Source organism: Heterocephalus glaber, unplaced genomic scaffold (genome assembly GCF_053883595.1).
Source record: "Heterocephalus glaber isolate CG9 unplaced genomic scaffold, H.glaber_assembly_v1.0 deba00001479, whole genome shotgun sequence".
NCBI classification, from domain to species: Eukaryota; Metazoa; Chordata; class Mammalia; order Rodentia; family Bathyergidae; genus Heterocephalus; species Heterocephalus glaber.
The window spans coordinates 21893456-22366122 of NW_028258316.1; the positions used below are offsets into that span (position 1 = coordinate 21893456).

Here is a 472667-nt window from a genome sequence, read left to right on the forward strand (position 1 = left end):
AGAACTGTACCGAAAAAAAGACAGTTAATAAATCCAAACAGCACCCCTCAGTCCTAAGTCCAAATAGTCATTAAACAGGTCAGTCGTGGGCCGGGGATTTGGGTCAGTGGTTCTGCCACCTGCCTTGCAAGTGTAAGGACCCGAGTTGGATTCCTGGTACCAAAAAAACAAACAAAACAGGTCAGTCATTAAACAAGGAATATCTGTACATTCTTACACTTTAATAAATCACAGATTTATTCTTTTCTTACAAATTTTTCAAAAATAGCCCTAGCAGTAAAAAAAAAAAAAAATCAGGAAGTGACAGGCCCTGAACCAGAGTATGTGCTTCACTGCGGGATGGTACAGAGGAAAATAAAATCTCTTATGTGACACCTGAACTGGCTGTCAATCAGTCTGCCAATCGTGGCAGTAATTATATAGGTAGCTTCTTCATCTCCCCAAATTAGGGTCAATCTGTAAAATGTAGGAGAAGGTAAACTGAGGTTGGATATATAAAGAAAGGAAGGAGAATAAAGAGTTAAATTATAAATTACACATACAGCCGGGGATTTAGCCCAGTGGTTCCATCGCCTGCCTTGCAAGCACAAGGACCCGAGTTCAATCCCTGGTACCAAAAAAAAAAAGATAAATTACACATATAGCTAAGTTATATACATACATTTTTTTCCCCTGTTGCTCTGAATATCCTGACTCTTGGAAGCAAACTGCTACCTTTTCAGAGAAAATAAGGAAAAAGAGACACCCATGTTTTCCTATCCTACAGGCAGGTACAAATGAGAACATGACTCAAGGTAAAGAAAGCATCTTTTATCAGTTTATTGGTCCATTATTTTAAGTTAATTGAGGTAAAGAAACTGTTTTTAAATTTACAAGCTAATAGTTTATCAAGCAGTACAAATTCTTTGTTTACCTCAAAATGTAATACTAATCCCATAGTAAACAGAATTTTCTATACACAGACATGAAAAAAAAGTGGACAAAAACTGTGTGCTGGCATCAAAAATTCAACAAAAACCTTTTTCTTTAATTTTATAATCTCTGGGTTCCATAACAAAGAAAAGGAGGTGACATTCTTTTAACATTTGGTAGCTTCATGAAATAAAGACTTCAATCTGTAAATAAACCACTTTCTGAACACACACTCTCTCAAGCACTTTTTATTTTCACAGCTTTTGTTTTGGCTTAATGGCAGCATGGAGAAACTGTAACACACTTACATGGAGGACTTTACCAATACCCCAGAAAGGTTTTTTCTTTTCAATTTTTGAACATAAAGAATGATTTCTAAAAATAAGAACCATAGTCCATAATGTGGACATGTTCTAAGCAAAAGTTTTAATCTCTTAAACAGTTAAAATACAAGTTTAGAAAGTTTGCTGGCAGTTTGTGTCACGGGAGTGTATCTGACGTTGGTCACCTCATGTAGTCCTGACTCACAGAGATGGGGGCACAGGCAGACAGAAATACAAGGACCAGGGACTCCATGGGACAGGACTGAACCTCAGGGGTGTCCAGGTGAAAGGTGCTGACTGCTGAGAAATGCTGGGTTGTTATCTGATGAAGGCCTGGCTGGCATAGCCATTGCTTTACTGAACCAATTCACATTTTGGTCTGCCATCTACTTCCCCTCTCCCCATTACCACACTGAGGAAAGAGCGATTCTGCTTTGCTCCTTCCAGTATCATTTCTAAGCCAAGGGCTGCTCTACGACTGTGAACAAGTCCGTCCAGCAGGGGTGTGGACAGGTGCTGGCTGCTCTGACCTGACTAGCTGAGAGCCTAGATTTACCTGGTGGCCAGGCAGTACTCCTGGGATAGGCACATATTCTTCACCACTGATTTTAACTAAGAGCTCTGCTAAAATGGACTGTACTATGTGAGTTTCTGTAATATTTTATGTTTTCAGCATTTCAGCCTGTGGAGAATTTCTATCCAAAACATGGTGCTCTCAGGTCCCCACAGTCAAAATCGGGTAAACCTTTAATGCTATCATAACCTACAGAGTTCTTTTCACTATGATTTGTCAATGCTGATTCCGTAGGTCTGTAATCAAAAGTATGCCAAAAGGCACTAAATTAATCTTTCACACTTTAAAACAATGAAAGGTTTGTGCTCCCTGTTTCCTTACATTATTAAAAATATCATTTGGCAATGGCAATACTTAGTTCTCTCTCCCAAAAAGGCCACCCTAATCATGACTCTCTTTCTGTCTTCTTTTTTTAAGAAGATCACGGACTGACTATGTTAGGTCTCTAAATTTCAATGGAACGACTGATTTCTAAAACTCTACCCAGAATTTTAAAAACACTAGTTGAAGAATAAGGCATATTATTATAATTAGATATTTAAAATTTCTCAAAAAGTATAGTTAGGCTTTTAACAGTCTGTGGTATTTTTTTAAAATTCTGGAATTGATTTTCAAGTGCTAAATACACAGAGTATTTATATGAGACAAACATCGTATTGTTTTTTAAAGTTATTTTTCATAGCACTTATTTACAGACTAGTAAAAACTACCTGGATAACATATTTTTCTGCCACATAGAAAGGCTGAACAGGATGCATTTCAAATACGTAAGAGGGAACAGGCCCCAGCCTGGCCTTTTTAAACGCAGACAGTCCCTCCACTCTCCCTGATATGTGCAACTTTGGGGAGAACTGACATCCTTAAAATAAAAGAATGGGTTAGTGAGTAACTGGATTCCTGGATTATTCACTGAATTGAAAACAAGAGATACCAGGTATAGTGGAACTCGCCTGTAATCCCAGCTACCTGGGAGGTGGAGGGAGAGGGGGAGAATCACAAGTTTAAGTCCAGCCTGGACAACTTAGGGAGACCCTGTCTCAAAATAAAACTTAAAAAAAAAAAAAAGGAGAGGGTGCTGGGGATGCAGCTTGGTGGTTGAGGGGCTGACTAGCATACACAAGGCCCTGGGTTCATTCCCCAGTACTAAACCAGCATGCCTGTAATCTCAGCACTAAAGATACTAAGACAGGAGGATGCCGTGAGTTTGAGGCCAAGCTGAACTACTTAGGAAGTTCAAAGACGACCTGAACTACATAGTGAAACCCTGTCTCAAAAAAAAAGAAAAGAAAAGAAAAGAAAAAAACCAATCCCCAGTACTGAGAGAGAGAGAGAGAGAGAGAGAGAGAGAGAGAGAGAGAGAGAGAGAAAGAGAGAGAGAGGAAGAGGAAGATGGAAGAAGAAAAAAAGAAGAAGAACAACAAGAACAACAACAAGAACAAGAAGAAGAAGAAGAGAAGGAGGAGAAGGAGGAGGAGGAGGAAGAGGAAGAACTTCAACACACCCAGCTCCATCTGTAAGTTTGGCCTAGGAGAGGATATTTACCTTAAATGTACTGAGAAGTGCCACCTGCCATGTGAGTATAAGCAGCAAAACACAAGCAGTGAAAGAGTGTACCCAATCTCTTGCCATCCTGGCGACTTTTGAAAAGTGTAGAAGGCACACCCAAATTGCCAACATAACCCTGTAAATGACAATAGCCAAAACAGTGCTACCCCAGTCATATAATTAGCTTTCTCTGTTTCCACAGGTCCTTCAAGTAGGTGTCTGGATGGATGTGTCTTGTCCTGACCATAAGCAGCTGGCCTAGGAGGAATCCCCAGTAACGCCATCTAGCCAGAGCGGAGCCCAATTCTAACCACCCTAAGACCCAACATGGTCTTGATGGTTGTTTTGGAGGATCTTGCATTCCTCCTCTCTCAGCAACCCAGGATAAAGGGTAGCAAAAGACTCTCCCACACTCCAGGGAACCTCATCACAACCGAGACAGCTGCCTGTGGCTGAAATGAAATGCTGCCAATGGCAGGATCAAGTCATACAAGCTGGGTGTTCCTTGGGCTACCATCCCAAGACAGAAGCTTCACTTGCCGCTGCCATATGGCCACTATGCCCACCTCTGAAAACAGACTTCCAGTTGTTCCCTCACCACAGGCAGCCACACAAGCTATGAGGGGTTTCCTCATGTGGAGTGGCCACTGAGAAAACCTGTTCCACTAACATCTAGAACACACTCTGTGGGCTGAAATCTGGCATGAAACACTTATCTTACATTCACCATGATCCCCAGCTTCACGCTGCCTTTTATTAATTGAGCCACAGAAAGGTGTTGGGTGAGTTGCAGAGCAGCGTGATCTCTCTAATCACCTTCATTTCATCACCAAGCATTATTAACCCTTATGGAAGGATGAAACCCAACCCCAAACCAGGCTGAGGAATGAGCTCCCTCGTGTTGGAGCAGTGGTTTCTTGCCTTCAGCAGGGTCACCTGGACTCTTCTTGCAGCTCCCTGCCCCGAGAGGGAGTGCTGTGACACACCTGCTGCAAATCACAACTGCTCCCTCCTTAACATCATTTGCATCTCTAAAATTTGCTCAGTTTCTAGGAATTCACTCTTCTGTTTTCCAGATTTTTAATCTAGGTGAAGGACACCTTTCCCTTCTCAGGACCCAGTCAGCTGCAAGGGACAACTTTCCATTCCATGTTCTCAAACCTCAAAAACTGTCTATATCACTCTGCTTGAGGTAAAGTATGCCCTTGAGTAAAAAATCTTATGGAAATAGACAGAAGAGAGGAGCCAGTGAGCTGTGGGGACTTGAGGATACAGTGATAAAACCTCTCCAAGGCCATCCTTGGCACAGAAGTCTCTGAGTCACTCGTCACAGAGGGACTGTCCTTTGCACCCAATCAAGATTAAAAGGCAAACACTTGGGGCTGAAGAATCTCTGTGGCACGTGAGTGAGGAGGGCTGGGGAGCCTCTGTCACTGCCTACTGTCCCCGCCCTTCTAGGCCAGCCTCCTCAGCCTATCAGATGCCAGCCTAAGGACAGGGATGAGAGTCCCTTCTTGGGAAAGGCCGTTTCTCCAAGGAAGTCATTAACATACATGAGTTTTCTTGGTTCTGCCTAGAGGACAGAAGTCTGCATTGCTTCAGCTCTTCCTGGTGTCTCAAAGCACAGGAACACTACATGGGGACCAAACAAACAGATGGAGATAAAAATCTCGAAGTGCCTGAGTCCCTTCAGAATCAGCACTCTGCATCCCATGAGAGAAAATGACTGTGGACCCTGATGGCCTCGCCTCCTCACATTTCCCAGTGAGGAGCCACGCTGTTTTTAAAGGACTGTTTGTTTCTTTCCCAACTACCACTGCCCAGGAAAGACTGGGCTTTAGCAACCAGCAGGTCACCCTGTTCTAGTTTTCCTGTAACTCCTTCCTCAGTTCTTTCCAAGCATTCATTATACTGGACAACCTTCTTAAAGCACACAATCCACAAGATAAAAGCTTCCATGTTCCAAAAATAACATTCATCACTGGGGCTGTCTTGTGTCTTCTGCCAAATATCTTCTGGCAGATACTAGATACAAACCCCAATTTTACCAACACACCGTCAGGCTGGACCTGGACACCCATCCCCACACCAACACATGGTTTAGAGGTAGAATGAAACGCTGAGTCACTGGAGATGGGGTAGATGAGTGTTCTTACCCTTCTGCTTCAGTGAATCATTTCTATTTGTACCAAGCTGAAAATTCACATCAAAGGATTTTAGAATGGCACAGATGGGGTATAACAGTAACAGCAAGTACCAAATGATATAAAAATTATCATTTCTGTGACTCTAACATAATCAAATAGAACCAAACTGTTCTATGCTGTCTCACTGCAGTTCCAATAGTGTCCCTGTTGTGGCTGACACAAGGTCAACTCTGCTGTTAGAGTAGAATGAAGCAACTACAACATGCTGCTCAGTGACTGGTATTTGCAACTTAACTCGCACATGCAGCAATGTTTTAACTGCTTCATTTAAAAGACAAAAATAAACCAGATGTGGTGGCGCATGCCTGTGATCCCAGCACTTGGGGGGCTGAGGCATGAGGATCACTGTAAGTTTAAGGCCAGCCTGGGCTACATAGTGAGTTCAAGGCCAGCCTGGACTACTTGGTGAGACCGTGTATCAAAACAAAACAAAACAACAACAACAACAACAACAATAAAAACCAGAAATAACTACTGCTTATTGATGCTAGATTTACAGTTCTATTGGGAAGAGTCACCAAAGAACACAAATATGACATCTGCCACTTCTTTTCAGGAGGAAAAAAAAGTGGAAGATAGATTCTTTATGACTATTAGTTTTATGGTGATTTAAAAAGTAAACCTGGTAATAGTTTGGAATGAAGATTTTAAACACAGCCAGCAGCCCCTAGGAATTTGGCTACAAATTGAAATTTTAGCTTAGCTAGAAGCAAAGAGTTCACTGTTACCCTTGTCACCTCGAGGTCCCTGCAGTCCTGACTTTTCTTCTTGATCAGGAAATGTTGAGGGTTAAAGCACTTTATGTAGAACATTCACATTGTTTACAAATTTTGACTGGGTCATAAGGATGCAACATACTAGCCCTCTCACCAAAAAGCTGCCCAAACATCTCATGGACATGGTGGGAAGTATTCAGCTAAGTGTTTTTGGTGAGGTAAAGGCAAATTGCACAAAGCAGACATTGAAAGTGAGGCTTAGTATATGCCCATTGATCTCAACAACAACAGGGGAGCTACTCCGACTGCAAAACAACAGGTATTTCCTAACACATCTAATCTTGACTGTATCAACAATTAACAAACCAAAAGAAAAACACTAAAGACCTTTACAGAGAAAAAATGCACCTTTTTTCATTTTCCACAAAAAGTTGCTAATCTGTTGCATTCTGGTATCAGAAACACGGTGGAGGAGCACTCCCCTCAGCTTCCCAAGGCATCACATAGGGACAAGGACACTGGCTTGCTCGCTCAAGCATAGGTGCATCTAGACACTGATTTCAATGGCTCCACATGAACCTGAAACAATAAAACACATGTCACCTGTCACAAGCAGGCAGCAGGCCACACTCACAGCTACAGGCCACTGTATATTAAGGACTTTCTGTGGAGGTCCTAACACCTCCCTCTAGGCTGGGCCAAGCCAAGGCCCACAGGATCAAGTGCAGGGTTGCTGGGTCACCACAGCAAGCCACAGGGTGTCTCTTCGACTCCTTCATGTCCTTGAAAAGCAGGATCTGCATTCTCTCCCACAACAGGCAATGTGGCTATCTCCAAAGAGGAAACTCTCATGAGATGTCACATGTCAGCTGTGGGTTGTTGTGTTCCGCACTTTCAAGCCTTCATAGTGTTCCATTTAGTAGGTTCCTTCACAACCCGGAGGTATGCTTCTTTTTCTGAGAGATGATTATAGCCTCACAGACTCCACTGAGGAATAAATACTAATTGAAAATGACTGTGGGGTGCAGGGAGGGAGAAAGTACACAAAGGAGAGGTGCTTCTATTCCCAGTGCCTCCTCTCTGGCACTGCAGGGACATTACGGTACAGAGAGCCATGGCCCGTGCAGGTAGAAGAGTCTCTGTCCCAAGAAGGAGCCTACTTGGCCTCTTGTTTCTCCTGCAACAGTGGAATAATCGACTCCCACGCCATGAGGCACTGAAACGAAAACATGCGCCCAGAATTAGCATCGAGTTTCAGATTTCAGGGTCAGTTTCATCCAACTGCTCTGGTCTACCCATTCATTGTCAATCCTGCTTGGTCACCTTTGTCTAATGATGCCTACATGTATTATCCATAGCTATCATCAACAGGGGAGGTAACAGGTGTTTGTTTGGAATGTGTTACTCCCATCCTTATGAAAGACAGCAGTGTCCCTACAAGACTTACATACACTCACAGTAGAGGAAGCTCATACCCAGTGAGGAGACATGGATTCACTGTAAGAAAAATCTTTCCCTTGAAAAAGCAAAATAGAGACCAGACAGGATGCCCTTGATGAGGCCCTGCTCCAGGTGTGGGTAGGGCCTGCAAAAGAATGTAACCATGACAAGCACCTGGAATGGGCCAGCCACCTGAGTAAGAGGAGGTGGAAAACCTGCTCTTCCTCACCAACTTCAGATTGGCTTGTTTGGGCCATGACTGGATCTCCCAAAAAGGAGAACAGGGGAAGGAAACACAAACAACTGAGTTTCATTACATCTGAAACCGCTGGGTATTTTACATTAATTATCACTCTATGAGGAGGAAGCATTATTTATTTGTTTGTTTGTTTATTTATTTTTTGGTACCAGGGATCGAACTCGGGACTTTGCACTTTCGAGGCAGGCAGCAGAACCACTGAGCTAAATCCCTGGCCCTATTATTATTTATTATACACACCTTTTCAGATGAGGAAAATGAAAACTCAGGTTAAATAACTAGCCCAAGACCCACAGCACCTAAGGCACAGAGCAAATTGAGGCTGTGTCCACCACACAGTCCCTTTTCATTCTAGATCCTTGGGACAGGCCAAGAACCTGCCCAACTCAGGCACTGCCCTCTCAGAGCAGCCTATTTAGTAGAAAGGATCCTCCCTCAGAGCAGCCTCTTGCATTAAGGGAAGGAGAGGTCCACTGCACTAGGCCTATCTTAGGAGCAGCCCAGGGGTGAGAAGGACTCAGTACTGAGTCACCCAGGAATGAGTTCTGAGGCGGTGGAGAGAGCGGCATCCTCAGGTCACACAGGAAGGAGGGATGGTGACAAAAGTTCCTCCGTTTCCTTTCTTGATGACTCTGAGGTTAGAGAAGAAACCAGGCACAGAAGCTTGTCCCATAAAAACAGGGCTGAGGAGCCTCAAGGAGCTTGCTTCCAGCAAGGGACTCAGAGTGTGGTCCTACTCTTTCTCTAGGTCATCACTTCAGATCTGGAAGGATCTTTCTCTATCAGCACGAGGAACTGAGGCCATATCAGCTTCCTTTTTGTTCCCCAAGTGTTTGGTCTCCAAGCTCTTTTCTATCTCGGGGGCCTTTAATATGTTATTCCCTTTGATTGGAAAACATATTCTGCAAGTCTTTTTCTCTATGGCTCAGAGTAAATGTTATTTCCACAATTTGGCCTTTCCTGTCCTAGTCTGAATTATGCCCTCTTGTATTTTCTCCCAGTTTCCTTTTTCTTTTGCTTTACCATGTTTCTCTCTTAGCTGTGGGATTCTTTCATGAACACATAACTTCCACTGGACTGAAGGGTGCCTTAAGGGCAGAGGTTCTGCTATCTGTATTACCAACTTTGTCCACCCAGTTCCTTGCACACGGCAAGTACATAAAAAGCACTTCCCAAATATCATGTAGGAGCCAAGGCCAGGCCCCAAGACAGTGACCCTGTTTGTGGAATAATGGGAAAACACAGACATAAACCCTGGAGTTGAGTCCTGAGGCCGGGGCTATAGAGATGCTGGGATTCATCTCCAGGAGGAGTGATGAAGACACTGGATCTGGTTGGTTTTGGAGTAATGGAAAGGCTGTTAAATAATGAAGGGAAAATGAGAGGGTCAAGGAAGGAAGTAACACTTATGGGGTGCCTACTATGTGCTAGGTATGATCTAGGTACACACATGCATTATTTCAATTATCTTTACAGCTATGGGTTGTTGTTTCTTCACTTTCAAGCCTTTGTAGTGTTCCATTTAGTAGGTTCCTTCACAACCTGGAGGTATGCTTCTTTTTCTGTGGAAATGGATTCAGTGGAGAAGGATCACTCCCATCTTACAGCAGAAGAAACAGAAGGACAGATGGCACCTTGGCTGACGGCACAGTCAGAAGAGAAAGGAGGTCCCATCTCATATGGAATGATCTTCTCACCTTTGGGCAGCCAGGGCTGTTCTGGAAGTCACATGCCCCTGTTCCCTAGATGAAAGTGGGTGGGAACCACCCAGACTTGTGGGCCTATTAGCTGTGCAATCCTACTTCATTCACTCATGGGCTGTGTCCCCTTGACAGAGTTTTTAAACCTTGCTGAGTTACAGTTTCTTCAACTTTAAGTCGAGAATACTAAGCCCTAAACAGTGTGATGTGAAGGGTAAATTTAATGACATATGCAAATCCTCCAGTCCAGCACTGGCCCAGGATCACCACAAGGGTTTCACAGAAATGGGAGCAGGGAAAGGTGCACTCACCTCCTTCTGCTGTAAGCAACCCTCCCAGACAGCTGACAAAGTATGGGCCACTCCAGGACTGTTTCCCTAACCATCCTCCTGGTGAGCTGGAAAAGACGCAGACACTTGGCCTCTAAGGGGCAACCTGAGCCAGCAAAGCCTCCACAATAGATGGATTCTCTAGCTTGAGATGGGGCCTGTTTCTAGGATTCTGCTGTGAGGAGCCAGGTTACTACCTGCCCATAGGCTGGGAGGCTTTGTCTTCCTAACAGTTTGATTTCAAGTTTATAACTTGTTGAACTGTGATTAGCCCATTCTTTAGAATTTTAGGCTTTTAAGGAATAGCAAGATTTATCAGCATAAATGACCTAGAACTAGATATATGAAGGGCAAACCTTAAGGAGATTAGGGCTATAGCTTGATGGACAGCGTGGCCGGGGGTGGGGGTGGGGGTGCTGCTTAACCTGAGGTCTATAGATTAAGGGGATCCAGGAATAAAACGTTTTTCAATAAAGCTGTTTTCCTCTGTAACCCTACATACCTTTACTTTAGATATTTAAACCAGTATTTTGAAGTCTGTTTTTAAAAAACTAAGAGCTGGGCACAATGGCACCTGCCTGTGATCCCAGTTATTCAGGTGCCTAGGGATGGCAAGTCTGAGGCCAGCCTGGACAGCTTAGTGAGGCTTGTCTCCAAATAAAAAATAAAAAGGGCTAAGCACCCCTGGGCTGGAGCCCAAGTACTGAAAAACAAAACAAACTAGTTTGTTGTTCTCTGTGGTATGGGGGAGTGAACCCAGGGCTTTGCACATGCTAGCCAAGCTCTCTACTACTAACTACACTCCCAGCCCCTGAAAGCAAACAGTATTTTAAAGACAAGGGGTATCAGCTTCACCAGATGACCAAAGGGGTCCAGGGCACAGCAAGAGTGAAGACTCACAAAGCAGCATAAAATGACCCCCAAGCCTCCATTAACTAGCTGGCAGCACCCACATCCGGAAGGTCCGACTGACTCAGGCCACCTGCAGGACTAAAGGGCACAGAAGATGAAGCTGCTGCTTCGAGCACCAGTGGGTTCAAGGGAAAACCGTGTGGGTACTCAGGGCCTCTGCTCAGATACAGTGCCACAGTCAGCACAGCTGGGCAAGGGCATGTAGGGGAGCTGAAACCAAGCAGACAAAATAAGGAAGGAGAAGAGATGAGCAGGATCCCTGCCTTTGCATTTGGGCAGGCCCTCAAGAAAGGCTCTGGCTATTAAACTAGAGTCCTGTTGGGCCAGCTCCTTACCTTCTCATAATACTGGATGTTCTTGTCAGCCAAGCCCATGAGCAGCTGCCGGAAGTCTTGCCGCTTGTTGTTCTGCCACCTCTCCATGTCGGCCTTCAGATCGGCATTGAAACACTCCACGCGATCCTGACACTTCTCCACGTCTGCTGGCACCTGGTAGGGGGAAGCATAGGGGGTGTCATATGTGTGACTGCTTCTCTGGCCTCAAGCTCCTCTACTCACACAGTGGTAGGAGGCCAAGGGGCAGCATTAAATGACTTCTACACACTCCCTCTTCTGCAGGCATCTATCTGAAAGCAAAGCCTCGATTCAGGAGGTCTAAGAAGGAGTTCTAAAAAGGACTATCCTAACCCAACAACAGACATGGCGGGGGGATTAAAAAACAGGAAGATGAAACACTGAAAACTCAGAGTCAGATATCTTTGGAACAGGAAGATGAAACATTGAAAACTCAGAGTCAGATGTCTTTGGTTCCTTTTAAGATTTACCCATCCATTACTCAGCCATAAAGAATGAGAAATTAGAGACATTTGTAGCTAAATGGATGCATATTGAGCCCATCCTCTTAAGTGAAATAAATAGGACACACATGTGCAAATACCGAATAGTTTCTCTGGTGTGAGAAACTGAAAGTATAAATAAGGATCAAAATGTATAACTGATAATGTGAAATAGGAAGAAAAGGTCCAAAGGGGAAGGGGAAGTGGGAGGGGTAGGGTAAAGGAAAGAAGGGAAACGAATAAATATGAGAAAAGGAAAAAATGGAAACAGTCTTTGTAAATAGTGAGGAGTTGGGGGGGTGAAGGGAGAGCAGGGGAATGGGGAAAAAAATAAGAACCAAGATATAACATGTAAAAGTACAAACTCCCAATAATTAACGTCATCATATTGTATACCTAAAATGTACCAATAAACTTAATGAATGAAAAAAAAAGATTCACCCATCCATACTTTAAAAATGTTGCAGACTGCACGCACACAACAGTACTGGGTTATTGCCCTGCTGTTTTCCTGTGTCCCGTTTTGGAACTAGAAAAGAAATAGGTTCTCCCAGATCACAAAAACAATCCCCTTACTTATAATGTTTGATAACATCTTTCCCTATTTTGGGCAGCAAGACTACTGGCCAGCTTCCTCCTCTGAACCCATTACAAACAAAGTGGATACTTGTTTCTGTTCCTCTAGGTCGAGATAATATAAAATGGTGAGTTACACTTAAATAAGTCTGAGAAAATGAGAGGAAAATTATGTATATACGTCGAAAGAATTTGAAATACAGAGAAGAAAAATAGCACACAATTTCAAATTTTTTAAGGGGTTCAGCAGATGTTCTCAAAAGAGAACTATGTCAGCTGAGCATGGTGGTACACCTATAATTCCAGTACCCTGGGAGGCTGAGACAGGAGGAGGATCAAAGTTCAAGTCCAGCCTGGGCAACTTATTGATGTAGCAAGATCCTGTCTCAAAATTTAAAAATAAAACAAGGGCTGGGGTGTAGCTCACTGCAAAGGCCTTGAGTTCAATCCCTAGTCCCCTCCTCCCCACTAAAGAAAGACCTGTATCACTTGAATTTCACAACTTTCACTTTGCTTATGAGTTTTGTCCAGCCTGCATGGCTAGAGGGTTCTGTCCATCCTACTCACAGTTCTCTCTCCTAAAAGAGGGCCACTGGGGGCTGGGGATTTAGCTCAGTGGTTCCACCGCCTGCCTCGCAAGCACAAGGTCCTGAGTTTGATCCCTGGTACAAAAAAAAAGAGCACCACCGGGCCCTGCTAGTGGCCAGAGGGTCAACATGCCCCAAACTAGGTCAAACACTTCCCAACAGCAAATGAGTGATAGAAACAGAAAGCAAAATGGTGGTTGCCAGGGGCTGGAAGGAGGAAATGGGGAATTACCTAATGGAGGCAGGGTTTCAGTTCTGCAAAATGAAGCATTCTAGAGACTGGCTGTACAACCACGTGAATGTATTTAATACTACTGCACTGTACACATACAATGGTTAAGATAGTAAATTTTGTGTTATGCATATTTCACTATAACTAAAACAATTTAAATATATAAAAGGGAAAATGGAGGGGGCTGAGGAAGGCAGGGCTTAGGGTAGAACCCTGAAGAACCTTACATATTTTAGAATTAATAAAAGGCCTTGCCAGAGGTCATGAAGAAAGGCGGTCACAGAAGTGAACCAAAGAGAACAGAGCCAGAGAAACCCAGGGATGGAGGGAGTTGGAGGCAAGAGCGGCAGGCAGGCCTTGCAAAGAAAAGAATGAAGAGGAGAGGCCAAGCTGTCTGAAGTGGCCAGCTTGTGCAGCTGCCCTACTTCATGTAGAAGAGGACTGCAGGCACCTGGCACTCAGGCCTGCATTCTTCCTGCTTGTGTTTTCCTTCTGAACAGTATCTGTGACAATCAGCTTACTGACCAACAGCATCCAGCATTCCTTCTTAATGTTTCTGTTTTCGCAGCTGTGGCAGGGTTAAGAGTTCTTTCCTGGGTCTGCAGGATACTAAGGTGGCAATATCCAATACTAATAGTTAGCTGTTGCTTATTATAAGACACCAAAAAGAAAAAATCAGATAAGGTCTCAAAAGTTAAAAATTGTTAAATTTAGGTTCCCCTATCTCCCTATCTCTTGAGAAAATTCCTGTTAAACAATACAAGTTGGTTGGGTGTTGGGAAAGGTGGGATGACAGTATACTTTTTTGTGTGCTGGGGAGCAGGGAAATAAATAAAATTTACTCAACATTCATTTAAAAATCATACTTGAAAAAAAATTATACTTGATTAGCCTTTGTGTTGCCCATTCACTTTTGAAACTAGTGAGTGAGATGTCAAAAAAGGCAAAAATAAATGCTTTGCAGTCTTTTCCTCCCCTTATATTTAGTGTCCTTGGTGTAGGAGCTGCATAAGTAACAGTTAAAAAAAAATTATACTTGAGCCCTTTCCATGCTCAGGGCATTTCCAGGCTCTAGCATATAAAGAAATCTCTCACTTATATTTCTTCCTAAAGCTAGGTTGGAGATACCACATCATAAACCCCAGTGACAAAAGCAGGTTAATACAATCCCCCAAGACTACAGAGCAGACAAAACTCTAAGACTCGGGGAGAAGAGAACTCATGGCTTCTGTGGGAGAGGTTCCCAGGTACGTAACAAGACTGATTCAAGATGGTGGCCTCCTCAGGCAGAAGCTACTGAGTGGGCAGGAGGAGCACAGCTTCCACAGGAACAGCAGTAGCAGTGACACTGATGCCCTCAGCCCTCTGGGAGGCCAGGTCCCCCAGGTCAGTCACCTTTTCTGTTTAGCGCAGTGTGCCATACAGATATTTTCAGTTTCTATGTGAGAAAACCCTGGGTTGAACAAAACAAAACAAAAACTTGGGAGCATGGCAGATGACAAGTGGGAGAGAAGTGAGTGCCTAAGATGAGCCAGGCGCCGATATGGTGGAAACTGGACAGCCATGAGCTCACTGCACCACGACAGAGAGAAGCTGGGAAACAGAGACTGGAGGCCCTGAGAAGGTCCACAGTCCCTCCCCTCCCCTCCAGGGCCCATCTCTACATGCCTACAAGCCAGAGCCCAACAGGGCACACTTGGAGGCTGAGGCAGAAAGATCACAAGTTCAAGCCTGGTCAGGGCAATTTAGTGAGACTCTGTCTCAAAAAATTAATTACAGGGCCGGGGATTTAGCTCAGTGGTGCCGCTGCCTGCCTCGCAAGCGTAAGGTCCCGAGTTCAATCCCTGGTACCAAAAAAAAAAAAAAATTATAAAAAGGGCTGGAGATGTACCTCAGTGTGAAGGCCCTTGCTTCAATCCCCAGTACCACCAAGCACAAAAGAAAAAAAGTCACAGTCCTCTCCTCAACACAGCAGATCGTTGGGAGCCTGCAGAGTAAGGGGAAAGGACACCAGGTCCAGCATTTGAGAGCTTTGGCACATAAATTATGTATTTCCTGAACCATGGTTCCCCACCTGTAAAGTGGGAGCAACCACAATGACAGAAGGCTGGAATTAGAGAAGATAAGGGAAGAAGGTGACAGAATTCTGCTCTCCGTTGGCTGAATGAGTATGGCCACTGTGGACAGAACTGGGCAGCACCAGGCATCTCTCTCTTCACTTGCCAAACAGGTAGCTTTGCTCAGCGCTCTGGTCTGTTGGAGCCCTGTATCAAGAACTCTCCCATTGCATCTCAGAGCTGGAGTTCTTGCCATCTGCCAGATCTCCCACATTCCGGAGTATTAGCCATCCTCATGATTCAAAAAGTTTCTAAAGCTGCACAGCTGTCCAAGTAGGGCCAGTTCCTACTTCCCTGCCCTAACTCTCCTCAACCTAAGAAGCTAAGTACATCTTAGTTTCTGTTCCCATCCATCTTCACACCCACCTCCTCCCTCAAACCCACTCACCTCCATACACCACACTCACCTCTACACACCACACTCACCTCTACAACACATTTGCCACGCTCAATCACCTCCACAACACACTTGCTCACCTCCACAGCCTCACCCAACAGCCCACACATGTAGATGGACATTTTAGGTAATGAGCAGCTTCAGATTTTACTGTGCTTTACTTATGTAGTTTTGAGCTTATAAAACCAGAGCTGCTGTTGGTGAGCTGAGGGCCAGGGTATCGGGAAGTGGGTTAGAGCAGAGCCCAAGGAGTCCGCTTGTTGTCCTGTTGGAAAGCAGTAGAGGGGGCACTGCTGTGAGGTCGGAAGCACAGACGCCAAGGGGAGAGGGCCAGTGTAGGCGCGTTACCAGAGAGCTGAGAGCATGTGGGAGCTCCACTCTGAAGTGAAATCTTGAAAAAGTTGCCCCAAACAGTGAGTGAAAGCTGATTTTTGTGAAGCTGCAGAGTGGAATGGGAACCTGATTGCTTTTCTGTAACCCTGAGGAAGGAAGTGGCCCCACAGAACTCCATGACCCATGTCTCAGATTTCAAACTGGGGCGGTTGTTTGGGATAATGGAGTCCTAGGAGGACGTTTCTTTAGGATGAAGGAGAAAGCCCTGGGCTGGGAGCAGGAGCTGAGTGAAATACTAGCATCACAGAATTTCAAGGTTTGGTTTAGGCTTAAGGAAACTCAGCAGATACCAAAATGGTTTATTCTCAGGTAAATATCACTGTAGATTATATACACTTAGCTTTCTTCATTTTAATTTTTTTTTTTAACTTTTTGGTCTTTTGTCTTGCTATATATTCCCAGCTAGCCTTGAATTCACTATGTAGCCAAATTGGCCTCAAACTTGTGGCAATCCTCCTGACTCAGCCTCCTGAGTGCTGGGATCACAGGCACATGTGCCACCACACCTGGCCTCCTCATTCGAATTTTGAGGTTGAGAAATTACAGGCACCACGGAAGGGCCTGGCTGCCTTCTGCTGGATCTATCAGGACTATGGACTTGTATCTTAGACTTCAACCCTCCTTAGAATATCAAAGGATATCAAACTATCCCTCCAAGGGATCAAAGCTATTTATTACTGGAAACAAGAAGGGGCCAGAGAATTGCATTTAAAAGTAACCAGGAAGTGTAGGTATCTTAATGTGAATAATAAGCATAAACCATGGAGTGAAGTTTTACATCTTACTCTATTTTGCATCTGACTGTTTTCAGTACTAACACATTTATGTATTATTACTTCAAAAAGGAACTATGAAAGGATGTGAGGAGGGAACACTTTACAAAATATTTGTTTTTTTATTTTTTGGTTTTTTTGAGACAGGGTCTCGCTATGTGGTTCAGGCTGGGCTTAAACTCACTACGTAGCTCAGATTGACCTCGAACTTGTAGTGATCCTCCTGCTTCAGCTTCTCGAGTGTGGGATTACAGGCATGTGCAACTACTTATCTTGAGAAGGTAAAAAATAAGGAAATGAGGTGCTGCTTTAGGGTCTGGCCCATAAATGGCCTTGTCCTGGGTAGTGCCAGGTGAAGAAGCAATTTGAAACGGGTAGTATCACTGGAAGGTGTGTTGTAGGCAGGTGAGTGGGCATGGCACGGAGGAGAAGGTGGGAGTGGGAAACTGCAAAACATCATGGGAACAGAGATTTTTTTTAAAAAAGGAGATAGGAATGAAATTCTCCACCAGCATTCCTGCTGGAGACACCCAGAGCTACAATGGACAGCAGCGGCTCAGACACCACGCTGAGCACTTTATCACGATCTCCTGTATCAGACGACTGAGGCCCACAAAGGCTAATGAGCAAACCAGTCCAAACTGAGGGCACAGCTAGGCTTTGAACTCAAGACCATCTGATTCTAAATCCTGTGCTCTTCCTACCACACCACGCCAGTCTGGACAGGCTGTCAGCAGAGCCCTCCCCTGCCCACACACAGCTGCTACTCCAGACCCAACAGGTGTGAGATCTCTGCTGGGCCACGGTTAGCTTGCACTCACTGCCACACTATCACAACAGCCCATTTTATCTTTAACTATTCCGACTGAAACAGCAAAAAAGGACGGGCCTACCCACAGTGTGGGAAGAGAATACAGATGCATCTATCAGTCTTACTGTCGGGGAAGAAACCCTCCCCTCCTGTAAGAGTTCCTGCAGCCAAGAGGAAGAAATCAGCACTGGGAGAGGAGTCTCCCACATTAGCAAGAACAGGGGACAAGGCACGTCTGCAGCTAGGCTGGGCGGTACATAGGAGCCCAATCACCTGTTCCCTCTGCCTGAGACTGCTTCCGGGAAGGTGTGAGCTTCCCACAGCCAGCAAACTAGGACACAGTCAAGATTTAATTCAGCCTATTATTCATAATCTTCAGCTTAGGCAGGGCTTGTGACTCTCCTCCCCTTCCTGGCCAGGAAAAGTAACTTCTAGTTTTTTAAAAGTAGTTAAGGGGTAGGGCTGGGGATTTAGCTCAGTAGTTTCACCGCCTGCTACGAAAGCACAAGGAGTTCAATCCCCGGTACCAAAAAAGAAAAAAAAATTTAAGGGTCGGGGATTTAGCTCAGTGGTGCTGCACTGGTTCACAAGTGCAAGGTCCTGAGTTTGATACCCAGTACCAAAAAAAAATTTAATTAACAAGTAATGATTGTATACATTCAAGATGTATGAACTGATATACATTATGTAATGATCATATTAAAATTAATACCTATTACTTCCTATGCTGTACATTGGAGCCACAGAATACATTAATTTTATAACTAAAAATCTGTACTCTTTGACTAACATCTCCCAATTTCCCCATCTCCTGCAACCACCATTCTGTTTCATTAAGTCAACTTTTTTAGATTCTACATATAAGTGACATCATATAGTATTTGTCCTTTTATGAAATGACTTCTATCTTTGTATTTGAAACTAGATTGTTAGCAGAAAAAATTTAAATACAAAAACAGTGCTCTATGACATTCCTTTCAATGAGGTTAAGGCATGGGTTCAACAGACAGCACCATGTTCCAGAATACCACAGGGACCTCTAGAAATCTGCCAATGAATGGGTCATGCTGCTAGAGACAGAGGGCAGCTGAGCACCTGGCTAGCTTTCCACCATGGTGTCCCTCATGGCACATGGGATAGAGGGCTGACAGCCTGTGGCAAGAGGAGCAAAAGAGATGGTGTCCCAGCCACATTCAGAGGGCCAATACCAACAGTATTAGTTCTAGCCTGGTTTCCATGAGTGGAGTCTCTTTCCGCTCCTGCTGTCACACCAGTGTGGTTCACCATGAATGACATGTGAATCAGTACAACAAACACGTATTATGTCCCTGCTGTGTGCAGCATGCTGGACATATGGTGTCAAAAAAGCTAGGTAATTTACTGAGCAGCTCTGTAACTTTTGCTGTCCATTAAAAAGGACAATGTCTTCCCTCTGGGCCTCAGATGACTAGCATGGTGATCATGAGATGCAATTAATATAAAAAGTACTACATAAAGCCAGAGTGCCATTTCTGGGTTTCAATTTCCCAAAGTTGTCAACAGGCAGCAGGAGCAAGAACCAAGGCAGAGGAAGGACAGCAGGATGGAGATAAAGAACAAGGGAGGGAGGGAGAAAGGAAGAAAGAAAAGTTCTGATGTCAAACTATTTCCCTGAAACTTGAGTCCTACTATTATCCTTCAAGTAACATTCCCACCTCCACCTATTCTGTGAAAACAAATACACCTTCCAATTACAAACAAAAAAAGAAACAGAATAACAAATGACAAGAGTCTATCACTGGACTGCGGGATGTAATCCTCACACTACCAGTTGCTAGTTAATATGATCTTGTGATCTGGTTTGTTCAACTCTCAAATGGGAAAAATAATGGCACCTAAGACATACACTGTTGTATGGGAAAATGATATTTTTTACATATATACCTAGGTTAGCACATTGTAAGCACTTGCACAATGGCTATCATTACTCATTTTTAATCATGGCTGGATGGAAATAAAGACAACAAATGGAATGCCCATACAACAAGTGCGTTTTACAATCATGATCCTCTGTTTTGACACAGATCGCTGGAGCCAGAAGGCAGCAGACACTAGTTAGACCAGTGCTTCTCAAACCCTGTAGGGTAAAGGACCACTTTATTAGCTTTCTCCCTGAATCCAACTAAACTGTAATCCTACTGTGAACGTCTAGCATAGCAACTTGCCCCACACGCAACTCTGCAACCCAGTTTGACAACAACATCCCCATTGTTTGACAAAGTGTTGAACTAACTGGTGCTGCAGCAATATCAAGTTGCTACAGAAGTTTCTAAATGCTCTCTCTCTCTCTCTCTCTCTCTCTCTCTCTCTCTCTCTCTCTCTCTCTCTCGGCTTCCATCCCTTTCTCATTATGGGTCAGCAACAGTTTGTGGGCCCATCCACAAGCCTCCCCTTGAGTGTAATGATCTGGACTGTTCATTCTATGCAATACCATTTTATGGTCAGAAACCATCAATAAATGTCACGGCTACATGTCTTTTTTAAAAAGTTCCCAGGAAAACTCAACTCTAAGTACACATTAGGAACTCACAAAAATAGAGGGACCAAAAAGACAAAAATAATAGCATCAACTCAGCTCAACTGGTGCTGACCACCTTAGTCATACAGATCTAGAGATGAGAATTACTGAGATCAACAGGGAGATTACAGCTGTCAGCCTGAAGCACCGTGGCCCTTGCTGGTGGCTTCCCTGACCTTGGGGCGGTCTTCCTTCCTCAGAGCCATGGCTTCCAGTTTGGCTTCGTACTCTGCTTGAACTTGATCTCTCTTCTTCAGTACACTCTGTGGGAGGCACAGAAGAGACAAATTTAACAAGGATTCTGCAAAGAGGCCTTGCAAAGCCCAGGCAAACACTTCCCAAATCCTAGCATACCTAGCCAGGCCCAGCCACCCCAGGGCAGGTCTTCTCATGGGCCAGAAGCTGCAGTGTGACATGTGACAGACTGGAGGAAGTGTGGGAAAGGAGGGAAGAAAGGGGAACCACTCTTGGAGACCTAGCTTTTCCAAGAGGTAGCTGCCTGATACTGAGAGTAAAAAACTTCTGAGAAGAGCAAGAGAAGAAATGGTGCCCACCTACTGTCACACTGACGGAGGACTCAGCCTCACCGTGCACAGAAAACTTGGCTGTATGTGAAGCTGGGCCCTCACAGGTTATGATGTGCTATGTTCTCTGAGCTCAATGGAAAAGTCTGAGTCAAGAAGGTTTTTTCCTGAAATATACACATCATTATGGTATAGCTTAATTGAGCTAATTAACATGAATCACCTCAAAAACTCATTGTTTAGTGCTGAGAATACATAAAATCTATGCTCTTAGCAATTTTAAGAATATGATACACTGTAAGTAGAGTCACTGTTGCATACTACAGTGATAAGAGTTCTTGACTCCTAACATTGAGTTGATCCCTGGTGAACTGACTTATTCATTGACTCATTAACTGTTTATCTGTCCTCTCTGGATGAGATATACAAAGAGCAAAAAGGTTTAGTCCCTGCTGCAGAGTTCAGTCTGAGAGAGGTGCAGACATGGTGTGAGGCTGTATGTGCTGTAAGACCTATATGTGTACACGTCCAGAACTCCTAGTTCCACACAGCCTTCGAGAGTGAGTGGAAAGTAGGCCCCAAAAGGACCAGTCCCAGGTGGAAGCAAGGTGAAGCAAGCCAGGTGCTCAGAGTGCAAAATACAAGGAGACACTCGCTCGTAGGCCCATGGTGGTAGGTCAGCACTTTCTATTCTAGTGACTGTCTTCCTTAAACCTGTGCCTGGGCTCACCTCTCCTACCTCACATAGTCTCAGCTCTGCCACTAAGACCCACCAAGCAAAATGGAAAAGCTTACAGTAGACATTCTACAAAAACATCTGTTTTATCAAAAGGGTTTCTTTTCTTCTGGTAGAATCACAAATGGCAAACCAAGAATGAATGACAAGAACTTTCTTTCCCACTAACTCAGAAGTCACAAGTTGCTATGAAGGTTTCTAACTGTAAACTCAGGTCTCTCAGCAAGACCTTCTCGAAGAGCATGGAAGGAGCCACTCTTGGGCTATGCAGGGGGCACCTTGAGCCCCTGACTATATTCTCAAAGGTGATGAGTGACTGACTAGTTGAGAGACTCCAAGGCCAACTTTCTAACGGAATGTAGAAGGAAATCCTGGGAATCCCAAGTCTTCCCTTGAAATAAGAATTTACTGTGAGGACTGTTTGCCAAAAAAAGAACATGAAGTAAAACCTACAATCATTCACTTTTCATGATGCACCACCCATCTTTTGTTTAAGGGCTCTGACATTTGCTCCTTACACTCGTTAATCTGTAATAGCATTACTTCCAGGGCTGTTCAATAGCACTCTGGGCTATGATGGAAACATTCCATTGTCTGCCCAATACAGTAGTGATTCGCTTCACGTGCCTGCTGAACATTTAAAATATGGCTCATATGACTGAGCAATGGGTTTAAATATTTATTTAGTTTTACTAATTTGAATTTAAACTTAAATAACTATGTACAGCTAGTGGTTATTATATTAGATGGTACTAATCTATAAAGTAAAACCAAACAGGAAAACCTAGGCAGCAGTCCTTTCTGGGTTTTAGAAAATAGTCTAAATCTACTGGTCTGATAACAGGAGTAGTAAAATCCCCCCCACCCCAACACACACACAAGAGAAATAAACACATGATGCTATCCAAGGGAGTGCTGGAGCAGCCAGGGAAGGGGCCAAATGGAATTCTTATCCATCATACGTATTTCCTTTCACAGGATGTGCCCCATCTTACCCAGTCTAGCACTTCTAGGAATAAGGATGGCATTCACCAGGCCAGAAATGCTCTTTAGACAATGCCTGGCATAGTCATCAGTGTAGAGCTTTGTGTCCCTCATTCTACTCTACATGGCTCTGCTGAGGATGTCAAGGTCCCTGAGGGGAGAGATGGGGAGAGAAGATGCAGCCCACACTGTGAAAATGGTTCAAATTTGTCATTTCCCCGCCTCCCCCCAAGAAGGCAAGGGAGCCCCAAATGCAGCTCTATTTCCTCTTCCCACCCCCTCCACACCCCCAACCCAGGCAGCCTGGTCACTCTCCTTGGCTTCTGCTGTCCCAACCTCACCTGGAACAGCCTTTTGTGGAGGCGGCCACAGGAATAACATTCCCGAGTCACGGGATAGCATAAAGCTTCACAACTGCCTTGCAGAGCCAAAAGGCCATTGTCCCTGTTTTCCAGACATGGAGACTTGGGACAAGGACAGTGGTGGGATTTTTCGAGGCCACACTGCTGGCTGACAGCACAGCAGTGACTCATTCAGCCTCCTCCTGCTACTTTTCGGCTTAGGGTTTTCACAGACTGAGTACAACTCAGCCATGCAAAAGGTTGGGAAGCACATTTTGAACTGAGACAGTTTACCACCCTTGTGACGAATACCTCTGCACACTGCTGGCCATGGATTAGGAGGATGGGCCTCCCACCCGTAACACACAGGCTCTGCTGATAAAACTGGTAAAACGGGCCTGTGACTACTGAATGGGACCCAAGTCTGCAAAAAGGTAAAAGAGCCAAAAAGCCAAGTCAGGGTCTGCAGAGAGGAACAAGCACAAGATATGTGCCTGAGCCTCTCACCCAACTTTCTAGGGATCTCTGATTCTCCAGATAGCACAAAAACAGGCGAAGGCAGGGAGACACTTTCCTCCTTGTGCTGTGCCACCAACCTCCTCTACAGCCATCCTCACCCTGTTTCTGCCTTAAAGCATCTTGCTTCATCTATGCAGGAGTAGGCATACAGCAGAAACAAAACCCACAAAACCCTTGCCTGAAAGGGGCTTCCATGATGGAGATTAGGTGGATAACAAACAAGTAAAATACACAGTGAGTGGGGGCTCTGGGTGTTCTGGAGGAAAAGTAACACAGGGAAGGAAGAGTAAAGGACTGAGGACTTGGGGGACTGTAAAACTGTACACAGGGTGCTCAGGGAGGGCTTCACACTTACACGATGACTTTTATAAGAGACATGAAATAAACTCCTCTCAGACACTATATATATAAAATATAAAAAAAATATATATAGTGTCTGAGAGGAGATAGATATATATATATATATATATAGATATATATATAGATATATATATAAATTTTTTTTTTAAGACAGGGTCTTGCTTTGTAGTTCAGGCTGGCCCTGAACTCAATATGTATCCCAGGCTAGCCTCGCACTCGAAGCAATCCTCCTGCCTCTGCCTCCTGACAAGTGTGTGCCACCAAGCCCGGCTCAGACACTATATTTTTAAATTCCAGGTTCATGATTTCAAGCATTCCCAAGAATCTGGAATTTCACTATCTTCCTTTTCAGGTGAAAAGAGAACAAATGATTCAGCCTCTTTAACCAGTGAATTTCAAGGAAAAATAAATTAATGTAAAGACCTTGAATATTTAAGAAACATATCAATCAACATATGGATTTTATTTGGGTCCTGTAGGGGTTGAGGTATAAAAATGGCATCTGAAGTGATTGGGGAAACAGGGCCTGAGCCAATTTGAGCACCAACTGGGTATGTGACCATAGTAAGAAACTTGTTTTTACTTCTAGGTGTGATGACAACATGATTCTTCTACATTGTTGAAGGAACATGTGTATTTTACAGATGCGTACTGAATATTTTTGTATGAAATGAGGTAATGTTCAAGATTTGATAAAGTGGGTAGGAGTTGGGAGTGGGTAGGAGCAGAGATAACAAGATGGGTCATGACTAGGAAACTCTTTTTTCAATTTTTATTTTATTAGTACTGTGTTTATCATAGGACAATTCATACTAGCTAAATATTAGAAGCAGCCTATATATCTATCAACAGATGAATGGGTGAATGGATAAAGAAATTATGGTATTATTACACAGTGGAGTACTAGTCTGCCATAAAGAAGAATAAACAATTTGTAGGAAAATGGATGCCTCTTGGGACTATAATGTTAAGTGAAGAAAATCAAACACATAAGCTCAAATATCACATGGTTTCTCTCATAAGATAAACCCAAAAGATAAATTTTTTTAAAATATAGATAACAGGAAATAGGGAGATGGACATTTTGTAATGGGAGGGGGACCAGGAGATGGAGGGAGGGAGAGGGAGGGAAGGGATAAAAAAGAATTAAGATGTTATGTAAATGTAACAACTCCCAATGAGTAGGCAGCTCTTCAAGTTGGCTGGGGTACGTGGGGGTTAGCCAGATTCTCACTCAACTTCTGGACATATTTGAATTTTTCTATAACAAAAAGGTTAAACAGAGCCAGGGATTAGGTCAGTGGTGCTGCCGCCTGCCTCGCAAGTGCAAAATCTTGAGTTCCATCCCCAGTACCAAGAAAGAAAAAAAGGTTAAACAATGGAAGCATGATACTTGTCATCCAAAATGTTTACAACAAATATAGTAGCCATTAGGAAGCCTGTAACAATGTCATTCATGACATATTTATGACAAACAGCCTTTATCCCACAATGGCAAAATTGTCTGGTAGAGTTAAGATCACAGACACATTCTGTGGCTCAGCTCTCAACATCATCGCTGGATTTTCTCCAAGAAAACACACAGTGGTCAGTATCTGCAGGAAAGCTCCATGTCCCTTCCCAGAGCTCATGTCCGTGTCTTCCCCTGGCATAGCCGTTGGCTCACAGACTACAGAAGGGGAAAGGCAGCCGAAAGACAGCCCAACACAAGTGGCTAGCAGCTGCCAGAAGTTTCCTCGGAACTGTAAAGTTTGTAAGCTTCCAATCTTTATGTAAGAGGGATCTTAGGATACAGGGCTAGGAGAGGATATGAAAGCAGCAGGAATAGCTCAACCAAATGTAGACAAGGGCAGAACAGAGTGATTCACATGCCAGCAACCCCAAAGCTCCAAAGCTCTGAGAGCAATTCATATAGGATAATGGGTGTTCAGTAACAAAGAAAAAGCTCACGTTTAGTTTAGAATAAAACTAAAACACCCAACTTAGGCCTGTGGCCTGTCTAGGAGAACATCTTCCTGCAGGCAGCAAAATGCATGATTTAGCCTTCTTGGTATCACAATTTCTGAATAAATGACTGAGTTCAGGTCACCCCTTGTGACAGTCTCTTCTTCCACATTCATTCTGTTGAAAATGAGACCAACTGTGAGTTAAATGTTTTTGGGCAATGTTGGTAATAGTGAAACCATACATTTCCCCTCTGATTTTAACAAATTTTTTAAAATCTGTTGTAGAAAAATTGGAGAAGAAAAATAGAAAGGGGGAAAATAGGACAGGGGGAAAGCCATCCATAATCTCTTCTCTGAAACATAATTAGTGATATTTTATCCCCAGACTTCATCCCCTGTCTCTTTTGCACGACGACTTTGATGCTTCCCATTTGTTTTCTCCTGGACTCCTATTGTTCAGATGTAACAATGTATGGCCTGGTCCTTGAATTTTTACATTTTTCCTCTCCAAATCACAATTTATCTATTTTAAAATATATGTAAATTTCTTAATTTGTCTTCTATGTCTTCTATTTTTTTTCCCACTCTCATCGGTTTTAATTTCCAAGAGGTCTCTGTTCACTGAATTTTTAAAATTCTGGCTTTATAGCTGTGAAATCTTCTGAAGATATTAATATCTTCTCTTCCCGAAAATACTAATTTTTTTCGGGAAATTTTCTTCCCCTTTGATGTTTCATTCAGTATGCTTTTTCTTGTTTGTCTTTACTCCTGATACTCAGATCATCCCTTAGGTATTTGGTGTGACCTTTGTCTCAGCACATAGGAGGACTTGTTGACAATTCTCTAGAGGGGACTCTGTTGGGTCCTTTCACTGAGGGACCCTCCACTGCCCCCATCCTCATCCCTAATATCAGCCTCTTCTCTTGGCTTGTTCAGATTGTCTGGAAAAGGTTCTTCTAATGGAAGATACAAAGCTGAGAGCCTCAACATTCAGCAGCTTTTTACTGAGTGCCTTCAACTTTACCTGGAGTCCTTTCACCCACAGACCCTCTAGTCCTACCCCTTCCAATTGTTATGCACAACACCTCCTCATTTTGCCAGCATGGAGAAAGGACTGTGACCCTTGGGTGAGGAGGGAGGACAGAGCCAGAAGTTCTAGCTGATTCTTACACCAACTCTTGACTTTACTCTCTCAGCTCCCATTTCCCCTGGGTCCCAGAGAGGCCAATACTTAGAAGGTTCCACAGTATAAGCCAGAGAGAGACAGTATCAGGTTTTTTCCCGTGTTAGCTTTTTGAGTCATCTAAATCACTTCTCACTTATCAATATATTTCTAGTTCCTCAAATTATATTGCTATTATTTCCCTGTCTGTTGCTCTTTTGTCTTTGTGGACTTATATATCTTTTAAAAAATCCTCGCAGTGCCATTATGATGCAGTTTCACAAAGGAGAGGAAGTTTAATATGTACTCACTTTGCCATTGCTGGGAATCTCAGAGTTTTAATTTTTATATTTTCCTTATTTTTTTAAATCTTTAGGGCCGAGGATTTAGCTCAGTGGTTTCGCCACCTGCTGCGCAAGCACAAGGACCAGAGTTCAATCCCAGGTACCAAAAAAGAATCTTTGACATCTTCATGTATATTTTACATCCTGCTTCTTCACCTTTTCATCTTAAACTGTAAGAAATCAGTCCCTAAAACTATTAATAATTTTTTTCAGGAAGAGGGACTTTTTTTTTCTTGAAAACTCAATCTTCCAGAAAAATCTTCATTTCAGCTTTTGAAAGGCACTGAAATAGCCAACCTAAAGCAAAAAACTGGCAATGTACCTGTTGACTCATTGGCTCCAGCTTGTGGCTCATGAAGGGAAAAAGTGGGTAGGCTGAAGAAACCAGCTGATAAATTGACATTTGAAAAGAACTATCCTGGAATGTTGCTGAAGACATTTCCAGTTCAAAAATAAACTTGTCTTTAAGTCAAAATTATTTCATCCACATCTCACACCTCTCACATGTTGTGCTCACCAACGTCTGTATTATTAAATCTAATGGTCACTACTTGGCATGCCTTTTCTCCTTAGAGCATTTCTCTTGGTTTTACTGAGGCAATCCACTACCCGCCCCCCAACACCAACCATTCCTTCTCAGGCTCCTTTGCTCCTTTTTCTCAATTAAGTGGTGGCCCACTAAATATTGTCATGCCTGAGACATAGGCCTAAACTCTGCTTACCTCAAGCTCATCTCCCTCAGTCTAATAGATTTAAACCTTATGCACATGCCAATGACTTCTAAATTTCTATTCTTACACTGAACTAAAACTCATAACCAACTACCATGAATTTTCCACTTTCAGACTTTTTTGAACTAAACATAACAAAAAAGGTCGATTCCCAACTGCCCAAACTGTTTCTCCCTAGACTTCCTCATCCCAATAAACAGTGCCACTGCCCACTCAGTTGCCAAAGCCTAAAACCTCACTTTCTCCCTTTCTTACTTCACATTAATGAGCAACAAGTCTAGTTGGCCCTTGCTCTAAAATATGGACCCACTTTAGCTCCACTTTACCACCACAGTCTCAACTCCAGCACCCCTGGGTCCCTGTGAGGGCTTCTTGAATGGTCTTGCCAACCTCCACTCTATCTTCCACAGTCTGGTCTCTGAACCACAGTGCTAGTTATTTCTAAAAGTACAAATGCATCCTGTCATTCCCCTGCATAAAACGGAATGATTTCCCCCTTTATTCCTTGAAATAAAACCCAGACTCTTACCAACTAGGGCTTTTAAGATGTTATGTGACCTGGCCCCTGCCTATCTGACTTTACCTCCAGCCACTGGCTCACTGACCTCCACTCATGCTGGCCTTTCTGATCTGCAAAGACACCACACTCATTTCTGCCTCAGAACCTTTGCAAGGGAAACTCCCTCTACCTAAAGTACTCCATGACACAAGCATTGCACAGCTAACTCTTCTGTTAGTCAAGTCCCAGCCAAAGCCACTTTTTCCATGTGGCTTTCCCTTTCAACCCAGGCTTTCATCAGACCCTCACCTCACCCAGTCATCCTCCACAACCTCCGAGATAAGTATGCTCACTTACAGTAAATCCATCTCTTGAAAATAACAAGATGTTCAACATGCCATAGTACATAGTTGTAAATGTTCCAAATTCACTGAACTATCATCAAGTATGTGCTGACCACCTTCTATATGCAAGGCAGTGTGAGAAATAAGACAGCTCTATGCTAATATTCTTAAATAAGGCTTCTCTACTTCTTGGCCTGGTTATAATGACCTCAATCCTCAAAAGGCACTGACAGGCATTTGGTGAGGGACTCTAAGATGGTCTTTCTTGGTGCATCACTACCTTCATTACCTTCTACACAAACAGAGTCTATAGGATGTGAAATCTCATACAAGAGCTCACAAGGGCTCACATCTACGGGTATTTAACTGGCGTGTCCTCCCTCCCAGGCTCTGTGCACTATTCCTCCCTGCATCCTTAGTAAACTATAAGCTTTCAACCATTTTTCTTGTACAAGCTGTTCTGAATGTTCACTGCCTGAAAGTCTCATTGCTCCATTTGTTCCGTGTGGCCTGATAATGACCCTACTTTTTCTTTGTTCTTGCTCTCTACCTTCAAGGAAAACAGAATGTACCCAACCACAGTTATCCTTAAAGAGACACAATTTGAGACCAGCCTTGAAAAACCGGAGATCACCCGGTTTTTCCCCTGGAGCGTAGCAAACACATAGCTACTGGGTGACAAGTCACTAGAGTATTGTCTGAGGTCATGGGCCAGAGGTTTACCTACAGAGTTCTATTTCTTCATCTATCACATGAACAAATTAGACAAATGATCCCAAAGGTCCTTTCAAACTTAAGAGGAACCCAACAGCCCCATTAGGAAAGGGCTTCAAGAAGCCCCAGCACTATCCCCACCCAGGAATGGGCCAATCCTCAACTAGGGAAATTCCTAAGGCAGAGGCTGCTGCCTCCAGAGGAGAAGGATAAATTCTCACTTTGCTTCATCTAGTACCAAGATAAAGGCATAGACTGACAAAACGTCACCTCACCATAACTCCCCTCTCCAAACACCAGGATTTTCTCAGCTCTGTAGGCCATCTGGTGGGCCAGGGATTTGGTTCAGTGGTTCTGCTGCCTGCCTCGCAAGCGCAAGGTCCTGAGTTCAATCCCCAGTGCAAAAAAAAGAAAAGCCATCTGGCCATCGATGAGGACAAACATGTCGCAGCCAGGCCATTAGCAAGTCCCCTCTTCTGTTAGTTTTCATAATGAGTAGCTAAGTCATATCTAACTTATTTTGAAAATGGATTCATGTGATTCTTTTAGAGAAATAAAACACAGAACAATTTTCTTTTTGGTACTGGGGATTGAACTCAGGACCTTGTGCTTGTGAGGCAGGTGTGGCGCCACTGAGCTAAATCCCCAGCCCAAGTTAAGAATTTTTTTTTTCTTTTGGTACCGGGGATTGAACTCAGGTCCTTGCGCTTGCAAGGCAGGCAGCGGAACCACTGAGCTAAATCCCCAGCCCAAGAATTTTTAAATAGCAGCAATGTTGGAAGGTAGGAGAGCCACTGCAGACACCATCGCTGTCCCCATGTCTTTGGCCTGGGCCACACAAACCCTGGCGATCCTCCATGCAGTCTTGGCTTTGTCACGCAGTCACCCTGGTCTGGCCCACAGTGCTCTGCAGAAATGTTTTCTGGTTGTAAAGAGGGACAGTAGGTGGCCTCTCTTCTTACTAACTGCACCTTGCTCAGCTCCCTGTGGGTGAAGCTTGGGTCTTGGAGACCACTAGTCACAATTCCTCATACCAGGCCCTGTCCCGGGCAGTACTAACTGTGATCCCTTCTCCCAGCCTCATGACCTGACCATGTTTTTTTCAGGCTCAGTAAACAAAGTAATCAGTACACACACCTCATCCATGGGGTAAAGAAAGAGAGCAAACAAATGCTTCTTGGATGCATAACTTTAATTACACAATACTTTCATAACAAAGAACACCTGAGGAACTTCATGAATAATTTTAATTACACAATAAGCTTGGCTCACAATTTAATAATGTTTTAATAAAGATGCCAGATAAGTCCTTCCTAAACAACAATTTAAAATCTTGGTTTACAAATACATATTAAATACTAACACACTTGCCACATGCTAGAACAAAGTAATTCATACTATAATATCCTAACACTGTGTATCCATTCTGATGAAGACTGTGTCAATATAAGAGACAAATCCAGGGATACCCCCAGGGATTGTAAAAATTTATTTTCTGTTCACAAAAACAGACACTATTAACTTCATAAGTGAAGCAAAATATTTCAGTTGATTCTAAGGAAGTCAGGATGTCTTTCTATACTTGTTTCAGCCACAGGCTTAGAAATTCAGTGTGCATGCGGCACATTGAATAGAGGCAATGTGACAAAGGAAAGTGAGCTGCAAAGTCAGAGCCAGAAGTTTTGGTTTTTCGCCTCAGTTCCACTAATTCCTAACAAAGCTACCTCAGGCTTACACTCCTACATCTGAGCTTTACCATTACCATTCTGCCCTACAGAGAAAGAAATTCACACTGTGAGATCCAGACACAAGCTTGTCTTTGGAAGTGTTTTATTGGGAGCTTTATAAGGCATATAATATATGACTCCATGATTATACCTGGAATAGGCTCCACTGTCCTCTGTCACCACTTTAATATGGATCCAGAGCCATAACACACTCAAAGCTGATGGAGTGAGGAAGATAAGGATAGTGGAGCAGGCATTTGTCATACTATTCCTCTCTGCTTTTGTGTATGCTTGAACATTTCCATAATAAAGTTTTTTAAAAAGTTTTTTTGTTTTATTTTGTTTTTTGAGGCAGGGTCTCCCCTTGTAGTTCAGGATGGCCCTGAACTCACTATGTAGCCCAGGATGGCCTCGAACTCACAGCAATCCTCCTGTCTCAGACTCCCAAGTGCTGGGATTACAGACATGTGCCACCACACCTAGCTCAGTTTTTATTACTACTTGATCCATTTGTTTTGCACCCTCCTCCCTTATCAAGCTGTGGAATATTTCCATAATTCTATGATTTTTCTGGATTTCCACCTTTTACAACGCAGGTTTCTCATGAGATTTGGGTCAATTTTTTGTTTTGTTTTGTTTTTTTGGGACAAGGTCTCACTGTGTACTCAAGTTGGCCTTGAATTTACTATGTAGCCCAGGCTGGCCTTAATTTGTGATGATCCTCCTGGTTCAGCCTCCCAAGTGCTGGGATGACAGGCGTGCGCCACCATGCCTGGCTCCTACCAAGTCTTTCCTAATGGTTGTCCTAGATCTTCCCCAAAGATAGACAAATAATTCTGAGCTCTCAAGAAGTAGGAAAGGGGTAACTGCAGGTGGGTATGTTCAACACTGAGCCACATATTATTTTCTGTTATTGGGAAGATGAATCCTTTTCTCTAACACCATCATGAATCCCCTGGAACTGTTCTTAATCAACTTCTGTGGACACAGCAAGTTTCTGGTGTGCACATGAAAGCATTATGTCCTGCTTCCCACCCTTACTCTGCATAGAAAGTCTGAGGTAGAAATAGTTTGTCCTCATAGTTTCTGTGTGTTCTCATCCACTGTTGCCATTCTGATTCTTATTCCTTTTATACAACGCCTCCCTCTTCTTCTTTAAAAGCTTTCAAAATCTTATCACTTTTGCTTTTAAATTTCATAATGATATGCTTTCGGTTGGTTGTTTTTTCATTCTTTTTGCTGGAAAACAGCATGTCCTTTTAATGCGAGGTCCTGGGCCTTCAGCTTTGGGAGATTTTCTTGTATTATTTCTTTCATAGTTTCATTCCCTCAATTATCCCTGCTTTCTCAATCAGGATCTCTTCTCAGTCAGATGCTGAACTTCTGGGATTAATCCCATGTCTCTCCTCTTTCTTTCATGCTTTTAGTATTTCTGCACTTTTGTTTTACTTTCCAACTATTTTTGTTTGTTTGTATGTCTCACTTTTTAAGATTTCTTCATCTTCAAGTTCCAACTTTACCATTCAATTTTATGTCAGCAATCATATTTTAACTTCTCATAGCTCTAATTATCTTAACTCTGCTCTTTCCAGAACATCCTGTTCTTGTTTTGCACATATTATATCTTCCTGAACTCTCAGAATACAGTAATAAGAGCTTCTCCCAAACTACTTTTCACTTAATTCACATACCTGGTTTGCCATATGCTCTATTCATATGTCCATGATATCTGTGTGATTTTGCCCACTTAGGAAGAAGGAAATTTCTGCCTCAAGCAAAGACACAATAATCCATTACTTTTTTGATAATGACTTTTTTTTTTGAGACAGGGTCTCATTATGTAGTTCGGGCTATCCTTGAACTCACTATGTAGCCCAGGCTGGCCTCCAACTCAAGGCGATCTTCCTCCCAAGTGCTGGGATTACAGGCATGTGCCACCACACCCAGCTGATAACAACTACTAAAAAGAAAGTACCTAAGTGCACAAGAAGCAAGCCAGCTTACCTTCATGGAATCAGAGTATAAAATGTATTCCCTGAGCACAGGTAGGAAGTCTTCTGTCATGTCATCTGTCAGCTCTTCCAAGGCTGTAGAGCAGTTCCCGATGCAAGCTGACACACCCTCCAGGGGTTCCGCCAGCTCACCTTCTAAAGCACTCCACGTGGAGTACACAGGCCCATATTCTCTCAGCTCCACAAGGTACTCTGAAGGGAGAAGAGAAATGATTACAATCTGGCTGGGTAACAAATTATCTGTATTACTAATTCAAGAATCACCAGCCAAGAACTCGCTACTAAGATGTCTTTCCTTGGCCATTACTCAATTGAGCACACTCTCTTTTAAACACAACACTGTCTCTAACATAACTTTTAAAACCTCTAAAACCTGATGTTACAACTGACCTCAGAACATCCAGGCCTCTGGATATCAGGAACCACAATACCCTGCAGAGAAGAATGGTAAGAAATATCCTCAAAAATAACTGCTTGCCCGCCCATACTGTGAGGCAGTATTTTCACAGGCGTTGAGGAGAAACTTTTGTATTGGTTAAGGGGATAATTTTGGAGGGGAAAATCAATTGCAAAGGAAAACAGTGGAATTTCAGGAAACATTTTGCTGAAAGAGATGTGGTCTTCCACAGTCAGACTCACTCACTCACTCAGTGGGCAACCCAACACCTTGGTCCCATCAGCATTTATTCCACATGATCCTCAGGTGTGGATGGCACCCAGCATGATCTCAGCAGGCCCTACAGAATACCACCAGTGGATAGTGAATGGGGAAAAGTATAGGGAACAAGAAGAAAAGTGTTGATTTCTCCCCACTTCAAGGAAAAATCTGACCTTTCATTTGTCACTAGGATTCTTGTTATTACAGTGGAATGCTGTGGTCAGTGTTTAATCACCAACAAATGACAACTGCTGAAGAATGTGCCTCATGTCAGCATGATCATTAACACTGTTCAGGTTTTCCTGGCCTGTATGTGTAAGTAAGACAAGTGACCCAACATTCTGGAATATGGCAAAACAGGTGGCCATGACAGGAGTGGGAGGGCAGTAGTGGCAACAAGAAGAAATGGTGAACACAGGCCCTGGCAACTCCCTGACTCAGGAGGGTGAGGGTGGATGTGAAATGAACCAGGGGCAGGGAAGGTGAGCAGATTTAAACTTCAAAGGTTCATTAGGGCCATAACCTTGGCAAACACAGGTCACCATGCTCTCCCCTTTTGAACCATCCTTCTGCCAGAAAAGGTAACTAGGTTTGTTTTTAAAAATATCATTTCAGGCCAGGGATTTAGCTCACTGGTTCCAGAACCTGCCTCGAAAGCACAAGGTCCCAAGTTCCATCCCTGTTACCAAAAAAAACACATCATCCCAATGGGTGAAGGGCAATTGAGTCCACATTTCCACTTTAAAAGCTAAAGTTAAGAAAAATAAAAGGAGGAAAGACCTGAAAGCACAGAAGTGTTTGCTTCCTATGGGAAAAGCAAACACAAGGCTGAGAGCCAGGATAAATGATGGGGTGAAAAATTATAGCCTAGGGCCAGGGATTTAGCTCAATGGCACTGAGCCTGCCTCAAAAGTGCAATGAGTTCTATCCTCGTATTAAAAAAAAAAAAAAAATTACAGCCTAGTCCTCCCCTCCCTGTATTTATTTGTTTTATATGTAAAATATAGCCTAGTTGTGTCACAGCCATGTTTCTGCAGTTTGAATCTGCTTGGCAGAGATGAATGCCACTCCCACCACCGTGGTCCCTGGGCACAATCAAGAGTCTCAACAAAGAGCTCACCTATTTCTTCTTTGATGATCCGCTGGGCTATCCGATCAATGGTTCCCAGCTTGAGTGCAAAAGTATCTAAGTATTCACCTATGGCTGCAAACTCCAGAGGCCGACTCCTCAGCTTGTAGCCTCCAGTGACATGTTTGACTGACTCACCCACTCTGGTCAGCAATGCTATCCCCTGCTTCCTGTAGGCATTTAGGTCCTAAGGATGACACACAAACAAACAAGGCATTCAGGCACTTGCACAGCCAAGATTAAATAACCAACTCCTGAGAGCTACTTCTTTTTGGAAATGGAAGACTGAGAAAACAAGAAGCTGAGTTAGAAGAGCAGGTCACACTCACACAAGTGTCCCCTCCCTAACATCATGACCACCAGGCTCACACGCCATGCAGTACATTCACATCCCTCTCAACAGAGCTGGACTCCAATCCCCCTAGTCAGGTTCACTCACTTAGGCACTCTGTCCTTTAAACACAACACTGCTTCTAACATAAATGTTTTAATCTTTGACAAGGAAGGAAGGGAGAGAGGTAGAAACCCAACCCTACATTGCCTTTGGGAGCAAAATTAAGGAGCTGAGATTCTGAGATTCAATCCATTAACTTATTTATATGCCAACTAAAGCCTTATAAGGAGAGTAGAGTAGAGGATAGAAAGCATAAACCAGTGACCCAGGAAGCACTCCTAGAAAACTTGGGCAAAGGCAGATGTTATTAATGAGAACACATTTTAACTCTGAATTTCTTGCAGGGCAAGGCAAAAACAGGAAATATGTTGAGTCTTAGAACCCACCGTATCTAAATTTAAAAAGCATATGAGGCCAGCGATTTAGCTCAGTGGTGCCGCTGCCTGCCTCGCAAGCGCAAGGTCCTGAGTTCAATCCCTAGTACCAATAATAATAATAATAATAAAAAAATTAAAATACAAAAAAGCATATGAGCCTGCCAGGTAAAACTCTAAACTAAACTAACTTCTAAACTACTAAACTGTTTATGAAGAGCATACATATCTAACATAGTCATCTTCAGGTTGTCCTATTTCACTTAACAGTCTCTTCAAAAATACTTTTTATGGAAGCCACAGGTATCTTTCTCTTACCCATCCTCCAAACAAGCAGAAGCAATACTGAACTAGGGCTAGAATACGCTCTGTTTAAAGGCATCTTTCCTGCATTCACTCATGTGAAGTTGGAGTTTGATTGAGACGTTAAAAGATCTTACATATTTTAAGAATCATTTTCTTTTGTTGTTATTGTTTTTTGTTTTGTTTTTTTTCGTACCGGGGATCCAACTCAGGTCCCTACGCTTGCACAGCAGGCGGTGAAACCACTGAGCTAAATCTCGGGCCCTAGAATCATTTTCATACTATTTGGCCCATCAATCAATCAATCACACACAATGCTTCCTACCTACTCTTCATAGATTCCTAACAACCAGGGGTCCAAGCTGTACCCACCCACAAACACACTTTTCTCTTTTGTTGAATAAGGAGGACAGCATGAGGGTCTTCTGGACAAACAGACCTAAAACTTGGATGAGAAAGTTTGTTGCAATTCTGGAAAACAGGATAGACTTTACTTTGAATATAAGTTGAAAGAACTATACTCGAGGATCAGTTGAGGGCCAGAAATTCAGCTCAGTGGTGCCACCGCCTGCCTCGCAAGCTCAAGGTCCTCAGTTCCATCCCCAGTACCCCTCCCCCCCCCACACACAAAAAGATCAGTTCAACTGGAAATGCTAGTTTTTAGTATATGTGCTGCTGAAGCGAGCAAAGGAAATGCTAGTTTTTAAAAGTGTATGAGTTCAACCTAGGGAGAAAAGGCTTTAGGGGGATGGTAACAATGAATGGGTTATCACCAAGGCTAAATATTAACTGAGGTTAAAAACTAGAACTAAACGACTGCCATTTAGTGAAGAATGAAACGTCTAAAGCCTTAAACATCAACTGATGTTATCAGTAAATATTTCTCAATTTTGCCATTCTGACCAAAGAAGAAATGGACATTATCTGGGCCTCAATACCCTTGCCAACATGGAACATATTACCAAAGGCCTGAATAGAAACCATACCTGTCGCCTGACGCATGCGGGTGGAAGGAAGCTAGCATGACAGTCTCAGCGTGTGACCCTCCCACTCCTGCAGATGGTGACTGCAGCACCACAAGCTTTCTGGCCAATTCTACCAACAGGGAAGCACAGAGAAAAGCTAATGAACAACACCCAGAGTTTGAATACACAGATTCTGACCACTGTACGGATCCAAGTATTTCTCTGGCAAATATGTGGAAAATGAGCATCTGGTAGGAACAGAGATATGGGCAAACAATGGTCAGGCGGTGTGACACAGAGTGAAAGTACAGCTGTAGGAGCCACAAAGACGTAACTTAGGGTTCCAGTGACATCACCTGAACTCTCTGAACTTCAGTTTCCTTGACTATAAAATGAGGCCATGAATAATTACTTACAGGGTTCTGTGAAGAACACGCTTATAAAACATTCAATAAGTACATTCCCTTTTGTGCCCGTTGTTGGTGAGACTGGCCCAATCCAGTAATACTGCCAAGATACGTTTAAGGTGTTTGTGCAAATATTTATCTCTGTTTTGGGCATGTAAAGATATTCTAACATCCATTGCTATTACAAGGGAGGGAAGGAGAGGTTTGGTTTCCTCCTGATTTCTAACACAGAAACCACACTAATGTAACTGGAACCAAAAAAACTGAGCAACTTTTTAAAAACAGGTACTGGGGATTGAACCCAGCACCTCTGCACTGAGTTACCTCCCCAGCCCTTTTCATTTTGAGACAGGGTCTTGCTAAGTTGCTAAACTGCCCAGGCTGGGATCGATGTGGCAATCATCCTGCCTCTGTCTCCTGAATAGCTGGGACTACATGTGTGTCGCACCATGTCTAGTTAGAGCAGTACCTGTGACAGAGAACTATTCATGCAGGTGGCTTGCGAGATATCAAAACAAGTTTCAAGGAAGAGTCCTAAGAATGATAATTTTGAAAAGGAATATATAAAATTCTCTCCTCACCTTAGCAGTAAGGAAAACATTAAAATGTTCATTGAAAGACAGTACAGGATGGTCTGTAATTCTTTTCAGGAATTTATCCAAAGCTTTTCTTCTGGTCTCCACAAACTCTTCTGAAAAACGATCCACGACACCTTTCACCACAAACTTCTCAGGAAGCGGCTATGAAAACATGAAGAAAATTTCAGAGTAATTGGTCAGACAGTCCAAGGAAAAATCACCAGGCTAGCAAATAATTCTTTTCACACATCTGTCCAAGAACAGTATTTCTTAGTCAGTTAGATCTTTATATAATCAATCATCAATATAAAAATTTGTAGAAAATACAGATGGAGTACATCACAACTACTATCAATTTTATAATGCAGAGAATAAAACACTACAGATAGCATAGTCCCTGAAAAAAGATACGTGAACATTTATCCAAAAAGTACAATATACTTAATGTGCAATGATGAGGAAAGAAAAAAACAGTATCAACCACACAAACACTGACTTAAATGTCTTAAGATTCTACTTCCAATTCAAGGGGTAAAAGAACTTGGTGAATAAAGAAGAAGGTAAATAAACTCATATACCTGAAAACTGTCTTTGCCAAGCCAATTTTTTTGTTTTGCTTTGCTTTAGGTTTACACTCAAAATGTAATTTCCTTCAGCCCCCATACTCAAAACAAACTTCTCTATCATACTTTGAAGCAACACTGTGGGCAATTTAAGATGACCTGCCTTTAAAAAGATCCTCCCAAGGAATCTTTGAGATTTAATCTATTTCCCTAGCAGCTTGTTCAAATGCTTCATTGAAAGGCCTTCTTGACTGCTACTACCACAGGGAAATTATACATAGTAAGCACAATTTTTAAATGTTTGAGTTTTGAAATGTTGAAAACAAAATTTACATTTAAAATATGACTAAATGATCTGATGGATTTTTTTCCCAAGAATACATTCAAATGACCAACAAATATGAAAATATACTCAGGGCCGAGGATGTGGCTCTGTGCACGGCACCTGCCTGGCAAGTGCAAGGGCCTGAGTTCAATCCCCAGTACCGAAAAAAAAATGCTCAACATCATTATTAGAGAAGTACAAATCAAAACCATAATGAAATACCATTTCATACTAGGATAGCCACAATTTTTTAAAAAGAAAAGGACTAGAGGTGTAGCCCAGTGGTAGATTACTTGCCTAGCATGTACAAGGGTCTGGTTTGATCCCTAGAATCACACAAAAAAATTAAAAAGTAAATAAAAATTTTAAAAAGTAAAAAACAAGTGCTGGTGAAGGTGTGGAGAACAGAAATCCTTACTGCTGCTGGGAATGTAAACTGGTACAGCCACAGTGGAAAAAGTTAGATGGTTCCCCAGCAAGTTAAATATAGTTACCATAATACTCAGCAATTCCACTTGTAAATACATACCTGAAAGAACTGAAACCAAGTGTTCAAAAAGTTGTACACAAGTGGTCATAGCAGCCCTATACACAATGGCCAAAAGGTCGAAATAATCCAAATGTCCATCAACAGATGGCTGGATAAACAAAATATAGTATATTCACACAATGGGATTTTAAAACGATGAAGTACTGAAATAGGCTACTTCATAGAAGAATCCTGAAAATATTATTGTAAGTGAAAGAATCCAGATACAAAAGGCCATATATCATATGATTCACTTATGTGAAATGTCAGTAATAAGCAAACTCATAACACAGAAAACTAATGGTTGCTGGGGACTAGAGAAGCGAGGAAATGAGGAGTGAATGCTTCATGGTTACAAAGTTTTTTTCTGGAGTGATAAAATTTTTCCAAGACTTTTCAGAAGGTGATAATGGTTACACAACATTGTGAATGTTCTTGATGCCACAGAACAGGAGACTTTAAAATCGTCAAAATAGTATGTTTATTTTGTTGCCATGATTACAAAAAAAGCATATTACATCTTTAAATCATAAAGCATAACAATAATACTAGCACCCATTAATCTCCTACTCAAGCTGACAAAAAGAACAACAAGCACCACTGACAAAATTCCCTGTCGCCCAACCCCTGGTGAGGTTCTCCCTATCCTCTCTGTGGGAAGCACAATCCTAAACCTTTTGTTCATTGTCCCTATATTTTATAATTTGTCTTACTCGGTTTTGAGCTTCAAAAAGAGAGCTATACTTTGCTTCTGTCATTCGACACTATCTTTCTGGGATTGATCTCTCTTGACGTATGATAAGCTGTAGGAGAATCATTTTACAGCTCCACAGTCTTGCATATATACCTGAATGTATAACAATCTGCTCATCTACTCTCCTGACCATGCACATATAGGCTTTATAGATTTCTGACACCATTAATGCTGGTGTGAACACTTGCAGATGTATCTTGGCCATATATCCAAGTCTCTATAGGGAATAAAACAAGCCAAGGATGGCCAAGTCAGAGTATGTGCTTTCTTAGCCCTATAAAGACAATTTTATGCTTTTTCCTTTAATATGTTCAGTGGTAAGTTAATATATTTTTCTAATGTTAAACCAACCTGGCAGTTCATGTTCAAAATGGATAAATAAAAAATATCCTCAAACCCCATAAAATGGCACAAAGATATTTTTCTCTTTTAAGTTATAAACCCTCAAGGACAAAAGAAACCAAAAAAAAGATACAGAAACTAGGACTAGTGTACTTAGCAACCCAAACAAATGGAGTACACAGCCACTTCATGTGAGAACCTAGGTTCTCTTAAAACTTAAAAGTTTAGGAATTGGGAACACCAGCACTCCTGGAAATGAAGAAGCTAAAATATAAAGAAATTCAACAGCCTCAACCTGAAAGACCTTAAGAAAGTCAATACAGTATGCCTCAGTTCTCAAGTGTAAGGGCTCTGGTGCCACGCATAGGGCTGTGTTACAAGGATTAAATTAGCTAATATGCTGAAAGTGCTCTGATTCCTATTAAAGAGGAAACACAGAGTTTGGATGTTTTTGTTGCAGTAGGAACAGCAGTTTCAGGGGACTAAATCTCCAGGGACATCTGGTGTTCGTTTAAATCTTGAGATCATGGGAGTATTCAGAAAAGAGGCTAAGAATACTTACTGGGGGATTTCTTTATAACAGAGCAGGTGTTCTAAAGAGTACAATGGGAGGCTGGGGATTTAGCTCAGTGGTTTCGTCGCCTGTCTCGAAAGTGCAAGGTCCTGAGTTCAATCACCAGTATTAAAATAAATAAATAAAAAGAGTACAGTGGGAAGGTCTCCAAACGAAAGAGAGGGCAACAGAGTCTAGAAGAGAATACAGAGCCCCATGGAGATACATGTCCAGGTCTGACACCCGTGGAACTTACACTTGGGTAGAATACTAGAAATGTGGCACTCAGCCAGATGTTCTGGCCCAGTCAGAGAAGCTGTCTAAAGAGCATGGTCCTTTAGGATAATTCCTTTATTCTGGTCAGTTCTCCCATTCCTTTAAGCATCCATTCTCATCCCCAACTTATCATGCTAAGCAGATTACCTTTTTTCTGAAGAGCCAGGTGTAAGAGCATCAAGTGGTGACTTCCTAAGTATTTTGCTTCCTCCACAGAAGGTACCATGGGTACCACCTTCGCCTCCACTCCTCAGGTCTCCAAGGACCTTTTCCCCAAAGCTAACATGTATCTTGTCCATGTCCTTGACCCACAAGTTCACCAAGGTGCACCTGTTGGCATCAGTTGATTAAACCTTCTCTTCCCTGTATCTTCAACATCTCCTGCTCATACACTGTTACTCCTGGAGTCTATCAAAATACGGTTGGGGGGCTAGGGATTTAGCTCAGTGGTTCTGGTGCCTGCCTCGAAAGTGCAAGGACCCAAGTTCGATCCCCGGTACCAAAAAAAAAAAAAAAGTCAGTCAAAATACGGTTGGTTCACTACCTGTAAAAAGAAATCCAACCACCCCTAGTCTTTATATCTCTCCAATCTTCTTTTGTCTCATTCAATCTTTTTGAAAAAGCCACTTGAGTTCCATTTTTTTCCATTGATCTCTCAACCCCCCAGCTGCTCACACTCCAAAACAAAACTGGTTTTAAGTACTGCCTTTGAGGCAGAGTTTGTCTGCCCTATCCCCACCTAATGCAGAAACTGCTCCTTTGGATGATTTCCAATGACACTGTAATTACCAAACCCAGTGGCTGTTTTTCTGTTCTTACCTCATGAGTCCACTGAGCAAACTCTCATTTTCCTTTGCTAAGTAGGACTTAGGAGGAAGTCTGACCTGAAGTAGGTGGTTAGGGACGCCTTGTTTAACAGAACTGATAACCTCCCCAAGTAGCTGTCCATCCTCCAGATTTAGCATATTGAACTTGTTATTTAAAGGAACCCAGGGTGAACCCTTCTCCAAACAGAATTTGCTTATGTAATAAACATTGTTCTCAAATGTGCATGGCTTTGGAAATTTGTTTCTTCCTATTTTAAGCTTTCTTAATGCAACACATCTACTGTCAGCCTCACCTTTATTATTTCCTGGGTTGTTTATGCAAAGGAATTTGAGTTGCTGGTGAAATCAAGGGCATCTGCAGTGAGATCCTATGCTGAAGAGCTCAATACAACTTCAACCATACAGCAGATGCTAATACGCTGGACATTTTTATCAACTGGTAAATATCAAGAACAAAAAACAAAAAGGGAAGTGGACTATGGGGTAGAACTTCCATATTTCTTGTAGGCCAAAAAGACCTTTTTTTTTTTCTTCTGGTACTGAGGATCAAACTCAAGACCTTGCACTTGCCAGGCAGGCGCAGCACCACTGAGCTACATTCCCTGACCCTCAAAAGACCTTTTAAATTATCTGAGCTACCACTTCACACCTATAAGTATTATTAAAATATGGAAAATAAGCATTGGCAAATGCGTAAAAAAAATGGATCTTCATACATTGCCGGTGGGAATATAAAATAGTACAGCCACTGCGAAAAACAGCTGGGCAGTTCCTCAGTTAAACAAAGAATTACATATGAACTAGCAATTTCATTCTAGGTATAAGGAAAAGACAAAGACAGATTCACCCCCACAGACTTCAGAAGGAATGTAGCCCTGGCCTATACCTCAATATTACTCCAGTGAGACTTATTTTGAACATCTGGGCTGGGAATTTAGCTCAGTGGTTCCGCTGCCTGCCTCCAAAGCGCAAGGTCACGAGTTTGATCCCCAGTAGCCCCCACCCCGAAAAAGAAACCCTCCCTTATTTTGAACATCTGACCTCCAGAGCTTTAAGAGAATAATTATCTGTTGTTTAAACCACTTTTTAAAAATATATTACAAAAATAAAAATATCACCTGAGATGGGAGTGAGAGAACAGAAAAGAAGAAGGGAATGGAATATGAGAACATGGAAAAATGGAAACAAAGTCTTTGTAGATAGGGAGGGATGGAGGGGTTGAAGGGAAGGCAGGGGAATGGGGAAAAAATAAGAACCAAGACAGACTATGTAAAGGTGCAAATTTCCAATGATGAATGTCATTATATTGTATACCTAAAATGTACCAATAAAATTAATTTTTTAAAAAAAGAAATACGATGGGCTGTGAGCTGATAAACTGCACGATGAGGGTCCTCACTACTTTGTATATTTGTTACTTTTCCTAACCAAAATGTTTTTCTAAATTAAACATAGCAAGATGTGTTAGTTACTTCTCTCCTTGCTAAGATGCCCAACACCCAAAGTTAAAGGGGGAAAGATTTATTTAGCTCACAGTTTGTAGAGGTTTCAGTCCATAATCAGCTGGCTCCAAGCCAGGGTGGCAGAGGGGCAACAGTTCATGGTGGACTGAAGGTAACAAAGCAACAAGGGACCTTAACAGTGTCTTTCTCCTCCTTTTATCCCATCCAGACTACTGGGATTAGGGCGGTGCCAAACCAATCACTCAAGTGTAGTGGTTTAGTAATCACACACCCTTAATCCCAGCATCACACAGTCTAGATTGAGCCACCTCTGAAAAAGTCATCTATGACCACATGAGGCTTGGGGGGGGGCGGGGCATCTAGACCCAAATCTTAACACAGAGCAAGGAGGTGCATGCTCAAAACAAAAAAATTGTAAAAGCTCTAGGGGTATAGCTCAGTGGTAGAGCACTTGCCCACCATGCCTGTGACCTTAAATTCAATCTCAAATCATCATCAACATCATCATTATTATCATCATCAAGTTTGGTTTAATTCAAAGCATTTGAAAGTTCAACCAATATTTCACTACATATAATTTATATATGGGGTAAGCTAAAAGTATGTGCATTTAACACCAAAAAGAAGGAACCAACTAGAAAATGAAGTTTCAGTTATTTCATATTGAGACAAATAGTTGTTGCATTAAAAAATTTCTTCTCATTAATTCATGTGAGAGTTTACTGCTATCCAGAAGAAAACCAGGTGCATAGTAAACACAAACACATCCTTCTTGCAAGACTTCCTTCACAAAAAGTGAACTAAACATTAAACGTCTAGGTGAAGTTAAACACTAAAATGTTTCACAGATTTATTTGCTTCATCTTTCAAATCTGAATGCCTAGCTACTCATGAAATCTCTGTTGTGTAACTAGCAGTGATATAGCAAATGAAGCAGTGTTAAAAATCACTGAGCAAATACAGATGAAAACAACAAAATGCTGATTGCTGGGGTATAGGAGGTAAGGGGAAGAGGGGCGCTGTCGTTCAGCTGGTATAGAGTTACTGTCATACAAGATGAACAAGTTGGAGATATCTGCTGTAAAAGAACAGTGCCTATAATGAACAATATGCCATGCACTTAAATATTTAAGAGAGTAGATCTCACATTGTTCTTACCACACATACAAACCAAGGTACACAAGGAAACTTGAAGGTGATGAATACGTTTATTGCCTTGATTGTGGTGATATCAAAAGTGTACACTCACTAATTAAATTGTGTGCATTAATGAAATAAATAGGACACACATGTGTAAATACCCAATAGTTTCTCTGGTGTGAAAAACTAAAAGTGTAAATAAGGATCAAAATGCATAATTGATATTGTGAAACAGGAAGAAAATGTCTAAAGAAGTAGAAGTGGGAGGGGTGGGGAAAGGAAAGAAGGGGAAAGAAAAAAATATGAGAAAAGGAAAAACATGAAAACAAAGTCTTTGTAAATAGGGAAGGGTGGAGGGGGTGAAGGGAGGGCAGAGGACTGGGGAAAAAATAAGAACCAAGATACATCATGCAACAGTACAAGATCCTAATGATGAATGTAACTGTATTGTATACCTAAAATGTACCAATAAACTTAATGGAAAAAAATAAATTGTGTGCATTAAATCCATGTAGATTTTTAAAATATCAATCATACGTCCATAAAGCTTAAAAGAAACACTGAGAGGAGAACAGTCACACTAAAGACTTTCTGGTTGCTTCAACTATTACACCTTATAAGATGCTTTCACATTCCAGAGGGGAAGGAGAGAAGAAGAAAAAGTAAAAAGGACTTAAATGTGATATGTGTATGTGCCAACTCCCCACAATGTATAGACTCAATATGTATCACAAACATGTACTAATAAAAACAAAGAAAAAACCTATCATAGCATTATAAAGCATAAAAGGGTGCTGTCAGTAGCTGGAGGCATAGCTCGGTGACCCTAGGTTTGATCCTGAGTACTGCAAATGGGGCGGGGGGGGGGGGGGGGGGGGCTGTTCAGTAGGCCAGAATTTGCTAAGACAAAGTAGAACAGAATGAACTGAGAGAAAAGTTTATCAGTATCAACCATCTTGCAGTTGCATTTGGCCAAAGGGATGGTGGTTCTAGGAACCACCTCGGAGGGGTTGAGTTTCTCCAGGAGAGCCCCAGAAGATGTCAAGTTCAGAGCCACAAAGACTGGAAACCAAGGCAGGCCAAGGACAGTCCCCAGGAAAAGGCAAATCAAAGAACCTCACAGTGCCTCCCCAGTGCCACAGTCTGGCAAAACCCAGGAACTTACCACCATTCTCCCAAATTTTACAACTGATTCAAAAAGATTGTAACGGCCTTCTAAAAAAATAACAATAATAAAAAAAATCCAATTTTTAATCTAAATACAGATAGTTCTCAAAGAAAGGCATACTAATGTCCAAAGAACACATGAAAAGACCCTCAACATCATAATCCATCAAGTAAATGCAAATCAAACCGATGAGAAACCACACCCACGAGGGTGGCTATAATTAAAAAGACGGATAATAACTATTGTTGATGAAGATGCGAAGAGACCTGAGTTCCCACACACTGAAGGTGGGAATGTAAAATGATACAGTCACTTTATTATTATGTTTTGTATATCCTTTTATTGGTACATTTTAGGTGCACAATATAATGACATTCATCATTGGAGATATGCACCTTTACATACTCTCTTGGTTCTTATTTTTTCCCCCTTCCCCTGCCCTCCCTTCAACCCCTCCATCCCTCCCTATTTACAAAGACTTTGATTCCTTTTTTTCATTTTCTCATATTAATTCCATTCCCTTCTTTCCTTTCCCCTACCCTTTCCACTTCCCCTTCCCCTGTGCCCCTTTTCTTCTATTTCACATTATCTATTATACCTTTTAGTCCTTATTTACACTTTCAGTTTCTCACACCAGAGAAACTATTCGGTATTTACACGTGTCCTACTTATTTGACTTAAGAGTATCACCTCAATGTGCATCCATTTACCAATAAATGTCTCTAATTTCTCATTTTTGATGGCTGAGTAGTACTCCATTTTATTTAAAAAACACATTTTCTTGATCAGTCTCCAGTTGATGGGCATTTGGGCTGTTTCCAAGATTTAGCTATTACAAACTGTGCTGCTATGAACATGGGTGCACATATATCACTGTGGTATGATTCTTTTAATTCTTTGGGGAAGATCCCCAGCAGGGGAATAGCTGGGTCAAATGGGACTTCCAGTCTTGGTTCTTTGAGGTATCTCCATACTGATTTCCACAGTGCTTGCACCAGTCTACACTCCCACCAGAAGTAGAGCAGGGTTCCTCTTTCCCCACAGCCCCGCCAGCACTTGTTATTGGTTGATTTCATGATAGCAGCCATTCTTTCTGGAGTGAGGTGGAATCTCAGTGTTGTCTTCATTTGCATCTCTCGAATGACCAGTGATGTTGAACATTTTTTCATATGTTTATTTGCTATTTTTACTTCTTTGTCTGAGAAATGTCTATTCATTTCAGATGCCCATTTTTGGACTGGGTCTTTAAATTTGGGAGGTCTGATTTTTTAAAAGTTCTGTATAGATTCGAGATGGCAGACCTTTGTCTCAGGGACAGCTGGTGAAAATTATTTCCCACATTGTGGGTTGTCTCTTCACACTGTTGGTGGTTTCTCTTGCTGTGAAGAAGCCTTTTAATAAGAAGAGATCCCACTTGTTGATTGTTTGTGCTAGTTCATGAGCAACTGAGGTTTGTTCATAAAATCTTTTCCTACACCAATGTCTTCAAGAGTTCTTCCTAACCTCTCTTCCAGCCGGTTTAGTGTTTCCGTCTTAATATTTACATATTTAATCCATTTTGATTTTTCTTTAGTGCATGGTGAGAGATATAGGTCTAGTTTTAGTCTTTGGCAAGTTGAAACCCAATTTCTCCAGCACTATTTAATAAAGAGACTATCTTTCCTCCAGCAAGGGTGTTTGGCTCCTTTGTCAAAGATGAGGTGGCTGAGTGTGTCTGGAGTTGTTTCTGCATCTTCTAATCTGTTCCACTGCTCCTCAGGTCTGTTTCTTTGCCAGTACCATGCTGTTTTTATCACAGTAGCTTTACAGTATAGTTTCAAGATGGGGGTTGTAATACCCCCTGCCATGTCTCAGTTACCTAGAATTGCTTTTGCTACTCTGGGTCTCTTCTTGTTCCAAATGAATTTTTGGATTGTTTTCTCAAGGTCCATGAAGTATGCTGCTGGGATTTCAATTGGGATTGCATTGAATCTATACAGCAGTTTTGGAAGTATGGCCATTTTCACTATATTGATCCTTCCTACCCAGGAACAGGGGATGTCTTTCCATTTTCTGATATTCCCTTCAATCTCTTTTTTCAGAGTGCCATAGTTTTCAGAGAAGAGGTCTTTGATTGCTTTTGTTAGGTTGACTCCTAGGTATTTCAATTTTTTGGATGCTATTGTGAAAGGAATTGTTTGCCCTATTTCTCTCTCAGTGAGTCTGTTGTTCATGTAGAGGAAAGCTATTGATTTTCGTGTGTTGACCTTGTAACCAGCTACTTTATTGAATTTGATTATTAAGTCTAGAAGATTTTTGGTGGAGTTCTTGGGGTCTTCTATGTAGAGTATCATGCAAATAATGACAATCTGACTTCTTCATTTCCTATCTTTATTACTTTTATTTCTTTCTCTTATCTAATTGTCGTGGCTGTTTCCAAAATTATATTGAACAGGAGTGGTGATAGTGGACATCCTTGTCTTGTTCCTGATTTTAGTGTGAAGGATTTCAGTTTTCGACCATTTAGTATGATACTGGCTGTTGGTTTTTCATAGGTGGCTTTTATCAGATTGAGGTAGAGACCATCTATTCTGATTTTCTGGTAGGATTTTTATCATAAATGTGCACTGGATTTTGTCAAATGCTTTTTCTGCATTTATGGAGATAATCATATGGTTTTTGTCCTTGGCTCTATTGATATAGTGTATTACATTGATTGATTTGCATATATTGAACCATCCCTGCATCCCTGGGATGAATCCCACTTGGTCAGGGTGTATGATCCTCTTGATGATCTTCTGTATTCTATTTGCCAGTATCTTAGGATTTTTGCATCTATGTTCATTAGTGAGATTGGCCTATACTTCTCTTTTTCAGTTGGGTCTTTCTCTGCTTTGGGGATCAAGGTGATGCTTGCTTCCAGGAATGAATTTGGGAGTATTGCTTCCCTTTCAATTTCACTGAAGAGTTTAAACAGTAGTGGCAGTAGTTCCTCTCTAAATGTCTTGTAGAATTCAGCGGTGAAGCCATCAGGACCCAGGCTTTTTTTTGGTTGGTAAGTTTTTAATTACATTTTCAATTTCATTGATTGATATTGGGTTGTTTAGAATTTTTAGTTCTTCATTCAACTTTGGTAATTCATACGTGTCTAGGAATCTGTCCATTTCTTCTGTGTTTTCCATCTTATTGGCATATAGGTTCTCGAAGTAGGAACTGATGATCATCTGGATTTCTGCTGGGTCTGTTGTAATTTCACCCTTTTCATTCCTAATTGCACGGATTTGGGCCTTTTCTTTCCTTTTTCTGATAAGATTGGCTAAGGGTTTGTCAATTTTGTTTATTCTTTCAAAGAACCAACTCTTGGCTTCATTGATTGTTTGTATTGTTTTCTTAGTCTCCATTGCATTGATTTCTGCCCTATACAGCCACTTTAGAAAACAGTCTGACAGCTCCTCAAAAGGCTAGACCATTTATGTATGATTCAGCAATTATACTCCTAGGCACACACTCAAGAAAAATGAAAACTCATGGCCACAGAAAATGCTGTATATGAATCATCACATTAGTACTACTTATTATTGCTGCTTCCAAAAAGGAAAAAAAACAACTGAAATGTCCATCTAGGATGAACGGATAGCCAAAATGTGGTATATCTATAGAATGGAATATTATTTGACAATAAAAAGAAATAAAAGTACCAGGCTGAGGATTTAGCTCAGTGGTTCCTCCACCTGCCTCACCAGCGCAAGGTCCCAAGTTCCATCCCCAGTACCAAAAAAAAAAAAAAAAAGAAATAAAGTACTAATAAATGCTACAACATGAACGAACTTGGAAAACATTGGTCTAAGTGAATGAATCCAGCCACAAAAGGTCACATAGTAGTGTATCTTTCACTGACAGAAAATGCCCAGAAATCTAGAGACAAGAAGTAGGTAAATGTACCAGGTAAATGTGAAGACAGAGGGTTTGGATATGACAGCTAAGGGATTCAGTTTCTTTGTGATGAACAAACTCTAAAATTGATTTGCTGATGGTTGTATAACTCTGATATCCTAGAAGCCTGAATTATATCTCAATAAAGCTGTTTTAAAAATAAAAAGAGAGAAAGAAAATCTAAACAATAATTTTGTTGCACATTTACTAGGTCTCTATCTGACAGTAAGTTCTGCAGGGCAAGGGACCCTTTATCTTATAACCTTTACCTCACTCTCTGATCCTCTCTCCAAGGTCACCTAACAGGACTAGTAAAAAGATGAACATATAGTTAATATTTAATAACAGGTGGATATGTCCTAGCAAAATGATTGTAAAATGACATTTTGGTGGGAAAAACATTTCTGGTTTGATTTCTGTATTTAAAATCAAATCTCTCTCCACTTCAGATACACGTCAAGAATTTATGAAGAAACGTAAGTCTCCACCTATTCTTTTTTTCTGAGCGGGGAGTTAGACAGGGTCTCACTATGTAATATGGGCTGGCCTTCAACTCATTATGCAGCCCTGGCTGGCCTCAAACTCACAATGATCCTCCTGCCTCAGCCTCCTGAGTTCTGGAGTTACAGGCATGCACTATCAAGCCCAATTTCCACCTACATTTAAAGTTCCTTCCTACTCACTAGTTCTATCCAGACCATAAGAAACCATACTTAAAGATGCTTGGATCCAAACAACAACAAAAAAAGATGCCTGGATCCATCTGGGCATCGTGGAGACTTCACTCTGTCAGTTCAGCTTTCTGGATCTATGGATGAGGGCCACTATGTTTCACCAGCAGATGGCACTTTCTACCCTTTGATAGCCAAGCACCAAGCCTCAAATGCTGCCAGGAGAGGGGGTGCATGTGAGCTACCCTACAGAGCATCCTTCTCCCAGAGTGTAGTGTGGACAGGGAGCCGCCCAGAGAAACTGTGAAACTCAACAAGCACGACCTTGAGTCAGGTGATCCAGGTTAACAACCACATTGATGCATGCATACGATAAGAATGACACTTTTACCTCTGTGGTTTTCCCCTCTAAGACACATCACTCCACTCTAACCACAAGTAAAATATCAAACAAATTTCAGTTGAGAGACAGCCTATTGCTCTCAACTGTCAAAGTTATCAAAAAAGGCAAGGGCTGGGGATTTAGCTCAGTGGCGCTGTGCCTGACTGGCAAGCACAAGGTCCTGAGTTCAATCCCCAGTATGGGAAACCCCCCCCACAAAAAAACCAAGGCAAGCCTGAGAAACTGTCACAACCAAATGGCACCTGAGGAGCTATGACTACAAAATATAATTCGGTCTGGATGGGATACTGGGATAGAAAAATGACATGAAGTAAAACTATGGAACTCTGAACCAAGTACTTTTCGTTAATTATGTTTATTTAACATTTATGATGATGATGATTGGTTCATTGTGACAAATGTGACATACTGATGTAAAATGTTAATAAGCAGAACTAGGTGTGGAATATACAGGAACCCTCTCTACTGTCTTCACAGTGATTCTGTAATTATAAAGCTGTTCTGAAATAAATTGTGTACTTTAAAAAATTACTCACTAGGGCCGGGGATTTAGCTCAGTGGTTCCAGTGCCTGCCTCGAAAGCTCAAGGTTCTGAGTTCGATCCCCAGTACAAAAAAAAAAAAAAAAAAATTACTCACTAGCTGCCAATGTTGCCAAATTAAGATTCTGTTTTAAGGAATAGTTTCAACTGTTTAAAAGTGATTGTTACCTTTCAAACATGTTTGGAAGTGATTAGAGATTAGGAAAGGAAAACCACAGGCTAAGGGAACAGAAGGGTATGTGACGAGAGAAAAGCGATGAAACCCTGGGAAAGACTCGAGGCCCAGGAGTCCCGCTCTTTTTTTTTTTTTTGGTACCAGGGATCAAACTCGGGACCTTGCACTTTCAAGGCAGGTGGCAGAACCACTGAGCTAAATCCCCAGCCCGGATTTGCTCTTTTTCACCTTGAAAACCAAGAAGCTGTCTGTGTGTTCTCAACATATACAGCCTCTTCCAACCATCCAGGAAAGAATGCTGGAGGCTACAGTGGCAACAGAAAGGCTGGTAGTGCTAAGAAATTATTCACAAAAGGTTTTTGTTGAGCAATAAAATCAGCCTCTCTGAAAAGTTTTATGACTCAAACTACCTGAAAGCACACCAAACCCAAAGAAATATGTGGGGTCTAAAACAGCTTATTTCTACTTTCAAAAAAACATAGTGAGAAGTGTATTTAATATATTATGCATGTTAACTTATCACTTTTGTTTTCTTTTGTTTTGCTCTGGTTCTGTAAAAAAATATGCAGATGTTAAGTAGTAGGTAAATATTATGCTGCTTCAAGAAATACACTTAGGGATTTTCCTTTTTTTTTTAGTACCGGAAATCGAACTCAGGGCCTTGTGGTTGTCAGGCAGGTGCTGTGCCACTGAGCTACATCTCCAGCCCAGGGATTTTCTTGTTTGTTTTTTTAAATAAAAAACTGTGGTTGGACGAATGATATGTGCTAGATTCCTCCTCATGAGTTGCTCCTATCCAAAGACAGCCCAGCCAGCCACAGTCTGAGTCATCATTCCCCACCTGGTGGCAGCCACCCAACCCTCAGGAACAGCTTACCAAGGGGGAAACAAAGCCTCAGTAAGGCTCATACTTCCAGGGTTCCATCTTTAAACAGACAGCAAGAGGAAATTAGGATTCCTTATTCCTCAAAAAACTGTCAAAAAGCTCTCAGAAAAGCTGATTTATGGTTCAGCAAAAACCTTGTTCACAAACTGTCAAAAATCCACCACATGGCACCCCACATCTGGCACACTGTATAGCAAATCAGAAGCCAAAAGGTGAAATAAACTACCCAGTACGTTTTACATGCATCTGAGAGGTGGATCTGGTATAAAATGCATGGGGTGTGTACTGGTCATTGACAGGGCAAGAGCTGAGTGAGCAGCTACAGGAAAGACAATGAAGGAAAAGTGAGAAATGAGCTGTGGTGATTACTACCTACGGGAATGAGATGGGTAGGCTGCGATTCTTCCAGTTTGCTCCTCAACCAGTCAAAATCCTGGTATCTTCGACGAACAGAATATTCTGGCAAGTCAAATTCCGCCCGAGTACTCTGCAAATAACAGGATGGAAGAAAATAAACATGATGAATAGTACTGTATCTTGGCGAAAGGGAAGGAAAGGCAATCCTTTCAAATAACCAAACTGGGCAAGAAACACTTTCCTTCCACCAAACACACCAGCCAAATGTTGGAGTTTATCAATCAGGAATAGTTAGTCTGGGCCTCAGGGCCTAGTCAAAAATTCAAGGAGCTAGAATAAAAATGTCAGGTTTTTGGTTTGTTCCCCCCCCCCACCCCCCCCCACCCCGCCCTGCCCCTCAGGAAATAAAACTCACCTGTCTCTCTGAATTGTTTAGAACACTGATTCATTTCCTCCAACTTTAACTGGGGGAATTTCTTTTTGCAGAGTAATTTCACTTAGGATATTACTACTAAATCCAACCCTGTGAAAAGAAATTAAGTCTCTACTTTCTGCTAAATGTGCTGACAAGCTTTGCTGAAAGCAAAAGGAAAATAATAAAAAGGTAACAGAGCCCTGCTCAGTTAGAAGGCAGATTAGATGAAAACAGAAAAGGTTCTGCTTACTCTGCCATCTTCTACAAGAAGGCCAGAACCATAACCTTGAAAGTGTACTGCATTTGACATGCATAAGAAAATATCTATAAGGAAATAACAAGATTCCACTGTATAGCAGAAAAATATTAATAATCTTATCCTCTTTCCTGAAGTTTTAAAGTTTTCTATGATGTGATTAATAATAAAAAACAGTGTTAATAAATTAAGTTGATTCATATTAAAAGGTTTTGACTCCTCAGTTACAATCATGTCTCCAATAAGCTATGTTCCCCTAGAAAAGTACCAACAGTTACTGATCTTAGGATTTAAAGTACAAGATAAAAATGGCTCAAGCTACATTTTATAAATGTATTTTTTCAAGCCAAAAGTCTCTTTTAACCAAGAAATGAAGAAAATCTTAAAAACACATAAGGAAGAGTCATCCATCAAAGAAGAAGCTGTGGACAGCTTTGGCACTGAAAACTGATTTCATCTGCCCCCAAATCTGTGCTCATGGCCTGAGCTAAACTGCCAAGGTAAAGGACCCCGTCTTGAAATGACCCCCAAGTAGCTCTTTCTGTATGGCTTCCCCTTTTCAAAGTCCCAGGCACCAGCAAAAACCCATGAAACAAAACCTTCCCCTAAGTTTGAGGGTGAAAGGAGTGGGAAGATGTGAGGAAACTCATTTAACTTAGCTATCTGTAAATTAGTAGGAGATGCCCAAAGGAATGGGAATGGTACTATGGGAAGTTGGGGAGAGGCAGTGCTTGAAACCAAAAAACTCACTCTCTGTTGATGAACTCTGAGGCACAGCGTGACAGAAATGTTGAGGACAGACTGCCTAGCTCCTCCCTGGCAGAGTCCCCAGCAGATCCCTGTGAGGACAGTAAGCCTCTCTGAGCCTCTTTCCTCAGCAGTAAGAAGAGAGTCAACAGGGACATTTTCGGTCCCCCATAGACCCTACCAGGCTCCATCAGAGGAGGGGGATGATTCCAGGCCCCTGAAAGGCAGAATTTGAAAGGTGATCGAGGACATCAACTCACTTCCGCTGTTAACAGGGCTGATGGAGGGCTTTCTAAATGTTACTCAACAATCAACTCATTGATTGTTTTCATTATGTTTTTCAACTTCATTTCATAAATTATAGCTATGTAAAGTTTCTACTCTTAAATTTGAAATAAATATTTGGTGTGGCATTATGGGGTCGGGGATTTAGCTCAGTGGTTTCGCCGCCTGCTGCGCAAACGCAAGGACCCGAGTTCGATCCCTGATACCAAAAAAAAAAAAATGGCATTATAAAATACAAGTTTAGTTTTGCTGTAACAAATCTGGGGAACTGGTTCTTTTCTTTTCCTTCTATATATTCAAGCTATCTGGACTTCTTTTAAAATTTCAAGAAAAATAAGGAAGTGAAAACTAAAGGATCAGTCATAATCCATCTAAACAAAAAAGTTAACATTAAGGTTTATATTTTTCCATATTTTTATGCATATTCTCTCAATTTTCTATCACTTTAATACTTCTTGGGCATCTTTTGTTTTGGGGTTTTTTTTGAGACAGGGTCTCACTGTAGTTCAGGGTGGCTTTAAACTCATTATGTAGCCTAGGCAGGCCTTGAACTCTCAGTGATCCTCATGTCTCAACCTCCTGAGTACTGAGATTATAGGTTTGTGTGTGTGTGTGTGTGTGCGCGCGCGCACGCGCCTATATTATAGGCACATATATAGTATCCTAATGAATGGCCATACTGCAGTTAAACCAAATCTTCATTTAAGTTTTTAATTTCCTCAGTCAATAAATAATGTTACAACAGACACTATTAATCCCTATCTGATAATCCCTTTAAAATGAGTCCCTAATGATAGAATTGCTGGATGAAAGCATACATATATTTTTAACTGACACACTGCTTTCAAAAATATACCAGTTTATGTTCTCATTACATGGATCTAGTTATCTTTGACAGACACATAAATGCAAAGTAATACATTCTTCTTTTACTTATAAATTTAAAACATTCTTTCAAATGTGTGTCAAGTATACACTTTTCTTTTGTTTTCATTTGTATAAGCTCTTTACTGCAATTTGCCTATTATAATTCCCAAATGGATTTTATATAAAATTTTAAAATTAAATAGATTTCATCCATTTTTCCCATTAGATACTTTTAGTATTATCAACAAGAAGGCCTCCCGTTACAAGTTTATCAACATACTTTCCTGTATCCTCTCCTTTATTTATGTTTTTTGGGTTGGTTTTTTTCGGTTACCAGAGATCGAACTTGGGACCTTGCACTTGCGAAGCAGCCACCAGAACCACTGAGCTAAATCCCCGGCCGTATGGTTTTCTTTTATATTTATGTCTGTAAGCACTGTTAACTCTACTTCTAGGAATATACCATTGAGAAAATAATTTTTTCTAGAGTGGCAAGTAAGCAGGATATCGTGGCTGCACCTGCAGTCCCAGCCACTTGGGAGGCTGACGAGGGAGGATCATTTGATCCTGGGACTTCAAGGCCAGCCTGAATATCCCAGCCATGACAAGTGTTGTTTTAAAAAATATTGCCAGGGATGCCTAGTGATAACCAAAGAGGTATTCGTACAGAATGATGGTGCTAAACTCCTACCATAGTAAAAATAAATATTCTTTACTATGACTCTTATGCTGTTACCTATTCTCAGAGTGCTTATCATAATAAAAGTAACAAATACATTTTCATCATGATCTGCACTGCAATATTTAAAAAGCAACCTAAATGTCCAATGATAAAAAAGAAAATTATGATATATTCCATGATTATTAATAATTATGTTTGTAAGACATTTGTAATGACAAAAATGCTTCAATATAGTTTAAGGGGAAAACAGGACGCCAAATTATTTGTACATACTGTATAATTTCATTTGTACTAAAATCTAAATATAAAAGATTATAGGAGCCAGGATAGTAGTACATGCCTGCAATCCCAGCTATTTGGGAGGCTGAGGTACAAGAATTGCATGTTCAAGGACAGCCTGGCAACTTAGCAAAACCCTATCTCAAAATTTTAAAAGGGCTGGGAGTGTAGCTTAGTGGCAGGGTATCCCTGGGTTCAATCCCAGTACCAGCATACAAACACACACACACACACACACACACAAACACACACATGCACATTAGAAGAATAATTCAGAACTGATAATGAGAACTGTCCTCTTTATATTCATCCTTGTTTCCAAATCTTATATGATCCTCATGTAATATTTTTATAGTCATATATAAAATGCTCAAGTTTTAATTCACAGCAAAAACTTACTTGTGCTTTGGAAAGCATAAGCAAAAATCATGAGAAAAAGAAGGATGTTCACACTCTCTCACCCAATATTTGCTTTACTTACACAAAATATAATCAAACAACATAAATTAGAAGTAGGTAAGAAAATAAAGAAAAAACAAGAGCAGAAAGAAAAAGTAGAGTCAGGAATGAAGCTAGGAAACACATTTGCAACACCACTCTACACACTTGCTAAAACTGGCTCACAGATATCCCTGTGAATTACTGGAGAAACCCAGTTATAAGACTAATAGTATTCACAAAATATACAAATCAATAAAACTCCAAATACAAGTTTGTAGTAAGTCTTTCCCGTGTAAAATTCAAGATCTGAGGAAAACAAATGTATATTTATGCCTTATTTTCTAATATCAGTGGTTAACAAACCAATAAAGAAAAATGCAGAACCACAATCTCATAATCAGGGATAACCATTACAGCATTTCAGTCCTTGTCATTCCATCTGTGTGTCTACAACCTAGATCACAAGGTCCTGGTTACACATCTAACATCAAATCTAACAACAGGTAACTGCACACAGTCATAGTAAGGAATACTTATTTTTACTTCACTAGAAGCCCACCTCGTCAGTGTATATGAACACCTCTTTGGTCATCTCTACGCATCCCTGATGATTTGGGGGGAGGGCTTCCAACACTTTGGAAAACCTGTCTCAAATCCACGCTCTAATCAATCACTCAGCATGGTACCCCACCCCCTGGGCCTCACCCTATCAAAAAGGCCTCTCCTTCCGCCCCAGAAGCAGATGTGCCCAACAACTGTGGCCCAGAGCCATTCCAAAGAATGTCCATTTAATCCAAAATTCGGTCTTCATCACAAGGACCATCTCCCTAGGCTACAGCTAGAGCCTCAGACATCTAAGTGATACCTGTCCCCCAGCATCAAAACCTCTTCTGTTACCAAATGATAGCCAGCTGATCCCATTCTGCTTCCAAACCTCACCACCTAAGAGACCCCCTGAGAATGATGCCTAGCAAGGTGTCTGGACATTCATCCTCACGCTCTTCTGGGCTTCCTTTCCTTGGAGAAAAGCTCTCCACCAGCTCTCTGAAGCACCCAGTCCACAGGTGATGCAGTCCAATGGAAACCAGGCTCTCCCTGTGCATACAGTCTCCCTGCCATCTGTCCCTCTGTGGACTGCGCACTGTCTCTACTCCACAATCCTCACCCCACCCCCCCAAGACGAGAAGTGGCTGCAGACATCTCCCTCATTCCACACTGCTCCTCAACACTCCCCCTCCACAGCTCTGTGAAAACCTGAGGCTCATGCTGTATACTTCCTCTAGCCCACCTCTCGGCACTCAGGAGGCTAAGGCAGAAAGATCGCAAGTCTGAGGCCATCTTGAGCTACACAGCAAGACCCTTCCCCACCAAAACAAAACAAAATACACCACACAAAAGCCTCCTCAAGTCCACATTCTCCTCTAGCTACTGACACCCTGTCATTTCTTCTGATGCCCTGAACACTGGAGCACCTAGCTGTCCAGCTTCCTTTCCAAAGCTCTCCTGCCCTCGAGAGCCAGGTGGTTCGCCATACACCTGCCTCTCTGTCCACTCCACTGCATCTCCAGACTGTCATCAGGTGGAAATTCACGCATCTCCCTCTCTAAACAGGGCCCCCACCATTTCCACCTTCCGCTTCTCAAAATCCCTGTTCAGTCTTTTGGGACTTAAAAAATTCTCAGCATTCTGGTCTACTTACTTCTTTCCTTCCTTCCTTATTCAGCATCAATTCCATGGCCTATCACTTCAATCCACAATACCTCATGCTCACTCCCATTGTCCATTCACTCAGCTCAGGCAAAAGCCACCACCCTTCTTTGTTTTAGCAGGCCTGGTCATGTGAGCACACTGCTGGAGGAAAGCAAATTAGGCAAACACGGAGTGACACAATAAATTCTACAACTGCACCCTCAACACTGTCAAGCAGTCTTTCAATACTCCCTTTGCCAATTCTCTCCCTCATTCTCCACATCAGTTATTTAAAAGCCTGTAAAAATTTTGAAGACTTCTAAACCCCACTTCAAAATTCCTCCTCACTCTCAGTGGAAGATCTCATCATTTATTCATAGAGAAAACTGCCACAATAAGCAAAGAATCCCTCAACTTCCTGCCACAGAAGCAGCTTCCATTCTTTTCCTGGAACAAAGGAAAAAGTGCTTCCCCTCCCCCACCGGGAGCCAATCGCTCCACCTGTGAGCAACACACTATCTCTTTCCACCTTCACAGGGGCTTTCGCCTGCCTCTCCAGTCTTCAATCCACTGTCTACTTCTCTACCAACACTGTCCAGTTGGCACTCAGGTCTCCTTCATCCATTAAAAATAACACACAAAGCCAGGTGTGGTGGTGCACACCTGTAATCCCAGCACTCAGAAGGCTGAGGCAGGAGCACTGAGAGTCTGAGTCCAGCCTGGGCTATACAGCAAGACCTTGCCTCAAAAAGCAAAAACGAAAACAAAATAAAACAAAACAAAATACATACACACACAACACAAGCCTCACCCTCCCTCAAGTCCACACCCTCCTCCAATTACTGCTCTTGCTCTACATTTTATTCTTGTTTTTGTTGCCAAATTATAACATTCACATCTTCTCTCCCTTACCTCTCATTCATCCTAATCCCCTGCCAACTGGGTTCTGCACCACCATAGTAACAAAATTGCTCTCACCACAGTCATCTGCAACCTCGTCATTAAATCTAATGTCCACTTTGTGGTCCTTATATATAATCTGAACTCTGAGTGGCATTTAGAGTCTCCTGACCACTGAGGCCTCTGCATAGAGGAACTGGCTGAAGCGGAGGAGGTGGTGATGACTTCTGGGTGATGTCATCACCCACCTAAAGGAGCTGATGATGTCATTTTCCAATTTCAGGTCTGCTTCTGGATCCACAGTTTTAGTAGCCACTGAGAGCCAACGCCCTTGGGAAGACATGGCTTTTGGAAGTAAGGCACAATTCTTAAAGGCATTGCTGGAATCTGAGAGCCAGAGACTCAAGCCTCACCACATAGTAGCTGCATGTCTGAGCAATTTTTTCTTTTTTTGGGGGGGGCTACTGGGGATCGAACTCAGGACCTTGCACTTGGGAGGCAGGTAGTGGAACCACTGAGCTAAATCCCTGGCCCATAAGCAATTTTCTTAATGTCTCTATCTCTCAGTTTCTTCATCTGTAAAGACCAGTCTCAGTATCTACTTCGTTAAGTGTGAAAATTAATAACATACTTAGAGCGCTTAGCACAAATCATGCCATATCTACACAACAGAACATTACTGCAGCCTTATGAGTGATGCGTGAAGGTGTATTTTAATAGTACTAGTACAGAGAAATATTTGCAATGTATGAAGTAAGCTGTGTACATACAAAACACTCATTTTTGTAAAAGAATAGAGAAAAATGGCTCAGAAAGATATCAATGATTATTATTTCTTTTCTTTTCTTTTTGATTTTTTTGAGACAGGGTCTCACTGTATAGTTCAGACTGGTCCTGAACTCATGTAAATCCCAGGCTGGCCTCGAATTCTAGGTGTTTCTCTTGCCTCAGCCTCCTGAGTGCTGAGATTACAGAAGTGTGCCACATACCCGGCTTGGTCATTAAATCTTACATCTACCCACTTCTATCCAAGCTTTCAGCCTTAGGCTCATTTAGACTCAGGCAAACAGCTCCATACTCTGTCCAGCTTTGGTGATCAGGAAACTGAATTAGGATCAAGAAGCTGCAGCCTCAAAGGCATAAAACGAACATTTGTAAACTTCATTCTCTGACCAGGTTACCTTTGCCTGGAACAAAGGTGTACGCAGCCAGGCCAGGATCAGTGTGGAATCCTGTGTCCCTCCTTGCCTGCCCTGTCTCTCGCCCCCACACTCCTACGTATCCTTTAACAGAGCTTTCAGAAAGAAGGCTCTTAGTACACAACCAAGACGTCAAACCTGGTTCACTTATAGAAACAGTAAAAGTGGACAACCCAGGGTGGAATCAGAAGTGGAAGACAAAGAGGGTAAGAAGTAAAAATTCCACAACAAGTCTTAAGGCACTGGCATCACAGACAAGTAAAAATATGGGACTAGAACTTGAGAAAGGTCACTCTCAGTTTCTCACTTACAGGACATCCAATAATCCCTAAAGAAGGGACAGAAATAGGACAGAGAGGGAAAAAGAAGGGAAGGAAAGAATAAAAAGATGCCTACGACACTGGTGACTGTGTGGGCACGTCGGCCTCTGAGTCAGCTAAGAGAAGTTAAGATTGGCTTTGGGGGTCAGGGTGGGGTAAACTGCAGGGCGCGGGAAGCAAGTGTCGGTGGGGGTGGGAAAATGTTACATTCAGCCAGTACAGCTGGCTATACTACCGGGGGAGTCACCTTGTCACCTGGCTGTTTATAGCACCAATTCAAGAAAAACAGGTTTTGCATTTCACTGACCACAGCGTAAAAAATAAATAAAAGGAAATAATTCCTGGAATTACATACTTCACACTGAACCTCTGAGAAAAGAGTATCCACACAAGCACCTGCCAAAGGTGCTAACAGAGAAAGACACCAGGCATAGATAAATCTTTGTGTATGAACCAGGAGCAGTAACTTCAAAACACTTGCTTAAGTGCAAATAAGAGAAAAGAACTGTGAAACCACTGCATAAACAATTAGAGACTTGGGCTGGAGATTTAGCTCAGTGGTTTCACCACCTGCTGCAGAAGCGCAAGGACCTGAGTTTGATCCCTGGTAACAAAAAAAAAAAGAATAAGCTAATATAGTCATGTATGAACAGAGGTCTTCAAAACTACTGTCAAATGGAAGGGAAAGAGCATTTAATATACATGGAAATCTAACTCTTCCTGTGTGTGTATATATGTAAATGAAAAGAAAAAGGATTGGTCGAGCACGCACCAAGTTTCAGAAATGGCTGCTTTTGTTAAGAAGAACGTCTAAATAGGACCAGGGAAGACGCACAGTTTTCTACTCTGTACTTGGTCTGTTGCATTGTTTCTTTTACTTTTTTTAGGACAGTGTATTTGCATTACTCATATGATTTTTAAAATATAATATCTTCAACCAATAAAAGACAAAGAAACAACATTTCAGTATATTTCATTCTGTTTCTCTTTCCAAAGAATTTAAACAGGGGCCGGGGATTTAGCTCAGTGGTTTCACCGCCTGTTGTGCAAGCGCAAGGACCCAAGTTCGATCCCCAGTACCAAAAAAAAAAAGAATTTAAACAGGTACAAAATCTACTAAGTTTTCATAATAAAAAAAGTTTTGATTTTTTTTTTTAAGTCAAGTGTGGTGGTACTTGCCTGTAATTCCAGTGTGTGAGAAGCTGAGGCAGAGGGATCTCTTTGAGTTCCAGGCTAGCACACAATGAGTTCAAGGCCAGCCTGAACTATATAATGAGAACCTGTCTCAAAAACAAACAAAGCAGAGCCTGGGATTTAGCTCAGCAGCACAGCACCTGCCTGGCAAGCACAAGGTCCTGAGTTAAATCCCTGACACTGGGGGAAAAAAAAAAAAAAAACAGGGCCTGGGGATTTAGCTCAGTGGTTCCGGCACCTGCCTCACAAGTGCAAGGTCCCAAGTTCGATCCCCAGTACCAAAAACAAAAAACAAAAAAAAACAAAAACAGGAAAAATGATAAATATATGAAATCTTTCTGCAATGAAAAAGAGAAAAGGCACAGTAAAAGAAGAGAGACATCCTCATCTAAGCTCCTCTTAACACCATCTATGGGCTGGGGATTTGGCTCAGTGGTTCCGCCGCCTGCCTTCCAAGCACAAGGTCCTGAGTTCGATTCCCAGTACCAAAAAAAAGAACCAAAAAACCAATGTCCATAAAGACGCTTCCATCTATTAAAACTTCTGAAACTATCTGTAAATGCTGCTTCATTATGTGGATTGTGGTAAGGGAAATACAAGAAATAGGACACTAAAACACTTTTTAAAAAACCTAAAGTGCAAGGACCCGAGTTCTATCCCCGGTACCAAAAAATAAAAATAAAAATAAATTAAAAATCTAAAATACAAAGCAACAATGTGAATTTTCTCCTTAATAATATAATGTAGTTCACTGGTCATTCGAGAGATGCAGGTGTAAACAACACTGAGATTCCACCTCACCCCACAAAGAATGGCTGCTATCAAGAAATTAACCAATAACAAATGCTGGCGGGGATGTGAAGAGAAAGGAACCCTTCTCCATTGTTGGTGGGAGTGCAGACTGGTGCAACCACTGTGGAAATCAGTGTGGAGATACCTCAAAGAACTAGGACTAGAGGTCCCATTTGACCCAGCTATTCCCCTGCTGGGTATCTTCCCAAAAGAATTAAAAGAATCGTACCACAGTGATACATGTGCACCTATGTTTATAGCAGCACAGTTTGTAACAGCTAAAGCTTGGAAACAGCCCAAGTGCCCATCAACTGGAAACTGGATAAAGAAGATGTGTTTTTTTTTATAAAATGGAGTACTACTCAGCCATAAAGAATGAGAAACTAGAGTCATTTATAGCTAAAGGGATGCATATTGAGGCCATCCTCTTAAGTGAAATAAATAGGACACACATGTGTAAATACCTAATACTTTCTCTAGTGTGAGAAACTGAAAGTGTAAATAAGGATGAAAATGATTAAAATGAATAATTGATAATTTGAAATGGGAAAAGGTCCAAAGGTGTAGGGGTGGCAGGAGGGGAAGGGGAAAGGGAAGAAGGGAAAGGAAAAATTATGAGAAAGAAAAAAAAATGGAAACAAAATCTACGTAAATAGGTAAGGGTGGTGGGGGTGAAGGGCGCACAGGTAATGGGGGACAAAATAAGAACTAAGATACATCATGTTCAGGTACAAACACCCAATGATAAATGTAAATGCATTGTATGCCTAAAATGTACCAATTTATAAATAAATAAATAAATAAATATAATAATATAATGTAGATCAGAGATTTACAACTAGGGAACAACTCTGCTCCACAGAGACTACCTGCCAATGTCTGGAGCTGTTAAACTGTGTGTGTGTGTGTGTGTGTGCGCGCGCACACACACACATGCACTGCTAGCATCCAGTGGCTCAAGGATGCAGCTACAATGGGACAGCCCTCACAACAGAGTAGGATTCTCTCCAGAATGTCAGTACATGCTAAAGACAAGCCTAAAATTTTACAGTTACTGCAAATATTCAAAAACTAATTTTCAAAGGTAACAACACAAGGCAGACAGTATAGTTCAATGGTAGAGCACTGGGCTCAATCCACAGCACTGCAGAAAAAAGAAAAAAATTAAAGTTACTCTGGGCTGGGGATTTAGCTCAGTGGTTTCACCACCTGCTGCACAAGTGGAAGGATCCGAGTTCGATCCCCGGCACACACACACACACAAAAATTGAAGTTACTCTTTTATAAATGCAATTATGTAAAGATTAGGGTTTTAAAATAAAAATACAGTCTTTATAGTATTAGAAATCCAGGGCCTGGAATTTAGCTCAGTGGTGTCGCCATCTGCCTCGAAAGCACAAGGACCCGAGTTTGATCCCCAGTGCCAAAAAAAAAAAAAAAATCCAAGTTGGAATCTTGGTTACCAATTCTGTAACCTTGAACAAATTACTCAAGCTTTCTGATTCAGATTCCTCATCTGCAAAATTATAAAATTATAACTGCAAAATTGCAGACCTTTTAGGAATGCTGTGAAAATTAATGAAATCATAGAACCCCAATCACTACCTTCCTAACATACAGCAGAAAGCCAATAAATATCATTTCTAGTCCTCTTACCCCTTTGTCCTCCCACCATCAGCCCTAATTAGGCCAAATTATAACCAGGGTCTCATCAGACATTGAGCTTGCTATGACTCATAAATTTCAAGAGCAATGTGATATGAACATGCTAAAAGTATTGTGACAGAAAATAAGTGAAAGTATGGGTAGTAAATGTTTTAATTAAAATTCTTCAGTAATTTGTCTCTCATTGTTAAGATTTATCTTTTAAGGGGGCTGGGGATTTAGCTCAGTGGTTCCAGCGCCTGCCTCACAAGTACAAGGCAAGGATCCGAGTTCGATCCCCGGTACCAAAAAAAGAAAAAAAAAAAAAAAAAAAAGATTTATCTTTTAAAACAACTTATTACACATAATCCTCTTAATTCTCTCTGGGCGTGGTGGCACACACTATAATCCTAGCTCTTGGGAGGCTGAGACAGGAGGATCGCTGCATGAGTCCCAGGCCGGCTTGGGCTACATAATGAGTTCAAGGCCAGCCTAAACTACACAGTGAGACCTTGTCTCAAAAAACCAAAATAGGGCCAGGGATTTAGCTCAGTGGTGCCACCACCTGCCCCGCCAGTGCAAGGACCCAAGTTCAATCCCCCGTACCAAAAAAAACCCCAAAATAATAATAATAATTTTAATGGGTCCACTCTCTAAAAACAACACTCGTAATCATAATAAGGGTGACTGGAGTTGTAAAAAGGGAGTCTGAAAGCAAAGCAGAAGTCGTGGAGGTAGGACCCCAATTTTGCAGGACCACTTAACTCGGCATTATAAAACAAAGGAACCTACTTTGGTGGTGATCCTATACGTGATGTAGGTCTCCATTGTACAGACGTGCTTCTTTGGGTCATCAACCGTGACAAAGAGATCTCTGGTCTCACCATCAATCTCATCGTCAAGCTGAAGTCTATTCAAAAGGGAAGATGAAGAGGCTGGACTCGAAGTGCCTGCTGGAGTACCACCGTTGGGTAAAATGAGATCCTAAAGGAAGAAAAAAGTTACCTTACAAATTAAATGAAAACACACAATGGAGAACTTCAGCAAAAGTAGCTGGTTTAGCCAAACCAGAAAACACCTCTAAAACATGAAAGTATTTTCAAAATATCTGAGCCTCTCCTCACTCAATGTTCCTTGTGCAAACAGATCTTTTATGAGAGAAACAAATGATGGCAGCATTCTAAGGCCAAGTTCATCCAGTTCATCTTCCAGCAACACTGGCTGCAGTGCATAGACCACAATTAGACTGTGACAAAAAAAGAACTGTACAATAGACCAAATACTACTCTCTTTTCCCCTTTCTAAGGACCACCATGTGGGCCAACGTAAACATTAAGAGGCCTGAGCCCTAATTAAGTGCTGGACATTTAACAACTCAATCATCATCACAAAGAGACAACTAAAAATGATGTGCCTCATTAAAGAAGTTCACCCTGCCTCTCAGGAAGTGTGTTTGCCTGAAATATAAATAAAAAATATGTTCGAATCCTGAACTAGCCTCTGTACACAACAATTTGTAGGAAAGACAGTGGATTGAGGACCATGTTAAATAATACTTTGGGGATACAATTAGCAAAACTAAAACTGGTTTCACACTATGTGAAACTAAAGAGAACCAAAACCCAGCTTCTTCAATAAACACAGTCCAAGGGGGCTAAACAGAGACATGGAAGAAGCACCTGTAGGTGTGTGGAGAACTGACTGTACCTATAGGTAAAACTTAAGGGAACTATCACCAATTACAATAAAACAAAATGTAAAAAGTAAAAGATGTAAGAGGATTCAAGGAAATTTGAATATTAATCAGCATTTTGATACTATGAAATCATTAAGTGTGATAATGAAAGCATTATAATTTTACAAAGACTTCTTTTAGAAATATGTAATAAAATATTTATGGATGCTGGTTTACCCATGTGCATGCGCATGTGTGTGCCCGTGTGTGGGTGTGTGTTTGGTGTAATTATCCGCTGTCTCGCCAGGTTCTGCAGTGATTAAGCCAACTTCCCTAAACCTTGCCTGGGGACCTCCCAGGAACAGCCTACAAAGGTCTGAAATGTGTGGCCAGACAGAATGGAGGGAAGAGTCAGTCACATCTTGTCACACACTCCAGATTCTTCATGGGCCCACACAACCAGGGAGAGCACTCAAACCCCTCATCCTAGGGGGCCCCTGGAATTGAACTGGAGCACACAGAAACAGCCAAGGAGCAGCAATATCATCCTCGGATCCCAGGGCACATCTCACTCTGACGTCACTGTACTCCATCACAGCCTCTTGAGAAGCAGGACAGGTATCACCTCCACCAATGAGGAAGCAGACTCAAAAAGATCAAACTCCCAGGCGTGGTGGTGCACACCAGTAATCCCAGCACTCAGGAGGCTGAGGCAGGAGTATCACTGAGTTCCAGGCCAGCCTGGGATACATAGTGAGTTCAAGGCCAGCTGAACTACATAGGAAGACTCTGTCTCAAAAAACCAAAATGACTAAATCACTTGGCCAGAAGTGTAGCTGTGAGTATTTGCTGTGCCAAAGGCTGATCAGGTTTCTGGTTCTTGGTGAGCATTTTGCACAAAGCCAAATCCCCTTCATGAGGTTTTACATCCCTTACCACTGCTCTTCATCTGCATGCTCTAGTCACAAATCCTTCTGGGTAAACACAAAGCTTTGGTTTTGATACACAGTAAATACCTTCATGGGGGAATTGGAACATATACATATCAGAAGATCCTTTTTACTCCCCTTCCCCTCCTCCTCCTCCTGTGAAACTTCTGTTTTTAAAGCCAAACGAGAAGAAACAACATTTTTCCTTAAGGTTTTAATACAAGTTTATCCCCAAATGACTCTTCAAGACATGGTCGCTGTGAAAAATAAAAGCAAAGGGGAAAGGTGAACGTCTCAGGGAGCTGGCAAGGGGTTAGGTGACTTGAGTGACCCAGGTTTCTCCACCCAATAGAGGCCTCCAGTGGCTGGGTCTGCGGCACTTAGAGGGCAGGTACTATTAGGTGGCAGCATTCAGGACAAACATGAATTCTAGAAACCAAGGAGTGAGGGGATCCCTGAGCTCAAAGCCAAGGCCTCCTGCCTTACTTTGGCTACCCTATCGTCAGTTCTCCATACCACAGCTAGAATGCTCTTTCTAAAATGTAAATAAAAACATATCTGGCTCCTCTCAAAACTCCCAGACATCCCAAAACATTCAGAAGAAAAGTCCAAACTCCCTCTCACACCCCACAAGGGCTGCCAGGACTGGCACTTGCCTTTCTCTCCCAGTTCATCCTACTCAAGATACAATGATTCCATTGGTCTGGTTCATTCTGACCTCAGGGGCTTTATACTTGCTGCTTGCTCTACCTGGAACATGCCTCTCCCCCAGGGGCCCAGGTAACTAGGTTCTTTTCAAATGGCTTTCTGCTCAAACAACACCTAATTAGGGCTTTCAGACCATAAAATCTAAAAGTATTCCTGCACCCCTTCAGCATTTTCTAGCTCCTTCGCTGGATTTATTTTCTTCACAAGACTTCTCACTATTTGAAAATTTAGTATGTATTTATTGACTGTCTGACTCCCCACTAATCCATAAATTCCATAAAATCAGAGACATGGCACATAGTAGATATTCAAAAGTATTTGAATGAATGAATGAATGAATGAATGAGCAAATCTTAAGAAATGACTCAACTCAATCCCTTATCAATAAAAGGTACTCAATAAATGTCTGTGAAATACCAACATAACTAAGGCTAACCTGAGACACACTGCCTGGTTCTTAACCCCAGCTCCACTATTTAACTAACAGTGTGAGTTGAGCAAGAGTCTTACCTCTCTGTGCCCCAATTTCCTCACTTATAAACTGGTATAATGTCATCGAGTTACTGGAAGAGTATACATAAGCAGCTGAAACACAGGTAGGTGCTGTATCACTGTTCACACGCATTGTAAAAAATGAAGTTGGTTCATCTGTTAAATATTTTTGCATATGCTTATAAACTATAGGGCTGGGTTCACAGTAGACAATAAATGCTGCTGAAAACAAAAACTGCATTAGAGTCATAGTTGCTGTCTTCATGTCCGGTTAATGATTTTATTGTAGCACTATCTAGAATAGGCCTTGTGAAAAGACAGAACTTACATGGTCAATAAATAAATGAAGGTATCTATCGCTGCAAAATGTTCATTCTCAGTTATAAGAGCACTCCTTACCCTGGCCCCCTTTTTTTGCCCTAGGTTGCTTTAAAATACTAATTCAAAGAATTTTAGTTTTAAGATCCATTATTGGGCCTGAGATTTAGCTCAGTGGTTTCGCCGCCTGCTATGCAAGCGCAAGGACCTGAGTTCGATACCCAGTACTAAAAAAAAAAAAAAAAAGATCCATTATTGTGCTCAGCCAGCCACAAGACAGAGTATTAACATAAATCACTGGCAAAATTCTCTATTACATTAAGCACTGGCTTATGAAAACAGAGTGGTATATAGTAGGAGCCAGTAGGGAAGTAGTAACAGCAAGTCACACTAAACTAATGGAATTTCCCTCGCTGAGACTGTTGGAGGAATACAGGTCCCACAGTGACCTCGTTTCGGCAGAGCCTGGCAAAGCCCCTCAAGGTGTCCTCACAGTAAGGGCAGAAGCACAGCTCTCCTGATTCAAAGCCTGTGCCTCACTTGCTGTAACTCACCTCCCCCGTGCCAGGCACCCAGCAGGTACCTAACTGCGTCCTACAGAATACTCCTGAGGGAAGATCTTGCTGTAAAGTTGAATTTAAACCCGCACTGGAGAAAAATCTCAAAGGGAAAAAAATCTCAAAAATATTCTGTTCAGAGATGTTTATAAGAGAACAAAGAACACAATGAAACCTGGAAAAATCCCAAAGGCTCAATAGCCAGGAAATGATTGTGTTTACATTAATAAGACAAAATGTCATGCACTCATTACAAATTACAAATTGAGACTTTTATATAAATTCAGTGAAATGACCACCAGCCTTGGCTTTCTCCCTTTTCCACCCTTGCTAATGAAATAATCCAACAATGTAAGCCAAAAAAGCAACGAGGAAAGGAAAAAAAAGAACAACAAGTAAAACAGTGACAGGAGCCATATCAACAGTAGTAATTAGAAAGGGTATCAAGATACCAAATTTGCTAAGATTTTCTACTGGATATTGTGGGGGCACTGGCCCAAGGTGCGTATGAGATGGACATGCAGAGCTGAGGGACTTTCAGGCCCACACACCTAAAACCTCTAAGAATGCATGGTTAGAGATTAAAAGATACCCCACAGGACCACAAGTCTAAGATCAAAACACACTGCCTTAAATAATGAATGCTGTAGCCCTTTCCTCTTCATACTCCAATTTTTCCCCTAGATTGGCCCTAAGGTCAATCCTGTAACAGACCACCCTGACCTTCCCCTGTCCTTCCTGATTCTATCAATAAAAAGCCACAGAAGCTTCAGTTCAGGGCTGTCTTTATGAGACTCTCTCACACTGATGGGTCTCGGTTAAGGGCAGTCCCTCTAGGCCTTCTTGGAGTTTGAATTGGACATCGACTCTGAGTAATCGCTCATCCTTTGCACTGTGCCATGGTGGTGCACTGTGACAGGATATAACCAGGACATAAATGAAAACAGAACTAAGAAGCATCTTTAACCTAAGTTCCTCAGGTCACTTCAGGTTACCAAGGCTCCCTAAGAAGTCTTCCAAGAAAATGTCCTCAACCCCTCACATACATCCTAACTGAAAGTACCATTTTCAGGGAGGAGGAGGACCTGGAAGACCCGACAGCATGAACAGGGAGGACAATCGGCAAGGCATCCTGCTCACAGGGCTTCATTACCACTCTTAGCAGACAGAGATGCAAGATAAAGGTCAGAGGAAAATGGTGGCACCTGGGTTGGCTGCCCTGTGCCTAACCAACAAGCACAAAGCAGATAAGACCAAGTGCTGGAGGGGCAGGACTCTACAATGGGGCAGTTGCTCACCTGAGAAGGAACTAGGGCTACAGGGAATCCAGACATAGAGAAGAGCTGGCCCACATTTCCCTGACCAGAAAGCCCAGGACTTGACTGTACTCTTTTGTCCTCCTTTCCCTGAGGACAGATGGGTCAACTGGTAATAATTTAAGGGGCAAGAAATACAGATCTTTCTTCCTTTACCTCTCTCTCTCTCTCTCTCTTTCTCTCACTATGTAGTTCAGGCTGGCCTTCACTATGTAGCCCAGGCTGGCTTTGAACTTGTGGCAATCCTCCTGCCTCAGACTCCTGAGTGCTGGTATTACAGGTTTGTGCCACTATACCTAGCAAGACAATTCTAACAGCAAGTAGAAACAGAGCTGATCTAATAATCTGCTTGTTCTGATAGTAAGTCAAACCAGGACTGCATTATTACTTCATCAGATACAAGTAAACAAAAACCCTAAGACTGCATACTGTCATCATTCAGATCCAAGAAAACTGAAACATGAAGAAGTAACAGAGTCCTCAGGAGCAGAAAAATACACATATGAAAAAGGTTTATTCCATGAAATAATACATTTTAAGGCCATATCTACTTTGTGCTCTCATTGTTTCTTAAGTGAAAAGTAGAGAGAAAAAAATTTAAAGCATATATTGGAAAAAGAAAGGCCAAAAGTTATAAACCAAAATTTAGTTCTTCTAAAGATAAATTTGACAAAGTAAAACTGAGGAAGGCTGATCAATATAGAATGGAGAAAAAAGAAAAATAGAGCAGAAAAATAACTATTTAAATCTTGTCTCCATATGTGATTATAAAGTATAAGAATATACTAAGTATATGCCAATAAATCTGGAAATCCAGATGAGCTTTCTAGAAGAAATATATGGTCAAAGTAAAATTAAATAGAAGCAAAAAACCTAAAGATTGGGCCAGGGATTTAGCTCAGTGGTTCCACCACCTGCCCCGCAAGCGCAGGGTCCTGAGTTCGATCCCCAGTACCAAAAAAAAAAAAAGAATGATTTAACATTAAGAAATCTGAGGCAATTTATTATATCAATTAATTGTGTATATAATCACTATTGAAGACAATCACATTCACAACAATGTTTACTGGTAAATATCAGGAGATCCACTAAAATCTCTAAGTAAAATTAAAGATTTGAAAAGTTTGTAAGTATGTTAAAGAGTATCTATCAATAAACATCAGCATGAACCTTGAAAACATTATTCTAAGTGAAAGAAGCCATACAGGCCACATGTTGTATAATTCCATTTACGTGAAGTGTCAGAACAGAGAGATCCATAGACAGAAAGCAGACTTTTGGTTGCCAGAGGCTGGAAGGAGGGTAGCAATGGGGAGTGATGATGGGACTCCTTTTGGTGGTGACAAAAATAATCTGGAGTTGGACAGTGATGATGGTTGCACAACCTGTGAATATACAATTACTGCCTTTAAAATGATGAATTTCATGGTATGTGTCTTAGTTACTTTTCTCATTGCTGAGATAAAATATCCAACACCCAAAGTTAAAGGAGGAAAGATTTATGTGGTTCACAGTTTGTAGAGGTTTCAGTCCATAGTTGGCTGGCTCCAAAGCAGTGGCATGGCAGACGGCATCACAGAGGAGAAACAGTTCATTGCAGGCAGAAGACAGCAAAAACAAGCAAGGGAGAAGACGAGCCTCTTTCTGTCCCTTAGAGTGTATCCAGGCTACCAGGATAAGGGTGGTGCCAAACCGATCAGTGTATTGATTTAGTAATCACATGCCCTTAATCCCAGCATCACACACTCTAGATTCAGCTACCTCTGAAAAAGCCCCACCTATGACCTCATGAGGCTTTGAGGAGACATACAGACCCAAACTATAACAATATGTACATCACAATAATGACAATAAAATGACAGCAAATAATGTAAAACACTGGAGGCATGTCTACTAAATTCAGAAACAAGATTCTAATACCTAATATTCGCTATTATTCAAAAGAACTCTGGAGATTCTAAGCCAGTAGTGGCAAATCTACAGTATGCATGTCCATAGCCAGCTGTTTGTTATCACTGAGAGCTCTAAAAGGTTTCCCATCACTTTCTAGGCAATGCAGTGATACACAGAATAATACTGGGATACATGCAATGACCTTCCCTATCACCTCACACCAACAAGTCAACTTCTCACCTTAATCTAAAACTTTAATATACAAAATAGGGACTTTAAAGCACTTTAAAATAACTCTGAAGTGATACATTACTAAATAATGTTCAGTGAAAAAAGAGAAGACACAGACTATATGGTAGATTGAACTAATGTTCGCAATGATTAACCCCCCTCTATTATAAGAACCATATTCTTATTGTTGCTAGTGACTCCCCACAGGAAGACATATCCTAACCCACTGACTTTGGTCTCGGTCATGTGACTTGGTCTGGCCAACTGCACATGAATGAATGCAAAATACACAAGATGGGAGCAGAGGCTTACGAGCCTTTGCATGTTCCCAGCAGGTCTCTGGCTCTCTCTCTCTCTCTCCACTGCCTTGAAACTAGAATGTCCCACACAGTAGCCATTCCTTCAGAATGGGAAGACTTGGAAAGAGCCACCACAGATCACTCAGAGCCACTGACACAACATGACATATAATTACAGCATGTTGTATATCTCTGAATTTTTGGAGCTGTTTATTGCCACAGAAAACCTGACTAGCACATGTAATTAGAAAAATACTACACACTTTCCTAAAATCTAGATAGGAAACAGTGACATAAACACTATGGAATTTTAAGATACAGATTTACCTTTTCCCCTAGATATTCAAATGTGTTTTAACAAGTGTGTACCAAGTTCTGGAACCCTATTTACTTATTAGAAAGACATTCAGTCCTCACTCCCACCCCTCACCCCAAAATCCCCACATCAGATATTCTCCAAATCCTCTAAAGTTGCTAACACAAGTATCTCCAAGTTGCCAGGGCCTGCTAGTCTGTGGTTTCTAGGCTAGTATCTTCCCTGAATGGGTTTACAGTTTCCTATTTTGGATTTTGGACCATTTCTTATAAGGCAAAGACTCTTCTTTAGATATGTGTTCAGAGACCACCTGTTTTATCAATGACTTGATGAAGTTGTTTAGAATCTGTTCCCTAGGTTTGCTATGAAAAACCCACCCTGTGGATAAAACTCATCCACTGGCCCAATGCAAAAAAGACTACTTCCTTAACAAGACCACAAAAAAGTCAAAATGAAAGAGTTCCAGTGCACATTCCTTGACAAAGTTTCTAGTATCTGTTACTAGCTTTTTCTAAGACTCTCCAGGCTGGCAATCACTTCTCCAGGCATTCTTGTGATTCTCGGGAACAAAGATTTCCCCCAACTCCCAGCCGAATTTAAACAGGATTCCTGTTCACTTCTTCTAAGGAGGATCTACTATTTCAAGCACATTCTGAATACCTAATAGATATCACCCAAAGAACCAATGCAGGGCTACCAAACAAAAGAGGGCAGGGAGCACCTGTGTTTAAACAACCCAGTATAGATGGGGATATGCACACAAACCTCTAATGACAACGCAGTGCAACACTGGTTATAACAGAGCCCGACACACCAAAGAGGGCAAGTGAAGGATGCAAAGACAACTTCCAAAGAGAGAGTACAATTGCCAAACAGAAACATAAGGCTGAGGAGAGCTTGGCTGAGGAATGATCACCACTAAAGGAAGAGAGGTAGTTCCAGAAGCTTGGCTCTTAGAACCACAACATGAAGATTTTGCTCCCATTACTGGTCAAGTATACACATGCCATCTGGATGATCCCAAAGTCTGAACATGGAGCCTTCTAAGAAGTCAGATTAAGCATCCCCACAAGCTCAGTCCAGGGCGAAGACTACCTAAAAACCTGCTCTCTTTCCTGCCCGCCTCAACGCTGCTCTCAGGATCCGGCTGAGAACCTATAAAACTAAATTAATGATGATGAGATTTCTTTTGGTAGTAACAAAAATAGTATGGACTTAAATATGATGATTGTACAACATGTGAATATACTACACGTAACATAATTCATTTCTCCAGTGACATTTGAGTGTAAGACCCCAGAGAGATCATCTGGGTTGTGTGTGTTACATAAAAGGCAAATGCTTAGACATGACAAGCACAAGGTCACTCAGTGGTTCATGAGGAGCCCAAGTCTTCGGTCTCTCATGGGCAGCTGTGCTGTACCATAATCCAGGTGCTACTACTTCTCTCTTAGATGGGGAGAAGTATCTAGAGTAATCCCTTAATATGCAGGCTCCTCTTCTCTTGCCCATGGTCCAGTACCTCCTAACCATACCAGTTCATTCACATCTTATAAAACCTGGTCCTAATTTACATGCTTTTGTGCTACCACCTAATACAGAACTACAAAGATGGAATGCCCTTGCTACTTGACAAATCAAGCCAGGTGCTTCAGCAAAGTTAAAAGAAAGAGCATTCTGGGTATTTAGAAAAAGGGTCGAGAAACAACAATACACCACACACAGCTGACTATGTTACAGGTGATCAAATGCTTGTTGATTAATCATCACCCCAGACCAAATCCTTTCAAGGCCAAAGAGCACTCAAGTGAGGAACAGAACAGGCCACGACTGACTGCCAACACCGCAAGCCAAGTGGTTACTGTGAACTCTGTTCTTATAGCTTATACTTCTCATTTGTGTTTAAAGAGACCTGTGCCTTTAGCCAGACTAAAAGAGTCCTACCTCAGAGATTCCAAAAACTCAGTGTTCCCCTACAACGGGGACCCTTTTTCTACAATACAAAGGCAGTGTAGGGCCAAAATTTACATTCCAAAGTTTGTACTTGCACATCCAAAAGTGAATCTTCCTTGGGAGGATTTTAGTCTCAAAAATACCTATGGGGGAAGCCGGGCATGGTGGCACACACCTGTAATTCCAGCACTTGGGAGACTGAGGCAGGAGGAACTCTTGAGTTCAAGGCCAGCCCTGGCTACATGGTAAGTTTGAGGCCAACCTGAACCACACTGAGACCCTGTTTCAAAACAAAAAGCAAAACAAAAAAAAAAAAACTATGGGGAAATGAAAGTTAGGCACTACAGATTCTAAACTGTCTAACTTCCACTGGATACCAAATCTGAACTGCCTTCTGCTAGAGTAATCTCATCCTCAATAATTCATGGCACACACATCCTACACCATTGGGATGAGAAGTCCTTAAACCTCAACTCAGACCTAAAACTAATCCCAGACAAAATGAGAATGTGTTAAACTAGAAGTAAATGTGTGACTATATTCAAATAGGTTATGTGTGCTTCCTTTTAAAAAGTTTTCACTTCATTTTTCTCTCCTCCTATAGAGGGGGTAGCCACTCAGTACTGGTCCTGCGGCACTAAGCAATGTTGAATGGATTCCAATCTGCATTTTACCCTCCTGAAGCCAGAAGAGATGTTTTCTGTGGAATCCCTCAAGGCCCCAGTTACCCCCATAGCACCTTTTAAAAACACCTGATGTATGCCCACATCCAACTCAAAGGGGCAGCTGGATTTCCAGGCTGCAGAGCCAGATCTAATTTCTATATTCCTACTATCATGACCCAGACTGGATGTGGGTGATTTCTTTTTATTTTCATGGTTAATTTAGTTATTGGAAAAGAAAGATACTCAATCTTTTCTCTCAACACAATCAAAACAATGAGGAATGAAAGAAAAAACAGGAATCAGTCTCAACCAAAACTGAAGAATTTCACAACAAACTAACCAGACACAGTCAAGTAAGGAAAGTAGAAAAAAAGGCTGGACATAAAAGAAAAGACCTTAATGCAGCCATATGTCATACAACGATGTTTCAGTCAACAACCCATGATATATATGATGATGGTCTCATGAGATTATAATGGAGCGAAGTTCAATCCCCGATACCAAAAAAAAAAAAAAAAACAAGTTATAATGGAGCTAAAAAATTCCTATCACCTTTAGTGGGTTTGTGCTTTCAGCTAAATCTTACTACAGAAGAGATTACAATTTTTAAGTTTATAAAGTAAAACAGTTACAGAAATCTAAGGTTAATTTATTAGTGAAGGAAAAACTTTTTTAATAAATTTAGTGTAGCATAAGTGTACTACAACATCCTTGGCCTTCACATTTACTCACAGACTTGCACAGAGCAACCTCCAGTCCTGCACACTCCTTTCAAGCCAAAAGGCCTTGACGCAGGTGTGCCATTTTTCATCGTTAGGCACCACTTTTACTGTATCTTTTCTACATTTAAATATATTTAGACACACAAAGACCACTGTGTTACAGCTGCATATAGTGTTTAACACAGCAACACACCATACAGGTTTGCAGCCTGGGAGTGACAGGCTCTACTACATAGGCCTGGTGTAGACCAGACTGTTCCACTGAGGTTCTGTAAGTACTACATTCTATGATGTTCACACAGTGACAAAATCATCAAACAATGCATTTCTCAAAATGTGTTTCCGTTGTCAGGCAACACGTGCCTGCAGTGGTCACGTTGTCCTCTCACATGGACTTTCTAAGCCCAGACACAGAAATGAGCTCTGCAAATAAGGGTCAGTGATCTGAAGTCCTTATTTCTGATAACATATAGATGCCATAAAAGCAGAGACAGATGAAAGGAGAGAGTCGAGGAATGAATGAGGAAACAAATCTTGCAAACTTGTGTCTAAATTCCATGGTGGAAGGAGACTGCCAGCACAGGGTCTCATCTCTGGGGACAGGTTTGGAGCCGTGTCTTGAACCCAGCACATGAGAGATCAATAACTGAATTTCTGAGGATGCTTTCAATTACACTTCATATATTATGGAGGAAAACACCAGCTGACCAAATTGGAGAATATTATTTTTGTTGTTGTTGTTGTTAAGGTGTCGTGACAGATTATAGGAGAGCTGACTTTCCTCAGAGCCTCTCCCAGGTATAGCTATTGTTTAACAAAATCTAGCTAAAAGATTACATTCCTAAAATATATACAATTAAACATGTAATGAAGTAATGAAATACCTGATTAGTCTCTATACGATGGCAGAGGGAATGGGAGAAAATAATTATCACTCCCTATTTACAGACCAAAATATAGGTGTTTCCCAACACATGCAAGGTTTAAGTAGCCTAATTACCCGGGTGTTATGCTCTCCTAAACCACAAATTAGAGGATATAGAAAGCAAAATCTATTCATGCATGTATTCATCCAAACACTGAGTTCTTAACAACTGCCAGGTGCTATTCTACATTTAGAGGAAAGCAAGCTGAGAAGGAATATGCTTGAGGAATCTAGTTTAGAGTGTAGGATGGGGAATGGCATGTGATATATTGTGATAAATACATGACAGAGATAAACCTGCAAGCTGGATATGGTAGCATAAGCCTATAATCCCAGCTACTTGGGACACTAAGGCAAGAGGATCACAAGTTCAAAGCCAGCCTAGGCAAAAATTAGTGAGACTCTGACTCCAAATTGAAAAATAAAAATAAAAAGCTGGGGGGCTGGGGATTTAGCTCAGTGGTTTCACTGCCTGCCTTGTAAAACACAAGGTCCTGAGTTCGATCCCTGGTACCAAAATAAATAAATAAATAAATAAAAATAAATAAATAAATAAAAAGCTGGGGATGTAGCTCAGAGTGAGACCCTGGGTTCTATCCTCAGTACCACAAGGTGTAGAGGAGGGCAGGCTGTACTAGAGCTGAGAACGGAATGTAATTCTCTCCAGGGAAGGCTTCAGAGAGGGCAATTTGACCTGGCTTTGTAGGACGGCAGGAAGACTGGTTTATTTGCCAGCTCTCCTACTGGCTATGGGGCTGGAAACACACACACACACCCCTACCTTAATCTCACCAACAGTGGATGGAAGATGGCAAGACCACCCTGTCCAGGAGGCAAGGATGCAGAGATTACTGAGGATGTCTGTAAGATCCTCTATAGACAGGGAAAAGCTATTCAAGGGAAGAAAAGGGATTCCTAGCATGGAGCACTAAATCAGCAAAACTGCCACAGGGTGGGTGAAGTGTGACCGACACAGCTGGGTTGGACATGAGCTCCTCAGGGAGGAGTAGCAAGAAATATGACCTGGAAAGCAGATTAGCTCCAGACTCATACATCTTAACTGGCTTAAGAATTAGATGAGCGCTCCATAAGCAATGACTAAGCTTTTAAGCAGGAAAGTGGCAATCAGACATAAGTTTTACAGAAATACTTCAGAAAAAACATGCAAAACAAACAAAGAGGGACAGAAGAGGGAACAGTTTGGGAGCTGTTATAATGGCCAAGCCCACATCATTCACCTCCTACAGTACCTGAACTGGTGGAGATACCAGAGCACAAGGGCAGATGAAAGGTGTCCTCAAGGCTAAGTAAGGTCAGGCAACCTGGGAGACTCACAATTGTTTCCCGGGGGGGGGGGGGGGGATTTTAACCACACCAGGGGGAATTACATTTCAAAAATAAGGCAAATTACAAAAGATTAGAAACCACTGTAGTGCTAGCAAAATCAAGTAAACCCAAGTTCATCAGCCCTGTATAGATTCCACCTTTGGAACAAGAGGGGTAAGGCAGGTCCTGCTAAAGTGACTGTATTCTGTAAAGGCTTAAAGGAAGGTCACTGGGCACTTGACATTCTCCTCTCCGTGTGAGAGCTGCCTCCCGTAAGTCACTCCTCTTCGGGAATGTGCTTCAGTAACACCTGATCAGGCTCTTTTTCCACTGTCATAGGTCAACAGTCCTCACCACCAGTGCCCACAAGAGGCACCTGAGAAAGCCATATGCGCAAACACCCCACAGACAGTCATCACAGCCTGCCTCTGACACCTGGCCAGAACGTTCTTGGGACAACGGAACCCATCCTTAGCAGAAACCAAGCGGTGGCCAGCTGACACCCAAAACCCTGGGCTATGAATTGACTCAAAAACAAAAACAAAACCTCCAAATAGAAAGCAAAGGCTAGGGCTAAGAAAGACTACATGATGTGGAGATAAAAATCTACATTTTTCACACCAATCTAAGCATACAGCTATAAGTCAAGAAAATAAAGAAATTAACTGTTTTAAGCTTATACTATCTACTAGGCATCTCACACACTGGGTCTCATTTAACCCTTAAAATAAGTTGGAAAGAGGAGGGGATTTTACTATCCCTGTTGTATTGCTAAGAGAAGACAAGTCCACAGTCACTCCCAAGTAACAAGAGGAAGGGCAAGAACCCAGCCTCCAGGCTCCAGGGCAGAGGCTGGAATCCCTCCACCATCTGTCTCTGTGTCAGAGGATGTCATTAAACAGAGACCTACAGGACAAGAACCCAATTACCACCAGGTTCATCTTGACGTCTGCAGTATCTAGACAAGTGCCTTGTGGTGAATAATCCCCAATCCCTCATGAGTTTATTTTTTTTAAGAATGACCAAAATCAAATCTTTATTTTTATAACTGTATAAATGTGATCCAAAAAAGAACATATTCCTGACCCACCAGTGTCAGAAAAACAACTCAAGATGTGTCTCCTCTAAAGGGATTTTAAGAGCAAGCCAGCTCCAGAGAACACACAACTTAAAGTACCAGAAACCACTAACAAATCTAAATAGCTCCATCTGGCCACCATCAATCCCCCATGGACTCCAGGATAAACCAAGACCCCACCACAATGTCTGCCCTGAGAAGTGAATGAAGGGGTCAGATATCCTTCTCCAGGAGTATCTGGCTAATGCTGGAGACAAGGATTCTCATCCCCAGAGAACACTTGGGCAACATACACCTCACCCAAACAGCCTGATGACTAACTCACCCTGTCATCCTCTACACTGACAGAACAGATCTGAGTTTTAATATATGATTATTAAAGAGGCGGGGATTTAGCTCAGTGGTTCTGCCACCTGCCTCACAAGCGCAAGGACCCGAGTTCGATCCCCAGTACCAAAAAAAAAAAAAAAAATGTATGATCATTATGGAATTTCAAATAGTGAAGATAGACTAGATTACTCAGTAAATGCTGGTGGAGAATTTGGTTTTTACAGAAGGATAAAACAAAGTTATATCCTTCTCTAACTCTAAATGCAAAAATTAAGGTCAGGTTGTTATAAAGAATTAAATGAGGGCCGGGGACTTAGCTCAGTGGTTTTGCCGCCTGCTTTGAAACCCCAAGGACCCAAGTTCAATCCCCGGTACCAAAAAAAAAAAAAAAACAGAATTAAATGAAAGATTAAAAAGTACTACGAGTGCCAGGGATTTAGCTCAGTGGTTCTGCAGCCTGCCTCACAAGCACAAGGTCCCAAGTTCAATTCCTGGTACAAAAAAAACCCCAAAAAGTACTACGAGTGGGCCAGGGATTTAGCTCAGTGGTTCCACCGCCTGCCTCGCAAGTGCAAGGACCCGAGTTCGATCCCCGGTACCAAAAAAAAAAAAAGTACTACGAGTAATAAATGATTTATATAACACTTTTTTGTGTGTGATAGTACAATGGATTGAACCCAGAGTTTTTACACTGAACTCCATTTGTAACCCTTTCTTATTTTTATTTTTAATAGGGTCTCGTTAAGTCACTAAGTTGCCCAGGTTGGCCTCAAACTTGAGATCCTCCTACTTCAATCTCTCAGACTGCTAGGATGACAGGCATACATCATAATGCCAGCTCAAGGGGTTTTTTTTTTTTGGTACTGGGGCTTGAACTCGGGACCTTCCACTTGCAAGGCAGGTGGCGGCACCACTGAGCTAAATCCCCGGCCCTCAATTATTTTTTAATTAAGGGCCAGAGAGTAAATATTATCAACTTTGCAGGCCATTTGGTCTCGGCTGTAAAACCCACACAGACTGTTGTAAAACAAAAGCAGCTCTACACAGTAGGTAAACAAATGGGTGTGCCTATGTTCCAATAAAACGTTACTTATGCACACTGAAACTTTGATTTCAATAATTTTCATATGGCTCAAAATATACTTTTTTTTTTCCTTTTGGTACCGGGGATTGAACTTGGGACCTTGCGCTTACAAGGCAGGCGCTGGAACCACTGAGCTAAATCCCCAGCCCTCAAAATATACTTTTTTCAGCCATTTAAAATGTAAAAAAAAAAACCCTTAAAACTAATGGTGACAAAAGGTTAGGAATGGGGGTGGAAGTGCCAATAAAAGGGTGGCAGGAGTCTTACAGTGATGAAACAGTTCTATATCTTTTTTGTTGTTGTTTTGGGTTTTTTTGGTTTTTTGAGGCAAGGTCTTACCATGTAGTGCAGGCCAGCCTTGAGCTGACCGTGTAGCCCAGGCTGGCTTCAAACTTGAGATCCTCCTGCCCCAGCATCCCAGGCTTACTGGGATACAGGTGTATAGCATCACTCAGCTAGTTCTGTATCTTGATTATGATGGTACTAATTTCAGAAATCTACACATGACAGCCAGGAGTGGTGGCTAACGCCTGTATTCCAGCACTCACAAGGCTGAGGCAGAAAGACTGTCACAAGTTCAAGGCCAGCCTGGACTACATAGTGAGTCCAAGGGCAGCCTGAACTATATATAATGAGAACCTGTCTCCAAAAAAAAGGAAAAGGAAAAAGAAATCTACATATAATAGAACTGCACAGAATTATACACACACACACACACACACACGCACAACTGGTGAAATTTGAATGAGTTCTGTGAATTGCACCATGCTAATTTCCTAGTATTATTACCCAAGTATATAAGAAATTACTGACTAAAGGGTATCTGAGACTTCCTTATAAAAAAGATTTGGTAACTTTCTGTGAATTATAATTACTTCAAAATAAAAGACAAAAAATTAAAAAAAAAAAAATATATATATATGTATATATATATATTTTTTTTAATGAAACCAAAAAAAAAAATTCATGAGCTACATTAAAAACTGGTGGCAGGCCAGATGTAGCCTTCTGACCTCAGCATGCAGATTTCTTTTTTTATTTGTTTGTTTGTTTGTTTTTTGAGGCACGGTCTCCCTTTGTAGTTTAGGCTGGCCCTGAACTCACTATGTAGCCCAGGCTGGCCTCGAACTCACAGTGATCCTCCTACCTCACCCTCCCGAAAGCTGAGATTACAGGCATGGGCCACTAAGCCTGGCTCAGATTTCTAATTTAGATGAATAATATATAAAATCTTGTCATTGGGAAAGGGAATTTTTGTGTGTGTGTGTGGTACTGGGGATCGAACCCAGGTCCTTGTGCTTGCAGGGCAGGCGGTGGAACCACTGAGCTAAATCCCCAGCCCGAGGAAAGGCAATTTTAAACCTCAACCCAGAACCAGACTCCATAAAGGAAAAGACTTGCAAATTTAACAATATTTTCTCTATGTCAAAGACAAGGAAAGTAAAAAGATTAAGATGTAGTATGTATATGTACTAACCCCCAAGAAGACCATTATTATTATGTATTACAAACATATACTAATAAAAAATTAAAAAGAAACAATTGAAAATTGAAAGATATATAGCACACTGGAAAGATCTGAACGCATTTGACAATAAGCTGTTTGTTTAACATATTAAGGATTTTGAGAATGATATTTAAAAAAGAGCCCACAAAAATGAACAACTTTCTGCCATAAAGAAGGATGAGCTTGAAACATTTCTAGCTAAATGGATGGACCTTGAGACCATACTCTTTAAGCGAAATAAATCAAACACGCATGTTTAAATATCGTATTATTTCTCTGGTGTGAGAAACTGAAAGTATAAATGAAGACCAAAATGTATAACAGATATTGGGAAATAGGAAGAAAATGTTCAAATGGAAAGGGGAACAAAGGAGGGGGGAAGGCAAAGGAAAGAAGGGACAAGGAAAAAAAGAGAATAGAAGGAAAAAAATGGAAACAAAGCTTTTGTAAATAAGGAGGGGAAGAGGAGTTGAAGAGAAAGAAGGGGAATGGGGAAAAAAAAGAAGTAAGATATATCATGTACAGGTACAAATTCCCTATGATGAATGTTATCATTATGTATGTCTATAATACACCAATAAAAAATGAACAATTTTGGGACGGGGATGTAGCTCAGCGGTTTCGCCACCTGCCAGGCATGCGCAAGGACCCGAGTTTGATCCCCGGTACCAAAAAAAAAAAAAAATGAACAATTTTGTAAATATGGGCAATAAGCAATAATTCCTCAATATCTATAGTAAACATGAAAATGAAAACATGAAATCCTTTCTCCCATCAAATAGGTAAAGATTAATAATTAGTAAGGGGTCAGGCATGGTGGCGCACATTTGCAATCTCTGCTGAGGTAAGAGAATCATAAACGTACAACCAAGCTAAGCAAATTAGTGAGACCCTATCTCAAAAAATAAAAACAGATAGCAAAGTCCTGAGTTCAAGCCCCAGTACAAAAAAAACAAACAAACAGGGATATGGCTCAATGCAAGCCCTGGGTTCAATCCCTAGAACTGGAAGGGAAAAAAAAAAAAAGATTACCTTTTACTCCAAGACTATTTCAACTCCACCACACCAAAAACATATGTAGCACAACACCTTCAAAATAAAATGGCTTTTTGGGGATTTACCTCAGTGGTTCCACTCCCTGACCCGCCAGCGCAAGGACCTGAGTTCAATCCTTGATAGCCCCCCAAAAAGTAATAATAATAAAATAAAATAAAATGGCTCTTTCAAAGCCCTGTTCAGAGCCAAAAGAGCAAGGAAGAACCATGCAAACAGGAAGGAAAAATGCGGGCTGGATGATAGTACTGTACATAGACAGACAACTTTTGCTAGTTAACTCTCTGAGCCAAAGAGAAAATGCTGGGAAGAGAAGTGGTGTTAACAGAACAGTCTTCAGCATGGCTAGTTGTCATCAATGCCTAATCCAAGGACAAAGAATACATTACTGCATGCATTTGTCATCAATGAACCAAGTGCTTTTCCTCTGTCAGCTGTGACTAATGACAAATGGTAATATTTATACCCAGTGCATTTTATCTTCCTATGACATTCAAGAAGACCCAGGAAAGCAGACAGGCCTCAAAATCACCCAAGGTGTAGTACAGGACAAATGGCAGTCAGCCATATGCCATGCTTAAGCTGGGCATAAGAAACCACTTTCAATTCTGTGCATAACAGTGCTACCACACCTTGGGAGGAGCCCACAGAGAGGCGGCCGGAAATCCATTCTTTTTGAGTCTTGGTGTGAAGGAAACAACTTCCACAAGTGCAAGTAAACAGCTTAGGGATCCTCTTCCAGCTGTCATCAGCAAACCCACGCGGTAAGTTTCTTAAGTACTTAAGAGTGATTTTCCTTTGACTGTACCAAGCAGGAATTATAACGTTCTTTCTCTCTCTCCCTGTTTAAATCATGGTAAAAGATATTAACAAAATTTACCATACTAATTTTTTTTTTTTTTTTTTTTGGAGACAAGGTCTCACTGTGTAGTTCAGGCTGGCCCCGACCTCACTATGTAGCCCAGGCTGGCCTTGATCTCGCAACGATCCTCCTGCCTCCTGAGTGCTGGGATTACAGGCATGTGCCACCACACCCAGCATCCTAACCATTTGGGGGCGGGTACTGGGGATCGGGTCCTTGTGCTTGCGCAGCAGGCGGTGAAACCACTGAGCTAAATCCCCAGCCCCTAATCATTTTTAAATGTGCAGTTCGCTCACTAATTTTAAATCCAGTCACACTGCTTGGGAACATCTCCAAAACTCTGTACTCTTCTCTTTCTAACTAAAGCCCCTTTAGGCCAATACTGGGCTTGTTCCCTCCCCACAACTCTGCCTGCTTATGGACGCATATTCATGTTTATACATAACAAACAGCGAAACCCACATGTGGCCACACAAACATGCACCCCAATGGTGCCACAAGAACAAACCCCACTGTTCAGGGACAAGAATGAGTCTCCCAAGAAAGCAGAAGCAGCAGATGCCCACAGCTGCAGATTACAAACTGAAAGTATTCAAGTCTAAGAGCGGTGTGGTTTGGATAAGCCAAAGGCAGCTGGAAGAAGAGCTCCAAGCCATTTACTTGCTCTTGTGGAAGCTGTTTCCTTCACACCAAGACTCAAGAACAGGTTTCCTGCAGCCTCGCTGTGTGCTCCTTAGTCACAGAATTGAAACTGGTTCCCTATGCCCAGCTTCAGCACAGCATGTGGCCCATGTGTTAAGGGCTTGGTCTCAGCTTGTGGTTTTATTGGAAGATGGTGGGATGAGGCCTTGTGGGAGGAAGTTAAATTATTGGAGGTATGCTTTGGAAAGGAAATTGAAATGTTGATCTCTTCCTCTCTTTTTGCTTCCTGGCTGTCATGAGCTGAGCAGCTTCTTCCACTATGTGCTCACTCTCTGATGTGCTGCCTTGTCACAGCCCCAAAAGCAACAGAACAACTGACCACAGACTGAAATCTCTAAAACTGTGAGCCAAAATAGAACTTCCCTCCTTATAAGTGGATTTCTCTTGGGTATTCTGTTATATTCATGCAAAGCTGACTAACACAGGTGGTCAGATCCTGCACTGAACAAAGAGCATGGTCCCAGACACAATCCCTGAAGATAAGCAGGTGAATATAATCAGGTGTCAAAAGCATTCAAGGAGGACAATGATAACCCTGGCCCCCGATCTTCACTAGCTGAGAGACTCCAAGGCTCCCTCTGAAAGCTTCCATTTCCTCACCTGTAAAGTACAGACAATAAGACCCGCCATGTAATCTGGGACGACAGAAAATGTGCAGAATGCTCAGCCAGGCATCTCCCACAGAGTAGCTTCTCCAATTCTAGCTCCCATTCCCTCTTCTCTCACCTGCCTTTATCCATCAGTGCTGCACAGAATCCTCATCTATGTGCTCACTGGAGCTACAGACTGAGAAGGAAAAAACAGAATAAAGAACAGAAGGAGAAATGAATGATGGAGAATGATGAGGAGCCAAGAAAAGCTCCCAAAGTGAAGGTGATGAAGCCTGCTCTTCCACCAAACCCCTCATACAGCCCATTCACCACCTGCAAGGAGACACTCAAGCTTCCCACTAATACAATCTGGATACAGAAGCAGCTAGGGGCCCTCACAAGTCAGGCCAGGCCTCACAGAATCGGAAGGCAGAACATACCTTTGCTACATCCCCTGCCAAGCATCAGCAGCACCCAGTTACTTGTCTATCCTCAGTCCTCAGCAATTCCCCCAAAGCGCCATAAACTCCCACATCCCCCATCATGGCTTTGCAGAGGATGTTTCCTCTTCCCAGGATAACTTCTTCTGCCTTGCTCATCTGGTTAAAACCAATCTGTTCTTCAAAACCCAGCTCTAAAGCTAATCCCTTTTAAGGCACCCTTTTTCTCAAACCACCTTCCTGCCCAATAGCACTTGTCCAGGATTTACCATCAGCACTGTCACTATCTACCTGCCACTGTCACTGAACCATAACATGTGTGAGAAAGCTTGGGCCTGGTACCCAGTATCTCTGTATTTACAGCATGGTATCTGTGCAGTCTGTATTTTTTTAAGTATAGCTATAACAATACTTTCCATTCCACATATTCAGGTGTAATGTGACTGGGCTGCTTCCTCATCAAGAGACAGTATCTTGCCCAGTCCACTCTGTTGAATCTGAGTGGTCCTTTGGACTGCTTTGAATATGGAAGAAGTAATGCTGTGCTAATTCTGGACACAGATCTTAGGTGGCCCAGAATTTTCCATTTCTTGGCCCTTGGAATGATTATTCTTGGGACATGCCCTCTAGGTACCCATCCACCATGCTTGAGCAGCACAAGCCACATGGCAATGTCACATGTAGGCACTCTAATAAACCACCAGCTGAGTCATCTTGGGCAACCAGCCCAATGGAGCTTTTGGTTAAATGCAACCCCAGCCAATAACTAGCTCCAGCTGCATGAGATACCCTCAAGCAAAGAGCACATACCTAAAGTCAACACAATCATGAGAGATATAGGAAATATTTTAACCTACCTAGTTTTGTGTGGCTTGTTAAGCAGAAATACATACCAGAACAATGTCTGCCTGGCCAAGAGGGTAAATAATGCAACAATTAAATTAGCAATAATATGATTCATGGCACACACCAAACACTCAAATTAATAGCTGCTAGTATTATTAAAATTACATGAAAGGGGAAGGATAGGGAAAATTTGATCAGTAGGTGTTAAGTTACAGTTAATGGGAGTAAGTAGCTACTGCGCAGTAGGGTGACTACAGACAATTATGTACTGTACATTTCAAAAAGCTAGAAGAGGGCTGGGGATTTAGCTCAGTGGCACTGGGCCTGCCTTGCAAGCATAAGGTTCCAAGTTCCATTCCCAGTACTGCAAAAAAAAAAAAAAAAAAAATGCTCCATAGGGCCAGGGATTTAAGGTCCCGAATTCAATCCCTGGTACCAAAAATTACATAAATAAATAAATAAATAAAGCTACAAGAAAGGATTTTGAAAGTTTCCATCACAAAGAACTGGTAAGCGTTTGAGGAGATAAATATATTAACCTGAATTAAACATTACACAATGTATCCATGTATTTGACCATTACATGGTATGTAATGTATATTACATGTATGTATGTATGTACATTACATGTACAGCTTTTTTTTGGTATTAGTCTTTTTCAATTACATGAAAAGGGAACAAACTAGGACAGAAAATGTTTCAAGAGGTCAGTACATCCCTGCTAGTAGAAAGTAATGAGATACATTAAGTCCACAAAGATGAGATGGTGGGCTGACCCCTGTGTGTGACTCTTGTGTTACTCTATGTTCCCACGAAATGACAAAAGAAAAAGAAAAATAAGAACAACCCCACGAAAAAAAAGCCAGAAAACAGGGATGGATGCCATCAGTCAATAAAAAATTTTTAGGAATTTCTGGAAGCGATTCAGCAGACAGGATCAAATTCACAGAAAAATTAAATTTAGCCAGATTGAGAAACTAAAACTGAAATGGGCCACAGGTGGAAATTCTGGATGAGAAGAAGATGGTCTTTTTCACACAGAGCTTGGACAGGGGGCACCTAATCAGTGACAACAGTGTAGAAGCATTGAGAGCAGAAGGAAGCAATGGGAAGGGAGGTTGGGGTGATCAAAAGATTGGGGATCAACTTGAGTTATTAGTACAATATGAAGAAAAGGAAAAAAGAAATTTGGGGAGCAGCTGAATAAAGCTTTATTCAAGAAAGAAGACATTAGGCTGGAGGTGTAGCTCAGTGGTAGAATGTATGTATGCTTAGCATGTACAAGACCTTGGGTTCAATCCCCTGCACTATAAAAAGCAAAAAAAGTGGAAGGAGAAAGAACACATTAGTTTAACAGACAGCTGATGTTATGGTCAAATTTCAAGTAACTATTGAAGTATTCATAAAATAGAAGGAACAGCAGGTATGGTGGTGCACACCTGTGATCCCAGCACTTGAGATGCTGATGCAGGAGGATCTCTGCAAGTTTGAGGCCAGCCTGGGCTACATAGTGAGACCTTATCTCAAAAAAAAAAAAAAAAAAAAATAGAAGAACCATTAACTTTTAAAAATAAGTCACAATTATGAGCCCAAATTCAGAATGATATCAATAAAGCTAGAAGGAGAAGTAAAAGCAAGCCCAAAGATCTCTGTTTTAGAGAAAGTTACAGGTACTAACATCTTCCTATGATGGACAAATATAATTATAAATATTAGTCAAACAAACAGGAAATAGAATATGGAAAAAATTAAATTGAATAAAGCAAACCTAATCAATCAAACTAAACTCAAGAAATGGAGAAAAGGGTGAGAAAAAGAAAGCACAGTAAACAGAAAATACAGAATCTAAAATTCCATTTAAAAATTAGCAAATAGCTCATTATAAGTAGGATTTATTTCAGGTATAAATGTAAGCATAGGTCAGTAAGAAATCAATTAACTATATCAAAAGACTAATGTAGAAAAAAAATTGTATAGATGCTAAGTCCTTAAAGCTACTCTATTCATTCTTGATTTTTTTAAACTAGTAAGCTAAGAATAGAAAAAAAGTCTTGATAGGGCCGGGGATTTAGCTCAGTGGTTCTGACATCTGCCTCTCAAGTGCAAGGTCTGGAGTTTGATCCCTAGTACCAAAAAAAGAGAAAAAAAGTCTTGATAATAAACCAATATCACATATTATATCTAATGAGAAAACACTCAATACATCCCCTTTAACAAAATGCAAAGTAAGAATGTCCTCACTATTCTAAGAATTTCCATAGGCCCAGGCCAATTTTTTTTTTTAATTTTTAAGCTTTTGAATGAAAGCACTAAGAGTTGTGGGGACATGGTGAGATCCTGTCTCAAAAAAATCAAAAAAAGGAGGAAGAGGAGGAGAAAGGGCTGCAAAATAATGATTTCCTTGAATTTTCTAAGTAGACAATAAATTCTTTGAACTGTTTAGTAAGTAGGTAGCTAGATTGGCTAGATGCAAGATAAAATTTTTTAAAAGTAGTTTTCCTACATAGTAGCAATAAGCAATGAAAAACTACAAAGAACAACAATTTTGGGGTTAGAGCTCTATCGTTTAATCCTCAGGTAGAAAAAAGAAAGGGGAATCTGAAAAGCCCTGAATTCAGTGGCTTTTGTTATGGTTTAGATTTAGAATGTCCCCAAAGGCTTCATGTGCTCAGAGGCAGAGCATTTGGAAGGTGACTGGATTAAGGGGGTACCATACCCATCAGTGGATTAATGAGTTCAGAGCTGAAGGTGCCATTAGGAGGTGGGGTCTGGTTGGAGGTGGGTCACTGGGGGTGTGACCTGGAAGGGCGCATCTCCCTTCCTGGCTCCATGCTTCTCTCTCAGCTTCCTGGTCACCATGAGGTAAGTAGCTTTCCTCCACAGCAGGCCCTTCTGCCATGAGCTGCCTGCCTTGGACCCAGCCAATCACAGACTAAAACTTCTAAAAACTCTCCTCCTTTAAATTGTGTTTGTTAAGTATTTTGTCCCAGCCACAAGAAAAGTGACTAAGATACCTATCAAAAGGAGTCAGCTAGCCGGGGATTTACCTCAGTGGTTCTGCCACCTGCCTCACAAGCACAAGGTCCCAAGTTGGATCCCTAGTACCAAAAAAAAAAAAGAAGTCAGCTAGAAGCACCTCACACAGTACCCAGAACTTGATAAATATTTGATGAATAAATGAGTGGAACATGAACTTCCTGATTAAGTCTAGCTTCTCTCAACTATTTCCCTTGGGAGAGAATTCTATTTTCTTGCCAGTTAAAATAAATCTATCCTCTCAAAGTACTGAGTTCACATACCTGAAGTAATATGTTTCTTTTTTTTTTTTTTTTCTGAGACAGGGGCTTGCTATGCAGTTCAGGCTGGCCTTTAACTCACTATGTAGTCTAGTCTGGCCTCAAACTTGTGACAATCCTCCTGCTTCAGTCTCCTGAGTGCTGGGATTACAAGCACTGGGATTGCATGAGCCATGACACCCCATCACACGCTTATCACATCAGAAATATGATGCTTACTATCATCATGTTGAATGAGTTAAGGGTAATTCACTCTTATTAAAATAAGATGAAAATCAAATAAAGAGAAGAAATGAAAATGTCTACCATAATGAGATCATAATAATAATCAGATCAATGGCAATGTAAATATAACATAATTGTGAATATTTATTGCTGGCTATTTATTTTAGAAGGCTATCTAAAATTTGGCCTTGAAGTCACAGTAAATGAGTCCTAGAGCTGACTCAGGGTTTTCTTCCCCACAATTTATGTATTCTTTTCTGCAGAACAGGGTGTACTTCCTCTTACGAATTTAGTTTTATAATAATCCTTCACTGCTGTTCTAGAAAGCTATTCTAGAAAGCAATTTTCCTTTCCCTTCTTCTCTTACTTCCTGAATGTCTAAGTACCCTACCCACTGAAGATCCACCTGTCCCTACTATCAGAATCTATTAAAAATAAGCAAAGAGCTGGGCACAGTAGTGCATACATATAGTCTCAGCACTGGGGAGGATGAGGCAGGAGGACTGCTGTGAGTTCAAGGCCCGCCTGGGCTACATAATGAGACCCTGTCTTACAATGTTTTTTTTTGAAAAGCAAAGAATCATCTTTATGGTTACCTAAAATATGTTCACATGAGTTAGGAAAATCACATAAGAACAGGTTATAAGACCTTATTATACATAGTCTCATTATAAGGAAGGTATAGTCTTGTTATGAGGAAGGTACTACAGTATTATTATCCCCATTGTACTGATGGGTAACAGGCTCAGGGGGGAAGTGACTTGCCAGCCAGGAAGTGATTCCGGCTGACACTAAATGCTCCACTTTGCTCACTCAGCTGCAAGTGCCTTGCATCTGCGTTACTCTAAGTAACCTCTCTAAATGTGACTGTTCTAAACTCCTTCACTCAGTTTAATTCCCTGCTATGGAGCAAATATGTGATAGCAAACTATTCGATGCTGGCAACATTGCTTCTCACAATTAACAGAGTCTCTTTAGTCATTTACTGCAACATCATAAACCTACAGACATACAGTTTCCTTGATTCTTGAATAAATCAACAAGACTGCATCATAGTTCAAACACAAAGTTTAAAAGGAAAAATGTTGTTTTTGTTGTAAATTAAGAAGCAAATGTGTCAAGGTCAACACTTGGAAACACATTCATCTTTGTGATACCAAAATTGGTCAATGAGAAATGCAAACAACGCTTCTATAATTTATAATCTTAGAACACTGCAATGTGTCTTTCATAAATATTACCCTTTCCACTCACAATCAGCACTGGATACAGCAAGGTCTAAAAGAATGATTTAAGAAAAAAAAAAAAAACAACAGTTGGCTACCCTGTTCTTCAGATTCAGGCAGAAAGCAACCATTTTATTTAAAACATCGGGCACTTGAGACATGCTGAGAAATCTCCAGGCGCCACAGGCTCATGGCTGGGGCTCATTCGTCCAAAAGTTGAGCCATATTTAGTCTAGAATACTACAGAAAATACTTTCAGGGTTACTCAAAAAGCTTCGTGAATGCCTAACATAATGTTCCAGGTCTCCCAGGACACCAGAAGAGTGGCTGCTTGCAGCAAAAGAGTCAAGGCCCCTCAACTGCACCATCTTACAAAGAAGTGTCAGAGGAATCACTAAGATAACCACCTCAAGAAAACATTCTTTTGGGCCAGGGATTTAGCTCAGTGGTTCCACCACCTGCCTCGCAAGCACAAAGACCTGAGTTCGATCCCCGGCACCAAAAAAAAAAAAACAACGAAAAGAAAAGAAAACATTCTTTCATTTCCACATGTTAAAAAGTTGGTGGTCTCTCTCTCCCAGAGAAGCCCAGTGCTGCAAGAGAAACCAGAAAGGAGAAGAGCTAATGTCACTGGGCAGGAAACATCTCATCCTCCTTCATGAAGACGGACAATGTCCAGGCGAGGACAAAGGCAAGAGCAGGACATGAGGGTCCAACAAAGCCAAGATAACTATGAAGCAATGAAAGGTTCTGCCACTCCTCCATGACTTGGAGCAGAAAAGAATCTCTTAACAGAGGACAAAAAGTACATAAAATTAACTGACCATGGAGAAGATGAAACTCACCACAAGCCAATATTTGGCCAGTATTTTAATCAGATAGATTTAAAAAAAAAAAAACCTGCCAGAAGAGTCATTGTCTCTTTAATCCATAACGAAGCCTTATCTCTTGAGAGTTCTGAGCAAGAATGACTCAGTTTTTAGCAGGGACAACATACACATCCACCCAACAGAACAATAAATGACAGCATTCCCCTTTTGAAATATGACCAGTGTAAGGGAGCGGTTGATTAGTTTAGGTTTTCCTTTATAATCATTTATCAACTATAACTAGCCAAAAGGAAGAAAGAAGAAAGAGTCTTTCTCCCTAATGTCCTCAAACAGCCTCCAAGGAAGACAGACTACAGAAAATGACCCTTCTGAGAAGCTAGAATACACATTTACATATGAATTCCTCCACACACAAATAATACACAGTCTGCATTTTTTTACTTAATATATTTTGCCGTTGTTGTCCATGAGTGTATATGTAAGGCCTGATAATATATATATACATACATATGCACATACATATGGTGCAGTATTATTATTTTTTAATACTGCATTTCAAAAAGTCCCACTGTTTACAAAGTAGCTCCCTATTGATAGCCATCCTGGCTTTTCTTTTGCCATTAAAAATAATAATGCGGGCCGGGGATTTAGCTCAGTGGTTCCACTGCAAAGACCCAAGTTTGATCCCTGGTACCAAAAATAATAATAATAATAATGATGATGATGATGATGACGATGATGATGATGCAGCCATGACAGCTATCTTGTGACCATGAGGAGATGAGCATGAGGATGAAGATAACCCATTAAGGAGGAAAAAGTCAAAAGGAGGTGATCTTCTCATTGAGCAGCTGAACCCACACCATACTTGCTGTTAACTGAAAAAGTAAATAAATAAAACAATACATGTTTAAAAAGATAAAAATAATAATAATGGAGGGCTGGAAATTTAGCTCAGTGGCACTGCACCTGCCTGGCAAGTGCAAAGTTCTGAGTTCAGTTCCTGGTTACCACCCCCCCCAAAAAAAATAATAATACAGGCTGGGTATGGTGGTACATGCCTGTAATCCCAGCTCTTGGGAGGCTGAGGCTGGAGGACTGCCGAGAGTTAGAGTCCAACCTGAGCTACACAGTGACTTCAAGGCCAGCCTGCATTACAAAGAGAGGACCTGTTTCCAAAAAATCAAAATAATAATAATCCAACATACATCCTTGTACACATATAATTTAGAACATGTCCATTACTGAGTTAACAAGTATCTGTGTCCAGCCCATTCTGGACTTTGTTCATAAACGCAATTATAAAGTAAGCAAACCAGATAAAAAGCTCTTGCCCTCAAGGCACTTATAGCATAGTATGAGACAGTAAAGAAAATATGCCTCAGTAAACCAAACTAAAGTAGAATAAAGGTAGAGATAAGTGGGCAAGGAGGGGCCTACAACTACAGCAGTCCCCCTTCCCTACAGGCCATTCGTTCCAAGATCCCCCCAGAAGACACCTGAAACCACAAGTAGTACCAAACCCTATACAGCCAAACCTCGGTTCATGAACTTAATTCTTTCCACAATACTGGTTGGAGAATTCATTCCATGATTGCAGTTTGTTTGCAACTAGAATCATGGAGCAAATTCTGCGTACAAAATCACAAAAGGAATTAAGTTCATGAACTGAGGTACCACTGTATAGATCATGTTTTCTCCTATATACACAGAACAATGATAAAGATTGATTTAGAAATGAAGCACAGTAAGAAATTAAGAATAACTATTAAAAGCAAAACAATTACAATATACTATAATAAAACTGTCAGCATCATTACTCTTGCACTTTGGGACCATTTTTAAGTACAATAAGGGCTACTTAAAATAAGGGTGAAGCACTGTAATACCACAACCTTTGTTTTGTTTTGTTTTGTTTTTTGAGACAGAGTCTCACAATGTAGTTCAGGCTGGCCTTGAACTCACTATGTAGCCCAGGCTGGCCTCTATCGCTTGCTCAGTGAATTCTCCTGCCTCAGCCTCCCAAGTGCAGGAATTATGAGCCAAGGCAGCGTGTGCCACCACACCCAGTTTACAACCATTGATTTGATAACAGTGTGGATACACTACTTAATTAAAAGACGATTCATGTCCTGGGTGGGACAGACCAGGAAGATGTGAGATTTCGTAAGATTGCTATCTAGAATGGTGTGCAATTTAAAACTTCTGGCTGTGCATCTCTGGAATTTTCCTCTTAATATTTTCAGACTGTGGCTGACCATAGGTAACTGAAAGCTTGAAAAACGAAAAATGTGGATAAGAGGGGACCACTGAAGTATGTAAGCTGTGGCTCGGGGGTCCCTGTATGATGAGGTGACGTCTAGAGGCTGAAAGGAAATAAATGAATAAGCCCCAATGGTGTCTGGGGATGGAACATTCCAGGCAGAGGAACAGGCAGTGCAAAACACTGAGGCTGAGGAGTGGGCAGTGGGTGGAGCCCTGAGAAGCAGCCAGAGCACACTGGAGGCTGAGGAGGACCAGAAGGGTGATATGTGAGTAAAGTCTCTGGATGGTTGTGAAAAGCGAAGCAAAGACATGATAGGATCAGGGTTTTTCGTGTTTTAAAGAATCACTCTGGTTGTCTGATTGCAGGTAGAAGCAGGAAGGCTTCTGAGGTAGTTGGGAGGCTACTGCAGTGGTAACGGTCACTCAGCAAGAGACATTGCGTCAGGACAGCAGCACTCGATAGTAAGATGTGGTCAGACTCTGGGTGTATTTCAAAGGATTTGCGGATGGACTGGGTGTGGGATGAGAAAGAGAAAAGTGCAAAAGGAATTCCAAGGATTTCCAAGGTTTCTCGTTTTTGCTGGCCAGGAAACTAGAATAATGAAGGTGCCAGATCCTGAGACAGGAAAGACTGAACGAAGGGGTTTTCCCATCTCCAAGGTGAGTGAAGGTTAAGAGCAACTTACACAGGCTCACCTGAGAGGTCTGTGAGACCTGCAAGTCCAGATGTCAAGAGAACAGTGAGAGAAGAGATCTGCAACTCAGGAGACAGGGTTATGGCCTGGAGTCACCAATGCACAGGTGATATTTACAGACATGAGGCTGCATTCGATGGCTTAGGGACACTGTACAGATATGGAGAAGCCATGTCGGGACTGAGTCCTGGAGGATTCCAAAATTTAGAGGTAGGAAAATGAAGAAACCAGCAAAGGAGACTGAGAAAGAACAGCTAGTACAACGTTGGGTGTAGTGGAGCACAACTGCAATCCCAGCACTCAAGAAGCTAAGGCAGGAGAATCTGTGAATGTTTAAAGCCAGCCTGGCTGCATAGTAAGATCTTATCTCAAACCATTACCATGGATGGAGGGATGGATGGACAGAAGGAAGGAAGGGCAGTAGCCAGGACTGTGAAAGAGAACCAAAAGTGGGTGGGCTGGGAGTAAAGTTCAGTGATACAGTGCTTGCCGAACATGCACAAGGCTCTGGGTTCAATCTGCAACACTGCAAAAACGGATGGTTTTTTGCCAGTCATGGTGGCACACTTCTATAATCTGAGGAGACTGAGGCAGGAAGATTACTGAGTCCCAGGCCAGCAATCGTGTCCAAATGCAGATTCTGATTCTGTAGGTTTGGAACAAAGCCTGAGATTTTGTATTTCCAACAATCTCCTGGGGATTGCTAATGCCCCTACTCCACAGACTACGCTCTGAGTACCAAGGTTCTAAGGCAATCCAGTAATCTCCCATAACTCATAGTTTTAGTTACTTGCTCTCAGCAGCAGTCCAAAAATCTAAGAGTACAATAAGATATTTAAGAGTAAGAGACTAGACTCACAGAAATTTTATTACATTATTATAATTGTTCTATTTTATTATTAGTTATCATTGTTAATCTCTTACTGTCCCCCATTTAAGAACTAAACTATCTCTGGGCATGGTGGTGCATCCCTATAATCTCAGCACTCTGGGACTCTGAGGCAGAATTATAAATTCAAGCCCAGCCTAATTGCAATTTAGCAATTTAGTGAGACCTCATCTCAAAATAAATTTTAAAAGGGCTGAGGATGTAGCTCAGTGTGAAGGCTCTGGGTTCAATCCCAACAGATATAGATATATAGAGATATATCTACAGATACAGATATAGGGAAAAGGCATAAACAGGGTTCAGTCTTCATAGTTTCAGGCATCCACAGGGGGTCTTGGAATGTATGACCCACTGATGGGGACACTGCTTAAGTATATACAAGCCGGAAACACACACAGAGGAGATGAGCTTAGCAAAAGAAAGAATTCACATGACACGCCAGGCAGCTCATGAGGAAAATCTTTTGGCAGAGATACAACTTCCTAGGAGAGGACTAGAGAGGTAAACAGGCCCCTGACCACAGAAGGCCAGGATGGGAACTCTGATCATTATGAAGAAGCAATGGGAACTTGCACCAGCTCTCTACAGCTGGGGAAGACACATGCAAGGCAGTACCTGAGGGAGTTGGATGCTCGCTACAGTGTTCACAGACTGGATGAGAGCAAGGGGCTGGCCAATGAAAACAGGAGAGCCATTAGCCAATTTCAGATTTGATTGGGATACAGACAGCAACAACAGAAATGAAGAGAGAGGACCAAAGCATGATACTTATGCAGGAAGGGGATTCTTAGGGAAAGGGAAGAAAAGTATAGTTTTGACATATACTTACCACAGAGTGATTAGAAGGTACTAAAAACAAGAATTATAGAAAAACATGAAAAGATAAATATAGAGCTAGAAATGAGGCTGTGAGAATCCTCCACCCCAATGTAGTGCTAAAGGACGGTTATAAGAAATAAGTAGCCAGGCATGGTGGTACACACTTGCAATCCCAACACTCGGGTGGCTGAGGCAGGAGAATAGCTGCAAGTTCAAGGCCAGCCTGGGCTGTATAGTGAGCTCAAGGCCACCCTGTACTAAAAAGCAAAACCCTGTCCAAAAAAACAAACAAACCAACAAGCAGGCCAGGGATCTAGCTCGGTGGTTTCCCCGCCTGCTGCACAAGCTCAAGGACCCGAGTTTGATCCTCAGTACAAAAAAAAAAAAAAAAAAAAGGGCTGGGGATTTAGCTCAGTGGTTACATCTCCTGCCTCACAAGCACAAGGTCCCAAGTTTGATCCCTGGTACCAAAAAAAAAAGCGAAAAGCAAGAAACTTGAGTGAGTGGGTGCACAGAACTTAGGCAGAAAAAGAGGAGGGTTCAGAGACACAGAGGGAGGACCAAGTAAGGAAATAATAACTCACCCAGGGAATATTTATTAAACAATTGCACCAAGCTGAGGAAAACAGAGACCCTGTGAAAGGACACAGCAAGAAAAAAATGGAGGGAGTTGATTCAGGGGTCAGTCAAGGAAAACAGGCACTGAACAAGAGAAACCAGTGCCCTAATCCCAGCCCTGGCAGAAGCTATTTCTGGGTGACTCTGGTCTAACAAGTCACTTTTCTGTCTTCTCTTCTCTGTCAGTTTCCTCAACTGAAAAAAGAGGGCCTAGCAGTGGATGACCCCCATGGTCTCTAGGGTTCAGACAGCCTAGGATTCTACAGCATAAAACAGCTTTGGATCTCTTGGAACCACGAGTGATGAGGGCAGGACCTGGACTGGGCAGGCGTGATGCAAGGCAAGGGGAGACAGATGGCGAGGCAGATGGAAGCAGTGCAGAGGCCATTCATCCTGGGAGACCAGTGGTGATGGGGAAGAGCCAGCAGCCTCAGAAAACTCCTCTAAAGAGGCAGACAGGTACGGTGTGAAGAAGGAGGCCTAACAAGCTAGAAACAGAGATGAGTGAAAAGACACAGGCTAAGACATAGTGGAGGTTAGCCTGAAGACTACTCCCAACAAGAAACGCAACATGTTCAGCAGAGTGCCAACGCCATGTGGTAGCAATGGTTAGGAGATGGGCCCTGAACTTGGACAGGTTTGAGTTCAAGTCCTAGCCTCACTCTCTTCTAGTACTGTAACTTTGAAAAAGGAACTTCACCTCTCAAAACCTATTTCCTCCGATGTCAAAAGGAAATGAGTCTACAGTAAGCTACATCATGGAGTAGTGCATGCAAACAATGCAGGGAAGCTCCCTTCAAAGTAAGGGCTCCATAAGTGTTAGCAATGACCACAGAAACACACATTACTGTTACTGTACCTCTGGGAAAAGGTGAGGATAACTGAGGGGGCATTAGCCAGGTGGCCTCAATACAGGAGACAAGAACAAAGGGAAAAGAGAATGGAAGCAACTGCTACAGAAATGAAAAAGCAGTGCCAAGCACATGAAAGGTGAGGCTTACGAGACACCACATTAAGTTTTAGCCGATAGCAGAGGAATTAGCAAGCCTCATAGTCAACCAAGACTGGGATAGCAAGCCAGAGAATGGAAAAGGGAGGGCTAGGACACCCATTGGGGAAGTGGTGATCCTAACAGGACCTGGACACCAGTACCTCCCAGGACACACTGTGGTCGAGCGTCTTGGGCATGTGAACTGTGCAGCTGCCAGAAGAGTCCCAGAAGGGGTTTCTGCAGTGACCATCTTCAAATTCTTCATACTTTTTAAAAAGAAAGGCAAACACTTGGATTTTGTACTGGCCCCCTATCTTGGCTATCTTGGTAAAGAACATTAACTGGATTAATATATACATAACAAAATCTAATTATTCAAATTATTCAAATTCTCATTGAAACCCCAAAATTGACAATTTTGGGGGGGGGGGTACCAGGGATCGAACTCCAGTCTTTGCGCTTGCAGGGCAGGCGGCAGAACCGGAGCTAAATCTCCGGCCCAGACCAATAATTTAAAAGATTATTACCTGAAATAGGTAATTGTAATCCAAGAGCTCCTTCAAATGTACTTAAACCTAGAATTTCTTTAACCCCCAAAATATCACTGATCACCCTTCACGGTGGCATTCTGTATAGATCCCTAACACTATGTTAAACTGCTTCACTTACAGCTTCTCTTGTCCCCCTTCCTAGTCCCTGAGTGCCTGTACAGTGGTAGTGAACCTATGGCAAGCATGGCACAGCAGGCTGTTTACATCACTGAAATCTCTTCAAGGTTCGCCATCACTGACCTATAAGGTAAGGTCATGGTATGCGTCTATATATCCCTAGGCATGCCACATTTTAGGCCTATATAAGTCTTTACCAAATGAACAAAAAAATCCAAGCGCCCTTCACAATTGCTGATGCGAGTCATAAAATAAACAAGATTTGCTTGAACAGATAGTGCAAAGAAATGCTGTTATAATGCATTTTTGCAGCATAGATGCTGAAGTTAGCAGGATGACAAGCCCAGCTCCTTAGAACACACCTCTGTCCTAATTTAACAGTCCTAAAGAAGGGCTAAGCTTCCATTTTTCCAATACAACGGCTGTTCCACAACCACTCTTATTCTAATTACAGTAAAATAATGTTTGCCTGACCCATACCAGACATTTCCAGAATTTGGATATTTTTAATTCCCAAGGAACATAATGCCTTACACAGTAAAGAAAAGGCATTCAAACTCTGGTAGAATAAATTCATCCAAGCACTTCAAGTATAACATAACAAGGCACATCAATTTTGCTAAGAAATAAATGGGCTTTAAAAGTATACATACTTTCCATAGGGACAGGACAGTTTTGTTCAACAAGTGCTAGGAAAACTGGATATCCACATGCAAAGAATGAAACTGGATCCTCATCTTACACCATACACAAAAATTAATTCAAAATATATTAAAGACCTAAATACTAAACTCAAAACTAAAAAGACCTAGGAGAAAACATAGGGGATAGGCTTGATGGCATTAGAACTGGGAATGATTTACTAGATAATACCAGAAGCACAGGGGCAAAGTAGACAAACAAAAACTTTTGTGCACAAGGCAGAATCAACAAATAAGCCTACAGAATGGGATAAAATATTTGTAAGCAATATATCTGATAAGGGGTTAATATCCAGAATATATAAACTCCTATAACTCAACAATAAAAAATCAAGTAACCTAATTTTTAAATGGGCAAAAGACTTGAATAGACATTTATCCAAAGAATATACACAAATGGCCAACAAGCATATGAAAAGATACCAAACATCATAAAGAAATACAAATCAAAACCACAATAAGATATAACCTCACACTCACTACAGTGGTTACCCTTTAAAAAGTAAATAGTGTTGGCAAGCATATGAGGAAATTAAAACTGTTATGCATTCTTGATGGGTTTATAAAATTATGTAACCACTTTGGGAAACAAGATGAAGATTCCTCAAAAAAAAATTTTTTAATTAAAAAATGGAATCACCATATGATACACTAACCCTTTTCTTTTCTTTTTGGGGGGGGTGGGTACCAGGGATGGAACTCCAGTCCTTGCACTTGCACAGCAGGCGGCGAAACCACTGAGCTAAATCCCCAGCCCAACTAACCCTTTTCTAAGAGGGTCTCAAAGACACATATACACCCATGACACTGTAGGGTTTTTTGGTTTTGGGGTTGTTTGTTTTGTACTGAGAATTGAATGTAGGAACTCTGCACTGAGCTACATGCCCAGACCTTTTTATGTTTTATTTTGAGACGCCAATTCTCCTACCTCAGCCTCTCAGAGTGCTGGGATTATGGGTATGAACCACACCACACCCAGCTCATAGCAGTTTTTTTTCACAACAGCCAAGAGGTAAAACCAACCTAAATATCAATTACATGAACAGATAATAAAAATGTGGCACATAAACACAATGGGATATTATTCAGCCTCAAAGAAAAGGAAATCCTGACATGAATAGCCTTGCAAATCACAAAAAGACAAACATGTTTCTACTCATATAAGGTATCTAAAGTAGTCAAATTCATAGAAACAGAGAGTGAAATGGTGGTTACCAGAGGGAGAGGAAAGGTAGAGGAAACAGATATAGGAGCTTCAGTTTTGCAAAACAAAATAGCTCTAGAGATCTGTAGCACAACAACATGGATATACTTAACATTACTGATCTGTAGAGTTAAAAATGGTTAACATGGTAAAAGAGGGGCACTGAAAACCATCTTATTGTATATTCATTTAAAATTACCATTAATCTCAAGGGCTCCATTATAGAAAATTATACAGGTTACATTCAATATCTTTTCCCCCAAAAAAAGTACATATGCCTACAAAACAATCCAATATCCGTCAACAAGTCAATGCATAATGTATCTGGTATACCCATAAAATGGAATATTACTTTTAAAAAGAAATAAAGAAGGTCAGGGATTTAACTCAGTGGTTCCACCGCCTAATTCGCAAGTGCAAGGACCCGAGTTTGATTCTCGGTACCAAAAAAAAAAGAAATAAAGTAATGTTGGAGGATGGGAGTAAAGAAGAGGCATTGGTCAAAGGGCACAAACTTTGTTATGAGATGAATAAGTTCTAGGGACTGTATAGCACATTGACTATAGTTAATAGTAATGTATTTTACACTAGAAATTTGTTAAGAGAGATCTCAAATGTGTTCTCACCACAAAAAGAAGTATGAGATGATGGATATGTTAATTATCTTGATTACAGTAATCATTTCACAACATATATCAAAGCATCTTACTGTACATTTTAAATACATACAATTTTTATTTATACATCATACTTCAATGAAGCTGGGGGAAAAAACTAAAAGAAGTACTACTGATACATACTATAACATGCATGACCCTTTAACAAAGCTTGACATAAAAGATCATATATTATGATTAGATTTGGGCCAGGGATTTAGCTCAGTGGTTTTGCCACCTGCTGCGCAAGCACAAGGACCCAAGTTCAATCCCTGGTACCAAAAAAAAAAGATCACATATTGTATGATTATATTTATATGAAAGGTCCAATACAGGCAAATCCATACAGACAGAAAGTAGATTAGGAGTTGCCAACAGATGGGGTAAGAGAAATAAGGTATCTGCTAATGGGTACAGGATGTCTTTTTGAGGTGACTAAAACATTCTGGAATCAGGTAGTGGTGACAGTTATATAATCATATGAATATACTGAAGTCCACTAAAACTGTACATTTTTAAAAGATGAAATCGGGCATGGTGGTGCACATCTGTAATTCCAGCACTCTGGGAAGCTGAGGCAGGAGGATCATGAGTTCAAGCCCATCCTGAGCAATTTAGTAAGAGCCTGGTTCAATTTTTTTTTAAATGGTGAATTTTGTGATTGGGTGCACTAGCAAGGACCTGTAGTCCCAACTACTCAGGAAGCTGAGGCAGGAGAATCACTTGGGTCCAAAGTTTAAGGACTGCTTGAGCAACATGTGAGACTGTCTCCAAAAAAAAAAAAAAAAAAAAGGTGTATTTATGGCATTTCACCTTAGTCTCATTTTTTTAAAAGTATATATGCTTCAGGCCAGGGATTTAGCTTGGTGGTGCCACTCCCTCAAAAGTGCAAGGTCCTGAGTTCGACCCTAATACCAAAAAAAAAAAAAAGGTATATTTGCTTTAGAAATCTTACAGTTTAACTTTTGACCTGCATCTCCTCAAATTCTTGTTTCTGTCTTGTCATGATTATTTAGTCAGTCATCAAAGCCAGTGATTAAAGAATCTCTCCCATAATGCACTTTTACTATTTGTCCAGCACCCATGGATGCTTCTGGAACCTTGTAGCGCCAATATAGGTGGCCATACTCTTTCATGTGTGTTTTTTTTTTTTCTGGTACCGGGGATTGAACTCGGGTCCTTGTGCTTGCACAGCAGGCAGGGAAACCAATGAGCTAAATCCCTGACCCAAGCCATACTCTTTCAGACTCCTCCCCCAGCCATAGCTGACTGCCCCAGGTTGAGCTCTTGGCCAAGCTGAGCCAATCACAGTGCCTCACTCTCAAGGCCCAGTCCAGTGGTCTAAGGAGGGGCATGTGGCCCAAGCCAGCTGCCATTTCTGGACAAGGATGAAACTGGTCTGAGAGAATACAATTGGCCCTCAGTACATTCAGAGGTTCCAGCTTACTCCTGTGGTTAGTGAGCCTGTTAGTAGGTTCACCTCTTTGCTCAAGTTAGTGCAAGTTAGGTATCTATTATTTGCAAACAACACTGACCAGTTCACTCCCTAAATCCAGTGAGTAAAGCCATATAAAACTGCCTCCCCCAACCTCCTGCTACTGCAACAGCCTTCTCCCTAGGCTCCCTGTCTCCAAGCTCTACCCACCCAATCCCTCCTAGGGACTTGGTCACAGTGACCTCTCTTAAAACCACAAAAATGACCCTGCTCCTCCTGTCTAATACTTGATTAGACTCCCAACTGCTCACGGTAGAGCCCCTACAATCTGCCCCTCCTACAGACCACAGTCACAGGCTACAACCTCTCCAGCCTCCTCACTCACCAACCCCTCATGTACCACCTGCATCAAGTGACACCATTCAGTATTGGCACAATCTAGGTTTGGTTTGGTTTTTGAAGGAAGGGTGTTCCTGACTTACTCTTCCTGTGTCTATTTGTAAACTATTTACTTCATTCTTCAGCTCAAACATTACTGGAAAAGCCACCATTCTCCTAAGTGAGAGCACCTCTCACTTTATTTCCTGCACATAACCATCATAATAACTGTAGCCGATGCTCTTGGTGGCCTACCCACATATCCCCTCCTCCTGACCACTGCAGCACCTGCTGGCCTGACTCCCAATCCCCAGCACCTGTACTTCTTGCCTGCTTCCTCTGACCGCTGAGCCTGCTTTGCTCACCATGGGCCAGGTTGGAAAATACTTGGGAATTAATACCCAACAGTGTCTACCAATGGCTGATGAGAGCTGCTGTTTGGAGACCCCAGCTCCCTCACTCCATAAACTCCTTCTGTTGGGTAAAGCTGCAGCTATACTCACTGGGTAACGGCTTGTAACACCTACCCTTCCCTTTCTCACCTCCCTACTCTTCTAATGCTGTTTCTTCACCTCTCAAATAAACTGCTAGAAGTTACATCCTTTATCTTGGTCTGCTTCTAAGGCAACACCACCTGGCACTGGCATACAGGTTGAGTAGCCCTTACCCAAAATGTTTGGGATCAGAAGTGCTTCTGATTTTAGAGTGCTTCAGATTTTGGAAGATTTGCATAGAGTTTGTACCAAGTGAGTAACCCTAATCCAGAAATCCAAAATCTGAAATGCTCCACAGTTTCAAACTGTTAAAAGTTTCAGATTTCAGACCATTTCAGACTTTGGAGCATTTTGGATCTCAGATTTTCAGATTAGGGATGCTCAACTTTAGCGATTACTGTGAGTCAGATCCTATTTTAAACACTCAGTTAATTTTCAGAACATCCCTGTAAAATAATGCAAATTTTAGATGGGGAAAATGCAGGCATTCCAAGGTAAAAAACTTTCCCCAGGGCCACAGCGCTTTTCACATTCTACTGCAACTCTCTGTTGGTATGCCTCTCTCCTTCACTGGCCCATGAACCTCTCAAGGGAAAGGTCTTTTTTTCTTTTTAATCTTTCTCTATACCCCAAGCCTCCAGCACACAGCCAGGAATGCAGCAGATGCCCAGGAGACCAGGATTTTGAAAAGGACTGCACTCTGCTACCAAGCATGCTGCGCACTTTTCTGACCTCGGTGCCTTCCCTCAGACAAGACCCCTGAACACCTCTCCTGAATATCTCTCCTTCCCAGTCTGCACACACATGAAAATCCACACAAACAACATTCACTCTTTTTTTGTTTTTTTTTTTAGCTACCGGGGATCGAACTCAGGACCTCGAGTTTGCCAGGCAGGCGCTGTGCCGATGAGATAAATCCCCCCTACTTTAATCCCTCCTCTGCCAGTGAAAATGAAGGCAGACATGGGGCAACAGATGATCGCTCTAGTGTTTACTATTCTGGTTTGCTCATGCATGAATCAGTGCCCCTTGGCCAAGCTGATGTTTATTTAGTTATTTCCTGTGAGAGGCTCTTCTGTATCATAGAACACCTGCCTTCTTCCAAGTAGCCTCCACTACTGCTCAATTCCCAAATTGCTGTGACATCCTGCCCTCTCTTTATTGTCAAGGACCACTTCGGACACCAACTTCTACATCTTCCACTCCCATCTCTATTTAGATCTACTAAGATTACGCACCCATTTAATAAAGAAGAGCACTCCAGAGGCAACATTTGTTTAAACAGATATGTGTGGGGATTACCTGGGGATTGAATCCAGGACCTTTATATTGAGCTACATCCCTGCCCCTCTTTTTTTTTTTTAATTTTCAGACGGTTTAAATACCAAACTTGCAATCCTCCTGCCTCAGCCTCCCGGAGTATGGAATTACTTGCATGTACTACCACACCTAGCTCAAGCCAGGCTCTGAGCAGGCTTTCAATAGCAAGCTTCTGACAAGCTTTCCCGAACTTTTGACTTCATAAAACCACACTCAAGGGCTGGGGATTTAGCTCAGTGGTTCTGGCGCCTGCCTCACAAGTTCAAGGTCCTGAGTTCAATCCCCAGTACCAAAAAAAAAAAAAGAATCACACTCGAGTCACCTATCCAGGTAACTCACACACTTGCTTTCCGATCTCTGTGCCCTGCTTCTCAGTGAGGGAATCACACCAATAAGCTCTGGTCCTAGATTAGGAAACCTGTCATCCCTACTACTCCAGAACCAGTCATCTTTCCAGTTCCTAATCCTTCCCCTCCAGGCAATAACTCTAACCTCAGCCAGGCAAACCCCTTCCTGCCTTAGCTCTTTTACTGCCAGTCTTTCCCCATCCCAAGCTCTGATCACACATTTCCCTGCTCCACAACCCTCTAAGGCTGGCTATTGTCTAAACCAAGAAATTAACTTCCACATTATAGCCTTCAGAGCAGTTTTCAGTCCCTTCCTGACCTGTCTGCCCTCATCCTTTCTCACTAATGCTCCCCCCAAGATGCACAAAACCCACTCCCCAAACATGACCCAGCTCAGTCCTCCTCCCGTGAGCACAGGCCTCTCCCCCTTTGGAAGCTGAGCTCAACCTTCTCCCCCACCCCACGCCTCTCACCTCAAGGATCTAGTGAAGACATAACCTCTGCCACCTACGCCCTCTTGCAGACATGCACCTCAGAAATGGCGCTGACCACCAAGAAACTCAATTTTCACTTTGTATTTTAAGGTCAACCTTAGTCAATTTTTCTTTATTTTTTTCTCTCTTCTCTTCAGCTGTAAGTAGCAAACTAAACAGGAAGGAAGGAGGGAAGGAAGGAAGGAAGGAAGAGAGAGAGAGAGAGAAAGATCAACAAAAGGAAATTTATTACCTCCTATCACCAGGAAGCCATGCTAGCTTCAGGCACAACTGGATCCAGAATTCAAATGATCTTGCCTTCTTCCTCTCCTCACTCTACTTCCCCCTCTGAACTCACTATGTACCTTACTATGAACTCTGGTGATCCTCCTGCCTCAGCCTCCCAAGTCCTGGGACTATAGGCATGCACCACCACATCTAGCTTCTGGCTTCACTCTTGAGCAGGCACTCACCACAATGCAGGAAACAACTGCCCATGATCTAATAGAGATTTCCCCCCAGCATCCATCTAATGAATCTCAGGAAAGACTGCTTGGCTCTGCTATAGTCTCATGTCCACTAAGGACCATATTTTGGCCAAGGAAGATAGTGGTTATAACCGGCAGCCCAGATGAGTGGAGAAACCGGGGAACCCCTCCAACTCCTCTCTTCTTCCTCTGGGGTCCCGGCTCCCAATTCTGCTAACACCACCTCTCCACTGACACTCCAGCCCTGAGGGTGAGCGCAGCTCCCCACTAGTGCTGCTCCCCAGTGACTTCACCATTCCCTGCTTAGTTTCTCAGGTTTTCCATCACCTACATAACTAATCCCCTGCACGATACTCTCTGTTTGAAGTAGCTTCAGGATCTTTTATTCCTTGACTGGCCCACACTAGATACAGAAACTGACAGGAATAGACAAAAATGTAGAAAGAAAATGTGGAATATAATATTCAGAAATAATAACCACCACCTTCCATTCACTAAAGGCTCCCTAAGTATCGGGCACTACTCTTACTCTACAAACTCACTGGATATTTCTATCAACCCAGTAGTGTAGGTACATCTGATTCCCTCTCTTTCACAGATGAGGAAACTGAAGCTCAGAGAGGTCAAATAACTTGCTGTTGGCACCTCTGTACTTTTAATACTGCCTAAACTGGTATGGTGGCACACACCTATAATCCCAGCAGTGAGATTGAAGCAAGAGAATCACCACAAGTTCAAGGCCAGCCTGGGCTACATAGAGAATTCAAAGCTAGCCTGAAATACAAAGTGTGATTCTGTCTCAAAAAACAAAAACTGCTGTGTGTGGTGGCACATACTTGTATTCCCAGCACTCAGGAGGCTGAGACAGAAAGATCGCCTCCAATATGAGGCCAGCCTGGGCTACATAATGCGTTCAAGGCCAACTTGGACTACACAGCAAGACCCTGTCTCAAAAAACAAACAAGGAAAAAAAACCTTTTAATTTTAATAATAGACCTCTGTATGTCTCTCAAAAAATAATAATAAGGCTGGGCGTGGTGACACATGCCTGTAATCCCAGCTCTCGGGAGGCTGAAGCAGGAGGACCGCTGTGAGTTCAAGGCCAGCCTGAACTAACAGTGAGACCTTTTCTCAAAAAAAAAACTAAATAAAATAAAAATAATAATAATAACAGTTTGCTGTTACCAAGATTGTAAGTAATAGAGCTAAGATTCAAATCCAGACCACCTGACTCCAGAATGCAGACTCTATAGGAAGCCAAGGGAAGTGCTTAAAGCAGGAGGCCACTAAACAGGGTCAAGTGACACCTACCAAGGGGCCAGCTGAGACAAGGACTGGGAAACACCTACAGGATTTAGCTATAAGGAAGTTAGGGAGGGCCTTGAACTGCAGTCAGAAACCAGAGAGCATGAGGGAGGCTGAAACTAAGCCAAAAGCTAGGAGAGAAGTAAACTTTCCTTACAAAGTTTGCTTATGAAGAAGAGTCATAAAATTGGGCATAAGGAGGAGGGAAAGACAGCATTATGACAGTTGTCTTCACTCTTAATCTGAGCATGTTTAAATGTAGATGGCACTGAGCCATGGAAGAGAATGTATATGTCTGCTTTGCATTACTACAATGGAATACCTGAGGCAATTAATTTTATAAAGAGAAAAGGCTTAGGCTGCCAGGATGTGTCTCAGTGATACACTACATGCTTAGCTTTCATGAACCCCTGGGTTCAATCTCTAACGCCACAAACAAAAGAAAACGTGCACTTAGCTTAGGTTTTAGAGGTCCAAGGACATGGCACCTATATCAGCTCAGTTCTAGTGAGGACCTCATGGCAAGTGGTGTTGGTAGGAGCACAGGTAGGAGCAGGCAGGACCCAGGAAGCAGAGAGACTGGGGCCCCACAATCCCTGTCAAGGATGAGCCCCAGTGAGCAAAGGCTCTCCCACTAGGCACCATCTCTTAAATGTTCACACCACCTCTCAATATTGCCACCCAGAACACCAAATTCCCCTCACCTGAGCAGGAGGAGGCTCAAACCATATTCAAAGAATAGCAGAGGGTCTGCAAACTTAGGTGTAAGAGCAGGGTCTCCAAGTGGCTGGCTAGACAGGGTGGGCAATACCCAGGACCAGCCTTAGCATTCCTTCTATTGAAATAGGGGCCAAAGGGCCAGGGATTTAGCTCAGTGTTTTTGCCGCCTGCTGTGCAAGCGCAAAGACCCGAGTTCAATCCCCAGCACCAAAAAAAAACAAACAAACCTCGAAATAGGGGCCAAAAAGGAAAACATGGCTGTGGATTCAGATTATTTTGTAATTTGGTGACAAGAAATTCTTTTCTGGTGGCTTCTATTATCTTTAAAGTAGAAGCAGAACAGGTGGATGAAACAGACGGTAGAAGGTATAAGGACCAAAGAAAAGCTTATGATCCGCCACTGCAAATGGGGGCCTAGTGTGACATAAGGGAGTACCCAGCCTCACACTGGCCCCAGCTGTGCCTGAACCCTGGGCCTGGACACTGGCAGCCACGCTCAATGCACCTCTGCACCCTGGGCATGGGTGAAAGCAAATGGAATGAGCCAGATTGGATACAAAAGGAATGAAACTAAGTAAAGGACAGCAGCAGGAGCAATTGAGGAGGACTATGGAAGCTAAAGGAGGCCCAGGAAAATGAGAGGACTGTTATCTGTGGAGAAAAGGGAACTCTGGCTACTGTGAGTGGGAGTATAGACAGGTTCAGCCACTATGGAAAACAATATAGAGGTTTTTAAAGAAAATGAAAATACAGTGGTTCCTCGGTTCACAAACTTAATTTGTTCTATAATTCTGGAAAAGATGGCCACATTTGTGTTTGTGTGGGAAAGATGTCATGTACATCACTCGATGCAGATTTTGCAAACAAAACCAAAATTTTGTTGAATGTTCTGCTTGTAAACCAAATTGTTTGCAAACAAAAGTGTTCATGAACTGAGGTTCCACTGAACTATCATATGACCCAGAAATCCCTCTTCTGAGCATATATAATACCCAAAGCAAATAAAACCACCACCTCATAAAGACATCTGCCCTTGTGTTCATTGCAGCATTATTCCCAAGTTTCAAGATACAGAAACAACCTAAATACCTACTGACAGACAATTAAACAAACTACAGTATATGTACACAATGGATTATTACTCATCCATAAAAAAGAACAAAATCTTGCCAATTGTGCAATATGAACATGGAGAATATCATGCTAAGTGAAGTCAGACAGACAGATAAATACTAGACCATGTAACTTATAAGAAACAAAACTGAAATACAGAGATAGAAAATAGAAGAGTGGTTAAAGCAGCAAGGAGGAAGAGGAAGATACAGGTCAGAAGGCAAAGTAGCAGATATGTAGGATGAACAAGTTTAGACATGTACCCTATGAGGGCTATCAATGATAAAATTGTACTGTATTTAAGATTCATGATAAAGGAGATTTTACCTGCTCTTGCCACAAAAAAATGGATAACTATGTGAGGAGAAGAACATGTCATTTTGTTTCAATCTTTTTACTATCTATATGTATCTCATAACATGATGTTGTATACCTAAAACATACAAAATAAAAAACTTTTAATATATCAAATGGCATTATTTAAGAGCTAAGGTAGAATAGGGAGATGAACTACAAAAAAGTTGATAGTGTTTGGACAGAGAAAGGTTGAGGAACTATAGCTTTGGAGATGTAGAGATTAGCCATATAGATGGTTAGGTTCCCCAACATGAGGACATAATTGGGAAGGCTTCAGGGGAGAGACATTGCCACGTATTCCAGGCTGGCCTTGAACTCACTATGTAGCCCAGGCTGGCATCAAACTTAAGGCAAACTTGAACTTCTGCCTCTGCCCCCCGAATGCTGGGATTACCACCATACACAGCATAGGACATGATTTGAAACATTAAATTGGAGTTCAAGATTTTAGTAAGAGTGAAAAGCAAGGAAATTAGAAAATGACAGGGAAGAAAAAGGTATGGAAGAGTCTGTATGAACATCTGTTGCTTCCTGCCTGTCCAACATTCACTCCCCCTTCTAGTGACAGCACCCTGATGTTACTGTGAGAACCAGGGGGGATTCCAAAATACCAGTAATAATGTATGTCTTGCAATAGGGGGTGGAATAGGAATGTTCACTTTATTATTCTCTAAACTATGCAGATACATTTTATTCTCTAAACTATACAAGCACATTTTTATAGCCTTGTGTATATATATTTCACTTTTTTTTTTTAATTCCCTCTCATCATTCCAAAGGGAAAGCACCTGATCTGTTATAAGAATCAGAAAGACAAGTTTGGGCGCCTGACCCAATTTAGGCCAAAAAGACACCGGCCCAGAGCTTTCGCTGTGACTATCAGGAAAGAGGCACTCTCTTTCTGCTGGAGCTGTGAAGCCTGACTATAGAACACATCCCTTCACTCACATAAGACTAAGGCCAGCACTGAAGAAAGCAGAGGCATGAGAAGCCAAGTGACAGATCCTAACTTCACTTGGAGACCTCGTACTGCCATCCCTAAGGCCAGAATACCTGGGCCTTTTCAACGGCTGGAGTTAGTAACTTTTTTTTTCTTAGTCAGCTTGCTTTTGGCTTATGTCCTTTTAAAAGAATCCTAACTGATGTGGCAGTAGTCAAATAAGCTATTCTCAGTTCCACAGCCTATAGGCTCCTTTCCTGCAGCTAAGTCCAACCAGGCCCTCCTCCTGCTCAAGGCCCTGTGTGTCTCAACCCCATGCCATTCAAAGTAAAGGCTGAAGTCCCCATGGCCCCCCCACCAAGGCCCACACAATCGGGCCCCTCGCTTCCCTTAGCTTGGGACTCTGCATTGCTCAAACTGCCCCAGCCACAGTGGCCCCCTGACTGTGCCCCAGACACATGAGGCCTGTACCTTCAGGCCTCTGCTTCAGCTCTTCGCCCCACCTGACACTTTCTTCAGACACCCCTCTGCTAACTCCCTGATTTCTTTCAAGTCTGCTCAAGTCTCAAGCTTTCACTGAGGCCTATGTGAATCTCCCTCCCTCTCGCCAGTAATCCTGAACCCTCTCCCTGCTCTTCTTTTTCTTCCTTCCACGGCATTTCTGCATAATACAGTATATACTCACTAAAATACACCCCATGAAGACAGGGGTCTTTGGCTTGTTCATTCATCTCAGGCTCCTTGAACAGTGCCTGGGTCATAGGAGGCCCTCAAATATTTGCTGAGCAAAATGAATGACATGAGTCTCCAAGGGGCAGAACTTAGTGTATAAAAGCGAACTGAGAACTTGGGCATAGTGGTACATTCCTGAAATCCCAGCACTCTGGGAAGGTGAGGCAGGAGGATTTCAATGGTCAATGCAACTTAGCAAGACTATGTCTCAAAAACAAAAGATAAAAAAGGACTGGGGATGTAGCTCAGAGCAAAGGTACTGGCTTCAATCCTCTGTACCACAAAAAAAAAAGGCAGTTTAGAATGGAAGGACAATACTGATTCCTACTCCTGAAACTGACACAAATTTATATAGAGGAGGAAAAGACAATTCCATTCCAGACTTCAGGAAAGTCGCGACCACAGGGACAGGAAGTAAGTGGAAGAGTTAGTGAAGAAGAGGTTAGGACGGCAGAATGAGAGGAGAAACAGCTCAGGGCAATTTGCAGGTGAAAGTAAAAAAAGATAATTAGGTCAAGTGACTTATTTACATTTTAAATGGAGAGACAAGATGTAGTGATCTAGGGCCAGGTGGGTTTTGCTGGCATCAGAAGAACTGGTTAGGATTCCTCCCATCACACCACGGTTTAAATGATTTAGAAGCTGATGAAGTGTTCACCACACGCAATCTTTCTCTCCCACTCAAGCACTTGGAGAGGCTGTTCAGAAGGGTCAGCCTGACCAAGACACAAAACTACCCTATCTCCTGCCGCCACCCTGACCCACAGAAAGCAATCCCCTTCTGCATGATAACCCTGCAATAAGGGCAGCCTGTCAAACCTTCACTGCTCTTACCTAGAAATGAATTCTTATCATCCAGGATTACAATCCCAATGTCCAAAAGGGCGAGAAAACAGGCTGTTTTTCAAAGACAGACCATAATACTCAACTCTCCCTCCTACGTCCAACAAACCCCATGCTTCCTAGGCAATAGAAAGCAGGGCAGAGAGAAGGCTTCCTTCCACTGTTCTGACTCACCTCTGCCACTTGCCTTGCCTCTCACTACAGAAATTTATGAGAATACATGTGTACACCAAGACTCAAGGACAATGTTACTCCTAGTCAGAGAAAAAAAATTACAGTTCTTATAGCCTCTAAGGAAAAGTGGCTTACTACAAATCAGGCCCTGGAGACTGATGTCATTTAGATGCTCCCCAAAGTTATCAGACTTATTAAATATTTAATGATTAATAATAAAGCCTTCAGCATTGTCTCTCTCAAGAAACCTGATCCTGTGAAGAAAGCCATCAGTAACCCAACTTGGAGCTCACTTTCTCCCAACTAACCAGATCATGGTGGTACAGGTCATTTATTAGTAAAACGGTCACATTTCTGAGTCAGGAATCACCCAAGAATGGATCCCTAAACAATTATCTTAAAATAGCTATCTGATCCTGGTGAGGTGGATCCCCAGCACTTGGGAGACTGAGGCAGAAAGACTGCAAGATTGAGGCCAGCCCAGGCTATATTACAAGTTCAAGGCCAGCTTGGACTACATAACAAAACCCTGTCTTAAAAGAACAAAAAATTAAATTACAAAGCTATCTGTAGGGCTGGGGATTTTCAGCAGCACCACATCTGCCTTGCAAGGGCAAGGTCCTAAATTCAGTCCCCAGTACCAAAAAAAAAAAAAAAAAAACCAGCTGCTATCTGTAATAGCCAGCCTCCAAGATGACCCCAACGACCTCCACTTCCTGATATTCATACCCTCTTCTTACATTTGTACCAACATTGCTCTGTGTGACCAACAGAACACAGCAGAAGCTTAGGTTATACAAGACTGGCTGGAGTCTCTGGGCACTCTTGGATCACCTGCTTCAGGGGAAACCAGTTGTCAAGTCATTTGGCCCAATGGAGAGTTACTAAGACCTACCAATAGCCACGAGTGAACTTGGAAGCTGACACCCCCCCCAACACAGCCCCCCAACAACTGCAGCCTCCTGAAAGACCCGACTCAGAACCACCCAGGGAAGCTGCTCCCAGATGCCTGACCCACAGGCCCTATTTGAAGGTGCTAAATTTGGAGGTGTTTGTTACACAGCAAGAAAATCACAAAGTACACAGGTTCATTTAAGACCAATTTCTCTGTCCATAAGAAAGCATCAAATTACCTGTTTAGTCATCAACAGTTAATTTTTTTTTTTTTGGTACCAGGGATCGAACTTGGGTCCTTGCACTTGCACAGCAGGTGGTGAAACCACTGAGCTAAATCCCCAGCCCCTCAACAGTTAATTTTTGAGCGTCAAATCTGGGCAAGATATTTACAAGTTACATAAGACATCATACAGTCTGTAATATTCTGTAAAATAAAGAGAAGTAACTACAAGGAGACATGTGCACACACATCTTCAGCTGCTCAATCCACTGGTTTTTTTAGCTTAAGTTTTCTTCTTCCTAATACTTTACAAACCCTCTCCAGAACATATATCAAGCCCTAATCTCCCGCTATTTTGAATACTCTGGGCCCTTCTGACTGTAAGGTCAGCAAGTTCCCTTTTCTCATACTCATTTTTATTGTACCACATGCCCTCCCATCTAAAGGGAGAAGAAAGGTCTCATTTCAGTAACGTTGGGACAAGGTGGAATTCATTTAGTGTTTGAAAGGAGGAAATTCTGATAAGTGCTGAGAACAATTCAAATGCCTACAATTAATGACTAAGTGGCCTCAGAAGCACTGACACAATCACTGCTCAAGTCCTGGTCACAGCAGAAATGGTGATGGGGGCAGGGGAGATGTCGCCTCTTCCCCTCTCTGGACTCTTCTGCCTCGAAAAGCAGGAGGAAGGTAGTGTCATTCTAAGAAAATCACGGGCCTCCTGCTGTACAAAGAAGGTCGAGCTTTCTTTCCATCAACCACAAAACCAGCCTCTGCCACACCTAAACAGTGTGGTAGGCCATTGGAGGTGAATGAAGCGCCAGACAGAAAACCACAGTGAGACTCTCCTCCCGCCGCTGGCTGGGGTCTGAGTCAGGTGACTAGTCAGGGCAAAGAGCAAACCTAAACAAAGATCCGTCCCCACATGACTGACTGAGAAGACGGTTCTCGCCCGCAAGACTAAGGCTGCACGGTCCTACCCCAGAAAGCCATTAACTCTGGCTTCGTTGCAGTCCCTGGGAACGCGAGGCGCTACAAGTTACTCGGGGCTCAGCATGCAGGGGTGCACCTGGAGGAACCCAGGACCCCCAGCCTAGGTCACAGACGCCGAGCGCAGCACACTCGCCTCCGGCCGCAGCCCGCAAACAGGACCCTCCCCACCAGCTGTCACCACCGCGCTCGAGACCAGTCACAGCCAGAGACAGCGGTCCCCGGGCCGCTCCCCTGCGGTGCGACCCCGCGGGGTCTGCCGAGAGGAGAGGCTTTGGCCGAGCGCTCCGGGGGCGAGGGCGCGTCCGCACCCCGGAAAGGGCGCCAGGGTGGGCGCGGCCCCGGGCCTCCCACAGCTCCGGATCGAGCACCCTCCCACCCTGGGGACGAAAGAGCCTGCTGGTCCCCAGCCCCGAACGCCCTACCTTGTCACCGAAGCTGCGGGCCACGAGCAGGTCTGGGCTGGGCGTGCTGTCGCCGCCCACGGCCTCCTCGCTGCTGGAGACGGCCAGCGGGTGCGGCATGTCGCGCAGGGAGTGGGGCCCCGAGGACAGCAGGGCCTTGGGGGGTCCGCCCGCCATGGCGCGCGCCGCCGCTTCCTCCTGCTGCCCGCTCCCCGCGCCGAGGCCCCGCACGGCAGCGGCTCGGCCCGAGGCCCTGCGCCGGCCGGGTGGGAACCTCCGCCGCCACCAACCGCCGGCTCGTCGTCCTGCCCGCTGGGCTCGGTTTTCCCGCGCCGCGTGTCCCGGGTCCGCGCCCGAGCCCGCCTCTGGTCCTTCGGCACCTTGGCCGCGGCTCCCGGCCCGCTCCACCACACCGCCCACCCCTCACGGCCCCGCCCCCGCGGTGCTGGGGCCGCCCGGGAGGGGGAGAGGAGCGAGGGCGGGAGAGAGAGAGGGTGGAGACGGGGGCGGGGCAGGAGGCTGGAGCTCCGCCCCGGCCTCGGCAAGGCAGGAAATAGGCCCTCAGAGTTCTGCCCAGTCAGGCGAGAGTCGGAACTCGCCGCGGGGAGGCCTACTCTGTGAGGGCTATGCGCAGACTTCAGAGCAAAGTTTAACGGAAATCCGAGGTTGAAGAAGATATTAGAGGTTCCTGTTCCATTCCACCTGCATTACTGATGCTCCCACCGCCAGCTACTCTAGGACCTGGGGGCTTTGGGGACACGCACGTAAACCAAGGTGTTCTGGCCCCTAAAGAACACGCAGAAATAACCCTAAATTACGACGCAGATCATAGACGTAGCATAAAGGCTTATGAGGCTCAGAGAACCTGGAGAATGTCGGCTGGGGAACCAAGGAGGGAATTCAAGGAGGCAGTGTGAGGTTTCTTCAGATGCACGTTGAGATCCCCGTGCTGTCCTACCTTCTGCAGCTAAGCCAGGTTTGGATAAGGTGAAGCCTCCGAAAAGTGAGCATCTGCGAATTAGGAGGGAAAGAGTGTGCGCTGCAAGTGATTTATGGCTCTTAAAGTCACACTTTAGCCAAACAGCCTTTTGCAAGAACTATGAGATTTTGGGACTGGGATTTAGCTCAGTGGTTTCGCTGCCTGCTGCGCAAGCTCAAGGACCAGAGTTCGATCCCCGGCACCAAAAAAAAAAAAAAAAAAGAACTGTGAGATTCAAGTTATTTTTCATGCATTTGTGGTTCCTTTCCAGGCCTTTGGCTGAGCTAGATTTTCAACTATTGAAATTGCCAACATGGTGGAGATGGTCGAGGCGTTGCTTCCAGCTCTTGAGAAGAACACCTCCTTTTTCCACCTTACCTTCCACCTTACCTGTCTTGAGCTTCTGTTTCTAAGGCCAAGTCATTAGAGTCACATGTCTCTCAAAGTAATGGGTAGGATGGCTCACTATAAGGGAACACGTTTTTCTCTCCCCACCTCCAAATTCCATAGGTTTGCCCAGTTTTATCTGCTAATAAGTGGTGACCGATCTTGAAGTTGGAATTCACGGAAGTCCTACCAAACTGTTGTTCTACAAACAAGTAAAGGAGAGTGCACAGTTGAAACCGGCCCAGAATATATCAGAGACTCACAGAGCTTCTAAGATGATCTGTAATTTCCCTTGGTGTAATTCACAGGGTGGACCTTTATACCTCTAGCTCTTCTTTTTTTATCTTCCCCACGGGAGTCTTCTGTAGTTGAGGAAACTATAGAGTTCAGAAGGCACTGGCAACAGTTGGGTTTTGTTGTTGCTGCTTGCTATACTGTTGATTAAACCCAGCTCTCAAAAATAAATAAATAAAAACCCAGCTCTCACTGAGCTACATCCAGTCCTTTTTTTTTTGAGACAGGTCTCAATAAGTTGCCCAATGGACTGGGAATTTAGCTCAGTGGTTCCACCGCCTGCTTCACAAGCACAAGGACCCGAGATCGATCCCCGATACAAAAAAAAAAAAGAAAAGTATACTAGCATTTAAAAAAAAAATTTCAACTCATTGCCAACAGAACTATAAAAAAATTTTTTTTTAAAGTTGCCCAAGCTTGGCTCAAGTTTGCAATCCTTTGGCCTCAGCCTCCCAGAGCTCTGAGATTACAACCATACGCCATTACACCAGGCTTGTTAATATTTTTATACTCAAGAACTGCTTACAATTACTGCAGACTCTATTATCTGTTCTTCTGAGTTAGCATTAAAATTAATGGCACATGCCTGTAATTTCAACATTCAGGAGGCTGAGGCAGGAGGATCACAGTGAATTCAAGGATATCCTGGGTTACATAGTAAGTTCAAGGCCAGCCTGAAACATAACTGGAAATGAGTGTCCTATACATGTATAATACGAATTTTTCTTAATGAATGGTGTTACTTATTGTGACAACCAGGACTCTTTAACATAACAGAGATTTTATTTCATTAAGACTCCACAGAGCTTTCTTCTTAGAACACTATAGAAAAATGAAAAGAGGTCCACAGTTGAAATTCTGTTTAGTCACTAGAAGTGGATAACAATGACCAAGTTAACTAACCTCACCCAACCTGTTTCTTAACCCAAAAAGGGTAAAGATGGAGAGCAGGTAGTAATTCTTAAAATGAAATGATTTGTGAGAGTTAATAGCTTTCTTTCTGCCATTATCCTCACTGAAATGCTGGCCTGAGCCAGGTATAGTGGCACATGCCTATAATCTCAACCCTCTGGGAGGCTGAGGCAGGAGGATTGAAAGTTCAAGCCCAGGCTGACCAACTTAGCAAAACTGTATCAAAATTATAAATAAATAAATAAATAAATAAGAAGAGTTGGGATTGTAGTTTAATATGAAGACCTTGGTACTAAATCCTCACTACTAGGAAGGTGGGCCTGGTAACACACACCTGGAATCCCAGCACTTGGGAGGCTGAGGCAGGAGGATTGCCACAAGTTCCAGGTCAGCCTGGGCTAATAGGTCAAGGTCAGCTTGAACTCCATAGCGGAGACCCTGTCTCAAAACAAAAATAAATACTCAGTACTAGAAAAAAAAAGTAGATGCTCCCTAAATGTTAATATTCCCTTCCTTTCCCTTCAAGTTTTCTCTACTGTTTTGGGGCTTTTGTTTGTTTTTGGGTTTTTTGGGGTTTTGTTTTTTTTTACAGGGTCTGGCTATACAGTCCAAGGCCCTGAACTCATTATGTAGCCTAGGTTGCCCTTGAACTTGCAATCCTCCTGCCTCAGCCTTCTGAGTGCTAGGATTACAGGCATGCTCCCTCACACCTTTTCTCTACTATCCTTAGAGAGTTTTTGTTGTTGTTGTTTGGTTTTTGTTTTGTTTTGTTTTCTTTGAGACAAGGTCTCACTATGTAGCCCAGGCTGGCCTTGAACTTACAGTGATTCTCCTACCTCAGCCTCCCAGGTTCGAGGATTACAGGTGCCACCATGCTCGGCCCAGTCATAGACTTTTTTTTCCAGTGTCAGAGATCGAACTCAGGACTTTGCGCATTCAAGGCAGGTGGTTTCCACTGAGCTAAATCCACGGCCCCCCAGTCATAGACTTTTAATAACTAAATACACTGTACCCCAAACTATTTGCTCAGTTTGGGTCAAGAGTGTTGGTTTTTTTATGTTTCCATCCACAAAGATGAAAGGAAAAAAAAAAAACAAAACAGTCTCTTTATTTATTTTCTGATTTCCTGGTTAGTCAGTGGCATCTGACCACAGTGATCCAGTGGGTAGTCATCAAAACTAAAGAAAGTGAACTTTTAGGGAAAATATTTTGGTAGATAGTTTCCACCACTTAAATTTAGCCAAGGCCTGCTTATTCACATACACTATTTCCTGTTGCATTTCAGTATTCCTTGTGGTGGGAAGTTGTCACTGAAATAACGAAAGTGCCTCAGTACAAGTGACTACATTTCTTTCTTTTTTTTTTTTTTTTTTGGTATGGGGGATCGAACTTGGGTCCTTGTGCTTGTGCAGCAGGTGGCGAAACCACTGAGCTAAATCCCTGGGCCCACGTGACTACATTTCTACTCAAAGTTTTTAAAGCAATGTGGTGAGGAGAGAATGGGAAGTTTCTCTATCGGAGCAGAAGACTGTAGTGTTCTTTCAAATTTATGGAGAGAGCTCAGATTTCTAGGGCTGAGCTCTGAGGAAGACCTGGATGTATGTGTGAGATGAGGGGACCCCCCCCCCAAATGCCACCAAAACCCAAAAACATTACATGGGACCTTCCCCATCCACAGGGAATGATAGAGACACTAAGCCTGATATCCCTCAGGAAGACAGGGACGCCATGACCCCTGAGTTTAGTAAGTTTGCCAAACAAACAGGAAGCCTGGAAAGCTCAGCAGCAAGCCTGTCAGCCTGCACACGTGTACCCAGACCTCAGAAACAAAGCAGGCCTAGGAAGCAGTCTCATCCCTGCCCTGGTACAGTGCGTGCTTAGGCCTTCTTCATGTTTGTGTTAGCTGCTTACCCTCTTTGGGTTTTTAATACAATCATAGCTTTATTCTTTATGGCACCCCAAACCCTGCCTCAGAATAACACCACCACTTCTGAAGTGGGCTGCTGGTGCAGACAAAGAAGGTTTTCAGAGAGCATTCAGAGTGACATGTAGCAAGCCACAAAGGGCTATCTCAGACAAGAGGCGCAAGTAACAGGGTGCAGTTCCCAACAGAGGCAAAATTGTGTGGACCATTTAATTCCTCCAATGATCTCCCAGGACAGAAGCAAGCTCCTCTTGAGGCCAAGATCTGAAGAGTTTTGCAAACAAGAAATTGGAACTTGCCCCAGAACTAACAGAGGGGTTTGTGGGTAAACAATAGCATCAGGGTATTTTTTTGGTACCGGTGATCGAACTTGGGAACTTGCGCTTATAAGGCAGGTGCCAGAACCACTGAGCTAAATCCCTAGCCCTAGCATCGTTTTATTTTTCCATATCAAAAGGCTCCTGGGGCCAGTGATTTAGCTCAGAGGTTCTGCCACCTGCCTGGAAAGCGCAAGTTCCCGAGTTTGATCCCCAGTACCAAAAAAAAAAAAGGCTCCTGACTGCCCCCCCAGGCATGGAGCCCCTCGTGCAGTGAAGAATAAACACAGTCATGAATCTCACACTTGTTGGTGCCCAAGGAACCCTGTGAGCTTATTAAAATCCTTCTTTCCATAGCTCACCCAGGAGATTCTGCTTCTAGGGGAGAGGCTAAAGTACTTTTAAATTTTGCTAGGTGTGGCAGTGCACACTTGTAATCCCAGCACTTGGGAGCTTAAGGCAGGAGGATCCCTGTGAATTCAAGGCCAGCCTGGGCTACTTAGTGAGCCTCTGTCTCAAAAGGAAAAAAAAAAGATTATTAGATTATGGGGTGCTGTACTCATCGGTGGATTAGTCCACTGATGAATTCATAGCTATTTGCTATTAGGAGGTGGGGCCTGCTTAGAGGTGATCACTGAGGGTGTGGCCTGGAAGGGTGTATCTTCCTCCCTGCTTCCTGGCCACCATGACCCAAGCAGCTTTCCTCCACCAGACCCTCTGGCATGCCCTTCCTACCTTACAGCCAGCCAACTATGAACTGAATCCCCTAAAAACCATGAGCAAAATGGATGCACCTTGAGACCTTAATGTTAAGTGAAATAAACACATAGGCTTAAATATCACATGGTTTCTCTTATATGAGAAAACCGAAATATAAATAAAGAACAAGGGCTGGGGATTTAGCTCAGTGGTTTCGCCGCCTGCTACCCAAGCGCAAGGACCCGAGTTTGATCCCTGGTACCAAAAAAAAAAAGAACAAAATAAAAGATAGATAATAGAAAACAGGGAGATAGCAGCTGGGTGTGGTGGTGCCACGCCTGTAATTCCAGCACTTGGGAGCTGAGGTAGGAGGATCACCATGAGTTCAAGGTCAGCCTGGGCTACATAGTGAGACCCTGTCTCAAATAACAAAAAATAAAATAAATAAAAATTGGAAAAAAAAAAAACCTTTAAAAAAGACCAAAACAGTGACCAATGTACAGTTTATGGGAAGACTATTCAAAGATGGGGAACACATCACAGCAAGCCAAAACATTTCATTCCTTCCAATTCTCCTTAAATTTGCTCCAAAATAAAAGGGGGAAGAGCATAGTGAAACTATAATAAATGCAGTAAGAAATTAGTCAGGAGGGAGATGGATATGTAGGGGTTTATTATACTGTTCCTTTTAAAACAAAAAAATACTGTGAGCCAAAAAAAATCTCCTCTTTTAAATTGTGGGTGTCAGATGCTGTATCTTAGCAACAGGAAAGCGATTAACAGCCCCAGGCTTTTTTGGCCTGCCCTGCAGGCTCCTCCTAGCTGGACTTCATCTAACCATAGAAATGCAGTTTTCTGCCATCTTCAAGGATACCTGTTACCTCGCTTTCTTCACAAGCAGCTCTGGTGTGTGAAGGTGTGGAAATGAGTGTGTAGCCATCTGAGCCTGGGCTGGAAATGCTTCAAGTACTGGAAACCTTGGCATTGAGTCTTATTAGCAGGGAGTCTTTGGTTAGGGTGAAACCCCACTGACTGGTGTGCACCTTGTGATGGTATTTGGTTCATTCCCAGGAAAGATCATCATGCATATGATCCAGCTGTGCCACTCCCAAACACAGCAGAAATACATATGTATATTTGCCAAAAGATGGATCCAAGAATCTCCACTGCAAAGTCATTTGTAACAGCCAAAATGAGCAGCAACTCATGACTTAGCAACAGTGTGAATGTATAAATAAATGCAGTATAATCGCACAGTAGAATTTTGTTGTTGCAGTTGTTGGTGTTTTGAAACAGGGTCTTGCCATGTAGTTCAGGCTGGGCTTGAACTCATTATGTAGCCCAGGCTGGCTCCGAATTCACAAGGATCCTCCTGCCTCAGCTTCCTAAGTACTGGAATTACAGGTATGGGCTACCATGCCTTGCTCATTGCTTCTTACTCTTCCTCTCCCCCTTCCTTTCAGATATAGTCATGGTGGACTGATTTCTGGAGCTGCTGAGTCATTCTGTGGCCCTCAGCAGAGACATTTCTAGCACCTTGAAGAGAGATGAGTGGATAAACGAAAAATCCTTGGTCTTTAAAGGCATCACTGAGCCTCTGCAATCAACTCCAGATTTAAGTAAAAAATAAACACACCTATGGTCTCAGGTGGTTTAAAGGGGATCCCTGTAATTTGTAGCTGAGTTCTTTCTTGTGGATTCAGAAGATGAGGAATACAAGCAAGGAGGAAAAGGTCAGGCCGGGTATGGTAGCCCATGCCTATAATCCCAGCACTTGGGAGGCTGAGCCAGGAGGATCTCTGCAAGTTCGAGCAGCCAGCCTGAGCTACAGAGTAGTTCAAGGCCAGCCTGAACTGCATAGTGAAACCTTGTCTCAAAAAAAAGAGGATTTACTTATGGGGTGCAGAGTTCAAGCAAAAGTACCACCCTTCCATAACATGCATTCTCAAAAGGGGCATTGTTGAAAATTGGTTCCTGAGGTAGAAGAGGCCTCTGGATTTCCCCAGATCCTTGCCCAGGTTCTGCCATTGTGCCAGGCCTGCTGTGCTAAGTCCCTCCTGGGCTTTGTAAGGCAGGTGATGAGTGATGGAGGCCCACAGACAGGTTTCACTCTACAGATGGTGAGCATGTGCAGGGGACAAGGCCTTGGCATCCTGCATGACCTGTGGGGAGAGGAGCAAAGTAGTGCTGGGGGCACAGCAGGAAAATTATACTCAGTTTCCCGATTATAGATCCAAGTGACATGGCTTGCTACAGGCAGGGCTTCCCACAAGTGCCCAGTGTTATAGCTGTGTCTAGATGTCCTCCCAAAGCCTTACCCAGTCATAGGTGGGCTTTTTCAGAGGTGGCTAGATCTAGAGTGTGTGATTGAGTCATGGTGAAGAGGTAGGATCAAGGGCGCTAGGATTAAAGGTGTGAGTGCTACCCTCCCTAAGTAGTCTGGATAAGATATAAGGGATAGAAAGAGCTGTGGGGATACCTTGTTGCTTTACTGCCTTCTCCCCATCATGAACTGTTTCTCCTCTGCGATCCCTGTCTGCTATACACCCTGCTTTGGAGCCAGCTGATTATGGACTGAAACCTCTACAAACTGTGACCTAAATAAACCTTTACTCCCTTAACTTTGGACATGGGGTATTTTGTCTCAGCAAGAAAAGTAACTAAGACACCGAGGTACCATATACAAGGTCATTAATTATGCTGGTGTTTCAGGATTCTCTGAATGGCAGGTTTGGAGACTTGGTCTGTCCTGTGATGTGGCAAGCAGAGCATGGGCACCATCACTTACACAGAAAATGGGAGACTCAGGAAGCTGCACCCACCACTCACACAGATTTGAACTTAGGCCAATAAATGGGAACTTCTAGAAATTTTTTAATGTAATGGAATGCCCATTTCTCCAAAATCAAGCCTGACCCTTTGAGATTTCTTAAACCATCCTGACTAAGGACCCTAAGTGAAGGTTTGTTCGGCACCCAAACTCTAGGGCATAGAGTGTAGGAGTATGTACCTTAACTGCTCCAGGTCAGCAGTCTTGTGATGGTGTCATCTTCCAGTTTTATTTATGCAACATCTTCTCAGCATCAGGTCAAGGTGGACCTAAGTTCTTCCTGGAAAAACCCACAAGTCCAGTCCCAAAGGGTGAGAGATCTTAGGCAGTTTTGATGCTTCTAGTAATTTAACACTGTAGGAAGAGCAAAGTTCTAGCGCCACTTTGGCCACTGGATTCCTGTACAGCCTTAGAATTAAGGTTCTGCTGTTCACTTCCATTCGCCCATCAGCATGACTGCTGCCCAGCACCCCTAGGGTGTGGATACCAGGGTGCCTGGTGCCTGGCCAGTACCTTATGAGGGTCAGAGAACATAGGAAGACACCAAAAACTAAAGGTGTTACTGCTCACTTGAGAAAATAGAACATAAAGGGCCGGGGATTCAGCTCAGTGGTTTCGCCGCCTGCTGCGCAGGAGCAAGGACCCAAGTTCGATCCCCAGTAGAAAATAGAACATACGCTACCACAACATAATTTGATTACTTTTTTTTATTTTTTGGTACCAGGGATCGAACTCGGGACCTTGCGCTTGCGAAGCAGGCGCTGGAACCACTGAGCTAAATCCCCAGGGCACAACATAATTTGATACATCAGTGTAATTACTAAAACTAGTTGTTTGGATTTGTTGTTGTTGGGTTTTTTGTTTGGTTAGTTTGTTTTTGCTCTCTCTCTCTCTCTCTCTCTCCCTCTCTCTCTCTCTCATGCTAGGGATTAAACCCACAGTCTTTGTACTGAGCTACATCCCCAGCCCTTATACACACACACACACACACACACACACACACACACACACATATATATATATATATTTTTTTTTTGGTACCGTGGATCGAACTTGGGACCTTCAGCTTGCAAGGCAGGCGGTAGCACCACTGAGCTAAATCCAACCCCTTATTATATTTTTTATTTTGAGACAGAGTCTAAGTGGCTCAGTTGTCCAGGCTGGGATTGAATTTATGATTCTTCTGCCTCAGCTTCCCAGAGTACTTTACCCAGCTATATATATATTTTTTAACAGCTATTTCTTTATCTAGATAGCTCCTGTGTTTTTTCTAGAGTAGAGAACTGAATCAAATTTCCCCATAAGGTCAACATTGAACCTAACCATTGAATTTGATTTGGTTCTCATCCAATTCAGTTTGTGATCAGAATCGTGGAAAGAAGCACAAGGACCCGAGTTCGATCCCTGGTACCAACAAAAAAAAAGAAAACAAAACAAAATAAGAATCGTGGAAAAAATTATTTGGTGATGTGGCTGCTGATGGTACTCTAGCACATGGATAAGAGAGGCTACATAGTGTCTGCCCCTTTCAGCTGAGACCCAGTGGGGCCTGGGCTAGTTGAGCAAGTGAGGAAATGTAGACGGAATAGCTTCATCCTGTACCTCCAGCTGGTACAGAAATCAGACTACTTTGTACAGAGCTGAGTAAAATGAGAACCCAAGATCAAGAAACTAAAGTAAGGGGGAAAAAAGTAGTAGTGAAAGTGTCAAAGATTAAAAAAAAAAAACAGAAAGAGCCAGGTCTCACAAACCAGGAACAACAAATAAGCCTTCTGCTGGGTGTGGTGGTACATGTGTGTAATCCTAGCACTTGCAAGACTGAGGCAGAAGGATTGCCACAAGTTCAAAGCCAGCCTGGGCTACATAGTGAGTTAAAGGCCAGTGAGGGCACTGTTGGAACTGGAACCACTTCACTTGCTAGGCTGGGCTGCATGGCATGGCCAAGACAGCCAGAACTCATCGTTCTGAATGGGTTCTCTGAGCTAGCTGTGGGGATTTGGTCAGGGGAAATGGCTTCTCCAAATTCCTTCCTGACCACTCATATAATTTGTTCCAGTTAAGCCCTAGTTGTAGAGGCATCCACTCTATTTCTGAAGGCAAGATGTTTTCTTGCTTTAGATAAAATTCCCTCAAGGAAGGATGTGGTTGGCAATAACCTGACCCCTCCCCTTTAAATTTAAGCCTTTTATTTTAGAAAGCTATTAAATTGGGCATGGTGGCACAAGCCTATATATAATCCTAGCACTCTGGGAGGCTGAGGATCACAAGTTCACGCCCACTCTGGACAATATAGTGACTCTAACCAGACTCTGTTTTAAAAAATTTTTAATGTTTTTTAAAAAGCCGGGGGATGTGGTTTAGTGTGAAGGCCTTGAATCTCTTCTTAGGGTTCTGAGGGAAGCTTTTAGATTTCTAGAAAAGTTGCAAAGAGAGTACAGAGGGTTTTTGTATGCCCTTATCCAATGTCTCCTATTGCTTTTCCTCTTTTGTTATTGTTGTTGGTGGTGGTGGTGATCTGTTTGTTTTGGGAGGGGGAGGGTTAGGTTTTTTTGGTACCAGGGATCAAACTCAGGACCTTGTAATTTCAAGACAGGAGACAGAACCACTGAGCTAAATCCCCAGCCCCTGTTTGTCTGTTTTTTGAGATAGGGTCTCACTATGTAGCCCAGGCTGGCCTTGAACTTGTGGTGCTCCTCCTGCCTCAACATCCCAAGTTCTGGGATTACAGGCATGTGCTACCATTATTAACATTTTGTATCATCATTGTGGTACATTTGTCACTTGCAGACCAGCACTGCTACACTGCTATTAACTCACCTGGACACTCTAGTACTAGTTTTCCCCAATGTCTCTTTTCTTTTTCAGAATCGACCTTCTTCGTATTTGAGGGCCTTGACAGTTCTGAAAAGTATTGATCAGGCTTTACGTAGCATGCCTGGAATTTGGGCTTGTCTCATGTTTTCTCATGGTTACAGGGGGTATGTGATTCTGGGAGGAAGATTCTGGGAGTGAGGAGCATTCTCATCATCACATCTGGGCACCAGCTGTCCATGTGGCTTATTACCCAGCGTGTGAGGCTTAACCTGCTGGCTGTGGCGCGTTTGCTGGGTTCCTCCACTGAGGAGTTACTCCCCTCTCCGCTGTCCATGTCGTAGTCTTTGGGAGCACGCTGCTAGGCACAGTTGGGCTAATTTTTGACCATTGTTGTTGGGACCCTATTTTCTCCTCTTTTTCTTTTTTTCCAGTACAACAGATTAAACCCAGAGCCTTCACACTGAGCTACCTCCCCAACTCTTTTTTTTTAAAATTTGGGGATCCTCCTGCCTCAGCTTCCCCAAGTGCTGGGATTACAGATGTGTATCACCATGCCCAGCTGGGGCCCCATTTTCAAGTCTTTATTTGAAAAGGAAGGTCATGTGGCTAAGGCTGGTCTCAGAGTATCATGTGAGCTAACAGGATATGCCCTGTAGCAACCACACTCCTGCTGATAGGGACTTTGCCTTTTGAGGGGATTTTCCTCCTTCCTGCTGCCCTTTGGGCCTGATCCCCAAGGTTTATCTCCCCACAAGTCTGTTGAAAAAGAAATATTTCTCTCACTAGATAAAGTAAATTTCTTCCGAAAATCTAGTCAAGAAATGAAGGTCTACTTAGTTAATGGGTACAGAAAGATTAACAATTAATATATTCCAGATGAATTAAAGATGCAAATACTAGCAGAATGTTTATATAACCTTGGGAGGAGGGGAGAGCTTCAGCAATATTAGAAACTAGAAGCTATAAATGAAGAGATGTTTGACTACAGGAAAATGAAGGGAATTTGACAGTAAAAAGATAGAACTTTACAATAGGTTCACAGTCCTTTCCTAAGGCTGAAGGAGTAAACAAAAGGTACTCATTAACTATAAGGAATCTTAAGAATGCTCAGGGATTTGGAGCATGCAGCACAGGGCTGCTATTTTGGGATTTTGCCATTAATGATCTTAAAGAAAAAAATAATAATAATTTAAAAAATGATCTTAAAGAAGAGGTCTTTAGCAAATTGATGGAATTCATAAATGGCACCAAGCCTGGAGGAACTATTAACAATGCTAGTGCAACAGTTTAAGAAAAGCAGATACTTAGAACACCGACATTCCACACATGCATACTAGCTGCACACAATGTGCTGTGGCCTGAATGTTTTGTCCCCTCCAAAGATTCATGCTGGAACTTGTTGCCCAGTGGGACAGGGTCAGGAGATAGGACCTATGGGACAGTAATGAGGTCATGAGGTACCACCTCCTAAGTGGGTAAATGGCTCTCTAACAAGGGCTTCTGGGAATGAGTCTGTCTCCTGCAGTTCTGCTATGGAAGGACACAGACTTGGTCCCTTTTGTCCCTGGGCCCTCTGCCACATGAGGACACAGCGAGGAGGCTCTCATCCATACCAGATGCAGTGCCTTATCTTCGACTTCCTGGCCTCCAGAACTGAGAGGGATACATTTCTGTTCTTTATAAATTACCCAGTCTCAGGTATTTTGTTACAATAGCACAAAACAAATTAAGACATGATGAGAGTCTGGGGATTTAGCTCAGTGGTTTCGCCACCTGCTCTGCAAGCGCAAGGACCAGAGTTCGATCCCCAGTACCAAAAAAAAAAAAAGACATGATGAGAGCCCAAAAAGTGTTATTTAAATATAGGATTAGATTATCTTTTTTTTTTTGTACCAAGGATCAAACTCAGGACCTTGCGCTTTCAAGGCAGGCATCGGCACCACTGAGCTAAATCTCTGGGCCCAGGATTAGATTATCTTTTGAAGTAGTAAAAAAGCAAAAGTGGGTGGTGGCACACACCTGTAATCCTAGTTATTGGGAGCCTGAGGCAAGAGGATCACCACAAATTCGAGGCTAGCCTGAGCTACACAGTGAGATCTTGTCTCAAAAAAAGGGGGGGTGGGATTTAGCTCAGTGGTTCTGCCGCCTGCCTCACAAGCACAAGGTACTGGAGTTTGATCCTGGTACCAAAAAAAAAAAAAAGTGAGATTCTGGCCTGCACATTCAAAAGCTTCTTATAGACAAGGACAAATCATTTTGTTTGTATTTGCAGCACCTGACACAGCATATGATTCATTAAACATTTATTGAACAAGCCAGGTGTGGTGGCACATGCCTGTCATCCCAGCACTCAGGAAGCTGAGGCTAGAGGACTGCCTCAAATTTGAGGCTAGCCTGGGCTACATAGTGACACTTTATCTCAAAAAAACCAATAAAAAGGGCCCGGGATTTAGCTCAGTAGTTCTTCCACCTGCCTCACAAGTGCAAGGTCCTGAGTTTGATCCCCAGTACCAAAAAAAAAAAAATTATTGAACAAATGAGTGAAAAGGCTTATTTCACCTTTTCTTTCTCTTTACCAGGGATCAAATCCAGGGCTTTGTGCATTCTGGGCAAGCACTTTACCACTGAACTACATGTCCAGCCTCACATTTTGGCTTTAATTGGATTTAAATTAAAGGTCACTCAACAGTTGTACCAGCTCAGTACTCTTCTATACACCTTGATGACACTAAAAATGCACTGGAAACCAGGTCTTTTAGAGGTACCCAAATTAGGAGTGACAGGAAGTATTATACTGTACCCATGCAGCTGTTCCCATTCCACAAGAAGCTTAGTGCAGTTTAGTGAACCCTCTACACAAACCACTCGACCGCCAGTGTCCACCTTGTTAATAAAGGGCTAAACAGTGGCAACACGAAACCCTTCCTTTTTTTTTTTTTTCCCCTAGTACTAGGAGTTGAAGCCAGGGCCTTCACACTGAGCTACATCCCTAGTCCTTTTTTCTTTTTTCTTTTTTTTTGGTATTTGGATTTTTTTTGGTTTTTTGAGGCAGGGTCTCCCATTGTAGTTCAGGCTGGCCCTGAATTCACTATGTAGCCCAAGCTGGCCTTGAACTTGAAGTGATCCTCCTGCCTCAGCCTCAGGCTTACTAGGACTACAGGCGTGCACTGCCATGCCCAGTCTCTATATCTTTTAAAATAGGATGATAATAATTTTTTTCATCTCAAAGATTGCCATTGAGAGAATGCATTTGGAGTCCTTGAGCATAGTGAGGATTCAATAAAAGACACTGATTTCCTTTAATGTTTCTAGACATTTTCCTTCCATGATAAGCAAGTTTCTCACCCAACCATCAAACATCTACCTCCTGATTTAACCTCAAGCGTAGCTTCCCTTGTATTCCCATACATGAAAAATGCTGTTGTATTAATCATATGTATCATGGCATGCGTACTAGGGGAAGGGAGAGCTAGTATTTCCAATAGTCACACTCAATTCCAAAAGATTTGGCTTCCATTGTTCTGGTAAGAGCTCCAATTCTTCAGGTGCAAATTCACCTGATTGTACCACGCTATTTTCTCTTTGCTGCCATCTACTGACATAGCCAGGGAACACTGACTCTTGGCTCTGTTTTATCAAATCCTGGTATTATCCTAGAGAATATCATTGTCCAGCAGAGAATTCATTTTAAAAGACTCTGACCATTTCCCTTAATTAGAAAGTCCCCAAGGCTAATAATTCTGAGTCCTGCTTTACCCCATAGGAGCTCAGAAAAGGAGAAAGGAATACATTTTGTTGAACCTGGAATATTAGTTATGTATTCATATGATGTGTAATAAGTTATCCCCCAAATTTAACAGCTTAAAGCAATACAGATTTGTTATCTCATACAGTTCCTGGGAGCTAAATTTGTGAGCAGCAGGGTGAGGTGGCCTATGCCCATAGTCCTAGCTACTCAGGAGGCTGAGGTGGGAGGGTCCCTGGAATTCAAGACCAGCCTGAGCAGCATAGCACAAGGAAGGGAGGGAAGGAAGGAAGGAAGGGAAAAATGGAAGAAAAGAAGGAAGGGAAGGGAAAAGGAAGGAAAGGAGGGAGGGGAAAAAAAAGGAAGGGAAAGATTAAAGGGAGGGTAGCAGGGAGGGAGGGTAGCAGGGAGGGAGGGAGGGAGTCTGTGAACAGCTTACCCAGGAGGTTCTGGCCCACGATTGCTTGTGAGGCTGCAACTTACTGAAGCTGCAGCCAGCTAAAGGCCGGACTGGAGCTGGAGGTTCCACTTCCAGGTGGATTACTCACTCTCTTTGCTGGTGATTTGGTTCTGATCATTTATAGCAGGCTTGTGCTGTTCCTTTCCATATGGGCTTCTCCACATGGACTGCTTCAGTGACCTCATGGTGTGATGACTGGCTTCTCCCAGAGCAAGTGACCCAACACAGGCCAGGGTGGAAGCTGCAATGTCACACACTGACATTTGCACACTATCCCATGGGTCACCAATTAACCCTTATGGAGTGTGGGAAGGGACAACCCTAAGATCCATCCTGCAGGGCACCACCTTTGATTGTACAAAGTCTTTATAATAGTTCATGTTCTTTTGTTTGTTTTTTTTTTGGTACCAGGGATTGAACTCAGGTCCTTGCACTTGCGAGGCAGGCAGTGGAACCACTGAGCTAAATCCCTGGCCCAGTTCATGTTCTTTTATTTTTTTTATATATTTTTTTCAGTTCATGTTCTTTTAATGCTCTATACTAGTTAGATTATATTTGTAATACAAATATACTTAATAGTTATACTATACATTTAATAGAGAATACTAGGTAATAGGTATTAGACATCTGGTTTTATTTTACTTAATTCTCAAAACAACAGGATAAAATGGATGCTTTTTTTTGAGATAGGGTCTCACTATGTACTCCAGCCTGGCCTTCAACTTTCTATGTAGCTCACTCTGGCCTTGAATTCATGATCCACCTGCTTCAGCCTCCCAAGTGCTGGGATTATAGATGAGGAAATGGGGAACAAGGAAGTTAAATAACTTGTCTAAGTGTTAACTGAGGAAGTCACAGAGCTAGAATCTCAACCCAAGATAATTTGGTTCTAGAGGCTGCTCCCTCTACCAGTGGAAAACTCTGCTGAAGGTTTCCTAGGTTATATTCCATTTAATATGGATAGTACAGTTAGGGCTATGGGACTACTCCCCTCCACTCACCTGAGCTGAACAATGCCCCAGGCCAACCCCCTTACCCTTGTTCTAAGTCTTACTATGCAGAAGCAGAGATAAGCAAAGTAAAGACCCCTGAGCCAGCCCTGTAAAATTCCAAATTCCCAAACCAGAGCACATGCACACCAGACCTAGCAGCAAGCTCTGAAATAACCTTTCTTCATTTGGAGCTCACTGAAGGTTCATGGATATGGACTGCATCTCATACATCCAATTATAAGAGTGAATTATAGGAAAGGATATGCACAATAGATGCGGTTGACATGACTCAGAACCCTGTCAATCATATTGTTAATCATGCCCTGGAAGACCCCAATGGGAGGCACCCCAAAATCAGTGCAACATTTTAACCCTTACACCTTATGCCCTCAGCACTTGTCCATTTCCATTTTATAGGTGTGAGCCTGCTCACTCTGAGCACACTATCGCTTTTTTTTTCTTTTTAATTCTTTTATTGGTACATTTTAGGTATACAATACATTTACATTTATCATTGGGTGCTTGTACCTGTACATGATGTATCTTAGTTCTTATTTTTTCCCCCATTTCCTGTGCGCCCTTCACCCCCTCCACCCTTCCCTATTTACAAAGATTTTGTTTCCATGTTTTTTTCTTTTCTCATAATTTTTCCTTTCCCTTCTTCCCTTCCCCCTTCCCCTCCCACCACCCCTACAGCTTTGGACCTTTTCCTATTTCAAATTATCAATTATTCATTTTAATCATTTTAATCTTTATTTACACTTTCAGTTTCTCACACTAGAGAAACTATTTGGTATTTACACATATGTGTCCTATTTATTTCACTTAAGAGTATGGCCTCCATATGCATCCATTTAGCTATAAATGTCTCTAGTTTCTCATTCTTTATGGCTGAGTAGTACCCCACTTTATAAAAAAACCCCACATCTTCTTTATCCAGTTTTCAGTTGATGGGCACTTGGGCTGTTTCCAAGCTTTAGCGATTACAAACTGTGCTGCTATAAACATAGGTGCACATATATCGCTGTGGTATGATTCTTTTAATTCTTTTGGGAAGATACCCAGCAGGGGAATAGCTGGGTCAAATGGGACCTCTAGTCCTAGTTCTTTGAGGTATCTGCATATTGATTTCCACAGTGGTTGCACCAGTCTGCATTCCCACCAACAATGGAGAAGGGTTCCTTTCTCTCCACACTCCCACCAGCATTTGTTATTGGTTGATTTCTTGATAGCAGCCATTCTTTGTGGGGTGAGGTGGAATCTCAGTGTTGTTTTCATCTGCATCTCTCGAATGACCAGTGATGTTGAACATTTTTTCATATATTTATTTGCTGCTTTTACTTCTTTGTCTGAGAAATGTCTGTTCATTTCAGATGCCCATTTTTGAATTGGGTCTTTGAATTTGGGAGGTCTGATTTTTTTCAATTCTTTATATATTCTTGATCTTTGTCTGAGGTAGAGCTGCTAAAATTTTTTTCCAACATTGTAGGTTGTCTCTTAGCTCTGTTGGTGATTTCTCTTGCAGTGCAAAAGCTTTTTAATACGATGAGATCCCAGTTGTTGATTATTTGTGCTAGCTCCTGTCTTTTTTGGTTTTTTAAGACAGGGTCTTGCTACAAACTCATGGCAATCCTCCTGCCTCAGCCTCCCAAGTGCTGGAGTTACAGGCATGCACTATCACACTTGGCTCACCTTAATAAACTTTGCTGTTTTTTTCTTTACCATAACATAACTCATCTAACTCTTTGTTCGTCATGCACAAGAATCTAGGAACCAGTTCTGGGGCCTCTCAGCTATGATAACACCTTCATTTTCTGTCTCAGGATTTGATATAAGAATACATTTTTTTTTTTTTTTGGTACCGGGGATTGAACTCGGGTCCTTGCGCTTGCGCAGCAGGTGGAGAAACCACTAGGCTAAATCCCCGGCCCAAGAATACATTTTTTTTGAGTAATTTGTTTGTGGTAGCCAGCTTTTAAGATGATCCTCAGTGAACCCACTTTCGAGTAATCATAGACTGGAGGCTTATTCGTCTTCCACATTGTACCACGATTGGTCTGTAAGACCAACAGTATGTGGAGGACCTAAGATGAGTTATAGAAGGCACTGTGGTACTTGTTTTGGTCACTCTCACTCTTGGATCACTTGCTATGGCTATGAGCTTTCATGGCATGAGGAACTCTAGGGAAAGATCTTTATGGTACATGTTTCTTTTCTTTTCTTTTCTTTTCTTTTCTTTTTGGTACTGGGGATCAAACTCTGGTCCTTGTGCTTGTGAGGCAGGTGGTGGAACCACTGAGCTAAATCCCCAGCCCAATGGTACATGTTATAGTTTATGTCTAGATGTTCTCCCAAAGCCTCATGTGCTCATAGGTGGGGCTGTTGGGAGTAACTGGATCATGGGTGTATGGTATTAAATTAGTCCACTGACTGGTTTAGCATAGTTCTGGGTATGGGTGATTTACTAGAGAGGGAAGACCCACCGTAGGTATGAGTGGCACCTGTGAGACCAAAAGTGAACCCAAGCAATGCCATTTTGGCCTGTGAGTAAACTCCCCTCATACCCTTCCCCTTACAGAGAATTCCAGAGTGCTGGAATTCTCCTAAAGATGCATTTTTGTAACCGCCCTTCTAACCCCTCACTCTGCTTCTGTAGATATGCTTTATCACTCCCTGGGAACAGATGGTGCCTGGTGCCTCCCTGTAACCACTGAACCCTGTAGCCATAGAATGTCCTATCTTGACAAGATAGCTGGGTTGAAAAAGCTGTGAAAGATATTTTGCAGCTGGTTGAAGGACATGTTGTCCTCTCCCTGAACTTCTTTGTTTGAGTTACCTGTAAAAGCTGAGCTGTCCCCTGCTTCTGGACTTCACTTCTCCTACAGGGTGGAGTCCATGTGCGTGAATAAACTCTTTTCAGTTTTTAACTCTGTCTTTCTCCCAGTGTTTGGTGATTTCCTGGCTCACTTGGCATAACAGCACCAACCAATAGACTTGTAGTCTGTATGGAATAAAAAAAGGAAAGAAGGAAGTCACATTGCCTCCTGCCTACCCTGCCATGGACTGTTTCTTCTGTCATGCCCCTCCTCCATGCCACCCTGCCTTAGAGCCAGCTGACTATGGACTGAAACTTCTCAAAACTGTGAGCTAAAATAAACTTTTCCTCTTTTAACTTGTGGGTGTTGAGTATTTTGTTCCAGCAAGAAAAAGTAACTAAGAGTGCAGAACTGAAGCCTCCTGCTATTAGCCAAGTGATCTTGCAAACAGATCTCCTTCCCAGTCAAACTTGCAAATGATTATGACTCTTACCAGCACCTTGACTACAGCCTCAGCAAAGATCCTAAACCACAATCACTCAACCAGCCTGGATTCCTGTCCCTCAGAAACTCTCAGATATTAAGTGTTTGCTATTTCAATTGCCAAGCTTCAGAGTAATTTATTTTGTTTTGTTTTGTTTGTTTGTTTTGGTATCTGGGATTGAACTCAGGACCTCATGCTTGCCAGGCAGGCGAGGTACTGCTGAGCTAAACCCCCAGCCCTCAGGGTAATTTGTTAACATAAAGGTAGATAATACTCTAACTGTCTCATACCTCCACACACCTCATTTTAAAGGCTGTCTAGCTGAATACAGGACCTATTAATATTTTATCACAAAATACCAGAAAGGAGTTAGAGTGCCTTTAGATGGAAATTAGAGAATATCCTTTAGTACTGAAAGTCTGTAACCACAATAGTTTCAGTGTAGAGAAACTCACAAACTGCTCCCTGGCATTTCCTTACTAGTTAAGAGAACCAAAAGGTTGTTATTTGCATTCCTTTTTGTCTTGGACTTTCCCCTACTATGCATGTAGGATCTGTGTATCTATCAGCTGACCTATTGACCAAGTAGGAAGATAACCAATAAAACACAGATCTTTCTGTTAGTTTAAACCCCCACCCCCAGCAGCCTTATTTCTATTCTAGATTTAAAGCCAGCTAATTTCTTCACTCTATCCCTCATTTTCACTCCTCAGGGCCAAGGCCTAAGCTCTGCCCCTGCCCCAGGTTTAAAGCTGCTGCTCTGCCTTTCAGGGGCAGGCTGACATCTCTACTTCAGATGCCTAACATGCTGGTGTCCTTGTCTGGCTGATAAATCTTTCTGCCTTAGTCAGTCTTAAATCTACCTAACATTTGTTGCAGAAACCCGGAAGGCCTTTGGCGGTGACTGATCCATAAGGCCATCCTCGTCATCCTTCCCACAACACTGGCCATCCTCTCCAATCCAGATGGCCAATCTTCTCTGAGTCCGGTGAGTCTCTAAGTCTCTTCCATAGGACCTTGTCATTTTCTTCTATCCATCAGTCCATCGGAAAATCCTAGCATTGGGCCTTGGTCCTTCCTAGCCTGGAGAACGGTCCCTTTGGCCTGGCTCCTCAGGATATGCAGAAGGCTGGTCACCATTACTGAAGGATACTCAGAGAACACTGAATGCAGGTCTATTTGTTGTTTCCTCTCCAATCTGCCTAGAGGCCTCACCCATTCCACAATAGTTATTCTGTCTCCTTAAAAACATAAAAATCCTCTATCCAGGAGAGGAGGCATCAATACATAAAAATGTATTTTCTTCTATAACATGGTTTAATAGATAATAATCAATGACTATTGGAAGCTGGGCAAATTTCCAATCACCTGACCAAGGGTACAGCTGCAGGATAACAAAAGGGAAAACAAGATCTTTACTGCATAAATGGGGGGCCCAGGACAGTCACAGCTCTTATCAGGCTAAGACATTGTCTCCAGGAGCTTGCCTTATTTATTTTTTTCATTTTTTATTTTTTTGGTACCGGGGATCGAACTCAGGACCTTGTGCTTACAAGGCAGGCAGCAGAACCACTGAGCTAAATCCCTAGCCCTGTGCCTCTATTTATTGAACACACAGCTTCTTGAAGCGGTAAGGGGCAGGGCAGGGAACAGTGGAGTGGAGAACACTGACATGAGCAGGGTCCTAGCAACAAGGGAACAAGACATTCTAGCAGGAACAGCTCGTAGATTAATGGGAAATTTGTTATTTCCTGTAGATTTATTTCTGCTCTATAGAAGTTTTATGTACAAGTCATGGTGCCTACCAGATAACCCCTTTCAGTTTCTCTCCCCCTCTGTATGCAAATACCCTTTCTGCCTTCTAATTCTTTTTTTTAAACTTAGAGAATACTTTATTCGTTTCTGTAATCAAATCCACACAGATAAGACCTTACCTGTTTAATACAGTGCATTACCGCTGTACAAAAGGAAAAAATAAATTAAGTTTAATGTTTCTAGACCATTATGTCTATTAATTTCTTACAATGCCAACTCAACACAGTAAACTGGACACTCCAAAGTTGATAGCACAGTTAAAGTTTCCAAAAATTGAAATTTTATACATGTATATATATTTATATAAAAAGACCAATAATAGCAGTGTGTTATCCATCAATAGCAGCAACAGCTTTTCCAGGTTCTGCAGTTATCTGAACAAAATTATAGAGACATCTAGCACATTCTGCCTTGTAACTCTTATTGGTGGGATTTATTCTGTTAAAATGAAAGAAATATTACAAGAAATCTCTATTGTGATTCAACTATGATTCCCCCTAAGGAGACAGTTGTCTTATGTGTCTTACCTGTGTGTCTGCCTATTAATCTTTGGCTATATAATCAACGTTGGACACGGGCAACTGCTGGACAAGACTCTCTCCATGGCTGCAAATGTAGCTGGCACCAATTTACTTCAATTTTCTCCATGATGGGTGGCTTCTCTGTTTTTCTCAGGGTCCCCAATCTCCAAGATTAGGGTAGATACAATTTAAACAGATCTGTGTAAAGATCACAGTGGCCCAGCCAGGCATGGTGATGCACTCCTGTGATCCTAGCACTCAGGAGGCTGAGGCAGGAGGATCACCACGAGTTCAAGGCCAACCTGGGCTACACGGTGAGTTCAAGTTCAAGGCCAGTCTGAACTACAAAGCAAGATCCTGTCTCCAAAAACTGAAAAAACTAAAAAAAAAAAAAAAAAAAATCACAATGGCCATGGAGTGCCCTGCCCCTGCAATGATAGCAACAACACACACTAAATCCCAAACTCCAAGCCCATACCAAGTAAATGTAGGGAAAAACTGAAATAAAACAATTATCAATGCCAAGGAAAAAGACTGGTAAAAAATAGACAAAGGTTTTTAAAAGGGGGGATCTGAACCTCCAGGCTGAAATCTAAACCCAAGTTGGTGTAGAAAATAAATCAAACTGCAAGGCCAAATGTCAGGTAAAAAGTGGCCCTCAGGTTATACAGTCTTCACTGAGTCCCAGCAGATAAGCTAAAACTGACTCCTCTCTTGGAATGCAAAAAGAGAAAACAAGCTTCCTGACCAGCCATAAAAAGATAATGCGGGCCTGTTAAGGAAAAACAAAAAGAAACAAAAAACCTGATTGCTAACATTTTAACTGATTGGTGAACTTTAAAATCTGTGGTTTAAATTAATATTTTTTGTCCAGATGTGCTTAAAAGGTTTCTTATAAACAGCTTTGGAACGATTCTTGAACTTCAGGGTTAATTTGAGGGTTAACTTTTTGTTGGTTTCATTCAAGGTCATCTAAAGTCTTAAAGTATTATTGGCCCTAGCTAAAAAGTAATGTCTTTGCTCTTCTTTCTACTTTTTGCTGATACTGAGAACATTTATTGTTCAAGGTTACTTAAAAGTCTATTATTCAGCCAGCTCCAATGAAAAAGTAACATCTGTGAGTTAACTTGGAGATAATAATATACCAAAAACATTTTAAAATCCAAGTGACCACTAGGCTTGTTACAAAAAAACAAAACAAAACAAAACAAAAAAACACAGTAAAAATTATATAAAGTTATAAGCACGAAATACACTTTTTTTTTTTTGGTACCGGGGATTGAACTCAGGACCTGTCGCTTGCGAGCCAGGATCGGCTCTATTACCCCCACCCCCACCCCCAATTTGGAATTGAACTCAGGACCTTTTACTTGCAAGGATAAACTATACTTCTGGAAGCTGGGCGTGATGGTGCACACCTGTAATCCCAGCACTCAGGAGGCTGAGGCAGGAGGATTGCTGTGAGTTTGAGGGCAGTCTGGGCTACATAGTGAGTTCAAGGCCAGCCAGCCTGAACTGCATCTGTGAGACCTTGTTTCAAAACACACAAACAATAACAACAGTAATTAAAAAAAAAAAACAAAGAAAAGGTTTGTGGAAGATGAGGCCTATAAATAGCCTATGGCTATTCAGTTTTTACTCTTGTTGGTTTGGTTGGGTCTAAGATCTACTCCTTTTAAACCCCTTTTTTGGTCAAATGTGGTTAAAGATATGACGCTAACTCTGAATCATCAATTACTTCCCTTCCAGTGTGGGATCAGATTAGATCAACAACTAGAACAGCATCCCAGCAATGAGCAACAATGATTAATCAAGCATACCTTAGGCCGGGGATTTAGCTTGGTGGTTCTGCTGCCTGCTCCTCAAGTTCAGGGACCTGAGTTTGATCCCTGGTACCAAAAAAAAATAAAATAAAATAAAATAAATAAAAAGCATACCTTCAGGACAAGAGGCAATATAAGAAAAACACAAAAGATGTTAAAATCAAAATGGAGTCACTTGTGTCAACCCCACTGAAAGATAAATAATGATGAGAAGATATAAGGAAAGGGTTCTTAGGCATAAGTGCCTGATTATAACTATCACAAAAGATATTATTTGGGTCTGGCTTTTAAACTCTTCTTGATTAAAAAAAACCTAATTTTGTTTGTTTGTTTGGTACTGGGGATCGAACTTGGGTCCTTGGGCTGGGGACTTAGCTCAGTGGTTCCGCCACCTGCCTCGAAAGCACAAGGTCCCGAGTTCAATCCCCGGTACCAAAAAACAAAACAAAACAAAATAAATTGTGCTGATATGAACTCAGGTCCTTGTGCTTGTGCAGCAGGCGGCAAAACCACTGAGCTAAATCCCCAGCCCAGCTTGTTTATTTTTTGAGACAGGGTCTTGCTATGCAGTTCAGGCTGGCCTTGAACTCACTATGCTCACTGTGTAGCCTAGGCTGGTCTTGAACTCACAGCAATCCTGCATCAACCTCCAGAGTTCTGGGATTACAGACGTGGACCACCACACCTGGCCTAATTATTTTTTTATAGTAATTATTATTCTTTGTTTTGTTTTGTTTTGTTTTTTGATACCAGGGATCGAACTCGGGTCCTTCCACTTGCGAGGCAGGTGGCAGAACCACGGAGCTAAATCCCCGGCCCAATTATTCTTAAATAATTCCCCTTGGTTCACGTTTGTACAACTATCTTCTTTAGTTTATTTCTTTTGGAATCTCACAGTTCTTAATAATAGGGCTTGGACCAACACTTAAACCTACTACAAAAACCCATTTGGAAAAGAAGCAAGATATATCATGTACTGGTACAAATTCCCTATGATGAATGTATGTATATCTAAAATGTACCATAATGTTTTGCTAAAACAAGATTTTTTTGGGTAAAAGGTGAGATTTATACAATCTGGCTGAGTGTGGTGGCACAGGGCTATAATCCCAGCACTCAGGAGGCTGAGGTAGGAGGATCGCTGCAAGTTCAAGTCCAGTCTGGACTACACAGCAAGACTCTCTCTCTTAAAAAAAGATTTATATGATTGGAAGAGAAACTAGATTATACAAAAACCCATTTGGATATCATCACCTAGCTTTAGACTCAACTCTAAGCTCAAAATCACCCGACTTCTGATTATCAGCAAATTCAAAAAAGGCCCCTACTGATGTCCCTACTCAGCTTGAAGCAGTTAGATATGACCATTTTGTCCCTTGTCGATGATTTGATTTTTTTCCGACTCATCAGGAGAAATATGATGACAAAAGGGTTAAACCCTCAGCACTCAAATTTCTTTGATAATATACTTCGGCCCAGCACCTACTGGACAGTCATGAAACTCTGCACTAATGAGGAATAAAACAATATGAGAAATTGTAGTACTCTGAAAAATAAAATTGAAGAGGACATCGGAAAATAGAAAGATAACCCTATTTCTGGATAGGCAGAACAAATATAATGAAGAAGGCCATATTTTCAAAATTGATATATAGATTTAGTAAAATCCCAATCAAAATTCCAACAGCGATCTTCACAGAACTGGTGAAAACAATCCTAAAATTCATATAGAACCAGAAGAGACTCAGAATGGGAAAAGCAATCCTGGGTAACAAGTGCAAAGCAGGAGGCATCACAATTCTGGATTTGGAGTTATTTTACAAAGCTATCCTGATAAAAACATCATGGTACTGGCCAAAAACAGGCTTGAGGACCAATGAAACAGAAAAGAGGTGCAGAAACAACTATTTGATCTTTAACAAAGAGGCCAAAGACGTGCATTAGAAGAAAGACGGCCTGTTTAATACATGGGGTTGGGAAAACTGGCTATCCACATGCAAAGATTGAGTCTAGGCCATATCTCTCACCATATACCAAACTAAAATCAAAATGGATCAAAGATCTAAATGTTAAAACAGAAACAAGTTGCTGGAAGTCAAGATAGGTAAAACTCTTGAAGTCATAGGTGTAGGCAAGGACTTTTAACAGAACCCCAGTTGCACAAGAAATAGTTCTAAGAATCAATAGATGGGATCACATTAAAGTATAAAGCTTTTGCGCAGCAAAAGAAACAACCAACAGAGTGAAAAGAGGGGAAAACATTTTTTTTGTTGTTGTTTTTTGGAGACAAGATCTCACTATGTCGTTCAGGCTGACCTTGAACTCACTATGTAGCCCAGGCTGGTCTTGAACTCTAAGTGATCCCCCTGGCTCAGCCTCCTGCGTGCTGGGATTACAGGCATGCGCCACCATGTCTGACAGAGGGAAAATTTCTGCCAGCAATTCCTTAGACAGAGGACTCTTGCCTAGAATATAAAAGACTCAATCAAAAAATGGGCAAGTAAGGCCGAGGATTTAGCTCAGTGGTTTCGGTTGCCTGCTGCACAAGTGCAAGGACCCAAGTTCGATCCCCGGTACCAAAAAAACCAAAATAACAACAACAACAACAACAACAACAACAAAAATGGGCAAGTAAAATGAATAGACACTTCATGGAAGGCCAATAAATACAGGAAGAAATGCTCAACGTTACTAGCCATTAGAGAAATGCAAATGCAAACAACACTAACATTCTATCTTACCCTAGAAGGAATGGCCATCATCAAGAAATCAAATAATAACACATACTGTGTGAGGCTGTGTGTGGGGGGGACTCTTCTATACTGTTGATGGGAATATAAACTAATATAACCACTATGGAAATCAGTATGGAGATTCCTCAAAAACTAAAGCTAGAAGTCCCTTTTCACCCAGCTATTCCCCTTCTAGGTATCTTCCTGAGAGAGTATCATATTACAGTGGTACATGCATACTCATAGTTATCCCCATCACTGACCACATCTGCCAAAAAAGGGCAGCTCAGTGGTTCCACTGCCTGCCTTGTAAGGGCAAGGTCCAGAGTTAGATCCCCAGTACCAAAAAAACAAAAAACACCACCACCACTACCAACAAAAAACTCTAATCCCCCTTCTAACAACAGTAGAGATACCCACAGAAGTGGCCACCAGTGTGGGAGAACTGATCACTTCTCTCACCTATCAAAGCTTATCATAGGGCCTTCTAGGAGAGCCTCCATGAAATCTCACAATGCTTAATCAAGATCCAGGGCCAGTGGGACCGTTCCTGTTCTTCACTGTGATGTGCTTTACCCAAAAAACAGTTCAAAACCTCATCCAACACCAAGTAGAGAATATCCTTTTACAAATCAATCAATCAATCACTGACAAATCCCTCTAAGGGAAAAAACATAACCCTAAACAATGAAAGTGTTCAAAACAATGCAACAGCGCTCTCCAGTCTTCCCTTCTGTTGTGTCTGGGGGTGTGTGTAACGCACCGCAGCTCTGCTGCTCTGCTGTACGAGAAGTTCACCCGGATTGTAAACTCAGCCCCAGTAAACGATTGAAGGGACTAAGTTTAAAGGGCAAACAAAGACACTTTATTTGAAAGAAAGAAAAGAAGCAGAGGGAGGCTACCCTGTGTGAGAGGGTAGGAGAACCCATGGGCCCTTTGTTCTTGGTTGTTTTATTGGGTGCCAGAGCCCTTCCCCCTACTTAGAACTTGTCATAACTTGATTGGTTCTCTGGGCTGTCATAGAAGGATCTTAGGGCCCTAAGACCCCTAACCCCCATGGCCTCATGTGCACATTTCTAAGTGGTTTTTATTTGATTTTCTCTTGCCCTGTCAGGCCCTATCTCAACAATTTATAGGTTGGTTAAAAGAGACCTTACATACAAGGTTGAGTTAGCAATTAAAGAAACATAGCAAGAGAATATATACATGTGTGTGTTTTTATATACTGAATAAGAGCTGTCTTTTTAGTGGCTGCTCCTTGTCTCCTTTGCATGTTATTGAAGGTGGGGAAGGGCGGCTAGGCTAATTTGGTTAGGGTGCCTTATCAGGCTTATCAGCTTTCTCTCGTCTTGTTAATAGCAGTAAAGTTTTTTATTTCTTTCCGGTCAGGATTAGCTAGACCCCTTCCTCTCCATAGACCCCTGTGCCCTACACTTCCCTGACTCCAACATTCTTTATTATTATTTTTCCTTTTTTTCTATTTCTCCATAACAAAAGGCTGAAATATTAGTTTAAAGCACCCCATCCCCACCCCTAGCAGTTTAACTTCTACTTAGGTGAAAAGCTAGCTAGCTTCCTCATTCCATCCCTCATTCCACTTAGGGCCCAAGCTCTGCCCCCTACCCCGGGTTTAAAAGCGGCTGCCCTAGCTCTTGGGGGCAGGCTGAAGTCTCTACTTCAGACTCTAACATGCTGCTGTACCTTTGCTAATAAATCTGCCCCTATTGGTGGTCTCTGGGTCTTTATTTAGCATTTTTATTGTTTATAATACTAAGACCTGACATTTATTGAGTACTTACTGTGTGCCAGGTACTATACAAAGAGTTTACTACATGCTGTATTCATTCACTTATTTTTGTTCCCATTTTATAGATGGCAGAATGGAGACACAAAAGGTTAAAGCAGGACTCAATATCCTCAAGTGTCAAAGCTGAGATTTAAACTCAAGAAAACTAGGTCCGGGGATTTAGCTCAGTGGTTCCGGCGCCTGCCGCACAAGCGCAAGGTCCTGAGTCCGATCACCGGTTCCACACACACAAAAAAGCTTATGTGTCATGCTTTACACTGTCATGCTTTACACCAAGTAGTCAACAGGAGCGAGCCTCAGAGGTAATGCTTCCTCCAGAGCAAAGGAAGCGTAAGAACTTGGCCCTTAACACCTGGCAGACCTTTGAATCTTAGTTCACTACTTAACACATTTCAGTCTTATACACAGCTTCAGAGAATGACAGGACCTGAATCGATGCACTGCAAGCACCTGGCATATAAAAAACAGTAATTGCTCGGTATGGATTAAATAAATGTTTCATTATTAAAATTATCTCAGCCATGGATCCATGCAAAACAAAAAGGGTGCATCATAATTTACTCTTGAGCATCAATTACTGGTTTCTTCAAGTTCTAAAGAAGATGCGTAATGGGTTTAACCACCATGAAACAGGTGACACATCAATACGTTTATAGCTTACTGCAAATGTGTAGATTTAGTGGGCTGCAAAGCAGCATCAGGTATCCCCTCTAGCAGCATCTTGCTATTTTAAGATGTATTGCACAGTAGTAAAAACTTCCGTTTAGAGTTTTCCTTGTGTATAATTTTGCAAACTGTAGATGAAAAATATTCCTGAGATTTGTGTGTATGTTTAGGAATGCAATTTGAGATGATTGTTAAAGCTTGAAAACCAGTCTAGCCTCCCTCTAAGGTTCAGCTGAGGTGGATTCCCTCAGTTGCACCCTGGATTCTCTCCAGGGAACTGCAAAAACTAAATAGCGAATCTCAGTGCTAGGGACCCAGCTACTCTTGGCCCCGCCCCTGCCTAGCCACCCCGTCCTGGCCCCGCCCCCAACAGTGCTGCCTGCATCTCCCATGAGCCTCTTCGGCTGCCTCTTTTCAGAAAGGAAACACATCTGCCCTGAAGCAGCCGTTAAAATGCGAACCCCTGAAATAAATAAATAAAAGGATAGATAGATACATAACTAGGTAGATAAATAAATATAAAAATAAAAATAAAATGCAAATCCCTTTGGACCGCGGCCTTAGGGTCCAAACGGAAGGCGGGACTTCCGCTCTCGGCTTACATCAGTCAGGAAGCGGAAGCGAGGCGGGGCGAGAAGGTTGTGGAGCTGGGGTAGAGGTATTTTTTCCTCTGCGGTCCCGTGGCCGTCTGGACAGCCGTGATCGGACAGTGCGGACCCCAGGGCGCCCTCCTGTCCTAGGTAAGTAGGACAGCCTGGCTGCGCCGGGAAGCAGGGTAGTGTGGCCCCGGCACTGACCTGCCGCTGCCGTCTTCGTTGCCACGGGGAAGCTATCTCTCCGCCGACCTTGCACAGAAGGCTTCTTGCTTTTCGCGTTTCCTTCCTCTCCCAGCCTGCTTTCCACCTGCGGGCAGGACCCGTCTGAGATGCCCTTCAGCCCTGCCACATCGCTTTCACATTTTGGCCCTGATGCCCTGCAGTCCTAAACCGGCTTCGTGCGCCCTGTGCCTCAGCCGCAGCAGACACCTGACCATTCATTTATTTAAAACTGGTGTCTGTTTTCTAGCCCATTTATCCTGGGCTCTCCTGAAAGAATCAGGTATCACTCCAGTAGAAAATTAGTTCGTTGCCTCTGAAGCACTGTTCATCACCCCCCCCCCCCATTTTTTTCCCCGATACTGGGAATTGAAGCCAGTCCCTTCTCACTGAGTTACATCTCCAGCCTTTTTTCTTTTTTACTTTGAGACGGTCTTACTAAGTCTCTGAATTGCTCAGGCTGGGCTAGAACTTACCATCCTCCTGCTTCAGCCTCCTAGAGTGCTGGGTATACAGGCGTGCACCACCATGCCTGGGTGGAAGCTTTTTTTGGTGTGGTTGCTTGAATAAGATTATTTTCCCACTGGGTTCTATGTTCCTTATTTTGGGATCTCTCTTTTCTCTCTCTCTCTTTTTAAATTTTGTACGGGGAATCTAACTCAGGACCTTGTGCTTTCGAGGCAGGCGAGGTGCCACTGAGCTAAATCCCCAGCCCACTTGGGATCTCTTAAAAAGCAGGAAGCGTAGAAACCAACAGCCTGAAGTGTTCTCATTAGCTTTGTGACAGTGGACCTCCAAATGTATAAAATGATCATAAATAAGTAAATGAACCATTTTCAAGTATCTTACACAATATATGGTGCAGAGTAGGTACTAGATAAATGTTAGGCTCCTTTTTACCTTTCAGCATACACAATGAATACTGTGTATATTTTTTTAATGAATGGAGAGGCACCATAAATGAGTGGTTTTTCTTCCTAGCACTGCAATCATATGGACAGTGTTAACTGTTGATATATTTGGTAGTACTTGGTAAATGCAACCTAATGTGTATTAAAATATATTTAATGTATATTAAAATATGTATTTAATGCATATCAATGATATATGTGATATTAATAGCTTCAAGAATATTTAAATGTTTGTGACCCTTTAAATTTGTGATTTAAGTCTGTGTGCTTTTCAGAGGTATCTTTTTGAAGAGAATAAAAAATTGTAAATGGGCTAGCTGTTCTTAACTTTTAGTTTACAATTAAAGTATGGTACATTTTTGATGTGTGTGCATACATTTTCTACAGGTAATGACAAAGAGCTGATCATTTGCATCTGAGCACAATTGAAACAAAATAGGAAGATGGCAGCAAACTCTTCAGGACAAGGTAATGCATGTTCTTAATTTCTATTATTACTAAGAACTTTTTCCACATAGAGTAAATTCATTTGAATTAGAAAACATTTAGTGTAGAGCAGTTACAATAGCCAGAACTAAAAAATGAATGGCAGAGTGAATCTCCAAATTTGAAATCAGCCCGATATTTTACCAGATATACAATATCTTTAATATTGTATCCTATATTTTCACTGGTGTTAAGATGATTCACGTTGTAAACCTCCGACATCTGTGTTTTGTTTTTTTACTTGAAGTCAGAATCACTTTTACATTGTCATCAGGCAATATTCATGTCTGTCTTCATTGTTCTGAAAACTTTCACACATTTTTCACCTGTGTTAAGATAGCTCTCACTGGGTCGGGGATTTAGCTCAGTGGTTCCGCTGCCTGCCTTGCAAGCACAAGGACCCGAGTTGGATCCCTGGGGGACCCCCCCCCCCCAAAAAAGATATCTCACCAAATCAAGCTAGACACGAGTTGCTTTTTATTATCATGTTTTATAAAAGTAAAATTTAATCTCTAGAATATTAAATCACACTTTATAAGTAGTTTCTTGTTTAAAAACTTGAAGTAGGCCTCTATTTCCTTATCAAGTCTGACTTTGATTTTTATGCAAGAGTACAATGAATGTTTAAATTGATTTATTACACATTACAGTAAAAGACACATTGCATTAATCCCCCTCAAAATACTCTCCCTCTCTTTGAACACACTTATCCCATTGTTCTTGTCACTTTCTGAAGCAGTTGTGGAAGACCTTTTTTGGAATGTCTTTAGTTGCACTGTTGTGGCTTCCTTGATGTCCTAAATCAGTTCAAAACATTTACCTTTCATGGTCATTTTTACTTTGGAGAAGAGCCAGAAGTCACATAGTGCCAGATCTAGTAAATGAAATGAATGAAGACACACCATAATATATATATATAATTTTTTTTTGTACTGGAGATCGAACTCGGGACCTTGTGCTTGCAAGGCAGGCAGCAGAACCACTGAGCTATATCCCCAGCTCAGCACCATAATGTTTTTATAAGCCTGCCTTTCTGTTGGATGGCACTTGACAGTGACATTCACCTTATTTTTTTATCATACCTTCTAAAGACACAAAAGGAGACATCCAGAACTGGGATAACTGAAGTAAGGAGTATTTTGAGGGGCTTAATGGCAATATGTCTTTTATTGAAACACATTTTTAAAAACTTAAACATTCACTGAAATTTTTAATCACCCCTTATATGTTTGACCTGTCATCGTTTTTTAAATTGTTTTTCTCTGTTCTGATCTGTTGAGTTTTGTTGTTTTTGGTTTTTGAGACAATGTCTTGCTGTGTAGTTCAGGCTGCCCTTGAGCTCTTGGGAATCTTCTTGCTTCAGCCTCCCAAGTGCAGGGATTACAGGCATGCGCCACCATGCCTGGCTGAGTTTTGGTTTAATCTTAGCTTTGTCTTAAATGTAATGAGATGGAGTCATAAAGTGTATACATATTTTATCTAGCTTCCTTCAATGCATTGCTTATGAGATTTATGTTTTGCATGAATCAGTCGTATATCACAATTTCTTGTGTGTAAGTACATCACAATTTATCCTTCTCTCTGTGAGCTTTGGGATTGTCTCAGTTTTGGCCATTGTGAATAAAACTCAAGTCTTTTTGTAGATAACACGTTTTATTTCTCTTGATAAATATCTAGGAAAGGTTAGTGCCAACCCTTTTCCAAAAATGTCCCATTTTAGAGTCCTAGCAATGTGTGAGGATTATGTTTATTATACATTTAGTGCTGTCAAGTCTTTTTAATTTTAGCTATTTTAGAATGTGAAGTGACATCTTGTACTGTATGAACTTGCATTTCCATGACAATGTACTTTTTTCCCCCACTCATAGACGTTGTAAATCTTCCTTCCTGAATGTTTGCTCATTTTCAAAAATTAGGTTATTTCCTTTGTTTTCAAGTTGTTTTGTTTCGTTTGATATGGATACAAGCCCACCATGGTCAGATAAAGCTTTTCTCTAATATTTCCTCCTAGTTTTGTTTGTCTTTGGATTTTTTTTTTTTTTGATCTTGTTCTTATCCTATATGTAATGTGTTCTTTTTTTCTGACTGCTTTCAAAAGTTTTTTTTTCTTTGTATTTCAGAAGTTTGACTATGATATATCTAGGGGTGGTTTTCTTGCTTGGAATTTCTTGATGTTTTTGGATCTGTATGTTGATGTCTTTTCACTATTTGGGACATTTTCATAGATTATTCAACGGAATTTTTTTTTTTTTTTTTGTCTACTGGGGATCAAACTCGGGACCTTGCACTGGCGAGGCAGGCGGCGGAACCACTGAGCTAAATCCCCAGTCCCAACAGAATTTTTTTTGAGATTTAAATTTTCCTTTTATTCTGGGACTGCTTTGCTTATATTTTCTCAATAGTTTTTCAGTTTATGTTTTAGATTAGATAATTTCTAATGCTCTAACTTAAAGTTTAATAACTATTCTGCCGTCTTCAATTTGGTGTTAATTCAGTTCAAGGAACATTTTGTTTCAATTATTTTTTTAGCACTAGAATTTCCTTTTGGTTATTTTCTTTTCTCTTTTGGTACTGGGGATCAAACTCAGGACCTTGCGTATGTGAGGAAGGCGATGGAACCACTGAGCTAAATCCCTGGCCCCCCTTTTGATTATTTTCTGTAGTTCATGTTTCTCTGTTAAAATGTTCGATTATGATGTGCTTATTTTCCTAGAGTCCTTGGACATATTTATAATACCTGATTTAAAGTCCTTGACTAGGGCTGGGGATTTAGCTCAATGGTTTTGCCGCCTGCTGCGCAAGCACAAGGACCTGAGTTCCATCCCTGGTACCAAAAAAAAAAAAATCAAACAAAACAAAAAAATAAAGTCCTCGACTATTGGGCCAGGGATTTAGCTCAGTGGCACCACGCCTGCCTTGTAAGCACAAGGTTGTGAGTTCGATCCCCGGTACCAAAAAAAAAAAAAAGTAAAGACCTCGACTATTTATTGCATCATCTGGGTCATCTTGCCATTGTTTTCTATTGACTACATATTTTTGCCTATGGGTCACGTATTTCTTTTTCTTTCTGTAATCAATGATTTATTATTGGATACTAGACATTGTAACAAACATTATAGAGACTCTGGATTTTGTTATTTTCTTCTGAAATGTGATTTTTATTCCAGCAGACAGCTTGCCTCAATTCAGACTCCAAATTTTTGTCTCCTTGGTGTTGGACAACAACTTAAATCTTGCTTCATTTTTTCAGCCTCCAGGTGCTACATTATTGTTGGACTCCTTCGAGTCTCCCTCATATATGTGTGAGAAAACATACAACAGGGAGAGAAAACTTTGGTTTATTTGCGTATATAGGGCTTCGTTCCTTCTACTTTTCCTCTCAGGTCTCACTCCTAGTTTTTTGTCCACACTTCTGCCCTCAACTCTTTGATATTTCAAGCTAGTAAGTCAAAGTTACCTGAGATCTTTGTGGATGGGGTGGGGGGTCTTTGTCAAGCAAAAAGCCACCAGTTCCTAGATTCAGTAGTTACACTTTCTCCCTCGTTTATCTTGGTCATTAATGCCTTCAAATAATGAATTTATAAACAAAAGTTTTGTCCAGAATTTATCTATTTGTGACAGGGTTAGTCAAATCAAATTACTCTGCCAGTGCTAAAACTTAGAAGACTGCTGATTCTGTTTTGGATTATTAATCGTATTTAGGAACAAACTAAAGATTACACAAGTTTTATAGAAGTATAATATAGATGCCAGTTTGGTGGCACATTCTTGTAATCCCAGAACTTGAGAGGCTGAGGTAGGAGGATCGCCACAAGTTCGAGGCCAGCTTGGGCTACATAGCGAGTTTAAGGCCAGCCTGAACTACATAGAAAGACCCTATCTCAAACAAAACAAAACAGGACAAACAATAAGTATAGGTTAAACATCCCTAATCCAAAAATACAAAATTTCCCCGTGTCTCAAAATCTGAAATATTTTTGTGTGTGTATTTTTTTTTTTGGTTCCGGGGATTGAACTCTGGTCCTTGTGCTTGCGGGCAGGTTGCAGAACCACTGAGCTAAATCCCTGGCACAAGATGTACAATTTTCTGGTTACTTTTCTTTTCAGTCGTTGCAGTAAAAACAGCCTCCCCCCACCCACCCCCCACCCCTGTACCAGGGATTGAACTTGGGACCTTGTGCTTTTGAGGAAGGTGGCAGAACCGCTGAGCTAAATCCCTGGCCCAAAACAACCATTTTTAATGTTGCCTTTGACTGATCCATAGTCAAATGAACTATGAAGCATCCCTAATCTAAAGAAGGTGAATGTAGATTAGCTACTGGGCTCTTTTTCTCTTTTGTCATCAATTTTGTTGGTATCATGGAGCTTTTGCTATTAAACACCAGCAGAGGGAGTCCATATCATGTTTTATAGACACATAGATTCTGAGTGAAATTTTTAAGTGTAAGTTTTTACTAGGATCTATTGTGTTTTACTTTCTTTTCTTTTTTTGAAATGGCTATGTAATTCAGGCTGGCCTTGAACTCAGTATGTAGCTAAGGTTAGCCTTGAACTAACAGGGGTTCTCTTGCCTTTGCCTGCAGAGTGCTGGTGTTATAAGAGTGTGCCATCATACCTGGCCTGTATTTTGCTTTCTAAATTCAATTATTTCTGGGCTGTTTATGTGGATAGCAATTACTTAATATGAAGACCGAATGTTAAGTGCTTTATTTATCTTAAAACAATAAGTGAAAGAACCATGACTTAAAAAAAAAAAAAAAACTCACCTATGCATTGTAATTTTTTAATGTCCTGGTGCTGTTGCAGGGGACAGACTCCCATTGGATTCCGTAAGCCCCCTTTAAGATCTAGCCCTCTGTCATACTGTAATGATAATCAGGATGTCCAAATTTCATAATCCTTTGGCAGTCACTTTATAGCATCCAATATAGTATGGAACATTTGGTAAATTCTCAATAATTATTTCACCGATAAGATACAACATTTTGAGAATTTTAATATGTAGAGGCAGATTGTCAAACTGTAATTTGGTCTTGGTACCATTTCTGTGTCTTTCACTGTGTCAGGGTCTTTTATTATTGGTAAACTTAAGGTCTTGTGATAGCAGTTGGATTGGTCCAACCTGATTTGAGAAAGATCTGGTAAAATACATGAGTACAGAATGTGAACTCTTTCCTGTGATTCTTTTATTTTATATTTGTCTCACAATACTGATAGTAGTAACTACAAGACCTGCAGATCAGGTAGTAGAAACTGATTTGGGCAACTTTGGATACTCTTTAACTGTGATTTCATGTTGCTGTATAGGAATGGATTGGCATAGCTCTTGGAGGTATCTTTTATTTTTATTTTTTTTGAGACAGGATCTCGCTATGTAGTTCAGGCTGGCCTTGAACTTAGTATGTAGCCCAGCTGGCCTTGAACTCACTGTGATCTTTCTGCCTTTGCCTCTGGAGTACTGGGATTACAGGTGTGTAACACGACTCCTGGTACTCCTGGGAGATATCTTTTTTTTACCTCAGACTCAATTCTGTCTTAAACCATCTATAATCCAGAGGAAAGCAAATTTACACTTCAGGTTTGTACTGAGGTATGGCATCACTACATTTGTCCCATAAATATTCTCTTAAAATTCTTGGCTGGGTATGGTGATGTAAGCCTATGGTACTAGCACTTTGAGAGGCTGAGACAGCAGGCTTGCCAGTTCAAGTCCTGCCTGGGCAACTTAGTGATTTAGCAAGATCCTGTTTCAGCATAAAAAAGGGTTGGGGATATAGTTCAGTGGAAAGGCCCTGGGTCCAATACTCAGGATTCCCAATAAATTAAACAAATAAAATCTTGTATTTATACCTTTTTTAAAGATGAAAGAGTATGAATGAATGCAAAGACAAGTTGGAATAGGTTTTTAAAATGTCGATTTCTTATTTCATTTTAATTGCAGAGGCAAATAAATTAGATTTCCGAGGCTAGAGCTGCTTTGTAGGCCCATGTTGAAATTGAGAATGAAACTGGGTCAATGCAGAATGTGATGTAAAGTAACCCGTGGTCATTTGAATAGTTAAGTAAGACCATGGGGCCCCCATATCCATTCATTGGCCAGGATTTTATCTAATTTGTACATTACAGCTAGAGTGATCCTTTTAAAAGAAAGATTATTTTGTCCCCCCACCCTTAATGGACCTAGATAACTTAGTCATCCTTTAGATTTCAGTACAAGTATCATGTCCTTTGGAAGCTTTCTCTGATATTGCTCCCCCCATATCCAGTCTAGGGCACGTGTATTCAACAGTCATTCCTATAGGGCCGGGGATTTAGCTCAGTGGTTTCACCGCCTGCTGTGCAAGCACAAGGACCTGAGTTCGATCCCTGGTACCAAAAAAAAAAAACTCACCAAAACCCCCCATTCATTCCTGTAGTAATGATTGTAATAAATGCTCACAGAATGGTATTTCTTTATTTCATGCTATTCATATTAGATTTTAATTATACATTCAATTGTATGATTGATTGATTGACCTTTTTTTTAGTAAACTGAAGATCATGAGTGATAGAATCATATAAAGATTTGCTTATAATGTTTTTTTTTTGGTACCGGGGATCGAACTTGTCATTTAGGCTGGCCTTGAACTCACTATGTAGCCCAGGCTGGCCTCAAACTCATGGGGATTCTCTTGCCTCAGCCTCCCGAGTGCTGGGGTTATAGGTGTGCACCACCACGCCTGGCTATGAGATCCTACATTAACCATCTTTAACACCCTCATACTTTTTTTTTTTGGTACCAGGAATTGAACTCGGATCCTTGCACTTGCGAGGCAGGTGGCAGAACCACTGAGCTAAATCCCCAGCCCAATACCCTCATACTTCTGAGAAAGAACACAGGCACAGTAAATTATAACAAGAAACTATCCTGGTACCGGAAAAAACAAAGAGACAAGAGACCATGTGTATTTTATTTTGTGTGTGTGTGTTTTTTTTTTGGTACTAGAGATCGAACTTGGGACCTTGTGCTTACGAGGCAGGCGCCGGAACCACTGAGCTAAATCCCCAGCCCGACCATGTGTATTTTAAAAAAACTCATGATGTGTGTAACATTTAGTTAAAGGTTATGTATGTATTGATACTGTTGACACCCTAGTTAGAGTACATTTGAATGAATCCTGATGGTGGGAGAATCTTAGTACAGAAAGTTACACTTAACATAACCAGATAGATTAATCTGTGCATTAAGTTTCAGATTTGAAATGTGATTATTAGTACCTGAGTGTTATCTGTCTATTTAAGAAAATTGTTTTTGGTCTTTTGAGATAGTCTCACCTGTGTACTTCATAGCTTACTGTGTAGCCCAGGCTGGCCTTGAACTTGTGGTGATCCTCCTGTCTCGGCCTCCTGAGTGCTGGGATTACAGGCATGCAACACCATGCCCAGCTCCCTTTCCTTCTGAAGTAGCTCTTGTGGCTGTTGGCTACCTAGGAATGGATATTAAGCTGCAGAATGTTATATATAAGATATAACCTTGCCTGAATTAAACTGTGAAATGAAAACTGCTAGGGGAAGCTATTTGAGAGACTCTTAGGAGGCAGAAATGGTTGGAATTGGTGATTAATTGGGTAGGAAGAGGGAAGTAGGGTGGTGTTGTTATAAGGGTAAAAAAAACTAAAGCTGGGAGGCTGAGGCAGGAGGATCATAAGTTCAAGCCCAGTGTGGGACTTGGTGACACCCTGTCTCAAAAAATAAAGGGCTGTGGATATAGTTCCATGAGAAGACCCTGGGTTCAGTCCTCAATAACTATCCCCCATCCCTACCCCTAGTGCTAAAACTTCAGTTTGTAGGTGGGATTGTAGGACATGAAGTGACAGAGAGACAGGTTTCATCCCATCTTTACCAAGGAAGGAACCTGGTGTTTAGAGGAGGTAAAGTAAACTCACCAAAGATTGTTTAATTCAGAAGTAAAGGAACTAATATTCAAATCCAGCATCTTGGTTCCAGAGTTTTTTATGGTGTCCCAAATTCCTTGGAACCCCAATTCAAAATGTTCAAAAAAGAAGAGCATCTTTCTTTACTTTTCTTTCTTTGTCTTTGATTACCTTATTTTTTGGTACCAGGGATTGAACTTGGTCCTTGCGCTTGCACAGCAGGTGGCGAAACCACTGAGCTAAATCCCTGGCCTGGTTTCACTCTTATTATTGCTGATGTTTCCTCTCCAAAAACCAGGGATCAGGTCTGTACAGATAATCTGTCTTTAGGATTCTTGGCTAATTTACCTCATTTCTCACAAAACTTACAGTTTCTACTTGGTCATTGGACCAGGGGATTTCATCAGCCATTGGGTCTTCTTTTTTTTTTTGTTACCAGGGATTGAACTCGGGACCTTGCGCCTGGGTCTCCTTTTATTTTTTATTTTTTTGGTATTGGGGATCGAACTCGGGTCCTTGCGTTTGCACAGCAGGAGGCAAAACCACTGCGCTAAATCCCTGGCCCTTGGGTCTCCTTTTAAATGGTTGTGTGTGTGTGTGTGTGTGTTTGTGTGTTTGTGCATGTACGTGTACTATCCTGATTGACTGGCCTGTTCTTGGCAAATGACCTGCTTTATTCTGGGACCATTTAGCTCAGCTACAGTCCCTTGCATATACCCTTCCTCCTTACGTGTACTGAAACAACGTACACACAGCCATACTTCATACACAGATATCTGCTGAATGAGAAAACCCCTATTAACACCAGACTAATTATTAACATAATAAGGCATTAAATATACTATTATGTACCCTTCTTTACAAGTCTCTTTTTTATGTACTTAACTTTTCCTTTTGTATCTCATTGTGAATTCATAGCTTGTCAAGGACTCAATTTATTCCATTTTGCTATAATTATTCTCTTTTTAATGCTGAAATTATGAAAGTCTGGCTTCTTATAGTCCTTATAGCACAACCCTGGACTTACCTTTTTAAAAAAAATAACAGGGGAGGGCCCGGGGATTTAGCTCGGTGGTTCCACCGCATGCCTTGCAAGCGCAAGTCCCCAAGTTCGATCCCCAGTACCAAAAAATAAAAAATAAAAAAATAAAAATTTAAAATTTTATTGGCACATTTTAGATATACATAATAACATTTATCATAGGGGATTTGTACCTGTACATGGTATATATTATTGCTGCTTTTTTTCTCATTTCCTCACCTCCCTTTAACCAAAAAAAAAAAAAAAAATTTTTTAAAGAAAACTTTTACTTAAAGTTCAACCTGTTTCTGAAATGTTACACAGAACCAAAGTAAACTTAAGGTTTTTTCCCTATTAAAAAAAAAAATTGAGCTGGGTATAGTGGCACATACCAGTGCCCTATCTAGCCTTCTGAGAGACTGAAGCAGGAGGATCATAAGTTTGAGCCTAGCCTGAGCAATTTAGTGAGATCCTGTCTCAAATTTAAAAAAAAAGTCTGGAGATGTAGCTCAGTGTAGAAGCCCTGGGTCCAATCTTAAGTACTGCACACAGAAAGAAAGAAAAAGACAGAAAGAAAAAGAAAAAAAACTTGGATTGGGACATAAGGCTCTAGGTTCAAGCCCCAGAACTGCCAGAAAACAAACAGACATTCAATCCAGCTACCCTAATATGTCAGCCTGGTATTTCATTTGAAAATTATTGATTGAGTTATATTTATATTGTTAATGTTTACAAGGTTCAGTACTTTTTTTTTTTTTTTTGGTACCGGGGATCAAACTTGGGACCTTGTGCTTGCGGGGCAGGAGCCGGAACCACTGAGCTAAATCCCCGGCCACGCAGTTCAGTACTTTTGAAAATGTCTCTTCAAATTTATAGTTCTAATTTTAGATAATTTGGTTTCATTTGGTGCTGAGATTGAACCCAAGGTATCACACATGGTAGAAATATGTTCAATCACTGAGCTATACTTCCAGCTTAAAAAAAAATTTTTTTAAATCCTTATATCCTGGTGTGGTGGCGCATACGTGTAATTCCAGTACTTGGGAGGCTGAGGCAGGAGGATTGTTGCAACTTCAAGGCCAGTCTGAACTACATAGGAAGACCCTATCTCAAAAAACAAACAAAACCCCTTATAACTTTAATATGAACTTCTTGCTTTTCCTCTTCATTTTCCCAGTTTAGTCTCATATACTTTGGAAACAAAAATATTTTTGTGAGATTGTAATTTTCAACATTGCTGACCAGACATTTAAAAATAATTTATAGCAGTACTTTACTATATTGGGTGTTTTGTCTGTCTAAAAATAATTTATGTAAGTTTATATACATTGAAGGGCATTGTAAAGCTTATATTTAAATGAATGTTATTAATCAGACCCTTCCCCCTGTAGTACCATGGATTCAACCCAGGGTTTTCACCCCAAGCTACACATTCAGCTCATTTTGTTCTATATTTTGAGACAGGGTCCCACTAAGTTGCTTAGTTGTCCAGGCCGGGCTTGAATTTGGGATCCTCCTGCCTCACCCTTCTCACATTATCTTTATGTAGTCATTTTGGTTTTCCTTCCATTGTTGGTTGCATTTCATATAATTTTTATGTATATATAATTACATTACTGACAGTGACCTTCCAGTTTGGTGACTCATTTTCTCATCAAAAGTTTAGACACTACTAGATTTTTAAATTGATTTTTAAGAATCTTATATTTTGGCTTTCTGGCCTTGCTGTACTTGGGACCCCACATGTGAGAGGGGCCCTAGGGCCCCTGCAGAGAGGGGCACCATGTGGCTCAGACTTCAGCTCTGTGACCTTCCTTGACTGTGGGCTGCCTATGGGGGACACTAGGGGACCCCAGAATCCAGGGAATAAAGTCCAAGACTTTTGAGGATGTGGCTGTGAACTTTATCTTGGAGGAATGGACTCTGCTGGTTCCTTTCTAAAAGAGCTACAGAAATGTGATGGAGGAAACCTGCAGATACCTAGCTAGCTTCAATAGGAAAAAAATGAGAAGACTAAAATGTTGAAGATGCTTCCAAAAATCCCAGGAGAAATTTAAGAAGTCAAGTGGTAAAGAGCTTCTGTGTACATAAAGAAGGTAGTCAATGTGCAGAAATTTTCTGCAAGAAAGTGTGTTGAGCCAGGGATTTAGCTCAGTGTTCCGATGCCTGCTTCGCAAGCGCAAGGTCCCGAGTTCGATCTCTGGTACCAAAAAAAAAAACCCAAAAAAAAGAAAGTGTGTTGAAGCCATTTATGTGAAGTCCTTACTGATCATTCATTCCTAAATATGCCTATTAGAGTTCAAACTGGACATATACCATATAAGTTTGTGATATGTGGAAAGAAGCCATATAAATGTAAGGAACGTGGACTAGGTGTGGTGGTGCACAGCTGTAATCCCAGCACTCAGGAGGCTGAGGCAGAAGGATTGCCATGAGTACAGGCCCAGCCTGGAATACATAGTGAGTTCAGGGCCAACCTGGACTACATTGTGAGACCCTGTCTCAAAAAAAAAACACCAAAAAAACAGAAAAAAAGAAAGAAAGGAGCATAAGAAAGCCTCCGGTTATCACCAATACTTTCTGAAGCATTAAAGGACCCATCCCAGAGAGAATATCTGTCTGTGTCAGCAATGTAGGGAAGTTTTTAGTTGTTCCAGTTCTTTCTGAAGATGTAAAAAAAAATTCACACTGGAGAGAAACCCTATGAATGTAAGGACTGTGATAAAGTCTTCACTTCTTCCAGTTCTCTTCAGACACATGAAGGGAACTATACTGGAGAGAAACCCTATTTCAGCAATGTGGAAAGTTTTCAGTTCTAGTTCCTTTAGAGGAAGTTACACTGGAGAGAAACTCTTTGTATGTAAGCAGTGTGGTAAAACCTTTAGTTATATAGGTAACTTTCTTTCTTTTTTTTTTGGTACTGGGGATCAAACTTGGGTCCTTGCACTTGTCCAGCAGGTGGCGAAACCACTGAGCTAAATCCCCAGCCCTTTAGGTAACTTTCAACTTGAATGAACTCCCAGTACAAAGAAACCCTTTGTAATTTACACAGTGTGGGAAAGTCTTCACATTGAAAGGATTCACAAGGGGAGGGTTCCTAAATGTAGAATGTGAGGCTGCTTCACTTTCCTGACCTTGCTTGCAAACACGAGAATGCATAGTGGAAAGAATCTGAATCAGTGTGAAGCATAGAAATGCCTCTGCAGTCATTTCTGTTCAGTTCACAAAGGAACACACAATGGTGGGAAACTGAATAAATGTGCAAAAGTCTTCACTTCACCCATATGTAAGAATGCACACTGGGTCAAAACCTTGTAAATGTGAAAAAAAATAAGGTTGTCAGTTGAAACAAGTAATTTCAGTCCCATGAAAATTCCTCAGGTATTGGAATATGATAAATGTAAGTAAAATGAAGAGCTTGATGCAAAGTAATTTATGTAGAATGGTCCAGAAAATATATAACCTGAAGGAAATGACCCAAGAATTCCAAGTATATACTGTTTTTCAGTGGCTCATACACACACACATCACACACATTCCATTTTTCTCTTTTCAGAATAATAGCTGTGTGTGTCTGTGTGTGTGTGTGAGAGAGAGAGAGATGGGGGTGTGGGGGGGGTGGAGTTGTTTGACCATGTTGCCCAGGTTGGCCTCAGTCCTCCTGTGTCAGCCTTCTGAGTAGCTGGGTATACAGGTATACGAACTAATGCTGATCCTCCTGCCTCAGCCTCCCAAGTGCTGGGATTACAGGCATGTGCCACCATACCCAGATTATTTTTTATTTTGAGACAAAGTCTCACTAAGTTGGCAAGGTACCCAGGCTTGACTCAAACTTTCAGTCCTCCTGTCTCAGCCTCCCAGAGTGCTAAGATTACAAGTGTAAGCCACCATGCTTAGTTTATGTTTTAAGTTTTTGATATGTGTTTTCTTCAAGTAAGACTTCTGTAGATTTTTAAAAAGGGTTTCTTAACTGTTTCAAGTAACCTTGAAAGATTCACAACTGTCTTTAATTTACTGAGAAAATATGTGCAAATATCCCATCATAATCACAGACTGTATCGTTTATAAGTTTGCAGCATTTTTCCACTGCCCTCTGTAGTCATTATTGTCATGTGGTTACAACTAAAAGTGTCCTCTCATGTAAATTTTATTTTTCATGCTTATATTGTTATAACTTTAACTTTTGAATGTAATTTGTCCTTCATTCATCATACCAAAAAGAAAAACCATGCTGCTGTGAGTGCCCTCTTGTCACAGGTCACCAGGAACATACGTTTTATCACATAGGATATAATGAAAAAACTGTTCACAAACCATAACTGACTGTAGTGCATCAGTAAGTGAATTCTCCATAGAATTTCTGACTGGAGGGCTGGGGATTTAGCTCAGTGGTTTCACCGCCTGCTGTGCAAGCACAAGGACCTGAGTTCGATTCCCAGTACCAAAAAAAAAAAGAATTTCTGACTGGATTGGTGTTTATTTTAGGGGAATCAGTTACTATTCAGTGTATTGCGGTATTTCTCTCTTGCATATACTACGGGGTGAAAACAGTTCTGTCTTTGGTAGTCATACTGTAACCACACAAGGTTCAGTTTGCAGCTTAGTGAGACCTCATCTCAAAATGTAAAAAATAATAATAAAGGCTGGGGATGTAGCTTAGTGTGAAGGCCATGGGTTCAATTCTAGTACTGATTACAAAAAAAAAAAAGGGAAAAGAAAGAAAAAATAATAATAACCTTTTCCAGGGTGTGGGTGAGAATTACAGTCCAGTAGGTCTCGAGAAGACATAAATGATCAGGGTTTTTGTGTTGATTAAAAGCGACTGTCTAGTTTTTGCTGTATTTGGTTGTCTCTGGCAAGCACCCTCCCAGGTATGACCTTCTCCTATAACTTGGGACTAGGGTATGCTCAGGAGCGGTTTGTGCATTCCTAACTAACTCTAGTGTCAGTTATCTATTTTTTTTTTTTTTGGTACCGGGGATCGAACTTGGGTCCTTGCACTTGCGCAGCAGCCGTCGAAACCACTGAGCTAAATCCCTGGCCTAGTATTTTTTTTTTTTTTTTTGCAGTTATCTATTTTTAAAAATAGGCTTCAGGGCGCAGCTAATCTGTAAGAGATAAGACTATGCAGGAACAGAGAGAATCTTCTGGGAATTAGGTCTCCATGCAAAGTGGGGCTTTTTTATGCTTTCAATAATAATTCTTACCTGGAAGGCAGAAATAATGCAGTGAGAAATTAGAAATGAATTAGAAACCCTAATTAATGCAAAATACCAGTCACATTAGTGAGAAGAGGGGAATTTTGCTCATTTTTATGATTCAGAATGTGTCGTTTTTACCAGTTTTAGGATGCATTTATAGGATGTCTTTTTGTCTTGATTCATCATAGTCGTTGACAAGCATTATTAGCTTTTGGAGGTATGTGACATGCCTCTGCATAAGACTTGGCCTTGCTGTGAGTGTGGAGCTGACTCCAGTCTTCTGAACATATTTTTATATATAAATAAACAAGTATTTCCTGTAACACTGTATTGGACAGTGTTCTCCATAAATACAAATGCTCCTTAGCCTCCCATGGGGGTTACATTCTGATAAACCCTTGGTAAGGTGAAACTGTACTTAATACAGCTGAACATCAAAGCTGACCCTATGTCTGAGCTACACCTTAAATGTACTCAGATCACTTTCGCTAGTCTCTGGCTGGGTAAAGTGGTCTAACACATCTGCTTTATAATAGTGTTTGGTATCTCATATAATTCATTGGATATAGTATACTTTCAAGTATTCTTAGACCCCCGGACAGGCGGCTGACCTATCTTCTCACTAAGAATGCAGTAAGATGCCATTTCAGTCCAAGAAATGGCCAGAACTTGTCCGCTTTAACAATCACTGATGTAATGCCCCGGCCAAAGTATTCAAAGTATTACAGTTACCTTTGTTCTCTGTGACAGTTGTTACAATCCCTTTTTTGTCAGAACAATCACTCAGGACAAGTTGGACTTGTGCTTCTGGGGCTCTGTCATTCATATTTGGCTCAGAATAAGCTGTTTTCTAAGGGTCATTATTTGGTGTTTACAGTGGCAAAGAATTTGGCTAAATTAAGTCTGTGTCCTAGGACATTGTGGAAGGCAAACCAGGATATTACCCAGGAGAAGTCTCCAAGCTGCACTGTTTGGGTGGCTGAATGCCTTATCTTGCTAGCTTATCATAAAAGGCAAGAAGAGAGAAAAGATGTTTTGATCAAAAGGGAGGTAGATGGTAAAGATGTGAAAAACTGTCAGCCTGGCCATAGAAGGAATCAGAAATCTAGGGTATGTCAAAGTGACCATATTTAGGAGAATAGCAATGGATAGAAGGAAGCCACGCATTGCTCATCAGGCAGCGGGAGAATGACCCTCCAGGTAGTGTTGAGATCTTCAGATCTGCCCCTGCCACCAGAGTGTTGTTTACTTAGATAACATGTTGTCTGGTGTGCTTAGTCTGGACCCAAGATTTCCCTTTCTCCCAGAACATTATGCTGCCAAGATCTCTAAGTTCCCTGAAGCTCAGAATTCCAAGTACCACAGCCAGTGCCAGGAGTCAAACCTGAAGACAAAATCAGAGATGTCCCCCTCTGCCAGGGCTAGGTCTCCTCTTCTCAGTAATAATAATCATAATAACAATTAAAAAATCCTATTTCTGTCATCCAGGAAATGGATCATCCCTCCTTTTCCCAGTTCCATCCCCACTTCCCTCCATGAGGGTGGCCCAATAGGCCATCCAGGGGTGCTGCAGAGGGCACTGGGCAACTGTCCTCAGTAATTGCCAGTGGCAGCGATTACTCATGTGTGGGGTGCCCAGGGTCTTCTGGGAACTTGGCACTGACCTCAGAGCATCCCACTTCTCATTCTTGAGTCCAGGCATCACTGAGCTGTGTCCCTGCCCTGTCTGATCTCAAGACACTGGGGCGGCATGAGGGAGGCCCCTTTCCCAGCCCGTCAGTAATTTGTTCAGCATGTCATGCTATGGCCAGAGGCCTCTCACCAAGGTCAGTCCACTCCCACCAAGGTAAGAATTGATGTTCCTGGGCTGGGGATTTAGCTCAGAGGTTCCACTGCCTGCCTCACAAACGCAAGATCCTGAGTTCAATCCCCGGCACCCCCCCCACCAAAAAAAAGAATTAATGTTCCTGATTCTCCTGTGTGATTCTGGTTACCAGACACAGGATGCAGGCCATGAACTGCGCACTCAGGATGGTGCTCTTCTACCCACTGGAGGAGCCATGTGGTGTATCGCCAAGCACCAAGTTGTCCACAGGGCCAGAGGCCACTAGGCCACTGTCAGGGCTGTCCATGTGGCCTCTCAGCTCTTTTTTTTTTTTTTTTTTTTTGGGTACCAGGGATCGAACTCATGACCTTGCGCTTGCGAGGCAGGCACCGGAACCACTGAGCTAAATCCCCGGCCCCTCTCAGCTCTTTAAAAAGGCCAAATTCCACAGTTTCAATCCCTGCTCCTTGACAGTGGGAACCAATTACTTCCAGTTGGGAGATAAAGCAAGAGGGAGCGTGGGCCGTGGTGGCCTGTGAAGAGCTCAGTCCTCCACAGCCAGGTATCGTTGGTGGAGCCTGTGGCTAAGCAGTTAAGAGTGGAGTCTGACAGTACACATCCGCCAGGTGTCCTGCATATATCCTTAGTGGGTATGTCCGGTGGAAGGACCACAGCCTGGAGGTGCGGTCTTGGGACCTACTGGTGAACTACAGGGTATAGGGGCTGAGTCTAGGTCCACAAGGGGTAGGCACAGCCTTGGTACAGCACAGTGTTGGTGAAACTCCCCAGATCCCAGAACCAGATGGATGAATCCTCAGAACAGAGAGCAACCCTGAGCTGTCCGCGAGGAAGTGTGTGCTGTGTAGTGACCCATAGTGTCCTGCAGGATCTTCATCTCTGTGCCTGGGCTGTCCTCATCCTCCCATTCCTCCAGAGTATCACAAGCCAAGCGGATGTGCGAGGTGTCCACATGGTGGGGTTCTGACTTAAGCTTCCTGGACTGCAGACTCCAGAGTTTCATGCAGGAGTTGTCAAACCCAGCAGCGAGCAGCTTGCTATTGGGGTGCTTCTGCAGTGTTGAGCAGCTGCTCCATGTTGTAGAAGATGTAGAAGTGGATGGTGGTGAGGAGGGGGACCTGTTCTTGACATGCTCGATGGTCTCCTGTAAGACCTCAGCAGGGCCTCGTTCTGCAGAATGGGGCTAGGCACATCTGGGGGCTCCAGGCTGCTGCTCTCACTGATGGAAGAGCCAGCTCTGGCATAGAGCTGGTAGTCTGTTCTCAGCAGGCTGCACATCCAGGTAGATATGTAAGGTGAGGGTCTTGCACAGGGCAGTGTTGTCAGTTTGGAGGTTGCAGATCAAGTAGTGGTACTGTCTTCCTGGAGACAGACCATAGACTTGTTATCTAGGAATACATGAAGTTTAAAGTTGGACAGGATGTCTTGGATGGCCTGGGTGGTCTGCAGCTGGTCAGCATTCTGCAGGAACATTCCATGAGAGGCCTGTAGAAGCCTTTCACTGTGCTGTTTGGACCAGGTTGAGATGGAGGTAGACAAAGAGGGTAGAAGAGAGGCATAACTGAAGGGCTGTACTGGGAGTCAGAATTGGTGAGAAAATTCTGCAGCGGTCCAAACTGCACTTGGTATCACGTGGGTTCTGCCTGACAAGGGGCCTCAGACAGTCAGATTCTGACTGGATTGTAAGGTTGACCGCCATCTCCTAAGAAGGCTGAGACAGACGCAGGCCTTGCAGGGCCCCGTCTGAGCCCACCTACTGCTGACAGGTACTTGAGGTAGCAGGACACTGCTATCTGGACCTACCTGATTGGTGCACACTGGTTTCATGGCCTCTTGGCGCTGGACCACAGTGCCCATGGGCACCACTGCTCACTTACATGCTGCATCAGAGCCAGGCCCAGCCTACTGCGCCTCTCCAGTGTGCTCCAGCCCCCTCCAAATAATCATATAAATAAAAAATAATAACTAAAAGGTGTCTCAAGTCTTTTTTTTTTTCTTCTTTTTTTGGTACTGGGGATCGAACTTGGGACCTTGTGCTTGTGAGGCAGGCAGCAGCACCACTGAGCTCAATCCCCGGACTTCTGGCCTTAAGACACCCAGATTTCAGAAAGTCTGTGAGAAGAGTACTATAGTCTGGAACTCAAACCTTATCAGTATCTGCAGAAGAGTGATCTTCTCCATGGTGGAGTCTGGGGAGACATGGCCATTAAATGCGAGTGTGGTATTTAAAAATATCTGAAAAAGACAAAACATTTCTGCTCCTCAAGATAGTTGTTTTACCAGCCTTATCTTTAAAGCTGGGAATCTTATCTCCATTGTGGTTTAAAGAAAATGTTAACAGTGAATTAAGACAGCTGCACACAAAATGGTGTTGGGGTCAGAATTGTGGTACGCTTTATTTCTGCCCTCACTTCTCTACCCCTGCCAGACAGTTGTCATTTGTGATTCTAAGTCAGTAGGACTTGTAATTATATATTGCATTACTAATGATGTTTACTTAACAATATTTGACAAAGTTTCCGTTATTACATATGGCATAGGTTACTGTAACATTGCCCTTCACAGGCATAACTATCACAAATGTTAAGATAGCTGAGAATTTTCAGAGGAGCAGATATTTGAGGGAAATTATGGAACCTTCATGTGTTGGACCTGAAAGGAGCCTTTGAGGATTACAGTCGTCCTCCTTCTGAAATCTTTTTATTTGTTACTGGGGATTGAACTTGGGACCTTGCGCTTGTGAGTCAGGCGGCAGAACCACTGAGCTAAATCTCTGGCCTGTCGTCCTCCTTCATTTGTGGTTTCAGTTGTAATTTCAGCCTAAGGTCAACCATGGCCCAAAAATATTAAATGGAAAAGTCCAGAAATACAGTTTTTTTGTTTGTTTGTTTTTTTTGGTATGGGGGATCGAACTCGGGTCCTTCTGCATGCAAGGCAGGCAGCGGAACCACTGAGCTAAATCCCCGGCCCAATGTTTGTTTGTTGTTTGAAACAGGGACTCATTATAGAGTTCAGACTGATCTTGAACTCACTATGTAGCCCAGGCTGGCCTCAAATTAGAAGTGATCCTCCTGCCTCAGCCTCTCCAGTGCTTAGATTACAGGTGTGTGCCACTATGCCCAACTAGAAATACACCATTTATAAATTTTAAATTGCACACTCTTCCAGGTAGTGCAATGAAATTTTGTGCCCTCTTGCCAGGGAAGTGAATCATCCCTTTCGTCCCCATTATCCATGCTACATGTGCTACCTACCTGTTGATCCCTTAGGCTTTTGGGTTATCTGATCAACTCTCTTGGTATTTAGGGTTTGGTGCTGTCCGAAGTTCCAGGTATCCACTTGAATGTCTTGCAGGGTATTCCTTTTGGTGGGGTGGGTACTGTACTTTAGTCCTTTATTTAACATGGATTAATTTGCCTACCTTTAGAGACTTTACACAAACTACCCTAGACAAGTAACAGCTGTTTATCAGGTGGTGATACTTTATAGAGTCTGACACGGAGACCCTGGGAGGAATTTTTCATTGATTGCAACTTTAATATTTCCTACTACTGTTCTTTTTTTTTTTTTTTTTTAACTGAATCTTATGGTAGGGAAACATCTTACTGTCCTTTAGAAATGACCAGTTAGTTGTGTAAGTAGTACATTCTTAGGATTTGGCTGTTGTGATATTATGGTATAATACATATTTGGTCTTTGACTGTGGTTCCTGGTGTAGAGCTCCTAAAACCCCCAACTTACAAGGGTCGAGGTGCAAACTTTCACAAATTTGAATAGATGCTGCAATACAGACATTCATAGATGCGAACAAATCATGGAAATAGCTCACTTGTTTACCTTACCATTTTAAGGTAACTATAAAAGTAAAAATAGTTTACTGACAATATTTTTGTGTGTGTTTGGCTTTTTTATGCTTTACAGTGTTTGTGTTCAAGGTGTGTAAGACTCACTTTGTTGGACTTATGAATGAATCCGACTTACTCCTGAATGGAACTCATTTGTAAGTGTAATTTCCTGAGTAATGGGGAACTGGAAGAATCTTATTCTGCTAGTTGGTCTTTGACAACAGTTCCTGTGACTCTTGGTGGGCTCCTGGGTGCCTCTGCATGGGGGCCAGTTGCCAGAGGAACCAGCTATGTGATCAGAGGGTTGGAACTTTGGTGTATGAAGGATGAAAGTTGAGTTGATCACCAGTGGTTTAATCAGTCACGCCTGTGTAAGGAAGCCTCTGTAAATCCCAGAAGGACATGGTTCATATGAGGATCTGGACGCTGAACATGTGACAGTCCCTGGAGGATGGCATGACAGAGAGACATGGAAGCTCTAATTCCCTTTCCACATGTCCTGCCTGATCCACCTCTTTATGTAGCTGTTTGTCTCTGACCTTTGTAAAAATCCTTTATTAATAAACTAGTAAATTTAAGGGAAGTGTTTTCCTGAGTTCTTCTGTGAGACATTCTACCAAATTAAAGGAGGGGGCTTGTGGGAGCCCCGATTTATAGCTAGGATGTCAGAAGTGTAGGTGACCATCTACTACTTGCCATTGGTGTCCAAAGTGAGTGGCAGTCATGTGGCCTCAGCCTTGTGGGATTTGACGCTACTGGAGAATTGCTTCTCCTGTGGAGAAAAATCCTCACACATCTAGGGTGAGAAGTGTTGTATTGAGTGAGAATAGAGAATAATACATACAGTTTGGTTTTTCCTGTTTCTCAAAGCTGTATTAAATCTTTGCTTACATAGAAGACTTCTGAGACATTCCTGTCTGTGAGGGTGGATCAGCAAGTAATGATGTGTGCCATGGAAGGCCCTATGGATATTCATCCCCAAGAAGACTTAACTAAGAAGAGATGGAGGAAAAGAGGGCTTAGAATTAGGATGAAGAATCACCCAAAAGGCTCATAAAACCATCTCTCAGAAGTACCAGAATGTACTGTAAATTATTCAAAAGGAGGAGTCTGCTACCAGTATTACTAGAAATTGGTGACATCATTAGTGTGCAGAGCAGGGAAATGGGCAAAAGTCAGTGGTGCACACCTATAATCCCAGCTACTCAGGAGGCTGAGGCAGGAAGATCCTAAGTTCGAGGCCAGCCAGGGCTGCATAGTGAGACCCTGTCTCAAAAAAAAAAAGAATTAAGAAGCTGGAGATGTAGTTCAGTAGTAGAGCACCCCAGAGTTCGATTCCCAGTACTGTACCACAAAAGAAAGAAAATGGGAGATGACAAATTCTTAAAATGGACTTGGCACAGAAACACGTTTTGCCCCCAATCCTGTCCATAGCCAGCAAGGCAATGTCCAATTTAAGAGGTTTAGTTGAAAACACTGCATTTTAGGTGATCCCTGCGTTCACTCCCAGGCACTGTGCCACTCTCCAACCTCCAAGGCAAACCCAACCCAACCCGACCCGATCCATCCCCACCCCACCCCAAACCAACCCCAGTGCAACCCCCAAACAAACTGCAAGCCTCAGCTACTTCTAGCTCAGGTCAGTCTCAGCACAAATGCACCTTGTACACCCTGCACCATCCCTGGGAGATCTGCCCCTCCTACCACTTCTTCCTCTTCATGGTCAGTACATAATTCTCAGAATCCCTCACATGGCTGCCTGTTCTGGTTGCTTCGGTCTTCTCCGCTCATTCATTCTTCCAGCCTAGTGATTATTGTCTCCAGAGCTGGAGACCCCCTCTCCCCTGTTCTCTTTTTTAGTCCTTTAATCCTTCTGTTTTTTCCTGTAATAGGGATCAGAAATGTAACTGTCTACAGATAATATGAACTCATCCTAATGCTAAGGACGTAACAAGTTGCCCAGCTAAAGGGGAGAACTATTCCTTCGTTCCAGTTGCCGCCATGGGGGCGTACAGATCCCTTGTTGCCAGATCCCAGATGTTTCCAGAGGACTAGGAATCTGAGGGTTTAGTGTGCACTCAGAGTTTAGATGTTGCCATTTAATTCATGTTTTTCAAACATGATGCTACTCTTTTCAGGATTTGAAACCCCTGCTCTAGATCTTGTGTAAGTTTGAAGGTCAGAGTTGTCGCAGTCTTAAGTATTTGATAAGATAAAAGAGGCATCTCTTGTGTTGTCAGTATCAGAATTGCTTTCTGGTCAGTTGCAATTGTTTGACATCTTTCTTGAAGATTATGTGTCATTTCTGAATGAAAGCAGTTAAGAAAAAGGAAATTGGGGGGGGCGGTACTGGGGATTGAATTCGGGTCCTTGTGCTTGCGAGACAGGCGGTGTAACCACTGAGCTAAATCCCTGGCCCAAGAAATATTATTTTTATCAGAGTATTCCTGGTGTTTTTCCTCCATGAAAGGGGCTTTCATAAAAAGGCCTGAATTTGAGGGCTAAGAAAATCTCCACACACACAGTTATGACTCTGCAGAATAAAGACTGGTCAGCCGGAGATTTAGTTCAGTGGTTTCGCCGCCTGCTGCGCAAGCTCAAGGATCCGAGTTCGATCCCCAGTACCAAAAAAACCCACAAAGAAACCCAAAAAAGACTGGTCTGTCCCCATAGCACTTGGGGCCCTAAAATTTTTGTTAAAAAAAAAAAAAGCTGCACCCAACAGTGTGGTGGTGGCGCACACCTAGAACCTTAGCACTGGGGAGGCTGGGGGATGAGGATTGCCGGGACTTTGAGAGCAGCCTGGACTACATGGTGAGACCCTGGACCCTGTTTCAGAAAACAATAGCAACAACAAGAGAAACAAATGCTGCAACACATACGTTTTTTTTGGAGACAGTCTTGCTATGTAATTCAGGCTGGCCTTGAACTCAATGTGTATCCCAGGCTGCCCAGAAAATCCTAGCAATCCTCATGCCTCAGCCTCCTGAGTGCACTGCCATGCCCTGTTGCCAAGGCTGATCTTGAACTTGTGATCCTCTTGGAGGCTTGAGCCTTTCAGAGCGCTGGGCTGATAGGTATGGGACACATACCCGGCTCTGTGTATCATGATCTTGAAGTTGCTGGGAGAAATATTTATTAGTGACTTTATCACCATGTTAGAGAATAGGAATTTTTGTTTTCCAGCTTCTAAATGGAGTAGGTATATAAAATAGGTCTAAAATGTTACTTATTTCCCCCTCCCCCCTTTTTAGGTTTTCAAAACAAAAACAGAGTTGCAATCTTGGCAGAACTGGACAAAGAAAAAAGAAAATTACTTATGCAGAACCAATCTTCAACAAATCATCCTGGAGCTAGGTATTGTTATTTTCTGGTGCTCTTCTTAGCCATATTTTTCAACGTGTTGTGCTGCTTAACACTCTTTGGAGGTCTCCTTTTACTATTAGGATAAAGTCTATATTTTATAATGTTTTCCATGACCAGTACCCTACTTATGTTGAGAGTCTTTATTAATTCCTGTAATAGCATGTGCCATATTTCATCAGAATTCCTGTTTTCTGTGAGCTGTCTTGCACATTTTTATACTCCTAGTGCTTACACATAGCTAAACACCTAGTAGCTGCTCTATAATCTTATATGTACCTCTAAATTTGGTTATTCATTCAGAATAGTTCAACTTATGTGGAATATGGCTAAGGTAATTTTTAAATTATTATACAAACAAAAGTGTATGGTTTTACTACTGATGAATACATATGATTTGTTTTTAACTGTTTTAAAATATAGTATTAATAAATATCATAATAATTATGGTACTTCAATCTGTTTGAAAGTAAGGGGCCTGCCTGGCGTGGTGGTGCATGCCTGTAATCCCAGCATTCAGGGGGCTGAGGCAGGAGGGTGGCGTGAGTTCGAGGCCAGCGTGAACTACACAGCAAGACCCTATCTCAAAAAAAGGGGGAGGAGGCAGCCATCAATTATAAATATTAAAAAGTAGATCATTTGAAATCTCAGTAAATATCATAAGCTTTCTTCATATAAATTGATGTAAGTTGTGGGAAAAAGACTAGTTTTGGAAGGTCTGCTTTATTCCTGTAAGGAATATACAACAAGGGGCTGGGACTGTAGCTCAGAGGGCAAGTATGGATGGGTGTGAGTCCCAGTGGCCCCCCCCAAAATACGAAAGAACCCCTCTTCAGGAGATTTATTGCATGACATAGTGACTGTAGTTAATGATGTGATGTATACTTGAAAATTGCTAAGAGTAGATCTTTAATATTCTTACAATAATCAGTATATGAGGTGATGGATGTGCTTATTAGTTTAACCATTTCACAATGCATATAAATATCAAAACATGTTTTTTATGCACCATATTATATATACCCCAAGTAAAAATAATTTACTACTATGGGGCTGGGGATTTAGCTCAGTGTTTCCGCCACCTGCCTCAAAAGTGCAAGGTCCCGAGTTCGATCCCCGATACCAAAAAAAACCTTTACTACCATTAAAGGCAAAAAGGTCAGGATACATCTGCCTTAAGCAGTGAAGTAACCAAGATTTCCATTTCAGCATTGCGCTCTCCAGGCCCTCTCTTAATAAGGACTTCCGAGATCATGCTGAGCAGCAGCATATTGCAGCCCAACAGAAGGCAGCTTTGCAGGTAAGCAAAGTGAACTGACATTCTTGTCTCATTGGAGATTTCCTGGGTCTAAGAAGCCAGCACAGTAGTTATTTTGTATTTCAGTGGAGCACTATCAATAAAAATGTTCCACACACACATAATTGCAGTGGTTTGCTGATGTTCAGTTATGCCCAAAGGATTTGAAGGACTAATACAGCAGTAATGAAAGTATCTTTTATGGTGTTGACACGATCATGATTGATTTTGTGCTGTACCCACCAAGGGATTGCCTGTGCACAAAAGAGTTTAGGATATTTGGATGACAGGATGATCTAGAAAATTGACCTGGCTAGTTTAATAGTATGTATCATTATATCATCTGGTTTTAAATTTTTTGTTTGGATTTTTTTTGATGGCCAGTTCTTTGAAGGCTAATTCTTTTTTTTTTTTTTTGTACCAGGGATTGAACTCGGGTCCTTGCACCTGTGAGGCAAGTGGCGGAACCAGTGAGCTAAATCCCCGGCCCACTGAAGGCTAATTCTTTTTTTTTGGCTAATTCTTAACATGGGATTAGAATGTGTTATTTCCTGAGTTCAAAAGCATACCATTCTTTAGAGTAATAAATAGTTTTCATGTTACATTCATCTTGGATAATTTGATTCCTAGAGACCTTGGATGAGATACTGATTTGTGTTGTTGGCATAATGTAATTGCCTATGCTTTTTAAAACTAGAATCCCAGACTGGCCAGGGATTTATCTTAGTGGTGCCACCACCTGCCTTGCAAGCGCAAGATCCTGAGTTTGATTCCCCAGTACCAAAAAAAAAGAATCCCAGAATTGGTAGGGACATCATAAAGATCCATCTCCCTTTAGACAAGTTAAAAACAGCTTCTTCTTCTTCTTTTTTTTTTTTAATGACCGAAATTACTGGTGGTTTTCTGTTATTTATATTCCAATATTCTCTAAAAATGTTGCTAATGGCCGGGGATTTAGTTCAGTGGTTTTGCTGCCTGCTGCGCAAGCACAAGTACCCGAGTTTGATCCCTGGTACCAAATAAAAATGTTGCTATTTTTTTTTTTGGTACCAGGGATTGAACTCAGGACCTTGCGCTTGTGAGGCAGGTGGAGGCACCACTGAGATAAATCCCCGGCCTCTGTTGCTATTTTTTAATCAGTAATCACCATCTTTTCTGCCTCTCCTCTCTGTCCAACCACTACCCTTCCTTCTCAAGCTCCTGCTTAGCTGACCAAAAGCAGAGTACATTGGGACCCATGATGCTAGATTTTCTCCAAAGAACAGAGCAATTCATATCTTTGACGCATCGCTTGACTCTCAGAGGAGATGAGGGGATAGAGTGCCTGGTGCAATTTGTTAATCCGAATTCTGTGTTGTCCATTTCCTGTGTATTTAAACAAAACAACATAACTGAGTTTTTTAAATTTGGTCTCAAGCACTCAGAAAGGATAAGTAACTGTAATGCCATCTCTGTGATTCCTTTTTTAAAAACTGTGATTCTTAATAGCTTAATTGCTTTTTTTTTTTTTTAATCTCAGCATGCTCATGCACATTCATCTGGATACTTCATAACTCAAGACTCTGCATTTGGGAATCTTATTCTTCCTGTTTTACCTCGCCTTGACACAGAATGAAGAAAATACCTGTGATGAAAGGGACTGTAATTTCAAAGGCCAAAGCTACTCTCATTCACTACTGTACAAACTGACTTTCAGAATTTTGGTGAACTTACGTATTTTTTTGCTTCTTTAAGAGAAAGGAGTATGTAAGTGAAAGTGAAAAGAAGGGGAACCAGAATGATGGGAGCTTGGAAGCTTTGTCATTTGAGGAATTGATTATGCTGCCCATGACTTTAATTTTTTTGTAACGCCATTTAACTCTAAATTGGATAGTCACATAAAAATGAGCCTCCAGACCCCAACAAGTTGGACTGAGTATACCATGTCTACAATTGGCTTTCAAGAACCATTTATAGTACTTACTAAAGAAATGAGGATTTTAAAAAAATGTTAACCAATACCTTAAATAAGGAATTCATATATAGTTTATAGGATTGATGTGGTATTGTCTTTTGAATTTAGAGTCAACATATCATGCAGAAATATTCTTTGTGAACTCCTAACTAGTTCCCCTATTCTCCATTTTAAAAGAAACCCCAAGACTAAATTACTAACCAGTCTTTTAATATGTTTTATAAACAAATGCTATTAAAAACAATAAGAAATGTGGTGGCTTCAAATTTTGTACATCTCAGGGCCAGGGATTTAGCTCAGTGGTGCTGCCACCTGTCTCGAGAGCGGAAGGTCCTGAGTTCAATCTCCGGTACCAAAAAAATTAAAAAAAAATTTTGTAAAATGCTTAATGTATAAATGGTGTACCTGTGTGGTTTTATTGTCTTTTTAAAAAAAATCTACACAAAACCGGGGATTTAGTTCAGTGATGCCACTGCCTGCCTTGCAAGCGTAAAGTCCTGAGTTTGATCCCCAGTACCAAAAACAAAAACAAAACAAAAAAAAATCTAAACACTTAAAATTAGGCAAGTTAAGGCAGGCATCACAGTGCACTGTAATCGCAGCTACTTGGGAGGCTGAGGCAGGAGGATTGCAGGTTGGGCCACTCAGTGAGACCTTATCTCAAAATTTTAAAAAAAGCTGGGGATGTAGCTTAATGGTAAAGCACTTACCTAGCATGTGGAAGGCCCTGGGTTCAATCCTCAGTACCAACAATAAATACATTTAAAAAATTATGCAAGTTGAAACCCTTTTTAATCACTTTAGGAAGGAGTAGATTAAACAAGTTCAGCTTGACCTAGCCTTAACAGAATCTAGGGTGCTTACTTACATATATAGTCCCCACTACCCTACCCTACCTAGTCCTACAAAATTAGTATCTAATTCAAAATAAAGTCTGAAAATGATGGGTTAGAAAATTCTGTAACACATTTTGTTCAAAATTTTCATGATTGAAATTGTATTTATACTATCTCGCAGATACAGGTTTTTTGCGGGGGTGTCCCCATCCTAGGGATTGAACCCAGGGCCATGTACATACTGAGTGCACACCCAGCCCACGTGTGTGTGTTTGATACTGGGGATTGAACCCAGTCCTTGGCACTGAGCTACATTCCCCAGTCCTGTTTATTTATTTATTTTGGTTTTTTGAGACAGGGTCTTACTGTGTAGTCCAGGCTGGCTTTGAACTCACTGTGGAACCCAGGCTGGGCTTGAACTCAAGACGATCCTCCTGCCTCAGCCTCCCAAGTGCTAGGATTACAGGTGTGTGTCACCACACTCTGCTTTATTTTTTATTTATTTTTATTTTTTGGTACCGGGGATCAAACTCAGGACCTTGTGCTTGTGAGGCAGGTGCCGGAACCACTGAGCTAAATCCCCAGCCCCCTGTATACATTTCTATAACTGACCTTCCCCATCATCTCTAGTAGTAGGGCAAAATTTAAACTTAGAATTCTAGGTTTAGTTAATATTTAGTCATAGTTTCTTCCCTTTTCATAATTTCTTCTCCTAAATCTTTTCACCAACTATACAGCCTTGTCCTGCCCAAACTAAGTGAAGCCAGGGTGGATAACTATAGAATTGGCTGTGCCATTTAGGTTTTTTTCAAGGTACTTGGATTGAATCTAGGCCCCCGAACATGCTAGGAGAGTGAGCTACTATCTTGTCTCTTGGGAGCTGAGATTACAAGTATGTACCACCATGCATGATGCTATGTAGATTTTTTTTCCTTTGAAGAATTTGAACTATAGTAGCCCTCATTTTCTTGAATCTTCCTAAGTTTCTTTTCTGTGGATTATGACATACTGACATAGTTCTATATCTACTGATATTGGGGAGATAAAATATTTGTAGGATTTTTTCATGTGCTTCTTCCACTACAGGTGTGATTTTTGTAATCCAAATAAAGAGATCTTTTTAGCAGTGGTATCCTTTCTTAGCCTTTTAAATAGATGTTGTCAAAACCCTGCAGTTCTAGCTGGAAAGCACTTCCCGCCACCTCTCTGCTTTGTGTCACTTATAGATTCCATGTGGATTTATTAATACTGCTGTCAAGCACTATGCTGTAGGGGATGAGAAGCTGGGTGACACCTGGTTGTGGAGTGGAGGTAATGGTGCAGAGGCTCCTGCTCTGGCGCACCAGCAGTCATTAAGCACGCCAGAAGCAATGGTGGCACAAGAGAGGAGTCCTGGAGCATGTTGAGGTCTGGATAGGCTTAGAAATAATCCTGTGACTTTACCTGGCAAAGGAATGCAGAGCTGCTCCAGGCAAAGGTCAAGGTTGCACAATCAAAGAGAAATGGCCCCGAGCCAGATGCAGCACTATAGAGGATAATGAGGGGTGGCAGTGGACCATCACTTCCTTGGGGTTGTGTGTGAATTTGTGTAAATCAATTAACCTCTCTCTCTCTGCATGTCTCAGTCTGTAAAGTAAGAACAACACATGCTCTGCCATACAAACTATAAGTCTCAATCCCCTCCTGATAAGCCAACTAATGGTTTAATACAGGGTGACCAGCACTTTTTTTGGAAACAAAACATCAGAGTCCACTGCATGTAGTAATTGGTGATATTGTTTCATGAACCTTCTGTTTCTGTGTGTTTGTCATGTATTTTACTTATTTTATTGTCCCACTAGCATGTAAGTCTTTGAAGGCAAGTGTTGTCTTTCTCTCTGTTCTTTCTCTTTTGCTTCTTTCACAAGTGTACTCCACTTAGAATAGAATTTGGCATTCAGTGGGTGTTCAATACTTACTTGTTGAAGGAATGAATGAAAAAAACATATGACCTGGAAAATGTAAAATGTATTTTTTTTTTACTGTGAGTCATGGCAAAGTAGATTTGAAAGCCACTGCTAAATAATTCAGATGACAGTGCTTTGTATGATACTGGAATAAAAACTGAAGTGGCTCAGTAATTTCAAAGGCAGATTTTTTTCCCTGAATAATCTATGAACTGTCTCACTTAGTTGTCTCAATTCTTTGCTTCACTCTGGCAGTAGAAACTCAACCTTTATATAGTCCAAGGCCCACTAAGGCAAGGAATTTGACAAAAATGGTTCCAACAGGGAGAATGTGAAGTGCAGTTTAACCCCAAGCCAGAATCTGATCAGGCAGCACAAGTCCCATTGCAGCTGCATTAAAGTCAACCAGTATGTATGAAGTGCTTCCCTTATTCCCTTATTCACTGCTGTATGTGTAGTGACTAGTGCACAGTAGACACCTGAAAATTGTTTTCTTTCATCTCTGTTTCTCTTTCCCTTTCCCTCCCTCCCTCCTTCCTTCCTTGCTTCCTTCCTTCCTTTTCTTTTCTTTTTTTTTTTTGTGGTGTTGGAATCAAACCCAGGGCCTTCCTTGTGCATGCTAGATAAACACTACCGCTGAGCAACATCCCAAGCCTCACATTTTTTCTTTTTAAAAAATTAGCAAAGGGGCCGGGGGTTTAGCTCAGTGGTTGCCTGCCTTGCAAGCGCAAGATCCTGAGTTCGAGCCCCAGTACCAAAAAAATAAAAAAAATAAAAAATTAGCAAATAAAGAATAAAGAAAGAACACAGTCAAGTGTCCTCAGGAATCTGACAACAGAGAGTAGGCAAGATAAGCACACTACTAATCCTGGCTTAACCCTGGTGGGGAAACCCTAAGGACTTGAGGCTGAAAGGACTGGTGAGGGCCACATCAAAGAACAAGAATTTGAACTTGACTTTGAAGATAAGAGGAGTTCAGCCAGAAAACAGAGGAGAGCAACATTCCAAGCAAAGGAAATGTTTGCACGGAGGTGGAAGGAGAGCAGGCAGAGGGGCCATCCTGAAGCAGCCAAAAGTCCAACATGGCTGGAGCAGAGATTTGTATAGACAGATAATTAGAAATGAGGCTAGGATAGGCTGCATTGGTATTCCCGAAGGTCTTGAATTCTGCGGTGAGTCTGTCTTTAGTCAGTTCACAGCTAGGAGCTACTGATCATTTTTGGTTGTAGGCAGATACAGAGATAACCAATTCAGTCCTCATCAGCTCTTGGGAAAGGGGGACGTATGAGGTACTAAAAAGTATTAATATTTATTTCTGTTGAGAATTCAGAGACAGGTGTGTTCCGTCTACCCAGTTTTTTTTTCGGTACCGGAGATCGAACTCGGGTCCTTGTGCTTGCAAGGCAAGTGGCAGAACCACTGAGCTAAATCCCTGGCCCCTGTATATCCAGTTCTTATTCCAGCCCCCTCTACCTCTGCTATCTCTTCTAGTTAGATTTTGGACCCTTCTCCCAAATTTCTCTGCTTACCTCCCTCCCCTATTTTCTTTCTTTTCTTCAGCTTTCTTCTGTAGATCTACCTCCAAGAATCATTTATGGAAGAAGCCAGGGATCCTCACACAGGCTTAATCTTCACATCAGCTCAATGAGGTAGTGAGGTGGAGGTACTTAGGAATCGACTACATTAATTCTTTCTTTCCTCCTTCCTACAGCACTCATGTTTTTATTGGTTGTATTCCTTCCCCAACAGCCAGTGTCCTTCAGGGGAAACTGACTCTGCCTCAACAGCAGGAGTTGGCCTTACCTGCTCCAAACTAATCAGGGTAATTCCCTTTTGCCACAGCGACTGGTTTAGGTAACGCATGCCCAAACCATTCAGCACATGATATTTCCCAGACTACAGGAACTGGTTCAGGATTGGATACATTGCTCAAATGAGACACAGAAGAGGTTTGCTGAATTAATAGAAGAGATTATTTCCACCTTTTTGATAACATTACCAAAACGGACTTTCTAGATGAGTAAAAGGAAACATACAGTCCCCAGTATTGTTGGCAGTCATGATGTGACCACAGGGTGGACCCAATCTTAGGATGAAGGCACCACCCTCAACACTTCAACAGAGAAATACAAAACCTGAGTGCTTGATGATAATCACTCAGGGCTCAAGATTATGAGTGAGTTAGTCCTGGCTGCCTTTCCTCAGAGATGTCCAGTTACGGGTTGTAGTAGTAAGTTCTAATAATTGTTTAAGCTACATTAGTTTTTTTTTTTCTTTTGTTTTTTGTCACTTGTCACAAAAATACCCTAGTAAAAGGTGTACTGACTTGCTAACTAACATCTCTTAGCCACACAGCTAGGTAGTGGGAACACAAAACTTTTAACACTCCCAATTTTTCCTTACGATCACACAATGCTGCTTCAGCTATCCATGCACTTTATGCCATTTTTCCTTTTTTTTTTTTTTTGATACCAGTGATCAAACTCGGGTCCTTGTGCTTGCAAGGCGGCGGCAGAACCACTGAGCTAAATCGCCAGCCCATATGCCATTTTTAATTGCCACCAAAGTTAGCTGCTTATGCTTTTCTCCCTTGCAGTTCAGCCTCCTCCCATGTACCTGCTGACCTGAACCCTTCTGTGACACATCTTTTCCTAATCATTTCCCTACTTTGGTCTCTGGAATTCCTTTGGTTGAATCATAAAAGTTCACCTATGCATTCCCAACTTGTCCCCAGCAGCCTTTAGTCTCCATTCTTACTGGCACCTCAGAGTTCTCTGGAGAGCAACACATCTTTTGAACCTCTCAGAAGGAAGCAGCTGATGAGTTCACATCCTGGTTGTAGATTCAGCTGCTTTCTGGCCCACTTATCATTGCCACTCTAGAATTGGTTTAATTCAAAACCCAATTCTTAAACTGCTGTCCCCTCACCCCTTAAAAAGCCATGCAAGACTGAAGGTGTAGCTCAACAGTTGTGCGCTTGTCTAGAATGTGCAAGGCCATGGGTTTAATCGCCAGCACTGTAAAGATAAATAAAAGTTATGTCTACTATAGTGTCACAACTTTGCACCCCCCCTAGGGAGCTTGACTACTGTTTCTCAGGCCTCATCTCTGCATTACTTGTGCTGCTACCTGGAGACATCCACAGCCCACTCAGTATGAGCTAATAAACACCCTGGTCTCCAGGTCCTTGTCATCCTTGGTTTCTTTTCCTATTCCATAGTCAGCACACTCTGGTGAGGTCCTGAACCTGGACCTGCATATCCTAACCCTCTGCCTTCACAATTTCTGCACCCTGTTCTGCAGCCACATAAGTGTAATTTTTAAAAAGTGTGATAGAAAAATACTGTGGATGTTTAAACTTAAAAAATGTATTATAGTAAAAGATACACTGCCATTAATCCCCTTCAAAATACTCCCCCTTACTTCAAATGCTCTATCTCATAGTTCTTGCCACTTTCTGAAGCAGTGCTGGAAGTTCTCTATGTCTTTAGTCACACTTGTGGCTCCCTTGGTGTCCTGCATCAATTCAAGCATTTACTTTTCATGGTCATTTTGACTTTGGGAAAGAGCCAGAAATCACACGGTGCCAGATCCAGTAAATGAGATGCAAGAGGAAACACTTAAGTTTTTATGACCCTGCCTTTCCTATGGATGGCACTCAGCAGCAGGATTCACTGTATTTTTTTTTTTTTAGCATTCACTGTATTTTTGATCATACCTTGTAAAGACATAAAAGAGGACTTCCAGAACTATTTTAGAAAGTGGCAACATGCTGGACATGGCAGCACATCCCTGGAATCCCAGCACTAGGGAGGCTGAGGCAGAAGGATCACTGCAAGTTTGAGGCCAGCCTGAACTACATAGTGATACTCTGTCTCAAAAAAAAAAAAAACCTGGGGATTTAGCTCAGTGGTTCCAGCGCCTGCCTTGCAAGCGCAAGGTCCCAAGTTCGATTCCTGGTACCAAAACAAGACAAAAAAATGAAAGTGGCAACAATGGGATAAGTGTTTTTGAAGCAAGGGGGAGTATATGTGTCTTCATTGTAGTAAATTTTTTTCTGGCTAAAAATATGGAATGGTTCACGAATTTGCATGTCATCCTTGTGCAGGGGCCATGCTAATCTCCTCTATATCGTTCCAGTTTTTATTTTATTTTATTTTTTTTGGTACTGGGGATCAAACTCAGGACCTTGCACTTGTGAGGCAGGCGCTGGAACCACTGAGCTAAATCCCCGGCCCTCCAGTTTTTAGTATATGTGTTGCCGAAGCACATACACATTTTTTATTTTAGTTTTAAATTTTTTTTTGGTACTGGAGATTGAGCTCAGGACTTTGCACTTGTGAGGCAGGCGGCAGAACCACTGAGCTAAATCCCCGGCCCAACATACGAAGTTTTTAAAAGTTCAACATTCGCTGTATATTTTGGTCACATCTCCTGCTCTTTCAGTTATCTACTTCGGTTCCTTTTTCTCCACAGAATCATGCTTTTACATATGTCTGTGCACCTCTTTAAATACCTTTCAATGATGTCATGTCCTTTTCAAGCTTAGACAAACCCAGGTCCTTTATCACAGACAGTATTCTACAGCACCCCCACTACCTTGACTGACCACTTTCCCCGCATGCGGCTACATATCCTCCCTTTCTTGCTGTAAAGTATAAAAGGTTCCACTCCCTCTGCAAGCTGGCCACATTTGTCAATCTTTACCTCTGTCCCAGCCCATTACTGCCCTAATTCCTTGCCTCTGTATACTTTTAACAAACTCCCCAAAGGAGTGGTCAATGCGAGCTGTCTCCATCCTCTCCTCACTGTCTGTGGAAGCCACCCTCATCAAGCTAGTGTTCACTGAAGTTCTTTTTGTGAAAATCACCACTCGGCTCTACTTAGCCAAATCCAACTGTCAATTTTCATCTGTCGTACTTTGAGCTCTCAGTGGCATTTTATGCTGGTGACCTTTCTTGAAATGCTGTCATTCCTAGGGTTCCTCCTGCCTTACTGCCCTCCTGCCCTCCTGCCCTCAGTCTCATTTGCTGGTTTCTCCTTCCAACTAAAAAAAATGTTGGAGTACCCTAAGGATTAGTCTTTTCACCTGTGTGTACAGTCATCCCCTGTGTAATTTAACCAGTAGCATGGCCTTAAGTACTGTTTTGATCACTCTGAAATTTCTCTCTCCAGCCCTAGTATCTCCCTGCTGGTTAGTCTCCAGAGATGGCGGTCACTCCCTCCCATCCCTGTAGGCACACGGCACTGTTCCTAGCAAAAAGGGCATTCTGTTTCTTCTCCCAAACTTACACGTGCCCTGGTGACTTGTTTTGACAAACTATTGAAGAAGACATATGTCAGATTGGACCTGGCCTGTCAGAGGCCTGACAGCTTCTACTCTTGTCGTCTAGAGAAGCCAGCCACGATAGGAAGTCTGACTTCTCGCAACTGCTATGGTGTGAGGAAGCCCAAGCTAACTACACAGAGAGGCTGCACGGAGCACTGAGGTGTCAGTCAAGGGAGTGGAGCTTTCTTGGGGACCTCCTGCTCTGCCCAGCTACCAGCTGAATGCAGCCAGATGATGCCACTTTGTGCAAAACTGCCAGACAAGCCCAATCAATCCACAGAATTGTAAGGAAACAATACATTGCTGCTGTTTTAGAAATCTGAAAGTTCCACCACCTGCCTCACAAGTGTAAGGTCCTGAGTTCAATCCCCTGTACCAAAAAAAACCCCAAACAACAAACAAAACTGAAAGTTCAGGGGAGTTAACAAAAGATAACTGAAACATCCTTGATCTGCAAACTACCTTATCTATTGACAATGTCTGTCAACATTTCCACATGGAAGTCTAATAGGCATCCAAACTTTACATGTTCAGAATTCCACTGTAGAGCTTTCACCCTCCCTAGCATACACCTGAGTCTCTATCTCAGTAAATGGACATCTACATGCTATAAACACAGGAGTCATTCTAGACTGTTCTCTCTCAGTCCTCTCATTGCTAACCTCAGAATATACCCAGAATCCCAGGAATTTTTGCCCCCTCAACTGTCACTGTACAGCTATTGTACAGCCATCATTTGCCTGGAATATTTAGCCTTGTAAATGTTTTTTCCTCCCTCAGTGTTTTTCCCCTGCACTCCATCCTACCCTACAGTTGAAAATATTCAACACAGAAGTCAGAGAGAGCTTTAAAACAAGGGCCATATGAGATGTTTGACATTACTAATCATTAGTGAAATGCAGATCAAAATACAAGGTACCACTTCCCACCTATCAAGACAGCTACTATAAGAAATAAGAGAAAGAAATAGAAAATAACAGGGCTGGGGATGTAGCTCAGTGGCACAGTGCCTGCCTGGCAGATGCAAGGTCCTAAGTTCGATCCCTGGTACCCCCCCCCCAAAAAGCCAGGCATGGTGGCACATGCCTATAATCCCAGCACTTGGGAGGCTGAGGCAGGAGGATCACCAGGAGTTCAAAGCCAGCCTGAGTTACATAGCGAGACCCTGTCTCAAAAAAGAAAAAATTTTTTAAACAAAAATGATCTTATCCAGCAGTTCCACTTCTAGGCATATACATAAAAGAAACCAGGGACTTGAACAGTTATTTGTACATCCATGTTCATAACTACATCAGTCACAATAGCCAAAAGGTAGAAAACAACCCAAATGTCCATGGGTAGATGGGTGCCAAACAAAATGTTTATTCCATCCAGGTTGCTGTCCTGAGCAGCAGAACCCAAGAGGACTAGCTGGCTCCTCAGAGGAGCTGTGTGTATTTTGAGCATTGAAGAATAAGTAAGGCTTTTGCAAAAGGAGGCAGAGCTGGGTGTGGAGGCACACACCTTTAATGCCAGCACTCAGAAGGCTAAAGCAAGAGGATCAGGAGTTTAAAGCCAACCTGGCTACATAGTGAAACCCTGTCCCAAAAAAGAAAAAAAAAAATTTTATTGCTTAGTTGCAGAGGCTAGGAAGTCCAAGACTGAGACACCAGCAGATGCAGTGTGTGGTGAGAGCCCGTTTCCTGGTTCAGTGCCAGTACCTTCTGTGCACCCTCGCACAGTGGGAGGGGCATTACAAGCCCCCTCACGCCTTGCTCATAAGGACACTCATCCATTCAGGAGGGCAGAATCCTCCCAACGGCCCTGCCTCCAGTCACCATCACTGTGGAAGTCAGGTTTCCACCTAAACATTTTGGGTGACACAAACACACAGACCATAGCAATGTCCTAGGCAGAGGGTGGGGAGGAGAAGGAACCACAGCAGAGAGGGAAGGAACAGTGTAAACAGCAAGAGCCCACAAGCTGTGAGGATGATTTGGAGCTTTATCAGAAAGACTGGAGAGGCATTTAAGAAAATGATAGGATGTGATTATTTGTATTTAGTAAGATTTTCCCAGGAAGCAGTAGACGATGGACTGGTGGTGGGAGGACCACTCAGGTGAGTTTTAAGTAATCACAGGCAAAATGGCGAGGCCGACCAAGTTGATGGAGAAAATTGAGGAGAAAGACAGAGAAGAGACTCAAAGAAAAGACTAAGGCAGGTCAAATGATCACATAACAAGAACTGACTCCGGAGGATGGAAGAGAAAGAAGGAAGGTCTGGGAGTATCTGTCAGGTTTCTGGCTTAGGCAACAGGAAGGTACAGGTGCCATGTTCTCAGGAAGGGAACAGTGGGACATGGGCTCCAAGACCCTTTCTCAGCTGGGCTTTCGCTGGAGAAGCAAGCCCTGATGTCCAAGGCCTGTCTAGAAAACATGCATTTCTGTCTCTTGCATCTAGAATGGTATCAGTTATACACCTTGGCTATCCTTGGGAAGCTCAGAAAATAGGCCTTCCGAACTGAGAAAGGCTTAGATAATTTGGTTCTATATATGCTTAAGGCAATGAGAATGGATGAGCGTGTCCTGAGAAAATATGAAAGACTGAATCTGTGTAAAAAATTTCAAAGGAGGAGGAGCCCAAGAAAGAAAATCTATAGATGCATGGAACATCCTGGAGATAGTGATGCAAGCTGTCATGGAGGCCAAGGAGAAGGGTATTTCCTGGCAAATGTGTATCAAGATGGTTTCCAAAGTGTGCCTATGGTGCCACTGGCCATGCTGATGGGGATATACATGGCCAAACACCTTTAATTCTAATAGTTGAGTATTTATATCTATTTATTACAATACAGCATTTATGTAGTAATAACCATGGCTAATAGGTACAATTTTATCTATAGTTCCTACACACTAGGCATAGTTCCATACACACACACACACACACACACACACACACACACACACACGTACTGAGAATATAAGACAAAAGGAAATGTCAGGCTAGGTGCAGTGGTGCGTGCCTGTAATCCCAGCTACTCAGGCGAAGGAAAGAGGATTGTAAATTCAAGGACAGCTTGGGCAATTTAATAAGGGTTTGTTTTTAAAAAAACAATCTGGATATATTTCAATCCCCAGTAAAAAAGTTTGAGATGTTTTGTTTTGGTACCAGAGATCGAACTCAGGACCCTGTGCTTGCAAGGCAGGTGCAGTGCCACTGAGCTAAATCCCCAGGCCTTTTGTTTTGTTTTGCTTTGTTTCCTGGAACTGGGGATCAAACTCAGGACCTTTGGCTTGCAAGGCAGGCGTGGCGCCACTGAGCTAAATCCCCACCTTTGTTTTGTTTTTTGAGACAGGGTTTCACTATGTAGTTCAGGCTGGCCTTGAACTCACTATGTAGCCCAGGTTGGCCTTGAACTCACAGTGATCCTCTTGCCTTAACCTCTGGAATGCTAGGATTAAAGGCACGCACCACTGGGCCCAGCTCCCAGTATCACAAAAAGGAAAAAGAAAGGATCGAGACCACACTTTTCCCTGCCTGGAAAGTGGTCAAACTGTACCCTTTCAATTCTGGCCATTATCTAAGGGACACCATATTAACTGTTAAGGGTCAAAAATGTGTTTGTTACTGGTGGGAGTTATACTCTTCAATACTGTCCTAAAAGATTCATTGGGTTCTCTAAATTTGACCAAACTATTAAGCACTATTACTCTAGTTAAGTGTATTAGAAAGGTGCTAAATTACTTCCTTGATTGCATTTTGAACATTTCAGCAGCTGAGTACATTGTAAATACTCCAGCAGGAGTTTTTATTTCTCATCCTTATTTCTTTGGGATCCCATGAGAAATACAAGAATCTTGTTTATTGCTCAAGTATATCTTGTTTAATGTCTTCTGTGTCTGTCCCTGGTGTTTTACCAGCAAAAATGGAAGTGAAAATGCTCCTTATCAGGGGAAGGAATAAAATAGGGAAATGAAAGATAGAGAAGAAGGAAAACTACTGGGCAAGGAGTGTGGGGATACACGCCTTTAAATAATCCAAAGCATACTGGTCACGAGAGTCTCGCTAGGCAATGGGAGACAGTGTTGTGACACCGAGCGGACAGGCAGTGGGCAGCGGCCCTGAAGGTGTGAGGCCTCTACCCTGTCCCACATCCCTGCTGTCTTTCAAATGGCGACTCAAGGAGCTGTTTGTCCACAGACCTAGGAAAAGGCCCTGTGCCACCCTAGACCTTTGCCATCTCCAGCCTCACTCTCCCAGTCTTCATGGTACTTCAGCATGATTGGATTACAGGTCTGTATGTCATAAGCACAGCTGATTTAGGGGTGCTGGAATTAACCCCAAGATTTCACAGAGCTGCCTTGCTATAAAGGGACAGAACAGGCACCGCCAGGCAGGAGGTACCTGTGCAGCCAGGCTGCTATCTTCACTGACTCTGGCTGTCACTGCTACCCCTCAGCAGCTCGCCTGAGAATCTGTCAGCAGCATCATCCCCATCTCTCTGCAGGTCTCTCCTTTTAGTTGGGGTACTGTGATTCTGTGAGATTGGTCAGGAGGGTGGTAGAAGCTGTAGTATAGGAGGTTTTTACGGCCTTTAAAAAGAACACAAAACTCTATCACATGGAAAATTTTAAACATACACAAATGAACAGAGAAGAGTATAATGAATCCTCACACAACCCATTGCCCTGCTTTAACAATCATCTACTCAAGACCAATCTCTATGTCATCTATGTCTCTAATTACCATTCTGGATTATTTTGAAGCAAATCCTTATATTTTAGAATATGTCTTAAAAAGACAACTCTTAAAAATATCCAGTACAGGATTTTTAAAAAAACTTTGTAAAATGTTGCATACATATATGCATTTTCCTGGGAAAAGGTCTAGAGCTTCATCAAATTTTAACTGCTTTTTTTAAACCATTCAAATGGTGTCCTGTCCTCCCCTACTTAACTCTCCTAAGAGAACAATCATCAGTGGCAAATAGCAGGGGCAGCAATGCCGCTGGAGCAATGCCCAGGAGCCAGCCTCACGCTCAGGAGATCATCGAATTTTTAAACTAATGTTTAAAAAAGTATTATAGAAGAATGAAAAGAGGGTCAATTTGCCTGAGGATCAGTAATTCTTAAAGTATCTTCTCATCTTTGTGCTATTACCACCACATACTGTTGAAAAATATTTTTCAGAAACTTGTTTCTTAGGAATGTTTTTAGCTGTTGTATATATTTTTTGGAACAGGTTCTTACTATGTAGTTCAGGCTGGCCTTGAACTCATGGAGGTCCACCTGCCTCAGCCTCCTGACTGCTGGGATTATAAGTGTGCTCTATCACAGCCATCATCAGCTGCTGTATATATAGAACAGTAACTTTCTACTATAAAAGTTTTGAGGATTAAATGTAGTCTCCAAAAGTAATAATTAATTTACAAAGCAGAAAACATTAAGGGCATGTACACATGGTCAGTGTGTCACCAGGAGAGCTTTCCAGATGGGGCCTTGGCCTGCCCAGCAAAGAAATCTGTCAGAGGACTAGAGGGAGAGTTGGCTGGAACAACTTTCACCAAGAACACTGGCTCAGAAGCAGCGAGTGTGGGAATGGAACTGCTCAGAATGTCCTAACATTGAAGAATACAAAGGAAAACATTACTTCCATAAATGTGATACTAAAAAAAATGTTCAGAAGTCATACAAGTGCACATTAAGTTAAAGTAACTAGATTAAGAAAACAGACATAAAGCATACATTATATTTTTTTTATTTTTCAAAAAAAAAATCTGGGTTAAACAGTCAAGCTGCATGTACATAAAGCAACAACTTTTAAAAAAACATCCAGAACCTTGCAAAGCATTAACAGACTCTACCAGACTACCAACTAGGAGGGCTGGACTAGCTGAACAATAAAAATCACTTCTTTCGCTGACACGCCATAACAGAAAACACGACGCCTGCTTCCACACTCGTTCCTCCACATGCACGAGTGTGTGCCCAGTGCAGCCATCACTGCAGGGGAAGAGTTGGAAACGGTGTAATAAAATTATTTAAGTTATTGAACATCAACCTGAATGTTTCCAGTGTTAAGAAATTATGGGCATCTTTCTCTGTTAAAAAAAAAATACATATCCAGAACAATGAAAACATTAGGAATACAGCTTTGTTGATATTTGAAAAATATAACCACATAGAAAATACTAAGTTTTGAAATAAAAGCATTGTGTTTCTTACCTACATGGTTAAATTAGACTTTTGTCAGTCATGGTGAAGTGAGAGGACCCTGGGGAAGGTTAGACTTGGAATCTACCCAAAAGAGATTTTTTCTATCTCTTTGGGAAGAGGTTTTGCTATGCTCAGAATGAAAAACTAAGCAAATGCAAAGCAATCTGTGACCTGTTTTATTGCTAAATTTAAAGCAAACATGCTGGTGTCACTGAAAATTTAGCTGAAGGTTTAAATTGGCAGACAACTTGGGGCACAGATGAAATTTTTACAGTGCCAGGAAGGAGCTGAGCATCGAGGCTGATGACACTCTGTGTTCCCGTGGGTTTCCAAGTCCTTCCAGTACAAGCAAATGAAAAAACAATACAAACCCAATTTTAGTGCTAATGCTGACATTCTAGATTCCAGAATTTGTTTTGTTTTGTTTTGGTACTGGGGATCGAACTTGGGTCCTTGCGCTTTAAATCCCCAGCCCTTTATTTGCTTTTTAAGAGACACACATTTAGTAACTGTGTTGGTTTGTAGCTATTAGCGAGTGTGAGGAGAGGGGAGCAGCCATGGAATGGAGTCCAGGCTCCGCTCTAGGTTGTCAAGCCCCAGAAGAAAGTAGGGAGCCTGGCCTTGACTCACTTGGGAGCAATGAACTTTTGTTTTGTTTTGAGACAGGGTCTCGCTGCCCAGGCTAGTCTTGAACTCATGATCCTCCTACTTCAGCATCCCCCAGTGCTGGATTACATGTGTGCACCACCACACCTGCCTAGAAACAATAGATTTTTTTCACAATAGTGTTTGCTTGTGGGGAAAATCAAGAGGAATTTATTTGTGTAGGTCATATCTGAAATTTCTACTTATACTATCATTAACATACATTATTTCAGTAATAAAAATGGAACATGATTCTGTAATGCTCCAATTATTTTTAGCTCCACCTTAATTAATTTAGCTCATTCATGTGAAGACTTTGGGCACTTTTACACATGTGGTTTCTTCCACTTAAAAGCATACATGTTCTGCTAGGGGATGATGACCTGATGTTCAATACAAGAGTTCCTTGAAATTATATTAGGCAAATATGGTTTAATTTAAAACAGGGTTTGTAGATTGCAGTATGATTTATTATTTTTATATAACCAGTACATAGCTATTTTCTGGGTGCTAATTGTAACTAATATATTAACATATAAAATACGTTTGAAATTTCAAAGACTTAACTTTTCCTCTGGAAATCCCCTGTTGTTTCCTGGCATTCAGTGTTATATGTACAGAGAAGTCTGAAGCCAGATGCTCTTTTGTTTTCTTGTAAGCAACTTGTTAAATTTTTTTTTTTTTGGTACTGGGGATCGAACTCCGGTCCTTGCACTTGCGCAACAGGTGACGAAACCACTGAGCTAAATCCCTGGCCCAACTTGTTAAATTTTTGACTGAAAGCCTGAGGTTTTTTAAATTCTCTATTATTATTTTTGCCAGAAAGTGCTTAACTACTGGTCTCATTCACTTTTTGTTTTTTTGGGGTCCTGAAATACAGTGAGTTGGTTTTAATCTACAAGCTTAGATTTTTCATTCTGTTCAGAAAAATTTAATTTTTATAGTTAGTATTTTTCTCAGTATAGCCTTCCATTAAAAAAGCACATTTCAGTAATGCCAGTAGTGTCATTTTCCACATCCATTCTCTTCCCCAGTATTTTATTTTGAAAAGTAAGTCTCAAGTTTGTCTTGTACATAATTTACAAGTTTTAAAAGCATCAATATTGTTCTTTTTGGGTTCCCATGTGGGCTTTAATCTGCCACTGTTGTGCTTTAACTTCCGTGAAATCCTTCTAATTTATTTCCTTTTCTATTTTATTCTACTCACTTTCTCTTTTAACCCATTCCCATCTTAAGGTACATTTCAGTCATTTTACAGAAGCAACATTTTCAAGAGTGTTCTGGAAACTGTTCATTTCCCTTGGTTCCACATTTCTTTTTTGTTTGCTTTTTTTTCTTCTTGTACTCATCCTTAAATGTGATTCTTTCTTCCCAGAACCTGTCCACTTGTTTGTCAAATCCCCTTATTTGTCAAATTTCAGGTTGATGGTAAGATGATGTGTATATTTCTAAGTCCATTTTCTGGTTTACTACTTTTCTATTTAAGTAGTATCATTTTCCTTTCTCTTGCTGGTTTTTTTGAATGTTTGAACCAACATTGTACGTGAAACACAATCTTTGCATGTTCTGTTCTGCTACCCAGTCATTTACTGTCTCTGCTTTGATCTAAAAGGCTTTATTGTCACAAGATCCCATGTGTCTACTGGTCCCTCTCTGCTGTCCACTCATGCTTTAGCCTTAGGATTTGGGGGCTTGAGCTGAATGAAGAGGAAGAATGTTGGGGAAAAGGTAGAGAGGCTGGGATCTAGAACCTTCTCTTCATGGTGAAGTATTTGCTTAAGAGGGTCAGTCAGTTATTTCTCCAGCTCAGGAACTCTGAGTATGGATAAGGAGACATACATGGCTGGGAGGAAGACATATACTAAATCACTTTCATTTTTTTTTTTTTTTGGTACCGGGGATCGAACTCGGGTCCTTGCGCTTGCGCAGCAGGCGGTGAAACCACTGAGCTAAAATCCCTGGCACACTTTCAAATTTTTAATTTCACAATGTCCCTGTTTCATGGATGGAAGACAAACACTGAGCTACAACTTGGAAAGTTTGCCTAATCCACCTCTATATGTCTCAGCAATTGTGTCAATCTCTTAGATTCTAGAGTTGAGATTTGGTCTTTCGGGTCTTTATGGGTGTTTTTCTGAGAAGGTAAAAGAAATTCACTGGGAACTTCTGCAGGCCCAACGTCATTTTGACAGATGCAGTACTATTAATTAATTTTTAAAAATCCAAATCTTCCCAGCTATGATGTGGAAGAAAGAGCTCTGAATTAGTTTTCCAGTCCTGAATGAACTACTTATTGCCTGGCTGACCTTGGATAGGCTCTTTAATATCTCTGGGCTTTAAGGGAATTTGCTAGATGACCTCAGAGTCACCTATAATTTATTGTCTTTAAAGCCTCAAAAGAGGAAATAAATATGGTCTGATAAAGAATAGAAAACAAGGGGCCAGGGATTTAGCTCAGTGGTTCCGCTGCCTGCTGCGCAAGTGCAAGGACCCAAGTTCGATCCCTGGTACCAAAAAAAAAAAAAAAAATAGAAAACAAATGGCCAAGTATATTTTGCTCAGAGTATTCAATCTAAATATTATATAAAAATACTGATAACAAAATTAAGAGCAAAAGTAAAAAACCTGAGCACATAATTATGACATAGATTAGGAATTCCTTTTCATATTAAGTCATAGTTTCTATGTCTAACTGACTTAAATTGGTATGACCCATGAGCCCTTTAAGGGAGATAATATGTAATATAAATTAATTAATGGATAAAGACAGAAGGTTCTCTGCAGGCAGAAAATGTTATACTCATTCAAAAATACTATCAGGCTTTCCAAGAACTATTAAATGGTACCAAGTAACTAATCAATTATTGAGTCATATAAGGTGTAATGCAGTATGGCTTGAGAAATGGGATATCTCCCAAGTAGAAACTTTTAAATATTTTACAAGTTGAATGGACATCTATGGGGCCGAAGGCAGTTTTTTCTAATGGATTGAGCACTGGATTTGGAGTCAGATCTATGTTCAAATTTGAGTCTCCAACTTACTAGTTCTGCAAGAACTTGAGAAGTTTATTTACCTTATTTACCTTGTAGTTTCTCAGTAAGTTAAATGGGAAAATTAGATGCACTTTGCAGAACTATTGTGAATATTAAATGAGAAGATGAGGCAGCTACATAAAGCCCTTAGTACAGTGTTAGTCAAATTTGAACTTTCAAAAAAGATTTGAGCAAATTAGTAGATGTAACAATAACTAGAGTGAAATACAAATTAATCAGCTGCATTGACCATGAAGTATTTAGGAGACCATTTTCCTCTCAACAGGGTGGTAGTGGTGGAGAATCTAATAACTATTGATATTAATCTAACTACTATGCATCTACACATTATCCAATTTTTTTGGTCTTAAATATTTTCTGAAATGGTTAATTTCCATATAAGCTACATTAGACGGATAACAAAGCACTGTAATTGAATAACAATCTGAATCTAATCAACAAGTAAACATGGGGAATGTCTCTGGATAGCTTCAACTGAAAAGAAGTAGAATTTATTGCCAGGTATCGTGGTGCATATCTATAAATCCCAGCATCTTGGGAGGCTGAGGCAGGAGGATCACAAATTCAAGTCCAGTCTGGGCAACTAAGCAAGATCCTGTCTCAAAAACCAAAATTAAGGGCTGGGGATGTAGGAGAGTACAATCCCCAGTACTGGACAAAGAAAATAAAAGAATTAGAATTTCTCAAAATCATCAGCACTGTCATAATCATCATCATTATCACTGGCAAACTTTGCTTTAAGGATGGGCAGCCTCCCTCAGAGGAGTTTTGAGAAATACTACCCTGTCTGAATACATACATGCCAGATGTAGAAATTTCCAGAGACATCAGTTTAACTATCACCCCCCGTGGCTACCTCCTCTCTCAGGTAGTGCAGCTGTAGGTTGCTGCTAATCCATCCCACCTCATGTTCTAATTAAGTTGATTCATTTATATGGCAAAAAACAAAGATCCTTACCCAAGAACATGGCCTTAACAACTGTATGTTTTTCTTTTAATGCAGAGCATTAAAAATTCAATCCTAAAGCCAAACCATTTATATATACAAATTTGAAACTTTCAGTGTATTCTGTTTAGATCTATCTCTTAACAGCTTCTAAATATGTACAGGCCTTAACCTAGACTAAACTGAAGCTTATCTAGGGAAAAGTAGGTAGTTCTTTATTGAGGTCTTCATTATTTGCATTCATTGATGCCTAAAGATAACTGATTAGGAGTTCAAAATTTGTTGGCAATCCATATTTCATAAAAGCAACAAACTGATGCATATTTGATAGGGATAATATTTAAATATTCTATTTATTTAAGTAGTAACAATGTAGCCAGCATTAGCCTCAACCAGTGATGGTGAACCTTTTAGAGCTTTCAGTGATAACAAACAGCCCACTGCAGTACCGGTGCCATAAGTTCGCCACCACTGGCCTAAACTGAGAAACATAATCAACTTCTGCTGTTTAGAGATAGAAAAATAATTTTGTAAGTTGTGGAACTAGAAAAGTTAAAAGAAATCTTATTCCTAACAAAGACCTTCCAGGATAGTGAGATGTGCTAAATTAGAACATTAATTGAAGACTTAGGAATTCTGCATCCTGGTGTTACCATTCCTAACTGTATGACCTTGAAGAATGCAGAAGTGTTAACATTATTCACCTTGGAGATAATTCACTCCATTGATCCACTTTACAAGAGAGTAGTGAAGTAGCTCCCAGTAATCTCTGGACTACAGCAAGAGGCTTTCATTTCTACATCAATATTACTTTGTCCAGATTTTCTTAATGACTGTTTGTATGAATATGCCAAAAGTGCTTGATGCACTTTTAATTAGACTGTTAAAATAAGAACCAAGGTAACAGAATTTCACATTTCTTCAAATACCATTTATCAGTCAGAGCAGAGTAATGGAGAATAAAATCCAAGGAAAGCTGGACAATGCTACATGACCAAAGAGGCCATTTTCTTCACAGCTTTGGTTAGGTGCTTCCATACTATTCCCTTTTTTTGCAAATGCACAAAACAGTGGAAAAAATTTCCATAAAGCCTCTTAAGGTTTTTCTGTTCTTCCTTCATTTGTTTTTGCTTAAATGTGAGGTATCAGGGCTTGGATGTGTTGGAGGTAGAATTCATGGGAATAAACTTGTTAACTTGACCAGATTATTGGTTTGGTTTCCTCTTCACATTTAACAGTTTAAGGGACACAGAATGTCCACAATGGAATAAATAAGTGATATAATGCAGATTAAGTATAAAAGTCAACATATATCACAGGCTTATGATGTGCCTAGTACTGAGCCAAACTCTTTATATTTAACTAGATCTATCTGATCAAGTTGATGCCCTATTATTTCTGCTAAACTCAGCTCCCAGGAAGGAGGCCTGCTGGATTCTGGGAGGTGGGACCCAGAACTTTTTAGAGCAGACACAGGAGGTGCTGCAGCGTGAGCTCCTCAAGAGCTCCACAGGTCCTCTCACACCTCAGCACCTCCATTCCTCATGCAGGGCCCAGAAGCAACTTGTGCTTTAGGAGAACCTGTGAATTCTTGATATTCATTCCCAACAACTGTGGAGCACAAAAACTCAAAGGTAAGTGGAGAAAATGCTTTTAACCTCCCCTCTTCCTTCTCTTGGGATTCTCCCTTCTCAGCCAAGAGCAGAAAATTCTGGTCTCCAGAGGGGATGGCATAAGGCTGACTGGAGAGACACAGCCATTGCCTAGCTGAGGGCCAGCCAGACAGAGCTCTTGTGCTCTCCTCAAGGTCATCTGAGGACAGAGCCACACACATGGATAACAGGTCTTGGCCATGCTGGCAGGTCTTCAAGGGGTTGCTGCATGGAAAGCTAAAGTGTGTGCATATCTGCACATATACACACACACAACAGAGACAGACCTAGTGTGATGGTGGCACACAGCAGCACTCGATAGATGTTTTCTTCCTCCCTCCCTTTCTCTAAAGGAGCCTGTGATAAACAGCAGTTAGGATGCTGAGAAACAGTTCTTTCATTGTATCTGGTGTCACTTAAGATTTGCCCCTCTGATTTTTTAGTATAAGCATTCCCTTCAGAACTCTAGGGATTTATAATACATCAAATAGGTGACAGGCAACTAACCTGAGGCAGAGATGGTTACTCAGCTGCTGAAAAGCCATAATTAACAGAAAGGTTACAACCTCTGGATCACTTATTGCTACTTTTGGAAATGTTAAAATTTGAAAAGATCCCAGTGATTCCTAGAAAAAATTTCTTCTTGAATCTACTTAAAATAAAAATGGAGGTTTTATTAAATTAGCCTGTAGTATGGTATGGTGACAGTTCACATAGGTTATATTTCAGTTTAAGTGCAGAACTGACAAGAAAATGAACATTTGCTTTTCACAAACACAATATCCTTTGGGCGTTTAGCAAACTAAAGGAAACTGTAACTAATGTTTTGTGTCTACTCCTTCTTAATCAAACTCTAAAATCACTATAAGAAATCATGACAGAACAATATGCAATATCAAGTCATAGCACTATTAACTATTACTTGTTATTTATATACACATGGAGATATACCAAAATTAATCTCTACTCAGGAAACTAGTAAACAAAATTATAAATGTGCTGTAACTAGAAATGGTATACCATTAGACCTTAAGGCAGCATTGGTTGAGTCTTCTCTGGTAAAGTATCAATCACATAATTCAATGGCCAGTGTATGATTTAAAAAACGATTAATTAAAACAAATACTGAAATAATGCTTTGAGAAAGAAACAGGACTGATTTTAAGACTCCTATAAAATGAATTTGCATTGGAATTTTAATTTGAGATTAGAAAGTGTACAGAGAAACATAATGATGTAAAGATATAGCAGTCTTTCTCAAATACAAAATAAAGACACCTAGAAATTACTATTATTTTTAGTTAGCACTCTTTGGGCTCCTTTGTTACTTATTGTTGGATTCAGAGTAGTTATTAGAAAATTCTGATATGTTTATTTATTTCGTTTTTAGTTGTTTTTTTTTTTTGAGACAGGGTCTCACTACGTAGTTCAGTCTGGCCTTGAACTCACTATGTAGTCTAGGTTGGCCTCAAACTCACAGTGATCCTCCTGCCTCAGCCTCCCAAGTGCTGGGATTACAGGCATATACCACCATGCGCAGCTCTGCTGATGTTTAAACAAGTGGTCAGGTTGAGTTTTACCTGAGTGAAATAGTTTGAAACTGCATTTGATAATTTATCATTATGCTCTGATTTTATAACTACATCCTTAATGCTGGGTTTGCTTACCCGGTAGACTGCCTAAGTCATAGTGTCCCAAGCATCTGTGCTAACCCTAAAAGGGTGACATCTATTGTGGCTGGAAAAGCCATACTTTGATTAAAAAATATTTCAAAGCTTTTAATAAACACATTTGGGGATTTGTTTTCCCTGTGGCTTGTTTTGCTGGACTTTCCTGGTTAAGCCTGAACATTATTGTTCGTTGTTTTACACAGCCAGTGCTATACGCTGATAGGACAACTATGACATGAAGAACAGATTTAAAACAACAACCACCACCTTTACAAAATGTTCAAATGAAAAGCACTCTCACATGATGCTGAGAACTAAGACGTAGGCACTTCTGCTTCAGAGGTTTTCACATTTGGATCGCATGTGGCTTTCCCAAGCCGTTTTCTTTCACTACTGGAAATTCTCTCATGTTGTACAAACCGTCTAGTTCACTGGAAACCTTGTTCTCACAAACACCCTTTTGGTGCATTAATCTTCTTTTCATAAAATTTTCTCTACCGACAGCAGAGATTGATCCTTCCGTGGCAGCAGGCAGCCCCTTCCTCCCTAGCAGATGCTTCAGGACATTCTCATGAGAGGCTGCTTGCTCTGCGGGACCAAGTCATCCACCAACAAAACACAAAGGAATGTCAAGTGCAATTCTTCTTTAACATGTCCACCTCTCTCTTTCTAGTTCCTTATTGTGAATGTAATTCAACAAAGTGTACAGTCTTCATAACATTCTAAAGCTACTGGGCTACTGGGATTTTAAAAAATGATACTTAAACAGCTTCAATTTTTCTTTTTGTTTTTTCCTCCAGAAAACCTGTGCTAAAAAGGCACTAGATAAAATGAATTTCCTCACTCTTCTTTATAGCAATTATATATTGTGTTTGCTTCTATGATTGAGTGAAGGTGACACACATTTGGATAAAATAGCCGAATTATTCAGATTCACCTACTTTCATTTTAAAAAACAAACTCCAAGTCAGAGGAATAGCAGGCCACACTGATGAAGACCAGCATGTCCATGGAATCACACCCAGTCAGCCTCTGCCATCCCAGGCTCTGGGTTGTTGCTGACTCTGGCAGGGGAGCAAGGCAGCGGCCTGGATCCAGGGAGGGCTCACTGGCAGCAGCTATGGGAGCCAAGCCTCTTGGAGACCTGAGTAAAAGAAACAAAAGTGAAGTTCTCACAGTTTTCCAGTTTGACCTTCTTGGCTAAGTTTGGGACAATTCCCCGAAGAGACCGCAGTCCCATCCTCTGCTCCTCATACCACACACTGCCCATGTCTGTGGCCTCCTTCCTGGCAGTAAGGTAGAAGGGGGACTTGGCCTCCATTTGGGTGGGTGGCCGGTGGATGTACATGTACTTGTAGAGGAGACAGTATGGGCACTGTTTGTGTCCCCTGGAATGCTCATGGTAGATTTTCCCATGACATACTCTAGTGGAACTGCTCCGACTCTCCCGCTTGACACTGTCTGTACGGGCGAAGTAGGGCTGGTTCTGTGGGTCTTTGAGCAGTTCAATATCACCATACATCAAATCTGCATGCTCCTGCAGTGTCCGCATGTTCAGGTATTGGCTGTTGTACTTGACCACAGTGGAAAGGAGAGTGATAGGGCTGTCATCCCCTAGACACCCTGCCTGCCACATCTCTTCCTCATCAGAAAGAGAGAAGTAGACGATATTGCGAGAACGGGCACCCGACATCCCTGCCTTACTCAGCACCCACAGCTTCTCCTTGAGTTTCTTGGTGGAAGAACTGAAGGTGCTGCTGGTGATAGAAAAGCCCACACCTGCATTCTTCAGGATGCGGTCCAAGCCTCGGCGGATGGCATGGAGCGAGGTGGCCAGGAAGTCTGAGCCGTCACTCTTCTTAACGGTGACATAAAAGTTTTCAAGCAGCTCATTCAACTTCACTGCAGGGATCTCAAATGAGACAAACACTGAAGTTATACATCTGAGGATACCTAAATAGCCAGACCCCTCCTCCCTTCTCAGCCTTACTGGGGGTTCTGCTGTGGACAGGACATGTGTGGCCTCTAGAGGGCTGACCCCTTAGCATAAAAGAGTACAAAGAACAGTTAACTTCAAGCTGAAAGATCTAGGTTCTGTATTTGGCTCTCGCTAATCTTAGGTATTAACATTTCAATGTGCAAAATAGGGTATAATAACTGACACCTCAAAGGACTGTAGTAATATTTAAAACAGTGGACTGTGAAAAGGTTTGTAAGTAGTAATGAACATACACACCTGACTACACATATGCATGTATGTGTCTACAAACACATATATTATTATTACTAGCCTTTTGTAACTTCACTATTCTTCTCTGGAAGGTCCTGTCTTCTCTTTGTTTGCAAATCATTCATCTCTTTCCCTTTAATAAAATTCAGTCATCCTGTCTGAACAATTCCTAAACTAAATTTAAACTCTCAATAGCTACAGCATTAATTTCCTTGATATCAACACTCGTGGGTCCTGCTGTCACTGAATGTGGTGCTGAATGGGAGGACAAGTGACAAATCTATTTTGCATTGCAAATTAATGCTTATTGATTTTTCACTTGAATTTATCTGAATAGGTCCCGAAATATCTTTGGCTTAATAAACCACAGGGTTTCAATATCAGTATTTGTTTAAGATATAAAAGAATTAATGACTATATTTCATTTCTATCTGATCTATATTACACCAAAAAGTATATGAATACAAATATAAACTTCTCTAAGTAAAATATGGACAACTTTCTCTTTGCACATTATTATGTTACATAAAATGTGTGCACACTAATACCATGCAAAGTGAGGAATAGCTCTGACATGCACAAGTTCCAGGTGACATAGTACATCATAAAAGAAAGACTGCCTGTGTTATCAAATCACAGTTAGGACTACACTACACTAATCAAAACAACTACTGAAATGGAAGGATCATTCAGTTTTAAATACTTTAATGTAATTGACACATATTAAGGAGAAAGGTAACATGAACTTAAGTGATACTGAAAATTTATTTTTAAAAATATGACATCCATTTCAAAGTTTTAAAAATTCAAATTAAATTGAGATTGGAAGAAAAAATCCTATCGTAATGAAGACTATTTTACAGACACGAATTATACAAATTATACATAAATGAAAACATTAAAATTTTTTATAAAGTCAGAGAGAGAATAAGCACATTGTATATCATTGTTCTTATATAGTACTGTTCTAGAGGCACCAGGTAGGACAAGGAAAAGAAATTTTACACATGCACTCTCACATACACACATGCACACACATGGGCATATACAGGAAAGGAAAAAGACAAATGTTTTCTGATAATCTGATTGTTAGTCTAGAAAACTCCAAGAGATTCAGTAGAAAAGCTATAAAAAAGAGTACAGCAGTATAAAAAATAAAAGAAAAATAGCTTTCTTATGTACCAGCAATAACCAGTTAAAATAATTTCCCAATAGCTACTGCACTAAAATTCAGCAGGCTTTGGTTGTTTTTATTGTCACCTGCAACTCCCTACTTGCAGGTGATAACCTCTCTTTATATTACCTTTGACTCCTTTGGTTACAAGAGAAGTATCAACCTTGCGCAAGCCTAAGCAATGAGGCATATCAGAATTAGTGGACTCCAAGGCCATCAGGACACTGTCTCTCATCTCTGCTTCTCTGTGAAGACTAGCTTTCTTCACACAGCTGTAAACATGGTCAACTACCTCTCTTCAAGGTTTATAACTTCAAGCTTCTTCAAGTATTAGTATGAGATCAACTCTCATTTTCAGTAGGAAAAAAAAAATAATCCAAAAGAAGAAATCTGATTAAGCCCATTACTAATTCAAACAACTCACCCGAAAGTGGTCCATCATACTTAATGTAATGGTTTTTGAAATAGCCATGTGGATGGTAGGACAGAAAGACTTCCTAAATAACTGGTTCTAAGGAAAATCTTATTTTTTTACTTTACCACTTCAAACAGAAACCAAGAAACAAAGATGACCTGTGTTCATGGATTGAAAACTTAATATTGTTAAAATTGGCAATAATCTCCCAAATTACCTACAGATTTAGCATTATCCCTATCAAAATTCCAGCTGCTCAGGGCTAGGGATTTAGTTCAGCGGTTCTGGCGCCTGCCTTGCAAGTGCAAGGACCTGAGTTCAATCCCCGGTACCAAAAGGAAAAAAAAAAAAATCCCAGCTGCTTAGAGAGCTGATCCTAAAATTCATATAGAAAAGTAAATAAAAATAGCTGACAATTTTTAAAAAGAACAAAGTTGAAATACTCACTCTTAATTTCAAAACTTACTACAGAGCTATAGAAATCAGGACTGGGGCCGGGGATTTAGCTCAGTGGTTTTGCCGCCTGCTGCGCAAGTGCAAGGACCCGAGTTCGATCCCCGGTGCCAAAAAAAAAAAAAAAAAAAGAAAAGAAATCAGGACTGTACGTTCCTGACACTATACATATAGCTAAGAATCAGAAACCAATTCTCAGATAAAAAGATAATTGATTTCAATAAGGGGGAAAAATAACTTCAAGGAGAAATAATAATCTTTTCAACAAATGGTGCTAGGATAGCTAGATATTCTATACCAAAGACTGAAGTTGGACTACGACCTCATACACAAATTAACTCCAAATGGATCAAAGATCCAATGTAAGAGTTAAAGTTCTAAATTTTTAGAGGCAGAAAAAGAGTAACTCTGCATGACCTTGGATCAGAAAATGGTTTCTTAGACCATTGCTTAGGTACAAGTAATGCAAGGAAAAATAAATTGAAATTCATTAAAATTAAAAACTATGCTTCAGAAAGCAGCACCATGAAAGTGAAAAGATGCCTGTAATCCCAGAACTCAGGAGGCTGAGGCAGAAAGATTGCTACAAATTCCAGGCCAGCCTGTCCTACAAAGTGAGTTCAAGGCCAGACTGAACTATATAGCAAGACCTTGTCTCAAAAGAAACAAAACAAAACAAAATGAAAAGACAACTCACAGAATGGCAGGAAATATTTACAAATTATATATCTCATACAAGGCTTATACTTAAGATATATAAAGAACTATGATAACAGGAAGAAGACAGTGCATTTCAAAAATGGGCAAATGATCGGAATAGACACTTCTCCAAGAAGATATATAAGCACACGAAAAGATGGTCAGCCTCATTAGACATCAAGGAATGCAAAGCCAAGCCACAGGGGATTCCAGTTCATCCCCAATAGGATGGCTAGAATTAAGTAAAACAATGATAATAACCAGTATTAGTGAGGGTATAAGGAAACTGGAACTCTCATATACTTACAATAGAAATATAAAATGATACAGCTGCTTTGAAAACAGATTGGCAGGTCTCCAGAAGTTAAACATGAAAGTACCATGTTACCAAACAATTCCATTCGTAGTTGCATGCCCAAGAAGACCGATAACATGTCCTTACAAAGATGTGTACACACATATTCACTGCAGCATTAGTCACAATAAATAGCTCAAAGTAACTCAAATGTCCATCAACAGATGGATAAACAAAATGTGGCATTTGTATAGAATGGAATACCCTTCAGCAATAAAAAGGAACAAATTACCAATTCATGCTAAAACATGGCTGAACTCTGAAAATGTTTTGACAAGTGAAATAAGCCGTACAAAAGGACAACTTAGAGATAAAGGACATATGATTCTACTTATGTAAGGAACCTAGAATAGGTATATTCATGGCAGCAGAAAGAATAGAGGTTTCTAGGGCCTGAGGTGAAGCAGAAATGGAGAGCTATTGTTTAATGGGTACAGTTTCTACTTGGAATGATGAAAGAGTTCTGGAAATGAAGAGTAGTCACAGTTCTGCAACACTGTCAATGCAATGAATGCCACCAAACTGTACACTTAAAATGGCTAAGAATAAATTTTATGTACATGTTTTCATAATTATAAAAACCCAAATAAATCAATAAAATATAACTTTTCCTTTAAATAATTAAAATAATTATTAATATACTATTAATAATAATTTAAAAATCCAACTGTTCACATTGACTCCCAATATCATTTCTCTATTCCCACTAGCCTTAACCTTTTTTAGGTCACAGGGCCTTGTTTTCTGGACTCTGAAATCACTATGAAGACAGGTGCCTGCTACCGGAAACCCATATATCTCCTTGTAGGAATTCATGAAAAGAGCCTCATTTCTCCATACTCTCCATGACTTAGGTAATAACTACATCTCAGAAGGTAAAAATTTTTCAACTCTCCCATAGATTGTGCCTAATCCTCAATTCTAATACTTCTTAGTTGACCCCGTGTTATCCAGGGAAATAATAAGTGAAGGAAAAGAGATAGCCCAATCTACTGTAATCCACTTACACGAGTCATTCAGATTAAATATTGCTTAAGAAAGAAGCCAATATCTTAGAGAATTAGGCAACATTTAGTGAACAAAAGAAATTGTAGCATCAAGTGGCATACTTTTTAATCTCATATTTTTGGTCTCAGTGCAAGCTATATTAAGTTTAGGTGTGTCTTTAATATAGATACAACTGGCAGGTAATAGCTCTTGATCACAGTTTGGCACCTGGTAACTCAAATTTAGTTGTCTGTTTAAGCTCTTATTTCTTTTTGGTCATTGTTATATTAAAGAAGCCAAGTTTATAATTCACAGTTAATACTGACATAGCAAATCAACTCAAGAGTAGTTAAAGAAGTAACTGTTTGTAAAGTCTTTATAACAGACTGAAGTCCTTAGCAACCTAGAGAAATAATCACCAATCAAAACTGAGTCTGAGAAAACTAAAGAGGCAGTCAGTAGGGACCAGAATGAATGGTTTCTTATGTATAAACAATATAAATTTTGTGATTGACATTTCTCCTGGAATTGCTTTTGCTGTGATTTTACTTTGAAACTTGTGGTAGTCTGTGGAAATCAAGAAAAATGTTCTGTATTCTAACTCAGCTTGATGTTCCTAATACTAAATTTAACTCATTGATTTATCCCACATTTATCAGTTCATGTGGTGCCAATTCAGTTATATTCCAGGCCTTCTGATTTGGACTGAAGACCCAGCCATGAATGTGATGCTTTCAAGTACATTCTGAGAGATAGACATGTAAACAGACAGGAGCATCTCAACGTGGAAAGTACTTATGCACGGCAAGCACCAGAACAAAAATTTAAATTAAGTGCCATGGGATCCTCAGGTGACAGTGTAACTTTGCTTAGGGAAGCTGGGAGAGCCAAATTTGAGCTAGTTCTGGAGGAATGAATAGAAAATTTTAAAAGAGAGCAAAAGGATAAAGCATTCTAGGCAGAAAAAGTAGCATGTGGCAAAGACTCAGAAGCATAAGGGTCTTGTGGTTTCTAGAAATGGTGAAACGTTTGATGAGGCTGGGGAAACAGTACAGAGCACAAAGCAAACACAAGATCATCCTAAAGAAAAAAAGTGTTTACCAATTAACTATGGATGCATTATAAATCACCCCAAAGCTTAGTGCCTTAAAGGCAAGGCCCCCTTTCCCCAAGTACTAGGGAGTGAACCCAGGGCCTTCACACTGAGCAACAATACCATGCCTCTACCCCTTTTCTGTTTTTCATTTTAAGAGATAGTCTTGCTAGTTGCTAAATTGCCTAGGCTGAGTTTGAATTTCCAACCCTCCTATTTCAGTCTCCCAGAGTGCTGGGATTACAGCTGTGTGCTACCATGCCTGGAAAGCCAAGACATCTCATGATTTGATAAGTTAGCATTCTGGGCCTGGCTTAAATGAGTATTTCCTATTCTGGTCTCACCTGGGGTACACATGGTACAGTCATCTGGGTAGTATGTAGGAGTCAGCTTGTCCACATATTCCTCAGATCTAACTGGGCTTTCACACACGGCAACACTATGTACTAAGACCAGTAAGAATCTAAAGATCAAAGCAGAATCTGTGAGGCTTGGTTTTAGAATTCCACACATTGTCTCTTCCGTTATATCCTGTTGGTCAAAATAAGTGACACGGGCAGCTTAGATTGAAGGAGAAAACCGATTCCACCTCTTGATGGGAAAAGCAACAAAGTCATACTCCCAAGGGGTGTGTGTATGGGGAGGGGAATTGTAGGCATCTTTGCAAACACCACAGGGTAAAAACAGGTTCTGAAGACTAGAATATAAAGTAAACAGCTTGGGATTTATCCTAAGAGCAACAGGAAGCTATCAGAGGTTTGTTTTTTATATCTTTCCAGGAATTTGTCCATTTAACCTGCATTATCTAAATTATTGGGATACAATTTTTCATAGTATTCCCCAAGAATCCTCTTTTAAAAGTTTGTCTGTTTCTGTAAGGTTGTTAGCAATAGCCCCTCTTTTATTTCTGGTTTTCATAATTTGGGTCTTCTTCATTCTCTAAATCTTGAGTCCTCAAGTGCCATAATCTTGCTATGTATCTGTGCTATGATCCAGATAGTTTCCTTAGAACTTTTTTATAACTTACTAATTATATTTTCATCTGAGTCTAAACTTACTTTTTAACTCAAAACACATATTTTTATTTTAATAGTTTATTTTTTAATTCTTGACTCATACTGGTTTTATATTCATATTCTTGTTTCATAGGCATTGATTTTAGACCTTTTTCTAATATCAGCACTTAGTGCTGATATTTTTCTCTAAGCATTGCTTTTGCTGCCTCCCACAAAATCTGATTTCATTTTCATTTAATTCAAGATTTTTTTGTGTGTTTTTTTTTTGGTACCAGGGATTGAACTCAGGTCCTTCCGCTTGAACAGCAGGCGGTGAAACCACTGAGCTAAATCCCTGGCCCCTAGTTCAAGATTTTTAAAATTTCTTTTGTGATTTGTTCTTGATCTGTGGCTTATTTAGTAACGTAACAACTTCTAAGAATTGAGGACTATCTAGTTAGCAATCTGTACAATCTGTAATTAATTTATAATTCTGTTGTAGACAGAATATACTCTGTATGATTTCAATCTCCTTAAATTGAGACTTCTATCACTATTACATTTCCCTCTTCATTCCTGCTAAAATTCCTTCCATGGGTGTCTACTTTGTTTGATATTAACAGACACTCCATGATTAATATTTTGCACTATATCTTTCTCCTATCCATTTATTTTCAATATTTCTCAGTTTTTAAAGTCAGATATGGACTGTACAGTTGACTCTTGCTTTTTTTTGGTGGGGGGAGACAATCTCTCTATTTGAGTTGTAGTGTTTAGTGCATTTCTATTTAGTATAATTATCAAGATGCCTGAGTTTAAATCTACCATGTTGCTATTTGTTTTCTATTTGATATATCACTTCTTTGTTCTTTTATTCTCTTTTCCTTTTGCCTATGTTTTACAATTACATTTACTTTTACATTAGGATTGTCAGCTCTCTGTCTTATATTTTTAGTGCTGTTCTATGATTTGCAATCTTTAAATTATTTTTATAATTTAAATTATCCTTAAATTCGATCCCCGTACCAAATATAAATAAACAAATAATCTTTAAATTATCATATGCTACCTTCAAATACTACACTACTTCACATATATTGTTGGAACTACAATACTATACTTTCATCTTTCCATCTATCCTCTACTATTATTGCTCTGCATTTTTTCTTTTTTTGGTACCAGGGATCGAACTCAGGACCTTGTGCTTGTGAGGCAGATGGCGGCACCACTGAGCTAAATCCCCAGTCCATTGCTCTGCATTTTTCTCCATATATAACATAAAAGCCTTGCAATATATTGTTATTATGTTTGGTTTAACAGTCAATTATCTTTTTGGAAATTAAAAATTCCATTTCAACACTTTACATTTCTTTGAAGAATCCAGGTTTTCATCTGACATAATTTTGCTTTTGCCTAAAGAGCTCCTTTAATATTTAGTGTTACATAGGTCTTTTGGTGATGAATTCTCTCAGGTTTGTTTTTTGGGAACAGGTCTTTATTTCACTTTCACTTTTATTTACTCTGAGTGTAAAATTTTAGGTTGATAGTTTTTTCTTTCATATCTTAAAAAATGTCATCCTATTGTCTTGCATAGTTTCTAGTGAAAAAGTTTTCTTTTTTCTATTTCTACATCAATTTAATATTTTTATTATTCTGTTTTATCTGTTTTTGTCAATGATCTTCAAAGAAAATGAGATTTTAAAAACTTACCTACTTAGCCATGTAGCTATACTTTCTAAAGTTCTTTCCTTTGTTATCAATATATTTCATATAGTACTATTTTCCTTTTGGCTAAAGAACTTTCTTTAATATTTCTCAGAGTGTAGATCGCCTGATGATGAATTCTTTCATTTTTGAATAACTGAAAAGTCTTTATTTTTCTCTCAGTAATTTAAAGAAATTGATCAATTAGATTTTCATTTGCCTTTTTTTTTTTTTTTTTCTTTTTTTGGTACTGGGCATTGAACTCAGGTCCTTGGGCTTGCAAGGCAGGCAGCGGAACCACTGAGCTAAAACCCCGGCCCAATTTGCCATGGTTTTTTTTTTTTTTTTTTGCCATGTTTTTAACGAGAAATTTGTTGTTGGCCTTATCTTTGTTCCTCTGTATATCACATCTTTCTTTTTTAACTGCTTTTAAATTTTCTGTTTACAACTGGTTAAGTGATTTGATTATTATGGTTTACATTTATAAAGTTTTCACTTCTTGTGTGCGGTTCAATGAGTGTCTAGAATCTATGGGTTTATAGTTTTTTTTTTTTTTGGTACTGGGGATCGAACTTGGGTCCTTGTGCTTGTGCAGCAGGCGGCAAAACCACTAAGCTAAATCCCCAGCCCAAGGGTTTATAGTTTTATCAAATTTGGTGGAATTAGGGCTGTTATCCTTCAAGATTTTTTTTTTCCCCTCTTCTTCTACCTTGCTTCAAGGATTCCAACTACTATCTGTATATTAGTCCATTTGAAATGTCACAGACTTTATTAATGCTCATTCTCTTTTCTTCCTGTATTTCATTCTGCAGTGACTATTGTTAGAATGTATATTCAAGTTCACATATTTTCTTCTCTAATGTGTAATATGCCTAAGCAGTTTATCTTTTATCAGACATTGTAGTTTTGTCTCTAGAACTGCATTTTGAATCTCAAATCAAATCTATAACCCTGCTTAATTTTTTAAAGTTATCAAATACAGTTACAACTGTTTTAATGTCCTTGTCTTCTAATTTTATAATCTGTGTCATTTCTGCGTTTTTATTCATTTGAAAAAAATATATGTTCTTGTTCTTTGAATGTCTGATAATTTTTATTTATAGATGATACACATGTGAATTTTATTGAGCTTTTGTGTTTTAATATTTTTACATCTGTATATATTCTTAAATTTTGTTTTGGAATATGATTAATTAAAAACCATTTGACCCTTTGGGTCTTGCTTTTAGGATCTTTGGGTAGAATAGAGCAGAGCTTAGTCTACACACAAGATGTAAAACCTGAACTCTAGCCTATGAATTGCTTTTGTTTTGGCTGGTGGTGGTAATATTGGGGGTTGAACCCAGGGCCTTTGTATTGAGCTATATTCCCATCCCTTCTTTAATTTTTAAAATTTGGAGTAGGAATTTGCTAAGTCACTAAATTGCCCAGGCTTGCTTGAATTTGATTCTCCTGCTTTATTCATCCAAAGTGCTTGGCTGGCTAACCCTTGAATCTTGAGGGATTTTTTCAGTCTAGTTGGTGGGCCACATGGCCTCCAATTCTGTGTGAGTGCCACCTACTACTGTTACCTCTAAACTTTTCAAGTAGTGGTTTTTGCCAGCTTCAAGTGGCTTCTTCACATGCACATACTGATAGCACTCAGTTGAACATTTGAGGAGTGTATCTTTAGTTCCCTTAGGCTCTCTCTTTGCTCTCCTCTACCTTTGGATACTATCATAATTCTAGTCACTTTTGTCTCTCTGGACTGTTTCCTTTCCTCAACTCAGCAAGCAGGCTGGGCACTGTATGAATTCTCCCTCTGTGACCCACAGACCTGTTAACTCTTTCAAGTCAACAAACTGGAATACTCAGAGGTATCACCTTGCCTCTTTCCTGTCTCTCAGGGATCACTGTTCTTCTTTGCCTTCTATGCAGTGCCTTGCACTGTTTTATATCTTTTGTTTGTTTCTGGCATGAAGGCAATTTTGGCCCTCCAAATTGGCTAGAAGTGAAACTTAACTGCTTTTTCTCCCAGATGAGGGTCACATACATGTTCCCATGTCCAGTAACACTTGATTGGGTGCTAGAAATTACCAAGTTTACACTGCTCAATTCTGGATTTTGTCATATTTTTCTTTCAGTGAACTGAAATCTCTTTTTAGTGTACTCATATCCGCAGTTTCCCAAACTCTGATTTCTGTCTGACCTCAACTCCGTGAAGATTGCCAGGCTCTGTTAAGTTCTCCCTCTCTCCCTTTACTGCAGTTCAGAAATTACCTCTAGGCAGAAGCCTTAGAGATGATGACCCTTCTCTCACTTGTCTCCTTGTTTTAGGGATCACATTTTGTGCTGTTCTGTCTGCAAGGAGTTGTTTCATATATTGTGTTGCATTTCTAGTTGCTAAAGAAGGAGGGTACTTTTGAGCCCCTTTCTCTCATGGCCAAAAGCAGAAATTTCACTTTATTTTCATATCTGTTAGATCATTTTGAAGGGTATGTTGTTGATTATTTTTATGCTTTTTATTTCCATAAAATTTCACCTATAAATCTTAAAATACTTTATAAAAATTCAGTCTATACTTGAACTCTCTAGAGTTCCTGGTGTATAAATCTGTTGTTTCTTGTTTTTTTTTTTGGTCCTGGGGATCAAACTCGGGTCCCTGAGCTTGCGCAGCAGGCAGCGGAAACCACTGAGCTAAATCCCCTGCCCTTTTTTGCCTAATCCTAAGGTACTTGTAGCTCTTATGATCAGATCCTACAATAATTCTTTCAAATAAAGTCTCTCTCTACCAAAAACAAATAACTTCAGTGATTTTTCAATGTTTACAGGAATTCTAATTGGCACTTAAGGATTACCAAAATCTGGCATATGGTCTACTATATGCATATATGAAACCTCTGCTTCAAGTAAGCATTTTTGTCCTCCAAAAATGTACTTATTCTCACATCAGCCTTGAAAACTCCTGTACTCATCTAACTCTACTGAAATCCTACCCTTCTCTCAAAATACAGTTTAAATGTCAGTTCCCTCTCCAGTCTCATCAAACCAAATTAATTTATCCATCTGGGTTTTCTAGCAATTTCTGATTTGCAAAATCATAACATACTAAATTCTGCTTTGGACTGTATTTTTCTTCCTATTTTATGTCCTTTAAAAATTTCCCCAGGCAGAAAGCAATTGTTCTCTGTTCCTTGCAATACCTAGTACAGTGCCTGGCACTTGGAAGCTCAGTGAAGTTGGCCAAAAGAAGTAGTAAACTCAGGGGTCCCTTACCTTGGTGATGTCCGTGTGATCTTTGAGCCCGTTGGTCATGCACCAATATCGCCACACATTCAGGGCGTACCGCGTGGCTTTAGTAGTATTTGGGCTTACTGCACTGGTACACAGATCATTCAAGTCATCATTAACATTAAATACAGGAAATTTGTTGAGCTTAGTAGAATAAGCTAGAAACAAAAACAATAAAAGCATTAAAATAATTTGCCATTCCTTTCTTTAAAGAATTACATCTTGGGATCATGTAAATAATGGAGAACTCCTAAAACACTTTGCAAAGTGAAATTTCTATCAAGTACACATATATTAGGATAAATAAAGGGGACAATGGAATCAATATAGTAACCTTGCATTTAATCCCAACTGTTGTGTTATATATATGAATTTGTGCATTAATGCAGGCATTTCAATAGTAGGAAAATGAATGGTGAAAAACAAAAAGTATTTTGTCTAAATGCTTCACTAAAACCCCTGCACTTCAATTTTCAACAAAATAAAAAAAGTGAGAAAGAAAGGAAGAAAGGGAAGAAAGAAGAGTACATATTCTTAGCACACAAAGAGTTGTCATTTCTTTGTAACACTCAGTGTCTCAAATGATCTATGTACCATAATGGGCAGCCTAGTTAAATGGTCTTAGCATATTTCTTTTAATTCTTTTTCACATACTAATAAGGAGAAATGTTCTGTGGACTTTTTTTTTTTAGTACCAAGGATCGAACTCAGGAGCTTGTGCTTATGAGGCAGGCATGGAGCCACTGAAAGGAGAAATGTTTAAACATTAGTTCTACAACCCAGCAAATAGCTTCAAATCATAGGGGAAGGTCAAGTGAGAGAGATGTTAGGGAAAGAAGGAGGAATACTACAGAAGGGCTCACTTTTCCTCAAAAGAGAGAAAACACATTTTAAATTGCCAAAAAGAAAACCAAGTCCATAACCATTAGCTTCCCTGTCTTTATACTCTGTGACTTGCTAAAATCAGGCTTACCCTGTGCAAAATGTAAATCACTTCAAACTACAAACACTGCCAAACTGTACCTTATCTAAAGGTTCTGACCCTCTCTGGAATGCTGGTTTTTAAGGCAGTACTGTAATTGGTGAGGTCTCTTAGAGAGCAAAGGGAAAAGTTAGTGCAATTTTCAAGGTGACCTCAAGCTGTTTGCACTTTATCTAAGCCACTTCACCTGTCACTGCTCCCTCTGAGGACTCTTATACAATAAACCACCCGTCTCCTGCTGGCCCAGCATCTACTGGTACCCAAGAAACCCACACCACACCTCCCCCCGCACAGGATGAGTATGTCCCCTGTAGACTTTGTGTCAATAAACACACTGTCATTCAAAAAAGTCTTTTTTTCAATTCCAAACTCAACTCTACAAAACGTTCCCACACACTAATCCAACTCCTGCATTGTCCCCTTTATGCTGTGCCTCACTTTTGCCTTATTATTATTCCTTAAGAGTGTCAATTGGGTGGTTCTGCTGCCTGCCTCGCAAGCGCAAGGACCTGAGTTCAATCCCTGGTACCAAAAGAAAAAAAAAAGTGTCAATTGATCCGAAAAGACTGTGGCTTCACACCAGACGTGTTGATCCTGCCCACAACAATGGAACAAACAATTTACTAAGTGCTTGTCTCCAGAAGGGAGTAAACACTGCTGGAAATAAACACTCCCACAAATCTACCTAACTCCTTCTTATTTGTAGATCTTGCTTGGTATCAATGAAAGGATTCTGTATTAAATTTGCTATTATTATAACTAGTTCTAATTGAGTGCCTACTATATTTCATGAAGTTTCACATAAATTATCTATAATCTGTAGGCAAGCACAATTTTATACCTATTTTACAGATAGGGAAATGGAGCCTCATATGTTTATGTAACTTTATACATTCACTCATCCAATATTTACCGAGGTACCTTCTTTGTGCCAGGCACTTGCCTGAAGTCATGGAGTTAATAAATGGTAAAGGCAGGATTTGTAGCCAGGCTTGTCTCCATGCTCTGGCCACTACAGCAAAGGAATCAGATACTAGGAATAAAATTTTCAGTAAAGAATTCAATTTTCTACTATAAAGAGTGGTGCTTATGAAAATTATCCTGGACCCAAAATTTACTGGGATTAAACTTCAGTAAGGAAACTAAGTGATCTGATGACTAGGATAGTTTCAAACAGGATGGGCAAGTTTAATTATAACATTAAAAAATTAAATAACTTTAAATAATTTCATTTTACTTCATGTTTATAAGACAGATAGTACACTGAAAATCAAACCAAAATTCTAATCCACAGTGAAACACGTAAAGAATGGTTATATGCTTGCATAATGGGAAACAAAATGTGTAAAAATGACTGAATATACATACAGTTCCTTCATGATTGTATTTTAAAGTTAAATTATATTTACTTAATTACTTTACAGGTTTTTTCCCCAGTGGTGCCAGGGATCCAATCTCAGGCACACTAGGCAAATATTTCTCTACTCAGCCCAACAAACTAGTATCTTGGTGTTAAGCTGCTGAGGAAATTTTTGGATACTATATGGATGGAGAAACAAAAGTAAGAACTTACAAATGAATATAGGAAAAAGAAGGACTACTAAAGTATTTGAATTTTTTTTTTCCCCTACTAGAGGACAGAGACAAACTCTTGAGCTCCATGTCAGGAAGAGCTGGGTGTGCACATGGGAATAGACCACGGGGCATGGCAGTGTGGTCTAAGGACTATCAGGTATGAGCTGTTGTTCTTCTCTATACATAGTTACCACTTAACAGTATTTACTACTGGCATAAATATTAGCAAGCACCTTTGTCTAAAGTGAGGGGAACTCCTCAGGGTCAGAGAGGAAAGGGGGCATTGCTTCATATAACTCTGGACAGTCTCCCTGGACGCGGAGCGGGGGAAAAAGGAAAGTAGCTAAAAAAACAAAGAAATCTCTAAATTCACACTGTCTCTCAGGCAATATATTTGCTGTATCTACAACTGAGAGAGCCTCTAGTTTTCCAGCTTGTTTCAGGGGTGTACCCTGAAAGGGATGCTATTTATGGGCACTTCTTCAGCCATTCATCACAGCTGGTTGAAGTTCACTTGTAGAGCCCTGTACTCAACTACTACCTGCAGAAGTTGGCTCTGACCAAGTATCAAATGGGAACCCTTAACAGCATTTAAGGAAATTTCTATCAGCTACCAATAATTATCAGTCTGTACCTGGATTTTAAAATGTGAGCACACAAATATCATCTGGCAACTTGAGAAAACCGATAGCATGAAAGTCACCAATTAATACAAAGAGAACAATTCCATGTTCCCTACTCATGTCCCTGATAATATAGTTAATTCAGAAAACCACTAAAAAAACCCTTAAAACATCACATTTCTATCATATGAGACTGAGGCTAATGGATCCTTAAAACAAGAACAGGTATCACTGTAAAACGAGAAATAGGAAAGTAAGATACTAGAAATTTAAAATATGCATATGTAATATTGTACATAAATATATAAGTATAGCATGTACTTATGATAAAAATATCTTGTTTCTGGAGAAAGAAAAAAATCCATGGGATTAGAAAATATTGCACACTGTCCTCTGTACAGCCACCCAGTTCCACACTACAAAGACGCAGAGGACACTGGACCACAAGGCCACGGTACTGAGTCCCACTGCTCCTGGCACAGAGGTAGGGGGTTCTGTGCTGCCTTCCCACTGCTCCTGGTCCAGAGGAAGGGGCTTCCCGGCCACCATTCCTCCCACTGCTCTTAGCCCAGAGGAAAGGGTTTTTGGGCTACCTTCTGTCCCGCCGCTCCTGGCCCAGAGGAAGGGGCTTCCAGGCCACCATCCCTCCCACCGCTCCCAGCCCAGAGGGAGGGGCTTCTGAGCCCCCATCCCACTGCTCCTGGCCCAGAGGAAGGGGCTTCTGGGCCACTATCCCTCCCACCGCTCCTGGCCCAGAGGTAAGGGCTTCTGAGCCGCCATCCCACGGCTCCTGGACCAGAGGAAGGGGCTTCCTGGCCACCATCCCTCCCGCTGCTCCCAGCCCACAGGAAAGGGCTTTTGGGCCACCATCCTTACTGCTGCTCCTGGCCCCTGTCCCACCTCTCCCAGCTCAGAGGAGGTAATCCATGCAGGTGCCAACAGCCCCCCAGCGCAGTCGAAATGAGAAAACATGTAAATAAGTCTCAAAACCAGACTTCCAGATCACCTACAGCAACCCCAAAGGGAAATGAGATGGAACACTCTGATACTCAACCACCTGGACCCACTGAACTGGCAACAAAAGGGGATCTGGAAAAAATGAAATCAGAAATAATTTCTCAGATAACAGGAGAAATTGTACCCCTAGTGCAAGACATGATTAATAAATCTAGAGAGGAGCTCAGGAACATGATGCAATCTCAACATAGGAAACAAATGGAATCCATAAAACAGATGCAAATAGATTTCCAGGACATGAAAAACTCCACTGAAAGTCTACACAGCAGAATGAGCCAATGTGAGGACAGAATTTCAGACATAGAAGATAAGATTACAATTAGTGACCAGGAAAAGAAAAATTGCCTCAAAATTATAAGGGAACATGAGAAATCAATCCAGTAGCTGCTAGATGATGCAAAGAAGAATAACATAAGACTGATGGGAGTCAATGAAGAAACAGGAGAGAGGGCAGATGACATAAAAAATCTCTTCACAGAAATAATGGCAGAAAACTTCCCAAGCAAGGGAAAAGAGCTTGACATACAGATAAGTGAGGCATATAGGACTCCAACTAGCCTTGATCAAAAAGAATCTACACATAGGCATATAATTGTTAAGATTCCAGAAACTCAACAAAAGAACAAAGTTCTACAAGCAGTTAGAGAAAAGAAACAAATCACATACAAAGGAAAGCCCATCAGAATCACAGCAGACTTCTCAACACAAACCATCAAGGCAAGAAGAGCTTGGAGTGACATATTCCAAGCCCTAAAAGAAAACAGCCTCCAACCCAGATTGATGTACCCTGCAAAACTATCTTTCAAAATCGATGGAGAAATAAGATCCTTTCATGACAAAGAGCACCTTAGGAACTTCGTGAATACCAAACCAGCACTCCAAAAAATTTTACACAATATCCTAGGAACAGACATTGAGGATCACAACCCCAGGAAGCAAAGCAGAATGAACCCATCTGGCATGACAAGAAATTAAATGGAAAGGGGGAGAACCTAACAAAAAGAAAAAGTCATGGCAATGACAAGTCAGTATGTTTCAGTTATAACCATCAACGTTAATGGTCTCAATTCACCAATCAAAAGAAATAGACTGGCAGAATGGGTCAAGAAGCAAAATCCAACAATATGCTGCATACAAGAAACACACTTAATTCAAAAGGAAACTCATAGACTGAAAGTTAAAGGGTGGAAAACAATACACCATGCGACAGGAACCCGAAAAAAAGCAGGAGTAGCTATCCTCTTTGCAGATCAAGTAGATTTCAAACCAACACTGATTAAGAGAGACGAAGAAGGACACTACATCCTTGTAAAGGGAAGAATCCAAGAGGAAGAGATGACAATCATAAATATCTATGCACCAAACACCAGTGCACCCAACTATATAAAACAAATACTAACAGACATGAAAAGTCATATATGCACTAATACAATTGTAGTGGGGGACCTGAACACCCCACTGTCACAAATAGATAGATCAACTAGACTAAAAATAAGTAATGAAATACTAGAACTCAATCGAACTCTTGAACAAATGAACTTAACAGATGTTTACAGAGTAGTCTTCCACCCCACAAAATCAGAATACACATTCTTCTCAGCTGCACATGGGTCATTCTCCAAAATAGAACACATACTCACACACAGAACATGTTTAAGTAAGTGCAAAGGAATTGAAGTTATCCCCTGTATATTATCAGACCATAGTGCAATGAAATTGGAGATCCATAGCAAAAGAAACTGGAAAAATTTCATAAACACGTGGAAATTGAACAACACACTTCTGAATAACCAATGGGTCACAGAGGAAATTAAAGAAGAAATCAGACAGTTCCTTCAATTAAATGACAATGACAATACAACATATCGGAATCTATGGGACACAATGAAAGCAGTCTTACGAGGGAAATTCATAGCAGTGAATACACATATTAGGAAAACAGAACGAGCCCAATTAAACTACCTGATGCTGAACCTCAAGCTTCTAGAAAAAGAAGAGCAGGACAACCCCAGAGCTCATACAAGGGAGGAAATTATAAAGATCAGAGGAGAAATCAATGCAATGGAGACTAAGAGAACGATACAAAAAATCAATGAAGCCAAGAGTTGGTTCTTCGAAAGAATCAACAAAATTGACAAACCTTTAGCCAACCTTGTCAGAAAAAGGAAAGAAAAGGCCCAAATCCATGCAATTAGGAATGAAAAGGGTGAAACTACAACAGACCCAGCAGAAATCCAGAGGATCATCAATACCTACTTCCAGAACCTATACGCCAATAAGATGGACAACACAGAAGAAATGGACAGATTCCTAGATACACATGAATTACCAAAGTTGAACGAAGAAGGCCTAAAAATTCTGAACAACCCACTATCAACCAATGAAATTGAAAATGTAATTCAAAACTTACCAACTAAGAAAAGCCTGGGCCCTAATGGCTTCACTGCTGAATTCTATAAGACATTTAGAGAGGAACTGCTGCCACTACTGTTTAAACTCTTCAATGAAATTGAAAGGGAAGCAATACTCCCAAATTCATTCCTGGAAGCAAGCATCACCTTGATCCCCAAAGCAGAGAAAGACCCAACCGAAAAGGAGAATTATAGGCCAATCTCACTAATGAACATAGATGCAAAAATCCTTAATAAGATACTGGCAAACAGAATGCAGAAGATCATCAAGAAGATCATACACCCTGATCAAGTGGGATTCATCCCAGGGATGCAGGGATGGTTCAATATACGAAAATCAATCAATGTAATACACTATATCAATAGAGCCAAGGACAAAAACCATATGTTTATCTCCACAGACACAGAAAAGGCATTTGACAAAATCCAACATGCATTTATGATAAAAACCCTACAAAAAATTGGAATAGATGGTCTCTACCTCAAACTGATAGAAGCCATCTATGAAAAACCAACAGCCAATGTCATACTAAATGGTCAAAAACTGAAATCCTTCACACTAAAATCAGGAACAAGACAAGGATGTCCACTATCACCACTCTTGTTCAATATAGTTCTGGAAACATTAGCCACAGCAATTAGACAAGAGAAACAAATAAAAGGAATAAAGATAGGAAATGAAGAAGTCAAATTGTCATTATTTGCAGATGACATGATACTCTATATAGAAGACTGCAAGAACTCCACCAAAAGTCTTCTAGACTTAATAACCAAATTCAGTCAAGTAGCTGGTTACAAGGTCAACACACAAAAATCAATAGCTTTCCTCTACACCAATGACAGACTCACTGAGAGAGAAATAGGGCAAATAATTCCTTTCACAATAGCATCCAAAAAACTGAAATACCTAGGAATCAACCTAACGAAAGAAATCAAAGACCTCTTCTCTGAAAACTATGGCACTCTGAAAAGAGAGATTGAAGATGATATCAGAAAATGGACAGACATTCCCTGCTTTTGGGTAGGAAGCATTAATATAGTGAAAATGGCCATACTTCCAAAACTGCTATATAGATTTAATGCAATTCCAATTGAGATCCCAGCAGCATACTTCATGGACCTTGAGAAAACAATCCAAAAATTCATTTGGAACAAGAAGAGACCCAGAATAGCAAAAGCAATTCTAGGTAACAGAGACATGGCAGGGGGTATCATAATCTCCAACCTGCAACTCTACTACAAAGCTACTGTGATAAAACAGCATGATACTGGCAAAGAAACAGACCTGAGGACCAGTGGAACAGATTAGAAGACGCAGAAACAACGCCAGACACCCTCAGCCATCTCTTCTTCAATAAAGGAGCCAAACACCGTCACTGGAGGAAAGATAGCCTCTTTAATAAATGGTGCTGGAAAACTTGGGCTTCAACTTGCCAAAGATTAAAACTAGACTTGTATCTCTCACCATGCACTAAACTAAAATCAAAATGGATTAAAGATCTAAATATTCAAATAGAAACTCTGAACCAGTTGGAACAGAGGTTAGGTAGAACCCTTGAAGACATTGGTGTAGGAAAAGATTTCATGAACAAAACCTCAGTTGCCCATGAACTAGCACAAACAATCAACAAGTGGGATCTCTTCTTATTAAAAGGCTTCTGCATAGCTAGAGAAACCACCAGCAGTGTGAAGAGACAACCCACAATGTGGGAAAAAATCTTCACCTGCTCTTCCTCAGACAAAGGTCTACTATCGCGAATCTATAAAGAACTTAAAAAGATCAGACCTCCTAAATTTAAAGACCCAATCCGAAAATGGGCATCTGAAATGAACAGACATTTCTCAGACAAAGAAGTAGAAATAGCAAATAAATACATGAAAAAATGTTCAACATCACTGGTCATTCGAGAGATGCAAATGAAAACAATGCTGAGATTCCACTTCACTCCAGAAAGAATGGCTGCTATCATGAAATCAACCAATAACAAATGCTGGTGGGGCTGTGGGGAAAGAGGAACCCTGCTCCACTGCTGGTGGGAGTGTAGACTGGTGCAAGCACTGTGGAAATCAGTATGGAGATACCTCAAAGAACTAGGACTGGAAGTCCCATTTGACCCCACTATTCCACTGCTGGTGATCTTCCCCAAAGAATTAAAAGAATCATACCACAGTGACATATGTGTGCCCATGTTCATAGCAGCACAGTTTGTGATAGCTAAAACTTGGAAACAGCCCAAATGCCCATCAACTGGAGATTGGATAAAGAAAATGTGGGGTTTTTTTATAAAATGGAGTACTACTCAGCCATAAAAAATGAGAAATTAGAGACATTTATAGCTAAGTGGATGCACATTGAGGCGATACTCTTAAGTGAAATAAATAGGACACACTTGTGTAAATACCGAATAGTTTCTCTGGTGTGAGAAACTGAAAGTGTAAATAAGGACTAAATGTATAATAGGTCATGTGAAACAGGAAGAAAAGGGGCAAAGGGGAAGGAAGTGGGAGGGCTAGGGGAAAGGATAGAAGGGAGTGGGATTAATATGAGAAAATGGAAAAATAGGAACAAAATCTTTGTAAATATGGAGGAATGGAGGGGTTGAAGGGAGGGCTGGACAAGGGTGAAAAATAAGAACCAAGAGAGACTATGTAAAGGTGCAAATTTCCAATGATGAGTGTCATTATATTGTATACCTAAAATGTACCAATGATTAGAATGAAAAATCGATAATGCAAAATAGGAAGAAAAGGTCCAAAGGGGTAGGGGTAGTGGGAGGGGCAGGGGAAAGGAAAAAAGGGAAAGGCAAAATGCTGAGAAATGGAAAAAATGGAAATAAAGTCTTTGTAAATAGGGAAGGGTGGAGGGGGCAAAGGGAGGGCTAGGAATGGGCAAAAAATAAGAACCAAAATGCATTTATGTAAAGGTACAATTCCCAATGAGAAATGTAATTGTGTTGTATACCTACAATGTACCAATAAAATAATTTAAAAAAAAAGAAAATATTGCACACTGAATGATGACAATGCAACATGTCAAAAGTTGAGGGATGCAGTTACTGCACATTTAAAGAGAAAATCATAGCATTAAATTGTACAGGTTTGAAAAGAAAGGTTGAATATCAGCTCCACCAAGAAACTAAAAAGAATAAACATACTCAGAAAGTAGAAGGAAGGAAATAAATCAATTAAGAAGAGAAAGCAACAATATAGGAAAGAAATTTACAATAGAAGTTTCAGGTGTGGTGGCACATGCCTGTACTCCCAGCTACTCAGGAGGCTGAAGTAGGAGAGTAAATTGAGCTCAGGAGTTTGAGACCAGTGTAGACAACCAAAAACTAAGCCAAATCAAGCAAACAAAAAACCCCACAAAAGTCATGTTGAGATGAATTTGAAAAGACTAAGAAAATTTTCTCAGCAAGAATAAAGAAGACACAACTTACACACCAGAAACTGAAGGGGATCATCACTATCGATCCTACAGATGGTAAAAAGATAGTAAAAATGTGCATGAACAACTTGATACAATAAATTTGAAAATACTGGGCAAATACCTAGAAAAGTCACAACTTACCAACACAGAAAAAGAAATACAAAGTTTGAATAGACTTTCATCCATTAAATAAATTCAACTTACATAAAATACCCACAAAGAAAATTTCAGATTCAGGTGGATTTCACTAGTAAATTATTATAACATTAAGGAACAAATGATGACAAATATATAAAACACTGCTTGTAAACAGAAAAAGACGAAATACTAGCCAATTCCTTTAAATGATAGCATAGCTTTTCTATAAAAGCACAGTATAAGAACAACAAAATAAAATTATAGGCCAACTCAGCTCCTAAGAACAGACACAAAAATCTTGAAAACAGAACAGAATATGGAATTTCTGATACTCTAACTGACCGCATCAGAACAACAAAACAATCCCGAATGGATCATGAGCTAAATGTGAAGGGAAAAACAATAAAGCTTCTAAAAGAATATTAAGGGACAAGTATTTTGACCTTGGGTTAGCCAAATATTTTAAAAGAGGACATCAAAACCACTGCCCCAAAAGTAAAAGATTGATAAATTGGTTTTCATGAAAATTAAAAGCAGACATTTATCAAAATGTGTCACAAAAAGGGGAAAAGACAAGCTGCATAATGGGAAAAGACATTTGTAGTGAATTTATCTGACAAATCAATTAGAAAGCAAATAGTTCAATTAAATATGGATAAAACTTGAATGAGGCCATATAAAAGAAATATTAATATTTCAGAAAACATACATTAAATATACTCATCAAAATGTCTAAAATTAAAAACAAAATCTGCAAATACCAAGTATTGGTGAGACAGTCTCTTTTTATTCACCTGACACAAGTGTCAATTTGTACAGCCATGTAAAACCATCTTGGAAACTGAACGTATTTACTAAGGTTAAACATACTCCTAGTCTATGACCTAGTGATCCTATACCCAAATATATACTCAACAGAAGTGTGTGCATTTGTGTGTTCATAAAAGCATAATAGCGTAATTCATAATAGCCCCAAATGGAAGATTACTGATATCCATAAACAATTAAATGCACATGGAACTGTAAAATATTTATGGAATCACTTATTACACAAAATGACAACGGACTAGAATGAGCTATATGCAAAAACTGACTGAATCTCAAAAACATGTAAATACACAAAAGAAGCCAGACAACAAAGACTATATTGAAAGGGTCCATTTAAGAAATTTAAACACATAAAAGGCCTCTATGGAGAAGACTGCTTCAAGATATTAACAACAGGGAGAATACAAGAGGAAGCTTGTAGGGTTCTGGTAATGTTCTGTCTTACTCTGGGTGGTAGTTACAGTGATATGTTTGCTTCATAAAAATAAGCTATACACTAATGATTTGTGCACTTTTCTGTCTGTGTAATTCAATAACTTCTCCAAAATATCTTAAAATTAAAAATACATTCCTGATAAATGAAGAATTTTACTATATACCTGGATGAGAAGGCTCACTATTATAAATGTTTAATTTCTTCAAGTAATCTTTAACTCAGTGTAACTAGTTAAAATCCCCCCTTCTTGTTGTTATTTGTCAGGTTGATTCTAAAGTTTAAGACAGTTAACACACACAAAACAGGAGAGTAATTTTAAAAATAATCAAGCCTTGCCTTGAAAGACATAAACATGTCCTATAAGACCGCAGTATTTTAAACTGTAAATTACTGAGCTACTGGTAAAGAAATAAACCAACACAGCCAGGTACAAAACCCAGGACTAGGACCAGGGATTTAGCTCAGTGGTTTTGTCGCCTGCTGCGCAAGCTCAAGGACCTAAGTTCAATCCCCAGTACCAAAAAAAAAAAAAAATCCAGGACCGAGGGAGGCCAAGGGAAGAAGACTGCAAGTTCAAGTCCTGCCTGGGTAATTTAAGGAGACCTTGTCTCAAAATAGAAAATAAAAAGGTCAGGGAATAGAGTGCCCCTGGGTTTATCCTCAGAGGGGGAGAAGGGAAGGAAAGGAAGGGAGGAAGGAAAAAATGAAGAAAGGAAGGAAGGAATTAAAGTGACAACAGAGAGGCCAGAAAAATATGTAAATATGCAAAGTGCTGGGGATAGGATGGACTCTTCAATAAATGGTTTAAAATACAGTATTTGGCTATTGAGTTGGAGAGACAAAAACAAATTTAGATTTGTTTCATAGCACACACACATAAAACCACATATCTAGCTGGGGGTGGTGGCGCACACCTGTATCCCAGCACTCAGGAGGCTGAAGCAGAAGGATCGCTCCAAATTTGAGGCCAGCCTGGGCTATACTGTGAGTTCAAGTCTGAACTACATGGCGAGACCCTTGTCTCAAACAAAACAAAACAAAACACAACGAAAAACCAAAAAGCAAAACATCCCACATTTCTAAATAGCTCTTTTTTAAAAAAGTTGTTTCCATAAAGACAGTTTTCATGATTTGGGGAGTGGGGGGAAAGAAAGCCTTTCTCAACACGATACAGCCCAGAAGGTATAAAAATACAGGAACATGCACCTGCAGTGAAACACACCTGCAATCTCAGAAGAGTCAGGTGGGAGGATCCCAAGCTTGAAGCCAGCCTGGGTAATTATGAGACCCTATTTCTAAATATGAAAATAAAAAAGGGCTGGAGATATAGTTCAGTGGTAGAGTGCTTGCCTAACAGGCACAAGGCCCTGGGTTCAATCTACAGTACTGGAAAAAAAAATCATACAATAACAAATTTAAAATTCTGTACCGAACAAATTCTTTTTGTGTGTGACCTATTCTTTTTTAGTACATTTTATAGTAAAACATGTTTCCATTCCTTGTGGGGAATTGGTACATGTAAAAAAGGCAATAAAGAAAAATGGAGAAATACTTATAAAACACTGACAAAGGACATATAAAAAGCTTTCACGAATCAATGAGAAAAAGATAACTCACTAGAAAATGGGTCTAGGATATGACAGGCAATTATTCATAGGAGAATACAAATAATGAAACACATTAATAATAGCCAGACATTATAATTACAATGACATATATTTCATTTATAAGATTTGCAAAAATACAAGAAAGCTCCATATCTAAATATTGGCCAGGATGTAAGGGGAATCACATTCCTGACTGATATTAAATGATGCCTACTTCAGTAAAACTTTTTGGTGGGTAATTTTAGCTAAATGCACAAATATACAAGTATGCAAAGATAAATGAACAAAGATGTTCACTAAAAACCCTTTAGCAGAATTATTAAAGAATTAATACTGTATATATTTACATGGGTCTTTAAAATTGTTACCTTCCACATGCTTACTTGAAAAAGGTCCATAATATGATTTAAAGATTCACTTTAATATGCATAGCATGATTCCATTTTTAATAAGAAAAATAAAAATGATCTATTTATAATTGCACAGAAAGAATCTGAAAGGCTACACATCACATGTTAGTAACTAGCTCTGTAGGGCTCTCAGTTTTACAGTAGGTATGAACATATTATTTTCACACATTATAAAAATCATTAGGACTTTGGAAATACACAGGAAATATAGATAAAATGTTTTTTATTTGGCCCCAAAATTCTTCTTTTAGAAATTTATCCTAAGGAGAAGGGGATTACTGGGATAGGGGAATATATAGCCAAAGAATGTTATATACATGTATAAAAATGCCACCATGAAACTTGTTATTCTGTATAACTAATATGCACTAATAAAAGAGAAATAGGTAAATTTATAAAAATGAAAAACTAGAAACAAAGTCAATCTAACAAAAGCATTGTAAAATAGGTCTTGGCATATTTGTGCAATGGAAAAAATGTAGAAATAACAATCCACTTGCAAATACTAAAGTTCCACAAACACACAAAACAAATACAATTAAAAATTTTGAAGTATATGTATGGATGCAAAAATTCCAAATTAAAACACCAGAAATTTTAAAATGTTTTTGTTTGTTTATTGTTTCAGACAGGGTCTTGCTATGTAGTTCAGGCTGGCCTTGAACTCCCTATGTGGCCCTGGCCGGACTCAAACTTGCAGCGATCCTCCTACTTCAGCCTCCTGAGTGCTGGGACTGCAGGCATGCACCACCATGGCTAACTCTAAGTTTTTATCTATGGATAATGAAGAATCCTCTGGTTTTTAGTTTCTATTTTATTTGCCGAATTATTCACGACAAATATTTATTTAGGCTTAGCTGTTTTTGTCGGGGAGAGGGGAGACAGGGTCTTACTAAATTGCCTAGGCTGGTCTCAGCCTGAGTAGTCAGGCATATACATAGTACCACAACTGGCTATTGCCTTAGCATTTTTAAAACGTTATAAATCTTAAGAAAGCAAACGCTAGTTTTACTTTTTTAGTTCACTCTGTGAAAATGTTTGCCATCAAATTCAATGTTTCCTTTTAAAACCATCTTTTGAGATACTGAAGCATTAAGTATCTATATATGAGGTATCTTATAATCTAAAGTACTATTCTACAAAACTGGTCATTTCTATTTGGAATGTTTAGCTGTAAGGAAAGATTTTCAGACATGAAAAATGTATTTGTACTTTTGCAAAATAACTATGAAAGACAGCACTGTAGAAGTTTAGGGACACAACAGAGATTTCTAAAATCAATCAACGTAATTATTTAGGCAACCATTCCTATTCTGTTCAAAGGACATTGGTAAACGTGCTAAGTGTAACAACATATGGAGATTTACATCTGACTAAACAGATTTTCCTAATAATAAGGAAGTCTAGGACTTGACGTCTACTTAGTTTGGCATAATTTTATACCTAATTAAAAAGCAATTGACAAAGGATTACTGGAGGTGAAGAAAAATGACCAATAGAACTCTACAGATAGATGGTGCTGAGTTCCTTGTTTGCAGTGGGGCTTTCTGCTCCATAAACAGGATTTTCAGGCTTGGGGCTATAGGAAGCTGTGATTAAGTCAGCTACAGATCCCTTACTGAAGAGTTTTATTACACTATGGGCTATGTTTGAGCAATCACTTGGGAAACACTTTCCCTTCCAGGACTGTATCCTCCTAGGTGGTTAGAAAAGACACTGTGAAATGCTTGGCTGAGAATGAACTGCCTATATCCTGGGGCCACTGCAGAGTCCAGGTTAGCAATTTTTGTTTTTTCAAAATGTGGTTTACTGGTTTTTAAATTGTTTGTGGTAGCTATAAAAATCAGCCAGCTTTGCAGAAAACAATTTATTAAATGAGGACTGGTCATTATACTCAAATACAGAGAAAATACTATGACTAAAGCATGCTCTTATTATAGAGACATTATTGACACTCATTAGCTGACTTTATTGGATTGCTTTTCTTATTTTCATAAATTGTAGGCTTACCAACAAAACTGAAAATAATAGAAAAATACATTACATTAGAGGTAAACGTTATACACACAATGGAGGAGCCTCCTGGGACACAAAACTGTAAGTTTATTTAGAGCACAAATACACAGACAAATATGAAGCAAAAACAGTGAGCTGATAAACATGAAAACATCTTAGTGTAAAAGATCAGTGTGCAGCAAAATAAAATTGAAGTCAATAGTATATATTCTTATTAATGAAAAAGTTCTATATTACAAATACCAACTGGCAGAGGATTATTGACCAAGAGCATCACAGTCAAATATCTTAACATATTAACATAACTTCCCCCCATTACAAATCACCTTTTTCTTCTTCCTTTCACAAATAATGGTAGCAGCTTAAAGAAGTTTTATGATATGATGAGTGAAACTGACACACAAGTGCTTTTTTCATATAAATCACTTAAAAGCCAAGTAGTGGCCGGGGATTTAGCTCAGTGGTTTTGCCCCCTGCTGCGCAAGCTCAAGGACCCGAGTTCGATCCCCCCCCCAAAAAAAAGCCAAGTAGTGAGAAATGACAATTTATTGAATTGGGTAGAAGTAAATGCAACCTCAAAGAACAGTACTGTACTATATTGTTTCATAAAATTTTTCTAAGCACTAATTGTAATTATTATATTTTAAACAGATGCCTGGCCTTAAATTTTAGTGCCTAAACTGATAAATCTAACTTTTTCTTTCCAACTTCTAAGTGATAAAATAAACCTTAAACATACTTTTATAAGATGGAAGCCCTCATTGAAGTTGAGCACAGAACTGATTCTTCTAAGCCATGAACATTCTTCATTTTAACAGCTAAGAGTCACACATGTTGATTCTACTGAATCCAAAATGCATCCAGTTACTCCCTCACCAGGTTTCAGGTCTATGGGGTTATAATTACAGTTTCACTTAAAAGGTACAAACTATTACTCATCAGGGGGCTAATCTGGCAAATCTATGTGTAAATTTAGCAGTGAAGACATTTAAAGTCATGGGGAAAAATGGAAACTTCAAATCAGAAACCTAACAAACATATATGTATTATTTGATTAAAAAATTATCTTAGGCATAGAGGCATCAGGACAGGCATAGAAGACCTAAAGGTGAGAAATAAATACAAGAACAGGATTCAAACACATGTGCCCAATGCTATCTAATAGAAATAATTAATCATCAGGATTTATCATGCCATAATCTTTGGTGTCCAAAATTAAAAAGCAATTCTTGGTACAAAGGCTTTGCCTGGAAATTCCCAATGTAGGAATCAAAAAAATACTTCTGTAAGACTCTGGAGACCAAGGGACAAAGGCAGAGCTTCTTCAGACCATACTTAATTGAATTTCTTTTATTGCTTTATCACCTCATTGAAGGGTGAATGTTTAAAGCATATTGTGAAGAAAAGGCTCACAGTTAAAATTTGCCTGTCTTTTCCTCTAAGCAAAGAAGTGGCAGGGGACCTTGATGAATTAGTTTTAATATTCTTAGAATTAAATCGGTAATTTCAGCAGCAATGTGTTCCAATAAAGCATCAGCTGTGGCTATGTATCTGACAGTCACACAAAAAGCTTCTATAATCCCTTCATTAAAGGAATCTTGTCATTATAAACTCATTGAACCAACAGAAGGAAATCTTGTACTAAAGTGAGGTGTTTTGGCATGTTGGTCTTGAGGAAGCAGTCTTCTTTTCTTAATATTTTATGACAATTTTCCCTCCATTTCAAAAGTGTACAAATGTAATGCTATTTTCCCCATGTTAAAATTTAACAAAGTATAGTAGAGTTAATCTGTTAGGACAATTTTCTCTCTACTTTCAGAATTTGTCTGGAACTGCTGACACACATGGGAAATAACAGGAGCTGAAATAAGCAGGTGAGCTTGAAAAAATCTGGGAGGTCATAAGGCAACCAAGTATGTTAAATAAATCTATGCAAATATTGAATGTCAAAGTTAACATTTGGAAACTGTAAGGTTTCAATGGTCCCTTATAAATAAAATAAAATTCTTATTTAATGCAATTCAAACAAGACATGATAACAAACTAAGATAACGTATGCACCTAGAAGTCTTTATTGTTATACCAGTCGGCCTAAAAATATATACATCAAGGAAAATTATGCTGTTCTATTTGTCACTATTTTTTCTGTAAGGTCCTCAAGTGTCGAAGAAGAAAATAGATTTAAAATTCTAGGGGAAGAAGTACTTGGAAAAGTTTAGAATTCTTGTTTGCTTTCCCGTTTTGTAAATGGTTCACTTTCAGAGTTGGAAAAGTCTGGAAGAAAAGCTGACCTACCCTGGAATGATATATAATGAAACAAAGATTTCAAGATTGGCACCATTTAACAACTGTAATATTTCCTTCTGTAGAGGACATTAAGTGCTGGCTCAAAATATTAACCAACTAAGTACATACTTTCTCAAGCCACACATACTAATGTTGACTGGCACAGCCTTTTATTTACATTTTTTTGGTACTGGGGATCGAACTTGGGACCCTGTGCTTGCGAGGCAGGCGGCGGCACCACTGAGCTAAATCCCTGGCCCTATAGATATTATTATTTTTTGTTGTTTTTGTTTTTTGGTTTTTTTGGTACCAGAGATCGAACTTGGGTCCTTGTGCTTGCGGGGCAGGCGGTGGAACCACTGAGCTAAATCCCCCGCCCTGGCACAGCCTTTTAGCACAGTTTGTCACTTGAACTACAGTAAATGATAGCAGCAATGGTTAACAATTCCACATAAACACAAACACATATGAAAGAGCACCTATAACAACATGCAAAATCTCAACAATGACATCACTGACTATTACACAATGCATAGAAATTGTAATGGTTTTTGGCAAGATTTTTCTTTTTTTGTAACAAATACTTTATAAAACAAAAGTTCTTCATTATAAATGCTATTTAAAAAGTTGTAATATAATGAATTATTAGTATAAAAGTTCAGTTAAAGTTAATCCAAGTGGATTAACCCTAAATGTGGACCTGCTACTTCGTCTAGTATAATCAATTATAAATTAATTTCTAGTGGAAGTATACTGATACTTGATTTATAAAATGTAAGAATTACAAAAAATAAACAAGCATAAAATCACTAAAATATTGTATGCACAATTACTGTTAGTATTCTATATTGCTGATGCCTTTTTAATTCTATATATCACAAACAAATAAATTATGTCAATGCATTTTCAAAGCTCTTATTGAAATAAATGCATAATGGTAAAAATATTCTTTAATTCCAGTGTAATACCAAAACACACATTAGACTAGCAAAATTCAGCATTCCATAAAAGACAAATAATTACATTGTCCCTTTTTAACATCCTAGAATTTGACCTTATTTTCACTTACGACCTAAGTATAATTTATAAATTAAAATTTTGTGGAATTTCTCATATTTATGTTTGAATTCCTTTTCAGAAGAAAAAGCAGGATGTGAGAAATATATTTTGTATTTCTACATCTTCCTGCTGTAGGCCTCTTTAATTGGCTACCATTTTCCCTTCAGTATCTCTAAATAAATTCACTTCAGACTCATCTTAATTAGAAATTTGATCTTCTTGACTGAGGATATGTTCAAAACCTTCAAATACGATTTTTAAAAAATCTTCCGTAGACTAAAAGAAGATATTATGGCCTGAATCCAAAACCAGTAATAGAGTTGTTATATACCTGGATGTCCAATAAATACCAAATTAAACAAAAGTTAGTTTTTAGTACACGATCTATCATTTGAATTCAAATACTTGAAGACTGTGGATATTTTGTTTTTCTTTCATAATTGAAGACAAAATATAAATGAGGTAGGCTGAGAGATATTTGTCAGAGTCAAAGAAAACAATTATGTTTAGAGATTACCCTAACAAATTTCAGATCACAACGACAAGCTATTAAAATCAAGATATAACACTACACAGTGAAAAATGAAATTTCACATTAAAAAATAGCCTGTTTGGAAACTGCTAACTTGAATCTACTAATAAAAATGATGGTTTAAAAAAATTAACAGTTGGAAAATAAGGAAAAGATACTCTTTTCTAACTCATGGTTAACTTCCATGTAGGGTTGTTTTTTCTTCCTAAACTCTTATTCATTTACATGTGGACAGAAAATCAGAAAGTGCCTGGGTTCTCATCCTGGCTCCAACCTAACAAGGTAAGAAGATCTCATCTCTTTGGGGATGTTTTCTCATCTACAAAAATAGAGTGGATTAGATGTTTCCAATCTTATTTTCCAGCCAGCACACCTGAATGATATACCTAACAGAGGTAACAGCAACTCAGTTTAGTTAGTCTCAAAGGAAGGCAGGACACTAGGGAACATGAGAGTCATGGGGGAATGTATTTGAAGGTATGTTCTCTTTACTGTCTCCATCTCTTTGCCCTCCTACCCCCAGGAGGGCACAGTACTCTATACTCAGCATTGGAAATCACTGGATTAGATGACTTGTTGAGTCTTTCCCAGGGCTACCCTCTATGATTATAATTCAATAAGGCAATGATTTACATTAATACTGTGGCATAATTAACATTCTGCTCATATTAGGGCTCTAATACTCTCTGATTCTAATTTAACAGTCACAAATTACATAAAACTCAATTTAATGTATTAAAATGCTATCTTTTAAAGAAATACAATCTTCAATACCAAATCAGGTCTTCAGTTAACTTTGATAACTTACAAAAGCTGGGCCATGAGAAATTTTGAGAAAATGAACTGAGAATTGTTGGTAGTTTGTCAATTTCCTTTTTTCCTGTTGTTATGTAACTAGATATACACCAATCCATTAATAGGGTATCTGCAGTTATTTTTTTTTAATCCCAGTTCCATTTGATGATAAGGAAAATTTTATTTTCCTAGCTCCATCACTTTGCCTTATGTAAAACTATGCACTCACATCATTTCAGTCAGATCTGAGAGGGGAGGAATAGCAATGCTTGAATATTATACATTAAGGGCAAAAAAATTTCGGGATGTCCTTGCCAATGCTCTATCTGCATCATATCATACCATGGATGTGCAGAGATATATCTTGGATAAACAAATTCTATTTGGGAAAAATTTATTAAACTGATTGATAGAAAATTTGCTAATATTTATAACTATTTTTTTTTCTGGTTTTAGGTATTGAATCTAGGGCCTCACATACTCTACCAATGAGGTACATACCCCTCCCCTATAACTTTTTCCCCCCTATAACTTTTTAATGAATGCATCTTTTTTTTTTTGTACCAGGGTCGAACATTAATGCATCTTTTTTTTTTGCTACCGGGGATTGAACTCAGGACCTTGAGCTTGCGAGGCAGGTGCCAGAACCACTGAGCTAAATCCCTGGCCCCCGATGCACCTTTTAAAAATATCATACTGCAATAAATTATCATACACTCCCCTTGTTTTTTTCTCTAGGCTTAGAAACTTATTTCCTTTATTATAGTTTTAAAAATTTGTGCTAAGTATTACAACCTTATTTTGACTAGAGAAATAAAGATCAAAATACACCTTTCCTTTAGATAAACAGAAGTGATTAAAATCAGAAATGTTTCTTTAATATTAAATGGTGGATATAATCAAACTAGAAAAAATCTGAATGTTTTCACAGTCTATTTCTATGAGAATCATAAAGATGGTATTTTTTCCCCAGTTTTCCACAACAGCAATCATATTTCATGAGGAAAACAAAAACAATAATAACAAAATGCTCTATTAAGTACTGTTAATTTGCTGGTTCCAAATTTGCAGGTGAGACCAAACTCCCTGGCAGACTTAAAACCAATACTTAGTACCTGGTCGATGATAATATCGGTTTATGGGCTTGAGAGAGGCATTCCTTCTGCCTAGAACATCCCCTTCCCTGTCTGAATTATAAGGAACTCTCCTATAAATGGGTTTTGGCTTTACTTGGAGTAAAACAAAGGTCAATCACATTTATCATTTTTTGTGCACATACAAAAACACCTCTATGGCAAAGTTATGTGTTCTTTGAAGAGTGACACAAACTTCTGCTGTTAGTGGCCAGAAGAAATAAACTCTGCTGAATGTCTCATTTTAAAGTAAATACAGTAACAGGGCCTAAATATTATGGTGCTCACAAACATGCTAGCTCATAGTAGTGATCTCTATCAATTCAAAGTTAAATGAATAGCGATGATTTTATTACACCAGGGATTTCATTACAATTGATCACTTCAGAAGGCCTACCATAGAAGCACAAGCAAACCACTCCTCAAACAAGTAGATACCACAGAAAAGATCAGGGCTTAGCAGGATCAGGATCTAGTTTCAGAGAGTGATGTTCTTAAGCATTAATTGTGACATGGGCAACCCATTTGGCCACTCTGACTTCCTCATTTACAAAAGAGAAATAATGATCTTTACTTAAAGCAACTACTGTGAAAATTAAGAGAAACAATTTATAAAAGCACTTAGTAGAAGGGTATAGTGTACTTAATAATAGTTGATGACAAATCTGTACATTCCTATGCCTGTGTGCACCTATGTGAACACAACAGATGATAATAGAAATGGGTTCACCTTCTCATGGATTTTAAAATGGGCTCTAAGGGAGAGTCTTCGCAAAATATTCAAAGCAGTATTAGGTATTCTGCAGCAAATCAACATATTCACTGAATAAATAATAATGGACAAATTTCAGGAGTACAAAGTTTGGGAGACTGTGAAATAGTTTTGGCTTAGAGATTCTGCTTAGCTCTCAAAAATGAAACATTTACAATCGTTCATGAATTTTTTTGAGAGTAGGAACTATTGGACACATCTTTATATTCTTCCCAGTGTCTAGATCCTAGCTGACTAATAATTATGTGCTTATGTGACTATCAATTTTCATCTCAATAAAGTCACTGATTTCATGGCATCCGGAAACTAAATCATAACTCTGACCAGTTAGTACCATGAAAGTTTCAGCTAATAATGATCTGAAAAACCAGGGACCTGATCTATCCTAGAAAAATTTTGGACTATTCTTTTGAACATCAAGCAATTATTAACACTGGAAAAAATTTAACATGGGGAAAATAATTATAAAATAAATATTTCAAGGCCTGGGGATATAGCTCAGTGGTAGAGCATTTGTCTAGCATATGTAAGCCCATGGGTTCAATTTCTAGTGGTGAAAAAAAATTTAAAATAAGTAATAATTTATATTTATGAACCATATTCAGAATACAATGATTTTAATAGAATCTTAAGAATAAGTCATCTTGGATAAATATCCTGAATACTTTTTTTTCAAATATCATATTTTTTAAAAGAAAATTGCTAAAATTTATGGTTTGCAAGAGCCAGTCTCTTATTGAGTATGGAAGAAAGACTGAATTACACAGCTATGTCACCCGAATGCTGACAGATGGGCTCAGTGTTTTTGTTGTAGAAAATGCAAAATTTCCAGAGTTCTGTGAGGAACACTGGAGAATTTCTTACATGGCATTACATTGTTCTTAATGTGTAAACTCTGCAAATATGGTTTTGTTTATGTGTTGCCTGAAAAGGGAGCACATTGTGTTGTAGTGAACACCTGGAGAATGCTGAACTTTCCCTAAAACAAATATCTGATTTTGGCAGCTACGCCTGTTACAGTGGGAAATGATTTTTTTTGGTAAGTTAAAGTTCCAAATAATAAAAATAGCCTCTGGCAATTATAGCCTCAGTAATGTTTAGATAAAAATACAAAATTTAGTGTTAGTTGCAAGTTTTTCATAACTTAATATTCAAAGAGATACTGTATTTATTATAAGTTGGCTATGTTCTACTAACTACCAAATTATTCTTCAGAAAAACTGCTTTTCTGAATCTAAATGTCAGTGTTTCTATCAGCAAAATCACAGCAAAATATAAACAAATAAAAACAAGTCACATTCTCAAGTTAATTATGTTAGTCCAAATGAAAATGTAGTATGATTAGGCAAGACAGATTTTCATTTTGGTAACTCAATCTTTCCCCCCCAAGACAAACTTACTTTGCTGTCAAAAACAGCAAAAATTTAGAAATGATGTCATTTAAAAATAAAATGCACAATCACATTTTGAGTAATTCATAAAAACTTTTAAAAATGAGAGATATCTCACATAAGAATATCTAAGGAAGAGTTCCATTAAAATAGACTGTACTGGCCCAGGGATTTAGCTCAGTGGTTTCGCCGCCTGCTGAGCAAGCACAAGGACCCGAGTTCGAGCCCTGGTACCAAAAAAAAAAAAAGTAGACTGTACTGTGCACTGATGGACCAGTTCCCAAAAAGCAAGATTTTATAAACAGAACTTGGAAAAAGAGGCTCTAGTTTCAAATGAATAAAATGGGGGAAGGGGAGAGTAGAGAACACAGTGTGCTGCCATGAAAGATCACTCAGCATTACTTTTAATCAACCTGCAGAGATGGAAAGACACTGCCCCCATCTCTGGCTCAAATCACTGGAAACTAATTATAGGGTAGTACTGAAAAGGGGGAAGAAAAAAAGCTCTGAAGATGGCAGACTACTATTTCCTTGGCTATGATCTAATCTGATTTATCAAGATCTTACTGTAAAATGGAGATAATTTATTTTCTTTTCAAAGCTATTAAAAGGATTAATATATATAGAAATTTATGCTCTGCCCTTTCTTCTTGTTTCTGGATGCACAAATGGATGCTTCTCTATGGAAGAAAAGTCACAAAAATGAAGTTAATTCCGCCACATAAAGTCAATGGCAGACTTCCTGCTCCTGTGCAAATGCAAGAACACACAGAGGAATGTCTTTATGTACTTAGGACTTAGTGGTGGAAAGAAATGCCTTGCCATGGGACAGCTCAGCTGCATGACAAAGCAACTCAGAATTAAATTTTTCCTAGTCCTGCAATAAATTAACATATAAAATACCATCCACCTTCCTAGATAATGTGAATTATGAGTTTGCTTTAAAGAAAAATACCTCCCAACAGAATGCCCAGATCCAGAAAACCAATTAAGATTTGGAGTTTATGTATATTAATGATCATACAGGATAGATCCTAGCTCAGCTTTGCCATAGGTCTAATGTCTAAATTTATTTTATTTTGGAAGTGTCTTAACTAGTAAAGTAATTCATCACAGCCTTTAAGACTTGAAAACAAAGACCTTGGAAAAACTGCCACAAATGTTTAACCAATTTTAAAATTATCACTACAATTATAGAATACTTCAGATAAGTGTTTTTATTTCCTGTAGAAGAAACCTGCATATTTTCAAGAATGCTTTGAATTCAGCTAAAACTGTTACCAAAATATATTACTTAAAATTAGTGTCAATACTCCTTTGATCTTAACTGCAGAGTCAAGTAACCTCCCTAGGGAAAAAGAGACTGAAGTTTAAAGCTTATAAATAAATAATTCACAAGATCTGAGCTTTGAAGAGAATGCTTTTTTGTTGTCTTAAACTACTGCTTCTAGATTTTTAGTAAGACCTTTTCGTTCTCTACCTTTTCTTTATGCTTAATAAACAATCTAAAGCTTCGGAATATTTTTAAAGTTTTGGTAGTCTTAGAACATTTTGTGACTGATAATAAAAATTTCATTTACACCAATTTTTAGGGCTAAAAAATATTCTGTGTCCAAGCACACCAGTAAAAATGAGCTATGTAACAGTCTTTTTGCCACAATATTAGACTTCGCATATTATTTTAAAATTACAAATCTTCCAAAAAGAATGGCACCTTTATTTCTCCCTCTATTTTCTTCCCCCGAAAGAGAAAATGTCAGCTAAATATCTGCATATTCATACTGCGAAACATGAGGCACAGGAACTAATTAAAAAAAGAATGTAAATACTTTGAGCCTATACCATACTTTCATATTCTGATCTGGCTAAATACTACTTTTGTGTGAGCAGTGAAGTTAGTACTGTCTGCTCTTATCAATTTTGTTTTTTCTTTTTGGTACTGGGGATTGAACTCGAGACCTTGTGCTTTCGAGGAAGGCGCCGGAACCACTGAGCTAAATCCCTGGCCCTCTTAATATAGATTTTAAAAATTAAAAAGAAAGCCACTTATGAAGGAGACAAAAAGTAAGAAGCAGGGTAGGAAGGAAAAGCAGGAGTTGAGGACACAGTGTCTACAATGACTCAGTTTCCTTTTTGATATTTTAAAAACGGAATTCTTTCTCTACTCTGTTGCCTGAGAACCACTATGGTTTTGTAAAGTCTGTAACAGTAATTACATGTAATCACCCACGAGGACATTTGTCTTAACCCTATAAATACTATGTTAGTAATACTAAACTATCTCCATTGGCTTATTTGCAAAAAGAAAAATATATTATATATATTTTTATAAAGTTAACACTGAGGGCAGAGAGTGAATGAGAAGCAGTGTATAATCACAGTTTCTAGGGACACAGTAACCAAACTGGGGTCTTGCTCAAGCCACCTGGTCAAGCAGTGTCTGAGGAAGAGTCATAGGAGGCAGAGACAATGAAATTGCCGCTGTTGGAGTGCCCGGCCACTGATTGGGCGGCCTGCTGGCTCAGGTTGTTACAGATAAGCACCAGCTGGTTGCTCTGGGCCTCGGACAAGGTGCTGCAGCTCTGATACACACTGAAGTTGGTTTTCCTGCCAGGGATGTTGCCCTTCTCACACATGGTCTTCACCATCTTGGCCAGCTTGTTCTTGCCAAGAGCCTGGCAGTTGTACCAATGCAGAGCCGCCAAGTTTACAACTGGTTTGATGGACAAGTAGAAAGGGGCATCCTCATAGCGCATGGCAGGGGGCCGCCGCTGGGCATACTCCTTATAGTCCTGTACAGGACAGGTCTGTGGGGCATGCTGGGTGGCATATACACGGGAGTCCGTCCCCCCTCTCTTGGTTTTGGCATTCAGATCACCAGTGTCTTGACCCATCCACTCCAAGTACTCCAGCCCCGTTTCTGTTACCCGGAGTCGGATGTCACCCCATTTCAAGGTAGATCCATGGAAGCCTGTGCAGTGCCCAAAAGCTTTTGTGTTGTTGAGCCAGACAAGGTTGAGCAGACCTTCAGGATTGTATCGGCTTAGCAGTCCCCTTTTCCGCAGGATGAGCTCATCGGCAAAGGTGAGCTTCATGGACTTGTGTGGCTTATTTCCTTTTCCTTTGCATCGAAGTTCAATTTGCTTCTGTTTCAGGGCCTCCTGTGAACGCTTGAATTCCTTGTCCCTGGTGATGCTGTAGCCATACCTGTGCTCTTTCAGGTATCGTTCAAGCCCACACTGGTAATTTGCCAAGCTGTTGGGTTCGTACTCAGACCCATCCTTCTGCCTGGCATCAACAAAGAAAGAGGCAAGGTAGGCATCCAACTCCTTGCAAGGGATGACATAAATTTCTCTTGTTTCAGAAGGGTACTTGGAGATGAGGAACTCGCGGAAATTTCGGAGCGCAGTCTGCGTGCTCCGGATGGTTTTCTCGTTCTGCTCCCTGCTGAGCTCAGCTGCTCTTTCATCCTGGTCTGCAACAAATTGGGGAGGAGAGGGATAGAGAGGGTGTTGATGAGTTCAGACAATGCACTTTCTACTCTGAAATAAAGTTTCCTTTTATAATGAAAAGGAGAAGAAGGAATCAATTTTACAGAGATCACTGATTATTATAGTATTATAGACCTGTCACATTATTAAAGCCAACTTCAGTTGCATAAATGTACTAGACAAGACTATGGCCCATGACCAGCAAAGTGAGCTTCTTGTGTCATTGGCACATAGTTCAGTGTGTGAAGGTTTGTGCTAGGAGCGAGATTAGAGGTAGCCTTCATTTTAGGAAACACGTGGGAGAGATATATGTTATTTATCCTATGCAGCGAGAGGGCCCCTGAGAGCTGACAAACTCATTCTGAATCACTTCACTTGTGAAACCAGAGTTGGATTGGTTCCTTTTTATTGAATTAAACTAAAATACAGTATTGGTATTTGTTAACACATCACTAGAAATCTACATTGAAAAAAATAACTAAATGGATCTTCTATGGCAGTTGATTTAATGCCTGCTCTTCTACAGCAATTCAGGTAAACACATTATACAAGTATTCTGAACATCAATGCAGGGCAATTTTTAATAAGTGATAAAAATATTTGGTATTTTGGAGGAAAAGAAATATAAAATTTGATGGCAATAACAAGAGGACAATGCAATGTGAATTATGTCTTTTCCCAGAACACTATTTTATTAATTTATTATTATTACACTCTGTCTTAAGAATCTGAGATGCTTCTTTCTGTTATAGATCTTCCATAAAGAAGTAATATGGCTCAAGAGTAGTAGTCCTGGGCTGGGGATTTAGCTCAGTGGTGCCGCCATCTGTCTCACAGCACAAGGAGTTTGATCCTTGGTACCGAAAAAAAAAAAAGAGAGAGAGAGAGAGTAGTAGTCCTCATACTTTACTATTCCTGGAAATCATTCAGGATGCTGGCCCAAATGCAGATTACCAGATGACAGGCTTAGGAATCTGCATTTTAACCAGCACCCTTATACTAATGATGAGATATGAGAGATTATACTTTTACACTTTAAGAAACAAAATACCTTATGTCCTGTATAGGAAATCCTACTCTATTTTAGTTACTTTTTGGGTAAAGGTTAAGTTCAATTATATCACTTTAATGATTTCATTTCAGTAACATTTAATTCAAATTTGACATCTTAACATTATTCTTAAAAACACTGTCAAAAAATTATGACTACTATGTCAGGCATGGTTTGGGTGAAACTCAAAAGAGAAACCCTAAAGATGGAATTACACAATAGAAATCTAGACACCTACTAATTATTGAGGCAAATACAGAGATTAATCTAGGACAACATTTAAAAAACTCAATTTCTGCTTCTGAAATATACATTTTATTTATCCTAATCACCTAGGAAAATGTTAAATTTGTAAGTTTGCTCAATAGCCTTTGTAATTATCATATCCAATAATAAAAAGCTTCTAATAAACTGAATTTTGTTTCCAAAACACACTTTTTATATTACTATATATATACATGAATCACCATGTTATTTTAAAAATGACAATTCTAAGGTAGAATTGCCAAAATCTTATTAAATGAAATGAACTAAAATTTGTTAGTTAGATATACATACAGGGACATTTTTGAACGATCAGATTTCCAAAACTCAAATATATGAAAGCGTATTTTATGCTTCAATAGTCTTAACTTTCAATTATGCTATTTTTATAGTTGAAATTATTTATATAAACAATACAGATGTTTATCTTTCTAACCAAAACCTGGAAAGCCATAGTTGAATATAACCTTTTACCATAGGGCTTCCTTGACTATTTACACATAAAACCAGCACATCTGTTTATTTTGGCTACTTGTTCAAATATCTATCACAGCAATCCTCAATATCAAGGAATGATTTTCTAAGAAATAAACATCCACAGATAAGGGGAAAAAAATTCCAGTTTCTCAACTTTCACATAGGATCTTTTCTAAAATTTATGTATATGCGATGAACACTGATTTGTGCATATTGCCATCCCAAATCTACTATGGCACATGCTCTAAAGTATAAAAGACTTCAAGAAGCCAAATAAAATTTATATGTCAATGATCAAATACCTAGCATTTCCTTTCCTCTGTCATATAGATTCTCATATAGGTAATATCTGCCATTAGAAATAGGATACGGGGCTTGAATTGAGGTGATCTGAATTTAGGACATCGGAAGGAGCTGTAGAATAGGGAGTTGATTCTTTTAACTAGAATTGGAATATTCTGGAGAACTACAAAAATTGTTCAATATAAAGTTGGCTTAAACTTTTATTCATTTCTTTTAGAGTTAGTGTGCTTTTATTCACAAGGTCCTTAACTATTATCAAATCATATCATGAGATACCACTTCTATTTACACCCAATCCTCATTTTCATTTTATAAAATATCCAATATTTTCTATCTCCTTTTTACAAAAATAACCTGAAGCTTACATTGAAAATCTTTGGCTATCAATTAAAAGTACATGAGCGACACATGGCTTTTTCAAAGTTCTTTTAAAGGGTATGTGAGAAAAAAAGTCTGTTAGATTTAAGTAAGGACCATTAATCGGTCTGCAGGAGTGGCTCTAGTAAAGACGGCCATGGGAGGGGCTGCTGTGCTTGCATTGTGTCATCACCTCAGACAGGTCTCTGGTGAGATGCCAGCTCTCCTACATTTACAGCACCAATCCAATCTGCCCTACTCAGCAGATACATAGATCTCTTCAACTCATCCTCAGTTCAGCCTTGCTGTCAAGTCTTTCCGGCCTTTCTACTAGGTCTCAATCTTACTAAGAAAATGCCATTGCATGGAACTCAAGAAAAGTGTTACACTGTCATAGTCTTTCCTAACAGCTTGGGATGTGACACAGGAGGAGGCTGGAAAGGCAAAGATACTCTCATTCATTTTATATGAATAAAGGGAAGGAAATGGTCTTAAAATCAAGTAAAAGTAGTAAGTTTTTTAGAGAAAAACAAAATCAAGTAAGACTACAGAAAATTGATAATAAAATGTAGACCCACTACAATCACTTTGTATTTATCTATATTTTTAGAAATTTTCTGATCCATTTAAAAAACTTTTTATTAGATATAACATTCATGCAGACCAGTGATGGTGAAGCTTTTAAAGACGAGTGCCCAAACTGCAACCCAAAACCCACTTATTTACCACAAAGTGCCACTACAGTTAAACCTAAATACTGAAGTTTTAGTTTAGAAAACACAACTCATATACTTGGCTTGCATGCTGACAGAGAGGGCTCTGCACACCTACTGCAGCACACGTGCCATAGGTTCACCACCAGTGCAGCAGACTAATCATCAAGTGCATGTGATTAATTTTCACAAATTGAATATGCCTGAGAATCCAGTACCCAGATCATGAAAAAGAAAGTCACCAGCATCCCAGAAGCCTCCCCCTTCTCCTATGATTCCCTCACACCAAGAAAACTGCTCTCCTGACTTGATTTTCTTGGCCTATTACTGTAACCTGTCATAGATGAAATCACAGGACACCAATTCTTTTATATCTGGCTCTTTAGGCCAATGTTATGTTTGTGACTTCACTCATGTTGATGTATATCTGTAAGTTATGCTATTTTGCTATGTAACATTCCACTGTATGAATTTATCATAATTTGTTTTTCTATTCCACTGGACACTGTGTTCTATTAAGTTTTCAGTTTGAGGCTATTTCTAATAAAACTGATATGGACATTCTAGTAGGGACCTTCTGGTGATCATGTGCACACATTTCTGTTGTGTGTACATCTGATTACTGAATCATAAGAAATGATAAGTTTACGGGCCGGGGATTTAGCTCAATGGTTCCGCCACCTGCCTCGCAAGCTCAAGGACCCGAGTTTGATCCCTGGTATCAAAAAAATAAAAAAAGATAAGTTTAGCCTTCATAGACACCAATAACCAATACTCTCACATTCTCTCTCTCTCTCTCTCTCTCATGCTAGACAAGCACACCGCCACTAAGCTACACCCCCATCCCTTTTTGTTTTGTTTTGAGACAAGGCCTTATTAAATTGCCCAGAATGGTTTGAACTTGTCATCCACCTCACAAAACAAGAGACAGCTTTTCTACCCCATTGAAGTCATTATTTTTCATGTATCTTGGGTACCCATCATATGTACTGACACACTAGAGTTACCCAATGAAGGTATGAAGAATAACTGAATAATTATATGAAGTGATAAAAATAATTTAAACTTCACAGATGCTCCATGTGTATTTCGATAAACAACTCAAGCTTTGTCCTGAGAATGAAAGGAAAGGGAGAGCTTCTAGACATACATTTTCTTCAAAAATGCATTTTAAAGATGTCTGTGTTCATAATATTTTTGGTTTTTGGTACTGGGGATAGAACTTGGGACCTTGCACTTGCGAGGCAGGCACCGGAACCACTGAGCTAAATCCCCGGCCCTGTCTTCATAATGTTAACCGGATAAATCAGACACACAAGCTTAAATATTACATCGTTTCTCTCTTTTTTTTTTTGGTACCGGGGATCGAACTTGGATTGCACTTGCAAGGCTGGCGCCAGGACCACTGAGCTAAATCCCCGGCCCCCTACATGGTTTCTCTTATATAAGAAATCCAAAGTATAAATAAAGAGAAAAATAAAAAATAAGAAGTATAGAGATCTTTCTCAAATATGGAGGAGATCAAGAGATGGAGGGAAGATGGAGGAAAGGGCAGTAAAGGGACAGAAAAGGAACTGAAATGTGTTATATACATATGCCAACTCCACACAAGGAATGCAAACATCATAAACTGCAAACAGGTACCACCCCTGCCAAAGGTGTGATGGCACATACTAATAATCCCAGCACTCAGGAGGCTGAGGCAGGAGGATTGCCCTTAGTTCCAGGCTAGCCTGGGGTACATGGTGAGTTCAAGTCCAGCCTGCACTGCATACTGAGACTCTCAAACAAACAAACATACAAACAGATCAAGAAATGGATGGAGGGAGGTGTGGTAGGGAAAGGGGAAGAAAAAAAGATTATTATGTATATGTGCCAACTCCCACAAGAAATGGAAACATTATATACTACAAACATGTACTCCTAAAAAAAAAGTCTGTCTTTCCTCCATACCTCTTGCCATAGTATTTCAGTGATCCTTGCTGTTGTTTCATCACTACTGTGGTTTTGGTTGTGAGGAGGGTAAATTCTCTATGTAGAAGGCACAGGTGGCTTTGGTTCTTTGAATGAACACACATCTATTTCTTGACTGTACCATTCACAAGAATCATAATACTTACCATTTAAACTTACTTTAAGGTTCTCAAAAGGAGAAGCCATCACAAAAACTCCAGTACAGTGAAATGTGCTTTTAGTAAATGCTGCCAGTGGACTAAAAGGTTTTTGGCTACTGACTTCCAAGTGCTCTGTGTGTGCCCTGGACAGGACCCTAGGATGAGCTTGGGCAACAGCTGAGGAGTATTTCTCAACAGCCTGAGTCAAGTTTTTATGCAGGAAATTTTGTGTACTTATTAACATAGTCTCTATGCCCCATTAATCCAATTATTCCCTCTTTTGTTAGGAAATGGCATGGAAAATCATATAATTAGTGCAGTATCTTAGATTCTCATTTAATTTGAGATGTATGGTAGATTTAAATTCAGATCCACTTGCTTCTATTGCTGCAGTACTCAATTTAAAATAAAAACAAACTTAGATAACACATCCTTGTATGATTTTATTAAAGCAATACATGTGAAGCAATAAGAAACATTACCTGATGTTTAACTTATTATTTTCATTTAAGACTATTTTGTCTCATCTCTCATTTTGTAAAGCAAAGAAATAATGTTCAAGTTTTCTTCATAAACCAGTGAATGATAAGTTCATAAGGTTATTAAATAAGAATTTTTTAAATATGAAAAGGAAAAAGAAATCTGGTGAGCAGATTTATATTTATGAAGCCAAGGCTGGAATTAATATTTAATCCGTACTTGTGAGTACCCACTGTGCCCTGAGCATTTCAAGAAGACCTGTGTAGTGCAGTCAAAGGCAAGTCCCTGATGGTTATGAAGATAACATCATAGTTAGAGAGATGACTGACACACATAAATCTAATTAAAAAGATCATACATGGCATTGTGCAATTAAGCATTGAGTTTGTGGTACAGTTCTAGGTCCTACATGAATTCAGAAAGAAGAGAAGGCCAGAGAATGAAAAATCAAATAGAGCATAAGCTGTCTATGGAGGGACTTGGACTTGGGTCCATTTTAAAGGCTGGGTACCATTTGGTTAATCAAACAGGAGGGTATGACATCCCTGGACAAAACTGTTTGAGCAAAGGGAAGGAGATGGCAGGGAGTCTGGCTTATGCTCATGAAGACTACAAAACACCAATCCTAGTTTTGGTGTAGGGGAAGGATTAGAATGGGGAGTAAAGCTAGACCAGTGGATGGCACAGAGAAGGTAATTATAAATACATGTTGTATGATCAAAAATATGGTAAATGTTAATTTTTAAAAAATTATTGCAAAAGACACAGTCATTAATCCCCCTCAAAATATTTCCCTTTGCTTCAAACACATTTGTCCCATAATTCTTGTCACTTTCTGAAGCAGCTCTGAAGTCTTTTTGAGGGTCTTTAGATCCTCTATCATGGTGCCTTGATGTCCTGAAATTCAAAACATTTACCTTTCATGGTCATTTTGACTTTATGGAAGAGCCAGAAGTTGCCTGGTACCAGATCCAGTGAGGACACACCACAATGATTTTACAAGCCTTCCCTTTGGATGGCACTTAGAAGCAGCATTCACTGCAGTTTTGATTGCATCTTACAAAGATATGAAAGAGAACTTCCAGAACTGCTTCAAAAAGTAGCAAAAACAATAGATTAGGTGTGTTCAAAGGAAAGGGGAGTATTTGGAGGGGTATTAATGACAATGCATCTATTATTGTAAAATTTTTTTTAAATTTTAACATTCACCATATATTTTCATCACATCTTGCATACACAGAAAAGACAATATGCTAAGTGCAAAGAATCTCCAAATGCCAAAAATTTGAAAAAGTACTTCTAAAAAATTAATACTCATTTCTCCACCTCCAACATTCTTCATTCTTCCTTTGCTATAATTTTCTTCCATACACCTATCACCACCTGACATGTGTCATACTTATTTTCTTTGTGTCTGTCTCCCTCAGTAGATTGGTTACACCTTAAGACTCATGACTTCAGTGCTTTAATCTCAGGGTCTAGAAAAACACTTGAGAAGCAGTAGTATTCAATAGGAGGAGTGAAACATCACATGCGCACAGGAGACTGGGCACTGACCTGGTAGATTCTCCAACAGGCATTAATTTACAGTCAACAAGGAGCGGAAGTCTGCATTTTTAACAAGTCCCCAGATAATTCTAATACAGGGGTGGGTCACAAGGCTACACTTTGAGAAATAGTGCCTCACTTTTCCTTCCCTAGGCCAGGACAATGACAATGACTTCTTCTTCCTTCCAAAAACGCTTCAGTCAAGTCCTGTCTCAGATACAGTACTTGCCATGCTGCTGGAATGGAAGGTTTTCTGGTATGAAAAATCTTATTTCCCAGGCAGAAGAGTTGCTAAATAATATTCACTTAAGTAATTTCGGTTTAGTAAAAAAATAATATAAAAATCATACTGTACTGACTGGTACCATTAGGAAATAATGACTGAGTAAAAGAAAGAACCCTTTCCTTAGAAGCCCATTAAATTCAGACTTTTTCTTTTGTAACATCTCTGAAATCATTCTTAAGTTCAACCCGTTTTATTTAATTGCCAAAGGCCATTTAAAAATCTTAGCTTACTTGACTTCTTTCATTTGACACAGGTAGTATGGCTAATTGTTAATGGCTCCAGCTTTGCCAATAAGCAATCTGTTTAACCAGCCTTGTGAATGTACATGTATTTTTAAAACTAACCTTCACTTTCTTCAATTGTAAAATGAGAGTAATTGTACCTCTTAAGAGTTGTATGAAGAGAATTAAGATAACAAAGTAAACTACTTAGCTCAGGGTTGAGTACACAAGTCATCAGGTCCAATCTTTAGAAAACGTGTTCCAACAGCACTAAATCAAAGTCTTTCATTCTCACTTGACTTCCTCCTCCACTGATGTTTTAATTTGCAGCAAATATTTGCTAATTCTTCCAAACTAGATTCTATAAAGACAATGACAGACATTTATGCCTAAATGAATATCCTGTCCTGAATGGACAAAAATGAACAACCAGAGTTACAATCTGCATCTAAAACAGCTCGTCAGGAACCTTCTGTTCTACAGGACTGAAAACCCTCACTGAGTCTTTATAAGAAGTCTTTATAAGGCCCTGTGACTGTGTCAATTCACTACAGTTTCAAACTGCCATAGTTACGGAATTCTCTCCTGAAAATGCTGCTTCTATGACTTAAATTAAGAAAATAAGACACAAAAAGGCAAAAAGACCATCCTACATGTATGCAAAAAAACTACATGAAGGGCTAGGGATTTAGCTCAGTGGTTCCACTGCCTGCCTTGTGAGCACAAGGTCCTGAGTTCAATTCCTGGTGCCAAAAAACAAAACAAAAACAAAAACAAAACAAAACTAGATGAAGCATTTCAAATCTCAAATCTCAAACTTAAGGCTAAGTTACAGAAATTAAGCATTCTGCACCAGAGCAATGGCAAAAGACTAGAAAAAGAAAATAAATATTGTATTATATTAATCACAGTAAGGAGCACTTTCATCTTGGCCAAATATATTCTTAAATCAGCTTTAGAATGTGGCTGCATTTGTAGGCTTAGCAGCAAGAAACCCACATGACGGTAATTAATGTAATAAATCATCTTGTGGACTTTTCTACAAAATCTGACAGTACTCAAATGATATATTGCTTATTAGCGACTAGAAATTTCTCCCTCTTTTTATATTTACTGCCAGAGACACTGAATCAAGAGTCCCTGCTTCTAGTATGTCTGAAATATCTGCTGCTGGTATAATACATAAAATATGTAGTGAGCTGCTGCCATTGGACTGTGATATACAAGACATCATACACAATTCCCAAAAAGAATCATGCTTTTACACTCTCACGCTTCTTGACTTAAGGCAGTGGCAGAAGATACATGGATTCATTACAGATGTCATATTTACATTTTCTACAGTTTTAGTAATGAAGCCACAACCTGCCTCCTCAGCACAGTAGGTCAGTCTCATAATTTGAAGTAATGAAGCCACAGCTTTACATATATGCTTCTCCTTTTCAGTTTATGCTTTAACGATTTCATTAGTATACAGCATAAAATATTTTAAAGTCACTATTTTATCAACCTATACATGCTCTTTCACTGTTTTCAATATCTGATTTTTCAGACTTTTTAAACTGAAGATTAGACCATTTCTGAAAGTGAAAATCCTTGTACTGTTCAGGAATTCAGTCAGGACTCTACTACACCTCAGTGAGCTGATCTACCCTTAATTTTCTGTGCATACTTTCTAACTTATAAATATCTGAGGTTAAAAAAAACATAGTTTAAAAGGTAACTATTCATATAAGGAAAATAGAATTTTATGTATTTTCCTACAATAAAAAGAACTTAGTTTTGACATAAGATAATACATAGTTAGCATAATTTTTTCCCCTGAAAATATAACAAAGAAGAAGATAAAGGTCCAAGGGTGTGGCTCAGTGGTGCAGAGGATATAACCACAGCCTTGCTCATACTAAGCAAGCATTCTACACATGAGCTACATTCCTAGTCCCTAATTTAAAATTACAATTAAAAATTTACTCTTTAATTGCCTACAGTTTACTCCATTCTGTCTTAACTATACCCTTTATTTTTCTTTTGTCTTTATTTTTCTCTGGAAATACTGCTTTGCCATAAATTCCAGAGAAGAACTGTTACAGTAATGCCTAGATAAATTACTATTTCTGATGTACTGCTTTTGATCCATTTGGCACTGGATTTACTGTTCACTAGTAAAGTACCTACCTTAGCTCCTGAGTAGTCCCCATGTCCTCCACCACCCCATTCAGCACAGTGCAGCTCAGGCAGCCTTCTACATCCCCCATTTGTCCACACTACTTCCTTACTCAGCCTCCTTCCATGAATTCCCACTGCCCTTCAGGGAAGCTCAATTCTTAGTATTTTCCACAAGGCTCTGGTCTACTTCATCAGTCCTTCAGAAACCAAGAGGACCTGGTTTCCTTTATTCTAGCCATAGAAGCCTCCATTCCAGTTTTCATCTCATATCTCGGGGTGTCTCTTCTCACAGAGTTTTAGCAAGGTGATCCCTACGTCAGAAATACACTCTTAGTGGGGCCGGGGATTTAGCTCAGTGGTTTTGCCGCCTGCTGTGCAAGCACAAGGACTTGAGTTCAATCCCCGGTACCAAAAAAAAAAAAAAAAAAAGAAATACACTCTTAGCTTCCACTTTCCAACCTTTTATCCTTCATTCTCAGCTCAAATGTCACTATCTTAAGGAATATTCCAATATCCTTCCCTTACCCTTACTGACATATATTTTTTGAATCACAGCATTACTAACAATCTGTGATTATGTGTGTGATTATTTGACTGATGTCTGGGATGTATGCTTTCTGTGGAGCTGATGCTGGAATGTAAGCTCCATGAGGGTAGGGGACTCCCCCATTCAACCATGGTTGAAGAAATGATACCAATACTCTACTCATTAGTATTCATTAAGTAAGTGAATTAATTTGACTATCAAAACAAATACACTAAAACTATGTAAGATAAATATAAAGCCAAAAGAAAACAAAAAAAATATGAAAGCTAAAATTTCCTTTTTAGAAATTTTACTATTTTATCTGCTTCAACATTCAACAAAATATACTCAGGCACTGCAACATGAGAGGCACTCTTTTAAGCTCTTCTGGGTATGTCTGCCTCAACTGCAAAACACTGATTTTCATCCCTTTCTGTGGAGACAGTATCAGTTGGAAACTGGACCTAGAAAGGAAGAAGAGCAGAAGTTTTTGGAGGAATAAAGTCTACTTAGGAGAAGCTGGTTCAGGGCCTAAAACAGCACTTGCAGCTAAGAAGGGTTCTGTGACATGAAAGAAAGGTACCACCAAGCAAGTGAGCCTTGTTGGGTAAGAGCACAAACTCAGAAACCAGATAGCCTGGGGTCAGAATCCTAGCTCTCCCAGACTGTCACTGTGTGACCTCAAGTAACTTCCACCTCTCTGTGACTTAGTTTCTTCATCTATAGGATGGAATTAATAACAGTCCTAACATCACAGAGTTGTGAGAACTGAGCTAGAACAGTAATTAGTGAGATAATAAGCACTCTGGAAGTGTTGGTTATTATTATTGGTATTTTGCATGCAGTGATCAAAGAGAGCTAACAGCATATGACCTGGTATTGAAGAGGAGTTTGAAAATTAAATAAGAATCACCTTTGTTAACAGTTCATCACCATGGCAGTCAGAACTGAGTATTTGAAAAGTGCTTTTCATGAGTTTACTGAAATTCTCTGGCTTCAGTGACTAAGAACAAACAAAAACACAATATATGAGGGAGTATCTGATGAACTGATGAGATGAAACGCTACCCTCATATTAGAAATAATTTCTTCCTTTAAATTTACATCCAATTTACATGACTGCATTATCTTAGTAAAAATCAAAATATGAAGGCATCTTGTACTGAAAATGCATAATAAAGTCATAAACAAAAAGGAGTTATTAATCAACCTGAAAGAAAAGATGTATGGCACATAAAGCAAAGGGAAAACAGATAACACATAAAAATGGAAATGTGAAAAATGCTCATAAATTACCTCCTTCTCTTTTTAGTTACGCTATTAATAGTCATTAAATTTTACCCAAGAAGCGATAACCTAAAGGATAGAAAGAGGATGCTAATTTCTCTAAGTGGGTCAGTGGATGGTAACAAAACAGATTTTTGAAAAATTTATTGTAAGATAAAATTTAAATATTTCTATATGTAGATTAGCATCTTGTTACCCATAAGTACAGGCAAACAAGAAAATAAAGATTTTCTCTGAACAATGAGACAGCTGCTTTCCATAACAGAATAATTTAGGAGCATTAATTATAATAGTATACAAAGTTAAAAAGCTAGCGACATGTAACATAAATCTTAGTTTGCTCTACAAACTGAAATTATTCTGTAAAAATATAATTTCAGGCTTTTTTTTTTTCTTAAGATAGAGTCTGGCTATGTAGCTCAGGTTGGCCTTGAACTCACTATGTACCCCAGGCTGGCCTCGAACTTGTGATCCTCCTGTCTCAGCCTCCCAAGGGCTGGTTCAGGCATTATTTTTAAAGAAGATAACATTTAATTGATTCCAACCTTAAAGTCAAATTCACAGAAACAGTAGATATTAGAATTATAAGGATTTAAAAATTTTCCCTGCTGAGTGAAAAGTGAAAAACTAATATTTTTTGGAAGTCTAAAATAAAATCAGCCATTACATATACTGTCTTTTTTATAACAGGCCATTTCATTTATTTTTAGAGGTCTCCAAACCTCTCTGATTTTACACTTCTATATGTAAAAATGTTTTTGAATGACAGATTCAAATATGTCTATTTGCATATGTATCTATGCACATATCCTACTGCCAATTAATATATTGAAAGTAAAGCTTAGTTTTTTAGTTCAAATAAAAAATAGGAAATCTTTTATTTTCTTCTGGTACCACAATGGATCTTTGTGTGATATGCTGGAGTATACTGAGCCATATCACTTAGTGACACAACTTTGTCACTTCATTATTATCTTATACTTGTATCTAATTATTTTATAGTCATGTGCATTTCTATAGGGAAATTAAAATTCTGCCTCTATCAATCACTTTGAGATAAAGACAGGAGGTCAAGTAACAGGTTTACTTACGCCTGACAGCAAAAGCACTAAGATTTACTTGTGACTGCTGACCCGAGTGAAAAACTGTGGATACTCCTAATATTTTTAAAGTCTTATATTAAATGTAGCAGAAACACATGAATAGATGCTTAAGACTGCCAGTCATTAAAGAAATGCAAATTGAAACCACGCTGAGATGACTCTTCACTCCCAGTTTTGATTTGGCTGTAACCAAAAGTGAGATTATAATGTATGTTAGCAAAGATGTAGAGAAATTAGACCCACATACTCTGCAGGTGGGAATGTAAAATGGCACGGCTGCTCAGGAAAACAATTTGGCAGTTCTTCAAAGACTAAAACCTAGCAATTTTATACCTAAGTATATTCCCAAGAGAATTGAAAATGTATGTCCACACAAAAACATGTACAAGAATGTTGTACAAGTTGAATGCAGAGCCTTTTTAAAAAATGCAGTACTGGGAGCCAGACCCAGGGCCTCAAGCATGCTAGGCAACCACTCTGTTCCAGCTCTTTTTATTCTGAGACAGGGTCTCATTAAGTTGCCCAGTCTGGTCTATATCTTGGGGTCTCTCCTGCCTTAGAATCCTGAGTAGCTGGGATTACAGACATAAGCCACGATGCCTTTAGATTTCTGGCCTCAGAACAGAGCATTTTTTATAATAGCCAAAGGTGGAAACCACCCAAATGTACCTCAACTGATAAATGGATATACAAAATGTGGTATACTCATTCATATAACAGAATATATTCAGCCATAAAAAGGAATGATGCACTGATGCACACAATAATATGGACACATCTTGAAATACTGCGCTAAGTGAAAGAATTAAGAACTGAAAAAATTGAAAGGAATGTTCTATAATTTGGGTGGATGGACGTGTATCAGATCAAGGGTGGAGAGATAAGAGGACTTCATTTATAGTTAGCAAGTTAAGCTGTCAAGAACGAAAGCCAGGCAGAAACTGAGGATATCGGACAATTTTTATGCATAAAACCTCACTGAATGATCTCGTACTGAATGATTCTATTTATATGAAGTGTCTAGAATAGGTAATGCATAGACACAAAAAGTAGACTGGTGGCTCCCAGTGGCTGGAGATGAAGGGGGAGGGGAGGCAATGGAGCAATGAAATGTGCAGGAATCATATAGTAGTAATGGGCGCACAACTTTGCGAATGTACTAGAAAACCACTGCATTGTATATTTTAAAAGGGTGAATTTTTTGGAATGTAAGTTGTATTTCAATAAATTGAAAAATTTTGGTACAGACTGCTGGCTGTTCACCAAAATCTGTGGTCCCTATCTTCCAGAACTTCCCTGCTACGCTACATTTACAAGCCTCTCTCAACATTGGTGCCCGAGGAAGGTTTTCTGTCTCAAGAATTGTATGATGTCCTCAGTTTCTGCCTAGTTCTGGTTTTTGACACCAGTGGTAACTCTAAATGAAGTCGCATTCTAACAAACCTTTGGAGGATGATGGCAGGTGTTAAAAATTAAGACAAGTGATAGAACTGTAGGCAGAACCCTGCTCTCAGATCTTGAAAGTGCATACAATTAGTTAGGGGCCTCATTAAAACAGATTTTGGTTTAGTAGGTTGCCTGGGGGCCTGAGAGTCTACATTTTTTAACAAGATCCCAACAGATGCCAATGGTCAGGGGACACACATGCAGTAATGAGGGGCCAGATCACACCATGTATCCAAGGTGAGGTCCCATTGTTCTTTTGAATCCTCAGACTCTGGGCTTAGGGACAATCAGAGGGAGAGGGTGGCAATAATGTTAACCTGATGCTGGGTGCAGTGGTACATCCTATAATGCATTACTCTGGAAGCTGAGATGGGAGGACCACAGGTTCAAGGCCAGTATGGACAACTCAGAGAGATTCTGTCCCAATAAAATTCTTGAAAAAGGACTGGGGATGTAGCTCAGGGATAGAGTGCTTACCCACCATGCAGAAGGCTCTGGGTTCAACAAATTCCTTACTGTTCAACCCTGATCCCTTTCCAGGAAAAAAAAAAAATCAGACAAAACTTTGCAAGAAATGGAACCCACCCTTCGGGAGAGCCAAGATGCAGATGTCTGAGACTTGTCTTTGAAGGCCTGTTGGCTTACTGCCAACTCTCTACCCATTTACTAGGGATAATCCTGGTGATCAACACATCCCATCTGTTGTTCACTCTAGGAAAAGGCCTAAGGGGGACCAAACTTATTTACACAACTGTAGAAGAAATGAACACCAGAGATTTCTGTGCTGTATTCTTAAATATAAACTAACAAGTAGACTAAGCAGCAAAACTAGCAGTATTAAAGAGAACAAGGAAAAAGAAACCAAAAAACTGAAGGAAAAATTCAAGAACAGAGGATAAATTTGAAAAAAGTTCTAATTAAAATTCTCAAGCAGATTATATTTACAATCCATATAAAAAGAAAATGTATTGAGAGAAAATCTTTTCAATCACATTAGTAGAAAAGGAATTTACAGTAATTTAAGGATGCAAAAGTTTACTTCCTATTGATACATTCTTGGGAAATCATTTGATGGATTCCAGCAAAATTAGGGAGGAAAAAGAGGGAAACATCAAATCCAAGAGGACCATGGACACAATCCAGGAGGAAACCTCAGGGTGGGACAGTTACCTCAGGCTTGGGGTAAATCAACTAGTTCCAAGCACAGCCTGAAGACTAAAGGCCCAAGGTGGGGCCCTCAGGGGGCTGAATAATTTGATGAGGGCATACTGCTCTTGTCAAGAAATGCTACTCCAAACTTTAGGGAAAAAACATACATGATAATGTACAGTAACATAAATAAGAATGTCTTAATTACTTTTCCCACTGCTGGGACAAAATACCCAATGCTCACAACTTTAAGGTGGAGAGGTTTATTTTGGCTCATAATTTCAGTTCATGGTCAGCTGGCTCCAAGGCAGAAACAGCATGATGGAAGGACATGGTAGAGGAAAGCTGCTCAACCCACTGATAGCCAGGGAAGCAGAAAAAGAAGGAAGGAGCTGAGCACCCAACCACTGAGACCCACCTCCAATCACACCCTTCCTCCTAACAGCACATTCAGCTACTAAGCTCATCAATGGATGAATCCACTGATGCATACAGCACCCCCATGATCCAATCACCTTCCAAACACATGAGACATTTGGGAGATATTTAGATCTAAAACATAACAATATGTTTCACTGACTCTACGATGCAGTTCTTCACATTTTAATATGTCTTTGAAATCAATCCTGGGGATTAGAGTTTAACTGGTAGCATACTTTTCTTTTTTTGTAGAACATAAAACAATTGTACATCCTGCAGTCAATGACATTTCAGATGCAATAAAATATAGTACTAATATGCTGGGATGTGCTTTTTCAAGACTCTACCAGGTACTGACCCCTTCCATAGGTTAAGTCTTTTTTTTTTGGTACCAGAGATTGAACTTAGGACCTTGCACTTGCAAGGCAGGCATGGCACCACTGAGCTAAATCTCCAGGCCCTAGGTTAAGTCATTTTTGCACATAACAATCCTTATAAAAGTTCTGAGTGTACCAGAGGTTGTGAAATTCACTGGTATGGAAAGAAATGGAATCTTGGAACTCTAATAGCTAAGAACAATATTTATATTGCCCAAATGACAGACAAAGTGTTACTGGTTCTGAATATTTAGAGTCACCTCATGAATAAAGCAGAAAAGATTACTTATGGCCACAAAAAGAGAATGACAATATCAAACTCACGAAGATTATAAGAGGAAGGGAGAAGCGAGTAGCCAAGGGGGCACTAATAATTTTATTCTTAGGTGAAGGAAGTATATTCATTTCCTCTATTATTTTTAATTCTTCTATTGGTTACTTGCGTATTCTGCTCATCTAGCAATCAGATATTGGAAAGTTAATGAGAATGAGTTAAATTCTATCTTTCATAACAAAGAGTATGGATATTTTCTGAAGCTGATAAAGAATAATTATATGCAACTTGCTCAGAATTTTGGTAGAATCAAAAACAGGCTCAACAAAAGTTTGAAGAGTTGGGATTATGGGGTGATGAGAACTAAAATGAGAAACCATTACTTTATAGCAATATTATTTTATTAATTACCATATGCATGTATTACCTTGACAAAAATAAAACTGAAAAATATAATTAAAATTGTTGTCTAAGAAAGCCCTTCCATTATGTTTAAGACATTGAAAAAGCAGACTAATATGTACCCCAACAGTCAATAAACCAACAAAGGTGTATCAATCACTAAGTCAGATTTATTTGATCATAAATATGATCACCATTCTTATCTAAAATAAACCTTAAAGTTGCCTGTAGTCATTGGCACATAAATTACTCATTATGGCCATGCTCTACAAATACTTCTTCTGGTTCTAATATTTCTTTTGGGAACAGAAGCCATTAGTCACATAAGTGAGATCTAGATTAAAAAAGAAATTATCAGGGGCCAGGGATTTAACTCAAGTGGTGCCGCTGGCTCCCTTGCAAGTGCAAGGTCCTGAGTTTGATCCCTGATACAAGAAGAAAAGAAAAGAGGAAGAGGAAGAAGAAGAAGAGGAAGAAGAGGAAGAGGAAGAAATTATCACTGGACCAAAAGTGAGTGGTCACCCACACTCTGCACAACCCTGCTAAGACCCAAGGCGGTCAGGTGGCCACACAGGTAAAGACAGGGAGGCGACTGCTGCCTCTCTAACAAAAGTACAGCAATGAAACCTGAATTTACGGGATGTTAAAGCTAAAGCCTCTGTGCCCTGGCATTTCCTTATCTGCCCAGGGGTCAGATATTATTTCATTTATGGATAACAAGGCTATAAAGTCAAGGTCAATGTATTTTCGGTTCTGAACTGGTTCTTGACTTTCTAGCAGTCTTCTTACTCAGGTCCAAATTCACCGAAAGATTACATTCTGAGATTTATAGCTGTCTACTAGTTTAGTGTATTTGGGTATGTTTTGCATATTTAGAAGTCTCAATCATAGCTGGAGCAGGGTCATATATTATCTGTTTAGTACAACTACATAGCAAGGCTCTGTTTCAAAAAACAAAACAGAACAAAAGAAGTCTCAATCATATGTAGGTGAACTTTAGAAACTAAATAATGGAGTTTTTACTTCACTGGTATAATATGAAAGTGTTATTTTAAAGAAAGAAGAAACAACTGAGAAGACTTTTTTTGTGAATATTAAGTCAAATGATACTAAAAATAGATGTGTATGCATCTAAAACAAAGCCATTAAAACACAATTTTTCATAAACCTACAAATTTGTATGAGAGCAATTAGCTTGATTTTTCTACTTCTGCTTTTCAGAAAACTAGTAAATAATTATATTTTTAAAGTTTTAGATAGAACACTAGTCTAACAAGAAGTTATTACAGTTTTACTGTAACTAAGCTTATTATTTATAGCTGAGTAGAAAATGTTTCAAATATATTATATGGAGTGAGCTGCCTATAGCTTCTGCACTTTTAATTTCCAGCTAAGAAAGACTTGGGTTTCATTTATCACAGCGGCTTAATTGTTCATCTAACCACTTTTAGTCATATATCATCCTAGAAATAGTCCTAGTAAGTGTATTACTTAAAGGTAACCAGTTTAGTCTTACAAGGACATTCAGTTTAACAGCATCTCAGCTCAGGAAATACTTGAAACACAGTTTTGTCTTTCAAACTGTCAATGTTCTCAGAGGACAGCAGTTGGATGCCTTATTCCCTTATTACCATGTGGGTAGCATGAGAACAGGAACTGCGTTTTCGAGTTGTTCACTGCTGTATCTACAGTGTCCAAGCTGACCTTGGCACTCTGTAGGATTCCAATGGGTATTTTTTGAATGAGAGAATGAATGGTCTTGGGCATGTGTCAGAACTCTTCTATACACAGAGGACTTCTCGTATGAGTTCACTGTGGATCTTTGTGGTCCAGACTTTTCTTTCAGTGTTATCTAAACAGTGCCAGGCCTTTAGACAGGAAATGTGCAGGTGGCAACAAAGATCCCCAGAGGTCATCAAGCTGCATACCTTAACTCTGGAAACATCTACCTAATTCCTCTTCTATGGCTTCACTGTTGCCTCATCTAAGTCCTTACTGCTATCTCTCACTTGGATTGCTGTAACGTTCCCTAAAACAGCTCTTATGTCCCAGCCTCTACTTCCCCAATAGTTTCAGCATGATCTTCTAAGATAATGAACTGACTGTATTCTTCTGCTTCCCAGGTAGGACATACACAAGACTTTCACAGATGGCCCTAGCCCATCTTTCCAACTGCAACTCTCCTGGTTCCCATGAAATTTACTCTCAGGCAGATTCAATCCCTTGCTTCTGTAAACGTTCTATATATGTTCATGACCTATTGTCTTTGCTCACATTGTTCTGTCTACTCGCTCCATACCTAAAATACCTTCCCAAGTTTCTAAGGCTGAGTCAACTGCTCCTCATATATTTACCACTACATTTTATGCACCTCTTGAAGTTATAGGTTTGCCTGCCTCTTTTTCTAGAGTGACATTCCAGAACAGAGATTTTGACATTCATCTTTGTATTTTCACCAGCACAGAACAGTGCTTGTCATACAGTTGATGCAGTGAAGTGATTTGACCACAGGCTAAACAGAAAAGACTAAGACATATGTCTTCCTGCTCCTGATTACAGGCTATCCCATTAAAACCTGGGCCCTTGGGCCAGAGATGTGGCTCAGTGGCACTGCGTCTGCCTGGCAAGTGCAAGGTCCTGAGTTTGATCCCCAATTCTGAAAAAAAAAAAAGAACAAAACAAAACCCTGCCCTTACAAAAATGATTCTCAGAAAAATAAATTATCTCTTTTAGGATATAATTTAGCAGCCTCAATTCTGGATAAGTAATAGGCATAACCTGAAAACAAAAAAAGGGGACAGGAAGCAGTCAGCAGTTTAGGCTTATTCCTGTACCGAGCCAGGCAGAGGTAGAGGCCATGGTGTGATGCAGCCACCTCACCCCTCTTAACAAGCAGACCAACTTCTTTCCCACTGAAACTCCAACCAAATCATCTAGTGTCTCTGTACAGCATTTCCATCAGTAAAATAAAGAAAACAAACTCTTTCTTTGTGGAATTTAGGCAATGTTGATCCTGGAAATGAAAGTGTTGTAAAGGTAACAGAGGACACTTTGTGTTTTGTCTTTTTTATTTATTCTAGCAGTGGAGCTTTTTTTTTGTTTGTTTGTTTTCTGGTACCGGGGATCAAACTCAGGTCCTTGTGCTTTCACAGCCGGCAGCGAAACCACTGAGCTAAATCCCTGGCCCTAAGTGGAGCTTTTAAAAACATTCCCATTACACCATCCTATCATAATCACATGCAAGCCAGTGATGAAATTTAAGGGTAGTTCTCTTTTATTTAAAAAAATTTTTTTTTTTTGGTACCGGGGATCAAACTTGGGTCCTTGTGCTTGCACAGCAGGCGGCAAAACCACTGAGCTAAATCCCCAGCCCAAGGGTAGTTCTCATATTCTTTGTCCATAAACAAGTACACTGGAAGACAATGGTAGTAGTTTGCTTTGCAATAAAAGACAAACAACAAACTTTCCATATTTAATAATAATGTCAAAGTAATTATGCCTCATCAGTATCCCACAATCTGTTTCATCATCTATATTTTAAAATATAGGAAGGTATACAAAATAATATACTAGTTAAAGAATGTTTACCACAAACCAAAGGGCTTTGTATGGGTTAACTAATCTACATCTCAGCCCTATAGAAGAGATACGTCATTATCTTCATTTTACAGATGAGAAAGCTAAGTCACTTGCCAAAGTCACCCAGAAAAGAAGAAGCAGAGCTGGGCTTTGAACCTAGGCAGGAGTCCAAGCTGAAGCATTGTACCTATGCTGTCTCTTGTTAACAGAAATTCATTTTTCTGCCTGTCATAGTTAGTAAATGATAACATTGTCATATTTATTACAGTTCAGGCCTCATCTGTACCCAGATCTTCCTTTCCTCCCCAAAGGCAACCACTCCATGTAGCTGGTATGTTTCCCTTCAATCCATGTTTCCATAGTATATGTTTGTGTGTAACATACAATATATGACAATGTTCACATTTTTAAGAAGGTATGGTATTCTAATAACATTCTAATATATAATGACATTCTGCAACTTTGTTTTTCATATTTATCCACACTAATAAATGTAGATCTGGATGATTCTAGTCTATCAAAAAATACATCACAACTTATTTATCCATCTCTCTACTGACATTGAGGCTTTTTGCCTTTTTTTTCCACAAAGAAAGCTGTAATGTATACCCCTGTATAGATTTCCTTTTATATATCTGTGAAGACATTGCTCTAGGGAAGATACAAATTGAATCCTAGGTTGTATCATATGCACATCTTTATTAGGCATTGCAAACTGCTGTCTGAAGTAGATGTACCAATTTATATTCCCACCAGCAGGTCCTCATTTTTCCATATTTTTAACCACACCTGGGATAGTTAAAATAACCTTCCTCCTGTGAGTAAAACTGTATCTCGTTGTTTTAGTATCTTTCCTTGAGTTTGGTGTGGGTACATTTGCCTGACAAAGTCTAATCTCAGAAGACTTGCTGAAATACAAATTTAGAAAGCTAGTTTCTGGCCTCTCCCATGAGGAAGGGTAGAGGCACAAAGGAGGGAATTTCACATAGGTAAATTTCAAGGTTATGGGTGCCCAAATGGAGTGACAATGTGGCCTATGGTGTGGCTCCAGCACTCCCTGGACCACTGCTTCTCAACCTTTAATGTGCATATAAGTCACGTGGAGATCTTGTTAAATGCAGATTCTAATTCTGCCTGTCTGTGATGCGCCTGAGACTCTGTGTTTTTGGGTTTTTTTGGTACTGGAGATCGAACTCGAGTCCTTGCGCTTGTGCAGCAAGTGGCGAAACCACTGAGCTGAATCCCTGGCCCCAAGACTCTGTGTTTTAATAAAATTCCAGATGATGTTGAAAATACTGGTCCATGGACTATGTGTATTTTAGTAGATGAATGGGTGTAACAAGGCATAAAACCAGAATCTAATTCCCTATCTAAATAATAGTGGCAGCACTTTAATAATGATGATGATAATGAAAATAAAAATAATAAAATAGGCAGAAATTATCTTTATTGAATGTTTTATCATATGACAAGCCCTCCCTTACAATAATTCCAACAGACACTGTTATTGCTTTACAAATGTAGAACTGAGTCTTAGGTCACTAGTTCAGCAGGAGATAGGGTTGAGTATCAATTCAGATACATGTGATTTCAATCTCTGAGTTACCAGACTCTACTCTCAATGCCCATACTTGCCCGCCACAGAATTTTCAGATAAGCACCTCTTTGTGATGAGGAAAACTATAGCAAAAAGAGCCTGGATTTTTACTGTCACTCTTATTTTTCAAAATTTATCTCAGGTCTTCCTGTACGATAGTACAGGAAAAGGTGTGGCTAACAGAACAAATTTTAGCCGGGGATTTAGCTCAGTGGTTCCACTGCCTGCCTCGCAAGTGCAAGGACCCGAGTTCAATCCCCGGTACCAAAAAAACCAAAAAAACAAACAACAAATTTTAGTCTTCTTCCCTCTTATAAGAAGAGGCATGGATTTCTTGTGATATAAGGAAATACAGGAAATATCTGTGTATGTATATATATGCATAAGCATTTGTATTTCTTCTATTAGAACAGCATTCACTATATAGAAGGCTTGAGCCAAAAATACAGTGAATGTTAAAAATTTTAAAAAATGTATTACAGTAAAAGACATTACTGTTTAATTCCCCTCAAAATAAACCTCCTCCCCATTTGAACACATTTATTCCACCATTCTTTCAGTTCTGGAAGTCCTCTTTCATGAGTGGCTTAGTTACACTTCATGCCTCAATGTCCTGAATCGATTCAAAATGTTTACCTTTAATAGTCATTCTGACTAAGAGTCAGAATTCGGACAATGCCAGATCCAGTGAATAAAATAGATAAGGACACATGGTAATGTTTTTATTTGACAGATAATATCATAAGTGGTTGATCAATGAGGCATGATCAATAAATACAGTGAATGTTTAAATTTAAGAAATTTATTACAGTAAAACACACACTGTCAATCACCTTATATAAAAGTACTTCCCCTTGTTTTGAACACACTTATCCTATCATTCTTGGGAATATGTCTGTTACAATGATAAGGTTTTTAATTTTAATTTTTATTAGTACATGTTTGCAGTACATAATGGTTACATTCATGTGGGAGTTGACAGCGGCACATAACTCATCTTAATTCTTTTTTTCATCCCCTTACCCTCCCCTTCCTCCTCCCTTCTTCCATCTCTAGGTCCTCCTCTCTTTTTTCCCCATTAAGATTATTGGTACATTTTAGGTATAAAATACAGTTACATTCATCATTGGGATCTTGTACCTTTACATGACGTATATTGGTACTTATTTTTCCCCATTCCCTTGCCCTCCCTTCACCCTCTCCACCCTTCCCTATTTGCAAAGACTTTGTTTCAATTTTTTTCCCTTTTCTCGTATTTTTCCTTTACCCTTCTTTCCTTTCCCCTACCCCTCTCACTTCCCCTACTCCTTTAGACCTTTTCTTCCTATTATACAATACCAATTATACATTTTTTAAAAAATCACAATATCAAGATTTAGAGGACATTACCACAGATTATACAGAGTTTAAAAGGATATAGAAAGCACATTACAAAAATCTTGTTTGAAATAAATTTGACAACTTCTACGTAGTACCTTGAAAGACAAATTAATGACTTTGGAAGACTCTGGAAGAATATAAAATTTGAATTACACCTATTAAAGAAAGTATATTCCTAGCTTGAAAACCTACCTATATGACAACAACAGGCTCATCAACATTTTAACTGATAAATTACATTAAAGATTTAAAGCAGAAAAAAGAAGGAACACTTCTCCCCTCATCTCAGGAAATCAACATTGTGCTAATACCAAAACTGGATAAAGATAACAGGAGAAAAGTATGAAAATTATAAAAATTTGTTTAACAAAACAAACTATTAGAAGTCAGATCTGGCAGTGTAGTAAGTGGTTTTATTATAAGGATGGCAGTGTTGGTTCAGCATTGGAAGATCCACCCCCATAAGCCATCATTTTAACAGAGGAAAGGAAAAAGCCATGTGATCTTATCAGTAGTTTCAGGAAAAGTATTGGACTAAATTCTACAGATGTTCATGCTAAAAGCTATCAGGAGACTAGAAGTAGAAGAGAACCTTCTCAACAGATTAAAGACATGTACTCCACACTTCCAGCAAAAACACCTTATATGAATGGAAAAGATACAATGCTTTCTTCCTAAGGTGGGGGAACAAGGACAGATATGCCTACTCTTCATTTGTCTATTAAACTTTGAAATAAAGGCCCAAACCAAAATAGTCTGGCAATAAATAGAAACAAATAGCATAGGACTGGCAAGGTAGAAGTAAAGTCTTTATATGTAGATGAAATGATCATCTACAAAGAAAATACTAAGAAATCTGTAGGAGCCCCTAGAACTTGTATTTGAATTTAGCAGGATTAGAAAAAACAAGGTAAATACAAAAGTTCAGGGTTAGGCCTATGTATACTTGCTATAAATGAAGAACTGGATATTGAAATTTAAAGTTATGTAGAAGTACAAAGGACCTGGAAAAGTAAAAAAAAAATAATAATAACAGTGTTGGAAGACATTTATTATCTAATTTTCTTTTTTTTTTTTGTACCAGGGATTGAACTCAGGTCCTTGTGTTTGCAAGGGAGGCGGCAGAACCACTGAGCTAAACCCCTGGCCCTTTATCTAATTTTAAGACTTCTTCTAAAGCTACCATAATCAAGGCAATGGTGACGTAAGGAAAGACATATAGATCAATGGAATAAAACAGACAATCTAGAAATAGAACCACACATATATGGTCCACTGATTTTTGAAAGATTATTTAACATTAACATTTTATAGAACATAAACTCAAGAGCAGAAGAAAAGATAATGTTTTCAACAAATGGGTACTAGAACACATGGCATCCGTATGTAAAAAATTAAACTCATGGGCCAGGGATTTAGCTCAGAGGTTTTGCCACCTGTTGCGTAAGTGCAAGGACCCGAGTTCAATCCCCGGTACCAAAAAAAAAAGAAAAAAATTGATAAATAAGATTCCATCAAAATTTAGAACTTTAAAAGACAATTGTTAAGAAAATGACAAGTAGTCCTTAACCAGAACATATTTATAATACATATAACCTGTGACCAGAATATATAAAGAACTCTTACAGCTCATTAATAGACAACCCAATTAAAAAGTAGACACAAGAAAATGACAAATAGCCAGTACAGCACAAGGAAAGGTGTGCAACACTAGAATCAGAAAAATACTAATCAGTACAATAACAAGACTGAATTATACACTCATTAGGGAGGTGAAGTTAAAAGTTTTAAAAGAACAAATGTCAGTTTAGGTGTGAACCAGTTAGAACTTTCTAATACTGCTAATGTGAATGTAAAATGATAAAACCATTTTGGAAAACAACATAGAAATTTCTTGTACTACTGTTAAGAATCAACAGTTCTGTTCTTAAGTTTTTACTTAAGAGAAATGAAAACACATATTCACAACAGATTGGTATATACAGGTTGACTGTCCCTTATCTGAAATTCTTGGGACCAGAAGTGTTTCAGATTTTGGTTTGAAATCCACTTGATCTGTAAAGAGGATAGCTACTCCTGCTTTTTTGGGGGTTCCTCTCGCATGGAGTATTGTTTTCCACCATTTAACTTTCAGTCTATGAGTTTCTTTTTAAATTAAGTGTGTTTCTTGTATGCAGCATATTGTTGCATCTTGCTGCTTGACCCATTCTGCCAGTGTATTTCTTTTGATTGGTGAATTGAGACCATTAACATTGATGGTTATAATTGATACATACTGATTTATCATTGTCATGACTTTTTCTTTTTGTTGGGTCCTCCCCCTTTGCATTTAATTTCTTGTCGTGCCCAGTGGATTCACTCTGCTGTGCTTCTTGAGGTTGTGATCCTCACTGTCTTTTTCTAGGATATCGTCTAAAATTTTTTGGAGTGCTGGCTTGGTATGCATGAAGTTCCTAAGGTTCTCTTTGTCATGAAAGTATCTTATTTCTCCATCAATTTTGAATGATAGTTTTGCAGGGTACATCAATCTTGGTTGGAGGCTGTTTTCCTTTAGGGCTTGAAAGACATCACTCCAAGTTCTTCTTGCCCTGAGGGTTTGCGTTGAGAAGTCTGCTGTGATTCTGGTGGGCTTTCCTTTGTAAGTGATTTGTTTCTTTTCTCTAACTGCTTGTAGAATTTTGTTCTTCTGTTGGGCTTCTGGAATCTTAACTATTATATGCCTATGTGTAGATTTTTATTTATCATAGCTAGTTGGAGTCCTATATGCCTCCCTTATCTGTATGTCAAGTTCTTTTCCCCTGCTTAGGAAGTTTTCTGCCATCACTTCTGTGAACATTTTTTTTTAATTTGGTTTGTTTGTTTTTTGGTAACGGGGATCGAACTCGGGTCCTTGTGCTTGCGCAGCAGGCAGCGAAACCACTGAGCTAAAATCCCCGGCCCGAATAGTTTTTTTTATGTCATCTTCACTCTCTCCTGTTTCTTCACTGACTCCGACCAGTCAGTCTTATGTTAATCTTCTTTGCATTGTCTAGTAGCTGCTGGACTGATTTCTCATGGTCCCTTACTATTTTAAAGAAATTTTTCTTTTCCTGGTCACTAATTGAAATCTTTTCTATATCTGAAATTCTGTCCTCACATTGGCTCACTCTTCTGCGTAAACTTTCAATGGAGTTTTTAATCTCCTGGAAATCTGTTTGCATCTGTTTTATGGATTCCATTTGTTTCCTATGTTGGGATTCCATCATGTTCCTAAGCTCTATTTTTTTATCTGTGTCTAGTTATTAATCATGTCTTGCACTATGGGCACAATCCTCTGCTGTTATCTGAGAAATTATTTCTGATTTCATTTTTTCCAAATCCTCTTTTGTTGCCAGTTCAGAGTCCAGGTGATTAAGTATCAGACTGCTTCATCTCTTTTCCCTTTGGGGTTGCCTTAGGTGATCTGGAAGTCTGGTTTTGAGACTTGTGTACGTGTCTCTTCATTTCAACAGATGTAGCTCACTCAGTGGTCTTCAATTCTCAGCAAGCCACAGAGCTGCTTTTTCTGTGCTGCTCACCAGCACACTAATTCCTGGGTTCAGAAAGGTGGCCTTCTGGATCCCTGAGCTGACTTGTTGTCTGGGTGGGCTTCTGGCTGGGTCCTGTGCACACTTGGGATGATATCTAGGTGAGCCGCTGGCTAGGGCCCTTGGCTGGGGGCTCTGCACTCCCGGTTCCGGTTGTGTGAGCAAGCTTCTGGCTAGGGTCTCACACACTTATTGATGGTATTGGGACAAACCTCTGGCTGTTGCTTGTATGCCTGTGTAGCTCTTTTCCAGGCAGGCCCTTGGCTTGGGCCGGTGTGCCCCAGCCTCTGGGGTTGGGGCGGAGCCCTGGCTAGGATCTTACAGTTGTGCTGCTCTGGTCCACATCGCTGCTCCCCCAACTAAGGTTGTCTGGTGTGCCTTTATTGCAGAGATTTTCTTCACTTTTCTGGTGGGCTTTAATTTTCATCAAGGGGCCTCACAGAGGCCCTCTTTCTGTTGTTCACCTCTACTCTATCTTCTCAAGCTCAGAACAATGTCCTTTATGACCCCTGTAACTCTGCAGTGTGGATCCAGGTAATCACTCGGCACAGTGGGGTGGGGGGTGCTGGCACCCACGCAGCTCACCTCCTCAGTGTTCTGGTGTGGTGGTATGGCAGCCTGAAAGACTCACCTCCTTGGCACTCTGGGGAGATGGTATGGCCTCTTTTGCAAATTTTAAACATTCACTATGTTTCAATCACCCCTTGTATTGTCTTTGAATGACACTGACTCTTCCTATTTGCCACATAAAAAATGAAATATTCAAAATAAAACAAAATAGGGCCGGGGATTTAGCTCAGTGTTTTCACCGCCTGCTGCATAAGCACAAGGACCCAAGTTCGATCACTGGTACCAAAAAAAAAAAAACCAAAACAAAATATTCATAAATGGCAGTGGGTAGCTCTGGTTTGCTGCCCTTCTGAAGAACAGAATTTGGAAATTTTTTGGAGAAATACCCCATGCCGCCCCAGCCTAGCCCCACTCCAGCTCTGTGGTTTGAGTAAGGCTGATCTCAATACTGTTTCCTGTGACTGGTTCAGGAGTAAGGATAAATGCTCTGACATAGGTTCTGCTACTGGAAGACATAAGATCAGGCAGCACAACTACCTCGGGTTCACACAGGAATCAAGCACTATAGATGAAGCAAACAGGATACCAAGGAAGCTGAGGTGGCAAATAGCAAAAGAAAAACTAGATGTTGGGCCGGGGATTTAGCTCAGTGGTTTCGCCACCTGCTGCGCAAGCTCAAGGACCGGAGTTCGATCCCTGGTACACACACACACACACACAAAAAAAACCCCAAAAAACAACTAGATGTTGTCTGAACCCAGATGAACATTTATTTGAAAATCTGTCATTGGACTATGAAGCAATTCTCCCCTTTAACTTATTTTAATTCAAGGTTTCTGCTTCTGACAAAAGAATATTATTGTGTCAACAAAACAGTAACTGGAAATGATATAATACCTTAATCAAGTTTTTTCTTTTTCTTTTTTTTTTTTGAGACAGGGTCTCACTGTGTAGCCCAGGCTAGTGTTAATCTCACTATGGGGACCAGGCTGGCCTTGAACTCATGGCAATCCTCCTGACTCAGTTTTTAAAAGCTCGCCGAACTCAATTTTACACAAGTAATTTTTCAAAAAGTATATTAAATTAAACTATAACCCTTTTCTCTGAATGTTTTGCCTTATATAAAATATAATCAAATAGTAAAAATTAGAAGAAAAAAGAGATCAATAAAAATTAGAAATAAATTACAGACAAAATGTGGTATATTAATTCAATGGAGGATGGGAATTATTCAATAAATAATGTTGGAACCTTGCAAAAATAATGACATGTGATTCTCCTCCAAAATGTATCCTAATTATATGGTTAAATGTAAAAAGAGAATGAGAAAGGAAGAGAAATTAAACCACAAATGAACCAAATGACAAAAGATAATTTTTTTTGGCAGTATAAGGGATTGACCTAGGGCCTTTGCACTGAGCTATATCCTCAGCTCCTTCCCCTTAAAAAAAATTTTTTTTTTTTTTGAGACAAGATCTTACTAAGTAACTAAATTGCCCAGTCTGGGCTCAAATTTGCAATCATCTTATCTCAGATTCTTGGAGTGCTAGGATTACAGGCATGCACTACCACATCTGGATTTTTGTTGTTGTTGGTAATGATGTCAGGGATCAAACTCAAAGCTAAGGTTTATCATTAAAGAATTTTCAAAATAAACACAGTATAGCCTGAGTTAAAGTATACAGTAGTGTACAGTAATATCCTAAGCCTTCATATTTATTCTCCACTCAGTCACTTACTCAGTCAAAGTAATTTCCAGCTGCAAGTTCATTTATAATAAATGCCCTATTCAGGGCAACTTTTAAAAAATCTTACAGATTGTATTTTTATTGGATCTTTTCTGTGTTGAGCTATATACAGATATACAAATACCACTGTGTTACAACTGCCTACCATAGTCAATATAGTAATATGCCGCACAAGTTTGTAGCTTAGAAGCAACAGGCTATACCCTGGGCTACATTATCTTTGTTTAAGTATACTCTACATTTGCACAAAGACAAAATTGTCATATGATACATTTCTCAGGATGTATCCCCAATAACTGACATGACTGTTTATATATGACACATAGGAACCTACTAGAAAAACAGAAATGTGTATTTTCTAAAGGATATCATATATTTTTTATTGGAGTACATAATGTTTATACACACACACACACACACACACACACACACACAGAGCAAATCTAAAAAGCAAAAACTGACTGCTTGCTAACATAAAACTCCAAGGAAAAGAGTTGATTAATAGAAGGAATCCTTGCACAAACGTCCTAAAGGAACCTTTATATATGTGAGTTATGAAATATATACATATACACACACACACACATAAAAACATCACTCATGATGCAATAATTTAAATGTCGTATGATTAATACTTGAAACTTATAGTAATTTTTCTAAAAATATATGTCCTCTTTACTGTTTGCTAAAATTTGGATTGAGCAATATGTCAGGGATGATATGAAAATTTATTATTTTAGAGGCTGTAGGGAAAAAGAAATCCTCCTCATTGTTGGTGGGAATGTAAACTAGTACAACCACTATGGAAATCAGTATGGAGATGCTTCAAAAAAAGAAAACGAGAAATTCTATTTGATCTAGCTATTCTCCTTCTAGATATCTTTCCCAAAGAGTTAAAGATAACATATTACAGTGATACATACATACCCATGTTTATAGCAGCACAATTCCTAACAGCTAAATTTTGGAACTAGCCTGTATGTCCATCAACAGATGAATGGATAAAGAAAATGCAGTATTTACACACAATGGAGTACTACTCTCCCATAAAGAAAGATAAACTTAGGGCTGGGGATTTAGCTCAGTGGTGCTGCTGCCTGGCTCACAAGTGCAAGCTCTTGAGTTCAATCCCCAGTACCAAAAAAAAAAAAAAAGAAAGAAAGAAAGATAAATGAGTCATTTGCAGGAAAAAGGATGCACCTTGAGATACAATGTTAAGTTAAATAGACACACAAGCTTAAATATCTCATGGTTTCTAAATTATAAAATTTAAAAAATTGTTTAAAAAAGAACAAAACAACAGATAGATAAAAGGAAGTAGGAAGACAGATCTTTCTCAAAGGAGAAGCATATCAAGAAAGGGAGGAAATGGGATGAACAAAAAAATTAAGATGTGTTACATACATGTACCAACTCCACACAAAGAATGTAAACATCACATACTGCAAACAACACTCATACAAAAAAAAATTTAAGGTAATACGCAAATTAACCCCCCAAATAATCCAAGTTTTAGTCACTCAGCGACTGGGGACATAGCTTAGTGGTTGAGTGCTTGTCTAGCCTGCATGAGGCCCCATTTGATCCCTGGCAACCCCCCAACAAAGTCAAACAATAAAAAGAACTAATCCACGAGAAGAATAGAAGCTATCAAAACAAAATTTAAAAACAACAACAACAAAATTATTTTATTCACACTGTGATTAACTTTTTATAACTTTATAAACTCAGTTCTGAATAGAAATAAAGGTGATTTTCCACTAGGGGAATAGAATTTAAATGGCATCAGTACAACTACACAAATGGAATGATTTCTCTTTGTTTCTGGTTGACTCAAGTCACTTGTCAAATTATTTAAAAATATTCTCTAGAGATATGCAGTATTTCTACAATGATCTAATAAAGACTCAAGCTTCTAGAGTATCTATTTTCAAAGAGACATGATTTAGCTGTTAGCTACTTCTTTCACAAACATTTTTTGGCTTAGTCCCAAGTGTGCTTTATACATTAAATGTGTGAGGTCCATCTGTAGAGTCATTCACATACACATGAATTCTACATTTTTTAAGTTAAGTTTACAATGAGGATTATCTAATACAAGTAAATATGCAAACACAAATAAATAAATTAAACTTGTAAAGAAGGAAAGGAAGAAGAGTTTCTGAAGGGAGGGGAGGGGAATGGGGAAGAAAAGAAGAATCAAGATGTATTATATACAGGTACAAATTCCTTATGATGAATGTGATCATTATATATATCAAAGTGTACCAATAAAATCAATTAAAAAAATAAACTTAGAACACAGATCCTAGCTTGGGCTCTAGAAAACAGAGTCAATTGTATATTAAACTTTATATATCTCTCACAAAACAAAAACATCTACCAGGGTTTTTTTGTCGTTGCTGTTCAGTCTCAATAGTTTCTCTAAAGTTAATGCAAGATGGCAATAAGATATCCTTCCACAGAACAATGGATCAAAATATGAGGACTTTCCTTAGGAAATTCTCATTACTCTTTCTTCACTCTTTTTCTTGAGGGTTCAACTACTATCAAAACAAACCTCCCTTGTGAGAGTAAAGTCAAAGCATACTTTGATTATATTCACCCTGTGTGCTATCCGTGGCCATGCCTGGTTTTCATAGCTATTGTAATTAGTATAATTTCAATAAGTAAAGAAAAAACCTGGAAGAATATGGTTTACATAAGAGCAAAGAGATTAAAATTATTTATTTTTCAAAGAGGCTGAATTTCTTAGCTAAATTATTATATAACAAGACATTCAAATGTGGTTTAGAGCTCAGTGTTATGCATCTTGCTTCGCAGGATCAGTTAGTGGAAGGGTATATGAAACAACATAAACAACATTCTTACTAAGGATACTGGACCACTTGATAAAATATATTTCTAAATTATATCCTTAAAACATAAATTGAGTATGTAGAAAACCATGCCAGGTTAAATATTCTATTAAAAAAAAAGAGGGATATATGTAGGCACAAATCAAGGGTCAGATTTCCTAGTACAAAGACATTCACTGGCTTAATAAAAAATCATGTTTCTAGTGAAGTAAAGACTAGCCAAAGACCACATCATTACTGAACGACTGAAAAACATTTTTAAATGAAGAAAGAAAAAGCCCATAACATGGGAGAAAATGTCTGCAAATCAACTATCTGATAAAGGACTTACATCCAAAATACATAAAGACAACCTAATTTTTAAAATGGGCAAAGGATTTAAATAGACATTTCTCAATAGAAGATATACAAATGGCCAATAAGCACATGAAAAATCCTCAGTATCATTAGTCATTAGGATAATGCAAATCAAAACCATAATATTTAACACACCCAATCATATAATTCTTTAAACATGGAAAATAACTTGGTTACAATGTGGAGAAACAGGAACCTTACACATTACTGGTTAGACGACTGTTAAATGGTAGAACTGCTTTGGAAAACAGTCTAACAGCTCCTCAAAAAATTAACCAGAGTTCCAATAGGACCCAGCAATTACACTCCTAAGTAGTTGCCAGAGCAAGATAAAAATACATACCCACACAAAAACTTGTGTATAAATGTTCATAGAAGCATTACAATAGACAAAAACTGAAACAACCCAATTGTCCATCAGATGATGAAACGAAAAATAATGAAAAATAAAATACAGTATATTCATAGATTAAAATACTATTTGGCAATAAAAAGGAAAGAAATGCTCTAACATGGGTTAACCTTGAAAAGATGCTAAATGCAAGAAAGTGGTCACAAAAGTTTACATAATATGACTCCATTTATACGAAATGTATAGAATAAATAAATCCATAGAGACAGAGAGCAGATAGATTAATGGCTGCCAGAGACTGGAGAGAGGGGAATAGTAACCACTAATGAGTGTGGGGTTTCTTTATAGTCAATTCTGTGACTATAACAAAAACCACTGATGTGTATACTTTAATAGTGGATTTTATGGTATGTGAATTATACCTCAATAAAGCTGTTATTTTAAAAAGAAAGAAAAATTAATACACAGAAGAGGATAATTTTAGATCAATATATGAATATTTTAAGTGTATATTTTATACACTATTTTATAGCCATACGCATCATGACTATGCTAGAAAAATCATAATTTGAAAGTTCTCTTTGGGGATCTTAAGGTTGATGCTGAATTGAAGTCACGTTTCTAAAATTCTAGGAAGTTTCAGGCAAAGGCACAGGTGCCTCAGGCTTCTAGGAAGCTTTCCCCACAATATGTGACTTTTTTTAGAAGAACTGAAACAAAAATATTTCTGCTTTCTCTGTTTTCTGCATGTCTGTTTATCCTTGTCCATGTTTCTACATCTGGCCTGTTAATCTGAATCACGAACCTAAAAGCATAGGACTCAAACCCCTTTTATATAACAATATACCAGATAAAATAAAGATTGAATGTTGGAATTAAAGACATTCAAATGTTAGAATTACAGGTGTGGATACTTGTTCAATTACTCCACCCTCTTCTCAACCTACTCCAGTCAGGATGGCATATTCCAAAAATGCCAGTTACTTAATTCTTTTAAATTTTGAGAGAAAAGATCAAATTCTTCCTTTAAAAATGTTTGTTGCTTAAAAAAAGAAAAACTTGTTCTGAACCAGCACATCTACTAAATGTAGCAATGTGAAGATAGTTCAGATAAATAAATATGGAAAAATTAGATCTACTGTCAGTATATGTCTTACCTAACATTATTTGTCTTCCAAGAGCAACTAAATATACCTTGCTTTGATGGGAAAGCATTTTAAAAAACAAACTTTCAGAAGTAACTTTACTACAAAAAATACTGCTTAAGGTCAGATATCTACCTTAAACCTAGTCATGCAGCACCAACAGCACAATCTTATATCTGTCCTCTCGGGCCTGAGGTCCATCAACTGAATGGATGGCCTTAACTCAGATGAATTTTCTTTATCACCCAGATGTAATATATTTCATTATTTCTATCTTTCTGAGATTGAAAAAAAGATGGAATCCTAGCAAACTAAATCAATGGTTTTAGAAGTGTTGACGGCGCAGAATTCTCCGATGTTATGTGGACGAGGGACTTGTGGTCACCTCACGTGCCATACCTGGTATGCACTGTGCTGTGGCTTCAGTTGTTATGGTTGGAGCGACTGGAGGCTGCTGCTGACTGGAGCTCACTTCTGGCTCTGTGTTCACTGAGGGAGAAAGGGATACCTCACAGGATGAGACCTGGCTGGGCAGATGGGATAGGAACTCTTCAGAAGCAACTTGCTCATCCTGTCCAGGCAGCTGCAGGGCAGACAAAGGAATACTGATCTGTTTGTTTGGATGAGATGTGCTCACAGGCATCTGCATGGCTGCCTGCTGGTTGGTGCCATGGGCACCAGGGGGTCCTCTGTTTGGTGAGGCCAGAGATACCCTAGCAGTCTTTGGGATGATTGGTCTGGAGATCACAGAAGGGGATGCAGACATACCATGTGGGTCTAGCTCCGTGCTGATAGCAGATGATACATGGGGAATCAGCTTAGCAGATCCTATACAAGAGGGACCAGCATGAGTCTGAGGCTTAGGTTTTGCCATCTGTGTCAAGGATAGGGCTGGTCCATCTACCCCTCCTGTGAGCTCTGCATTTGCTACAATGTAATAATCTTCTGGAATCTCCTGTTTGATTTTCTTGATGATGACATCATTGCTGCATTCATCAACCATCTGCACCTGGGAGCCTGAATGGAGGGAAGATGGGACTACTCCTGGCCTTTTGCGAGTGATGCTTTGAGGTCTTTGGGATTGGGGTTCAAAGTCACTATCCTCATCTGTAACAGAAGATTCACAAACCATGTCAAACAGGGTGTTTTCATCTTCATACTCTTCTACAGCTTCATCTAGTTCAGAGGGCTCGCTGCAGTAAGAGAAGTCACAAGAGTCTCTGGTCCGGTTACAGTCTAGCTTTGCTTTTACTGGTCTCCCAGGGTACCTTTCAACAGGGCTAGTCTGTGTCTCAGAAGGCACCCCAATTATACTGGGACTATCAGAATTAAAACTTCTGTTGTCTTGGAAACAGACCCTCTCTTGGGATCCAGCTCTGCAGGTAGCTGTTAGTGGCCAGTGGTAGGCATGGCCAGCACTACAGCCCCACATTGCAGTCAGGTTCCCATGGGAACCTTCAGACAGCAAGTGTTTCAGGTTTGGAATGAGGCTGCAAATGGTCCCATGGCTGTGGGCCCAGCTGACCAATTTGGACAGATTCTCAGATGAGGTATGAAGACAATCCTCCATGTTACAGGATCAGCAGTGTCTTTCCTAAAAAGAAATAATCAAAATAAGAAGCCATTATTATCCAAGATATTCTCATATCTCAATTACTTTAATTTCTTCCACCTATGACCATTAGGCATAAAAAGTACACTTCAAAACTATACCTAGTTAATATCACAGCATATGGTCAGAGACTAGAATGAAATAGAGGAAAGACTAAAAATCAACTTGTGACCTATGGTTATGGAATTTGGAGAAGATTTTTGTTAGTTTTGTTTAGTGTTACAGAAATGCCTGAGCAGGAAAAGATAAAAAAAAAAAAGACAAGCAATTAAAAAGAGGTGAGACAAAGGCTCAGTCAGCCCCTCAATAATAAAATGTGCGTTGTATTAACCAAGAAGGTGCACTTCCAATGCCACTCTCTAGTAAACTTCATTACTAGAGGCAGAGCCAACAAAGGTGTAGATCCACTCTAGGACAGATGTTAGAGAAGGAAAAGTCAAACCTCAGCTGGGCAAGAAAATAAGACAAATGAGAGTCCAAGGAGAATAACAGTAGGCTTAGGAAGTAGTGAAGAAGCCTTTAGCAGTGAAGGAAGAACAAACTTGGAGGAGACAGGCTGTGGATCAGAAGCAAGGATGAAAAGACTGGGGTCAGGGCTCTAGCCACTCCTAGGAGTAGGCTTCTCACTCCTGGCTGTCTGAAATCCCTGAAATATTGTCTTTTACCCCACAATTAGAGGTAAAGGTGTCTAAAGTATTCCATCATCTCAGAGTCCCATAAACCCAAGAATAAGCAACTACCAAACAGGAATACATCATTCCTTACTGGGGAGGAGTAAGGATCACTTCTTATGAGTTCTTGGTTGGTAACAGTGAGGACAACATAATGGTTAGGAAAACTGAAAGGGGGTATGTGGAGTCTGTTAGTAGGATGGTTAACAAGACTCTGCTAAGAGCAAGCTACTGGGGAACTGGGCAGAGGCACAAGAATCTTTGTGTTTTAATCTGCCTTGATCATCAGCAGCTATGGGACAAGACGTGTTTTTGTGGAGGTGGGCTCTGCACTAAGGAACCAAGGTAAATGCAATGCTAGGTGGCTATGCCAAAATGCACATCTGAGACCACCCCCCACCCCACCCCCGCGCCATGGCTCTCCATCAGTGAGCTTAGTTAAGTTCAGATCCCCTAACATATTACTGAGTTCTCTCGGGTATAGCCACAGCTACCTCTCAAGCCTCACTTCCTACTATCAGAGCCTTCCATACTTCTGTGGGCCCTTGTTTCTAAACAGTTTCTCAACCCCACTGGGCCTCTAACACCTTTTTGGCTTGATATGTAGCCCTTCTCTTTTCTCACCTGGAAATCTCCTAGACGTCCTGCTGAAGTCTTTCTAAATCTACTTTCAGCCTCTAAGGATTACTTAGTTTTCCTTCACCCATGCCTCCATCATATTTAGATGAATTTACCTTTGCAGTGGTCTGATCACTGACTTTTTTTTTTTGGTACTGGGGATCAAACTCGGGTCCTTGCGGTTGCGAGGCAAGTGGCAGAACCACTGAGCTAAATCCCCAGCCCAATCACTGACTTTCTTATCTGTTTTCCAGACTTGAATAAGGACTCCCTGAGGACAAGGACTATGATTTAATCATTCATCAATGATGACTTACTTGAGGGCACAAAGTGAATAAGTCACGGTCCTGCTTTTGGAACACTGTAACCTGTCTGGCATATAGTTGATGCTAGATAAATGAATGAAGAATGAATGAATATATAAATACTACAAGCATTATTAATAGTAACAAAGCAAATGTATAGGACTCTCAAATAAGAAACATGAAACCTCCTCTAATTACTATTACTGTAATCATTCACACAATTAGAGGGGTTTCTCACTGATAATGTAATCAAAGAGCAGCTGTCTTGTGTATGCAGGGAGAGTATAAACAGAGTACTCATTATCCAAAATGCTTGGGACCAAAAGTATTTCAGATTTTGGAGACTTAAATTTTGGAATATCTGCATAGATCCTAGTGGCTGAGCATCTCTAATTCAAAATCTGGGAATTGAAAATGCTCCAAAATCCAAAACTTTCTGAATGTCATGTCAGCATCCAAAATTTTTCAGATTTTGGAGTACTGAGAATTTCAGATGTATGGCTTACAGATGCTCAACCTGTAATATGTGAGTGACCAGAGTTCATGAGGCAGCACAGTAAAATTGAAAGAATGAGGACTGGTGCAGGAATCAGGAAACTTCAAATTCTAGGCCCGTAACTTGAATCTGTGGCCTCAAACAAGTCGCTAGTTACAGTGGATCCTCAAGTTGTGACCAGCCTGACATACGAACAACTTGGGTTAAGAAGGTTAATGGAAGATTCATCTGCCTCTTGTTATCTAAAAGGTATACACAGGTAAACATCCAGATCTCAGCTGTATTGACTTACAACCAACTTGAGTTACAACCAGCTCTCAGGAACCAATCAAACTCGTATGCCAAAGGGTCCACTGTATCTCTAAGGCTGAGATGACAGGACCACATGATCTTACATTTCCTTCATACTCTAATAACTTAGAGACTTATTTTATGTCTTTGGTTAAAGCAGAAACATAGATAAAAGAGACTGGTTTGTGTGTTTGTGAAAGGCCAGTTTCACAAATTTCAAGAGAGCACCATTGGGGCTGCTTTTCTAACCCAAAGTGTGTGTCTTGATGACACAACAGTAAAGTTTGGAATACAGCTAGTCAAGAACGATACTATAGCCTAGCACTAATATACTAGAGAGGAGCACAAGCAGTCATATCACAAATGAGGGATCTTTTTGCAAGAGAAAAAAACTGGGCTACACTGTAATATACTTATCAGGAAACAAGGTTGACCTAGCAAATAAAAGAGTTGTAGATTCCCAGGAAACATAACCCTATGCAGACAATAACAGTCATGGAGACATTATCTAAAACATCAATGTATGCAAATGAAATACTCATGGCAATAGCTAAAAAGTTGCTAATGAATGAATCACAGAATCCAGGCTAAAGGAAGAAGAGTATAACCTTACTGAACATACTGTACTGGATGGACTCTAGTAAATTCTTGAGAGGCTTTGTGTGTCGAATTGTTTTCATTTTAATCACAGTAGCATAATTAACATAAATACATGAAGAATCATCTAAATAGTTACCTCGAAGTATTGCTGTGTAGTTTCAATTTCCTTCTGCCTTTTGGGGTGTGGGGTACTGGGGAATGAGCTCAGGGTCCCCACGCTCTGCTATATCTCAAGCCTTTTAAAATTTTTTTTATTTTGAGACAAGGTCTGTTTCATAAAGTCAATAAATTGCCAGGCTAGGCTCAAACTTTATGATCCTCCTGCCTCAGCCTCCCAGTGCTGGGATTACAGGGATACCACACCACACCACACCCAGCTCCCTTTGCCAGGATTCCTCTACTCACAATAGAATGCATAAGCACCTAAAGTGATATCACTCAACTTCTCATTTGTTGGGAAATCTGTTCATACTCAATTCTTTTTAGTAGATATAAATTTAAAATTTGTCATTCACACTAATTATTTTCAAACATTTGATGTTACAAAAGTGGAATTAAAGTGACCGATGGCTAGAACAACATACTACTTTGACAGTGGGTAAGGAGTAGAAATAATAACATGTGCACAGAAAATCATACGAATTTTGGCACAACAGTTGAATGAAGATGTTGCAATTGTTCAAACAGGTAAAAATGTAGCAGAATCAAAACACAAAATTATAAATGACTACAGAATTTAAGAGAACCTATTTGCTGAGGTAAAAGTTACTATTCAATAGTAAATAGTTTTAGGTGGGGATTTAGCTCAGTGGTTTCGCCTGCTGCACAAGCGCAAGAACCCAAGTTTGATCCCCGGTACCAAAAAAAACCAAAAACCAAAAACCAAAAAACAAAACAAATAGTAAATAGTTTTGTTGGGAGGCCTCATTGCCAGAAAAGAATGTATAATTAAAATAAACAAAAGACAAAAGGATAAAATTACAGATTTCACTAAAGCTTGTCTACTTAATGCTATAATACTCACCACCCTTTAAGAATCAACAAGTACTGATAGTAATGATAAGTCAGTTTTGTCATGTTCTGAAATTCACCAGTATAAGAGGCTATTAAACTTTTTTTTGTGTACCATCAAATGAAAACATTTTTCCAGTATTAGTATTAAGATATTTTAACTTGGCCACTAATGATAACTGGTAGTTTATGAGAATATAATTGGCTTATACATAAGGTAATTACATGGATTGAGTCCAAGCTGACAAAGAATTGCTGTTAATATACCTCAATATAGTCTAAGTTTAATACAAAATAGAATTAATAGGCAAAGTATTTTGGAAATGCTGAGAATACTTCCCATTTTGTAATGATTTCCTTCAGCAGCCGGATGATAAACTCTACACTGAAAATACTGTTTTTTTCCCTAAATTTTCAATTGAAAAATGACTTCATGTGTTATTTTTCTGTATCTGATATTGACTATGATCAGGTTATACTCTCAGCTTTACAGAGTAACCAAGTGACATATCATTAAATACTGAAATTCCAGGAGTCTTGGCTGGCAGAATTTAAGTTTATGTATGAAATATGTTCTTAAATTTACAAACAAAGCTATAAAGTCATTAACACTCCACTGTATGTTCACTTAAGCAAAGAGATATTCTATGCATGCATTAGTATTTATATTATTAAAGTAAAAATCAGAAACACATTAAACCTAGAATCAAATGCTGTTCTACTACTGTTACAGGTTAGATCTAAAATGTCCCTTGGGCTAGGGATTTAGCTCAGTGGTTTTGTCGCCTGCTGCGCAAACACAAGGGCCTGAGTTTGATCCCCGGTACCCCCCCCCCAAAAAAAGAAAAGAACTGACATCTTAAAATGACCCGCAATGGTCTTGTTCAGAGGCAGGTTTTTGGAAAGCCATTTGGTCATGTTAATTACAGTGTCATCAGTGGATTAACCCACTGATAAAATCATAATTTGATGGGATTATTGGGAGGTAATAGAAATTTAGGAGGTGGGGCCTAGTTGAAGGGAATGGGTCATGTGGATATGACCTTGGAGACTGTATATGACCCTGGACCCCTTCTGTTGGCTACTTTTTTTGGGGGGGGGGGTTACCGGGGATCGAACTCAGGACCTTGAGCTTGCGAAGCACACAGCAGCACCACTGAGCTAAATCCCCAGCCCCTGGACCCCTTCTGTTGGACTTTTCCTTTCTCTCTGCTTCTTGGCTACCATGAGATAAGCAGGTTGCTCTACCATACCCTTTCATCATATTACTAAACAATGGGTAAAAGGGTTATATAACATATAAATTAATTTCCATATCTTCACTGGCTCTCAGGAAGTGAGGACAGGTTTGTCTTATTATTGTGAACATTTGTTCATGGGAATGAGATTTGAAACTACTGGGTATATCATTTTAATAGTCCCCGCCATTCTGACTCCCATTTTTAGGAATGGACATGGGGAGGAAGAAAAGTTATATAATTGTTCCAGATGAGATTGTGAGTCAGGGACTACGATGGGAATGTGAGTAACCTATTTTTATTCTTAAAATAAAATAGGAACTCTAAAATAGCCTTAATAGATATCAGGATGATTTGAATTTCAGGACACTGGTAACAGGACTAAACCTTCCAATTTAGAATGACAGCATATATACTAGAAAATACTCAAAGAAGCAGATCATTTTCCTGAGAAATGCAAAGGAAATTTAAAAAAAACCAATATGGTTCCGGCTGAGCATTATAGCCCCTTGGCAAAAGCACAAAATTTTCCTTACATTCTCATGTACTTCTAGAATTTACATTCTGGTTGATCTATTTATCTATTTTACAACTAATACTACATCACTTAAAATTCCTGTGCCTAAATATGTTTTTATTTTCAGGAAGACAGATCTTTCCTTATTATATTTTTCAAAATTGTTTTCTAAGTCTTAATTTCTATGGCTAAGCTTCCAGTATGCCATATAATTTTTTTTTTTTTTTTTTTGGTACCAGGGATCGAACTTGGGACCGTGAGCTTGAGAGGCAGGCAGCAGAGCCACTGAGCTAAATCCCCAGCACACCATATAATATTAAATATGATATTTAATATTTTTTCCTAATAAAATTTATGTTAAAATGTTTTGTTTCTAAATTGGAAAGGATACTGAATTTTATCATGTTTAATCACCTCTATGATTCTTTTTCATATCATAAGTTACATTTACATATTTCTCAGTGTTGACACTTCTTGCATTCCCACTTCTATTTCTCAGTTTCCATCACTGGTTCATTACCATCTTTTATATCTTCAAATCCAGGTTCATCAATGGTCATGGTGCTTGTTCTTTCTTGTGGTACTCTCTCCACAGATGATGCTTTTATCCACCTCTGTGGATCTGGTTAGCAAATACATCTACCCCACTCTAATGTCTCTGTAAATGGCATCAGTATCTTCCTGGCTGCTGAGAGCTAAATCCAAGAATTAGATTTCTAAGTACTTTCTAAGATTTGGGGATCTTTAAACAATACACTGCTCAGAAGCCGTACAGCATTGCGACAGTCTCACACATCTTATTGCAGTGATTCTGCTCTAAGTACTGAATGCATAGAGCAGGAAGACAGAAACCTTGCCCACATCTGTGTCCTCAACACTGCTTACAAAGCCTAACACATAGAAGGCATTTAATAAATACAGGATGAACACTGGAGTGAGCAAACTCAGTTGAATTCTCATGAATTTGTTGATTTGCAATGTCTATCCAACTGTTCTGTCTACTTAACAGCTCAAACTTTTACATAGCTTGGTACTTACATCTCCCCTCCCTTACTATCTCATGCCCAATCTGACAAGTTATAGATGCCACTCCTGCCCATTCAGGATTGTGTGAAAAACAGCAGCGATTCAAAGAGGGGGAAGCAGGCATTAATCTGACTGCAATATTCACCAGCTAAAACTCCTTCAACAAAAAAATGCACCACATGTACATGACTGAAAACTGACTCAGAAATCACCTGTTAGTCTTGCCTAGCTCACCAAAGAAGTATAAGTGTAGAAGGCCATAAAATATACAATTTACAATAAAACTGCAGGAAAGACAAGAAAAGCTATGAGCCTGTAAAATAAGCAGGAGAATGTGAATATGTGTATTAGGTGGTAAACTTTTCAAAGCTGTATCCTCCCTCCTCCAAAGAACTCAGTCAGTAGCCACCTGGCATTGAAGGCTGCAGACTTTGCTCTGGGTACAGAGGATGGCAGAGAGAGCTGGGCCTATTCTTGGAAGTACAGGGACAGATAACCAGCAGCTTAGGTCCACTCAAGGAAGACATGAGATGTTATGGAGTATTCTGAACTTCATTTGGTGGTATGGTTTGGATATATCACTACAAAAGTCACGTTGAAACTTAATTTCTATTATAGTGGTATTAAGAGGTGAGGGCTCTAGGGAAGTAATTAAGTCATGAGGGCTCAGCTCATATAAATGGATTACTGCATTATAAAAGGGCTGGAGAAAACTGTTTAGGCTCTTTCACTCTTCCGCATCACAAGAACACAGTGCTCGGTCCCTTTTAGCTGCTCCACTTTCTGCTATGCAAGGGTACTGCCACAGGAAGACACCGTTAAAGGAGAAGCCACGCTAGCTGCTGAACCTGGTGGCACCTTGATCTCAGACTCTCTAGCCTCTGTAACTGTGAGAAACAAATTTTTGTTCAAGTTAGCTAGTCTCAGGTATTTTGTTTTAGCAAACAGACTGAAACAACTGGCCACAAAGAGGCATCCAGTGATGCCAGAGGGTGAACACCATAAGCACTGTGTGGTACAATGCCTCAGCCTTATTTGTTTCTCAACCCTGCCATTTGCTTGGTCTCTGTTCGTGGTGTTTCAAGGAGTGTCTATAATGGCTAAGACCACAAATCAGTGCATGTACTCTGAGACATTCCTTCAAAATGCTGCCTGGAGGTGAGCTTTACAGTGGATGCTCTATGCAGAGAAAATGGTACCAGCAACCATACCTTTTACCTCCAAACCAAGCCTTGCTGCTCTGATTTTTGGGACAGTCTGGCTCTTTTTGGGAAAACTCATCCACTAATTTTTCCAAGGCAGGGAGAAGGATGTGGTGAGATGAAATAACTTTTCCTTAGCTTGTGTCAGATGCTTAGCACTAATTAATTACCTTTTGGGTAATCTGAATTCATCTTCTTCCCTTCTTCCAGTTTGTGTGTGTGGTTTTTGGTTTTCTTTCAGGAGAGGTAGGGAGATTCTTAAGTCCTTCTTTCTTGATTTCCAGGTTTCCCACAGATTTTAATTGTTTTTTTCTTGGTTGGTATTTCATCTGGTTTTAAGTGAAATGGTTGGCTCACCTGAGAGCCAATGGACAACTAAAAAGCCACTGGAACACTGGTTCTCAAATCAGACTGTGCACTAAAATTACCTTTGGTTCTTGATAGAAAATACAGAACCTGTTTCTTAGCTCAACCATTGACCCAGACGTTAGGTTTGGGAATCTGTGTTTGTGGTCAGTGTATCCAGAATTTTCAGCCAATACTAAAGTCTGCATTTGAGAAGCATAATTCTACAGAAGGATGAATACTGTATAATAAACTAAGTCTTTAGTGTCAGACATTTTATTTGATTCCAATTATTCATCAATGCAAGAGTTACGATAAATATTTTTTAAAAACCTTTTTATATACTTTCACATCATTCTGAAAATACCTAGACAAAAAATCAAAAGTAGAAGCTTGGGCTGGGGTTATAGCTCAGTAGTGGAACACTTGCCTAGCATGAGCACCTTGGATTCGATCCCTAGCATGGGTGCAGTGGGGCTTTTAAAATTCTTTTAATCAAATTACCTTTAACAGGATCTACCAGATTATTCCCACTTACAGTACCTGAGTGTCTGTTTTCTTCCTTCTCTACCTAGACATGGTAGTACTGTTTTTTAAAAAAAACCTTTGCTGGGCCAGGGATTTAGCTCAGTGGTTTCGCTGCCTGTGGCGCAAGTGCAAGGATCTGAGTTCGATCTCCAGTACCAAAAAAAAAAAAAAAAACCTTTGCTAATCTTAGAAGTGAAATGACACCTTTTTGCTGACTTATTTTATAATTATAAATGCTTATTAACAAATATTTCCTGAATATTTACCAGGCCTTTTGAATAAGGAGCAAAAAAATAACATGGTTTTTACTCTCAATTATGTAGAAAGTATCATTAATCCAATAATCATATAAACCTAATAAACTAGCAACACCAAGGTAAGTGGTGCTGTTAGATCTTCTAAAAGCAGAGATATGACTTATTGAGAAAAGTGAGATTTCCCTGAGAAATTAATAAAAATAACTGGACATAATGACATGTTAGTATGTTCTAAGCTCTATTCTAAGCACATCAGATATAGAAATGCATTGCCCTTTATGAAGAGATATTATTACCTCCATTTTACAGATGAGAAAAGTGAAAGTTTAAAAAAATTACATCCACTGTCATGTAGCTAATAAAGGAATCAGGATTTACACCAAAGTGATTTGCCCCAGAGTCAGTGCTACTAACTGCTATTTGACACCACTTCTCAGGTGATGCTCCTGAACCCTGTAGTCCACACCAGGCTTAGTGCTCTCCTTTTTTCACCCCATGAGAGGGAGGATATGCTTTACTGCTCCAAAGGAATGACACATAAGCCCCATGCTGATCTGGAGCGCCTAAGAAGGGTCTCTCATTTTGAGAGCTGCAGCCCATGCTCTGCACTCCCAGTGTACCTGACTAAAGTGCTGGGAAGGGAAAAGTAGGATTTTACTTTTTTCTTACCTGGTAAAAACAAATGTACCCAGTAGGGTGTGGTGGTGCACATGTGTAATCCCAATATTCAGGGGGCCGAGGCAGGAGGATAGCTGTGAGTTCGAGGCCAATTTGGGCTACATAGTGAGTTCAAGACCAGCCTGAACTACATACTGAGACCCTAACCACCCCCATAAAATGTACCCATGTTGATGATCCCACTGTTATAACATATTTGAATATTAAGCACCACTGTTTCAAGAGGATGTAGGAGAAAAACTTCCCAAGCAAAAAATAATTGTCCTTGTATAGCCCTACCTGACAAAGGCCCAGTTTCCACTGGCTGATAGTCTATTTTTCTATTTATATTAAACACATTTGGCCCCTGAACACTAAGGGCAGATTATTTTCAACATGCAATAAGCTGATTCAGCATTAGAAACAAGAGAACTGTGAAAGCTTAAAACCAAAGATCTTTAATCCTTTGTCAGTTTGCCAAACTCATTCAGGTTTAAAATATGGCAACTGAAAGAACATGTTCTAGAGATTCTGTGAGAAATATTTATACATTTTAGGCCCCGAACAAGTGACTGAACTAAATTATCTAACAGGTTACTGAGCAAATACTCAACTACTTCCACAAATAAAGTACAGGGGTCCTCACTACTCAGATACTAACAATGACTGTATTCACACAACTGTGGCGAGAAGCAAAAAATTATAATACCATAAAAATATTTACCAACAAGCTGACCAGTCTCCACTCAAATTCACTCTGCAAATACTAGTGTCTACTTTCTTAGAATTTGTTTATGCTATTCTCTGAATTTTGGATGCTGCAAACATACCATATAAGCACAAGGAACATAAACTAAACCTACAAACTTTGCCAAAGATGCAGGATTTAACCAAGTTGCTGAAAAATGTTACAGAACTGCTTTAATCACATACAAAGCTATTTTAACAAAAGAATGTCTGGCAGAGTTAGGCCAGATAGTAATTAGACCAGACAGCAATTGTAGAAAATGTTCAAGGATGATACAATAGGTACTTCAAAGAGAATGAATTAACTCAGAACTAAAAGAAGCCCTTGGAAAAACTGAAGTAGCCAGGGAATATTTCTGCCAATGCATCTCTTTCTTCTTGACCTGGCTGAGTGAAATGTAACTGGTGAAGGATGCTGCAGTATGACACATCCCAAAAACGAACACCTAAGTCACTTCTTAATCATGCCAAGGATTAGCACAGATTAACTTTTCTTAAATATAAGATTTTTTAAAAAAAACTTTTTAGGGCCAGGGATTTAGCTCAGTGGTTCCTCCGCCTGTCTCAAAAGTGCAAGGTCCCGAGTTCGATCCCCGGTACCAAAACAAACACCAGAAAGCAAAACACAACTTTTTAAAATTTCAGTTTATTTTTTTTCAAATTAAAGCCCATGCAGTATCAACATTAAAAAGAAAAGTCTGACACATGCCACAACATGAAACTTAAAAGACATGCTGAGAATAATAAGCCGGATACAAAAGGATAACTATAGCACTCTTCCACTTATATGAGATATTGGGAGTAGTCAAATTCAAAGAGACACAACGTAGAATAGTGGTTATCTGGGCCTGGGAGAACCAAGATTACAGTTATGTCTTAATAAGTATATTTAATTTTCAGTTGGGGGATGACAAAAAAGTTCTGGAGATGGATAGTCATGATGTTTACATAATATTGTGAATATACTACTAACCTGTATACTTATAATTTGTAAAAAATGGTAACTTTTGTGTTATGTATATTTTACGACAATTTAACAAAATTCACAGTAAATAAGGAATAAGATACAATTTTTTTAACTTAAAAATAAAAAGCACTTGTGCAATAAAAGGTTAATTCAGTAGACCAGGGTTGCTCAAACTCTGTACATTTAAAGAGAAAAGGTGTGGTCCCTGACAGGCTCCTGAGAAACGGACTATTATGAACTGTCTTACCTGCTAAGTGCTTTTTGCTGATGTTGCTATTTCTGTTTTTGTTTTGTGGTGTACAGGCTCAAACCCAGGGCCTTGCACTTTTTAGCAAAGTTGTACCACTGAGGTACATAACCAGCCACCCTCCTCCAATGTTTTTATAAGCCTGAGGCTTTGCATTAGTTTAACTTCTGGGTGTTTGAGACCAAGGAGCTAAGGTCAGTCACACAAGGTTGTTGCTGTTGTTAATGTGACTGCAAAATAAAAACTCTGAAAAAAAACAAACAAAACTCTGGACACCAAGGCTGGACAGAGCTTCCCTGCTTGGCCTTCACATGTGTTACCACACATCACTGCTGGGAAAATTAAGTGTGTCCTCCTGTGACTCCACTGGAATCTTATGCTTGGTTTCTCTGGAATTCACCCATCCGCCTTCCTCCTTTGCTGATTTTAATCTGTATTCTTTCACTGTAACAAACAGTAACCACGAGTTCAACAGTTGTTTGAATTCTGTAAGTCCTTCAAATGAAATCACTGAGCCTTGGGGACCCCCAATACAAATCCCTTAGCAAATCTCCTGCTACCTACTATAAATTTTTGTCCTTATTTTAAGCAGTCTTTTTTTTTTTTTGGTACCAGGAATCAAACTCTGGACCTTGTGTTTGCCAGGAAGTTGCGGAGCCACTGAGCTAAATCCCCGGCTGAGCAGAGTCTTTTTTTTTGTTTCTTAAATTCTTTTATTGGTACATTTTAGGTATACAATGCATTTACATTTATCATTGGGTGCTTGTACCTGTACATGATATATCTTGGTTCTTATTTTTTCCCCATTACCTGTGCTTCATTCCCCCCTCCACTCTTCCCTATTTACAAAGACTTTGTTTCCATTTTTTTTCTTTTCTCATAATTTTTCCTTTCCTTTCTTTCCTTTCCACTTCCCCTCCCACCACCCCTACCCTTTTGGACCTTTGCTTCCTGTTTCAAATTATCAATTATTCATTTTAATCCTTATTTACACTTTCAGTTTCTCACACTAGAGAACCTATTCGGTATCTACACGTGTGTCCTATTTATTTCACTTAAGAGGATGGCCTCAATATGCATCCATTTAGCTATGTCTCTAGTTTCTCATTCTTTATGGCTGAGTAGTACTCCATTTTATTAAAAAAACACATCTTCTTTATCCAGTTTCTAGTTGATGGGCACTTGGGCTGTTTCCAAGCTTTGGCTATTTCAAACTGTAACACTATAAACATGGGTGCATATATATCGTTGTGGTATGATTCTTTTAATTCTTTTGGGAAGATACCCAGTAGGGGAATAGCTGGGTCAAATGGGACCTCTAGTCCTAGTTCTTTGAGGTATCTCCATATTGATTTCCACAGTGGTTGCACCAGTCTGCACTCCCACCAACAATGGAGAAGGGTTCCTTTCTCCCCACTCTCCCACCAGCATTTGTTATGGGTTGATTTCTTGATAGCAGCCATTCTTTCTGGAGTGAAGTGGAATCTCAGTATTGTTTTCATCTGCATCTCTCGAATGACCAGTGATGTTGAGCATTTTTTCATATCTTTATTTGCTGCTTTTACTTCTTTGAGAAATGTCTGTTCATTTCAGATGCCCATTTTTGAACTGGGTCTTTGAATTTGGGGGGTCTGATTTTTTTCAATTCTTTATATATTCTACGTAGTAGTCCTGTCTGAGGTACAGCTGCTAAAATTTTTTTCCCACATTGTAGGTTGTCTCTTAGGTCTGTTGGCGGTTTCTCTTGCAGTGCAGAAGCTTTTTAATAAGATGAGATCCCAGTTGATTCTTTCTGCTAGTTCCTGTGCTACTGAGGTTTTGTTCATAAAGTCTTTTCCTATGCCAATGTCTTCAAGAATTCTAACTAACTTATCTTCCAGCAAGTTTAGTGTTTCTGTCTTAGTATTTAGATCTTTAATCCACTTTGATCTTAGTTTAGTGCATGGTGATAGGTATGGGTCTAGTTTTAATCTTTGGCAGGTTGAAATCCAGGTTTTCCAACACCATTTATTAAATAGGCTATCTTTCCTCCAGTGAGGGTGGTTGGCTTTGTCAAAGATGAGGTGGCTGAGTATGTCTGAAGTTGTTTCTATCACAGTAGCTTTGCAGTATAGTTTCAAGTTGGGGACTGTGATACTCCCAGCTGTGTCTCTGTTGCCTAGAATTGATTTTGCTATTCTAGGTCTCTTCTGGTTCCAAATGAATTTTTGGTGTGTTTTCTCTAGTTCTGTGAAGTATATTGTTAGAATTTCAATTGGCATTGCATTAAATCTATATAGTAGTTTTGGAAGTATGGCCATTTTCACTATATTGGTTCTTCCTACCCAGGATCAAGGGATATCTTTCCATTTTCTTATATCCTCTTCGATCTTTTTTCAGAGTAAGCAGAGTCATTTTAAATGCCCTTTCAGTAAGAGTTATCCTCAGCTAAAAGGACCTCTCTATGATCTTAGCTCATGTATAAACAAGAGCTTAAACTTCCTTGAATAGCTGTTCTCAGGCACCACACCTTACCATGTGTGGTGGATTGACTATTGGTCAACTTGTAACATCCAGATGAACTGAATCAGCATGGTCTGGGTGTGGAGGATCCACCTGAGGATTGTTACCAATAGCCATAAAAAGAGAATTGGAGGGGAAGATCTTGGCCTGTTGATTTTCTAGAAGCTTGCCAAGGATGGGTTTTTTTGATGCTAACTAGGCTGTTCTCATTGGAGGAGGAGCTCAGGGCCTCAGTGTCGCTGGGAATGGCTGCTGTTTTTGTCAGGGGAGCTCTGATATTCACCGTGAGCATCACTTCCTGGCTCCAATGGGGATCCCTCAGCTTGGAGACACAAATCCTTCATCTCACCAGCATAGGTTTTCTGGCTTCCATCACTGGCCTGTGGGCTTTCTGGGTGCAGATCCTCAATACGGACAAGTATGAGATATTGCGGTGGGCTCTGGGCCACTGGCTGGACCTGTGGAGGATATTGCCTTGGACTCTAGGCCTTCAGCTGGACTTGTGTGAGGCATTGCTGGACTCTAGGGCTTTGGCTGGATTCTTTGGACCCCTAGTGTGCAGTTAATCTCTTGCACTCCTTTGCATTTGACTTTTTGGGTAATTATCATAAAATAATCTTATAAACTATGTGTTCTGTAGTAAATGTATTCCCTTGCCAAAACCCTGACTACAACACCATGGTGTCTGCTGATATACTCAGACTGGTTACTAATCACAGAACACTAAAGCATATTAACTATTTATTTGTATGCTTAGCTCTTTATTTACACCAGAGTAGATTTAGACTTTACTTACAGTAACATCAACAACACCAGGTTCCGAGTGGCCAAAATGAAGACATTCTGATTCATCAAGACAGCTTTTGAGACCTCTGGATTTGGACCTTGCCAAACTCCTTGCTACTGAAACACAGAGCTCCGGCCACACTAAATTCATTCCAGTTTGCCAGCGGTATCTCATCTCCAGATCTTTGCAAATGCTGCCAGTTTTGGCTAGACTAAATAGCTTCCTACCTAATCCTTACTGCTCAATTTACAGGACGTTTCCATACTTGTGGTACTGTTGACGTCCCGAATGCAGACACTGTGGGCCAAATGATGCTTTCCTGTGGGGGACTGTCCTGTGCCCTGTAATTTGAGTATCTCTATCTACTAGTTGCCAATAGCACTGTCCCCTCAAGTTGTGACAATCAAAAATGTCTTCAGATGAAGTAGACAGGTTTTTGTCACTGGGACCAAATGCCTGACATACATAAACTTGAAGGAGAAAGGCTCTATTTTTGCTGTTTCAGAAGATTCAGTCCACAGCTGGCCAGCTCCAAGGCATTAATACCATAGCAGAAGGGCATGGTAGAGAAAAGCTGCTCAACTGATGGGGGCCAGGAGGCAGAGATAGAGGAGAGGCAACAAGAATGTATCCTTCCAAGTCATGCCCCTCAGGGACACACACCCCCTTTTCAGAGCAAGTGTTGCCTCCTCACAACACATTCAGCTATGAGCACATCAATGGATTAATCTACTAATGAGCAGAGTTCTCCTATGATCCAATCACCTTCGAAAAGCTCACCTGAGTGAGACTTTGAGGGGACATTTTAGATCTAAACTACAACATCAGACATTGTGTCAAATCCTCCCACTGTCTCTTCCCCATCTGAATACCACTGATTCAGAACCACTTCTGCAACTCCTTTCCTTCTCCTGCCCAAGGCTTTGTTAGGTGACTTCCCATTTGTCCCCTGGAGCCCTATGTTATCCATACAGAGTACTGCCTTCCTGAGCATAAGGCTTATGGTTTCATTTATCGCTACACTTTCAGTTTCTAACAGTTTCCAGCATCTAATGAAGCCTCAAATACATGTGGAGTGACTTAATGGATAGGGTCTGGCTATGCAGAGTAGGGTGGGAAGTTCAGGAAGAAAACAATGAGAAAAGGCAAGATGGTAGGATGGGTTCAGTGTGTACTGAGAACAGCAGACAGCTTTATTTGGTTAAGAACAGAATAGGTTAGGGGAAGTAGCAGAATGAGTTTTTTAAAAAGTCAGATTGTGGGCCGGGGATTTAGCTCAGTGGTTCCAGTGCCTGCCTCGCAAGTTCAATCCCCAGTACTCGACCCCCCCCAAAGTCAGACTGGAATAGCATGGAGAGTTAAAAGGGCAACCTAGTAGCCTGCACTTTATTGGGAAAGAGAAATGAGCAGATGGAAACAGATGATGTTACAGTTTCCACAATGTCATTAACAAATTTATATATTAAAAATAGAAAAATGTGTATTTAGCTATCGTCTTGAATAAAATCTTTTTCTTGACACCACAGAAAACTAAACACTAGATAAATCTGATCATCTAGATATTTGATATCATGCTTATATTAGTTTGTGAGGGCTGTCATAGCAAAATACCACAGTCTGTGTTCCTTAACAGTTATTTTCTCACAGTTCTAGATGCTGGAGGTCAGCAAGGTATCACCAGGATTGAGTTCTTATAAAGCTTCTCTCCTTAATTCCCAGATTAACTAAAGTCTTCTAGTGTTTTCACATGGCCTATGTTCTGTGTGCACATATGTCTTTGTCCAAATTTCCTCTACTTATGAGGACAGCAGTTGTACTTGATTAGGGCTTAGTCTAAAGACTTCATTTTAACTTAATTACCTCTTCAAAGTCTTTATCTCCCAACACAGTTACATTCTGAGATGGATTTAAGACTTTAACATGTGAATTTGGGGAGACAGGGTCACAATTCAGCTCATATGAATGTTGAAAACATTTTTTTTTTGGTGGTGGGGGGATGCTGACATCACTAATTCATTCCAAACCATTTGCTAAGACTACTATTACAGCCAAGTGTGGTGTCACACATTAATAATCCTTGCATTCTGGGAGGCTGAGGCAGGAGGACTGCCAAATTTGAGCCTAGTCTGGATAACTTAATGAGACCCTGTTTCAAAATAAGAAATAAAAAGGGACTAGGGATATAATCTAGTGTGAAGGTCCTGGGTTCAAGCTCCAGTACTAGGGGGAAAAAAAAACCAGGAGAGAGTAACAAAACATCCAAGAATTGCAGCCATTATTCCTCAGAATTCACTAAAAACAACAACAAACCTTTCTGTCTAAAAAAGTGAGTGCTAAGACAAATCTTTCATGGATAGGGGACTGAAAGAGAAACAAGGAAAACATGAGTCTTACTCAGAAAGAAGCCTACCCTTCTAATTTATCTCATTACACCCTGTAAGTACACAGAAAAGCTCACTCTGGGCAAGTAACAGTAAAAATCTTAAGTGTTAAGGTAACAGTGTTATACAGGTATTTCCATGTATGTGTATCGTTCTGCTATCTAAATAAGTGACAAATGACAAGTAAAAACACAAAACATACTATTTCATACAAAATATACACATTTTAATAGAATACCATCTAACAAGAAAAGCCACAACCTAACTTTGCAGTTTATTCCCTTGTCATCTTTCAGTTCTTTTTTCTGTTCTCTCTTAACATTTGAATTCTAATAACACCGCAAATATCTTAACTTGGCTTGTGTATACATGAAACAATTATGTAACCACAAGGTGACCATAGTTATGGAACTTATGATAAAAGACATACTATATAATAAATATGATAAAAGACCACAGGGTTATTCTCCAAGAGAAGCATAAATTTTTTTGAGCATGGACACTTGTTATTTTGTGCAAAACAAGTACATTTGGGACCCTGGATGGTCAACTGTTGATCAAAAACTAAGGATGAAGCTGAAAAGATTCTGATGATTCTGGAAGATACTATTTGAATTAGCAAACACCCTACATCAACAGTCCTTGAGGTTTTCTAAGTACCTCTTCAAGAGTCCACGTTTCTCAGATTAGGCAAACTTTTTATCATTGGAGCTCTCTTACAATTTCAGAAACATTAAATTTAAAAATAAGATTAAAATTACACTGCATCTGGGGAAACTTTATTTTCTGTAAACTTTATGTTTACTGCTTTTAAACATGCAAAAGGGTTTTGTAAAGGACTCTTGGCAAAAATGAGGGCAGCATATGCTCTGGTCTTCTCTGGGAAGACTTGTTTAGCAGTCTTCTGTAGATGGAAAGCCAATGTTTGGATATGTGTAAGTTGAAAATTTTGGTTTACACTTAAGAAAAATAATTTTCCACAGATCAGTGGCAGAGTAGGTAACAAAATTCTGACTTCTAGTGTGCTGAACTGGGATCTAGAAACTGTGGGCTGCCCCTAAACAGCCATTTGATTTTGAATGGCTAGTTCCCTTTACCAATCTTGATTTATTAATTTATTTAACACCAGTAAATGAACACCTACTCTATCTTTGTGCTGAGTGCCAGAGATTCAGCATTAAGTAAGAAAGGCATAGTTTCTACTCCCACTGAGTTTATAGTCAAGCTAGAAAGACCTACAATTAAATTAAACAAACAATGACAAAACAGCATGGTGTGAGTTATAGTGAAGAAGTAATTAGAACTCCACGTTCTTCACCAGTAAAATAAAGTGGTTGAATGATGTTTTTTCAGGGACCTCACAGGTCTCACTTTTCAAGTCTAACAGAAAAAAATTTAAAACTTTTCAAATCACTAAATATTTCCCCTCCATTTTACAGTAAAGAAGGCCAAAGACAAGAAAAGGGCTAAGAAATGAACCTAATATGGTGTCAAACTATGAGGAGGAGAATCTTAGTGTACAAAATTTGGGTACATAGAAGGAAAGAAGATATCTTTATTAGGATAACAGAGACACTGAAAAAGTTTAACACATCCTTTACTAGTTAACAGATAAAATGGCAACATAAACATCATAGAAAAAAACATAAATATTACAGGAAAAATCTATGATCCAATGATTTAGTGTTTTAGCTGAAATGTTTTATACATGCTATGATAATCGTTTACAGTAAGGTTATTTCTAAAACATGGTTTCAGGATTAATCATTAAAAATATAAAGTATGTTAAATATAATAAATCGTGCTAAATACTATGTAGCATAGCAATTATAAATCAGACATGGATATTAACCTTAAGGAGCTCACAGTTTAAAAAAATAGTTAATGAAGAAGTTAAGCATTTGACAGAATTCTTTGTCCAAGTATCAGAAAATTAATGTCACACACAAAACACCATATAGCCAAGGTATTCACAATATCTGGCCCACTTACCATCCATTTACATTTAATGGTTAATTTTTTGCTTAGATATGTATGTGAAGTAGATGGTGATTTCTGAACATTCACAAAATGTTGAGATTATGATTTGTATTGTATTTTTAGTTTTTTCAACTGATATATCTATAATGTGTGTTGTTGTTGTTTTAAATAAATGGACTGAGAAATTTAAACTGCTGCTGGCAAAGCCTCTGAGGGAGCACTGTTCAAGCTGCCTAGAGCCTCACTCTGCCCACAAAGAAAGCCTGATTTATGAGATCTCAGGGTAGCAAACTGAAACCTCGGGATTTCTTTCTGATTTACTGAGACATCACAATGAAGTAAGGTACTCACAAAGCAAGCTATGTGACTTCCCTGTTTCCCTCCATTTTGAATGTAATTAAATTCTTATCATTCTGAAGATGGTTAACTACACTGCACTCCTCAGCCCTCAAATACAATAAAATAGTTAACTGCAGAGTATATTCAGCTACAAATTTGAAAATATATTAAAGTATCCTAGAGCAAAAAGATATGCCTTGCAGCCTTAGGTGTATTTGCAATCTAATCCAAGTGCCACTCAGTTCTCAATGTTGTTGTCAGTGTTAAATGAGAAGGTCTGACAAGTACCCACTGCAGGACACGGAGCTTTACTAAGACAGATCTAGATTCCTGAATAGCCTGAAATACCTTTGTTCAACTGACCCCATCCCAATGTCTCCATTCCATATCTAAACTAAAATCTATTAATATTAGATAGTTCTTTTAGTTATACCCACATTTATCTTAAATTTTGTTGTAAAACTTTACTATATTTGTCTCAAAGCAGAAAAATGTTCTCCTTAATATCTAATAGGTTCTTTTTCTTTTTTTCTTTTGGTACTGGGGATCGAACTCAGGTCCTTGAGCTTGCGCAGCAGGCGGCGAAACCACTGAGCTAAATCCCTGGCCCTCTAATAGGTTCTTAATATACAATAATTGATGGTAATCTTTTCATCCAAAAGACCCTGAGAAATGAGTACAGATATTCCTTGTCTATCGACCTACCTGGTTAACAACTGTTCAGACTTAGGATCATGGCATGCTGTTTCAGATTTATGCCCCACCACTTAGACTTACAACTTTTTTGTACAGTTCTGTATGTCTTGGGTTTTTTTTGATACCAGGGATTGAACTCAGGACCTTGGGCTTGTGAGGCAGATGCAGTGCTACTGAGCTAAATCCCCAACCCTGTACATCTTGTTTATAGAGCCTCATTGTTTTTTTTTGTACAGTACACCTTGTTTTTTACAGTACTATATATACAACTCATTTAGTGACCAAGTCATTTAATGACCTAGTCGCAGGAACAGAACTTGATTGTTAAATGAATATCTGTATATCTGTCCACACATACAAAACACAAATCAGAATACATTAAAACTTCGTTGTTGGGGCCGGGGATTTAGTTCAGTGGTTCCTGCACCTGTCTCACAAGCGCAAGGTCCCAAGTTTGATCCTCGGTACCAAAAAAAAAACCACAACAAAAAAACTCCAAAACCTCTGCTGTATATTCACATAATAGTAATTTTTTTTCATAATAGTAATTTTTTAAAAAAGAACATACTTCTGATACGCAAAACTACAATGAATGAGCTTTAGAAATTATACCCAGTGAAAAAACCCAACACATCAGGATTCATGGTGTATACTCCCTATAAATGAACTGCAAGGATAGGAAGAATAATCTATGGTGATAGGAGTCAAAATAGTAATCATCTCTATAGAGTAATGACTAGGAAGGGGAAAAAGGAAACTTTTTGGAGTGTTAAAAGTATACTCATGGGTAACCCACTTTCCGAGTCCCCTCCTGCCTCTTGGGAGCTGTTTCTTCCTCAATAAATTTCCTACTCTTAAAAAAAAAAAAGTGTACTCATTTGATCTGTGTGGTATTTATATGATGTACACATACATAAAAATTTATCAACCTAAACATTTTTGAGAATTGTGCATTTTACAGTATGCCAATTACACCTCAATTAGGAAATAAAAAGACTGAAGGTATAGAGCTGTTTAATCCTGAAACCTCTCTTCATCACTAAATCATACAGTCTTCTGACTGCGACTCTGACACAGAATGAACAGGAACATGAGATTAAACTGCCTGGCATACTATTCTTCCCCCAAATAAGACCAGGCAGGTTTTATATTAATTTTTGGTCCAGAAGACACAATAGGGCTTATTTTGGGGGGGTGTCTTATTTTTTTCATGTACAACAATCTATATTTATTCATTTATTCACATATAAAAATCTACATTTATTCAAATACAGTCATGTCATCTTCCTCTGGAACATCGTCAAAACTCTCCAAACCCTGAATTCAGTCTGAATTTCTTGCAACTCCATTTCCTATAGAACCATTGGGCCCAATCTCTCATGTCCAGCAACAGAGCTCTCCTTAAATGAGCATTTCTTGTCCATGTAGCCTGCTCGTAGTACACTGGCAACACATCTGTTAGTGATTTTATCCCTGCAATTCTTCACCCAAGTCACTACCTCTTGTAGGCTAGGCTTCACAAGGTTTCCAGTAGATGAAGTGTTAATTGAAGACTTAAACAGGAGTGGTAAGAAAAATGATGACAATTAAGCATGACAGTCCACACAAGAGACAAAAAATTGCAGGCACCAAAATTCAGAAAACATTTCACATGACTGCACTATGTTCTCTACAATGCACAATGTACTGAATTAGGAACATTCATACTAGGCACAACCACGTCCATTTATCAAGTGTACAAATTTTAGGTGCATTCTGTCTGTACTCCAATTTGTCATTTAGCAGTAAGTATCAAGTTCATTTGTTTACAAAGGCATTTATCTCTCATCCAAAGGCACCCACTTGATTATTTATAAACACCTGTACTTAATTATAATTCATATATTTAACTATTAAAGTCAATAATATTATTTACATTTAATTATATGTTAATATTTTTTATAATCAATACATCTGTTGTGTGTTGCAACAGACGCACTAAATGTGTCCATCTGGTTGATGATTTTTTTTTTTGGTACCGGGGATCGAACTTGAGACCTTGCGCTTGCGAAGCAGGCGGCAGAACCACTGAGCTAAATCCCCAGCCCTGGTTGATGATTTTAATTGGGGCTTATTTTTAGGATAGAATTTATATTTGAGCATCCTGAAAAAAAGCATTAGGGCTTGTTTCCTGGTTAGGTCGTATTTTTGAAGAAATACAGTAGTTTGACTAACCAGAGGATCTTGCTCCTTGAAGGTCATATAATGGCTTGAGGTCCACCCTTCTAAACAGGTACCATTATTTCTTCGGTGTTATTCTTTTCTGAATACTCAGCCCAGCTGCTTTAGAATCTTTTCTGGTTTTTTGATCTTGGTTTTCCCAAAGTAGATACTACTATAATTCATTTCATGCTGAGAGAGGGGGCTCTGAATTAATTTGCCAAGAACTATTCACTAGGAGCCAATTCATAAACAGATCGATCCACTGAATATATCAAATTTGTACTTTTTCACTTTTTGAAGATTTCAGTGAAGTTTTAGCAGGCTGCTTTTCATTTTGCTTCACAGCAGCATTTAAAAAACTAATTGGTAAGAAGCAAAGTGTTATAAGAGTAGTCTAGGCTTCTTATGAATATATTCTTCCTAAATATATTCAATGAATGTGAACATATTCTTTATAATGATTATATTCATGAATATATCTTCCTTATGAATATATTCATGAATATATTCTTCTTTGCCCTGATGGGAAAACTTTTTAATATAGTATAAAATTAATGAGCATGAATATATTCATGAAAATTTTTATAACTTTATATTCATATTCATGAGCTATGCTCTTGACCATATGGGGACATTTTTTAACCTAGTTTAAAATTTAATGAATATCAATATATTCACTAAGAATATATTCATATTTTCATCAGCACATATTCATATTCATGGCCTGTATTCTTGACCACGCTGAAAAATTCTGAACTTAATTTAAAATCTGATGAACATCAACAGATTAAGAATACATTCATAAGAATATCATCATATTCTGTGTATATATTCAGAAAGTACACTTGAAAGGTAACTGACTCAATACTTTTAACCTTTGATAAAATGAACATTCATTAAAGCAATGCTAAGAAGAATATACCGTATTTGGTTATTTTGGTAAAGTGGCAAATTTCTTTGTGGAAGGTTTTGTGTTTTTTTTTTGTTTAGTTTGCAATACATAGTGAATACATACATTATGGGGAGTTGGTACATGTACATATCATATCTTAATCTTCTTTACTTCCACTTATCCTAGAAGGGCTTTTATTCCCAAACACACATCAGCCCCAGGATCTACCCAGAGAAACTCACAAAGGCATGTACAAATGGCAAATGGCAGTATTTTTTAGATATCACAGGCTCCAGAACGTCTGTCTGGTTTTGCTCTAACACACTGATTTGAGATACAGTGGACCCTTGAGTTATGGTCAGTCTAATACATGAACAACTTGGGTTATGACTGGAATTTTAGTTTTAACTTACGAACAAAGTCTTGAGTTATGACCCAAATGCTGGCCGCTTGTGCTTCCAGATGGTCTCAGATACAGATTTAACCCTTAAAGAGTTCTGGGAGGAACATTATAACATCCTTTCCTGTGAGAAATCCTGGGCCAATGTCTCTCTAAGGACACTGAGATCTGCCTGGAAGAAAAGTATGGCCTAAAATTATAAAGGCTGTGTAGAGGAGCCTGACCAACTTTAGTTGCAACCAGCCCTCATAAATGAACTGAATTCCTAAGTCAAGGTTCCACTGTATATCTAGAACAAGGTTTTGTTTTTGTTTTGTTTTGTTTTGTTGTTTTTGCCTGAATGCAGAACCTTCTGATAGTCCCATCATGTTATTATTACCTTTTACCTTCAGCTATCATTTCTGTTCCACTTTTTAGAACTGCTTTTCATAATCCCTCCCCCCCATTTAATTATCTGGTTTGACTGCTCCATTTTTCTTTTCTTTTCAGGTGGTGGCGGTGGTACTAGAGAGTGAAAGCAGCTTTGCACAGAGCAACAACCCATTTTATTTTTTACTTCAAGTCTTGCTAAGTTGCCCAGGCTGGCCTCAAACTTGCAATCCTCTTGCCTCAGTCTCCCAAGCTGCTGAGATTTATTTCAGGTATGCACTAGGATGCTGAGGTGTTCTTTACTATTTTTAAAGTCACATTAGCTATTTTAAAGTTAGAAGAAAATACCCTTAGCCTACCAAATAGTATTTACCAGAAAACATAAAAATGTAAAACTGGAATAAGAGGTTGCCATTAAAAATGAGGATGCCTACTATCATCATTCATAATTGTTCTAGATATTTGAGTCTATTGATAATGCAAGAATACAGACAAAAGCCAGGTGTGGTATTGCACACCTGCAACCCCAGCACTCAGATCATCATGAGCTCAAGGCCAGGCTGAACCACAGAGAGACCCTGTCACATTCAAACAAACAAAGAATATAGACAAAAATAATGAAAAAGAATCACAAAACCAGCATTGTTCCCAAATGATGTGATTCTCTACCTAGAACAATAGTAATACATTAAGAAAACACCATCAGAAGTAATCAACATAGACTATTAAATTTAAAATAGTTTAAATTTTAATTTAAACAAAACCCAAAAAGACTAGAAAATAATTTCATAAATATTTAAGGTATTTTTCTACTTATTTAAGCGTGATTAAGACTTTTAAATATGGAAGTATCATAATATTATGATCATAGAAAAATTCTGGTGGAACTTTGCCTCTTATTTTGTTTGTTGTTTTTGTGTTCCAGGGATCAAACCCAGGGTCTTACACATGCCAGGTAGGCATTTAACCACTGAACTACAATCCCAGTCCCCTCATTTTTAATTATTATCAAACACATACAAAAGTTGATAGACTAGGGCTGGGAATTTAGTTCAGTGGTACCGCCACCTGCCTCGCAAGTGCAAGGTCCTGAGTTCGATCCCTGCAAAAAAAGATGATAATAATAAAAGTTGATAGACTAGTAAAATGATCACCCATACAACCCTACAGTCAACAATTGCTAATATTAGGCTGTGACTGCTTTATTCATTAAAATGTGTATATACATACATATATATATATATATATATATATATATATACGTAACTATGTATACATACATACTTTCTTGCTGACCATTTGAAAATAAGGTGCAGACATGATTCTGTGACCATAGGTGGGGTTTTCTTGTTTTTTTTTGAGACAAGGTATGGCTATGTAGTTCAGGCTGGTCTTGAACTCACTATGTAGCCCAGGCTGGCCTTGAACTTGAGTGATCCTAAACGTGATTGGATTAAGGGATATCTAGAAGCCTAAAAAGGCACTACTGTGGGTGTGTCCATGAGACTGTTTCCAGAGAAGGTTTGTCAACATGTGAATCCAAGTGAACTAGGCAGGAAAGCTGCCCTGAGTGTGCCAAGGCACCATCCAATTAGCCTAGAGAAGCCAAAGCAGAAGGCAAACTGCTCTCTCCCCCCCAGAGCTGTGACACACTCCTCTCCTGCCTTGGATATCCGAAGTCCAGGCTCTCCTGTATTTTACACCAGCAGTCCTGAGATTCTTGGGCTTTTGGCTTTGGTCCGGGAGTTAGAACATCAACTTCTTTGTTCCGAGGCTTTCAGACTTGGACTGAATCACTATTGTCATCCCAGGGTCCCCAGCCTGCAGACGCCCCATCACGGGACTTCACAGCTTGTATAATCATGTGAGCTAATTTCCTAATAAGTCCCCTCTCATATACCTATATACATATCCTACTGGTTCTGTCTCTCTGGAGAACCTTAATATACCTCCCTATCTGAGTAATCTATACTGACAACCTAGTGTATGAATCCTTCCATGCTCATATAATCACATACACACATATTCTATATGTGAGACTATGTGAATAATCATGCACATAGTTTTCTGCATCTTGTTTTTCTTACTCAAACTTACCTTCAGGAACTCTTTTAAAACCAACTAATATAATTAATTTCATTTTTTCAATAGTAACTTCAGTAAGTTATATTTCATATATCATAACTACTATTTAAAATGTACAATTCAATGTTTTGTTTTGTTATATTCTTATGGGGAGGTATATTCAGAGTTGTGTAAATGGATCACCATGATCAATTATATGACATTTTCATCATCCCTAAAAGAAACCTCCTGTCCAATAGAATTACTCCCTATTTCTTCCCCTCAGTCTAGGCAACCTCTAAAGTGGCTGCAGATTTGCTTATTCTACCCATCTCATGTAACTGAAATATACATTTAGCAACATCCCTGGCCTTAGAAAAAAAGAAATACAGAGTCCTTTATGACTTAATATTACATTTTCAAAGTTCATCTATATTCTAGTATATGTCCTTTTATGGTCAAATAATATTTCATTATATGGAGAGCCACATTTTAGTTGATAGACTTACAAGTTGTTTCTACTTTTTGGATATTATAAATAATGCTCTGAGCATTCATGCACAAATTATGTGAACGTAAGTTTTCAATACTGTTAGCAATACACTTAGGAGTGTAACTGTTGATTTATATAATAACTCCACATTTAACTTTTTGGGAAACTGCAAGAATTATTTCCCAAAGCACCTCTATTACTTTAAAGCTCAACCAGCAATATATGAAGATTCCAATTTCTCTATAGGCTCAACACTTGTTATTGTCTATCTTTTCTATCATACACATTCTGTTCATGTGCAGTGGTATCTTATTGTGGTTTTGATTAGGATTTCCTGATGATTAATGCTGCTGAAGTATTTCTTTTCTTTTTTTTTTCCCCATTAACTTTATTGGTACATTTTAGGTATACAATACAGTTACATTCATCATTGGGATCTTGTACCATTTACATGAGTTTCTTGGTCCTTCTTTTTTTTCCTCTTCCCTTGCCCTCCCTTCACCCCCTCCACCCTTCCCTATCTGCAAAGACCTTGTATCCATTTTTTTTCTCTTCTCATATTTTTTCCTTTCCCTTTTCTCCCTTCCCCTACCCCTCCCAATTCCCCTGCTCTTTTAAACCTTTTCTTCCTGTTACACAATATCAGTTATATATTTTTAAAATTACAATATTAAGATCTAGGAGACATTACCACAGATTTTACAGAATTTAAAAGGATATAGAAAGCATATTACAAAAATATGTTTTGAAATAAATTTGACAACTTCTAAGAAGTATCTTGGAAGACAAATTAATGAAACTAACTCTGGAGGAAATACAAAATTTGAATAGCACCTATTAAAGAAAGCATATTCCTAGCTTGCAAAACCTACCTATATGACAACAGCAGGCTCATAAATATTTTAACTGATAAATTATATCAAACAATTAAAGCAGAAAAAAGAAGGAACACTTCTCCCCTCATTTGAGGAACTCAACATTGTGCTAATCCTAAAACTGGATAAAGATAATAGAAGAAAAAAGTATGAACATAGATAGAAATTTAACAAAACAAACTCTTAGAAGTCAAATCTGGCAGTATGTAGAAAGTGGTTTTGTTATAGGGATGGCAGTGTTGGTTCAGCATTGGAAGATCCACCCCCAAAAGTCATCATTTTAACAGAGGAAAGGAAAAAGCCATATGATCCTGTCACTAGTTGGAGAAAAGTATTGGACTAAATTCTACAGCTGTTCATGGTAAAAGCTATCAGGAGACTAGAAGTAGGACAGAACCTTCTCAACAGATCAAAGACATATACTCCATACTTACAGCAAAAACGACTTATATGAATGGAGTAGATACAATGCTTTTTCCCTAAGGTGGGGAACAAGGGCAGATATGCCTACTCTTCATCTGTCCATTAAACTTTGAAACCTAGTCCCCATCAAAATAGTCTGGCAATAAAATGACACAACTAGGATAGGATTGGCATGGAAGAAGCAAAATCTTTATATGTAGATGAAATGATCATCTACAGAGAAAATACTAAGAAATCTCTAGGAGCCCCTAGAACTTGTACTTGAAGTTAGCAGGATTAGAAAACACAAGGTATATATAAAAATTCAGGTCTGTGTATACTTGCTATAAATGAAGAATTGGATATTGAAATTTTAAAGTTATGTAGGAGTACAAAGGACCTAGAGAAGCCAAAAACAAAAACAAAAACAGTGTTGGAAGACATTTAGCACCCAATTTTAAGACTTCTTCTAAAGCTACAGTAATCAAGGCAGTGTTGGTGTAAGGAAAGACATATAGATCATTGGAATAAAACAGAGACTCTAGAAATAGAACCACACATATATGGTCCAGTGAGTTTTGAAAGATTATTTAACATTAGCATTTTATAGAATATAAACTCAATTCAAGAGCTGAGGAAGAGATAGTGTCTTCAGCAAATGGCACTAGAACACCTGGTATCTGTATATAAAAAATTAACCTCAACACTTTTTTCCATACATGAAAATAACTTGAAGGGATCTATGAACTTAAATAAGAAAGTCTAAAAGTATAAAACTTTAAGAAGAAATTATAAGGGAAAATATTTGTGAATTCAAGATAGGCAAGAACTACCTAGGATACAAAAAACATAATGTATAAAAAAAATTGATAAATGAGATTCCATCAAAATTTAGAACTTTAAACGACATCATTAAAATGAAAGGAGTCCTTAAACAGACCATATTTACCATGCATATAACCTATGAGCAGAATATATAAAGAATTCTTAGAGCTCATTAATAGACAACCCAATTAAAATGTAGACAAAAGATGATAAATAGCCAGTATAGCACAGGGAATGGTGTGCAACTCTAGAATCAGAAAAATACTAATCAGTACAATAATAAGACTGAATTATACACTCATTAGGGAGATGAAGTTAAAAGTTTTAAAAGCCTTGTCATGAATTTTTCTTTTTGTTGGATTCTCCCCCTTTGCATTTAATTTGTCATGACCAATGGATTCATTCTGCTGGGTTTCCTGGGGTTGTGATCCTCATTGTCTTTTCCTAGGGTATTGTCTAAAATTTTTTGGAGTGCCGGTTTGGTATTCATGAAGTTCCTGAGGTGCTCTTTATCATGAAGGCATCTTATTTCTCCATCAATTTTGAATGATAGTTTTGCAGGATACATCAATCTGGGTTGGAGGCTGTTTCCCTTTAGGGCTTGAAACACATCACTCCAAGCTCTTCTCGCCTTGAGGGTTTGCACTGAGAAATCTGCTGTGATTCTGATGGGCTTTCCTTTGTATGTGATTTGTTTCTTTTCTCTAACTGCTTGTAGAATTTTATTCTTCTGTCGGATTTCTGGAATCCTAACTATTATATGCCTATGTGTAGATTTTTTTTGATCAAGGCTATTTGGAGTCCTATATGCCTCCTTTATCTGTATGTCAAGTTCTTTTCCCCTCCTTGGGAAGTTTTCTGCCATCACTTCTGTGAAGAGTTTTTCTATGTCATCTGCACTCTCTCCTGTTTCTTCATTGACTCCAATCAGTCTTATGTTATTCTTCTTTGCGTTGTCTAGCAGCTGCTGGATTGATTTCTTGTGTTCCTTTACAATTTTAAAGCAATTTTTCTTTTTCTCCTCACTAATTGCAATCTTTTCTTCTATATCTGAAATTCAATCCTCACATTGGTTCATTCTGCTGTGCAGACTTTCGATGGAGTTTTTAATCTCTTGGAAATCTGTTTATATCTGTTTTATGGATTCCATTTGTTTCCTATGTTGGGATTCCATCATATTCCTCAGATCCTCTATGTTTTTTTATCTGTGTCCTCTCTAGATTTATTAATCATGTCTTGCACCATGAGCAAAATCTTTGCTGTTATATGAGTAATTATTTCTGATTTCATTTTTCCCAGATCCTCTTTTTTTGCCAGTTCAGAGAGTCCAGGTGGTTGAGTATCAGAATGTTCCATCTCATTTCCCTTTGAGGTTGCTGTAGGTGATCTGGAAGTCTGTTTTTGAGGCTTGTTTACATGTCTTCTCATTTCCGGGGGGGGGTGCTTCTGGCACCCACGCGGCTCACCTTCCGTGCCCTAGGAGCTTGGGATGGCAGCAGGGGAGCTTCCTTCCGGGTGCTGGGACCAGCTGAGCTTCACTGCCCTAGGAGCCTGGGATAGCGGTGGGGGAGCTTCCTTCCAGGTGCTGTGACCGGCTCACCTTCTTGGCCCTAGGAGCCTGGGATGGCAGCAGGGAAGCTTCCTTCCGGGTGCTGGGACCAGCTCACTTTCTTGGCCCAGGAGCCTGGGATGCCAGCAGGGGAGCTTCCTTCCAGGTGCCTTTCTCTTTTTTTGGTACTGGGGATCGAACTCAGGACCTTGCACTTAGGAGGCAGGTGGGCAGGTGGTGAAACCACTGAGCTAAATCCCCAGGCTCTGAAGTATTTTTCTTTGTTTCGTTGTTGTTGCAGTAATGAGGACTGAACTCTTGGCCTTTGCCCTGAGGTACAACCCCAGATCTTTGTTATTTTAAGACTGGGGCTCAAGCTTGTGATTCTCTTTTTTTTTTTTTGGTACTGGGAATCGAACTCGGGTCCTTGTGCTTGTGTAGCAGGCCACGAAACCACTGAGCTAAATCCCTGGCCCAACCTTGTGATTCTTTTTCCTCAGCCTCCTAGAATGCTAGGATTGCAGGTGTGTGCCACTTTTTCACATGGTTACTCGCTATCTGAATATCTTCTTTGGAAAAATGTCTTTTATTGAGTCTTATAGATTTTTTAAAAAATAAGGATCAATGATCCAATACTTCAAAACATTTAGAAGAGTGCTTGGCACTTTCAGTTACTGTTATTATCATTACTAATTTTTCAGGTCCAATATTGTAAGGACGTATTGAAATATCCCACAAGTGTTGAATATTACCAAGTTTTCCTGGTATTAATTTGTTTTATATTTTTATCAGCTATGCAATTCAATGCTGTATGTTTCATACACATCATAAATTCAACCTTTATCATTAAGTGTGTAGAATCTGAAATCTACTTTGTCTAGCTTTTGAGGATTTTGGTTTCTATTTTCCTACCCTTACCCCTTTTTTGCAGCCCCCCCCCTTTTTTTTTCTGAGACAGGATCTTGCTAAATTGTCCAGCGAGGGGTCAAACTTGGAATCCTCCTGCTCAACTTCCCAGACTGGTGGGATTATAGGTGCATGCCACTGTACCTGATTTATTTTCCTGTTTTAATTTTTCCTTTATTTTCACTTACTCATTTTGCTTTAAGAAGTGCTTATCAACATTATTCACCATAACTTTATTTATATGTCTTATATATCTTTTGTCTTGATGGAAGAATTTAATCTGTTCACAGTTAATCTAATAATTTATACACTGGTTTTCTTCCACTTACTTTTTTTTCAGATTTAAAGTCTTTATCAAGTTAATTATCATAAACACATTCCTGTGGCATCATGTCCTTGGTTAATTAACCTTAGATTATTAGTCTTTGGAATTTTAGCCATTCTGGCAACTGTACAATAGTATCCTATTGAAGATCTAATTTTTATTTTCCTGATGACTACAGAGGTAAGTATCTTTTCATGTATTTATTGGTTAATGAGTTATCTTCTGACAGCATATTTTCTTTTAAGTTGTCTATCTTTGTCTTAATTGATCTATAGGAGGAGCTCCATAAAGATTCTGGATATGAATCTTCTTAGTCATATGTGATGAAATATTTTGTTCCACTCTATGCTTGATTCCTACTCTGTTACTGATAACTTTTGATAAATACTCCCTAAATAGAAAAATAGCCCAATTTATCAATTTTCCCTTGATGTTGTTTTTGGGATTTTTTTTTTTAAAGACAAGGTCTTACCATGTAGCCCAGGTTGGCCTCAAACTCATGGTGATCCTCCCGCCTCACCTTCCTGAGTGCTGTGATTGCAGGCATGAACCAACAGGCCAGTTTTTCCTTGATGATTATTGCTGTTTGTTCTTGCTTAAGATATTTGTGCCTTGGAATAGAAGGTCTTTATCTCAACCTGATTAAGGCTATTTATGAAAAACCAACAGCCAACATCATACTAAATGGTCAAAAACTTAAAACTTTCACGCTAAAATCAGGAACAAGAAAGGATGCCCACTATCATCACTCCTGTTCAATATAGTTCTGGAAACATTAGCCACAGCAATTAGAAAATAGAAAGAAATAAAAGGAATGAAGATAGGAAAGGAAGAAGTTAAACTGTCATTATTTGCTGATGATATGATACTTTACATAGAAGACCCAAAAAACTCTACCAAAGACTTCTAGACTTAATTGACAGATTCAGTAGAGTAGCTGGATACAAGGTCAACACTCAAAAAACAATAGCCTCCTTATACACAAATAGCAGACTCACTGAGAGAGAACTTAGGGGAACAATTCCTTTTAAAATAGCATCCAAAAAAATGAAACATCTAGGAATCAACCTAACAAAGGAAGCAAAAGACCTCTACACTGAAAACTACAGCACTCTGAAAAAGGAGATCAAGGAGGATATAAGAAAATGGAAAGACATCCCTTGCTCCTGGGTAGGAAGAACCAATATAGTGAAAATGGCCATACTTCCAAAACTACTATATAGATTTAATGTAATGCCAATTGAAATTCCAACAATATACTTCACAGAACTAGAGAAAACACACCAAAAATTCATTTGGAACCAGAAGAGACTTAGAATGGCAAAATCAATTCTAGGCAACAGAGACACAGCTGGGGGTATCACAATCCCCAACCTGAAACTATACTACAAAGCTACTGTGATAAAAACAGCACGGTACTGGCAAAGAACCAGAGCCGAGGAGCAGTGGAATAGATTAGAAGATGCAGAAACAACTTCAGACATACTCAGCCACCTCATCTTTGACAAAGGAGCCAACCACCCTCACTGGAGGAAAGATAGCCTATTTAATAAATGGTGTTGGAAAAACTGGATTTTAACCTGCCAAAGATTAAAACTAGACCCATACCTATCACCATGCACTAAACTAAGATCAAAGTGGATTAAAGATCTAAATATTAAGACAGAAACACTAAACTGGCTGGAAGATTAGTTAGAATTCTTGAAGACACTGGCATAGGAAAAGCCTTTATGAACAAAACCTCAGTAGCATGGGAACTGCACAAAGAATCAACAACTGGGATCTAACCTTATTAAAAAGCTTCTGCACTGCAAAAGAAACCACCAACAGACCTAAGAGACAAGCTACAATCTGGGGAAAAAATTTTAGTAGCTGTACCTCAGACAAAGGTCTACTATTGAGAATATATAAAGAATTGAAAAAAATCAGACCCCCCCCAAATTCAAAGACCCAATTCAAAAATGGGCATCTGAAATAAAAAGACATTTCTCACACAAAGAAGTAAAAGGAGCAAATAAATATATGCAACAATGCTCAACATCACTGGTCATTCGAGAGATGCAGATGAAAACAACACTGAGATTCCACTTCACTCCAGAAAGAATGGCTGCTATCAAGAAATCAACCAATTACACATGCAGGTGGGGGTGTGGGGAGAAAGGAACCCTTCTCCATTGTTGGTGGGAGTGCAGACTGGTGCAACCACTGTGGAAATCAATATGGAGATACCTCAAAGAACTAGGGCTAGAAGTCCCATTTGACCCAGTTATTCTCCTGCTGGGTACTTTCCCAAAAGAATTAAAAGAATCATACCATAGCAATATATGTGCACCTATGTTTATGGTGGCACAGTTTGTAATAGCTAAAGCTTGGAAACAGCCCAAGTGCACATCAACTGGAAACTGGATAAAGATGTGGTTTTTTTATAAAATGGAGTACTACTCAACCATAAAGAATGAGAAACTAGAGCCATTTATAGCTAAATGGATGCATATTGAGGCCATCCTCTTAAGTGAAATAAATAGGACACACGTGTAGATACCGAATAGGTTCTCTAGTGTGAGAAACTGAAAGTGTAAATAAGGATTAAAATGATAAAATGAATAATTGATAATTTGAAATAGGAAAAGGTCCAAAGGTGTAGGAGTGGTGGGAGGGGAAGTGGAAAGGAAAAATTATGAGAAAAGAATAAAAATGGAAACGAAATCTATGTAAATAGGGAAGGGTGGAAGGGGTGAAGGGCACACAGATAATGGGGAAAAAAATAAGAACCAAGACACATCATGTACAGGTACAAGCACCCAATGATAAATGTAAACGTATTGTATACCTAAAATGTACCAATAAAAGAATTTTCTAAAAAAGATATTTGTGTCTATCCCCAAAGTAGCATGTCATCTTTTAAAATTTTTTTAATCTTTAACATTTAGATCTAAAATTGTACTTGGAATTTTGGTGTGTCATATAAAGTTTTTATCAATGCTATTCCACATGCTATCTATCAATATTCACTATTTGTCAGTAAGACCACGGATGTATGGTCTTCTGTACTTCATACTGGTCTAGTCAGCCATCCTTGTGTATTCATCCTTGATTATGTGATTTTTATAAGAAATTCAGATACTCTTATGAGCAAAGGTCAACAAGTATGGCCTAAGCTATACAGCTGTAAAATATCTACTATCTCATTCATTACAGAAAAAACTTGCTAACATTGCCATAGACAAAATCCTAAAGCCCCTCTGACTTTGTTCTTCAAGATTCCCTTCAGTATTCTTGGTCTTTCCATATAAATTCTAGAATGAACTCATCAATTTATACCCACATACAACTTCTGAAATTACTTGGGATAACTGGATCCACAGACCAACCTGGGGAGAATCAGTATCTTCAAAATATCGAAACTAAGCATATCCCAAGATCCTTCATTTGCTGTTCTTCACTCTGTGGCTTGGTACCCAAAATGTTCATGGGCGAGAAAACCTAGTACCAGTTTCTCTTATATTCACTTCCAATAGAGCCACAGGCTTCAATTACATCTAGCCACTTGATGAAACCAGCTATCAATTTACAGATAGAAAAGAGCCAAATTCCATTATGTTCATTATGTTTTTAAAAATCCCTCTCTTTTTATGTATAACAGTATAACAGAGTTCACTAAAGCCAAAAGATGAAGGTATAATTAAGAAAGTTTTGATAATTTGTAAACAGTAAAAAATAAGACAAGTCACAAACAGCTAACAGGTACATGAAAAGATGTTCAACATCACTAATCAGAGAAATATAAATTAAAACCACAGTTAAGATTATACCTCAGCTGGGCATGGTGCCACATGCCTGTAATCCCAGCACTCGGGAGGCTGAAGCAGGAGGATCTCTATGAGTTCAAGACTAGCCTGAGTTACATAGTGAGTTCAAGGCCAGCCTGAACTACATAGTGAGATCCTATCTTAAAAAAAAAATTTATCATCTCATATCTTTTAGAACGGCCATTGTCAAAAAAAAAAAAAAAGAAAGACAAGTGCTGGCAGGAATGTAGAGAAACGGGAACCCAGTTTGATAGGTTGACAGGAATGTGCATCAGAACTATAGGTAGGTTCCTCCAAAATTAAAAATAGAACTACCGTATGATCCAACAATCTCATTTGAGTATACACATCCAAAGGAAATAAAATCAGTGTCAGAGACACCTACATACTCATGTTTATTGCAGCATTATTAACAACAGTCAAGAAATGAAAGCAACCTAAGTGTCTATCATTTTACATTAACTTTTTTTTTTTTTGGTACCGGGGATCAAACTTGGGTCCTTGCGCTTGCACAGCAGGGGGTGAAACCACTGAGCTAAATCCCTGGCCCTAAGTGTCTATCATTTGATGGGTGGATAAAGAAAAAATATATATAAACAATGGAATACCACTCAGTCCTAAAAAAAAAAAAAGATACTGTCATTTGCATCCACAGGATAAAACAGGTGTAGGAGATTAGGTTAAATAAGTCAGGCACAAAAAGACAAATGCTAGCCAGGGGCAGTGGCAATGCCTGTAATTCCATCTACTGAGGAGGCTGAAGCAGGAGGATGGCCAAGTTCAAGGCCAGCCTGGGCAATTTTGCAAGACCTTGTTTCAAAATAAGGTTTGAAGACAAAGGGGTAGGACTGGAGCTCAGTGCTTCCTGAGTCCAATCTTCAGTAACAGGAAAAAGAAAAAGACAAATACTGTTTGATCTCATGTACGCGTAGTAAAAAAGTTGAAGACACAGAAGCAGAGAGCAGAATGGTGGTTACCAGAAGCTGCAGGGTAGGGGAATGGGGAGATGTTAGTCAAAGAACACAAAATTTCAGCTAGACAAGGGGAACAAATTCATGAGACTTACATGGCGACCACAATTAGAAATATATACTTGAAAACTGTTCAGAATACAACTTTGCTAACCACAAAAAATAAATACCTTATATAAGATAATGCATGTCAATTAACTTGACATCCTCTCCACAAATGTATACATGTATCAAAACATCATTATATACCATGAATATATACAATTTTTATTTGCCAACTAAAATAAAATTTCAAACAACAAAGTAAAAAGACATACAATGAAGCAGCCCTAGGGAAATTTTTTTGGTACCGGGGATCAAACTCAGGACCTTGTGCTTGTGAGGCAGGCTGCAGAACCACTGAGCTAAATCCCTGGCCCCCTAAGGAAATATTTCAGGCACCTTTCAAGGGGTTGTCTCCATAAAATACAGTTGCTACACATCAGTAACAGAAAGATGAATATCTCAAAATAAATACTGATAAAAGATACAGGTGCTTTCCAGGGGAAAATGCCAATGATATGAAAAATATACAATATTGATTTTTAATTTTCATGTTTAGCATAATGTAATAGAAGCAGTAATAATATTAATACATTAATAATATTTAAGTGCAAATCAACACAAAACTGTGAAGGTTGTAATGATACAATTTTTGGCCTCCTGATTTGAATAATACTAAATGGGAGTGCTGAAAACAAAATGAGAAAATGAATGCCATGTCATCTACTGATGATCCTTCATTCTAACATGACTCTCTCTAGATGCTGGGCCTCTTTGGTAAGAAAACCAATGATATGATATGCAGGGCTTTCTGAACAGTAATTCAGATACATATATACTATATCTTGAGATACATATATTACCGTCTTGCTGCAAGCTGCGCACTAGATGAAGCTCTACATCAAATACAGGTGCTGTTACTTACTATCCCTTACTTTACAGATAAAACTAAAGTTACAGAGCAAGTAAACAGGGAGGTCAGGCTTCAAACACAAGCCAATAGCACTGAAGATTCTGTACTTAGCCACTCTGTCCTGCTTTCTCTCCTGCCTATATTTTTCAGTATGTACTCAGTGACCCAGTATTTCTTCTTTTAGGAAGTCATTCTACAAAAACAGCAGCATTCTATAAAGACATTCATTGACAAGTTACTTAACATAGTAGAAAGTAGAAATTACATATAGCCTGACACAATGAATAGAAATGCAGTTAAATACAGATTCATTTCATACATCTGAAAGGATACACATATTTTGGGGTAAAACTGTTGGACGGTGTTCAGTTTTGCCATAGTACTATTTCTCAGTTTTATTAAAAAATGTTTTATAAACAGACATTTAAATTTTGTTACACCTTTTTTTTTTTCTTTTTGGCAATTCTAGGGATTGAACCCAGAAGGTGTACTACATCCCCAGCCCCTTTTAAATTTTTAGAGAGAGTCTCAGTAATTTTCACAGGCTGGTCTCAAAATTGTGATACTCCTGCGTCAGCCTCCTGAGTATCTGGAATTACAGGCATGCACCAGCATGCCCAGCTTGTTCCACTAATTTTTAAAGCCACTTTGGCGGCCATTATTAATAAGCATTACTATTTTAACAGTTCTTGATTATCATTTTAGTGTACTGGTAAATACCATTATGAAGAATTCCCCATCATTCTGCTGAAAAGCAGACTAGCTTATGAAGGGAAAGGCAAGATTTTAACATACACAATAGCATACTGGCAGAATGGAAGAACTAATCCCACTAGCACCAGGAGATAAAACTGCTTGAATGCTGACCTAGTTTTTTAATGTAATCCTAACTCCAGAGAGGGGCTAATAAATGCTGTGGTAATCCCTCTACTTTTTTACACATACATCAGAACTGTCCGTTAAACCAGACCTCCCCCACTGCAGTGCCAGTTCTCTTGCATACCATATTTCCCAGTGACACAAAGGATAAGAAGTAGGATACTGACCATTAAGGACAAGGATCATTTTAGAAAAAAGGAATTTTCCTCTGGTTTAAGAACAACAATACTGACCACCCCCTCACCCCCCCCATATCTCTAAATGATCAAACTCAGGACCTTGAGCTTTCGAGGCAGGCACCAGAACCACTGAGCTAAATCCCCAGCTAAATGTTAAAAGTATGGTTTATTTTACTTTTCTAAAAAAGCCTTCACTAAAAGACTTTAAATGCATCTACCTCTATGCATACTACTTTGCAAATTATTTGACAACTGGAACCTATCTTTTAAAAATACTGTATGATTTTCTATATGTGACCTATCCCAAGGACACTCAGAGACAACAGCCTGCAAAAGCTACTCTGAAACTTCCAAGCCTGAATCATGAACTCAGTTCACCTCCCCTTTACCACCAGGAGCTAAAAAAATTAGAAGCAGCTAAACAATGCTGGATATTTTTACTCCATTCAGGCTCCCCAAGGTATCTATTGAGGCCATCGGTCTCCTAGGAGAGGAATGTGCGGCTGGCCCTCAAAATGAGGTCTGAGAGTAGCAGCAGCACCAGTGCCCAGACTCTGCTCTATGGGCTTTAGGGTCCTCGGTCTCCAACTCTGCTATAGCTAAACAGACATCAGCGAAGTTAAGGTCTCACTGTATTAACACTGACCATTAGCCTTTCAATCTCAACCCATTTCTGTGTGTAACTGAAGTGAGAATCCATCTGATACACACTTTGGTTCCAGCGCCTGTCTTGCAAGCACAAGGTCTTGAGTTCAATCTCTGGTTCCAAAAAAAAAGAGAGCTGGAAAAAACCTAAAGTTCCAAAATGTATGTGAACTTTAAAGTGTTATTACTATAAAAATAAGAATTAGTTTATCTTAGTAATTCAGAAAACCAACCTGAGTGATGCAATATGTTTTCAAAAGCCCTTTCAGCTTTCAGTATCTAAAGTGGAGCAAAGAAATTAGTACCCAATAGAAATCCCTATAGAAACATGCTTCTTTTACCCAAATTTAAGAAAAATGCCTCCATTTTCTTCATTAAACAATTGATATATGCCCATTATTATTATTATTATTTTTTGGTACCGGGGATTGAACTTGGGTCCTTGCACTTGCGCAGCAGGTGGCGAAACCACTGAGCTAAATCCCCGGCCCCATATGCCAATTATTTTTAACTGGAAAACAGAAAAAACATCACACTATCTAACAAATATTCACTATTAATAGTTTGGTATATTTCCTTCTATTTGTACTTGGGATCACAGTTTTTTTTTAAACAAAGCTGTAATCAAACTATTATTATTTACATCCTGCTGTCTTAAGCATTTTCTATGTTGTTACACAATCATATTGCTGTATGTCATTTCATCAACTGTAATTCAAAATAAGCTGAATAAAAATATATACTGGAATTACTGACAGTTTCATAACAGCCTTGAAATATTTACTTTGAGACAAACATATTAAGAATTCCAGGCTTCTAAAGCTAAACTTAATTTCTGGCAAGCACGACTGGTAATTACAACCAAAAGCCAAATATTGTGGAGTCCTTTTTTAGACTAAGCAATTTTACCACTCAGCATATATAATCACTGAAACACTTCCAGCATAATGATATCTGTTCAGCTACTGGCAATCATAAGTGTTCCTGAAAGCCAGAAAAATGTAAAAATTCTCTAATATGACTTGCAAAGTGTACATTATATGTGAACAAATTTAAAGTATAAAACTGTAGTAATAAAAAAATTTAAATTTAGAGAAAATTCACAATCATATATATTTTCACCTATAAAAATCATCACACAAAAAAACAACCCAATACTGCAAAGTATTTCATATACACTGGTCCTGGTTAATATAAGCATATCAAACTATGTTCAAATTCTACATGAAATCACTGAGGGGAAATTAATTGGGGGGGCAGATATGGGGATTGAACTCAGGACCTTGCATTTGAGAGGCAGGTGCAGTGCCACTGAGTTAAGCCCCCGGCCCTGGGAAAATTAAATTTTAAAAACAGATAGTTGAGCACCTCACAGTACCAGAAAATAAGGAAATGCTCAAAAAACTAACTGAAGGGAATATACCAAAGGGACAGAGGTGCCAACTCAAAGAACACCCAAAGCTAGAACAATCTGGGCAACAAAATAGGGTTGGATTCTAATCCAAAGTATATAATAAGTATCCATAAACCCATACCGATATAAATAAATAGCCAACTAAGTAAATGGGAAGAAGCAGATAAGTAAACTCTATAGAAGAATTTCAAATAATTTATGTAAATACTGCCTTCTTAAAAAGGTGAAGCAAACTCTTCACCCCTTATGTGTGGACTTAGTCCAAAAAGGAAAGTGGGGAAGAGTACTTCATAGTGCCAATCTCCCAACCCCCACAAACAACACCATAGCCAAATGACCAGGGTATCAATAGTGATAATTTACAATGATATCACATACTATTGCTAGGATGTGATAAGAAATGTACTTTACTTCTGTGGTCTTACTCCCAGGAACCCATAATCCCCATCTAAGCAACAAGAAAAATGACAGACAAACCAAATTGAGGGACATCTTCCATCCTATGCAATGCCCCACCAGTACTACTTACAACTGTTAAAATAATCAAAAACAACAACAACAAAAAATAGGATGACTAAATATAAAACTGTATCATGGATGGGATCCTGGACAGAAAAAGGATATCTGAATAAAGAGTAGACGTCAACTGATAATAATTTATCAATACTGGTTCACTGACTAGAACATCACATTAATGTAAGATGTTAATAACAGAAAAAGTGTGAAACTATCTTTCCAAGTTTTCTGTAACAAACTATTCTAGAATTTAAAGTCTCTATATAATATATATTATAAATCTATTAGATGAAAATGGAAATACAGGTATAGGTAACACATATACGCACAACTATAGTCCAAAGATTTTGTTTTGTTCACTACTTTATACTGCATTGTTAGACCATCTCTCCTGGTACTGAATACACATTTTTAGAATAAATAAATAAACATATGTTTTGAGATACTGGTTTTATCTCTGTAATTCCTCATTATCCTTTTAATTCCATCTACCAAAAATGTTTTACAGGAAAAGTATCACCCTAATTCTGGTTTTAAAAAAGAGCAAATATTCATTAATAGATCCATTCAACAAACTTTTATAATATCTTTACCATAATCCAGAAATAATACTAGGTGGTGGGGACTAAAAAAATTCTTTAAAACACATGCGCGCGCGTGCACACACACACACAAAATCGACTAATTGTGAGAAAGTAAGTCGAGGGGCTGCCTACTACACAGCTGATAATGATACAAAATGATTAAGCATAAAGTATATGCTTTGGATATCATGGGACAATATACCAGGAGCACACAGCCTGCAAAGGATGGTTAAGTACAAAGGATCAAGAGCAAAGAAAGATATACATGCCCAAACAACTGATGTGTGAGGAGATGGGAAAAAGTACATCACATGAGGTCCTAAGCACTAGGCAAAGCATAGTGAGAGATAGTGCTTCAAAGGCAGGAAGACACCAGGCCATTAGAAGGTCTGGGGAGTCATGACAATTTTAAGGAGGGCAGCATAATGCTAAAATGGTGACTTAAGTGGATCACATCTCTCTGGAGTCACAGCAAGGCAAGGATTAGGCACAATAATCAGTACAAAGTTATGGAAGCAGATCAGGCAAAGATGGTGAATGAGGTAATACAGGCAGACATGACAATTATTAAATATGACAGCCATGCCTCTTAATTCATTTTTCGTTTTACCTCTTGCACTCTTCAGATCAGTTCCCTCACAGAAGACAGAATTATCTTTATCTTTTGAAAATCTAAAGCAGATCACCTCACTCCCAGCACAAAATCTTCCAATGACTTCTCATTACATATTCCAAAACTAAACTCAATACAGTCTCCAAAAGGTAGCACAATCAAGTTCTGCTTTGTTGTCCAACTCCAACCTGGGCTATCCTCTTTCGGCCAACTGTTTCTCTTTCATTTCCTCAAAAATATCAAACTCAGGCCGGGGATTTAGCTCAGTGGTTTCGCCGCCTGCTGCGCAAGTGCAAGGACCCGAGTTCTATCCCTGGTACCAAAAAAAAAAAAAAATCAAACTCCCTTCAGTTTTAGAGTCATTCCTTATGCCTGAAACGTTTTTTTTCTGATTTGTTCCATGTATCTCAATTTCAATGTTACCACCCAAGAGTTCCAAACTAAAGCAAAGATCTCAAGATTTCTTTGCTCTCCACCAACTAATCTCCATCATAGCGCCATGTTTTTTTCTTTGCATTTAATATAATTTGCAAGTAAAGTTGATTCTTGTTTGTGGTGGCTGTTTTATAGTCATTATAAATATTTTAACAATTCCTCCTACAGCAAATACTTTACCATTAGCCAATTAGCAAATATTTATTATTGTTCTGGGAGGAAATACAGGGTTAGATTCCTGCAAACCTCTGCTCAAATCATTTCTGTCAACCAATCAATATATAATGTTATTTCATGTGTGTTTCTGTTTAAAGACACCTCACTCAATATACTGTATATTGCTGAATCATTAACACTGAACCTATAGTCAACGTCACTATAATTAAACAAACCTTATCTGCTGAAGTATTTCCTGCATGGAGCACATCATAGCCTCCTCATGCTCAGGAACACTAGTACACATTAGCATCATGCTTCGGAGCCATTATAAAAATGGCTCCATAAAATCATCAACAAAACAGTATAAAAATATAAAAAAATACGGCACTAAATAGACCATGCCCCCCCCCCGCCCGCCTTTTTGGTATTGGGGATCAAACTCAGGACCTTGTGCTTTCGAGGGAGGCAGCAGCACCACTGAGCTAAATCCCCACCCCGACTATGTCCCCCTTTTGCTCTCTCTGGCCCTCTCACCTTCTGCCACATGATGATGCAGCAAGAAGGCCCTCACTAGATGCCAGCATTTTGATACTGGACTTCACAGCTTCCAGAACTGTGAGTCAATACATTTCTGCTCATTATAAATTACTCAGTTTTACATGTTCTATTATAGTGGCACACAATGGACTACGATGAATGTCAAGACCTCTGACAGTCAATAATACAGATGGAGCTGGAGAATTCATCAAAGGGGGTATATTAAAATAAAGAACATAAAAAGCAATTCCTAACTTCTCTACTCCTAAGGACCAGGGGCCTAACAGGCCTTGAGGCCCTTTGTCCTGTTCTTCTCTTCTGTGCTCACCCACATTCTGTAAACTGAGGACTATTCACATTTTTGTTATAAAATGTAGTAAGTTTGTAAAATAGCAATAATAATCAAGGACACGCATGGCTTTTCTCATTTGGAAGAAATAAAATTGTGGAATGTTGTGAGGGCTAGAAAACTATATATAAAAGAAATATGTGATAAATTCTTCATATAATAGGCACTAGACAAAGTTACTTTATATATGAATAATTGTAGTAATAAACACTGATAAAGCAGGAATAATGGCATCATTAGGGAAAGCAAAATCACTCAATGAACAGACCACCAGTGGTCCCCAGAATCAGACTACTTCACCATTCCTGCAAACATACCATTATGAATAAATGAAAACCACAGGAAATGCTCGCTTCTTCAAGATTTGTAGGCTTAAAGAGAGGTCAACTGCTGCAGACTCCAGGAGACAATCTATTTCAAGTGCTTATGGTCCTGAAAGGATGGGTAACAGATAGGAATCAGAGCAGAGAAGAGGAAATATTTTAAGATGTTGTCTCATGACAAGTACAGCAAAAACATTCTCTGACTGGTCAGCACACAAAACACCTACTTAAACCTTCGCTGATTAAACCATCACTGGCACACCAGTTAAAGAGTCAACATGCACTGAGCCTTATAGACAATATGCTATACACCCCTGCGGAGGGAATTCTGATGTCCAAAGGTGATAAATCAACTGGTTTAGGGTATAAATGAGGCTTTTACCATCAAAAACAATGTTATATACAGAGTGGTTAGGTTCTCAGATCACACACACACACACGTCACGGAGACCACTGTGCCAATCAGAAGTATAAAACTAATGCAGATACATAACACAGTCAATGCGAATTTTATTATTTCTATAGAAAAATGCAATTCTAGTTGACCACAGTGTCAAACTCTCACTCCTTTGGCAGTATCAGAGCCCTGCCTACCAGCAACTCAGAGTTCTACGGTCTCATTGGGGTCCTTAAAGAAGTGGTAGGTCTGAGGATGTATCTTGGTAGTAAAGAATTTGCCTACCATATGAGAGAGCATGGGTTTGATCTCCCAGTGCCACTCCCCCAACACAGACTTGTTAATCCTCTCCTACAGTGACTACTTAATTCTAAATTTAAACATTAAAATTAAATATAATTTTAAAAATTCAGTTCCTTATAGCCACATTCCAAATGCTCAAGAGTCATATATGGCTAGTAGCCACAGTTCTGGGCAGTGATTTCCATCATTGCAGAAAGTCCTACTGGACAACACTCTTCTACTAAAGGAAAGTTTCTCATCTTTCTATAACATCATAAAACAAAGCTCTCTGTTGACAGCTGGTGATGTTGGTAGCATAACAGTGTGACTGAACCATACTAATGGCTAATATGATAAATTTCTTATGCATATTTTATCACACTTTCTTTAAAGGTAGCTCTCACCAAGAATAATGACACATGCTTGTAATTCTAGTGCTCTGGGAGGCTGAGGGAAGACGATCACAAGTTCAAGGCCAAACATGGGCAAGTTAGACTCTGCTCACAATAAAAAAGGGGTCAGAGGCTGGGGATGTAGCTCTATGCAAAGGTCCTGGGTTCAATCCCTAATTCCACAGTGGGGAAAAAAAGGCAGCTGTTACACTCTCTCCATATATTCTCAGGTATGACACAACTGCAATTGGTCACTTAACTAGACTCCCCTTAAGCATGGAGAATGCCAAAGCCAAAGAAATGTATGAATAGTTGTAAGTATACAAAAAGAGCTAATCCCTATAGTCCAGTCCTACTGTCTATCCTTTGGCTTTCTGAATATTCACATGTCCATGGTTGGGTCTTGTATCCATCCACATATTCTTTGGACAGCACATACCTTTGAGAATCCCCTTGTCAAATCTCCACACACCCAATTCCCTCTTTCAGAGCCATTAATTCCTCAGGACTTTTACCTCGGTGCTACTGGTGACATTTTGCTGGCTTTTGGCTACCTGGAAATACAGGTGGGAAATGATCAACATAAGATGTGAAATAAGATAGGGTGGGGGTGGGGGTACATACATACACACACACACACACACACACACACACACACACACACACACACACACACACTCCACTCTTTACCAATTTGATTAAAAGGGTAAGCTGGTTTGCCAAAACAGCAAAAGCCTTGTAAGTATGTGGGGGTGAAGGGAGTGGTGGGATTGGTGGAAAGAGGGAATGGCCCTAAAGTAAGACTACCTGAAATTTTCTGCAACACAGAAGCTTAAAACAGGACTCGAGTGCTAAATTACCTACATACTTCTGTGCTCCCTCAGAAATCCTACAAATTCTATTATAAACCTAATATAAGGTTTGCATATTCTATACACTCCATTTGAGGCATATTTGATATATGCGGTAACTTCTAGGAATACAACTCCCCATGAAAACATGTCTATAAATAGAAGCAAGCCATCTGAATCCAAGCCAGGACTACCTTTACTAGAGCTTTCAAAAACATCAAACACGAAGCTGTAGGTGTGGCTTAGTGATAGAGTGGCAGCCTAGCATGCACAAGACCTAGAGTTCGATCCCCATCACCACAAAAAAACTAACAGAAACATACAACAGGGTGAGGAAAATCTAGGCCAGAGATCAGATCTGATAAATTGGTTACTGTTTTTTTGGTACCAGAGATCAAACTCGGGTCCTTGTGCTTGCAAGGCAGGCGGTGCAACCACTGAGCTAAATCCCTGGCCCAAATCGCTTACATTTTATTTAATTCAAGGCAAAGCTTTATATACCTATTAGTTGGTGATTCAAAAACAATACATTTAGGCAATGTCTTAAAAATCTCAGTATCCTAGTATCTTCCACTCCTAGCATGTGACTCTGACATCACTTCTCAAACTAGGAATTTGAATGCGAAAAAGAAATCAATTTCTAATGGGTGGTTGTGAGGACTGGTGGCAATGATAAGTAGCTGTGCCATGGGTGGGAAAGACCTTGCCCAGTTGTCATCACATCTTGCTAATTCAGGTCACTCACACCTGTTAGGTACCCCCAACCACTCACTCTAAAAGCAATCTGGGATATGTGAATTTTTTCTTCTTTGGTACTGGGGGTTGAACTCAGGACCTTGTGCTTGTGAGGCAGGCGGTGGCACCACTAAACTAAATCCCTGGGATGTATGGATTTAAATTTCCACTCCTCCTACTGTGACCAAGGGGCAGAAGCTCAATGTTAACAGTCCACACAAGAATAAGTTCCTGCAATGGGACCCTGGACAGCTGCTCCAAGGGCCCCACTACTGGTTAGTCAAGTCCTTCTAGTACCAAGGCTGGGTAAAGAGGCTGAGCTTTACAGCTGTAAGCAAGGATCAAGCCATAAAAAAAAAGATACAAATAGAAGTAGGAAACTGATCCCAACTGGGTCAGTGAAGAAAAAAAAAAAGATCAAATACAAACATCTTTTATTTAACATCTTCTAACTCCATGCACTATATGCCAGATGCAAGGGACAGAATGTTGAAAAGGACCAACATATGGTGTCTTGATCCAAACCACAGATGGTCTACAAAGGATTCCTAGAAGGAAAACTCAAGACTTCAGTATTTCTAGCTTCCATTTTTATTCTTTATATTTTGACTTTGTTCCTACTAGAAACTAAAAATTAACATATGTATTCAGTGTTTTCTTGGTGAGCTGGATTTCCTCTTCTAGAATCACTTATAATGATTTTGTAACAAAGTTATACTGGACAAATCCCTGTATTTCTCACAGTTTCAACATTCTGTTTGTTTCTTCACTTTCTATAGTTAAAGTCTGTGGATATACCAAAACTCTCACTGTAAAAAATTTGACTTAGGACCAATATACCCACACACTTGGAATACAGAGTATCATGTAGATGGTAAAAAAGCATCAGGCAAATGCTGTTGCTTTATCACACATGATAAATAATGCACAACTTATGTAAGATCAACTTCATTCTGTCTCTAGTTATTTGAGACTATATTATATTCATTATCTAATCTACAACTGAAGATAGTTCTTCTACTCAAAGATATTACTAAAGTCTCAATTAGATTTCCTTGGCAATAATATGCACATGGCATGTTTATCTACCTCTCTCTTTTCTATCTTAAGGGTTTTGGAAATGCAAAAGCAATTTAATTTGCTGCCTCATTTCTACTAACCAATCTAATCAAGCCAAGTATAAAATGACAAGGAACCATTTTCACTTTGCTATTTTCTCAAAAAGAACTTAAGAACTCTTTGATCTTAATTAAGATGACTTATCATTGAGGCGCTAAACCCCCTCTTTTTAATTAGACTGGTCCACTTCCTATAATATTGTATAATTAGGAACAAGAGACAAGGTGATGTATTTATGTCAACAGTTACTGAAATATTAAATGCTATACCAATCTAACAATTACATAAATATAATTCACTGGCATCAAATTAATACTCCCAGTATATTGTTACTGTTAGTTTTATCGGAAACAAGTTAGTACAAAAATGTCTTTGACTTCAAAATGTACACCAGCATTTCTCACTGTTTCAATATGCAGCAATGATATGTTGCTGGAAGTACCTCAAAAAACTGAAGGATTTGAAATTTATTTTCATGACCATAATGCCTAATTTGCCTTGCTTAAGACAATATTTATTCATAAAAAAATTCACTGGACACCCATGTACCTTCCAAGTACTAAGGAAGACAAAAATAATGTTCAGAAGAGAACAAGGATAATTCAAAACAAATTCCTAAATGTCATCTACATTTGCCTTTGGTAATGCTCTTGTCAGTGTGAAATTATAAATACTAATAGAACATGTGTTCTGGTAATAACCAACAATTTTATGTAAAAACTAGATCACAAAACTTCCAAGCAGATCCTGAAAATGGCTAAGGGAGCATGAACGTAAGTTTGACATCATAAAGAAACATTCAATTTGTGTTAAACCTCATGCTTGCATAATAGTAGCATATACTAGTAAAAGCCACATGATGTTTCATAGAGTAATCAACAGAAAATTGTGAATTAAAAACAGTAACAAAGAATAAAATTGTTTCCAAATAGTCACTTGGTAATTTTTTTCCCAGAATTGGGGACTGAACCTAGGGCCTTCACATTGTGCTGTATCCCCAGCACTTTCTAATTTTGAGAAGGAGTCATTATGTTGAGGCAGTTCAGATTGGGCTTGAATTTCTAATCTTGCCTCAGCCTCCTAGAGTGCTTGGATTATAGGTGTGTGCCACTATGCTGGGCTTGCTTTTTTTTTTTTTTTTTAATGTTCACTAAGTGCTTCAGTTCTTACTATCTGCTTAGTAATACTACATTTCTAGAGCATATTATATTATATATTACATTTGGCCCCCCCATCACACTTTTCAAAAAATGGCTTTATTGCAACATAACTGAAATATAATAAACTGCATAAATTTTAAATGCACAATTTTAAAAGGTCTGACATATGTGAAAAATAACCACAAACCATCACCATCATCCAAAAGATGAATATGCACATCACTCTCAAATATCCTTAAGATCCTTTGTTGTCCCTCTCTCCCTTCTCTCCTTTTAAACCTTCTACTCCTAAAACAACCAATTATCTGCTTTACATCTTTACAAAGTAATTTTTAGCCTGGCCTCTTTCATTCAACATAGGTATTGAGACCCATGTATAGTGCTGAGCATATCAATATTCATTCTTTGTACCACTAAGAAATATCACATTATATGTGTACACGACAATTATTTTATCTATTCACTTGTTGATGGACATCTAGATTATTTTCCGTTTTTAGTTATTACAAATAAGGCGCCATGAAATTCACAAGTCTTTATATAAATATATTTATATATGCATCTCTTTTTATTGGATAAATAGGATCATATGGTAGGTATATGATTTCAACTTTCTTTAAAAAGTGAAAAACTGCCAAAGCAGCTGTATCATTTTACATTCCACCATCAGAGCACAAATATATCCTAGGCAACATCTGAAAAATGTTCAGATTTTTCAAATTCAGTCATACTAACAAATACATAATAGCAATTCTTTCACTGTGGCTTAATTTGCATTTTCCTAATAACATTGAGTTATCATGTGCATATTTGGCATCTATGCATCTTCTCTGGTGAAATGTTTAAAACTTTTGTCCATTTTCTTTATATACGGAAGCACTGGTTTCCAGAAGTTTCCAGCACATCCTATAGATAACAAATTCCATAGATGTTTAAGTCTCTTATACAAAATAGTGTAGTGTTTGCATTGAAGTTACATGTATCCTCCCCTATACTGTAAATCATCTCTAGATTACTTATAAAACCTAATGTAAAGTTGTAAATACTATATAAATATTTGTTATACTGTATTGTTTAGAGACTAATCACAAGGAAAAAACCTAGACATGTCAGAACAGACACAATTTTTTAAAAAGAATACTTTTTGGCAAAGAACTCAGAACAAAAAAATCTAATTGCTGGAGATGGAACTCAGTGGTACAGTGCTTGCCTAGCATGCACAAGACCCTGGATTCGATCCTCAAACCCCCTCCCCCAAATTAATTGCTACTGGGGAAAAAATTTTGATGCATATTCTCCAGTTTTTTGTTTCTTGTCTTTTTTAACATCTGAAATTTTCTCCAATGGCCTGAAAGCAGTAAAAATTGTCCACTAATATTCCCTTAGGCCAATAAGGGAATGATCTTACAGGATAAAACAGGAGCCAGAAGTAAGGACCAAACGGAGGGGAAGAGTAGTTAATAACTATACTGTATGTATATGTTAAGAACTGAATATCCCATCATCCTATTATATGTATGACTGAATTCTCAGATTTGTAAATTTTTATACTTACTTTCACTGAATAAACATTTAATAAAACAGGCATAAAAATAAAAAGTAGTTTTGATGCTCAGCAGGTTGAATTCACAGATGTAGAACCCAGAGATGTGGAGGACTAATTATACAGAATTTTAAGAGTTCTTTACAAAATCTAGACACAAGTCTTTTGTCAGAAATTTTGAAGAATATTTCCTCCAAGTTGGTTAACTGTATTTTCAGTATTGGGTTCTTAAATTTTCTTTCTTTCTTTCTTTCTATCTATCTATCTATCTATCTATCTATCTATCTATCTATCTATCTATCTAGTTTTTTGAGATAGAGTCTCACCATGTAGTTCAGGCTGGTCTTGAACTCATTACGTAGTCCAGGCTGGCTTCAAACTCTCAGCGATTCTCCTGCCTCAGCCTCCCAAATCCTGGCATTATAGGAATGCTTCACCATGCCCAGCTACTGAGTTTTATAAAGTCCAATTTATCAAATTTTACTTTTACTGAACTGCTTTAGTGTCATATCTAAAAAATCTTTGCATAACTCAAGGTCAAACAGATTTTTCTCTATTTCTACTAGAAATTTTACAGTATTAGGTTTCACTTAATTCTATGATCCATCTTAAATTAGAGGCATAACAAAAACTCACTTTTTGCATATTGGTATCCAATTAGTTGAGCATTACTTGTTGAAGATATTGTCCTTTCCCCACTGAATTACCTTTGCACCACTGTTAAATATAAACCAATCATGTCTATGGGACTCTTTCTGAACTCTCCACTAAGCTACTTGTCACTAAAGCAGTAATATATTGTCTTGATTACTGTGACTTTATAAGTCAAGAAACCAGGAAACTCAAGCCCTACAACTATTCTTTTTCGAAATGATTTTTGCTGGGCTGAGTCTTTTGCATCTCCATACAAGTTTTACAATCAGTTTGTCAATTTCTACCAAAAAGCCTTAACTGAGATTGCACTGAAACTATAGGGTCAATTTGGAGAAAACTGACATCTTAATTATACTGAGCTGTCTGATCCATAAACAAAGTATATCTATTACGTCTTTTTTTTCTGAGACAAGGTCTTGCTGTGTGGCTCAGACTGCTTTGATCATACTATGTAGTACATGTTGGCCTAAAACTCAAAGCAATTTTCCTGCCTCAGGCTCCTGAGTGCTAGGGTTACAGGGGTGTGCCACCATGCCCAGCTTTCTAGTAAGTCATTTATGGTTTTTTTTTTTGGTACCGGGAACTGAACTCAGGACCTTGCGCTTGCAAGGTAGGTGCAGTGCCACTGAGCTAAATCCTTGGCCCAAGTCTTTTACGTTTCTATAAGCAATGCTTTACAGTTTTTAGTGTACAGATTTATATGTATTTTGTTAACTTTCTCTCTCAACATTTTAATTTTTTGTTACTGCAAAGAGTATTTTTAAATATCAGTGCCCAACTATTGTTAATATACACATATTCAATGGACTTTTATACACTGAACTTATATCCCATAACCTACCCAAATTAATTTTAGTATATTTAGTATTTCTTCTATGGCTTTTACAAGATTTACCACACAATCATGTAGTCAGTGAATACTGACAGTATTAATTCTTCCCTTTTCTTGTGTTAGGGATTGAAACCCGAGCCTTGTAAACACCGAGCACACATTCTACCCCTGAGCTGTAGCCTCAGCAGTTCTTCCTTTCTAATCTGAATATTTTTCCTCCAATATAAATCTTTTTTCTTTTCATTTATTTCACAGGCTAAAAACTCCAGTACTAAGTAGAATGTTTCTGATCTTAAGGAAAAGCATTCAATATTTCACTAAGTATGAGGCTAGAGACTGGGCTTTTCATGCACACAAGAAAGTCTTTTTTACTTTCTAGTTTGCTAGTGTTGGTTATATAAAGCACTTAGAATTTCTGGTGTTAACTAGATAAAGTTGGTTGAGGATGTGTTTTTAGTCTTTTGTATCCTTACTGATTTTTTGACTACTTGTACTATTGATTATTCAGGGAGAGTATTATAATCTCTGATACACAAAAGTTTTAAATTTTGAATTTCAATTTATCAATTTTTTTTATTAGTCTTGCTTTTGGTTTCATGCCTAAGAATCCATGGCTGAATGCGAAGTCATTAAGTATCCCTATATTTCCTTCTAAAAGTTTTATGGTTTTAACTCTTACATTTAGATTGCTGATCCATTTTGAGGTAATTTTTATAAGTATATATAAGCAGGTAATAACTTCATTTTTTGCATGTGGAAATCCAGTTGTCCCAACATCATCTGCTAAAGAAACTACTTTTTCCCCCACTAAATGTACTCAGCGCCTTTGCTGAAAAATCAATTAGCCATAGATTAGCCATTGATTTATTTCTGGACTGTCAATTTTATTCCCTTGGTCTATACAATATACTTCTGCCCTTATGCCAGCACCACGCAGTTTTGGTTATTTTAGCTTTGTAGTAAGTTTTGAAATCAGAACATCAGTCTCCTGACTTTTGTGCTCTTTTTTCAAGACTGTTTTGGCTGTCCAGAGCCTCTTGTGATTTTTTGTTTTTGTTTAGATCTAGTTTTCCGTTTCTGTAAAACAAAAAAGAAAGACTATTAAGACATTGATAGGGATAGTTACAGTTTTGGAGAATACTGCCATGTTAACAACACTGCCTTTCTATCCATAAATGCAGGATGTATTTCCATTTGCTTCAATATTCTTACTTTCATCAACGTTTTGAAATGTTCAGTGTACAAATCTTTACATCCTTGATTAAATTCATTCTTAGGCATTTTATTTTCTTAGATGCTACTATAAATGGAACTGTTTCCTTAATTTCTTTTTAGACTATTCTTTGCTTGTTATACAGAAACACAACTGATTTGTATGTGAAAATATTTTACTCTGCAACTTTTCTGAATTCATTTATTAGCTCTACAGTAGCTTTCTTGCGAATTCCTTGGGGTTTTCTATATTTAGGATCATGTTATCTGCAAATGAAGATAGTTTTATTTCCCCCTATAAATTCTGCAAACCGAATGAACTCTAATCCCCTTGTCCTCATCAGACTTTAAGCCCCATCTTTGCAAATCAGAGAGACTGGAAACCTCCACCTGTTCTCCCCCTTCATATATTACAATCTGGAAACCCTTTCCTGGTAGTAAAGTGAGGCAATTATAGGGTTCACCATGTTTGTTTCTCAGCTCTCAGATATCACCGTACTTCAATGCCTAATATCCAATGTCTTGAAAATCACTGTTCAATATATGTACTTTTCAGGTTTTTTCGTCATTTCAGGTAGTGTGATAATTGACTTTAGCTGTCAATTTAAGTAAGCCACTGAGTATCCACTCATTTAATCAAATATTCTGGATGTTTCTATGAAGGTGTTTCTGGATGAAATTAACGTCTGAATCAATAGACTGAGTAAAGCAGATTGCCTTTCCTAATGTGGGTGGGCTTCCTCCAATCAATTTAATCAATTTTTTTTAAATAAAAAAGAACAAGTAAGAGGAAACTCTTGTTTCCTTGACCGTTTCAGTTAAGACATTAACGTTTTCCTGTTTTTAGACTTGAACTGCACCACTGGCTTTTCTTGAGTCTTAAGCCTAAGATTTCCAACAGGAATTCGTATCATTGGCTCTCCCTGGTCTCTGGAGTCTTGGGATTTCTTAGCCTCTGTAATCAAAGCCAGGTCTTTATAATAAATCTCTGTATTTTGTATTATATGAATAAAATGTAAAATATAAAAGAGGAAGTGGTCATGGTGGCCTATGATTGTAAACCCTGTTCTCTGGGAGGCTGAAGTAGGTGGATCACAAGTTCCAGCCCAGCTTGGGCATCTCAGCAATTCAGTGAGACCCTGTCTCAAAAATAACAAAAAAGGGATGGGGATGTAGTTCAGTGTGAAGGGACAGGTTCAATCCCAAAACTGCATTAAACAAATATTTAGAGACAGAATAGAGATAGACAGAGAGAGGGGAGGGAGGAAGAGGGGGGAGGGGTTGGAGGAGGGAAGGGAGGGGGAAGGAGAAAGGAAGAGAGAATGGAGAATAGTGGAATAGTGGAGGACACAGACTACAAGACAAGACTCCATCTTTTTCATTTTATGTTCTGAACAACTGCGTGGGTAAACTTTTATGTACTTTTAGTTCCAGTGTATAGATGTTAAAACTGATTCAGAGAGGTTATATGACTTACTCAAGGTCAGATAAAAAAAGTGTAGGAACTAAAAACTTTTTTCTTCAGACTACCTTTTAATGAATTCAACTTCCTAATATTAAAATCACTGAACCAAAAGATATGATTTATCTAGATATATATTAGATATAAGGAAAGCAAGTCCAATGTGAAATTAATCTCAAGACACAGCACACAAACATCAGACCTCCTCGAGCACAATATAAAATAGTCCTCCAGGGAATATAAATATTTAGTATACAAGAATGTAAAATTACATGATAAGAACAAATATTTTAAGTTAGCAAAAACTTTCTGCTAACGATTATTTAATGCAGTTCATGTTTCTCCCAAGAATAGATACTACTATTCTCAACTTCTAAATTCAATAGCCAAATTCACTTTCTCAAACTAAAGTTCTACAGCATTATAATGAATTATTGAATTATTGAGCTCAAAACTTTTGACTCAAAATTACTTGTTCTGACATAAAATTCTAAGAAATATGAAAGTAAAAATACCTGGGATTTTGGTATTGATCAGATCTATGTCAGAACTTTTTTCACTAAGTTATTTTTTTCACCCAAATGATCCTAGCATCTTTTCACTGTCCTATAGGCACTTTTCTCATTTCTTTCTTTATGTAGATTAGATTTCATGGAACATCATTTAAAACAAAGTATATACAACATACTTTTTTTTTTTTTTGGTACCGGGGATCGAACTCGGGACCTTGCGCTTGCAAGGCAGGCATACAATATACTTAATTCGCTTATCCCTGTCTCCTTTAATGTAACTTAATAACTGTTTCCCTTTAGGGTTAGGGTTGGATCATGTAACTCAAGTTGGGCCTCAAACGCTACCTGCTAATTATATTTATCTCTCTGGTCCAGTGGTTCTCAAATTTTCTGCATTAGAATAACCCACAGGATTTGTTAAAACAAGATTGTTTGGGTCACGCCAATACCAGAGTCTCCTACACTCCCCAAGTGACAGCCCCTGCCTTGTCCCCACTGTTATCTCTAGTGGGAGAGGAGAGAGGCCCACCCTGGCCTGGCCTGGGACACAGGTGCCTTGGGTACCCTGCAGCACAGGGTGGCAGAGGTGACAGTTAAAAGACTGAGCTAGGGCCGGGGATTTAGCTCAGTGGTTTCATTGCCTGCTGCGCAAGCGCAAGGACCCGAGTTCGATCCGTGGTACCAAACCAAAGAAAACCTGAGCTAACTGAGATTGAGAACATCACCTAGGACAGTTTTGCTCCAGGACTGAAATGTCACCCTACCAGAGACTGGATGAGAGGCAACCGCAGGACACAGGCTTGGAGAGGGTGACAGCCAAACTGAGATCCCCTGACAAGCTCAGGCTCAGGCCACTAAGATCATAAGGCCTGTATGTTATGGTGGGAGGCCAAATTTGGAAGGTGTAACCTTAGGAGTTGGAATTTTAGTCCAGTGATCTGCTTGAGCTTTTGAATCACTATCTATATCTAGAGGAAACTAGTGGTCTGATTTATCATAGGTCACTATGTTGGTTGCCTAAGTATCTACATTAAAATAGACCTCCTTCCTTTGGCTAAGAGTGGTTTGTGAGTGGTTCTGAGGCCTTTTCAGTGTCCAGTTTATAGTTGATACCACTGTTGTCACTGACTTTACTACTCTTGCCAAGGTGACATAGTTGGTGTTGTCAATTGGTTTTCTCTGTATGCCAATATCTGGATTATCTAGTGGCCATAAACAATACTATGGCTCATTCCTGAAAAACCAGGCACTGGGCCAAAGCTATAAACCCCAGCATATAAAACAAAACAAAACAAAAAAGAAACATGAGAAAACAAGGAAACAAAATGCCTCCCAAAACTGCCAGCTTCCCCAAAGCCAATCCAGGGAGGCATTGTGGAGGAGGAAATCATAAACCACACAGCAGAAATGTCTGAAAGGGTATTAATGGAGGTAACAAAACAGTTCAGTAAGGTGCTTGGAAAATTCAAATAAGATATAACTAAACAGATAATGACCCAAATGAAACAAATTATCAGTGAGTCTAGAGAAGACAGTAATAAAAATCTGGTGGAGCTAAAGAAAGAGATGCAAAACATGAACACTCAGCACTCTCACAGAATGGGAGTCTATAAAAAAGTTCCAAACAAAAATTCAGGAGATGGTGCTCGCTTCGGCAGCATATATACTAAAAATTCAGGAGATAAAAAGTATGGGCAGCAGAACTGACCAATGTGAGGACAGTGTAAGATCTAGAAGATAATCTTACACTGGATTATTATTATGGATAAACTTACATATTAATTGGTGATCAATTAATGACAGATAGCTTAAAAACAAAAAAAGAACATGAAAAATAGATTCAACAGCTGCTAGATGACTCAAAGAAGACCAATATAAGAGTAATTAGAATTAGTGAAAAATCAAAGACAGAACAAAAGGCATAAAAAACCTGTTGACAAAAGTAATGGCAGAAAACTTTGCAGACATGGGAAAAGAATTTAACATACAGATAAGCAAGGCATACAGAACCTCAAATAGCCATGATTAAAAAAAAAAAAGAATGAAAGCCACTGCATGCCATATAATTAAAATACCAGAAATCCAACACAAGAACAAAATCTTGAAGGCTGTTAAGAGAAAACCAACAAATCACCTATAAAAAAAATTTATCAGAATTACAACAGATTTTTTTTCTTGTATTTTTTTTTTGGTACCAGGGATCAAACTCAAAACCTGGCGCTTGTGAGCCAGGCACCGGAACCACTGAGCTAAATCCGCAGCCCTACAACAGACTTCTTAACACAAATATTAAAGGCAAGGATTGGTGGGAATGAAGTGTTTCAAGCCCTAACAGAAAACAACTTCCAACCTAGACTGATATATCTTGCAAAATCATCTTGCAAAATTGATAAAGATATATCCATTCTTGCATGTATTTTTTTCTTCTGCTTTTCAAAAAATTAATTAAGTTTATTGGTACATTTTAGGTAAATATAATGATCACATTCGTAAGGAATTTGTACCTGTACACAATATATCTTGTTATTATTTTTTCCCATTCCCCTTTCCCCCTTTTAACCCTTCTATCCCTCCTTATTTACAAAAGCTTTGTATCCATTTTTCCTTTTCTCATTTTTTTCTTTCTTTTCCTTTCTCTCCCTCTTCCCACTCCCCACTTCTGCTTTCCCTTTGAACATTTTCTTCCTACTTCCCAATATCTGTTATATATTCTGGTCCTGATTTACACTTTCAACTTCTCACACCGGAGAAACAATGCAGTATTTACATGTGTGTCAAATTTATTTCACTTAAGAGTATGATCTCAAGTTGTATCCAGTTAGCTATAAATGTCTCAAGCCTGAAATGAATAGACACTTCTCAGATGAAGTAAAAATAGCAAAAAATATATTAAAAAATGTTCACCATCACTGGTCATTTGTGAAATGCAAATGAAAACAACACTGAGATTCCATCTCACTTCAGAAAGAATGGCTGCTATCAAGAAATCAGCCAATGAAAGTATCACAATCCCCAGCTACTGTGATAAAAACAGCAAGGTACTGGCAAAGAACCAGAGCCGAGGAGCAGTGGAATAGATTAGAAGATGCAGAAACAACTCCAGACATACTCAGCCACCTCATCTTTGACAAAGGAGCCAACCACCCCTCACTGGAGGAAAGATAGTCTATTTAATAAATGGTGTTGGAAAAACTGGATTTCAACCTGCCAAAGATTAAAACTAGACCCATACCTATCACCATGCACTAAACTAAGATAGAAGTGGATTAAAGATCTAAATATTAAGACAGAAACACTAAACTGGCTGGAAGATAAGTTAGGTAGAACTCTTGAAGACACTGGCATAGGAAAAGACTTTAAGAACAAAGCCTCAGTAGCACGGGAACTGGCACAAAGAATCAACAACTGGGATCTCATCTTATTAAAAAGCTTCTGCACTGCAAGAGAAACCACCAACAGACCTAAGAGACAACCTACAATCTGAGAAAAAATTTTTAGCAGCTGTTCCTCAGACAAAGGTCTACTATCTAGAATATATAAAGAACTGAAAAAAATCAGACCCCCCCAAATTCAAAGACCCAATTCAAAAATGGGGATCAGAAATGAACAGACATTTCTCACACAAAGAAGTAAAAGCAGCAAATAAAGATATGAAAAAATGCTCAACATCACTGGTCATTCAAGAGATGCAGATGAAAACAACACTGAGATTCCACCTCACCCCACAAAGAATGGCTACTATCAAGAAATCAACCAATAACAAATGCTGGCAGGAGTGTGGGGAGAAAGGAACCCTTCTCCATTGTTGGTGGGAATGCAGAATGATGCAATCACCGTGGAAATCAGTATGGAGATACCTCAAAGAACTAGAGCTAGAGGTCCCATTTCACCCAGCTATTCCCCTGCTGGGTATCTTCCCCAAAGAATTAAAAGAATCATACCACAGCGATATATGTACACCTATGTTTATAGCGGCACAGTTTGTAATAGCTAAAGCTTGGAAACAGCCCAAGTGCCCATCAACTGGAAACTGGATAAAAATATGTTTTTTTATAAAATGGAGTATTACTCAGCCATAAAGAACGAGAACCTAGAGACATTTATAGCTAACTGGATGCATATTGAGGCCATGCTCTTAAGTGAAATAAATAGGACATAATGTATAAATAACGAATACTTTCTCTAGTGTGAGAAACTGAAAGTGTAAATAAGGATTAAAATGATTAAAATGAAAAGGTCCAAAGGTGTAGGGGTGGTGGGAGGGAAAGGGGAAAGGAAAGAAAGGAAAGGAAAAATTATGAGAAAAGAAAAAAAATGGAAATGAAATCTATGTAAATACGGAAGGGTGGAGGGGGTGAAGGGCGCACAGGTAATGGGGAAAAAAATAAGAAACAAGATACATCACATACAGGTAACAAGCACCCAATGATAAATGTAAATGTATTGTATACCTAAAATGTACCAGTAAAAGAATTAAAAAAAAAAAAAAAAGAAATCAGCCAACAACAAATGCTGGAGGGAATGTGGGGAAAAGGAACCCTTCTCCACTGTTGGTGGGAGTGGAGACGGGTGCAACTTCTGTGGAAATCAGTGTGGAGATTCCTCAAAAAACTAAAACTAGAGGTTCCATTTGACCCAGCTATTCCCTTTCTTGGTATCTTCCCAAAAGAATTAAACGAATCATACCACAGCACAACCATGTTTATAGTGGCACAGTATGTAATAGCTACATCTTGGAAACAACCCAAATGCCCACTCACCAGTGATTATATAAAGATGTGCTTGTTTTTTTATAAAATAGAGTACTACTCAGCCATAAAGAGATAAACTAGAGTCATTTATAGCTAAATGGATGCACCTTGAGACTATATTCTTAAGTGAAATAGGACACACATGTGTAAATACCGAATTGTTTCTTTAGTGTGAGAAACTGTGTAAATGAGGACCAAAATGTATAACAGATACTGGGAAATTTTTCAAGGGGAACGGGGCGGGGTAGGAAAAAAATGAGAAAAGGACAAAATAGAAACAAAGCTCTTGTAAATAGGGAGGGGTGGAGGGGTTGAAAGGAGGGAAAGGGAATGGGGAAAAATAAGAACCAAGATATATCATGTACAGGTACAAATTCCCTATGATGAATGTGATCATAATGCACACCTAAAGTGTACCAATAAACTTAAGTTTTTAATATAGCCCCTTCCAGATCATACTACAAAAATTAGCAAACCTCTCCACATGTAGCTGGCATTCCCACCACCACCACCTTGAATTATATTCAATTGTCACCTGATAGTTTATTTAGTTATGTTCACCTATGTGGAAACTCTGAGTAAAAGAGAGGGAGAAGCAGCCAAATCCTCTAGGATTAGAGAGATTTAATAAGATAATAAACAACAATGTAACCCATTTATCTGAGAAATCTGGCTTTGAAAAGAAAGGACAGAAACAGGAACAGGCAGCAGCAGACTGAAGCAGAGGTTTTTCAAGATTCAAAGGAGACCTGAAGGCACAGGGGCTACCACCACTGCAAAGATAAAGTGTTAAAATGCTGAAAATTAAAAGTATGTGGGAGACAAGACTTTAAATATCTGAAGATATCTCAGAAAACCTTTATTCACCACAAATACAGAGGGCACCCAACAGAAAATTTTTCAAGAAATGGGTGCATAGGTATTTTTTGCTTTTACTTTATAAGGAGATATCTATAAAGAATCTACTATATGCAAGGCACTCCAGGGGAACAATTCATACCTACTGTGACATCTGATTTAGTTAATCCTACAACAACTTTAAAAATAGGAATTATCATCTAAGCTATTTTGTACCTACCAGAGACATCCTACTGATAGATATGTCCACCAAAAAAATACGACTCAGGCTTCTCCTCCCAAATAATTCCATCTTTTATTTCTCTCATCTTATTTATTATTGACCCTACAGAGTACCCAACTTCAGAGTCTCATGTAATCAAATATTAGATATCAGGGCAAATTTCCGTGGAAGAGGCTGAACCACTTCTTTAACCACCCAGGTGGTTAGCAAGCTGTACACAAGGTAATCCACCACTTCTGTTCGTAGAATCTAGGAGCCACCCTGACCTGTTGGCTGATTCCATATCTTCGTATTAATTCACCCTAAGGTGAGCTCTTGGAGCTAGTCCACAAATTTCAGCACAGCAGCTGCTCCTAATCCTCTCCTCCCATTCTTCATAGATGCCCAATTTCACCTTTAGCCCTTTCACTTTGCTTAGAAAACCTTTACTCACCACAAATATGGAGGGTACCCAACAGAAAATTCTTCAACCTCCCTTTCTTCCACTTCAAATTTTCATCTTATTCTCAAGAATGTTCTTTTCTTCTCTCTCATCACTATTCCTACAAATGATGGTCAATGTATGGCTTCCTTTCCAACATCTGTATCCCTTTTTCTTGCCTTATCTTACTACACTGATGGGACTTTTGGAACAATGGCATTAACAGACATTATCTTGTTTCTGACTTAACCCACAAGCCTTCAGTGTTTCCTTACTGGCATGTACCTTTAGTGCTTCCTCGTTAAGAATGGGGCTGATCACTGGCTTCTTACAACCATGGTTATTTTTAATGTCTCAAGAAGGTATATCCACAAGTAGTCAGTTCCAGGCTCATCCAAAACTTATCGATGATATTTTGCTGACAGAGAAGACATTAAACACATCTACATGTCTTTTAAAAACAATTTTAAAAGGACATATTATCTTTCACATTATTATCTTTCTAGGCATTTTAATAACTAGTCAGCTATTTGTTGAAATGTTTTTTGTACCTTTTAAAATCTTCAAATAATTTTCTTTCTGTAATAAATATAAATACAGGCTATGTTTGCTCGTTTCACAAAAATACAATCTAAGTGAATGGTCTACAAAAGTAAAAAAAAATTTAATTGAACTATATAGTTTAACTAGTAGCCAACATAACCAAATAATTTATATAAAAATTTAATTAGAAAAAATTAGGCAATCAGCTTTAAGATACAAACCAGTGAGCAAAAAACTGATTTCAAAACCAATCCTAACATGTTTAATAATGTGTATTTTTATTTTTTTAATTTAATTTTATTTTTAAAAAATTTTTCTCCAATGTGTATTTTTATAACATGACTTTCAACTATTGTTTCACCTTCCAGCCAGGGTGAACTGGATTTTCACCACACTTATAGGATCCATATGCAGGTCGCAAATGCAATCCATTGAAGCAAAGCAGTATGCATAAAAGGGCTCAATTAAATACTGGAATGTTCCTTGTAAATTAAAGCCCTACTGAATAATCACTTCTATGCAAATTTTCTTGGAGTGTTCTGACAATATGCCATCATCATATGTAGCTGCTTTAATACATGCTTATTTGTAATGCTTGACATAATGAATTCCCACTCTTTATTCCCTTAGAAATGAGAATTTAAGCTTTTATATTTTTTCTTGCTAGACAGCCTTTGTGAATATACCAGAAATGAGACACTATTTTTTCATAAACTACTATGCAGAAGAATAATTTAACCATGTACACACCACTAGTACATTTATCAGAAAAAAATTAAATGGATTGCTGACATAAAAATACCATGTTAATCTCTCCTCCCTCAAAAGTAAAATTTCCCTGAAAGCCCAGAAGCTCACTCCCTAATCTCAAACCTTCAAAGTTTATATTCTTAGACAGAAGAAAAGTCATATGCTAAAATATAAATATACAAAACAGAGATTGTTAGCATAATGCATCAGGAAAGTACACATATTTCCTAAATTTATATAAAGCTGTATGTTGTATATGTAAATATATATTTTCTAAGAGTTAAACACAGTTATCTGCTACTCAAGGGAGAAGCCAGTTGTTGTGGTACCTGTGATAGAAGCACTCAGGAGACTAAGGCAGGAGGATCATGAGTTTAAGCCAGCCTGGGCTACACACATTCTCAAAAGGGAGTAAAGGGGCGTGGGGGGGGGGCTTTACATACAAAAACTTTAAGAATTGCCAAATAAAGCTAAAAGATACAAAGGTATAGTATCTCAGGGTCACATTTTTATTTCATAGGTACAGAAAGTATGACTGATATCCCAGTGGATACTACAGTGCTAATACTGCACATTTATAATCAGACCAAAAATATCCATTCAAAAGAATCAAACTAAAATATTCAATCATAGTCATGTCTTAAAACCTACAATTTCACATATCCTTCCCAAGCATTATTATGTCCATATCCAGGCACTCTGTAAAATTCACTCTTAATGAGTGTACTAGCCAAAAAAATTCTTTACATCAGAGGTGCTACAGTGGGGTTTAGACACTTGGAAGATACACATAAAATAGGTTTAGGGCTGAGGATTTAGCTCAGTGGTTCCGCCGCCTACCTCGCATAAAATAGGTTTAGATTTATTTCCATAGATTTTATTTTTATGATAAAGGCTACATTATTAATCACAAAACTCAATCAAGTGCCAAAAAGCTTAAGTTAAATGTTGACACAACATACAAATATATATCAAAAGGATCTAGAAGGCCAAGTTCAAGATTACTTTATCATTTCTTCACCCATAAAATCAGGGGAATAAAAGATAATCTCTACAGTTTCTTCAGTTAAAACACAAAAAAGTTAATAAATAAAAACTCAGGGGCCAGTGATTTAGCTCAGTGGTTCCGCCACCCGCCTTGCAAGTGCAAGGTCCTGAGTTCAGTCCCCAGTACCAAAAAAAACCCCAAAAACTCAACAACTCCTCAGATAGTTTAAGATGCTGTACTGCTGTCAACCATCAATACGATCAGATTAGAATCAATTTAGGGGGGATCTAAAGTACTTGATTTCTAAGGTTTTCAAAGATACACATATACAAAAGCCTTTAGGTTTTTAAACAATGCCTTTTATCAGCCAAATTACAGAAAGCATGACAAAAAGAAAAAGTTACATAATTCATAATACTGTATATTAACGCTGTTAGTGTTTTAGGTTATTTCTTTGCTGTCTTTTCCTTATGCATAGCTTTAAATAATTGTCATGATTAGGGAGGGAGGAAAAGTGGAAGATAGATTATTCTTTTTTCTCTAATCAAACCCAGGGCCTAGCACATGGTAGACAAGTGCTCTATCACTGAGCTACATACCCAGCCCTCCTACTTGAAGAATTTGTACAGTAACAGGAATTTTTTATTTTGCCACAAGATTCTACATGGTCTGTCCTCCTCACGAACCATCAATTACCATCTGGCCTCCTCCTACTCTCCCTGTCCTTCACTCTTCTGCAGACCATGACCATCTTATTCCTGGAATACATATGGCACATTTCCAACTGGCCATTTGTACTTGTTCCCTCTGCCTCAAACGTTCTTCAAGATACCTGCATGTCAAGTCAAAGCCTTACTCAAGAGGTCACTTTCTTACATCATTCTTGGTAACTATCTAGCCTGAACTATCTCCTATCCCTCTTCTCTGCTTTTCTCCTTATCATTTATCCCTTACATGTTACGTTACTTATTTATCTCATTTAGTGTATATTTTCTCTACCCAAATTAAAACGTAAGAGCAGGGTTTTTTTGTGTTTACTGATTTCTCAGCACCCAGAAAAGTACCTAACACCTGGAACTGCTCAATAATAAGAGTTTTCAGGTTGAATAATCTCAATCATCATTGTTGATAATAATCATCTAGTTACATCCAAGTCCACTAAGGATTTATCTTACAATTCCTCTACTGATGGACATACTTGTTATAGCCAATCTTTCACCATTCTAAATAATGCTTGAATTCAGGGGTTAGCAATTTTTTTTCTAGAAAGCATCAGATAGTAAATATCTTTTCCTTTGCAAGGTCCCTATCATAACTACCCAAGTCTGCCACTATAGCACCAACTAGCCACAAACAACAAATGGTTTGGGGTTGCAACAGGGCAGATTGAGCCTGCTTCACGGAATATTTTGGTGCATGTGTCTTTTCCTATGTTTTGAATTAGTAGAATTACAATATAAATTGGTATGAATATACTTATGGCTCTAAAAACATTCTGTCAAGTTGCTTTTCAAAAGGGATAATCATGAGAAAGCTGAGCAAGTGGAATACTTACTGGTGGTGGAAGTGTGAATTAATATGACTTGGAAAAATGGCAGTATTTACTAAAGCTGGACATACATACCCCCAGATTCAGTAATCAGCCAGGGTTATTTGCTGTGTTAGATACTGTGAGACAGCTGTGTTAGACAGCTGTACAAATAATACCATTAATTGATGTGAATGCTAGTCACATATATTCAATTAGTAAAAATCAATCAACTGTACACATTGATATGTTCATTTTAAGTATATTATACTTACAATGTTTTAAAAGAAAAATATATATATTCCCATCAGCAATATATAGGAGAGTAACTTTCTTTACCCTTCCTCCTCACCAGCAACAGATATTATTTCATTTTATATTATGCTAATTTGACAAGATTTGTTTCTGTACCTTGGGAGACTGGGAAAAGACCACAAATTCAAGCTCAGCAGTCTCAAAAAAAAAAGCCCTATTTGCTGCCTGCTGTGCAAGCGCAAGGAACTGAGTTCGATCCCCAGTACCAAAAAAAAAAAAAGCCCTAGGCTGAGGATTTAGCTCAGTGGTTCCGCTGCCTGCCTCCCAAGTGCAAGGTCCCAAGTTGGATTTAAAAAAAAAGAGCCTTAGGTTCAATCTTCAGTATTCCCAAAAGAAAAACACCATTTTTAAATTGCCATGGTATTTTGTCTTTACCACAGAGTCTGAACACTTGTATAAATTGTTTTTTATCCATCACTGGAATTTTACAAGCTTTTGCAAATCATAAAAATGAATACAATGTCATAAAGACATCGACTCTGTCATACTACTGCAATATTTTCTACAGACTGTTACTTTCTTTAGTTAATTAATTAATTCATTTATTTCAGTACCAGTTATTGAACCTACAGCCCCAAGCATGACAGACAAGCACTCTACCAGTGAGCTACACCCCATCCCCAATTTTATTGTTTTCTAAAACCAATGTGTTTCCATAGCCAAATTAATTAGCCTTTTTATCAAAAACATTATATAAAACTACAATATAATGAACTATAGTCTTTCATTACAAAAATATTGTTGCTAATTACATAATGTGTAAGGAAATGCTTATTTCTCAGGTCAGTAGTATGCCTGAGAAAGACAATTAAATAAAGTATCTATTAGGATGTTTAACAGGAAATACACTAAAAAGGTATTAAGGCAAATCAAGAGGATGAACTTTGACACTAAAGTAATTTCTAATAGGAAAAAGCCTAGTTTTAACCAATTGCTTCACTGATGGAAAAACAAAGATTTATTTCTTAGTGTATGCAGGAAAGATAGTCTGTGGTAAGACTTCTGACTGTCAGAAAGAAGCTAGCCAACTGGCCAAAAATCAATTTAAGAATATACACATACCAAGAAGAAATTCATGTACCAAATATGTTCATAAGCAAAATATGTTCACAGGCGGAATACTATTATAAGAATATACACTTTTCACTGAATATATTTATACTCCTTGACTATATCTGAAAGGAAAATATAAATTTAAACCATCATAAATGATGCTTGGCCTTCATAAACAGAACATTCCCATGGGTCAGGGATTTAGCTCAGTGGTTTCACCGCCTGTTGCGCAAGCGCAAGGACCTGAGTTTGATCCCCAGTACCAAAAAATCCCCAAAAAACCAAACAGAACATTCCCTAAAACGCTACTTAAAAGGTAGTTATATGAGAAATCCACTAATTAAAACTCGTTTTCTGAAGATGTCTAATAAAGTAAATTGTTGAGCCATGAAAATGTTAACAAACCTGAGTAATTTAGAAAAGAATTAAAACTCCCTACAATAAATATGTATTGGTTTATCACTATAAGTCTGATAAACTAGAAAAGCTAGAAGACTGGGTAAGATCTACAACCAGGTAGGTAAGAAGAGAAAAGGAATTCTGATGATTTTAACAGAAAATAAGAAATTTTTCAAAAATGACACGCAAAAAGAGAGGTCCTCATTGAAATGAAATTGTATCTAAGAACAACCAGTGAAGTTTCTCAGGCTTCTGGTGAAGACCACAAGACTATGAAGACTACCAAGAGGCCACAGGAAAAAAACTTCTGGAATTAGAATCCAAATAAACCAAAGAGGCCTCTATGGTGATAAAAAAAAGAAAGATCTAAAAGAGGCCAATCTCAGAAAACATAGAAGAAGCTACATAAAAAACCGTAATTTTTTATGTTGAAACACACAATCAGAAAAGGGCAGAAATAATAAGTGAACATCTTGGTGCTATTTCACAACTTTATAAACAGAACATACTTATATAATCAGTGACAAGATCAAGAAGCAGAACATTTCCCAATACTACAGAGGCCTTGCTTTCTCCTTTCTTATCACTCCTCCCCCACAGGTAGCCACTATTCTGGCTTCCAATAGAACAGATGAGTTATGCCTGTTTGGGGACTTTACATATATATACATATACACATATGGAGGCACACAGTATAAACTCTTCTGTGTGGGGCTTCTTTAACACAACGTATTTCTGTGAGAGCCATGCATACTTTTTCTTTTTCCCCATTAAATTTACTGGTACATTTTAGGTATAAAATACAGTTACATTCATGATTGGGATCTTGTACCATTACATGAGTCTCTTTTTTTTCCCCTTCCCCTGCCCACCCTTCCCTATTTGCAAAGACTTTGTTTCCATTTTTTCCTTTTCTCATATTTTTTGCTTTTTCCCTTCTTTTCCTTCCCCTTCCCCTCCCACTTCCCCTGCTCCTTTAGACCTTTACTTCCTATTACACAATATCAATTATACATTTTAAAAATTACAATATCAAGATCTAGGAGACATTACCACAGATTTTACAGAATTTAAAAGGATATAGAAAGCATATTACAAAAATATGTTTTGAAATAAATTTGACAACTTCTAAGAAGTACCTTGGAAGACAAATGAATGAAACTAACTCTGGAGGGAATATAAAATTTGAATAGCACCTATTAAAGAAAGTATATTCCTAGCTTGAAAACCTAACTATATGACAACAGGCTCCTATGCATTTTAACTGATAAATTATATCAAACATTTAAAGCAGAAAAAAAAAGGAACACTTCTCCCCACATTTTAGGAAATCAACACTGTGCTAATCCTAAAACTGGATAAAGACAATAGAAGAAAAAAGTATGAACATAGATAGAAATTTGTTTAACAAAACAAACTCTTAGAAGTCAGATCTGGCAGTATGTAGAAGGTGGTTTTGTTACAGGGACGGCAGTGTTGGTTCAGCATTGGAAGATCCACCCCAAAAGTCATCATTTTAACAGAGGAAAGGAAAAAGCCATATGATCCTGTCACTAGTTGGAGAAAAAGTATTGGACTAAATTCTACAGCTGTTCATGGTAAAAGCTATCAGGAGACTAGAAGTAGAACAGAACCTTCTCAACAGATTAAAGACATGTACTCCATACTTCCAGCAAGAACTCCTTCTATGAATAGAGAAGATACAATGCTTTCTCCTTAAGGTGGGGAACAAGGGCAGATGTGCCTACTCTTCATCTGTCCATTAAACTTTGAAACATAGGCCTAACCCAAAATAGTCTGGGAATAAAATGACACAATTAGGATAGGATTAGCGAGGTAGAAGCAAAATCTTTATATGGAAATGAAATGATCATCTACAGAGAAAATACTAAGAAATCTCTAAGAGCCCCTAGAACTTCCATTTGAATTTAGCACGATTAGAAAACATAAGGTATATATAAAAATTCAGGTCTATGTATACTTGCTATAAATGAAGAATTGGATATTGAAATTTTTTTTTTTTTTTTGGTACCGGGGATTGAACTCAGGTCCTTATGCTTACGCAGCAGGCAGCGAAACCACTGAGCTAAATCCCCGGCCCTGGATATTGAAATTTAAAAGTTACATAGGTGTACAAAGGACCTAGAAAAGTAAAAAGAAAAAAAAAAAACAGTGTTGGAAGACATTTAGTACCTAATTTTAAGACTTCCTCTAAAGCTACACTAATCAAGGCAGTGTTGGTTTAAGACATACAGATCATTGGAATAAAACAGAGAATCTAGGAATACAACCACACATATATGGTCCACTGAGTTTTGAAAGATTATTAAACATTAACATTTTATAGAATTTAAATTCAATTCAAGAGGCGAGGAAAAGATAGTGTTTTCAGCAAATGCACTAGAACACCTGGTATCTGTATATAAAAAATTAATCTCAACCCTTTATTTCCATACATGAAAATAACTTGAAGGGATCTAGGAATCTAAATATGAAAGCCTAAAACTATAAAACTTTAAGAAGAAATTATAAGGGAAAATGTTTATGAATTTAGGGTAGGCAAAAACTTCCTAGAATACAAAAATCATGATGTATAAAAGAAAAAAATTAATAAATAAGATTTCATCAAAATTTAGAACTTTGGGGCCAGGGATTTGGCTCAGTGGTTTCACCGCCTGCTGCACAAGTGGAAGGATCTGAGTTCGATCCCCGGCACACACACACAAAAGAAATTTAGAACTTTAAATGACATCGTTAAATGAAAAGTAGTCCTTAAACAGACCATATTTACCATGCATATACCCTATGACCAGAATATATAAAGAACTCTTACAGCTCATTAATAGACAACCCAATTAAAAAGTAGACAGAAGAAGATGACAAATAGCCAGTACAGCACAAGGAAAGGTGTGCAACACTAGAATCAGAAAAATACTAACCAATACAGTAACAAGACTGAATTATACACTCAGGGAGATGAAGTTAAAAGTTTTAAAAGCCTTGTCATAACTTTTTCTTTTTGCTGGATTCTCCCCCTTTGTGTTTAATTTGTCATGCCCAATGGATTCATTCTGCTGGGCTTCCTGGGGGTGTGATCCTCATTGTCTTTTCCTAGGGTATTGTCTAAAATTTTTTGGGAGTGCTGGTTTGGTATTCATGAAGTTCCTAAGGTTCTCTTTATCATGAAAGTATCTTATTTCTCCATCAATTTTGAAAGATAATTTTGCAGGGTACATCAATCTGAGTTGGAGGCTGTTTTCCTTTAGGGCTTGAAATATATCACTCCAAGCTCTTCTTGCCTTGAGGGTTTGCATTGAGAAGTCTGCTGTGATTCTGATGGGCTTTCCTTTGTATGTGATTTGTTTCTTTTCTCTCACTGCTTGTAGAATTTTGTTCTTCTGTTGGGTTTCTGGAATCCTAACCATTATATGCCTAGGTGTAGATTTTTTTTGATCAAGGCTAGTTGGAGTCCTATATGCCTCACTTATCTGTATGTCAAGTTCTTTTCCCCTGCTTGGGAAGTTTTCTGCCAACACTTCTGTGAAGAGTTTTTTTATGTCATCTGCACTCTCTCCTGTTTCATCATTGACTCCAATCAGTCTTATGTTATTCTTCTTTGCATCGTCTAGTAGCTGCTGGATTGATTTCTCGTGGTCCCTTACAACTTTAATGCAATTTTTCTTTTCCTGGTCACTAATTGCAATCTTATCTTCTATATGGGAAATTCTATCCTCACATTGGTTCATTCTGCTGTGCAGATTTTGAATGGAGTTTTTAATCTCCTGGAAATCCGTTTGCATCTGCTTTATGGATTTCATTTGTTTCCTATGTTGGGATTCCATCATGTTCCTCAGCTCCTCTATTTTTGTATCTGTGTCCTCTCTAGATTTATTAATCATGTCTTGCACTATGGGAACAATCTTTGCTGTTATCTGAGAAATTATTTCCGATTTCATTTTTTCCAGATCCTCTTTTGTGCCAGTTCAAGGAGTCCAGGTGGTTGAGTATCAGACTGTTTCATGTCATTTCCCTTTGGGGTTGCTGTAGGTGATGTGGAAGTCTGTGCTTGAGGCTTGTTTATGTGTCTTCTCATTTCCACGGGGGGGGGGTGCTGCTGGTGCCCGCTTGGCTCACCTCCACTGCCCTGGGAGCGGTAGAATGGTAGCGAGGAGCCTCCTCTTGGGTGCTGGGATTGGCTCATGTCCTCTGCCCTAGGAGCAGTGGAATGGGGGCGGGGGAGCCTCCTCCTGGGCACTGGCTATACTTTTCTTTTTCCTCTACCTGTTTCCCTTGAATTGATTCTTGTAGACTCTGAAATGTGAGTGGTGAATACAGCAGTATAGCACCTTGGCAGAAGCAAGTCAGATGGCCGGCTGACTGGCTTTCTTGCTTTCCTTTTTTTTTGAGACAGGGTCTCACTATGTAGTTCAGGCTGGCCTTGAACTTATCATGTAGCCCAGGCTGGCCTCCCATGCATACTATTATATGCAGTTGAAGAGTGTTCATTCTCATTGCTCTATTGTATTCCACTGCTGTCAATATAACAAAATCTACCCATTCTGAATCAGGTTAATATTGTTAAACTACCCAACTCTAGTAGCTTAAAACATAGTCTTATTTCTCACAATGCTGACAATTCTGTGAGTTATCTAGATAGGTTCTCCCTTGGTTTACCAGGACTTGGTCATGCGGCTACTTTTAGCTGTAAGGTCAGCCAAACTAGAAGGTCAATTAGTAAACTATGACTTGTGGACCAAATGCAGCTCACCATCTACTATTTTTTTTTTTGGTACCAGGGATCGAACTCGGGTCCTTGCGATTGCACAGCAGGCGGCGAAACCACTGAGCTAAATCCCCGGCCCCTCACCATCTACTTTTAAAATCAAAGTTTTAGAGCTGGGGATATAGCTCAGGGGTGCTGCGCCAGCCTGGCAAGCACAAGGTCCTGAGTTCAATTCCTGCTACCGGAAAAAAAAAATCAATCAATCAATCAAAGTTTCATTAGAATATCGTGCTAGTTTGTTTGTTTATTTTTTGGTACTGGGGATTCAACTTGGGACCTTGTGCTTGTGAGGCAGGCAGCGGAACCACTGAGCTAAATCCCCAGCCATGCTAGTTTATTTATACACTCCCCAACGTTGCTTTTGGGATGCAATAGCTCAGTTAAATAATTGTGACAGAGACCTACAACCTGCAAGACCTAAAATAATTGGAATTTAACCTTTTACTGGAAAAGTTTGCCAATCCCAGCAATAAAGTATTTTTTAAAGGAAAGAAAATATAAGTCAAGTACAGGTATTTTTATGTCAACAAACTAGCCTTCAAGTATAAATGTCACAGATAAAGAGTTACACATGAAACAGCATGAGCCATTTACAAGGATTTAATGAACTTCCAACTACTAAATGATTACAGAAGCATCATCATAAGGATTTGTGTTGCATTCTGAATATATTTAACTGTAGAATTAAGAATAATTCTAAAGATAACATTGGTATGAGATTCATTTGAAGTGGACTGAACTGAGAAATCTTGGGGAACAAGAGCTGATCTAGTGGCTTGACCATACACAGAACATGGGACTGAGAATAAAGGAGTCACAGAAACTCCTAAATTTATAGACTGGGAAAATGGAGGGAAGGTGGTACCCATTCACAGGGCTAGGGAATACGAGAAAAGACACATATTTGAAGAGGAAAATATTACCTCAAGTCTAGAGCATACTGAATGTGAAATACTTGTAAAATATCAAATAGATATGCTTAGCTGGTAGTTGGATACAAAGATATGGACTTCAGGAGAAAAGCCCTGATTGGAAATCAGATTCAGGAGTCACCAGAAAAGGAATGGATGAAGTGATCAGCAAAAGAAGCATGTTCTCACAACTCATTAAAAAAACAAAACAAAACAGCATTAGGACATCCACTGAATTTGGTCACACTAATATTCTACAGTATTCCAATTATTAAGAATTTTCAACTTTAAATCACTTAAAAGAGTATTTAAAAATAACATGAAGTGTGGAAAATAGCATAAATCCTTTACCAGTTTAGTTATTTTTATTAGCATAAAGAGTTGATCTGCCGGGGATTTAGCTCAGTGGTTCTGCCATCTGCCTAGAAAGCGCAAGGACCCAAGTTCGATCCCCGGTACCACAAAAAAAACAAAAAAAAATTTTAAAAAAACCTCAAGAGTTGATCAGATTGCTCCATATTTGGCCCTGGCACTCAGTGACAAGTTGCCAATAGAATAAAAGAGCCCTAAGAGATGTGCCATGGCTAAGGAGATGTGCCACCACTTCAGCAGTCATAGCAGCTCCCACACTGTTCACTGAGTCATGCAGAACCTTCCCCAGGAGACCACTGCAGCTGGTAAGTCCTTGCTCAATGGGAGCCATGCACAACCAAAAGGTGAGCATCAAAGTACAGACAGGTCAGAAGAGATGCAAAGACATGGTGGAGAGTGCTATTAGGGCGCTGGAGAAATTGCTACTCAGGTGATAGAGAAAAATAACATATGCACTCTCCAGCTGCATCAAGAAGTTTGGCAAGAAGTACAGCCCCACCTGGCTTTGTAACCTGATAAAGAATTTGGGTAGTTACATTATCACAGGAAGCCAAATACTTTATCTACTTTTACCTGGGCAAAGTGGCTACTCTTTATTCAAATGTATTTAAAAGCAGGGATTGTGCCACACACCCAGCAATCCATACAAAAATAAGGACTACAGTCTAAATTCCCCACACCAAATCTTCAGCTTTTTTTTTTTGGTACCGGGGATTGAACTCAGGTCCTTGCGCTTGTGCAGCAGGTGGCAAAACAACTGAGCTAAATCCCCGGCCCCAAATCTTCAGCTTTGGTGAGGAAACATTTCAATTTTTTTTTTTTTTGAGACAAGGTCTCACTATATAGTTCATGCTGGCCTTGAACTCATTATGTAGCCCAGGCTTGTTTGGAACTCAGTGATCCTCCTGCCTCTGCCTCCTGAGTGCTGGGATTGATTACAGCCGTGCACTACCATGCCCAGCCTAGCACCTCAATTTTTAAATCTTTATTGTGTTTTATACAGGGTATTATCTGTATCAGTTTGTTGTGGTTGTAAAATAATTAGCAAAACAGCTTTTGTATTTATTTTCTATTTCATACTTCTCTGCCCCATTTTTTTCCTCTCTCTCAAAATCCATTCCTTTAAATCTGTTGGCCAGGTGTGGCAACACACACTCATAATCCAAGCACCCTGGGAAGCTGAGGCAGGAGGATCATAAGTTCGAGCACAGCCTCGGCAACTTAGTGAGATCCTGTCTCAAATTTTTTAAAAGGGGGGCAGAGATTGCAGCTCAGTGTGAAGGCCCTGCATTCAATCCCCAGTACAGCAAAAATATACTGCTGGAAAATAAACATATGAAAAAATGTTCAACATCACTGGTCATTCAAGAGGTGCAAATGTAAACAACACTGAGATTCCACCTCACCCCAGTAAGAATGGTGGCTATCATGAAATCAACCAATAACAAATGCTGGGGCTGGGGCGGGGTGGATTTAGCTCAGTGGTTTCGATGCCTGCGCAAACGCAAGGACCCGAGTTAGATTCCCGGTACCAAAAAAAAAAAATGATGGCAGGGCTGTGGGGAAAGAGGAACCCTCCTCCACTGCTGGTGGGAGTGCAGACTGGTGCAACCACTGTGGAAATCAGTTTGGAGAGATCTCAAAAAACTAGGACTGGAAGTCCCATTTGACCCAGCCATTCCCCTGCTGGGTATCTTCCCCAAAGAATTAAAAGAATCATACCACAGTGATATATGTGCACCCATGTTCATAGCAGCACAATTTGTGATAGCTAAAACTTGGAAGCAACTCAACTGCCCATCAACTGGAGACTGGATAAAGAAAATGTGTTTTTTTTAAATAAAATGGAGTATTACTCAGCCATAAAGAACGAGAAACTAGAGACATTTATAGCTAAATGGATGCACATTGAGGTGATACTCTTAAGTGAAATAAATTGGACACACATGTATAAATACCGAATAGTTTCTCTAGTGTGAGAAACTGAAAGTGTAAATGAGGACTAAAAGGTATAATAGATAATGTGAAATAGGAAGAAAAGGGGCAAAGGGGAGGGGAAGTGGGAGGGGTAGGGGAAAGGAAAGAAGGGAATGGAAATAACATGACAAAATGATAAAATGGAAACAAAGTCTTTGTAGATAGGGAGGGGTGGAGGGGTTGAAGGGAGGGCAGGGGAATGGGGAAAAAATAAGAACCAAGATGGATTATGTAAAGGTGCAAATTTCCAATGATGAATGTCATTATATTGTACATCTTAAATGTACCAATAAAATTAATTTTTAAAAAATTAAATAAACTGAAGATGGGGGAGGGGGGCAAGTAAGATGAAACCACTGTAAGTCACACATATGCAATGAAGTATGTATGTAGTGAATGAGTACAGGCTGTGTTAGGGGCTGAATTTTGCAATCCTCAAATTCATCTGTTCAAGTCCTAATCCCAACACCTCAGAAAATAACTTATCTTTGGAGGGACAGCCTTTAAAAGAGGTAATTAAGGTAAAATGAAGTCATATTGGTGGGCCCTAATCCTTACAATGAGAGATGTCCTTCTAAGAGGAGATAAGGACACAGGAAGAGAGAAAACTATATGAAGATACAGGGAGGAGACAGCATCTATAATCCAAGGAGACCTCAGGAAAACCCAACCCTGCCAAAACCTTGATCACATTCTTCTGGCTTCTCCATTGTTAGAAAATACAATTTTGTTCAAGCCACTCAGTATATTTTGTTATGAGAAGCTTAGCAAACTAATCTAGGCTGGGAAGAAGTGCTCTAGATAAAGAACTCACAAATGCTGTTTATTGTTAACTCTGCCCTAGAAATATTAAGTCCCTTAACATAAAAGGGTTTTTGAAAGGTGATGATTATGCCTTAAATAATGCAATGATAAAACCTAAAAATCAGGCCAGGCATGTTGGCGCATGCCTGTAATGCCAGCACTCAGGAAGGTGAGGCACAAGGTTCATCATAAGTTTGAGGCAAGCCTGAACCACATAACGAGACCCTCATCTCAAAAACAAACAAAAACCCTAAAAAATCATATTTTCAAGGGAAAACACTTATTTAGAAAATGAAAGGACGCAACATTTGCAATTAGAAAAGGTCAGAAAAGGTTACAGTAATGTCAGCTTTGAGGAAAACCAAGAGTAAGAGGTAAACAAATAACTTCCTGGTCAACACACACGCCAGAGTGGTCCATGTATCCCTACTACCCATCCTCAATCTTGTACTGCCTGCTTGACCCTGCTGTATTTCTACCCTGCCTAATCTTGTTCATTTACGTACAGTAGAGTTTGAAGTGGGAGTAAAGGGGTTGTAGAATCAAGGACCCTGGGAGACAGGGAAAAGGAGTAATGGGGTAGAAAAGTCAGACCATGCAGCACTCTGCAGACCCCAGAAAGAGCTTAGACTTTCCTGAGTGGGCATACAGCCTAGAGTGTTTTGAACAGGGCAATGATGGGATCCAAATTCCATGCTAAAAAGCTCCCTCGGAGCCTGGTGTGGTGGTGCACACCTGTATTCCAGCACCCTGGTAGGTGAAGCAGGAGGATTGTAAATCCAAACCCAGCCTGGGCAATTTAGTGACATAGAGAAACCCTATCTCAAGATAAAAAATAAAAATGAGCTAGAGATGTAGCTCAATGTAAAGGCCCTGGGTTCAATTCCCAGTACTGGTAAATGAATGAATGAATAAAGTAAGCAAGCATGCTCCCTCTGAAGCCAGGGATGGTGGCACACACCTGTAATCCCAGCCCTTGGGCAGCTGGGGTAGCAGGGATGCAAGTCTGAGGTCAGCCTGAACTATATAGTAAAACTGTCTCAAAAATAATCAACAAAACTTTTAAAAACCTAATCTGGTCAAGGATACTCTGGAATTAAAACGTTGTGTATGTTTTCTTTTAATGTTTGAGCCAACAGAATCCTTGCTGATTAACAAAAATATTTTTGGGCACCAAATGAAGCTATTTGATTGGGCTTTACTGAAATTCTGGTTTTGTGTAGGCTTCCTTTTTAAAAAATAGTAATAATTACTAGCAATTTCACACATATTACTTTTTGTCCTGCATCTAGAGCAACAGAGGCCATAGATACCAAGAGGAGAGAGAGTAATATATAAAGGAAAGCTATTCTCTTACTTGTTCCATGGTCCTGAGATAGCCAAAGTTCAGGCAGATCAAAAGGAGAAAAGTTAAGAGTGAAAATGCATTGTTTAGGGTGAAATTTTTAATGTTTTTAAAAGTTACTTAAATATTTTTATGTCTTCTTAAAGTTTTTCTGCTCTTTTTTTTTTTTTTGGTACCGGGGATCAAATTCAGGACCTTGCACTTGTGAGGCAGGTGGTGGAACCACTGAGCTAAATCCCCGGTCTTCTTCTTAAAGTTTTTAAAGTTACTTTTCAAGATAAGTTGTGTAATTTTTCTTTTGTGATGCTACTTCCCTTTCAGTATAAAAATATTACTGATGTTCCAATACCACATCCTTTTGCTTTTTACATTACTTGCAAGTATGATAACATATTTCTGAAATATATCCTGTCACTAGAGCCATTAGCATCACCACTCTAAAACAGCAAAAAAGCTCTCCAAATGTTTAAGACTGCAAAACAAACTTGAACACTGCTGCACAATTTGCCTTTCTCCAGAAAAGCCTACTAAACTTTGTTGGCATTGAATACAAAATAAAATCCCAGAATTTGCATTTTCAGTACTTTTGCTTTTTTGACCTTTATTTAAATTTGAGACTAAGCTTTACCAAACAACAGAATTTACACAGTAACTAGCCAACCACAGTTCTCATTATGGAATCTATGCAGTGCATTTGTTACCTAGGAAACGGACCAGAGCACAGGCAGAGTGCAATTTCAGTCTAGCAAAAGCATTCTCCAATCATGCTGGTAAATAAAGTCTATAAATCAACTAATCAGAACCAAAGTCAAGAAGTATCACATAAGAGTTAAGCTCTATGGAAACTTTTTTAAAGGGGGAAAAAAAAGAAACCTGTGGGGCTTCTTTGGTAGATCTCTTAAGTAAATATTGTGAGCAGGTTTCTTTACAAACACAAACTGTCATAAAATAAAACTGTTCAAAATAAATGGCTTCTCTCCAATCTTCAGCTTCTCTATTTTTGACAGTATTTAAGAGAAAAAGCTTAGTTGGAGCCAGCCTCATACATCTGGCACCAGAATATTAATCCAAGAATGAATTCTGCATTTTCAGCAAGCAGTATGGGCTTGCGCTGGTCTTAAACAATACCAGATGATAAAGGCTGGATTGAGAGGTTACTGTCCCCATTTCTCACACTCAAGCCTGCTTCCTCATCAGGCTACAAAAACCTGTGTGAAATAGGACTTTAGAGTCACAAATGTATTATAAAAACTAAAATTGTTACTTTCCAACTTTCCATTTGATTATTAACTACTTATTTGAGGGTTCCAGTTAACATAAAGTGGCCATTTTAAGTTTCCTTTAATATTACATTGATAATTAACAAATAGGAAAATGCTGGGAAAGTCTATAGGTTTTTAAAGCCTATCAAATCTGTGGCTAGCTTAGTGCTCTTGTTTTTCTTTTTTTAATTTAATTTGTTTTGTTTTGGTTTTTTGGTACTGGGGATCGAACTCGGGACCTTGCGCTTGCAAAGTAGGTGATGGAACCACTGAGCTAAATCCCTGGGCCCCTTTAATTTAAAAAAAAACCCAGCAAATGCCAGCCGCATTTTAAAATCCAATTTTTTAGAAATTCAAATTTTCTGGTAGTATTTATTTCTCACAATGTAAAAAGCAGCAGAAAAAAATTTCAACCATAAATAACAAAAACTTACACGCTTTCCTCAACACCAACTTACCAAAAAAAGGAGTAAGTTGAAAATATGTAACAGTCTCTGAAATGTCTGTGCTTATATTAAAATAATATTGTTAATTATACAAAAAACAAAAAATTACTATCAGTCAAAAAACAAAAACCTAGGTATTATTTTCTAGCCAATCCACAAAGACACTACAGTGCTGATCCAAGCAAGCTGTTAGGCACAACTACAACTCTGCCAAAACAATTAATGTTTATTTTACACAGTGACTCTTTGTTAAACCTTATCACTACCACTGACAGCCACGCAAATACATAAACAGGCAGTTCAACTGTTAGCTTATTTTTTTAAAATTTAAACCAGCTGATAAAGAACTGGAATTCTGAGAGTGTTCTAGAACTCCCTTCCACCATTCATGATATACCCAGCCCTGATTTCAATACCTCTCCTTTTTGCACTATTCACAATAGAACGTGGAGGGGAACATTAGTCCAGAGCCTACTAGAGCCACACACAGAGCTCTGTGCCTCTGTGCGAGTTTAACTTCATTTACCTAATCTAGACGGGAAGTCACACCAGGAGCTAATAAAATTCAATCAAATCAATAGAGTTTGCTGGATCACTGTTAGATGAATACTATTCTAGATTTTAAGTGTACATAGAAGTACAATCCAAAAAAAATATAATTAGGCATGCAATAATACTAATCTAATGTAACTGGGGCAAGAATCTAGGATAAATTTTTCTCCTAGAAAAAGATCACTATTTAAAAAAGAAAAAGATTACTATTTTTTTAAAAATTGAGCATTTACCCGAGTTCGATCCCCGGTACCAAAAAAAAAAAAAAAAAAAAAATTGAGCATTTTATAATGACAAAAATTAGTTTGCCAATAAAAATGCATTAAATTGTTTTTCTCTGGTAAATTTCTACATCTTGATGGAAATTTGAGTAACAAATATTTTTCGACCATAATATTTTTTCTTCAAGTTTAGACTCTGCTAAAAAAGAAATTTCGCCAAATGGCTGTACCTATAATTGTCTTTGCGTTCCGCAAAATCTTTTAATTCCTTGATAACTGTCACATTTGTTTCTCAACATTGTTTCTCACACAGTAGGCAGAGAGAGAGAAGGGAGAAAATTTCTACAACTGAGCTGCAGATTAAGATTAATACAAAGATACAACTCAAATATCTACAATAAAAATTTTGAATTTTCCGGATGCTTATTGAACTTCATTATATGAATATCTACAAATACATATCAACTATTCATAAAGCAATATAGGCAGCTAATCAGAAATATCGACCTACAATACTTTTCAAAACACTGTATCCAACCCAATCCTTGGGTTAAAGGCACAGAATACATAAATACATTGAGTAAAATAAGGTAAGCATAATCATGGGGGGCGGGGGGGATCAGTTCTAACATTCAGGTTCGCCTCATTTGTTGTCAAAGACCTCATACCTTAAATAGGTAAAATAAAGGTTTTAGCCTGAACAGAAAGCTACATCATTGTTTACTGCACTCCAATGTAAACCCCACCACGGAAGCTGTCATTACCTGACTCGCTTAACTTCATTTTATAGGTAGAATATTCTGTCATGCTGATCCTAACATGTGAGGGGGGAAAAAAACTTTACTCCAAAACTTCAAAAAGGAAAACGAAAAAAATACAGTACATGCAAGAATCACTGCTATGTTTATTTTCCCTCCTTAAAGTTCCTACCTAGCCTTAAAAAAAGCAATCAAAAACATCCTTTGATTTTGATTTGATGTTGGTTAGCCCACTGCCTTCTACCCAGGGGACTCCGTTTCTTGATGTATTTGATAACAAATACAAATCACTGTGCGCAGCCTCAGATGGGGGTGGGGGACGCCGGAGGCTCCCGGAGAAAGCCCTCCTCCGTTAGAAACAATAAATAAGGGAGCGCAGCGATGCACGTTCCTTCACACACGCCCTACACGCACCTCGGGGTGCCTCCCGAGCGGGGAAACAAGTCAGCCAAAGCCCTGAACATCTCTTTCTCCAGAACCACCTCAGACTTGGAAACTAGAAGGGCAGATCTTCTTCCTTCCCACTTCCAAAAGAGCCGAGAGCCGGAGTAGGCGAGCCAGACCCCGCGGCGCGCCAGCGGGAGAGGCAGGACGGCCAGCCGGCCGAGGAAACAACGCCGCCGCCCGCGAGCCCGCCCGCCAGGTCTCCGCCCCAGACCCCGCAGCCCGTCGCCGCCAACGTCCGGCCGCGCGCGTTTCTGCCCTCACTCCGGCCTCGCTCCCCTCAGCGGAGACAAAAGGAGGGTTCAGCCGGGTCACGGCGCAGCCGCCCCCACACAAAGGGGCTCCGCGCCCGGGTCGCCGCGTCGGCGCGCTCGTCCCCGCCCCGCGCGCGGGCTCTCACCCACCTGCAGGTGTCTGTGCTTCTGTCCATAGGAACGCGGACGGCGGGCAGCGGTGGGGGGCCTGCGGGAGCCGGGCTGGACGGGACGGGACGGAGGGGAGGACGGCGGCAGGAGAGCGGCCGCAGGGCCGGGCACCAGAGGCAAGTGAGCGGGGAAGGCGCCCGCGGGCGGCGGACGGGGGGCGGGGCGCCAGCCTGGCTCTGCCACCGGCGCGCGCCGCTCCGTGCGCCCCGGGCTCCGCGCGCCCAGCTTGGAGCGCGGCAGGCGAGGTGGGGGCGGGGCACGGGTGGGGCGGGGCCGAGCCGAGCGCGGGGCGGGGGCTCGGACCGGGGGCTCCAGCCGGCACCGGAAGCGCGCCGCGGTCTGTGAGACCCACAGGAAGTGTGTAACGACACCTCCTACGACACGCACCGAGCTCGCAGTCGGAGGTGCGGACCGATCCTCCAGCTGCATTCACGCGCGCACGCTACCGTCGGCGCCCTGGCCCCAGGAGGTGTGGGACAACCTGCCGTCGGCCCTCGCGAGCCCTGTCCCCGATCCCCGACAGGTGTGGGACCCACGACGTTTGCAGCACCGTCTTCCTACCCCACACGGCCGGCCTGCGATCTCCGCTGCCCTCAGCTCCACACACCTCAGCCTAAACGCAATGAGTGGACGGAATTGCTCTGTTTGCGCTGTGCGTGGCACCTGCAATAACGCACCGGTTGTCACCTCTGAGCCCAGGGATATGCCAGGCATACCGCTTACAGCCCAGTCACCGCTGCCCTGTGGAGGTGCCTAACACCCAGCAGCAACACACACACAGCCCGGAGGGAGTGGGGCTGCTCAGTAACACCTAAAACTCGGTAAAACTTTCGTTCAGCACATCAGGGACACACAAGTACCACTCACAACATGGCACAACAGACGCGAGACTGCTGGACCCTCATTTACTAATACTTTTCATACAACATACTAGGTGTCCAGATTTGCACCAGGTGCTTCTTTCCTCTTAAGAAATCTATGAAGTGGGTGCTATTAGCATTACTGATTTACGGATAAACTTGAGGCCCAGAGAAATGAAGAAATCTGCTCAAGATCACTTAGTACCTGGAGGAGCCCAGACTTATTCCAGGCAGTCTGGTTCCAGAGTTCATGCCTTTAATGCCTTTTCTAATCACTGCACTAAGTATCTCCAGAACAATAATAATGGTAAGTAACGTTCACAGCATGCCTGATTAGCTTTATGTGGCAGTGCCCAATAATGTCTATACAGTACTTTCTAAAAACATAGTTAATTGCTACATAGTCTGAAGATGTGCTCTTGTGAAGAAACTGGAACCCTTGTGTACTCCTGATGGAATTGTAACGTGTGGCCACTATACACAACAATACAAAGGGACCTCAAAGATAGAAATACCATAATGATCCATCAATCTCACTTTTGAGTATATATTCCAAAAAACTGAAGGCAGGGTTTTAAAGACATGCTGACACCCCAAGATGCACGGCCCCACTATCTACGATATCCAAGAGATGAAAGCAGCCTATATGTCATGGACAGATGAATGGATAAAGAAAATGTGATATGTACTTAAACTGGGATATAAGCCTTTAAAAAGAAGGAAACCGGGCCAGGGACTTAGCTCAATGGTGCCACTGCCAGCCTCGAAAGCAAGTGGAAGGTCCGGAGTTCGATCCCTGATACCAAAAAAAGGAAACCACGTCATATGCTACAGTGTGGATGAAACTTGACATTATCCTGAGTGAAATATGCCAGTTATGTACAAAAGAATAAATATTAAATGATTCCACTTATATGAAAGATGTAGCACAGTCAAAATCATGGAAACAATATTCTAGGGAGCTGGAGGAAAAGATAAAGAGGGAGTTGATATTTAATGCATACAGAGTTTCAGTTTTATAAAAGAAGTTTTAGAGATTTGTTACACAATTTAAATAGTTAACATTACTGAGCTATAAGCTTAGAAGTGATTAAAAGAGTAAATTGTATATTATGTTGGGGTTTTAACCATAATCAACTTAAAAAAAAAATCATGCAATTCCACTTACTTCCATTTGAGGGGTTGGTACTATGGATTGAACCCAAGGCCTCATGCATGCTAGGTAAGCACTCTACCACTAAACTACATTCCCAGCCCTTTTGGGGGGGGGGGGGGTACCTGGGATCAAATTCGGGTCCTTGCGCAAAACCACAGAGCTAAATCCCCACCCCTCCCCCTAGCCCTTTTTTTTTTTTTTTTTTTGAAATGGGCTTGCTGTGCGGTTTGGGCTGGCCTTGAACTCATTATGTAGCCTAGGCTGGCCTCAAACTCACAGTGGCCCTCCTACCTCACCTTCCCAAGTGCTGGGACTACAGGCATCTGTCACCATGCCAGGCTATGATGAATTTTTTTTTTGGTACCAGGGATCGAACTCAGGGCCTTGCACTTGTGAGGCAGGCAGGAACCACTGAGCTAAATCCCTGGCCCAAAATTTCAGTATTTTTCTTTGGGTTTTTTTGGTACCAGGGATCGAACTTGGGACCTTGTGTTTCCCAGGCCAGTGCCAGAACCACTGAGCAGTAAATCCCAGGCCCTATGCTGAATTTTTTAAATGATGCAGGTTTCCAGCTATCATGGAGGTAGATACCTTGTACAAATTAACTCTCCCACTGAGAACTATAAAAGCTGTTTATAACTATTGGAGAGCAACTTAATCAGCCAAGATTTAAAGAGTTCAAGCACCCAGGAGGAAGGGGAAAACACTGAAGTGAGTCCTACACTTTCAGCCACTTTTCCTTCTAGGAGTATTGTTGGTCTGTGGAGTACAGAAGCCAAAGAGAGAAAAGCATCCAAAGCTTGGGATAGTGTCATTGGGGTGGAGACACAACATTTGGAGGTCTAGTTAATTAGGGCAGCTGGGGCTTGACAGGCCAAGATCACAGAAAAAGCAATCACAGTAAAAACAACCAGTCACTCTGTATGCCATCTCCCACCCAAAGTGCTTGCAGATTCCTACCTATAAAACAAGGGGCAAGAAGCCAAGAAACAAAACAGAAAGCAACTGCCAAGAGAAAAAAACAATCTGAGCAGAAATCTTCAGCTGTCACATGGAGCTGGGAAGAAATAGGAAGGAAGGGCCCTGGTAAACACCTCAGTTTCAGTTGAGGCCCTTAAAGAACTACATCATGGGAGTAAAAGCAAACCACAAGCAGTCCTACTAATGCCTACAACACAGATTTGAACTACCTCCACCCCTGGTTGCAGGTGGCATTCCAATATTTTTCTGCTTGTCAAAAAAAATAATCTTTGGTAGAAAAGTCTTCATAATTTTTCAAACCTAACATCCGGTATTCCATCCACAATTATCAGATATGCAAAAAAACAAGTGAACTGAACGAAGGCCATAACTGAACATAACATAAACATAACAAAGGCCAAAAGGGAGAAAACAATAGAAAAATGCACACGTGATGTAGATAGTTATTAGATACAACCTTTCGTTATGATTAGTATGTTCAAGAATATGAATTATAGAATGGAGAATTTCACTAGAAAATTGTGATCTTCAAAACAATCAAACTGACCCATCATGGAAAAAGAAATTGGAACCATAATAAGAAACCACTTCACAAACACTAGGATATTTAAAATCAAAAAAGACAGTGAAAAGTGTTGGTGAAGATGTGGAGGATCAGAACCCACATTCACTGCTAGTGTATAATATGGTGTGGACCCTTTAGAAAACAGACTAGCAGTTCCTCAAAAGGTTATACAAAATTACCATATGACCTAGCAAAGTATTCCCATATCTACAGCCAAGAGAAATGAACACATTAGCACAAAAACTTATACATTAATGTTCCAAGAGCATGATTCATGATAGCCAAAAAGTGGAAAGAACCTAAAATGTCTACGAATTTATGAATGGATAAGTAAAATGTGATATATCCAAATGATGAAATGTTAGTTGATAATGAAAAGGAGTAACAGTGCTTATTGTGATTTTATTATTATGAGTCCCCCCCCCCTTTTTAAAGAGATAGGATCTCACTGTATTCCTATGCTGGCTTTGAACTCTTGGGCTCATTATCCTCCTGCCTCAGCCTCCTGAGCACCTAGGGACAACATATGTGCCAAACATGCCAGACTGATATGGTGGTTTTTGCTTTGCTTTGGTGCTAGGGGTTGAACCCAGGGCCTTAAGAATGCTAAGCAAGTGCTCTACCACTGAGCCACATCCAGCCCCACAGTTTCTTTCTAGTTTGGTCTTGAGGGCTCTTTCTAAAAGGCCACTTTCTAGGAGAGTCCCAAAGAAGAGAAAAGTTTGAGTGTGTCCATCAGCTGAAACCAAAACACATAAAACACAAGATTCTTATTTCTTCCCAGGAAATCAGGAGGCAGCAGGGAGATCAACCAGTGGGGGTGGGGGCGAGGAAAGAGGAAAAGAAAGGAAATTCTTGGGACTATGCATTCATTAAGGTCCACGGGTATTATCTCTTGCATTTCTTGAGGGAGTTCTGGCTTGGCTAATTTAAAGACAACATTTGCAAAGTGGGTGAACTTATTTACAAGACTCACACTGGTGTTGACCATCAAGTTTTATCAGCAGCTGTGGGATATGTTGAATTTTAGGTCACTAGGAGAAGACCAAGTGGGCTATATTTTTGAAAACAACCACATAAGGAGGGGAAGTTTGAACTAGGGTATACAGTGGGGCTTCACATAACATGCCAGGCCTAAAAATGGATGTTGAGGCAGCACCTATAATAAAGTAATAAAACTGACACAATGCATAACATGGATGAACCTTGAAAACATTTCATATATGATTCCATTTATATGAAATATCCAGAATAGGTAAATCAATAGCAAGACAGTGTTTATTAATATACTTGTAATAGGATGCATACTGCAATTAGTTGAAGTACACTTAATATTTTCCTATAGATAACTATATCTGGAAAGCTAGCTGAAAAAATGAAAAACTTTATTTCACTTAGTTTTGACAAGTCGTATTTGTTAAGCAGTATTTATTAGATGATTTCTGTGAAATGCACATAGATTTTCTTTAAGTATAAAAAAATCCAAATTATCATTACAATTTTCATTAGTATACAATCCAAAAGTAAAAAATTTTAAACAAACTGCCCTTATTTCACAGGAGAAGCAGTTTTGTAAAGAGCTAATTTCACTGCTTGATCCTGATTGGTTGTATATAATACATAATTTTCCTGAAAGAAGATGAGATATAAGGCCCAGAGGGAAAAACTCTCAAGCTATAAAAACAAAATGACTTAAAATTCCACTTAATGAAGCTTATGTTTGGCTATTTTAATTACAACTTGAAGTTTTATAGATAAAGAAAATTTATTTTTTAGAACAAACATGCAGGGCCAGGGGATTAGCTCAGTGGTTCTGCCGCCTGCCTTGCAAGTGCAAGGTCCTGAGTTTGATCCCTGGTACCAAAAAAACAACATGCATATCCTTATAATACAACAGGGAAGACAACAAATGTTAGATTTTAACTGTTGAGCTTTTTTACTTTTGTAGCACAGCAGTCCACATTTTCGTTTCTTTTTCTTTTTTCTTTTTTTTTTTTTTTTTCATTTTCGTTTCTTTTCCTTCAGAGTCTGGAATGCATCTGATTCATTAACTTCTCCAATTTGATTGCTAGGGCCATGTTTCCTTTAATCTTCAATTTTCCTGACATGAATGCCATTGTTGGTTTTAATTTCCCTAAAATGAGAAAATGAGAGAAGAGAATGCAACTATTAGTGCCCTAAAGGATGTACTGCTTCAAGAACGGCACCATAAAAATAAGCTCCTTGAGTTACATAAAGCTCAGGATAGAAATTCCTGTTAAAGCATTTAATATCAGAATTGAGGGAATTCCAATTCCTAGACTTAGATGTTAACAATATCCTCTAACAGAAGAATTAACATGTAAACAATTATCAAAACATTATGGCAAAAAGCTGAAGATGCAATATTTATTCATAAAGTAGTTATACTACAATAAAACAAGCATGGCCCTCAAATTCTGACAAATACTATGTTTTGGGTTTTTTTTTTGGTACCGGGGATCTAACTCAGGTCCTTGTGCCTGCGCAGCAGGCGGTGAAACCACTGAACTAAATCCCCGGCCCCAAATACTGTTTATTTTAGTTAATTTCCAATCTATTATAGTTCATTTAACCTTTAACCATTTCAAGTTTAAATTCAAGCAATCAAATAGTGTAAATATATAAAGTATTTTAAAGTGACCATTAGAAGTATATAATATAGACATAAAAAGATGTGTTAGCATTATTTCAACCAAGAAATGCTGGAATGTAAAAATTTAAGCATGAAAATAGAATTGTGGCTAATAAAATAAATAATAAACATTAGATCCATAGAAAGAGGGATCTGCTACTCTCATTCCAGTATCGGTTCAAAGTCTGGCACACAGAAGAATTAATGGGAAAATTGAGGCTCAGAGAAGTTTTTTCTCACACAGGGTCACATAGCTTATATGTGGTAGTTACTTTAGTTCAGATCCAGGTGTGCCTGGCTCTCATAATTTTCTGTCTTATAAGACAGAAAAAAAATACATATATATATATCCTAGAAGGTACAATATGTGTCTGATACATTAGTAGCTCACCCCACCCCTTTGTTTCTGTGCCACATGAAGGTTCTTTGTAGAAAAGGTATGGGAGTTAATTTATTATATACATATATTGAGATTATTAAACACACATTCTAAATAAGGGTTGTAGCAAGGCCACAGATTGGTTATAGATGAAATTAAGTCCAACTCTTTTGTTTTATGAATAAACTGAGCTACACGCCTCTACAAGAAAATGTGATGTTAAAGATCCTTAAATTATTAAGAACAGATTGAGGAGTAACTCTGATTTACGATACTGAAGATCTTTAGAATTTGAAAGAACAGCACCTCCAAAAACTTACACACACTGACACCTGCTATCCTTCAGTTAAATGAACCGGCTCATTGCTCTGTGACTCTACAGTGAAGCCTATCAGTCCACGACACAGCTTCTAGTCAGCTTTACAGATGGTGGGCCATAAGGAAGAATGAACATCATGTGGGGCGAAAATCAAAGTAGAAACATGACAAAAAATGAGAGAGATGAGGGGAGGGGGAGAGATGGAGGGAGCATAAAGTAAATGAAGAATAAATTAAAAATTTCAAAATCCATGTCCTCAGAGGTAACGGAAGATATGTATCAAGAACAGAGTATGGGAGGAGAGGGGGAACAGGAGAAGCACAAGAAGGACAGTCAAAAAGAGGAGGTGATAAAAGAAGGGAAGAGGAAAGGGGAAAGTGGAGAAGTAGTAATAGAAAACTACTAGGGTGAGTGAGGAAGAGGAAAGAGGCAGTGACAGAAGAAAAACAATCAGAAAATAAGAGTAGGAAAATTAAAATTCGGAGTCACAGTATCAAAATCCAACAGAAAGCCAACAAAGTTATACAAAGAGATATGTGATAGGAGAAAATGTCAATTAAATCAGATCTAAACTTTCAGTCAGAAAGTGAGGGGAAAGAAATGAGAGAACTATCAAAGGAGTAACATAACATTTCTAGGGCCCATCAAATACCTAGGAAAATCATGCACACACACACACACACAGACCATATCACCTGTAGCACTGTAAAATCTCTGAATACCACAGAGAAAGAGGTTCTGATTCCAAAAGATTTCAAAAAGAGCAAGCATAGATATAAAAGAAGAAGCACAGGATCAAATTCTCAATTGTAATCTTAAAGATGGAGTAATGGCTTCAAAATTCTGAGGGAAAGTGAATTTCAACTGAAAAATCTCTAGTGAGCCAAATAATCAAAAGTGTTGGTAAAGGCTGAGCCAGGTCGTGCAGCCCTGGAATCCTAGCACCCTAGGAGACTGAGGCAGGACGATGGCAAGTTTGAGCCCAGCTTGTGCAACTTAGCAAGCCCCTGTCTGTCTCAAAATAATAAATAAAAAAGGGCTGAAGATAAAGCTCAGTGCAAAGACCCTGTGTTCAATCCTTTATATAAAAAAAAAGTTAGTAGAATAAAAATCACTTCAAAGACACACAGAAATTGCCCACAATATATCCTTTCTCATGCAGCTACTGGAGAATGGATGCCAACAAAATGAGAATGTAAGCCTCAAAAGAAGATAAAAGATCCGGAAAGCAGATTCAACATGAAGAGAGTAAAAGAATTCCCAGGACCACAGCTGCATAGCCAGCTTGAGGAACTACCAGTTTAGATTGTAACTCAAAGACAAAGGGCTCCAGGAAAAAAAGATACTATGATACATTTGACAAAAGATAAAACTGCATCAAGAAGCTGTGGGAAGATTGCAGGAAGACTCTGCTAAGTATTATGCACCAAATGTTTGCCCCCCCCCAAAAAAACTCATTAAGCCCTAACCTCCAGAGTGATATTAGGGTTACAGCTTTGAGGAGTAATTAGGTTTTGATGAATAAAAAAGGGAGACTTTCCATAATGGGATTAGTGGCCTTATAGAAAGATAACAATTCAAGGCCATTTAAATATAGTCACAATGCTGTGTACATCTACTACATCTAGTCCAAAACATTTTCTTGACTCAAAAAAGAAACCCTGCATGGATTTAGTATTAGCAATTCCTTCTCCCTCCGGACCCTGACAAGCACCAATCAGCTTTCTGTTTCTAAAGATTTACCTATTCTAGACATTTCATATAAAAAATCTATACAATATGTAGAGTTTTCATGTCTGGCTTCTTTCAGAAGACTGCTGGGCCATATGGTAGTTCCATATTTAGCTTTACCTGTACATCTACAGGCATGACTAAACTTGTATCTAAGGTTAATTGATCTTCAACAAGGGTGCCAGGACCATTCAACAAGGGAAAGAACAGTGTATTCAACAAATGGTGCTGCCATTACTGGATATACACATGCAAAAGAATGAAGCTGGACCTCCTACCCATACCATATATAAAAAAATAACTCAAAATGGATCACAAATCTAAATGTAAAAGCTAAAACTAGAGACTCTTACAAGAAAATATAGGGGTAAACTTTTATAATCTCGAGTTTGGCGAAGATTCTCAGATATGACACTAAAAGCAATGAGAAAAAAACACAAATTAGACTCCATCAAAATAAAAAATGTATTTGCTTCAAGATATATCATCAACAAACTGAAAAGAAAGTCCATAAAAAGGAAAGCATTTGCAAGTCATATATCTGGAAATACATACAGAATTCTTAAAACTCATTTACTGACAACCCAGTTAAAAATGAGAAAAAGATTGGATAGATATTTCTCCAAGGAAATTATATATGTAACCAATAAGCACATAAAAAAACATTCAATATCATTAGCTATTAGGGAAATGCAAATCAAAACTACAGCATATCATTTCACATCCAGTACGATGGCAATAACTTCAAAAAATTATAAAAAGAAAAGCTAATAAGCGCTGGTGACAGTGAGGATATAGAAAAACAGAAACCCTTCTACACTGCTGGTGGGAATATAAATGGTCCAGCCACTATGGTAAACAGTTTGGCAGTTCTCCAAAAACTTAAAAGAGAATTACCACATGACCTAGCAATTCCACTCCTAGGTAGAAATCTAAGACAAATAAAAACAAATGTCCACACAGAAACTTGTATATGAATGTCTCTAGGAGCATTATTCATAACAGCAAAACAGCAGAAATAAACTGTCCGTCCTCAAATGAATGATTAAAAGTGTAGTATATTCAAACATGGAATTTTATTCAGTCATAAAAGGAAAAGAAGGGAATGCAAATCAAAACTATACTGAGATTCCATCTCACCCCAGTCAGAATGGCTATCAAGAATACAAAAAAGCAAGAAATGCTGGGTAAGGCTGTGGGGAAAAAGGAACACGCCTATACTGCTGATGGGAATGTAAATTAGTATAGCCACTATGGAAATCAGTACGGAGGTTCCTCAAAAAACTAAAAATAGAAATATCATTTGATCCAGCTATAACACTTCTTGGTATATACCCAGAGCAGTTAAAGTGAGCATACTTAGGGATAGCTCCATATCCATGTTTAGTGCAGCACAATTCACAACAGTCACTATATGGAACCAGTCCATCAACAGATAAATGGAAAAAGAAAATTACACACACACACACACACACACACACACACACACACACACTGGAGTATCATTCATCAACGAGGAAGAATGAAATTCTGTCATTTGCAAGAAGGTGGATGGACCTAGAGACCATGATGTTGACCAAAACAAGCCATATTCAGAAAGACAAATATTGCTTGTTCTCTCTAATACTTGGAATCTAAAAAAGACAACAAGAAAGTAGAAGGGGGCCTATTATTAGACAAGAAGAAAAGAGTAAGAGGGAGAGCAGGGTAGGGATGGGTAATAGGAAGGTCAGGTATGAGCAACGTCTATTATATACATTGAGCCCCCCCCCGCCATGTGAAACTAGAGGGAAACCGGGGCAAGAAGTGATGGAGGGCAGGTGAAAATGATCAAAGTATGTTTGTGAATGTACAAACCTGCCAAAATGAAGCCCATTAATCTGCATAACCAATTTAAAATGTTAAAAAAGAAATGCAGAACTGATACATGCTACAACTTAGACGAACCTTAAAAACACTATACTAAGTGAAGGAGGCCAGTGCAAGTGATCACATGTTATGTGATCCTACATATATGAAATATCCAGCATATGTAAATTAATAGAGAAAGCAAATTAATGGTTGCCAGGGAGAGGCAAAAGGAGGGAGTGATCCCAGCACAAGGTGCTATTGTAAGATGATAAAAAAAAGTTTTAGAACTAGAGAAATGTGATGCTTTGAAGTACTGTCAATGTATTAAATGGCACTCAATTGTCCACTTCAAAATGGTTAACTAGGGCCGGGGATTTAGCTCAGTGGTTCCGTCGCTTGCCTAGCAAACGCAAGGACCCAAGTTCGATCCTTGGTACCAAAAAAACCCAAAAAACAAAATGGTTAACTGAATGATATCTGAATTTCACCTCACTTTAAAAAAAGAATAAAGTAGTAATACATGCTACTATAAAAGTCATGAATAAGCCAGGTGTGGTGGCACACACTTGCAACAACAGCACTCAGGAGGCTGAGGCAGGCAAACTGAGTGTGAGTCCAGCCTGGGTTACATAACAAATTCAAGTTCATCCTGGACTATGGCAACTATGGCAACGGATACACAAACCACTGAATTATAATTTCGGAGTGTTGGTGGTAATAGAGTTGAACCCAGGACCTTTGCAATGAGCTACCTCCCCAGCCCTTTGAAGATTTTTTATTTTGAGATAGAATCTCACTAAGTCACTTGCCCAGTCTGGGTCTGAACTTTCAATCCTCTCACTTCACCCTCCCAGACTTCTGGATTACAGATTTCACTCTAAAAATGAGAAATGTATGATTACATAAATTATACGCTGATGAAACCATTAAAAAAATCAAAGCTAAGGCCGGGGATTTAGCTCAGTGGTTCCACTGCCTGCCCCACAAGTGCAAGGACCCGAGTTCGATCCCAGGTTAAAAAAAAAAAAAAACAAACCAAAAAAATCAAAGTTATTGACATATATCGAGATACTCATTAGTAATTTAAAATCTTCCCCCCGCCACACACACAAAAATCCCGCCTCATCCAGGCCCATGCCTGTAAACCTAGCACTCTAAAAGGCTGAGGCAGGAAGATCACAAGTTCAAGCCCAGATTAGGCAACTTAGAGAAACTGTGTCTCAAAAAATAAAAAAGGGCTGGGAAGCTGCCTCAGTATGAAGACCCTGGGTTTAACCTCCAGTACCACCAAAAACAAAACAAAACAAAACAATCCAGCTCCAAATGGCTTCACTGATTAATTCCCAGCATCCTAAATCAGTATGAAAAAATTAATTGTATGCATGTACAGTAGGAACAAGTAATTCAAAAATAAAATTAAGACAACAATTTCATTCATAATAGCACAAAAAAGAATGAAAAACTGAGGGAAAGGCATCAACCATGACAGGAAAAAAATGACAGATTAGGCTTTATCAAAACAAAAAACTTTTGTAATACAAAATATATTACTAAGAAAATGAAAAGATAAGCCAAAGACTGGGAGAAAAATGTGCAAGTCACATATCTAATAAAGAACATGCATCCAGAACTTATAAAGAATCTTACCACCCAATAATAGTAAGACCATGTTAATCTCTTTTATAACACAATAATAAAAAGACAACTCAATTTAAAAATCAGCAAAGGCTTTGAATAAATATTTCACCAAATGTAAACAGATATCAAACATAAAGATATTCAAAATCACTAATAATTACGATATGTAAGTTAATCCACATGAAACACCACCCTGTACCACTAGAATGGCTGTAATAAAAGACAACCATTGGGCCAGGGATTTAGCTCAGTGGTTCTGCCACCTGTCTCACAAGCACAAGGTTCCGGGTTCGATCCCCAGTAGCACACACACACACACACACGACAACCATCGTGCTGGGCAGGATGCAGAGAAACTGGAATCTTCACATAGCGCTACTGGAAATGCTAAAACAGTGCAGCCACTTTAGAAAGTTTAGTAGTTTCTTAAAAAGTTAAATCGCCACATGAACCAATAATTTCACTCTTAGGAGCCCAAGAAGAAAGAAAACATACATTCAAACAAATACATGTGAGAATGCTGAGAGTAGTAATACTGATTATAGCCAAAAACTGAAGCAATTCAAATGTCTCTCAGTGGGTAAGTGGATAAACAATATGGGGCACACTCATACAATGGAATATTATTCAGCAATAAGGCAGACTGAAATTGGTTTTTTTCCAGTATCAGGAATCGAACTCAGGACCTTGCACCTGCCAGGCACTGAGCTAAATCCCCGGCCCCTTATTAGCAATAAGAAGGAACTGAAGCCAAGCATGGTGGCTCCCAGCACTCTAGGAGGCTAAGATAGGAAGATCACAAGTTCAACCCCATCCCGGGCAACTTATCAATTCATCAATACCTTGTCTCAAAAAACAAAAAAGGGGTGGGGATGTAGCTCAATGTGATAGCCCTGGGTTCAATCCCCAGGACTGAAAAAAAAAAGTCTTTTTTATCTGGTTTCTTTCACAGAACATAAAGCTTTTGAGATTCATCCATCCATGTTGTACCACGTATCAGCAGTTGAGTTTCTTCTTCATTTTTTGTAATTCCATTTGTAATTTGTAATTCCCTATGTAAAAAACATCTATAGAGACAAAAAGGAAGTGTTTGGCTGTCTATTGGCTGGCTAGGGATATGGTGGGATAGGATAGAAATAGGGATCTATTGCAAACAGAATTTTTTGGTGTAATGGAAACATTCTCAAACTGGCTCTAGTAATGGTTGGCCAACTAAAAATGTATTAAAAATTGCATACAATTATAGATGTATTTTATGGTATGTAAATTATACCTCAACAATACTAAAATACAGCTATGTGTGTGTTTATATAAATATACATCTCCTCAGATAAAGTAATCTTACATGATTTGTTTTCTTTCTTTTTGTGGGGGTGTGGGGAAGGGCAGGACTGTTTTTTTGAGAAATGGGCTGGCTCTCACTATGTAGCCCAGGCTGTCCTTGAACTCCTGGGTTCAAGCAGTCCGCCTCCTGTTGAGTAGCTGGGAATACAGGTACATGCCACTGCACCCAGCTCCAATTTATTTCTAGCTTACTGCTTTACTACTGGCCAAAATGAGATTATGATCACTTGATTACTAGTTGTTTTATATAAGTATTTATAATGTATCCACTATATAAATAAGAATAGAATGGCTACATTTTCTAAAAAGAGAATTCTTAGGTTATAAGGTCCATGTACTCACTTAAAAGAAAGCAGAAAAGATAAATAGCAAGAATGAAAGGACATAAGAAACAAACTTGCTCCCAACCTATACTGGTACTACAAAATACACCTTATAATAATGTGTTTTAAAAAAACATTCATACCTGGCTGACCTCTCCTAATCATATTCATAGAAAGATGTAAGGGGAAAGCCTATTGTTTCAAGTTTATACTATGTAAATAAAAGGTAAATTAAAGAAGCCATTGAAGCCAATTTGGTGACACACTCTTATAATCCCAGTCTCAGAAAGTTGAGGCAGGAGGATTGTGAGTTCAAGGCCAGCCTAGACAGTCTACATAGGAGTTTGAGGCCAGTTAGGATGACATAATGAGACCCTGTCTCAAACAAAACAAAAAAAAGCTGGGCATGGTGCCACATGCCTTTAATCCCAGCACTCTGAGAGGCTGAGGCAGGAGGATTAGAAATTTGAGCCCAGCACAGGCAATTTAGTGACTTAGCAAAACCCTGTCTCAAAAATATTTAAAAGTGGTGGGGCTGAAAATGTATCTCAGTATGAAAGGCTTGAATTCAACCCCTAGTAACTTTGAAAAAAAAAAAAAAGCCATTGATTCACCTTTAGACATCAGAAAAGGATGACAAAAGCATGAGTTTTGAAGTTAGCTTGGATTCAAATCCTCGCTCCAACATTTACTCACTATCAGACTTTGGGTTTATTATTCAATTCATCAAAGTCTCAGTCTCTATTTTATATAATGAAGAAAATATTTTATCTCAAAGGACTTCAAAGTGTACTGCTTAACCCACAGCCATCATACAATAAATATTAGATATAATTACTGTCATTTTAGTTTAGAAGGTGACAATAATTTTAATGTGACCTTTAAATTTTAAAAAAATATAAGATTCATATTCACCAAACATTTATTAAGCATTTTGTGTCCAAAGTAGTCTAAACACTATGAAGCAATAGTTTTTGAAACACTAAACAAACTACTAAAAATGATTAAAGAGGGCTGGGGATTAAAGAGGGCTCAGTGGTTTCGCCGCATGCTACGCAAGCGCAAAGACCTGAGTTCGATCCTTGGTACCAAAAAAAAAAATGATTAAAGAGATTACTATGAACATTAAAAAATGTTATAGTGTACAATGTGAAAAAGATTATCAAACAGTAATGGTATGACTTTATTTTTTAAGTACATATGCATATTTATATACATGCACATACATATATATGTATATGTTAAACCAAATTAATTGACGGTCGTCTTTCAGTAATATAAAAATATTTTTTATTTTCTTTTTTCTTAAGTATGATTTCCAATTTTTGTACAATGACTATTTTTTTTTCCCCTGTAGCAGGGATCGAACTCAGGACTTTGTGCTTGCGAGGCAGATGCAGCACTGCTGAGCTACATACCTGGCCCCCACAATGACTATTTAACACTACTACAAAAAATGGAAAAGTAAAACTTTGATCATTGTGGGTACCATGTAACAATGGCTGAGATAGAATGTAGGTTTCTAGCATCCTTCATTAAAACTGGAAGGCAAGGGGCCGGGGATTTAGCTCAGTGGTTCTGCTGCCTGTCTCGCAAGCACAAGGTCCCGAGTTCAATCCCCAGTACCAAAAAAACCAAAAAACAACAAAAAAACTGGAAAGCAAGAACTCAGCACTGAAACACTGTAGTCCTATTCGTCAAGATTATAACAGAACAAAGTACAAATAATATTTATAATTCATTACATAAGTGATTCTTTAGATTGTACTATTCTAATGCTTAAGTTTAGAGTCTTGCTGCTAATTTTTCAGAATTTATGTTAATTAACTTACCAGATGGAATAGTGTCCTAAAAGGAGGAAATAAAGCAAATTACCCTTAAAATTTTTCTTGCACTGTTACGGGAAAATGGAAAGAATACAATATGGGCTTGCACAGAAGGCAGAGATGCTGGGTCATGGCAGAGAGCTGAGATCTACAGTATTTCCTATGACAACAGCTAGCAAGACTGAAGCATAACCTTACTCTCAATAAGTGAGCTACTGCTGACTTTTGTGCCTCTGGTGTTACTAGAAATAAGGTTTCTCAGTCCAGCCACCAGAATAAAGGAGTCCTTTTGAATTATTTCTCTGTTCTCAAAATGTTATTATTAGCACCTTAGTTATGAAAAAAAATTTGACATCTACTCTTCATTGGATGGATGAGGAAGAAGTGGCAGAAGAGGCAACAATAAGAAAAGCAATAAAACTACATGCTCCTCAACATAAATAGCTGCTAAGATGCTACTAACATTTACCAGTCTTACAGAAAGGAGAAAGCAAAATATTAGAACTAAATTTTCCCAAGTGAACTAATAAAACTGAAAACTCACCTGAAAACATTTTGACAAAATCATCAGTGGACATACTCATCACCACATCTGCATGGTTAGAAGGCCATCCATGTCCAACATTCCCACCCTTGCTTTTCAAATCAAGAAACCAAGTGCCGCCGTCTTCACCTATATAGACACATGGACATGGAAACAAACTTAACAATTACTATAGTCAAGATAATCTTCCAAAGTGCTGTTTCCCAGGTTAAAGCCCTCAGGCCGCTATCAATCAAACTCAGCAAATATTTACTAAGCACCTATTATATTCCAGGTACTGTGCTAGGTTTTGAAGACCTTTCAGTAAACAAGAGAAACATGATTTTTCTCACAGAGAGGAGGTGAAAGGTGATATGAGAGCATACTAATCAAAGGTCAGGGTACTCTTCATAAAGACGGAAAGAAACACAGTGGTTACTAAGGACTGGGGGCAGGAAGGACGGGAGTTATTGTCTGATGGGTACAGAACTTCAGTTTGGGATGATGAAAAGTTCTTGATATGGACAGCGGTGATGACTATACAACAATGTGAATGTACTTAATGCCACTGAACTGTATTATTAGAAATGGTTAAAATAGCAATTTTATGCATTTTTATCATAATAAATTAAATTACCTAGGGTGTAGCTCAGCCACTGCTTGCTAGAGCACTTACCTAGCATGTGCAAAGCCTGACATTTGATCCCCATACTATAAAAAAATTAAGCTGGGCATGGTGGCGCACACCTGTAGTCCCAGCACCATGAGAGGCTGTGGCAAGAGGACTGCCAAGTTGAAGCTCAGCCCAGGAAATTTAGCAATGTAGTGAGATCCTGTCTCAAAATAAAAAACAAGGGGCCAGAGATTTAGCTCAGTGGTTTCACCACCTGCTGCGCAGGCGCAAGGACCCAAATTTGATCCCCAGTACCAAAAACAAAAAAAAACAAAAAACAAATAAAAAGGCTAGGAGTGTAGCTCAGTGAGAAGGCCCTGGGTTCAATCCCCATTCTCCAATAGATAGATACACAGACAGAAAGACAGACAAAGAGACAAGCTGAAGGTGTAGCTAGATAATAACTGACCTACCACTTGCTAAAGTACTTTTGTGTGGTACAGTACTTGCCTAACATTTCTGAGGCCCTAGATTTGTTCCCTGGATCACAAAAACTTAACTAAATAAATTAAAAACAGGTCCGGAAAAGCCCAGTTGAAGCTGAGCTTTCAAAGTTAAGTAAGAATTAGCTAGATAGACTAGGAAGAGGGGAAATACTTCAGGCAATGGGAACTCAGGATATTAAAAATAAAAACAAAACAACCAGCAGAATCGAGAGTGCATGCAGCATGTGTGAGGACTGAGTAAAGTACTGTAGGACTGGAAGGTTGAAAGGGAGTGAAAAGTGGCAGCAGATGAGCTCAGGAGCAGTCTAGGCACAGAGCACAGTGAGCCATGTAAAGAACTTACTGACTTCATCCTGTAGGATGCACAATGGAGGGATAGCGATGGAATGCGGTTTGCATTTTATATAAGTTACCCTACTTGCAGTGTAGCTAATACACTAGAGAGTGTGATGGTTAATCCTGATATGCCAACTTCACTGGGTTAAGGTATTATGTCCCAGCAACCGAGAAGCTGACTAACACAGAGAGGGATTAAGAGGACATGCAAGGCTGGTAAGGATGGTGTTGGGGTAAACTAGGAGCTTGAGAATATGTGTGTATGGATCCGGATGGAGAAAAGTGGGCACATTTGAGATAGTCCAACCATGGACTCTAACCTGTCAAACTATAAGCCAAATAAACTTCTCTTCCTTTAAGTTAGGGGTGTTGGATAACTTGTCCCAGCATTACACTACCTGTCATGATGCATATGCCCTTCTACATAAGATTACCTCTTCATTACATAAGAATATGCTGAAGAGTTTGGAATTGTTTGTTTGTTTGTTTTTGCCATATGGAGGATTGAACCCAAGGCCTTCATACTGAGCTGCATCCCCAATCTTTCTTTTAACATTTTTTATATTTGAGTCAGGATCTCACTAACTTGCCCCTCCCTAACTCAAACTTGTGATCCTTCTGCCTTAGCTTCCCAGAGTGCTGGGATTACAGGCATGCGCCACCATACCTGGCTCTAAGAAGTTATTTGTTTTTTGGTTTTTTTGGGTACTGGGGATCGAACTCGCGACCTTGCGCTTGCAAGGCAGGCACCATAACAGAACCACTGAGCTGTATCCCCATCCCTTTAAGAAGTTATTTAACACTGGAAGTACATAGAGTGTAATTGTACTGTACTCCTGTCTACATGGACTGATCATAACTTCATATTAATAGTTACTTGCTATTCTCCAAAGTCTACTTCCAAGAGTCCTGGATATAGCCAACTATCCAAGTGATCACTATCAGAGACTGATTTTCTTCAAAAAGTCACATCCCACTTTGTTTCTTAAAAGCCCCAGATTATCAAACACAATTCTTACCTGACAGTTCAAACTGATAAATGGCTTGCGTGGCTTTAACGACATCATCACTGAGAGCGTCCTTAACAATTCTAAATGTTTCTTCCACAGCTCCAGAATGTGGCTTTGCTTGTGGCTGTGATTTCTCTTCTTTGAATTCTGGAACAGCACCTGTAAAATATGTACTTTCAGTGTTAAATAACTTCTCAGAGCCAGGTATGGTGATGCGTGCCTGTAATCCCAGCTATTTGGGATACTTTTGCAGATAAGGTGGTCATTCTGAATAGACACTGAATTAAACTATATAAGACTCAGTATGTAGATACATGCTTATACTCACAGACACATTTATCCTACGATTTGAAAACACATTCCTGTACCTCAATGAAACAGCTAATACTATATAACCTTTGTAATACTTACATGCCATACTCTTCCCAGTGGATTCTTGAAAATAAGTTACTTTGCAAATGTACTCAAGGGTAAGTGACTGAGGGACGTTGACAAAAGGTACTTTTTCTTTTTGTTTTTTGAGATAGGGTCTCACTATGTACCCCGGAATGGCCTCAAACTCTCAATTCTCCTGCATTGGCCTCCCAAATATTGAGATTATAAGTGTTACAGGTGTATATACAGCCAAACATCAAGTGTTTTTTTTAGATGGTGACTACTCTTTTTCTATTAAAAACTATTGAAGCCAAGCATGGTGGCACACACTTGTAATGTCAACTACTGCACAGGCTGAGGCAGAAAGATCACAGTTCAAGGCCAGGATGGGTAATTAGCAAAACCTTGACTCAGAATAAAAAACTGGGGCTGGGGATTTAGCTCAGTGGTTCCACCGCATGCCCCGCAAGCGCAAGGACCCGAGTTCAAGCCCCAGTACAAAAAAAAAAGGGATAAAGAATAAAAAACTGAAAAGGGCTAGGGATACATAGTTCAGTCCAAGGCCCTGGATTCAATCTCCACTCCTGCAGAAACAAAAACAAAACAAAACAAAAGTCTTTAAAAAGAAAAAAAACTCACAAAGGTGACCAAATACAAAATATATAGAAGTGAGTTTCCTCCTCTTTATTTATAACTTGTCTTGTTCCAGAAAACACTTCAACTTGTTTAACTAAACACAATTCAATAATGAATTAAAAGGCTGGGCATGGTGGCACATGCCTGTAGTCCCAGAATTAGGGAAGCTGAGGCAGGAGGATCGCTGTGAGTTTGAGGCCAGCCTGGGTTACATGGTGGGTCCAAGGCCAACCTGAACTATACAGCAAAAAAAAAAAAAAAAAAAAAAAAAAGAATGAATTAAAATAAAAAGGGCTGGATGTAGCTCCATGGCAGAGTGCTTGCCCAGCATGTGCAAAGTCCTAGATTCGACCCCCAACATGCTAAAAAAAGAAAGAAAGAAAGAAGAAAAACAAAAGAAGTGAGACAGGTTTTAAAATGGCAACTGGAGTGCTCAGCAATTCACCCAAGTTACACAACGGTAGGAAGCACACCAGAAATTTAAATCCAGGCAGTCTGACTGTAGAGTCTATAATTTCATCCACTCAGTAATGGTTCTTCCACATTTCTTTCTATATTTTGCTATCTAATTCTTACACGGCCGACATAAAGGCAGGACATAGAACCAAGATCTGAACTCACCAGAATGACGCAAGTACTGGCTGCCAAAGCAAGGGTATCAAAGACACAGGCTTCCTTCATGTTTCCATAAGGAGGGAATGTATTTAGATTTAGTGGTTACACTTAAAGAGAACTACATTTGTCATATATGTAAATGCTGGAATCCCTGGCTTACTGGTAGGTGACTACTCCAGGTGATTTGTATATTAATCAAGATATATCATCTCTATTGTCTGGAGTATCAAAAAGATTGCAGCAAAAACACAGGTTTAGCCCTGAAAGACATTGCCAAGTGATAAACGTCATTATTTCTCACATGGAGTATTTAGATATATTTATAATGACTTGGCACAAGAGAATGAAGCTTCAGGAGACAGAAACCAATCTGTAATACGTACATTTGAAAGGTGTAGTAGACTACAAGTATGTAAACTTGAATGAGACACTCAGAGCATTTCAATAATTTAAAAAAGAAGAGACATATGACTAACAGCCCCTAACAATGCCTCTCCTAACTTCACTCTAAGTAAATATTAAAATGTACTAAAAAAGGGCTGGGAGGTTTAGCTCAATGGTAAAGCACTTGTCTAGCATACACAAGGCCTTAGGTTTGATCCCACACTGAAAAAAAAAACAAAAAAACTTGGGCCAGGGATTTAGCTCAGTGGTTTTGCTGCCTGCTGGGCAAGCACAAGGACCCGAGTTCAATCCCCGGTACCAAAAAAAAAAAAACTTAAAACAACAAAAACACAAACACCAAACTAGAAAGACAAGTTTAGTTACTAAGACACATGGACTCAAGTCAAGACATACAAGCCTGCTTATGCTTTGCCTCATGAAAGATCTCAGGAGGAACAGCTCTGCCCACCTAAACAACAGAGAGAGGAGCTCACAGTTTTAAACCACTGGATCAGCATCTGGACTTGTACCAACTAGAGGATTAAGCACTGTCCCTCTGTCTTATAGGTGCTGCCTTTCAAGAAAGAAAGACTCAGAATTCATTTTGATTTTCATATTTCAAATCCAAGTTCAAAGCTTGAAGCTTCCAAGTAAGAGAGGGGCAGATAATGAGGAGGGGTGGGAGCCCTGTGTTGGAGCCTCCAGAGAAGCACATGCCCCAGAGCACAGCTGAAAAAAGACAGGGAGGAGGGCCTTGGCAGCAGAGGTACTGGAGAAGAGTCTTAGCAGAGGAGGGAAAGAAGTCCCCATGTCAGTCAGCTTTGTATACTGGCCCTGGCTATCTGCCTAACAGGTACCACATTAGCTCAGAGAAAGGACTTCTTCCAACAGGTGCACAGTGAGCAGGCCCAGAAGCAACCTTCATATTCCTGACATTTCACTACATTAGCTCTAGAGAGATCTCCTAGTAAGAGCATGGATTAACCTGATGCCTGGGAAAAAATAATAGAGTACAAGGGTAACAGAAGAAAAGTCTATCTCTAAAAATGATTTTCTGTGAAAACCATAAGACCTCCTCCACATAAAAGCTATATGATTACAATGTGTGGATTTTGACTGTAACAAATGTACCACTCAGGTGGAGGACGCTGATAGGAGGAGGCTGTGCATGCGTGAGGCATGGACTACATGGGATTAGCTGTGTACCTTCCTCTCCATTTTGTTGTGAACCTAAAGCTGCTCTAAAACGTGAAGTCTTAAAACAATATATGAAACAGTTACAGAAAGTAATATAACTGGCTGAGATGGGGAGATAACAGAATAAAAAAGAAAGTAGGTAAGTTGAGAAACAAAAGTATAATAGCAAAATTAAACATTAAAAGAATATGGAACAGAAAGCAAAGTGTGGAAAATCTTGTCAGACTGTTCTCTAAAAAAAAGGACAAGGTTTCCCAAGATAAAGAAAAAAATTTTTTTAAAAAATATAGAATAATGATAGGTGGTACTAACTGCAGGGGAAAGGGGAAGGGCAGCCAAGTTGAGAAGAAGTATTTCTGGTCCAGGGATTTAGTTCAGTGGTTTAGCCATCTGCTGTACAAGCGCAAGCGCAAGGACCCAAGTTCGACCCCCAGTACCAAAAGAAAAAAAAAAGTATTTCTGAGGATAATCCAGGACAACTGGAACAGAGACACTAAAACTACAACAAAGAAAGGGAGGCAAGAAGGTAAGACAGCACGAAGAAAAAGAAAGGAAGGGAAGGGAAGGAAAAGGGAGAAAGGGGAGGGAAAAAGAGGGAAGGGAAGGATAGATTTCAGTGGGGAGTGGAGATGGGGGAATTAATGAAGTAAATAACAATATTGTGCTATTCCCTTTCTTAGTATCTTCCCCAAAGAGTTTGGGTTATATTACAGTGACACATGCATACCCATGTTTATAGCAACACAATTCTTAATAGCTAAATCTTAGAAGTAGCCTATATGTCTGTCAACAGATGAGTGGATAAAGAAAATGTGATATTTATATGCAATAGAGTACTACTCTGTCATAAAAAAAGGATAAACGAGACATTTGTAGGAAAACAGATGTACTTTGAAGTGAAATAAATAGAAAGAATAAATAGAATAGGGCCGGGGATTTAGCTCAGTGGTTCCACTGCCTGCCTTGCAAGCGCAAGGACCCGAGTTCAGTCCCCGGTACCAAAAAAAAAAAAAAAAAGAATAAATAGAATAAATAGAAGTACCATAAAGTGAAATAAACCAGACACACAAGCTTAATTATCACGTGGTTTCTCTTATATGAGAAACCCAAAATACAAAGAGCAAAATAAAAGATAGGTCAGAAGAAATAAGGAGATAGATCTTTTGCAAAAGGCAAGGGGATCAAGAAATAGAAGGAGGAGGGAGGGGAAGGCAAGGGGATGAAAAAAGAATTAAGATGTGTTATGAACCTGTACTAACTCCCCATGAGGAATGTAATCATTATTTACTGCAAACATAGCATGTACTAATAAAAAATAAAAACTGAAATAAATGAATATAGAAAAAAATAACCTAAAACCATTTACACGGTTTACAATAATTATACATATACAATGTAAATTAACTTACACAGAACAAATTCCAGGAAAAGTATAATCTAATGTTAACAGGGATTACTGTAAGTAATGCGTGCGACATAAAAGTGAGCTCTACCATTTTAGATATGAGGGCTACACAATAACCTTTGAGAGGTAAACTATAAAGTGAACATTCAATGGATCTGGACATGGACATGAAAAATCACCTGAAAGACATATGTTAAAAAGACATGTTTGGGCCAGGGATTTAGCTCAGTGGTTTCGCCGCCTGGTGCACAAGTGCAAAGACCTGAGTTCAATCCCTGGAACCCCCCCCCCCCCAAAAAGACGTAAATTAGAGCCAGGGATTTAGCTCAATGGTGCAACTGCCTGCCTTGCAAGCACAAGGTCCTGGGTTCAATCCCTGGTACCGGGGGGGGGGGGGGGGGGGATGTTAGATCCCAAGCCAGATATGCTGGACTACCACTTATGTGCATAATCACACTATATCTATAACAATTACTATTGGTATTGCTGGAACCAGAATGAATAGAAGAAGAAAAAAAAGAGCTACAGAAGTACCACTTTCTCCAGCACTTTGTAGGGAGGTTAGGGAAAGGAATTTGAGGATTCTAAACTCATGGGTAAAAGGTAAGAGCACTCTTCATGTGGAGACGGCAATGGGCAAAATAATTTCTATCAAAGCTTGGTGCCAGCAAATACTTATCTCCCATTCTACTTAGTCAGGTCCTCTTGTTCTGATTCCTTGGTCACAAAACAACGTCATGATTATGATTCTGTTCCCTGTGTAATTATGCCCAAAGAGAAAGAATGTGCTGATCATAGCAACTACATGCTCAGTCCATGAATTGGCAACTCATTACAAATTAATAACAAGGATTACTAGACAAAATAATATGCTAGTTCCAAGGGCTTTTAAGCATTGCGGTATTAGAGAATCTAAGCATACTGGTTAGGACACAGGCTTTGGAATCAGAGAAACAAGTTTAAATCTTGGCTCCGCCACCGGCCAGCTGTGTGACAACAGCTGGCATTAAGGATAATAATACCTGTCTTGTCAGGTCTCAAGTATTAAAAACACAGTGTATGCAAAGTAATAGGTACAATATTTGACACAAATAGGTACCCAATAAATATTTGTTGAACAAAATGAAGACACATAATCAATAAGTGGTAATTTGGAGTTTAAATGAGCTCATTTCATGTACGTCTTTCTCCAAAAGATAGATTTTTAACTTAGAGTTTTAAGCAAAAATCATGATTTGGGGCTTACCTACCTTGAAGATCATACTCTTTTTTTTTTTTTTGGTACCAGGGATCAAACTTGGGACCTTGCGCTTGCGAGGCAGGCAGTGGCACCACTGAGCTAAATCCCCGGCTGAAGATCATACTCTAAGACTTTATAAGTTCTAGAGCCGGGGATTTAGCTCAGTGGTTTCGCCGCCTGCCTCGCAAGCACAAGGACCTGAGTTTGATCCCCGGTACCAAAAAAAAAAAAAAAAAAGACTTTATAAGTTCTCTAGGTAATTTCTGCCATTCCATAAGAGACCTTTTGGAAAATAGACTGGCAAATTTGTTTCTTTTCTGATTTTAATACTCTGATAGATCCAAATGAGAACTGAGTCAAAGATCTAATCTTTTTTGGGGGGGGGTACCGGGGATCCAATTCGGGTCCTTGCACTTGCACAGTAGGTGGCGAAACCACTGAGCTAAATCCCCAGGGTTCCGCTGCCTGCCTTGCAAGCGCAAGGACCCAAGTTCAATCCTCGGTACCAAAAAAATTAAAATTAAAGATCTAATTTTTAAAAGAGCTACCTCTGGATAATGGGATTAGAAGTTACTATTTTCCATCTATAGTTTTCAAAATTTTGTAAAATTCTATTACACAAAAGAAAAGTTGGCTCTCTTTATTATCTAAGTAAATTTTTTTAAACTGCCACAAAAATTTGAACAAAGAAAAGACAGACATAGAAAAGATATGACTAAACAGGAAATAAGCTATGGCACTAAAGTGCATTGTGGTAAGGTCCTATAGATTTGCTAACGGTATAGAGCAACTTGCTCTTAAATTCTCTACCAGCCTTCTTAAAAAAATCTATAATCATGTATGAGGTTCACAGAATCTCTAAGGTAAAAAACAAGGTAAGGGCCCAGAAAAAGGACTGCCATTGTTGTTAGTGAGCCATGAGAGCAATTCTTCCCATGGGTATTTATTTCTTTTAACATCTTTCAGGAAGCCACTGGCCTGATGCCATAACACAACAGCTGAAATGTACCCTCCAGACCAATTCAAGGGGCTGTTGTTTCTGAGTTACGGAAATAAAAGAAAGTAAAACCAAAGCCTTCTTTGAAGTTAATTCCTTCTACAAAGTAGTCACATAGCACAGTGAAAACTGTTAGGTGTACTTCCATGCGGTGCATTTTTCCTCAAAACAAAATAACATGTCAACGTATCAACACACTAAAGAGTGTGTTAAGGAAAATAAAACTTGAATAGACAACTATTTTTTAAAAAACCAAACATGACCTGAGTATGGTGGTGCACATCAGTAATTTCAGCACTCGGGAGGCTGAGGCAGAAGGGCTGAAAATTCAAGGCCAGTCTGGGCTATAAAATAACAACAACACAAGCCACAAGTACATTAAGAACTGCTTACTGGGGGCCTGGGATTTAGCTCAATGGTTCCGCCGCCTGTCTCACAAGCGCAAGGACCTGAGTTCGAGCCCCAGCACTCAAAAAAAAGAACTGCTTACTAGTAGACAAATAATTTGGGGGGGGGCTAGAATTAGCTGAGAACTCACATAACTTATGTACCTATTTCGTTAAATTACAAAATGGTTTAGAGGCAGAAGGCAGAAATGTTTGACTGTCATGTGATCAATTCTGTTTTGGAAGAAACACACAAATTAGTATCTGTATTTTTCTACATAAAATATGGTTTAGATCTTACCCTGTGATTCCTTTTTCTTCATAAGTGCATCTGGGAGTTCATCTAAGAAGAAATCTGGTAACAAAGGTTGGCCTGAAAAATTCACCCCAAAATAATCAGGTTAACATAAAAACAGTAATACATTAAGATTTTAATACCTGTTAAATAAACATTATGTGTGTTTTTAAGATTATTCGGGAGCAATGGAAAAGGTCGTAAGAACTGTCAAGCTACTTGATCTTCATTAAATTAATTTTTCTATAACTCAGTTATCCTCTTCTCCTTTGACAAACTTCATCTTCAAAATCTAATTTTTAAAACTCACCTGTTATAAACTGGCCTGGTGGAATTCACCTGTAATCCCCACACTCTGGCAGTCTGTGGAAGGAGGACTGCAAGATGGAGCCCAGCCTGGGCAACTCAGTGACTTAGAGACACTGTTGAGGAGGGGATTTAGCTGAGTGGTGCTGCTGCCTGCCTCACAAGCACAAGGTCCTGAGTTTGATCCCTGGTACCAAAATACAAAACACAAAAAAAAGAGAGACACTGTCTCAAAACAAAAAATAGAAAAAGAACTGGGAATGCAGCCCAATGTGAAGGCCCTGGGTTCAATTTCCGGGGGGGGGGGGGGGGGGCTTTGCCTTCCATTCAAGGAGTCTTGGCCCTCCTAATCCTTACAACCTTTCCACCCTTCACTCCTCTAAGTGCTCAGGAGCTCATTTCTTACTGGCGATGGAACTCGGGACCCTGAGCTTTTGAAGCAGACAGCAGCACTACTGAGCTAAATCCCCGGCCCTCATTTCTTACCTAGACTCCAACAGCAGAGGTCCTCATTGAGATGGACTTGTTTCTTTTATACATCAATGTATTTGAGTCTTTACTCTCCCTCTACCATTATGAAGACCAAGTTATTGTCTTCCACTAGGTCTTACTTTCATCTGACAGCTGTGGTTAAAAAATGTATTACTTTTCACATGATAAGCAAGCATTCTGCCACTGAGCTACATTCCTAGCATTTTGTTTTGGAGATAGGGTCTTGCTAAATTGCCCAAGATGACCTCAAATTTACAGTCTACCTCAGGCTCCCAAGTGCTGGGATTACAGGCATGCATCACCACACCCAGATGTTGGGGACCAGCCATGATATGTATAGATTGGTGGGAGCCAAACTACAGGCCCTGAAGTCAAGAGGGGCAGATGTTGAGTTGCTTTAGGAACAGGGAAGTATTTGCAGAACCTGCAGGCTTCCTGGCTGGGTGGGACCTAATCCTATAATCCCAGTGCTCCTGGAGGAAGATAACATCAGATGAGGACAGCACAAAGAAAGCAAGTACCAGATATGGGGAAAGATCTTAACCTGTTTTTTTTGTGATTCTAAACTTGTTTCTCATTCTACTAAGTGCTTACTGCAGTCCCTGTTCCAGGAAGGGTGTACTACCCCCCGGCCCCCCACCCAGAATTTCTCAATGGCTAATAAAAGTGGGCCAAGCCCAAGAGGTCTTGTCTTTGTTCAGTCTGAGGCACTGACCTCCAGGCCCCCTGTACCTGCAAATCTGTCTTTGTCTTTCTTAATCCCTGGCCACACTCCACTGAGCAGGCAACCCAGGGTTTAATCAGGGCTTGGTAACCAGCTAGTTACCTATCTTAACATGACACCCATACCTTCAAGACATGCGTATGCTAGGAGCTCTGAAGGCCACAAAGCCTCCAAAACTGTAGTAAAATCAGATATTAATAATCTCTCTCTGAAGATTAAACAAATTTCTGGAGGGCAGGAGTAAATTGATATTTGTTATATCCTAGTATCATATAGTACCTGGTCGTTCAGTACATTAAATTTTTAATTTTCTGAAAAAAATTTTTCTTAAATTTTCTGTATAGTGATACTGTGGCCTCAAAACCTAAAGTGATCATTGTACCAAAACCCAGAAGAACTGAGTCTGGTTCAGGTTCTGACATTTATTAGCCATCTGCTCTTAGGCAAAGGCTTAATCTCTCTGAACCTAATTTTTTTTCCACTTACAAATGTTAACTGCTAAATATTGTGTGTGTGTTATGTGCGTAGGTACTATCCAAACACATTATATGTGTTATCACATACAGTTCTAACAGAAATCCTGTGTGGAAATGATCATTCTCTTAATTTTGCAATAAGGAAATTTGTGGGAAGCCAGGAGTGAAGACCAAGGCCTGGGTTAAACTCTCCTTGAGATGGCTTGAGAGAATAAGCCCCCATCCCCACCCCCAGGTCTGTTCACTAACACACCAGTGCCAGCCAGTTTCAGAGAAAGAATCAACTACAGCTAAAGTCTGATAAAAGAATATAAATACACATTCAGGTGCAGTCTATAAATTATAAAAACCTGATAAACTTTCCCTAAGGCCTAGATCACATGTTTGCTTGCTTCTTGTTTGTTCGAGTCTAATAAAAGTGAGGAACAGTGTCAGTTCAGGGCTCTTTTATCCACGAGAGGCAAGAGCGCCCTGACCCTCCTCTTCCAAATTATCTTTGTGTCTTTTGTCTTTAGTCCTCATTTGCCCCCCAGGTCAAGATAAACTCCTAAATTGGCCTCCTACAGAAATTGAGGGTCAAAGCTACACAGCTAGTGAGCAGCAGAGCTGAAATTGAACCTGACTTGTTTTCACCCAAATTCCATGTTCTTAATCACTAGACAGTATTACTTCCCTCATAGGACTGCTATACAGATTACATAAATAATGTATATGAAGGTGTTTTATAAAACTATAATCAGCTATTTCAGTTTCAACTAGAGACAAGCAGAGATGATACAAATATGATTTCTACCATCAACAAGGTCAGTTTAATAAATAATATTTAAAATATACTTTAATACAACAAAATAATTGCCATTTGTAGCTATGATATCTGTTATTTAGGATGACTATATTTTATTTATTTATTCATTCTTAATTTTTGTTTGTTTTGTGGTGGTTTTTTTGTTGGTTTTGTTGTTGTTGGTTTTTTTTGGTACTGGGGATCGAACTTGGGTCCTTGCGCTTGCGCAGCAGGCGGCGAAACCACTGAGCTAAATCCCCGGCCCTCATTCTTAATTTTTATTTTTAGGGCTTCAGTAGGAAGCCCACCCAGGCCCCTGATTTCCTGGGCTCAAGCTATCTTCCTACTTAGCCTTCTGAATACCATGGCTAGGATTGCAAACTACTTAGCTTATACCCAGCTAAGAATACATCACAGTTTTTATATGAAGTAAAAACCTATTATCATTATCATGTGCAATTTCAGAAGGAGTTATTTTGAACAGGGGCATCTTCTAGAAACTTCTCAAAGACTACTGTATAGAAGACAGGTCCTGCTCATGCATCTTAATCATGTCATTAAACTACTCTAAGAGACTACACTTAAAATCAAACATTTGGGGCCAGGGATTTAGCTCAGTGGTTCTGCCGCCTACCTAGCAAGCACAAGGACCCGAGTTCGATCCCTGGTACCAAAAAAAAAAAAAAAAAAAAAAATTCAAACATTTGGAATGAGGCTATAATCTTAAAAGTTTTATAAACAACCCACTACTGTTATCTGTCATATATCTGTGAATAAAATCATTACTTTGATTTTTAAAAGACCAATTTTAAAATCTAATTTTCATTTTTGGTTTCAAAATTTGGAAATGGCTAGTAACTGATGATCTGCATCTGTGTACCACTTCAAAAGCCCTCAACTCAACTTTTCTTTTTTCTTTTAAGAAATGTTGTTGTGGAGCACAGCAAGGTGATGCATACTTGTAATCCTAGCACTTGGGAGGCTGAGGCAGTAGGATTGCCACAAGTTGAGGTCAGCCTGGGCTACATAGTGAGTTCAAGGGCAGAGTGAACTGCACAGAGAGACCCTGTCTCAAAAAATAGAAAAGGGCAGTCTAAACTATATAGCAAGACCCCATCTCAAAAAACAAACAAAAAAAAAGTAGTGTTGCTGTGGGGTTTCCCCTTCAATGGAAAGACAGCTTTTCAAAAAACACATTCCTTTTATAATCACACAAACACACAGATATATGTTCAATGCAGTAAACGTAGGAAACCACATCACTACTTTCAAAAGCTATAAGCATTACCTGGTTTAATCGCGTAGACATCAAAATTTTTAATTCCTTCTTCTTTTAAGATATTTTCATCAATAATAAAGTTGCCAGTAAAACTTTTTGGCTTTTTAAAAATGGAATATGCAGCATCTGCCATTATTTCAACTTTTCTACATTGGCTTTCAATACCTGTTCCTCCCAACATGTCCATAGCAGCAGTGTGGATAGCTGTAGAGAAAACACACACACACACACATAACTCCAAATCAAATAAGACAGCTATGGAAGTAACAAGCAAGTCCTACCCTTCAAAATTTCCAAGACTGATCTCTTTATTTCTCAGATGATGAAAACAAAGTCCAACAAGCTTACAGAATTTGCTAAATGCTCTACAGGCAGAATTCTCTCACTCTGTATAATGCTGCTTTATACAGAATTCCTACATGGTCCCACCAAAACTAACAAGACTTCTGATTTAGAATGTTCAAGAATATACATGGCATTTTTTTTTTTTTTTTGGTGCTGGAGATCGAACTGGGGTCGACATGGCATTCTTGAGAGTCAAGAAAGCCAGTGTGGTATAATGGAAAAGGCAGTGAGCTAAAGGGCAAGTGAGTGGGATTTTTATATCAGCAGTGCCATGACTTCTACCAAGCCACTTTAACATCTTTGGATCTGTTTCCTGTCTTTAAAATGTGGGGCATCCTTTACTAAGTTTATTGTATCTTTTCCCCCTGCATTAGAAAACAAGACACCGTTTTTCTTATTCATCATTGTATCACCGGTGTCTAAAGCAATGACCAGTGCACCATATGCATGCAATAAATAAGGATGGGAGCCATTTTAAAATTCAGATGGTTTGTAGAAAGTATTAGAAAATAAAAAGAAATAAAGGAAGAATTTATTTAGTTTTTGTACCAGGAATTGAACCCTCAGTCCAAAAGGAAAATTTTTTAAATTTAAATTCCCTGATCCAGCGATAACCAATGCAAATATCTGCAATTTTCATCATTTTAGGTGTACTTTTTTTTTTTTTTTTTTTTTCAAGTGCGTTCTTGAAATGTTGCCCAGGCTGGCTCCATACCTCCTGGGCTAAAGCAATCTTCTTCCCTCAGCCTCCCAAGTAGCTCGGATTCTAGGCACATGCTACTGGAAAGATACAGATACATTTTAAATTCTGTTTCTTATATGAAATAACTTGAAACTGCATGATTAATGGTATATTAATTATACACTGTCAAACTAATATCTCAATTTATAAATAAAGCATTCAAAATCCTTTCATCTCAATGCACTTTAGGTTTCAGAGTTTCTTGTAATTTAAACAAAACTACTCTCCATTCCATTGTTAACACATTATTTAAAATTATTACAGACTAGAAAACTCACATTCTTTGTTCTATAAAATAAAATATTTGTAGTTTTTAAGAGCCATTGGCCCTTTTTCATCCTACAAAATTATTTTTTTTTTCATCCTACAAAATTATTGAGCACCTATTAGAAGTCAGGTACTAGTCAAGATACTGGGGGCAAAGCAGTGGAGAAAACAGACATAAAGCCTCTATCTTCATGGAATTTACATCCCTACTTCAAGAAAATGTTCAATTAACCACAAATTTCCTAAAAGCACTAAGTTAGAAAATATTTTTCTATCATATAATTAAAATTTCTCTACTAAGAATTAATTTTTTTACTTAATAGTTTAAGGAGTAATCATTTTTGAAGTGATACCTTATTAATTTAAAATAGCAGCTAATATTCATTACATATACTTTGTCCAGGGCATGTTGCTACATACTTCACATGCATTATCCAAATTAATTTTTACAACCCATAAAGAAGGTACTGTTATTTCCATTTTGCAGACAGAAGCACTGATGCAGAGGACTGTAATACTGATCATGCCCAAAGCAGGTTGTAAAGAGTTAACCCCACAATTGGTTTGTTTTGAGAAGTGAGTCCTGCTGAAGCCTATGTGCCAAGGTCAGAGTAATTTGCACCCAAATTCCATTCCCACAACTAAAACCTTCTTACTAGAAGGACAATGTTCTAATTACAACCATATATTTTGTCTATTCTGCTCCTAATTTGACAATTCTTTGTCCTGTCCTTTATAAGCCTTGTTTATATTAATTTCCATAAAAACTACTCATAGCTCGCCTTTAACCAAATTGATTGCCACTAAAAGTCAGTGCCTGGGACTGTCCAGTGCCTTTGTCCGCTGCATTGGTCATCCTGGCACCCCGCTTTTTCTCTCCTAGTTCTGTCTCTTAGTGTATTTTTTTCTCAGGCCTGCATTGCATACTGGGCAGGTGGGGACTAGAGAGTTACTATAGGAGTCTCTAGCATACTGAGGCACAGAAAGAAGTGTTAGCAACTTGTCCAAAGTCACAGGTGCTGGAATTTAGATACTCGACAGTTTGACAGATTCAGGTTTTTATCACACTTTGTTTACTAAAGTTCTTGGAGTTCAGTTATTACCTCACTACCATAAACTACGTAATTTTTCCTATAAATATTTCAAGACAGTCTTTGAGACTACATGCATATGTATATACTCCTAGTCTAAATGCAGACTACATGAATGGCATGAGAATCCTTAACAATTCTAAATTAGAAGTGTAATGAGTATAATGTCACATGGCATACAGAAGTAGACACCTGTAATCCCTGCTACCTCAGAGGCTGAGGGAAGAGGACTGTAGGTTTGAGGCCAGTCTGGGCAACTCAGTGAGACATTGTCTCAAAATAAAATTTTTCAAAAGGGCTGGGGATGTAGCTTGGTGGTAGAGCATTTGCCTAGGATGTGTGAGGCTCTAGGTTCAATCCCCACTATGGGAAGCAGTTACATACACATATATACCCTCTGTGTGTGCGTGTGCGTGTGTGTGTGTGTGTGTGTATAGAGCATAAGAACAAAAAGTGGTTCTTCAAACAACCTATCATTACTTTAAGATTCTTCCTAGATAAGACATAAAGAACGCACAAATCGACGCTCATAATCAAGAGATGGGCCACAGAGACATTTTCAAAACCTCAAGATTTTGTAAAAACGTGACTCTAAAACTTCAGTCTTATTAGGGAATAAATGGGAAGACATCTAAGAGTTTGCAGCTCTCTTGATTAGAAGTCATTCAAAACAAACAGTGACGAGAGTCTTATAACCAATAAAAGATTTCCTTTCTATAAACAGACGGAGTCCACTTCAGGCTTAAAATATCAGCACTGCCTTGCCTGACTTCAATACCTCCCATCCCTGAGTTATTCATTGAACCTGTAACCGTACAGATTATAAAGTATATCATCACTTAATATACCACTAAGGAAACAAAAGAGCTGGCAGTTAAACTACAACACATTATCAACTATGAGGTACATAGAGAAATTAGAGATATAAAACATTTTGATATGAGAGATGTAAAACTGTGAAACATGGGCATTTCAGAATCAATGAAGTAAGGTATAAACTGCTGTTTAATCTAATCAGTGAATAAGTCCCTTGAAAAACAAGGAACTTTGTTTTGATTTCCAGCACCAGAGGGGAGGCCAGCTGCCACCTTGTCTCCTCACTCCCCTAGGTTAACTGAGTTCTCACATTTATTTGGGCCATAATGTGGCCCAGGTGACACAGGACAGCAGAGAACTGTCATACTCTTGTGACCTTTCTCTCTGATGCCATTACCACATCAGTCACTGCCCTACCCAGATTCCACACCCCAGCCCACATAAAATCCACCCTGAAGTGGTCTTTCCTGATTCTACCACTCGTGTCCAGACCAGTGAAGAGGGAAGAAAGGAGCAGCCAGCATTCTGAATCACAGCTGTCATTTCCGCCCTGCCCTGAACTTCAGCAAAAACTATGAAATGTTTCTTATAAAAAGAAAACATACAGGTTAGGGGCACAAAATCCTCATGTTGCAAAACATCAGAGGGCTTCCCTGCCCTCTGATCCTTTCTCTGAATGTGTTGAATTCAGTAGTGAAAGTGCTGAAGCCAGGAGGGGCAATGTTACTGATGTTGAGAAGTTTTTTGGTACTGGGGATCAAACTCGGGACCTTACGCTTGCAAGGCAGGCAGGGTCAACACTGAGCTAAATCCCTGGCCCCTGAAGTTGAGAAGTTATACCAACCCAAAGGAGAACAAGCAGCCAACCAGGATGCCTCTCTGACTGTAGATAACATGTTACATGGTATCCATTCTGTTAAGTTCAATAAATCTCCTTTTCCTTGAAAGGCAATCATATTGGCAGATTAGTTCTGGTTCCAGCTGACACAGAGTCTTCTACACAGTCCAGGATGAGGGAATGCATATTTTCAAAAATAGAAACCTCACCAACAGCCCTGAGCTTGGATATGCTCTCAAATCTATTTTCATTTCTCCATTTTCATTGTCTACCTCATGAATAATGCAACAGTCTAGCTAGCTTCTCTGTCTCTTCTCTCATTAATCTTACAATCCATCTAACAGTCAATGCCAGATTAAACATCCTAAACCTCATCAACAACCATATCACTTTATTGGTCCTATTTTTTCCTCTGATATTATTTCTCAGCTTTAAAAAATTTTTAAGAGGCTCTCCCCTGGGGCTGGGGATTTAGCTCAGTGGTTCTGGCACCTGCCTCACAAACACAAGGTCCCAGTTCAATCCCGGGTACCAAAAAAAAAAGAGGCTCTTCCCTAAATATAGGTTAAAATTCAAGCTTCAAGGCTAAGGCTGCAGCTCAGGGGTAGAGTGCTTGCCTAACATGTGCAAGGTCCCAAATTCCATCTCAGCACTGCAGAAGAAAATCAAATTGCTAAAGTTAGACAACAAGACCCGAGGCCTAGCTGGGTGTGATGGTGCATGCCTGGAACCCCATCACTCTAGCAGAGTGAGGCAGAAGGATCACAAATTTGAGCCCTGCCTGGGCAACTTAATAAGACCCCGTCTAAAAATAAAAAGAGACCGAGGATGTAGCTCAGTGCAAAAGCCCTGGGTTTAATCCTCACTACCACCAAGAGAGAAGGAGAGAGAGAGAGAGAGAGAGAATGAAAAAAGAAAACCTGAAGTGTAGCTCATTCATCTCCCACCATCTCCACCCAACATTCCAGTAAACTTGAGCTACTAGAGTTGCTTAAGTTCAGTGGGAAATAACAGCCCCCATCCTATCATACATGAACCCATCGAACTCTTGGGAGTTCCAACACGTATATACACATAGGAGCTCCCATACTGCAGCCTTTCATTTATTGTTCCCTCTGCCAAGGAATGTCCCAGATTTCCTTCTTGCTAGCCCCAAAACTCTCTTGAGATCTTATTTCAATTGTACACCTCCTTTTGAAAATCTTTCCTAACCCTGCAGCCTAAGCTACCTGGCCCTCTTGCTATGTTTCAAAAGCATCCTGTATATAATTCACCATACCATGGACCGCCAAGGAATATGACTGTAAATTCGACTTACTTCATTTAGTCTAGGACTAAATCATACCACTGGGCCCAAGATATTTAGTAAACCTTTCAAAACAAACTTCTCAAAACTAAAGCAAAAACCCACACAGTAAGCTGATTTCTCCTGACAATCTTGATGGCATTTTCTATATTCCCTGCTATACAGTGTTCCCTTCATATAAACTTTGTTCAGAACATCGATTTCAGAGTTAGACAGAAGACAATCCTACAGCACACTCATTCATTCACTCATTCACCCATTCCTCTACTCATTCATCAAATCTGTATTGAACATTTACAAAGACGGTAACAAAATGAACAAAGAAGACACTTTCCCTATCCTCAAGAAGTTCTATCAAGGAAGCACTAAATATCCATATTTAAAAATGAATACTTAATTTAAAATGTTGTAAGTGCTGTGAATGAGATGTAGAGACTACTAAATCCACTGCCAAACCCCTAATTTATAAGAACTATTAGCAGCACTTGACACAATTGATCACTCCCTTTTCTCCTTGAAACATTTTCTTCAAGTGGTTGTTAAGACTTCACATTCTGGATTTCTCCCCATCTTATTTGCCTATTCAGTGTTTCCTCTCCTTCCCAACCTTTTAATGTTACAATGGCCAATGGGCCTTCCTCTTCTGTTTACTCCCTAGATGATACCACCTAGCCCATGGTTTTATACCCCATCTATCTGCTGATAACCCACAACGGTTTATCTCTGAACCCCAGACGCACAAGCCCAGCTGCCTACTGACTGTCTCCTTGGATGCTCAAACACAGTGCCTCAAACTGAATTCCCAACCTTGCTCTCAATCTGCTCAATCTACAGGTTTCCCTATCTCAGTTCCCAGCAAGACCACTGTTCTAGTTATTCAAGCCAAAATCCTGCAGTAATCTTTGACTCTTTGTCTCTCACAACCCACATCCAATTCATCAGCAGATCCTGCTGGCTCTACTTTCAGTGTAATTCAGCATGAGATCACTCTCTATCTACCACCTTTACTGCCACCATCCCAGCCACAGCCATCAATACCTGTGATAATAGGTTATTGCAGCAGCCTCCAAATGCTTTCTCCTTTTGCCCTTGAGGGTACAGGCTCAACAGAGCCTTGTGTTTGATAAAGTCCCTTGTCTTCTCAAAATCTACCAATAATTCCTCCTTTCACACAGAGAAAAAGGAAAAGACCAAGACTTGACAAGGACCTACATCTGACCCCCATCATTTCTTCATGGATATTTCCTCTTTTCCTGCTACTCTCTCGTCACTCCAGCAACAATGGCCTTCACCCTACTCTTTGATCCTGCCAGTTATGGTCATCCACAGGACCTTCGCACTGGCCACCTCCTCTGCTTTGAATGCTTTTCTCTCAGATAACCTGTGGCTAATAGGCACATAATAAATGTTTTTTGAATGAATAATATCTAAAATTCTCATGGCTTGGTTCCTTCTAACACTGTTACCCCAGGATCCCAAAGATGTGCAGGTTAGTGGAAAGGACAAAGTACAATCCAAGGTAAAAACTCTTACATCTCCCACGCTAAATGGGACACTCCATGGGGGTAAGGATGGCATCACATTCATCTTAGTACCTTCCATCAAGTACACCGTTATTTATCTGATGAAGGAATAATAAATGAACATTGCAGAGAACTATGTCTGACATGCAAGGCTCAATTCATGTTTGGAAAATCAATGAACAGAAAGTGGCAAGTAACATAAAAGAGAGAAAGAGGGAAAACACGGGGTTGGAACATAGTTTCCTCAGCAGCCTCCTTTTCTAACTAACTCTATCAACAGCAGAAACAGTGACAACTAGGATGGAGAAAGAAGACTGAGAAAGTCTAAGAAAGGAGAGAAAAGGAAAGGGAGAGACACAGTAAATTGTGAGCTTCCAAACTTTCGGACAGTGATCCATATAATAAGCAACAGTTTTTACCAACATGATTAAAAATACACAAATATACACAACTTGCAAACATACATATATTTCATTTATATATGTTATGTATATGTGTCATTTATATATAAAACAAAAGTTTATGAAACAATACTGTTAACTGTGATGTACTCTAATATTATCCTTTTTCTTTTTTTTCTTTTTGGGAGCACTGGAGATTGAACACAGGCCCTTTGCACTGAGCTACATCGCCGGACCTTTTTTATTATTTTTTATTTTATAACAGAGTCTAAGTCAATACATTGCCTAAGCTGGGCTCAAACTTGTAATTCTCCTGTCTCCCAGAGTGCTGGGAAGTAATATTTTCAATTCTATTTCATTAGAAATGAGCTTGGTGTGGTGGAACATCTGCAATCCTAGCTACCCAGGAGGCTGAGGCAGGAGGATCACAAAGTTTAAGGCCAATCTGAGCAACAGTATCAAAATTTTTTAAATGTTTAAAGGTCTGGGGATGCAGCTTAGTAGTAGGGTATTGCCTAGCATGTGCAAGGTGCTGGGTTCAATCTCCAGTACAAGGGTGGAGACAGGAAGGGAAGGGAGGGCGGAGAAGGGAAGGACAAACTCTGGTTGCCACCTATAAAATCAATTTCACAATCCACTAAATTGATTTCATTGTGAGACCAAAGTGAACCTAAGAAACGCCATCTTGGCCTGCAGATGAACTCCCCTCATACCCCTCCTCTTACAGAGTGCATTTTTGTAACTGCTTTTTCTGCTTCTGTAAACTTGCTTCATCGCTTCTTGGAAAGGGATGGTGCCTGGTGCCTCCCTTTCCTGTGAATTGCCCTAACCTGACAAGACAGCAAGATAGCTGAAAAATATTCTGCAACTAGTCAAAAACATGTTAGCCTCCCCTTGAACTTCTCTTCTTTAAATAACACCTATAAAAGCTATGCTGTTATAACACCCCACAAAAACTGTGCTGTTCCTGGACTCAGGGCTTCACTTCGCTTAGGGAGTGGAGTCCATGTGCGTGAATAAATTCTTTTCAGTTTAACTTTGTCATTGGTCCCAGTGTTTGGTGATTTATCAGCTCACTTGGCACAACATTTATGACTCACTAAATTGTTTTCATGACTCATCAGTGAGTCCTCACATGAAGTTTGAAAAATATTAGAGAAGCACCTTTTCACTCTCATTTTTTTCTCCCTTGCAAAGAATATCATTCCTCAGAAAATCTTCAAAGAATTGTGTCTGTTACAGAAACATAGGAAAACAAGCAACAAAACATGATTCTGGTTCCACGGTGGGCTGGGGAAGAAAGGAATCTTGGTCAAACTGCAAAAGAAAGGAATTTAAGCAAAATTGACTCTGAGTTCCTTAAAAGATGATGTCTGGGGAGATGGTAGCAACCACCGAATATTCTTAGAGTCCCTTTAGCAACATCCTCTGGTTCTCTGTAAATTCCCATCCACAGCCTTTGCTCCCACAGCTTCTACACCATAGGCCATGGATCTTCCAATACTGCTTGGAGCTGAGAAAATCCTTTCACCCAATACAACAAAATGGGAGGCAAAGATGAAGAGAATCCCTCACTTCTTCCCAGACTAGATCTCTGGGTATGTTCACACTACTCTATGCTGTGGTTCAGATTAAGGGCACCCTCAAGTAGCACGGGGAGTATAGCTCAGTGACAAGGCACATGCAAGGCGCATGCTCGGCGTGCATAGGGCCCAGGGTTCAATCCTTAGTCCCCTTCAAAAAATAATCCACAAAAAACCCCAACAATCCACACAAACAAACAAAAAAAAAGAAGAAAAAAAATAGGAAAAACAGACAAAAAATAAAAACCAGAGTAACTCCAGAATATAATACTTTGCATAAATCGTCAATTAAATGTGCTTTTAAAGCTGGGCGTGGTAGCACATGCCTATACACCCAGCATATAAGCAGGCGGACTTCCACCAAGTTCAAGGCCAGCCTGAACTCACAGAGAGACCTGTCTCAAAACAACAAAACAACAACAACATCCTTTTTAAGGGATTACTTCTATCAAACCAGTTGTATACTCAGTGAAATGCCCAAAGAAGTATTCCTGATACCCTGCACGATGCCTGACACATGGGAACTGCCCAATAAATATTTACTGAATGATGAATAAATAAATTAAATAATCCCAAAAGGAAGAAAAATGAGAATAAGTGATACACTAATATAAAGGTCCTCAGTGGATACAGGAAAATGTTATGTGACATGGAAGGAAGATAAGGAAAATCCAGAGTGATAAAAATCCTATGACAAATGGGTTGGTTTTTCAAGAAAATAAGTGGCAAGGAGAAAAAAAAATTGAGTGTTAACTACTTTAGATTAAAAACACTTAAGAGACATACCAAACAAATGCAATGTGCAGAATTTGTTTAGATCCTAATTTGAATAAACCAACTGTGAAGAAAACATATGACTCTGGAGAAAATCTGAACACTGACTAGATATTTGGGGATGTTAAGGAATTAATATTACTTTTTTTTGCTATGATGATTTTATAGATTGCTTTTTTAACATTCATCATTTGAAGACATATTAAAATACACAGATGAAATGATAGTATGACTGGGATTTGCTATAAAATAATCCTGTGAGGGGAGAAAAATAATCCTGTGGAGCGAGAGGGGGCTGGAAACATACAGGCTAATGAAATAAGATTGGCCATGTGCTGAAAACTGCTGAGGCTGAGTTCTACATGGTACACTATTCTCTCTACTTGGGTACATGTTCGTATTTATGCTTGAAATGTAAAAGTTTAAAACTGTAACTTGGTGTGGCAGCACAAGTCTGTAATCTCAGCACTTGGGAGGCTGAGGCAGGAGGATCACTGAGAGTTCAAGGCCGGCCTGGGTTATATACTGAGTTCAAGGTCAATCCGGAATATATAGCAAGACCCTGTCTCAGAAACCCAAAAAAATCAAAAAGTTTAAAACTATGTAATAAAGGACTTTAGAGATTTATAGTATCTAACTCTATATAAGGGAAACTAGGCCCAGAAAGGTATTACCCTTCCTACAACTAAGAACATTATGAGTAATAAAGAAACTAGATAATTTAAAAAATTAGTGACATTTGGACATTAAAAAAAAGTCAGTTCTATCATTTCCTTACCCTAACTAAATTATATGGATACTTGAGAATCAAGAGGACATTTAAGTGTACTCATAAGAAAATTAAAACAAAATGTAATTCTTTGAGTATAAAAGCCTAAAGGCTCTCATAGAAAAGACACAGACTGAATTAATTATGAAAATCAAATAGATTTTGAACTTTACAATCAAGGTTCACACATTTGAAGAGCACCTAGGTAGACTATTTCTCTGATTGCATTACACTCATATGATTTATTTGTCCTAACAAAATTTTAAATTACTAAGGGTAGAAACAACGTGTTATTTTTTAAATTCTCCAATGGATCCAGGTCTGAGAAATGACCCCAAAAGGAAGGGTTTTAACTTTAATAAGCATAAAAAACTTACGTGTAGATTTTATGGTGGTTCAGTATGAAAGTTACCAGCTTACCAAGTTTACTTGGTAGACAGAGACATTGCACCAAAAAATTCTACCCAATCACGTAAGATCTTTATGCTAAAATTATCATAGTAATCCTTACACAGCATCATATAATAGAAGGGAAACAAGAACTGAAGTCAAAACAAAACAAAACAGGAAAGAAACTGCATATATTTAAAGATGAAACAAAAACATCTCCATTATAGCCAAGAATACATAACAAATATCCCTGTTACTGTTACTATTCAACACTATTCCAAAACTATTAGCTAACTTAATAAAAAATAGGAAAAGAATTTAACATACAGAAAGGGCAGAGGCACAACTATCACTATGTTTTTGTTTTTGAGATAAGGCTCACTTTATTGCCCAGGCTGGCCTCAAACTCCTGAGCTCAAGACATCCTCTTGCTTCAGCCTCCCAAGTAGCTAGGACTACAGACAAGTACTGTACCACCATAACCAGCTACAATCATCACTTTTTGCATTAAAATTTCCAACTTGAAAGAAGATTAAGAGACTCTTCTGAAAACTGTTTAATACTAATGAAAAGTTCAGTTTGCTGGTATAGTTGTAAAAGATAAAGATACATAGTTTTATATATACTTTAATAACAAATTAGGAAATATGTTGAAAACAATAAAAAGTATAAAATATGTAGTAATACATTTAATAACAAATACATAGGACCACTCTTCTGCTTCTGGAAATACAATGAATTAGATACCCTAAAGGGCTATTTCATTACAATCAAGCTATAAATAAACAAGAAATACTTTTTAAGGCATTCCCAGGCTCTCAAAAACTCAGAGGAAATCTACTAGTGGAAGGTAGATCAGAAGAGATGAAAGGGAGAACACATTAAAGCAAGAAGAAAAGTAAACCAAGGGTGGACGTGTTGGAAAGGGAGAAATGTCATTATAGGTGACATGATTACCTACACAGAAAATCTAACAGAATCTACAGATAAATTATTACATCAATTAAAGGTTTATAAAAGCAGTTTTATGTTATTTTTAAATCCAAAAATATTTCTATAATCTAGCACCAAGCAGAAATATAATTTTTTTAAGATACCAGTTAGAGTTGTGGCTGCCCCAAGATGAGACTGTTCAAACACCCATATAAGCCCTTGAAAATTCAATGACTTCCCCATCTCCCTCTCCCCAGCTTCTAGATTATAAAAAGAAGGTTTATTGCTTTTGCTTAGAGATTAACAGTAAAGCTTTCTCTGTAATATCTCTTCTGTGTTCAGAGTTCTTGATGGGTGTTATTTGTATGTCTATAATCCCAGCACTCTGGGAGGCCGAGGCAGGAGGATTGAACGTTCGAGTCCAGCTTGGGCAATTTAGCAACTTAAGTTACTTAGCAAGACCCTGCTTCAAAACAAAAAATAAAAAAGAGGTGAGGATATAGCTCATTATGAACGCCCTGGATTCAACCGCCAGTACCAAAAAAAAAAAAAAGACTTCTGACTTGGTATCTACGTTTCATATTCCGTTATTCTATCATAATTCATTTACGTGTAAGCATACATTTTGCAGGGTATCCACATGTCATTATTTCCTCTCCTCTTCATCTCTGAACCCTGTCTTGAAATGACTTTTCTGATGGTGTATTTGTCTAAGAGCCCTGACTAGCTTTGTTTGTTTGTTTGTTTGTTTGGGGATCAAACTGAGGACCTTGTGCTTATGAGGCTTGCGAGGCAGGCGGTATCACCACTGAGCTAAATCCCAGGCCCCTGACTAGGTTTTTATCAGGTGTGACAGCATACCCACCTGTCTTCTTCAGCAAACATTATCTTGGCTGAATTGCTTCCTATCAGTAATTCAGAGATGTTATTCCCTGCTTCCCAGTTCCTGGCACTGAAGATGACAGAGGCCGAGGTCTTTTTCTTTGTAAGATATAGTCCACTTGAACACTTTTCTTTTCATCATTGGAATTCTGAGATTCTCTTCCCTCTCCATAAATTCAGTCTCAAATTTGGTAAAACTTTCAATGGACATATATCTGCCATTCTTCAGTCCAAGGGAATTGTTTTCTTTTCCTTTCTCTCCTTCTTTCTTTCTTTCTTTCTTTCTTTTTGAAATTTAAAGAAAAAATTTATTGAAGATCTTAAAAACAATTCCTAAAAGACTGGCTTTTCCAGAAAACTGTACCCACACAATGCACTGCGTCTATCATGTTAAAACGTGCATTAGACACAGATACAAAAACCATGAAACAATTTGCCATTCTTCAAAAATCTGAGCAAAGACAAAATGCCTAAGGAACAACATGGATGACTTGAAAAGGATGGGCTCTTTAAGCACCATTAAAAAAAAAAGAGCAGGGCTGGGGATTTAGCTCAGTGGTTTTGCTGCATGCTGCGCAAGCGCAAGGTCCCAAGTTTGATCCCCAGTACCAGAAAAAAAAAAAAAAAGAGCACAGATGGATGAGTGTGTTCAGTTATATAAACTAAATTGGACCTTTGGCACTAGGAATCAAGAGCATTTTGTCATATAGCATTAACACATATTATAAAAGTATGTAAGGTCAAAGGAATAGAACCACCAGCATTCAAGAGCAGCTTTGTCAACTAGGCAATACAACACTCTACACCATGTCTCTTTGTTGTCCATCATTGAATACACTGGTAGCAACTTTGAAATGAAAAGAAAAAAGAAAAAAGGAGCCGTAACCCCTTTTTATTTTCTATTTAAAATCAAAACAAACATCAACTCTGTTGTACACTAACATATTCAAAGCACTTCATTTGTACAAGAGAAGGATTAGGAGCAAAAATGTGTTGACAGAAATCCAAACACTGGTAAAAGGGCCTCACACTGCTTTCTGATGGTACTCAGGAGGGGCCACTTCATAATCACTGGCACTAAACAAGGTTGCTGAATTCTTCACCAGATTCCTGAGGAAATTATGAAGATAATTCAGTAATAAAGCAGGGCTCTTCTCTTCGAGAGGTGTGTAGGCCAACATTGCTCCAATTCATACAAATAGTCTCAGTAGATGTGTTGCTCCGTACACCTGCGACATGGGTGCATCAGGGTGACCAGCAAGGACCTCAGCATACTGTGGTCTCTCAGATTTGTAGAGGAGCTGAGTGCCCAGCATCACACTGAAGTGTTCTTTGATCCCTGCTACAACCTCATTAACAGCATACTCCTTATTACCTGTGTTTCCTTGAGATTTCTTATAATTCGCATAGTCCTCTAGAATGGAATCCACATTCCTCTTGGCAAGAAGGTAAAAGAGCTGTTTCTGTCTGGGAATTAAGTCCCAGTCATCAACAAGCCATGGTTTTAGCTCTTCGGGGATCTTTACTTTAACTTCAACTCTGTTCATAAGTGTTTCTTCATTGTCAACAGTAGGATCTACCGGAGCCCTCTTCTTCCGAGGAGGCTGAGGTGTCTCACTGGTACTGCCACCATCTCCATTACCAGGGGTTTTTTGTTTGTTCTTTTTTGTTTTCACTTCAACAGTTTTCTGCTGCAGACCAGATGTCTTCTTTCCTGGAGCAGCCCCTCTCCTCTTTCCCTCTGCATATTGCTCCTGATTGGCTTCCTGAAGTTCTCGCTGTTTCTGTACATTGGTGTCCACATATTTGAGTACTCTGCTTTCTGGAACCCATTCATCCCAATTTTTATTCCAACCACTGTAATGTATAAAGTGTTTTACTTGTTTGTCCTTTATGGCAACCTTTACACACTTTGCTTCATAAAGAAGAGGCCCATGAAAGCACAGTACTCATTTACCCTCCTGAAACTTGGGCTTCGGGTCCTGCTTGGGCGCCATTTATAAGTGATTCGCTGCCTCCTTCTCCCACCACCCCCGACTACTGCCCCCTACTTTCTACCCCACCCCAGCTCTCGTCAGATGCCGTCAGGCCCAGCTGCTCTGCGTCCTGGGCCCGATTTGCTGACACCCACAGACCTCACAGCCAGGGAATTGTTTTCTATTATTAGTTTTCGATTATTATTCTTTCTTTATTGTGTTGTTTTTTCCAGTCCTCTTTCTGGGACTCCTGATATTTGCATGAAAAGTCCCCTGGACATGTCCTCTAAGTCTCTCCTTTTTCTTTTTTTTTTTTTTTGGTGCTGGGGATCAAACTTGGGACCTTGTGCTTGCAAGGCAGGCAGCAGAACCACTGGGCTAAATCCCTGGCCCTCTCCTTTTTCTTCAGTGTGATTTTGCTCTTTTGAAATATTTCTTACATTTGAATTTCCAAGCTGTTTATTCAGGTGTTAATAATAAACATCTAGTCCTTCAACTCAACATATATATATATATATGTGTGTGTGTGTGTGTGTGTGGTTTGGTTTTTTTTGTACCAGGGGTTGAATTCAGGACCTTGCACTTGTGAGGCAGGCACAGTGCCACATTCAATCTCTTATGCAATTATTTGTTTTTAGTCAAAATATTTTGTTTCCTTAGCAGCTTTATTTCTTTTGTTTGTTTCTGTTCTTTTAAGACATGGTCTTGCTATAGCCCAGGCTAGCCTTGAACTCACTATGTAGACCAGGCTGACCTTGAACTTGGCAGCAATCCTCCTGCCTCAGTCTCCCAAGTGCTGAGATTACAGGTATGTGCCATCATGTCCAGACAGAGTTTTATTTTACTGAAAGCTGTAATTCTGAAGGTTTTATTCATTCTTTCTGTGTTGTAATAGGTCCGTTTACCTGCACTGCAACATTTCTCTAACTGACCAAGGCTCTGTGCACCCTTAGACACTTTACATGATGCCAGCCTTGCCAAGACTAGTAAATGCAATGTTCTTTGCTCCATGGACAGTTAAGGTATCAACTGTACCATCATGGAATGCATTTGGAGACCTAAAGGAGCAGTCTCCTTACACTCCTTACTGTCTAAGCCTCAAGGAGAAGTACTCACCTCATCTACTGAGCCACTCTGCTGAGGTCCTCAGATCTCCATGGTCTAAATTCTGCCAAAGACTTCTGAGTACTTATGCTCCTTAATTTATGATGCATTATAGTTATTCAAAAATGCACTTGAGCTGGCCACGGTGGTGCATGCTGTAATCCCAGCACTTGGGAGGCTGAGGCAGAAGGACTACCACAAGTTTGACACCAGTTTGGGCTACACAGTGAGTTCAAGGCCAGCCTGAACTACACAGTCAGTAGCTCTATTAGTGTCTCAAGAAAACAAAAACATGCATTTGATACACCTAACCTACCAATCATCATAGCTTACCCTAACCTACCTTAAACGTGTTCAGAGCATGGACATTAGCTTTCAGTTGGGCAAAATCATCTAACACAAAACCTATTTTACAACAAAATCTATATAGACACATAAAGAGACACAGATGGGATTTTGTAAACATGATAGCATGCGAAAACACAAAACACAATAACCAGAAGGTGCTGACAACATAGTACACTGTGGAGTATCAGGTGTACTCTTGTGACTCCATGGCTGGCTGGAAGCTGCGGCTTGCTGCTGCCCTCCAGCATCATGAGAGTATGGTGCCACATAACTGCTAGCCTGGGAGAAGAGCAAAATTCCAAACCTGAAGTACAGTGTAGCTTCTACTGAATGCACACAGCTTTCCCACCACGGAAGAGTTGGGAATCCTCAGCCAAATCATTGTAGACTGAGGATGGTCTGTATTTATTCCCTCTCAACTGCTCCCCTATTGCTTCCACTGTCTTCTCACCCAGCAGGAAATGAAGTCCGCATAAGCTTCTCAGTTGCTTTTCTTACAGAATCAAGGTCCTGCTCATTCCTTCCTAGTCCTATCCACCTGTCAGCCTAACAGCAGCTCCAGGAAGGTGAGTTTGCTGATAGTAGCAAGGGAAGACAGCAAGGACAAGAGATCAACAGTCATCACCCCAGACACTCCCTCAAATTAAGTGGAAAATATTCTAATTTCCTGTCAATTAAGCATTTCTAAGGAATGTACTGGAAACAGGAGGAAGCTTTCAAAAGGAATCAAAAAATGTCATTTACTTAAAAATACCTGAGTCATGTCTATACACAGGGCACCAGTATTGACTTGTAAGGTGATTCTTTAGGAATCACTGATTTATGTTTAAGTTCTGCTGTTGGTGTAATAAAAGTTCACAACAAATATAAAAAGTGAAATATTTTAAAAAGTTACCCACTATATATTCTGTTTATCATTAGACATACTTTTGGGGGATGAGATGGCTATTTACATTGAAGATAAAAGAAATTAAGATTTTCATGGGTAGATCAATTACGTATATAAAAATGTATATGACAAAAGCTATCTTCTCTTTTTTTTTTCTTTAAACTATTGTGATACAGAAGTGGCGAGTAAAAAGCCACAAGAAAGACAAGCTTTTCCATTGCCTCATTTCTGTTAGATCTCCCTTATTTTTATACAACTTATTCCACGGCCAAAGAGCTGTCAGCTTGTATCATATCACAACTGCAAGTTTACATACAAAACCCAGACACATGCAGGCTCTTCAATCATCTAAGAGGGCTCTGAGCATTCTGCAAACTTGGAAGACTTTGTGTAAAAGTACAGATAATCCAGCTTTGTATGGATGAAAAAGACAAAAGAATCCAAGTGAGTTAAAAAGTATTTTTTGGATCATGTGAGCAGAAAATGAAAGAATCTGAAGAACTTACTAAGACAAAGATAGAGAAAAGGTTAGGGAAATAGCCTCTCCCCTTAACCCTGATGAGATGCCTCATGCATTCCAGGGTTCAGGGTTCCTATTACAGCTACTGGCGAAAGTACCAGCCATGTACTCTTAAGTCAAAGCGGGAAGATGACTGACGAGGCTCTTAGGCTGCACAGTAAAATACCTAACTGGTTTCTCAACAGAAAGACTGAAATTACTGTTGACAGTCTACTCATGCCTGCCCCATACCACACTCAAGACCCACGTCATGAGTGTCAAAGACAGGGCCGGAAGTGTAGCTCAGGGATAGTGCACTAGCCTAGCACGACTGATGCGCTGAGTTGGATCCCCAGCATTGTGTTAGAAGGGGTCAAAGATAATGAATGCAAACCAAATAAATTGGATTTTAAAAAGAACATACCTGTTTTAGGCCATAAGGCATTGACTGCAATTTCATCTTTAAATTCTTCTGCCATTCCCAGCACACACATAGACATACCATATTTAGCAATGGTATAGGCTGAAAGAAACCACAAAGAATGATAATTTGAGAAACAAATTAATTTGTCAATAAAAACAACCAACTTCTTTCTATTATTATCTTCTCCCTGGTATATTTTTGAGAATTCATTTTAATAACATAAAAAACACAAAACATAATTTTAAAATGTGTTATATAAGAAGTTTTTATGGTAAGTAACTGGGCAGACATGAGCTAGTTTTTTATATTCTGATATTTGATTAAAAGGAAAAGTAATAAACTTTCATTTTTCTTTTTTTTTTTTTGGTACCAGAGATCAAACTCAGGTCCTTGCACCTGCAAGGCAGGCGGTGGAACCACTGAACTAAATACCTGGCTACTTTCATTTTTCTTAATACTATAGTAATAAATTACACTATTGTTTCCTCATGGTTTTTTTTTTCTTTTTAATGAAAGATGATTCCTTGCACTGCAAATTAAAACACAATGAAAGTGATTATTTAGAGAAACTACTGCCAATAAAATAACTGTAGCTCATTGGTAGGGTGTGTGCTTAGCATGCACAAGGTGCTGGATTTGATCCTCAGTACTACAAACAAATAAATAAATAGCAGCCACAACAACAAAATGTTGCAAACCAGGCACAGCAGTGCATGCCTGTAATCCCGGGCTGAGGCAGGAAGATTGCAAGTTCGAGGGCAGCCTAGGAACTTAGTGAGACCTGTCTAAAAATGAAATAAAAAAGGGCTCTAACCCTTCTAAGAGTGCTTGCTTACCATGTACAAAGCCGTAGGTTCAAGTACCACAAAAAAAAAAAAAAAAATTGCAAATTCACTTAACCTAGTCAACTGCAGAACTTCTTCTAGTTTTGCTTAGTAGGTTCCCATTCCAAGCACGTTTCCAAATGCTAGTGAATTATATTGAAATAAGAACTAAGTATTTGATACAATGATTTTAAAGGAAGCACTTATACATAAATCTTGTTACTTACCATACTCACCTTACTTAAATCATTAGTTTGCTATGAAAGGTAAAATATTTCATGGATAATTTTTAACCAACTTCATTAAAGAATAAATTATGCACAATAAAACATACTCACTAGGGTCTGGAGATTTAGCTCAGCGGTTTCAGCGCCTGCCTCACAAGCGCAAGGTCCCGAGTTCAACCCCTGGTACCAAAAAAAAAAAACCAAAACCAAAACAAAACAAAACACACTCACTAGACATGAAAGAGCTTTCCGAGATGATGGAAATCTCAATCTTGACTTGCATAACAGTTATACAAGTACTGTATACACATTTGTCAAAATTCATTAAACCAAGGCTGGGGATTTAGCTCAGTGGCACTGTGCCTGCCTCAAAAGTGCAAGGTCCTAAGTTCAATCCCTGATATCAAAAAAAAATTAATTACACTGAACCATTAATATCTGTGCATTTTACTGAAAGTGAATTATACCTTAAATTTTTTTTTTTTTGGTACTGGGGATTGAATTCGGGTCCTTGTGCCTGTGCAGCAGGCGGTGAAACCACTGAGCTAAATCCCTAGCCCCAAAAAGTAAATTATACCTTAATTTTTAATTGTAGCCAAATGATTCTCTGTTATTTTCAAATTTTACTTACTGACTTGGGCACAGAAAATTCAACACTGTCTACTGTCTACAGATTGTAATTACATAATAAATATATTAACTTCAAAAAGATTAAAAAGACAAAGCATCCCCTCATCCTACTACCTACCACAGTGCTGCTTGAACCATACTGGATTTAAATTCAGTGGTGGGCTGAGATTGAGGATATGAGCAATTTTACTCTTTTTCAAAAAAGGAACACATGCTTTAGATCTGAAAGTGAAAGAAAACACAAGTGAAGTTCATAGCTTTCTAACAATTTCTTCCCATTTCTAAGTTATATTTTAAATTACTCCTCCAGAGTAACTAAACTTGCTCCAGTAATCAATAGAGTACCTAGTGTTTATTTTTGTTTGTACAATACTTTTGTTTTTCTAGAATGTAGATAGGAAAAGCAACTAACTTCCATGCTTTGAAATTTTACTTAATGGCCTGAATATATGATCTGCTTAAAAAAATCAAATCCTTGATAGATTAGCATTATGCCCAACCAAGGTTACCCTCAACCATGAACAGTTCCCAATTCTCCCTCCCCAACACACTCAAAACTTTTGTTTTGTTTTGTATTTTGGTACTGGGGATCGAACTCGGGACCTTGAGCTTGCAAGGCAGGTAGAGGAACCACTGATCTAAATCCTCAGCCTTACTCATAACTTTTAGTAACAGTTAATGTACTAGTCAGTCAGCCCTGTGATAAAGAACACAGATGTTCAAGGGAAACAGACCTGGGCTCAATCCTGCTTCTGCCCCTTCATTGTGTGAGCTTGGGCAAATTTTATAACATTCTTATTCTCAGTTTTCTCCTCTATAAATGTTGATAATTCCCACTATCATCTTGGATTGGCCAAAGGATGGAAATGAGATGACGTAGAAGAGATACTTACGACAGTGCATATACTAAAGATGAAATTAACTATTGCTATCATAGTAGTACATCTACTGATTTATTTCACATAGACAGTTCAGATAACTCTAGAACTGTAATTTAGTAATGTAACTCTCAATGCATTCCAAAATTTAATTTGTACAAATACAAAATACAATTCACCCTTAGGAGCAATGTAAAATTTCATTTTTTTAAAACTGCTCATAAGGATAGGTAATTTATTTTATAAAAGATTTGTGTCTAACACTTTTAAAATTTTAAGTATTCAATTATAACACCTTATAGCTAAACAATATATTATAGCTTAAATATTTTATAGCTTTATTTCACACTCAAGGACAACCAGGACTTTGAGCCAGTCTCTTCTTCCTTCAAGTCAGTTTTATTTCCCAATGTATAACACTTAGATTACCAACTTCAACATCTTTCCAAGTTTACAAACCAAATACAATCAATACAGGGTTTTTGTATGTATTGTTTTTATCTCCAAACATGCTTCATCTTTACCAGAGTGAAGGGAAGAGGGGCAAGCAATACTATAGTTGATTTTTGTTTGTTTTTTGTTTTTCTGGTACCGGGGATCGAACTCGGGACCTTGAGCTTGCGAGGCAGGCGCCAGAACCACTGAGCTAAATCCCCAGCCCACTATAGTTGATTTTTATTAAAACAGTGAACTTGCACCCTCAAAGCATCAACAGGAAATAAAATGAATGTATTCCAGACAATGAGACCATATTTTACACTCCAAGAGAAGAGCTCATTTCAATTACAATATAAACATGAGCTTTCCCCGGATCTATAGGCAAAACCTTCCTATTTGCACTTTGCCAGTCTGGCCCTCAACATTACAGTATTAACCTCATGTCAAGGGTGTTTTTCAAAGCCACAAACAAGCCTTTTTGTGTTCTACTGAAAAGCTTCAGCACCACACTTAGATACAAATACCTTCAGCTTTGAGTCGGTTGAGTTTCCTGACCAGACTTTTAAGCTGTGCTGCTAATTTGGCTCAGATCTGTTTATAACTAGGCAAGTTCTCTGAGAATACACTGTGACAGTCTCCCCCGCAGATCTTCGTGACTCACGTAAGGTAGGTGCCTCTGGTGTTTACGCTCATCATCAAATCCACCTTCTTCGTAGGTGTTTCCATTGTGTTGGTCAAGCTAATAGCACTGGCATTGTTCACCAAAATGTCAATTCCTGTTTCCAAAGTAATCAATTTGATTTTAAGTAGATGAGACTTTTTTCACACACATACACAAATAAAAGCACTTACTCTATTTCATTGAACCTTCAGTTGATTCACAAATACTTCTTTTATATAATACGATACACCAGTGCAAGCATCAGTAGCTGTCTCTAAATAGCACCTACAGCTGGGTGTGGCAGTGCATGCCTATAATACCAGTACTAAGGAGGCTGAGGCAGGAGGACCACTGAGAGTAAGTTTAAGGCCAGCCAGGGCAACTTAACAACTTAGCGAGATCCTGTCTCAAAAGTTTTAAAAAGGGCTGAGAATGTAGCTCAGATCTTGGGTTCAATCCCCAGTACTGAAGGGGGAAAAAGAAAATCCAGCACTTACATGATTTTTACTAGCACAATAGAGATGTGCCATAGGAAACCCCAGGGAGCTAGCTTCCACCCTATCTGTTCTCTTACCTCCTGGTCTTCCCTCCCTATCTCCACGAACCTTAGGTCAAATTCCTTTCTAGTATGTCTCCAAGGCCTATGGCCCTTCCACACGTACTGGTCTCACTTTCCCTCAAGGCCCCTCTCTTCAGGGGAAGGGGTCCTTTCTGGTCTTGGGAACTGAGAAAGGAGAAAGATCTTGAGTTTTAATAACAGACAAATGATCAAAATGGATTGATTCCATTTTAGTGACTCAAAAATAAATCTATAATAATTATAATTTCTGTTACTCTATCCAGTTCCTATCTATATGCAATCTATCTTGTTTATATTTATATGCATAGTGAGACAACATTAAATGAAAATGATTGTGGGGACAGAAGATGGATTTGTAAATCCCAGATAGAGGTTTTGCCTGCTCAAGAGCACTGCTGGGCAGAGACTCCTGGTAAAACCATCCTGACCAGGAGACAAACTTTCAACTGAGGGCTGAGGACTGAGAAAAAAGAGATAACATCAAACTCAAAGTCACTGGACAAAATAGCAGTGAGATCCCAGCACCTGAGAGGCTGAGGCAGGAGGACTGCTGTTAGTTTGAGGCCAGTCTGGGCTACACAATGAGTTCAAGGCCAGCCTGAACTACATAGCCATATCTTGAACCCAAGATCAAAAACCATAAAAAAAGAAAAGATACCAGTGAGATTCATTTCAGTGAAAATAGCAACATATCTCAAGAAACTCAAAGAATCATACTGTCAAAGACAGGCAGTTTCAATGAATTAGCTGAGGTTTCTCTTTGAAGGTGAGAGAATTGCTGATAATCATATTCCAAAAGAACTGGGAATGAAGGAATATGTGATTCAGGTTTATCAGAAACAAACAGGGGGCCCGGGGATTTAGCGCAGTGGCACAAGCACAAGGTCCCAGGTTCAATCCCTGGTACCAAAAAAAAAGAAAAGAAAAAAACAAACGGATCATTCAACAGTTTAGATAATTCTTTTTATTATTTTTCTTTTCCCTCAATCCTTATTTTTTTAAAAATACTTCTTTTGGGGGCAACCCACTATCCGGTCCCCCTTCTGTCTCAGACAGAAAGTTTCAATAAATTTTTCCTACTCTTAAAAGAAAAAACTTTTGTAATGTAGTGTTCAAAATGGAAATGAAAACTTGTACTCCATCTCTTTAAAGTATCTGGGAATTTAAATTCCAGGGCTAGTTATGCATCATCATTTGTTTTCACTGTGCTGATTTTTGGTAATCAAACCTCAGTTCCCTTCACAGTTTTCAGGAGAGGGTGGCCCCTTCTATGTTATGATGACCTCATTTCCCAGTGATGATAACTCACCTTCAGCTAACAGACATTACTGAGCAAAAGAAAGAACTAAAATACGATGAATATGGGGAATGACACATTCTCCTCTTAATTCCTCCCTGAAAATGAATGGAGAAACTAATTCAGTTAAATCCAAATTGGCACTAACTGGCCACTTGTACTAGTAGGTGAAGTCATTTCAGATAAAAGGCCCTGCACTTGAGTGCAACTTCTTCTTTGTCTTCTGTATTTATGGCCTTATCAGTAGAGAAAAACATAATTTTGCAGCTCTCCTCTTCTCACATGGGTATTTATATTACTTTGGGAAAAACAACCAGCTACAGGGTAAGAGCAGGGATTTAAAGGAAGGGACCCCACTTGCAGCACTGTATTTCACTACACCATTGCATTCTGCAGTGGGCTCATGTACAATAAAGCATTACCTTATTTTCCACTGGTCAATGTCCTTCACATCTGACATGTACATATAGTCCTCCGTAACATTATGGGGGAACAGTGAACATGCCTAGGTGCCTTGTTATACTGCCAACAAACTCTTAACCTCAACACTTTTCTTATAGAAGCTTAAGAACTAATTGGGGGTGGCTGGGGATTTAGCTCAGTGGTTTCCCTGCCTGCTGCGCAAGCACAAGGACCCGAGTTTGATCCCCAGTACCAAAAAAAAGAACCAATTGGGGGAGAAAAGAGAAATACTAAGATCTAAAACAGGACAAGATAAAGATCCAAAACATAATTTAGAAATTCAGAGAAAGAATATGCTTCTGATTATTTGGCATGGCAAGGGAACAGGCTTTGTGGAGATGAGATGAGATGTCAGTGTGAAAAGTTAGGATTTTAACTATAGAAAAAGGAGAATTTCAGGAAAGATGAGGGGTAGACAGGAATTGGAGAGGGCTCTGGAAGAGGAAATGAAAAAGTTAAGAGAAATTTATAAGGCAGGAAGGCTGCATTAAGGAGGTAATGTATGGGTACAGAAGAAAGAACCAAAAAAGGCCATTGAGATCAGAATGTGACTTATTTTCAATGCCAATAAGTTATCTGCATTTTATCCAATACAATATCAGAAAGTCACCCAATAATTTTTACATTAACTAGAAAGATGAAAACAGATGCAAGCAAATGATTAAATGTATGTTATCATCAAGGTCCTAGCTTTATTTTAAGTGATAAATTCGTTAGATTATCCAAATTTAAAAAAAGCTTTCACATGGATTTAAGTCATGCATCTGATAAGAGCAAATACTTGTTTCTGACTGTATTCCAAAGACTCAGAAAATCCAAAGTCTCAAAACAAATTTAAAAATTATCATACAGGGCACCAAAAAAATTAATCAGTAGTGCCTCCATATTCCGAATTTTAATTTCCATAGTTTTAATTACTTGCAGTCCACATCAGCCTGAAAACATTAAATAGAAAATTCCAGAAATAAACAATTCATATTTAGAACAGCCTGTCATTCTGAGGGACATGATGAAATCTCGATCCATCCCACTCCACACTACCCAAGACCTGAACCATCCCTTTGTGTAAATGTATCCCCACTTGGTATAGTTCAAATCTGAAATGTCCCCAAAAGTCTCATGTGTGCAGAGGTGGGGCTTGCTGAGGATAACTGGATCATGAGGGCCCAAACTCCACTACTGGATTAATCCAGTGATAAGATCATAATTTCACAGCATTATTAAGAGGTGATAGCAAAATAAATAAATAAATAAATAAATAAAAAAGAAGTGATAGCAACTCAGGAGGTGGACCCCAGTTGAAGGGAGTAGGTCACGGGGATGTGACCTTAGGGACTATATCTGGCCCCCAGTTCCTTCCTCCCTGGGTCTTTCCCTCTCTGCTTCATGGCTGCCACAAGGTGAGCAGCTTTCCTCTGTTGTGCCCTTCTGCCATGATGTTTCTGCCCTGCCACAGCCCCAAGAACAACAAGCCAACCAGGAACTGAAATCTTTGAAACCATGAGTCAAAACAAATCTTTACTTCTTTAAGTTGTATCTCTCAAGTATTTGGTCACAGTGATGAAAATCGAACACAACACTATTTTCCTATTAGTCAATCTGGTTATCAGAGTGTTACTCTTTCATAGTACCTGTGATCAAGTAGCCCTAATTTTACTTTATAATGGCCCTAAAGTGTAAAAGTAATGATGCTGGCATTTAGATATGTCCCAGAGAAGTTGTAAAGTGTTTCCTATAAGTGAAAAAGTGAAAGGTTTCAATCTAAGGAAAGAAAAATACTGTTCTGCTGAGATTGCTAAAGTCCATAGTAAGAATGAATTTTCTATAGATAAACCTGTGAAAAAGGTAAAAGAAATTCAGGCTAGTTAATCAAGTATCCTGGGATGAGCTATGCACCTTGAACTACAGGTTACAAAAAAAAGGGAGAGACTACAGTCACATAACTATCATAGGCACAATAAAAGACTAGAGCCTGATTAAAAAATTAAACTTTGGGCTGGGGATTTAGCTCTGATTCCACCACCTGCCTAGCAAGTGCAAGGTCCTGGGTTCAATCTGTGGTACCAAAAAGAAAAAACTGAACTTTATCAGAGGTATGTTTGTATGGAAAAAAGATAGTATATACAGTGGTATCTCGGTTTACAAACTTAATTCAGTACCAAGGTACCACTGTATATTGTTATGATTTAGATCTAAGATGTTCCCCACAAAGTCTCAGGTATTCAGAGGTAGAACTTTTGGAAGTTCTATTTGGGTCATGCAGATGATATACTCATCAGTGGATTGATCCATTGATGAATTCATAGCTTTACGTGTTATTAGGAGATGGGGCCTCATTGGAAGAGGTATGTCACTGGGGGCATGATTTTAGAATGTATATCTTTCTCCCCAGCTCCTCCCTTATTTCTCTTACTTTCTTGCTGCCATGAAGAGAATAGTTTTCTTCCTCCATGCCCTTCTCCTATGATGGTTCTGCCTTGGAACCAGCTTACCCTGGACTGACTCTCCTGAACCATAAGCCAAATTAAAACTCTCCACCCTTAAGTCAATGTTAGATACTTGTCACACCAATGGAAAAGTAACTACTATCCATAGTTTTAGGCATCCACTGGGTATTGATAGACTTATATTTTATCAATATTCAATGATTATTTTAATAAGGCACTACCTCCAAATTTCTTGACTGCTTTCTCCACTGCACTGCTGATTTGCTGTTCATCTCTCACATCCACAATACATGGCAAGGCCTTTCCTCCAGCTGCTTCAACTGCAAAGGGTAAACAAACAAAAAGGCATTAAAGGATTCAAGTATTATACCTTCCATTCTGATATAATAGGCAAAAGAAAAAACTACCCTTTTCAGAAAATCAATATAAATAACTGTCTTATAATTACTAGTGACTCCAATACACAGGACAGATTGACCACATCCAGCTTTCTACTAGCTATGTCAACTCTATTTAAAAAAACAAAAAAGAAAGCTGGGCATGGTGGTACACACCTGTAATCCCAGCACTTGGGAGGCTGAGGCACGAGGATAGTCTTGAGTTCAAGGACACCCTGGGCTACATAGTGAGTTCAAGGCTAGTTTGAACTACATAGTGATACCCTCCCAAAAAAACAAACAAACATAAAATTAAAATTAAAAATTAAAAAGGGAGGGTATTTTTAAAAAATTCTATTAAAAAGCAATAAAAAGGTAATTAAAAAATCTGTATTACAGAAAATTTTGAAAAGTACATGAAAATACAAAGAATAGGTTTTTTTCCCCATTAAGTTTATTGGTACATTTTAGGTATAAAATACAGTTACATACATCATTGGGATACTGTAACATTACATGAGTATCTTGGTTCTTATTGTTTTCCCATTCCCCTGCCCTCCCTTCACCCCCTCCACCCTTCCCTATTTATAAAGACTTTGTTTCCATTTTTTTTCCTTTTCTCATATTTTTTTCTTTTCCCGTCTTTTCTTTCCCTTACCCCTCCTACTCCCCCTGCTCCTTTAGACCTTTACTTCCCATTACACAATATCAAATACACATTTTTAAAATTACAATATCAAGATCTAGGAGACATTACCACAGATTTTACAGAATTTAAAAGGATATAGAAAGCATATTACAAAAATATGTTTTGAAATAAATTTGACAACTTCTAAGAAGTACCTTGGAAGACAAATTAATGAAAGTAACTCTGGAGGAAATATAAAATTTGAATAGCACCTATTAAAGAAAGTATATTCCTAGCTTGAAAACCTATCTATATGACAACAGCAGGCTCACATACATTTTAACTGATAAATTATATCAAACAATTAAAGCAGAAAAAAGAAGGAACACTTCTCCCCTCATTTGAGGAACTCAACATTGTGCTAATCCTAAAACTGGATAAAGATAATACAAGAAAAAAGTATGAACATAGAAAGAAATTTATTTAACAAAACAAACTATTAGAAGTCAGATCTGGCAGGATGTAGAAAGTGGTTTTATTATAAGGATGGCAGTGTTGGTTCAGCATTGGAAGATCCTCCCCCAAAAGTCATCATTTTAACAGAGGAAAGGAAAAGCCACATGATCCTGTCAGTAGTTTCAGGAAAAATATTGGACTAAATTCTACAGCTGTTCATGGTAAAAGCTATCAGGAGACTAGAAGTAGAACAGAATCTTCTCAACAGATTAAAGACATGTACTCCATACTTCCAGCAAGCACGCCTTATATGAATGGAGAAGATACAATGCTTTCTCCTTAAGGTGGGGAACAAGGGCAGATATGCTTACTCTTTATCTGTCCATTAAACTTTGAAACCTAGGCCCCACCAAAATAGTCTGGCAATAAAATGACACAATTAGGATAGGATTGGCAAGGCAGAACCAAAATCTTTACATGTAGATGAAATGATCATCTACAGAGAAAATACTAAGAAATCTCTAGGAGCCCCTAGAACTTGTATTTGAATTTAGCAGGATTAGAAAACACAAGGTATATATAAAAATTCAGGTCTGTGTATACTTGCTATAAATGAAGAACTGGATATTGAAATTTTAAAGTTATGTAGGAGTACAAAGGACCTAGAAAAGTTAGAAAAACCATGTTGGAAGACGTTTAGTGCCTAATATTAAGACTTCTAAAGCTACAGTAATCAAGGCAGTGTTGGTGTAAGGAAAGACATATAGATCATTGGAATAAAACAGAGAATCTACAAATAGAACCCCACATATATGGTCCACTGAGTTTTGAAAGATTATTGAACAGTAGCATTTTATAGAATATAAACTCAATTCAAGAGCCGAGGAAGAGATAGTGTTTTCAGCAAACGGCACTAGAACACCTGGTATCTGTATATAAAAAATTAACCTCAACCCTTTATTTCCATTCAAGAAAATAACTTGAAGGGATCTATGAACCTAAATATGAAAACCTAAAAGTATAAAACTTTAAGAAGAAATTATAAGGGAAAATGTTTATGAATTTAGGGTAGGCAAGAACTATCTAGGATACAAAAGACATGATTTATAAAAGAAAAAAATTGATAAATGAGATTCCATCAAAATTTAGAACTTTAAATGGCATCATTAAAATGAAAAGTAGTCCTTAAACAGACCATATTTACAATACATATAACCTATGACTGGAATATATAAAGAACTCTTACAGCTCATTAATAGACAACCCAATTAAAAAGTAGACAGAAGAAGATGATAAATAGCCAGTATAGCACAAGGAAAGGTGTGCAACTCTAGAATCAGAAAAATACTAATCAGTACAATAACAAGATTGAATTATACACTCATTAGGGAGATTAAGTTAAAAGTTTTAAAACCCCTGTCATGACTTTTTCTTTTTGTTGGATTCTCTCCCTTTGCGCTTGTCACACCCAATGGATTCATTCTGCTGGGCTTCCTGGGGTTGTGATCCTCATTGTCTTTTCCTAGGGTATTGCCTAAAATTTTTTGGAGTGCTGGTTTGATATTCATGAAGTTCCTGAGGTGCTCTTTATCATCAAAGTATCTTATTTCTCCATCCATTTTGAATGATAGTTTCACAGGGTACATCAATCTGGGTTGGAGGCTGTTTTCCTTTAGGGCTTGAAATACATCACTCCAAGCTCTTCTCGCCTTGAGGGTTTGCATTGAGAAGTCTGCTGTGATTCTGATGGGCTTTTCTTTGTACGTGATTTGTTTCTTTTCTCTAACTGCTTGTAGAATTTTGTTCTTCTGTTGTGTTTCTGGAATCTTAACTATTATATGCTTATGTGTAGATTTTTTTTGATCAAGGCTATTTGGAGTCCTATATGCCTCCTTTATCTGTATGTCAAGTTCTTTTCCCCTGCTTGGGAAGTTTTCTGCCATCACTTCTGTGAACCGATTTTTTATGTCATCTGCACTCTCTCCTGTTTCTTCATTGACTCCAATCAGTCTTATGTTAATCTTCTTTGCATGGTCTAGCAGCTGCTGGATTGATTTCTCATGGTCCCTTATAATTTTAAAGCACTTTTTCTTTTCCTGGTCACTAATTGCAATCTTATCTTCTATATCTGAAATTCTGTCCTCACACTAGCTCATTCTGCTGTTTAAACTCTCAATGGAGTTTTTAATCTCCTAGAAATCTGTTTGTATCAGTTTTATGGATTCCATTTGTTTCCTATGTTGGGATTCCACCATGTTCCTCAAAATATCCTCTCTAGAGTTATTAATCATGTCTTGCACTATGAGCACAATCTTTGCTGTTATCTGAGAAATTATTTCTGATTTCATTTTTCCCAGATCCTCTTTTGTTGCCAGTTCAGAGAGTCCAGGTGATTGAGTATCAGATTGTTCCATCTTGTTTCCCTTTGGGGTTGCTGTAGGTGATCCAGAAGTCTGTTTTTGAGGCTTATGTGTCTTCTCATTTCCACCGGGGGGGGGGTGGTGGTGGTGGTGTGTGCTTCTGGCATGCATGCGGCTCACCTTCTCTGCCCTAGGAGCTTGGGATGGCGGCGGGGAGCTTTCTTCTGGGTGCTGGGACCGGCTCACCTTCTCTGCCCTAGGAGCTTGGGATGGCATCAGGGAGCTTCCTTCTGGGTGCTGGGACCGGCTCACCTTCTCTTCCATAGGAGCGTGGGATGGCAGCGGGGGAGCTTCCTTCCAGGTGATGGGACTGGCTCAGCTTCTCTGCCCTAGGAGCGTGGGATGGTGACAGGGGAGCTTCCTTCTGAGTGCTGGGACTGGCTCAGCTTCCACAAAGAACAGTTTTTAAAAGTATCATTAATCAATCTCCTATTTTCAATGATTGTTACTGTTTTGTTTTTTGTTTGTTTTATTTTGCTGCAGTGTCAGTGATTGAACCCAAGACCTTCACACTGATCTACATCCGCAGCCCTTTTTATCTTTTGAGACAGTCTCACTTAGTCACTAATTTGTCCAAGCCGGGGTTGAACTTTCAATGCTCCTGCCTCAGCCTCCCAGAGTGCCAGGATTATAGGTATGCAGTGCTGCACTCAGCTGATTGTTACAGTTTTGCCAATTTATCTTCCCCTTCTCATATTCTGTTTGTGTATTTTAAAATAATCTTCACCATCATTTCTCTCATAAGCATTTCATGTACATTCCTCCAATATAACCACAATGCTATTAATCTAACAGAACTAGCACTATTAACTAAAGTTGAAGTTGTAAGCCCTTTCTCCTGGCACTGTGCCTAGCATAATGAAGGACTGGATAAATATCAACTAAAAATATTAAAATAATGACTTGTGAAGCATGTATACTAAATAACATAGAAAAGCCTTTCCAAAATGTTCACACCACCCCCTTCAAATAGTCTCTCCACTTCCACTCTATCCCCCTCCCATCCCAGAACCACTGCCCTCCTGAGACATAATTTTTAACTGGAGCCTCTCATATCACTTAAAAATGCTAGAGAAAAAAAGCAACTCCAGCTCTTGAGTAAAATAAACACTTTTTTTTTAGTACCAGGGATTGAACTCAAGACATTGCACTTTGCCAGGCAGGCACAGCACCACAAAGTTACATCCCCAGCACAAAATACTCTTTAAAACAAGACAAATACTTCTTTATTTTTAGAGTAGGGGGGTTTTGAGGCAGGGTCTCCCTTTGTAGTTCAGGCTGGCCCTGAACTCACTATGTAGCCCAGGCTGGCCTCAAACTCATGGCAATCCTCCTGCCTCGGTCTCCCGAGTGCTGGGATAACAGGCATGTGCTACCATGCCTGGCTCTAGAGTAGCTTTCAAATATGCTTTTCACTAAAAAGAAGACCTAACTGGAAAATAAACTTCAGCTGTAATTATAGCAGGTCATTACCATGGTGATGCCCAATGTCACACAGAAGATTGTACCTCACTATTCTCTTACCAGTGGCTACTCTGTAATGGCAAGGAAGGCAAGGATAGGCTGCTTGGGGCTGGCATTTTTGATCTCTAGTTAGGTCTTATTTTCAGGGAAACACAGGTAGTTCAAACTCAACTCTCAGCAAATTATGGATTGAAACCATTGTGAGGGCATTTGATGAAATGGGGAAGGTCACACTTACTCTCTTCGGCAGCAGTAAAGATGGTGCCCGGAAGTTTGGGGTGTGACTGGGCAGTCTTCGCAGCAATGACAATATTTGCTCCATCCTTTGCAGCTTTCAAGGCAATAGCCTTGCCAATGCCACGGCTTGCACCAGTGATGAAAATCGTACATCCTGCTAGTTTCCTACAACAGAGCAGAAAAATATCAGAAACGTCAATACTTCATTCACTCATCATTATCGGGAGCTCAAGTACACTTTCATTACATCCTCTGTGAGATTTTCTCTACCCTTCCCTCACTGCTCATGTTATACTGTGGCTACACAATCACGATCCTCCCACTGCACAAGGACTTAGAAATTATTCATGACAATTGCAGTTGGCCAGTGTTTTTGTGATCTGGCAAACAAAATCTGCTCAAACATGAAGTAAAAAAAATTTTAGTGGGTAGTATTATGATTGAATCCAGGTCCTTCACTATATCAGCTATATCCCCAGCCTTTTTTTAATTTTTTGAGACAAGGTCTTGCCTAGGCTGAGTTTGAACTTGAATCCTCTGGCCTCAGCCTTCTTGAGAGCTGGAATTACAGGCCTGCACCACCAGACCAAATAATAAGGCTTATTTTTGAGTAGTGAAATCACACATTAATTTACCATATTCTTTATATTCTTTAATACTTTTCAAGTTTTCCACAATAAAAACATAACACATATCATTTAAAAATAAATAATTGTTCAGTAGATGCTCACAAGCCAGGCACGGTGGTGCATGCCTGCAATTCCAGAACTTACTTGGGAAGCTGATAACATGGTATATCCTGGAATACTGTTCAGCAATACAAAGGAAAAAAACACTGATACATGATACAATATGGATGAACCGAACATATTTTACTAAATGAAAGAAGGCAGTCACAAAGAACCACATGTTATAGAGCCATATAATCAGTGGTTGCCTAGAGCTAGGAATGGGAGGAGCTGGAAGATGACAGCTTGGGGGGTGGTTCTTTTTGGAATGCTGAGAATGTTTTAAAATTGGTTATGGCCAGGGATAGTGGTGCATGACTGTAATCCCAACTACTAAAGAGGCTAAGAGAAGAGGACCACAAGTTCAAGGCCAGCCTGGGCAATTTAAGGAGAGCCCCCCCCCCCAAATAAAATAAAATAGACTAGGGATGTAGCTCAATGGTACTTGCCTATCACATGGGAAGCCCTAGGTTCAATCCCCAGGACTGTCTCTCAATACATACATATATACATACACACACACACACACAAACACACACACACAAACACAAACACCACAGCAGTGATGATTTTTGTGAATATCTTAAAAGCCACTGAATTGTGTGTTTTAAATAGGTGGATTGATTTGTGTGTGAATTACATCTCAGTAAAGTTGTTAAGCAAACCTAGAAGGCTCAAAAAGAGCTGAGGGTTGATCAGACATAATAGGAAACTCATACAGTTCCCTCTGACCACTTCATTCTTTATATCCATCTTAACTTTAAACTCTCTACATAGTTGTTAAGTGAGAAGAAAACATCAGGGAGGGAAGCATACTGTCATGTTTACTTTCTAAGGGCAAATATTTTTATATACTTATATTTGCTGAAGGAGGATGAAAAAGTGACAATGACAAAGAGCAAAGCAATAAACAGCCAGGCTTGCTAATGAAAGAACATAAAGCTCTTGCCAAAACCTGGAGGATTATACTGAGGCAGGATAAGAAGTAAAAGGAGAAGCAGTTTTAAAACAAGGAATAATAACCACTTTGGGAAGAAGAAAGAAAAGTAAAGATGGGGGAAGGGACAGAGAGGTAGGGATTTTTTATGGTGAAATAGCAAACATACAAAAAACATGTAAAATGAATGTATAAATATTCATAGGTATAGGATAAAGCTTAAGAAACAAAATCAAAATAAGCAGTGATGAACTTACTGAGCCAAGAAACCAATAACCCAGAAATCATTCATCTTTTCCTCTCCTGCTCTATCCACCTTCCTGCCCCCAACCCACAAAGTAAAAACTACCTAAAATATCACTGTTTATTCCCTTATTTTACATTATTACTAATACCTGTATATTTATGCCTAAACCAGGGTCATCAAACTATGGCCAAATCTGACCCTACCCAGGATTTCAGAAGCACAGACCTTCTGGAAACCTAATTTCAGATTTCTAGCTTCTAGAACTCTGTAAGAGACTAAGTTTTTTTTAAGCCACCCAGTTTGTGGTACAGTACTTTGTTACAGCAGCCTAGGAAACTATTATACAATCCCTTCACCTCCAAAATAGAATTCCATTCTTCTCATTAGCAGACCTTGTATTACAAAAGGTACCTATTATTTTGAATATCAACACAAAATTATAGGCATTGGTTTTCTCTCTTGTTATATAAGTACTTGTATCTCCAATTTTGCCTCTGCTCACAAAGCCAAATATTTACTAATGGCTCTTTATAGAAAAATCCTACCTAGCCATGTACTAAGCAATATATTGTTTAGATTTTACCTAATTTTTAAATATCTCTCCTGGGCTGGGGATTTAGCTCAGTGGTTTCGTCGCCTGCTGTGCAAGCGCAAGGACCCGAGTTCAATCTCCGGTACAAAATAAATAAATAAATAAAATATCACCTTTCCTTTATCTGATAATTTTCAACAAGAGAAAATTGATATTATTGGGGTGACATAAATATAGAACATTTTTGCCAAAAATAAAAAGCTGTTAACTTCTGAGGAGAAATAAATTCTCAAGTCTATGGAGTTCCAGGTGCTGGTCTACAAATCAGCCTATGAAATACAGTAGAAACAGTTCAAAAGCAAAGATCAGGCATTAATTTCATTAAAAATTATAAATGACCCCCCAGAAGAATTCAAAAGAGAAATTTTTTAGATATTTTATGGATTCACAGTGGAAATTTCCAAGGAAATATTTTGTGTCATTATTAATACATGTCACATCCCTAAATGCTTAGCTCTACACATTGGAGCCTTAGGTAAAGCTAGCCTTTTTTTTTTTTTTTTGGTACCAGGGATTGAACTCCGGTCCTTGCGTTTGCACAGCAGGCGGCAAAACCACTGAGCTAAATCCCTGGTCCATAAATAATTATTTGTACACCACTTTTTTTTTTCTTTTGGTACCTGGGATCAAACTTGGGTCCTTGCACTTGCACAGCAGGTGGCGAAACCACTGAGTTAAATCCCCAGCCCACATTGCAGCCTTAGGAACATGCATACACCCTTGGATTATTACAAACCCAATTTAGAAAGCTCTTAGAGATTCACATTTAACTAGAATTATAGGTCTTTGGAGCTGTCTTCTCTCAAGAACCCAACTGTTCTCTTTGCCTTTTTGTTTGTTTTGGATTTGTTGTGGTTTTTTGTTTGTTTCATTTTTTTTATTATTGCAATCTGGTTATGCAGATTAATGGGTTTCATTTTGTTTTGTTTGGTTTGGTTTTTTTGGTACTGGGGATCAAACTCAGGACCTTGCGCTTACAATGCAGGCAGCGGAACCACTGAGCTAAATCCCCAGCCCTCATTTTGGTTTTGCCTAATTTTGAACTTTATATATAGAATCATACAGTACATTTTTTTTTGGTACCAGGGATCAAACTCGGGTGCTTGCATTTGTGAGGCAGGCAGGGGAACCACTGAGCTAAACCCCCAGCCCGTAGTACATGTTGTTCTAGGATTTGCTTCTTTTCAAACATTGTTTGGAGATTTATCCATGTTGGTCCAAGTAAGTATACTTTATTTTTATTACTATATGAGATTCCACATATGAACATGCTATAAATTATTCATTCTATTGTGTATGGACAATGCTGCTATAAATATTGTTATACCCATCTTCCAACATGTCCAAGAGTTTCCACTCTACAGCATATACCTACTAGTCAAACTTACGGCTTATCATACATTGTTGTGCATAGATAATCACAAATTCTTTGATATTCCTTCCATCAATAAGAGGAGTATGTGAGGCCTGACTGACTCCATTTTAAAATTTGGCCCCATCTTAGAGTAAGGTGGCCTGGACATGAACTCTAGTTCCAAGAAAAACCACAAGATGTACTTTGGCCACCTGCCTGTGATAATGTTCAGCAGTCCCCTAGCAACTAGCCTAGCAACAGCTAATCAGTAGCTGCCTCAATGTCCCAGATGCTCTTCTCGATGGCCTGCAACAGCTAATCAGTAGTTACCCCAATATCCCAGTATCCCAGATGTTCTTTTCAATGACTTGAGCAGCCGTTTGCAGTTCAGCGCGCAAGGCACAGTCAATCAGGTTTAAACTTTCAAAACTTGCTAAATGCTAGCCAATCGTGTGATTTGCGTGTGATTTGAAACCCCGCACCTTTTTGAAAACCCCGCGCCTTGCTGTAACCTCTATAAAAACCCCTGGTGTTTTAGAGTCGGGGCTCTCAATCCTGACCCGCTGCGTTGGTGTCGGATGAGAGTCCCTGCTCGAGCTTGAATAAACGACCCTCATGTGTTTGCATCGGAATCGGCTCCTTGGTGGTCTTTGGGGACCTCGCGATCTAGGCACATTTGGGGGCTCGTCCAGGATCCCCAAGACCCCAGAATTCCCGTACCGGAGGGTCGACGCCAGCCGGTGAGTGTCTGGTGTCTCTTTGTTTGTCTGCAATTTGGGGGGCCCAATTCTGAGTAGGTCGGCAAACGGTCTAGGCGGACGCACTGCGAGGGCTGCCGACCCGGGATTCCTGGAAGACGTTCCAGATCCTTCTGGAGGGGACAGAAGTGCCCCATGAGTACGAGTCTGTGAGACTCCTAGGGGGGACGGTGCAGGTCGCTCCCGTGGTACGGCGTAAGGCTGTCATCCCATTTTCGGTATTGCCTCCGATCGGGCAGAGGACGGTTTTGTCTTGCTTTTTGTTTTGCTGTTGTGTTTGTCTGTTTATTGTGGAGACTTGGACTTGGACTGTGACGATGGGGCAGACTGTGACCACCCCCGTCCCTCATGACGGACCATTTTAGAGAGGTTAGAGAGTGTGCTCATAGTCTAAATTTAGAAATAAAAAGTCTAGACTTGTCATTCTGTGTAGCTCAGAGTGGCCTTCCTTTGAGAGGGGATGGCCCCTGAGGGAACTTTTGATTTACAGATCACACGGAGGGTCCCTGGAGCTGTTTTCCGTCCCTACACCGGACATCCTGATCAGGTTCCCTACATTGTCACTTGGGAGAGTCTAATCTGCGACCCACCCCCATGGGTCAAGACCTTTTTGCCTCCACAGAAAGAGCAGCCGGAGGTAATCCTGACAGCTTGTGAAAAGACTCCCAGAGAGCGCGACGGAAAAAGGCAAACCGAAACTGAGCCGACTGCGCCGCTCTACCCGGTCCTCCAGGGAGGAACCGAGGAAGATCTCCTCCCCCCCCTTTACTCTCTCCCTTCTCCCTCACAACAACAGGCAGAAAAAGAAGACCCGGCCCCAGCCAGAATTGGGGAGGGAGGCCCGGCTCTGGGTGCCGGCAGCAGGGATGGCCTCACCCAGAACACTCACCACCAGTGTGCCGTCTCGCCAGCAGGGCCGGCAGACTCTACTGTTTTCCCGCTAAGAGCGATAGGGCCTCCTGATGAGCATGGTAACCAGGCTCATCATTACTGGCCCTTCGCCACCAGTGACCTTTATAACTGGCGTACTCAACACGCCAAATTCTCTGATAATCCTAGGGATTTGATTAACCTATTAGAAACTGTTTTGTTTACTCATCAGCCCACTTGGAATGATTGTCAGCAGCTCCTCCAGATCCTGTTTACCACAGAGGAGTGAGAGAGAATCCAAAATGAAGCCAGGAAATTGCTTCCTGGTGACAATGGTCAACCCACCACTAATGTTGACACTATCAACACTTCTTTTCCTTTGTCCTGGCCCAATTGGGACTTCGACACCGCAGAAGGTAAGGAGAGGCTCCAGGTCTATCGCCAGGCTCTGTTGAGAGATCTCAAAGCAACCAATTTGGCTAAGATAGGGGATTTACAACAGGGAACAAACGAGAGCCCTGCAGCCTTCCTAGAAAGAATTCAGGAAGCATTCCGTAGGTATACTCCTATGGACCCAGAAGCAAATGAGGCAAAGGCAGCTGTAATAATACATTTTGTCAACCAGGCGATGCCAGATATTAAAAGAAAGTTACAGAAAGTACACAGATTAGGAGAAAAGAGTATTCAGGACTTAGTGGCAGTGGCAGAGAGAGTGTAACAACAGGGAAACCGCAGAGGAAAGACAGGTGAAAGCTGACAACCGCCAGACCCAACACCTAGCTCGGATCCTTCTGGCCACCACAGCGGGAGAGATGAGGGAACGTGAACGTCGCCTGAGAAAAATTGCAGCAGAAGGAGGAGGTAAGGGGGGACGCAGGGAGCACCCCCAGTTGGGGAGAAATCAATGTGCTTACTGCAAAGAGGAAAGCCACTGGGCTAAGGAGTGCCCCAAAAGACAACAGGGAGGCTGCTCAAAGGCCTCCACCCTGGCCATGGATGAAATAAGTGATCAGGAGGGACGGGGCTCGGCGCCCCTCCCCGAGCCCAGGGTAACCCTTAAAGTGGAGGGGAAGCCCGTTGAATTCCTGGTAGATACCGGCACCCAACATTCAGTCCTGCTTAAACCACATGGCCACATATCTGACAAAACTTCCTGGGTCCAAGGAGCCACAGGCATGAAAAGAAAAATATTCATGGACTACCCAAAGAACGGTAGACTTGGGAGTGGGCCGGGTAACCCACTCATTTATTTATGATTATACCAGATTGCCCCTATCCTCTACTTGGAAGAGACTTGCTCACTAAATTAGGAGCCCAAATCCATTTTCAGCCCTGGGGCTCAGAGGTCCTTAACCAGGAGGGAAAGCCCATCCAAGTGTTGACCATGAGCCTAGAGGACGAGTACCTGCTACATCAGAAACAGTCCCCTCCTGATCCTGGCATGGAACAATGGCTTGCAAAGTTCCCGCGAGCATGGGCTGAGACTGGGGGCATGGGGTTGGCTGCACACAGGACACCTGTGCTTGTAGAGATAAAGCCAGGAGCGGACACTGCACGAGTTTGCCATTATCCCATGTCCCCAGAGGCCCGCAAAGGAATAACTTCACACATCAGGAGGTTGCTTGCTCAGGGTATTCTAAGGCCCTGTCAATTGGCCTGGAACACCCCCTTGTTTCCGGTGCGGAAACCCCACTTGGATGACTATCGACCAGTGCAGGACCTCCGTGAGCCTTCCACTGGCACCCAAAAGCCAGCACATCTTCACATTTGAATGGAGCGACCCTGAGCAGGGCATCAACAGACAGCTGACCTGGACCCGACTTCCTCAAGGATTTAAAAAACTCCCCCACCATTTTTGACGAAGCTTTGCATGAGGACTTGGGCTGGACAGAGGCTTTCCCCACCAAGCACAAAACGGCACAGACTGTGGCCAAAAAGCTTTTAGAAGACATCCTACCAAGGTATGGTTTTCCTGTTATGTTAGGATCAGACAATAGACCTGCTTTTGTCTCTAAGGTGAGTCAGAGTTTAGTGCAGGTCCTGGGAGCAAACTGGAAATTACATTGTGCATACAGACCCCAGAGTTCAGGACAGGTAGAGAGAATAAACAGGACCCTAAAAGAGACCTTAACTAAATTAGCCTTAGAGACTGGCGGTGACTGGGTGGCTCTCCTTCCCTTTGCCCTCTATAGGGTACGCAATTCACCCTATAAGATGGAACTGACTCCCTTCAAAATTATGCTTGGGGTGCCCCCTCCCATTATCCCTAACCTCCAGTCTGAAGTGCTCACTGAGCCTGGTGATCAAGAGCTGTTATTTTCTTTAAGAGGTATTCAACTGATTCACAAGGACCCAGGACAGGACCAGAACCCAGACGAACCACTCTGGAAACTCATGGTCCAAACTTTCCAAACCCTAAATGCCTCTCGACCTGATCTTACTCAATCTTGTTGGTTATGTTATGATATTAAGCCCCCTTACTATGAAGAGATAGCCTTTCTGGGGAATTTTACTGAATCAGATAGTCCTAGCCAATGCAGATGGCAGCAGAAGGGTTCAGCTAGATTAACCCTGCAGTCGGTGGTCGGACGAGGCACATGTCTAGGTGATGTGCCTCCCACCCACCAACACCTGTGTAGCCAGACTCATTCAATGTCCTCAGAAAAATATTTCGTACCCCCTTCAAATGGTTGGTGGGCATGTTCTACCGGGCTCAAGCCACGTGTACATGGAAGAGTACTCAATCGGACTAAGGACGTTCGTGTGCTGGTGCAATTAGTACCTAGACTGCTGTATCATTCAGAGGAGGAAGTTTATGCTCACCTAGCTCATTTAGTGGGGGGCCCCAGTCGGGTAAAAAGGGAGCCCATAATAGCAATCACCCTGACAGTACTCCTAGGCCTGGGCTTGGTGGGAGCAGGAACTGGGGTCTCCTCTTTAGTCTTACAAAACAAGCATTATAATGATCTGAGGGCTGCCACAGATATTGATATAGAGAGACTTGAAAACTCCATCACACACCTTCAAGAGTCATTAACCTCCCTAGCGGAAGTGGTGCTCCAGAATAAAAGAGGCCTAGATTTAATCTTCCTACAACAGGGAGGGGTCTGTGCCGCCCTGGGGGAAGAATGTTGTTTCTACATAGATCATTCAGGTGTGATCAAAGAGTCCATGGCAAAGGTTAGAGAGGGCCTTGCCAAGCACAAACAGGAGCGCAAGCAAGCCCAAGGGTGGTTTAAATCACTGTTTAACTATTCTCCATAATTGACCACCCTAATTTCCACACTGTTAGGTCCCCTGCTTATTTTGCTGCTTCTTTTGATATTTGGACCTTGCTTACTTAACCAATTGGCTTCATTCATTAAAGAACGTGTCAGTACAGTACAAGTATTGGCTCTCAGGTCACAGTATCAGCCTATATCAGAAAACCCAATAGAGTTAACCCTCCGAGACCCATGATTGGGCCTCGATAGTTCCATGTGAAGGGGGGAATGTGAGACCTGAGTGACTCCATTTTAAAATTTGGCCCCATCTTAGAGTAAGGTGGCCTGGACATAAACTCTAGTTCCAAGAAAAAAACCACAAGATGTACTTTGGCCACCTGCCTGTGATAATGTTCAGCAGTCCCCTAGCAACTAGCCTAGCAACAGCTAATCAGTAGCTGCCTCAATGTCCCAGATGCTCTTCTCGATGGCCTGCAACAGCTAATCAGTAGTTACCCCAATATCCCAGTATCCCAGATGTTCTTTTCAATGACTTGAGCAGCCGTTTGCAGTTCAGCGCGCAAGGCACAGTCAATCAGGTTTAAACTTTCAAAACTTGCTAAATGCTAGCCAATCGTGTGATTTGCGTGTGATTTGAAACCCCGCACCTTTTTGAAAACCCCGCGCCTTGCTGTAACCTCTATAAAAACCCCTGGTGTTTTAGAGTCGGGGCTCTCAATCCTGACCCGCTGCGTTGGTGTCGGATGAGAGTCCCTGCTCGAGCTTGAATAAACGACCCTCATGTGTTTGCATCGGAATCGGCTCCTTGGTGGTCTTTGGGGACCTCGCGATCTAGGCACAACAGAGTAGAGAGGAGTATATTTTCCCCTCCTTTTTTTTGTTTTTTCTTTTTGGTACCAAGGATTGAACTCAAAACCTTGTGCCTGCTTGCGAGGTAGGCACAGGCATCACTGAGCTAAATCCCTGGCCCCTTCCTCTTCGAGTCTGGAGTGGCTTTATGGCTTTCTTTTTTCCAAAAGAATGTGATAGAAGTGGCATTCTTAGACTTCAAAGCCAAAAGATGGCTGGCAGTTTCCACTTTCCCTCTTAGAAGCCGGATGCCATACTGCATAGAAGTGAACCCATTACTGAATGATGAGTGACCATGTGGAGAGAAATCCTGGAGGGTGAGAAGCTATTTAAATACTTTAGTCAAGCTCCTAGCTAAATGCAGCCGCACTGTACAATCTCAATTTACAGGAAGTAGAGCAGAAAACCCAGGCAACCCAAAGAATTCTGAATAATTACCAGTCATTATTGTTTTAAACCACTAGTTAGTCCTTTTCTTTCTCTTTTTTTTGTGTGTTACTGAGGATGGAACACAGCATGTAAGCTCTCTACTACTGAGCTACATCTCTATCCCTTTTACTTTTTTTTTTGGTACCAGGGATCGAACTCAGGACCTTGAGCTTATGAGGCAGATGGCAGAACCACTGAGCTAAATCCCCAGCCTCTACCCCTTTTACTTTTGAGACAAAGTCTCATCAAGTTTCCCAGGCTGGCCTTGAACTTCCAATCCTGCCTCCTGAGCAAAAAGGATTATAAGTGTATGTATGCTACAGCCAGTTTGGGAGAGCCAGTCTTGATAAGAGATGGGGAAATAATTCCAATCTGTTCTTCTTCAAGAGGTATTTGAATGTACTTGAACCTCTGATTTTTCATATATATGTGTGTGTGTGTGTGTGTGTGTGTGTGTGTGAAATACATATATGTGAAATATATATATGAGTCAATTTATCTAGCTGTACAAGCAGAATCAGTTAAGATTTTGACAGAAATTATACTGAATCTATAATTCAATTTGGAAGTCTGGAAATTATACTGAATCTATAATTCAATTTAGAAGAACTGACACCTTTATGACATGTTCTAACCAATGAACATACTATCTCTATTTGGGTCTTTAATATTTTTTTCAATATAATTGTATAATTTCCTACAGAAGGGTATTATATATCTTTTATTAGCTTTATTCCTGGGTACTCAATTGTTTTTAATGTGTTTCAACTTTTTATCTGTAAATAATTTCAAACTGAAGGAATGAGAATAATACAAAGAAAACACATACACACTCTTCACTTAGATCCATGTAGGGTGAAGGTCTTACCCCACTATGCTCAGGTCTCTCTTCTCTCTCCCTTTTCCTCCCAACTTCCTCCTTTTTCCCCATTTGCTCTCTACATATTTTTTCTATGCCACTTAATAATAAATTGAACTTAAGAATAAGTGGCGCAGGGGGCTGGTGATTTAGCTCAGTGGTTCCGCCACCTGCCTTGCAAGCGCAAGGTCCTGAGTTTGATCCCCACTACCGCCAAAAAAAAAAAAGAGTAAGTGGCACATGCCTGTAATCCCAGCACTCAGGAGGCTGAGGCAGGAGGATTGTCTTGAGTTGGAGGGTAGCGGGGGCTACATAGTCAGTTCAAGAACAGAAAAAAAAAAAACAAGAATAAGTTGAATACATCATGGTCTGTTCTCTTATATATCCACCAGAGAGTTATAACACTGATACAGTAATTATGTCTATCTAATAATCCATCAGCATTTTGTCAAATAACCCAATAATGCTCTTTAGAGCAATTTTTGCTCTCCAGTACAGTACAGGATCCACATTCGGATCAGATGTCCACTTCCTTCTCCTATCTCTTTAGTCTCCTTTAGCATTTTTATGGTATCTCTTATGCTTCATAGTATTGACTTTTGAAAAATACAGTCCTTCCCCCAAAATACAGTCCCCAATCCTTTATGGGATCCTGCATCTTCTTCAGTGCATTGCCTCAGGCCTGCCTGCACTCACCATTAATTTTTTTTCAAGCTGATCACATTTTTATTGTGGATTGGGATGGATGATAAACAGTGGTCACCATCACCAGTCACTCATCAGCCATCCTTCTGTGTGAGCCACGTCTACAAGACACTAACTCTAGCCATGAAACCAGGATTGGAGAAAGGGAAAAGCCCCTGCCACATCACCATGCCTGTGTATCCACTGAACACTCAGCTGTGTGAGGCAGTTTCACACAGGAGACCCACAGCTCTGCTAGTGAGAATTTTCTTGCCTAAAGCTTCTTCCTTTACCCCACAGAAGAAAAGCTGGTTCCTAGAATTCCAGGGGGAACTGATGGTCCAAGGTAGCTGAGTTCTGCAGATTAATCACAAGCTTGTTGCTTTCCCACTTGTTTTTTAAATTCACCCCTAGAAGCATTACACCTTTTTCACACATTCAAAAATTTTGTCCAAAACTCTAGAACCCTGAGTACCTGTCACGTCCTGAGCAGGCACTCATCACCCAGCCGGCCTCTGGGCGGCAGGTGCCAGGCCCTCTCTGCACACTGAAACCTCAGGCCTTGCTCTAGAAGTCCTGTGACGCGGTGCTCTCAGAAGGCTGAAAGTTATCCAGCTCAGCGTGTGCCTCCTGCTGCCGCACAAAGCTGTCAGAAGACAGCCGGAGCTTGACCATGCTGTCCCACAGATCTTTGATCAGGGTCCGGATCAAATCTGCTTTGGGAATGTTGTCTGAAGCATGATTTAGCAGGAGTTTGCTGAGTTCCATGTAGTAAAGTCTGGGCACTGGGGTAAAAGTTTCCTCCTTTCCTTCATGATCCCTTGTCTTCTCCAAATTTTCAATGTCCATCCAGGGCGGCGGCAGCAGGCGACACTTCTGCCTCTGCTTCAGGCTGATGGCCAGCCACAGCGGCACATCCACGGGGAGGCCGGGGTGGAACTGGCCCAGGTCGCCCCCGATTAGGTAGATCTTATCCAGACTGAAGTTAGGGATGGTGGTAACCAGCTCCTTCTCCAAGAACTCCACCTCTGTTGCGTCCATGGCAATGCCACACATCAGCAGGGAACCCCTCAAACCCCTCAGCGTCTCAGAAGTGGCACTGCAGCCGCCGCTTTTTCACTTACCATTAATTTTGACCATCCAACCATAAGTTACCAGATTTCTCCACTATATAGTTACTATTGTTTCTCTTGCAACAAATAAACAATCAGTGTAAACAGAATGATCATTTTAAATTACAGTATTATAGCATTTTCAGATACATTTTTAAATAATATATTAAGCTCTAAGTTTACTCAACAATTACTTTTTTTTTTTGTACTGGGGATCGAACTTGGGACCTTGCCCTTGCGAGGCAGGCGGCGGAACCACTGAGCTAAATCCCCGGCCCAACAATTACCAAATTTTTGAAAGTAATTATCAGAAAGCAAATCTCAATGGTCACATTTCATCTATGAATACTTCAGTGCCGTATTGTTTAACAGATAAAAAATGTTCACATGATGTCATTATATCTAAGAAAATAATTCCTCAATAGCATCCAATGTATAACCATGTTTAAATTTTCATAACATTTTCAATAATGTCTTTTTATAGTTGGACTGATATAATGAGAATGCAATAATGGGCCAGGGATTTAGCTCGGTGGTTCCGCCACCTGCCTCGCAAGTGCAAGGTCCGGAGTTCAATCCCTGGTACAAAAAAAAAAAAAAAAGAATCCAATAAGGATCTTGTGTTGAATTTGTTAAACTTTGTAAATCCCTTTAACCTGCACCAGTTCCCTTTCCATTCTTTATGCCACTTACTTGATGAAAGTTATAGATTGTCCTGTAATAGAGCCCATATTCAGAATTTTAAACACACTTTTATTGCTATGTACTATATTTCTACATATTTTTATATTTCTTGCAGAGTTTTGCTCATGTGTAAAAACTTATTTTCCTTCACTAACTTTTACATCTTCGAACAAACTTTTAATTTTTATAATTTAATTAAGTGAAATTTAATTAAATAAAATTTAATAATTTTATTAAATGAAAAAATAATTTTTCATTTCTGTATAATGAGACCTAGAAATAATAATATATTTTTATTTCATTACAATCTATATTTTTATGTATAATTTACTTCAGTCAGAAGGAAAGTATTGATGGTTGAAAGGTCCGAGATGCAAGAAGATATGAAAACCAAAGATACTGATAAGTACAAGAATCTTTAAAAAAGGTATACTAATAGTAAAATAATGCTTCTGGAGTAAAAAAAAAGATTAAAATTTGAAATATATTATTACAATATAAACTCTAATGTTTAAGTAGTTTAACTCCTTATCCTTGAATTATTTGGAAGAATGGCAAATTCTATTAACTTTAGATATTGGTAAGTTATACACACATGATAAAATTTCTATGTTAAGAGGCTGGAGGTTTAGGCTGGTGGGAGAGCAATTCGGTTAGTATGCAAGCTCACTTTGATTTAATAACACCATAATAAAAAGTCTAGGTTAAATACCTGATAAACAGAAATCCCAGACCTTGACAGTTTTGCTAACAAGGATAGGATAGGATGCTAACAGAGATATGGCTCTTTGGAAGAAAAAGGAGGAGGGCTCCGTAGGCCAGATTAGAGAATATAAAAATTCTCTGGGATCTCTCATAAAAGTCAGTCAAATCCCTCTGAAGATGTACAGACAAATCGCATGATAAAAATTACTAGAAGCTGGGCTTGGAGGCACATGCCTGTAATCCCAGCATTCTTGGGGGGGCTAAGGCAAGAAGACACAAGTTCAAACCCAGCATGGGCAATTTAGCGAAACCCTGCCTCAAAATAAAAAAATACAAGAAAAGGGCTAGACTAATGCCTTGAATTAGTCAATACAAAGGGCCTGAGTTCAATCCACAGTAATACCCCTTCCCCCCCAAATTACTTGAACTACTTCTCTTTCTCTGTATGTTTCTGTCATAGATTTAATATGTAATTAAGTTTATTTTGTTACCATTCAATTTTAATTTTTTGTCCCCTCATCTTTAGTAAGGGATATTATAAAATGTATATGGTTTAAAAGTCAAAACCTTATAATAATGTAGACTCAGAGACACTTAGCATCTAATTTGTAGGTAACTTGCTTCATTAAGTTTTGCTTTATCCTTTTGGAATTTATTTTTTCAAAAACATGCAAACATATACATATATATAAAATACATTCTATATGTGTGATTTTCTCTTTTCTATATTTAAAAAGTAGTATACAGAGATATTAAAGTGATGTTTAATGAAAGTACTCACATGAAAATATCCCAATTATTGTTTTAAAAAGTTCTAACCTTTTGCTTGTGATACAGCTGAAGTGATTCCCAGTAGGGCAAAGGGTATCCTCTCAGTTACTGGCAGCAAGAGTGGCAAAGGCAGACATGTGTTACTGAGCAGCAGAACCAGTTTGCAATGACACAGGCCCCTCAGAGGAAGAGTCCAAAGTTCTCAATATCACTGTTAGATGACGAATACTTGCAAATGTAGTGAAAACCTAAAGTTCAATTTACTAAATTTCTCTGATACTTCAAAATCAGAGAAAATACGATGCAATTTTTAACCATTTTTAAAAAGAAAACATTGTTTTAAAAAAACCTATACAAACTATGCTAAAGTTCATGTGAAAAAATACCCAAGAATAATCAGAAATTTTTTGAAAAATAATACAAATAGGGCCAGGGATTTAGCTCAATGGCACTGTGTCTGCCTTGAAACTGCAAGGTCCTGAGTTCAATCCCCAGTACCAATATAGTAATAATAAAAATAATAATAATAATACAAATGAGGCAGAAACTAGCTTTCCCAGATACAGTATTAAAATTTTTTTTTTAATTTTTGGTATTGGGATCAAACTTAGGACCTTGCGCTTGTGAGGCAGGCAGCAGCACTATTAAGAACAAATTTTTAAAATACACAAGTTCTCAGAGATCCATCATGAATCTTATTCGTTAATCCAGGCAAATAAAAAGATATTCAGGGCTGAGGATTTAGCTCAGTAGTTCTGTTGCCTGCCTTGCAACCGCAAGGACCCGAATTCAATCCCCGGTACCAAAAAAAAAAAAAAGAGATATACAGATAGCTTTAAGCCATGTTTTCTTAACCTCTGGACTACTGACATTTTGGACTACATAATAGGGGAATCCTTGTCCATGCTAAGATGTTTCCCTGTATCTAAGACTCCACTCTCTTGGGTCGGGGATTTAGCTCAGTGGTTCCACTGCCTGCTTTGCAAGCGCAAGGTCCTGAGTTTGATCCCTGGTATTAAAAAAAAAAAAAAACCAACCAAACAACAAAAAAAGAACTAAGACTCCACTCTTTAGATCCCATTAGCAACTCCCCTCAATTATGACAATACTCTTCTCAGATACAGGTATTGCCAAATGTCCTTTGGGGGTCAAATGGCCTTTGGTTTATAAAAACATCTCCCTCTTCACTCATGATGAAACAAACGCAAATTTTAAGTATAACAAAGAGTCACTTATTCTCTAATTAGATTTCCTGTTACCAAACATGTCATGTTTGCCAACATTTTGGATTAGGAAATCTCATTCATCCTTTTGCGTGTCCAACCTTTTTAAAGGGAAATATCTATGTATATAGCTATCAAAATTTAAAGTGCATATTCTCTTTGATCCAACAATTTCAATTGCAGGAATTTAGCTTAAAGATATACTCACATATGAGCAAACAGTTAAATACAAGGATAATCATGGAAGCAAAGACAGAGTAACAAAAAAACTGGAAGAGTTGGTATCCCACAAAAGGGAACAGGTTAGGTAAATAATGGTATACCCATGTAATCAGAGATTATGTAACAATTAAAAATAAGGTGTCTGGGCCTGGTGATACCTGCCTGTAATTCCAGCACTCTAGGAGGCTGAAGCAAGAAGACCACAGGTTCCAGCTTATACTGGGCAGTTCAGTGATTTCTGAGACCCTGTCTCAAAATAAAAACTTTTTTAAAAGGTTTGGGGATGTAGCTCAGTGTGAAGACTGTGTCCAATTCCCAGTACTTAGAAAATGAAGAGGAAGATTTACAGGTACTGAAAGTGTATATACTCTTTATCTCAAGACAAGTAAAAGTAAAAAAGTCAAAATGGAATCTGCTGCTATTTTTAAAAATATGTGTCTCTGGTGTACAAAATATGCTTATAGCCGGGGATTTAGCTCAGTGGTTCTGCCGTCTGCCTCGCCAGCACAAGGACCCGAGTTTGATCCCAGGTACCAAAAAAAAAAAAACAGTATAAAAAATATGCTTATGAGTACAAAGAAGAGAAACATGCCAGGAAATAACTGGGGATGTGGATTTTAAGGGTGAGAAAACTCACTTTTTACTTTATATCCCTTTGAAATATCTTTTAACTATGTGCCTGCACGCTTCAAGCTAATTATGGAATGGACTTGTAACTCAGCTCAAGATACCCAAGCTTCCCCATCCTCTTACTGAGGGCTGAACCAAGGACTTTGGGACTGAGCTGCATCTCCAGCCCATTTTTTAGTTTTTGTTTTTTGAGTAAATGTCTTGCTAAGTCCCTACATTTCCCAGGCTGAAGTTGAACTTGCCATCCACCTGCCTCCGCCTCCCAGAGTGCGTGGGTTACAGGCATGAGCCACCAGGCCCGGCCTGGATACACAACTTTATAGAGAAAAAAAGTAGAATGGTAGTGGCTAGGGTAGTGGAGGTTAGACGAGACATGACAGACATTGTTTCATGGGTTAGTTTCAGTTTTACAAGGTGAAAAGATGCAGGGGTTGGCTGCACAGCGATGTACCTAACACTCCTACCTAACCTTAATCACGGTTAAGACAGCATATTTTGTTACGTGTACTTTGGCCACACTTAAAACTGTTTTAAGTGAAAAAAAACTTCCTCCCCAAAGATACCCATATTTTCTCATATTTTAAGAACATTTCAATTTGTTACCAATTTGAAATTATTTTGTTGCTCTACAGCCAAGCGTTCAGAACTAGAGGAATCGCTAAGGTCCCCAGCTGCCCCAGTGACCTTTCACCTAGAATTTGCCCTCCTTCAGCCACACGAGCTGCCACCGCCAGAGCCACGATCAGGCTACCATAGGAGCGGCAGGGAAACTCATACTTGACGCGTCACCCGTGCATGAGGATTTTACACTTTTGCCCTCTTGGTTACAGTATTAACACAACTTTAGGTTACTTTCCACGCGACACTGCAGACCCACAGCACACAAGGTCAGGCGCGGGCCAGGGTTCCCGAGCGCGCTGCGCCGGGCTCCGTGACCCTCCCTTCGCCGAGCTGACCCCACCGAGCCTCGCACTCCACTATGCTGCGTCTCGCCCCCATCTCCTTACCCGGTGTTGGGCAACATGACTTGATAAGATCACAGGACCTGGAGAGAACTGCGGCGGCCGTGACGGCTTGGCGGAAGAGCCGAACGCGGACTTTTCCTCCCCGCTTGGCACCGCCCCAGCCCCGCCCCCGGCACCGCCCCTGGCACCGCCCCCGAGGCAAAGGGCTCACTAAACCAGAGATCGCTGAGTGCGCCTGCGCACACAGTGGGCCCGGGCGCTCGGCGTTTGTCTCCCCCCATCCCCCCGCGGTCTCATCCGGAGCCCTGGAAACCGGCCTTTGCGCAAGCGCTGTGAAAGATACTTCGGCCCTGCCCCTCTCTCCGGGCCCTACGGGGACAATCAGTTTCCTACGCGCGTCTGGCACGCTGGGTGCGTTCGTCGCTATCTACACTTTTCCAGAACTCGGGCTTGATTGCAGCGCCAGGTCCAGGGCGGGGAGGGTGACTGAGTAGTGCCCTAGAGACCCTGAGCACCAGGGACTGACCTGGGGGATTCTTTGACTTAGTGCCCGGACATGGCCTGGGTCGCGTTTGCTCTCCCACCCAGTCTGGCCTGCGGTGAGGGAGTAGCTTGTGAAACTGAGATCTTACCAGAATCATGCTAACGAATTCATAATAAATCTCCGCAACAGAAGCCAGAAAATGTTTACTACTGAAAATGTTTTCTACTGGAGAAGAAAATGTTTACTCTTGGGATGAGGGTCGTTATGAGGTCAATTCTGGGATTCGACTTCAATTTGGGGAGTCCAGTCTACACGCAACAGCTAAACGAACTAAAAACTGACATATTTGAAGTGAAGAAGTTGACTTGGCATTGTGTAAAGGTATAATAGAATGATAAGGAGATTGTTATAGGAAGCTAGTTAAGGAAAGTACTCTTGTGGGATTTATACTGTTTCTTTCATTATGGGTCCTAACTGCCCTATCTACTCACACACATACCTGCCAATCTCTTGTAGGAATTTGAATTTTCGGTTCACAGTGTAGTCCTTAAAGACTCCGGAGGAATTTACTTATTCAACAAATATTAGCATCTACTATGTGCTGGTCACTTTAGATATAGAAAAAAAGGACCAGATTGCTGTGCTTATATGGGAGTATGATTACTACTCCACGTGGCTTTTGGACTATGTAAATACTGTTTTAGAAAGTGTTTAAACTGTTAGTTTAAAAAGAAGAGAAAACAAAGCCTTACTCTCCATCCACCCTTAGGAGCTTTTTTCTACTTTTGAGTGGCCTTTATGGAAGGTAAATTTATTCCTAAATTATTTAAGGTCATTCTAGTAGGCAAATTTAAATCCATTGAAGTCAGTATTATGACTAAAGTGTGATTTGGAGTTATCATGACCAGATTCTACATCATTACCTTGATTAATCTAGCATTTGATTAATATTAGAGATAGGGAAGCCAGGTTTGGTGGTGCATGCCTGTGATCCCAGCACTCAAGAGGCTGAGGCAGGAGGATTGTCATGAGTTCAAGGACAGCCTGGGCTACATAGTTTAAGAACTACAGAGTGAGACCCTATCTCAAAAAAAAAAAAAAAATACTAGTGATAGGGAGCATAAACAGTAGTCATGGATGAAGGCATAAATGTGTTTGGGGAACATAATTAGATCTGCATTTTAGAAAACGTATGATTTTAGCTTAGAAAAAAGCACTTTAAGAAGAATACCTCTGGCTGCAGTGTGAAGAATAGCTTGGTTGCAGATGGAGACACAAGCCTATATTAATGTAGTAAGAAAAGTAATAGCCTGATCTAAAGAAGTACTAGTGGGAATTTCAAGAGAACCCACCAGTTTTAATGATTGAGTGAGAAGGGAAAGGGGGATAATGGTCAGAGATGACTGCCAGATTTCCTGTGTAAATTCCTTGGAGGATGGTGGTCCCAAAGGTGAGGTAAGAGCAAAAAACCTGTGGCAGCCCACTATGGTCCCCCCCAAACTCATTTATGGCTTCATCCATAGTTATACACTTAGCTGTGTTACTTTTACATTGAAGTGTGATCATGAGATTAAGTCTTGCCAAAGGAATATCAGCAGAAGTGAGTTCGGCAAATTGTTAGATCTTTTTTTTTTTGGTACTGGGGATCGAACTCGGGACCTTGCACTTGTGAGGCAGGCACCAGGACCACTGAGCTAAATCCCTGCCCCTCAAATTGTTATCACTTAAAAGAATATTGCTTGGGCCGGGGATTTAGCTCAGTGGTTTCGCCACCTGCTGCACAAGCGCAAGGACCCAAGTTCGATGCCCGGTACTAAAAAAAAAAAAGAACATTGCTTGCCTCCACTTTCTCTTGACTTCATCCCTCCTATGATCTCAGTCATGATGTGGATCTCAGTCAATCTTAATGCAAAGGAAGACAAAACATCAAGATAGTGGTTCTTAAACTTTAGCATGCATCACCATGCATCACCTGGAGGACCTATTAAAGCACACTTTGAACAAGATCATATTTTTTGAAACATTAGAAATAGAATAAAATTACCATATGATTTAGCAATTCTACTTCTAGGCATATGTGGCAAAGAATCAGAGATACAAGGTTACAAGTGCCCCTTGATGAATGGACAAACTAAGTGTGTTATGTACATGTAATGGAACATCATCCTTAAACAGGAAGGAAATGCTGATGCATGCTACAACATGGGTGAACCTTGAAGATATTAAGTTAAATAAGCCAGTAAGAAGGATAAATACCATGTAATTCCACTTGTATGAGATACATAAAGTGGTCAAATTCAGAGACAGAGTGTAGAAAAATGGTAGTTGCTGGGGGCGGCGGGGGGGGAGTGGAGAGTTACTGTTTCATGGGTACAGTTTCAGTTTTAGAAGATGCAAAGTTCTGGAGATGGACGGTGAACAACAATCTGAATTTATTTAATGTCACTGAATTGTACACTGAAAAATAGTTCATATGGGAGGCTTGGGGCATAGCTCTGTGATAGATTGTTTGCTTTGCATGCATGAGGCCTTGGGTTAGTCCCTAGCAGTGGGGGGAAATAGATTAATAACTACCATAAATTGTCATTTTCTAAACTGTGCTTGATACTATTGTTGTCGCTAATTGTATCACTTGGGCTAAGCTGTTGTGATTGATCTAATCAGTTATCCTTCCTGGTATAATGAAAATGAGATTGCCCCAGAGTCATTAGAGACTCAAAACCTACAGACCAGCTATATCTGGAAAACACCTCTGAGAAGCAATCATTCTATAAGGGTTCTAAATACAAGCAACAAAAATATTTACAATAAGAAATACTGAAGTATCAACCCAGGAATTTAACCAAGGACAGTACCAACAACAAAAATAGAAATGAGAAGACATCTAATCTAAGCAAGGCACATTCCCAGACGTCCAGCTCACCAAAGGCAAACTCTGGGGAAAACGAGGTGGAAAAGTCTGATATTTAAACACCTGGACACCCTGAACTGATGGCACAGGAAGTAACAAAACACATGAATGAGGCTCTAGAAAAATTCAAAACAGAAATAATTTCCCAGATAACTACAGAGATGCTGAGCAAAATGAAAGACATGATTAGAGACTCCACAACAGAATCAGATTTAAAAAAAAAAATAGATGAGTTCAGGACCATGATGGAAGCCATGAATGCCCAGCATAGGACAGAAATGGAATCCATAAAACGGATTCAAACATATCCAGGAGATTAAAAACTCTATTGAAAGTATACACAGCAGACTGAGCCAATCTGAAGATAGGATATCAGATATAGAAGACAGGATGGCAGTCAGTGACCATGAAAAGAGAGATCTCAAACATAGTAAGGGACCATGAGAAATCAATCCAACAGCTCCTATATGACACAAAAAAGAATAATATAAGACTGATAGGAGTCCACGAAAAAGCAGGAGAAAGTACTAATAACATAAAAAAACTGTTCACAGAATTAATGACAGAAAACTTCCCAAAGAGAGCAAAAGAATTTGACATACAGATAAGTGAGGCATATAGGACTCCAACTAGCCATGATAAAAAAAAAATCTACATCTAGACATATAATAACCAAGATTCCGGAAACCCAACAGAAGAACAAAATACTGCAAGCAGTTAGAGAAAAGAAACAAATCACATGCAAAGGAAAGCCCATCAGAATCACAGCAAACTTTTCAACACAAACTCTCAAGTAAAGGAGAGCCTGGAGTGAGGTATTTCAAACCCTAAAAGAAAACAACAACCTCCAACCTAGACTGACGTATCCTGCAAAACTGTCTTTCAAAATTAATGGAGAAATAAGATACTTCCATGACAAAGAACACCTGAGAAACTTCATGAATACCAAACCAGCACTCCAAACAATTCTAAAAAATATCTTAGAAAAAGACAGTGAAGGTCACAACTCCATGAGGCCCAACAGAGCAAATCCATCAGGCAGCACAAGAAATTAAAGAGAGAGGAGGAAAAAATAAAAAAGAGTCAACAACAGAAAAATAACATGACAATGATAAGTCAATACATATCAGTTATAACCATCGATGTTAATGGCCTCAATTCACCAATCAAAAGAAACAGATTGGCAGAATGGATTAAGAAGCAAAATCCAACAATATACTGTATACAAGAAATGCACCTAGTTCAAAAAGAAACTCATAGACTGAAAGTAAAAGGATGGAAACAGTTTTCCATGCAATAGGAACCTGGAAAAAAGCAAGGGTAGTTATCTTATTTGCCAAAAGTAAATTTCAAACCAAAACTAATTAAGAGAGACAAAGAAGGCCACTACATCCTTGTGAAGGGAACAATCCAAGAGGAAGAGATGACAATCATAAATATATATGCACCAAATACTAATCCCCCCAACTATACAAAACAAATATTAAAAGACATGAAAAATCATATAAGCACTAATACAATAGTAGTGGGGGACCTCAATACTTCACTGTCACAAATGGACAGATCATCTAGACAAAAAATCAACAATGAAATAATAGAACTGAACCAAGCTTTTGAACAAATGGACTTAATAGATGTCTACAAAGTGTTCCACCCTACAAAATCAGAATATACATTCTTTTCAGCTGCACACAGGTCATTTTCCAAAATAGACCACATACTAATTCATAGAACATGTTTAAGTAAATGCAAAGGAATTGAAGTTATCCCCTGTATATTATCAGACCATAGTGCAATTAAACTGGAGATCAATAGCATAAGAAACCACAGAACTTCACAAACACATGGAAATTGAATAACACTCTCCTGAACAACCAATGGGTCACAGAGGAAATTAAAGAAGAAATTAGACAGTTTTTACAATTAAATGATAATTCCAGTACAACAAAGAGTAATCTATGGGACACAATGAAAGCAGTTCTACGAGGGAAATTCATAGCAGTGAATGACCACACTAGGAAAACAGAGAGAGCTCAAAAAAACAACCTAATGCTGAATCTTGAGCTCCTAGAAAAAGAAGAGTAAGACAAACCCAAAGCTCACACAAGGAAAGAAATTATAAAGATCAGAGCAGAAATCAATGCAATGGAGACTAAGAGAACAATACAAAAAAAAATCAATGAATCGATGAGTTGGTTTTTTGAAAGAATAAATAAAATCAATAAACCCTTAGCCAACCTTATCAAAAAAAGGAAAGAAAATGCTCAAATCCATGCAATTAGGAATGAAAAAGGTGAAGTCACAACAGATCCAACAGAAATCCAGAGGGCCATCAATACTTGGAGAGCCTGTTCTCTAATAAAATGGAAAACACAGAAGAAATGGACAGATTTCTAGATACATATGAATTACCAAAGTTGAACAAAGAAGATATAAAAATTCTAAACACCCCAGTTACAACCAGTGAAATTGAAAATGTAATAAAAAATTTACCAACAAAGAAAAGCCCAAGTCCTGATGGCTTCACTGCTGAATTCTACAAGACATTTAGAGAAAAACTATGCCCACTACTCTTCAAACTTTTCAATGAAATTGAAAGGGAACCAATACTTCCAAAATCATTCCTGGAAGCAAGTGTTACTTTGATTCCAAAACCAGGGAAGGACCCAACCAAAAAAGAGAACTACAGGTCAATCTCCCTAATGAATATAGATGCAAAAATCCTCAATAAGATACTGGCAAACAGAATACAGAGGGTCATCAATAAGATTATACACCATGTCCAAATTGAATCTATCCCAGGGATGCAACAATGGGTCAACATACGTAAATCAATAAATGTAATATACTGTATTAACAGAGTCAAGGACAAAAACCATATGATCATCTCAATAGATGCAGAAAAGCCATTCAACAAAATTCAACACCCATTCATGATAAAAACCCTACAGAAAATTGGAAAAATGGTCTTTATCTTAACTTGATAAAGGCTATCTATGAAAAACGAACAGCAAACATCATACTAAATGGTCAAAAACTGAAAACCTTCACGCTAAAATCAGCAACAAGACAAGGATGTCCACTATCACCACTCCTGTTCAATATAGTCTTGGAAACATTAGCCACAGCAATTAGAAAAGAGAAAGAAATAAAAGGAATAAAGATAGGAAAAGAAGAAGTTAAACTGTCATTATTTGCTGACAATATGATACTCTACATAGAAGACTCAAAAAACTCTACCAAAAGCCTTCTAGACTTAATTTACAGATTCAGTAGAGTAGCTGGACACAAGGTCAACACTCAAAAATCAATAGCCTTCTTGTACACAAATAACAGACTCACTGAGAGAGAAATTAGGGAAACAATCCCTTTCACAATAGCATCCCCAAAATTGAAATATCTAGGAATCAATCTAATGAAGGAAGCAAAACACCTCTACATTGAGAACTACAACACTCTGAAAAAAGAGAAAAAGAGGATATAAGAAAATGGAAAGACATCCCTTGCTCCTGGGTAGGAAGAACCGATATAGTGAAAATGGCCATACTTCCAAAACTGCTATACAGATTCAGTGCAATCCCTATTGAAATCCCAACAATGTATTTCACAGAAGTAGAGAAAACAATCCAAAAATTCATCTGGAACCAGGAGAGACCTAGAATAGCAAAAGCAATTCTAGGCAACAGAGACATGGCAGGGGGGTATCACAATCCCCAACTTGAAACTATACTACAATGCCACTGTGTTAAAAACAACATGGTACTGGCAAAGAAACAGACCTGAGGATCAGTGGAGTAGAAGACTCAGAAACAACTCCACACATACCCAGCTACCTCATCTTTGACGAAGGAGCCAACTATCCTCACTGGAGGAAGGATAGCCTCTTTAATAAATGGTGTTGGAAAAACTGGATTTCAACTTGCCAAAGATTAAAATTAGATCCCTATCTGTCACCATGCACTAAACTAAATTAAAGATCTAAATATTAAGACAGAAAAACTAAACTTGCTGGAAGATAAGTTGCATAAAACCCTCAAAGACATTGGCATAAGAAAAGACTTAATGAACAAATCCTCAGTAGCACGGGAACTAGCACATAGAATCAACAACTGGGATCTCTCCTTATTAAAAAGCTGCACTGCAAGAGAAACCACCAACAGACCTAAGAGACAACCTACAATCTGGGAAAAAATTTTTCCCAGGTGTTCCTCAGACAAAGGTCTACTATCTAAAATATATGAAGAACTAAAAAAAAATGAGACCCCCCCCAATATAAAGACCCAATTCAAAAATAGGCGTCTGAAATGAATAGACACGTCTCAGACAAAGAAGTAGAAATAGAAAATAAGCATATGAAAAAATGTTCAACATCATTGGTCATTCAGAGTTGCAGATGAAAACAATGCTGACATTCCACCTCACCCCAGAAAGATTGGCTGTTATCAAGAAATCAACCAATAACAAATGCCGGTGGGGTTGTGGGGAGAAAGGAACCCTGCTCCACTGCTGGTGGGAGTGTAGACTGGTGCAACCATTGTGGAAATCAATATGGAGATACCTCAAACAACTAGGATTGGAAGTCCCATTTAACCCAGCAATTCCTCTGCTGGGTATCTTCCCAAAAGAATTAAAAGAACCACACCACAGTGATATATGCTCGCCCATGTTTATAGCAGCACAATTTGTAATAGCTAAAGCTTGGAAACAGCCCAATTGCCCATCAACTGGAAACTGGATAAAGAAGACGTGATTTTTTTTAATAAAATGGAGTATTACTCAGCCATAAAGAATGAGAAACTAGAGACATTTATAGCTAAGTGGATGCACATTGAGGCCATACACTTAAGTGAAATAAATAGGACACACATGTGTAAATACCAAATAATTTCTCTGGTGTGAAAAACTAGAAGTATAAATAAGGATCAAAATGTATATTGATATTGTGAAATAGGAAGAAAAGGTCTAAAGGAATAGAGGAAATGGGAGGGATAGGGGAAAGGAAAGAAGGGAAAAGAAAAATATGAGAAAAGGAAAAGAAATGGAAATAAATCATTTGTAAATAGGGAAGGGTGGAGGGGGTGAAGGGAGGAGCAGGGAATGGGGAAAAAAATAAGACCCAAGATACATCATGTAATGGTACAAGATCCCAATGATGAATGTAACTATATTGTATACCTAAAATGTACCAATAAATAAACTTAATTTTTAAAAAAGCAAAAACAAAAATCAGCCACCTGTGGCCAAGAGATAAAAGTGGACATGAAGGTGGGAATGGTAGCACAAGCCTATAATCCAAGGATTGTGGGAAGCTAAGGGAGGAGGATTTCAAGTTCTTACCCTGCCTGGGAAATTTAGCAACTTAGCAGGATCGTGTCTCAAAAATAAAAAGGGTTGGGTTTAATCTCTACTACTGAAAAACAAAAATGCAGGGCCGGGGATTTAGCTCAGTGGTTCTGCCGCCTGCCTTGCAAGTGGAAGGATCCAAGTTCAATCCCCGGTACCAAGAGAAAAAACAAAAAACAAAACAAAAATGGACGTGAGTAATAGGGAAGTAATGAACCTTTCCCTGCTTACCCATCACAGGTCATCTAAATTCTGCAAATGTAGATTGGCTTTCATAATTAAGAGGGGTTAGTCAGAATTCTTTTTATTGGATAAGGCTTAGTTAAGGCTTCCATTGTTAGGCATGGTGGTACACACTTGTAATCCCAACACTCAGGAGGCTAAGGCAGTAGGATCACTATGAGTTTGAGGCCAGATTAAGCTACATAGTGGGTTCGGGGCCAGCCTGAACTACATAATGAGACCCTGTCTCAAAAACAAAAAATTAAGGCTTCTCTTTTCTTGGTATGTAGTGTTCTAGACAAATTGAACACCTGTTTGCATAAGGAAACTAGGGACTTAAGAAGGATCAATGTCCAAACCTTCCCCCCACCTATTTCTTTTTTCAGTACTGGGAAATGAACCCAGGACCATCATAATGAGTTATATCTCTAGCCCTTTTTAAAATTTTTTATTTTGGGCCCAGGGATTTAGCTCAGTGGTTCTGCCAAGCGGAAGTGGTTCCTCGCAAGCACAAGGTCCTGAGTTCAATCCCTGGTACCAAAAAAATTTTTTTTTTAAATTTTGAGACAGGGTCTTGTTAAGTTGCCCAGCCTGACCTTGAACTTGTGATCCTCCTGCTTCACCATCTCAAAGTGCTGGGATTACAGACATGCACCACCACACTGAGCTGAACTCATTTGTGTGTATGTGTATATATGTGTGTGTGCATGTGTGCACATGCACCTGCGTGTCTGTTATGGTCTGGATCTTAAATGTCCCCAAAGAGCTCATGTGTTGAAACCTTGGTCTCAAGCTGATGGTTTTAAGCTTTTGTTTTTCTTTTTTTTGGTACCGGGGATCGAACTCGGGAACTTATGCTTTTGAGGTAGGTGCCGTAACCACTGAGCTAAATCCCTGGCCCAAGGTGATGGTGCTTTTGTGCAGTGGTAGGACCTTGGGAGGTGGGCCTAGTGGAAGGAAGTTATGTCTTCCAGGGCACGCCCTCTGAAGGGGACTTGGGAACTTTGGCCTGTCTGCCTCCTTCTTGGCCACTACAAGGCAAGCAACTCTGCTCTACTATGTGCTTCTGTCATGGTGTTCTACCTTTCCCCAGGCCCCAAAGTAACAGAGCCAAGCAATCACGGACTGAAACCTCTGAAACCCATAAGCCAAAATAGATCTTTTCTCTTAAGTTGATTATCTCAGATATTTTATCACAGCAATGGAAATCTAACAGTATGTCTGTGTCTGCGTGTCAGTGTTACACACACAGTAGAACACTATTGTGCCTTTAATAAGCAGAAAATCCTGTCATTTGTAACAACATAGATGAACCTGGAAGACATTGTGCTAAGTGAAATAAACCAAGCACAGAAAGACAAATCCTGCATGTTCTCATTTATATGTGGAATCTAAAAAGCTTGAACTCACAGAAGCAGAGAGTGGAATGGTAGTAACTCAAGCTAGAAGCAAGGGGTGAAATGGAATTAAGGAGATATTAGTTAAAGAGTACAGAGTTCACTTAGGATGGATAAGTTCTGAAAATATAACATGATGTATATAGTTAATAATAATGTATTGTAGGGCTGGTGATTTAGCTAAGTGGTTCTGCCGCCTGCCTTGCAAGGGCAAGGTCCCGAGTTCGATCCCTGGTACCAAAATATTAATAATAATAATAATAATAATAATGTATTGTAAACTTGAAAATTGCTAAGAGACTAGATCTTACTTGTTCTCGACACAAAAAAAAGTGTTAATGCACACCTGTAATCTCAGCACTTGAGATTCTGAAGCAGAAGAATCTCAAGTTTGAGGTTAGCCTAGGCTACACAGTGAGATCTTGTCTCAAAAAACCCCCCAAATTAAGTGATAAATATGTTAATTAGTTTTATTTAATTATTTCACAACATACGCAAACATCATATTGCACACTGTAAATATATAAACTGTGATCTGGGTGTAGTGGTGCACGCCTGTAATCCCAGCACTTGGAAGGCTGAGGCAGGAGAATTGCCACAAATTGGAGGCCAGCTGGGCTACATGATGAGGTCAAGGCCAGCCTGAACTACATAGCAAGACCCAGTCTCAAAAAACAAAGAAAAATGTGTATGTGTAGATCATATATATATATATAGCTAACCAATGGACTATTATTATTATTCAGTGATAGAAAGAAATGAGCTATCAAGAAACACAAATATGGAGGAATCAAAAATGCATATTACCAAGTGAAATAGGTCAGTCTGAAAAAGATACTTTGTTGGTCAGCTTTGCATCACTAACCCACACCTGAGATAACCAACTTGTAATAAGCTTGTTTTGGTTCATGGTTTTAAGGTTCTACTCCATGATTAATCGGCCCTGGTGCTTTGGGCCAGTGGCAAGGTAGCACTTCATGTAGTGGAGCAAAAGCACTAACCTCGTGGCCAAGGAGCGAAAAGAGCAAGGAAGAAGGGACTGGGATCCTACAGTGCTCTTCAAGGGCCTGCTCCTGATGACCAGATGTTCTCCCACTAAGCCCTGACACCTAAAGTTCCTGCTACCTCTCAACAGCACCACTCTGGGGACTAAGCCTTTAACACAGGGTCCTTTGACCCTAGGAATGGTGGCAAATGCCTGCAATTCCAGCACTCTGGAGGCAGAGGCAGGAGGATCACTGTGAGTTCGAGGCCACCCTGGACTGCATAGTGAGTTCAAGGCCAGCCTGGACTACACAGCTAGACCTTGTCTCAAAAACAAACAAACTAACTAACATAGGGGCCTTTGGAGACATTTAAGATCCAAACTACAACAAGCACACATTATAGGATTCCAAGTGTGTGATACTCTGGAAAAGTCCAAACTATGGAGACAATAAAAAGGTCAGTGATTGTCAGAGTTTAGGGGAGAGGAAGAGATCATCAGGCTGAAAAGAGGATTTCTAGAGCAGTAAACTATTCTGAATAATACTGTTATGATAGGTAGGTGCCATGATGGTCTTCTTTTGTTTGTTTTTATATGATACTGGGAATTGAACTCAGGGCCTTTGCACTGAGCTACTTCCCTAACCACCATCACCACCACCATCACTTTTATTTTTTTATTTTGAGATAGGGTCTTGTAAAGTTGCCAGGTTGCCTAAGTTTGGCTTGAATTTGCGATTCTCCTGACTCAGCTTCAGAGAATACTGGGATTACGGGTGCCACCGTTCCTGGCTAATGATGGCTCATTGATTAAATCAAATTTACTACGTTGATTTGGGATATCAATAGAGTCGGTACATAGGGAACTCTACTTTCTGCTCAATTTTTCTATGAACCTAACTTTAAAAATAAAGTCTATTCTATTAATATAAAAACAAAACATCAGTATGGTACTAGCATAAGAACAGACATAAAGAATTGAGAGTCCAAGTAATCCCAGCTACTAAGGAAGCCAAGGCAGGAGGATTGACGTTTGAGGCTAGCCTGGGCAACTTAGTGAGATCATGTCTCAAAAACCAATCAATAAACAAAAAGTTGAGGGATGTAGACCAGTGGTAGAGCACTGGTCTAGCATGTGTAAAGCCCTGGTTTCAATTCCCAACATAGGAAAATAATAAAGAGAGAGTCTAGATATAGACCTATGACCAGCTGATTTTCAACAAGCATGCCAAGGTGATTGTTTGAGCAAGTATGGTCTAATAACTGGATATCCACATGTAAAGAAATAAAGTTGGACTTTGTCTCATACTTTATACAAAAATTAATACAAAGTGGATCAGAAACCTAAATGTAAGCACTAAGACTATAAAAAAAGCTCTTAGAAGAAAACATCAAGGTAAACCTTCACATGAGGTGTAGTAGTGCATGTATGTAATCCCAGCACTTTGGAAGGCTAAGGCAGGGCGATTAAGAGTTCAAGCCCAACCTGGGCAAGTTAATGATTTAAAAAGACCCTGTCTCAAAATAAAGAAAAATAAAAGGAGCAGATGATGTAGTTCAGTGGGAAGACAAGTTCAATCCTTATTACTGAAAAAAAAAAAAGATAAATCTTTATGATCTTGGATTTGGCAATGGATTCCTATATGATGCCAAAAGCACAAGGAACAAAGGAAAAACAAAAGATAAATTGGACTTTGGCAGAATTAAAAATTTTTGAAGATTGGGGCCAGAGATTTAGCTCAGTGGTTCCGCCACCTGCCTCACAAGCGCAACATCCTGAATTCGATCCCCAGTACCCCCCCAATTTTTTTTTTGAAGATCAAAGGACAACATCAAAAAAGTAAAAAGATAATCTATACAATGGGAGAAAAGATTTACAAATCTGATACAGGTCAAGTATGAAGTATATATAGAGTTCTAACAACATAGTAATAGGAAGGTAGATAACCCAATTCAAAAATGGGAAATGAATATATTGTTCCAGCTACTTGAGAGGGTGAGGCAGGAGGACCACTTGAGTCCAGGAGTACAGGACCAGCCTGGGCCACCCAATGAGACCCTGTCTTTAAAAATAAATAAATAAATAAAGTAAAGAGAGCCAGGGATTTAGCCTGGTGACACTGTGCCTGCCTTGCAAAAGCGCAAGGTCATGAGTTCGATCCCCAGTACCAAGAAAGAAAAAAAGGTAAAGAATCTGATTAGACAGTTCACAAACAAACAAACAATACACATAAATGGCCAAAGAGCACATGCAAAAGGGCTTAACAACATTACTTATTAAGGAAATGCAAATCAAGACCCAAGGACCCTATGAAAGGTTGAGGCAGAAAGATCATAAATTCAAGCCAAGCCTGGACAATTTAGCTATTTAGCCAGACTCTGTCTCCAAATGAAAAGTGAAAAAGGGCTGGGTATATAGTTTAGTGCAAAGGTTTTGTTTGTTTTTTGGTACCAGGGATCGAACTCCGGTTTTTACGCTTGCGAGGCAGGCGGCTAGTGCAAAGGTTTTGCATTCAATTACCAATACTAAAAAAAACCCCAAACCACCACAATGTTATTCTACCTTACACCCACTGGCATGGTTACAAATCGAAAAGCTGATAAAAATAAGATTTGACTAGGACATAGAGAAATTGCTTATACATTGCTGGAGGGAATGTAAAATGGTTCAGTAGCTTTAGAAAACAGTTTGGCCACTTTTCAAGTTAAACATAGTTACTGGCTACTGGCCATCTACATGCAAAAGAGCAATTCCTGTGGCGGGTACAGGGCTTACCAAGAGAATTAAAAACACATGTTCAAAATAACCACCAGATGGCACTGTGATTTTAAAATTCAAATTTCATAATACGGCAAAGCGTTAATTTATTAACAATGATATAAAAGATAAATAAGAGAATATATACATCTAAAATTTGTTTATTATTAAATTATTCTAGATAATGTAATCACTTCTTTGTGTGGACTGTGGTCAACAAATCTGAATATTACAGAATTACACATTTTAGAAAATTTGTTGACTACCACTCGCATAAATAATTTTGTTGTGCAGACCCAGTGTGCACATAGTTTTCTATTCTATTTCAATCTAATCTGGCTTGTTTTTTTTAAAGCTGATCATAATCTAGTACAGTACATGCAATTGATGATTCACTGATGGATCATAACCTACCATTTGAAAAACACACCTTTAGTGATGTCACTATTTGGCATGATGATTTTTCCTTTTTTTTTTTTGGTGCCAGGGATCTAACTGTGGTCCTTGTGCTTGTGAAACAGGCGGTGGAACCACTGAGCTAAATCCCCAGCCCAGCATGATGATTTTTCAACTTACCTTTTAATATGTTTTAGGCTTCTTCTGCCAAATATAATTAATGGTCAGAATCCAGCAATAGAGTATGACCAAGAACACACACTTTCAATGCCTTTGGGAGTGTCAAGAATCTCTTGAAAACATCCATTTCCTTCACCAACATGACAGTTCATTCTGTCTCATAATCACCTGCTGAAAAATCTCTGGGGTTTCAAAGGTATGGCAGTTATTTCTGATAATGTACCAAACCTTTCCCACAGGACTTCTGGCTGTATCTTTTCTTGCTTTATTAATTATCACAGTCATTATTTAATTGGTAGCTGTTGAACATTAACCATATATTTTTATCTCTGTGTCTTTGTGATGATGCGTAGTTCCAACAATCAAGAGAAAGTGAAACTTTTCCTTTAATACCAGCCTTTGGAGATAACCACTTTACACACACACTACAGTGATTGCAAATCAAAAAGCTGGAAAATAACAAGGGCTGGAGCCAGATGTGATGGCACATGCCTACAATCCCAGCACTCTGTTGAGGATCAAAATTTCAAGTGCCCCCCCCTCCCCACAAAACAAAACAAAACAAACAAAAAACTTTCAGCCCAGCCTGGGCAATTCAGCAACTTAGGAAGAGCCTGTCTCAAAAATAAAAAATTGAGAGAAGGTGAGCCAGTCCCAGCACCCAGAAGGAAGCTCCCTGCCTCCATCCCAGGCTCCTGGGGCAGAGAGGCTCAGCCAGTCCCAGAACCCGGAGGGAAGCTCCCCTGCTGCTGTGCCAGGCTCCTAGGGTGGAGGGGGTGGGCCAGTCCCAGCACCTGGAAGGAAGCTCCCCCGCTGCCATCCCAAGCTCCTAGGGCAGAGAAGGTGAGCCCCACGAATGCCAGAAGCACACGCTCCCCCCGCCACCCGCAGTGGAAATGAGAAAACACATAAACAGGCCTCAGAAACAGACTTCCAGATCACCTACAGCAACCCCAAAGGGAAACAAGATGGAACAGTCTGTTACTCAACCACCTGGACTCTCTGAACTGGCAACAAAAGAGAATCTGGGAAAAATGAAATCAGAAATAATTACTCAGATAACAGCAAAGATTTTGTTCATGGTGCAAGACATGATTAATAAATCTAGAGAGGACACAGATAAAAAAATAGAAGATCTGAGGAACATGATGGAATCCCAACATAGGAAACAAATGGAATCCATAAAACACATACAAACAGATTTCCAGGAGATTAAAAACTCCATCAAAAGTCTGCACAGCAGAATGAACCAATGTGAGGATAGAATTTCAGATATAGAAGAAAAGATTGCAATTAGTGACCAGGAAAAGAAAAATTGCTTTAAAATTATAAGGGAACATGAGAAATCAATCCAGCAGCTGCTAGACGATGCAAAGAAGAATAACATAAGACTGACTGGAGTCAATGAAGAAACAGGAGAGAGTGCAGATGACATAAAAAAACTGTTCACAGAAGCGATGGCCAAAAACTTCCCAGGCAGGGGAAAAGAACTTGACATACAGATAAGTGAGGCATATAGGACTCCAAATAGCCTTAATCAAAAAAAAATCTACACCTAGGCATATAATAGTTAGGATTCCAGAAATCCAACAGAAGAACAAAATTCTACAAGCAGTGAGAAAAAAGAAACAAATCACATACAAAGGAAAGCCCATCAAAATCACAGCAGACTTCTCAATGCAAACTTTCAAGGCAAGAAGAGCTTGGAGTGATGTATGTCAAGCCCTAAAGGAAAACAACCTCCAACCCAGATTGATGTACCCTGCAAAACTATCTTTCAAAATGGATGGAGAAATAAGATACTTTGATGATAAAGAGCACCTCAGGAACTTCATGAATACCAAACTGGCACTCCAAAAAATTTTAGACAATACCCTAGGAACAGACATTGAGGATAACAACCCCAAGAAGCCCAGCAGAATGAATCCATTGGGCGTGACAAATTAAACGCAAAGGGAGAGAATCCAACAAAAAGAAAAAGTCATGACAAGGCTTTTAAAACTTTTAACTTCATCTCCCTAATGAGTGTATAAATCAATCTTATTATTGTACTGATTAGTATTTTTCTGATTCTAGAGTTGCACACCATTCCTTGTGCTATACTGGCTATTTATCATCTTCTTCTGTCTACTTTTTAATTGGGTTGTCTATTAATGAGCTGTAAGAGTTCTTTATATATTCTGGTCGTAGGTTATATGCATTGGAAATATGGTCTGTTTAAGGACTACCTTTCATGTTAATGATGTCATTTAAAGTTCTAAATATTGATGGAATCTCATTTATCAATTTTTTTCTTTTATAAATCATGTCCTTTGTATCCTAGGTAGTTCTTGCCTACCCTGAATTCATAAATATTTTCCCTTATAAATTCTTCTTAAAGTTTCATACTTTTAGGCTTTCTTATTTAGGTTCATAGATCCCTTCAAGTTATTTTCATGTATGGAAAAAAAGGGTTGAGGTTAATTTTTTATATACGGATACCAGGTGTTCTAGTGCCATTTGCTGAAAACACTGTCTCTTCCTCGGCTCTTGAATTGAGTTTATATTCTATAAAATGCTAATGTTAAATAATCTTTCAAAACTCAGTGGACCATATATGTGTGGTTCTATTTGTAGATTCTCTGTTTTATTCCAATGATCTATATGTCTTTCCTTACACCAACACTGCCTTGATTACTGTAGCTTTAGAAGAAGTCTTAAAATTAGGTACTAAATGTCTTCCAACACTGTTTTTGTTTTTAACTTTTCTAGGTCCTTTGTACTCCTACATAACTTTAAAATTTCAATATCCAGTTCTTCATTTATAGCAAGTATACACAGACCTGAATTTTTATATATACCTTGTGTTTTCTAATCCTGCTAAATTCAAATACAAGTTCTAGGGGCTCCTAGAGATTTCTTAGTATTTTCTCTGTAGATGATCATTTCATCTACATATAAAGATTTTGCTTCTGCCATGCCAATCCTATCCTAGTTGTGTCATTTTATTGCCAGACTATTTTGGTGGGGCCTAGGTTTCAAAGTTTAATGGACAGATAAAGAGTAAGCATATCTGCCCTTGTTCCCCACCTTAAGGAGAAAGCATTGTATCTTCTCCATTCATATAAGGCGTGCTTGCTGGAAGTATGGAGTACATGTCTTTAATCTGTTGAGAAGATTCTGTTCTACTTCTAGTCTCCTGATAGCTTTTACCATGAACAGCTGTAGAATTTAGTCCAATACTTTTTCTCCAACTAGTGACAGGATCATATGGCTTTTTCCTTTTCTCTGTTAAAATGGTGACTTTTGGGGGTGGATCTTCCAATGCTGAACCAACTCTGCCATCCCTATAATAAAACCACTTTCTACATCCTGCCAGATCTGACTTCCAATAGTTTGTTTTGTTAAACAAATTTCTATCTATGTTCATACTTTTTCTTGTATTATCTTTATCCAGTTTTAGGATTAGCACAATGTTGAGTTCCTAAAATGAGGGGAGAAGTGTTCCTTCTTTTTTCTGCTTTAATTTTTTGATATAATTTATCAGTTAAAATGTTTATGAACCTGGTGTTGTCATATAGATAGGTTTTCAAGCTAGGAATATACTTTCTTTAATAGGTGCTATTCAAATTTTATATTTCCTCCAGAGTTAGTTTCATTAATTTGTCTTCCAAGACACTTCTTAGAAGTTGTCAAATTTATTTCAAAACAGATTTTTGTAATATGCTTTCTATATCCTTTTAAATTCTGTAAAATCTGTGGTAATGTCTCCTAGATCTTAATATTGTAATTTTAAAAATGTATAACTGATATTGTGTAACAGGAAGAAAAGGTCTAAAAGAGCAGGGTAATTGGGAGGGGTAGGGGAAGGGAAAAAAGGGAAAGGAAAAAATATGAGAAGAGGAAAAAAAATGGAAACAAGGTCTTTGCAAATAGGGAAGGGTGGAGGAGGTGAAGGGAGGGCAAGGGAAGGGGAAAAAAAAATAAGAACCAAGAGACTCATGTAATGGTACAAGATCTCAATGATGAATGTAACTGTATTTTATACCTAAAATGTACCAATAAAGTTAATGGGGGAAAAAAATAAAATAAAATAATTAAAAATTTAAAAATAATTTAAAAAGGCTAGGAATGTAGCTCAGTGCACAGGTTCTGGATTCAAACCCTAGTTCTCCCAACCCCCCAAATTTACAAACTAGGATTTCTCAGCCTTGACACTACTGACCATTTGGGTTGGATAACCTTTTGTTGCAGGAGGCTCTTGTGTACACTATAGTGTAGTTAGCAGCATTCCTGGCCTGAATTCTATGGATACCAAAAGTGCAGCCTTGAAGGTTTTTTTTAATTTATTGTGGTAAAACATATCTAATGTAAATTATATTATTTTCACCACAGTTAAGTGGCATTAAATAGCTCAGTGGCATTAAATACATTCATACTGTTATACAACAATTACCCCATCCATATCTAGGCCTCTGAGTTTTGTCAACCAAAAATGTCTCCAGAAACTGCCAATTGTCCCCTGAAAGAGGCATTGCTCTAGTTGTTTACACAATCACAGAGATGAATGAGAACTCAAAAATTTTAATGTTGTAAAAAATAACAAAACAGGGCCGGGGGGCTGGGGATTTAGCTCAGTGGTTTCACCGCCTGCAGCACAAGCGCAAGGACTCCAGTTTGATCCCCGGTACCAAAAAAAACCCCCAAAAAACAGGGCCAGGGATTTAGCTCAGTGGTGCCACCACCTGCCTCTAAAACTCAAGGTCCTGAAGGTCCTGATTTTGATCCCCAGTACCAAAAAAAAAAAAAGGCTGCAGAGTAGCTGAGCTTAACAGGTTAAAGAAGAAATGATAACTAAATGTAATATATGACCCTGAAATGGCTTTTATATAGAAAATTAATTGCTGTACAGAACCATTATTGGTACGATTAACCCCCTGAGTATGTACTACAGATTAAACTATTCAATCAATAATACATTTCCTCATTTGACAACGAATGTGGGTTATATAAGAAACTGTCGGTGTTCCTACCATTAAGTATTAAGTGGTAGAGGGAAACAACTATCTACTCTCACATGGTTGAGGACAAAGTATGTTTGTGTGTATCAATCTCCATTTATCTATTTAGTGAGGACGCTAAAGGAAATGTGGGAAAAAATTGTCATTGGGCATAAAGGTATATGAGAATTCCTTATATTGTCTTTGCAACTCTTCTGTAAGTTTAAAATTAATTCAAACTAAAATTCTGTCATTTTTGTTGTTTTAAAATATATTTTATTTTATTTTATTTATTTATTTTGATACCAGGGATCGAACTCTGGACCTTGTGCTTGCAAGGCAGGCGGCAGAACCACTGAGCTAAATCCCTGGCCCCCTTAAAATATATTTTAATTGATACATGGTAAATGCACATATTTATGGGGTACAGTATCACGTTTCAATGCATGTATACAATGTATAATGATCAGATAAGAGTGATTGACATATTTAGCACCTCAAACATACATCATTTCTTTGTATTGAGAACACTGAAAATGTCCTTTATTAGCTATTTTGAAATATTCAATTAATTGCTGCCAATCATAATTATCCTACTGTGCTATAAAACATTAGAAGTTATTCCTGCTATCCAGCTGTATCTCTGTACGCATTAACTGTCCTATCTCCATTCCTGACTTCCCAACACCCTTTCCATACTCTGGTAACCACTGTTCTGTTCTCTACTTCTTTGAGATTGCCATGTTAGCTTCCACAAATTAGGGAGAACATGTAGGATCATGAAACACGTCTTTCTGTGCCTGGCTTATTTTACTTAAAATTATGTACTCCAGTTCTGCCCACGTTATGAAAAAAATCACAGGGCTTCATTCTTTTTTTTGGTACTGGGGATCGAACTCGGGACCTTGTGCTTATGAGGCAGGTGACAGAACCATTGAGCTAAATCCCTGGCCCGGTTTCATTCTCTTTTATGTCTGAGTAATATCCTATTGTGTATATGTATCACATGTTCTTTATTCCTCCATCCACTCATGGACACCTAAGTTGATTCCAGATCTTGGCTATTGTGAATAGTACTGCAATAGACGTGTGAGTGCAGATGTCTCTTCAATATACTGATTTCAATTCCTTTACATATATATCCAATAGTAGGATTGCTGAATCATGCTGTTTTTGAGGAAAGCTCATATTTTACTAATTTACATTCCTAGCAACAGCACATGAGGAATCTCCTTTCTCTGTAATCTAGCTGGCATTGGAGGTGGTGGTACTGCAGATTGAATCTTGGGCCTTCACACTGAGGCATATTCCCAGCCCTATTTATTTATTTATAAATTTTTATTTTTTGGAGATAGGGTCTTGCTAAGTTGCTGAGGCTGGGCTCAAACTTGTAATCTTTTTGCCTCAGATTCCCAGAGTGATGGTATTACATGTGCTGTGCCATCATGCCCACTGCATTTATTATTTTTTTATCTTTTTGATGATAGTCATCCTAACAGGGGTGAGATCATACCTTGTTGTCTTGATTCCCATTTCCCTGATAATGTTGAGCATTTTTCACATGCCTGTCAGCCATTTTATTTTTGTCTTCTTTTGAAAAATGTCTATCCAGGTTATTTGCTCATTGTAAAATCAGAATGTTTGATTGTTTCTGCTTTTGCATCCCTTAAAAATAAATTCTGGAAATTAATCCCTTGTCAGATGAGTAGTTTGCAAATATTTTCTCCTATTCTGTAGGGTGTCTCTTCACTCTGTTGGTTGTTTCATTTGCCATACCAAAGCTTTTTAGTTTGATGTGATCCCGTTGGTCAATTTTTGCTTTTGTTTCTGGTGCTTTGGGATCATGTCCAAAACAAAAACAAAAACAAAAAAAATTTTGTCAAGACTGTTGTTCTGAAATATTTCCTCTGTTTTCTTCAAGAAGCTTTATAGTTTTAGGTTTTAAATTTAAGTATTTGATCCATGGGAGTTGATTTTCCTATATGATGAGAGATAGAAGTCTAGTTTCTTCTACATATAGATATCCTATTTTCTCTGAACTATTTGCTGTAGAGACTTTCCTTTCTCAATATATGTACTTGCTGCCTTTGTTGAAAATCAGTTGTCTATAAATTTGTGGATTTATTTCTAGGTTCTCTATTGTGTTCCATTGATCTATGTGTCTGTTTTTCTGCCACTGTTATGCTGTTTTGGTAACCATCACTTTGTAGTTTTTTTGGTTGGGTTTTTGTTTTGGGTTTTTTGGGTTTTTTGAGACAGGGTCTCTCTATGTAGTTCTGGATGGCCTTGAATTCACTATGTAGCCCAGGCTGGCCTTGAACTCATGGCAATCTTCCTGCCTCAGCCTCCCAAGTGCTGGGACTATAGGCATGTGCTGTAGTGTTTTTTGAAGTCAAGTATTATAATGCTTCTAGTTTCATTCTTTCTGCTTAGCAATATTTTGGATATTTTGGGTCTTTTGTGGTTTCATATAAATTTAAGAGTGGTTTTTCTTGTATTTTTGTGAAAAATGTCATTGGCCTTTTAATAGAAATCATATTGAATCTCTGGGCCAGGGATTTAGCTCAGTGGTTCTGCCGCCTGCCTCAGCGAGCACAAGGTCCTGAGTTCGATCCCTGGTACCAAAAAAAAAAGAAGAAAAGAAAAAAATTGTATTGAATCTAGATTGTCTTGGGTAGTGTGAACATTTTAGTAATATTAATTCTTCGAATCTATGAAAATGGGTGGCTTTTCATTGTGTGTGTATGTTTATCCTTTTCAGTTTTCTGTGTTGGTATTTTACATTTTTTTCCATTAAGTTTATTGGTACATTTTAGGTATAAAATAGTTTTCATCATTGGGATCTTGTACCATGACATGACTTATCTTGGTACTTATTTTTTCCCCATTCCCCTGCCCTCCCTTCACCCCCTCCACCCTTCCATATTTACAAAGACTTTGTTTCCATTTTTTTCCTTTTCTCATATTTCTTCTTTTCTCACCTTTCCCCTACCCCTCCCACTTCCCCTACTCCTTTAGACCTTTTCTTCCTATTATACAATATCAATTATACATTTATTTTTGGTACCAGGGATTGAACTCAGGTACTTGTGCTTGTGCAGCAGGCAGTGAAACCAATGAGCTAAATCCCTGGCCCAATAATACATTTTTTAAAAAAATTACAATATCAAGATTTAGAGGACATTACCACAGATTTTACAGAATTTAAAAGGATATAGAAAGCATATTGCAAAAATATTTTTTGAAATAAATTGGACAACTTCTATGAAGTACCTTGGAAGACAAATTAATGAAACTGACTCTGGAAGAAATATAAAATTTGAATTGCACCTATTAAAGAAAGTATATTCCTAACTTGAAAACCTACCTATATGATAACAACAGGCTCATATACATTTTAAGTGATAAATTATATAAAACATTTAAAGAAGAAAAAAGAAGGAACACTTCTCCCCTCATTTTAGGAAATCAACATTGTGCTATTACTAAAACTGGATAAAGACAGTAGAAGAGAAAAGTTTGAAAATGAAGAAAAATTTGTTTAACAAAACAAACTATTAGAAGTCATATCTGGCAGTATGTAGAAAGTGGGTTTTTTTTTTTTTTTGGTACTGGGGATCAAACTCGGGACCTTGTGCTTGCAAGGCAGGTGCCGGAACCACTGAGCTAAATCCCCAGCCCCTAAAGTGGCCTTATTATAGGGATGGCAGTGTTGGTTCAGCATTGGAAGATCCTCCCCCAAAAGTCATCGTTTAAAAGAGGAAAGCAAAAAGCCATATGATCCTGTCAGTAGTTGCAGGAAAGTATTGGACTAAATTCTACAGCTGTTCATGGTAAAAGCTATCTGGAGACTAGAAGTAGAACAGAACCTCAACAGATCAAAGACATGTACTTCATACTTCCAGCCAAGATGCCTTATATGAATGGAGAAGATACAATGCTTTCTCCCTAAGGTGGGGAACAAGGGCAGATATACCTACTCTTCATCTGTCCATTTGAAACGTAGGCCTAAACCAAAATAGTATGGCAATAAAATGACACAACTAGGATAGGATTAGCAAGGTAGAAGTAAAATCTTTATATGCAGATGAAATGAACATCTACAAAGAAAATACTAAGAAATCTCTAGGAGCCCCTAGAACGTGTATTTCAATTTAGCAGGATTGGGCTGGGGATTTAGCTCAGAGGTGCCTCTGTCTGCTTCACAAGCCCAAGGTCCTGAGTTCGATCCCTGGTACAAAAAAAAAAGTAAAAATCTGAATTTAGCAGGATTAGAAAACACAAGGTATATATAAAAGTTCAGGTCTATGTATACTTGCTATAAATGAAAAATTGGATATTGAAATTTAAAAGATATGTAGGAGTACAAAGGACCTGGAAAAGTAAAAAGAAAAAAAAATAACAGTGTTGGAAGACATTTATTACCTAATTTTAAGACTTCCTCTAAAGCTACAGTAATCAGGCCAATGTTGGCATAAGGAAAGACATATAGATCAATGGAATAAAACAGAGAATCTAGAAATAGAACCACACATATATGGTCCACTGAGTTTTGAAAGATTATTTAACATTAACATTTTATAGAACATAAACTCAATTCAACAGCAGAGGAAAAGATAATGTTTTCAACAAAAGGTACTAGAACACCCGGTATCTGTATGTAAAAAATTAACCTCATCCCTTTATTTCCATACATAAAAATAACTTGAAAGGGTCTATGAACCTAAATATGAAAGACTAAAACTGTAAAGCTTTAAGAAGAAATTATAAGGGAAAATGTTCATGAATTTAGGGTAGGCAAGAATTTCCTAGGATACAAAAGACATGATGTATAAAAGAAAAAAATTGATGAATGAGATTCCATCAAAAGTTTGAACTTTAAAAGACATCATTGAGAAAGTGAAAAGTAGTCCTTAACCAGAAAATATTTATAATACATATAGCCTATGACCAGAATATATAAAGAACTCTTACAGCTCATTAATAGACAACCCAATTAAAAAGTAGACACAAGAAAATGATAAATAGCCAGTACAGCACAAGGAAAGATGTGCAACACTAGAATCAGAAAAATACTAATCAGTACACTAACTAGATGGTATTATAAACTCATTAGGGAGATGAAGTTAAAAATTTTACAAGAACAAGTGTCAGCTTAGGTGTGAACTAGTTAGAACTTTCTAATATTACTTAAGAGAAATGAAAACACATGCTCACAATAGATTTGTACACACAGGTCAACTGTCCCTTATCTGAAATTCTTTGGACCAGAAGTATTTCAGATTTCGGGTTGAAATCCACTTGATCTGCAAAGAGGATAGCTACTCCTGCTTTTTTTCGGGTCTCTATGGCATGGAGTATTGTTTTCCACCCTTTAAGTTTCAGTCTATGAGTTTCTTTTTAAATTAAGTGTGTTTCCTGTATGCAGCATATTTTTGGACCTTGCTTCTTAACCCATTTTCCCAGTCTATTTCTTTTGATTGGAGAATTGAGACCATTAACATCAACAGTTATAACTGATACGTATTGAGTTATCATTGTCATGACTTTTTCTTTTTGTTGGATTCTCCCCCCTTAATTTACATTTCTTGTCATACCTGATGGATTCATTCTGCTGTGCTTCCTGGAGTTGTGATCTTCATTGTCTTTTCCTAGGATATTGTCTAAAAATTTTTTGGAGTGCTGGTTTGGTGTTCATGAAGTTCCTAAGGTGCTCTTTATCATGAAAGTATCTTATTTCTCCATTAATTGTGAAAGATAGTTTTGCAGAGTACATCAATCTGGGTTGGAGGCTGTTTTCCTTTAGGGCTTGAAATACATCACTCTAAGCTCTTCTTGCCTTGAGGGTTTGTGTTGAGACGTCTGCTGTGATTCTGATGGGCTTTCCTTTGTATGTGATTTGTTTCTTTTCTCTAACTGCTTGTAGAATTTTGTTCTTCTGTTGGGTTTCTGGAATCTTAACTACTATATGCCTATGTGTAGATTTTTTTTTGATCAAGGCTAGTTGGAGTCCTATATGCCTCCTTTATCTTTATGTCAAGTTCTTTTCCCCTGCTTGGGAAGTTTTCTGCCATCACTTCTGTGAACAGTTTTTTTTATGTCATATGCATTCTCTTCTGTTTCTTCATTGACTCCAATCAGTCTTATGTTATTTTTCTTTGCATCGTCTAGCAGCTGCTGGATTGATTTCTTGTGGTCTCTTATAATTTTAAAGAAATTTTTCTTTTCCTGGTCACTAATTGCAATCTTATCTTCTGTATCTGAAATTCTGTCCTCACATTGGCTCATTCTGCTGTTTAAACTCTCAATGGAGTTTTTGATCTCCTAGAAATCTGTTTGCATCAGTTTTATGGATTCCATTTGTTTGCTATGTTGAGATTCCTCTAGATTCATTAATCATGTCTTGCACTATGGGCACAATCTCTGCTGTTCTCTGAGAGATTATTTTTGATTTCATTTATTTTTTGGTACTGGGGAATCAAACTCGGGAACTTGCGCTTGCGAGTCAGGCGGTGGAACCACTGAACTAAATCCCTGGCCCCTCTGATTTCATTTTTTCCATGTCCTCTTTTGTTGCCAGTTCAGGGAGTCCAGGTGGTTGAGTATCAGATTGTTCCATGTCATTTCCCTTTGGGGTTGCCTTAGGTGATCTGGAAATCTGGTTCTGAGACTTGTTTACGTGTCTTCTCATTTCAACAGATGCAGCCTCCTGTGTCTTTGTTGAGGCAACGTTTTGCTCACCCAGTGGTCTTCAATTCTCAGCAAGCCACAGAGGTGCCTTTTCTCTGCTGCTCACCAGTACACTAATTCCTGGGTTCAGAAAGGTGGCCTTCTGGATCCCTGAGCTGACCTTTTGTCTGGGCAGGCTTCTGGCTGGGGCCTGTGCACATGTGGAATGATATCTAGGTGTGCCTCGGGCTAGGGCCCCTATGTAGCTGTTGTCTGGGAGGGCCTTTGGCTGGGGGCTGTGCACCCCAGTTCCGGCTGTGTGAACAAGCTTCTGGCTAGGGTATCATTCACTTACTGATGGTATTGGGGCAAACCTCTGGCTGTTGCTTGTGTGCCTATGTAGCTCTTTTCCAGGTGGGCCCTTGGCTTGGGCCAGTGCGGAGCCCTGGCTGGGATCTGCTTGCAGCCACGCTGCTCTGGTCCACACCACTGGTCCCTCAACTAAGGTGGTCTGGTGTGCCTTTGTTGCAGAGATTTTCTTCACTTTTCCGGTGGGCTTTAATTTTCATCAAGGGGCCTCAGAGAGGCCCTCTTTCTGTTGGTCACTTCTACTGTGTCTTCTCAAGCTCAGAACAGTGTCCTTTATGACCCCTGCAACTCTGTGGTGTGGATCCAGGTAATGGTTCAGCACAGCTTGGGGGGGAGGGTTGTATTCTCGTGCCTGCACGGCTCACCTCAGCACTCTGGGGCAATGGTCTGGTGTTTTTAATTTTTGTTGTAAAGACCACTTACTTTCAGGTTAAATTTATCCCTAAGTATTTCATTTACTTATTGATGTTTTTATTGTTGTTTTTTTGGGGTTTTTTTGGTACTGGGGGTTGAACCCAGTTCCTTGCACTTGCCAGGCAGGTGTAGTGCCACTGAGCTATATCCCCGGCCCTACTTATTGATTTTTGCTATTGCTGATGAGATTGCTTTTTCACCAATTTCATTATTAGTGTATAAACAAAGGTAGTGATTTTTGTTTGTTTGTTTTGTTTGTTTGTTACCAGGGATCTAACTCGGGTCTTTGCACTTGCACAGCAGGCGGCAAAACCACTGAGCTAAATCCCCGGCCCCAAAGGTAGTGACTTTTTAATGCTAATTTTGTAGACTGCAACCTTATTGAATTCATTCATCAGTTCTAAGAGATCTTGGTGGAGTCTGTAAGTTTTTCTATATAAAAAAATTGCATCATCTGCAAATAGGAATAATTTGACCTCTTCTATTTCTATTTGGATGGTCTTTCTTTCTTTCCTTTTCTTCTTTCTTTCTTTCTCTCTTTCTCTCTTTTTTACTCTTGTTTCTTTTTGTTGTTGTTGTTCTGCCTAAGACTTCCAATACTGTAGATAATGTATGCATGTGGGAACTTGTTCAGTGATGATGTAAATTATAACTGAGGCAACAGCATGAATTTTCAGGCAAAAAAGCTTTAGTTGAGAAGGAAAAGAAAATAAGGAAGGAATTTCCACTTGAGAAGAGCTGAACGGAGCACACCTCTGATGGCCTGTTAACAAAGGTAAGAGACAAGCTTTTAGGGTGCTGCTGGGTGGGTTGGGGTCTGATTATTTTCCCATTGCATTAAGAGTATGAAATTCTTTAACTTCCCATGTTTTAGCAGATTGCTTCTTCATGTAGCGTATGGATCAGTAGCTATTCTCACCCTTGGAGATATCCTAGCATCTCCCCTGCTGTTGCAATGGACCCAGTCCTTGGGGTAAGGGCAGGGGGATAAGGGGAGGGCACATTCTGTGCATTGTTGACAAGGGAGGATAGGGAGAAAGCCATGTCTTGATCTTTAGTGAGTAACAGGTCTTGGATTAGGGCTCCAATTCCTCTGTCTCTTGTTCCCATGAGGATTTCTGTCTACTTCATATTGAATAAATGTTGTGAAAGTAAATATACTTGGATTTTTTTCCTGTTCTTAGAGGAAACAATTTTAGCCTTTCCTCATTCAACATAATGTAGGTTGTTGGTTTGTCATATATAGCTCTTATCATTTTAAACTACATTCCTTCTACAACTAATTTTTTTTGTATTAAATTCTTTTATCGGTACATTGTAGATATACAACACAATTACATTTCTCATTGGGAATTGTACCTTTACATAATGCATCTTGGTTCTTATTTTTTCCCCATTCCCAGCCCTCCCTTCACGCCCTCCACCCTTCCCTATTTACAAAGACTTTATTTCCATTTTTTCCATTTCTCAGCATTTTTCCTTTCCCTTCTTTGCTTTCCCCTGCCCCTCCCACTACCCTACCCCTTTGGACCTTTTCTTTCTATTTTACATTATCAATTATTCATTCTAATCATTGGTACATTTTAGGTATACAATATAATGACATTCATCATTGGAAATTTGCACCTTTACATAGTCTCTCTTGGTTCTTATTTTTCACCCTTGCCCAGCCCTCCCTTCAACCCCTCCAGTCCTCCCTATTTACAAAGATTTTGTTCCTATTTTTCCATTTTCTCATATGAATCCCATTCCCTTCTATCCTTTCCCCTAGCCCTCCCACTTTCTTCCCCTTTGCCCCTTTTCTTCCTATTTCACATGACCTATTATACATTTAGTCCTTATTTACACTTTCAGTTTCTCACACCAGAGAAACTATTTGGTATTTATACATGTGTGTCCTATTTATTTCACTTAAGAGTATGGCCTCAATGTGCATCCACTTAGCTATAAATGTCTCTAATTTCTCATTTTTATGGCTGAGTAGTACTCCATTTTATAAAAAAAACCACATTTTCTTTATCCAGTCTCCAGTTGGTGGGCATTTGGGCTATTTCCAAGTTTTAGCTATTACAAACTGTGCTGCTATGAACATGGGTGCACATATATCACTGTGGTATGATTCTTTTAATTCTTTGGGGAAGATCCCCAGCAGTGGAATAGCGGGGTCAAATGGGACTTCCAGTCCTAGTTCTTTGAGGTATCTCCATACTGATTTCCACAGTGGTTGCACCAGTCTACACTCCCACCAGCAGTGGAGCAGGGTTCCTCTTTCCCCACAGCCCCGCCAGCATTTGTTATTGGTTGATTTCATGATAGCAGCCATTCTTTCTGGAGTGAAGGGGAATCTCAGCGTTGTTTTCATTTGCATCTCTTGAATGACCAGTGATGTTGAACATTTTTTCATGTATTTATTTGCTATTTCTACTTCTTTATCTGAGAAATCTCTGTTCATTTCAGCTGCCCATTTTTCGATTGGGTCTTTAAATTTGGGAGGTCTGATCTTTTTAAGTTCTTTATAGATTTGAGATACTAGACCTTTGTCTGAGGAAGAGCAGGTGAAAATTTTTTCCCACATTGTGGGTTGTCTCTTCACACTGCTGGTGGTTTCTCTTGCTGTGCGGAAGCCTTTTAATAAGAAGAGATCCCATTTGTTGATTGTGCTAGTTCACGGGCAACTGAGGTTTTGTTCATAAAATCTTTTCCTACACTGATGTCTTCAAGGGTTCTACCTAACCTCTGTTCCAAATGGTTCAGAGTTTCTATTTGAATATTTAGATCTTTAATCCATTTTGATTTCAGTTTAGTGCATGGTGAGAGATACAGGTCTAGTTTTAATCTCTGGCAAGTTGAAGCCCAATTTTTCCAGCACCATTTGTTAAAGAGGCTATCTTTCCTCCAGTGAGGGTGTTTGGCTCCTTTGTCGAAGATGAGATGGCTGAGGGTGTCTGGCGTTGTTTCTGCATCTTCTAATCTGTTCCACTGGTCCTCAAGTCTGTTTCTTTGCCAGTACCATGCTGTTTTTATCACAGTAGCTTTGTAGTAGAGTTGGAGGTTGGGGATTGTGATACCCCCTGCCATGTCTCTGTTACCTAGAATTGCTTTTGTTATTCTGGGTCTCTTCTTGTTCCAAATGAATTTTTGGATTGTTTTCTCGAGGTCTATGATGTATGCTGCTGGGATCTCAATTGGAATTGCATTAAATCTATTTAGCAGTTTTGGAAGTATGGCCATTTTCACTCTATTAATCCTTCCTACCCAGGAGCAGGGGATGTCTGTCCATTTTCTGATATCATCTTCAATCCTCTTTTCAGAGTGCCATAGTTTTCAGAGAAGAGGTCTTTGATTTCTTTTGTTAGGATGATTCCTAGGTATTTCAGTTTTTTGGATGCTATTGTGAAAGGAATTATTTGCCCTATTTCTCTCTCAGTGAGTCTGTCATTGGTGTTGAGGAACACTATTGATTTTTTTGTGTTACCCTTGTAACCAGCTACTTGACTGAATTTGGTTATTAAGTCTAGAAGACTTTTGGTGGAGTTCTTGGGGTCTTCTATATAGAGTATCATGTCATCTGCAAATAATGACAATTTGACTTCTTCATTTCCTATCTTTATTCCTTTTATTTCTTTCTCTTGTCTAATTGCCGTGGCTAATGTTTCCAGAACTATATTGAACAAGAGTGGTGATAGTGGACGTGCTTGTCTTGTTCCTGATTTTAGTGTGAAGGTTTTCAGTTTTTGACCATTTAGTATGATATTGGCTGTTGGTTTTTCATAGATGGCTTCTATCAGTTTGAGGTAGAGACCATCTATTCCAATTTTTTGTAGGGTTTTTATCATAAATGCATGTTGGATTTTGTCAAATGCTTTTTCTGCATCTATGGAGATAATCATATGGTTTTTGTCCTTGGCTCTCTTGATATAGTGTATTACATTGATTGATTTGCATATATTGAAGCATCCCTGCATCCCTGGGATGAATCCCACTTGATCAGGGTGTATGATCTTCTTGTTGATCTTCTGCATTCTGTTTGCCATTATCTTATTAAGGATTTTTGCATCTATGTTCATTAGTGAGATTGGCCTATAGTTCTCCTTTTCGGTTGGGTCTTTCTCTGCTTTGGGGATCAAGGTGATGCTTGCTTCCAGGAATGAATTTGGGAGTATTGCTTCCCTTTCAATTGCATTGAAGAGTTTAAACAGTAGTGGCAGCAGTTCCTCTCTAAATGTCTTATAGAATTCAGCAGTGAAGCCATTAGGGCCCAGGCTTTTCTTAGTTGATAAGTTTTTAATTACATTTTCAATTTCATTGGTTGATATTGGGTTGTTCAGAATTTTTAGGTCTTCTTCATTCAACTTTGGTAATTCATATGTATCTAGGAATCTGTCCATTTCTTCTGTGTTGTCCATCTTATTGGCATATAGGTTCTGGAAGTAGGTATTGATGATCCTCTGGATTTCTGCTGGGTCTGTTGTCATTTCACCCTTTTCATTCCTAATTGCATGGATTTGGGCCTTTTCTTTCCTTTTTCTGACAAGGTTGGCTAAAGGTTTGTCAATTTTGTTGATTCTTTCGAAGAACCAACTCTTGGCTTCATTGATTTTTTGTATTGTTCTCTTAGTCTCCATTGCATTGATTTCTCCTCTGATCTTTATAATTTCCTCCCTTGTATGAGCTTTGGGGTTGTCCTGCTCTTCTTTTTCTAGAAGCTTGAGGTTCAGCATCAGGTTGTTTAATTGGGCTCATTCTGTTTTCCTAATATGCATATTCACTGCTATGAATTTCCCTCGTAAGACTGCTTTCATTGTGTCCCATAGATTCCGATATGTTGTATTGTCATTGTCATTTAATTGAAGGAACTGTCTGATTTCTTCTTTAATTTCCTCTGTGACCCATTGGTTATTCAGAGTGTGTTGTTCAAGTTCCACGTGTTTATGAAATTTTTCCAGTTTCTTTTGCTATGGATCTCCAGTTTCATCACACTGTGGTCTGATAATTTACAGGGGATAACTTCAATTCCTTTGCACTTACTTAAACATGTTCTATGTGTGAGTATGTGGTCTATTTTGGAGAATGACCCATGTGCAGCTGAGAAGAATGTGTATTCTGATTTTGTGGGGTGGAAGACTACTCTGTAAACATCTGTTAAGTTCATTTGTTCAAGAGTTCGATTGAGTTCTAGTATTTCATTACTTATTTTTAGTCTAGTTGATCTATCTATTTGTGACAGTGGGGTGTTGAGGTCCCCCACTACAATTGTATTAATGCATATATGACTTTTCATGTCCGTTAGTATTTGTTTTATATAGTTGGGTGCACTAGTGTTTGGTGCATAGATATTTATGATTGTCATCTCTTCCTCTTGGATTCTTCCCTTTACAAGGATGTAGTGTCCCTCTTCATCTCTCTTCATCAGCGTTGGTTTGAAATCTACTTGATCTGCAAAGAGGATAGCTACTCCTGCTTTTTTTCGGGTTCCTGTCTCATGGAGTATTGTTTTCCACCCTTTAACTTTCAGTCTATGAGTTTCCTTTTGAATTAAGTGTGTTTCTTGTATGCAGCATATTGTTGGATTTTGCTTCTTGACCCATTCTGTCAGTCTATTTCTTTTGATTGGTGAATTGAGACCATTAACGTTGATGGTTATAACTGAAACGTTTTGACTTGTCATTGCCATGACTTTTTCTTTTTGTTGTGTTCTCCCCCTTTCCATTTAATTTCTTGTCATGCCAGATGGGTTCATTCTGCTTTGCTTCCTGGGGTTGTGATCCTCAATGTCTGTTCCTAGGATATTGTGTAAAATTCTTTGGAGTGCTGGTTTGGTATTCACAAAGTTCCTAAGGTGCTCTTTGTCATGAAAGGATCTTATTTCTCCATCGATTTTGAAAGATAGTTTTGCAGGGTACATCAATCTGGGTTGGAGGCTGTTTTCTTTTAGGGCTTGGAATATGTCACTCCAAGCTCTTCTTCCCTTGATGGTTTGTGTTGAGAAGTCTACTGTGATTCTGATGGGCTTTCCTTTGTATGTTATTTGTTTCTTTTCTCTGACTGCTTGGAGAACTTTGTTCTTCTGTTGTGTTTCTGGAATCTTAACAATTATATGCCTATGACTACAACTAATTTTTAAAGAATTTTTCATCATGAAGACGTTGAATTTCATCAATTTTTTACTGTATTGAGATGAACATATAGTTTTTATCAATAGTTCCTTGATGTATTACATTTACTGATATGTTTATCTTGCATCTCTGAAATAAATTCCACTTGATCATAGTGTGGAATCATTTTTTGTGTGCTGTTGGATTCAATTTGCTAGTACTTTGTTAAGAACTTTTGCATTTATGGTTATCAGAGATATTGATCTATAGCTTTCTTTCTTGTTGTGTCCTTGTCTGGTGTCTGGTGTCAATGTAGTACTGGTTTTATAGAGTATGTTTGGAAGGATTCCTTCTCTTTTAAGTGATTAGAATAGTTTAAGAAGTGCTGGCATTAGTTCTTTAAAAGTTTGGTAAAACTCAACAATGAAGGTATCTGGTCCTGGGCTTTTGTGAAGGGACTTTTCATTATTTCTGACTCAATCTTATTACTTCTTTTCTTTGCTGCTTTTTTTTTTTTTTTTTTTGGTACCAGGGATTGAACGCAGGACCTTCCACTTGCAAGGCAGGTGCAATGCCACTGAGCTAAATCCCCAGCCCCAATCTTATTACTTCTTATTGGCCTGTTCAAAGTTTCTATGTCCTCATTGTTCAATTCTGGTATATTATATATGTCCAGAAAATTTCCATTTCTTCTAGGTTTTCCAATTTGTTGGCATATAGTTGTCCCTAAATGAATCTTTATATTTCTGTGGTATTGGTTGTTTATGTTTGTTTATTTGTTTAGAGACAAGGTCTCACTATGTAATTCGGGCTGGCTTTGAACTCACTATGTATCCCAGGTTGGCCTTGAACTTACTAAAATCCTCCTGTCTCAGCCTCCCAAGTGCTGGGATTACAGGTGTGCGTGTTGACTTTTAGTATAGGTGATCTGGCTATTGACAAAAGTTAAGGTGTTAAAGTTCCCAACTATTATTGTATTAGAGTCTCTTTTATCTGTTAGATCTAATAAAAATTGTTTCATGTAATTGGATGCTGGAGCATTGAGTGCATATAAATTTATAATTGTTATTTCTCTGAATTTTAGCCCTAGAACTGGGAAAAAAAATGACTTTAATATCTGTACCTTCTCTTAGGAGATCCCATCACCCCCTCACAAGATTTGATCTTCTTTCAGGATCCAGCCTCCTTTCCCAAGTCACACATTTTCTCAAGTCTCAATTATTTATTCTGTTTAGATTTACAGTATGACTTTAGTAAGAAAGTCCAAGATGGGTGTGGGTAGTTCAAGTCCAGTTCCTTTGAAGATATTGCCATCTAATTCTTCCAGGTGTCCAGTAAGTAACTATATGCTAAACACACCCACATCTGTCAAAGACAGGCATTAGTTCCGGGAAACAGTACTGTACTGGGTATGTATTCTTTTTATGCAGAGAAAGAGAAACATTTTATTCTTCCATAAACAGTGTAGCTTTATCCCTTCTCACTCATAAGGGTAGAACAGTATCAGTTCTTTTTTATGTTCTGGCTTTCAGATTGTGCCTACCAGGCGTTAAACAAAAAGATCTTTGAAATTACCTTAAGAATCAGGCTACATAATTGAGCCATTTACCTCTTAATGTCCTCTGCTTTGCTACAGAAAAATCAAGCTTTGGAAATACCCCTTATCTTTACTCCGTGCCAAATTAAATTCTTGTAGGTGTCATCCTCCTGCTACCCTCTGCAAAATTACATTTTCAATTAAGGTCTTATACTCCCACTGCTTGAGTAGAAGAGAAACAATATGTACACTTGTTATCCTCTAATACAAGTAATCCTCCACCCCCACAGATGGGGTGGAAAGGGGAGGAGGTGTCATAAATAACATATTCTCTTACAGAAGCTTTCCAGATGTTTTGTTTTTCTGGACTGACCTTTTTTTGCTTGTTTGCCTGTTCAAGGTTGAACATTCCCTGGTGCCCTGTGGGATCATCAGCAGTTAAACATTTTTCAGACCCATACTGGGAAGAGAGAACAACTCCATCCACTTGTCTGGCACCCCAGGAACTTCCCATTGACCTTGTAGACTGTGGTCTGCTTTTTGCACAAGGCAATTACTTCAACAAAGGGCAAATCAGGAAAAAGAAAATAGATATACTCTAACCATTTCACATGGTTCTTTGTTAAACAGTTATGTCAAAAAAGGACATGTTTGAATTAGTGACTCGAGCAAGCGCTTTGTTCTAGTTGCAAAACAAAATTTATATTTCCTATTAGAGATATGGTCTCAGATGCCTGAAAAGAAACTATTTTGTATCATAGACAAACAATGAAAATATTATAGGCTTGTATAATATTTATCAATTTCGGATCTCTGCAGACAAATGGAATGCCAACCTAGGAAAAATAAATCAATTCTTTTACCAGAGTAGGATAACTTGAGTTATATATAACATAACTCAAGTTTGAAGGGAAGGGAAAAGAGAAAAAAAGGCAAAGAAAGAGGGGTTGCCCTGTTTTCTTTGGTACCTTATAGTTGTTCTTTCCATCTCCACTTCTTTGAAAAGATTAGGCTAAATCACCAGTTACTTAGCTAATTAGTGCTAGGTAGGCAATTAGAGAGCCATGTTAAGGGCTGGTGAAAGGATCATATCCATGGCTTCAGGAGAAGAATGGAAATATTTCACCAAAGTCATTAAATGTTACATAAGGCACTCTGGGAAAATGAACAAAAATGAATCAAAACCAGAAAATAAATTTTAACTATAATGATGCTATGGAACTGATATAGTCCATATGACAGACTATGAAGAATATCTTTCAGTTTGTACCAAAATTAAGGAAAATAGTGGGACATGACCAGAATTTCCTCCCAATGGTAACTCAATGCCATTTTAAAAAAAATTTCAAGTCAGTGAGATACTGTATTCCTAAAGGCTCAGTAGCAGCCTAAAATGTGAATAGGGCCATGGTAGGCCATGGCAAAATTAAAGAACACTTTGTGTTCCATTCCCACATGACAAGGAAGGTAATACTGGAGAAGAGACAAGTGCCACACATTTTTACATTCCAAGATTCAGTTTTCTGACCCATAACTGAGACTTGGAATTGAAGGGAGGCTGAGGGGTTAATGATGATCTATAAAGTATGGTACATAGGCAACCACTGATCAAAATAAACTGAGCAGTGACCTGGGGATTTAGATCAGTGGCACCGCGCCTGCCTCGCAAGCGTAAGGTCCTGAGTTTGATCCCTGGTGCCAAAAAAATAAAATAAAAAAATGAGCAGTGTAAGTTAAGTACTGACTATAAGGTAAAAACCCTAGGACAAGGTAGATCCCATGATATTCTCAATTTAAAAACAAAACAACTTAATTCCAATAGCAATGAGGACACCTAGTATCTAGTACCTAGATCTTGGTTCTGGTTCTCAAGGAGCTCTGGTTCCTTATGAAATGGCTGACTCAAAACAAAAAATGAAAAACAAAAATGTCTCCAGTTTTTCTTTCTTTATGTCTGAGTAGCACTTCATTGTATACAAAAAACTACATCTTTATCCATTCATTGATTGATGGGCACTTGGGCTGTTTCCAAGATTTAGCTATTACAAACTGTGCCACTATAAACATGGATGCACATATATCACTGTGGTATGATTCTTTTAATTCTTTTGGGAAGATACCAAGAAGGGGAATAGCTGGGTCAAAGGGAACCTCTAGTTTTAGTTTTTTAAGGAATCTCCACACTGATTTCCACAGTGGTTGCACCAACCAACAGTGGAGAAGGGTTCCTTTTCCCCACATTCCCTCTAGCATTTGTTATTGGCTGACTGGCTGACTTCTTTCTTTTTTTTTGGTACCAGGGATTGAACTTGGGACCTGCGCTTGCCCAGCAGGCTGCGAAACCACTGAGCTAAATACCTGGCCCTATTGGCTGATTTCTTGACAGCAGCCATTCTTTCTGGAGTGAGATGGGATCTCAGCATTGTTTTCATTTGCATTTCACAAATGATCAGTGATGTTGCACATTTTTTCATATATTTTTTGCTATTTTTACTTCTTCATCTGAGAAGTGTCTATTCATTTCAGATTTTAGACATTTATAGCTAAATGGATGCACCTTGGGTTCATACTCTTAAGTGAAATAAATCGGACACACGTGTAAATATTACATTGTTTCTCTGGTGTGAGAAACTGAAAGTGTAAATGAGGACCAGAATGTATAACAGATATTGGAAATAGGAAGAAAATGTTCAAAGGGGAAGTGGAACTGGGGGGTAGGAGGGGGAGAAAAAGGAAAAGAAAGAAAAAAATGAGAAAAGAAGGAAAAATGGAAACAAAGCTTTTGTAAATAAGGAGGGGTAGAAGGGTTAAAAGGAGGGAAGAGGAATGGGAAAAAATAAGAACAAGATATATCATGTACAGGTACAAATTCCTTATGAATGTGATCATTATGTATACCTAAAATGTACCAATAAACTTAATTTTTAAAAAGCAGAAGAAAAAATATGTGCCAGGATGGATGTGGCTCAGGGGTGTGTATTCAAACCCCAGCGATCAGAAAAAGAAAAACTGATTCTAGGAGTGGGACAGAAAATATATAAGATGATCCTGGGGCATCTTGTAGTGTCAGAAGTAAGGAAGTGATGGAAAAACAACTGGGCAAGGTGGTGCACATCTATAGTCTTAGCACTCAGGCTATGGTGGGAGGATTGCTTGAGTTCAGGAGTTCAGGACGAGACTAGGCAACATAGAAGACTTTGTCTGAAAATCAAACCAAACCAAACCAAAGGCAAACAAAACAAACACCACCACATTGATAGAAGTATGTGAAAGGTATAAAGAAATCAACTTTAAAAGTTTTCAATGGCCAAAGTTAGAACAATTTGGGCATCAAAATAAAGTGGTATTAGGGCTGGGGATTTAGCTCAGTGGTTCTGACACCTGCCTCAAAACCTGAAGGTCCCGAGTTCGATCCCTGGTACCCCCCCCCAAAAAGTGGTATTAGATTATAACCAAAGTATAAAATGAATATACATGAGGCCATACTGATATAATTAGATGATTGAATATGTAGATAAATGGGAGAGAAATGACAAACCACTTGTATAGAAGAATTACAAATAATTTCTATGAATACTGCCCCCTCAAGGATGCAGAGGATAACTTCCATTTCTTATATGTAAGCTAGCTGTGTATGATGACTTCTTTCTAAAAAATACAACATGGAAAGGGAAAACATTGAAATAAGTTTACAGTGAAGAAACCTAACAAACACTACTACCTCAATTAGGTGTTATGAATACTATAATGAATCATGTCAATAATATGTAGGGTTTAAAAAAAATAATATATAGTTTTGATATACTGTGATGGACACACAAAAAAAGACACATTCCAATTGAAGGACATGCTACCAAATATCTGAACAGCATTGTTAAAAAAAAAACTGTCAAAGTCTGAGAAATTATCACAGCCAAGAAGATCCTAAGAGGACATGATGACTTAATACATTGGGCTATCTTGGATGAGATCTGGGGAATAGAAAAACACAATTAGGCAAAAATGAAAGAAATCTTAATAAAGTATTATTATGGCTTATATCTAGATGCTTCCCCCCAAGCCTCATGTGCTCATAAGTGGGGCTTTTGGGAGGTGACTGGATCATGGTTGTGTGATCCTGGATTAATCCACTGACTAGGTTTATAGCTGGGTATGATGTTGGGACGTGAAGCCTGGTGGGAAGAGGTGGGCATGACCTAGAAGGATATATATAATTTTCTCATAATTTTTCTCATAATATATATATTCCATTCCCTTGATTCCCACATGCTGCTTCCTGCCTGCCATGCCATGGACTGTTTCTCCCCTGCCATGCCCCTCTGCTATGCTGCCCTGCCTTGTAGCCAGCCAACTAGACTGAAATCTCTAAAAGCTGAGCTAAAAGAAACCTTTCCTCCTTTAATTTGTGAGTGTCAGGTATTCTGTCCCAGCAATGAGAAGGTAACTAAGACAGATTTTGGTATCAGAGAAGTAGAGTCATTGCTGTGACACTACCTGGGCATATAGGTCAGAAGCCTTTGGAACTGGCTTGTGGGAAGGATTTGGAAAGATT

General features: G+C 39.5%; 4 protein-coding genes, 1 long non-coding RNA gene, 1 other non-coding gene and 4 pseudogenes across 19 annotated transcripts; 3 read left to right on the forward strand and 7 right to left on the reverse strand.

The window, feature by feature from the left end:
- Positions 1-804: 804 nt before the first annotated feature.
- Positions 805-116492, reverse strand: Snx30 (sorting nexin family member 30). Of its 6 annotated transcripts, none has more exons than XR_015439878.1 (10): positions 116093-116488; positions 65334-65525; positions 52851-52961; positions 37950-38108; positions 34917-35112; positions 33131-33330; positions 20372-20458; positions 11253-11405; positions 6686-6856; positions 805-4986 (listed from the first exon to the last, which is right to left on the reverse strand). XR_015439878.1 is itself a non-coding variant. In XM_087183345.1 (10 exons), exons 1-10 carry the CDS (start codon positions 116246-116248, stop codon positions 7253-7255), a joined length of 1581 nt encoding a protein of 526 aa, XP_087039471.1. In that variant the 5' UTR covers positions 116249-116489; the 3' UTR covers positions 805-7252. The 6 variants fall into 6 exon arrangements, 5 of the variants coding, with proteins under 5 accessions (XP_087039471.1, XP_087039473.1, XP_087039472.1 ...); XM_087183345.1 differs by adding an exon at positions 9988-10073 and having other exon boundaries at positions 805-7493; positions 116093-116489; XM_087183347.1 differs by lacking the exon at positions 52851-52961 and adding an exon at positions 9988-10073 and having other exon boundaries at positions 805-7493; positions 116093-116492.
- Positions 14037-14168, forward strand: LOC147826120 (small nucleolar RNA SNORA13). The gene has a single exon (XR_015439906.1). It is a non-coding gene; the product is annotated as a small nucleolar RNA SNORA13 (small nucleolar RNA).
- A 28988-nt stretch (positions 116493-145480) lies between the features above and the next one.
- Inip (INTS3 and NABP interacting protein) lies at positions 145481-175705 on the forward strand. Of its 2 annotated transcripts, XM_013073915.3 has the most exons (6): positions 145538-145828; positions 147202-147282; positions 170378-170480; positions 171696-171786; positions 172208-172237; positions 173303-175705. In XM_013073915.3, exons 2-6 carry the CDS (start codon positions 147258-147260, stop codon positions 173396-173398), a joined length of 345 nt encoding a protein of 114 aa, XP_012929369.2. In that variant the 5' UTR covers positions 145538-145828; positions 147202-147257; the 3' UTR covers positions 173399-175705. The 2 variants fall into 2 exon arrangements, with proteins under 2 accessions (XP_012929370.2, XP_012929369.2); XM_013073916.3 differs by lacking the exon at positions 172208-172237 and having other exon boundaries at positions 145481-145828.
- On the reverse strand, positions 161065-169126 carry LOC101698097 (TAF5-like RNA polymerase II p300/CBP-associated factor-associated factor 65 kDa subunit 5L pseudogene; annotated as a pseudogene).
- Positions 175706-176540: 835 nt separating the features above from the next.
- On the reverse strand, positions 176541-353716 carry Kiaa1958 (KIAA1958 ortholog). 7 transcript variants are annotated; one of them, XR_015439880.1, is made up of 5 exons: positions 353383-353716; positions 270833-272027; positions 209371-209543; positions 196952-197922; positions 176541-186420 (listed from the first exon to the last, which is right to left on the reverse strand). XR_015439880.1 is itself a non-coding variant. In XM_021262240.2 (5 exons), the coding sequence occupies exons 2-5, from the start codon at positions 272001-272003 to the stop codon at positions 197116-197118; spliced, it is 1872 nt and encodes a 623-aa protein (XP_021117899.1). In that variant the 5' UTR covers positions 272004-272027; positions 353383-353716; the 3' UTR covers positions 191119-197115. The 7 variants fall into 7 exon arrangements, 6 of the variants coding, with proteins under 6 accessions (XP_021117899.1, XP_012929352.1, XP_004849622.1 ...); XM_021262240.2 differs by lacking the exon at positions 176541-186420 and having other exon boundaries at positions 191119-197154; positions 197434-197922; XM_013073898.3 differs by lacking the exon at positions 176541-186420 and adding an exon at positions 236218-236301 and having other exon boundaries at positions 191119-197922.
- LOC147826121 (U6 spliceosomal RNA) lies at positions 180583-180699 on the reverse strand (annotated as a pseudogene).
- Positions 212000-226787, forward strand: LOC147826122 (uncharacterized). Its single transcript, XR_015439881.1, has 3 exons — positions 212000-212099; positions 224527-224617; positions 226678-226787. It is a non-coding gene; the product is annotated as an uncharacterized LOC147826122 (long non-coding RNA).
- Positions 353717-358927: 5211 nt separating the features above from the next.
- Hsdl2 (hydroxysteroid dehydrogenase like 2) lies at positions 358928-433695 on the reverse strand. 2 transcript variants are annotated; one of them, XM_004849566.4, is made up of 11 exons: positions 433420-433695; positions 415536-415699; positions 410174-410272; positions 405167-405281; positions 403308-403411; positions 401509-401607; positions 383618-383812; positions 379554-379625; positions 372027-372176; positions 369574-369702; positions 358928-359099 (listed from the first exon to the last, which is right to left on the reverse strand). In XM_004849566.4, exons 1-11 carry the CDS (start codon positions 433434-433436, stop codon positions 358987-358989), a joined length of 1257 nt encoding a protein of 418 aa, XP_004849623.1. In that variant the 5' UTR covers positions 433437-433695; the 3' UTR covers positions 358928-358986. The 2 variants fall into 2 exon arrangements, with proteins under 2 accessions (XP_004849623.1, XP_012929249.1); XM_013073795.3 differs by lacking the exons at positions 403308-403411; positions 405167-405281 and having other exon boundaries at positions 433420-433567.
- On the reverse strand, positions 383820-401498 carry LOC147826123 (mortality factor 4-like protein 1 pseudogene; annotated as a pseudogene).
- Positions 425011-428427, reverse strand: LOC110350204 (DNA replication complex GINS protein PSF2 pseudogene; annotated as a pseudogene).
- Positions 433696-472667: the final 38972 nt, after the last annotated feature.

What these genes read in the sequence shown, in the direction of transcription:
- Snx30 (XM_087183345.1), bottom strand. Translation starts at nt 116,248, where the DNA reads ATGGCGGGCGGACCCCCCAAGGCCCTGCTGTCCTCGGGGCCCCACTCC. An exon ending in TATACTCTGATTCCATGAAG is followed by an intron (nt 20,459 to 33,130) that starts GTAAGCTGGCTT and finishes TGCCTCCCACAG; the next exon opens with AGTGTACTGAAGAAGAGAGA. An exon ending in ACATCCAGTATTATGAGAAG is followed by an intron (nt 10,074 to 11,252) that starts GTAAGGAGCTGG and finishes CGTCTTTTCCAG; the next exon opens with CTCACCAGGAGGATGGTTAG.
- Inip (XM_013073915.3), top strand. Translation starts at nt 147,258, where the DNA reads ATGGCAGCAAACTCTTCAGGACAAG. An exon ending in ACAAATCATCCTGGAGCTAG is followed by an intron (nt 170,481 to 171,695) that starts GTATTGTTATTT and finishes TTTCCATTTCAG; the next exon opens with CATTGCGCTCTCCAGGCCCT. An exon ending in AACAGAAGGCAGCTTTGCAG is followed by an intron (nt 171,787 to 172,207) that starts GTAAGCAAAGTG and finishes TTTTTGTACCAG; the next exon opens with GGATTGAACTCGGGTCCTTG.
- Kiaa1958 (XM_013073898.3), bottom strand. Translation starts at nt 272,003, where the DNA reads ATGGAGGATTGTCTTCATACCTCATCTGAGAATCTGTCCAAATTGGTC. An exon ending in CACAGCACAGTGCATACCAG is followed by an intron (nt 236,302 to 270,832) that starts GTATGGCACGTG and finishes AATTTGTTGCAG; the next exon opens with ACCAGGATGAAAGAGCAGCT. An exon ending in GACTGCGCTCCGAAATTTCC is followed by an intron (nt 209,544 to 236,217) that starts GCGAGTTCCTCA and finishes TTTTGTTTCTAG; the next exon opens with CTTATTCTACTAAGCTCAAC.
- Hsdl2 (XM_004849566.4), bottom strand. An exon ending in AGCAGTCAAGAAATTTGGAG is followed by an intron (nt 405,282 to 410,173) that starts GTAGTGCCTTAT and finishes CTTTGGAAACAG; the next exon opens with GAATTGACATTTTGGTGAAC. An exon ending in GAAGAAAAAGGAATCACAGG is followed by an intron (nt 372,177 to 379,553) that starts GTAAGATCTAAA and finishes CATATTTTACAG; the next exon opens with GTGCTGTTCCAGAATTCAAA.